Consider the following 541,168-nt stretch of genomic DNA (forward strand, 5'->3'; position numbering starts at 1 on the left):
GTGATTCCACACTTCCACACATCACCCAGTTCTCATCCAAGTGCCCTTCTTCCTCCCCATCACCTGTTTTACCCATCCCCCACCCACCTCCCCTCTGGTGACCATCCCTGTGCTCTCTATAGTTAAGAGTCTGTTTCTTGGTTTGTCTCTCTCTTTCTCTCTTTTTCCCCCTTTGCTCATTTGTTTTGTTTCTTAAATTGCACATACACACACATTTATTCTATATTTGGGAATACGCAGGGGTTGGATGAAGATCTGGGATCTAGCTGTTCCTTTAAAAGAATTTTCGCCCACTCTGTTTTTGGCTTTACCCCACAGCTCACCCTCAGGGGGCCTTCTTCTTCTGGTTCCTAAGCTTTTCTGCAGGTTCTGTGACATACGGCTGCTGACTTATTACTGGTTTCCCACTCTGCAGGCCCTTAGCTTTTTCTCCTTTGTATCATGTGCCATGTGGCCAACGACTTTACAGCTTTCCAAATTTTGCTGTCATGTCAATTATACTTCAATAATAAAAATATTTTAAAAAATCAGCTATACTTTAACAGTAATTTTTTCTTACAATTTTTGTTGTCATATCTTTTCTGTTGTCATCTTCTCTAGGGCTTTCTGTTTCCTGGTGAGTTTGTGTCTTAAAAAATTTCCTTTCCGGGCACAGGGGTGGGTCAGGCGGTTAAACATCCAACTCCTGATCTCAGCTCAGGTCTTGATCTCAGGGTCGAGAGTTTGAGCCCTGCATTGGGTTCCACGCTGGGCATGGAGCCTACTTAAAAAAAATTCCTTTCAGTCTTTCTAGTGGGGTTTCAAGAGGGACCCAAGGTATATGTATTTGCCTTGTTCAACTAGAAATGCATGTGATTCTAAAATACACTCCCCAAATACAGAAGTGGTTTCTTTTTCCATCAAATGAAGAAACTTATGAAAGGTTGAGAGAAAGTGAAAGTCTTGGTGATTGAGGCTGATTTTTTAAAGTCCAATATTTTAGGGACTCCTGGGTGGCTCAGTTGGTTGAGTCTCTGACTCTCGGTTGTGGTTCAGGTCGTGATCTTGGGGTCGTGGAATCAGGCCCCATGTTGGGCTTCTTGCTTGGCGTGGAATTTATCGGGATTCTCTCTCTCTCCCTCTCCTTCCCCATCTGTTTCTCCCATGGCTCGTGCTCACGCTTTCTCTCAAATAAATAAATAATAAAAACGTTAAAAAGTCCAATATTTTATGCTAAACCTTAGAAATCACAGTGTTTTGGATCTTGAGTGTGAACTCCAGATTAAGTGTACGAAATGCACCACTGAATCACACCTTGGAGAGCAGCAAGCGCTGAATATGCACAAATGGTCTTTAGTGTCATGTTTATATGGGAATCTTTTTCTTGAAATTTAATGCACTCTAATATGGAAGAGCCATCTTATACATACTGTCTATTACATTTCCCAGCATAGTGAAAACACACGTACTGGGGAGTGGCAGTGTAGTCAGATTACTTCCATACCGAATTAAGAAGCATATTGCTGACATCCGGCTGTCGGGAATGAATAAGGAGCATGAAGAAATTGTCCTGTTATTCGCACACTATAGTTAGCATCACCCCCTCCCCCCATATAACTCCCTGGTTTTCTTCTGAAAGCCCAGCCTTTCTTGCATCTCAGGCTCTGTGCTTTGGTGACAGGAGGAGGAGGAGTTGTTGTTTATCCCCAGTTCCAGGAATGGATGGTAACTCAAGTGTGGCCGAAGCATTTCACTCCCTTGGCCAAAGACACCGATTCATTAATGGGCGTGTGAACTGGTTAGACTTAGCCGATGAGATTCAAGCAGATGTTCGCTGGGGCTCTTGGAAGAGTGTCCCGCTGAACTTCAAGTTGAGATCACTGCAGGGGAAGCAGCTGGGAGACACTGTGGACCCTGAAAATGAAGCTAACAGAGCAGAAGGCAGAGAGGATGGATGGAGGCAAAACTACTTGTGATGGATGGTGTTGCCTGACTTAAGTCATGTGAGCCAAATAAATGTTCTATGTCTTGAGGCAGTTTCGACTATTTTTCTGTTACTTGCCCCCAGTACGACCCCCCTAGCAAAGTCCTCATCGCTGCTTGCTTCCACAGTGATTTTTACCTCAATGAAAAATCGCTTTTGTAACGTGAGTATGCTGAGAAAAACAACAACGAAACACCGAGCCCTTCGGGCTCATATCCACTCATTACGTACGCCAAGAGCAAATTTACCGGAGCTGTAACGTGAAATGTCTGCTCTCATAAACACCATAATAAGTGCTTGTTCATACAGAAAGCCATTGATATTAGGACCTGTACAACAGCATCATTTGATCAGAGAATTTTGCCAACAGGCCATTCCATTTTCCTTTCCAGCATAACATTTCCATTAACTTTGTGAGTGGTTTTACAAACTTCTTGGCAGTCATACAGCTTGAACCTTTAGCGTCCTGGAAAGCACAGTTTTTAACTTATTCTGGAAAATCTCAGCTGGTTTACCAGAGAGGTCATTGTGCTTTGTTTATGAAAAGTATTCAAGGCTTTGGTGGCTTTCTGCCACTATTTGACAGTTTCATAACAGGCAAAAGCGCAGGGATCTAAACACAAAATCTAATTTTCACGTAACGATTACATTTCTTATTCCTATTCTTTTTTTGTCTGCCCGTCACACTTACAAATTCTCTAGCCCAGCAACGGAGAGTCAGCTCAGTATTCATACTGACTTTCTAGGCACTGTTTGCATTGATGAAGTTATTTTGCACTGTGGTGTTTAGATAACTTTTTCTTAATTGCTTTCATGCTTCAACGGACCGCTGATTCGTTTTTACAAATTGGGAATATGATGAAGCACTGTGGTTACAGCAAAAAATGCAAATTGGACAAATGTAAGTAATGGTATGCAAATGACATAAAAATACATTAGCTGAGATCAAATGTAGCCTGGCAAATGAATGTTAGCTGGTCGATTTAGTGTTTATGGTGAATGCCCGAACTTGAAGATGGGAATGATAATGGAAGTTTCTGCGAAAACTGTAATTTATCTTAAATTCAAATGTATTAAATGCATGTGGACACAAATGTTTTATTTTTTTCCCGAGATTCCTGAACTGTGTGTGAACCCCTTTTATGGATTCCACGTATCACCAATGATCTGAGCACCACATTCAGCCAGTACTTCCCAGGGAATACTTGGGGGGTGGCCAAGGAGGGGGTTGGAACAGGAAAGCCTCAACAGTAGGAGGGAGAACCATTGGCATCAACAGGACCATTTACCAGAATATCAGCCGTGCATAGGTTGGAACTTGCAAGATCTACTCTCTTGGCCATTTTCGAGCATAGAATACAGTATTGTTAACTATAGTCACCGTACTGTACATTAGATCTCTAGAACTTATTCACCTTATAACTGAAACTTTGTTCCTTTGGACCAACATCTCCCCACATCTCCCTCTCTTCAGTCCCTGGCAATCACCATTCTAGTCTGTTTCTATGACTTTTTTTTTAAGATTTTATTTATTTATTTGACAGACAGAGATCACAAGGACACAGAGAGGCAGGCAGAGAGGGAGGAAGGGAAGCAGGCTCCCTGCTGAGCAGGGAACCCGATGTGGGGCTCGATCCCAGGACCCTGGAACCATGACCTGAGCTGAAGGCAGAGGCCCTAACCCACTGAGCCACCCAGGTGCCCCTGTTTCTATGACTTTTAATGTATCTAGATCCCACATACAAGTAAGATCACACAGTATTTGTCTTTCTCTGTCTGATTTATTTGATGGGTGACCTACCTATACTGTAGCATATGTCAGGATTTCTTTTCTTTTAATAGATGAATAATATTCTATTATATGTATGTATTACATTTTGCTCACCCATTCTTCTGTTGATGGAAATTTGGGCAAGATTTTATTTTTAAAATTGTAATTATCATTTTACATATTTATACTCAGTCTCATTCTTATATAAATTAATTTGAGACAGACTTTTTATCTAGTAAAAAAAAAAAAGAGAGGGGCACCTGGGTGGCTCAATGGGCTAAGGCCTCTGCCTTCGGCTCAGGTCATGGTCTCAGGGTCCTGGGATCAAGCCCCGCATCGGGCTCTCTGCTCGGTGGGGAGCCTGCTTCCCTTCCTCCCTTTCTACCTGCCTCTCTGCCTACTTGTGATCTCTCTCTCTCTCTCCGTCAAATAAATAAATAGATGTCTTTTTTAAAAAAAAGAGAAAGAGAAATACTGTATGATCTCACTTAAATGTGGATAACATAAAAAAAGGGGGGGTGCCTGGGTGACTCAGTCAGTTAAGTGGCCAACTCTTGATTTGGGCTCAGGTAATGATCTCAGGGTCCTGGGATCAAGCCCCACATTAGGCTTTGCACTCACTGGGGAGTCTGCTTGAGGATTCTTTCTCTCCCTCTCCCTCTGCCCTTCCCATTGCTTGTGCTGTGACTATAGTTAATAATACTGTACTGCAGGGGTGCCTGGGTGGCTCAGTGGGTTAAAGCCTCTGCCTTTGCCTTGGGTCATGGTCCCAGGGTCCTGGGATCGAGCCCCACATCAGGCTTTCTGCTCCTCGAAGAGCCTGCTTCCTCCTTTCTCTCTCTGCCTACTTGTGATCTCTGTCTGTCAAATAAATAAATAAAATCTTAAAAAAAAATACCGTATTGCGTATTTGGAAGTTGCTAAGAGAATAGATGTTAGAAGTTCTTGTCACAAGAAAAAAAATTTTTTGTAACTATATGGATGTTAACTAGACTTATTGTGCTGATCATTTTGGTGTATATACAAATATTGAAATATTATGTTGTATACCTGAAATGAATATATTTTATGTCAATTTAAAAAAATAAATTGGAAAACAGGAAGAAAAAAATGAAACAACAAAACCCACTTAGAGTTAGCCTAGCTTACTGCATATATTTTGGATGTGTAGTTTCAAAAATTAAAAAAAAAAAGTTTTAAATTAACTTCACTACCTAAGATCTGAACCTAACCATTTTCTGGGTTCAGGAAGCTCTTCTCTGATGAATTATAGGTAAAAATAAATATTCAGATATGTACAAGTATGTCTATAATACAGAATCTTTGTATTATATGTCTCCTGTGCTTTAACTAAACTAGTTATGAAATTCAGGGATGACCCAACAAAGAAATGGAGATAGTCATTTAATAAGATGATGCATAAATTTTAAAAAATTAATTAATTAATTAATTATAGTCATCTCTACACCCAAGGTGGGGATTGAACCCATGATCCTGAGTTCAAGAGTTGCATGCTCCCCCTACAGAGCCAGCCAGGCTCCTCGCATAGATTTATTTTTTAAGCCTGTCCTGACTTTGTTTAAGTTTCATTGATCCTTATGAAAATCTAGTTTATACAGTTTCAGAAACTCTGAAAACATAGCCACTGTGTCATGTGGGACATGCCTGGGCTATTAAACTATTGCCCCCCTCCAACCCCCGGGGTGGGAAAGAGAAACTCCAGAAGCTTGGGAAAAGGCTAGAGACCCAGATGGAGCCGCCTCGTGTGGTCTTACCCTCCAGAGCTGCAGATTTCTGTTGGGGACTCTGGCAGGGAGAGGCAAGATTTAGAAAAGGCACCATTTGAGAAGGCTCAGCTCCACCCCTCTCTCTGCCAAGTCTTTCCGTTTGCTTTGAACTGACATAGTCCAAGGTGTTCCTGGAATTTGCATGACGTAATGAAGTGCAAAAGAGCAGTAGCTCCCAGTGCAAGTGTTGCCTGTTTGAGTCAGTGTGGGTTGGTAGGGGTGGGGGTTAAATTCCAAGCATGATTTCCACAAAGGAGAGGAACGAGATTGTTATCTTACCCACTACACATTGGTCTTCATTTGCTACTAACATGCAAGTACAGCAAATAATGGGGAGGTGGTAGTGCCATGCTATTATTTCTAAACATTTTTTTTATTGAGCCATATTTCACATACCATAACATTCACCCCTTTGAAGTGTAAAATTCAGCAGATTTTAGCATATCACGAGGTAGTGCAGACATCACTACTAATTCCAGAACATTTTCATCACTCCAAAAAGAAACCCGTACCCGATCACAGTCACTCCCTATTGCCCCGCAACTTCCCCCAGTCCAGCCCTAGGCAACCAGTCTGTCTCTCTTTGCCCATTCTAGACATTTCATGTAAATAGAATCATATAATATGTGGCCTTTGTGTCTGGCTTCTTTCACTTAGCATAATGTTTTCCAGTTTCGCCCACGTTGTAGCATGTGTCAGTGCTTAATTCTTTTTTATTATCAAAGAATATTTCATTATGTGCCTCTACCGAATTTCATTCACCCATGCATCATGGGTTGTTTCCACTTTATGGATATTATGAATCATGCGGCTATAAACCTTCATGTACAAGTTTTACGGGATCATATGTTTCATTTCTCTTGGGTATATACCTAGGAGTGACATTGCTAGGTCCTATGATAATTCTTTTTTTTAAAGAATTTATTTATTAGAGAAAGAGAGAGAGTGCGCATGCGCATGAGTGGGGAAGGGGGCAGAGGGAGAAGAAGACTCCCCGATGAGCAGGGAGCCCAGGGACACAGGGTTCCATTTCTATCCTAGGACCCTCAGATCATGACCAGAGTCAAAGGCTGTCACGTAAAGGACTGAGCCAGCCAGACCTCCCCAAATACCACCAATCTTAGAGCAGGAGAGCAAACATGAGGCCTCGGGCCAGGAGAAAAAAGCCCTTTGTGCAGTTTGGGAACTTCTGAAAGGATTTAAATACAATGTTAACCCCATCGGCTAGGACACTGAGAAGGTGGTGAAGTCTGAGCTCTTCAAAAAATTAACTGCAGAATTAACCTAATTAACCTAATTAACCTGGGTGGCTCAGTTGGTTAAGTGACAGCCCTTGGCTCTGGTCATGAGCAGTGTCTGAGGGTTCTGGTTTCTGCATTCTTTCCAACACCTGTTACTGTCTGTCTTTTTGATGATAATAGCCATCCTAGTGGGTCATGCTATGTATTAGATACACTCTCATACTCTTGGCTCAATACATATTTTAAACCAGTTGTTAGGAACCGTCCCTGAGGATGTAACAGGGTTGTGAAATTCTCTAATAGTGCTTTCCTAGAGAATCCGAAGTCTGCTGAGGCTTCGCTAGGTGGGAATCCAGCTCCTGAAAGAATATTTCTCTCTCTCTCTCTCTGTGTGTTTTAATAGCCATTGGATTAAATGAAACAGCTGGCTTAGGTCAAAATTGAGGATGACTTTTCATGAACTCAAAAGTGTTTCCAATTTTTCTGTTGCACAAGGCCATGGATTAAAGCCTCGTTGTGCATTAAGGCCTTTTTCTATCAATCCAAGGACCGCCCTCTGGTTCCAACATGGAAATAATTACAGAGGTGATAAGCTCTTTTTTAAAATCCACTGTTGTTGTTTTCATAGTTACTGAGTTGGCCTGTGTAGTAATATGGAAACCCGTTGCAAGTATGTATTGCCCCAAGAGGTTCTGAAGCTTAAAAAAAAAAATCCAGCTTATTAGTGGGTGCTCCTGCTCCTGGTTCCCATTTGGGTTAAGGGTAGAGTCTTGTGAAGATAATACACCACACATGAAATAAACATCCTCTTCAAAATGAACATTTCCTTCTATGTTCCAGTGCAGAAGGAAGGCAGACATGACAGGCTTGACTTGCATGTGACTTCATGCAGTCACATTCTAAAACAACAAGAAACTCTAAGGAGCTGCCTGATATTTCACTATTTTCAAAGAGAAAACCACAATCTAATATTGTTATTTTGTTTAACATCTCTGTTTAATGTTGAGGTTCAAAACCACTTAGATACAGGAGTCCAGGTGAGAGCTAACCTATTGGGATGGAAGATGGGAAGGTTAAACGGTGCTAAAAGGGTTGACATACTTACATTTAACTTTATTTTATTTATTTTATTTTTTAAAGGTTTTATTTTTATAGCTTCATTTTTTTTAAATTTAAGTTTTTTTTTTTTTTTAAGTATTCTCTACACCCAACATGGTGCTTGAACCTATGACCCTAAGACCAACAGTCACATGCTCTACCGACAGAACCAGCTGGGTGCCCCAGGTTGACATACTTTTAAAATATTGTATTTTGGAAAATTTCAAACATAATATATTAGAGAAATTGATATCATCCAGACTCCACTATACCCACTGCTCAGCTTAAACACCTGTCAACATTTTCCAATTCTTGTTTTAAACCAACCCCTCCTGGGGCACCTGGGTGGCTCAGTGGGTTAAGCCTCTGCCTTCAGCTCAGGTCATGATCTCAGGGTCCTGGGATTGAGCCCCACATCGGGCTCTCTGCTTAGTGGGGAGCCTGCTTCCCCCCTCACTCTCTGCCTGCCTCTCTGCCTACTTGTGATCTCTGTCAAATAAATAAATAAAATCTTTAAAAAAAAATAAACTAACCCCTTCCTACTTTTTTCTTTTGTGCCTAAGGATTTTAGTTCAAATTCAACATTTCACCTGTAGATAATACAGAATGCATCCATAAATGATGAGGGTTTTTTCTTATAACCATTATACCATTACCCTATTATCACACTTAAAAAATAAACAATATCTTTCAACATCATCAAATATTCCGTTGATATTCAAATTTCCTTTATGGCTGAAAAACTTTGTTTTTAAATTTTTTTATTATGGGAAATTTTAGAAATAAGCAAGCATAAAGAGAATAATAAAATGTCCCTCATGTACCTATCACCCACTTTCAGCAATTATCAACTTTAACTCATTGTTTCATCTATGATGCCACATACTTCCCTCCCCATAGTTTTATTTTTCTTTCCAATATTTTCTTTCTTTTATGTGGTAACATTCATCTCACATAAAATTGATCATTCCCACCATTTTATTTTTATTTTATCTTATTTTTTTAAAAGATTTTATTTATTTATTTGACGGACAGAGATCACAAGTAGGCAGAGAGGCAGGCTGGGGGAGGGGGAAGCAGGCTCCCTACTGAGGAGAGAGCCCGATGCGATGCGGTGCGGGGCTCGATCCAAGAACCCTGGGATCATGAGCTGAGCCAAAGGCAGAGGCTTTAACCCACTGAACCACCCAGGCGCCCCCATTTCCACCATTTTAAACTGTATAGTTAAGTGATGTGTAGTAATTCATAATTTTGTGTGACCGTCACCACTACCTTATTCCCCACCAAAAGGAAACCCCATACCCATTAAGCATTCACTCCTCATTCCCCTATCTTCCCAGTCCTGGGAAACACTAATCTGCTTTCAGTCTCTAAAGATATGCCTAATATGCCTATTTTGGATATTTCATATTAAATGGATGCCCCTTATAACTTTGAAGTGAATCTGAAACCCCACATAATTTCATCCATAAAGAGTTCAGTGTGTGGACACCTGGGTGGCTCAGTGGGTTAAAGCCTTTGCCTTCAGCTCAGGTCATGATCCCAGGGTCCTGGGATTGAACCCCGCATTGGGCTCTCTGCTCAGCAGGGAGCCTGCTTCCTCCTCTCTCTGCCTGCCTCTCTGCCTACTTGTGATCTCTGTCAAATAAATAAATAAAATCTTAAAAAAAAAGAGTTCAGTGTGTATCTTTCAAAGGTAAGGACTCTTTTTCTTTAAGCATAACCACAAAACTATTACCACATCTGGAAAAAAATTAAACAGTAATTACTATCACAAAATATCCAGTCTGTGGTCAAATTTCCATTTGCGTCGTAAGTGCTCTACGTTTGTTTTAGTTTGTTTGAATCAGGATCTATACATGTATCTTAAATCTTTTTTCAGGTAGCGATTCCTTCTCCATCTTCTCCCCACCCTTGCAACTTGTTTGCTGAAGATCTTGAACTGCCTTGTAGAGAATCCCACTGTCTTGCATTGGCTGCTTGCTTCTCAGCGGTGGTGTCTAATGTGCTCCTCTGTCCTCGGAGTTTCCTCCACATTGGTAGCTCTGTCTAGGGCAGCACTATCCAGTATGGCAGCTACTGGCCACGTGCAGTTATGGAGCGCTTAAGCTGTGATTAGTGAAAAGGAGTCTTTGCTTGAGCAAACTTGAGTCCGACTCCTCTGAATCCTCTTTCTGACTGGGTTCCAGCTTTGGGTTTTGTCTGAGGCCTGCTTACTCCTGTTTTTAGCAAGAATCTAGCTGGGTGAGTTTCATGAATATCTCCCACTCTTTTTTTTTTTTTAATTTTGAAGGTTATATGTATTTATTTGAGAGAGACAGCTAGAGAGAACAAGGGCAGGGGGAGGGGTGGAGGGAGGGATAGAGCGAGAGGGAGAAGGAGACTCTCCGCTGAGCAAGGATCCTGACGTGGGGCTTGATCCCAGGACCCTAGGGTCATGACCTGAGGCGAAGGGAGATGCTTAATCGACTGAGCCACCCAGGCGTCCCCACCACCTTTTTACATTTTATTATTTATTTATTTATTAAATTTTTATTTATTTATTTGACAGAGATCACAAGTAGGCAGAGAGGCGGGCAGAGAGAGAGATGGAGAAGCAGGCTCCCCGCCGAGCAGAGAGCCCAATGCGGGACTCGATCCCAGGACCCTGGGATCACCACCTGAGCCGAAGGCAGAGGCTTTAACCCACTGAGCCACCCAGGCGCCCTATTTATTTATTTAAAAAGATCTCCCACTCTTGATATATGATCAAATTCCTCATCCCTTACCCTCAAAATCTTATCATCCTGGCCCACCTTCAGCAAGAAACTTTTTGAATTCGTCCACCTTGGAAGACTCCCCCTAGCCTTGATATTTCCTCTTTGTAATTTTCCATCCACTGACCCCTACTCTGCTTCTTGGCTATAAATCTCTTTGCCTTTCTTGGATTTGGACTTGAGCCCAATCTCTCTCCCCTACTGCAAAACCCCATCGTAGTAGCCCCTCTTAAGGAAGATTTGCCTTAATATCTTTAACAAGTGTCTGAGTAATTATTTTCTTTAACACTAGCCCAAACTGGGATGTGTGGTAAGTGTAAATTACATACCAGATTTCAAAGATTTAATGTAAAAAAAAATGTAAACTATCTCTTTAATAACTTTTATATTGATTTCATGTTGACATAATGTTTTGACTACATTGGGTTAAATATGTTAGTAAACTTAATTTCACTTATTTCTTTCTAGTTGCTTTTATTATTATTATTTATTATTTTTAATATGGAAAAATATGTTTAATGCAGAATTATTTAAATCATAAACAATTTGAGGAAAAAACTTTAAATTGAGTAATAGTAGAAAATAATCAAATTTAGTGATATTCCTACATAATGGTTTTTTAAATTTTTAAGACATTTTAAAATTATTTTTTATTAACATAAAATATATTATTTGTTTCAGGGGTACAGGTTTGTGATTCAACATTCTTACACAATTCACAGCACTCACCATAGCATATACTCTCCCCAATATCCATCACCCAGTCACCTCTCCCTCCCACCTCCTTCCATTCCAGCAACCCTCAGTTTGTTTCTTGAGTTTGAGTCTCGTATGGTTTGTCTCCCTCTCTGGTTTAATCCAGTTTCATTTTTTCCTCTCTTCCCCCATGATCCTCTGCCTTGTTTCTCAAATTCCACATATCAGTGAGATCATATAATAATTGTCTTTCTCTGATTGACTTATTTCACTTAGCATAATACTCTCCAGTTCCATTCACATTGTTGCAAAAAGGGCAAGATTTCATTTTTTGATGGCTGTATAATATTCCATTGTGTGTGTGTGTGTGTGTGTGTGTGTGTAACATCTTCTTTATCCATTCATCTATTGATAGACATCTAGGCTTTTTCCATAGTTTGGCTATTGTGGACATTGCTGGTATAAACATTTGGGTGCATGTGCCCCTTCGGATCACTACATTTTTTTATCCTTGGGGTAAAAACCCAGTAGTGCGATTGCTGGGTCATAGGGTAGCTCTATTTTCAACTTTTTGAGGAACCTCCATGCTGTTTTCCAGAGTGGTTGCACCAGCTTGCATTCCCACCAACAGTGTAGGAGGGTTCCCCTTTCTCCGCATCCTCGCCAGCATCTCTCATTTCCTGACTTGTTAATTTTAGCCATTCTGACTGGTGTGAGGTGGTATCTCATAGTGGTTTTGATTTGTATTTCCCTGATGCCAAGAGATGTTAGGCATTTTTTCATGTGTCAGTTGGCCATCTGGATGTCTTCTTTGCAGAAATGTCTGTTTATATCTTCTGCCCATTTCCTGATCAGATTATTTGTTCTTTGGGTGTTGAGTTTGATAAGTTCTTTACAGATTTTGCATACTAGCCGCTTATCTGATATGTCATTTGCAAATATCTTCTCCCATTCTGTCAGTTGTCTTTTGGTTTTGTTGGCTGTTTCCTTTGCTGTGCAAAAGCTTTTGATCTTGATGAAGTCCCAGTAGTTCATTTTTGCCCTTGCTTCCCTTGCCTTTCGCGATGTTTCTAGGAAGAAGTCGCTGCGGGTGAGGTTGAAGAGGTTGTTGCCTGTGTTCTCCTCAAGGATTTGGATGGATTCCTGTCTCACATTTAGGTCTTTCATCCATTTTGAGTGTATTTTTGAGTGTGGTGTAAGGAAATGGTCCAGTTTCATTCTTCTGCATGTGGCTGTCCAATTTTCTCAACACCATTTGTTGAAGAGACTTTCTTTTTTTCCATTGGACATTCTTTCCTTCTTTGTCAAAGATTAGTGGACCATAGAGATGAAGGTCCGTTTCTGGGCTCTCTATTCGGTTCCATTGATCTACCTGTCTGTTTTTGTTCCAGTACCATACTGTCTTGATGATTACAGCTTTGTAATAGAGCTTGAAGTCTGGAATTGTGATGCGCCCAGCTTTGCTTTTTCTTTTTCAACATTCCTCTGACTATTCAGGGTCTTTTCTGGTTCCAAACAAATTTTAGGATTATTTGTTCCGTTTCTGTGAAAAAAGTTGATGGCATAGACATTTTTACAATATTTGTTCTTCCAATCCATGAGCATGGAACGTTTTTCCATTTCTTTGTGTCTTCCTCAATTTCTTTCATGAGTATTCTATAGTTTTATGAGTACAGATTCTTTGCCTCTCTGGTTAGATTTATTTTTACTAATCTTATTAATAAAAATAAAAATCTTATTAAAATAAAATTTTATTAATCTTGGGTGCAATTGTAAATGGGATCGACTCCTTAATTTCTCTTTTTTCTGTCTTGCTGTTGGTGTATAGGAATGCAACTGATTTCTGCTGTGATTTTATATCCTGACACTTTACTGAATTCCTGTATGAGTTCTAGCAGTTTTCGGGTGGAGACTTTTGGGTTTTCTACATAAAGAATCATATCATCTGCAAAGAGTGAGAGTTTGACTTCTTTGCTGATTCGGATGCCTTTTCTTTCTTTTTGTTTTTAGGGCTTCTAGTACTATGTTGAATAGCAGTGGTGATAGTGGACACCCCTGCCATGTTCCTGATATGTCCCTGATATGTCTACATAAGGTTTTTTTTTTTCAAGTTCTTCATTTCTTTTACTCCTCAGGATTAATTGCTCGCCAGAATTACTATTGAAATACACAGAGTTTTCTTCTTTCAGAAATGGGAATCAAGTAATAAATACTGTTTTGCCATCTGCCTCATTCACAGGACGTATCATGGACATATTTCCATTGAATGACTTATTTTGAATGTCAATGTTTACATTAAGCTGTATTTTCCTTTAGCTATGTAATTTTTTAAAAACTTAAATTCAGTTAGCCACTTTTTGGTTGCTTTTTATGTGGCAACTGGAAGATTTTAAATACATAGTGGCTTGAATTATTATTTCTATCGGACAGTGTTGCATTAGACTTGGTGAAATTCAGTTTTGCTTTTTTGACAAGTTGTATGTCATAGGTTATGTTGCATATGTCTAGCTAGAAGCACATAATGTCACACTCTTCTTGTGATGTTACGAGTTGTTGATGATCGGTTTTTGAAATTTATTTATTAATTAGGGGTTGTAAAATACTGATATTTTAATTTTGTCATTTCTTCTGTAATTCTACCTCATCCACTGTTTGGTTCCTTAGTAGTACAGCTCGGTAGGGAAGGTGAGATCAATATTTGATTCTCTCCCTTTATTTATTAATTCTCAAAATTATCAGTTGGTTCAGAAGCCATTGATAGATTAAAAATATTTAGGGGTGCTTATTTTTCTGTGCTTCTTAGAGTGATTTACGGAGCTTACATAGGAATGAAGATGCAGGTATGTAAGGAAATTGAATACTATCTAATCCCAAACTGGGATAATAAGAGGAAGTCTTCTAAAATGTCAAGGTCATGAACGACAAAGACTGAGGAATTGCTCCAGAAGAAAGGAGACCAAGGAGACATGACAGTTAAATGCAACTTGTGATCCTGGACTGGATCCTGGATGAGAAAAAACAATTTCTTCCCCTTTTACTGTAATGGTCATTAGTGAGACAATTGGTGACAATTGAGTAAAGTTTGTAGATTAGCTGATAGCTACTTTTCTGATTTTGATAATTGTACAGTGGTTATAAAGAGAATATCCTTATTTTTATGAAATGTACACTAAATTATTCAAGGGTAAAGGGAAATTATATCTGCAAAGAGTTCTCAAATTATTATTATTTTTTTTTTTTTTAAAGATTTTATTTATTTATTTGACAGAGAGATTACAAGCAGGCAGAGAGGCAGGCAGAGAGAGAGGAGGAAGCAGGCTCCCCGCTGAGCAGAGAGCCCGATGCGGGGCTCGATCCCAGGACTCTGAGATCATGACCTGAGCCGAAGGCAGCGGCTTAACCCACTGAGCCACCCAGGCGCCCCGAGTTCTCAAATTATTAAGAAAATATACATACAGAGAAAGAAATAAACCAAATGTGGAAACATTTGGGGGATTTGAGTGAGATATATATAGAAATTCTTTGTTCCATCTTTGCAATTTTCTATGAAATTGCTGCAAAAAATTAATAAACTAAAATAATGCATATGAATTTAAAAATCCTGCCTGTTCTCATTGCAAGATTATAAATAAGTTGATTTCAATTTGAACTCAAAACCATATTAAAACGTACTTTGCAGATTTGAGAGGGACTGTGTGAAGAACAAGAGAGTAGTTTAAAACCAGTTCTGAGAAGAGTTGTATAGTGGTTTAAAATGTGTCCATAAGTTCTTTGACAATCTTTCAAAAGCTGGAGGTCAAGTCCCCTCTTTTGAGTGTGAGTTGGACTTAGTGACTTGCTTCTAATAAGTAGAACGGTAGAAGTGGTACATCACTTTCTAAGACCAGATCATAAAAAAACACTGTGCTCTCATAAGTAGTCTGTCTTAGATCCCTAGCTCTGGAAGAAGCCACTCAGGCAGCCTTGTGGAGACACCCACATAGGTGCAACTGAGGCCTCCTGTCAACAAACATGTGAATGTGCCATCTTGGAAGTGAATTCTCCAGCTCCAGTCCAGCCTTCGGATAACAGCAGCCCTGGCCAACAGCTTGGCTGCAACCTCCTGAGAGACTGTGAGCCAGAATCACTCAGCTAAGTCACTCCTGCATTCCTGATTCACAGAAAGGGTCTGTTGGTCAGGCTACTGTTACGCAGTGATAGATGGCTGATACAATTCCGTACCTTTTTAAAAGAGATTTATTCATTTATTTGACAGAGAGAGGGCAGGGGAGGGGCAGAAGGAGAGGGAGAGAGAGAATCCCAAACAGAGTCACCGCTGAGCATGGAGCTGGATACAGGGCTCGATCTCACAGTCCTGAGATCATTACCTGAGCTAAAATCGAGAGTCAGATGCTCAACCGACTGAACCACCCAGGTGCCCTTACAATCCCATATCTTTTTTTTTAAAAGATTATTTATTTATTTATTTATTTATTTGACAGAGAGAGATCACAAGTAGGCAGAGAGGCAGGCAGAGAGAGAGGAGGAAGTGGGCTCCCTGCTGAGCAGAGCGCCCGATGCGGGGCTTGATCCCAGGACCCCAGGATCACGACCTGAGCCGAAGGCAGAGGCTTTAACCCACTGAGCCACCCAGGCGCCCCTACAATTCTATATCTTAAGCACCCTGAAATCATGCTGCCTGGACAGCGGCTTACATATAAAACTGATCTTTTCCACCAGAGTCTGATATAATCTGTAAATGAGAGTAGATGTAGAAGGGAACATTTCTAAGACATAACCAAATGTACATTATTATTTTGAAAACTATTATTGAGATTATGGTACTTACTCAGAAGTCATGAGGAAATAGCTAAACTAAAATGTAAGCTTTTACTGACTGATTGGAACTCCTAGGAAGAGAATTTAAGACATGAGTTAGAATGTAAATAAGACATGAAGTTGAGAATAAAATCACGTTATGAAAGTAGGTTTTAAACTAGGAGGAGATTTGCCACTAGAAGAGGCAAAGGAAACATAAACCTCTCATGAGAGGAAATCTTAGAAGGATATTTTTCCATTGTATTTCTAGTACTTTCCAGGTGGTTCTGATTTCTCCCTTGATTTAAATCAGTTATTGGGAGCCTGGGTGGTTCAGTCGGTCAAGTACCCGACTCTTTGTTTTGGCTCAGGTCATCATCTCAGGGTCATGGAATGGAGCCCCGAGTCAGGCTCTGAGCCCAGGTCGAGGGGTGGGGAAGGCTCCTCCTCTCTCTGCCCCTCCCCCAGCTCATGCGCTCTCTCTCTCTCAAATAAATACAATCTTAAAAAATATAAATCAAGGGGCACCTGGGCGGCACAGTCTGTTAAGTGTCTGACTCTTGGTTTTGACTCAGGTCATGATCTCAGGGTCCTCGTATGAAGCTCCATGTTGGGCTCAGTACTGAGCACGGAGTCTACTTGAGAGTTTCTCTCTCTCTCTCTCCCTCTTCCTTTGCCTCTCCCACTCATGCTGTTTCTCTCTCTAAAATAAAGAAAAAAAAAATCAATTACTTACTGAGCACCAGATGACTCAGATGTGCTCTTTGTCCTTGAAATGCTACTTGGAAACAATTTTGGCTGTGAACCTTGTTGTTTTAGGCTCATTGTCTTTCTTTAGTTCCTTTGCTTCTGTGGTTCTATATGTGAGAGTTTTCTTATTTAAAATTTATCTCCAGAGAGGAGGGGAGTTATGTTTCACAGAACAGATATCGCTGTGGACGTAAATTGGTTAATAGGAATTGTGATTTGTGTACCTGCTGTCTCCCTATGTGTTGCCATACCTCCAACAAAGCGATAAACACATTTCTGGCCTTGCAAGGCTAAGACTCAGGTCTGAGATGATCCAGTAGTCACATCAACTTAGTTAAAGTAGAAAGGACAGGATAGAAAAATGAAGAATGAGGCCATAATCCATATTCACCATAAAAAGATTCCATCTGCAGTGCAGGAAAAGTGGTCTTTGTTTATGGAGAATAAGACTATACATACTCTACTGAGAGCAATTAAATATTTACGGATTGACTTGTGCTGTGCATGCTTTTTCCATGAGACATGGGTCGTATTACTCTCTGATGTAAAATCCTGGCTCAGGTTGGGATCTCTGGGTGCAGAAACTGAGTTGGGGATTCTTACGTACGTAAGTGCCTCATTGAGAGCAGAAGGGAAGTGAAGGAAGCAGGGGGGGACTGGAGAAGGAGGTAAGCAAGGAGGCTGTCTCAGCTGAGGACTTGTTTCAGTCTGATCCCACAGGCACTACAGAGCATAATTTGTACCACAGAGGTAGTCTCACCTTCAGGCAAAGGGCTGGCCTTTTATACCTTATTTCAGTCAGCCGTTGGCTCTGGGCCGGTCTGTGGGGGGTGGGGTATAGAGGTATAATCTCCTTGAGGTGGCTTCAGCTTAACTGAGGGGAAGTCTCCAAAGAGGGGAACAGCTATGAGCCATTAACCGACAACATTCCCTGATGGGTACATTGCTCCCACGTGACAGGAATCTTGGAAATGAACCAACAGTGTCTACAACAGGTTTGAAATTTTTCTATGGTCATTATGTCAGAATCTAGGTAGATGTTCCCCAACCCGTTTCTTCTTCCTGGCTATATACGTCGACTATATTTCCCAGACTCCCTTGCAGTTTGCTGCAGCCGCATGACTCAGTTATAACCAATGGAAAGCAGGGAGAAGTGATATGGGCCACCTCTGGCCCTGGCCCATAAAACCCCATGTGTAAGCCATCTTCCATGCTCTCTCTCTCTCTTTCTGGCTCTGTTGAGCTCTTTCTTTTTATAACTGCCAGATGTAGACCATCTAGTGGAAGACTGTGGAAGACTGTGAGGTCCCATGGGATGAAGGACCTACTAGCTAGTTCCTTGAATGAACACAAAGAGAACCACCCTTCGCACAGACCCTCGTTGGACGGTGACCGGAGCAAGAAATAAATCATTATTATGTTAACCCGCTGAGATTTTTCAAGTTGTTTGTTTTAGTAGTTAGCCTACCATGACTCATTTAGTGAACGCTCTATTTTTCAGAAACCTGAATAGCTTCTGAAAACTTTATTTTCCAAATTCTATCCATTTCACTGATAATAATCCTTGCTCAAATCTGTGGTGACCAAAGAGCTGAAGACCTAAAATTAGATTTTTTTTTTTCTTATTCCTTCAGACCTGGAAGAAAGCTCTGACAGTATGCTCCAGTATTATGGGTGAGTTTTAAACGGGCCATGAAAATATATGGTTAGGATCATTCTTATCCAAAATCCTGTTCAGAGAAACCAAGCAGGAAGCTGCTTTCTCAAGGTTAGACAGCTTGCTATTGTTAACAAGTGGTGACAACTGTTGGCTAAGGTCTAAGACAGACTAAGGTCTGTCTGACATAACTATTGGACTTGCCTAGTGCATAGAAAGCTCTTTAATGTTTCTGTTCAGCTGTTCCCAAGGCTACCATGGAGAGAGGTGAGCTACCTGATTACCTAAGAGGCCAGAACTGAGAACAAACTATTTGTTGTTTGGGAACAAGCACCTTCTCAATTTGTCAAGCTTTTGCTTCAGAAGATGGAGTTGCTACAGGAACGAAGAGGGCACATTCTCTGTCTGTCTCGCTCTCTCTCTCTCTCTCTCTCTCTCGTGCACACACACACACACACACATACACATACACTAGGGTGGATGTAGTATATAAATTCATCAATGTTTGAAACTGGTTTATGGGGGCGTGCCTGGGTGGCTCAGTCGGTTAAGCATCTGCCTTAGGCTCAGGTCATGGTCTCAGGGTCCTGGGATCGAGCCCCGCATCTGACTCCTTGCTCAGCAGGGAACCTGCTTCTCCCTCTCCCACTCCCCCTGTGATCTCTCTTGCGCTGTCTCTGTCAAATAAATAAATAAAAATCTTTTTAAAAAAACCTGGCTTATGGGACACAATAACTTGTAGGATTTCATTGTCATTAGTGGTTTACAGAGCATGCCGGGGGCCAAGTACTCCAGTGAATTGGGTGGGTCCATGTGGCCCACATCAGCTTTCCTTTTCCTGGAGTTGAATTGGAAATTCAGATTGGTTTGGGGCCACAAGCAGTCTTCTTACTTTCCACACCCACTTCCTTCTCCAGCTCAGAGAGAGTCTAGAAAGCAGACCTTTACCTGGTAAGCTCTAAGGACACTGCTGTCTTATACCCATCAAATCCCACAAGTGGAAATGGAGAGTAGCCCCAAACTTGGCATGCTTTCTATGTGAAATCGGGTACAGTGGAGTCCTCCCCGAAGGCAACAGAATTCAAGGGTGTTGGTGGTGGGGAGAGAGGTTGAAAGAGAGAGCGAGGCATGGGGTCAGGAAATACAGAAGGAAACAGAGATAGACAGAGACAGAAAGAGACAGAGAGGGATAGAAACAGACATTGTTAAAAATCAGGAATGATCAGTTTCTTCTCCCTTACATCACTTCTTCCGTAGAGAAGAGAAAATGAGAGGAGCTGGGAGAAGCGCCAATGTTACTTCATCATACTCCCTCCTGGGGATTGGAGAGGAAATTTCTCAAGAAAAAATGTGGCCAAGGGAATAGGATTCCCTCTCACACTGTCAAAGATCTTTCTTCACTTCCAGAAAAAAAAAATCAGTCAAACAGGTGATTATTTAGTGTTTACATTGGTTAGTCCCTCACCAAGTAATTTTTAAAGTTTATAATCTTTGAAATATGATCTCAAAATCTCAATGAAAATTCTGAAGCTCAGAGAAGTTGGATAGAATTCTGTGTATATCCCCTGCCTAGGTAACCTATGAATTGGCTGTAGGTATAAGAAAATATTAGGTCTCAAAAAAGAAAAGAAAAGAAAAGATTAGGTTTCCGTACTATAAAACAGGGATCAGTAAATTTTTCCTGTAAATGTCCAGAGACCTTTAGCAATGACTCAACTCTGCCTTTCTAGTTCGAAAACAGCCATAGGCAACGCATAAGTGAAGGGGCCTGGATGTGTTCCAGTAAAATTCGTCTTATGAATACTGAGATGTGAATTTCATATAATTTTCACATGTCCTGAAATATTATTCAGTCTATAGAAAGCCATATTTTTCAACCATTAAAAAATGTACAACCCAGGGGTTGCCTGAGTGGCTCAGGCAGTTAAACCTCTAACTTTTTTTTTTTTTAAAGATTTATTTATTTATTTTGGGGAGGGGTAGAGAAAATCTCAAGTAGACTCCCTGCTAAGTGCAGAGCCTGAGCTGGGGCGTGATCCCAGGACCCTGAGATCATGACCTGAGCTGAAATCAAGAGTGAGTTGGTGAACCTACTGGGCCACCCAGGAACCCAAGTGTCTGACTCTTGATTTCAGGTCAGGCTTTGATCTCAGATCAGTGAGTTCAAGTCCTGAGCTAGGCTCCATGCTGAGCAAGGAGCCTACTTAAAAAAAAAAATAAGTACAACCTGGGCACCTGGCTGTCTCTGTCAGTAGAACACATGACTCTTGATCACAGGGTCATGAGTTCAAACCCCACGTGTGGTGTGGAGTCTGCTAAAAAAAAAAAAATTACAACCTATTCTTAGCTCGCGAGCCATACAAAACCAGATAACTGAGGCACCTGCGTAGCTCAGTTGGTTAAATTTCTGACTCTTGATTTCAGCTCAGGTCATGATCTCAGGGCTGTGGGATCAAGGCCCGCATTGGACTCCGTACTGAGCGTGGACCCTGTTTGGGATTCTCTCTCTCTCTCTCCGTCCCTCTCCACTCTCTCTTTCTCTCCAAAAATAAAACCAGACAACTGGTGCTAGTTTTCCAACCCCTGCTTTAGGAAAGAAACTCTTCCCCTCAGGTAACTAGCACCTTGTTCTGAGTTTGTTCAGTTGTCTTTATGCAGGGCACTGAGGCTGGATTTAAAAGTAAAAAGCAAAACTTAAAGACTCTGTCTTGGCTGGGGCGCCTGGGTGGCTCAGTGGGTTAAGCATCTGCCTTCAGCTGGGGTCATGATCTCAGGGTCCTGGAATCAAGCCCCTCACCAGGCTCTCTGCTCAGCGGGGAGCCTGCTTCCCCCTCTCTCTGCCTGCCTCTCTGCCTACTTGTGATCTCTCTCTGTCAAATAAATAATTTTTAAAACAAAAAAACAAAACAAAACATATTCTTGGTTTAAAAAAAGAAAAAGACTCTGTCTTGGCTGTTCCTGAATATATAGTTGACTCTTAAACAACACAGGTTTGAACTGTGCTGGTCCACTTATACGTGGATTCCCCCCCCCCATAAATACAGTGTAGTACTTAAATCGTATTTTCTCTTACGATTTTCTTTTTTTAAAAAAGATTTTATTTATTTGACAGAGAGAGACACAGCCAGAGAGGGAACACAAGCAGAGGGAGTGAGAGAGGGAGAAGCAGCCCAGGACTCTGGGATCATGACCTGAGACAAAGGCAGATGCTTAAGGACTGAGCCACCCAGGTGCTCCCTCTTATGATTTTCTTAATAGCACTTTTTCTAGATTAGTTTATTGTAAGAATATAGTATATAATACATGTACAAAATGTATGTTAATCAACTGGGTTTGCTCTCTATAAGACTTCTAGTTATGTTGCTGAAGACTCAAAAGTTAGACAGACATGTATTTTCTAGTGCATGGGGGTTGGTGCCCCTACCCCCTGCCTTGTTTAAAGGCCAACTGTATTGTCATTCTGGCCCCTCTAGCCATGATGGAGCCCAAACAAATGTGGAAGTTTAGAACTGTAAAAGGTAAAAAGAAATTCTCTTCTAAAACACTCTTGTTTACTGTCATCCTTAAGGGATACGAGTGTTTCTAGTCATTACATTCTTACCTGGGTTTACTCTGAAGTTTGATAACCATTTCTTTTATTCAAAAAACTGTTCTAGAAGTAAAGAACAGCACTTGGCATTCCTTAGATATTAAAACATTTTAAAAATGCCTTTTTCCTCCTGCATCCCGGGTTTAATTGTTACTGTTGGTGGGTCACTTCTGCCTCTTGTCCCCCATTGAGCAGCTTCCCTCTGGCATCCCAGAGCTCCAGAGTGGCTGCCCCCCACCCTCCCACACCAGCCCACTGTCCCACACTTAACCCTTCCTTGGTACCAAGTGTCTGGGGCTCCTCCCTCTCCTGTGAGCCGCCCCGTCCCCCCTCTGTCCTTTCCTTTTGCCTCCCCCAGTCCCATGGATTTGTAACATCTATCTGGGTGCCTTCTTGATTAAAACTTCCCGGCTGGGCTCTGGTTCATGGATTTTCTCTCTTCTCTAAACTCCCACGACACTTAGCCCGGGGTACACGATTTAGCACTTAATTATATATTGTCTTTTATTGTTTGTTTCTATTTGTTGTGTTAGTTTTGTCTTTTCCAGTGAAGCCGCAGAGTTCTTGAAAGGAACACATCTTGTATTTTTTTAAACCTCTCACAGTACTCCAGTAAGGACACAGTTAATACTTCCTGTTCTACCAATCAGTGTGACGTGATAGATAGGCACAGATGTAAGGCTTTGTACGCATTTCTGCAGTATCCGTGGTGCTGATGAATATCTGTCAAATCTATTAAACTGATTTGAGTAATGAAGAGCAGCTCAGAATCTAGTATTCAGTTGGGTAAATCACACCATCTCTGTATCCATTTTCTCATCTGCAAGATGAAGATGAAAATATTTTCCCAGCCTACCTCAGAGAGTTACTGGGAAACTTAAATGAGATAATGTAGCTTTGAACTGTATGAATGTCAGGGATTAGTATACCTCACATTTCTTTCCCTAAGTGTTACAGGGAAAAGTAGAGTTTGGCTTTTATCATGAAGAGCGGGTCCCTTTCTAACCTCTGTTAGAATGGTGGGTCATTCTCAGGGAATCCTGAGTATGAGTAAAAAGGTAGGAACAGAGTAAACATGATCTCTTGGCTTTCAGTTTTCCTGAGAAATTTTTATGGTTGTGGCAAATACAGTAGGTGGTTGGATTTTGAAATGGAAATTCCCCAGCTAAGATAGTCTTTGCTGTCCCTTACTTAACTATCCTTTCTGTACTCTTGTCTGCAAGCTTATTTATGACTGTCTTCATTCTCTCCTGGTCAGGTCTAAAGCAAAATGTGGTAAAAGGAAATCTTAGTGAAGAGTTGAGAACTTCCTGCTTTTGGAGTGGATCCTCTTCTCTATTTCATGTCTTTAGATTCCAAAAGGAAAATCTTACTCTGGCTGAATTGATATAAATTTTCTTCTTCTTCTTCTCCTTCTCCTCCTCCTCCACCTTCTCCTTCTTCTTCAGCCTTTTATTTATTTTAAATAAACTCTATGCCCAATGTGGGGCTTGAACTCACGACCTCAAAATCAAGAGTCATATGCTCTACCTATTCAACTAGTCAGGTGCCCTCATAATTTTTCTTCTTATGTATTCCCTCCCTCCTTTACTACCTGTTGATCCCCTCCCCGCCCCCGTCTTCCTGTCCTTCCTCCTTATTTTAGTTGCCCCAAATACCAAAGTATATTTGTTACCATCGGTGCTATTTCTTGAGATAGTTTTTTTTTTTTAAGATTTTTTTAATTTATTTGACAGACAGAGATCACAAGTAGGCAGAGAGGCAGGCAGAGAGAGAGGTGGAGGCAGGCTCCCTGCGGAGCAGAGAGCCTGATGCGGGGCTCCATCCCAGGACCCTGGGATCATGCCCTGAGCTGAAGGCAGAGGCTTAACCCACTGAGCCACCCAGGCGCCCCGTGATAGTTTTTGTTTTTAATTAAAATAAAATTATTTGGGGTTAAAGATATATCTCTTTATTAAATTCTAAAATGTGTTTTTTATTAGTGCTTAATACTGGACTTACTTTTTCTTTGTGTTGGTGATATATATATATATATATATATATATATATATATGCAATTCTTCTTCCCAGGACCCCTTTTACTGTTATTAATCTAGTATTAAACACTAACTGACGCTATTCCTTTTTAAGGTTCAACTCCAGGTTTGAGCTAGACCTGAGAAACCGGCCTAAATCGCTCCGGTAAACGCTATGGGCGGTTCGTATGGAGATCTCTGTCCTCCAGCTGTTCAGGACAGAAGCGCTACTGGTATGAAAAAACGGAAGCTTAATTTCTCATGCCTCCTCCCTTTTCTGCTAAGAGCACCGCACCTGCTTCAGTGTTCTAGGGAGAAATCAGCACAGCTTTCTCCGCCCCCTGAAAAGCGCCATACTCCAGGTGGGTCTAGTTGCCTCCCTTCCCAACCAGGCCGGAGAGCCAAAGACACCCCTCCCGGGCTGGGTGGGTGCACCAAGCGCTGGCCCCCGCCCTCCGGGTCTCGGGAGTGAAGGCGGGGCAGGTGACCAGCCGCGGGGTGGGCGGCCCGCGGAGTTAGTTACCTGGCGCGGCCAGGGGCGGGGCGAGGCGGGGCGAGGTGGGACGAGGTGGGACGGCGGGGGCGGGGCCGGGGTGCGATCCCAGGCTGCGATTGGTTCTCCCCGCGCCTGTCTCCATGTGCCGCGCGGCGGAGGCACAACATTCAAGTCCGGGGGCGGGGCCGGCGCGCGCCGGGAGGAAGCGGCAGCGCGGCAGCTGCGGGGCGTGGGGGCGGTGGCGGCGACGGCCAAGGCCGAGACCGAGGCGGCGGAGGCTGAGGCGAAGGCGGCGGCTCCGTACCCCGTGACGGTGCTCCGTCGGACCCCGTTCCGGGCCCCATGGAGGCGGCGGCGGGCGGGGGCTGCGGCTCCGGGCCGCCGCTGCTGCTGAGCGAGGGCGAGCAGCAGTGTTACTCCGAGCTCTTCGCGCGTTGCGCCGGCGCCGCAGGCGGGGGCCCGGTGTCCGGGCCCCCTGAGGCCGGCAGGGCCGTCCCTGGCGCGGTCACCGCAGCCGCGGGCACCGTGGCCGACCTCTTCCGGGCGTCGCAGCTGTCCGCCGAGACGTTGCACCAGGTAGGTCCCCGCGCCCCTATGCCACAGCAGGTCTGTGGGGACCATTTCTGTGGGGATAAGGGGGCGGGGTGGGGCGATAGGGCAGCCCAAGGACCTGGAGGCCTCGGCCAGGTCGAAGTCGGGGATGGCGGCGACGCCCTTGTCCCCCGGGGAACACCAGCCTCCTCTGCAGCTCAGGAGTGCTGGGTGCGCTACCCGTCTTCCTCCCCTGAGACAGACTGACGCTCCTTCCCCTCCCCCGGCCATTGCTGGGGCTCTGCAGCCGCCCAGACCCAAAGTTTGCCTTGTTTTGGAAGTGGTGTTTGTTTTGGCTGCTGTCTGGTTTAACCTCTGCTCGCGGCTCCTGCCTTTACCTCTCCTGGGTGGGTGGAAAGGTGTAGGCGCTCAGGGTGCCTTGCTGGATTTGAACTTGAAGTGTGTGTGTGTGTGTGTGTGTGTGTGTGTGTGGTGTACAGAGAGAGAGAGATAGAGAGCGAGCGAGCAAGCAAGCCAGGGGCCCAAAATTGAATGTTGTCCGCCATATGTATATGTAATGTATTTATGTATCAATATAGATATATGTATCTACTATATGTGTTTGCTCACTAACATATTTCTGAATATTGGTATTAAATTGGAAAGCCTTAGTAAGTTGCAGAGCAGGGACAAAGGGCTGCAAGAGGATGTCTGTCAAAGCAAAGTCAAGCTTCCTGTTTCGGGTTAGAGATAGACCCCAGACATCCACCATAGGAGACACCTTGTAGTTTCCCATCTTATTACTTGGACTTGAAATAGAACTGGAAAGTAGTGTATGTCATAGCTACCTCCTTTTAGCTGCTCCATACCTGGAAAAGGAGGAGGGAGTGATCCACAGCACACGCTGTTTTTGTTTTTTGATTTCCCTGGAGCTTGGAGAAAGACTGCTTGATAAGCATCATCTTTTGATGTCACCAGACTTTCATGTTGGTAAGATTCTCAATATCAGACCCAAAACATGGAATGAAGCTTTTTAAAATTGTTTTTTTAAGTTTTAATTTTAATTCCAGTTAACATACAGTGTTACATTAGTTTCGGATGTACAATATAGTAATTCAGTACTGCCATACATCATTCTGTGCTCCTCAGGACAAGTGCACTCTTTAACCCCTATCACCTGTTTCACCCTTCCCCCCACCTCCTCCCTTCTGGTAACCATCAGTTTGTTCTCAGTAATTAAGAGTCTGTTTCTTGATTTGTCTCTCTTTCTTTTCCCTTTGCTTGTTTCGTTTCTTAAATTCCACATATGCATGAAATCATATGGTATTTGTCTTTCTCTTACTGACTTATTTTGCTAAGCATTATACTCTAGCTCCATCCATATCATTGCAAATGGGAAGATTTCATTCTTTTTGATAGTTGAATAATATTTCTTTAAATACATAATATATAACAAATATATAAAACACTTGGTCTTCTTCTGTATCTTGGCTGTTGTAAAGAATGCTGCTATAAACTATAAACATGGGGTGCATGGAAATGAAGCTTTTAAAAAAAGATTTTATTTATCCATTTGAGAGAGAGAGAGAGAGAGAAAGAGAGAGCAAGAGAGAGCATGAGATGGGAGAAGGTCAGAGGGAGAAGCAGACTCCCCATGGAGCTGGGAGCCTGATAGGAGACTCGATCCCAGGACTCCAGGATCATGACCTGAGCTGAAGGCAGTTGCCCAACCAACTGAGCCACCCAGGCACCCAGAAAGGTTTTCTTAAAAGCAATAGTTAGTATGAAAGTTAACGTCAGTTGGATATTTAGAGTGGGGAGTGGTAGGTTAAAATCTAGTTCTAGAGGATTAGTGAGGGCTTTATGGCTCATTAGCAATATCACTGGGTTTGTAGGTTCTTCTTTTTTTTTTTTTTTTTTCTCTTACCACTTAAGACTAGGCTTTATACTGCTGGGGTATGCATATGCCTATATGTTTGTTGGCATAACTTTAGCCACTCTGTAATCTTTCACCTTTTAAAAAGGATTTCTGAAAATGTAATTAGTATTCATGAAACTTAGCATGACTCTTTAGTCCTTAAGTCCTTTGTATGTAGAAAGTTCTGCAGTTGCTGTTCTCTGAGCTGAACTAGGTAGACAAAATGTCAGTGTCTTAAAACACAAACTGTGGCCATTACTTGAAGCCCTCAGAATATTCCCAAGTATATAAATTTATTAAATGCTGTTACAACTTCTCAGCTGAAAAAGAAATAAGTGACTGAGGCCGCACAGCAAGTAAGTGACAGCTGAGCACCTGCTAAGGCTTATTTTGTAGTCAATAATACATGGTATGTGATAAGAGAAAGTGGGCATATTAAATGTGAGTATGTTGGTTCACCATTCCTAAGGAATTGGGGAGGAGACGGTCCTGGTGTTAGAATCATGCTCTCTTGAAGTATATATGATTTAGAAAGAACCCAAGGCACAGTGTGTTTGCATGAATGAGTTTATATTCTTTTTTTTTTTTAAAGATTTTTTATTTATCTGACAGAGATCACAAGTAGGCAGAGAGGTAGGCGGTGGGGGGGGGGGAGGCAGGCTCCCTGCCCAGTAGAGAGCCGGATGTGGGGCTTGAGCCTAGGACCCTGGGATCATGACCTGAGTCAAAGGCAACGGCTTTAACCCACTGAGCCACCCAGGCGCCCCGAGTTTATATTCTTGATGTCCAGTTGAAACCTGCTTGTAGAAGACTGCTTCAGATGTTGGCAAAGGGAGACATGCCTAGAAGATTGCTTGTAGTAAATCTCAGCTGTAAGCTTTCTTACTCAGCCCAGCAAAATAAAATACATACTTCCCCATTAACCCAATATAATTGCAATAATCCAGTATTCTTCATACAGGTAAAAGTGAACATCAGAGGATTCTGGACAGGGAAATGTAATCAGAAGAGAGTGAAACAAAGCTAGCAGTCAGCAGCCACCCAATTTTTACCAGCCATTTTAGTGGTGTGTGCTGTGGTGTGATACGGTATGGTGTGGTGTGGCATATCTCCATGTGTATGTGCGTGCTCCATTTACCTCAATTTGCATTTCCCCATGAGTGTATTAGCCATTCTTTAAAACAAATGGAGACATTTTTAGCCTTTCCTTGTTAAACAGGAACCTGTAAGTTCAGAATTAAGTGGCCCAACAGGTATAACTGCCCAATTCATGGAGGCACTAACCATCCCTGGTAATTTCTATGGTAACAGCCAGATTCATTTTTCTTAATAAGCATGTAATTAAGATTACCATAACATTTCAGGCAGGGTGAAAATCTTACCTGGAATAAATGTTTTACAAAAATACCTAATTTTGTCTCCTCCTTGCAGTAAAAAATAAACTACTATACCTATTACTTTGTTATGAAAGTGAGTTATGTTAAGGATTTTTTTGTGTTGAAAAAAATATATGTATATTTTTAAATAAATTTAATTTTTTTCAGAGCAGTTTTATGTTCACAGAAAAATTATGGGGAAGGTACAGAAAAATCCCATACATCCCCTACCAACACACATGCCAGCCTCCCCCATGATCAACATCCGCCACCAGACTGATTGATTTGTTATAGTTGACATTGACATATCATTATTTCCCAAAGTCCATGGTTTGCATTAGGGTTCACTCTTGGTATTGTACATTCTATGTTTTTAATATTTATTTATTTAATATTTTTATTTCATTTGAGAAAGAGACATAGCAAGGGAGGGAACACAAGCAGAAGTGGAAGAGGGAGAAGCAGGCTTCCTGCTGAGCAGAGACCCGGATGCAGGGCTCAATCCCAGGACCCTGGGATCATGACCTGAGCCCAAAGACAGATGCTTAATGACTGAGCCACCTAGGTGTCCCCACATATTTTTTAAAACAATATTTATTTGAGAGAGAGAGAAAGAGAGAGCATGAGAGGGGGTAGGGTCAGAGGGAGAATTGGGACTCCATCCTGGGACTCCAGAATCATGACCTGAGCTGAAGGCAGTCACTTAACCAACTGAACCACCCAGGTTCCCAAGACTTAATTTTTTTTAAAGATTTTATTTATTTATTTGACAGAGATCACAAGTAGGCAGAGAGGCAGGCAGAGAGAGAGGAGGGGAAGCAGGCTCCCTGCTGAGCAGAGAGCCCAATGTGGGGCTCGAACCCAGGACCCTGGGATCATGACCTGAGCTGAAAGCAGAGGCTTTAACCCACTGAGCCACCCAGGCGCCCCCAAGACTTAATTTTTTTTATTGCGCTTTTAGGTTAATAGCAAAATTGAGAGAGAGGTGCATAGTGTTACCAAAAACCCCCTTGCCACACACATACACAGCCTCCCCCATTAGGAATACTCCCTTCCAGAGTGGTACATTTTTTACAATTGGTGAACTTACATTGGCAAATCATAATTACCCCAAGTCTTCATAGTTTACAGTATGGTTCACTCTTGGTGTTGAACATTGTATGGATTTGGACAAATGTATAGTGATATGTATTTACCATTAAAATATCATACAGAATAGTTTCACTGACCTAAAAATCCTCTGTGAACTATATAGTCATCCCTTCCACTTACTCCCAACCCCAGGAAACCACTGATCTTTTTACTGTCTCCATAGTTTTGCCTTTTTTAGAATGTCATATAGTTAGAAAAATACAGTATGTAATCTTTTCAGATTGGCCTCTTTCACTAGTAATACACATTTAAGATTCCTCCATGTCTTTTGATAGGTTGATGGCTCATTTCTTTTTAGTGCTGAATAATACTCCATTGTCTGGTGGTACCACAGTTTATTTATCCATTCAGGAACTGGAGGACATCTTGGTTTCTTTCAAGTTTTGGCAGTTAGAGATCAAGTTGCTATAAACATCTGTGTGCAGGTTTTTGTGTGGAATTAAGTTTTCATTTCCTTTGTGTAAATACCAAGGAGTGTGATTGCTAGATCATATTGTAAGACTATCTTTAGTTTTGTAGGAAACTGCCAAATTGTCTTCCAAAGTGGTTGTACCATTTTATAGTCCCCTCAGCAATGCATGAGAGTTCATGTTGCTCCATATTCTCACCAGCATTTGATGATATCAATGTTTTTTATTTTGACCATGGGAACATAGTGATATCTTGTTTTAATTTGCAATTCCCTAATGACATGATGTTGGACATCATGTCATATGTTTATCTGCCATCTTGCATTATATTTTAAGGCATCATAATAGCCTATTTGAAAAAGGTCTTTTGGTCCTATTTTTAGAGTATTTATCTTCATTTGCTGATTTATTTTAAAAGCTGGATTCCAGGACTAGGTGAAAAATGGTAGAACAAAACCCTTTATTTTTTATTTTTATTTTTATTTTTTAAGATTTTTATTTATTTATTTGACAGAGATCGCAAGTAGGCAGAGAGGCAGGCAGAGAGAGGAGGAAGAAGGCTCCCTGCCGAGCAGAGAGCCTGATGCAGGGCTTCATCCCAGGACTCTGAGATCATGACCTGAGCTGAAGGCAGAGGCTTTAACCCACTGAACCACCCAGGCGCCCCTATTTTTTATTTTTTAAAGATTTTATTTATTTGACAGAGAGAGAGATCACAAGTAGGCAGAGAGGCAGGCAGAGAGGGAGAGGGAAGCAGACTCCCTGCTGAGCAGAGAGACTGATTGGGGGATGCAGGGCTCGATCCCAGGACCCTGAGACCATGACCCGAGCTGAAGGCAGAGGCTTAACCCACTGAGCCACCCAGGCACCCCATATTTCTTATTTTTTTAAAGGATTTTATTTATTTATTTGAGAGAGAAACAAAGATAGTGAGAGAGAGCCCCAGCAGGGAGGAGAGGAAGAAGTAGGCTCCCTGCTGGGCAGGAGCTGGACATGCTCCCGAGGACTCTGGGAACATGATCTAAGCTGAAGGCAGACCCTTAACCGGCTGAGCCACCCAGGTGCCCTAGAACAAAGCCCTTTAAATTAGAAAAAGAAAATAGAAATGTCTGAGGAACATAGTTTTTGTTTTAAGACAAAGAACCTCAAATGTTAGAGTGATTGGTTTCTCAGGTTGTGAAGTATTTCATTAGTGTTCAAAGACCAGCATTTTACTAGAAGCCGTAGGATGGTGTGGTAGGATTCAGGTTTGGGTTTGACCTGTATTTGAGTTTCTGTTGCTCATCACGGACAGTTCTAGGTGCTGAGCTTACAACAATGAACCAAACACAAATCCCTGTTTTCATGGAGTTGACATTCCAGTGCAAATTTTTTTTTACTCTTCAGTTTATTTGAGTAAGAAACAATTTGAAGTATGACCCCCAGAGGGGCACCTGGCTGGCTCAGTTAGTAGAGCACATGACTCTTGATAAAGCGGTTTTGAGTTTAAGCCCCGTGATGGGTGTAGAGCTTGCTTTAAAAAAAATAGGGGAATATAGCCTCTAGAAATAAAATATCTACCTTAAACTAGCAAGTTTTATATTTGGTGTAATGAATTAAACTATATAGACTTATTTATAATATTTATCTTTCAGGATGGTGTGTTAGTCCCTGGGAATGCTGTGCATATTTGAAGTAGTTATAATTTTATTTTTTATGATAGTCAACTCTTTTTATTTTGAAATAGTCTGTTTTTAAATTGAGATACAATTAACATATAATATTATATTAGTTTCAGGTATACAACATAATGATTTGGAATTTGCAAATTTTGTGAAATGATCACCACACTAAGTCTACATCTGTCACTATACATTTTTTTTGTATGTTCAGAACTTTTATGATAGACTCTCTTAGCAACTTTCAAATGTATAGTATGATATTATTAACTATAGTCACCATGCTATTAAATCCCCATGACTAATTTATTTTATAACTGGAAGTTTGTAACTTTTGATCACTTTCACCCATCACTCCCACACCTATCTGTCCTCTGTATTGATGAGTTCGAGTTTTTTGTTTGTTTTAAAGATTTTTTTTAATTTATTTGACAGAGAGCACTAGTAGGCAGAGAGGAAGGCAGAGAGAGAGAGGGGGAAGCAGGCTTCCTGCCGAAGCAGAGAGCCTGATGTGGGACTCGATCCTAGGACCCCGGGATCACGACCTGAGCCGAAGGCAGCAGCTCAACCCACTGAGCCACCAGGTGCCCCAAGTTTTTTGTTTTTAGATTCCACATGTAAATGAGGTCATATGGTGTTTGTCTTTCTTTTTCATGATGGTTAACTCTTAGACATTAAGGGGAGTAGCTGTAAGACACTGCTGATTCTGTAATATCAGGGGATATCACTGAATTGGAAAAAAGCTAATGTCTGATTATTTAAGCAGCTTTGATTGAGTTAAAGAAGTAAAACATGGCTGCTAGAAGCAGGGGATATTTTAAAAATTCCTGTGCATGGAATCACGTTTTTGTTTTTTTAAAGATGTATTTATTTTAGAGAGAGCTTGAGGGGTGGGGGGAAGGCAGAGAGAATCTCAAGTGGTCTCTCCGCTGAGTGCCGAGAATGTGGGGACTCGATCCTGTGACACTGAGATCACCGTTGTAGCATAAGTCAGGAGTCGTAAGCGAGGGGGTGGGGGTGGGAGGGTTGGGGGCTGGGTGGTGCAGTTGGTTGGGTGTTCAACTCTTGGTTTTGGCACAAGTCATGATCTCAGGGGTCCTGAGATTGGCCCCAAGTGGTTGCTCTGAATTCAGTGAGGAGTCCGCTGAAGTTTATCCCTCCCTCACCCTCCACCCCTCCCCGTGCTTGTGCTGTCTCTCTAAAATAAATAAATAAATCTTAAAAAATATAAAAAGAGTTGGTTGCTCAGGGCATCTGGGTGGTGCAGTCAGTTAAGTGTCTGGCTTTTGGTTTTTGGCTCAGGTCCTGATTTCTCTGTTGTGAGACTGAGCCCTGTGTTGGGCTCCCCACTCAGCGTGGAGTCTGATTGAGAGTCTCTCTGCCTCTCCTTCTGCCCCTTCTGCTTGTGTGGGCTCTCTCTTTCTCAAATAAATAAAATCTTCACTTTTTAAAAAAAGATTTTATTTATTTCTTTGAGAGAGAGAAAGCGAGAGAGATCACAGAGGGAGAGGGAAAAGCAGACTCACTGCTGACTGAGAGGAGAGCCTGATGTGGGGCCGGATGCCAGGACCCTGAGATCATGACTTGAGCTGAAGGCAGCCACTCAACTGACTAAGCTACCCAGGCGCCCCAATAAATAAATCTTAAAAAAAAAGGGGGGTCCATGGCTCAACTGACTGAGCCTCCCGGGTGCCCCATGCTTGGACTCACCTTTGGGAGGAAGTCCTATTTAAAGGTTTTCTTTAATTCATTGAAGCAGCTGATTAATCATTAAAGAAAACTATAGGTAAAAGTCAAAATTCTTGTGAACTTTCCATTGTTAGATTATTAGCCAGAACTATTTTTTAAAAATGCAAATAAGACAGTTCTCTATTTTTGCGTCTTTTTATCATGTCCGTTTGAACATAGACTTTAAGGAGATAGAGGCCAGAACACTAAAACAGTAAGTAAGAATGTATGCTGTTTGAGATAGTGTTCTTTTATTGTTAAAAAAAACAATAATGCCAGCAGATATAGGAAGTCCCAGAGCCAAACCATTGTGTGGTTAAAGGAGGGACATTTGCATAATAGTTGCTTGTTTCCACTTTTACAACAAAAATACTTCAGGTGTGTAAAACTTAGAGGATTACCCAACAGATACTTAAAACAGTTCACATTCAGTATGAAGGTTTCCTGTAACCTCCTTCTCTGGTCCCATTCTCTTCCCTGCAACCTCAGAGGTTACTGCTGTCCTGAATTTGGTGTGCATGAACTGAAAAAAAATGGGACGCCTGGGTGGCTCAGCGGGTAAAGCTGCTGCCTTTGGGATCCCGGGATCCCAGGATTCCAAGGTCCTGGGATTAAGTCCCAACATCCAGCTTCTTGTTCAGCGGGGAGCCTGCTTCTCCCTCTGCCTGCTGGTTCCCCTGCTTGTGAGCGCTCTCTTTCTCTGACAAATAAAAAAAAATCTTTAAAAAACAAAACAAAAAGAAAATGTTAGTACTTTTATTATATGTGTAGATAACGTGTATCTGTATAGCATGTGTGTATATCTATATGTTACTAAAACAATATATTGTTTTGTACGGCTTTTCAGCTTTTTTTAAAAAAAGATTTTATTGGGGGTGCCTGGGTGGCTCAGTGGGTTAAAGCCTCTGCCTTTGGCTCAGGTCATGATCCCAGAGTCCTGGGATAGAGCCCTGCATCATTGGGCTGTCTGTTCCTCCTCTCTCTGCCTGCCTCTCTGCCTACTTGTGATCTCTGTCCAATAAATAAATAAAATCTTAAAAAAAAGATTTTATTTATTTATTGGACAGAGAGAGAGAGAGAAAGAGTGAGGGAGCACAAGTAGGCGGAGCAGCAGAAGGAGAAACGGGCTCCCCGCTGAGCAGAGAGCCCAACACCGGGCTCCATCCCAGGACCCCAGGATTATGACCTGAACTGAAGGCAGGTGCTTAACTGACTGAGCCACCCAGGTGTCCCTGTATGACTTTTCAACTTAAAATTAGAAGTATTGTACTCTGTAACCTGCATCTTGCTCTTCCTCTCATTATGTTTTTGAGATTCATCTTTGTTGACACATGTAGCTCTAGTTCATTCATGTTTCCTTTTTAAGAATCTTCATTACTTAGTCTTACAGTGACTCATCATTATGGTGTTGTAGAGGCCTTTATGCCTGAGGGAAGTGGCATTTTTATTTGTATAGAAGGTCACATGACTGGGGGACTGTGCTAAACATGTACAAATATTAAAAACTCCATTATAGTTAGTAAAACGCACACTGATATGATATTCTTGAGGTGTTAGAGGACCTTAGAATTAATTGATTGGGCTTTCATAGGCATGCTTTTTTCTCATCTTTTCTTTTTTTTTAATTTCTGGTGCAGCCTGTGAATGAATGTCACCATCTTGACATTTATTTTGTTACATTTTTAAAATTTAAATTCAATTAGCCAACACATTAGTTTCAGATGTAGTGTTCAACAGTTCATCAGTTGTGTATAACACCCAGTGCTCATCACATCGTGTGCCCTCCTTAATGCCCATCACCCACCCTCTCATCTTTTTTTAAATGGAAAATCTCAAACAAGTGGATAGAATAATATATTAAACTCCTCTGTCCTTACCATCCATGGTCAACAACCATCAGGGCACATGTGATCAGTTCTGTTCCATCTGTGTTCTCAGTTTTGTACCCTACCTGCTCTGTTATCCTAAAGCAAATCTCATACATCACATGATTCATAGGGTTTATCTTTAAAGAAGGAACCTGGGCGTGGTCAGAGGAGCTGGAAACATGGAGGGGTTTAATATAGGCGGAAAAGGTATCTGTGGCCTTTGGTCAAATGGCAAGACTGAAGGATGGTTGCATGTGATTGAGCTATTTGCAGTCTTTAAGATAAGGATATTTGAGACTGATTTAGAAAGATTAGATAAACCAATAGGGAGACTGAAAAGGTAACAAAAGTGGAGACTAGAAATACAAGATGGGGGCACCTGGCTGGTTCAGTTGGTGGACATGTGACTCTAGATCTTGAGGTCTGAGTTCAAGTCCTGAGTTGGGTTAGAGATTACTTTTAAAACAATGCAAGGTGGTTTTGAATATTGGCCTAGTTTCACATACATAACTGGGGACTGTTCTACTTTAAGGGTATGGAAAATTGGTTGTGAGGAAATCTTGAATTGTTTCAGTAATTATCAGTAAGTTTTTAAAGAGGGTTTGGTTCCTTTCCAGGTTTTTTTTTTTTTCAGATTTTATCTTTGTTTTGTAAAGGCAGGTATCTAGGATTTTGTATTTATATCATTCTCTACTTTAGTACATGTCTTCTGGTGGGCAACTGAGTCTGTTTGGGCTGCTAGAACAAAATACCACAGTCTGGGTTGCTTATAAACCATGGAAATTTACTGCCCACAGTTCTAGAGGCTGGTAGCCCAAGATCATGGTGCCAGCATGTTTGCCTTCTGGTGAGGAGCCCCTTTCCTGGTTTATAGCTGGCCCCTTGTTGCTGTGTCCTTAAATAGTGGAAAGGGCTAGGGATCTCTCTGTAGCCTCTTGTTAAGGCATTAAATCCCATTCATGAGGGTTCTATCCTCATGACCTAAGGACCTTCCAAAGGCCCTGCCTCCTAATACCTTTACATTGGGCATTAGAATCTCAACATGTGTGTTTTGTGGGGGACATACTTGCAGAGTGTAGCAGAAACTAACTAGCCTGGGTTGCTCAGGCCAGCGGGGTTTCCTGGGGCAGGAGACTCAGTTTTCAAAGCAGGACAGTTGCAGGCAAATTGGGATGGTTGGTCACTCCCTCTAATGTTTACCACATTAATTATTTATTGCTCTGTAGTGACTTTGCCTAAATTTAAATTGCAGCTTAAAACAACACATTTATTATCTTGTTGTTCCTTTGGGTCAGGAATCCTGACATGGCTTACTTGGGTCCTCAGGTCAGGGTTTCACAAGGCTGAAATCAAGGCATTGGCTGGGTGGCATTCCTTTGTGGAGCTCGGGGACCTCTTCCAAGCTCATGTCATTGTTAGTAGAATTCAGTTCCTTGTGAGTTCAGGACTGAAACTCTCAGCTACTAGAGACTACCTGCAGTTCCGTGCCACATGGCTCTTTCCATAGGCAGTTCATGATATGGCTGCTGGCTTCTTTAAGGAGATTCTATCTCTCCAGTTTGCTCAGAGGATAGACACCCCATTGCCTCTGCTGTATCCAGCCATAGCCATAGAAGCAAGTCACAGGTTTGGTTTTGCACTGAAGAAGAGAGGATTATTCAAAAGCAAAGACACCAGGAAGTGAGAATTATTGGTGGTATGTGTCACCTTGAACTTTGTACCACACTTGCCTTCCAGAGTTTTCTGAAGCAGAAAATTACTGTTTAGCTTTTTGGGGCCAGATAGTATAGATGTTTTTGCTCAACCGCTTATTTAAAATTTCTTTATCTTTTTAAAATATACCTTCATGCATAATTCATTTTCTTATGCCATGTAGAACTGGCAACTATGTTATCTTCTTATGTATTATTTTTAATTTTAGTCTTTAGGCCATTTGTTTTTCCTCTTAACTTGTAGGAGTCAGGAAAAGAAGTGGAAAAGCAGTCCACTCCTGCCCGGAACACTCTAAAGCAGGCCTGGGTCCATTTTGGGGGTCTGTGAATTTAGTTGTGGAAAAAGATACATTTGTATTTATACCAATCTTTAACTGAAATCAAGCATTTCCTTCTATTGTGTATATAGGCAAACAAACCACAGTATTAGTAGTAGTACCTATGATTTTATCACTTATAGAAATAGGACTTTTTAGAATCATCATCAAACACATGCATTACTACCACAAACTTGCTTTTTAATATTTTGGTAGCTCTATTTCAGTATGTTTCTTTTTTTTTTTTAAAGATTTCATCTATTCACTTGACAGAGAGATCACAAGTAGGCAGAGAGGCAGACAGAGAGAGAGGAGGGAGCAGGCTCCCTGCCGAGCAGAGAGCCCGATGTGGGACTCGATCCCAGGACCCTGAGATCACGACCTGAGCCGAAGGCAGAGGCTTTAACCCACTGAGCCACCCAGGCGCCCAGTATGTTTCTTTTATAGTCCTATTTTAAGTGTTTCATATCATACATTTAAAAATGGTGTTCTGAAAAGAGGTCCATGCCGTCTACCAAAGGGCAGGGGGCATAGCGCAACAACAATGAATAAGCCTTGTTCTGAAGAGTTGTGAGGTGTCTGGACTAGGAATTTCAGTTCTTCGTGGTTGATTGTTTCCAAAGTCAGAATGGCGGCAGCGCTGCTGGCAAGTCTGGGTCAGGAGCGAGATTCCATAAGGCTGTGGTGGTCCCAACCCCTCCAGTCAGCCCTTTGAGGGGGGAAAGGAAGGCTGGAGAGAATGAGTGCTCAGCTGCTTCCACCAGGACTTCACCCCGTCCCTCCCGTCCCTGCTCAGCTCTCCCTGCTCCTGACCTTTCTATCTGGCCCTCTCTACTCTGCTTCATTCCAGGGAACCCCTGTGGAGCACATGCCAGCTGGCTTTTGGGCCTGTTTTATTTACCACTATTCTCTGTACTTCAGAGACTGGCTAGAACATGAACCTGAAAGGAAAAGTGATTTTTAACAGACTGGAGAAACTCCACTCTCCTCATGATTTAATTCAGGACCAGGAGAGGCTATTTAATATTAGGTTAGTGGTAAACGTTTGCTTTGACTTAATTCATTTGTAACACTTTGCCATTGGTTTACAGAAAAATAGCTTTGTTCAGCCTCCTGGGGGTAATTAAATGTTTCACCTGTGTTAATTTCCTGACTAATTGAAGTGAATCCCATAAATGCCAGCAATTAAGAGTTGTTTTTGCTTTTTTTTAAAACAGGCTTTCTTAAATGTGTAATGTTTGTCCTATGCCTTCAAAAGAACATATTTAATGCAGTATTCTCTTTGTTGATCCCTTAGTTCAGGGTCGGTCTTGTGAAAAACAGATGATTTTACATGAACAGGTTTTTGGCCCTGGAGATGTTTGGTGTACTTGCTTTAGGAGTTTTTTTTTCTCCTTTAGGATTCCTTTGAAATGGTTTTAAAATGTTTTAATTCCTCTCCTTTGCATACATTCTGGTAATTTTGAGTCCTGTTACTGAGAGATGGCACTGGAAGCAAAATGTGTGAAATTTACCATGCGGATGTCTTTTTTTTTTTTTTAATTTGTTTGACAGAGATCACAAGCAGGCAGAGAGGCAGGTGGGGGTGGGGGGGAGCAGGCTTCCTGCTGAGCAGAGAGCCTGATGTGGGGCTCAATCCCAGGACTCTGGGATCATGACCTAAGCCAAAGGCAGAGGCTTAACCCACTGAGCTTAACCCACTGAGCCACCCAGGCTCCCCACCATGCGGATTTCTTAAAATTCTCTTTCTCTCTCTCTCTCTCCTTTTTTTTTAAGAGACAGAGAGAAGGAGAGTGCAAGCTGGGGAGAGAGGGGCAGAGGGGAGAGGATCTTTTTTTAAAAATACCTCCCCTTTTAAAAAAGATTTTATTTATTTGACAGAGAGAGCGGGTGCGAGAGATAGAGCACAAGCAGGGGAAGTAGGAGAGGTAGAGGGAGAAGCAGACTCCCCTGCTGAGCAGGGAGCCCTATGCGGGGTTCAGTCCCAGGACCCTGGGATCATGACTCCAGCAGAAGGCGGAGGCTTAATGACTGAGCCACCCAGGCACTGTTGGAGAGAGAGAATCATTTTTTAAAAGATTTTTATTTATTTTTTTGACAGAGAGATCACAAGTAGGCAGAGAGGCAGGCAGAGAGATGGGGGGAAGAAAGCTCCCTGCCGAGCAGAGAGCCCAATGCAGGGCTGGATTCCAGGACCCTGGGATCATGACCTGAGCCGAAGGCAGAGGCTTTAACCCACTGAGCCACCCAGGTGCCCCTGGAGAGAGAGAATCTTTTTTTTTTTTAAAGATTTTATTTATTTGACAGAGAGAGATCACCAGTAGGCAAAGAGGCAAGCAGAGAGAGAGAGAGGAGGAAGCAGGCTCCCTGCCGAGCAGAGAGCCCGATGTGGGACTCAATCCCAGGACCCTGAGATCATGACCTGAGCCGAAGGCAGAGGCTTAACCCACTGAGCCACCCAGGTGCCCCTGAGAGAGAGAATCTTAAGCAGGCTCCAGACCCAGCCTGGAGTTTCACTTGAGGCTGGATCTCTCAGCCCTGAGATCATACCCTGAACCAAAATCAAGAGTTAGACACCCAACCAACTGAGCCACCCGGGCACCCCTGGATTCTTTTAATTTATTCTTTGTTCTCTATCAGGTTTACTTTACCTTGGCACTATTGACACTTTGGGCCAGATCATTCTTTGCTGTGGGGGCTGTCCTATGTGTTATACAATGTCTAGCAGCACCCCTGGTCTCTATCCAGTAGATGCCAGTATCTGCCCTTCCCTGAGTTGTTACAACCAAAAATGTCTCTAGATAATTGTCTCTTGGGGCAAGATCTACCCTGGTTGTAGATATGTGATAACAATCATGGTAGGTACTACCACTTATTTACTGATTACAGTATAATTGGCCTTGTCCTATAACTTGTAGACTGCTCATCTCATTTAATTTTCATAAGCAAACCACAAAGTAGGTATTATTGCCCCCACTTTGAAGAAGATAAAGTGGAGGTACAGAGATTCAGTAACTTGCCCATGGTCACATAGATAAGTGATTTCTGGTAATATTTTTCATAGTTATTTGGGTTAAAATTCAGTCTTTGTTGAAGAGACAAACTAAAAAAGGGTGGGTTTCCTGATGATTTCTCAGTGGAAAGGCTATGGCTTTCAGAGCAATTCTGTGTAAATGTTGGAATTCTTGCTTAAAGGAGTGAATCTGTCTATGGGTCTGTGTAGGGGATTTGGACCTACTTCTAAGGAGGTTCAGTATGGTAAAGCAGAATGTGAAACAGTCTACAGTCAAGGCTGATTAAATTTCAAAGCCAAGGAAGCCATCAGAAATTGGGATAAGGCTCAGGTACCCCTTAATAAGTTATTTTATTCTACCTAATATATCTAAAATACTATCATTTCAGGGTCGCCTTGTTGGCTTAGTTGGTGGAGTATGTGACTCTTGATCTAGGAGTTGTGAGTTTGAGCCCCATGTTCAGTGTAGTGATTACTTAAGAATAAAATGCTTAGAGATGCCCTTCAACAGAAGAATGGATAAAGATGTGGTCCATATATGCAATGGAATATTACTCAGCCATCAGAAAGGATGAATACCTAACTTTTGCATCAACATGGATGGAACTGCAGGGGATTATGCTGAGTGAAATAAGTCAAGCAGAGAGAGTCACTTATCATATAGTTTCACTTATATGTGGAACATAAGGAATAGCATGGAGGACATTAGGAGTAGGAAGGGAAAAACAAAGGGGGGCAGAATCAGAGAGGGAGATGAACCATGAGAGACTATGGACTCCAAGAAACAAACTGAGGGTATTAGAGGGAGGGGGTTGGGGGAGTGGGTTGGCCCAGTGATGGGTATTAAGGAGGACACTGGGTGTTATATATAAACAATGAATCTTGGAACACTGCATCAAAAACTAATGATGTACTGTATGGTGACTAACATAACATAATAAAAAGTAAATAAAAATAAAATGCTTAAAAAATTTTTAAGCTGGGGATTTGGAAAATGTCAAGACAAGGTTTATATGACAAGAAGAAAAATTAATACATTGCTTGGTGGGGAAATCAAGGTTTAGTAGAATTTTTGCTTAGTTTGAATTTTAGAAAGCATTTTCAAGATTTTATTTTGATACTAAATATTTATGTTAATGTGGGCTCAGTGGTCTTGTTCTGGAAATAAACTTGTCTTTTTAAATATTTCTATGTCAGTTCTCCCAAACATAATTTGATGATTCAAGTCGGAGAAAGGAAAGAAATGAGCGAAATCTTGCCATTTGCAACAACATGGGTGGATCTAAAGGGTATAATGCTAAGTGAAATAAGTCAGTCAGAGAAAGAAAAATATGATATGATTTCACTCATGTGGATTTTAAGAAACAAAACAAAGGAAAAAAAAAATAAAAAAACCCAGACTCTTAACTCTAGAGAATAAACTGTTATCAGAGGGGAGGTCGGTAGGGGGAGAATGGATGAACCAGGTGGAAGGGATTCAGAGTACACTTATCATGATGAACACCGGCTAACATAGAGCATTGCTGAATCACTGTATCGTACACCTGAGATTAATACTCTAGGTTGACTGTACTGGAATATGAAGGCTGGTGCTTGTGTGGTGGTTTTGGAGGTAAAAGCTACATGTAGATCATGGCAGAACATCAGTATTTGCATATAGGGAGAGAGCCTGGGTCCCATATCCTTATAAAACTGCGTTATTAGTCCAAGACTGTCCAATTTTATACTAGTTTTACTCGTATAAAAGAGAAAGAGCAGGAGCAGGGGAGAGGGGCAGAAGGAGAAGCAGACTCCCTGCTAAGCACGGAGACTGACATGGGGCTGGATCCTAGGACCCCAGGATCATGACCTGAGCTGAAGTCAGAGGCTTAAATGACTGAGCCACTCAGGTGCCCTTCCATCTTATTTTTTTAAAAATCTGTATATATCGAGTTTTTTCAATTATACAAAATTTACAAAGGTATTTACAACTTGTAAGCTAACTTTAAAATATTTACTAATCTGTCAGCTGATTTTAAATTCCACATTTTACATGTTCTCTTACTGTTTGAAGTTTTAAGTATTTGTTTCATAGAATTTATTTTGGGGGCACCTGGGCGGCTCAGTGGATTAAGCCGCTGCCTTTGGCTTAGGTCATGATCTCAGGGTCCTGGGATTGAGCCTTGCATCAGGCTCTCTGCCCAGCAGGGAGCCTGCTTCCCCCTCTCTCTCTGCCTGACTCTCTCTGCCTGCTTGTGATCTCTCTGTCAAATAAATAAATAAAATCTTAAAAAAAAAGAATTTATTTTATTTTTTATAAAGGGGTAAGACTTAACTCACATGTGATTATTATTGTTTAAAAATAGATATTAAATTGAGTATAAACCAGTAAAAAAAGAAATTGGGGTAAGACTGTGTATTCAGGGCCCCGAAGCAAATGGCACGCTCAGAGGGTGTTACTGACGACATCGTGGAGGCACGGAGAGATTAGCAGCAGCACGAAGCCATTGCTGTCCCTGGGTCTGCCCTAGGAAAGCAGGGCTGTTGCGGGAGGAGCAGTGGTCTAGAGGAATGCAGTCATGGCCAGAACTGTGGCTGGGGAGGGGCTGGTGAGCTGAGGGACAAATAACCAACTCTGTCTCCTGTTGTCTGATGTGCTCCAGTGCCCAGCTGGAAGCCAGAGGCTGGAAAGCCTGGGTGCTGGAGCTATAGAGACCAGTCTCCTGGGCAGGGTGGATGAAGAAGGGTTGTGGTTCTGGGGGACAAATGGAGGAAAAGCCAGCACAGGCTAAAGCTGAACTGGGAGCCACCACCCTGGATCCTAGGAGAATGGGGCATGGTGGGTGGAGGGGGCAAGGGAAGTCCATTTGTGCCAAGCCAGGCTTGGGTGTGCAGACTTCCATGAGGGAAAGAGAGGACTGGACAGGAGTGACTGGTCCATCTGAGCTGCTGCTTCCCACTTCTTCAGGGAAGTGTGGGGTTGGCTCTGCATTTGGATATGGGATGTGTGCACGTGTGTGCTTTTTTGATCAGAGTGGGACATTTTCATGGGTTGCTGGGTTCTCGTTCAGGGCACTGGGAAAAATAACAGGAATAGAGTAGCCCTCTTGAGATTCTGCCAAGAGTTAGTTGCACATGGTGGGAAAGGTTGCCCCGGGGACCAGAGATGAATTCAGGGGAGTAGAAAGTATATTACAACATTTGGGGGCATGACCTAGCATTAGTTTGGCATTTTTTTTTCCTGAAGGATAAGAAGGATTTTTTTTTCCTTGAAGGATACGAAGGATTTGTCCTCACCCCAAAATCACAGTATATGTATATGTGTCCTCTCAGAATTTCTCTGTACCTTGCTCAAAGTTACTAGGGCCCTATTGCGCAAACCGAGGACTTAAAAAAGAATCTTCCTCGTATACTGCAAAGTAAAACCAAGAAAGAGCTTTGTTCTCTTTTACATTCTTCATGGGCTAGCATATCTTCTGGAAAACTTGTTGCCATGGCAATGGGATATTATCTATCTCTGTTGTGTACTACATAAAAATAGCCCTTTGTGTTTGAGGGTGATGTCGGTTACAGGTGGTTGGGTGAATGTATAGCGGGGTGCCTTGTCAGCATTCCATTGTTTAAGGTTGTGAAATCAAAATGAGTATCGATTTGCTTTTTTCTCTCAAAACGGAGTTTTATCTGGAAAAGGCAGGTAGTGGTGCTCTGTTTAATTTTGGAATTTTAAGCCTCCCTTTCCAGGTCAGGTGAATATGGTGGCTGAAAACACCTCTCATGGTGATAAGTAAATGGCTTCTCTACTCTTTCTGTTGGTGCTACAGGGTGTACAACACAACACTGGGCTGGGGCCAAGTATAATTCTTGTTCTTGAGCAAATGGTTCTGCTTAAGTGCCTTGTACTTATAAACTGAGAAGTAGCAGCAAGTGGTTGGGTGGAATAGCTGAGCTGTTGCTCAAATACTGACTTCTTGTGGGTTCTTTTTTTTTTTTTAAAGATTTTATTTATTTATTTGACAGATCACAAGTAGGCAGAGAGGCAGGCAGAGAGAGGGGGGAAGCATGCTCCCTGCTGAGCAGAGAGCCTGACATGGGGCTTGATCTCAGGACCCTGAGATCATGACCTGAGCCGAAGGCAGAGGCTTAACGCTCTGAGCTACCCAGGTGCCCCTTCTTGTGGGTTCTTAAATGGAACAGATCCTTGGTAAAGGTCAGTTCACGGTGCTAGTTTTAGCATTGGCCTCACATGTGTAGCCAAGGTTGGGATCTTGACCCTAATCTTAATTTTTCCTTTGAGAAATCCTTTGGGTAATTTTTTAGAACCTTAAGTCTCAAATATTTTGTTGTTCTTTCAACTTTCTTCTAGAAACTTGTCTTATATGTAAATAATAGCTTCCTGGTGCTGAAATAAAATTTACTCTGCTCTTGAGAATTTTAGACTTTTTTTTTTTTTAAAGATTTTATTATTTATTTGACAGAGACAGAGATCACAAGTAGGCAGAGAGAGAGGAGGAAGCAGGCTCCCTGCTGAACAGAGAGCCCGATGCGGAGCTCAATTCCAGGATCCTGAAATTGTGACCTGAGCCAAAGGCAGGGGCTTTAACCCATTGAGCCACCCAGGCACCCCAATTTTAGACATTTTTAAGAAAATACCATGGCAGAGAATTTTAGACCTAAAAGTAATCACTCCTTTTTTTTTTTTTTTAAACAGAGAGTGTGTGTGTGAAAGCAGGGAGAGGGGCAGAGGGAAAGGGAGAGAGAAAATCTCAAGCAGGCTCAAGCCCAGCTCATAGCCTGATGTGGGGCTTGATCCTAGAACCCTGAGATCATGACCTGAGCCAAAATCGAGAGTCAGATGTTTTACCAACTGAGCCACGCTGGTACCCTCAAAGTAATCACTCTTAATTCTGAATTTTGTTGTACTACTGCGGAAATGGAATCATTACCTTTGTCTCTTCTCTGCGAGGATAATATTGGAAATAGTTTTTGCATACTTGCTGGGCATCCATTACTGTCCTTAGAAATTTTTGTGTGTAATTAACTCACTTAATTCCCATAAATATTCTTTTTGTAAAAAAAGATTTTATTTATTTGAGAGAGAATGCAAACAGTGCACGCTCATGAGTCAGGAGAGGGGCAGAGGGAGAGGGACAAGCAGACTCCCTGCTGAGCATGGATTTCCCCATGTGGAGCTTCATCCCAAGACCCTGAGATCATGACCTTGAGCTGAAGTCATATGTTTAACCAACTGAGCCACCCAGGCACCCCATAATTCTCATAAATATTCTTACTGGGTTTTGTCACTGTTTTTCAGATGAAGGCATTGTTATTAGTATGCCTTTTCATTTCTGAGCCTGTGTAAGCTGCTGTGCAGTGTAGGACTTGGTTGTTGCTTTTGTTTATCAGGATGCTGTAGTGTATCTAATACTGAAAAGCATTCTTCTATCAGGTGATGGCAAGATACAGTCTGTGGGCCAAATCCATCCTGTCATCTATTTGTTTGTTTGTTTGTTTGTTTTGGTATGGCCAATGAGCTAAGAATGGTTTTTACATTTTTTAAATGGTTGGGACAAAAATAAAAACATTTCATGATATATGAAAATTATATGAAATTCAGATTTCAGCTTTCATAAACTTTCATAAACAAAGTTTTTCTTGGCACTTAGACACACTTAAACGTTTCTGCATAGTGGATGGCTGCTTTCGCACTAGAGTGGCTGAGGTGAAGAACTGTTAATAGAGACTGTTTATAGCCCACGGACCCTCAGAACTTAAAATGTTTACAAAGTTTGCCAACCCCTATTCTATATTATTTTACATCTCAAATGGGAGATCATACTGATTAATAAAAGCAGGTTAGATTTGTGTACAGGTTCACATGTATTTGGATTCTCTTTGGGTATTATATTTTCCTCTCTTCCATTAAATGTTACTACTTTCACAAGCCTAGTGTCACATACTATGGCATATTTCAGATAAACTTGATTTCAACTTTCTATATCCATATTTTTATTAACATATAATGTATTATTTGTTTCAGGGGTACAGGTCTGTGATTCATCAGTCTTACACAAGTCACAGCACTCACATAGCACATACCCTCTCCATCATCCATCCCTCCCATCCCTCCCACCCTCCTCCCCTCCAGCAACCCTCAGTTTGTTTCCTGAGTTCAAGAGTCTTCTATGGTTTATCTCCCTCTCTGGTTTCATCTTGTTTCATTTTTCCCTCCCTTTCCCTTTGATCCTTTGTCTTGTCTCTCAAATTCCTCATATCAGAGAGATCATATGATAATTGTTTTTCTCTGATTGACTTATTTCACTTAGCATAATACCCTCTAGTTCCATTCATGTCGTTGCTAATGGCATGATTTCATTTTTGATGGCTGCATAGTATTCCATTGTGTATATAAACCACATCTTTATCCATTCATCTGTTGATGGACATCTAGGCTCTTTTCATAGTTTGGCTATTGTGGACATTGCTGCTATAAACATTGGGGTGCACGTGCCCCTTTGGATCCCTACATTTGTATCTTTATGGTAAATACCCAGTAGTGCATTTGCTGGGTTGTAGGGTACCTCTATTTTCAACTTTTTTTTTTTAAAGATTTTTATTTATTTATTTGACAGAGAGAGAGATCATAAGCAGACAGAGAAGCAGGCAGAGGGGGAGTGGGAAGCAGGCCCCCTCCTAAGCAGAGAGCCCGATGCGGGGCTCCATCCCAGGACCCTGAGATCATGACCTGAGCTGAAGGCAGAGGCTTAACCCACTGAGCCACCCACGCGCCCCTATTTTCAACTTTTTGAGGAACCTCCATACTTTTTTCCAAAGTGGCTGCACCAGCTTACATTCCCAACAACAGTGTAGGAAGGTTCCCCTTTCTTACATCCTTGCTAACACCTGTTGTTTCCTGGCTTGTTAATTTTAGCCATTCTGACTGGTGTGAAGTTATATCTCATTGTGGTTTTGATTTGTATTTCCCTGATGCTAAGTGATGTTGAGCACTTTTTCATGTGTCTATTGGCCATCTGGATGTCTTCTTTGCAGAAATGTCTGTTCATGTCTTCTGCTCATTTCTTGATTGGATTATTTGTTCTTTGGGTGTTGAGTTTGATAAGTTCTTTATAGATTTTGGATACTAGCCCTTTATCTGATATGTCATTTGCAAATATCTTCTCCCATTCTGTCAGTTGTCTTTTGGTTTTGTTGATTGTTTCCTTTGCTGTGCAAAAGCTTTTGATCTTGATGAAGTCCCAATAGTTCATTTTGCCCTTGCTTCCCTTGCCTTTGGCAATGTTTCCATATATATATATATTTTAAAGATTTTTTATTTATTTATTTGACAGAGATCACAAGTAGGCAGAGAGGCAGGCAGAGAGAGAGGAGGAAGCAGGCTCCCCGCTGAGCAGAGAGCCCGATGCGGGGCTCAATCCCAGGACCCGGAATCATGACCTGAGCCGAAGGCAGCGGCTTAACCCACTGAGCCACCCAGGCGCCCCTATGTTTCCATATTTTTAAAATCATAACAAATACTCCTAACCTTTCCTAAATGAGGGTAATGAATTTTATCACTTTATTAATGTTTTCTTTGCTAGATCAGTAATTATAATCCCCCCAGTTCTATTTATTTCCAACTATATTGCTTTCTGCTTTTGGGCATTTTAGTCACCATATAAACATTGATACTTTAATAATCCTAACTAAGCCACCTGAACTGACTGTGCTATTTTAATTTAATAAATCCTATATTAGATAAAGATTATATATATATTTTTAAAAGATTTTATTTATTTATTTGACAGAGAGAGAGATCACAAGTAGGCAGAGAGGCAGGCAGAGAGAGAGAGAGGAGGAAGCAGACTCCCTGCTGAGCAGAGAGCCCGATGTGGGGCTTGATCCCAGGACTCTGAGATCATGACCTGAACCGAAGGCAGCGGCTTAATCCACTGAGCCACGCAGGCGCCCCAAAGATTATATTTCTTACATTCATCCTATTGGGTTTAATATACTTAACATGATCAGCTTTGGAACATTCATACAGTTATTTTTTTTAATTTGTTTTCTTTTTTGTCTAATTTCACTTTTTAAATTAATGGCTTTATTGAGATATATGTCATATACTGTACAACTTACTCATTTAAAACATACAATTCAGTTTTTAGTATATTCACTATATATTATTAGAATATTTTCATCACCACAAAAAAAGAAACCTAAGCAAGGTACCCAATTGTACCCAGTCCTACTGTCCCTAGGCAACCACAACTCTGCTTTGTATATTGATGAATTTGCCTATATTGAACATTTCTTATAAATGGAATTGTATGATATGTGGCCATTTGTGACTAGCTTTTTTTTAGCATAATCTTTTCAGTGTTCATCCATGTTGTAGCATGTACCAGTACTTTTTATGGCCTAATAATATTTGATTATATGTATATACCATAATTTTATTTATCCATTCATCAGTTTATAGACATGGGTTGTTTCTATATTTTGGCTGTTATGAATAATGTTGTTATGTACATTTGTGTGTAAGGTTTTATGTGTATGGATGTTTTCATTTCTCTTGGTTAATAACCTAGGAGTGGAATTGCTAGGTTACATAGGTAACTCTGTGTTCAATTTTTTTAAAAGATTTATTTATTTTTGTTGAAGAGTGGGGGGCCCCATCCCAGGACCCCAGGATCATGCCCTGTGCTGAAATCAAGAGCTGGATGCTCCATCATCTCAGCCACCCAGGTGCCCCTCTATGTTCAGTATTTTGAGGAACTGCCAGACTCTTTGAAAGCTGCTACATTATTTTACATTTCCCACCAGCAATATATGAGGATTCTAATTTCCCCTCATCCTCACCAACATTGGTTATTGTCTGTCATTTATAGCCATCCTAGTGGGTAAGAAATGGTATCTTATGGTGGTTTTAGTTTGTATTCTCCTAGTGACTAACGATGTTGATGTATTATGTGCTTACTTGCCATTTATATATCTTCTTAGGGAAATGTCTATTTAGATCCATTGCCCATTTTTATTTTTTTATTTTTTTATTTTATTTTATTTTTTTTAAGATTTTATTTATTTATTTGACAGACAGAGATCACAAGTAGACAGAGAGGCAGGCAGAGAGAGAGAGGGAAGCAGGCTCCCTGCTGAGCAAAGAGCCCGATGCGGGACTCGATCCCAGGACCCTGAGATCATGACCTGAGCCGAAGGCAGCGGCTTAACCCACTGAGCCACCCAGGCGCCCATTGCCCATTTTTAAATTAGGTTGTTTGTCTTTATAAAATCTTGAGTTGTAGAAGTTCTTTCTGTGTTTTAAGTCCCCTATCAGGTAAATGACTTGCAGAAATTTTCTCATTCTGTGGGTTGTCTTTTCACTTCCTTGATGGTGTCTTTTGAAGCATACAATATTTTTTAAAGACTTTATTTACTTGAGAGAGAGAGAGTGCATGGAGGGGAGGAAGTGGCAGGGGGCAGGGAGGCCACTCCCTGTTGAGCAGACAACCTGGGGCTTAATCCCAGGACTCTGGGATCATGACCTGAGCTGGAGGCAGATGCTTAACTGACTGAGCCACGAAGGCACTCTGAAGCATACAGTTTTTTTTTTTTTTATTTTCATGAGGTTAAACTATTTACTTTTTGCTTTCATCATTTGTGATTTTGGTGTCATGTTTACAGAACCATTGCCTAATCCAAGATCGTGAAGGTCTACACCTGTATTTTCTTTTAAAAGTTGTGTAGTTTTAGCTCTTACATTTAGGTCTTTGATCTGTTTTGAGTTAATGTTTGTATGTAGTGTGAGGTAGGGGTTCAGCTCCATTCTTGTGTATGTGGATATCCAGTTGTCTTCATACCATTTGTTGCAAAGTTGTCCTAGCATAATTTTCCCCCGCCGAATGGTTTTGGAACCCTAGTCCAAAATCAATTGACCATAAATATAAGGGTTTATATTTGGACTATTCATTCTGTTCCATTGCTCTGTATTCCTGTCATTATGCCAGTACAACATTGTCTTGATTTATTTATTTTTGAGGCACAATTTCCCCCTCCCTCACTTAAAATTAGGACACCTCATAATTTTTTTTTCTTTTTTTTTAATTTCTTTTTTATTAATTTCTTTTCTGCATAACAGAATTCATTGTTTATGCACCACACCCAGTGCTCCATGCCATACGTGCCCTCCATAATACCCACCACTTGGCTCCCCCAACCTCCCACCCCCCCGCCCCTTCAGAACCCTCAGATTGTTTTTCAGAGTCCATAGTCTCTCATGGTTCATCTCCCCTTCCAATTGCCCTCAACTCCCTTCTCCTCTCCATCTCCCTATGTCCTCCATGTTATTTGTTATGCTCCACAAATAAGTGAAACCATATGATAATTGACTCTCTCTGCTTGACTTATTTCACTCAGCATAATCTCTTCCAGTCCCGTACATGTGATACAAAAGTGGGGTATTCATCCTTTCTGATGGAGGCATAATACTCCATAGTGTATATGGACCACATCTTCCTTATCCATTAGGACGCCTCATAATTAATGGTATCTTCCATTGCATCAAAACTGGCCTACTGGGTGTTAGTGGCTTGGAAAATGATACTAAAGTCTAGAGTGGAGCACTGTTGACTCTTGGGATCCAAATAGTTGGGAGACGGGGATAGTGAAGAGGTAGTAAATTGATTGCTCCCTCAGTGTTTAGCAGCAAGCTCAAAGCAGTAGTCAAAAGTAGCCTAGCTTTACAAAATTTCAAAGCTGAGTACTAATAGTTCCGGTTTCTTTTTATGGATTTTTCTTTTTAAAGAAATGCTGCATCACCGAGTGGTGTTGGTAGCACAGAAGACAACACAATGGAAAACGTGGACCTTGACCACTCTTAGTTAAAAAGACTCACAAAAGTTCAATTTTGAATGTGAAGTTTTAGGAAAACCTTGAACAACTAAGTTTGCTTATTTTCCTTTCTATGTATATATGAGTGATAAAAGAAAGATAGAAGTACAAAAAAAGCTCCTTTAACAAGTCTAAGATAAACACTAAGTGGTAATACTATTGTGTCATATCTTATTTGGCATGTTTTCTTAGTGCTACCTAAATAATGGTGTCTTAGGTTTGAAATGCTGTTATCTTCCTGCCTCTAGCTCTGTTAACGTTTCAGAGGGAGTTGGGTCCTTTCCTAGAGCCTGTTGTATGAATTGATGTCCTTGGTTTCCACTTCCTGCCCTTTACTGTATGTCCATTTGTTTTCTAGGCACCATAATTTTGTTTTTCCCCTTTCTCTTGTTCTTGTAGTTTTTTTTTTTTTTTAAAGATTTTATTTATTGGTGCACCTGGGTGGCTCAGTGGGTTAAACCTCTGCCTTCCGCTCAGGTAGTGATCCCAGGGTCCTGGGATCGAGCCCCACATCGGGCTCTCTGCTCGGCCGGGAGCCTGCTTCCCTCTCTCTGCCTGCTTGTGATTTCTCTCTGTCAAATAAATAAATAAAATCTTTTAAAAAAGATTTAAAAAAAGATTTTATTTATTTATTTGACAGAGATCACGAGACAGGCGGAGAGAGAGGAAGGGAAGCAGGCTCCCGGCCGAGCAGAGAGCCCGATGTGGGGCTTGATCCCAGGACCCCGGGACCATGAACCGAGCCAAAGGCAGAGGCCCAACCCACTGAGCCACCCAAGGTACCCCTTGTTCTTGTAGTTTTAAGACTTAAAACAAATAACAACCCTATATTACCATTCTAGTGGAGTTTTGAGTAGGAGTGGATGTTAACATGTTTGTTCAATCCAGTAGGAATATTCAATCACTCAGGAGATTAGCTTACAAAAAATGACTTTTAGAAAAGTTATATTCCTCACCTTGCTGCCTTAATGTTAGCATCTTACATAATCAGTACAGTCATCAAGAACAGGAAATTATCATCACTACAATATTATTAAGTACACTACAGACCTTATTCTCATTTCTTCACTTTTCCACTGGTGGTCTGTTTCTGTTCTAGGATACTATTCAGGATCCCATATTGCATTTAGTTATTTCTCCTTAGTCCCGTCTAGTCTGTAACAGTTTTTTAATTTTTTCTTTCATGACACTTTGGAAGAATACTCATCAGTTATTTTGTAGAAAGGTCCTGAATTTGGGTTTGTTTCATGTTTTCTTATGATTTGAATAAAGTGCATTTTTTGGCAAGATTACTAGAGAAACAATGATGTATATTTTCTGTTGCGCTCTATCATGGAATTCATAATGTTGATAGTTGGTGTTATTTACCTTGATTCCTTAAGTTGGTGTCTGCAGGGTAACTCCCGTAGTTAAAGTATCTTGGGGAGAGGTGCTTTGAGATTATATGACTATCCTATTTCACCTGTTAATTTTTAGCATTCATTGGTGGATCCATATCCATTTCATTTCATATTATTCCTAGAGTATTTGTGAAAAATATTCGATTGAGTAAAATAGAGCTTTGCCCTCTAAGAAGCCAAGGTCAATTACATTAAAGTCCTATCGTATTGGTTAGTGTAACACTAGCAACTGTGTACCCCAACTTTCAAAGGCTTAACAAAACAGAAGCTTTCCTTCCCAATGTATTTTTGGTTGTGTAGGTGGTTTCCTGCCATACAATATTTCAAGGACCCAGGTTTAACTTTTTATTTTGAAGTAATTTCAAACTGACAGAAAGGTTATGAGAATAGTACCAAGAAATCCTATGTACACTTTACCTAGATTTACTTGACATTTGCCACATTTTACCTTATTTTTTCTCTCTCTCTCCATGTATGTGCATGTATTTGTATCTATCCATCCCTCCATTTATTTATCATCTGCCTGTACTAACCCGTCTGAGATTAAGTTGCATACATCATGCTCTTATATGCCTTAATAGTTTAAACTTCAATATTTATTTGTTTAATTCTCGTATACAAGTAAAGTAGTTGCAGAATTGCTACCTCATACCAGTGTGAGACACACTTTCGCTAACTAGATTACAGCATTTATCAACAGCTCTCCTTTCTTTAGATTTACGGTATCTGGTCATGATAACCGTTTTCAACAGTTTTCCACTGACGTATTAAATTTTGAAAACTGTACACAGCACATAAAGTTATTCAAACTCTGGACGATTTTTTTCAAGATTTTATTTATTCATTAGAGAGAGCCGCCCAATGAGGGGCTCGATCCCATAACCCTGAGATCATGACCTGAGCTGAAGGCAGACGCTTACTCTGGCACCCCTCAAATTCAGGAAGTTTAATATCAATATAGTACTTTGTCTGCAGTCACTATTCCAGTTCCCCCAGTTGTCCCCAAAATATTCTTCATGGGAGTCTTTCCCTTTTTTCCTGATACCAGATCCCACTCAGGAACACATATTGAATTTATTTGTCATGGCTTTTTAGTCCCCTTTGATCTGGGATTGTTCCTGCAAACCTTTGTCTTTTGTGACATTGCCATTTTGAACAATGACATTTCATGACATTATTTTGTAGAATGTACCAAATTCGGGTTTGGTTGGTAGCCACCAGCCAACTCATGTTTAGATTAAGATTATGCGTTTTTGTCTGGATACTGCATAAGCAATGTGTCCTTCTCAGGTAATGAATGCATTAAGAGGCACATGATGTCTCCTTGTGTCTCATTGGTGATTTCAATTTTTATCATTTGGTTAAAGTATTGCCTATGTCTGTAGTGTTTTTAGATATGAAATATCGGAGTGATCAATACCAGGAATCCTCTTACAGCAGTGTTTAGATTGAGAAATTATGATCGAAAAGACTTTCAGAAGCATTTAGCTTGACATATATTTAACATGAAACCAAGTTTTTAACTTTTTTTTTCCCTGAGTCATCTACCATTGAAATGTTAATGCAGGATTTATCCATTCATGACTGTTATTTCTTCCTGCAGGCTATTTTTCCTTAAAGAAAATTTTTTTTTGCTGTAGTAAAATACATAAAATTTATCATTGTAACAGTTTTTAAGTGTACAATTCCTTGGTATTAAGTACATTTGCAGTGTTGTACAACCATCATTACTATCCCTTTCCAGAACATTTTCATCATCCCAAACAGAAACTCTGTACCTACTAAACAGTAATTATCCATTTCCCCTTTGCCCCAGCTCCTGGTAACCTTATTTTACATGTCATCACAATATTTTAGTATAAACAGCAGCTTTCTGTTATATCTGGGATAAGGTCACTCAACTTTTGCTCCCATATCAAGACTATAATAAAAATGTTATTCCAATTTCTGCATTTTGGCATGAATTAATGTATAGTAACTCCAAACCCTGGTACGGGGAGCAATTTTATTCTGAAAGTTGACAAATAATTATTGGTTTGTAATTTTTACCTCCAGGGTTGGGGTATTTTGGGTGGGATAAGGGCAAGGAGAGGCGAAATTATTCCTGTAGGGAAGAAGACCAGAGTTTAAATTGCCTGTTCTAAAAAAAAATAAATTGCCTCTTATGCTTTCCATCTTGGCCACCTACCAGTTGGGTATAGGCATTCAGATCATCCATGCTTTTGTTCATCGCTTAATAGGTATAAATACGTAGAAATTGGGATAGATTTTAGCAGTGTTAGAGGCTCAGGGTTCATAAAGGCACTTCTTCTCACTGCGGTCTTTGTGTGTCCCTATTCCCTGGTCTGCGAAGTGAACATAACAAAACCAAGTTGTCTGCAAAGGCTGCTTTGGGACAAAACCATAAAATACTTTGCAGAATAAAGGGGGCTCCTTATTCTTAGTAACATTCTCAGTGTTCTCAGTAACATTCACTCACCATCATTATTCTGTGTTGGGAATATTTATTAGAACTAATTTTAATAGCACTGTAGAATATAGATTGTGTGGCCACTTGTCCTAGTTTGCTGGAACTGCAGAAACAGCTATAGATTTAAAAATTCTCATATAATATTGCTCAGATGACCCATCTATTCCTTTACTCTATAGTGCTGGGTGTCTGTTTCATTTCCTCGACAAATTTAACAAGGCCTTGAGACTGTGGACAGATTCCTTGGTTCATGTGAGCTGTAGATGTAAGAGAGACCCCAGGACTAGCCTGTGTCTTGCTCTTGAGAGATTATTGATTGTATTGATAGATGGCATAATCTATTATTAGTTAGGTACCTGCAAACAGTTTACAGGATTTCTCTGTGGTTCACACAGTAGGGGAGGATTCTTTGAGGCAAGAGGTGAATTTTTCTGAAGAGTCAGTAGTCTTTAGGGTCCTGCCTTAGCTTCCTACTTATGGGAGATCTTAAACTGAATGAGGTGGCCCCCTCGCCATTAGAGTTCCTATGACCTTAATGATTCCTAGGGGGATGAGTCAGGAAGAAGTCAGGCAGTCCCTTTCTTGCTGTACATACCTTCTGCGTGAGGATTAAGGATGAGTACCTTTGAGGTCTGAGCCTGCTGGAAGGACCCTTGTTCTTTTCCTCCTCCTGTCTGAAGAATGATCAGGTCACATCATTTTTACTTCTGTAGTGGTACCAAAGGTCATTCCAAGAGGCAATGTCTGACTGTTTTGGTTCTATATGGCTGCCTGAAAACCCACTCCAGAACTTGGTGGCTTATAGTAACCATTCTCACAGTTTTGTTGGTCAGGGATTTCAGAAGGTCTGATCTGGGCTCTAGATGGCATTGATTGGGTGGCTGGTACTGCAGGTTCCGCTTCCAAGAATGTCTCTTCACTCTTAGGAAAGTCTCCTCTGTCTGTGGCCTCTCTCCATGTGGTAGCTCAACCTCCAGGCCCTCTCCACATGGCTCAGCCTTCTCACATCATGGTGGTCCCTGGGGAGTTGCACTTCTCACAGGGTGGTGATGGAATGAAAGTTTCTCTTTTAAATTCAATTAAATATTGGCAGACATATTTGATACTGGGACTGTGATCTTATTTTATTTTGTCATATTTATAACCTAATCAAGGTAGAATCTTAAAGGAAAGAAGGAGCGCTTTATTTCCTCTGCTCTTTGTGTGGATGTTGGGTTGTCCAAATAGCAGGAGGTTCAACTTTTGGCTTGTTTTGGATTACTGAGCACGTCCTTTAGAAATGATTTCCTAATGCTCTCCTGGCCATCCGGAGTGAGCACAGAAGACCTTTTACTCCATAAAAGTAAGCTGATAATAATAACAAGTTGAAACATCTTGATAATGAATATATTTGTGCAGCTTTTCTAATCCCAGGTTATTGAAACTCTGTCAGCCTTGGCTGGTATCCATGCCCTCTCTGTGCCCTTGTGTTTTCTTTTTTTTTCTTGGGCCAGTCATGCTGAGTGAGCACTACAGCGTTAGGAGGAGCAGTGGCACTGGGATGTGGAATTGGGGAAGGTAAAGCTGGGGTTCAATTGCAGTAATCCTAAGTTTTTGGCACAGGAGGGGCATGACAACCTCACCTCCCTTTTATGCATAAGGGAGAAGAGGTATAAAAAGATAAAGTAGCTTTTCTTAATGGCAGCATCTGATTCTCTATCCTCTTCACCCTAGTACTGATTGATAACACAAAACAGATGTGCTTTGGGCAGGAGAATAGTAAAGCTGGATCTTTTTATGATCCTGTACTTATTTATTTGTAGCACTGGATCTGTTTTTTTTTTTTAAAGATTTTCTTTCTTTATTTGACAGAGAAAGAGAGACCACGCTTGTGCCTGTGCATAAGCAGGGGGAGCGTCAGGCAGAGGGAGAGGCTGAAGGAGGCTCCCTATGTGGGACTCTGGGATCATGACCTGAACTGAAGGTAGCCGCTTAACTGACTGAGCCACCTGGGTGCCCCTGTAGCCCTGGATCCTTAACATAGGAAAAGCAGTGTTGATTCTAACTAGAAGTTGTGGGCCATTTAATAACATGTGAGGCAGAATTATGAGGAAAGGTGAGAAAACAAGTGGCTTCTAGCTTTCACCATCTTCTCTTCTATTGCGCAAGTTGATGCAACGTCAATTTTTTAAGTGTAATCTCTACAACCGATGTGGGGGTTGAACTTACCAGCCTGAGACCAAGAGTTGGATGCCATACTTACTGCGCCAGCCCGGCACCCCTAAATAGTCCATTTTTAAAGCAAAAAAAGAAGGAAATTTTATTCCTTCATTTATTTATTGAGAGAGGGAGAGAGGGGGCAAGGGGCAAACAGGAGGGGAGAATCTAAAGCAGGCTCCATGCCTAGTGCAGAGCCCAGTGTGGGGCTCTGTCTCACAACCCTCAGATCATGACATGAGCTGAAATCAAGAGTTGTATCCTTAACCAGCTGAGCCACACAGACACCCCTAAAAAAGGAAATTTCTGATACGTTTTGCCGAACTTAAGAATACTGTTTATAGGGGCGCCTGGGTGGCTCAGTGGGTTAAAGCCTCTGCCTTCGGCTCAGGTCATGATCCCAGGGTCCTGGGATAGAGCCCTGAGTCGTCGGGCTCTCTGCTGGGCCGGGGGCCTGCTTCCTCCTCTCTCTCTGCCTGCCTCTCTGCTTACTTGTGATCTCTATCTGTCAAATAAATAAGTAAAAATCTTAAAAAAAAAAAGAATACTGTTTATATGACAGACAAAACGTGAAATTTGCTAATACAAACACATCCTAGTCAGAGCTTTGAGTGCCCATAAGCAAGTCCTTAGAATTATTTTGAGTGCCACATTACAGGTTTCCCCCATCCATACGTGTATTACCTAGCACTGCGCGACTCTTTACGGGGTGTCAAAATGTGGGAGGATTTAAACAAATTCTCTTAAATGCTTCATGGGATAAGATGATCCAATGGGAACTGAATGTTTTCAATTAGGACGTTTCCATGGATACCATTAAGAGTGCCAAAATTCATAGCCACAGGAGATTTTACTTGCTTCAATATTGATTAAGAAATCTGAGAACAATCTCAAGAAGTGTAGGAGGTAGGCGGAGGATAAATTCTGAGGGTAGTATAAAATTTGCTTTTTGTCCCATGGTGAAGGGCTAGTCCAAATAAAATTCTAGGCCGTCAGCCAAGTCTAACAACAGGATTTCTGTCAAGAGAATGTCCAGAATAAAAGTGAACATGGGTTACTTTTTTTTTTTTTAAGATTTTTTTTTTTTTATTTATTTATTTGACAGAGAGAGATCACAAGTAGACAGAGAGGCAGGCAGAGAGAGAGAGGGAAGCAGGCTCCCTGCTGAGCAGAGAGCCCGATGCGGGACTCGATCCCAGGACCCTGAGATCATGACCTGAGCCGAAGGCAGCGGCTTAACCCACTGAGCCACCCAGGCGCCCCGAACATGGGTTACTTTTATTCCAGGTGTAGATGTTATTTATTCATTCACATTCGCTTTTTTCTGTGCTGGGTACAGGGCATTGGTAGTGTAAAACAATCACAAAAATCACAGCCCTTTGTATCTATGTTGTTTGTAAAGAAAACCTAAATGGTGTCTGCGTAGATCTTAAAATTTGCATCCCTCTGGGAAAGACTCACATCTTAGGTTATTACTCATTTTTAAACACGGATTCTTTTCCTGGGCTTTTGGCTCTCCAAGGGATCTGTGGATAGAATTCAAGGGGACCTTGACCTTGAATGAAGAAAAAAAGTACATCTTTATTTTGACTAATAACGGATATTTAGCATTTTCATCAATCAGTAAATGCGGGCAACAAATCACAAAGCTATTAGCCCCACCTGTGACTGTGTCGTCAGTCAGCTTCATAATGCATTACAGTTGTTGCAAATACCTTGCACTATCATTTATGCTAATGACTACTTCAAAATTTTGGCAGTTATTAGAGCTTCCACTTGTTTCTGATACTTAATACCATAATAAAATAGCATTTTTATTGCTAAATCACAAATTAGTACAATATTTTAATAACCATTTCAATAACTGGCTTCCCTTGCAGTGCTATGCTTATTTTTTGCATTTAAAAATATCATTCCTAAAACGGATCCATAAGGCTTTACCAGACTGGCAGAGAGTCCATGGCATAAAAAATGAAGAACCTCTTTCCTAATAGAGTGCAGAGTATAAGAGTTATCATATCTTAATATTCTGACCACAGTTTAAGAAAGCAGTTTCCTAGTTAAGTGCCTTTCATAAAAAAAAATTTTTTTTTTAAATTAAAGTTCAAAAGGGAATTATTTTCTGTTGGCTCTTGTGTGGGCCCTGGAAATACTTTGCAGGCAGCTTTGACTTTCATTTGAGAATTTGCCTTCAGAGGATAAAATATTACCATGACAAAAGTTTAAGAAGAAAAGGTTTTCGGGGGTTTATGATGGGTGTTGCTGTTTAAATCCCTGGGATTTGACCCAGATACATTTGCCTGCTGACCCCTCTCCTTTTATACAGTTCTATACTATCTATTTAGTACTGGTTTCAACCTAAAGAAAGGCAGGCAATGCTTGAGTGGTAAAAGTTTCTGTTGTATTAGCTTTCTATTTGCTGCATAGCAAATTTCTTCAAAATTTAGCACTTTAAAACAACAAACGTTTATTATGTCATATAGTTCCTGAGAGTCGGGAATCCAGAAGATAAGCTGGTCGTTCTGGCTGGTGAGTTGTCATCCAGACCTCAGCCATTGGAAGGCCCAATTGGAGATGGAGGATCTACTTTTGTGAAGGCTCACTCACATGGCTGTTGGCAGGAGGCCTCGTTTTCACCACATGTGCCTCTCCTTAGGGCTGCTGGAATGTCTTCATGACATAACAGAAGGCCTCCCCCAGAGTGTGGGATGTGGCATCTGAGAGAGATAGCAAGCTAGAAGTAACTGTGTGTGTGTGTGTGTGTGTGTGTGTATACTTTTTTTTTCTAAAGTAAGTTCTGTGACCAACCTGGGGCTTGAACACACAACCCTGAGATCAGGAGTCGCATGCTCTGCTGACTGAGCCAGCCAGGTGTCCCCGACCCTTTTTTAAGAAGCCACACTATTGGAACGCCTGACTGGCTTAGTCAGTTAAGTGTCTGCCTTTGGCTCAGGTCATGATCCCACAGTCCTGGGATCAAGCCCCACATTGGGCTCCCTGCTCAGCTGGGGGGCGGTCTGCTTCTCCCTTGCCCTTTGCCCCTCCTCCATGCTTGTGTTCTCTCTCTCTCTCAAATAAATAAAAATCTTTAAAGAAAAAACCCATGGTATCTTTTATGTCCTCACCTCATCACTTCTGCCATATTCAGTTCATTTGGTCACACAGAGAGCCCTGAAACAATATGGGAAAGGGCTACACAAGGGCATCATGAATACTAGGACGTGAACATCACTGAGGGGCTATCTGGGACACCAGTTACTACATGTGTAGGATCCTTATTTTCCATAGTTGCAAAATTGTAAGTTGTATTTTCTTTTCATATTTTAAAATTCCAAATCAGAATTTCTAACCTTAAAATACCCAAACCATTCACAACATAAATGTAAATATAAATTTATTTTTAAAAATATCTAATGAATGGGCAAAATCAAATGCATACTATAAAAGCTGCGTTGCATACACTTCATTTGGGGAATTTTTTTTTAGGTTTTCACTTACATTCCAGTTAATATACAGCATAATATTAGTTTCAGGTGTACAATATAGAGTGATTCAACAATTCCATAAATCACCTGGTGCTCATCATGACAAGCACACTCCTTTGGGGGAATTGTTTTTTAATGGGCTGAACTCTTGACTCCCGAGAAGTTAAGACTGCTGGTGCTTCCTTTTTTTCCTGGAAAATCTCCGTGTACCAAAAACTGAATTCTTCAATTCCAAAGACTTTCCAACTTTATGTTTTTTTATTGCTGATTTGGTGTGCTTGGATGACAGCCAAAATAGAAGATAAATGGTAGATGCAAGGCCTGGGTGGTTTCCATGGAGACTTCTTGCAGGAGCCTTTCTTTATTCATTGATTTCTGGGAAGCACCCCTTCCAGTTAATGTGTGGTGCCCATCAATCTGGTGGCTGTTGGAAAGGGGATTTGTTGACACGAATTCAGAATTGAGTTTTTCCATGTATCTCTGAAGTTGAATTAGATTTTCCTGAAACTTGAAGATGTTAATGGGTCCTCTTCCTGAAGCAGTTTAACTGTACTTTTGTTTATTTCAACTTGGTTTGAGCTTTGGGGAATAGAAGATAGGCCTTGACTGGAAACAGAGGTATATGGATTTACTGTGTCTAATCATGCAACCATGAAATCAAAAACGTTTCCACCTCAGGAACCAGCCCATCACTTTTAACCACTGTTGATTGCATTGGCTTAGAGCTTTTTGCTGCCTTTAAGTATTTTCCTTTTACTTTCAAAATTGTGTTCAGTTGGATGTGACCAGTTCTACACGAAGGCTGGCTCACTCACTTTCCATCTTGACTCCTCCTGTCCCAATGTCATACTTCATTTATACAGTGATAGCTTTCCTTGACTTTATCTATTGACTTGACATCCTAGGCATCATATTTTCTTTCTTAGACATAGGAAGATTGAAAAAAATTAAGGATTTGAGGAAAATTTGCAAAAATGAAGAGCACTATGAAAGGCAGCTTTAATTTTAGTTTTCTCTGTAGCCAGAATAGGTGGCCTCCTGATGGGCAGAACTGCCTTCTCATTGCACACTGCCCACTATAGGTGCTCAGGTCAGTCAAGATCAAGCTGGTTACCAGTACTACTTTTGGTTCTAAGTGTAGCTTTGTACAGAGGATTTTACCATTTTTAATAGAGGTTATAATAAAAATGAAGTCTAGTGTCAAATTATCTGTATGTGTGTGGCATGCGGGTGCAGTAGTTGTCTAATATATTTTTTTAAAGTTTTATTTATTTGAGAGAGAGAGCGTATGCAATAGAGACAGCACAAGTGGGGTGGAGGGGTAGAGGGAAAGGGAGAAGCAGACTCCCCACCGAGCAGAGAGCCTGCCATGGGGCTCAATCCCAGGACCTCGGGATCATGACCTGAGCTGAAGGCAGGTGCCCAACCAACTGAGCCACCCAGGCACTCCAGTTCTCTAATATTTGAAAGGTAGGAAGCTGGAAGTTTTTTTTTTAAGATATATATTATCAATTTTAAGAATTTTTTGATTATTATAAATGCATGACTGATGTTATTTTCTGATCCTGTAGTTTTGTGGGCAGTCATTTTGGAAAGGGACCAAGATGAGAATAAAAACTAATTATAAAAATACAGTTGACCACTTTGGAAAACAGTGTGGAGATTCCTCAAAAAGTTAAAAATAGAGCTACCCTATGACGCAGCAATTGCACTACTGGGTATTTACCCCAAAGATACACATGTAATGAAAAGAAACATATGTACCCCAATGTTCGTAGCAGTGATGTCCACAATAGACAAATTGGAAAGAGCCAAGATGCCCTTTAACAGACAAATGGATAAAGATGTGGTCCATATATACAATGGAATGTTACTCAGCCATCAGAAAGGATGAATACCCAACATTTGCATCAGCATGGATGGGACTGGAGGGGATTATGCTGAGTGAAATAAGTCAAGCAGAGAAAGTCAATGATCATATGGTTTTACTTACTTATGAAACATAAGGAATAACATGGAGGACATTAAGAGAAGGAAAGGAAAAGTGAATTGGGGGAAATCGGAGGGGGAGATGAACCACGAGAGACTGTGGACTCTGAGAAACAAACCGAGGGTTTTCCAGGGAAGGGGGTAGGGGGTCGGGTGAGCCTGGTGGTGGGTATTAAGGAGGCCATGTATTGCCTGGAGCACTGGGTGTTGTACATAAACAATGAATCTTGGAACACTGCATCAAAAACTAATGATACATTTTTATGGTGACTAAAATAACACAATAAAAAATACATTTGAAAGATTGATTATGTTATGATTCATCAGAAGATTTTGTACAATTTACATACTGTGTGTTTTTACCTTTGGGACATGCGTTCTTAAGAGCTGACTTCTTTGGACTTTGTGATGTGTGTCAGCTATGTCATCTCACAAGCATGTTTTCATCTGTGCATCATGTTATATTGGGACTTGGATGGAATGTAAATCTTTTATTAGCCTAAATCTGAGTCTAATCCTCTCCATGGCTTTGGTAGAAAATTGATTTCCTCTGCTGTGTCAAGATTTTTTAGGTCAGTGCTCTTTGGAAGTTTCCCAATTCTCTTAGATTAAAATAGATTTTGTTTCTCTGCTGCATACTGGTATTCTTTAGTAGGACACTGGAATCTAGAAAGTGAGAAAACAGATCTTGATAAAATATCTATGGGTTCTGTGTCAGCTAACTTGTTGACACACTGTACCTTTGAGGAGCCAAGGAGTTTATGTGCTTTCAAAAACGTCATTTGGGAAGCATTTAAAAAGTGGCATTTGTAGGTGAGCCTGTGTGCTTTAATGAGTTCCACTTGGTGGCCTGCTCACTAGAAGTGAGTGGAAAAGAGAGGAGCTACTCATACCCCACCCAATCCATTTCATGAGTATGAGCTGTTGGAGCTGGAAGTAGGGTGACCAACTTGGACTTTCTCAGTTTTAGCACAGGAAGACCCACATCGCGGGAACCCCCTCAGCCCTCGGTAAACTGGGGTGGTTGGTCATCCTGGCCATGAAAAGCATGGAGATGAATGATTTGGCTCTGGTGAGTACTCATAGATATTTTAACTTGGGATTTATTAGAGACGTAGCATCTGGCCCCACCCAGTGATGCTCATGGGTGAATGTTTTTACTTTGATTTCAACTGAAAAGCAATGAAATGAGGGGAGATGGAGGTTTTTCCACTTTCTGAACCCAAGAGGAGGTGTTTAGGGGATGCTTTGGTAAAAAATTATTACCATTAAGTTTTATCTTTATTTTTCTCCTGGACAATGGAAGGACCTTTAACTACACTTATCCCTTCTCTCAACTTAATGTTATTTGTGTGTGTGTGTGTGTGTGTGTGTGTGTGTGTGTATACATACATATGTGTATTTTATACATATATGTATATATATTTATATACTAGAAACACAAAGTAGAACACAAACTTAAATATAAAACATAAAACTGTAAATTAAAAAAATAGAAAGGCTTTAGGACCTAGGACTAGGCAAAGACTTTTTAGACTTGACACCAAAGGTATGATAGATTAGATTCCTTCAGAATTAACAATTTTTATTCTGAGAAAGACTTTTAAGAGACAAGCTACAGAGTGGAGAAAGTACTTGCACATCACATATCTGACAAAAGACTATAATATATAAAGAACTGTCCAGACTCAACAGTAAGGAAACAGTCCAGTTAGAAAATGGGCAGGGGCGCCTGGGTGGCTCAGTGGGTTAAAGCCTCTGCCTTCGGCTCAGGTCATGATCCCAGGGTCCTGGGATCGAGCCCTGCGTCAGGATCTCTGCTCGGCAGGGAGCCTGCTTCCCCCTCCCTCTCTCTCTGCCTGCCTCTCTGCCTACTTGTGATCTCTGTCAAATAAATAAAATCTTTAAAAAAAATTAAAAAAAAATTAAAAAAGAAAATGGGCAAAGACATGAAGAGATATTTCTGTGAAAAGGATATGTAGACAGATGACAAATGAGCACATGAAAAGATGTTCAACATCATTATCCATTAGGGAAATGCAAATTAAAGCCACAGTGAGAGATTACTACATACCTAGCAGAATGGCTAAAATAAAAAATAGTGACGTCACCAAGTGCTGATGAGGCCACTGAGAAATGAGATCATTCATATCTTGCTGAGGAGAAGGTACAGTGATGTAGCCCCTCTGGAAAACAGTTTGGCAGTTTTTTTTTTAAACACTAAATATACCATAAGACCCGGCAATTGCATTCCTGGGCATTTATCCCAGAGAAAAAAAGATTTATCTTTATCCCAAAACCTGTGCACAAATGTTTATAGCAGCTTGATTCTTAATAGCCCTTAACTGGAAATGACACAGATGTCCTTCAGTGGGGAAATGGTTAAACATACTGGTACATCCATACCATGGAATAGTACTCAGCAGTAAAAGAGAATGAACTATGGATATAACAACCTGGATGGATCTCTAGAGAATTCTGGTGGGCGAAAAAAGCCAATCCCAAATTGTCACATACCATGTAGTTCTATTTATATAGTGTTTTTTAAAGGACAAAGTTATAGAAATGGCGAACAGATTAGTGATTCTCAGGGCTTCAGGGTCACCGGCAGGAGTAAAATGATTGGCTGTAAAAGGACAGCATGAGACATCGTTGTGGTGAAGGAAATTTTCTGTTCTCTCTCTTGCCTGTATCAATGACAACATGCTGGTTGTGTTCTTGTACTGTAGTTTTACAAGATATTATTCAGGGGAAATTGGGTAAAGGATTCACAGAATCCTTGCCCTGTCATTGCTTAGAACTGCATGTGAATCTACAATTATCTCAAAATAGTTTAATTTTTAAAAAAGCAATTAAGAAGGAAAAATACAGCAGAATCTACAAAGAGCAGACTCAGAAGAATCAGAAATAATAAATAATGTAGCACTTTTATATCTGGTGGTGTTCCAGGGTTCTGGCCCAGTTTTGTTCTGAGATGGGTCCATGTGAGTCCCTGTATGTAGGTGTATGATTGACTTTTTCCTCAAGTGCTTCTAATTTAGGAAGCTATTTTCTGCATGCCCTTTGTGTGCCTTTTGTCTCTGGTTTTCTGCTAGACACATACTAGTTTCTTCATTTCAGTTTCAAGGTCATTTCCAAGCACTGTTAACTTTTATGATCTCATTTTTTTGCAGTGTGTTCTTACCTAAGGGCCAGAGTATCTGGACACTAGACTTGTTTTTCCCGAGTGATTTTTTTTCTTTGTCTATGTGATAGAGATTTCTATTTGTTCGCTGACATTCATTCCCTTCTCTTTTGTAGTAGAAACTCTAGTTTTGAGTTGGGCGCATGACCATTCAGGGTAAAGTCTGCATTTGCTCAGATTTCAGTAGCTAAGTGCAGCAGTGTGAACAAGTATGAACCTTCTATTTTGATTAAGCCATAAATTAAATGGAACTATCCATTTGCTTTAACAAACACTTAGTGATTAGATAAAGTCAAATACTTTATATAAAAGCTATATGTTATGGGTTAAACTGTGTCACCACAAAAAGATACGTTGAAGTCCTAACCCCCAGTACCTTGAAATGTGGCCTTATTTGGAAGTAGGTCTTTGTAGATGTAAGCAAGTTAAGATGAGGTCATGCTGGAGTAGGGTAGGCTCCTAATCCGCATAACGAGAATGCCATGTGCAGATGAAGACTGAGGTGATGTATTTACAAGCCAAGAAACTCTTGGGGGCTACCAGGTGTTCGGAGAGAGGTATAGAACAGAATTTCCCTTAGAGCTCTCAGAAGGCACCAACCCAGGGCACCTGGGTGGCTCAGTCAGTTAAGCGGTTGCCTTCATGGTCCCAGGGTCCTGGGATCGAGCCCCATGTTGAGCTCCCTGCTCAGGCTGGAGCCTGCTTCTCTCTCTCTGTCCCTCAACCCCATCCCACTCATGCTCGCTTAAGAGCTCTCTATCTGAAACAAATACATTTTTTTTGAAAGAAGGTACCAACCCTGTTGATACCTTGATTTTGGACTTCCAGCCTCCCAAAATGTGAGATGATGAATTTCTGTTGTTTTAAGCTGTCCAGCTTGTGGTACTTGGTCACAGCAGCCCTAGGGAAACCAGTACACTGTGTTTCAGAACGTCCTAGAGTGTTTTTAAAAATGGTTTGGGCACGCAGAGGCTTCTTAATCTGAGTCCTGAGGCATTTGGACTGAGTATGCTTTCTTTTTCCTGGAAAATCTCACTGTACCAAACATAGACAATCTTCATTGCTCCAAAGCCCTTCCAACTTCCTTACGTTTTTATTGCTAATTTGATGTGCTTGAATGCCAGCCAAAGAATAAGGTAAATGGTAGATGCAAGAACTGGGTGGTTTCCATGGAGACTTCTCACAGGAGCCTTTCCTGTCTCAGTTCAACAGTTGTCAGGGAAACATCGAGTTTCAATTTGTGGGGTCTGCCAATTTAAGTGGCTCTTGCCAATTTAAGAGGACATGGTTAAACCTCTTCAAGATCCTAATAAATTTGGAGCAGAGCTCTTTTAGATTCTCTGGAAGTTGTAGTAAGTTTTTCTGTAATTGAGAGGTATTAACTAGTCTTCTGCTTGAAATGATTAAACTACCTATTTGTTCATATGCAGAAAATGCTGATTGTGAGCTGTGGGGGAGGAAAGCTGAGGTTTGTAGAAAGAAAGGCCCATAGGCAGAGAGCTGGGGTCCAATGCCGCATGACTTCTGTTCATGATCTTTAGCACGCCCTGCACTATGAGAGATCCAAGAGGCCTGTCCTGTATGTAACTGTTTACAGGCTGTGGAGTTGGCAGTCTTAGTACTGTATGTTTATTGCTTTTAGTTAGCTGTTGCGGGTTCAGTGGCTGATGGTGGTGGCAGTTTAATGGAAATGGTGGCGAGAGCACAGATTCTGGATATACACGGCTATAATAAATGGGAATCCCTAGGGTTGTCGCTATTGTGACAGCTTCCTCATTGTGCTGTTTATCAAACAGTCAGCTATGGTAGATTGCAGAATTCCCCTAATACGGTGCATCTTCTTTTTTTTTTTTTTTAAAGATTTTATTTACTTTAGAGAGAGGGAGTGTGAGCTGGGGGAGGAACAGAAGGGGAGGGAAAAGAGGGGGAAAGAATCTCAAGCAGACTCCATGCTGAGTGTGGTGCCCAACGTGGGGCTCCATCTCACGACCCTGAGATCATGACTGAAGCCAAAATCAAGAGTCAGACGCCTGACCGACTGAGCCACCCAGTCAGTCCTGCTTCTGTTTCTTCTGCTGCTGCTGCTTTTTTAAAATTTTTAAATCAAGATGTGAAGTCTGTGTCTCCATCCTTAGAGTGTTGTCTCATCTCGTGACTTGCTTTAATCATAGACTATAGTAGAGGTGACCTTGTGCAAGTTTTGAGTCTTGGTCTGAAGAAACATTTCACCTTCAGCTCTTGCTGCTTTGGGAGCTCTGCCACCAAGTGAAAAAGCCGAGGCTCACCTGCTGGAGGATGAGAGGCTGTGTGTGGGGAAATGGGGGTCCCCAGTCACCCTGTAGCTGACTGTGGAAGCTTAAGTGAGCCCCACCTGACATCGGCAGAGTCTGGTCCACATCAGTAAAATTGCGTAGCTGAGCTTAGCCCAAATTGCTAACCCCCACATTATGCACTAAATACATGTTTTAATGACTAAAGTTTTGGGTGGTTGGTTATGCAGCAACAGATAATTGATAGAGCCGGCGTTTGGATGCTCTGGACCAATTAAGGCTACTTTTGACCTGTTCTCGATAACACCCAGGAGAGTAACACCATCATGTTACTAACAGGAATTACCTGTGGGTAATTTAAGCAGAAAAGGAGTTTATTGGGTAGCTCAGTCTTTTGCTAAGAAAACTGGGAAAAGGCTTGAGAAGTGCACAAGGGGCAGCACTGCTAGAATTGCAGCTGTATCACGCCACAGATTTGGTTTGGTGAAGATGCTAGTACTGTGGCTACTGAATACTGGACGCCTCTCGGTACACTTCTCTTCGCCTGCACCGGACCTCAGGTATGGGGCTCGGCACCTCCGTGGCCCCGGGGAACTGATGTCGCTGCTGTTTTCAGAAAACAGTGATCTACTGTTCTTGCTGCTTTGCCCAGTCGTTCGTGATTCAGGTGGCCTGTGGGGTGTCTGACCAAGCTGAGGGCCTGTGCCCATCATGCCCTGATTGAGCCAAAATTAGGAAACGGAGTATCTGACATTTTTAACTTACTTAGCTGAAGGCAGGTAGAAAATTTCATAAACATGGGCAAGGTGTTGTGATGCTGGGCAGCCAAAAGAAAAATCACAAAATGTTCATTAGTTTCTGTTTTGTACCGTGGTTAACTCGGTTTTAGCACACTCATGAAACCGGCTTTGAGGTTCATTCCTTAGTTCTATGGAGAGAAAGTAGTCTGAGCCTGTACCCTTTACACCTGCTCCCTTTCCCACAGATACGTGCCCATGGCAATTTGGAAGTCCAAAAAATAAGTGGGCCCTAATAAGCATGTATCTCTCTCTGGTTGCCAAGGTACAAACAGTATGTGTCTTTCAGTTGGTAGGCCCAAAGAGACTCCATTCACTGCCACAATGCCCCACCTAAGAGAGTGAATGAATGAATGAATGGTGTCTTAGTGAACATAAGGGGTTGCCTTTTTGTGCAGTGAATTTGGTTCATATGAATCGCTGGGTAGCAAGATCTTTAAATTCAGGTCATTTCTCATTTTCCAGAATTTCTGTGATAACCATTCTGAATCCTGAAGTGCCCATCTGCAAAATCATTTATGTAGGATTAGTTTAAATATTAGAAATAATACATAGAAAAGCAGAATGCTTGGAGAGTGTGTAGTAGGTGCTTGAGAAATGTTGATCCTTTTTTCAAACTTGGATACACATACCCCAATCAGATCACATCTTATCTCAGGCTGCTATAACAAAATACCCTAAACTGAGTGGCTTATAAACAACAGAAATTTATTTTGGACATTTCTAAAGGCTGGAAGTCCAAGGTCAGGGTGACAGCATGGTCAGGGTCTGGCGAGGGCCCTCTTTTGGGTTGCAGACAGCCGGGTTCTTGCTGTGTCTTGACATGGCAGAAAGAGGGAAGCTGACTGTCTTGTGACTTTATAAGGGTACATATTCCATTCATGGGGTCTCTACCTTCATGTTCTCATCTAATCCTAATCAACTCCCAAAGGCTCCATCTCTTAATACCATCACATTGAGGGGTAGGGTTTTCACATATGAATTGGGAGGGGGCACAAACATTGAGTCCATAACAGATTATAAACTCTTGGAGGGTAGGGACTATTCTTTCTCTGTCAAATATGTCTAAGTTGTCAAATCTCTAGGCATGGCTTGTGAGAATGGGTTGTTCTTGGGGTAGATTGTCTTGGGAGAAATCAGGACCTAGACCTCAGGTCATCCACTATGTGTGTTGGGGGGAGTGCCAGTTTAGGGGGGATGGGTGGATTGTCTCAGATCAGGCAATGCAAAGTCTATCCTGATGGAATAGTGTCTACAGGTGATTCAAGGTAGAACATAGGAGATCCACCTGGATCCTAGGGATGTCTCTCCTGGCAAGCATAACTCAGTAACAGGAGACCTAAGAGCAGGGAAAGTTTGGGGATTTGGGTACCAGGGAAGTGTCAGTGTGTACCTGGGGGTGAGGTGCAGGACAAGGACAGACAGTTGAGAGCAGGGCCAGGCCTTAAATGGTGGGTGTCTGTTAAGCTAGAGTGGGGGAAAGGGTGGATGTTTATTGATGGGGCAGAGAAAGGGGATTTGGTCCTGGAAAGAGGTTAGTCTCCTTAATATATAACATGGCCCATTAGGTCACAGTAGGTCTAATAGCAGAGTGGACTTGGAGCTGGGTTCTGGCTAGTTGGGCTGAAGAATTGATTTGCATTTGCTGTGACGATGTTGGGGGACTTAATGTGCCGGGCCCTGCTGTGGGGAGAACAGTCATGAACAGTTTCGGTGTCCTGTAGTATAGATAGTCTGCTTTGAGGGGGCCAGCTTTCTTGCCAGGAGGCTGCCAGAACGACAGGGAGGGGGGAGGAGCATTTGTTATTTTAACAGTTGAAAGAGTCTTTACTAAGAATTCGACAAAGAAACCCAATTAATGAAGTCAGATTGCTTACCCCATCAAAAAGTGCTGGAGGGTTCTGATCTGTCTGGGTTTAAGTTGGAGAGTGAGAACTCTAATGTGATCTGAGACCCAACTTCCATTCGTTTATCCCCTCCCAAAGCATTTCAAGGACTTGTATATGATGCATGGGAGCTCCACTGCGGTGAGGTGCCTTCTCATTCTGTTTCTCTCACTATAAGGCACTGGTTTGAAACGGGAATGTGTGTATGAGTGAGTGCATGTGTGTCTGTGCCTGCACAACCGTGTATAACATAAAAGATACATAGAAGGGACTGAAATGAACAAACTTACAAAAATACCAAATAACCCCAACCTATAATTTTATTTTTGAAAAGTACTAAAAATGTCAATAAACAAATTGCCTGAAAAGTGAATCCTTTGTCATGTGTGGTCACCTGAGATTTTCCTGTCTGCAGCTGTACAAAATTCTGTGATGTGGCAGAGCCTGGAAACCAGGGCCAGCATCCTAAAATGAATCTGAGTCACCGTTGCCTTTTAATTCAGTTCTCGTGTCAAGACTGTGTGTGTGCATGTGTGTTCCTTCATCTCATTGATTCCTGGCATTTGAATCAGTATCTGGCACACGGTCAGCCCTCAGTAAATGTTCTTACTGTTGATTCTGTTGTTTTTTTCCCCTATACTGTTCTACATCACATTGACTGTCTTCCTGGGATCGGCAGGATGCTTCCTTTGTTCCTGGGTGGTTCACTCTCATTGCACTCTTCCCCTCAGCTCACTTGGAAGTGTTAGATCCCGGGTTGTCCCCAGGCAGGCACATGTGCAGCCATTTGGACAGGTTGAAAAGCTGTGGCGTTGGCTTTCCAAAGAAGACCTGGTTTATAAAAGTCATAATAAATCATTGTCATCAAATGTCATCATGACCTGTAATCTTTTCTCATTCCAAATGACAGTTTAGGTGCATGACAAAATCTGTAGAATCACTCTGTCCACCTGATAAATGCCAGTCCACTGTGCAAACACCAAAGCAGCTAACCCGAGTGTAGAATTTCTTTGAATTCTCGTCTTTGGGAACCGTATTAGTTTTACGTTCAACTCCTTAACATATTTCTTTGTCTCAATTCAAAAATGATCTCCCTCCTGCAAAACAAACAAAAATAAAAACTGAGTAAATTCAAAGTTCTGGGGATATGTTGCATTTCTCTTGGACTTTGTTTGCTTGGAGTCAGATGATTACAAAAGGACTTACCTGAACTCACCAGCTATCCTGGCTGGAATCAGGTGGTGTCTTTGATCCTTTAAATCTGAAAAAGTTTTTTTGAATACGTTGATGTAGTCACATAAAGCCCAATTCAATGGTGCAAAACAGCATTCATAGGGGTTCAGAGTTAAAACACAGTAGAGCATATTTAAGGTCGTCCATAAGCCTTCTTAGTGGGAAATCAATGGGATGGGTGCTGTGGAGAATGCAAGGATGATTTTAAAAAGTCTGGACTTGCCCTCAAGAGACTTGTGGCCTGGTAGGGGGATGTAGCAGGTATCCTGAGAATCATAATACAAAGTAGAAGTGGTAAGTGGCAGAGGGAGAGGTTCAAACTATAGTTTTGAATTCAAACTATAGTTTAGAATTCATTTTTATAGAATTTATGGATCTAGAAAAAGCCTGCATCCAATCTAGTCAGAGTGCTTTGTTCCATTAGATGAGACTTGAGACCAAGGGAGGTCAGGTGCCTTCCCCTTGGTCACCCAATCTGGCAGAGCTACCTTTGACAAAGATAACTCATTTTTATAAAGCGAGGTGCTGCCTTGATTTGTGTTGGCAACTTTGAGGAAAGAGCACTGTGTTTGCTTGTTAAGTCTGGGCTGGGTGAGTGAGGATCATTGCAGCTTTGCCCAGCTGGGCACTTTGTTTTGAAATTGCACCTAGAGCAAGTGGGAGGAGAATGGTTTTTGGGTATGTCTATAATATTTTCTGTTGGCGTGGGGTTTGGCTTTGTCTCTTACAACTTTCTTGAATTCATTTTAATTAGATAATACATGTATAAGATTCAGAATTCAAAAGGTAAAATAGGAAATACAGCAAACTCTTCCCTACCCCTGTGCCTTGGCCAACCTGTTCCCTTGCCTTCCTCTCTCCCCTTCCCTTCCCCAGAGGGCAGCTGGCAGCCAAGTTTGTTAGCTTCAACTTCCAGAGATAGCGCATGGATATATAAGTAAATGTGTCTACAGTCAACCCCCTTAAAAACATAACCTCCTCTACCTATATTGTGCACCTTACTTTTTCTGTTTCAGCAGTTTAACCTGATGACCTTTCCGTGTCATTCATGATACCAGGAGCTTCCTCATTCTTATGTAGGTGGTAGCTTTTGTTTCTTGTGTCAGACCCCTGAATCCACTCTAGATAAAGTTGAGCCAAAGAGGGATTAGGATTTTGGGTAACTGGTGGAATTGTTTGGAAGCTGGAGAAGAGGCCGGCATCTAATTTTCTGAGCCCTGCATAGCCCTAGTGGTAAGTGGAAGCCGCCTGTGCTCCTGCTCGCACTGCACAGCGGAGAGCAGGGCTTGCCTGCACTGCAAGGGCTTCCATTGTCACCCTGAGCCAGGGAGGGGGCTTTGCCCCTACTGCAGGTTCCCGCCTGCAAAAGTAGATGCTTTGAGCAAGCTTCTCTTCCCTTATATTTCTCACTTCCAGAGTGAAGTCATGTGTACATATGTTTGATCAGTGGAGTCGTGGTCACATGTTTGCAGTTTAGCTGCAAAGAAGCCTAGGAATTTGATTCTCAGCTTTCAAGTTGGGAGGCGAGACTTGTAATACGAGAAATTTCTCCAAATAGAGAAAAGCTTTCAAAAGACGATGGATAATCACAGATATGACACGTGTCTGCTAGAGCTGCCTAGAATTCTGTTGTGTGGATGAATCACAGTTGATTAAACTAATATTTTAGATGTGTTTTCCAATCTGTATCTTAGATAATATGTATTGAATGACCTTGTACCTATGTCATTTTACTTGTGTAAAATGGAATATAAATTCATAGAAGTAGAATTCCTAGATCAAAGAGTTGATTATAATTCTTAGGGATATTGCCAAATGGTCTCTGGATGTTATACCAATCTGTGTCTCCACTAGCCGTGTATAAGCTCCTGATTTTTTGCCGAGAGTCTTTTCCCTGTTCAGATTTCGTCGGAGCCAGAGTGGCAGGCTGGGTCTTCCCCACTAATGGGGTGAATTTTGGGCCTTAGGCCAAGAATCCTGGCACACCAGGTCTGGGTTGTAACCTCTGCCAGGACAGTCTGTTTTTAGCATCTGGGGTGGATTCAGCCTATAATTTTATTATAGATTCTGTAGCCTTAAATTAAATGGCACCCTGGGGCATCTGAAAGATAATGTAGCTTCCAGAATGGATTTGCAACTTGGGAGGAGCTTACATGTTGAGAGGACTTGGATCACTATGTTTTTGCAAATGCGTAAGGACATTTTCAAAGAGTGGTTATGAAGATTTATAATACCTTTTCCCCTTTAAAAATAAAAAGCAAGTAAGTGAAATAAGCCAGACAGAGACAAATGCTACATGGCATCACTTCAGTGTGGAATCTTGGGAGGGGAAAAAAAAAGTCAAATTCATGGAAACAGAATAGAATGGTGGTTGTCAGGGGCTGGGGTGGGTAAGAGGTGGAGGAAAGGGGGAGAGGATGGTTAAAGGGTACAGATTTTCACTTTATAAGTTGTATAAGGTATGAGGATCTAATGTGAAACATGGTGACTATAGTTTGTAACACTGTATGGTATAACTGATATAAGCTAAGAGTTAAGTGTTCTAACACACACAAAATAGGTGAGGTAATGAATGTATTAATTAACTCTGGGGACAATCCTTTCATAATGTGTATGTATATAGAATAATCACAATATACACTTCATATGACAATTTTTCTTGTCAGTTACACCTTAAAGCTGGGAAAAAAGGGCAGAATCTTATTTTTAGGATGTTAGATTATTGCATAAATTTTGCTTCTTACTGAAATCTGGCATCCAGTTGCCCCAGTTGAAAATATGTAGTAGTATAGGAAGCCCTTGTTCAGAAGCTTCTAAAAATTTTAGACAAATTTATATAAATGGGTAGCAAATGGGGAGTAAATACATGTGTGTGATTTTTAAAAAAGATTTTATTTTATTTGAGAGGGAGAGAGAGAGCTTGAGTGAGCACATGAGCAGGGGGAAGGTTAGAGGAGAGGAAGAAGCACGAGCAGGGAGCCCAACTATATGGAGGCTCAGTCCCAGGGCCTGGAGATCATGACTTGAGTCTCAGGCACATGCTTAACTGACTGAGCCCTGTGTTCTCCCCTAATGGAAGTGTTCGCTCTTTAAGCTGGCATTTACTGAGTATAGCTGATTATTTCAAGAAAATACCCTTTCTGCGTGGCTATTGAGAGTATCTTCAAGGATATAAAGTATAGCTCAGGGAGGCAGTGTGGTGTTGTGCAGGGGTTGGTAACCCTTTGTGTAAAGGGCCTGGCAGTAAATATTTTAAAGCTTTGTAGGCCAAGAGGCAGATTGAGGACATTATATAGGTATTTATATAACAAGAGATGAAACAACTTTCCACAAGCTTTTTATTGACAAAATTCAAAATACAACAATCCAGTCCTTTTTTTTTTTTTTTTTTTTTTTTTTTTGTAATACAGGTCTGCTAGTAAGAAACATGGGATTCTTGTTTTTCGGATAACATTTCACCTAATGGGATTCAAAGCTAGCGTTCCCCGATCATCAAATTGATTGCAAATGTTCATTTGTAAAAACCGTTCTCAGCTCACAGGCGGTACAAAACCAGGCAATGATCCAGATTTGGCCCGTGAACATTATTAGTTTTCCAACCCCTGTTGTAATGGGAAGACCATGAGCTTTGGACGCATGACTGTGTAGGTTTGAGTACTGGCTCTGAACTTGGGACCTTGAACATCTCACTTAACTAAGTTGTGGTGTTTATTTATGCATAAACTGGAGGTAATCACATACCACGTGGAATAAATATCTTCCCCATCTTTGTTGTGATTTTGAATTAGGATTCCAGTTCTACAGATGTTGATGTAATTTAGCTAGACTTACTTGGAATTAGTATTTAACAGATTGAAGAGGCAGTTTGTCGGGGGATAGAATGGTCTCAAAGTACTATGTGAAAACATGTTTTTGCAGTGGAGAGATCTGGCTATCACCACCTTTACCAAATGGCCAAGCTTAGCAACCAAAGGTGAGGTGTTCTGACATAATGTGCCCCTCACTGATATGTACCTCTTACTATATCATAGGATCACCTGTGTGGTGTTGCTGCCAGAAATGTTTGACGTGAGTGTTACCATAAGAAAACAGACAAATCTAAAATATGGAACATTCTTCAGGACATTGTACGCTCTTGAAAGGATTCAGTGTCATGAATAACCAAGTGAGATGGTGCTAGATTAGGGGAAGATTAAGGGGAGGCAAGATACAAATGTAATGCATAAGCATTAATTAAATCTTGGATATGAAAGAGTTCTGTAGGCCATTTATAGGACAATTGAGGGAATGTGAGTAGGGACCATATGTTGTATGATAATATTAATGTTGATTTCCTGAGGTGTGCTGATGGTGGGATGGTGTAGGAGGATATCTCTGTTTTGGGGAGATGAATAATAAAGTATTTAAGGGTGGGGAGAGAGGGAGTGAGAGAGTGAGAGAATGAGAGAGAGAAAAGAGCAAGTTGTTTTGTTCAGTGCTGCTCACTTTGTAGCATGACCCAGACACAATGCTTTTAATGGGGAGGTACCTAATACATTTTAAAGTGTTAAGTACGTCTAAGTATTAGTGGACTTTTCTGTCTGAAATTATGCCTAAGCACTGAATGTCTGTCTTCTCTTCAACAGTGTGCTGGTTTGGCTTAGGTATGTACTGTGGTACTTCATGTTGAGTATTTGGATATGGAGGTTCATATTTTCTTGGGCAGCTCACCCAGGTACCTCTGGGCTGAAAACCCCTCTGGATTTTTAGAATGTGTAAATGAATAGGAAAGGAAAACTCAGGTTGGTTGACCCAACGCTTCAGCTGGTACGACTTGGCAGCATGTCCTTCAAATATTCCTCTGTATTTCTGTTGCTGAGGGCGCCTGCCGGGGGGCTGACATCCCCTGGGGCTATGCCAGGTAGAAGCAGGCTTGGAGGAAGACTCTTGCCATGTGTGTCTCCAGAGCACCAAACTGCTGGAACATCACTGAGATCTTCTGGGCTCTGAGGCAGAGGGCAAAATAAAGCATGATGAGGCCTTTCCTTGTGCTTTGATCCTAAGCAGTCCTTCCCAGTTGAGCAGGCATGGAACAGACAAGTTAATCTCTTATATTCCTGCAGGAACTCTTATGGCTATATGGTGTGAGAGGACTAAAGCCAATTTAGCAGCCACTTGGAGAAGTAATTATAAGATGAGAGAAAGAAGAGCGATTCTGTTACTACAGGCTGTGAAAATGAATTAATTCAGCAAACATTAATTGAGCAACTGAAAAATAGCAAGAATTGTAAAATATGAGTCCTGGGGTACACATGATAAAGATATACTCTTGCCTTGGGCTGGGCATGTGGTGGGGGTAGGGGAAGGAGTTGGGGTATAGTGGAGACAGTGACCAAAATACAGACTTGGCAATATTACAAGGCTAGTGATGTGACAGAAAGCTAGCAAGGAGGGTTATTGGAATGCAGAAAACATGCCATATGGAGTTAAGGTTGCAAACATAAGGTTGGTCTTGAGGTGATCTGGAGAATGAGTCTTGCGGGTAATGAAGTGGGGAGACCTCCAGCTTCCAGACAGGGGATATACCACGTGCCCATAGGCTTGAATGACTCTTATGTGTTGAGACTGGTTGGCATCTGGAGTGGCTGAAGCTTTAGATGCTTGGCGGAGAGGAGACAGACATGGGGTTGTTGGAAAGGTAGTTTAGGCCAGATGGGAGGGCCTCAAAAGCCATGCTCAGGAGTCTGGGTTTTATAGGAAGGGGAACGAGGAGCGCTGAAAGTCCCTTTGAATTGGAGGTGATCTTGTTTCAGTAAGATCTCATGGAGGGAGTGTGGAGGATGGTGTGGTGAAAGTCTAGGGGCAGGGCTTGAAGTAGTTGATGTGTGAGTTAGGAATAGGAACTTGGCAGCTGCAGCAGAGAAAGAATAGAAAATAAGGGTCTACTGGTGCTCTTGCAGAATTCTTTCAACCCCTCCTAACACAACTTTTTATGATTTTAAATCTTTCTAAGGAAGTCTTTAAAAAATACTTGAAGAAGAGAAGCTTATTCTGACCTTTGAACGTTCTGAAAATTTATTACATTTTAGCTAGGAAAGAAAGAATTATTTCAGGCAAACTGGAACATGTGTGGACTGATTACTCAGCACAGCCACTTAATCTTTCAGAATTAGGTAGGAGGGAAGCTATTTTAGTGGCCTTCAGTCTTCTTCCAGAACTTTGTCCAGGTTCCTCCCAAATGGTTGGTGAATTTTTCTGATATGTATTCAGCACCCCCACAATTCAGTGTACATCTGTAAGCTGTAAGGAAGTTGATTTCATCCATTCCTTTTTTTTTCCCATCTCTGGACTTCCACCTGAGAAAACAAATACGAGTCCATAGGTTCTTGTTCTGTGTCAGAATTTGCACAATGTGTAATCTGAGATGGGTCCAGCTGAGAGTGTTACAGTTTTGGAGTTTAAAAAAGAGGAGTGGAATCTTTGTATTTTTTCTTTATTTTGAGCAATGCTTGGCAACTCGGACTGTTTGAAGGAGCAGTTACGTAAAATATCTCCTGCTAATTGAGTATTTGGGGAGAAAGCACCACCTTATTGTCTTCAGTTCGTGTTAAAATATTTCTACCCACAATTTAGAGCTTTTCCATGGAGAATTTAATTTAGCCTTAGAACATCCTGAACCTTGAGAAACAAAACTTAGAAAATTAACCTCTTTTTTGAGTTGAGACATTTCGGTCTTACAAGGGTCCATACGTAAGTTCCAAAGGCTTATAATTATTTTGTCTTCCTTATGGCTTGAATATTTTGGAAAGTTCTTGGGCTATTTCTTGGAGGGTTAGTGTACCAAAAAGCAAGAAAAGTGACCTATGGGCTTACCTTACCTATGTGTGTATGTTCCATGTTTGCTACAAAGCAGTGACCCTAGTGGTGTGTGGGCCCGAGGGACACTTTCCAAGGTAAATGAAGCAGTTTACTAATGTCAGATTTGAGTGTTGGTCTCAAAGTACCATGTGGAAGTTTAATAGCAATTTCATTTACCTTTAGTTAAGAGCTTTTCAGTCTGTGTATTACTTACGGCAGTGGAATAAATGAAGGTTAACTTGATACTGAATTAACACTGAAATAGTTAAATTATTTGCATGTCAAGTGTTATAGTTTTTTAGGGATGATTTTGCAACACAACTATATTGATGCTGGAACCACGTTGATGACGTTGGTGTTTTTTTTCCCATGTGTGGGCAAGCCTGTACCTGAAGATGTATGACTTCTATATTCCCAGTAAGGGATGTGTTATACAACTCAGTGACTTTTTGTTTGTGAGGGTGGGTTCATTGATTTGATTGAGAATTTTTAATCCTGTGCATTACATCCTGGATGCCTATCCTTGTGCTGGGAGGTGAATGGAAGTTACGGCTTGCCCTTGGAGAGAAGACACCTTAATGGGAGGCAGAGAGAAACAGATCATTGTAATATGGGATAAGTGCTGAAATAGACATGAAAAAGCTTGAATGTGGAGAATGTCAAACATACACATGCACATAAGTACAGACAGAGTAGGAGAATGAATGAACCCTCATGAACCCATCACTCAAACAGTTCTCATCTCAGGGGCATGCTTGTTGTAGCCGTACGCTCTGCTCTACTTACTCCCTTCCACCCTTTTGTTTGGAAGCAAATCCAAGACAATATATCATAGGGTGGGCATTTATAGATATTTGAAGAGTCAGAAAGTACACAGGGAAAATAAACTATACCTGGGGAGTTGGGAAGGAAGGAGCTACGGAGAAGTAGCATTCAAGAATGGAGGGAGTAAGTTCCAGTTTCAGGTGAAAGAGATGGGACCCAACGATTACTGAATATCCCTTCGCATTGTATTAGGTTCATTTAGTACACTAGTTCATTTTTTTCTTCACAATAGTCCTATGAGGGAGGCACTATCTCTGTTTTACAAATGAGGACATTAGGTTTCAGGCAGATTAAAATAAATTTGCCTGAAGTTATAAAACTAATTAGTTTTCCGCATTACAAACCAGCCTTGACTTATAGGCTATTTAGTTTCCCATCTTCTGCACCATGTGCATAGATACAGAGAAGTGAAAGTACAAGATGTGTCTGTGAAAGTGGGAGATGTGGAGTGCAGCTACAGGATGTGTGTGTGTGCGCCTGTGTGTGGGCGTGTGCCTGTGTGTTCATGTGTCTGTGTGTTTGTCCGTGTTTGGAGATGAAACTAGAGAAGCTGCTCTGGGCCAGGTTGTGAAGGGAGTTTAATGCCATACTAAAGAGATAGAATATTGTCCTGAGGTTGGTGGAGTTCCAGGCTGAGAGGTCTTTTTTTTTTTTTTTAAAGATTTTATTTATTTATTTGACAGAGAGAGATCACAAGTAGGCAGAGAGGCAGGCAGAGAGAGGAAGGGAAGCAGGCTCCCCGCTGAGCAGAGAGTCTGATGTGGGGCTTGATCCCAGGACCCCGGGATCATGACCTGAGCTGAAGGCAGAGGCTTTAACCCACTGAGCCACCCAGGTGCCCCCAGGCTGAGAGTCTTAAAGCATGAGAGCAGTATTGTCAACTTCTCAAAAGGCAGAATATGCATGATATATGGAGACGGACTGGAACTGGAAGATGAGCTCAGGTGAGTATGGGTCAGAAAGATTATTTATTCAACCAGTATTTATGAAGTATAGACAATATGGCAGAGAACGATGAACAACAAGCACATCTCCCTATTTCATGGAGATTAGTAGAGAATTAGTCACATGCAAATGGCCTGTTGTAATGTGATTTATAATAAGAAATATATATTTGGTCTTCAGCCCAGTTCCTAAAGCACAGAACCCCCAAAATCCTTGGAATTTCCTGTGATCAGAGCAGTAACTGTGTCTTTTGTTACGTTAATAAGGTGACTTGGGGTAAGCCCTCAGCTAACCTGAGATGCCGGCTGGTTGCCAAGGGAACCAACCTTGTGATTTGGAGATTTGGAACTTCGGATACCCTCCCTTCACAAACCTCCAGGCAGGGAGGGCGCTGGAGGTTGAACCAGTCACCAATAGTCAGTGATTTAATCAATCATGCTAATGTAATGAAGCACCCATTAAAAACCCCAAAGGACAGCTTTCAGAGAGCTTCTGGGTCGGTGAGCTCCAGGTATCTGGGGAAAGTGGAGTGGTGCTCCAAAAGGCTATAGAAACTCTGCACACTCCCCATACCTTGACCTATTAATTTCTTTCATTTGGCTGTGTCTGGGTTATATTCTTTTTATAATAAACTTAATCCACTGAGTAAAATGTTTCTTTGAGTTCTGTGAGCTGTTGTAGCAAATTAACCAAACCTGAGGAGGGGTCATGGGAACTTCTGATTTATAGCCAATTGGTAACAAGCTGGGGTTGTGACTGATGTCTGAAAGGGTGTGTGTGTGTGGGGGGGCACCCAGGGGGCAGAGGACCAAGCCCTTAATCATTCAAGAAAACCTCCTATATCTTGGGAAGAACAGTGAGTCTGCAGTGTTTGAACCACGACCTGCTCCCCACCTGCCCTCCACCAGTTCCATATGAGGAAAGCTCTGTTCCTGATGGACCCAGCCAAGAGTCTGATGCTGTCTCTACATAATCCTGTCAGAGCAGAGTTGAACGGCAGGACACCCAGATGTTGTGTTCAACAACAGGACACCCAGATGTTGTCTGGAGAATTACTTGGTGCTGTGTGGGATACCTCCCCCTTCACATTCTGGGATTGGTTTCAGGACCATAATACTTAGGATCCTATGAAAAGGTGATAAACTTCCTAGTTCTCAGAAAAATGCAAAGTAAAACTGCAGTGAGATAATACCACAGTCCATTAGAATGGTGAAAACGAAAAAGCCCAAGAATACCAGCGTTGGCAAGGACGTAAAGCAAACTGAATTCCCAAACACCGTCGGTGGCAGCGTGGCCATATCTACTAACACTAAACATATACATATCTGGTTAGCCAGCAGTTGGCACTGTTAGATAAAAACCTAATGAGAAATGTATTTCAGGTCAATGTATTCTGCTCTGCATGTCTTGACAAGACATGAGCAAGAATATTATAGCTGCACGATTCAGAATAGACCCAAAGTGGAAACCATCCAAATGTCCAGTGGCAGAAGGATAGATAATTTGTGATATATCCACACAAATATTTGAATAACAACTAAAATGACTGAACGTTACTTCACTCAACAACTTGAAAGAATGTCAGAAACAACATTGAACAAAGAAGCCAGACATGTGGGTACATAGTCTTTGACTATATAAAGTTCAGAAAAAGGCAAGACTAATCTATGATATTAGAAGTTAGGAAAATGGCATATGGGTAGCCATTGAAAGGAGCTACACAGCGGGGTCTTCTAGAAGGCTAGTAATGTTTTATTTCTTGATCCTGGCCGCTTGTTACATAGTTGTGTTCCATTTGTGAAAACTTATGTCCCTATTCAGCATACACTTAGGATTTGTATGCTTTTCCGTATCTATATTATGCTTTTCCATATGAATATTATATTTCTTCTAGAAACAAATTCTGATAATTAGTATTGATGTTTACTAGTTCACTTGAGGAAAACTCACTATTATCTGAAAGTCGCAGTTGGGTTCTTCGTCTCTCTGTGTATTAGTGCCTGCTTGTTTTGTTGTGAGAACATCACCAACTAATGAAATAAAGTTAGAAAAAAGTTAAAGAAATCTGTTCCTGTATGGTTAAGCATGTGAATTCTATTTAGAAAATTTGTTAACGACAGCAAGGTTAGGTACTAGGAAGGGTTAAGGCCATGACAGAGGGGAAGATAGGCTTGGTTTGGGACATGGGTCAGTGGTTGACTGGATACGGTTACCATTGACAATAAGTTTCTGATTTAGGATACGGAACAGTTGACATCGGCAAGATCAATTAGCAGGTGCCAGGATACATGGGGAGGGGCTTAGTTATGTTACTTTCTAAGATGGGGCTGGGTATCTGCATTAGGGTTTTGGAAAAGCGCCTGAAGCTCTGAGACGTTACATTTGGAAAGAGGGATTTGGTGATCATTTGGATGGTAATCGAGGCACTGCATTTATTGAATAGTTGCTATTGTCAGCACTGCTAATTAGCTCTCATGAGGTAATTACCGTTCTCTCTCCTTACACTTATGGGGAGACTGAGGCACAAGAGTTAAGTAGTGTGCCTTAGGTTATGCAAACAGTTAATTAGTGCCCAGGCCAGGATTCACAACCAAGTCTTTTACTCCAGGGGCTGTTCTCTTTGCTATAACCTCGTATTGCTTCTCCAGTCAAGAATGAATCTGGGGAGGATTGAGACTTTTGGAACAGCAGTCTGAGAAACTCAGCAGACCCTCTTCAATGAAACAACCCTTTAAGTGGTAATAAAAAAATACGAAAAATAAAGTCATTGGAAATTGACCTGAGGATGTAGAGCAGATGGAGAAGCATTCAAGAACACCTCCTAAATCTTAGTCTGCAGTATTTGAACCACGACCTGCTCCCCACTTGTCCTCCACCAGTTCCATATGAGGAAAGCTCTGTTCCTGATGGATGCAACCAAGAAGACAGGACTCGATGTTCCCCAACCCCAGCTGTAGTCTAGGGCTAGGAGTTAGACCACCTGCTATGAGAAATACTGTAAGTATCAGAAGGAAAGGAGGGAGGGAAGGGGAGACAGAGAGAGAGGGAGAGAGGGAGAGGAGGGAGGGAGGGAGGGAGGGAGAGGGAAGGTGAGAGAGAGAGAGAGAGAGAGAGAGAGAGAGAGACACTAATCTATACATTCAAGAAGCCCAGCCCTGTCCTCTCCACTCCTGTGGCTGCCAGGCTATTTGTGTCTCTGTGAAGCAGGCTGGGGACGCCTGCAACCACAGTGAGGCCTGCAGTTGGGGGTGGGGACTTGGGTGTACAGTCTGTTAAATAACACAAAACTCAGTGTTCTTCCTGAGATTCAGCAACTTTCCTTGAATATATGCTCCCTGGATTGCTACGAGCCTTTGGTTAATTTCCAGAGTTCTGTCCATTTGCGTAGTGGGTTTTCTCATTGCTTTGATGGAGGAGAGAATTTTTGAAGGCCTCTTTTTGCTGACATCCCAGTTGCATTTTTGTAGGATTTTTTCTTAAGATTAATTAGTGGCTCTTTATAGTTTGGAAATCTAAAAGCCCATCCATAAGGATCAACTAAAAAAGGAAACCACGGTGTATCTTTATAGCAGAGTATTGTGTAGTTGTTAAAAGAAAGATGTAATTTTAACTGTGCTTATAGAGAAGATTTTTCTTCAAGAAATAATGCTAAATGAACACAAGTTGCAAAATAGTATGTGGTATTCTATTTGTGTAAAGTATTGAATAAACAAGAGGAAAAACACAGGTGTGTGCTATATATATATGTCTGTGTAGAACATTTCTAAAGGAATACAAAAAAAGAATATAATGTTTTCCTCTGGGCCATAGGAAGTGGAGGCTGCTTTTTAGATCTTCACACCACTTACTATTATTTGAACTTTTGAGTATTACTTTGAAATAACTTTAAAAAGTCATTGAATATTTGTTAGTTTTAAACTACCAATAGGATATGTGTTAGTTTAGGTCTGCAGATTAAAGATTGCAAGATCTTAAAGACATTTGTGTTCATAGTCTACCCCCCTCCCTTTTGCATCTCTGAAGTGAGCACTTGTGATGTAGTTTCAATGCTTAGGAAATCCTGTTGCCTGAAAATTTTAAAAATAATTAATTCACTTTTAGTTTTGATCAGCTGGGGTAATCCACAAGTAGCGGTAATGACTAACCTGTTCCCTTTTCACTCCAGTGATCTTCTAGACTTTGTACATTAGTATCCACGCCCCCTGAACAAGTCACTGTCTTTTTGTAAGAACAGTAATAGCCATACTCTGTCACCTTTATTTTTATCTTTGAAAGAGGAGGAATAATCACTCAGTCCTGAAACATCATGAGTAGGTATAATTTAATTATCTGAATTGAAAATCTTCCTGTCAGCTGGAGGAAAAAAAACCCAACCAGTGTGTACACATAGGTTCTCCAGGGAGTTATTGGTTAGCTACACTATGAAATCCTTCAGATTTCATAATATATCTTGTCTCATTTTCCTGTTATGAAATGAGGTTTACAGCCTGGCTTTTCTTGTCTCTTTTCAGATCACAGAACTGTGTGGTGCAAAGCGAGTTGGTTATTTTGGTCCAACACAGTTTTACATTGCCTTAAAACTGATTGCTGCAGCACAGTCTGGCCTCCCTGTACGGATAGAGAGTATTAAATGTGGTAAGTGTCTCCCATTTATACATTTTATTGTCCATGACCAGTGTCTTTTTTATGAGAACCGTTTTTAGTGGGCTTAAGGCCTGTTCTGTAAGCATTTGTGGAATTTCTCCTTGTTCTTCCAACTGTTGTAAAATAAAGTAAGAAAACTTAGCAGGTACCTTACTTTTTCTTTTTTTTCTTTCTGAAATGGGAAAAAAATTCAGAGAGTGACCTGAGATTCATGCCTTTTTAAATTGTTTTTTAAATTTTAGATTTTTTTTAGTGTTTTGTTTGTTTTTTTAGATTCATGCCTTTTAATGGACTTGAAGTTAAAATAGATTTTATTCTTTAGCAGGAGATCAGGACAGGAATTCTAGAGTCTGTGGCAAAATAATAACATTTAGTTTTATTTTCCTCTTGAGGAATATATAATGCCATTTGGAGTTCTGTTAGGGACAAGGAGACAAATACATGGGAGAGTTTGAGTGGAACCTATTTCTACTTCCTCTCCTGTCCCTGCGAGTCATATCATACATGATCGTCCTTCAGTCCCCCAATACCTGAAGCACTCTTCTGATGATCAGTAAGTATTATGGAGCTACCAAAATTTTGGCAAAATGAACTTAGCTTCTCAAAGTTTTGATTTAATGTTTTCTTATCTTGCTATCCCTGTCCCCAACTGCGTGACTGAACACTGCACAACTTAAACAAAAAGCAAAGCCCCAAACTTAGCATCATTTATACTGCCTCAATATTGGGCTTACAATTCTTTATGAAGAAGGTAGATTATTCCTGGGCCATGCTGAGGCCCTCTGTCCATTTACTCTGATCTAAGTTACTCTCATAAATTCACACAGCCATGCAGGAGCTTCTTCCTTTTCCTCATTTTGAGATTAAAACCACGTAGCTGTCCGTGCCTGTCCTGTAAAGTCCTTGGTAAACCTCAGAGTGGGTTCAGGAAACTTGTAGGACAACTCTTGAATAGCTGAGAAGAGTCTGATAGCTTGACTATGGGAAATAAAGTACTTTTGCGCTAACCGTCAGGAAGCCACAATCATCCTGCTAATCTTTATTAAAGGCTTAGTGTCTGCCAGAAACCATCTCATTTAGTCCTCCTGACAGCCTACTGCATTAGGTGTTTGTATTTGCTTGCATTGCCTAGGATGAAGTGTGAAACAAATTCCACTGAAATCCCAGTGCCCTAACAAAATGCAGGTTCGCTTCCTGCTTTGCAGTGGGTCACAGTGACCCTCTAGGGCAGCTGCCCTCCATGTGGTGGCTTCATGATCCCAGCTACCTTCTCTTTCGGCACTTCCCCCTCCCCCGGCAAGCACCTGTTCCTATATTGCTGCAACAGAGAAATTGTTTCTCACCCTAGCAGGTAAATACTTGGTCCTGGATGTGACTCTCGTTACTCCTGCTCACGGGCCAGAACTTGTCACATGGATCCACTGAACTACACCACTCACTGGGGGTGGTGTAATTCTCTCCTGTGCCTGCAAGGAGAAAACTGGCTGTGGATAAACACTGGAAGTCTCTCCTGTGGTGCTGTTGTTATCCTTTTCTTACAGATGTGGAAATTGAAGTTTAGGGGGCGTTGAGTAATTTGCCTAAAGACATAATGTTAGTGGAGTTTGGAGCCAGAAGCTCAGCCTTCACTTCCCTCCCTCTTCATGCATAGTATCCTAAAGACATAATGTTAGTGGAGTTTGGAGCCAGAAGCTCAGCCTTCACTTCCCTCCCTCTTCATGCATAGTATCCTCTTCTTGATTATTCTGTTTAGTAAGGTGCTGATTATAATCTGGAATCAGGGAGTATTTTCTGAATGGAAAAAAATCTGATCCAAAAGGCATGCCTTGGTATTACATAATTTGGTTCCTTAAAATAATTTTTTTAAAGATTTTATTTAATTATTTGACAGACAGAGATCACAAGCAGGCAGAGAGGCAGGCAGAGAGAGAGGAGGAAGCAGGCTCCCTGCTGAGCAGAGAGCCCGATGCGGGGCTCGATCCCAGGACCCTGAGATTATGACCTGAGCCGAAGGCAGCGGCTTAACCCACTGAGCCACCCAGGCGCCCCTCTTAAAATAATTTTTAATGGAGCATTATTTCAGTGGCAGGTTTGGTATTTACCACTATAAGGCAGAGTGATCACTGCTATAAGTCACTTGCTGTGATTAGTTTAAAGTCACATCACATTGTACTTGGACTTGGGGTAGACAGAAAATTTCCAGTTTCCATTCCACTGTAAGTGATCATTAAGCTTTATTGTCGTATCTTCCAGTTTTATCTTCTGGAAAAGTTAAAGCTGCTTTGTTGTATACAAGAATACATTTTTAAAACTTTTGTTGCTTGTTTTAAGTTAGAATGGTCTTTTACCCAATTTGTGCCTACATCTACAGCTTAATTTCCTGGGAGTGGAGGAGGGATAAGGAGGGGTTGTCTAAATTATTACATGGGTAAAGGATTAACAGTTTTTCACAAGTATAAGGCTTTCTCAGTTGTATTTTATAAATCCTGATGTTGCCTTTTATCTTTGACAGTTTATGTATATCCACAGTTAATTTTGAATTTTCTTCCTTCATTTACAGATTTATTAAATAAAAATTATTTGCAGTCAGCACATGTTAAGTAAGAATGAGAGCAAGATTGGGCCACACTTTGAGCTGCCATTTAGAATTTTCCAATTTATTGCTTGAAATCCATTAGTTCAGTGTTTGATGACACAAACCTTGAAGGCCAAAGAGAATGCTCTGTGAGAACTTAATCTGAAAGGTTGTAGTACCCTCATCATGCTCATGGAGTTGAGTCCATTCTTACTTCGAATTACCCGCGTCTCTGTATATGTTTGCGTTAACCTCTAACCCCTAGCCTTGCCCATTTTGGCCAACCACCACCATCTATAGTTGTTTAGTCCAAGAACCTAGAAGTCATCCTTGGTTCCGCCCTCTCCCTCACTCCAAAGGGTAATCCATCAACAGTCCTGGCCCTGTGGCTCTAGTCTCATTGCCTGCTCCCTTCATCTGTCTGTACCCACTAGACCAGGCCACCTTCAGCCACTCACTCGGATATCACAGTGGTTTTGTCATTGATTTCTTGGCCTCCTCTCTTCTCTCTTCCAGTCTCTTCCCATGTGGCAGTAGGAATGATCTTTTCATCCGTCTCCTCGAAATCCTCCCCTGGTTGGCTCGTTGTACATCAGACTAGAATCAAAGTCGTTACACTCATCTTTCAGGCCCTAAAGTAAGCTAGTCTCTTCTCCATCCTTATCTTAAACTTGCCCCCTCCTCTTGTGTTCACAGTCTGTAGCCGGACCTCACTGGCCTAGCCATTTCTGGTGCAGGAAAGACCATGTCATCTCAAGGTCTTCGGTTCCCCGCAGTCTGTTTCCCCCCATCTTTTTCCAGTGGCTGGCTCTTCCTGCTCATCCTTCAGGATTTGTGGACTGCCCCACCATTCTGTGTAAAGTAGGTTTTGTCAAATTAATTCATTAATGAAGGAACCAGCATAGAGTAAAGCTGGTTCAAGAAAGTGTAGGAGAGTCAGAAATATTTATAGTCATGGAAGGAAAGAATGATGGAGTAAGATTGCTAAATTACATATAAAATTGGTGAATACCCTGTAGAGCAGTAAAACTATAACTTGGTTATTATACTGTTTTCTAAGATGAAATTCACTTGCATTGCTATTAGACAAGATTAGTTAGCTACCAGTTTTCTACCAGTGAAGTTGTAGAATGTGTAATGAAGAGTAAATAGTAAGTCAAAGCAAAAATTCAGATCCCTAGGGAGTTAGGTAATTCTTAGATGGGTTAATCCTGTTAAGATAATGCTTCTGGGTGGCAGTCCCCTCCCTACTTTACTCTCTGCCCCCATCTGCTCCTTTATAGCACTTTTATCAGTTTGTAAATACTCCTTTACAAGTTTGACTAATTTCTGTCTTCCTCACCAGTCTGCAAGCTTACCTGAAGGGAGGGAGGAGATCTGTGCTATGGAGCACTGTGGACACTCGGGTGTGTTTGTTGAGTGAGTGAAGAGATGAGTGCTTCTTCTTGGGGCCTGAGTCTTAATTATCTGTCACTTTTTAAGCTCAAACAGTTGGATTTCAGATTCATCCAGAACTCGTAAGGGGTTTCTAAAGAAGTCTTTCTAGGGCTGTGGTTCCCAGCCTTGTTTGCACTTGAGAATCTGCTGGAGAGCTTTAAATGCAAAATAAAAAAATACAGGTGCTAGGGGCCACCTCCAGAAATTCTCATTTAATTAGCCTGGGGCTGCAGTCTGAACATAAGGATTTTTAAGAGCGTCCCAGGTGATTCTTATTTGGAGCCAGGGTTGAGACCACATTCTAATGAAAGCTGAGTGGAGCATTTTCAAGAGCTTTGCTTAAACTATGAGTATATATTCTGTGATAGCAGGGCGTAACTGGGGTGAGGCCAGAGGCACCCAGAGTACATAACTTTAAGGGTGAACTCATTCTTAGGACTGTACAAGTGCTCATTCTCCATTTACATAATCAGGTCCCTGAGAGTAACCATCTCTTTAAATGTTGGCACTAAGTCTCTCTCTAGCCTCACCCTATTTGGCTTGTTAAACGGATGGTATAAACCTTACAATGATACAGGAGGACAGAAGGAAGGGGTGAAATTGAGGGCCAGTGGAGAATTCCAGATGAGGAAAGTACATGGTGGATATTTGCCTCGTGAGCTGTTGTTCCTTCCTTTGTGAAGACTGGTCCTAACGGGGTGTGAGGACTGAGGGAGATAGGTAGGGCTGAGGTGGGCCCCTTTGGCAGTCTGATACTTCTTGGAATAATGTTTTAAGTGTATACAAAGACATAGGAGTTGAAAGAAAACCAGTTATTTTGAAATTAAAACTAAAGCTTTTTAAAAAGTGTTATATGGCAATATACATACTTCATTAATGCATGAAATAAGAGACCGAACAGTGACCTAAATAACTAGCATACTTTCAAAAGCAGTGAGGGGGATAAACAGTACTTCAAGATGTCTACCACAAGTGTAGTGTGATATATAAATAGCTGATCCCGCTGGGTGACAGAGTTACAGGTGCTGCTAATGATACTACAGCGTTTTGTGGCCTACGTTCGTGATCGAAGGAAATGCTAACTTGCAGCTAGGCTAGGGAGAATAAAGACATAATATTTTTTCTTCACTGAGATGACTGGCCCCATGATTTCTTTCCACAGTCCCCCTGGGAGTCTCTGAATCCTAATAATGCAGTAACGTGGTTCACATAGCCTCTGGGGCTGGGCTCACCAAACTGGTTATTGATCTGGCGGCAGGCTGGCACAGTCTGTAGTGAAAGGAGAAAGAATTAGGACAAAAGAGTAAGTTATTTACAAAATGAAATACATTCAATTCTAAGGTTTTTTTTAAAATTAAATGCCCTTTTATGAAATTGATGAGTAAATGTAATTTATTTGCCATTACCCCTCCAAAAAATTACAAGTGGAAACCCCCCCCCCGTGTTGTGGTCATGGTTCTGTCACCAAATTGCTGCATGACTAAGACAAGGCCCACCTCCCCTTCCTGGGCTTAGTTCTTCACCTGTAAGATGCAGATATTCCAAACAGGTTTTCTCTAGGTTGTTTTCTAGCTCTGGAATGCCACAGTTTCTTGCTGAGTGTTCAAACCTGCAATAGAAAGAATATTTTAATTTTCTGGATGACAGTATAGCCTTGTGGTTGAGTGTGGGCCCCAGTAATAGGTTGCCTGATTTTGAATTGTTTGCACCATCACTTTTTGTGTGCCCTCAGACAAGTTTCCTAACCTTTTTGAGCTTTAAATGGCTCACCTGGAGAAGGGATATACCAATAATACCTGTCTTACAGGGTTGTTGTGAGCATAAAATCAGGTAATGTCAAAAATCTGGAAAAGCGTCTAAACTGTGCCATCTAATGTGGTACTTACTAGCCACATATGGTTATTGTTGATTGAGGAATCGAATTTTTAATGTAAATTATTTAAAATTTGAATAAAAATACTCAAGCAGTGTAAAATATTTTTCCATTAAATGCATCTTTATTGTTTTAGTAAGACTATGTTTTACTTTAACCATTGCATTGTGTAAGACTGGAATCAGCAAACTTTTCCTGTAAGGGGCTAGGTGGTGGATATTTTAGGCTCTGTGAACCATATGGCCTTTGCTGCAACTACATAACTCTGCCCTTGAACCATGAAAGCGGATATGGATGATATGTAAACAAAGGAGAGTGGCCATGTTCCAAAAAATCTTTATTTATGGACACTGAAATTTGAATTTCATACAGTTTTCATATCACAACTATTTTTATTTTGATGTTTTCCAGACATTGAAAAATGTAATACCCATTCTTAACTCACAGAGTATACAGAAGTAGGCAGTGGGCTGGACTTCCTTCACAGGTTTATGCCCAAAATGAATTAATTCATGTCCATCAGAAACCACTTATAATAATGTTTGTAACAGCTATATTCATAATGTCCCCAAACTGGAAACAGCCCAGATATTTCTCATAGGAGAATGGATTAAAAAAAATCTCAATATATTCATAAAAATGGATTATTCCATAGCAATGAAAAGGAATAAACTGTGTCTACATGCAGTACACTGGTTGATTCTCACAGACAAAATATTGTGAAGGAAGCTAGTTTCAAGGATACATACCGAACAATTCCATCATGTGAAGTTCTATAATGGGAAAGGTAGTCTGGATTTAGAGATTAGAACGGGGTTTGCCGAGTGGGACAAGGAGAGGGGATTGACCAGAAATGGATGTGAAGGAAAATTCTATAGGATGGAAATGTCATATCTTAATTTGGGTGTATGTGCTTATATATACATACATTTGTCAAAATTCAGATGGTACACTTAAGATTTATGTAAATTATCCCTCCATACAAAATACTTCTTACATAATTTAAAAAGAAATCATTTAGTTGTTACCATTTAATGTTATAATATCTCTTAGTAAAATCCAGATTTCTGGCCACAGTGGTCCACATTCCCTCGTGTCAACCAGCAACTGGAACTGTGCTGTGCTAGTAGGGTAGCCAGTAGCCATGCTAGTGTGGCTGCTGAGCACCGGCAATGTGGGAAGTCTGAATCAAGGTGTGTAGTGCAGGTAAAATACACCTGGGAGTTGAAAAACAAGTCTGAAGAAAAGAATGTGAACTATTTCATTAATAATTTTTATCTCAATTGTATCTTATAATGGTAATATTGAGTTGAAGTAATTATTAAAATTAATTTCACCTGTTTCCTTTTTTATTTGAAAGAGTTTTGAAAAATTGTGACAAAATGTACATAACATAAAATTGACCATAAAGTTTATCTAAACTGTGTTTGTTTAAAGTCATCTCCACACCAAATGTGCGGCTCGAACTCACGACCCTGAGATCAAGAGTTGCATGTTCTACCCACGGAGCCAGCCAGGTGCCCCACCTTGACCATTTTTTAATTGTACCCTTTAGTACATTCATATTGTGCAACCATGTCCACCATCCATCTCCAGAACTCTTTTCATCTTAAATATGTGAAACTGTAAAGCCACTAAACAGCTCTGCATTTCCCCTTGCCCTAGTCACAGGCAACCACCATTCTACTTTCTGTCCCTATACATTTGACTATTGACCCTTCGTATAAGTGAAATCATACAGTATTTGTCCTTTTGTGACTCTCTTCTTCACTTAAAAAATTCTACTTTCAGTCTCTATACGTTTGACTATTGACCCTTCGTATAAGTAAAATCATAACAGGATGTGTCTTTGTGTGACTCTCTTCTTCACTTAAAAAATATTGTACTTACTATACAATTTACAATTATGTATGCGGCTCGCCTTCAATTTCTGGTGGACAGTATTGACAGTGACAGTGAACAGCAGCTGCCATTTTAGATGGAACGTGGGCTCTCTCTGCTCAGCCCCACCTCTTCCCATTGTCTTTTATCGTTTGTTATTCCATTTCTGTTTTATGTTTACATTTTTTCTAATTGAGGAAATGGAAGTATTTCTTATATTCATGTCACCATCAAACATGGAAAATGAAAGGATTTTTCCCTTACTTTTTAGAGGGTCAGTTGTTTAGAAGCATAGTTTTCTTTGAGGAAGGGAAAAATAGTCATTTATAATTTAATATACAAAGTGTTTCTATGTTCAAAGACTACAACCTAAGATAACATCAGGAAACAAATTATCGCCTTGGATGGCTGTACTCATTGTCTCTGTGGCCCCCATAAACCTTCAGTTTGAACTCTGTTTATTTCCTTGTGCTAACTTAATTCAGTTTGGGAGAAAAGATTCTAACCAGCTAACAACTAACTAACAAACGGCTCTTCTCTTGTGATTACTTAAGGTACATCATTGGATAGCAGATACTTTATTGATTAAGTTTTTAATCAAGTTTCACTATTAAAAGCTTTTTTTTTTTTTGTAAAGATTTTTATTTATTTATTTGAGAGAGAGACAGTGAGAGAGAGCATGAGTGAGGAGAAGGTCAGAGAGAGAAACAGACTCCCCGCGGAGCCGAGAGCCCGATGCGGGACTCGATCCTGGAACTCCAGGATCATGACCCGAGCCGAAGGCAGTCGTCCAACCAACTGAGCCACCCAGGCGTCCCTCAAGTTTCACTATTAAATATGGTGTCCATACGACTACAAAAAAACATTTAGACTGAGTATTTACAAATTAGAGTTTTACTTTCCACTTTTTGAAAGCTTGGAGCACTTTAAGCTCCAAGGTAGATAGCCCCTTCATGAACATTTTCACTGATAGGATTATTATTATTTATGGTTACAATTCTGTTAAGTGGGAGTTGTTTAAGACCACATAAGCAGAGAAAGTACAAGAGAAATTCAGCTTATATTTGGTGTTTCGCTGTTTGGTGGCCATCTGGAGGAGAGAGGTTTTTTGCCAGGTGACTAGTTCTGGAGAAATGCCATAGCCAGGGAAGGAAGAGACTCTGTGAAGCGACTGTGTTCTAACGGATATCTGGGAGTTCTAGTACATTAATAGTTGATATTCATCTTCTCGTGTTTGTATTCTGTTGTTCCCAAAATTACATGTTGAACACCCAGTAAAACACTGGTTGGGGAGTTTACAAATGTGAACATTTACTTCTCTTCTCCCTCAAGTAGTGTTTGGAAGTAGAGTCATCCTCTCGTGGACAGTTGGGGTACAGATTATTTTATGTGATCTCATTCCATCTTTTTAGATACCTTTTGCAGACTGAACTGAAACAAATACCTTTCTGAGAAAATAACCATAGGATGAGCTTATATTTGATTTACACAATATCTGGGTTTTCTTTTCTTCTTCCCTCTTTCTTTTGAAGTCCATTCCCTCCTTGAGTAAGTGGAGAGCTGCCCAGGTTGGGGAACATTACAGTGTTCAAAATGGTGGCCATCTTCTCTTTAGAGGAGAGTCCTGGTTTAATTTTCCAGATTGCTTATTCTATTTATGTCTCTTGGGCCTTTGGCTGATTGATCATTCAGGGAATCATCATATTGCCTACTTCTTTGAATCCAATGTGAACATAGCAACTAAAAATAAACATGATGTGGATATCCGAGAACCAGGGGCCTTCTTTGCCTGGGAGCTGGGATACTTGGTTGTTGTTGCTAAGATGTTTTCTGGCTTTAGCACAGCATCAATCAGTGGAAGTGCAGCTGTGTTTGGAATAGAGCGCTGATGGAAGTGCAGAGGCTCGTGATGAGTATTCTCCTGAACAATGGATACAGATGCAAATCATTAACATAATCCATAATATTATCCCAATTTGGGGAGTTCTTTGTGTTGTGTGATTGTGTGTGATTTGCGTGCCGAGAACTAGAAGTGTGCCAAAGCATCATTTCTGTTTGAGAATAGTTTTTATCAGATATTTGAAAGATAAGTAAATATTCCAGACTGTTGCATTTCTGCTCTTTGTAGCCTTGTGAGTGTGGCTAATGGTTTTGACAGTGGAATCTGGCTGAATGTTGGATTGATTGCTCTAACTTGATACCATTTTCCTTATTCCATTCTGAAAAGACAGTTGGAGATCAGGTGTGAAAATTCCGTAAGGAATGCTGTAGGCTGAAAAACTGTTTTACCCAGTAAGTTTGCCCTAGGAATGAGGGGCCTTTCTGTAGGGCAGCAGTTCTGGGGACTGACAGCTCTGCCATAGACGGCAAGCTGTGGGATCTTGGGGGTGTCACTTAGCTCCTTTGAGTCTGTTTCCACATCTGTAAAAGAAGGCTGATGGTAGTCTTACCTTACTGAGTTATGAGGGTTAAATGATGTAACATTTGCAGATCTCGATATCGTGTCTGGCATATAATATGTGTTGTATAGATTTTGCCTCCTTCATTTGCCACTTAACAGTGTTTATACAGTAGCACATCCTTCTTGCTGGTGCTGGACTAAAGGCTGAGGTGGGAGATCAGTCCCAAACCTGGATATCCTCTGCAGTGACTTGACAGCATTTAAAAATGTGAAGCCAGCATGCCGTGCTAGAACTGAAGCATTTTTCTCTCGTGACAGTATTATAGGAGTTTTCATTGTGTCCAAATAAAAATTGAATCTATACTTAGTGCTCTGGAATTTTTCCTCAAAAGTGATTCATCTTTTGGCCATTGCGTCCTGCTTTTCACAGTTTTAAAATAAAGTCTCACTTGAGCTTCTCTGTTCTGGTCCTAAAGAACTGCCACTGCCTCGCTTTATGATGTCGAAGACCGACGCTGAGATACGATTCGGGAACCCGGCTGAGCTTCATGGGCCCAAGTCTCAGATTCCGTATTCAGTCACAGAAAAAAACACCTTCAAGAGAATGGACGATGAGGATAAGCAGGTAAACAGCCTAATCAGGCGTGTCCATTTTACTCTGATCATAAAACCTCACGTAGCAGTGTCTCATATCTGCTGTCAAGCTTCTAGCAAACCTCGCCATCTGGGATATAATTATAGACTTGGAAGTGAGCCAGTAAAGTTTCCCTGTAGCAAGAAAAAGCAGCTGACATATAGCTACCCCTGGGTCCTTAAGAGCCTACTTGAATGTGTCCAAAGTAGGCTACTGATTTAACACACTTACTTGATTTCTCTAATCAGCATTTCCAGATGGGTTCTTTGAAACGTAACTTACAGGATTTTTTTAAAGTAAATGCGACACCCAACGTGGGGCTTTAACTCAGGACTCCATGATCAAGAGTTGCAAGCTCAACTGATTGAGCCAGCCAGGAATCCCCAGTTTTTTTTTTTTATTTTTTTTAAGCTTTTATTTATTTATTTATTTGACAGAGATCACAAGTAGGCAGAGAGGCAGGCAGAGAGAGAGGGAGAAGCAGGCTCTCCGCCGAGCAGAGAGCCCTATGTGGGGTTCGATCCCAGGACCCGGAGACCATGACACGAGTCTAAGGAAGAGGCTCAACCACTGAGCCACCCAGGCGCCCACCTAGGAGTTTTTAATAGATTCTCTCCTTACACAAAGTTTGGAGAAAAGATTTCTGTGGTTAAATATGTTTGGAGAATGCGGCTTCATATTCTTTTCTTGGGGGAAAGACTATATCCTCAGTCTTGAGGAGTCATAGTGCACATTAGCACATTCAAGGCCCTGAGAAGTCCTGCTGTAAGGAAACCTAGAGATTTGTGTTTACTAGACTTCTCTCACCAGGAAATCTTTTCTTGCAGAGCGTGTTTGGAATTCCATCTTGGGAAATGCTGCCGTTACACATTTAGCAGGTTAGGGACAAGGATAAGGAGGGTGGGCTTTTAAAATTAGAGCACTAATTGCAATAGTCAGGTGGTGTTTGATCGAGACAGAAGTATAAAATCTTAGAGGAGTGAGCCTATCAAGAAAGAGGTAAATACTCTTACGCATTAGTAAACCCTGATGGCATGAAGGTATAGCTCATACTTCTAATAAAGGTACTGAATCATGCAGAAAAGTCAAATTATATTCAATATAGTATCTTCAGTAAGACAAAGATATTCATATTTTAGGAGGACGAATCAAAATGTTTTTTAAATGCAATGAATATTAAAGGATTAAGTCAAAAAACTAATTTACATCGCTTACCATGATAATGCTGTATATATGAGGTTGCTACAGAATTTTTATATTTATAGTCAAGTGACGGGTATATATAGCATGTCCTGTTAAATAACTCCATGTGCTGTTGCTTTTGTAATTCTGATACATTTTAAACAGGTTCTTCAGGGATGGAGATAAATATATAAATATATATATATATATATCCCCATCTCTTCAGTCAGTGCTCTGGCGTGTTTTCCTACTAGCATTTGGAGAGGAATGAGGGTTCACTATCCTAGGATGGTTGATACCCCAGGGACTTTCTAGGCCCATCTCCTGGCTGCACGATTGAGGACACATCCTTTCACTTCAGGTTGGGTTTATGGTAGGCCCACCCAGTCTGTTGATGTGAACTCACACTTTCTTTTTCTTGAAAAAGAGTGATCAGTATCTCAGATTGCATTTTTTTTTTTTTTTAGATTAAGAGCACCCATATGGTCTGCATGTTGATTGGAGGTACTGTTTCCTTGTTACTTGGGCGCTCAGAAGTTACCAGTTTATTGGTAGCGTTAAAAAAAGAGGCAGAGGGGTGCCTGGGTGGCTCAGTGGGTCAAGCCTCTGCTTTTGGCTCAGGTCATGGTCTCAGGGTCCTGGGATAGGGCCCGGGTAGGGCTCTCTGCTCAGCGGGGAGCCTGCCTCCCCCCTCTCTCTCTGCCTGCCTCTCTGCCTACATGTGTTCTTTCTCTTTGTGTCAAATAAATAAATATTAAAAAAAAAAAAGGCGGAAACCCAGGAGCAGAGTAACATGGTTTACCTTGCCAGAGCCCTACATAGAATTCACCTTTCAACTGAGGTTTGAACTGTAGCTTGTTAAACCTCCCTCTTAGAGTTTAGAAGTGGTTTACCCATAATGAACTGTGTAGTTATCCCCCCAGTGTGAAAAACCTGGCATTTTACTTTGGCATAGTAAGCTCCAGGAACATTTAGCATTAAGCATTTTAAATGTGTATTTTTAATATCCACATTTGCTGGAAAACTTGGTAAGTGTAAATCTAGGAAATAAGAGCCTTTATCAATGAATGAAAGTTGAATTTATCCACGAAGAGATCCGATCTGGGGAGTATGAATGCTCTTTCATGTGATCATTGTCTTCCATTTTCCAAAGGAAAATTTTAGCAGAATAACTAAAAGCATTTCAGGCTTGTTTTAGTAATTTAGACAACTAAGCACTGGCGAGACTTTGTTCTCTGGGAGATGTGAATCCTCAGACACTGCATTTTAACTGAACTGTGTTTTTGAGAAAACATTCCCTCCATTTGTTAAATCAACCATCTCGCCAGCAATAGAGTTGCATTATACTTCGTAACTGCAGCTCGGAGCACCAGGCTTCTCAGAGTGATTGCCCCTGAACTCTGCTCTGGTTCTTTTGAAGCAGGAAACACAGTCTCCCACGATGTCACCCCTCGCCTCCCCTCCTTCTTCCCCGCCTCATTACCAGAGGGTGCCCTTGAGCCATGGCTACAGCAAACTGCGGAGCAGCACGGAGCAGATGCATCCAGGTAAGAGGCGATCTTGTCCAGCTGTCCCAGGCAGTGTCTTAGAGACTCCTTAATCTATCAGCCGGCAGTGCTGCCAGCTGCTGAATCTCCTGACTTAATTACCTCTGTCCTTGGAAACATGGCTCAATTTAATTTTATACTCTCAAGCAAGGTTTTTTTTTTTTTAAATGAAATGAAATCTATCTTAGTAATAATGCCTTGTCTCCTATCCTACAAACTAGTTTATCTTTAGACTTGTAAATGATTTAGATGATTTAATCCTTCATATACAGATTTCATTACACGGGAACATAGCATGTGAAAGATGGTATTGTCTTGGAATTGTTGTTCCTTTCGGCAAACATTCCAAACATATTTGTATAACAACTGCTTTTATGAAACTACTTAAAAATATAACTCTGCAAAAGCAAAAGAGTTGATTCGACCTTTAAAGACCAATCACACAGAAATGAAACTATTTAGCTCCTGTGTTTGGGAATAAGAATAAGGGAAATAAATGGTAGGGGAAGCGTTTTGCTGAGAAACTGTGTAAAATACCTAGTTGTGGGGTTGCCTGCTTTCTCACATTGGTGTTGTGCTGGTCACGTTTGTGGTAAAATGCGTTAGTTGGTTCGGAGGATGACTTGCAGAGTTGGCTGCCTAGCCTGCAGTGCCTAAAGCTCCGTAAATTCACTGCAGCATCTTGTCCTCCTGGGGCTCAGGCTCATAGTTTAAGATAGGACTAATTAAATGTATTCTAGAATTGGTTATCCATAAACCTCCTTTTGTATTTTGTGGGGTGTGTTTGAAAATGACCTAGTTTCTGCAGGTTTTTGCGACATTGAAAATAGTGGGGCGTTCTAGAGGGACGCAGATAAAATTGTGTGCTAGGCTAGAGGTTGGAATCTTGTAGAGAGGAGCAGGTGTGGCATAATGGAAAAATCTTTTGATTGGAATCAGAAGGCGTGGGTTTAACGTGACTAACATGACCTTGGGCAAGCCATTGAACTGCTCTGAACCACGATTTCCTTTCCTCTTTTAAAATGGGGTAACAGTATTCTATAGGGGTGTTGTGAGGATTAGTGAGAACACAAGTATAAAGTCTGATTGGAAATTCAGTCCTGTGCAAATTCAAGATGATGTTATTAAGGGTTAGTAACAAAAAAATGTCTCTCCTGAAACTTGGATGTCCCATTTAGGGTCTGAAAGGAAATGAGAATTCTTCATTTTCCTCTTAGAATCTCTCTCTCCTGCCTGACTTCCCTAGTTTTAGAAAAGGAGTTCTTTTTGATTCCTTATGTTATTTGGGCTTGGACATTGGAGTTTTATCCCCAGCCCTGGTGCCTGTTTTTTGTTTTTTTATTCACAGGCAAGTCATTTTTTGTTCTGCCGCCTCAGCCTGTTACTGAGTTCTACCTTACCTCTTTTTCCTTTAACAACTTGTCTGCAGAGGCGCCTGGGTGGCTCAGTGGGTTAGGCCTCTGCCTTCGGCTCAGGTCATGATCTCAGGGTCCTGGGATTGAGCCCCACATCGGGCTCTCTGCTCAGTGGGGAGCCTGCTTCCTCCTCTCTCTCTCTCTCTCTGCTTGCCTCTCTGCCTACTTGTGATCTCTCTCTGTCAAATAAGTAAATAAAATCTTAAAAAAAAAAAAAGAAAAAAAAACAACTTGTCTGCATTCACCCTCTCTACTCCTTGCCCCATTCTTTCCTCATTCCATCCACGTTGGGCTTCCATTCTACCGTTGGCAGGGAGACAACCCATTTCTCTCCATCTTTCTCGTCTTTTAGAGCACTGTAGAGTTATTCTTTTTCTTTTTAAATTAAATTTAATTTTTTAAATGTAATTTTTAAAATTAAATTTTTTAAATGTAATTTTTAAATTTGAGACAGAGAGAGAGAATGCACACAGGAGCAAGTGCATGAGCGTGTTGGAGGGGCGGACTCCCCTCTGAGCAGGGACCCTGAGTCTGGGCTCAATGCCTGGACCCTGGGATCATGACCTGAGCCAAAGGCAGTCGCTTAACCAACTGAGCCACCCAGGCATCCCTAGAGTTTTGTTAATTCATGCCTTTTCAGAGGGCAGGCTCACTGCTGGAATATTTTTCTAGGAATACATTTTTCTGGGGCCATATCTCTGTCCAAGATTCTGCCGTGATTCCTGGCTAGTGGGGAATATATGTGAGTATGTTTGAAATCAGACCGAGTGTCTCTAGACCAATCTGATCCAGAACCCCTTTTCAACTTCTCTCCTGGCTCCTGCTAGTCTAACCTGCTAGATGAAGCTGAGCTAATGCTCAGTAGCTGAGGCTTGTATGCCGGGCATCGCGCACACATCTTCATGTGCGTTATTTGCTTCTTAGCACAACCCTCAGAGGCAGATACTGCTACCCATGTTTAAAAAATGTTAAATCACAGTAATACATCCATATAGTTAAGTAATACTTAAATACCTGTAGTGGAAACAACTGTTCTCCTTCCAATTCGACCTATTTCTGATCTCCAGAGACACCTACTTTCAAATCTTATCTGTTTCTTCTGGTGTCTAAGGTCTTATCTCCATATCAAGATACCTGTTCTGTTTTTTCTTATGCATCGTATTCTGATGTATCAATTCTAGGAACGCACTCTCTTAAGGGCATGGGCTGTGATGTCAGTCTCCTGTGCCTAAAGGTAGACTTGATGAGCCTGCGCTTCTGGCCTGTGTGACTATGGGTATGGATGGCACTTTTCTGAGCTTCAGTTTCTCGTATCTGTAAAATGGAATAGTATCTGTTTCAGAGGTTTGCTCTGTGGATCAAAGAAGGAATGTTATATGAACCTCCGTTCCTAGCACAGTTCCTGGCATATTATAGGTGCTCTTGTGTTGGCCTAGTATTTTCTTTTGTGTTTTTAGAATCTGGTACCTCTTTTATTTATTTATTTTAAAAAAGATTTTATTTATTTATTTGACAGAGCGAGAGATCACAAGTAGGCAGAGAGGCAGGCAGAGAGAGAGAGGGAAGCAGGCTTCCTGTGAAGCAGAGAGCGTAATGCGAGGCTCGATCCCAGGACACTGAGACCATGACCTGAGCCAAAGGCAGAGGCTTAACCCACTGAGCCACCCAGGTGTCCCTGGTACCTGTTTATTTTTGAAGCTCTTTAGTGTTCTTGAAAGTCACCTTCTGGGTATCATTCATTAGGTTGACTGCAGATGTAGAGTTTTTACTGTGCTGTTACTAGTGGTTCCTGTTCTAATTGGACACTGAATCTCAGAGTGATGACATCTTTATGCTTCATATTTACTTCTCCTTTTGGAGAAAGATGATACTTATAGTTCCTTATTAAATTCTCTCACAAAAGAATAAGAATTCTTTCCTTTGTGTTGAATTGAATGTTCCAGGTTTTATTTAGAGGAAGTAGAGTAGAGATAGTAAGTAGTGCCTTTTGGCTTTCTGAGTTGAGATCCAGCTGAGGAAGGAGACAGGAGTTGGACTGATGATGGTCCGATTATGAGCTCTGGTACTGACAGAGCTGATGGGACTGCGCACGTTTTAGCTTTGTGACCAGATGGGCTTCATACACTCACCTTTCCAGTCGCAGGCTGGTGTGGCCAACCCAGGCTTCCCATAGTAGTAGGAAGAGAAAACCTGCCATTGAGGCCAGGCCCTTCCAGAAATGATCCCTTACGCAGCTGAGTCTTTGTTCAAGCCTTACTGATGAGATAGGTCTATTTCTCCCAAGGGAAGACCCTTGTAGATAAGGGACTGGAGCCATGGGCCACATGGCTTCCTTGCATATGTGTCCTCCTTTGCAATAGAAGCTCCTTCCCTCTGAGGGGAACCCGAAGCATGGGGAATCAGCTCCCCAGGGAAAGCTTGTGACCACTAGTATCCCAATTGTGGTACAGTTTACTATGATTCAAAACTTCTGGCATTGAGAGTTTAATTCTGGCATTGGGTATTCCATCAAAATGGAGCGATCTTAATCCTTCTTCGACTGAACTCTACCTTTGAAGCTAATAATACACTATATGTTAACCAATTGCATTTAAATAAAAAAAAATAATAAATAAATTTTAAAAAATCCTTCAGAGGACAATACCTGTCTACCAGCTGAGACTTACCTTCTAAGATTTGGATTACACGTTCTTGGTTTTATGTCTTTTGCAGTTTATATATGTTTGTTTATTCTTAGCAGGGTCTGAAAATCTACTTAATGCTTTGCCAGGTAATGATTTTTGATGTTTTAATATATTTTAATGGTATTATAATGTTGTGTTCCAGTCCCTTGGAGGAAATACAAAAAGCAGATGTGAGTCCAAGAGTGGTTTGCTGTTTTTCACGTGCCGTTATTACACCTCCTTTATTTTCCAGGGGTCAAACTATACTAAGGGCGATGCCGTAACAGGCTGCTCTGCTCTCTCTACCTAATTTTATTCATGAGGAAACTATAGGAAGAGAGCATTTTAGTTCTTTTTTTAAAAAATATTTTATTAAATTATTAGCGCGAGAGCACAAGCCAGGGATAGGGAAGGGGGAGAGGGACAAGCAGACTCCTCACTGAGTGGGGAACCCGATGTGGGGCTCGATCCCAGGACCCTGAGATCATGACCTGAGCCAAAGTCAGAGGCTTAACCGACTCAGCCACCCAGGTGCCCCAGCATTTTACTTCTTGATATATTTCCAAACACTTGAATTTTTAACCAGAAATGTTAATCAAAAATGGTTTCATCATGGCTGATAATTTCTCCTTTCTGTTAGAGTTGAATACTACTTGGTTATATTTAACTGTTTTCCTGCCATATTGGCAAGATCATTATGAAGTGTTCTGGAAATAAAAGGAATAAAAAAATGCATTTGTTTTTGTGGCGTAAGAGCTTTTCTCAAAGTCAGCAAAATTATTTTTCATTTGGTTACTGAAAGATAAAATAATAAATATAAAATGCATTTATTCCTTTTCGTACTTTACTCGGTTTTACATTCTGTCCAATAAGGAGAAGAAGACTGTGCCATTTATTTTTGAAAAATGAACGGTAATGTTGATTCTTAGTGTTCAAAATGCATATTTATTTTCTTGCTGCTTTGGAAGGTGGATGATGAATGCAAGACTTTTAAACCAGCGGGTATATATAGAGTTTACCTCATACTTAGAATTTGAGTATTTATAGCATGGCACTTTCCTGACTATTGTTACTGCTTCCTATTGCAATTTAGGTTCTCAAACGTTCCACTCTTCTAATTTATTCCTAATCTCAACTTGATGTAGATGTTTTCCTGTCTTTTCATGAATCAGTTGAATGTCTTTAGATTGCTTCCCTAAATTGTACCCAGGGGCACCAAGGTTGGTTTGTGCAAGGTGGCCCTATGTACATAAACTCTAATTCCTTTGCTGATTCTTCCCTGAAGAACAGACACTCTCAGTTTGAGTGTGAAGTCATAATTTTTGGGTGGAATCTTCTTGTACTGCACTGACTTTCCTCCTGTTTTTTCAGCTCCTTATGAAGCTAGACAGCCCCTTGTCCAGCCTGAAGGATCCTCGTCGGGGGCCCCTGGAGCCAAGCCCCCTCGGCATCAAGCTTCCCTTATTCGGGTAAGTGATGTTTTGGGGTTATGCTAGTGGGAGACTTGGGGGATGGGACACGACTTTCTGACGGGCCCTCTTTTTTTTAAAAGTTCTACCCCCAATATGGGGCTTAAACTCATGACCCCAAGATTAAGAGTCTCATGACCCTCTGACAGAGCCAGCCAGATGCCCCTGTTCTCCTACATCTTTTTGTAGATGTGTTTCTACCCTTTCTCAGTGTCTCTAGACTAATTCAAGCTGGTTTTTGGTCTTCAGTCTAAAATGCCTTTCCACCTACATCATTAGTCTCCTTTTTCAGGAGGAGTGCTTTATTTTTTCCCAAAACAGCCTATGTTATTTCTGTCTTACTCTTTATTATTATTCATTCAGTGGATACTTAACTGTTGCCCTTTGTTTGGTGCCTCCAGTTACATTGGAAGACTTTGGACGGCAGCGGTAGTTCTTCCGCGTTCTGTTTCAGTGCCTAGGCCATGCTGTTTGGAGAATGATTATTTTACATGCTGTTTCTTATATGGAATAGATAGAAAAGGAATATTATGACAGAAGAACACGAGATGTCTCCATTTCTCCTAGTTTATAAAATGTCAGCTCTCCTTTCTCCAGTGTTTTCTTTTGGATAAAGAACTCTTATTATTTTCATGTCTGCAACTGTTTTCTTGTGTAGTATCTCTTGCGTCCTGTGCTGGGGACGTCATATTCTCACAAAAGGGTGTGTACTTGTTGGTGTGTATGTGTCTGCGTGGGAGGAATTACGAAAAAACTGGGTGTGCTGTTTGACCCTGAAGACAAGAGGAAGTTGGGTAGTTTGTGTGACATTTCAGTTATCCAACTTGGGAAGAAGGACCACTTATGCACAGGCAGTTCTACTCAGAATAGAAGGGTAGTGTCAGATATTCCCATAAAGAATTGGTTTGCTAAACTGAGGGTTGCGAGGGGATGGCAGGGGTAGGCACAGGGTGGTCGGGTGATGGACATTGGGGAGGGTATGTGCTATGGTGAGTGCCGTGAAGTGTGTAAGCCTGACGACTCACAGACCTGTACCCCTGGGGTGAATAATACATTATATGTTAATAAAAATAATTAATTAAAAAAAATTGGCTTGCTAGTCTCAAACAGAATAGACAAAGGCTAAGGGCGATCATGTTCGCTGATACCCTCTGGGAATGGGGCAATCTGTTAGGCCCAGAACCGTGTTATGGAAAGAACTTTATCTTCTAAGGTGGTAGTCTGTGTACAAAGAACTTCCTTAAGGATAATAATGTAGCCATATGCTGTATATTTATATTTAATGCTTCCTACAACTGTAAGATCTAGGTCCTGTTTTATCTACTAGTGTATATGAGTTAACTGTGGCCAAGAGAGGTTAGGTAATGAGTCTAAAGTTTTACTCTTAACTAATAAATGGCAGAAAGGGTCCTTGTAATAATGACAGTATTGAAATGCACATAAGCTGCCCGCACCATTGAAGTCCCAACGATGCCCCCCTTTCTTCACACTGACATACTTGTTTATGATACTGACTGGTAGTAACCCCTTTGAAATGCTCCAGCAGCACCTTTAGGGGTGAAATCCCACATCAGTTTCTGGCTCGGCCGCTCTTCCAGTCTGCCATGAGCTGCTTCTGCTTCATTGGTATGGATGAAGCCATCTTGGAGTCCCGGGATTCGGCTCTGTTATCCCATTTATTAGATAACAAAACCTGAGGTTTAAAGACCTTATTTAATTTGCCCAGAGTCACAGCTAGGAGAGATAGGGCCGGAGTTCAAACACAGGACATGTTTTCTTAGTCTGGCTCAGGAACCAGATAGATGCTGATATCATCTGGTAAGCTAAGAAGCCCTAGATGAAAAATTGGCATTGAGAGTATGAGGGAAAGATCATGAGTTCAGTGTTGGACGTTGGGATTTGAGCTTTTGGGATAGCCAAGAGGAAGTGTCAAAGAGATGGTGGGGAATATGGCTCTGGAGCTTTGGGGAGAGCCAGGGCTGGACATCGGTATTTGGCAGTTGGTGGCCATTAGAAGGACTTATGGTATAGTGCAGAAAAAAACAGATGGATTCTTGCCCACATCTGACCAGACTGTGTGACCTTTGCCAAGTTTCTTCTCTTTTCTGTAACGTGAATGACTTGGAATGGACTTAACAGTCCATTGGAATAATCTGCAGTAGTCTGACTCCCTTAATGTTTGCTTGGGGTCAGTGAAAGCCCTGCCCCTGCCCCCTTCTGATTGGAGAATTGCCTTCTGTTGAAGATGAGAACAAGGGGCCTTGGTTGGGACAGCAGTTCGTGGTTTTCATGGCTGATGAGTTTTTCTTGCTTTCGTTCCTAGGTTTCCTTCCTATGCCTATCGACTTGGTTTGCTTGAACTCCCATTTCTCAGAAAGGAAAATGCCAACCTGAATTAGTCATGTAGATCATGGGATCTAAAGAAAAGGTTTTTGGTGGTAGGGGATCAATATGGATTGGGCCTGGTGGTAGGGTAGGCTGGGGTAACTCATTCTCCTCGCATTGCCATGTTAATGTGCTTTTGGCAACCTTGCTCTCTTCTAGCTTCCTCTGTGGCCTTGTATTCAAGTTGTTCCTCATGATTAAAAGGGAGGTGGCCTCTGAGTACTTGGGGAGGTTTTCCGGACACTAGGCCAGTGCTGTTGCAGCTCATCAACTCGACATTTTGGAGATGCTTATGCCAAATTCAGCAGCCAGATATTGGCATGAATAATTTTTTTTTGCCCAATATTTTAGGAATTTCAGGGTTTTTTGTTGTTGTTCAGGGTTGGAAGTTTTTTCCCTTAAAATTTCAGATGCCGAGCATATTTTCTATCAGTGGATGGTTGACAGTGATTTGTAAAGAAATGCTGTCTTCAGGGCGCCTGGGTGGCTCAGTCGGTTAAGTGTCTGCCTTCACCTCGGGTCATGATCTCAGGGTCTTGGGATTAAACCCCAAATCCGGCTTCCTGCTTAGCTGGGTGCCTGCTTCTTCCTCTCCCTCTGCCCCTCCCTCTCCCTCTGCTCCTCCCCCCTGCTCATGCTCTCTCTCTCTCAAAATGTTCTAATAAGTGTGTGTGTGTGTGTGTGTGTGTGTGTGTGTGTGTGTGTGTATGTATGTATATTAGAAATACTAAGTCTTCTTTCCTGATTCATCTGTTTATCATGTGTTTATAGGTCATTTTGTGGTTTACTTTTCACAAATTATCTTAACCATCGACATTTGTAATTTGCTGGTGTGGGATTTACAACTGTTCCCACTATACTTTTGTTCCCACTATACTCCACTGCCTCTGCTTTTGCTGTGGCTGCCAGAAACTGCCTTGGGTTAAGTCCTTGTTTTATTGACCCCTTTTGCCACTGACCACCTTCTTGACATGCTCTCATTGTTTGGTGTCCATGATGCCATCCTCTCCTGCTTTTCTTCCTGCTTCTGTGACTGCCTCTTCCTAATCTTCTTTTTCCATTCTCCTTCTTCGATCAGCACCTCACGTGTTGGTGATGCCTGGTCTGCTTCTTACTCTGTTCCTCTTTAGCTCTACCGAAGCTCATGACCACATATCTCCATCTGCCAGACATCCTCACTCAGATGTCCCACTGTGAGTTTAAACTGACGTGTCTTTCCCACAAAGCCAGCTTTCGCCCTTCCATTCCTGGCTCCATCCACCTATCAGCATGGGCCAGAATGCTGGTCTCTATATTTGGCTCATCTCTTGGCTCTTCTTCCCACTTCATTGCCAGGTCCTTGCCATTTTACTTTCTAAATGCCTCCCTTACCTGTCCATTATTCTGCATTTCTTTGGTTCAGACCATCCTCTTCTGTGACTGAATCTATTCTATTAGCCTCTAACTCTTTTTCCTTGCTTCCCCTCTTGCCCTCTTCAAATCTTAAAAGTACATGTCTAATCACACTACTCCCTTGACTGAGACCTGTCACTCCCTGCCTGCTGCTACCTTTGTATCACATATGTTCCTGAACATGGCTCTCAGGGCCCTGGTGTTTGCCCCTGCTTAATGCCTTTTCAGCCACAGTAGCTCACTTCTCTCCATCAATACTCTTGGCCACACAGAGCTACTGTTGTTTCTCCAATGGTCGGTGTTCTCTGTGTGGGATCCTTATTCTCCATCCTGGATTTTGCCTTCCTTGTTTTCTCCTTTGTCTTAATTCACGTATGCTTTTGTTTTCCATTGATGACATTAAGTTTGAGAATTTTCTAGTACTTCTTATATATGTGAAGTTTCCATTTTATCATTCTTTAAAAAGAAAAGATTTTATTTATTTATTTGACAGATGGAGATCACATGTAGGCAGTGAGGCAGGCAGAGAGAGAGGAGGAAACAGGCTCCCTGCCGAGCAGAGAGCCCGATGTGGGACTTGATCCCAGGACCCTGAGATCATGACCTGAGCCGAAGGCAGAGGCTTAACCCACTGAGCCACCCAGGCGCCCCCATTTTATCATTCTTTTTTTTTTTTTTTTTTGACAGAGATTACAAGTAGGCAGAGAGGCAGGCAGAGAGAGAGGAGGAAACAGGCTGCCTGTGGAACAGAGAGCCCGATGCGGGGCTCGATCCCAGGACCCTGGGATCATGACCCGAGCTGAAGGCAGAGGCTTTAACCAACCGAGACACCCAGGTGCCCCCCATTTTATCATTCTTAAAAAATGGTTTGTGACTTCTCTCATTTATCTGTAAGCTCTGCTAGAGGATGGGCATTCAGTCTTCATTAGTTTCACATTCCAGAGGCAACTGGTGTTGTCTGTTTCTTTTATACCATTCCAGGAGTATATTATGCACATATAAACAAATACAGGTATTCATATATATTTGTGTATACATATACGTATACACACACATATAAATTGTATGCAATATATTTTTACATAACTTTAGGAAGACAAGCTTGGGCAAATGCAATATCCTTCCAGGCAGATCTCAGTAGAAAAAAAATTATCTTTTATTTGAAATCAAAACATACTCACTTTTTGCACTCTAAGTATACATGTTTTGATATTTTCTTCTCTTTCTGGAGGGGTGAACTTAACAGCCTTCTGGGGTACATTCTCAATACTCACTTGTCTTTATTACTTCAAAGACAAAAAACTGATAAACAGAATTTAGAGAACTTCATCACTCTGCCATTTTACTTGGGGGTTTTGCCTATATTTGTGGTGGCAGTTTTCTGCTGACTAGGTAGACATTGTTAGACATTGCTACCTAGTCGCTATATTAATATAAAAGTCTGTGATTTGAAAAACATTTATTTAAATTAGTTGTCTCCTCTCTCCCCTCCATTCTTGCTCAAGTTCAATTTTTTACTGTGCCTCCCAATCCCACCCTGAACTTAATTGTAGGTACTCATGGCCAGAAGCAGATTCTCTCTGCTCCTTTCCTCCCTTTGGAACTTTCTAAATAGGAAAGAAGTGTGTAAAGGTTGGTAAAAGACAAATACCCCAAGGTTCTGTCAGAGTGCTGTTGGCATTAAGTCAGAAGGGAATGGATGGTCACTGTGAGTAAGTTCATTGTAGGCATTTTGATGAGAACAGGAAGAACTAGACTTTCTGGGAGGCTGTCGCTGCGCTGGGAGGACTTTTTATGGTGTGAAAGGTATCTTATGAATGGATGGGACTATCATGTTGTGGGGTAAGGGCAGCAGAGAGTAGAGGCTGTGGCTGGAAGACTGGGATGGGATTGAATGAGGTGGCTTAGAGGTGAGTTGTGAGCAAATCGGTGCTCTGAGTGTGGAGAAGAAAGAAGCAGGTCACCAAGTGGGGCCTACTCAGTACTGTCTAAGCCACTCTGCTTCTCTTACCTGGTCCTCAGCCCCGAGGAATGCCCTGTTGGCAGGTCGGGCCCAAGGGGGGCTCTTTCATGGTCATCTGGCCTGGGTGGGGGCTGTTTTTATGGTTGTTTTGTTTTCTTTGAGTGGAGCCTCAGGCATTTTTTTCCTTGATTATTTTGGTATCTTTCCTGCTCTCTCCTTATTTGAGAGCTGTGACCTTGCCCTCTGCGGAAGTGCCCCGGCGTACCTCAGCAGGACATCATGTTCAGTTCTGGCCCCACCCCACTTTTTTTTTTTTACTCCACATCTTGTAGTCAAACCAGTGGGCTAATGAGCCACTGAAGAAACCCTCGGGGATGTTCTCCTGAGGGGCCGGAGCTCTGCAACCACCTAATCCATGCTCGCCCTCACTCCTTGGTCACGGTGAGAGTGCGCTGAGGTGCTGCTGGCTTGTTGCAGATTATATAGTAAATGCCACACTGCTCTTTTTTCGTTTTTGGGTTTTTTTTCTTTTGGATCATGGGTTGTGAACTTTGAAATACTCTTGTTCTTGAGAGCAATTAAAAATTTAAAAAATATGTCAGAAATTAAAAAGATAGAAAAGGATGCAGAATGAAAAGTGTCCCTCCTGTCCCCACCGCAGGCCATCCAGTTCCGCATCCTAGAGACAGCTAATGAGACACATTTCTTTTGTATAATTCTAGGACTATTTTATGCATATACAAGTGAATATAGGTATTCTTATATGTAATTATATAGAATAGGTGCAAAACATATAGTTCCACATTTTTATACATATAGTAGCATACTATGTACATCTGTTACGTGCTTGCATATTTTAGGTAGCAATAAACTTTAACAGCATTCTATAGCAGTCCTCATCTTTTGGCTTTTTTCAAATGCGTGGCATTTTGTTGTGTGCATCTTCCGTAAATCCTTTATGGATCAGCTCCTTCTGATCAGCATCTGGAAACTTGCAATCAGAGTATTGCTTGCATATGCATATATGTGTGTGTGTGTGTGTGTGTGTGTGTGTGTGTGTGTATACAAAAACACACAGAGAGAGCGCATGCACCAGTTCTTAGAAATGGAATAATTGGCTGAAATGTCTACACATTTTTGTTTTATTTTATTTTTTTAAAGATTTTATTTACTTGAGAGAGACAGAGATAGCGAGAGAGAGCATGAGCAGGGAGGAGAGGGAGAAGCAGGCTCCCCACTGAGAGGAGCCTTATGTGGGGCTTGATCCCAGGACCCTTGGGATCATGATGCGAGCTGAAGGCAGACACTTAACCGACTGAGGCACCCAGGCGCCCCTACACATTTTTATTTTTGATAGAGATTTTCAAATTGGAGACCGTACCAATTCACACATTCACCAACGATGTATGAAAGTATTTATTTTCCCATACCTGTGCTAACACAATGTGCTAAAAAACTTGCACATCTTTGCCAATCTGATAGGTGAAAAATGGTATCTCAGTGTAGTTTTTTTTTTAAAAATATTATTTATTTATTTATTTGACAGAGAGAGAGAGAGAGAGAGAGAGAGAGAGGGTACAAGCAGGGAGAGTGGCGGGCAGAGGGAGAAGGAGAAGCAGGCTCCCTGCTGAGCAACGAGCCCGATGTGGGGCTCCACCCCAGAACCCAGGGATCAGTACCTGAGCTGAAGGCAGACATTTAACCAACTGAGCCGTCCAGGTGCCCCTATCTAAGTGTAGTTTTACTTAACATTTCTCTTTATTTTTAATTTTTAAGTTTTTAAAAGATTTTAATTAATTAATTAATTAATTAATTAATTTGAGAGAGACAGAGCAGGGGCAGAGGGAGAGGGAGAAGCAGGCTCCCCACTGAGCAGGGAGCCTGACATGGGGCTCAGTCCCAGGACTCTGGGATCATGTCCTGATCCCAACAGACTGAGCCACCCAGGTGCCCCAACATTTCTCTTTATCAGTGAAGTGTATAGCCTATGCCCCTTTTAAGAGTTATCTGTGTTTTTCTTTTGTTTGTTTTGTTTTTTTTACTGGTTTGTCATTCCTGCCAGTGTGAAACCAGAAGCTGGTGTCTCTTTTTCCTTGGAGGAGTGAGAGGCTGTATATGGAAAATTGCTCCTTGTGTGCTTGAGAGGAGGTCCTGAGCACCCAGGGCCCTTGTAGGAGGTTAGGGACCCCAGCCTCTCTTGGTTCTGGAGCGCTCTAGGCCCTCTGGCGACAGGAAATTCTTATTTAGACTTTTAGGGCAGAAAGTTGAATTACTTAGTTTATGGGTAGAGATTAGGGCTAGGAAGATCTTCTGTTGTTAGGGATAGTGAATGTTAATACATAGTGTGTGTGTTGACCTCTTGGCATTGCTAAATTCTCTTCCTCTGACTGAAATAGAAGGGGGTGAGGGAAGGAGGAGGAGGAGGAGGAGGAGGAGGAGGAGGAGGAGGAGGAGGAGGAGAAGGAAGAGGGTGGGAAGGAGTATATGTGTGTTTGTGTGTAACAGGAAGAGCTGGTTTGATCAATTTTATAGGAATGCATATGCCTTGTTCTTGACATCTTGTTTTACCAGATTAACTCCGCGTTTGATTTCAAACCTTAGCTGGAGTTTTACCATCTCCTTAAGGAGTAAAAAAGGTTGATATGTTCTACTTCACTGAGTCTACTACCTAGGATTCACAGATACCCGATTAGTCACTATTACCACAAAGGAGGTCCTGTTTTTCATCACATTAAGCCTCTTTCCTACTTACTTCCTTCACCTACTTCTTTTCCCCTTATTTTTGAAACATTTTATTTCAATTGATACTCAAATTAACTTTTTTGTAGCCTAATTTTTTAAAGATCGGTCTCTTATTATCTTCTTCAGGTGCTTACCATGTACTTATGCTTCTTAACAATTAACGTGGTGGTAGTTGCTTGGTTTCTTTGTTGGGAGACATTTCTACATGAAAAATGTTTCGTGTTACAGGATGAGAATAATAAAGAGATACTGGATCGTTGAGAGATGTGATTCCAGGATATAAGAACACGGCACCTGGCGTTGAAACTGAAGGATTTTTATGGGAAAAGGAAAATTCAGTAATATTAGGATTCATTGGGGTGCTGCCTTAAGGCCTTACCGAATCTGTGCTTGGAGACAGGGTAAAAATGGTGGATCTGGTACACATGAGAAGTCTAGCTTCCCTATAGTTCTTCATAGGTCATTAGATTACTCATGAAAGCAAATGAGCTTATTTTATTTGTGGGGTCAGCTCTGTTTTTCCCCACCATTGTGGGCACTATGGTGTCCAGAGCTTTTCTTGATAGTAGCTAGGGCCCACATAGATATGGTAGATAGGAGCCCCTCTGATTTATTCTCTCAAATGTAAATACCCAGTTGAACTCCTGGTCCCAAATAGTACTATTGAAAGCTGGAAAAAGAGAGTGTGTGTTTGTTTCTGGCATATTCTCCAGGACCCCTTGGTCTCAGTTCGTTGGTATATATATTTGGGTGTAAATATGGAAGGTTCCTTTACAGCAGTACCATTTCAGCTCCTGGGCCCATTGGTGGTATGCCCCCTGGTCTCAGGTGAACAGGTGTCATGCCCTTAGTTGCGTATCCCAGTGAGAGTCTCTACCAAGTGAGTGCTTATTTGATCCTGGTGCTGTGCTCGTCCCTTAACTTGTAGGTGTCCTTTCAATTCTCTCGACAGTCTTGGAAGGTAGACTTCTTGCAAGATTATGTCCCGTACTCATTCACTCTGGAGTTCTAAGGGGCTTCTGGGGGTCCGGCACCATACCAGGAGTACCCTGAGGACTACAGACATGGTCCCTGCTCTCAGGGAACTTGCTGTCAAGTGGGCAGATGGATGTGATCAGAAGGTCCCACCTCTGCGTGTATAATGGAAAACTGACAGTTGCCCTAATGACAAGAGAGGATTTCCATGGCATGTGACAGAGAAATCCCACCTAGGGCTGGAAAGTGAGGGAAGGCTTCCCTGAAGAAGTGCTACTTGAGCTGAGCTGCACAGGATGAGTAGAAGGTAACCAGGCAAAGGGAGGATGGTGCTGGGAGGTGAGGAGAGAGGTGTCTGGCTGAGCAGGAAGAGTCTAGACTGAGGGTGTGCATTGGCCAGGGTTTCACTGTGGACGGCAGAATCTACTCCGGCTAGCTGCCCAAATAGGGATTTCTGATAAGCGGGTGGCAGGTCTACCAGGTCTCCGGAAGGGCTGAAGATTGTGACTGTCTTCTGGGCTTGAAGGAACAGTTCCCCAAACCACGCAGCAGGGATGGATGGCTGGAGGGCTGAGGGAGCTTTGCCTTTGCCACAGTCAGGTAGCTACAGAGCTGGGCAGCTGTCGCCATTGCTTTCAGCGGCGGCTCCACACTCTGTATGACCCAGGCCGCCAAGTGAATGTTTTGTTCCCTGCCTCTTTTACCACGTGACTTGTTTTGAACCAGCCTTTCATGGGCTTGTTTAGGGGAACCTAAGTTCCATGTGGAATTCTAGCAGCAGAGGTATTTGGATAAGGTGCTTTTACTTAGCCAGCATCTGCAGTGCAGAGTGATGCTAGGAGGCACTGGCATGGGTACTGGGTGAGCCAGTACACCATGTGTAGAGCACACAGAGGAGACACGGTCCAAGACCTGAAAGAAGACCAGTGTGGCCAGAGTCCAGAGTGGGCGGGAGACGAAGCTGGAGAGGTAGACAGAGCCCTGTGGGCCATGGCACTGCCTTTAGGTGGGGAACTGATGGCTCAGAAATTAGGTGGCCCAGGCAACCATCCCAGATCCGAGCCCAGATCTCTCTGCCTCCAGAATCTGCACTCTTTTGTAGCCTCATTGTCTAAAGCATTCCTCGAATTCAGCCCCAGATCTCGGGTGTTAAGGGGAGGGCATAGTGAAGGAGGTTAAGGGCACCTTAACCTAACTGGCAAGGATTGGCGTGGGCATGTTAGTGCAGTGGTACTGGAAGTCCGCAGCCTCATCAAAATCTCTCCTACTGCTGACTTCTCACTTTCTCCTGGACTCCTCCAAGCAGATAGCAGAATCCCAAGGGAAAGTGCCCTGTGGAGTAGCAGATCTTGGCTCCCGATGGAAGAGTTGGAGATAGTGATTTTTCATAGGCATTTCTTAGGTTAATCAAAATAGTGTTAGTGCCACATACTAAAATAGCAGTGAAATGATTGAATACCTGTATTGTATGGCTGTCTGTGGGATTCTTTCTGATGTGAGAACATGCCAGATGTTTATAGGTGTGTGAGAAATCAGATGGTGCTGTGTCTGTATAATTTAGTAGTTTACTGGCCAAAGTCTACAACTGAACTAGATAATGGGAGGGATGTATAAGTATAGGTCATTCATATCCTGTATGAATATCAGCAGTCTGCAGAAGTGCTGCATTGATTTTGGCATTGGAGCGATGGTATTCCTATTTTCTTTTCTTTTCTTCATGGTGAGTTCACTCTTTAATCCCCATCACCTATTTCACACGCCCCACCCCCCGCTGGTAGCCATCAGTTTGTTCTTTATAGTTAAGAGTCTGTTTCTTGGTTTGTCTCTCTTTTTGTTTTCCTTTTCTCATTTGTTTTGTTTCTTAAATTCCATGTATGAGTGAAATCCTATGGTATTTGTCTTTCTCGGACTGACTTCTTTCCCTTAGCATTATACTCTCTGGCTCTATCCATATTGTCGTACAAGGCAAGATTTCATTCCTTTTTTGTGGTTGAGTAATAATTCTGTGGTGTGTGTGTGTGTGTGTACACACATACTTGCTTGCACCCCACATTGCTACCCATTCATTTTTTCATGGACACTTGGGCTGCTTCCATAATGGCTATTGTAAATAATGGTGCAGTAAACATAGGGATGTATGTATCTTACGGTGTTTTGGATAAATACTCAGAGGTGTGATTACTGGATCCTAGGGTAGTTCTATTTCTAATTTTTTGAGGAACCTCCATACTGTTTTCCACAGTGACTCCACCAGTTTGCATCCCACCAACAGTGTAAGAGGGTTTCTTTTTCTCCTCATCCTCACCAACACTTGTTTCTTGTCTTGATTTTAGCCATTCAGAGAGGTGTGAGGTGGTATCTCATTGTGGTTTTGATTTGCATTTCCCTGCTGGTGAGTGATGTTGAGCATCTTTTCATGTGTCTGTTGGCTATCTGGATGTCTTCTTTGGAGAAATGTCTGTTCATGTCTTCTGCCCATTTTTTAATTGAGTTATTTATTTTTGGGGTGTTGAGTTGTAGTTTTTTAAAAAAATATATTTTGGATACTAACTCTTTCTTGGATATATCACTTGCAGATATCTTCTCTCATTCCATAGGTTGCCTTTTAGTTTTGTTGATTGTTTGCTTTGCTGTGCAGAAGTTTTTTTTTTTTTTGGATGTGATCATCCCTATAGTTTATTTTTGCTTTTGTTTCCCCTTGCCTCAGGAGACATACCTAGAAAAATGTTGCTAGGGCTGATGTCAGAGAAATTACTGCCTGTGTTATCTTCTAGGATTTTTGTGGTTTTAGGTCTCATTTAGGTCTTTAATACATTCTGAGTCTATTTTTGTGTATGGTGAAAGAAAATGGTCAGTTTCATTCTTTTGCATGTAGCTGTCCAGTTTTCCTAGCACCATTTTTGAAGAGACTTTTTCCCATTCCATATTCATTCCTCCTTTGTCAAAGATTAATTGACCATCTAATTGTGGGTTTATTTCTGGATTTTCTGTTGTCTTCCGTTGTTCTATGAATCTGTTTTAATGCTAGTACCATACAGTTTTAATTACTGCTACTTTATAACATAATTTGAAGTCTGGAATTGTGATGCTTGCAGTTTTGTTTTTCTTTTTCAGGGTTGCTTTTGTGGTTCCATACAAATTTTAGGATGGTTTGTTCTAGCTCTGTGAAAAATGCTGTTGGTATTTTGATAGGGATTGCATTAAATGTATAGATTGCTTTGGATAGTATAGACATTTTAACAATATTTGTTCTCCAGTCCATGAGCATGGAATATTTTTCCATTTCTTGGTGTCATCTTGAATTTGTTTCATCAGTGTTTTATAGTTTTCAGAGTAGTGAGGGTGTTTCTTAAAAGGGAATGGTATATTATTACAGGATGGTTGGATCAGAAAGGGAGAGGCCTCGGGCTTGCCGATTAAAAAAGAATGTATACTCTGGACTCTGCTCATGTTCCAGCTCTACCATTTTGGTAGGCGGGTGATCTTGGTAAGTCACGTCCCTTCCTTAACGCTCAGTTTCTTGTTCTGCAAACTGGAAATAATGGGACCTACTTCTCAGGGTTCTTGTGAAGGTGAAAATAGGTCATGTGTATTGGGTGCTTGTGGTGCCTGGCACTGAGCAAAGTAATGAATATGTGTTCCCGCACATTCTCCTATGTCTGTGGTGATTGCTTTTAAAATTTAGTTTGTCTTGACAAGCAGCAACTCCATGTTACTCATTAGATTCAGATTCCTGTACTTTGCAATCAACCTCCTAAGCTGTTGAAATGAGATCCCTGAGCAAGTTTGGCATCTTTATGGATGCATTTCCATGAAGAAACTGATAAGGTTAAATTGTTCTGTTAGGATTTAATTTTAACTAACTTCTCTACAGGCAAAACCAGAAGTCATTTATTGCAACTTCCTATGAATCTATAATTACTTCAAAATAAAAAGAAAAAAACGGAATTTTTTCTTTTAATTTCATTGGTAAAGGAAGGCACCCAGCCTTTACAGTTAGGTGATGTTGTTTGATAAATGCATATAAAGTTCAGCTCTATTCATCATATGAGAGCTCAGGTTAACCTTTCTGTCTCTGGATTGGAATTGTCTATTTGTCCAATTATTCGTTCAGTCACTGAAAAAAAAATGTATTGAGCATAGGCACATAGCATGAGCACTGGGTGCTGGGGCTACAGCAATGATCAGACTGGACCAGTTTTGCTGCCCTCATGGACCTTTTATTATAGTGAGAGTAGGGTGTGAGACAGAGGATAAATACACAAGATTATAAAGTATTACACCGAGTAACCAGTTGGAAGGTCAAAACTAAATTGTTGAGCTCCATCTTGTCTTCTTCATTCCTCAATCGTTTTCCCCGTTTTACCCTGGCCCTCTCTTCTTTTTACTCAGTACATCTTCTCTTCAAGTCTCCTTCAAACCCATGAAAGATAAACTCCTATTCACCAGACATAGAAAGATGGCTGTAAAGATGTGTCCACACACCTGCTGTCCCTATAGATGGCCTGCGTGGACAAATTATAAAATGGAGTAGGCTCAGAGTTGTCTCATGTTATTAGGTGGTCAAATTACAAAACAAAGCCACATGCTTCTGTGTTGAGTGCAGGAATGGCTATGCCATCCTGGGCAGGCCTCCTTTTCCTTTGGGCCTTGCCTGAAGGATAGACTGATAGCTGCTGTGACAGATATGCCCCATGTTTTTTTTTTTTCTTTTAAAGATTTCATTTGTTTATTAGAGAACAAGCATAAGCAAGGGGGGAGCGGCAGGCAGAGGGAGAGCGAGAAGCAGGCTTCCCACCAAGCAGGGAGCCCAATGTGGGACTTGATCCAAGGACCCTGGAATCATGACCTGAACCGAAGGCATCCACTTAACTGACTGAGCCCCCAGGCGCCCATGCCCCACGTTTTAATGACTTCATCGCATTGGTATATGTCTCACTCATCTAACAGGTTGGTAGGCAGCCGTCCTCCACATGGTGATTCAGGCACCAGTGATCCTTCTGTCCTGTGGCTGTGCCATCCTCCATTCAGTGGCCCTTGGGGACGAGCATAGAGGACTGCAGGGTGCTAGCTCTACTACGTGGAAGTAGTGCCAGTCACTTGTGCTCACATGGCATTGGCCAGAGCTCAGTCACATGGCTGCAACCAATTGCAGGGAACATGTCATTGTTGGGTGTGCAGCCACAGCCACGCAGTGATACTTCTGTACTAGGCCTCGTGTGCTGTAAATGACCGGAGCACAGCTGCCATAATCCCACATATCAGCACGTCTGTCATTTGCCCCTCTGACTCTTCTTTCTTCTCAGCCCCATGGCTGATGAGCGAGCATGATCGTTCCTGAGGCAGATTCATATTCCCTTGGGCTCTAGTCTGGTCTCACCAGCCTGTTAGTTCTTCTTTCCCAGTAGGGGAGATTGAGTCTTCTCACACCTTTGCTCATGAAATCATGTTGTGATCAGTGGTTGCACTGAGGCCATCTTATTTCTTCCAAAATATTGTTGGCAGGTGAGGTGTTCTCACATACTCTCTGTGGGCTTTCCATCAGCTTTTACTACTCCAGATGGTTTGTTTACTAAGGCGCTGGAAGGACACCGGTGTAAGATCACTGTATCCGCAGGTGAAATGGCTGCCTCCAGGGTGGGATTAGATTCTCAACAGAAACGTTCTGTGGGGGGCGCCTGGGTGGCTCAGTGAGTTAAAGCCTCTGCCTTTGACTCAGGTCATGATCTCAGGGTCCTGGGATCGAGCCCCGAATGGGGCTCTCTGCTCAGTGGGGAGCCTGCTTCCCCTCCTCTCTCTCTGCCTGCCTCTCTGCCTACTTGTGATCTCTGTCAAATAAATAAATAAAATCTTTAAAAAAAAAAAAAAGAAACGTTCTGTGGTTGAAACAATAGACACACCCTTCGTAAATTTCTCCCTGACGATGCCTCCTTGCAATTCATATTATTCATCTGTGCTTGATTTTTAAGATACTTCAGGGGTAAATGTCACCTTTTGGGATTTTATTAATAGTATTACTTTTTAATGAGTCTTTTGAAGTCGCTTTTATTACAAACAGCCAGTTTTCCCTTGAGATAATAACTTGTAGTGCCAAATATTTGCATTTCACTTGAAACGAAGGGTTTGAATGTTTGAAATATAAGCAAATCTAATTCTCCTGTGTCTAGAGAAACTGCATAATGAACCATATGTATGTGGCTTAAGCAGACAGATGTGGAAGGTTTCTCTCTCATTTTATTTTTTCTTAAAAATGCTGGCAGAACTTAAAATTGGCAGCAACTAGCAAATAGCTCTACCCAGCCAGCAAAACCACTGGAGCTAGAGTTGAAGGGGACGAGTCCTCTTAGGGTGCTGGCACATGTGGGGCTTTTCATGGCTCTGGCTTCTCCTTGGAAGCCCGGGGCCCCATAGTTCATCTCCCCATATTTCTTAGTCTCTCTCCGGTGGCTGAATTTTCATATCTTTGTCTGTAAAGTGGAGCCAGTTGTTTCAATTGACTTTGGGGTTCATTTGGAGAAGATGTTCCATGCATCTGGGTCCTGCAGCAAGATGGCCCTCTAGCTGCTGACAGAGAGGTCCTTAGCTGCCATCCCACTGCTGGAATGGGCCTTCCTCTGGTCCTGGCCATATGGCTTTTTTCTTTCTGTCACCTCTCATCCCTCCCTAACTTTGGGCCATCTTGACCTCTGGCCCGGGTTGCTCATGTGGTCTTAACTTGTCCTCCTACCTTTAGTCTTTCCTCTTCCATTCTCGTCACTGAAGTGATCTTTCTGTAACTGACATCTGATAATTTCATTGTTCTGTTTAATACTTACCTGTGGCTCCCTATTGTCTTCTAGATACAGTCTGTATCTCTTAACCTGGTCCACCTGGGCCTTCACGATCTGGGCCCTGCTTGCTGTCTGGACTATCTTCAGGCCGCTCCGCTAACGTCCATGTCGTACTAGCAGCCTATTCTGTCTACATGTAGTCTTTCAGAAGATGACCATTTTCTGTCATTTTGGGGGGTGGTTATAAATTCTGTTCCTTTTGTTGGTGTTGCTCTACGTGTTTTGTGGCATTGCTTCTCGAACTTGGGTGTGCTTCAGGTTATCTAGAGGACTTGTTAAACCACAGATTCCTGGGTCCCACTTGCAGACTTTGATTCCCCAGATGTAGGGTGGAGCCTGACGTTCCGTGTTTCTAGCGAGTCTCCAGGTGATGCTGATTCGGGTGGTCTGGGGACTGTACTTGGAGTAGCAAAGCTCTAGAGTAGCCTGTCTTGTTGTAGCACTTGCTTCGTTATTTTGGGATTGCCCATTTGTCTTTCTCTCTCATGAGACCTTAGGTTTCCTGGGAAAAAGAATCAGTTTACCCATCAGTATAGCTGAGTCACTGGTACCTGGGATATTCTTGGTGTTCAGTAAGTGTCTGTTGAATGAATGAATGAATGAGTGGGTCACTGTTTATGCAGCAAAGTTCAAATCATTTTGCTTCTTGTGATGAGCTTTCTTTTAGACTATTTCAGCCTAAGAATGTGTGGAATATGATCTACTCTTTCTGTATGCCCTCACCTGACACTGAAATACTCACTTAATGAGTATTGAGTGAGAAAATCCCCACAGAGATCAGAGGCCATGAATGAACTATAGGAAGATAGACATGGATTTCTTTTGATAGATCTGAAACTTTATGTGAAATGGACTCACAGGTTTACTTTCATTTAGCACAATATGGAGTAGTGTTTCTGCACCTCTTTTATTTTTTATTTATTTTTTTAAAGATTTTCTTTATTTATTCGACAGACAGAGATCATAAGTAGGCAGAGTCAGGCAGAGAGAGAGAGGGAAGCAGGCCCCCCACTGCACAGAGAGCCCGATGCGGGACTCGATCCCAGGACCCCAAGATCATGACCTGAGCCGAAGGCAGAGGCCCAACCCACTGAGCCACCTAGGCGCTCTCTGCACCTCTTTTAATATAAGGCAAACATCTGAACTTACTAGAGCCTACCAATCAATGGATCTCACACTACTTTTTAGAATCTGTGATGTGCCTGCTAGGGACTATATGCAGAGTGAAGGGATACATGATATGGTTCTGGTCCCCCAGGTTGAAACCTGAGTGATGGTATTTCAAGAGCACTTGTAATGTTCAAGTATGTGTGATACTAATCATAAGAATTCATATTTTTTAAGATGCCTAATTACTTGTTTATTAAATCAGTTAAAAGCATGCAGTGAGAAGCAAGTTCTGGGAAGGAGAATGGGGGTAGGTTAACACATTTAGAGCAAGCCCGTAAAAGGGCCATGCTGTGTTATGTACAGGTTATACAATGTTCTTATGGCTTCTCCCTCTTTGTTGCAAGGCCTTTTTGATTTAGGGAGCAGGAATTCTCCTTGCCAGCTTAAGTCTTCTTGGAAAGGAGGTGGGGTTGGAGTTCTTTTGGGAATCCAAGAAATGAGAGAAAAGAAGTGGCCCGTTGGTCCTGAGGAGGGGGAGTTCTTAGTTATTCGTGCTTGCCCTAGTTGCCTTGGGTTTGCTTCACTCTCTGGTTATCTGCTGGCTGCCAACAGCCATCCTCACCCCCTATTCTTTTTTAGTATTTCTCTGCCTCACAGGTTCTGCTTAGGCTGGCTCTGGCTTCTTCATGGCTTCAAGCCCCACTGGGCCCTCACTCTGTATCGTGGCCTCATTGCATCCATTCAGGGTCTGTTTTCTGTGCTTTTGATCTTCATGTTTCTTACCCACAGCCCCAGTAATGAGCATCTGGCTGAAGTTTTTCTTGCTAGGGTAGAGTTTTCTCTGCAAGAGGGTCCCAGAGGCCAGAAACTGTGTGCCCTCTCTTCCTTACTTGGACTCAGCTGGGTGAGACCAGGTGTGAGGTAGGTCTTGTGGTGCACATGTGGCTGCCAAGCCCACCTTTGTATCAGAGCTGGGGGATGGGAGTTGCCTTCTCCTGTGGCTGTGGTCCTGGCAGGTACACTGGAGAGCCCTATGGGGCAGTGGGACTCAAGTAACAGGATTTGAGCAGGCTGGGATCAGAGGAGGGATGGTCTGGGAAGAAGACAGAGATCTGACCCATGAAGAGCCAGCAAGTGGGTAATCAGCCTGCTAAGAGTGAGCAGCGGGGGAGGTTGGATTATAAGGTCCCTAAAGGCCTTGGGGGAGGTGGATGTTTTTTATTAGGTGATAGGTCATCTCTGTAGGCTTTTAAGCCAGACTGTCAGAATAGCCTTGAGACCTGCCAAGAGGCCACTGATGCGCGTCGTCAGGGAGATAATGTGGGAGAGGAAATAGAGTGAGCAGGTGGTCATGGGATTGGAGAATGAACAAACATGGGCTATCATAACAACAGCAGCCAGATATGGCAGCTCCAATTCCAGGCGGAAAGTGGTGCATTCTAGGGGAACGGTAGCTTCTGTATCAGACCCAGGAATGTAGCAGCCAACACCTAGCACAGAGATTTTCATGCCTTCATTTGCAGGGCGGCGGTGGGACAGGGCTTTTCACCAGTGTCCTGCTGGGTTTGTGAGCCATCTGCTTGATTGTTGAGTTGTAAACATCCATTCTTGTGTCCAGCCCATACCCAGCTTTTTAGATACATTTACTCTAGCTGTTTCCTTCAGTGCCAACCAGAAGGACAGTGTTCCTGGGAGTCCCACACATTATAATTTGGCCAGGAACCCAATCCATTGCATACTGATTCCCTCTACCCTGGGTTTTGCCCCTGCAACCTGGTCAGACAATCTGGCCTTGTTTGGAAAGTGCTAGTGTGGAACATTTGAATTTGGCTCTGGGATTTGGTGGGAGTGTTTCAGAAAGTTGTGTGGTCCATTGGGTGCTTAGACTGAATTGTGACCTTTCTTGTTTTATTGATATTGTTTATTATCAGAAACATAGGAGTTTCTGAAAACAACTTGGATGCAACTCAATTTTTAAAAATTAATTTATTTTTAAAAATTGAGATAAAATGGTATATAACATTGTATTAGTTTTAGGTGTGCAATGTAATTATTTGATATATGTATACAATGCAAAATGATTACACTAGTTAACATCCATCATCATACATAGTTACAGATTTTTTTCTTGTGATGACAGCTTAAAAGGTTTACTCTCTTAGCAACTTTTAAAAACATAAAGTACAGTATCATTTACTATAGTCACCATGCTTTGCATTACATCTCTAGGACTTACTGATAACCAAAAATTTGTACCTTTTGACCACTTTTACCCATTTTGCCCCCCCCCATGCCTGACAGCCACCAATCTGTTCTCTGTATCTATGAGTTTGATTTTTTTCTTGGTTCCACATATAAATGATATCATACAGTATTTGTTTTTCTATGTTGGACTTATTTCACTTAGCATTATGTTCTCAATATCCCTGATGCAACTCAATTTAAAAAAAGGCCTTCTAAAGAGTAGGCTGACTTTTTTGAACAACAGATAAAACAGAGGGGGTAATTACTTGCTGACTGCAATAATGCAATAATGCTGATTGCAAATAATGAAGGATATGGACTCATCTCTTAAGTTGTATGGGCCTTCATTTCTTCATCTGAGAACAGGATAATAATACCTGCTGTGTCTACCTTTCAAAGGTTTTGAGATGCTCAGGTGAGATAGGTATGTGTAGTGCTTTGTAAATTTGAAAGCATTCTGTGAATTTAAGATAATAACTAATGATTAGTGGCTTCTGGGGCATTTGAAAATGTCTGATATACATTTAGTGGAAACTCACCTGGTATGAAAACTTTAAAGATGACATCTCAAAGTTGTATCACAGCTCAACATTTTATAGTCTTATTTCATCTCTGAAAGTCACAGAGGGGAGAGCTGGGTGTTGCTGAGAATTACTTGCTGGAATGGGGTGTGTGGGGGTGGGAGGAAGGATGCAGAGATGGTCGGCTGTCTTTTCTAGGGATAGTGGGTAGAATGCCCTCCTAATGATTAATTTCTTGATAGTGTGTGCAGAAGCAGGCAACTTGATGGGTTATTTAGCAGTGATATCTCTCCTTTTCTTTCCTAGTCTCCTTTTGTCCTAAAGGGTCACACTCCTTGTGTTCACCTTAGCCTTGGGGTAGATGGGAGGAATGGAACAAAGACCTAGACTCCTCCTGCCAGAATCACCAGTTTTGCTTCTTTACTCATGGCCTAGTACAGTCTTTTCTCCTGATGTTCGTTTCTGGTTCTCCTTATCCTTAAATCCTCACATTTGCCTTGCATGCCCCCTAGTGGCAGGTCTGATGCACCCCATGTTATGTTGCCCGGTTTGCTGTGATCCCACGAGCAGTTGTTCTCCAGACCCAGTTCTATTACCAAGTGTTACCCGCAGTTCACAAATGCAGAACGACAGGTTCTGGGATCCTGACTTGCCACTTGAGTAGGACGTGGGGAGGTGGAATTGGAATCAGAACTTTTGATTCCCAGAATTATACAATGGAAATGCCTCAGAAAAAAGATGACATGGTTATAGCTTTTGTATATTAAAAAAAAAATGGTTTAAAAGGAAGCTAGATTATTTTGCTGCCTACTCAGCTAACCTGAAAGGATAAAAATGTGGTCAGTATTTAAAGATAAGAATGATCGTCCTTTTTGGGCACCTGGGTGGTTCAGCGAGTTAAGCGTCTGACTTTTGATTTCACTCAGGTCCCGATCTCAGGGTTGTGAGATTGAGCCCCGACTCCGGCTCCATGCTGGGTGTGGAGCCTGCTTAAGATTCTCTTGCTCCCTCTACCTCCATCACTCCCCACCCTGCACTTGCTCTTTCTCTAAATAAATAAATAAATACATAAATAAAGTGAAAAGAATGATCATCCTTTTTACTCTTTCTTCAGCACATGGGAAAAACTTTCTTCACTCACCAAGTGTTCAGTATTTCATGCTCAGTCCTGTTAACAACTTTGAGGTATCCAAAAATTTACGAAGCATGATGTCTGCCCTGCAGAAGTTTATGTTCTAATTACGTCCTAGTTACAAGGTGTTTAAATGTATTCTCTTAAGGAAAAAAAATAAGTATAACACATGATGACTTTTGCTGATGTTTTCTATTTTTACCTCTGAGCATTTGCTTATTTATTTTTGAAGTCCTTCTCCGTGGAGAGAGAACCACATGATAACAGCAGTAATTACCCGGAGGAACCCTGGAGGATAACAGAAGAACAGCGCGAGTACTACATCAATCAGTTCCGATCCCTTCAGCCTGACCCGAGTTCCTTCATTTCAGGTAACTAAGCTGATGGGTGAAGACATGGGTCCCAGATTATTGTCTCACATCGATAACAGTACACATCTTGAGAAATAGTTCACACAAAATGAATGTGACATCCTTCTGTGATTTTGATTTGTTTTCCCTCTACGACTGAATTTCTTATCAACTGTAAACCATGCAGAAAAATACTTGGCAATGACATTTGGAGAATGATGTTTCAGTTTCAAAGGTTTAAGTGGGAATTTGGGGGAGCCTGGTCTAGACCTGTGCCTTATTAGCGGAGCAGTTCTTGAGATGGTAGACTGTGGCACCAGGATGACCTCTTTAATTGCTTATTCATATTCGAGCGAAGATGTAGTGTAGCCTTCTAAAGATTTCGTGTCACAAGTCCCTTAATGTTATGTATGCTTTACAAGTCCCAAATTCGTGCTCGTTTTCTTTGGCTCAAGTCCTTCTGCTCTGGATTTTCTGAGAGAAATTAAAATACGGGAGGAAAATAGACCAACAGTTTTATGTCCACATGTCTGTTCTTCTGGGCTGTATTCTAAATACGTATTCCTGTTGAGTTCTCATGCAAAATTCAAACTGAGGCAAACTGATTTAATTCCTCTATGCCTACATTTTCCTGGGCTGAAGACTAAACAGTGAAATAGCAGAGTCTGGAAGAAAAATTCATAAAACTTTCTTTTTGTACTTCAATTTTGAAGAATAACAATATTTCCTCAATAATTGTAACCTGACATATTGAATATGGACTAATTTTCTCTTGAGAAATAAGGTGTATAATTGAAATATACTTGTGTAAATTCAGAAATCATTTTTCTGATTGGTGGTAGTAGTTTTATTGAAAGGCAAATATCGTAGATACAACAAATTCAGTGTTGACAACAGGACTTAGGATAAGCAGAAACCCAGATTGACCATTTACTAACCTTACCCACTGCTTCAGTGACTTTTAAATTTTTTTAAAAGATTTTATTTATTTATTTGAGAGAGAGAGAGAGAGAGAGAGCACGAGCTGGGCGGGGGTACAGAGGGAGAGGGAGATATGGTTCTCCACATGGGGCTCAATCCCAGGATCCTGGGATTATGACCTGAGTCAAAGGTAGAGGCTTAACCCACTGAGCCACCCAGGTGCCCCTTAAGTAAGTTTCTTCATAATGTATGTGTATAATTAAACAAATACAAATGGGTAGCTGTTAGGGGTGTTTTTATTTTAACTTCCTTATTTTGCAGAATTTCAAATGTGATATATCTAGAGTGACTAGTACAACAAACCCCTGTGTACCTACTACACAGCACAGTGATTTTGTTCAGCCTGTATCCTCTCAGCCCAGATGATTTTGAAGCAGTTATCAGATCATTTCATTTGAAAATATTTCAGTTCATATCTCAAATGATAAGAAAGACTTCTTTTAAAAACGTAACCGCAATTCACTGGCACACATGAAAAAAAATACGAAACACATTTCCTTAATATCATGAAGTCTTTGTTCAGATTTCCCTGATTGTCTCACAAATGCCTTTTAAAAACAGTTCAGTTTGTTGAAGGTCAAGAGGAGTTCATCTATTGCAATTAGGTGATGTCTCTTTTAAAAACAAAATCTTTTCTGAGATATTAACATACCATAAAATTCACCCCTGTAAAGTGTACAGTTCATTGGTTTTTGTGTATTTACAGACTGTATTCAAAATCTGAATTTAGAACACTTTCATTACCCCACAACAAACCACCTACTTATTAGCAATTATTCCCCATTCCTGCTCTCCCCACCTCCCAGCACCACATAATGACTAAACTACTTTTTCTCTCTAAAGATTTGCCTATTTTAGGCTTTTCCTATAAATGAAATCATATAATGTGTGGTCTTTTTTTGTGTCTGACTTCTTTGACTTAGCATAATATTTTTAAGGTTTATCCAGGTTGTACTATGTACTAGAGCTGGATTGCTTTTTTATGGCTGAATAATTTCCATTGTATAGATATATACTACGTTTTATTTATTCATCAGTTGATGGCACTTGATTTGTGTTGTTTCTACTTTTTGGCTATTAAGAATAATGCTGCTTGGGGGTGCCTGGGTGGCTCAGTCACTTGAGTGGCTGCCTTTGGCTCAGGTCATGATCCCAGGTCCTGGGATGGAGCCCCACATCGGGCTTCCTGCTCAGTGGGGTGTCTGGTTCTCCCTCTGTTCCTGGCCCCATTCTCATCCTCTCTCTCACTCTCTCTCAAATAGATAAAAAATCTTTAAAAAAAAAAAAGAATAATGCTGCTCTGAACATATGCATGCACATTTTTGTACAGACGTATGTTTTAATTTCTCTTAAATATATACCTAGGAGGGGAATTGCTGGGTCACATGGTAACTCTGTGTTCAGTCATTTGAGGACCAGACTGTTTTGCACGGCGGCAGCATCGTTTTAACATTGCCGCCAGCAGCATATGAAGGTTCCGGTAACTGCACATCCTCACCGGCACCTACTGTCTTTTGCTTCTAGCCATCCTAGTGATGCCAGATGGGCTGAAGCCCCAAGAGTGAGGGCCTCAGGCCCCTCGCCATGAGCGTTCTTGGCTTTGTGTGAGAAAGAATTCAAGAGCAAGCTGTTCAGAAAAAGAAACAAAAATTTATTGAGTATGGAAGTGAGAAGGGAGCTACTTCACAGATAAAATAGTGGTCTCTTCTCCCAGGTGAGGAAGAGGACCCTCCTTTGCCTCTAAGAAAGAGTTTTCTAAGTTTTAAAAATTAGCTAACTGTATAGGGAGGGGCTTACTCCTTAACTTTGGGTTTATCATTTACATTGGGTGTGTGGTTTCTCCGTCGTCTTAGGGTTGTGAAATTACCTACAGGGAGCAATTTTAAGAATGTCCGCCCTTTGGGGCTTTTACTGCTGGAGGGAGTGGGGTCTTGTGGTCTTCCGTGGTTGGCTCCCGTGACTCTGTCTGCTGCCTGCTCACTTTTAGGTTAAGGGTCAGTCTCAAACCTGAAGGGCTTTACTTTGGTCAACTCGTCTCCTGAGTCTCCCTTCCCTCCTACCTCACTAGTGAGTGTGAAGTAGTATCATTTGTGGTTATGATTAGCTTTTCCCAGATGAAAAATGAAATTGAACATCCTTTCATGTTCTTATTGTATATCTTCTTTGGAGAAATGTCTATTCAAATCCTTTGCCATTTTAAATAAATACTGAATGTAAGAGTTCCTTATGTATAGACATAACTTGGGGAGATTGAAGATTTGGTTCCAGATGACAGCAAATAAAGTAGATGTTGCAATAAAGAATGTCAAATATTTTGATTTCCCAGTGCATATAAAAATTATATTTACACTATGTTGTAATCTGTTAAGTGTGCAATTGTATTATATGTAAAACCACTGTGTGTGCACATATATATATATATCTATATATATGCATTTTTTTTAAGATTTATCTATTTACCTATTCAACAGACAGAGATCACAAGCAGGCAGAGAGGCAGGCAGAGAGAGAGGGGGGAAACGGGCTCCCTGCTGAGCAGAAGGCCCGATGCGATGCGGGGCTTGATCCCAGGACCCTGGAATCATGACCTGAGCTGAAGGCAGAGGCTTTAACCCACTGAGCCACCCAGGTGCCCTAGCACTGTATATATTTTAGTTAAAAAATAATTTATTGCTAAAATATGCTAACCATCATGTGAGCTTTCAGTGAGTTGTAATCCCTGATCACAGATCACTGTAATAAACATAATAATAATGAAAAAGTTTGAAATATTGTAGGAATGACCAAAATGTGTTACATGTGTGCCAATACCACACCGTCTTGGGTAATGTAGTAGGTTTTGAAGTTAGGAAGTGGGACTTCTCCAGCTTTGTTCTTGTCAGTGCTAATTGTTTTGATTTCAATTTTTAGGGATTGTGGTTTTTGAAATTTAGCTTTATACATATATAAAATATTTTCACAATTCTGAATTTGAGTCTGTAAAACAATTTACTAAACAATTTACTAAGTCTAGCTTCTATTTCTATTTCTATTTCTATTCCATCTACCCTTTTCTTCCTTGCCCCCTTTTTTATGGTTTATCTCTTTTTAAAAGTAAAAGCAAATTTTTCTGTGTGTGAATATGTTTATGTGTGTGTGTATATTCTTATCTCCCATCTTCTGTGAGATAAATGGTAGCATACTATTTCTACTTCTCTCCACTTGCTTGTTCCGATTAACATTATGTCCTGGTGATTAGTCCATATTGCACGGAGAGATGTTTCCCATTCGCTTTTATGGTTGTGTACTACTAGATTGTGTGACATGCAGTCATTTATTTAGCTAATCCGCTTTTGGGATTCTTTTTAGTCTTTTGCTCTTACACATATTTTTGTTGTGAATAGCCCTCTACCTGTCTTTTTATATTTTTGTCAGTATATCTTTGGATAATATGATTTTGCTAGACACTGCAAGACACTCCTTCTGTGGGGTTTGTGCCGGGCTGTCATTTCAGCAGCATTGTAGAAGATGCCCATTTTCCTGAAGTCTTACTATCACTACATGTTCACTGACTTTTGTATTTTTCTCCCACTTGATAGGCAAGAAATCATGTCTTTGCATGGTTCTATTTTATGGATCTTTTATGAAGAAGGTTGAGGTGGGTTTTTTTTTTTCAATATGATTAAGAGTCAGTTGGGCATCTGGCTGGCTTAGGCGATAAGAGCATGCGACTCTTGATCTTGGGGTCGTGAGTTTGAGCCTCATGTTGGGGATAGATTACTTTAAAAAAAGGGGGTGTGTGGTTGCATCTATTTCTGTGAACTGTCATAGCTCTACCTGTTTTTGTATAGTGTTATTGGTCTTTATTTTTAAGATTTTTATCTATTCATCATGTTAACATTTATCACTGATTTATCAATGCTATGTATAGCTGTTTTTTACTGGGCTTAGACACTCCTTGTAATAAAAAGTCTGAATCTACATTTTGATGTTTGATTGCTGACAACTTTTTTTTTTTTTTTTTTAAGATTTTATTTATTTATTTGACAGAGAGATCACAAGCAGACAGAGAGGCAGGCAGAGAGAGAGGAGGAAGCAGGCTCCCTGCTGAGCAGAGAGCCCGATGCGGGGCTCGATCCCAGGATTCTGAGATCATGACCTGAGCCGAAGGCAGCGGCTTAACCCACTGAGCCACCCAGGCGCCCCTGCTGACAACTTTTTAAAGCCTCATCTCTCCCTCTTTTGCCCCATATAAAGCTTCCCAGCAGGTCTGAAAACAGCTGGAGAGAACAAGGAAAGGAGGCTGGCTTGGGGTTTCTAGGTTGGCTGGGATTAGGGCCGGGAGGGGGGTGGGGGGTGGGGGGGGAGGATTCCAGCTCATTGATTCAACATCTGTCAGCACCAATGGAGGGAGCACTTGGGCTTTCTCATCAGCTTCCTTCTCTGGCAGGTGACAGCCAAGGCACAATTGAACTTGTTAGCTGTTGGCTTCCGGATGGGCCCTGCCTAATCTCTTTCGGACACCAGGGCAGAACAGTCCCTCTTTACTGTCTGAAGGCCAGGCTGGGTCTCTGGCTTGGGTTTAGGCCTAGTGTGATTTGAAGAAAGGATATCAAGGGGGAAAAAGAAGAATGAGTTAAGGGGTGAATGTCTTTATATCTATAAAATAGCTGACAGGCTCTTAAGACATTTCTGATAAATGTTTGACAAGTGGGCCGCACTGGTGGCCAGTAGTCCTGTGACAGCATTATTTCTCAAGATGCTTTTCAGAGAAAGCTCATTGGTTAATAGGGCACTTTGCTTTTGATTCTTAAAAATCTATCAAAGGAAAATAGATCTGCTTTAGGGTGCATTATAATACCTTATTTTAAGGCCAGCTAGAAGACTTGTGATTGCCAAGGAAAGACTTTCGACTTAATCAGTTTAGAGCTTGAGGCTTTATTTGACTGTTCTTCATGTTAGAATCAAGGACTTTGAATTTTGAAATTGGTCTTAGAGCTGAAACCATAAAAATTTCAATCTTGTTAAGGATTGGTCTAACATTTTAAGTGCAGTTGGGACTTGGAGTTATATAACATGTAAAATGGAATGATTACCTGATTTCAGTTGATACTGGTAAATTTGTGATGGAAAAAGAAAGTAGCAAGAGGTTCCTGGATAAGTTTCTCAAAGAGCCAGCAAGGGATCTTATATTTCACCCGACTCTTTACCAAGATGTCTGTTTTGTCTTGTGTGATAAGATGAATGGTGTCAATTTTCTTTTTGCTCTGTTTTCTGCTGTGATCATATATTACTTTCTCACCCTTTCATTAAAAGTGCTTGACAGATTTTTACTTTAATAATTTTGAAATTTGTCTTCTGAATTTTGAATAAACTTTTGCAGATCTTTGGAAAAATCGAGAAAGAATTTATATGTATAATAAGTATTATGATATTGTTTCTTTTGCCCAATTATAGTTTATATATTCTTTTAAAAGCTGTTCATAACACTGAAAAAATAAAACAAAGTTTAAAAAAATAAAAGCTGTTCATATGTTGTTTTAGCCATATGATTTATAGTTGCTTTGATGAATAAATATTACATTTATTGTTATATGGTAGGGATTCTGAATGAAAATATGACAGTTCATTTACATATAAATTTAAAAAGCTGCTCTAGATAAGTAATTAATGATTTATTTAAACAGTGGCTCTCTTGGCAGGTTCTGTGGCCAAGAACTTCTTCACCAAATCAAAGCTTTCCATTCCAGAACTCTCCTACATATGGTAAGTATAATTAATGCCATATTAGTATCATAGTGTCATTATATACCCATACCTTAGCTCCTACTTTTGCATTTTGAAAGTCTTATCCTTTGAATTTTTTTTTTTTAAAGATCTGTGTATTTATTTTAGAGAGCACAAGCAAGGGGAAGGGCAGATGGAGAGGGAAAGAATCTCAAGCAGACTCCTTGCTGGGTGTGGAGCCCGACTTGGGGCTTGATCTCATGACTCTGAGATCATAATCTGGACTGAAATCAAGAGTCAGACACTTAACTGGCTGTGTCAGCTGGGGGCCCCTTGAATTTTTTTTGACAGATAAAAGAGTGAATAGAACTTAAGATTTTTGTTGCTGTGAAGATTAAAGAAGTTATTATATGAAAAGCACAATGCTCTGTGTCTGGTGCACTGTAACTGTTAGCTGTTACTTAAAAATTAGTTTCCCAATTATTATCGTCCTCTAGATCCCTTTCCTGTCTAAACAATTGTGTGGGCATATGAGCATTCCCATCTTGTGAATTTTATTTTCAGATATTTCTGCTTGATATGATGCAAGTTACCATAAGATCTTGAAAAGCTCTTCTTTAAAATATTTTATGAGGCCAGGTGAACAGAAGGTCCACAAATGTTTTGGAATTAAGTCAGATTTGACTATTCTAACAGCCTCTGAGCTTCATAAATTTGGCTGGTGTTTATCAGCTGGGCCCTAGTTCCAGCTTGCAGCTGTGGTGCGCACTGCACCTCGACGCCGTGCTGGCTGCAGCCTGGGCTCCAGAAGGCCTGTCCCGAGCTGGTCCAGATGGCTGATTTGCGTTTATGAGAACGCTCGGTGCCTCTGTAAACTCCCGGCTGTGTGTGGGCCCTTCTTCCTCAAGCCTGGGTGGGAGATGATGCTGCTATAAATATATAATTAAAACACTGGAATATTTGTGTAAGACTTTTTTGCACGAGGATTTACAAAAATTGTGGTAGGATTTAAAATTGCTTGTCATGTTTTGTGCATTTTATTGGAAAACTATTCCAATAACACTTGCACATGCCAGTGTATCTGAGATTTCTGAGCTGGGTTTAGGTTCTTCAGCAATACAGTCTAGCATAATTCTTTTTTTTTTCTTACAACAAGCCTTATATTAGATTTTAAAGCTAGGGGAAAAAAATAGACTATTGTTTTGAAAAGAAGACAGTCTCTTTTGGCAGAATTCCCAGTCTTAATGTTATTGGCATGAGGCTTCCTCTTTTTTTGTTGAGACGTATCCGTGAAAGGTGAATGGTATTCTCTCCAGTCAGTGTTTGAAACTGTTCCCTGACTCTTTACCCTGCGGACCTGCTCCTTCAGGGCTGGTGCGTTCTAAATATTGGCGGGAGAAGGATGTGAATGGTCCAGAGGAAAGTTAGGGAGCTTACCTTCTCTATTTCTTCTCTGATGTAGAGAGATACCTTTCCAGCACAGTTTTATGTCCCGTCTCTTTACTTGTCCCAGCACAAGTATATTGTCTCTGTACACCTAAGAGACTGGTTGCGCTTATGGTGTCTTACTTTGGCAAATAGGTTTCTTTTGTGCTGAGTAAATAGGTCTGTGCCTTTCAGTGGGAAACACTGACTGAAGCCAAGATAAGCCTTTTCAAGACTGTTTCTTCCTTTCTGTCTTACCTGGTTCCAGCCTTCCCAAGTTGCTGGTTTTATCTGAAAACATAATTCAACCAGTATTTATTGAACTCACTTGTATTTTCCCAGGAGGGAATTAATTCTCAGGCAAATTTTGTTTTGTTTTGTATTTTTAATAGACTTTATTTTTTAGAGCAGTTTTAGGTTCACAGCCAAACTGAGCAGAAGTTAGAGAGATTTCCCATATATCCCCATCCCCACACAGGTGATCATCCCACGATTAAATAGTAGATACAGGTTAAATATCAATATGGTATTATCAAGCAAATTTTTGATACAACATTTATGTGACTTGAAAAGTTCAAGGTTCTTCCTAAAAGCTGAAAAATGAAGTGCTCATTTCTGAGCTCAGTTAACGGTATAATGGCTGGGACAACTATGGAAAGGTTGAGGCCCGTCCTTCCTCTGACCATTGTGAGTGCCAGATCTGGAGGTCCTCACACCACCATGCATTTATTGAATGACTATCAGCTAACGAATTCTGAGCCTTATTTTCCTTTTTGTGCTGTAGTTTCTTGTCTTTTGTACTCAGTGTTGTAAAACAGACCTGCCAGCGAACCTGAAGTGTGTCAAGTTTTGTTTATAAAGTGCTGCTGGTACTGGTGCTGTTGATCAGCATTCGTCTTCCAGGTGCCCCCTGAGATTTCATAGGAGTGTGGAGACTTCGCAGGGCCACCACCAGAGAGCCTGGGAGTTGTGTTTGCATATTTAAAAAAAAGAGATTGATTGATTGATTGATTGATTGATTTCTGGTGGGGTGGGGGGTGGAGAGAGAGACGTGTGCACACTCCGGTGCAAGTTGGGTGGGGGAGGGCAGGCGGAGAGGGAGAGAGAGTCTTAAGCAGACTCCATGCTGAGTGCAGAGCCTGACAAGGCACTCGATCCTAGGACTCTGCGATTAGGACCTGAGCCGAAATTAAGAGTCTGATGCTTCATGGACTGCACCACCCAGGTGCCCCATGTTTGCATATTTGAGGCTGAGTAACTTTTCCTCTAAGCCTTGTGTTATGTGCTTATGACATGTTATAATTAGGGAACTTAGTGATGCTGACTGTGATGGAGCCCTGACCCTGCCTGAGTTCTGTGCCGCGTTTCATCTCATCGTGGCTCGGAAAAACGGCTACCCACTGCCCGAGGGCCTGCCTCCAACTCTGCAGCCAGAGTACCTGCAAGCAGGTAAGGTGTCCTCAAAGTCCTAAACCTTTGACATTTTCCATCCAGGCCTTATAAGAACTTTTTGTGCCTTAAGGTGGTATCCGGGCACTTTGCGGAATCTTTTACATCTAAAGTCCTTTAAGTGCTATTAGATTGTCACATCTTATGATCTAAGAATTCAGAATGGTGTGGTTAAGTGTGAGTCATTTGTTATTCCCATTCTATTATTCTCTGGATGAATTTGAGCCAGTCACTACCCTTTCATTAAAATTGTGCAGTAGGCAAGTACTGAACCTCCTAGCTGATATAAAATGAAGAAGAAGATCTTCCTGTAGAGTCAAGTGCTGACTTGGCATCTTTAGGTATGTCCTAATGTTCCCAAGTGGCCTGGGGCAATGGAATGGAAGAAGTTAAAAAACTACATGCCAGGAAATGTGCAAAGCACTGTGATCTTAATGTACTCTTGATAAATGTTTACATCTCTATACATCTATGTAACTGCAATCAGATAGAAATATGGAACATTCAGCACACCACAGGGCTGGACTGGAACTCTTTGTCTTTCTCCTTAATAGAGCTATTATCCCCAAACCCATTCAATAAGAAGAGTCATGGTGAGTCTAACATTTGTATCAGTTCTTTTGGAAGACTGGAAAATTAAATACCTCTTGCCCTTTTCAAAGGCAGTGGGCACTGATACGATTTCTGTTACTCAGGGAAGTATAGCTTCCATTGTGAAGGTTCCAGAAACAGCTGGTGCTGTCAGTAAGCTTTCTCACATATTAGGGAAGGCCTCTTAAAAACATGAGACGTCTAGCCATGGATGATTATTGGCAAGGAGAAGCAATGTCTAAAGAAATTGTGAATAGTCTTTACAGAGTACACATTTTGTGTTTAGATCTGAAAAAGTTTTTCATGTCTTGTCGCCTCATAACAACACGAGATTCAAAGTGGCCAGTGACTTATCTAAGTCTTGGGGTCTCTGACTCTTAAATAAAAAGTCTTTCATTTTCTGTATTTGGTAGTGGGGGGGCAAAGCTCAACCAAAGGGAGGAGACCAAGTGTGTGACCTGTGCCACTGGCAGGTAAACATGTTGGGGAAGAGTGACCCATTTTGGGATCTTCCCCAAATGCCTCCATAAAATGTTTGCAGGGGAAGGTTCAGGCAGTAGAGTCTACTACTCATTTCAGAGCTTAGGCTTTGGTCATAGCAGCTGCTTTCTGACTATTCCAGCCTGCTACCCTTCCTTCCAGGCTGGGGGAGACCCTCAGGGTTCCCCAAGAACCTGTTTGCAGTTGGGCAGCATGACAGCTCTATTTCCACTTTGGTGTCTATCTCACCATCTTTTTTTCTCATTTTTCCCCCTCTCTGTTCCTCCTGGATTGAGGCAAAGAAGAGCTAACATTCTTGGGGCTATCTTGGCAAGGGTGTAGCTTTCATAACCAAGTCAGTATCAGGTCATCCAGGAGCCCCTTTTCCTGGGAGCAAGGCCACATGATGCTTTGTCTCTCTCTCCCATGAGGATAGACAGCTGACCAGAGGGCCAAGGTCTGCTCCAGGGCTAGTTAGTTATATTTAATACTGTCACTCTTTCCTACTGTGAGCCCTGGGTTCATGGGTTGTTTCAAAAGCCACTGATAAAATTTTTTTTAAAAGATTTTATTTATTTATTTTGACAGAGAGAGATCACAAGTAGGCAGAGAGGCAGGCAGAGAGAGAGGAGGAAGCAGGCTCCCTGCTGAGCAGAGAGCCAGATGTGGGGCCTGATCCCAGGACCCTGAGACCATGACTCCAGCCGAAGGCAGAGGCTTTAACCCACTGAGCCACCCAGGCGCCTTAAAAGCCGCTGATAAAATTTTTAAAAAATCTGTAAGCCCTGTGCAAAAATTGTGTTAACAGAAGACAAGTAACCTCTTTTGATTCCTTCACTGCTGCAAATGGCTGCTTTTGCCTTGGTTATGCAGTTGCGGGTTGGGGGTGGTCTGTGAAACAGAGTGCCAGTCAAGAGGCAGCTTCCTTTCAGTTGGAGTGAAGCCCCTTGTTTGTTCCTGATCATTTGTGGAGGCTGTCAGCATGCATTTATACAGAAACAACTGAAGAATCCATCGTGTACCCTTTAATTAAACAAAAACTGCACATCATTTCCAGAGCTTATGGGATTAATTTTAAATAATAATTATACAGTTCTAATAAAAACCATGAGAGACCTCATAAAACCCCATCAAACTCAGTGATGGTATATTTTAGGCAAACCCTAAGGGTTTAACAGTTAACTCTTTTTTTAAAAAAAGATTTTTATTTATTTATTTGACAGAGAGCTGTATAGAGAGAGAGCACAAGGAGGCAGAGAGACAGGCAGAGGGAGAGGGAGAAGCAGGCTCTCTGTTGAGCAGGGAACCTGCTGCAGAATTGATCCCAGGACACTGGGATCAGGACCTGAACCGAAGGTAGCTGCTTAACCCACTGAGCCACCCAGGCGCCCCAACAGTTACCTTTTTAATGCTTTATCACTCATGTTTATTTTTGTATGTAGCTCAGGAAAATGGCCGGAACTATCTACGTTTTCTCTGTGCTTTTAGACTTTGCATATATGTGTGATTCTGTTCATTTTGGGAGTTCATTTTTTAAAAGATTTTTTATTTATTTATTTGACAGAGATAACAAGTAGGCAGAGAGGCAGGCAGAGAGAGAGAGAGGAGAGGAGAAAGCAGGCTCCCCACTGAGCAGAGAGCCCGATGCAGGGCTCGATCCTAGGACCCTGGGATCACGACTGGAGCCGAAGGCAGAGGCTTTAACCCTCTGAGCCACCCAGGCGCCCCTTGGGGGTTCATTTTTATGGTATCCCACTTGGCTTTTTAAAAAACGTAACTTCCTTATAGCCACTTTGGAAAACAGTGTTGCGGTTCCTCAAAAAGTTAAAAATAGGGCTACCCTATGACCCAGCAATTGTACTACTGGGTATTTACCTCAAAGATGCAGATGTATAAGAGGGGGCACATGTACCCCAATGTTTATAGCTCAATGGCCACAATAGCCAAACGGTGGAAAGAGCGGAGATGCCCTTCAACAGACAAATGGATAAAAAAGATGTGGTTCATGTACAAAATGGAATATTACTCAGCCATCAGAAAGTATGAATACCCAACATTTGCATTGACATGGATAGAATTGGAGGGGATTATGCTCAGTGAAATAAGTCAAGCAGAGAACGTCAATTATATGTTTCACTTATATGTGGAACATGAGGAATAGCTTGGAGGACATTAAGAGAAGGAAGGGAAAAATGAAGGGGAGGCGGAATCAGATGGGGAGACGAGCCATGAGAGACTATGGACTCTGGGAAACAAGCCAAAGGTTTCAGAAGGGAGGGGGTGGGAGATTGGTGAGGCCGGTGATGGATATTAAGGAGGGCACGGACTGCATGGAGCACTGGGTGTTATATGCAAACAATGACTCATGGAACACTGCATCAGAAACTAATGATGTACTGTATGGTGACTAACAACATAAAAAAAAGAAAGCTTAGCTTCTTGTTGCACCTTTTTTTCTCATCTACGTTCAGTCTTAAAAAATCTAACCTAGTTTTCAATAAGATTGGTGAAGGGTATAAATTCGGTTGATACATTCATGCATTTATAATTATACAAGCTTGTTTTCAATAAAATAATGAAACAAATTGTTGTATCTGATTTTTTGCCTAATAGTGGAAATTAAAGGACACAGTTGGAAGGAAAAGTTGGATTATTTGGTAGCTTACCCATGGTCCTTTGATATTTTCCTGTCTAGGTGACTGGGTAGATTATGGTATAGATTTTTACTGTCAAGTTTTAAAAAAAAAGTTGTGTGAGCACCGTGTTACTCTCATGGGTCAGAATGCTGTATAGAAGAGCATTCCTACTGTTAATGGAACTTGCTGGCAGTTAGAGAATTGATGTTCAGTAAACTCGTGTACTCGTAATTGGAGGCAGTGATAGGTGCTGTGAAGTAAAAACACAGCTGCGGCAGGAGGGCGCATAACCTTGGGGAAGACGTCCTTCAATATTTGCGCTGAGATGTGAAGGATGAGCTAAGGGCTGTGTAGGTGAAGAAGGGGGGAAGGGTAGGCTCTGGGCAGAAGGGGCAGCAGGTGTGCTGCAGAGGGCCCCAGGGGGGACTTGGAACACGGGAGGCATGGAAAGTGTAGGCCACAGCGGCTGGAGTGCTATAGGGGCCAGAGCTGGAGGGGCTGGGGGTGAGGCTGAGGACGAAGGTACGGAACCAGTCATGCGCAATGACATTGACGGGTTTTAAGCAGGGAAGTTTCCCCGTCCGACTTGCTGTGGGTTGCTGATTGCTGAGGCTGATGCTGATTGGAGAGCAGGTTTGGAGGAGCAAGGGTGCACTCGAAGACCAGGTTATGGCAGTGGTCCAGTTAGATCCACAGGGGGCTGGCACTAGGGAGGTGACAGTGGAGTTGGAGACATGGGGACAGGCTAGAGAGAAATTTAGCCGTTAATGATGGCGTTTGTAGGTTTGGAAAGTGTTAGCTTTGTCTGTAGCCAAGACCCTCTCCCGATAAAGCTTAAGTCATGCAATTCTAGTCGAATCACTGATTGGTAAACTAGAAGCAAAAACCTTATCTCTGTTAAATCTGCTGGTGTGGTCGGATTGTGGAATGGTACTTGGAAAGGTGTTTCACTGAGTTTTTACTAAGGAAATGAGACTGCGTGGTATAGTCAGAAAAATCACCAGGGTCAGTGGTTTGCCCTACTCGATGTTGTTATAGGATCGCAGGGTTCTCGTCTCACAGAGTCAAACAGTGACCCTCTCAGACACAAAGGGGTGAAGTGAAGTGAAAGTTTCTGAAGTGAAGGTGAGAGCAGAAAGGAAAGAAAAAGCTCTGTGGGGGGAGAGGGGTCCCCAATGGGTTGCCACTGGGGGGGGGTTTAGGTCGGTCTTTTATTGAAAACTTGACCAGGGAGCTTGTGGCCTTGAGACTCCTGGGCGGTCTTGGTCTGAGCAGGGACAACAGAAAACACCCTTAATGACTGACTTCTATGAGGTTTGGTCCATTTCTGCAATCACACTGTAGCCGCCAGAGGCAAATACTCCCTCACATCGGGGACCAGGTGGCCTGGTCTCCTCCCTCATCTCTTGTTCACTCTTTCAGAGCCTAGTCATGGGCCCCCTGTCCCTCCCCGCCTGTACCTTAACCCTCTCCTTACTCAATATCAGTGAAGTTCAGACCAAAGTAAGCAAATGAACAGTTTAAGATGCTTGTACTCACCTGCCTGTTGTAGCTGTTAGTCAGGGGCTAGTACTTTACTGCAGAGGGAAGGTGGCATTTCAAACTCTGGTGGGGGTGGGAGGGTGAGAAAGGATTAAAAAATAATGCCAATCCGTACTTGCTTTGGCAGCACATATGCAAAATTGGAATGACACAGAGAAGATGAGCATGGCCCCTGTGCAAGGATGACAACGCAAATTCATGAAGTGTTCCATATTTTTTAAAAAAATACCAATCCATTTTTAACATTTGATTCAAAAAAATTGTTTAAATATGGCATTAAAATTTTTGATTTTGTAATAGTTGGTCTTGATAAATTTGTAGCTTCTGGTTATTGTCAACCTTGGGATATTGGCCAATTTCCTGGTTATTGAGACATTTCTTTCTTAATTACTTTGTGACAAAGAGGTGAAATAGAATCTGCTTCTCAGAAATGGTGTGGCAAGTATTAGTTTACCAAGTAGCATAATCCACTCAGCTACCCAGCTAACAGCAGCTTCTGTCACTGTTCTATGTTAGACGAAACCCAAAATGCGATTCTTCTTTCCTTGTAAATCAGCAAGAACTTGTACTCTTATTTTTGTTATTTCTGCTAACCAGAAGAATTTTATAAAGTTTTCTTGGTCACCTATCATTTAAGATCATGTCTATTTCCAATAGTAATAGCTAAAATGAAGTATTTCCTTAGTTAATGTTTGTAGCATTAAAACTATCACCAGTTACTGCCATTTAAGAATTATGCTAGTAGGGGCACCTGGGTGGCTCAGTGGGTTAAAGCCTCTGCTTTCAGCTCGGGTCATGATCCCAGGGTCCTGGGATTGAGCCCCACGTCAGGCTCTCTGCTCAGCAGGAAACCTGCTTCCCTTCCTCTCTGTCTGTCTGTCTCTCTGCCTACTTGCGATCTCTGTCTGTCAAATAAATAAATAAAATAAAAAAAATTATGCTAGTAGCATAGTTAAAATATAAAGTATTGTGATAGTGAAGGTTACTACTATGTTACAATGTAAATGCTGACAGTTCAAGTCCCTAGTCTTGCATTTACCATCTAAATGACCTTGAGTAGGTTGCTTAACTTCCCTGCTTCAAGGTTTCATCACATGTAAAATGGGGATGATAGAAATAATAGGTTGTATATGAGAAGAACTTAAAATACTACCTTGGCCTGATTACTGCCATAAGTAGTGTGTAGTGTATCGGTGCTAGCAGGTTTTGTTGTTATATTTCCTAAGCACAGAAGAGCTGATAGGAAACAATGCCTGCTGTGAATATAGTATATATTCTTATGTATTCTTCTTGTTTCTTCTTAGCCTTTCCTAAGCCCAAGCGGGAGTGCACACTATTTGATTCTTATTCTGAGTCAATGCCTGCGAACCAACAACCCCGTGACTTGAATCGGATGGAGGTAAAAGATCTTCATATGTTAATAAATAAGAATGTGTGTGGAATTAAAATCCATTAGCCTGTGTTCTTTACAAACTCTAGAAAATCCACTTTTATAGCATTTCTCTTCATGCTGAGTACTTAGGTTGAGGCTTAGCCTTTCAAATCTAGACATCAGATATATCTATTACTTTTTTCCCTTTTCTTACTAGATTTAGTGAAATGAGCAAAGTAGTGTCTTGACCTTCTAGGGGTGAAAGGTAAGTGTAGACAAAGTAAGCCAGAAAAATGCTAGGCAAATTGTTTACTTTAACGAAGATTTAATTTTGAAGTAAGTGTAGGAAAGTATTTTTAGTAGCTGAGTATGAGCTAGGTCTAATGGACCTGGAATAGTTTTAAGAGGAAGTTTGAGAACTATGTAAGAGAATCCCAGAATACAATCAAAGCTGCCTTCTTCCTTGGGGTTTTTAGTGTTGGGACCAAACAAAGACTGATTTGGATTATTCCCAAGAGAAATCTGTAGAATTCCTACAGTGTTGGGCCATTGATGTAAGGGTCTAGCCACATGCCTAGTGGTCATTAGGTGTGCACCAATGAATAGGAGTCATTATGGTTATTCTTAATATCAGCACGCTCTTCATCATCATCATCACTGTTATGGTTGCTATGATGACACCTTATGATATCTGCTGTTCCCATCCTAAAAAAAAAGTCTGGAAATGTGTAATAATGGAGGATTGTTCATAGGTTGCTATTATAGTCCTCTGACCCCGGTTAAAACTGTTGCAAGATGATGGAAGTCAGACGCAGGATACAGGGTCATTTCTTTCACTTTTTGCAACTGGGTGTAATTATTTATTTATTTTTTCCATGGGGCTCTCATGCGTATAGTCTGTGTGGCAGTGACATCCTCTGTGATGGAATCAGCCTGCTTCTGCAGTGTTCCCTCTGGTAACACCTCTCTTGGCCTCTCTCCTACTCTCTCTTTGAGTCAGAGCCTCTCTTTCTTTTCTTTTTATGAGTAGCTTTCTACTGTCGGGAAGTAGGTATAAAGTGACATCAGGAAGAGTGATAGATGTGCATCTGAAGAGTTTAAGGTTTTTAAATTTCTTTCTTTCTTTCTTTTTTTTTGAAGAACGTGTGTGACAGAGAAGCAGATAACAACAATTAGCCACTTTTCCTGAACCTCTGTGTACTCTGGGGCTGCTGGCAGTGTCTGGAGATTTATGCAGTTGCCCTGTTTTTGTTTGTTTGCTTGCTTGCTAGGGGTCCCCTTGCTTATGTAAAATTATGAGGCTGTTAGGTGATTTATTTAAAAATGTCATACATTCTTATTCTTTCTGGGCAAGTGTTAGGTTTCAACTTGGCAACGGTATCAGGTGGTCTTTGTCCTTCCAACGGAAACAAATACTGGCTGCGTTTTAGAGGAATTAATTACTGGCTTGTGTTGCTTTCCCCCATGTAGTCATTTATCATCTGTCTAAAAGGAAAGGAGCACATCTACAGTCAATTGTGAAGTCTGTAAATGGCGATGCTTTAAAACACACACGCACGCTCTGATGTCCTTGATGACATAGATACTCACCTTTATGGACGTGATGTGCAGCCAGTTTTGTGTTAAATACGTTTGTATACTTTAAACTGGCTCTTTTGGTGGGGGTTGGTGGTGGTTAAAAGTCTTTGTTTTACCCTGTCCAAAGAAGACAGCAAAACAACAACAACAACTCTTTCTCCACAAAATTGTTATATTCTAGGGTGGGGTGCTTTTAGATAATCATGTAATAATGTACAGAATTCAAGGATGAAGTATTGAGGTCAGTTGATGCTTTGGCCATTCAAGAAGTATAGGTCAAATTTTAGCAGCTAATGATTAAATATTTCATTTTCTTCTATTTTATTCATTGTTCTTTCTACCAATCTTTTAATCTCTTGTGAATGCATGCATGGGATTTAAATAGATCTTGATACTAGTCCTGTGAAGAATGACTCCATGAAGGTGTTTGTGCTGTGAATGTGGCTATAGCCAATTCAGGTCACAAGAGCTTTGCTCAGCAGTACAGATCAGATCTCTAGACAGCAGGGCTATAACCATGTACTTGTTTCCTTCAAGAATTAAAGATTATGATTTCAGGTAAAGTCCTCTTTAGCAGTGCTTCTTACATTACTAGATTTCTTTCTTTTGGAAACAGCTTTACTAAAATATAATTCACATACTATACTCATGTAACGTATATGATCCAGTGGTTTTTAGCATATTAACAGAATTGTGCAACCATCACTATAGTCTTGTTTTAGAACATTTTTCATCACTCCAGAAAAGAAAGCCTGTACTCATTAGCACTCATTAGCACTCATTGACTATACCCCCTTCCCTCCAGCCTCTGCTGATCAGTAATCTATTTTCTGTTTCCAAATTTGCCTATTGTGGGCATTTCATACAGAATTATACAATATATAGGGTTTTTTTTGGTGACTGCTTTCTTTCATTTAGTATAATATTTCATTTTTTAAAAAAAATTTATTAGAGAGAGAGAGAGCGCGCGCACGCACAAGCAGGGTGAAGGTTCCTATTCCCTGAATAGGGAACCTGATGTGGGGCTTGATCCAGATGAGCTGAGCTGAAGGCAGATGCTTAACTGAGTGAGCCACTCACTCAGGTGCCCCTAGTATAATGTTTCAGAGTTTATTCATGTTCTAGCATGTTTCAGTGCTTCCTTCCTTTTTATTGCTGAGTAGTGTTCCATTTTGTGGGTCTGCCACTTTTGTTTGTCCGTTCTTCAGTTGATGGACATTTGACTTGTTCCACTTTGGGGTTGTGAGGGGAAAAAATGCTGCTATGAACAATAATGTAGCAGTTTTTGTGTGAAAACATAATATTTTCAATTCTCTTGAGTGTTTACCTAGGAGTGGAATTGTGTGTCATATTGTAACTCGTGTTTAACTTTTAGAGGTACTACCAAACTGCTTTCCTAAGCACCTGCGGTATTTTACATTCCTTTGCCAGTAATGTATGAGGGGTCCAGTTGTTCCATATCCTTGTTAACACTTGTTATTGGGGCACCTGGGTGGCTCATTTGGTTAAGCAGCTGACTCTTGGTTTCAGCTCAGACCATGATCTCAGGTTCCTGGGATTGAGCCCTGCATGGGGCTCTCTGCTCAGTGCAAGTCTGCTTGTCCCTCTTCCCCCAACCCCCGCTTTCTCTCTAAAATAAATAAATAAAATCCTTTAAAAAACACTTGTTATTTTCTGTGTTTTTTATTTTAGCCATCCTAGTGAGAGTGAAGTGGTTGGTATCTAATTGTGGTTTTAATTTAAATTTCCTAATGACTACTGATGAGCATCTTTTCTTGTGCTTATTTGCTACTTGTATATCTGCTTTGGTGAGATACCCAAATCCTTTGTCCTTTTATAAATAGAGTTATTATTGAGTTGTAAATGTTCTTTATATATTCTGAATATTAGTCCTTTACTCAGTGTATAATTTGCAAGTATTTTCTTTTTCCTTTTTAAAAATTTTTTTTTTTATTTATTTGATGGAGAGAGAGCGTACAAGCAGGGAAGCAACAGAAGAAGAGGGAGAAGCAGACTCCCTGATGAGCAAGGACCCCCCGCCGCAACCCCCAGTTGTGGGGCTTGATCCCAGGACTCTGGGATCATGATGTGAGCTAATGACAGGTGCCCAACCAACTGAGCCACTCAGGCGCCCCCCTTTTGTCTTTCTTGATAGTGGCCTCTGTAACACAAATATCTTTTATTTTAACGAGGTCCAGCTCATCTATTTTTTTCTTTCGTTGCTTGTGTGTTTGGTGTCATATCTAAGAAACCATTGTCTAACAGAATATCATGAAGATTTACTTCTTTGTGGTTTTCTAAGAGTTGTATAGTTTTAGATCACATTTAGGTCTTTGATCCAGTTTGAGTAAATTATTGGGTATGTCATGAGGAAGAGGTCCACCTTCATTCTTTTCTTTATGTCAAAGATTTATTTATTTTAGAGAGAGAGAGAGAGAAAGAGAGTTGTGGGGAGGAGCAGAGGGAGAGAGTGAGTGAGTCTTAAGCAGACTCTGTGTTGAGTGTGGAGGCTAATGGAGGGTTTGATCTCATAACCCTAAGATCATGAAATGAACTGAAACCAAGAGTTGGATGCTTAACAGATTGTGCCTCCCAGATGTCCCCACCTTCATCCTTTTGTATATGGATATCTAGTTATCTCAGAATCATTTATTGAAAAGACAATTTTCCCCCATTGAATTGTCTTGCACCTTTTTTGAAAATCAGTTGACTGTAAATATAAGGGCCTATTTGTGGATTCTCAGTTCTATTCCATTGATCTGTCATAATGCTAGTACCACTCTGTCTTGATGACGATAACTTTGTGGTGAGTTATGAAATTGGGAAGTCTGAGTCCTTCAACTTGGTTTTTTGTTGTTCTTTTTAAAGAATATTTTCACTATTCTGGGTCCCTTGCATTTCTTTATGAAATTTAGGACAAGCTGTTCAAATTCTGCAAAAACATGAGGAAGGAGTGCACTGAATCTGTAGATGAATTTGGGGAGTATTGCCATCTTAACAATATTGAGTCTTCTGACCCATGAACATGGGATGCCTTTCCATTTATTTAGGTTTATAAAAAAATTTCTTTCAAAGGTACTTTTTTGGGGATGACTTTTTATTTAATTTTCTACTTCTAAATCATTTTCTTTTACTAGGGTTCTAGTTTATAGTCCAGGTGGGAGAAACAAGTGAAAGAAAGGCGCTGTTAAGATACATTTTCTTTTCTATTGGAGATAGTAGACTTTGAATAGGTAATTATATCTGAAGGCTTCATGGTAATCCCAAGAATCACCTGCCTGTGGACTGTTAAATCCTAGACCAGGTTACCACCAAGCAGTACTGAATTCCATTCTTTGAAACAGTTGAAAAACAGAAGTATTGCTTATGTCCCTGGGGTTGTTCAGATCGAGAGGCAAACCAGTTAATCTTCTGGAGCACTAGATGGCTCCAGGATTTACCCTACTTCCTTTAAGGTTTATTTGATTTTCTGAGTCTGTTTAAAATTAAAAGACTATCAGAAGGCATATAGTGACAAGTCCTCCTCCCATCCTTTCTACCATCTACCCAGTCCCCTTCAATTTTTATGTATCTTTCCAGAATTTGTTTATATATATATATAGATAGATTTAGATATAGATATAGTAAATATTAATATATGTTATTCTTTTATCAGAGACCTTAGAATGCATATTAGTTGAGATTTTATAAGAAATACAAATTTATAGTAAGTAGGTTTTAAATAGAATTTTAAACCGATCAATATGTGATCATTTGAGTATTCTTTCTTTTTAATATTAGTGAGGACTTCCCCTAATAGAGTTAGGAGAAAGTTTTGTTCTGCTCATTTTTCTCATTCCTTGACAAGGAAGCTGTTTGAATCAGGGTTGAACACTCTCTGCATAACAGATTTTGGCAAATACCTACATTATGGGGCCACTTGTCAGAACCCCTCTCTGCTTGTGAGAAAGTATATAAAGTGCAGGTTTGTTTTTCGCAGAATGGGCAAATGTCACACAATTCTCTGGCTGAATCCCACACCAGGTTCAGATTTAATGTGCAGTCTTATACATATGCCTAAATCTGAATCGTCATTTTTTTCCCTCTGCACATGTAAATTTTATTATTTTTTTTAAATTATAAAGTTTTTAAAGTATTCTCTACACCCAATATGGGACTCGAACTCGGGACCCTGAGATCACGAGTCATGCACTCTACTGACTGAGCCAGCCAGGTGCCCCACATGTAGATTTTCAACACAAATTAACTTACACCTCACTAGAAATCTAAAAAAATAAAGTAGTATTGAATGTTAGAGTTTACTGGAGACAGAAATATTGGCAAGCTATGTAGTTTTGAAAGCATTTTCATCATACATGTAACTTAATTTATACTTCAACCTGTATAATTTATTTACTTTTCTTTTCCAAGAAGCTATCTATTAAAGACATGGCTGACTTTCCTGTTCCAGCCCAAGATGTGACCAGTGATGACAAACAAGGTATGAAAAGAATGGGTGTTCTTCCTTAAGGGACATTCTACCTGTGTTTCTTCATCTACTTCTCTTGGAATGGCTGGCTTCTGGAGCATATAAGGGCAGTGCTCAGTATATGAACACATTTGGATGGATTAAGTAGTTCAAATTGTCAGAAAACTGTAGTTTTTTTAAAGATTTTATTTGTTTGACAGAGATCACAAGTAGGCAGAGAGGCAGGCAGAGAGAGAGGAGGAAGCAGCCTCCCCGCAGAGTAGAGAGCCCGATATGGGGCTCGATGTGGGACTCGATGTGGGACTCGATGTGGGACTCGATCCCAGGACCCTGGGATCATGACCTGAGCCGAAGGCAGAGGCTTTAACCCACTGAGCCACCCAGGCGCCCCAGAAAACTGTAGTTTCTAAAGTGGTAACAGGAGCTTCCAAAGCCTGCTAACTCTTTGGCCCCTTACTCACTTCTGACCCTCAGACTACTCTGACCCTTTACATTGGGATTTGGTTGTACTAATTAGGAAATGACTGGAAGCTGGAAGAATTGAGGGCTTAACATCTTGGGTTGACAGATGTGATCCAAGAACATCAGTATAAATGCATATTTGTGAATAGCTCTAATCCTTGAGGAACTTATCTTCTAGAGAGAGTTTCTGTCCCTTGGATTTATCTTGTGACTTTGTGGATGCAAGGCTATGTCGTGGAGCCAGAAACCCTTTGTCTGTCTTACTGGGCAACGGGCGAGTGAGAAGCCATACTGCACAGTTTTCCATGTTAGAGCTGCCATGAAGCACATAGATGAGTTGGCCTGGGAATGTTCAGAAGAACAGTTGGAGGTCAAACCCCCACCCCCCAGCTCGCAACACCACTCCATATAATTCTTTATAATCTACCAGATCCTTCTTTCATTGTCTTACGTCTCACAAAACTGGATGGAGGCCAATAGGTTTTATCACCTAACACGCAGAGACAGTAAACCGAAGTGCAGTCAGTATGTATCAATTGCTTAATAAAAAGAATGGAGATAAGAACAAAGATTGTCTAAGTCTCAAGCCGGTATTCTTTTTATTATTTGATACTGATTTACTACCCATGAATGAGAGGCTTATCTGAAGGGACTAAAAAGCCCTGAAGCTATTTTGGGCTTTATTGTTGAGACTTGCCATTGTTGCCCCTTTGTACGGGAGTTAAACATGAAAAATAAGTTTTCCATTGGGAAACAATAATTGCTTGCTCTCTATTTAAATATTTGTTCAGGAGAGGCAGGCAGAACTAGACATTTTTTGCAACAGTGTGTACTCTCATCACTGCCTTTACTAGTGGGTCTAAGCCTTGATTGCACTTTGGAATACCCTCGTGAGGTCTGAAAATACCGAAGGTTGCATCTCACTCCCAGAGAGATTCTTTTTTTTTTTTTTTTTTTTTTTTAAGGATTTTATTTATTTGAGAGATGGACAGTGAAAGAGAAAGTATAAGTAGGGAAGAGAGAGAGAAGCAGGCTTCCACTAAGAAGGGAGCCTGATGTGAGGCTCCATCCCAGGACTCCGTGATCATGACTCCAGCTGAAGGCAGATGCTTAACCACCTGAGCCCCCCTGGGAACCCCTCCCAGAGAGATTCTGATGTCATTGGTCTGGGTGTCAGGAATGAAAGGGGGAAATTTCTCATATTTTCTGGTAATATTCCTCATAGCCACTAGAGGTGTTCTCTGTTGAAAGTTGGAAATACTGCTTTGTTCCTTGTGGGATGAGAACCTATTTCCATATGTTAGGGTGTTTTTATTGTTTTACTAAGTGCTATACCAACCTATAGAGCTTTAAAACACCATTTTCATAGGAATTCTTTGTTTTAATATAATGTGCCTCAGACATAAAATTTTATAGTTTTTTTCTTTTTCTCCTTTCTTTCTCTTGTTGTTTAAGAACAAAACAAAGCACGTGTAGCTTTGAAAAGTACTGTGGATGAAGCCTTGCCAAAGGATATGTCTGAGGATCCAGGTAGGAGAAAACCATTTTAATATGTTTTTATGTAATTATTTCTAATTTAAAACACCCAGTAGTTTCAGTGAGTAGAAAATTGGTGGAAGTGTAGGTTTCTCTCTAAATATTTGCCTTGTGTTTTATTCTAAGGTAACCTTTTGGTTGCTTTTTACCACTTCCCTCTTTTCAGGCTTGAGAAGAGGGTAGGTTTTTTTTTTTTTTTAAGTTCTGAATTTAGGTTTCACTGATAGGATCATGCCGTTTGAAGTTGGTCTCATTGTTACTTTTACTGTGAAACTGGGAAGGCTTGGAGTTGAGATTTCAGTAAGCCACTGTGGTTTGTGTGTAGAGTAGGGAGCTGATGGGTAGATCAACTGGAGGCCCACAGCTGAACTTTCCCATTTCCAAAGCAAAAATCTCAAATATTTTCATTAAACTTCACCACCAGGAAGGCAAATAAATGTGCTTATACTTGGAGTGGATTCCAAGGAAAAAAGAAAAGTTGTGTTTGTCCATGTTCTTAGGGACTTGAAACTGTGTCTGTGAACTGTGGAGATGGCCAGGCCTGTGTCCTCAGCTCTCTTGATGGGAACCATCACTGAACCAAGCTGAACCTAGTTAAAAACAAAGGCTAGGGAGGGCATTACTCTTTGGAGCTCCAGTTATGAGGATGTGAAAGAAGTTGCTGCATTCTCTCATTGTTGTCTTTCATAATATTTAGTAAGTAAATTATGTTTGTTTTGGTTAGCTGGCTATCATCCCGGCCTTATTTGTTTAAAGTTGGAACAAAGGTATCAGTGTAACATTGAGTCTTAATGTTATAGTACCGTATTTCCCAAACACTAAGTTCATTCAAGGTTTAAAAGAGAGAGAGGGGTGGGGGAAGATAAAAGGAGGAGGGGGGGACAGAGAGAAAGAGAGAACATGAATATGAATGAGACTCTATGATTGATTTCAGTGATGAGGTTTAAGATTCTGTGTTTTTTAGTCAGCCCCCCAGGCGATTCTGATGTGTAGCCTATTTTGGGAGCCTCTGCCTCTAGGAGTTGATGTTAAGAAATAGAAAATTGAGATTGTAGATCAATCATGACTCCAAAAGTGGTAGGAATTCTCAAGCTTCGTTTAGGTTTTTGAAACTGATTTGGGTTCCTTCGTCATAGGGAGAAATGCTCAGTTTATGTGACGACAAATGGAATGCTGGCCTGTTAGAGAATTAAACTTCAGGCTTGCTCTCTTTTCCCATTTCAGGACAAATGCCTCAGGTGGGTTCTTTCCACCTCTAATTTCTGGAGCTAAACTGGATGCACCTCTGTTTTTGTAAACTTCATGTTAACTGTATAGTAAAAGCTAGTTGAACTTGGAGAGTTAAATTGGTGCTTTTCCAACAGCCTTTTAGGCTAATAACTTCCTATTTTTTTCCCATGAGCATCATGTGTTCTCTGGAGCGTGAGCGTCACATGTCATTTTTAAGATTCCTTCATTGACTGGGGCATGGAGTTGCCCGACAAATGCTATCAGGGTGTGCCATGGTGCGTGAAGTACATTTGAATTTGTTTCACATTCTGCCTGGGAACATGCTATGTGGTTTCTGATTCATTTTTTCCACTGCTGCCCATTTCTGGAGTAGATACGAGGGAATCCCTCATCTGAAAACCCATTTAAAACCCCCTTTCCTGGGGCAGGTTTGGGTTTCTAGTGCGAGACACTATAGAGTTTCAAGGTGGTGGTTTTTAACTCTGAATGTCTGTCCGTGCCACACAGACGTTTCGCCTCAGTTTGAGTGCTGCCTTTTAGGGAATTAAACTTGAAGCTTGCCTTTTAATCTTTTTACAGTTTGTTGCAAAGTTGACCTTCCCAGGGTGTTGTAGGAAGTTGTCATTCTTCTCCCCTCTTCCCAGTTAAATGAGAAGCTGTGATCTCCCCGCTGGCTTCTGCCTGGACCCCAACACAACGTGCCCTGGCCATTTTTGCAGACATTCGCATGCCCCAGATGCCGAGTCTGACTTTCAGGGGCTTAGAGGCCGATGGGAGACTTAACTAAAAGAGTGTTCTCTAGCTTCTCGTCATCTGAACGAAACTTGTGGGAACTTACCAAGATCTGGCTGGAGTATATTTTTGCCCATGGCAGGAGAAGAATCACCCTGCCCTGCTCTTCCACGGTGGCTGGTAATAATGATGATGATAATGATAATAGTAGTGGTGATGAGGATGATGTGGTGGTAGGACCGTTGTCAGGGAATGGGGGTAATTCCTCGTCACGTATTTTTAAATAGACCTTACCCTTTTAATTGCTGCAAGTGTATATATTAGTGGAGCCTAATAGATTCCTTAGCTAACATCGTATTCCAGCCTAATTCAACAGGGCACACTGTACAATGGTGATCTTTTTCTTGACGTCTCTAGGTCACGCGGAGGGGATTAGGCCTGTTGATCCTCACACCGTAGTCACCAGGCGCCACTGGTGATTCTGGCGGCTCCCTCAGCTGCTGCCCCACGGTCTTCGGGGTAGAGCAGTTTTCTCCTTCCATCACCTGCTCCCACCTGTGCCTCTTTTGCTGTCCTAATGGGAACTAAATTTAGAATCCAGGTTTCTCAAGACAGAGGATCCCAGGGGAAGGGAGTGAAAAATGAAGCAAGAGGAAACCGGAGAGGGAGACAAACCACAAGAGACCTTAATCTTTAAACTGAGGGTTGCCGGAGGGGAGGGCGGGTGGGAGGGATGGGGGTGCTGGGTGATGGACATTGAGGAGGGTGTGTGCTGTGATGAGTGCTCTGAGTTGTGTAAGCCGGATGATTCACAGACCTGTACTCCGAAACAAGTAATACATTATATGTTAATAAAAAAAAATGATGTATTATATATCGGCTAATTGAACATAATAAAAAAAAGAACTATGAAAAATTTCCTAAAAAAAAAAGAATCCAGGTTTCTTAGCTCAAAAAATTAGGAGCACTCTCTAACAGTAATATTTTGCAATTCTAAAATACAGTTCGTTTTCAAAATACCTTCACCTTTTCTCTGTCCCCATGAGAAAGAGGCCACATTTTTATTATCTTCATTCTGTAGATGAGGAAACTGAGGCTCAGAAATATAATAGTTAAGGTTGTAGCCTGGAGGGATATGTAGGCCTCAGGACTCCTGTCTGGGTCTCCATTGCTTATCCATACCCCACACCCCATCTGTCTGTGTGTCTATCTCTCACCGGCAGGGTTTACCCCTCCTTCCACACCCATTCTTATCCCAGCAAAAAGAGATAATGGCAACTGACAAAGGACTTAATGGTCACCCCCCATGATCTGGTTTGGGGAACCAGACTTCTATTTGAACATGACTGAGACTCTCCCAACCCACATATTTCTGGAAAGCAGAGTGGCCTGAGGGAGAAGAGGGGTTCAGAGCCAGCTGTGGGGAGCCTGCCAAGAGGGTGGCCCCCAGCTTTGTGGTGAGTCTGTTTACACTGTTCAGTCAGCCCCACGGCAGCCTGCTTGACTGCAGGATGGGCTCCCCTTAGGCCCCCTTCCTTCGCTGCCCGGGGTTTGTGGGGTTAGGGGTGGCGGGGGGAGCTGCATGTACCTGCAGGTGTGGGTGCATGCTAGTGGGTAGGACAGGGCTCAAACTTCTTAGGCCTCCCATGCTTTTCAGGGCTTTGGTAGCATTTTGAGGGATTGAAGTCAAAAGGTGCCTATGTTCTCACTACACCAAGCCAAAATGTTTATTTTGGGGAGAAATGCATCTTTTCTGCAGCTGACCATATCTGAGGGAATATATATTGCTAGTTTGCCTTGTGCCTTGTTAGCATTTTTAGCTCCCCTTTCTCTGCTGCTTATCTAACCCATGGATTTTAATGACCATCATCAATCCAGGCTGCTTCTTCCCAAGGAGGGTTGTTATCTTTAGAGCAATATAAAAAAGGGTGGGGTAATTCATTGAGACACAAGAAAATGTTTGGAAGAATTTGCACAAACAATATACAACCTATATTCTTGTTCCTAGTTAGTAGCACTTTTTCTGTGGATTTTTAATGAACATTTTATGATGAAAAATTTGCAGTGGTTGCAAAACCTTAACATAACTAATGGTTTCTGAAGTTGTCTTCCGTAGGGTATTGAAAACGTAAAAAAGGATTAATCTTTTTGTGTTTATAATTACCCCAGCAACTTGTGATGGGAAAGTAGGCTCCATGGCTGTTGATGCTGAGCAAGTTAGTTCATGATTTAAATTTGATAAGGAAAAGTCGTATGGTTGATAAAATATTTTAATGATTTCACTCTGTAATATCCCCTGTATGATTTGGTCACAGAGACATAGGACACAAGAATATTTTCTTACAGAAAAATCTGTGTAGCTCATTTCAACTTGTGCGAGCTGTGATTTCTTGTGCTCATGCTGCTCTGGTAGTATATTTTAAGAAAACCTTGAAATATGTAACCTGATAGATTTCTTCCTAGCCTTCAGGGGAAGCTGGTTCAAAATCAATTACTAGGCTCTCATGATAGACCAAGAAAACCACAGGTCTAAACCCACTGTTATATAAGCAGATAACCTCTTGAGAGGGTTGTCTTTTTAGACTAGAATTTCTTTATTCGTCAACGTAGATTTGAAAGTAGCTCCTTAGTGCTCTAACAAAAGAAAAAAAATGTTGGTCTCTCCCTCCTTTGAATTGTGCCTTTAGCTTAAGAAATAAAGTAAAAAAATAATGAAAATGTGGAGGCAGTCGAGTTCTCCACAGGGACACCTGTACCTCACGTTTACCTGTTGATAATGTTTGTTCTGCACTAGCCCGGATATTGCTTTTAAACCTGTTCAACTGCAGAAATGAAAGCCAAGTAAACAACAACTAATCTTTGTTTCAGCCACTTCTAAGGATTCCAACAGTCTCAAAGCAAGACCAAGATCCAGGTAGTGTTTGTTTAATTTCTGCTTTAATGCCCTTTCTATCCTGTCCCCGACTAGAAATAAAATCCCAGAACCTGAAGCCCAGCCCATCAGATTTGAAGCTTAGAATAGGGGTGAATTCACTTGTCATGAAGGGCTTGCTTGGAGCATGCGGTGCTGCTGGGAGACACTCAGTTTCTGTATTTATTAGTGCCGGAAGATGGTGGCTGCTGCTGGCTGGTCGCCTGACAAGAGGTGGTTTGTGTGCATGTGGCCCAGTTGTTGCAGGATGATAAGGAATAGAGGGCAGTAGCTTTGGAGAGAAGGAAATGTGGTTCAAAGGTAACACTGAAATTTACTGTCAGGACAAGGTGGACACCAGGAAGTGAGACTCCTGAGGGATGAAAACAGAGTAGGAAAAGAAAATGCTCACAGTGATTTTGATGAGGCTTGAGGTTTTAGGTAAGCAGTGCTCATGGTCTGTTTTATCCTGTCTTAGAGCAGCTTTTTGGCTTCACAGTTTTTAGATCCGTATAAGCTAGTAGAAGAGGGAGAGCAAGTAAGGCAGAGCTGCAGTTGACATCAGACATCAGAGTGGAGGATGGAGGAGAAATACAGAAACATTAATAGAACATCAAAGAGGGGAAATGGTATTGGGACCACTCTTCAGTGCTGAGTACATATGTGTACTGGACAGTACATATGTGTTTGCTTTGGCTTTTGGTGACTTTTTCTTCCTTTGGCTATGAGACACATTCCTGAAAAAGTGAATTTAAATCTGACCATATTTTATATGCTTGAAATAGTGATAATTAAGGAAACTTCATCTTTTTGTAAATCTGAGAGTTATCCCTTAGTTTATCTTTTATGTCTGGATTTTCTTAAACTGGAATTCTTGTTTCCTTGTTTATAGAAGATACAGATATCTATATTCATAGTTTCTGAAATAATAGATACAGTAATTTTATTGGCAGAAAAAAAGGTATAGTCCCTGTTCCTGTCTGTGGCTACCACATTTACTTGTCTTTTTTTTTTTTTTTTTTTTTTAAGCATGAATGGACCTTTTACTGTACTGGCTTAAAGTAGTGGCTTTAGGATATAAGAATAGTAACATTTGTCTGCCCTCATAGTTTGAAAAACCTTTGAATTACAGAAATCTGTTTATGTGTGCTGTGTTAACTGTAAATTAAACCTCACAGTTTTCTTTTGTTTACTTCCTCTCTTTCTCAAAGTGAATGAAAGTATAAAGTTTCATAGTTACATGTTCTATTATTAATAGAACTTTATATATTAAAGTTCTGGCCAACTTTTATATATTATCCTCTTAGGGATCGGTCTCCTGGTCTAATTTGGATGTTTTTATTTTCACTACTCCCCAACTGGGTCTTTGCTGAGACTGAGAGACTCAAATTACTTTTATTTTCCTTTTTAGAATAGTAAAACTTTGGAGAAATATGAGGGAAAGAGGGAAAATCACTGTTTTAATACGACTTACATTCATTATTTTGTTGATTCCCTGCACATTTGTATTTAAATTGGTTGTATTCACAGTTTTACAGTATCACTTGTTTAATATTCAGTTAACTTTCCATATGCAAATACGAGTATACAGGTTATATATGGAGATAGAATGGAATGAGCTATGTGGTATGGGATAGTATGCCTAACTCTCTATATGTGTGTTGACATACACATGCATACACACACCCGCTCCCCCCATATATTCTTTCTTGACTGAAGAATGTCACTAAAGCTCTGTCTGGCATAAAAGTGCTTTTAATTTCTAGCTAGAGTATCTGATTTCCGTTTTAAATCAAGATTTCCCAATTGAAAGCTTTGTTGCCCTTTCCTATCAATTTCCTTTCGCTCTAATTGAAAGTATGAGACCATTCTTGCTGCCAGTTCCTGCATGCCTTCGCCTTGCCTGTCTGGCCAGTTGTGTTTTTTTTTTTTGTTTTGTTTTGTTTTGTTTTGTTTTTAGATTTTATTTATTTATTTGACAGAGAGAGATCACAAGTAGGTAGATAGGCAGGCAGAGAGAGAGAGAGGAGAAAGCAGGCTCCCTGCCAAGCAGAGAGCCCGATGTGGGACTCAATCCCAGGACCCTGAGATCATGACCTGAGCTGAAGGCAGAGGCTCAACCCACTTAGCCATCCAGGCGCCCCTGGCCAGTTGTTTTACAGAGCCCACCCCAGAACACGTTCTGTGCCTTTATGGCAGTTTTATGAAAGATTGCAACCTTGCATGACAGACAAAACTCTTCAACTACCACAAAGAAACCTTGAGGGAATGATTCAGGAAAGTAAAAACTTGCTATGTCAAAACCAGATTTATCAAGAACTGAAGTTGCTTAATAGTGATTGATAGGTTCTGATTTCATAAATGGCACTCTAATAGCTAAATACTAATAATAGTTTTCTGAGGTTAATTTGCCTCTAGAACACATCTCTGACTCAAAGGTCATTTTATTCTTTGACATGAGCTTAGCTGAGAGGCTGAATAGAACGGATGTACACATCCACTTCTTTGAAAATCATATTGGAAACTCACCCACAAACCTGTTTCTAAGCAATAGACTAATGTACTGAGTTGAATTAATATAGAAAATAATTAAGTCTCTAACAAGTAGTTTAGCCGCTGCTAAAAGATTTCTTTCCGGGCTCATAGGAAGTATCAGAATATTTTAAAAATGGAATTTAGAAACAGATTGGAGTTTGAATTGAACCAATATAACTTTCTAATTGTGTGACCTTTGGCAGGTTATTTATTTCCTGTTCCTTTGAATGTAATTATTGGAGTTACAATCTCAGAAGTTGTCTAGTTAGCTACTGTCTTGTTACAGAATGAAGGACAAAGTTTAGAGGAGGCTTTACTTGGAAAATTTCCCCAAACTGGTATTTCTCATGATAAGACAGCCTAGACCCCTCCATCTGATACATGTGTGTTTCCCTTTCCTGAAATGCATTTGTGGCATAGTCCCTTGAGCTGCTGATTCCTCACTCTCAGCTTCTCTGCCCCACTTCCATAGGTGCCTGTCATCGCATTTGCATGGGAACGGGAGAAAAGTGCTGCAGTCTGTTAAGACCCTGAAGCCCTTCTGTTCCAACACGGACGTGCCTAAGCAGAAGGCTTATGCGTTATTCTTATTAACAATACCCATAGAAACGGATCTGAATTTACAGGAAGCTTTTCCTTTGTGTAAATTTAGATCTAAGATATAATATGAACAAAGGGGTTAAAAAAGGTTCTGATTCATGGCTGGGTTTGGATAGTTATTGCCGGTAGTGGTACCCAAGGGACAGTTGAATTCGTGGTTGCTTTGAGATGGGCCTTGGTCAGTCTTTTGGAAAAGTGACTTTGACTTCTGTGGGTATTTCCATTTTAACCTTACTTCAGAGACTAAAGCTTTGCTGTCTCCCTTCTGACCTTCCCTTATTTTGCTGCAGATCTTACTCTAGCACCTCCATAGAAGAGGCCATGAAAAGGGGCGAGGACCCTCCCACCCCGCCACCGCGGCCACAGAAAACCCATTCCAGAGCTTCCTCCTTGGATCTGAATAAAGTCTTCCAGCCCAGTGTGCCAGGTGAAGTGCCCCTCTGCACCCCAGTCTTTCCCTTCCCTGTTGGAGTCACTGGATGTGTGTCCGCCACAGAGGCCTTTGTGAGTCCACAGAATGAGCAGATCTGACCGTTTCCTGCCCCAGGAAGGTGTTCGAGTTGCTATGGTATTCTTGGGAGGGAAAGCAGTTCTAAGCAGATAGATATCCCTCGTGTCTGGAGCCTTGCCCACACTTGTATGGACCAAGAATTATGAAATTCTGTGCTAAGAGGATTAAAATACTTTAACCCCAGACAGCCCACTGAGTGCATGGCTGGGGTCTCGTTCTCTGTAATTTGTATATAAGATTGCTGTCTGTCGTTTCCTGAGATGCTTATGTAGTTCTTCTCTGAAAGAGCTTGGGGATTGACACCGGCCGGAAGCTTCCCCTGCGTCTTATCCTTGTGGTGAAGATCCTGTGTCTTGGAGGATTTAATGCTAAGGGGGCCTGCTTTCTAAATCTGACCAATGGTTCGGTGGTTGGTGGGGGGACCTAGGGCAAGAGCTCCTCCAGGTGGCTTGCTGAGGGGTTTCTGGGGGTGCCACTTCCTTGAGCCAGCTGCTGTACAGCTGGGGTTGGAGGTGGGGGAGGTTGGAGGGCCCTGTCTGCTTCCCTGGCTCCCTGTGAAGTGGGAGATTTCCTCCTAGGGAACCTACAGAACAGCAGATGAGAACCATGCATGCCTTTGCTTAGCAAAGGTGCTAGGATGCAGTGCCTTCCCAAGTGTTATTTTGAGAGTAACAAGGGCCTTTCCACTGACTAATGTAGGCAAACTATAAATACAGTGATTTTCTGGAACTTTTTCTCTATCTGTGTGCGTTTTAAATCAAGCCAGCCTCAGATGCTAGTGATTTGCAGATTATTATCTTTTCTACTAAAGCAAGAAAAGACTCTCCTTGGCTCACACATTAGCATGACCTCTGTGTCCCAACAGAGCTCAGCATGTTTTAGTTGTTCTAATAAAGTAGTCTCCTCACAGTAAAGTTACAGATTGTTTTTTAATATACTAGAGTCTTGAACTCTCTATGAAATTTGATTCTCTGCCATGAGTTCATCAGATAAAAATTTGCCTTGCATTTCCCCCCATACTTTGATCCAAATTCTGGCATAATTTCATAGTAACTGGTATTTGAGGTGGGAGTAGCCACAGATGATGATGCTATAAAAATTTCACATGGCTGGTGGATTATGACCCAGAAGATTTTTCTATACATGCAAGAAGATTAAAACAATCTGGGCAGCTATCTTAATACGTTTTCCTTGCAAGGAGAAGCTGGAGACGTGCAAGCATATCTCTGGCTGTGCAAGCCCGCGAAGAGTGCCAGCTGTGCGGGAATGGTTGTGCTGTGGCTTTTATGACATTGTGTCATATGGTGGAAGAGACAAGACTGGATTTGGAGTTCAGCTCTGCTGCTTATTAACTGTTTGATTTTCAGCAAGTGACTTAATCTTTCTGCATTTTGAATTTTTAATCTCTAAAATAGGGCCAGCAGTCCATGGAGCTGTCGGGTTTTGGTGAGATAATAAACATAATCCTAATAGCAACATGTTTGACATCTAGGCACTCATTTGGCTAGAAATCATTGAGGAAAGGGAATCTGAGGTTAAAGTCCCTTGCCCCCCCTTGATCGCCAGTGGTTCAAGTCTGTGATCCACTCCCTGCAGTTCCTCAGTGGGCTCACAGAGGGACTGAGCCCCAGTTGCCTGCTGTATTATGAGCAAAGGACTGTGAAAAACAGAGTAAGTGAGGCCAGGTTGCTGAGTCAGAGTGGCCTATGGTGGACTGACAGTGTGGAAAAGAAATACAGTGGAGAGAAGATGCAAAGACACAAGAATGAAAGAGGGAAGTAAAGAAAATGATGAGATGGTTGTTACATAGGAGTGATGATGTTTATATAAAGGGAAGAGAAGAAAGTAGAATAGAAGACTGTAGTGACCAAGGGGAGGAGAGCCCACAGAGAACTCTTCCACAGACTCGGTGAAAGATTTGGATGGGATTTAAGGGAAGAACTTAGAAAAGGCTGGCATCAATGTCTTCCAATTTAGGAAGATCGGTAACATGATATGGGGAAGAATATCAAAGGGCTCATTTCAAATGTAAATCTATAAAAGTGAACAAGCCACTTTGGCAGTATGGGACAATTGGCTTTACCTTTGATATCTGTAAAAACTTATGAATTTAAATTTATGGGAGTCTAGGTTATCCCAGGGCTCTAGGTAGGTGGGTCCTGGTATTATACCTAAAGTGTATGTTTTCATAGGGAGAAGTTGATATGACACAATTGCTGTGTGTAAAAGGGAGATCACCTTTGTTGTTGTTGTTTTCAAAAGATTTTATGTATTTATTTGAGAGAGAGCACAAGCAGGGGGAGCAGGAGAGGGGGAAGCAGAGAGCCTAATGGGGGCTCGCTCCCAGGACCTGGATCATAACCTGAGCTGCAGGCAGACGCTTAACCAACTGAGCCACCCAGGCGCCCCATGGGAGATCACCTTAGTAAAAGCTGGTGCATGTCAGGGGGCCGTCCTTTCAAGGCCCAAACAGCTGCTGCATTTGAGAGAAGATAAAAATGTGCAAGAAAGTCTCAGTGATGATGCAAGTATACAAAATCTAGATGCAATCAGACCTGGGATGTCTGGATTTTATTGCTCTATGCTTAGAGCCTCGAAACATATTTTATTTTATTAGTACTTTGTTTTAGAAAACATATTATATTACTAAAATTCCTGTAAGAAAAATCACACTGTGAAGGCAGTACTTTTTAGATCCTAACTTCCTTTTCCTCATTGAAGCAGTTGTTTTCATAAAGCAAATTTTTTCATAACGAATTTCGTTTGTTCCAGCCTCTGGGGTGGGAACTCCCCTCCTGCTCTCAACAGTGACCCGCCACTTCCAGAGCCATGCCTAAAGCTTGCAGCTGGTGGTTGCCACGGTGATGGTCAACCCCTTTAGTGCTGCCTCTGCCGCAGATAGCCCTGTGCCAGTCATTGAGTATCTACCTACAGATGGGGCAGAGGGGGCAGAAGTTGTGGGCAGAAGGGGCAGAGGTTGTGTGGAGGAAAAATAGCAATCCCTTTAAAGCTGCAGACCAGACACCTTCATCACTTCCACTCAGCTCTAACTGGGGAAACCTAGTCCCTTGGATATAGCTAGCTGCTGGGCAGCTGGGAAAGGTAGTTCCTGGCGAGATAGCCATTTCCCATTGACACCCCTCTTACTGTGAAAGAGGAGAGTGGATGTTGGTGGGCAGCTCTTTCTCCCACATTGCATGTGGCCAAATATATTCAGATCCACATGTTAAAGCCATTGTGATGGCTGAACAAAACATCTATGGGTAGCATCTACCCATGGATCGCTAATGTTTTATTTCTGCTTTAGACATTACTGATAATAATAGCTCATTCCAGGGTTAAGAAATTATGGTACATCCATATTATGAAAACTTAGGAAGCAGTTAAAAAGATTTAGGTATGTGTACTATCTGACATAAATTAGGTGAAAGAGGCACGGTGCAGAATATGTATGTTCTTAAGTGTATAGGCAGTTTTTGGAAGGTTACTTAGGAAATTGGTAATAGAAGAGATGAGGATGACTGGGGACAGGAGTGAGAGAGAAACTTCTCATTGAATACACACTTCTATCTTTTAAATTTTGCCTTAAGTACAGATAGTAAAGAAATTTTGCTTTTCATTCAGTAGCCACAGTGACCAGATAGTACTTGAGAGTACCAGAAATGTCCTTCCTGGCTGAGTTTACCTGCCTCAAATTTACCATACTCTGTCCAGGGTATTTTTATGACCAGCCTCTTGCCACTTTGTAGAATGCAGCTAATATGACAGAAGCATTCCAGTACATTCCTTAAGGCTCTGATACGTCCTTCAGATTCCTCCTCAGTGCCCTTCCAATATTGAGAAATAGTTTTGGAGGACTCCTCATAGCCTCCATTGTGAGATGGACAGGTGGGCAAAGTGTGATAAGGGCTCTGTCTTAACTTGGAAGGGGGTTGTATTTTTTAGTTGGCCAGCTGAGACGAGTCCGTCCAGGTTTCTCTAAAAATTGATACTTCTTTCTGCAACTTGAGAAATATGTAAACCCTTTGGGAATAAGAGATACAACATTTCTTACCTAATTTAACCTTTCAAGTTCTCTAAAGGATGAATTTGCTCAAACAGCTTCAACCTTATGGATTTCCTTATTGTATCATTCTTGTGAGAGCTGCTTGTTCCCTTTTAAAATCTAGTAGGATTATGGTATTCCTGCTCTACTCCCAAACTTTTGTGTCCACGTTACGCAGCTATCTAAGGGTTCAGTTTGGCAGTCTGGACAGGTTTTTTTTTTTTTTTTTAATGAAAACTTCATTGGGGTAAAATCCACACACTGTAAAATTCGCCCCTTTAAAGTATATAATTCAGTGGTTTGTAGCATATTTATACTGTTGGGCAGCCACTAGCATTATCCAATTTTAGAACATTTTCCTCACCCCAAAAAGAAACCCCATACTCATTAGTAGTCCTTCTTCATTCCCCTATCCTCTCCCCACAGCTGTTGGCAACCTCTAATCTACTTTCTGTTTCCATGAATTTGCCTGTTCTGGACATTGTATTAGTGGCATCACACAACATATGGTGTTTTGTAACTGGCTTCTTTCACTTGGTATAATGTTTACAAGGTGTATCCATGTTGTAACATGTCGGAGTACTTCATTCCTTTTATGGATGAATAATATTACGTTGTAGGAATATGACACATTTTATTTATCCATTTATCAGTTCATGGATATGCATAGGAGTGGAATTTCTGGGTCATATGGTAAGTCTAAGTTGGACATCTTGAGGAACAACCGAAGTGGCCGCACAGTTTACTATCTCACTAGCATTGTCTGAGGACTGCAGTTTCTCACTCTTGAAGCACTTATTATTGCCCATCCTTTTTATTTTAGTCAGCCTAGCTGGTATGAAATGGTATCTTATCATGGTTTTGATTTGCATTTTCTTTTTTAAAATTATTATTTTAAAATAATCTCTGTAGCCAGTGTGGGGCTCAAACCCACTATCCTGAGATTGAGAGTTGGCTGCTGTGCCAACTGAGCAGCCAGGTGCCCCTTGATTGGCATTTTCTAGTGACTAATGATGTTGAACACCTTTTTGTGTGCTTATTGGCCGTATTTATGTCATTTTAGGAGAGCTGTTCAAAATCTTAGCCCTTTTTTATTTTTTAATTTTTTAAAAAGATTTTATTTATTTATTTGACAGAGAGAAATCACAAGTAGGCAGAGAGAGAGGAGGAAGCAGGCTCCCTGCTGAGCAGAAAGCCCGATTCGGGGCTCGAACCCAGGACCTGGGATCATGACCTGAGCCGAAGGCAGCGGCTTAACCCACTGAGCCACCCAGGTGCCCCTCTTAGCCCATTTTTAAATTGGGCTATTTGTCTCTTATTGTTGAGTTGTAAGGGTTTTTTGTATATTCTGGATGCAAATCCCTTTTCACATACATAATTTTAAAATATTTCTCTCATTTTGTGGGTTGTCCTTTCAACATTTATTTTTCTTTTAAAGATTTTATTTATTTATTTGACAGACAGAGATCACCAGTAGGCAGAGAGGCGGGTAGAGAGAGGGGGGAAGCAGGCTCCCCGGCTCCCCGTGGAACAAAGAGCCTGATGTGGGGCTCGATCCCAGGACCCTGGGATCGTGATCTGAACCGAAGGCAGAGGCTTTAACCCACTGAGCCACCCAGGCGCCCCATCCTTTCAACATTTTTAATGGTATCCTTTGACGTGCAGAAGCTTTTAATTTTGATGAAGTCCAGTTTATTTATTTTTCTTTTATCATTTGTGCTTTGGGTTATCATAGCTAAGAAATCATTGCCTAACTCAGGGCCACAAACACGTACTCCTCTTCTAAGATTTTTATATTTTTAGCTCTTACATTTAAGTCTGTGATCCACTTTGAGTTGCTTTTTTTGTATGTGGTGTGAGGTAAGGGTTCAAATTTTGGGTTTTTGTTGTTTGTTTTTTCATGTGACTATCCAGTTCTCCCAGTACCATTTGTTGAAAAAACTATTATTCCCTGTTTAATTTTCCTGGCACCCTTGTTAAAAATCAACTGACCATTTAACATAAAGTCTTATTTCTGGATTATCAATTCTATTCCATTGATATTAATATATCTATCCTTGTGCTAGCACCATACTGTTGTGATTGTTCCAGAATTATAATACGTTTTGCAGTTGGGATGTGTGTCTGTGCCCACTTTCTTCTTCCTCTTCTTCTTTTTCTTTTCCTTCTTCTTTTCTTTTTTTAAAAAAGATTTATTTATTTGAGAGAGAGCGAGCATGAGCAAGTGCACAGAGTGGGGAGGGGTAGAGGGAGAGGGACAGAAGGAATCTCAGGCAGACTACCTGGTGAGCATGGAGCCTGATGTGTGACTTGATCTCAAGACCCTGAGATCATGACCTGAGCCAACATCAAGGGTCAGACGCTTAACCGACTGAGCCACCCAGGTGCCTCTCTTCTTTTTCAAGATTGTTTTGCTTTTTCTGTGTCCTTTGCATTTCCATATGAAATTTAGGATCAGGTTGTCAATTTCTGTTTTTTTTTTTTTTTAAAGGCAACTGGAAGTTTGGTAGGGATTGCACTGACTCTTTAGATCAGTTTGGTTAGTACTGCTATCTCAACAGTATTTTGCCCCCAACTTTATAATGAGGCTAAGGGACAAATAAAAATTGTACATATTTATGGCATACAAAGTAACGTTTTCCATCTTAACAATATTAAGTCTTCTTTTTTTTTTTAATTTTATTTATTTATTTGACAGAGATCACAAGTAGGCAGAGAGGCAGGCAGAGGGAGAGAGAGGGGGAAGCAGGCTCCCTACCGAGCACAGAGCCCAATGCGGGGCTCCATCCCAGGACCCTGAGACCATGACCCGAGCCGAAGGCAGAGGCTTTAACCTACTGAGCCAACCAGGCACCCCAACAATATTAAGTCTTCTAATCCATGAACACAGGATATATTTTCATTATTTAAGTCTTTAATGTCTTTCAACAATATTTTGTAGTTTTCACAAATAAGTTTTGTACTTGTAAAAATTTATTCTTAAGTGTTTTGTTTGATGTTAGCCTAAAGGGAATTGTTTTCTTAATTTCATTTTTTGCAGTCTTCATTGCCGGTGTATAGAAATATAATTGGTTTTTATTTATTGATCTATCTTGTAACCTTGTTGAATTTGTGTGTTAGTTGTCTGGACACATCTTTATCCTTAACTTAGATAATGAGTTTGGCAGCATACTGTTGGACTTCTAACTGCTTAACTAATCATGCAGCTACTACAAACATGGAGGGAATCCCTTTTAGTGTTTGGAAAGCATTTAAAGAATCATTACTGACTGCTTGCATTCAGCTATACTTTTTCTCTCATATGTGAAACCAGTTGATCTAGTTACTTTATCAGCAGTATATTTTCTTTTTCCTAAAGATTTTATTTATTTGAGAGAAAGAGAGAGCGAGCGATGGGGAGGGGGAGAGAGAGGATGAGAAGCAAACTTCCTGCTGAGCAGGGAGTCCATTGAGGGGCTGTCCCAAGACCCGGAGATCATGACCTGAGCCTAAGACAGTTGCTTAACTGACTGAGCCGCCCAGGTCACCTGAGTAGTATATTCTTTACCTGTCAGTATAGTGTCCACTTTGTCCCAAACCAAATTTCCCTATTTGTTAGAGTTGTTTTTAGGCTCTTTATTAACACCTAGCACTAGATACATAGTGAATTTGAGGCTTACTTGGTACAGGGTACACATTTAAAGCACTTTCCATGCATTGTCTCTTATCCTTACAATAACCCTAATGAGGTAGGTGCTGTTGTATCCCCGCTTTAGAGAAACAGAAACTGAGGAGCAAAAGTTAATTTGGCTAAGGTCATGGAGCTCGTAGATGGTGGTGCTGGGCTTTAAGCTTGCGTCGCCCAATGCTAGGGCCTACACTCCACTGCCTTAAGAAGGGGCAAGTATTTCTCTTCTCTCTACCCCACTTGCATCTCCCAACTTCTCCATTTGGTCAGATATTTGGTAGTCATGTCTCTATTCAGCTGCCTATGCTGGACATTGAATTCTTTTTTTTTTTTCCCTTAATTTAGAAGGCTCAACACTCAGCATGGAGCCCAACGTATGGCTTGAACTCACAACTTTGAGATCAAGACCTGAGTTTGAGATAAAGAGTCAGATGCTTAACTGACTGAGCCACCCAGGTGTCCCTGGATGTTGAATTCTTAAGAAGGGGCAGAAGGCACAGTGCTATTACTCCTGTTGGTTGCAGCCCTCATCCTCCTTCACTAGCCAGCTGAGAACTGAGACTCAGCTCCACACCTGGGCAGTTGGCTTACAATTCTAATTTGACTAGGGGCGCCTGGGTAGCACAGTTGGTTATGCGTCTGACTCTTGGTTTCAGTTTAGGTCATGATCTCAAGGTCATGAGACCAAGCCCTGTATTGGGCTCCATGCTAAGCATGGGGTCTGTTTGAGTTTCTCTCCCTTTCTTCCCCTCTCCCTGTCCCACACAAGTTCTCTCTCTCAAATTAAAAAAAAAAACTCATTTGAATTTGTATAAAATTCAGACATTACATATCTGACCCTTAAGTTCATTTCCACGAAGCCTGGTATCCTCCCCAGGGAAGGTATCCTTCTGACATTTTCTAGTCCATTTATAACATCAATTTCATGGTTTTTGTCTTTAAAATAATTGACATCACATTGTACATGTTTCTCCTGTGCTTTTACAGAATTTGTTATTTCTTGGAGATCTATCCATGTCAGTACTGATAATTTTGTCATCCTTTTATACACATTCTATATACTGGCTACTTTGTTAAAAACTGTATTATGGAAAACTTCAGATTTATGTAAAAGTAGAAAATCTCCATCCCCAGATCAACTGCCAGATATTATATAATTTCATACATATTTTATATGTATCTCTAATTGGTAAGGTCTTTTTATAAAAACTTAATCAGGGCTCCTGGGTGGTTCAGTGGGTTAAGCCTCTGCCTTTGGCTCAGATCATGATCCCAGGGTCCTGGGATTGAGCCCCACACTGGGCTCTCTGCTCAGCAGGGAGCCTGCTTCCCCCTCTCTCTGCCTGCCTCTTTGCCTACTTGTGATCTCTCTCTCTCTCTCTGTCAAATAAATAAATAAAATCTTTAAAAAAAATTGCTGGGTGCCTGGGTGGCTCAGTGGGTTGAGGCCTCTGCCTTCGGCTCAGGTCATGATCTCAGGGTCCTGGGATCGAGCCCCACATCGGGCTCTCTGCTCAGCAGGGAGCCTGCTTCCTCCTCTCTCTGCCTGCCTCTCTGCCTACTTGTGATCTGTATCTGTCAGATAAATAAATAAAATCTTTAAAAAAATTGCTAAACCTTAATCATAGCTGTTCTTCCCTCTTTTGTATTTCTTACAAACTGGCTGGTCAGATCTAGGCTTGCTTAGAATCACACTCTATTTTTAGCAAGAGTAGTTCCTAGTGATACTGTGTATTTTCTACTGCATCACATTAAGAGGTCTCTGATATCTAATGGCTCCATTTTTGTGATGTTCAGTTTATCAGTGGGTTCATGAAATATTAGCCTGGTTTATCCGTTATGACAGAGATCCCTAGCAGCTGCTCAGATAATCATTTTATCAGGTAATGATCCTCATTGCCCGCATCCAGTGGTGTGTTGGTAAATGTTTAACTGGCTATTTACTGATTTTTATGGTATAAACATTCCTGCCACAGCCACTTTTATTCTTACTGATGTGTCACTAAATGAGGGGTTGGAACATATGTATACAGTTGGCTCTCATAAGCTGGTATGAGTTGTTTTCAGCAAACTGCTGCTTAGGTCCATTATTTCATTGGTAGTTATAAAACGGTGATACTCCCATTTCTTATACCTTTATTAATTTGGGCCTTAGTTTATTTGCCCATTTATCTATTGTTAGACATTTTGCTTATAATTGTTACAAAACTTGTGAGCTGAAGAATACCATAAAATGACACAATTCTTGGGGTGCCTGGGTGGCTCAGTTGGTTAAGCATCTGACTCTTGATTTTGTGTCAGGTCATGATCTCAGGGTCATGAGATCAAGCCTCGTGTTGGGCTCCACACCCAGGTTAAGATTCTGTCTCTCCTTCTCCCTCTGCCCTCACGCCACTCTCATGCATGCTCTCTCTCTCTTCCTCTCTGTAAAAAGAAAAACAACAAAAAAAGCAATAGTGTTCTCAGTATATGCATTTGAGTTCAGAGAGTTTAATGAAAACTGAAATAGACTTCAGTAATGGTGAGTGGCAAAAGTGTCCTTTCATTTAACCAATATTTATTTAATACTCATTGTGTACTAGGTACTGTGGAGAATTGTAAGAGGAATATGGATATGGCCTCACTTTCTGCTAATCAGTGTTAACAGTTATATGTGAGAACGGTGCTGTGTCTGGAAGGTTTCTAACTAGGATGATCTGTAGATATATTGGAGTGGTTGTACAGGCTATTGAGCTAGCCTTTGAAAAGGATGGATATAATTTTTGGAGCCAAATTCTGTTGATTTTTCTTTGATACCTGCCTTGGTTCACTTCTTACTACCATTTGCCTTGAAGACTACTATAGTAATCTCCTGTCTGATTTGCTTGCTTTGTTCTTTCCTTCATAGAGCGGCAGGATTAATTTTCTTAAGCTCAGCTATGATGTTACTTCCCTATTTCAAACTTTTCAGGCCTTTCAATGTAAACACCAAATTCCGTTGTCTTAACAGCTAGACGTAAAACCATGAGAACACATGAATTCAGTAAGGGACAAGCCCCAATGCCTGGAATGCTCAGGGAGGAGTGTATTTCAGGAATAAGTGGAGACCAGAAGTCTAAGGTTTGCCGACTGACCAAAAAGAATGGAGGCTAGGGGAGAAGGAGTTCTCAAACCATGTTCCTAGGAAGCGTTAGAACAGTTCATTGGAGTGGTAGGGTTAATCCAGATTGCAAAAGGTAGAGTGACTGAGACACTGGTGTGGGGTAGTTGTTCATCACAAACTCACTTTGAAGCGTTTCAGACTTAGATGTTGGTTTGACTATATGTCACATTTTTCAAATTCGTGGTAGAAAAGAGACCCTACCAAGATAATAGAATCTTTTTCCAAGTTGCTTGCTTGCCTCCCATTGAAGACACACACACATAAACATTTTTAACCAACCTACAGAGTTTCATAGTAAAATGATTAGGAGTAACACATTCATGTAAAAGTAATAAGAGAAATGAAACTTGACCTTAACCAAAGTCAATTCTCATGCATTTTTGTTGCTTAACTCTGCCTAGGTCTGTGTCTGGGACCTCGTTAACCTGTATGACATATCCTGTGGTGCAAGAAGAAGGAGTTACTAGAAAAAAATGGCAAATTCTAAAATCATAGAGTGTCAGTGCTAAAAGACAACATACATGACATCTTGGCCACCTCTCACATATTACAGGAGATGAGACTGAGATCCAGGAACAAAGCAATTGCTTTGTTCTCCATCGGAATCCTCTTTGTTCAAGTTATTGTTACAACAGATTTGGTATCAGAGAAAGCAATCTATATTAATTTAACTTGGGGGGCACACCTTACTATTTTTCTACAGGCGGTAATTCATCTGAAGTTAAAAGATATATTAAAGAATAGATATGGGGCCCAATATGCAAGAAACTAATATTGTTTTTCTGTGTTTTCATTTATGTGATTTACAGTATTGGACCAATTTCCCTGAGGTTCTTTAGGGAGACAGGAAAGAAAGTTTTGCCTTCATAAATACTGGGAGATCTTAGGAATTTATTTTTTTTGATGATCGAAAATTGTTATGAATATAAATTGTTATTCAAATTGTTGTGTTAAATATCTACAAAAAAGGAAAGGAATCGTATACTGAATCCCTGGCCTCAACAGTGATCAACTATGGCCCATTTTGTTTCATCTGTGTTCCCTCTCCCATATGATTAATTATACTTTTTCCCCCACCCTTAGCTTGAAAAAAAAACTATTGAGGTATAATTTTCAGACCATAAAGTTCATCCATTTTAAATGTACAACTCAGTGACTGACAGTAAATTTATCAAATTGTGCTGTCACCATAATCCAGTTTCAGAACATTTTCAGCACCCCAGGAGTACAGTCAGTCCCCATGCCCAGCTCCCGACAACCAGTCATCTACCTCCTGTTTCTATAGATTGGCGTTTCTGGAAATGTCGTATAAATGAAATCATAAATATGGGGTCTTTGTGTCTGGCATGCTAAACTTTATGTGATGTTTTCGAGGTTCATCTAAGTTGTAGCATGTATCAGTATTTCATTTTTTAATTGTGGAATAGTGTTCCACTGTATGTACGTACCACATGTTGTCTCTCCAGTCTTCAGTTTCATGGACACCTCAGTTGTTTATACTTTTTGCCTGTTAGGAATAATGCTACCATGAACACTTACATACAGGTCTTTGTGGGACATATGTTTTCATTTCTCTTGGCATAGGACCTAGGAGTGGAATTACTGGGTGTATGGTAACTTTAAGAAACTGCTGAACTGTTTTCTAAAGTGTCCATACTATTTTACATTTTCACCAGCAGTGTGCAAGGGTTACTGTTTCTTCCCATTTTTACCAATGCTTACTATTTTTTAAAAAATTATAGCTATCCTGCTGGGTGTGAAGTGGTTTTTTGTTGTGGTTTTGATTTGTTTCCCTGATGACTAATGATGTTGAGCATCTTTTCATGTGCTTATTAATGATTTCTATGTTTTCTTTGATGAAATGCCTACTGAAATCATTTGCCCACTTTTAAATTGGGTGTTTGTCTTCTTTTTTGCGGGGGGGGGATGGTGTTCACCTTTTTATTGTTGAGTGTGTATTCGGGAGTTCTTAGTGTATTCTGGATACAAGGTCTTTATCAGATGTGTAATTTGCAAATATTTTCTTCCCATTCTGTGTCTTGTCTTTCCATTTTCTTAGTGGTGTATTTTGAAGCAAAAAAGTTTTGCATTTCAATGAAGTACAGTTTATGAATTCTTTCCTGTTTAAAATGTTCTTTTGGTGTCACATCTAAGAAATCTTTGCCTAACCTAATGTCTTGAAGCTTTTCTGTTATTTATTTCTAAAAATACTACAATGTTAGCTCTTATATTCATGTCTTGAATCCATTTTTCTTTAAATTTTGTTTGTAGTGTGAGCTGAGGGTCTAAGTTCATTTCTTTATATGCGGATATCCAGTTGTTTCAGCCCTGCATGTTGAAAAAAACTCCTATTGAGTTGCCGTGGCACCTTTGTTGAAAATCACTTGACTGTAAATTTAAGGGTTTCTTTCTGGGCTCTCTGTTCTGTTTGTTGATCTCTATGTCCTTATGGTAGTACTACACTGAATATTTTTTTTTTTAAAGATTTATTTATTTATTTATTTGACAGAGATCACAAGTAGGCAGAGAGGCAGGCAGAGAGAGGGGGAGAAGCAGGCTCCCTGCTGAGTAGAGAGCCCCATGCGGGGCTTGATCCCAGGACCCCGAGATCATGACCTGAGCCGAAGGCAGAGGCTTAACCCACTGAGCCACCCAGGCGCCCCTACACTGAATATTTTTTAAAGCAAGGCGGTCATGTGTAGTCTTGTGAAGAGATAATCACGTGACTTAGAAGGCTAAAGATTTGCTACAGTGGCATATTTTAAGATAGTGTCTAGCATCTACTCATTTATTTGAGTATGTGGCATGTAGCATATTCAGAAGCATCATTTTAGTTCCTTGAAGTTGCAATACTTTTCTTACTTTCAGCCTTCTGACATGCTTATTCCCTGGACATACAATAACACCTGTCCAGCCCTTTATCCCCTATCTCAGTGCCCTTTTTTGCTCTTTACCATTACCTGTCCTGTAGCTTCAAAATGTGATACTGATTGCTGCCTCATAGTAGCTTGGGTGATGTCATTTTACTTCCCCAGGCCTTAATTTTCTCATCTGCGAAGTGGAAGAATTGAATTTGATCTCATTACTTTTCTAAACTCAGTCATTAATATTTTCCCTGGTGAACAATTCCAAGTCGTGTGTAAATTCCTGTCTTTTAACTGGTAAAAAATAATTGTTATGTTTAACAGAGAATTTAATGAGGTTGTGTGTTTGGCGGAGGGAAGTGGGGCATTATCAGGGGATCGAAGCAGCTCTTTTTGGAAAACTACTCCTGGCAAACATTTTATCATATTTGTAGGTGTATATGACATATGAACCCATCACTGTGTGTAACTGGGTGATTAGGGGATAGGCATAGGCTCACACATGCTTTTGTGAGTAGTAAGGAAAGAAAGTACATTTTCTATTACAAAGAAATCACCATTTTAATGAACTTGCCAAGAAGAAGAATGGTCCTCACTGACGAAATCCTGGAAGCTTTGCATATGGCTAACTCTCTACTTGATTGATACTTAAAAGTGCAGGTCCCACTGGCAGGCTCCCTTCAACATTTTCCATCCTTTAAGTGTTTTTTTTTTCCTTTGGCATTTGAATGCTTTTATTTTCTTCATAAAATATTCATAGTTTGGGGGGATGGGAGGCCTTTTCACAGCTGAAGTTATTTCAAGGTTCTCTCCCCCAAAGAATTGGCTTTCTGTTCCTTGCAGCTTTCAGTTGCCACATTGGCTGTTTTATTTCTACGTAGTAATTTGGAACATATTTTCATTAAATCATTGATTTTGGGCTTTGTAAAGATCTGAGGGAAATTAGTATAGACAGTCACATATATGGATAATATTTTGTCTGGAAATTTCTAAGCATAATAAAATGAAAAGATAAAAAAATCTAAGAGGTTGAAGTTTTGGATGAAGATACCAGGAGCCTGAGAATCAGCAGATCGGTGCTAGAAAATGCACATCTTTCAATAAATTTAATAAACACCTGTTACTGTATTTTCTGTTACTGTTACTGTATTTTCTGTTACTGTTACTGTATTTTCTGAGTTTAGGATTAAATGGCAGTTTCTTTCATGAACTTTTACATCTGGTTTTCAGGATTTGGGTATCTATTATTTTTTCCCTGATTACATTTACAAAATTTTCTGATTTTACAGAACTTTGCTGATATCTGGTATTCTACCTTATTAACGTGAGACTTAGGAATAAATCTGCGATTGCTTCACATGTATGGTAAAGCTTTCAATGTATGCATCAAAGGTGTTTTCCTCCCCTCTTCTTTCCTTCTCTTTCCTTCTAGGAAAGCAGGTGTTACTGTTGTAGGAATGTTTTCATCTTTTGCATGTGTACACTAGATTACTCAGCCAAAGTGGTTTTTCAGTTTTGCTTTGCATGAAGGTATACTTTTTCTCTTTTTAATTTTATTTTTTAAAGATTTTATTTATTCCTTTGACAGAAAGTAAGTACAAGTAGGAGGAGCAGCAGGCAGACGGAGAGGGAGAAGCAGACTCCCCACTGAGCAGGGAGCCTGATGTGGGCTGGATGCGGGCTCCATCCCAGGACCCTGGGATCATGACCTGAGCTGAAGACAGATGCTTAACTGACTGAGCCACTCAGCGCCCCTTTCTCTTTTTTAAATTGATTAGAGCATGCTGGATAAAATATTTGAATCCACTTTAAAATCATGAATGGAAAAAAATAAAAATAAAATTATGAATGGACTGGAACTATTTTATAAGAGGAGATATTTTACTAAATTCACCATGTGAATACTTAATACATCCAAGGCAGTGTGTTTAGATGCTCTGGGAAGTAAAAATATGAATCAGACATAAACTTGGTAGAATGAAGCTAGATTAGTATCACCTACTGTTAAAGGAAGAGTCATGAACACATAGAAGAGATTTTTCAGCAGAAACCAAATAAGGAAAGATGCGTGAGCTAATGTCATTTTTTTTTTCTTTTTTTGAGAGAGTAGCAGCTAAGGGAAAACCCGAGGCGTGATGCTGCCTGCCTCCTCCTAGAAGCCATGTGTGTGCGTAGGCAAATATTGAGATTTCTTTCTGAAACTCCAGATCTCAAGTGAAGTGAAGTGGGTGGGTACTTTTAGTTTTGGCTTCTCTTGACTGAGCGTCAGTGGATGGGACTTCTGGAAAGAGAGGGGAGAGAGCTGGAAAAGTGACTAATCACAGCTGATGGCCTGGTATGGTGGAGAGGAGAGGCCCGGGCCTCCATGCTGAAATGCTGGAACAAACTGGAGTTTGGGGAGCGCCTCCGAGACCACTGATACTGCTCAAGACTTGCGAGAATACTCTCTGCGACAGACTTGCTTAATACTTTTGCTATCTCACATTTTAAAATAACGTATTTATATAACCTCTTGTTGACCTTTCAGTTTTAGTCATCATCTGCTGCCTTCCCCTTCTAGCACCTTTTCTCCTCCTTCACCCTCTCAATACAGTTCGTAGAATTTGGGTTAGATCAGTATTTAGTGTTTATATTATTCTTACGGCTATGTAAGCCGTATAGTAAATTATTTACTTTTCCTACCTGCACGGATTTTTGTTGGCCCCGGAGTGCATAATCAGCTTGTTTCTTTTCAATGTTTTTCAAGCAACTGTAGACTGCCTCAATTTTCTAAAGTTCCTCTTGAAATTCTGACACAGGTATTGGTTTCATCTGTTTGAAGAAATGTAGAGTGATTGTCTTCCATGCCGGATACATAGTTCTCATCATGGCATTTCCCTTCTCTGTCATCCAACGATTCTTTTCTTCTTCCATGTTGGAACTCCTTTATCCTGTGCCTTGCTCTTTCTTGGTTTACTCTCTTGCTTTGGTAGAACACATCCTTGAGTAGCTTTCTTGGAGAAGGTACATAGAGCTCAATATAAGCCCCTGAATGTCTAAGAATGCCTTCAATTGAAGCATGAAGCTGGCTGCTCATTTGGGTATTAAAGCATCGGTTGGAAATCCGTTTTCTTCAGAATTTTCATGACATTGCTCCAGTGAAGTCTAGCTTTCAGTGGTATATTAAAAGTTTGAAACTGTCTGGACTCTTGATCCTTTGGATGTGGCCTGTCCTCCCTCTTCCATCCCCTGCTGGAAATTTGTAGACTCTTTTAACTCCTGTATTTTGAAATTTCATACGTGCTTTGCCAGAGGTCTGTTTTCTTCCATTGTTCTGGGTACTCAGTGGGCTCTTCTAGTTTAGAAAGCCCTAGTCTTCATTTCTGGGTAGTTTTCTTAGACTATGTGATTTTTTTTCCTGCTATTTTCTCTCTTTTTGTGGAATTTTATTTGAATATTATCCTGCTTTTTTAAAGATCTCCTTAGTTGGGTGCCTGGGTGGCACACTCTTGGTTTGGCTCAGGTCATGATCTCAGGGTCGTGGGATTGAGCCCCACATTGCGCTCTATGCTCAGTGTGGCATCTGCTTGGGACTCACTCTCCTCTCCCTCTGCCTCTCCCCTCTGCACTCACATGTGCATGCTCTCTCTCTCTCTCTCCCCCCTCCCTCCTAGATAAGTAAATAAATCCTTAAAAAAAGATCTCCTTAGATTATCTTTGAATCTTTCTATTAAGCTTTCCCTTTCTACTATCATGTTTTTTAAAAAGATTTATTTATTTATTTATTTGACAGAGAGAGAGATCACAAGTAGGCAGTGAGGCAGGCAGAGAGAGGGGGAAGCGGGCTTCCTGCTGAGCAGAGAGCCCAATGTGTGGCAGGACTCAATCCCAGGATCCTGAAACCATGCCTTGAGCCAAAGACAGTGGCTTAACCCACTGAGCCACCCAGGTACCCCTCTGCTATAATGCTTTTAATTTTCAGTTTCTCTTTAATTATTTTACTATTCTTTTTTTTTCAGCAACATCTTGAGTATTTCATCTTTGCAAATAGCATCTCTTATCTCTTACTGAGGATTTCCCTGATAACTTTGAGAAATTTCACTCCTTATTCCCATCCCATTAGCTATCTTCTTAGTAAATAAAATAAAGCTTCGTGAGGGTAGAGCTTTTTTTCCTGTTGTTGTTTTTTTTTCACTGATATTTTCACAGTACCTCAAACAGTGCTTGTTACATAGTAAATATTTAAGTAGTTCTAGAATATAAACAGAATGATCATTATGATGATACTAATATACATTGAAGAATTTTCCCCTAGTATGGATCTAATCTGTATCTTTGAGATTAACCTTTTTTTTTCTATTGTACTATTTTAGAAATTTTTATGTAGATATCTGATAATACTTCATCATCTGTTTCTGTTTAAGAAAGGGCATAAAAAACTGATTGGAATATATGGATAAATGGATAGGACTTGCCATCTGTGGGTTTCGTAGTGGAATGATCTGATTTGGTCATCTTGTTGGCGATCTCTTGATGTTGGTATCTATATCTTCCTTCTTGCTGGTCCATTTCCCTGGAGCACTTCTTTTAACCTCTGGATACAAAAGTCTGGGAGCAGAGAGGAAGAGGGATGGTAGTCTCACCATCCAGAATGTATACATATACTAGATCCCCCTGTTTTCAATATGGCCCCCTGCCTTCATCTGGGCCTGGTGTCCTCCCTGGAGAAGAAGGATACTTCTAGCCTTTTGCTGGAGTGGGAAACATGATGAAAATGTGTAGAATGTCAGAGAAAAATCTTAGGATCTAACTGCTCCTAAAGGGCTTCAATGAATTTTTTTTCCAACATGGGGATGGATCATGGTCCTGTAGTTTTTATGTTAGTTCAAAGAGATATTTGTTGGACACTTACTATATTCTGAGTTATCCAGGTGGAGTAGGGTTAGGGCATGGACACTGCAGGCAGAGGGGACCGCAAGAGCAGGGATCCTGAAGCCCAAACCTGCATGAGGTGTAGCTGGAACCTGACCTTCACGGGTATGGTCAAGGTATGCCCTTCTAAAGGGTAGGAAATAGGAGTCACGATTAGTTCATTTTCTTTACTTCTTATTGCTTTCCTCATTTTATTGCTTTCTTCATCCTTACTTCCAGAGGAGTTTGATGTCCTCAGTTCTTGAGAACTGGGGGGCTTCTTTGGTACACCTTGGTTATTGTCTGTTTTCTCTACTGCTCATTTAGCTATCAGCCACTCATCTATTTTCCCAGAGAAAATTTAAAAAGTTCTTTTCACTATTATGTTAACGAGGTAAGAGTGAGTTTAGGTGCAAATATTCAAACTGCTATCTAGACTCAAAAGTCTTGCTTAGGACATTTAATAAAATTCAGGACAGCAGAAACTGGGAATCCTATACGTATCAAGCCAAGCTTTTAGTTTCAAGTGATCCCAGGTTGATAAGCACCTTTGGGTTTCTGGCAGACGGTAGAGGAGGAACCCACTTTGCACACAGGGCCCAGTTCCTATAGGTGAAGTTCCAAGGGATGTGCATTTGGAGTCACAGGTCACCAAGCACTCTAGGAAATGGAACACAAGGAGACGGAGCTAGCAGGAGCAACAAAAGGGTGGTAAATATGAAGCCCCTAGACTGTAGGATTATCAGACACAGACTACTACATAAATATGTTTAATGAATTGAAAGAAAAGGAGACAGAAAAAATGAGAATGTAGCCGAGAAAATATAAAAACGAAAAAAAAATTTGAAAACAGATCAAATAGAACTAGAAAGGAAACAGTCATTAAAATAAACCTGAGGGGGCCCCTGGGTGGCTCAGTGGGTTAAAGGCTCTGCCTTCAGCTCAGGTCATGATCCCAGGGTCCTGGGATCGAGCCCCACATCAGGCTCTCTGCTCAGCAGGGAGCCTGCTTCCTCCTCTCTCTCTGCCTGCCTCTCTGCCTGCTTGTGATCTTTGTCTGTCAAATAAATAAATAAAATGTTAAAAAAAAAAACCTGAGGACTGGATTAACAGGACATTAAGCACAGTTGACGAGGGAATTGGTTCACGTAACAGTAGATCTTAGAAAATTATCCAGAACACAACACAGTTGAGACAAAGAACCCCAGAAGGAGAGGTAACAGAAAATGGCAATATTTGGAGAGACACTATTTGGAGAACCACTCAGAATTTCCCAGGGTGAACAGGATGCCACATGATTCAGAAACTCTAGTGAAGCTCAGTAGGTTATGAAAGAAAAAGAGGATGAAGAAATAGGCAGACTCAGTGTCAAGTTCGGTACTGCAGAACACTGCAAAGAGATTTCAAAAGCAACCAGAGAGAAGACAGACTACTTAATGAGAAAACAATGGTTCTATAGACACATGACTTCTCGCCAGCAATAATGGAAGCCAGAAGACAGCGAAATACTATTTTTAACGTGCTGTGAGAAAATAGCTGTCCATCTAGAATCTATACCCAGTGAAATACTCTTTGAAGAATGAGGGTAAAATAAAGACTTTCCAGTCACACACTGACTAAGCTGGTCCTAACAGACTATCCATGAAGGAAGTTCTAAGGATGAACTTCAGACAAAAGGTAATATCAATAGTAAAAGAGGTTGTAATGGAAACTAGGAAGACTTTAAAACTGAATGAGAACACATCAAAACCTGTGACAGTTGAAAGACCATTTGTAACACTAAAGGCTTACATTAGAAAAGAAGAAATGCAATCAGTTAAGCAAGTAATTTAAGCTACAAAAAGAATAGGATAAGCCCAAAGAGAAAATACAAGGAGATGAACAGATATTAATGAAACACAAAGCAAGCAGAAAATACAGAGGCTCAGGAAAGCTGGCTTTTTGAAAAGAGTAATAAAATGGGAAAATGTCAGGTAAGCTCAGTGAAGGGAAACTAGAGTGATGATACAAACAGCATTAGCAGTAGAAAACAAAAGTTATGTGCACGGAGATTAAGATGAGTAGAGGAGGGCATGGGAATGTCTTTATGGCAATAAGTATGAACATTTAGACAATAAATGTCTAGAAAAATATCATTTATCAAAACTGACCTAAGAATTAGTCTAAATAATCCTGTAATAGTTAAAGAAATGAAGTCATTAAAAATCTTGTTTCAAGCAAAGCTCCAAGCCCAGATGCATCTGCTGTCAAGTTCTACCTGACATTCAACAGTAGCCACCTGTTCCAGAGTACAGATGGGCAACACTCTCCAGCCGTATCAAACCTACCAGATAACCATATGTGGAAGGAAACCCACTTATCAGTCTCTCACTTATGAATACAGTTGGCAAAAATCCTAAACAGGGTATTAGCCAACTAAATCTAGCGGGTATAAAAACCTGACCAGGTTGGAATTATCCTAGGTTAGCAAGGGTGTTTTAATACTTAAGAATTTATAATCTAACTTATCATTTTAACTAATTGTAAGGGGCAAATACTATCCTCTCAGTGGGTGGACATGCAGTTTTGGTTAAAATGCCTCAACAGATTATAAAAAAAATCTCAAAATAATAGTAGGTGGGAATTTTCATAATCCCGTAAAGGGTTTCTATACTAACCTATAGCAAATATCATAGTTAATGTTGAAATAAGGAGAGCCTTCCCTTTGAGATCAAGAGACAATAACAATGTCCATATGATTATTATAAGTCAACTTTACAGTAGATTTGCTAGCCAGGTAAGTAAGATAAAAAAACAAAAATAAAGGTACTGAAAAGAAGAAACCAAATTGCTGTGAATATTCATAGGTGATAGGATTTTATCCAAAAGTATATTGAGAAACACCCTCATATCATCTTTTACAAAAATAAGGCATTTTTTAAATTAAAAAAATAGTAAAAATGAAATGAATCAGACATGCATCTGGAGGCAGATCCTCCATCTGAGCACACTAAGCAGGGAGAGAGAGACATATGACTCAACTGGTTGGTTTCCTCGCTCTCAGGGATCACTGTCTTTTGCTGCCAAATTTCCTAGTGTCTTGAAAACTGTTGTTTTATACATTTTGGTCTCGTGTCTAAAAACTGTGATTTCATGTAAAAACCGTGTTTGTTTTCGGCTGTTTCAAATAGGAGGGTAAATCTCATCTTTGTTATTCCCTCTTGCTAGAAGCAAAAGTTTGGTTAATAAAATGGCTTATCAATTCTTAGTCCTCTTTTGTTAATAAGTCCTCTTTTGTTAAAAACACACTTTGTGGGGCACCTGGGTGGCTCAGTGGGTTAAAGCTGCTGCCTTCGGCTCGGGTCATGATCCCAGGGTTCTGGGATCGAGCCCCGCATCGGGCTCTCTGCTCAGCAGGGAGCCTGCTTCCTCCTCTCTCTCTGCCTGCCTCTCTGCCTACTTGTAATCTCTGTCTGTCAAATAAATAAATAAATAAAATCTTTAAAAAAAAAAACACACACTTTGTTCTGGTGCAAGGTCTTTGCTGTAAAAGCATGTGTAGTTTTTAAAAAAATTTTGTTTTTAAAGAAACCGGTAATTTAAAGGCCCAATCCTGAGGACCTTTGGAGTACAGAATGGCCCTGAGATGGATAATTTCTGAGGCTTTTGTTTTTCTGCTGCTATATGCTTTGTTATCGAAGGCTTTTAAGGTCTCACCACCTCTGGAGTTTTGACCCACTGATGTGTTTCATAAATTTTAATGAAAGACAGATTGAGAGAAATCACTGATGGGCCCACATGGTTGTACCAGATCCGTGCACTGGCTCAGAATGCAAATCTCTATGAAATTACTCTTCAGTTACCTTTGTGGAAAGCCCCAGACTCCATCTTCTGGCTCGTCTGATCTAGCTAGGTCAGATCAAAAGTGATTTGCAAAAACTTTCATGTTCTTGGCACATTGCTATGACTTATTTTTAAGTCACAGAAAATTGTCCAAATATTAACACACATATTACAGAATCACCAGTAAACTAGGTATGGTTAAATAGAGCATGGTGTGCTTTTTAAAGACTTTGTAAAGAATATGGTTTAACTTGCCAGTGTGTGATAATAAACTTATTTCTTGTGCGTGATCATGAGCTTTATTTATAATTCACTAGCAGATGTTTATTTTCATTTAGTTACAACTCAGACATTCTTGGCTTAATTCAAATGTTCTCTGTACCTCACAAAATTAAAAAAAAATTAGATTGAGACTTTTGTTCAAAACATCCTTTAAATGGGGCCAGATGATTATAGGAACAGATTTTATTTCTGCTAATAAGGATCAGGGAGAGAAAAGGAAATTGAGATCTTTGAAGTGTCCCTCAACATCATTTAGTCCCATCTCTTTCAGCCTCCCCGCTGTTGTCAGACCCAGTAGCTTACAGGGCAGCAGAGCTGACTGTGGGGACTCTGGCTCCCTTCGTTCTATAGCCCACTTGCTGAACTAATGAGTAGTGTAATGGCCAAGAGAGAGGGAGACATATTAGAGAAACCAAAGGGCCTAGATTATTTGAAACTAAACAAGTAACATCAGAATAATGAGGGATTGACTGCCTTTCCCATGCTGGGTTCCAGTCCTTTGATCAGAGGGTGTCTTTTCCTTACTGTTTTATACTGTCTTAATCAAAACAGCCTATATAAATAATTGGATTTGAGGTAGGTAGGATGAAAATGAAAAAGTGATTAGAAATATCATGTACTCCTTTAAAAAAAAAAAAGTGAAGCCTTCAGATGGATTTGAATAACCTAAACATGTTAACTGCAATTGGTATTCCTAGTTAAATGTTAAGGGCAATTGGTATTCTTAGTTAAAAAGTGGAAAGGGTATTTTGTTTTGTTCTTGGTAACTCTCTTTTTTAAAAAAAATATTTATTTGAGAGGTGGGGAGGGGCAGAGGGAGAGGGGAAGAGACCATCTTAAGCAGACTCCACCCTGAGTGCAGCACCCGATGTGTTTTTGGTAATTCTTAACAGTATGTGTTTTTCTTTTCAGCTACTAAGTCAGGATTGTTACCTCCACCACCTGCGCTCCCTCCAAGACCTTGTCCATCACAGGTAGGAAACAGAAGTTGATTTCTGTGAACTGTTGGGTATAGCAAAGTTGTCCTACCACTGTGCTTTCTTTGTAAGGGTTGGTAGCCACAGAACTGGCCGGTCACATTCTCAAGATGACGTCTGGACAGAGAGTATAGAGAGTAGCTGCATTTCTTCTTATCTGTCCAGTCCCCCAACCTCATGTGGAAAAGGGAAAGTTTCCTCAATAAGCAACCAAACCAATGCATACTGGTTCTCCTTTGGCCATCAAGGGTTGCATGTTGTTTTCAGATAGAGAAAGAAGAAGAATGGGTGACTCTTCAGTTGGGGGGTGGGGGACATGGTTTTTCTATATAGTATGTACAGTTTGGGTGTGTATATTGTCATCAGTATTTTAGGAGCTGTGTTAATTCTTCATAATTAATGGTTGTCACCATGGTATTCGTGCTGTAGTTTGGGCCTGCAGTGCATTCTTTATCTTTAGGTTGGTATTTTCTTTGGAACATTAAGCTGAAACAGCAGGACTTGGGAGAATGTGTCACCAAAATCTGTTTCACTTGTGAATTAATTCTGCCTCATTTATATGTGCTACTATGGTCTTATTCATCAACACTCCTTGTAGAGCTGGAAATGAGAAGCAAGCTGCAAATCTGCGGTGTGGTAAAGGGCACTACAGATCCTTCCTTTCATTAATTGCTGCTGAAGAGACTTTCTGTCTTTAAAGCCCCTCTAACTTGCAGCAGAAAATGTTGGGAAATTCTCTGTTAACAGTCCTAGTTTCTACCTTATTGGTCTAGATGCTTCAGAACATACTTTTCCAGATGGCACATCTTAGGACTTGCTAAGTCACTGAAACCATTTCGGGCATTTGCTTGTCCTTCTTTTAGAGAATTAGATCATCTTTAGCGTTCACTCAACCTTGAGGTCCAGATACAGTGTACTGCTTTCCTTCCTCTGTTTGAAGGGCAAGGAAAAGCCCCGTTCTTCCTGAATCACATATAAGCGAGTGAGAGCCCCTTTTCTAATACTCCAGGATTGGCTTTAAAAGTTGTGGATTAATCAGTCAACAAGTATTTATTGAGTCCCTGCTGTTTATCTAATGGCAAGCTTTAGTTCCATCCTAAGCATTTCCCTGCTTATAATTTCTGCTCATTTACATTATTAGCTCTGTTTCTTGAGCATCTGCAGTAGACCAGGTGTTGTGCTAAGTGCTTTCAGTGCATTATTTAATCTTCACAAAAATCCTATGAAGTAGGTGTTAATATCCTTTATTTTCTTACAGGTGAGGAAATTGAAGCATACAGGGGTTAAACAAGTCAGCCAAGGTGACATAGCTAGTAAATAGGTAGAGCCAGCTTCCAGATGAGGTCCATCTCCTAAAGGTCGCTGCCCTCCCCATCTCCAGAGCTGAAGTGTCTGTGTATACAGTGAGACAGTGATCTGCTGCTCTGGCCGGTGAGGCTTTCACCACGTGCCGCCTGTGGAGGACCTAGATGAGACCAAACTCCTGATTGGCACCAACAGCAGACCTGGGCTTTGTCACAACAAAATTGTGGGCATTCTGGAGGCAGTTACCTACTAGCTACTGGTTTTAAACTAGGGCTTGGGAGCCACCTGGATGAATGCATGAAGACCCGTCTGAAAGGGCTTTCGTGATCAACCTCCTTATCTTCTCCTGTACAAGTAACAGGAGTGACTTCCTGCTTGTGAAATGCCTTGCTGCTATCAGCAGTCCTCATCCGACGACCTGCTTGAGGTGGCCTTCCTGCCTGCTTGGGGTCTTAGTGACCAAGGATGTGATGGGGAGCTGGGAATTCTCAAGTCACTGTTAATGAATGAGGTTGCTTCTTCGTCTGCCAGATTTCTCATCACAGTGTAACAGTGAGCGGAGTGCTCAGCCCAAGCCTCCGCCTCAGCTGCCTAACTTTGGAGATTTCAGGCTACAGAAACAGGTGTGTAACAAATGCAGGCAGAAAACCCCTTCGTCACTTCCCTTCCCTTACTTACTCTCTTTTCCTCCACTGTAAGTGGGACACACACATTCAACAGAGGAAATCCTGGAGCTGAATAGGGGACTGTATTTAGTCGTTGTGCCCTGCCCCATTCCTGATGGCCCTGGGAGAGGCGTACCTAACCATGTGGGTGGGGCATCTGTGTGTTCTAGTCTTTCTCAAACCGCTTGTGATAAAGCCATCTTCTGGGAGGGATGAACAGGGTTCTGTGATAAGACAAAATCGCAGGCTGCCACCTCAGCACCCGCTTGTAGAGAGTCACAGTGCATATGGGCTCATTAAAGGATTTGAAGTCCTACAGTAAAGAAACCTGGTCAATTTTGGTAAAGCTTGCCATTTCTTTCTTTCTTTATACAAGACTTCACAATCCCCTGAGGGCTTGGTGGTTAGGGAACGTTATTCTCCACCAGCTTTAAAATACTGGTAAGAACATTTCCAAACTGCTTTCATCTGTTACCTCCTCTTTATTTATGTGATTAAAGTTAAATTTTTGTATCTTAGGCCAGTAGTTTTCCCTAAAAGAGTTGAAACTGAAAAAGGAAGTTTACCATATGTTAGCTTCGGATTTCTAGTTGTCATGTTTTCTTTTTTTTTTTTTAATTTGCTTTTCTTTTCCTTCTGGCTTACTCTCTCATGAGGTCATTTTTACCACTTCACACAGCAAGCTTTATTACGGCATACTTAAGCACTTTGAGTTCTTCTTTTGCTCTGTTAAACATTTTCTTGAGTGTTCCTTGTTATATATGGGCAATCGATCTGACTTTGGAAAAAAATATATACATCCAAATGAGGCTTAAACTATAGTACCTAGGGGAGAAACAAGGAAGGTTGGTATAATATAAATCTTAAATTTGTCAGTAGCTGTGAGAAGAGATTAAGATAAAAAGGCTTTGGATTTAAATTTTCCTTTTTTAAAAAAACATTTTATTTATTTATTTATTTATTTGAGAGAGAGAGAGAGAGAGAGAGCTCGCTCAAGCATGGAGGGAAAGGCAAACTCTCCACTGAGCAGGGAGCCTGATGTGGGTCTCAGTCCCAGAATCCTGGGAATCAGGACCTGAGCCAAAGGCAGACATTTAACTGACTGAGCCACCCAGGTACCCCTGGATTTAAAATTTTCATATTATTTAATTTGATAAATGGATAAATGTTTAAGACTAGATTATAATAAACAAGAAGACATTCTGTTCCCTAAAAAGGAACAACTATTTAAAAAACTATGTGGCTAGTCAGTGATGTCCTTCGAGGTTTTAAGTATGTAAGAGAAAAGCACTTGTACATTTGCGGATGTGTCCACAAAGGTATACAGAGCTCATTTCTACATATGCTAGAAGTATATCTCTACTTTTATCAAGTGAGAGAGATGAAGTATAGGTGTTCAGCATAAAATGCAGTTTATCTGGCCCTTAATACTAAGTACTAGTATGATATGGACATCTGGAGTAAATTATACAAATGGGGCCCTGGAGTTAGGAAAAGGAATAAATTCAAAGAAGCAGATCTTTTTATTTTTCATACTATAGAGAAAATCAAAAGGGACCAAGTGAATATATAAAGAATCAAACGGTTTGTGTTCCATGTTTTCCTGGGACAGGCTAGGGACCAGGGCGTGGTATTTTGGCTCAGCTCCGAAGAAGTGACACATTTATTTATTAATTTTTTTAAAAAAGACCGATTTATAACACAGATGGCTAACAAGCAGTTAGAGTTAACTGTTTTATATGGAGCCGTGTTAACATGAGAGTTAAACTAGTAGCTCACTGTGGGTATGCGTATAAACTGAGGAAAATGCCATCTGCAGAGCTGGTGCTTGTCCTGTATGTCAGTTCTCTAAGGGCCTGTTTGGTTCTCCAATAATTAAATCTCTTTAATAGTATTGATCTCATGCCAAATTTCTTATGGCAATAATCTTTATTTAAAAAAGTTTTTTGGTACAAAGGATAATTTTTTCAGTTATACATTAGCACCACATTTGATGATTGGGGCTCCCTGTAGACTAATGTGCTCAGGATTTTCCTGTTTATTCCACTAATTGCTTACCTTGGAACAGCAAGTGCTTCTCACTGGCAGTGCAGTGTGTACTAAAATAGCACTGTAGGATGAAAGTGCTGTGGAAGAAGCATTTGATCAGTACTTTTAAGCTTAGACCAAGAGGGCTTCATGGAAGGGCTAAGGTGACCAGTGAAATGAGTTTTAAACAAGAGAATTTTTCTTTTCAGATGGCTGAGGGGTTCAGAGTATTACCGTAGAGAAAAAGCAAATGCAAGGAGCAGGCATGCAAGAGATCCCCATGTGTTCAAGGAACTGTCTGAAATTTAGAAAGATAGATTTTAGGGGAGAGAGATTTAGTGTTTGGATGTGGCAGTGAAGAGCCAGTGGCCTGCCCGCTTGAGGCCCATTGAGGCCCAGTGGTGCCAGAGCCTTGGGAGAGGAAGGGTCCCTTGATAGGAGAGTTCTGTCCGGGGAGCAGCCCCTGGCAGGAGAGCACAGAGCGTCAGTTAGCCCATTGGTACTCACGTTGTGCCCGCAGGAATCATCTGGGGGAGAGCTTTAAACCTACTGAGGTCTGGGTCCCACCCCCAGAGATTCTGGTGTGGTGGGAGGTCCAGACATTGGGAGTTTTAAGAAGCTCCCCACATGATTCTGAAGTGTATCTGGGATTGAGTAACACTGAATTAAGGCAAGAGGAGGAATGTTCAGAGATGAAGTTGAGAACCTATGGGATTTTCTGGCATTATGGGATTATGGGATTAATGGTATGCCCTGAGTTCTTTTTTTTTTTTTAAGATTTTATTTATTTGAGAGGGAGAGAGGAGAGACAGAACACAAGCAAGGGGAGGGGCAGAGGAAGAGAGAGAAGCAGGCTCCCCACTGAGCAGGGAGTCCAATGCAGGGCTTGATCCCAGGACCCTGGGATCATGACCTCAGCCGAAGGCAGGCACTTAACGACTGAGCCACCCAGGTGCCCCATGCCCTTGAGTTCTTTAAGTGCTCAGTAGAAGTCTTTGTTGAGTTGGTGAGGGAGGGAGGCATAAAGTCAGGTGAGGGGACATACCCATATGCTGTGGGGACAAGAACTCTGATCCTGATGGATGGTCTTGGGAGTCTGTCTTCTTGGGATGGCTGACTCCAGCAGGGTTAGAGGGCTTGATGGGATGGTCTTCCTGGAAGGACTAGCCACTGTGTACCTCAGGTCCTGTATGTACTATTTTGAAGGATGAGCCAGGAACCCAAGATGACCTTGAGAGGAAATCATAGTCCATGCAGCAAGTCTTTCTTTCCTTTTTAGAAAAATTAATCCTTTTTTAAATTAAAATTTTTTAAATTAAAATTTTAAATTTTAAATTTTTAAATTTCCTTTTTTTTAAAAAAATTAACATATAAAGTACTACTTGTTTCAGCAACACAGTGAGTCTTTCATCTAACTTTGTCATCTGGCTAGAATGAGGTCCTCAGGCACTACTGAACCCAGTAGGAATATCCTGGGCTTGCTGTTCATTTTGAAGCCAAATTTCTTAGACACAGCTTTTTAAATAAGATCTACCCTCTTGTCGTTTGGAAGGAATGACAGGCTCACTTCAACTCAAATGGTAGTTTGTAGGCCCTGAACTACTTATAAAATACTTGACGCTATGCTTTCCTAGAAAATGTTCTTATAAATTAATATCCTGTCATTTCAGGTATTCTTTCTGTAAGTTAATGTATAGTTGGCGATACAAAATCATAAATTCTCCTGGAAGACATTAAGAGTTTTAGAGCTCATATGTACTTGTTCTTTTTCTATTGGTCTTTGTATGGGGGCATTACTGGTGATTGTGTAAGTTTCTCACAGGGTTAATAGATTTTTAAAATGTAAATTTGATTAAAGTTTAACATGCATATCCAATCCATTTTAAACACATATTAAATCATTTTAATAGAGTAAAATGAACTATTTCACTGGCAACTTTAAATATCTATAAGAAAACATTCTTTAAGTATAAACAATACGGAAATGTCACTGCTTTTTACATTTCATAGCTTTTCTCTTGATCAAATTAAAACTCAGTGGGCATACATCAGATATCATGAGATCTTTTGCTATAATATATGCAAATGATCTCATGTACATTAGTCATCGAATCACCTTGATATATTGGCTGTGTAGATAAGGCATATTTTTGAACTTTCAAGCTATGTACAATATCATAATTTTCATTCGTCAGTATGTAAGTTTAGTATATGTCAAAAGGTATTTTTCTATGTATTTGAAACTTTGTAATTATTCTGAAGAGAATTTACAAACCTATCACCTAGGATGCCACCTTTGCTTTCTTCCAGAGTGTTACCCTGTTCTGTCTTACAGTGCACGCTGTAGGTTAACTGAAAATAACAGTATGTTAATGAGTTTTTCTGTGATTAAGGAAAGAAGATCTAGGCCCAGGACCTGTCTTCAACAGTGATGATGAAAGAACATACTACCGAAAGCTGCAGAGCACGATATGAATGTGTCTGTGCTCTTGTTCTTAGCTCTACTACTCTGTACCTTTGTGGGAAGTAAGGAGATTAGTCTCACAGACCTACTGCCTCTTCTATAAAATGTGAAGATTATATAGATCCTCCTACTACCCAAGGTCTCTGATTCTGTGTTGTATTCCTCTGTCCAAGAAAAATTTTCTTGCAAATATAGTTGAAACATCATAAAACACAATTGAGGACAAGATGATTTAGACTAATTTCTCCCTGCTTCCCCCCCACTGCTAAGTACAACCAAAAGCCCTGGATGTAATAAACAGAAAGAGGACTCTGAAAGATGTAAACAGAAAAGTGGACTGGCTAAGTCCTTAGGACTTGAGTAATGGCATGGCAGTGAATTCCCTGAGTTGTTAAAAAAAAAAAAGTCTCCCATATATCCTGGACTGAGTGCTGGAGGAACCTGCAGCCTGGAACTACCAACAGATAGAGAAAAAAAAAAGCCCTTGAGAAAAGTCTACTCTCTAGCCAGAGGACTGGGAAAAGGGTAGACAAGCTAGACAGAAACCTTTTTGACAATACCCGTCCTACCCCAGCCAAATACTACCGAAGTCTCTCCCTCTGGTGTCATCAGAGGGCAGTCTGGGAGTTGGTCTCTTGTCCCTCACCTGGTGGCAGCAGACAGCCTGGGGTGGCACTTTCCTAGCTGGCAAACGTGGTTTTAGCAGAGACCAAAGTGATCTCCTAACCCTGGTCTGGTGGCAACAGGTGGCCTGGGGAGACACTTTATACCCCGACAGACAGTATCACTGGAGACAGACATTTCCCAATAAGCAAATACTCAAGGAGTTTGTCACTGGTAGACCTGCCCCATAACAAATACTAAAGGGAGTTCTCTAGACTGAAATGAAGGGACACTAGGCAGTAGCTTGAAGCCATAACACGAAATGAAGAATGGTGAAGGTAGCCACGTTGGTCAATCTCAAATCCAGTAGTGTTGATTTGTGACGCTTCTCTTTTCTATATGACCTAAAAGGAAAATACTTATAATAATCACAAATCTATATTAATGATCACATATATGTGAGGATATAATTTGTGACCATAATAATATAATAATAATATAAAGGGGAGCAGGGCTATAAAGGAGTAGGGTTTTTGTATACTCTTGACAATAACTTGGTATTAATTCAAAATTGATTGTTATAAAGTTAAGATGTTAACCAATCCTTAGGGTAACTACTAAGAAAAAAAACTAAAAAATATAAAGAATATGAAAATGAGAAGGTAACAAAAATGGTATACTAGAAAAAAATCAGTTAATTAAAAAAAAAGTGATGGGAGGACTGAGGAAATGAACAAGTATAAGACATAGAAAACAAAGAGCAAATGGCAGAAGTAGATCTTTCCTTATATGTAATTACTTTAAATGGATAAATATCTTCAATTAATTGGCAGAAATAGATGGATTTAAAAAATAGTCAAACTATATGCTTGTCTACAAGAGACTCACTTTTGATCCAATGTTAAAAATAGGTTGAAAATGGGGGGCGCCTGGGTGGCTCAGTGGGTTAAAGCCTCTGCTTTTGGCTCAGGTCAGGATCCCAGTGTCCTGGGATCGAGCCCCTCATTGGGCTCTCTACTCAGCGGGGAGCCTGCTTCCTCCTCCCTCTCTGCCTACTTGTGATCTCTGTCTGTCAAATAAATAAAATCTTTAAAAAAAATAGGTTGAAAATGGAAGCATGGAAAAAGATATTTTACACAAATAATAACCAAAAGAGAGCCCGGGTAGCTTTAGTCACGTCAGACTAAATAGACTTAAAGACAAAAGTTGTTACAAGACAAAGAAGGGCATTATATATTGATAAAAGGGTTATTCCATTAAGATGGTAAAAATTTATAAAAATATACACACCTATCAACAGAGCCCCATGATGTATGAAGTAAAAACCAATAGAATTGAAGTAGCAGACAAATTCTACGATAACTCACTTTTAGTAATGGATCGAACAACCGGACAGGAGAGCAGTAAGGAAATAGAAGATGTGAATGGATAGAACACTCTAAATCCCCTAGACCCGAGCGACATCTGTAGAACATTCTAGTCTTGTGCACATGGAACATTCCCCCAGGACAGACCACATGTTAGGCCACAAAACAGGTCTCAATAAATTTAAAAAGATTGAAATTCTACAAAGTGACCACAGTGGAATGACACTACAAATCCATAATGGATGTAATGCGGGAAGATTCACTAACATGTGGAAATTAGGCAGCATACTCTTAAAAAACTAGTGGGTCAAAGAAGAAATTACAAATGAAATTAGAAAGTGCCTTGAGATGAATGAAAGGGAAAACATACTAAAACATTTGAGATACAGGAATAACAGTAGTAACAGAACTCTGGGGAAATTTATACCTATAAGCACTTATATTAAAAAAAAAGGATCCAAAATCAATAAGCAAACTTTATACCATGAGAAATTAGAAGAGCAAGCTAAACCCAAAGGTAGCAGAAGGAAGGTAATGATGTAGAGTTGAGATAAATGATACAGTGAGTAGGAAAACAATAGCAAAATCATTGAAACTAAAAATTGGTTTTTGTATCCTCTGATTAAGAATAAAGGCTTTATTTTAAACTAAAATCAGATTCTGATAAATTTCTCTCTCCCTGTAGATAATGTTGTTTTGCATTTATCAAGGTTGAATATTGCAGTAGAATAAGTCTATTTTGTACATGATTTTTCCCCCTGTGTTGGTTTTGGCAGTACTTTTTCCTGTGTGTTCCCTAGGTGTAGGATTGGCTCATAGATGACTCACGTTGCTCCTCCGAGCTCCAGGTTTGTGTAACATGAAGACAGGTGTGGTTTAGACCAGCCTCTGCTGATTGAATCTTGAGAGTTCTGAGTCCTCTCACGTAAGGATTTATTAAAGGAACTTGAAAGCTGTTCTCAAACAGTTGGCATTGAATGAGAAATTAAAAAGGCAGAGAAAAGTGCTTTAGTGCTAAGTTCAGGGAGAAGACAGAGATATAGTGAGGAAATACTGGCATTGTAATAGTGGAGGGAAGTTTAAGGATGAATCCCTGCTGTTTGAAAAAGCATGCGTAGTTTGGCCAGCTATCAGCAAATGCTGTGGAACGTGTCCAAAGAACTGTTGAAAAGAAAGGAAAGTTTTATGATGACATATTATTTTAGTAATATTAATAAAAATAAAATCAATACAGACAGATGTCCAAGAAGGTACCCCTGCTTAAGGGTATTGTCTATCTGCCTAATAGGGTATCAGACATCTATTAAAATGGTGATATGGAAAGTAGTGGAAAAGAAGGATAACAGCTGAATACAGAAATGTTTCCTGATTGTACCACATAAAAATATTTAGTAGACCTTTGACAGTAAGGTGTTCTGCCTTCTCAGGGTAATCTGGAACGTCTGTGGAGCACAGTGATTGGCCCCTTTGCCGTGGTCGGATTTTGAATTCCTTTCTCAGCGTTACTGGCCTGTGTTCCCTTCCCAGAGGGCTTTTGAGGTTTTTAACTCCTCCGTGAATTTCCACTAACTCTTTTTAGGGGTCTCAAGGGGCCACTTAATTCATTTGTAACTTACCTATGTTATCTTATAACTTGTTTGTTATAAGTACTTTCTCCCTTTTGGGGAGATTATATGAATGGTATGTATGTGATTTGGGGTCTCCGCAAAGGTCTCCACAAATATTTCAGTCCAAAATGTCAAGTGTCTGCTGTCAGGCATTTGGAGGTAAACTGCTAAGTAATTGGTAGTAGTTTAGATAACTCTTTTTGGTGGAAAAATTATGTAGTTTTTCCTTTAAAAGAGTTCCTTTTCCAATGAACATTTAGGAAAAAGGGGAAAAATGCTGACAGGACAGTTAGAATTTTAAAAAGTCACTCAAAGCTACATCAGAATAAATTGACTCTTAGGAAGCTACTTTTAGACCCTATGCTCTCAGAACTTATATGTCAGATTGCATAATCATATAGTTAGGATAACTACGGTAATTACAAGGTTCAAATACACTGTTTACTGAAATCTATTGTGTAGTGATTTTTCTCTTTTTCTTTTTTTTCCATCTACTAGTTTTTTTTCATCCATGTTCTCTGGATAGTAAACTCTTACTGCTCTTTCTCCTAAATGGTAATTTTGCAGAATTCCAGATAGAAGGTTATTTCCCTTTGGTGTTGTGAATGTACTACCTCCTTGTCTTCCAGTGTTTGTTGTTGTTGCTGAGAATTCTCTTTTTGGTTCCTTTGGATCGACTGTTTTTTCTTTAGGGTAGCTTTTAAAACGTTATTTTTGATGTTCTATTTTAATTTCGTTGCGATGTGTCTAAGCATAGATTTAAACTTATTTACTCCACATGACGCTTGGTGCGCGTTTTCCCTCTGGAAAACCATGTCTTCTAATTTGGAACATTCTTAGTCACATCTCTGCAGGTTCTGATTCTCTACTTACTCTGTTTTCTTTTCAGAGTCCAATAGCTATGTTTCTGTGTCTGTCAATACACCTTTTATTTCTAGTGATGGCTCTTTCAATCTTTTTATGCTGTGATCTCTCCCAGCCCTGATGAAACTTTTGTCTTCCAAATTAATCATTCTTTTGCGTAGCTGTGTATGATTCCAGGTTTTATAGTTCATTCTTGTTTCTATCAATTTGTTCTTGTTTCACTTTTCCCAATTTCTGTTTCATACTTGTCTCTTTTTTTTAAAGGATACATTTTCTACTTTCAACTGGGAGAGGATTTAAACTTAATTATTTTGAAGTCAATTTCAATTTTCCTTTTTGTCAGAAGTAAATTCATCTTTCCTCCCTCTCTCTCTCTCTCTCTCTCTCTCTCTCTGGTGTTCTTGTTAGTATTGAGTTTTTTCTTCATGCTTCTGGAAATTTGTTTAGCAATCTTATTTTGAATTGGAGTTTAAATTTTATTCTCAGTTCTTTGGAGCTCCTCCCTGTCCTGTTCATGCTGTCTGCCAAGCACACCCTGTAGCCCTGCACCCATGGGCTGCCTGTGTAGGGCTAGTTCTTATACTTGACATTCAGCCCTTCTGTCTGGTGCACATGTCAGAGATGGTGCAGATGACACCAGATGGTGGCTTAACCCAAGACCCGGCTGCCGTGCTCTATCTGCTTTGGTTTCCTTCCCTAAGTGGCCAGTCCTGAGCACCTTCCCAGGCTTCCTCCTGGTTTTGCGGCTTTACAGGGAGTGAAGTACCACATTAGCCTCTGGCTTCAGGTCCCCTGACTCATCTGGGACATTTAAATACGTGTTACTCTACAGTGTATGTGCTCTCAGCTGCCTCTCTGCCTGCTTTTGAACCCTCAGCCCGGCCAACCACTTTGTGATTTGGCCCTGCAAGGATGTTGAGCTTGCTTCTGACTGTGTCTGAATCTTTTTAAATTTTAACACTTTTTATGCTCATGCTCTCACATCTGTCCTTGCATATTATTTTACAGCAGGTCAAGTTGAGGTTCGGAAAGTGAAAGTGAGTGTCTTGGAGCCTCTCAGCTAATGAGTGACAGAGCTAGCTAGCTCTTGTAAAGAGGAGAGCTGGGAAATGTTTCTGAGGAGGTGCTAGAAATTTAATGATAAACATTTAGAGAGAGAGAGGAATCACTCATTGCACAGCACAAAAATTAGCTATAGATTTCCTAAGCAAAAGTTAGCAAGAATTTCCCAGTCTTTGTGCCCACCAATAATTTTCTAAATATGAAGTATTTCCACACATTAAGTGAAAATGCTAAAGTGCTTTTCCTTTTTTTTTATAGAATTTATTTATTTATTTGACAAAGAGATAACGGCAGAGAGGCAGGCAGAGAGAGAGGGGGAAGCAGGCTCCCCACCGAGCAGAGAGCCCAATGTGGGGCTTGATCCCAGGACCCCGAGATCATGACCCAAGCCAAAGGCAGACGCTTAACCCACTGAACCACCCAGGCGCCCCCTGAAGTGCTTTGCTCAGTACAGACTTACATTTATCTTGGCTAAAAATAGCCTTCACACTTTGGTCAGTGGACCATATTTGGTGTAGCAAAAAGGAAACAAAAAGGCAGAAATTTTGCATAATAAATAGTTATATATAGTGCTTATACATCAGATGGTCTTTTAAGTGCTTAATGAATACCACTTTATCTTCGTAACGACCATATGCATAGGTTCTATTATTATTCTCATTTTGCAGATAAGTAAACCAAGGCACAGAAAACTTCAGGAATTTCCTCAAGGTCACCCACAGCAAGTAAGAATTAATGCCACGATTCTAATCCTGGCTATCTAGCCTCAGAGTGCCAATTCTTTCTATTATGCTATGCGATCCAACCATGTCCCAGAATTAGTTTCTGCACCCAGCATGAGCTTGAACTCAACGATCCTGAAATCGAGAGTTGCACGCTCTTCTGACTGGGCCAGCCAGGTGCCCCTTAACGTCTTTCTTCTTAACAATTGAGTTCACAGTTGAGTTGTTAACTCAGTTGTTGACAATGGTCTTTATCAGGGATACACTTTATGTTATGAAACCTCTTAATGAATTAGCTTTATTCCACTACTAGTAACTTGTGTCCTTTCCTAGTTTCCCCCTCTTACTGTACTATGTTCATGGTATTATTGTGTAAAGCTGACTTTGCCGGCATCATTCCTCTGGAAGTTGCTGTAAGTTCATCCCGTTGATGGCGTATGCTTACAGATGGTTCATACTTTGCCAAGAACTGTGATGGCACAGAGGTTGTGGTATGCTCCTACCTAACACCATGCATTTGATAGTGTCCCCTGGTGTGCATATGTATCTTACTTGAATCCATTTTCTCATGCTGTATGGTCTAGGGTGGTAAGCAGTATCTGGATGCCGTGTTTCCGATAACTGACCAGCTACCTCTGTCTTTGCCCTGGGGGTCAGTTATGGTTGATTCCTAGGTTCCTAAACAATGGAATCCTTATTTCTCTTCTCTGTCCCCCTCACCACACAGTAACAAAAACCAAGAAGTACTCCTGTGTGTCAGGGAAGGAGCAAGTATGGAAGTGGGGCAGGATGGGAAGGGCGGCCAAATGTGCTGTGGTGTTCATGCGAAAGGACAATGGAGGACAGCTAGGAGTCAGACCCAGGGAGGCACCTGGACAGAATAGTTAAGAACATGAGCTCGGGGTCCAAATTTTATCTCTTCCTCTTGCTGGCTGTGTGTATCTTTGGCCAAGTTATTTATTCCCTCTGTATCTCAGTTTCATCACGTATAAAGTGGGTTAACAGTAGTGTCTACTTTCATAGGGTTGTTATAATGATTAAATGAGTTAGTACCCATAAAGCACTTAGAATGGTGCCTGGCACATAGGCCTCAGTGCAAAGTAGCTGTTAGAATTATTATCACTCCAGACCCAGCAAAACAGAAACAGGTTCTAGCTGGCAAACATGGAGCAGCGGACTCAGGATAACCAGAAATTAGTGGCTGGTCCTAAGCCCAGAATGAGTGCTGGACTGACTTACTAAACCACTTGTCGTAGAATGGCATTCTTTCCCGACTTTGTGACCTTACATGGGCTAGGCCTCTGCCTATGTCAGAGGTCAGCAAACTATAGCCTGTAGCTCCAAATCCATTTCATTGCCTTTTCCTGTAAATAATGCAAACGTGAAGGAGGAGAATCCATGGAAAGATGGGTAGGCCTCCTCATCAGCCTTTTAACCCACCATCTCCTAACTCAAGGATCATAATACCTCTATTTATAGTTTGCCGCTTTGCATTGAGGACCTTTATCTGACCAAGATGCTCTGTGTTTCACAGTTCACTAGCAAAACCTTGAGCGAATATTTATTCATTTGACAGCTTCAAAAGCTTGCTGTGGGCAGGCCTTCCTAGCTTTGTGTTTCTCAGGCAAAATCACAAGAAACCAGACTAAGGCCTTGCCTTTAAGGTGACAAAGAGGGAAAGAAACCCATCCAGGAGAAATAGGATGAAGGATTTCTTTCTTCCCAACTCCTCTTGAATGCCTTGTTCTATTCAGCAAAATCTGTACGTATCACTTCCTGGTGTGTTGGTAAACATTCCCTCTGGAAAAAGAAAAAGGCTCACTCTGTAGCCTTCCCTGATGTCTGTGTTGAACAGCCCCACGGTGGCTGATGGCAGGCGGGCTTGGGAGGGGATGTGTTTCATCAGCTTGTTGGTGCTGGCGTGCTCTGTAGTAGACAGCTTCCCTTGCTGCAGAATCCTTCTATCAGGGCTTCTGTGTGGCACACGGGAACTTTTGATCTGTTTGTTTTCGGTCTAGGGCACTGTTGCCGCCCAGTCCCAGAATGTGCTCTTAGAAATGGGACTGTATTTTTATAAGTCGCTAGAGATGAAACTTCCCTCTTGTTTACATTTAACTTGTGCCACTAGGTGGCACTTTAAGGACATTACAGGAAATCGGCTCTACTGAATTTATTTAACTTCTTATCGAAGTGTAACATGCATATTGAAAAGTGCACATTGAGTGTGCAACTGAATTTTCACAAGGTGAACACATGTGTATAATCAGCACTCAAAATGAGAGAAAATAATACTAACACCCCCCAGAAAGTGCATCTTATGCTGTTTTCCAGTTCCTATCCCTTCTTAGGGTTACCACTATTCTGACTTCTAACAGCGTAGATCAGTTTTACCTGTTTTCTACCTTATATTTAAGTGAAACCATGTAGTGTATCCTCTTGTGTCTGGCTTCTTTTGCTTACGTGATATTGTGTGATTCATCCATATTATTGTGTATAATTGTAGGTCATTGCTGTATAGTATTCCATTGTATGCGCAAAGATCACTGTGTTCCACTATTGGACATTTGGGTAGTTTTCGGAGTTTGGCAATTATGAATCCTGCTGCTCTGCATGCTCGTGTTCAAGTTGTTGAGTGGTTGGATGTTTTCATTTCTCTTGGGTGTGTGCCTGCAGTAGGATTGTTGGGTCATAGGATAGGCATTGGTGTAGCCTCAGTAGGTACTGCCAAACAGTTTTATAAAGTGTATGTACTGATTTATAGTCCATCAACAGTGTTCCTGCTCCAGTTCTTAAATCCTCATCAATACTGGATTTGTTTTGTGACTGGCTCCTAACTTAAGTAATTTTTGTAGTTCCCTCTCTAGCCACCTATTTCTAATTGAAATTTTTAGAAGCTACCTTCTCGTGATGGACATAGCTCAAGCAGGAAGGGCTGTGTCAACTCAAAAGCTGACATTAATCACTATCAGCTATCACTAGTTAGAAAACACGTTATTCAAATATTTCCATCATTAATATAGAACACAGGACTGGGAATGGAACTGAAAATTGTAAGTGTAGTAAAATACCGAGTGAGGCTAGGGCTAGGACTTTGAGGCACCTTGAAATTTCTATATACTTTTGCTCTTATTACCAGACCTATATATGTCAGGGTTGGGGGGACCAGCAAAGGGATTTCTAAAGGCCTCATATCCAGATGTCTTTGAATTATGATGGTGGTGGCTGCCTGTTTAGTAAGCGTCTGTTTGCTACGGCAAGAGGCATGCATATGGCATCTTTTTTCAGCCTTATTCAGTGGGAAACATGAATCTCAAGAGAATCCTGTTACAGATTCCCATAGCTATGAAGTCTACTTTGTTGACTCTGCAGAGAGCATTATCATGTGGCTTTTAGGTGTGTGATGCATAGAGGGTGGGGCTCAGACTCGACTCAGATTGCTGTTCTATTAGTAGAAATTGGAAATAGAAGAACAAAGCCCCAGTTATAGTCAAAATATTTATCTTTTAGACCAAAACAAAGCACCCATAGTCCTTAGTTGTCACAGTAAGTCTGTTTCAGGGATATTGTCCATAATCCAGTGGCTTCCAGAAATCCCCAAGAGATTATGCTGTGTGGCTTATGTATCCAGGGACTAGTTGCCCATTATGATTACTGATTATCTGCTTCTGTCACAGTTGTCGCTGAGCTCCTCTGTCAGCATTACCCTGGGTGTCGCCGGAGTTGGACTGGCCAGCTCTAAGGGGCCACCAGAGATGTTTTGTGTAAGCTGCCCGAGATGTCTGTGCTGAGGCAGCCAGGAAATCTCAAAGGGCTTTTATTTTTAAAAGCTTCTTCCCTCCAATATTGATAGCAGCAATATCCAGTGGTGCAGGTTCAGTTTGTGGATAGCCTGCTTTCTGGGATTTGTGTGTACTCTAAACTGGAGTCAGCACTTTCTCAGTCTTGGTTTTCATCTTTCGGCAAGAAAGAAAGAGTCCTTCATGTTGAACTGGCTGTTCTTTGCAGTTGCAGAATCTATGCCTGGGAAGCCGATTAAACATTTACTCTTTTTTCTTTAAAGATTTATTTATTTATTTTAGAGACCGAGAGAGGGTGTAGGGTGTGCAGGGGGAGGGGCAGAGGGAGAGGGAGAAAGAGAATTCTCAAGCAGACTCCCCATGAAACTTGGAGCCCGATGTGGGACCTGATCTGAGCACCCTGAGATCATGACCTGAGCCAAAACGAAGAGTTGGATGCTTACCTGACTGCCCCACCCAGGCGCCCCTGTATATTTACTCTTAATTATGACAGTAGCCGCCATTATTGAGTGGCTGCTGTGTTACTGTGCTTAGCACTGTGGACAGCTGATTTGCTTAATCTTCACAAATGCTAGGATTTAGGTGAATTATCTCCTTGTGCAGATGAAGAAACTGTGTCCCAGAGAGGTTAGCACATGCCCTGCTTGTATACCAAACAAGTGCAAACCCTGGATAGATTCCAGAGCCTCCGCCCTGTAACTGATGCGCCCTGTGGCTCCAGTTACCGTAGGATGAATTCCTGACTTGTCCAGTGGAACCAAACAGTGTTAGGTACATTACTAGCTCATTGCACATGCTGATTCCAGTACTCGCCGTGTGCCGCCGTTCAGCTTAAGCACCGGGGAAAGGACAGTGAAGCAAAACACAGATCGTGCCCTCCAAGTGCTTACACGTCAGCTCCATTTCTGTCTCTCATAGGTGACTTGGGTCATGGATTTTGGCAATTGTTCTTGCAGAGAAATTCAGTGTTTTGGACCCTGTCTCTGAAACTGCTTGTGGCATGATGGGCTTTGCTGTGGCCATTGTGCTTCAGGGCATTGCTTCTGCATCTTCTGCGCCTGGATATGACCATGTGGCTTTTTCTCATGTGCCCTTACCTAGCAGAGTGGAGGTCGGGTGAAAGGAAGGCACCGAATGACGTTTAGAATACCGGTGGGATGCTGGAGATTGCCTAGAGGCCATAGCACAATCATCTGCTCATCTGCCTAGAATTTAACTGTTGCCTCTGTGATTCCCAGTCTTGGGATCTGCCTGAATTCTTGGGTGGATAAATAAAACTTGAGTTTCTTTTTCTAATCTGTCAGCATGAGTATTAAAAAGTTTATAAAATAAATTCACCAATTATCCACATCTTAGCAGTTAGTTCTATAATTAGACTACTTAAAAAAGGATTTATTTATTTGGGGGGGGATGTGCACGAGCGGGGTGAGGGGCAGAGGCAGACGGAGAAGAAGAGGGAGAGAGAATCTTAAGTAGGTTCCCTCCCGAGTGCAGAGCCTGACATGGGGCTCGACCCCATGACCCTGAGATCATGACCTGAGCGGAAATCAAGAGTTGGATGCTTAACTGATTGAGCCATCCAGGCACCCCAAGACTGCCTTTAAAAAAGAGATTTGATCTTTTTTCCCCAGTTTTATTGAGAAATAATATACATCTCTTTGTAAGTTTAAGGTACAGAGCATGATGGTTTGATTTATGTATATTGTGAAAGATGACCACAATAGGTTCCGCTAACATCCATCTTCTCATATAGATAAAATAAAAAGAAAGCAGGGGCCCCTGGGTGGCTCTGTCGGTTGAGCATTTGACTCTTGATTTCAGCTCAGGTCATGACCTCAGGGTCATGAGATCAAACCCCATGTTGGGTTCTGGGCTGGATGTGGAGCCTGCTTGAGATTCTTTCTCTCCCTCTCCCTTTGCCCGTGTCCTTCCCTCCAAAAAAAAAAAAAAAAAAGAGAGAAGAAAAAGTTTTCTTTTTGTCATGAGAACTCTTAGGGTTTACTCTCTTAACAACTCCCCTCTATATTATGCCCCAGGGTTTTCTATGGTCGCTATGCTGTGCGCTATGTCTCTACTACTTATTTATCTTATAAATGGAAGTTTGTATGTCTTGACCACCTTTCTCGATTTTCTTCTCCGCACTGATTCTTTTTTTGTTGCAAATTGGATGTTTATTTACTTATTTACTTTTAAGATTTTATTTTTAAAAAAGATTTTATTTACTTATTTGACAGAGCAAGAGAGCATAAGCAGGGGGAGCAGTAGAGGGAGAGGGAGAAACAGGCTCCCCTCTGAGCAGGGAGCCTGATGCAGGGCTCAATTCCAGGACCCTGGGATCGTGAACTGAGCCGAAGGCAGATGCTTAACCACCTGAGCCACCCATGTGCCCCAAGATTTTATTTTTTTTAAAGTAATCTCTACACCAAACATGGGACTTGAACTTACAACCCTGAAATCAAGAGTTGCACGCCCCACTCCTGTGCCAGCCAGGCACTCTGCAAATTTCTTTTAAAAAAAATCTTACTGCTGAAGATTTTGCCCAGCTTCAAAAATTTTATAAAACCATATGGCAGACACCCCTATTCCCTCCATGGTAAATGGACAAGAAAACAGTTAAGAGGCCTAGTTAGTTTTTGGTGCAGCACCTGCGGCCTTTTCAGAGCAGGACTTTGGATACTTGGTTTTCTCATCTCTTAAAGGACGAGTCTGAGCCATCGATGGTCCCCAGTTGGTCTGGACTGGGTATGTAAAAATTACCCAGGGAGCTTGTTAAAATAGAAGTTTCTAATGCTCCACCCCTAGGAGATTCTAATTAGAGAAGTCTGGAGTAGTATCCAAAAGTCTGTAATTTATAAAAATTCCCTGGATAATTCTCCTGTGCAGCTATATTTGGGAACCACTAGGCTTAGAAGGTCTAGAACAAACAGAATTAACTTGAGAAGGAATTTCTGGTCTGTTTGAAGATTCAGGTAATACTTATGTGCCTGGAGCAGGGTCCATATGGGCAAACTAATGTAGTTATGAAGCAGAGGCAAATTAGAGCCAGATGATAGAAGATCTTTAACTGGCTGAGTGTTCCTAAGGCCTGTGGTGCTATGCCATAGGCCTTAGGGACCAATTGAAGGGATTTGAGGGAAAAGTGTTGTGATGAGAGAAGGTGCTTTACAAAATTATTTCCTCAATGTGTGCAGTGCAGGGTGGATTGGACTGGGGAAAAAACGGAAGGCTAGAAAAAGACCCCCGGCAGCTTTTCCAGTAGCCCAGGTAGGAGGTATAATGAGCACATGGACTTAGATGGGAACTGTGGGACCTTTGCAAAGCTAGCCTGCCTGGGTGGGACTGAAATCTGGGACACGTTGTTTTAGGCTGCTTTTAAAAATCCATAATTTGTCAGTGTTGAGTTCGTTTGCCTTAAATATTATAATGAATGATTTTATTGTGTTGGGGTCCAGGAGCTTTTAAAGGAAGCGCAGTAAATAAATTCATGCAGAGAAGTGTTGGCGGCAGCAGCCGCTGCTATTGCAAGGAAGGAGGGAGGAAGGGAGAAACGAAGGGAGGCCTTTCTGGCCAGGCAGCAACCCTATCCTTCCTTACCCTGCCTCCGCACTCCTGGGGAACGGGGTCTAGCAGAGGTTCCCCAGAGCCGGATCTGCCAACCGCTCTGCAGAATGCTCCTTTCCAAGGATTAGGTGTGGAATGTGGCATTTGGCATTCGAGCCAATGGAATATTTTTCCTTTGTTCCTCTAAAACCCGGTGTGTAGGTCAGTGTTCCCCAAAGTGTGTTCCCCAGAGCATTAGTTCTGCTGGATGTCAATAGGAGTTACATGAGAATAAGAAGTCGAAGCCAAATCAGTTTGGGAACTGTTGGGTTAAACAAAGGCAGTGGGTTCCTTCACCTCACAGGGTTTCAGAGTGTGTGTGACATGCTATTACCCCGTGAATTTCTAGGAGGGAGATAGACTATGCTGTGTTCCCTAAGCCTATCTGGAGATTCTCTTCCTCTAGGTGAGGGGGTGACAAACTATGGCCCACAGGCCAAATCTGTCCCACCATCGTGTTTTTGCAAATAAAGTTTATTGGAACACAGTCACACCCATTCATAGTGTTGTCTTCTTTGCCTGCTTTAACAGTCAGTAGCAGAGTTTCATGTTTGCATTGGAGACGCAGAGTCCAAATGGCCTGTACACCTAAAAATATTTACTATCTGGCTCTTTACAGGAAAAGTTTTCCTATCCCTGTTAAGGCAATTCATAGAACCGGTGTTCCCTGGAACCCCTATTTGAGAGATACTGCTTTAGGAAGATAGTTGTTGTTCTAGCACTGCTTGTGATGAATCTACTTAATTTTGTTCAGCTTTTATGCTGCCATATTTCTTTTCCTCTTGCTTTAAACTCTTTCCTCTCAGCCATTTATCCATTGTTGGAGGTCAAAATCTGGCTCCCACGTGTCATTGTTCTTTCCTTTCATTTATCACATATCAGCAATCACAAGGACGTATCCAGTCTCAAGCCACGTAGCTCTCAAATCTGCCTATCCCCACTCCCACCAGACTGGTTCAAGTGACCATCAGCTCTTGTCTTGTTTTCATTTTCAGTCTCGTAAGTGAATTGCCTTCACCCACTGTGGGTTGCTTCTAGTACATTTTACTGATTGGGTTCAGAATAGTCTTTCTAAAATGCAAATCTTGTTCTATGACTTCCCTACCTAAAATCTTGCAGTGCCCGTCACACCTCGGGGCTATCGGGATAAGCTCCAAATCCTCAACATGGACCTATCAGCTGAGATCTGGTTGGGAAAACAGAAACCACTCTAGGTATTTCACACTGGAAGAGATTTCATTTAAGGGATTAGGTTCTTAAAGAATTAGCTGTGCTAGGGGAGCAAAGACAAGGGAAGGCCACCAGTCAGGTTTGCCACAATTTTTTGAATGTTAACACATTGCAAGTACTAAAGGAAACAGCTAGAGGACCTCAGGCTGCCTGCAGCATCTGAGTAATGATTTGTGGGGAAATGCCTGAGGCCACTCGAAGATCTTCTGACCGCTGAATTCCATGCTTTTCTTCCCATCACTGCCCGAGCAGCAGTAACACAGCTTGTTTCTCTCACCTTCTTGGTTTCATGTCAGTGACTTCTCAGAGTCAACAAGGAACATTATTAAAAGGAGATTGTATGAATGTTCTTCCCAGGCTTTTACCCCCTGCAACATAGGGAAGAGTCTGGAAATGGGGAATGGTGCTGAGTGGCGAATAGACCCTCTGGGACAGTGATCTCTAGGACCATGTGGGATCCACTCCACTGCCTTTCTCCAGCTTTGGCTGTCTTATTCTTCTCTACTGTTCACCCTGATTCCGCCCTACTAGACCCCAAATTTCAGACCTGTTAGAGTGTGTGTTCTTAGAGGCCTCAAACAACTGACATTTCCTATCTCATAGTTTCTGTGGCTTAGCGATTTAGGAGAAACTAATCTGGTGGTTTCAGATCAGGGTCTCTCATTGGGCTTCAGTCATCTGAAGGCTTGACTGGAGCTGGAGGATCCCCCTCTAAGATGGCTCTCCCACAAGCCTGGTGGTGGGATGCCTTAATTCCTTGCTACAACATGGGCCGCTTGTTAGGACTGATTGAGTTGTCCTCACAGGATGGCAGCTTTTTCCAGACCAAGTAATCCTAGAGAGAGACCAAGGAGGTGACTACAAGAGTGCTTTAACTCCCTTGTTCTGGGAGCAATTTGCCTAGTGCCTCAGGTCTGGTACCCCAGAAGCAGAACATGAGATGAGGATTTTTGGGAAGTGATACATGAGATATGCGAAATAAATATCTGTATAATTGAATAACTGAACAAACCCTTCTTCTGGTGGAGAATCCAGATGCTTAGCCTTCCTGGGCCTGTGTCCATTTCTGGGGGAGCTAGCTGGGCAGGGACCATATTGTCCCATCAGTCATGGGAATGGGTGAAATCCCAGAACAGATCTCTACATTTGGAGTGGCAACACCTTCTAAGTCCATGTAACTCATACAGGCTTTTTCCTTGCAAAATTAGGATGAAACTGTATTTCTTATTTGTGGATAGGGAATTATTGATATTAAAATATGAGATATATATTTTTAAAAGGAACCTTATCTGGAGTTTCAGTGAGCTCTTGGCTAAAAGTACATTTTTCTTGCCTTGCCACATCCTGGTTGGGTACCTGTTACATGGTGAGCCATGATGGAAGGACTGCCATTTGTTCTAGTAATTGTAATCCCTGGGATTCAGGCATTGGATTTCAGTTCAGCCGATCAGAACTTTCAGACAAGATTTGTCCATATTGATAGAGTTGTTCCCTACTTTAATATATGGAGGGAAAAGAGAGTTACTGAGGCTCTCCTGTTTCATGGGTTATCATTCTGTCCAAGTTGTTACCTTAGAAAAGTCTGAAGAAATAGCAAAGAAATCTCCCCAGTTTGTTCTGCTTTCCAGGTGCTAAACCTTACACTATTTTCCTGAGGGAAAGTGAAATAGTTTCTTTCAAAGAGGGGCTTTTGTAGCTCTAAATCTCATCTTTAGTTGTTGCTTTTTTTTTTTAAACCACAAAGTTAGTTTTTTTTCCTCATCTCTTTTCCTGGGATAATGTCTGGCTCTGGTGAAGCTTTGCTTTTCTGGCATCTTCGAGACTCCTGTGCTCCAGGCCCCAGGAGATTTCACTCCTCTGAATGGTCAGTAGATGGACTCATTGAGAATCAGTTATGGAGTGGGGAGGGGAGGTCTTCATGTTCCTCCCTGTGCGGTTGGTGGTTGGATTCTACCTTGCAGAACCAAGGAGCTCTTTGTTCTCGGTGGTAGAGCAAGAAAACCTAGGCCTTTGGATGCGATTTCAGGAAGGTAGATCTATAAATGGAAAAAAAATTATCAGACATTTTTCACAACTGCTTTTTCATCCTTCCCAACTCCCACTCTATTGCTCTTTGGGTTTTTAGAGCTGTGTCAGAGAAAGCAGAGACAATGACAGTAGCCACGTCCTACTTTTGCTGTGCTCAGAATCCTTATTTTTGTTGAAAAAAGGGTCTGATTTATTGTTTCCCTCAGTATTTCCACAAGAGGGAGACTGCTTGTCTCCTCAGGAAAGGGAACATGAGGGCAAACATTTCTCTGCCTGATGATGGAGGGGAGCTGAGCAGGTGAAAGGCGGGGAGACTGGTCCATCACTCCTTTTCTCTCTGGCTGGCTGGCAGGATGTGTCATTGCATACCTGTGGTCCTGCAGAGGACTGCATGTATAGACTTGAGGCCAGAACACTGGTGTTCCAAGCAACAGATTTGCGGATGGAAGAGGCAAGAAGGGGCATCAGGTCCCAGTTGTGTTCTTCTATAAGGTCAGGGGAATCCCTGCATTTGGGAGATTGTTAGCCATCAAAAAAGCTGACATTGGGCCTGTGCATCTTTTTTTCTTCCCTCCCTCCCTCCCTCCTTTCTTTCTTTCTTTCTTTCTTTCTTTATTTATTTATTTTTTGAGGGGGAGAGAGAGAGAATCCCAGGTAGGCCCCATGCCCAGTGAGGAGCCGGTCACTGGGCTTGATCTCAGGACCCTAGGACTATGAGCTGAGCCAAAATCAAGAGTGGGGCACTTAACTGACAGTGTCCCTCAGGAGCGCCTGGGCCTGTGGTCTTGAAATATGACCCCATTTGTCAGAACCCCCAGGAGAGTTGCCTGAACTCTTATATTCCCTTTACTCTTGACCAGGAATGGCTCCCAGATAGCTTTGCACGGCTATTGCCTGGGTGGTTCAAAACTCAGTGTGCCTGAAAGTGAGTTCCCCTTACATCTGCTTCTCTGCTGGTTCTTCTCTTGGGCTAGGCCTCTGCATGGTGGTGGTATCCTAACTGGAGCTTCCTTTCTCACCATCCGTATGCACTGCCCCTCTCGCTGGCTGCTCTCTGCTTATCACTCAGGTCTTAGCTGTGACATCACCTTCGCCCAAGTCTTTGCTGACCAACACGGCCTGGGTGTTCCTGGAGCCCCCATACTTCCTCACCAAAGTCTGAATTCTACCAAAGCATGTTTTCCCTGTCATTTCTTTGCTTTTTCCACTAGACTTCAAGCTTATGTAAGAAAGGTCTAAGTATTATTTATCTTGAATACCAGCTCTAGCACGGGGCCTGCCTGCTTTAGCTGGTCAGTTAATGTTTCTTGAACGAGTACCACTCGGGCCCAAGAAGAGTGCCTGAGACTGTGAAGCTTAGTGGTCACAAGCCCACCGTTGGAACTGGAGGCCTGGGTTTGGACCCTGCTGTTTGTGTGACCTTGGGGGAGTTCCTCAGCTTCTTGATCCTCAGCTTCTTCACCAATAAGATGGGGGTGATAACTGTTTCCTAGGGCTGTGATGATGAAATGCTTTCATTCATGCAGAACACCTGGAGAACTGTGGGACACAGTGTTTGTTTTTTCAGATAGCTGTTGACAACAGCAGCAATGCAGTGATCCTTAATGGGAAGGAGAAGGCCATAAGCAAAATGTTGAATGAGAAGTCAGGCATGTGGAGTGCCTGCATAATGGGTTTGGAGAGGTGGAGAGATGGTTGGGAACCGAGGTTTCTAGCTAGGGCAATGCAGATGGAAGAGCAGATAGGATTACTCTGGGAAAGGATTAATGGCGGTAGGAGGAATAGGAGAACCAAAGACAGAACCTTGAGAAATCCTACCTCTCAGGGATAAGAGGAGTCAAAACAGGAGAGAGAGAGAATAATTACCAGTAGGAGACTGCAATGCATCAGATGCCAGGGACAGGAGTTTTAAAAAGATAGTCAGGGGTGCTGTGCTGGGCAGAAGTCTTGGGAGAAAACTAGAAGAGGCAGCAAGAATCCAGTAAATGGGGGAGCATTAGTGCCCTTGTGTGTTTCAGTAGAGGCAGAGGAAGGACGAAGTCAGGCTCTGTGAGGAGTTAGAGAAGGCCAGGTTGGGGACAGAATGGACACACCAAGGATGATTGTTGTGCTGCAGATGTGTAGGACTTTGTGGGTAGAGGTCTGATGTTACTATAATGAGGAAGTCACGTTAGTTTGTACGGAGGCTTTTTTCTTTGCATGTTAATACTTTGCATTGCTGGCTAATAGCAACTGAGTGTAGCAGGCCTCCTGGAGACGGAGAGCAGCACATGGCGCCTGGTGTCCTGGTGCTCTCCTGCTTGGTTTTGTGGAACGTGCTACGTCTTGAAGGGCTTTGGGGGCAGTCCTCGCCAATCTTTATGCGTTTGTTCACTGATTCCATGCCACTTGGTAGCCTCAGCCTTTCTGCTTACCCCTTCCATCATGCTCTCCCACCCCTACATTTTTAAGGTAAAGAGTCCTATCTCTTAGAGTGTTTTTCTTAGGTATTTAATATTTTTTCAAGTTTCAGTGTTGTGTTTTTGTTGTTGTTATGGTTACTATTTTTGTTAGTGCTTGCGTTAAAATTTTAATTCATTTCTTTCCCAGCCCTTTTTTTTTCCTGATAAGCCTTATTTGTTTATTTATTTTAGTTTGAGCTTATAAAACATTCATTTTTAGCAATACCTACGTGTAGTTATGGACAACATTACCATGACCCCTTTTCCTAAGATTGAACATGATGGAAGGGGCATGAGAGGGAGTGGCAGGGTCTAGGGAAGGTTTTCTCAAGGATCCAAAGACTTGACCATGCTTGGCAGCAAAGTGGTCTGAATTGGCTTCCACTGAGTGACATTTCCTAGGTGCTCTCCATTATATATTTAGGTGGTTATGTTTTTGCATTTTTATTTTCTGTATGATATTTTGCTACAGTCTGAACAAGCGTCTGAGACCGAAATACACCCCCAGCTGAACAGAACCCCCTCTCAAGCTGCAGACAGTAGTCCAACCAAGAAGGTAAGGCCTATGGGAAGGTGCCTCTGTGATAGCATTGTACGTGCCCCCCCCCGGTGCCCCCACCTGGGCTTCTTGGCTCTCTTTGCAAATCTGTTTTACTTTGATTTCAGTGTCCTGACCTGAATGTTAATGATCCTGCTTTCCTAGAACTTGGGTTCTTTGTGAGGATTGGGGTGCTGATGGTTCTTGGGCCTGCCCTTGATGTCACTGACAGTTTGCACTTCCTCTTCAGCCTCCAGCTAAACATGGAGGCCTTGTTTTTAACAAGTTCAGGAGGTACAGTAGGGAGGGCCAAGTGCCTTTAGCAAAACTCTGTGTACTGCTGAGCCTCTAGGAGGGCCTGTGGTGGGGGGCGGGGTAGTCTGCCCTTCTTCCTCTGTGTGCCACAGTCCGTCCTTGCATCCCGGCGTCTTCACCTTAACCCCCCAGTGTCACTGAGTCCCAGGTCACTTACTCAGGAGGCGCTACTCAGTTGCCATGCTCTCTCTCCACCTTGTTACCCTCTCCTTGCTGCTCTCCCATTTTTCTAAGGCCGTCCTCTGCTCAGAGCATGGGCCCTGGGCTGGGGAGCACAGGTGAGGAGGGGCCTCCCAGACAGGCTGGCTGTCTCCTTCGAGAAAACTCTGTGGCCCTTGAGCTTGCCTTCAAATATGAATTGGAATGGAGGAATGAGGAGACCTTCACAAACTTCAAAACTCACAACATATTCCCGTAAGCCCCAAAGTGAGATGAGTCTGCTCACAAAGTGAGCTTTGTCTGCAGTCAGAAGAGGCCTCATGCTGTGAGATGCACACAGCACTGAAAAAAGGGAGAGGGTGGACAGGTGGGCCACTGGAATCTCATTCCTGTGTCCTTTCAGGTGTGAAAAGTGGTAATAGACTGCAAGCATGGAAAGAAAAAAAAAGAAAAAAAAGAAAGGCCCCTAATATCTGATGTCTGTGTCCCCACCCCGTTCTTGCGAAGCCTTGAATCCGCCTTCTGTCATCAGGTGTGGGGTTTGAACAGAGTGTGCGCCTGACCTGGGAATAGGCCCAGGAGGAACATGAGGACATTGGCGTGGTGGGGAACATTTCAGTTTTTAACTTTTGGGTTTTATTGTTATGTATTTAATCCTCAGGACATACCATATTCTCAGCCTCCATCAAAGCCCATCCGAAGGAAATTCCGACCTGAAAACTCAGCTACAGAAAACCAAGAGCCTTCTAGCACTGTTGGCGGGCCAGCGTCTGCAGCGACTGGGAAACCCCACACAGCAGTCCAAAAGTAAGTATAGCAGATCAGGGAGGTCAGCGACCACCTTTTCAATCTTTGTATGCGTGTACATGTAAATCTGTTTACATATATACTAGTGGCCATGGAAGGGTGTGATTTTGTGGCTGCAGTTTTGTCTTACTCCTCTCTCTGCTGGTACTACAGGCTCCCCGTCACCTAAAGAGACCTAAGCTACAGGACTTAACCTGAGCCAAGGGGCAAGCGAGCACAAAGCTGCGGCATTTTAGTTTGGTTTGATTTCCTTCCCTTCCTTCCTCCTCTTCCTCTCCTTCCCACCCCTCTTCCTTGTGCTGGCCTACATTTTCCTAGGAAGAAGACAGTGACAAAAATGGTGGTTTCCCCTCTTTGCCAGTCTTCATTTAGCAGTAATTGCACCTCAGATAAACCTCATTGGCTACGGTACTGCCAGTGCGGAAAGCTCCCTCTTTGCTTGTCTTATGTTCCCCCCCCACCCACCAGTGCAAATGGCTAGCTTCCTGACCCTAAGCCCCAACTTTGAGTAGATGTGGCTTGTGATTTCTTTTCATGCCCCATGAAAATTTTCTGTTGTTGATCATGTCAGCACAGAATGGTCACATGTGGAGCTTCCAGAGTCTCTGTCTGACTGGCTGTAGCAGACATTGGAGGAGGTGGTGCGGGTGGGGGCGGTGATACCTGTGGACAAGGCCAGGAACTGAGAGAACAATGCTCTGGACAGACTGTTTTTTCTCCAGAGGCTTTGGCTTTAAGAAAGGCTGTCGCTTGCCTCAGTTTCCCTGTAGTGAAATTGAGCTAGGTGTTGAGGGCAGAAACCCGCTGCTGTGCGTGACTTCACAAGTGAACTAACATCACTCGTCACTAACATCCCTGCTCAAGATAAGCCCTGACACTGCTCTTGGGGCTTTGTCGATCCCAGAGCAAGATTCTGTGGGTGCAGCTTGCCTCGGAAGCCAAAACCCCATGGGGAATCTGTGCAGCACTCTTCAGATGATGGTTTTTGTGTCTGTTTTTCCAAATAGACAGTTCCCTAGTGGTATCAGTGCATAAAGGAAATCTGTTTTGTCCTTAATGGCCCCTGAGAGCTTGGACCATCTTTCAGCCACTGTCAGGCCTGGGGGCTGGATCCCTATCAGGGACAAAGATGGCTAAACTTGTTTTCATGAGCCACCCTGGCTTTGCAGTGTAATCCCTGCTTCACATTACTGCTGGTGTCCGTGGCAGCTCCAGCACCCCCCACACTGGATGGACGGCAGCTGGCGGAGCTCACCCAGAGGTCTTTTTCAGTTTCTTTCCTTTGTCTGTGGGGTTTTTAAAGACAGTTTTATTGAGATATAATTCACATAGCATACATTTCACCCTTTTATGTGTACAGTTCAGTGGTTTTTAGTGTATCTACAAAGTTGTAAAACTGTTGCCACAAACTAATTTTAGAATATTTTTATTGCCCCCCAAAGAAATTCCATGCTGATCAGGAGTCACTTTCCATTTCCTGTCCCATGTGCCAGGCAACCACTAATCTACTTTCTGTCTTTATAGGTTTGCCTGTTCCGGCCATTTCATGTGGATGGAACCATGCAACATGTGGTCTTCTGTGGCTGACTTTTTTTCAGTTCACATAATGTGTTCAAGGTTTATCCATGTTTTTGCTAAAATCAGTACTTGGTTCTTTTTATTGCTAAATAATGTCCTATTGTATAGCTATACCACATTTTATTTACCCGCTCATCACTTGATGGACATTTGGGTTGGTTCCACTTTGAAGCTGTAAAGAATAATGCTGATCTACTATGGGTGGACAAGTTTTAGTATGGACTTGTGATTTCATTTGTCTTGAGTATGTACCTAGGAGTGGAATTGCTAGGTCATATGGTCACTCTGTATTTAGTATTTTGAGGACTTGCCAAACTCTTTTTCCACAGCGGCTGCAGTATTTTACTGTCTTATCAGTAACATACAAGAGTTCTAATTTCTCCTGTTGTTTTTTTTTTTTCCCAACACTTGTTATCTTTAAAAAAAAAATGATTACAGCCATCCTAGTGGATGTGAAGGGGTATTTCACTGTGTTTTTGATTTGCATTTCCCTAATGGCTAATGATATTGAGTATCTTTTCATGTGCTTATTGGCCATTTGTTTATCTTCTTTGGGGAAATGTCTGCTCAGATCCTTTGCCCTTTTCTGCTTGGGTTATTTATCTTTTTATTTTGAGTTATGAGTTCTTGACCTATGCTGGATGCAAGTCCCTTCCCAGATGTATGATTTACAAGTATTTTCTCCCATTCTATACGTTGTTGTTTCACTTTCTTGATGCTGTCATTCGCAGCATATTAAAGACTTTTTTCCTGCATTTGCTTCTATAGGTTTTTATAGTTTTAGCTCTTACATTGAAACCCATGGTTAATTTTGAGTTCATGTTTGTGTATAGTGTGAGGAAGGGGCCCAACTTCATTCTTTTGCATATAGATACACATTTGTCCCCGCATCATTTGTTGAAAGGAGATACTTTCTTTGATCTGCCTGGCTAGTGACAGTCCCTCATTGTGATGCTCTCTCACTGATTAGGTGAGCGCATGGTGTCCGACTGAGAGAGGCTAGCTACCACAGCAGCCCAAACAGTGCTGTAAATGTCAAGGATGTAAGCTTTGGGTCAGGGAATTCCATACAGCTTATTTTGCTAGACTAGTTTATTTTGGGGTAGTAAGAAGCAGCTTAACATTCATCTTTTTTTAAGCCCTGGATAGAGAAACAGCTAGACCCATGATGGTTAGTCTGTATAGTTCTTTCTCAACCAGGCTTCTGGGAAAGAATGAAACTCTGATGCCCTTAGACATCCATTGTCTGTAGGAACTTAACCTCTCTCCTATGCATGTAGAGTGGTCTTTACTGTGAATGGTTTTGGGGAAAATTGGGAAAAGAGTCATAAATAATGTTCTTAATTGTCTAACAGAACAGTGGTTAAAAAAGGCCAAAAAAATAAACTAGTTGTAAAATGGTCATCACCTTTTTGGGAAATGAATGTCAGAATTGACCTGTCGTAAGAAGCAAATTCTCCTTCAGATATCATCATTGTCTATTTCATTTAGGGCAAAGGAAAAATGAAATAGTCTCTCCAAGTGAGCTGCTGAGTCCAGATATGACTAATAAACAACTCTTGGATTGTGTCAAAATTACTGAGCTGCTTGTAAGGACAAAAGTGTTTTTTTTTAAAGAAATAATTTGGCTTACTTGGTTTTCCCTCACATCTTGTGCATCTAGTAAAGATGGACTTTGGGAAAATAAAATGGTTTGAAGAGTTTGGAGAGAGAGGATATTGTATAACAGTACTGTGAAACTGTGCCCGCCTCCATGGCTTTGCTCTTCTCTGTAAGCTCCGGAAGTGTCCTGGACCACCCCAGGGCATGCCCAGCAGCTGGTGTGGCAGTGTCTGCTTGCCTGCGTGACATTCTCAGTGTGGTTGGGGTTCTGTTTTCCCTCCTGCTTCATGGTTGGCCGTCCTGGCATGTCCGTGGGGTCGATGAGTGGCATCCCTAATGAAAACCTGCCATTTCCAAGGAGACAAAAGGCAATACAAGTTCAGTTCTTAGAAGCTGTGCTCATAATTCCTTGGGAGAAATCAGGGCTCAGTTGGAAGGCTAAGAAGATTTTTCTCATCTAGAGACCCCAGCTTATATTCTTTCAAATATTGGTTTAGCTGTTTGAATGAAACCCAGTTAACAGGCACTCAGATAACATAGAAATTGACTTCTTTCTTGTCTAAACGTCTGAGTTGGTGAGTGGTCCCGAAGCATAGAGTAGCTCTGTGCAGGAACCCAGGTACCTTCCCATATTCTTATTCTATTTTTTTTCAAGATTTTATTTATTTATTTGACAGAGAGATCATAAGTAGTCAGAGAATAGGGAGAGACAGAGGGGGAAGCAGGCTCCCTGCCAAGCAGAGAGCTCGATGTAGGGCTTGATCCCAGGACCCCAAGATCATGACCTGAGCCGAAGGCAGAGGCTTAACCCACTGAGCCACCCAGGTGCCCCCCATATTCTTATTCTAGATCCCCGTGGGGGTTGTCTTTATCCCCGTGGTTGAAGATGGCTGCCTAACATGTTCACATTTCAGGCCCCAGAGAGGGGGAAGGAACAAATGGAGAGAAAACAGACTACTTTGAAGGGTATGACTCAGAAGTGGCATCTCTGATCCCATTGGCCCAAACGTAGTCATATGGCCTTACCTACCTACAAGAGAGATTGGGAAATGTAGCTTCTAGTTGGAGGGCCATGTGCCTCACTCAAACTGAGAATGATATGCTACTGCAGATACGAAGGCATAGGAGTAGGTTTTGGAGGATAATCTGCCACAAAACTTTGAGTGGACAGTGCTTCACGATGCTGCTGTTCTGGATTGATAAATAGCATGACACACAATAGAACCAGACAAAATAAATATCTGTTTAAGCGTTACTCCTTCACTTTCCTCCCTGGAAACCAGAGCAGTTCCAGAGAAGCCTGGAAGAGTGAGTAAAAATATTAAGAGAACCTGGAGAGACTGTGGAAGCAACTGTTAAGAGGGTGAGGCAGGTTAAATGCTCTGCTGACCCCTTCAGAGGTATTCTGGGCTTGATCCTATCTTTATGTTATTTAGGGCTCCTTTGGTAGCAAATAATAAAAGGCAACTCGAGGTAGCAAAAGATACTCTTTATTATAAGGGTATGGGTGTGACTCAGGGAAATCAGTGGCAGGAGTGGATCAGAAGAGAACATTGCAAACCTTCTGGGGCTCATTTTGATGCCTCTCAGTTTTCGTAAGGTGTTTTTGACATTTTTATCTGTAAAGACTCCTCACCTTCAGCTCCAGAGATCCCATTCTCACTGTGCGGGCCCAGGCTGAACTAAACTATTAGCCATAACTCAAGTCCTTTGGAGGGAGAGTCTGGTCAGCTCAGCATGGGCAGCATCCATTCAAGTGTCAAAATCGAGGGCAAGGTTTTCTCGAGACAAAAAGAACTGCCTGCCAGGGGCTCATCCTTGTGGAGGAGGTGGAGGGAGATGGAGCCAGTTCCCAAAGGAGGGGGAAACCATTAGGAGCTGGACACACATGGTGTGGTTGTAGCGTAAGGAGGGGCATCAAGTTCTGATCAACATCTTTTTAAAAACTTTTTATTTTGGTACAATTATAGTTTCACAGGAAATTACAAAAACAATACAGAGCAGTCTTGTGGCTCTTTTACCTAGTTTCTCCTAATGATTACATTTTACCTAACTCTCGAACAATATCAAAACCAGGAAACTGACATTGGGGCAGTGTATGCATAGTTCCATGCCATTTAATCACACGTGTAGAATCTTGTAACTGCCACTGTAATCAAGGTACAGAAATCAGACCTACCCTCTCCTCATCACCATTCCTTACTCCTGGCCACCACTGGTCTGTTTCCCATCTCTAGAATTTTTTCATTTTGAGAATGTTATATAAATAAAATCACACAGCATGTGCCCTTCTGAGTTTAGCTTTTTTCACTTGGCATAGTCTCTTGACATCTAAGTTACGTATCTCAGTGAGCACTGCTAAGAGCTATTCTGTGGAATGGCTGTGCTGCAGTCTCTTGAGCCATTCGCTTGTTGAGAGACATTTTGGTTGTGCCTAGTTGCTAGAGATCATAAGCAAAGTTACTGTGAGCATCTTGTGTGTAGGTTCTTGTGTGTGCACAAATTTTCATTTCTCTGGTGTAAATGGCCAAGTTATAGAGATGTTGAATCACTATACTGTACACCTAAAACTAATGTAACATTGTGTGTTACTTATAATCAAATTTTAAAAAAGATACAGTACTAATTAAATTATCTTTTTCACTTGATGTGATGTTAGTAAAAATGTAAAGTTTGTAAGACATTCTAATAAAAGCCTTAGAAGTAAAAAAAATAAAATGGTCAAGGGTATGATTGCTGGGTTGTGTGCCGAGTATATGTTTAGTTTTTGGTTTTGTTTTAAGATTTTTATTTAATTGAAAGTGAGAGAGAATGAGCAAGTACGTAAGTTGGGAGTAGGGGTAGTGGGAGAGGAAGAGGGAGAAGCAGACTACCCGCTGAGTAGGGAGCCCATGTAGGGCCTGATCCCACGACCCTGGGATCATGACTGTAGCTGAAGGCAGCCGCCCAACTGACCGAGCCACCTGGTGCCCCAAGTGTATGTTTAGTTTAAAAAAAAAAACTGCCAAAAAAAAAAGTGCCAAGTTGTTTTCCAAAATGGCTGCACCATTTTACATTTCCACCAGCAATGTATGAGAGATGTAGTTTCTCCACATCCCCACCAGCATTTGGTATTGTCACTGGTTTTTTAATTTTAGCTGTTCAAATAGGTGGGTAGTTCTATCCTTTTGTGGTCTTAATTTGCATTTCCCTAATGGCTAATGACGTTGAGTGTCCTTTCATGTGTGTATTTGCCATCATGTCTCCTCTTTGGTAACATGTCTCTTCATGTCCTTTGCCCATTTTCTAATTGAATTGGTTTTTTGCTGTTGAGATTTGAGAGTTCTTTTTATATATTTTAAATGCCTATCAATTGTCGGGAACGTGGTTTGCAAATATTTTCTCTTAGTCTGGAGCCTGTCATTTCATCCTCTTAACACTCGTTTGCAATACAAAAGTTTTTAAAATTTTGAAGAAGTCCAACTTACTGATTTTTTTAATCTTTTAGAGATTGTGCTTTTATTGTTACATCTAAAAACTCTTCATGAACAAGCCCTAGGTCTTGAAGATTTTCTCTTGTTTTCTCCTAAAAGTTTTATAATTTTGCATTTTATATTCAAGTTGCTTGATTCATTTTGTATCGTTTTATGTAAGATAGGTTTGCATCAGTGTTCTTGGCCTATGAATATTGAATTGCTTCAGTGCTGTTAGTTGAAAAGGTTATTCTTGGGGCACCTGGGTGGCTTGGTTGGATGTCTGACTCTTGGTTTTGGCTCCGGTCATGATCTCATGAGCTGTGGGATTGAGCCCTGCATCAGGCTCCCCACTCCGCGCTCAGCGGTGGGGTTAGGGCTGCTTGAAAGATTCTCTCCCTCTGCCCCTCCCACAGTCAGGCATGCTGTCTCTCTAAAAATAAATAAATAAATCTTAAAGACAAAAAGCTATTCTTCTTCCATTGACTTGCTTTTGCACCTCTGTCAAAAGTGAGTTGTCTGTACTAGTGTGAGTATGTTTCTGGGTTCTCTACTCTGTTCCACTGATTGATGTGTTTTTCCCTCTGCCATTACCACCCGGTCTTGATTACTGCCTTCATTACTTAGTTACTTGATTACTATAACTATATAATAAAATATCTTCTATCTCTCCCACTTGTATTATGATTTTTCAGAATTGTTTTAGATATTCTAATTCCTCCGACTTTCCATATAAATTTTAGAACAGTTTTGTCTTGATCTACAAAAAAATCTTGCTGAGATATTGATACAAATTGTGCTAAACCTTTGGGGCATCTGGGTAGCTCAGTCAGTTAATCGTCTGCTTTCAGCTCAGGTCATGATCTCAGGGTCCTGGGAACGAGTCCCGCATCTGGCTTCCTGCTCCGTGGGGAGCCTGCTTCTCCCTCTCCCTCTGCACCCCACTCTGGCTTGTACTCTCTTGCATATCTCTTTCTCTCTCAAATAAATAATCTTTAAAAATTAGAAAAAAAGAATTGTGTTAAACCTTTATGTCAGTCTGAGGAGAGTTGACATCTTTACTATGTTGAGTCATTCAATCCATGAACATGATATTTATTTATTTTGACTCTTTCATTACTGTTGTATAGTTTTCAGCATGTAAATCTTGTGTATGTTTTGATATATCTAAGAACTTCAGTTTGAAGCTTTGTAAATGATACTGTATTTTTTATTTTTTTCCCCAAGTATTCAGTGTTAGTGTATCAAAATTCTATTGATTTTATAAAAATACTTTTTTTTAAAGATTTTATTTATTTATTTGACAGACAGAGATCACAGGCAGAGAGGCAGGCAGAGAGAGAGAGGAGGAAGCAGGCTCCCTGCTGAGCAGGGAGTCTGATGGGGGTTCGATCCCAGAACCCTGGGATCATGACCTGAGCTGAAGGCAGAGACTTTAACCCAGTGAGCCACCCAGGTGTCCCTATTGATTTAAAAAAAAATTGTTTATTTGAGAGGGAGGAGCAGAGGAAGAGGAACAAGCAGACTCTACACTGAGTATAGAGCCTGACACAGGACTTGATCCCACAACACAGAGATCATGACCTGAGCTGAAATCAAGAGTCGAATGCTTAACTGACTGAGTCACCTAGGCACCCCCATTCTTTTGATTTTTGTACATTAATCTTCTCTCCTCCAAACTCATTCCTATTCTTGCTGAAATCATTTATTAGTTCAGAGAATTTTTTTTTATAGATTCCTTGGAGTTTCCCTTGTAGGCCATCATGTCATCTGCAGATGGGGACAGTTTCATTCTTTTCAATATGTGTGCCTTTTATTTCCTTTTCTTGCATTACTGTGTTGGCTAGGACTTCTAGCACTGTGTTGAAAACAGTAATGAAAATAGAAATCCTTGCTTTGTTCCTTGTCTCAGAGGGAAATCATTCAGTTTTTCATTATGTATGATGTCAGCTATAGTTTTTTTTTTTTTGTAGAAGTTCTTCATCAAGTTGAACAAGTAGGCCTCTATTCATAGTTTTCTGAGAATTTTTTTTTTTTATCATGAATGGGTATTGAGTTTCATCAGGTGATTTTTCTATATCAGTTGATATAGTTATGTGATTTTTTTTTCTTTTACCTGTTAGGATGGTAGATTACACTGATTGACTTTTGATTATTGAATCAGCCTTGCATCTCAGGAATAAAACTCTCTTGGTCGTGGTGTATAAGTTTTAATACATTGCTAAATTCTATTTGCTAATATTTTGTTAAAGATTTTGCCTCTGTGTCCCGGAGGGATATTGTGTCTAATTTATGTCTTTCTAGCCTGCCCTTTTCCAAGTCATTTGGCTAGAGAGAGCAGGATTTAGATGGGGGGAGACTTTTTATTGTCTGCCCTTATTGATGTTTATGGATTGCTGACTTTTCCACCGTCCAGTCTGGGATATATGAAGCAAAAAAGAAAACCCAGAGAATTCACTGCTATCTGTTTCTCTGGGTACTGAGTTCCTTGGCTGGTTTGCCTTCCTCACTCCACTTTTTGGAGTAATGTTATGTTTGTCTTATGTATTATGTCCAGGATTTTAACTTTGCTTGGTGGGGTAGAGAGAAGTATGTCTACTTCACATTGTCCTGAGACTGGAAATCCAATCCTTATCTTTCTAAAAGTAGATTTTAAAGCCTATTCCCTGCCTCTTTATGGATGAAGAAATTAATCTTTCAACTTCTTGGGGAAGGGAGTATGCCTTCTGCAGATTAGCAGAGTGGGTAGCATAGTGTGTGTGCTCAGTGAATATTAATCAGATCTCTGTAGTGGTCACTGGACATTCCGGTTAAGTTGCCCTGGCGTAGAAGCTACCTCTCACTGACTGCACATATGTCTGTTTTCCTAGGGGAACTTAAATTGCCCTTTTGCTCTGAGAATTCAGTCTTTTTTGCTGTGGGATATGAGACTGTAGGTTATACCGTTGTGTTGATTTATCATCCCAACTGTAGACAGCTTCGGGGGAGAAAGAAGGTTCTAAGAATAATTCGGGCCAGTCATGCAGTGTAAGCAGAGATTGTAATGGGCAAAGTGGAGCAGACGGTCACCCTAGTTAGACGTGTTCTGTGAATTTACTATTGACTTAATTTGGGAATAATGTTATTAAAACATTTTCTCAAGTGCCACAGATGTATGCTGGTGTATGCACATGCATGAGCGTGTGTACACACACACACACACACACACACACACACACACACACATACTCTCAAGCAGTCATGCCTAATAATAAAGAAATGAAGGAGAGTTGTATAGGACGGCCAAGTTTTGTAGGATTTTTCCTAACGAGAATGTTCTTCTATTCATTTCCTTCAGACCTGTCCACAGGGGCCACTTGCAGGTCTTTTAAATGCCATTAAGGCTTACACGAAAAGGGCATTCTAGTTAATGTGGTTTGTCAGGAAGAAATACTTATTAAAATGTCTTGGAATAAATGGAATGCGAAGTTTGAAAAGGTCCAATTCACAGCTTTTCTTTCAAGTTATAAAATGGGAACTACTTCAGGTGTAAATAATTCATCCCGACAAACGTGTTTCGTTTGGCGTGTGTCTGCCTGCCTGTGAATATGTGATATTCTTTTGGAGCCTGTGGCATTAGTCCCTCATTGAGCACTTCTCATGAGTCAGGGTGTTCTGACCCGCAAGGGTCCGGACCTCTGAGTTCTATTTCGGTGAACTGTTTGTACTTTTTTATAGACAGTCTTCCAAACAGAAGAAGGCAATTCAGACTGCTATCCGCAAAAATAAAGAGGCAAATGCAGTGCTGGCCCGGCTGAACAGTGAACTCCAGCAGCAGCTCAAGGTAAGGAGCTTCCCGAAATTGGATTACCAGGCTTTTCTTCTGGTGGTTTTGTTTGGACCATTGGCCAAGCACTTGGTTCCATTCCATATTGGTAAGACTGGCGTCTTTGTTGGCAAACCTCTTTTGGAAGGCAGAGAATTGCTGCACTTCAGTTTCATGGGTTGGTTCTTGTATGTTTAGGGGAAGACTAGTAACTTGAATGTGCACCTGCATATTGTGTATTAGTGATTAGGACAGAGAGTCTGTCACAAAGGCTGTCTGAAGCATTCTTCATTGCCGAAAGCTTCTGGACAAGCCTTTGATTGTTTAGGTCCTCTCTGAATGATGGTCTACTTACTTAGGTGGAAGAGAGTATAGCCCTGATACTGTCAAAGGCCCACCCCCTCCTGCAGGCAAATGGTTCCATGTCACCTTCGCAAGAACATCCCCCCTCTCCTTACCACCTCTTTGTCTTCCCCATTCCTCTCCCCTGTGTTAGTTTTCCAGGACTGCCATAACGAAGTACTACAACCTTGGTGGCTAAAAGTACCAGAAATCACTTCTCACAACTCTGGAGACTAGAAGTCCAAAATCAAGGTGTCAGCAGAGCCATGCGCTCTCTCTGAAGGCTCTAGGGGAGAATCCTTCTTTTTCTCTTCCCACCTTCTGGTTGTGGCTGGCAATCCCAGACGTTCCTCGGCTTCCAGATGTGTCATTCCAATATCTGTCTCTGCTGTCTCATGGTATTCTCTCTGGGTCTCTCTGTCTGTGTCCAAATTCCTTTTCTTATTGTGTCCTCTTATAGGGACACCAGTCATTGAATCAAGGCCTCCCCAAATTTAGTATAACCTCATTTTAATTACATCCCCAAAGGTCCTGTTTCTCTATGAGGTAATATTTACAGGTGCTGAGGGTTAGGACATAAGTGTATCATATTGGGGGACACAGTTCTACCTACTGCATCCACTGATTCTCTCCTGCATCATTCCCATCCACATAAACGTGCTCCAGTACTGTCCGTGATCTTGACCTCACATCCTTCTTCAACTGCAGCCCCCTCTCTCTTTTCTCCTTCATAGCTAGGTTGCTTAGGAGTTGTTTTCATTTACTCTCTTTCCTCACCAACAGCTTTTTCTCTCTCCACTTCAGTGTGGCTTCACTCTCCTCCATTCACACCCCTCCTGCAACCAAATCCAACGGGCCTATTTTGGTGTTACTTGACTTTTCAGGAGAATTCTACACAATTGGCCATTGCCTCCTCTGAAATGGCCTTTCTCACTGGATTTGGACTACTATATTTTTTTCGTATTCCTTTCACTACCTCCCTCTCTCGCTACTTTCCTTCCTTCCTGGTGCCTCTCCCTTAGCATTCAGTGCTATTTCTTCCTTCTTTGATTTCTCTTTTATTATTCCCCCTTTGCCGTGATATTTTTTTAGGGACATTTTCAAGCATACAAGAAAGGCAAAAGAATCCTATGGTAAATACTTTTATAGCCACCTCTTTTAACATTTTACTATGCTTGTTTTATCACATATCTACCCCTCTGTTCATCAGTCTACCTTATTTTAAACATGTTTTTCAATAAATTGCAGACATCTGTATGCATCCCCTAAATGTTGCAACGTGTGGATCATTAACTAGTGTTCAGTATATTTACAGATTTCTCTGATGATGTTATGTTTTACATATAGTGAATGCACAGATCTTAAGTGTGCTAAGTTTTTACAAATGCATGTACTTATGGAACCCAAACCCCTACTATTGAGATATAGAACACTACCACTACCCTCCGAGGCTGCCTCATGCTCCTTCCTTGTCAATTCCTGCCCCCACGTGCATGGACGCAACCACTGTTCTTACTTTGTTATGCCATAGTTTTATTTATTCTGTAACTCTCTATAAATGGTGTTCTGTAACAAACTTTTATGTAAAGCTTATTTCACTTAGTATTACATTTTTGAAATTCATTGATACAGCATGTGTCAGTAATCCGTTTCTTTTTACTGCTGGATAGTATTCCATTGGGTGAGTATGTCGCAATTTCATTGTCAGTTCTTCTATTCATACGCACTTCTATTAATACACATTAATACACACTGGAGCTGTTGCCAGTTTTTGTCTATTTTGAAGAAAATCACGTTTTTGAATAAGTCTTCATGTGGAAATATGTCCTCATTTCTCTTGGGAAGTACCCATGGTTCGGATTAGTAGGTAATGTGGTGAACATATGTGATTAGTTTTGTTAGAAACTGCTAGAGCTTGGGGTGCCTGGGTGGCTCAGTTGATTAAGCGACTGCCTTTGGCTCAGGCCATGATCCCCAGGGTCCTGGGATCGAGCTCAGCGGAGAGCCTGCTTTTCCTTCTCCCTCTGCTGCGCTCCTGACTTGTGCATGTGCTTTCTCTTTGTCTCTCTCTCCCCCGCGCCCATCAAATAAATAAATAAAATCTTAAAAAAAAAGAAAGGAAATTGCTAGAGCTTTTCCCAAAGTGGTTTTAGCATTTTGTACTCCTCCCACTAGACTGTGAGAGTTCCTGTAGTTCCACATCCTTGCCTCCATTTGGTGGTGGTCTATTATAATTTTAGTTGATCCTGTGGCAATTTAGGTTTGTTTTTTTTTTTTTTAAGATTCTTTTTTTTTTTTAATAGATTTTTATTTATTTGACAGATCACAAGTAGGCAGAGAGGCAGGCAGAGAGAGAGAGGAGGAGGAGGCAGGCTCCCTGCCAAGCAGAGAGCCCGATGTGAGGCTCGATCCCAGGACCCTGGGATCATGACCTGAGCCGAAGGCAGAGGCTTTAACCACTGAGCCACCCAGGCGCCCGGCAATTTAGTTTTTATTTTGCATCTCCTTGATGCTTAATTTTGGTCAGCATTTTTTATTATAATTATTTTCCTTTCATATATTTTATTTTATGAAGTGTCTATTCAGAATATCTGGCCATTTAAAAATTTTTTTTAGTCTTTTTTGGTGGCATTGTAAGTAGATGCTTTTTATATTATCTTGGTTACTAGTCCTTTGTTAGAGATCTGTTTTATAAATGTTTTCTTCCAGTCTTTCATTTTCGTAACTATATCTTTTCAAGAACAGACTTTTTAAAATTTTTGTAAAGTCTAATTTATCGGATTTTTTTCCTCTTATGGTTCCTATTTTCTTCCTGTATAAGGAAACTGCCTACATCTAAATTATGAAGATAGTCTCCTATGTTTTCTTTTAAAGGTGTTATTGTTTTAGCTTTTGAATTTAGGTCTAATTGCTTTTTTAAACCACTTCATTGAGGTATAACTGACACACAAAAGCCGATGCATATTTAATGTATGCAGTGTGATACATACAGTTGGAAGATAATTATATATCCATGGACCCATCACCACAAGTTATGCCATAAAAGTATTCACATCTAAAAGTTTCCTTTCCTCTCTTTATTTATTCTTATTCTTTTTATTATTATTATCATTTCATTATTATTCTTTTGTGTATGTGACAAGAGCACTTAACATAAGATCTACCCTCTTGGCAACTTTCTAATTATACACTATAGTAAAATTAATTGGAACTATGAGATATAGTAGATCTCTAGGTCTTACTCATTTTGTATAACTGAAACTTTGTACCGTTTGAATAGTACTTCTGCATTTCCCCCAGCCCCTGACAATCACCATTCTAAACTCTCCTTCTATGAGTTTGACTATTGTAGATTCCTCATATGAGTGGTGTCACTTAGCATTTGTCCTTCTGTGTCTGGCTTATTTATGTCCTCCAAGTTTTATCTATGTTGTTGCAAATGGCTGAATTTCTTTCTTTTTAAAGGCTGAATAATATTCCATTGTATATCTATATATTTTCTTTATCAATTTGTCCATTGGTAGACATTTAGGTTCCTTCCGTATCTTGGCTGTTGTGAATAATGCTACAGTGAACATGAGAGTACAGATATCTCTTCAACATACTGATTTTAATTCCTTTGGAGATATACCCAGAAGCTGGACCATATTTGGTAGTTGTATTTTTTTCAGTATTATTGAGATATAATTGACATATAACACTGTGTATAGTTATACAACATATTAATTTGATACATTTACATATTGCAATATGACTGTCAAAGTATTGTCAATACCTTTGTCACCTCACATGATTACCAATTCTTTTATGTAGTGAGAACATTTAAGATTTACTCTCTTGGCAACTTTCAAGTATGTCATACAGTATTGCCAACTATAGTCACCATGTTGTACATTAGATCCCTAGAAGTTAATCATCTTATAACTGGAACCTTGCATCCTTGATTAATATCTCTCCATTTCCCCTCCAGCCCCTGGCAACTTCCATTCTACTTTCTGTTTCTGTGAATTTGGCTTTTTTACTTCCACACACAGGTGATAACACGCAGTATTTGCCTTTCTTTGTCTGACTTGTTTCCCTTGGCATAGTTCCCACAAGGTCTATCCATGTCACAAATGACAGGATTTCTGATTTCCTTCTTCCTTATGGCTGAATAGTACACCATGGTATGTATGTACTACATCTTTATTCATTCATCTGTAGACAGATACTAATGTTGCCTTGGCTTGGCTGTTGTAAATAATGCTGCAGTGAACGTGGGAGTGCAGATATCCCTTTGAGATGCTGATTTTTATTTCATTTGGATACCCAGAAGTGGGATTGGTGGATCATTTGGTAGGGTTTTTTTTTTTTTTTTTTAACATCATGCTGTTTTCCATGGTGGCTGCACCAACTTACCTTCCTACCAACAGCGCAGAAGGATTCCCTTTTCTCCACATTTTTGGCAACACTTATCTCTTACCTTTTTGATAATAGCCAGGTGTGAAGTGATACCGCACTGTAGTTTTTTGTTTTTTGTTTTTTTAAAGTAGGCGTCACACCCAACGTGGGGCTTAAACTCACAGCCCTGAGATCAAGAGTTGCATGCTCTCCCGCTGAGCCAGCCAGGTGCCTCTCATTGTGGTTTTGATTTCCATTTCCTTGGTGATTACATTTCCTTGGAGATTGGGCATCTTTTTACATTCCTGTTGGTCATTTGTTTTAGTATGTTGTGTTTCCATTTTCATTTGTCTCAAGATAGTTTTTAATTTCGTCTTTGACCTATTGGTTGTTCAGGAGTGTGTTAATTTCTACATATTTGTGAATTTTTCAGCTTTCTTCGTATTAGTTGATTTCTACTTTCATAACACTGTGTTTGGAAAAGATGATTTGGTATGATTTCAATCTTTTTAAGTTTTGTAGGGCTTGTTTTGTGACCTATTGTGATATATCCTGGAGAGTGTTCAATGCCATGTGTATTCAAGAATATATATTCTGCTGCTGTTGGATGGAATGTTCTTTCTGTCTCTTAGGTCCATTTGGTCTAAAATATAGCGCAAGTTCAACATTTCCGTATTGATTTTCTGTCTGGATGATATATTCATTGATTTCTCCCTTCAGATCTGTTATTTGCTTAATGTATTTTGGTGCTCTGATGTTGGTTACATACATATTTACAGCTGTTATATTTTCTTGATGAATTAACTATTTTAACACTATATAATGACCTTCTTTGCCTCTTGTTACAGTTTCTGGCTGAATATCTGTTTTTTCTGAGTTAAATAGAGCTACCCTGCTCTCTTGGTTTTCATTTGCATGAATTACCCTTTTTCATCCCTTCACTTTGAACCATGTGTGTGACCCTGAAGCTGAAGTGAGCCTCTTGTAGACAATATATAGTTGTGTCTTGTTTTTAGCCACTTTATGCCTTTTTGGTTGGAGAATATAATTCATTACATTTAAAGTAATTATTGACAGGTGAGGACTTACTAATATCTTCTTACTGTTTTCTGGCTGTTTTGTAGTTCCTTTGTTCCTTTCTTCCTCACTTACTGCCTTCTTTTGTGAATCAGTTTTGTGTAGTGGTATGCTTTGATTGTCTTCTCTTTATCTTTTGTGATTTTACTGTAGGTTTTTGCTTAGCGGTTACTGTGAGCTTTATATAAAACATAGCTATAACTGTCTGTTTTATGCTGATAACTTAACTTTGATTGCATATAATAACCCTACACTTTTACTCCCCTCATTTTTGTTTTTGATGTCACATTTTACCTTTTTATATTGTATATCCATTAGCAAATTATTGTAGCTGTAGCTGCTTTTGTAAAATAATTTTATTGCCTTAATTGTATTAATTCCTTTAATACAATTTAATAATCCTTTAAAAGTTACTCTCTCACTTTTTTCCCTCAAGGTATTAACTGGATGCTAGTCGCTCCAGTGTTGTGCCTATTAATGTTTTATGTTCTTGGTTTTTAGGATTCTAAGTCATAAAATTTCAGAGCTTTAAGGGAACTTAGAAACCCTCCTTCCACAGATGGGCATAGCAAGGCCCTTGAAATCTGTGTGACTGGCCCATGGTCACTTAGCTACCATGTGACAGAGCAGAGGGGGAGTAATACCAAGTCTCCAGCACCTTTGGCACTCTGCTTTCCCATCTGGTACTGATTTGCTTTTTATTTGTTTATTTTTTATTGAAGTATAGTTGACATACAATGTTATATTAGTTTCAGGTGTATAAAATAGTGATCCTTCGATTCTATGGATTACTCAGTGCTTACTAACACAAGTGTAGTCACCATCTGTCACCATACAGTGTTATTATAATATTATCGACTATATTCCCTATGCTGTGCTTTTCATCTCCATGACTTATTTTATAACTGGAATTTTGTACCTCTTAATCCATTTCACCTATTTTGCCCATCCTTCCACTCAACTCCTCTCTGGCATCCACCAGTTTGTTCTTTGTATTTAAGAGTCTGGTTTTTTTGTTTGTTCATTTGTTTTATTTTTCAAATTCCACGTATAAGTGAAATCATATGGTATTTGTCATTCTCTATCAACATATTTCACTTAGCATTGTACCTTCTAGGTCCATCCATGTTGTTGCAAATGGTAGGATTTCATTCTTTTTTCTGGCTGAGTAATATTCCTATTTGTGTGGGTGTGCATGTGTGTATCACATTTTTTTACCCATTCATCTATTGATAGAAACTTGGGTTGCTTCTGTGTCTTGGCTGTTTTAAATAATGCTGCAGTAAACATAGGGGTGCCTAAATGTTTTCAAATTAGTGTTTTTTATTTTCTTTGGATAAACACTGAGTATTAAAATTACTGGATCATATGGTGGTTCTATTTTTTCCTTTTTTTGAGGAACCATTATACTGTTTTCTATAGTGGCTGCACCAGTTTACATTCCCACTAACAGTGCGTGAGGGTTCCTTTTCTTCATATCCTCACCAGCACTTGTTATTTCTTATCTTTTTGATAATAGCTGTTTTGACAGGTGTGAGGTGATATCTCATTGTGGTTTTGACTCCAATAACTAGTGATGTTGAACATCTTTTCATGTGTCTGGTGATCATTTGTATGTCGTCTTTGTATGTCTTCATTATTATAATGAATCTTGAAATGCCTATTTAGGTTCTCTGCCCATTTTTTAATTGATTGGGTTTGGTTTTGTTTTGGTGTTGAGTTGTATAAGTTCTTTATATATTTTGAATATTAATCCCTCATCAGATAAATCATTTGTGAATATCTTCCCTTATTGATTAGGTTGCCTTTTTGTTGATGGTTTTCTTTGCTGTGCAAAAGCTTTTTATTTTGGTATAGTCCTATTAGTTTATTTTTGTATTTTTTCTCTTTCCTGAGGAGACATATCCATAAATGTTGCTAAGGCTAGTATCTAAGAGATTACTGCCTATGTTTTCTTTTAGAAGTTTTATGGTTTCAGGTCTCACATTTAGTCTTAATCCACTTTGAATTTATTTTTATGTATAGTGTAAGAAAGTAATCCAATTTCATTCTTTGGCATGTAGCTGTCCAATTTTCCCAACACCATTTATTGAAGAGACTGTCTTTTTCCCATTGGATAGTCTTGCCTCCTTTGTCATAAATTAATTAACCTTATTTTTTAAAAAAGATTTTATTTATTTATTTGATAGACAGAGATCACCAGTAGGCAGAGAGGCAGGCAGAGAGAAAGAAGAGGAAGCAGGCTCCCTGCTGAGCAGAGAGCCTGATACAGGGCTCGATCCCAGGAACATGGGATCATGACCTGAGCTGAAGGCAGAGGCTTTAACCCACTGAGCCACCCAGGCACCCCATTAATTAGCCTTATAACTGTGGGTTTATTTCTAGGCTCTCTTCTGTTCTGTTGATTTATGTGTCTCTTTTTGTGCCAGTACCATACTGTTTTGATTACTACAGTTTTGTAGTTTTGTAGTATATCTTGAAATTTGGGATTGTGATACCTCCAGCTTTGTTCTTCTTTCCCAAGTTTGCTTTGGCTATTTGAGGTCTTTTGTGGTTTCATGTGAAATTTAGGATTATTTGTTCTAGTTCTATGAAAAATCCTGTTAGTATTTTGATAGTGATTGAATCTGTAGATTGCTTTGGGTAGTATGGACATTTTAACAATGTTTGTTCCCCCAATCCATGAGCATGGAATATTTTTCTATTTGTTTTTGTCATCTTCAGTTTCTTTCATCAGTGTCTTATGGTATTTAGCGTATAGGTCTTTCAACTCCTTGGTTAATTTTATTCTTACATATTCTTTCTGATGCAAATGTCAATGGGATTGTTTTCTTAATTATTCTTTCTGCTCCTTCATTAGTATTTAGAAATGGAAGAGGTTTCTGTATATTAAGTTTGTATTCTGCAACTTCACTGAATTCACTTATTCTAATGTTTTGTTGGTGCTGTCTTTAGGGTCGTCTGTGTCTAGTGCCCTCATCTGCAAATAGTGGTAGTTTTACTTTATTTTTACTGGTTTAGATGCCTTTTATTTCTTTTTCTTGTCTGATTGCTGCCACTAGGATTTCTAGCACTACGTTGAATAAAAGTAGTGAGAGAAGAGTAGACATCCTCATCTTATTTCTGATCTTAGAGGTAATGCTTTTGGTTTTTCACCATTCAGTATGATGTTAGCTGTGGGTTTTTCATTAGATGGCCTTCATTATGTTGAGGTATATTACCTCTAAACCCACTTTGTTGAGAGTCTTTATTATGAATAAATGTTGTACTTTGTCAGATGTGGTTTTTGCATCTTTTGAGATAGTCATAGGGTTTTTATCCTTCTTCTTGATAATGTGTGATGTATCACATTGATTGATTTGCAGATAGCTCTAGGTATTTTTAATTCTCTTGTCCTTTTACCTTGTAATAGAGTTAAGTGATTAACACCCCAACATATTACAGTATTAGAGTATTCTGAATCTTACTATATAATTATATTTACCAATATGTTGTATTTTTTTATTTTTTCAAGTTGCTGATTAACATCCTTTCATTTCAGCTTAAAGAACTCCTTTCCACCTTTCTTGGCAAGGCTGGTCTAATGTTGATGAACCCACTCAGCTTGTGTTTTTCTGGGAAAGTGTTTAATCCTTCTTCATTTCTGAAGGACTACTTTGCCAAATAGAGTGTTCTTGGTTGGCACTTTTTTTTTCTTTTAGCACTTTGAATATATTATCCCACTCTATCCTGGCCTGTCTCTAAGGTGCTTGCTGAGAAATCTGCTGAGAGCCCTTTAGGGGTTCACTTGTAAGTTACAGACTTCTTTTCTCTTGATGATTTTAAGATGATCTGTCTTTGATTTTTGGCAGTTTTACTATAATGAATCTTGAAGAGGGTCTCTGACTTTGGTGATCCTTATGAGCTTTATGAACTTGGATCTCTATCTCTCCCCAGTTTTGGGAAGTTCTCAGCCAATATTTATTTAAATCAGTTTTCTGCCCCTGTCTCTTTTCAACTTCCGGAAGTCCAGCAAATCACATATTATTTCTTTGAATATTACTCCATAGATAATGTAGCCTTCCTTCACTCTTTCTGGTTCTTTTTTGTTGTTGTTCTCTTCTGACTGTATAATTTTAAACTTCTGTCTTATGTCTCAAAGATTCTTTCTTCTCTTTGAGCCATTTTGATGGTTTTGCTCTCTGCTGTAATTTTTTTTCATTCATTCTTCAGCTCCAGAATTTCTCTTTGATTCTTTCTTATGACTTCTGTCTCTTTGGTAGACTTCTCATTTTGTTTGTTAATGCGGTTTTCCTGATTTTGTCTTTTTGTGTTCTCTTGTAGCTCAGTGAGTTTTCTTAAAACAGCTATTTTAAATTCTTTAGCAGGTAAATCACAGATCGCCATGTCTTTGGGGTTGTTTACTGGACATTACTGCAGTATTTTGTTGGTGTCATGTTTCCTTAATTTTTCATGTTCCTTGATATTTTGCATTGCTATCTTCATATTTGAAATAGCAGCCACTTTCTGCAGTCTTTATGAACTGCCTTAGGAGACAGGTATGTTTCATCAGTCCTGCTAGGGATTCTGAGGCTTTCTCAGACCTTTTATGAATGTACCTGCTTGACATTTCTTGCTCCCTCTTGTGGCGGAATTATTACGCTTATACGCCTTCTCCTGATCCTGCAAAACACTGCGCTAAGTGCTAGCAGCCTCTCTATTGTTTTTACCAAGGTGGCACTAAAGCTCAGTTTTGTTGTCTCTTCGTGACCCACCAGTCTGAGCCGGCACAGCCTTTCTGCATGTCCTCACCAACCACGTGCCAAAGTTTGCTGCCTAGGGAGTGTGAACAGGTATGTGGTACAGGATCGGGGTGTGTGTGTGAGAGAGAGAGTGAGTAAGGCTAGAGGTGTGCTGGGAAGTACCCTATGGGCAGTGGGAAGATCCCCAGAAGCTCACGAGCAGGCTTCTTGATGAGTGCTGTTAACACATTTGGTAGGAACCATGTTTCCTTTAATATCTTTTGAGGGTCCTATCTGCTGCTCTCCTAGCTGCTTTCTGTCTCTCAGTCATGCAGTTCATAATTCAGTACTCTGGACGGAGCAAGAGAGAATTGAGCCTCCTTGGCAGTGTCCCACACAGCTGGGGAAGCTGGGTGTGTACTCACACACTCTTGTTACCCCTGTGGGGGAAATCATGGGCTGAGAAGATCTCTCTTGGCCCTAAGCTGTGCTACCTTGTGATGTGAGTAGAATGTTACAGTTCCTCTTATCTCCTCCAGTGCATCCAGACTACTATTTTTTTTTCCCTCTAGCATTGTGCTAGAACTTCCCTGTTAGAAATTTAGATTTCCACCAAGGCTCTGTCATTCATGGGTGATTGTCTTAAACAGTGTTTTCCATCGACTCCCAGATAGTGGCTTAGAGCTGGTTCAGAGGGCAGTGCAGGGTCCAGAGTTGGGACTGAGGTCTGTGTGCCTATTACCCAGTACATGGCTGGGTGAGACTCCTCCTGGATCTCTTGGTGTATGTATGGTACTGTATCCCACAGTTCCCACAAAGGCATTTTGCCCATGAATGAAAGCCAGATTTTTTTTTTGACGTTGTTGTTGGCTGGGGGACATGGACAAGAGATGTCTTATACAGCCAAGATGTTGATGTCACTCCTGGTAATTTTGTCATTTTTTGATGAACTTTCATAGTGTTTTCCATAGTGGCTACACCAATGTCTATGACCCACCTCAAATTAAGTTTTATGTATGGTTTGAGATTAGGGTCAAGGCTTATTTTTTCCTTACATCAATACCTAATCTAGCACCATTTGTTGAAAAGAGTTTCTTTTCCTCCTTGGATTACTTTGGTCTCCTTGTCAAAAGTCTAATGACCATATAAGGGTAGATTTATTTCTGTTTTTTTTTGTTTGTTTGTTTGGTTTGGATTTTTTGAGAGAGAGCAAACACGCCAGTGGTGGGGGTGGGGGCAGAGGAAGAGGAAGAGAGAGAATCTCAAGCAGACTCCACAATGAGCATGAAACTGGACATGGGGCTCAATCTCACAATCCTAAAATCATGACCTGAGCTGAAGACAAAGAGTCAGATGCTTAACTGACTGAGCCACCCAAGCACCCCTGGGTTCTTACTCTGTTCCATTAATCTATTTGCTGATTCTTAGACCAGTACCACACAATCTTGATTACTGTTACTTTATAGTAAGAAAATCCAGTGGTATAAATTTTTCAACATGCTCTTTTTCAAGATTCCTTTGGATATTCTGGGCCCTTTGCTTCACATAAATTTTAGAATCATTGTGTCATTTGCTACAAAATAGCCTCCTAGGATTATGATTGGATTTGTTTGAATCTACAGATCATATTAAGGAGGATGAAAATCTCAACTGTGTTGCATCTCCCAGTCTGCTAGTAGAGTACATCTTTCTAATTATTTATATCTTGTGAGATTTCTCTTACTAGTCTGAGTATACATGTATTACATGTGTCTTGCTAAATTTATTCCTAATTTTTCGTGACACTATTGCAAATTGAATTGGTTTTTAAATTTTCATTGTCTCATTGAGTTGGTGAAGGTTATAGAATATAAGGTCAACACATAAAAATCAATCATATTCTTTATGTAAGTAATGAACAACTGGTAACAGAAATATGAAAAACACTGCCATTACAGTATCTTGGCACCCTCTTCCTCCAGATGAAATACTTAGGTATAAATTCATCCAAACACATAGGTTGTGAATATTGAAAACAACTATAAAGTGCTGCTAAAAGAAATCCAAGACCTAAATAAATGGAGAGACACATTCGCTTTTCATGCATTGAAAGACTTAACATAGTAGTGATGTTCTTTTTCTCTAAAGTGATCTATAAATTCACTACAATGCCAATTTCACAGTGCCAGCAGGACTTGTAGGTATAGATCAGCTAATCTTACACTTTTTGTGTAAGGGCCAAGGAACTTGGATAGTTAAAACATTTGGAAAAGAAGAACCAAGCTGGAGGAATCACTTTAGTATCAGGCTTCAGTAATCAAAACAGTATGGGCTTGTGGGGAGGGATTGATGTATAGATCAGTGGAGTAGGATAGAGGGCTGTGAAGGAGAGTGCACGAATATAGCCAATCCCGTCTTTGACAAAGGTGCAACATCAACTCATTCAACCATTGTTTTTTAAGAAAGAACGGGTCCTCCATATGTGAAAAAAAATGAACCTTGATCAAAACCTCAGTCTTATACAAAGATTAACTTGAAGTGGGTCATAGATGCAAACGTAAAACATAAAGGTATAAAACTTTTGGAAGAAAAGATTGGAAAAAATGTGCATGACCTGGTGTTAGAAATGATGCCAGAAGCATAACCTAGAACAGAAAAATTAAATTGTACTTCATCAAAATTAAAAATTTTTGCTCTGCCTTAAATACTGTCAGGAGAATTAAGAGACAAGCTACAGAATGGGAAAAAATATTTGCAACTCACATATTTGACAAAGGACTTGTATCCAGATTATATAAAGAGCTCTCCAAACTTAAGAACTCTCAAAACTCCAAAAACTCAACTTAAAAATGGGCGAAGGACTTGAACAGACACTTCACCAAAGAGGATATAAGGATGGCAGATAAACATGTGAGAAGATACTCAGCATCATTAGCCATAGGGAAACACAAATTCAAACTGTGATTGTGTACCACTCCACACGCACTAGAATTGCTAAGACAGAAAATAATGACAACACCAAGTGCTGGCAGCTGGGACGCTCATGCACTGATGGGACTGCAAAATGGTACCCCTCTCTGAAAAGTCATTTGACAGTTTCTTAGGAAGTTGTAGGTACACTGACGATGTGACCCAGTAGTCCTACTCCTGGGTATCCATCAGTGAAATGAAACCTTGCGTTCAGTCAAAAATCCGTACATGAATGTTCGTAACAATTTTATGTGATGACCAAAACCTGGAAACAGCCCAGATGTACTTCAAAGGATGAATAGGTTAAGTGTGGTACGTTCACACAATGAAATAGCACTCAGCAGTAAAAGCAGTGATACACATAACTTGGATGAAACTCAAAGATGTTACAGTGAGTGAGGCAAGCCAGGGTTGAAAGGTTTTATACTTTTTGATCCCTTTTATTTGACATTCTTAAAAAGAGAAAACTATAGTCCTGGGATACAGACTGGTAGTTGCCAGAGGTTGTGCATGAAGGTGAAGGTTTGTAGATCAGTGAGTTGTACCAGGGAGCTTTTTGGTTGTAGGAACTGTAACGTCCCCTCTTTGTGGTGGCAGTTACACAAATGCATACATGTGTTGACATTTACAGAACTGTACACTAAAAAAGTCAGTCTTACCATATAATAAAAAGATGATTTTTTAAAATGTCAAACTTCATTCTGTTTTATGAATCTTTGTAGGTGAACTTGTTTTTGTTTTGTGTTTTATTGTTTTTCTCCCCTCTTACTTTGCTTTGGTATAGATAATTTTCATATACTGTTCTCTCTTCTTGGTAAGCCCTTTTAATTTGGAAACCCATATTCTTCAGTCCTGAGGGTCTTCTTGGTTTTTATTATTGTTGTATTTTCTCCATGTTTTTCTCAATGTTTCTTCCTCACCCACCCACCCCCACTCCCCTGCCCATTTTCTCTGTTCTCACTTGCTGATATTTTTCAGACATTGAAACTCTTAGCTTGTTGGTTCTCTAATTTTTTAATATTTTCTCTCCCGTTTTCTGTCCTTCTTTATTTTTGTCTTTTTGTCCATTTCTGAAGACTTAGTTAATTTTAAGTTTCAAACGGTTGTTTAATAACCAAGAATTCATTTTTTGTTCTCTGTTTCTTTTTCAAGGTATCCTATTCTCATTTCTTTGTTGTAATATCTTTTATTACTGGTAGTAATTTTCTTCTTCCTGAAAACTTTTCTATTTTCCTGTTATGTATTTCTTATTAGATGTTTTCCTTCAATATCTGATGGTCCTTTGCTTATGTTTAGGAGAAGGATGCAGGTGCTCACTGGGTGGGCGTGCATAGCGTCTTATGGGGCTTGTCAGTTTTGAGCTTCGGCCTCCAACAGTCTGGTTGGGCTGTATAGTTGGGAATCCTTCCAAGGCAGTATCATTGGTGCTTTCTTTTTAATCTGATAGAATTTCCAGAGAGATTTTTTTTTTTATCTCCTACATGGAGGGAAAGACCTGGTTCAGTGGAGAGAGAGGGCTGTGGGTCTCAGTATCTAGAATATTTATTTAATCTCCTTAGTTCCAGTCCAGTGTCTCGTCCTCAACTGTATCTCTGTACTGCTAATCAAGAGGCCCTGTGTTGTACCTTTTCAAGGAATAACTCTTCAGTATTCTGCCCCAGTAGCAGGAAGAGGCTGGGGAACTAATTGCTTCTGAAGCTAACTTTCAGCCAACACACTCTAGCCATCCTCCTCCCCTCTTCCACTTCCGCTTACGTAGGTATCTGGCTCTGCCAGCTTTACTCTTTCAGAGACTCTTCTCTGTAAAATCAAGTGGGTTCTTGTTTCGTCCCCAAGCTTAGCTTAGGTTTAGTTTTCTATACTTGATCTGTATGAGGGAAAATGTTCTAGCTCGAGTGATGCAGGACCCTTGAACAAAGGAGTATTTGGGTCACTTTATGGACAGACCCCACCATGCAGCAGCGTAACAACTGGTAGAATGCCCACATTTATTTTGCTTGGATTTGCTGAATCATTTACTTCAGTCATCAGTTTGCCTTCCTGCTTGCCAATTGTATTGGTATCACTCCTTCCCTTGTGTTTGTCTTGTTCTTGTGTGTTTGTGACTTTAAAAAAAAAACAACAAACGGGTTTTTTTTTTCTATTGTTTTAGTGGAATTCTAGTAGGGACTGAGTATGCCGTGTGTGTTCAGTTCTATCTTTCACCTACAACTTCTGTCTATATTCTTTTGCTGATGATACACAGTCTCAGCGCTTTGAAGATCAGCCATAGCTTGGTGATCCTCAATTTCTGTCTCAAACTCTACTTCTCTTACCTCTGGTCTTTGGACATACAATTATAACTGCTCACTTGCCATTTCCTCTTAATGTATCTAATACACACCTCAGACATTTCATTCCCAACCGTCTCTTTGAAATGCCTATTTCTCATCTATTCTTGTTCTCGGTACCACTTACTGACCACCCACTTGTGTAGATCCCAAATCTCCTTCTTTCTTTCCTACATCAACTTCATCAGCAGGTCCTGTCCGTTCTAAATTCAAAATATATCCAGAATTCATCTAGTTCTCTCCATCTTTGTGGCTGCTACCCTGATCAAAGTCATTTTCATTTCTCACCTGGGTCCATGCAGTAACCCTGCAACTCCTCCCTGCCTGCACTCTTGCCCTGCTCTACAATCCACTGTCTACGCAGTAGCCAGAATGAACATTTTTAATTAAAAAAAAATTTTATTGTGTTAGTCACCATAAAATACATCATTAGGTTTTGATGCAGTGTTCCAAGATTCATTGTTTATGTATAACACCCAGTGCTCCATGCAATCCATGTCCTCCTTAATACCCATCACTGGGCTCACCCAACCCTCCACCCCCTCCCCTCTAAAACCCTCAGTCTGTTTCTCAGAGTCTGCAGTTTCTCATGGTTTGTCTCCCCCTCCGATTTGTCCCAATTCACTTTTCCTTTACCTCTCCTAATGTCCTCCATTTTATTCCTTATGTTCCACAAGTGAAACCATATGATAATTGAATAGCAGCAATGGCCACAGTTGCCAAACTGTGGAAAGAGCCAACATGTCCTTCAACAGACGAATGGATAAAGAAGATGTGGCCCATATATACAATGGAATATTATGCCTCCATCAGAAAGGATGAATACCCAACTTTTGCATCAGCATGGATGGGACTGGAGGAGATTATGTTGAGTGAAACATTTTGAATTCTAAATTAAGCCACATCCATTCCCTGATTCAAAACCCACAAAGCTATCCCCCTGTACTGTGAATGGTGTCCACATTCCTGACTGTTTCCGTAAGGTCCTTGCCTAACTCTCAGACTTCAGCTCCTACCAGTGTCTTCCTGGCTCCTTCTCTGGTGACACAGGCCTTTCTGGTATCAAACACACCAAGCTTGTTCCCTCCCTTGGGGCTTTTGTAGTTGCCATTTTGTCTCCCTGAATATCCTTCCCCCATGTCTTCATATGGCTCACCCCTCCATTCATTCAAATCTCTGCTCAGATAGCATCACCTCTGAGAAGCCTTCCCTGACTAGCTGCTCCACCTGTCTTCCAGATATCTCTGTTACCTCATCTTATTTATTTCCTTTTGAAAGTATCTTGTTCTTTATTGTCTTTCTCTAGCCATTTGAGTGTAAAGCCTGTGAGGGCATTGGTCTGATCGATCTTGTTCTTTGCTGGTACCATCACACCTAGAGCAGAATCTGGCTCATAGCAGATGGTTAATCAAGGAGTCTTGGACAGCTAGGTAGGAGGGGAGGGTGAATAAATGCCTTTTGAATTCTGTTTGTATGGTTAGCAAGCTGATTCTTCCTGGGCATCTCAGAATCGAGCCTTCCTAGAGTTCGTTCCCATCTTAACTGATTCTACTTCCGAATGTCTTTAACTGTCCCCCCGTCTTCCTGCCAATAAGTTTCTTTTAGGGCCGAAAGCTTGAATTCCCAAAGAGCAGATGGCTGATCCTGTTTTTCTTTCTCCCTGCCTTTAGCCATGCAGTCACACCTTCGGCTGTATTTTGTGCAGGAGCCAAGATGGTATTTTGGTGGAGGGATGGCCAGTGCATTTGCTCATCCCTCAGACCCGCCGGGGTGTGGTACTGGACTAGAAATGAGAGATCACAGCTAGAAATTGAGCCCTGCTGACTCACCTGTCACTATTAGCATTCTGCTTTTGCTTTTCTGCTCTCTCCCAGTGTCTTTTGATTTTTAACATCGACTTCTGCCAGCCAGTGATCCTGTTAAAACCGCCAGTGAGATTGAGGCCGGGGTGGTGTCAGTCAGTTGCATTTCCTCATCTTCAGAGAGGAGCTGCGAGATGACAAATTGTGAAGCCGCCTCTGTCTAGTCACCAGTTGTAAATACGATGCCTTCTAGTCGGCTTGTCCTAGAGTCATGTAGTACTTTAGTGTTTGTGGGTCCACCTACAAGTGTCTTTTTAATATCTGATGAATTAGGGATGAACCCAGGAAATGACCCCTTTGCTTTTTTGTTTTCTTCTCTCTGTTTTGTACAAATCAGGAGGTTCATCAAGAACGGATTGCATTGGAAAATCAGTTGGAACAACTTCGTCCAGTCACTGTGTTGTAACCCCCAAGATTCAAGTAACAGTGGGTGACTTTTTCTGCCAAGATATTTCCTTTGAATATTTCAACCCAACTAATTGTCATAGAGATGTCCAAGACTGTGTGAAAAACTGCAAGCCGCGGAATATAATCCACATTTCCTTTTCTCTTGTACGTCCCTTAGACATTTTACTCTGGTGGAAAAAATACAACTGATTATCACACTTGAAACTGTAATTTCAGTGGAATTTATCTTCCATTCTTAAGTACTTCCTCAAGTTGTTAGATGTTGCTCCTTACCAAAAACCAATCTTCTAGCAATTAAAAACAAGTAGAGCATTATTTATTTAAAGAATTTATGATTTGTATAAAATATCAATACCTAGTACCTTCAGGATGCTTGTTTTATTTTTGTATGTATATCAAATACAGTAGGTTGGTTTCCTGAATAATTGGGATTCCAACTGGATAGTCTTTGGCATGATGATAATAAAAGTGAAAACTAAAACAAGAACATCAGATTTAGACAGGCACTGTGCCCTCTGCCACCATATGCCAAAAATTGCTTCTCTAGTGCCATTTGGACATTGTATCTAGCTATAAATAATACATAACTATTGTTTTCTGTTGAATGACAGAGATTTATTGGGTCTTTGCACCTCTGTAAAGTGGAAGTTTTGTCAAAGATCTATTTACCTTGGCCCAGCTAGGCCATCAACTCCTAGAACTCAGTCCTTTCATGTCAATTTTTGGGCAAGAGCAGTCTGCTTTAATCGCCTCACCTGATCAAATTAAATAAATAGTTGTCAGATCTCTACTTTTATCCTGCATGGGATACCACGTCTGTGAATGCATGATTTTGGAGACCACACATCAGATGTGAAAGGCTGAAGAGACTGTTTGGACTGATCAATATTTGTTGCTTGAACCCAGGTACCCACCCTGGAGAAGAAGGGGAAATGGTGGTTACCAGCAATCCAACAACTCTGGTAGTTATTTTTGTCTTTGTTATTTTAACACGGATTGTGATTGTATTGAGTATGAAGGAATAATGAAAGAAAACTGATCTTCACTCTGGATATACAACTGTTTGTTCTCTGTGAAGTCTACCTTGGGAAGTGATTGGTTTATGCACTGACTAGCGGAGCCCAGCTGTCTCCAGTGTATGTGATGTAAGACCGTGAGCTCAAATCACACGAGCCAGTATGCTGTAGAAGTTTTGGTCACCCGCTCCTCCTGAAAGCCCAAGGTGAAAGTGGGAAGTGAGTGACCCCACAGGGATCAGGGCATGCCCACTCTCACATCACTTTGAGAGACTGATTACAAGAAATGCTCTCTCTTGTGCATTTTGCTAATTTACCCATTCTTAGAGTGGAGGTGTGGGGTGTGCCTGGGGTCCTTTTTGAGGTGGTTTAGGATAAGGGATTAAGCCTTTGGTTGCCATAGAGTTGACAGCTTTTAGAATAAGGAGGTGTTTATTTAATGCTCCCTTATTTTATTTGCAAGCTTTATCAATGGCTTAATGGTAGAAGAGAAAGGCTCAAGCAGATGTTTTCCCAAAGAAAAACAAATTGTTGGTTCTCTTCTGTGCATATGAAAAGATTTTTGAATTGATTTGATTTTGAAAATCCCAGAGTTTGAACCATTTCTCTGGTCCCCCTTTCCTTCCCTTTTGGTTGTTTTTTCTATCCCTTGGGAGGGGTGTGGAGTCATTTTAAATGCTTCCTAAGATTATGAATGGGCGGTGCAGACTTTCGAGGTAACCTCTTTTCCCGTGTCCTGAGATCTAGGGGCTAAAGCTATTTTTATCAACAGTGTCCTTGCTGCAGACATTCCATAGCATGCTTAGCTTTTGTTGCATTCCACTCGGGAAAGATTGTGTGCACTCTATCTCCTCGTCTTCCATGCCTATGCGCTCCCTCGAGATAGCACTGTGTGTCCAGTAAGGAGGCATACGAACTCAGGAATGTTAGTCTTTAGTATACATTTAAAAAATAGTGCTATGTTCCCCCGCCCCCATCAAATCAGTGCCAGAGTGAGAGAAATTAGGAGGTGGGGTTTTGTTTAGCCGGCTTGGTTTTTGCTAAAGGAACAAACTCACATTGGACAATTCAAGTCCCATGAGTTGCATAGTCTCACCAATATTTTAAGATGAGCATTGCATTAAAGCATACATCAATGTCTATACCCTCTGATTGCACTTAGAGGTGACCACAGTGTACTAGTTGCTTAGAAGTGGATCAAAAACAAACAAACAAATGTATACTATTATTATTACCTGACCAGTGCGCTTCTTCCATGTCTCTGTTTTCTCAGAATGTGCACTTCTAATTTAGGATTATAACTCCTGTTAATGTTTCTGTGAGCCTTCACTGTGGTGTATAGGAAGGCTGTGTTATTGAAATCACCATTATACCTCTTCTACAAAGCTTCTCCAAAATTAGATCTGCTTGTTGGGCAGAATTCAATGGACACAATGTCGATGTTGCCCCCATCCGTGGGGGTTTAATAAGCTTGTTGTTCAGTGGTCTTCCTTCAGAGGGGTCCTGTTGTCCCAAGGATGAAAGCACAGTAGGAATTGATAGTGGGCTGATGGGGTGCCTCAGTGTCTCTTGTAAGTGGTGTGTTGCTTTTGCCCTCTCCTTGTCCAGCAGACATGAAGTAAAACCGAGAGGTAGATATTTGGAATGGAGGTGCATGTTGTAATCAAGGCAGACACTCGGACTTTCTAAAGCCAAAGCTGAAGTCCAAACTAAAGTTGGAAAGATCTAACCGCTTCATGAATGTTGGAGAAGTGCTTTGGGCCTGATTGGGAAGGGAGACATCTTAGTTGGAAGCTAGGCCCATTTTACTCTCCTTGGAGAATAGGATGTCAGAGCTGAGAGGACTTGTACCTGTCTTCTGCAGTTTGCTTGTGGGGAAACCAAGGCCATCAGACACTACATTTTCTAGCCCAAGAATCTGTAGAAAGATAACTAGTGGCAGAGTTGGAATGCCAGCTAATGCTACAGATTCTAAGTCCCATCCTCTAGCCTCTAGCAGTACTAAAAATAGGCAAGAAGGGTTCCTTCTATTTACCATGTTGAATTTTATTTACTTAGTAAGTCTTCAAGTATAAAAACATGTTTCAGTGAGTTTTAGATCTAGATATTTCTGTTGGATTGAAGCAAAAAATAAAATCTGAAGGGAAGAATATGGTTGAACTGTTTGATCTTCTGAACGCCTCACCTTTCATGATGCAATAAATTACTCCGAGTTTTTTGGCAGAACTTTTGACAGCTGTTGCTTTGAATGGATTCCATTCCTGTATTCCTTATGGGAGTTTGTTTTTAAAATAGACTACTGCGATGGAAATGAACTCAATATGTAGTAAGTTACAGTTTTCTTCGATATGTCTTTAGTTATGTGGGTTGCAAATGTTCGCTTTCAGCATATTTTAGGGGGAGTAATCAAAAACATGCATTTTTCTTTGATTTCCTACCAGTGTCTGAACTGTCATAAAGCATTCTTCTCTTCCTATGTGACTTGATTCTATAGTCTCTTTATAAATGATAATTTGTCTATTTCTTAAATGATCTCTCAACTGTGGTAATAATAGAGGTGTACTTGAAAGATCAATAAGAAAATCATCTGGAATGGATGTTTTTCTTGCAATTAAGACAGGCATTTGCAAATATCTTCTTCTAAGCAGTAGTTGGAAAGATCTCAGTTACAGTATAACACCTTACAGCTAAAAAAATTTGTTCAGCACAAACTACAATCACACCTCCTGACTAGACCTCACCAAAGGAATTTAATTTTGAAAGTATAAAAAAAGAATTCCAAACATCATAGCAACCAGATATTCCTGTATTATTGACTAAGACTTAGTAGTTCATGGTTTAAACATTTTGAACAAAATGTAATATCAGTTTGAAGAAAGAAGGTCTTTTTCTCCACTCGTTAAATAAATAGAACGCCAGCGACTTCGGTTTCTCTTTCCAGCTGGCTTATTCTGTTGCATTCTTTGAAAACTCTGATTTCGAAGGATCTCTTGAATTTACACTTTAGTGATGGGTGTTTTGTTATGTTCTTTTTTTGCATCCATGACTTAGTGTGGTTCAAATTACTAGAAGAAGTGGGGATTTGGGTTTCTGGAGTTCTGAGGTGGCACCTCCTCTTTCAGCACGGGCCGAAGGCTATTGCCCACCAATGCCAACAGCTCGGTGACTGATGGCAACTGGCATGTGAGTCTTAACTCTGCGAGCCACCCACTTTGCTTGTTTGCAATGAGAAGTGCATCTGATTTTGTGACCCTCCCAAGAGGAACTGTAAGACCAGGCATGGAGGACCAGACTTGAAAAGCAGCACAGAGCCTAAGAGCTGCTGTCTCCCTCAGCAACAGGCGTTCAGAGGTTGCCTTACAGGTGTTCCCTGAAACAGCCAGTCTGTTGATGTGAACGAGAGATGCCAAGTACACAATTGCTTTTAGGCTTAGATAGTTAATTGTCTACATTTGCTAACCTACATGATGATAAAGTCAGGGTTTCAACTGAGAGGACTCATCCTAGTTACAGAAGCCTTGCTCCATTCTTAACAATGGGAAAACCTTTATTTTTTTGTGTGTTCGATGAGTTCTCCTGTCTTGCTCTAAGCTAAGTTCATGGCTGTGGGAAGTTGGAGAAAACGGGTTTGAGACTCTGAAGACCAGAGGACAAGGGACTTTCAAGGGGGCTTGTATTGGAATTTGAGGGCTATACTAGGGAAAATCAGGGACCAGTTCCGTCCTACTTAAGTACTCTGTTGGACAACAGGACTGGGTCCTAAATCTCCTTCACAAAGCTCTGCCCTCAGAACGGCACAGTTGTTGCAAGTACCCCATCATATGGCAATTGAATCGGCTGAGATTTGTTGTTTTTGTTTCATCTTAAGGCAACTTGTATGAGGACTTCACCTGTACCTATCTTGGGAACCGGGTGTACCTTTTTCTTTAGCACTGCCATTCTTTTTGTCTTCATCGCAAATACGATGTTCAAGAAAGCCAGAGGCAAGAAGGGCCATTATAGTCTTTATTGCAGTGGGCCAGGAGAGAGAATGAGCTGATGATCTAGTTTAACCTTGAGAATAAAAGTGTATATTTTTTCACTACAGGTACATTGAACAGTAAAATGAATAACAGCAAAGTATATATTTGATGCCTTCTGTCTTTTCATAATGTGCTGACAAGTTGTGTTAATAGTTTACTTAGCCAGAGTCTTACTCGTTTGCTAGGCCTTAGGAATATTACGTATATTGATCTTCAACATAAATAAATATAGGGTAACCTGTATTTGGATTGTAACTTGTAGACTGTAACCTTACTGCCTCTTTTTCACATTTGTTGGAAAGTCTGTGAAGAACATAGGTTAAAAGTCTCCTACTTTGGGAAACGTACATGATGTGAAACTGGGGTGCTATGTTAAAAATAAATGTATGATAATAAGTGTGGCTCGTCTGGAGTCTTGGTGTTGATATGCTGCGGCCTGCATTTGGTTTTGTGTATTTCGTGGAGGTGCCATGGAAAAGAGTTGGAGGTCTTCCCAATTAAATCGAAGTCTGAGGTTTGATTATTTTTACCTCCTAGTGATCTGAGGTGGGCCTTTAAACATCTGTACGTGGTAAACACTGGGCGATCATGGGGATCATGCCTAACTCATAGTGTGTTTCAAAGATCCACTGAATTGAAAACTTGACTTAATGTGGGGTCCAGGTAATTTGCTTCATCTTATCAGAATTCTTTTTGTTCAAAAATGTTCCCATCATCATATCCTTAGTTGGAGTGTAGAGATGAAGGGGGAGAGATCAGGAAGAGTGGGCATGAGAGCCTAGCCAGGTAATCTGACCTGTCAGCTGGAGTTTCTTACTTTTAAAATTTGAATACTTTTAGGAGTCCACCAGTCTCCTATCATATGGGGGTTTTATTCTGTATGGTGAATGCATATGGTGGGCTACACATGGGATATTTCTAGTAACCTAGTAGTTCTGAACACCAAGTGAACTCTGGAAAAAATCGTCTATGATCTGGCTCATAAGCTTGGGCACTGGAGATCACCTGGCCCTGATCTTTCCCAAGCACTGGTGAAGATCACTGTGCCCCTCACTCTGGAGATACAAGAGACCTGACATCCTCTAGGCCAGTGGTACCCAAAATGTGGTCCCTGGACCAGCAGTGTCAGTGTCATTGGGGAACTTATCACCGGAGAACAGTGAATCCGGGACTCTGGGAGTGGGCCTGGCAGCGTTCGGGATGACAACCCCTCTACGGGATACTGATGTCCACTAATACTGAACTACTGCTCTATATAACTTCATTTTACAGCCAAAGAAGCCGTGGTGCAGAGAGGCAACATGGACTCATCTAGGTCGTGATCAGTTAATTGACAGCAAAGGATCAAAAGGTTCCCAAGGGCAGACATTGTCCAGTGGCCAGTCATGAGTTCATTCCCTCTCCTGATCCTCCCTCCACAGATACCTGCCGTGCTTCTGCTGTGTGTCAAGCACTGTGTCAGGAGCTCAAGGTGAGACCTACAATACAGGATCCCTGCCCTCGAGTTGCTCACAGACCCCTACGTGGGAACTGCAGTGCAGTGTGGGACAGTGACTAAGATATATGAGGGTAGTCTGACTGCTGTGAGAAAGAACCCCAGGAGTAGAGTGGCTTGACCCAATGGACGTGTATTTCTCACTACAGTACAGAGTGGATGTTCTTAGTTGCGCTATTTTCTTTGTGGTTACGTGGGGATCCAGATTCCTTTCATGTGTGCTTTCATCTTCCTCTAGGGCTAGAGAGTTTTCTCTTTTTTAGCCCATGTGTGGAGAAAACAAAAAGATACTATGGGAAAGATACAATTTCTCTTCACAGAAATGCTGCACATCACTTCTTTGCATACTTACTTCATTCCCAGAGCTCAGGTGACAACACGTGACTGCGACGTAGACTGGGAAATGTGGTCTAGCTGTCTGCTCGGGTGGGAAAAGCTGTAGTGAGCACATTGTCCACCAGGAGGCGCTGGGCCAGTGCGCTCCAACAATGCAGGCTGTGCGGGTGGGACATCTGATTGGGACTGTGGGGATTCAGGAGAGCTTCATGGAAGAGTCATAAAAAAGGGATAGGCATTAACTAAGAAAAAGAGAGTGTTCTGGGCAGAGGGAGCTGCGTACGTTAAGGCAAGGCAGTATAAGAACATGGAAAGCTTCTCTAGAAGGAGGAGCCAGTGGAGCGTGGAGGGGAGCAAGTGGCAAGAGTGGGTACGGAGGGCTGGATGGGAAGGCATGTCATGAGAAGACATAAAGCCTCCTGAAATTCTAGCCTCTTTTAAGATTTAAGCACAAATGCATGAAGTCACTTCACTAATACTCAAGGAGAGACTTGTGTTCTCTTGATTTTTATCTACCCCCCGAAAGGAAATGCTTCACTGGAAGACTGTAAACCAGTGTTTGTGACGTGAACCAAATCTGTTAATTTGATTTGTTACCCATCTTCTGGTATGTGTTGGACAAAGGACCAAAGCCCAGAACACAAGGGACTAAACCCTGCTAGGCAGGAGCTCTGTTGGATGACGGGATGCATTTTCCATCCACACTTCTTTCTTTTTGGGGGAGATAATGGGCGCTCAGATGACCAAGAGGTGCAGGGATCTTCTGTTCCTTTTTTCTTTCTTTTTTCTTCTTCTTCTTTTTTTTTTTTTTTTTTTTTTTTTTTGGCAAGAAGGCTTAACAAAGTACAGAAATGAAGACTTTGGAGATGAAGCTGAAATACCGATTTGTTTGGAACATGAGTTCTCATTTGAATTTATTTAATAATTCTGAAAATCCCTGAGTCTGGGGGAGAAATGCTCCCAAGTATAGCATCTCTGTGGCATACTCCATCTTCAAAGAGTACTGCCATATTGTTTTTCAAATAGGTGTTTTGGAATTGCAGGCATTGGTGTTGGCAGGCCTAAGTGATTTTCTTACTGCATTTGTTTTTCAATCATAGAGTAAATATGTATATATAAATACATATATTTAATATTTATATAAGTCAATATATATATATTTAAAACAAAAGTAACCACAGTAATTGTTTTGAACATAGGCCAACAGAATATTTGGGAGGGTGCATTTTAGCATTGGCCAGTGTCTAAACAAGTTTAGAACCACTAGCACATGGTGAAAATAAAAGACTGACTTGTGGTCAGTTTTATTACTGTTTTGGGTTTTTTTTTTAAACTTTTTACAGAGAATGCACCCCAGTTTCTTGGACTTGGGGTGGACCACTTGTGTCCTAGATATACCACTGTGGAACAGAGTGCATGCCTCCACCCCTGGATTAGACTTACTCAAAGCAACAAAGCTGAAGGAAAGCCAAGGGGAAGAATGATAATGCTTGGGGAATGAAATAAAGGAAAGCAAAGAAAATTAAATACAGATACAGAGAATTGTGATGTAGGACCTTTGAAATGCAAATGAAATTGGCTTGAACCTCAACCCATGTGTGGTGAGAGCCTGCATCTCAGTCCTTCTGGAGGCTGTGAGAGGCAGAGGTAATGGTAGAGGAACTGATGTTTTTATCCTTGTCACCTCTGGCTCAGATATGTTTCCTAGGAATTAGTTTGATAGATGGACCATCTCTTTCCCTGCAGAATATCATTAACAGGAGGGGTTTGTGTGTCTGTGTATGGAAGATGGGGTGGAGTGGGAAGGGGGCAGAATTTGTGGACTATAGTCCATATCCAGGGGACGTTGTTCACATTGAGTTCTGTGTGAAAGGTGCCCCTTGCCGGTTGTGCTGCGGCCGACCCGTTCACAGCTCTGAGCTGCATGGTGCACTCTCTGAGTGTTCCTGTCCCTCTTCATGGATGTGTCATTCTGCTTCTGCTGGCAGAGGGAAGGTGGCAGGTGGGAACTGGGGAGGTCCTGCCGGTGTTTCTGTTCTAACTCAGTGCCCAGACCGCCACTACAGATCTCTTTTCTCCCCTTCCGGTTTCTCCGCTAGGTCTGGGCCCTTGGGTCTCAACTGGGTGCACTTCTGCCTCTGCCCCCCAGGGAACCTTTGGCAATATCCAGGACCGCTTTTGGTTGTCACACCTTGGGAGGGCTTCTGGTGGGTAGAAGACAGGGATGCTGCTGAATGTCCTACGGTGCCACATAACCCCCACCACAGAAAATGATCTGGCCCCGCGTGTGAATAGCGAGCGTATTGTGAAATGTGCTCTAGGGAAGCCCCTGAGGCTTCATGTGCCCTGAATTATTCAGAGCGATGTCGCCTTCCTGGCCCTGCCAGGGACAGCCCTTCACGCGGTCAGGACAGAACAGAACCTACGTGAACAGGTTCTGCTAAGTTAGTCCGTTAATTTAAATACTCCCAGGGTTGGAACAGCAGTGTGAATTAGTGAAGTGGGTCAGAGTAAAATGAGAAGGGGCGCTGGCCCGTCCATCTCAGTGGTAGGGAGCCATAGATGGGGACTGTGACAGATCAAAGCTATGAGGGCAGGTCTAGATTACTGCCATACAGGCTCCTGTGTTGCTCGATTTCGGATTCCTTGAGAGAGGCTCAGCATTTCCTCTCTCTTACCCTCCAGGAGGTCTGTTTTGTGTTACCTACTTTTTAGTTGAGCTATAACACACATGTACCAATTTTAAGTCTTCATCCCAATGAATAGTCAGGATAATGTTGAAGAAGAGCAGAGTTGGAGGACTGACTTGTTAGATTTCAAGACGAGCTAGGAAGCCACAGTAATTAAGAGCATGGGATGGTTGCAGCTGAGCCTGAATCCGTACCATGCACAAAAATTAATTCAATATGGGCCACAGATCTAAATGTGAAAGGTAAAACAATAAGGCTTCTAGAATAAAGCATAGGGTAATATCTTCATGAATTTCATAAAGACTTTTTTTAAACAAGGCATACAGAGAACTAACCATAAAGGAAAAGATTGATAAATTGGATTTCATTAAGATTAGAAACTTCTGTTTATCAGAATTCACAACGAAGAGAGTTTTGGCAGGCTGCGGCACGGTAGAACTTATTTGCAATACATCTGTCAAAGAGTTCTTGCCCATTTTTTTTTATATGTTGGCAACTATTTTCAATTTAAAACACTGAGGGAGGAAAACCGACTGTGCAGGCTAACATTATGCAGGCCAAACAAAACATGTCTGTGAGCCAGCTTGGGCCTACGCATTGCCAGGGTGCAACCTCACCTTTCACAGCGTTAGGAGAATGATAGAAGCTTTAACATTTCTGTATTTTCTCATTCTTTTCTTGCCAGCCTCTGTAAGGGGAAGAAACCATGTAGACATACATTTCTTAATAATAAGGATTTTTCTCTCAGATGGCAGCCTGGCTGGTTATTAGTGATTTTAGGTTTTAAATGCTACTTGCCTCCCTCTGATAGACACAATAACTAAAATAGTTTAAAATATAATTTAATCAGTTTTTTTTCCTTAATTGGCTCCCACTGTGTATTCAGCCTGCTCTCTGAAGACCATAGCCGATTCTCTTTTCACTCTGCTCTCCGGCTAGAATTTCTCAGCATTTCTGGAAGTCAGCTTTAAGCTGCCGTGAACAGAAGACATGGAGACACAGACAGACTTAAACTTTGAACATTTTGAGCCCATTAATGTCCAACTTCCATCCTTTCTGCCTCCTTCCCTAACTCTGGTTTTGGTCCCCTCATTTTCTTCTCCCAAGCACCTCTCTTCCTTAGTTCTCTGATGGCCCAGTGGAAGAAGTAGGGTGGGGTGGGGCGATAATTTCCTCTTGTCATGTCTTGTAACCCCACTGCTGGGATGAGTAAGAAGGGGTGGCCTGGCGGGTGGCGCTCCGGCAGTGTAACAGAGTGGTTGAAACATGAGATTGCGAGTCTGACTGCCTGTATTCAGGCGCTCATCCCTTAATAGCTATGTGGTCTTTGGCAAGTTCCTTCCTTCTCTGTGCATCACATCCTCATCCATAACTTATCATTAAAAGTGCCCGTATGTTAATGTAAAGAACTTAGAACAGTGCCCAGTAAGCAAAATGCTAGATGTGTTCGTTAAATTAAAAATGGATGATTTGTTGTTGTCAGGCCTTGGCATTGTGTCCAGTATTGGGAGATAGACACAGGGTCCCCTGTCTCAGGATCATCTCAGAGATCATCTCAGAGACCACCAGCCCGTGTTTGATCTCAGGACAGGCAGACAGCTTGACCAGACTGCACCCCCTTTTTTGAGCTGGCCGAAAATGGACCACCAGATAGTTTGATGACATTCTTCTTCTTCTTCTTCTTCTTCTTCTTCCTCCTCCTCCCTCTTCCCTCCTCCCTCTCCTCCTCCTTCCTCCTCTCCCTCTTCTCCTTCCTCCCTCTCCTCCTCCTCCTCCTCCTTCTTCTCTTCTTCGAGAAGGAGAGGGGGAGGGACAAAGGGAGAAGGAAAGAGAGAGAATCTCAAGCAGGCTCCATGCCTATCGTGGAACCTGATGTGGGGCTCGAACTCATGACCCTGAGATCATGACCTGAGCTGAAATCAAGAGTCAGACGCTTAACTGACTGAGCGACCCAGCACCCCAGTTTTGATGACATCCTTCTTGCGGAGCCTGATAATGGCTGAAATCCAAAGTCACTCAGGAGATAAAGATCATTCCATGGAGTATTCTCTAAAATTTAAAACTAGTATTATTCATGCAAATGAAGAAATTTTTAATCCTGAGAAGTGAAGTAACTTGCCTAGGATGTGGGAGCATGATAGAAAAAAGCCTAGATTGTCTTAAATAGACTGTTTGTAGAAATGTGGGTATTAAATACTGTTGGTCAGGGCTCAGAAAGATTAAGGACAATTCTAGAGAAATCCTAATCACCATAAAGAAAGCTTAAATACCATACGGAGACTTAGTAGGAAACTGAACTGGAAGGCCATGTGCAATGGGTGGGGATCATGGGGGCCACCAGAGGGTAGATTGTGCTAAGCAGAATTTGGAGCCTGCCCTATTTTCACCCTCTGATGTTCTAGTGTTATTTCCGTGGTCATGCTGTGTTACCTGGCAAAGGGGATTTTGGAGATATAATTACGTTTGCTAATCAGCTGACTTTAAAACAGGAAAATTATTCCGGATTTTCTAATAGACCTCATGTGATCACATAAGTCCTTTTAAAAGCAAAAGAGGAAAAAAATAATAAAAGCAAAAGAGGAAGGCAGAGATGTGAAGCATGGGAAGGGCTTACAGGTGGAGGGGCGATGTGATGAGGAACACAACTGGCCATAAAGGGCTAAGAGAGGCTTCTAAATGACAGCCAACAAGGAAACAAGGACCTCAGTGCTGTCATCCCAAAGCACTGAATTGTGCCAACAACTTGACTGCGCATGGAAGCAGAGTCATCCCCAGAGCCTCCAGAAAGGAATACAGATCTGCCAATACCTTGATTTTATTTTAGAGAAACTAAGCAGAGGACTCAGTGGAGCCATTCTCTATCCAGACTTCTGACCTTCAAAAGTACAAGATAATGAAGTTATGTTGTTGCAAACCATTAAATTTGTGGTTATTTGTTAGGGTAGCAGTAGGAAACTAACACAAAGTTCTTATTTGACTTCCAACGTTATGGTGTCTACCAGCAATTTCCTGGGGATGGGGTAAGTAGGGATGGGGGAGAGACCAAAAGATATAAGGCTCTTTCTGACCTCTCTGAGCATTCATGTTTTTAATGAAAAACTTTCTTTTGAAAAATGAAAAAAGGGAGAGCACCTGAGTGGCTCAGTCAGTTGGGCATCTGCCTTCGGCTCAGGTCATGATCTCGGGGTCCTGGGATCGAGCCCCATATCAGGCTCCCTGCTCAGCAGGAGTCTGCTTCTCCTTCTCCCGCTCCCCCTGCTTGTGCCTGTGTACGCACTCTCTCTCTGTCAAATAAATAAATAAAATCTTTAAAAAAATAAAAGAAAAATGAGGAAAAGGTCATAGAGGTATGGTGGGTGCTTCTAGTAGGTTTCTAAAGGAAATTCTGTCCTTAACCTTCAGTCCTGCCGGGTTATGATTTACTTCCCAGTTCGTGAGCCTGGCCATGAAAGCAGCATTTCTCAGTTCAGTTACAGGTAGCGGCTGTAACGGTTGGGTCAGCAAAGGGAACATCAGACAGCCTGGGCTGTGGGGTCTGAGTTAGAGGAGACCCTGGAGACTTCCAAGTCCTTCCAAGGAGGACCCTGAGTGCCAAGGACTGGCAGCTGAGCCCCAGAATACAGCAAACACAAAGAGAAAGAGCATGAGACCCAAAATCAGGAGGCCTGGGCTGGAGGCCATGTGCAGGCAGGCTCTATGTGCAATTCATGGCTCCTCACTTCTTGACTTCCTGTCATAAAGCGGGGACAAGAAGATGACCTCTTCTGAGGAACTGTAGCCCCAGTTAAATAGTGCAATGTCTGTGGGAACATTCTGCAGCTATGTGAGTCATAGTTGGGATAAGTTACACCTGACACAAAGCTTAAATCAACAGATGTCATTTGAGTTCTTCATATAGAAATATCTTGACTAATACAGAGGAAACCTTGCCTTGGCTCCTACCAAATGATGGGGCTGGCAACGTGGGACCCCCACAAGCACAGCTCAGGTAGCCCTGAGGATTTCCTCCTCCTTCATGGCTCCAGTGCAGGGAAGGGCAGGAAGTGGCAAGCTGCCTTCCTACCTCCTCCTTTCGCTTCCACCTAAGGCAGTTTTCTTGGGACATGGGCTGGGGTAGGACAAGATAGAGCTACATTGAGGGATCTGTGGCATTGTGATTTCTGAGTAATTTTTTTAAAAAAGATTACATTTATTCACCTATTAGAGCATGTGAGCAGGGGAAAGAGCAGAGGGAGAGGCACAAGCAAACCCCGCACTGACCACAGAGTCCTCAGGGGTGATAGGGGGCTCGATCCCATGACGCCAAGATCATGACCAGATCCAAAATCAAGAGCCAGACACTCAACCAACTGTGCCACCCACATGCCCCTATTTCTGACTAATTTTTAAAGTAAAAACATTTCTGCAGGAACATGCTGTGAAGTGTGTGCATATATGTGCCCGTCTAGCAGTGGGAATAAGAAGAAGCGCCATTAGCATATACAGAAACACTAAAATTAATTGAGGTGAGATTGAGACTAAAAAGAAATCCATTTTGTTGAAAGTCAGGTTCCTTCAGATTATGGAATTTCAAGTGCCCATAAGATCTGGACAGAATGTACCTGTGTTCTCTCCTGCTCCAGTCTGTCTCTGGGAGGTCTGGAATGGTTACATTCTAAAAGTGGTTAGGCTCACAGCACTTGGCTTTTATACAGCAGGAATGGTGCATGTCTGGTTTCTACAGGTAAGTAAAGTGGAGCATTTTCAAAAGCTGTAGTGGCTGAAAAGAATGATGGGAATATCTGGAATCATTTAGGGAAATTTCCAGAAGCCGGCCACCTTCCAGACAGCAAATATAAATAAAGGAGAGAAAATAAAAGCATTTGGCAAGCATCCCATTCCTAAGACTTCTTAATAGGGGAGTTAATTATCTCACAAAATAAAACGTCTTAAGGAAGAGTGGTTTTGTGGCAGATCAATTAAACAACTTGAGAACCCATCCAAACCTGGGTTCCTACCATCTTTTTGCTCTGCCGTCTTTGGAAGATTTTTATTTCTCAGACTTGCCTGCCCAAGGGTGGCTTGGGCAGTTCTAACCACTTTATTCTTTTTTTTTTTTTAAATAAGATTTCATTTATTTATTTGTCAGAGAGAGAAAGAGAGAGAGTGAGTGCACAGGCAGGCAGAGTGGCAGGCAGAGGCAGAGGGAGAAGCAGGCTCCCCGCCGAGCAAGGAGCCTGATGTGGGACTCGATCCCAGGATGCTGGGACCACGACCTGAGCCAAAGGCAGACACTTAACTGGCTGAGCCACCCAGGCATCCCATCTAACCACTTTATTCTTAACAATAAGGTAGAAAAAGCTATTTTCTCTCGTGTCTTTTTTTTAATAATGAAATAAAATTTACATATCACGAAATTAACTATTTTAAAGTAAACAGTTCTGTGGTGGTACATTCATAGTGTTGTACAATCACCACTTCTGTCTAGTTACAGAATATCTTCATCCCCCAAAGGGAAACCCCATTTGTTAAATTGCGTTTAAATGAGCAAGTATTGCCCATTCCCTCTCCTCCAGTCCCAGGCAATCAGTAATCTGCTTTCTCACTCTATGAATTTGTCTGTTCTGAACATTTCAGGTAACAGAATCATACAATATATGTCAGATTTCTCTCACTTCGCATAATGTTTTCAAGGTTCATCTACATGGTAGCGTGTACCAGTATTTCATTCCTTTTTATAGCTGAGTGCTAGTCCATTGTGTGGATAGACCATAACTTCTTTATCCATTTATTCATTCATGGATGCTTGGGTTTCACGTTTGGGGCTATTATGAATAATGCTGTATGGATATTCACATACAACTTTTTTTTGTGTGGGTAAATGCTTGTCTTTGCAGGGGGTAGATATTAGAAGTAGAATTGCTGGGTCACAATAATTCTGTTTAACCTTTTGAGGACCTGCCACACAGTTTTCTTTAGTGCTGTACCATTTTAGATTCCTACCAGCGGCATATGAGGGTTTCAGTCTCTCCACATCCTCACCAACACTTACTTCCCTGGTTTTTGGAAAATCTCAGTGGGTGTGAAGTTGTATCTCACTGTGGTTTTGATTAGCATTTCCTTAATGACTAATTATGTAGAGCATCCTTTTACGTGCTTCTTGGCCATTTCGTGTGTCTATTTTTAAGTTTCCCTCAGAACTCACAAGATGGTCATACATTATTTCTCTGAGCCATGGAGAAATTCTCTTTTCCTATGTGTTGCTGGTGGAACTTTCATTTCTGATGCTCTTGATGTGGTTACAGGTATAAAGTAAATGCCGAGTGAATGAAAAGACACAAAGCCACTGCCCGCCCATCTCTCCTAATATTCTTTGCTAAGAGAAACCCAGTTTGATCTAGGTAATGGGTAGTCATGTGATTCACAGGAGCCTGAACTATCCAGACACCGTTTGGCTCAGTATACACACTCCAGTGATGAACTCAGGGAGGAAAAAAATGATGTCAATAACAGGGCTGCTTTAGCTTTACATTTAAAAAAAAAAGTATTATGCCTTTAGACTTCGCAATTGTACTTTGGTGCATATGGCATAAGCAGATAACCAAAATGAGAAAAAAAGTTGTATGGGCATAATCCTAGCCTAGGAAGAGAAATTTTTATATTTTTTTAAGATTTTATTTATTTATTTGACATAGAGACAGAGAGCACAGGTAAGCAGAGCAGTAGGCAGAGGGAGAGAGAGAGGCAGGCTCTCTGCTAAGCAGGGAGCCTGATGCAGGGCTCCATCCCAGGACCCTGGAATCATGACCCAAGCCGAAGGCAGCTGCTTAACCAACTGAGCCACCCAGGCGCCCCCAATTCTTGTAACCATATTTTCTCTGCCATTGATTGGCCTAGGGTAGACATAGGACCAGTTCTGGCTGATGGGATGTCAGGAGAGTTCTGCTTAGGAGACTAGTGGGAAAAGCTTCCTCACACATCAAAAATAGACACTTTGGGATATTAGCATTTGGGGATGTGATGTTTGGAACTGCCTCAGCCACCTGGTGCCCGGGAACAGACAAGCCTGAAGACAAACCCAGCATGCTAAGGATGGTGAGCAAAAAGATGGAAAGAATGTGGATCTTAGATGGAGTCGTGGAGCCATTAATGAGCCTCCTCTCAAACCACACTAGCTTTGAACTTATTATACGAGGCAAGAAATCTCCCTGCGTTTAAACCAGTCTGACTCACTTAGAGTCAGAAGCTTCCCGAGAGACACAGCATGAACTGCATGCCTCTTCTCCCTCTAGTTTTCATCCAGAAATTTAAAACTTAGGATATAATAACTGGCCTTTTGATTTCCCTTTAAGTTTTCACTTGTTCAAATAAGTGCCAAGATGTTGTGGCTTTAGAATGTGTCGAGCTGGCTAAGTGGGTACCACAGTTCCTAGAGTTCCCCTCCCTATATGTTTCTAGTTGGAGCTAGCCAGAAGTCTGCAGGCTTTCTAGAAGATGGAAGGGAAGCAGGGGCCGTGTTTGTTCTCAGGAGGTCAGTGTGGGTGAGGCTGTGTTACAGCTTGAGCACATTTTCACGGGTCTGCTGGTGCATCTTGCATCTGCGGCAGCAGCTGGCCTTGCACTTGTAGTTATTGTAGACTCTTCTCCCTTAACTTCTCCAAATCCCAGGCCAGGTGGCAGGGTGGCTTCGTGGTAAGAACACCAACTTCTACAGGTTACCTAAGGTAGCAAGGTTGGAAGCTTGGAGATGCGGAAAGGCCAGAGCAAGTTCCAGCTTCTTCCTTACAGGTTTCAGTTGCCCTGTCCTTGCCTACCTCATGCCTACTTGACTTCAGGCTCTGCACCAGATGCAGAAGAAACAACCAAATGGAGACCAATTTACCAGTTCCCATAATTGCTTAAGACAAATTATTATTTTTCTTTTTATGTTACTCTTCTTTTAAAATTTAATTTTGTTTTTTAATGTTCCAGTATTCATTGTTTATGCACCACACCCAGTGCTCCACGCAATACGTGCCCTCCTTAGTACCATCACCAATCTCATCCATCCCCCCATCCTCTCCCCTCCAAAACCCTCAATTTGTTTCTCAGAGTCCACAGTCTCTCATGGTTCATCTCCCCCTCTGATTTCCCCCACTTTACTTTTCCTTTCCTTCTCCTAATGTCCTCCATGTTATTCTTTATGATCCACAGGTAAGTGAAGCCATATGATAATTGACTTTCTCTTCTTGACTTATTTCACTCAGCATAATCTCCTCCACTCCCGTCCATGTTGATACAAAAGTTGGGTATTCATCCTTTCTGATGGCTGCATAATTTCCATTGTATATATGGACCATATCTTCTTTATCCATTTTTCTGTTGAAGGACATCTTGGCTCTTTCCAAAGTTTGGTGATTGTGGACATTGCTGCTATGAACATTGGAGTACATATGGCCTTTCTTTTCACTACATCTGTATCTTTGGGGTAAATATCCAGTAGTGCAATGGCAGGGTCATAGGGTAGCCCTATTTTTAATTTTTTGAGGAATCTCCACACTGCACCAACTTGCATTCCCACCAACAGTGTAAGAGGGTTCCCCTTTCTCCACATCCTCTCCAACACACGTTGTTTACTATCATGTTAATTTTGGCTATTCTAACTGGTGTAAGGTGGTATCTCAATGTGGTTCTGCTTTGAATCTCCCTGATGGCTAATGATGATGAACATTTTTTCATGTGTCTGTTAGCCATTTGCGTGTCTTCTTTGGAGAATTGTCTCTCCATGTCCTCTGCCCATTTTTTGACATGGTTATCTGTTTTGTGTTTGTTGAGTTTGAGAAGTTCTTTATAGATCCTGGATATCAGCCTTTTGTTTGTACTGTCATTTGTAAATATCTTCTCCCATTCCGTGGATTGCCTCTTTGTTTGTTGATGGTTTCCTTTGCTGTGCAGAAGCTTTTTATCTTGATGAAGTCCCAAAAGTTCATTTTCGCTTTTGTTTCCTTTGCCTTTGGAAACGTGTCTTTTTTTTTTTAATAAGTGTACCCTTTTAAAATTTTTATTTATTTATTTGTCAGCGAGTGAGAGAGAGAGAGAGAGGGCACAAGCAGGCAGAGTGGCAGGCAGAGGCAGAGGGAGAAGCAGGATCCCCACTGAGCAAGGAGCACATGTGGGACTTGATCCCAGGACCCTAGAATCATGACCTGAGCTGAAGGCAGCCGCTTAACCACCTGAGTCACCCAGGCGCCCTGGAGACATGTATTGAAAGAAGTTGCTGTGGCCAGTGTCAAAGAGGTTACTGCCTATGTTCTCCTCTATGATTCTGATGGATTCCTGTCTCATGTTGAGGTCTTTCATCCATTTCGAGTTTATCTTTGTATATGGTATAAGAGAATGGTCGAGTTTCATTCTTCTATACATAGCTGTCCAATTTTTTCAGCACCATTTATTGAAGAGACTGTTCATGACAAATTCTTATTCTACATTATTCCTCATGGTTCTGTTTTTCTGAGTCAACCCTATATGATACAGAGTCAAGTTTTATTGACCCCAAGGTCTACCTTTAGATTATATATCCAATTGGTAGTAGAGAAAGAAGTTTAAGCCAATAGAGGTAAGCTCTCTAATATATAGGATTCACTTATTTCTGACTGAAAAGAAGACAAGAAATCACGCTTTCACTATTCCATAAGAACACATCTCCAGATATGGATGGTGGCCCACCAGTTTACAATCTCTGGAATGGGTGTTTTAGAAGCCATCACTTACCTAGATATTTATGAATATTCAGGTGACTTGCTGAATGTATCCATTTTTATGTGAGTTTTGGGCCCCATTGCCCCAAGAAAGGTTATACTCCTCAATCCCCAGCCTTATTGTATTATTTATCTGCATCAAAATGCTATGGAACAAGCCATTGCAAAATTCAGTGGCTCAAAATATTATGTACAAAGTTAATGTGTCTCTGGGTTGGTGATGGCTCAACTGGGAAATATATCTGGTCTTGCCCAGGTTTACTTGCATTTCTGGCAATTAGCTAACTGTCAGCTGGTCCGAGATGGCCTTGGCTGAAATGAGTGAGGCGCCTTGGCTGTGCTCCTCGTGCCTACCATGTGTCTCTTATCTACCCGCAGGCCGTCCCAAGTGTGTTCTTATGGTGATGACAGAAGGCAAGAGTGAGCCAGTCCAGTCAGGGACGCTCTGCAAACCTCTACTTGTGTCATATTCTCCTATATTTGTCCAAAAGGAAGCCGCATAGCTGAACCTCCACACATAGCACAAGAGCACTGCAAAGTTCCATGGCAAAGGGGTGTTGTAGCTACATGGAAAAGTTAAGAATTGGGGCAATTTTTGCAATCTGTCATAATTACCAATACTCCTAAGAGGTGGTAAGTAACTATGTCAGCTGTTGCTATTTCTAGAACCATTTCTTTTCCAGTATAAGGTTTCTCATGGCTTTTAACTGCCATGTCAATACTTAAAGCAAATTGTGCATTGTCAACCCATTGTGTTCAAGCCTTGAGCTCAGCACCCCTCTCATTAGGATAAGTAATTGCTTTCTAAAGCTGAAGCTTTGTGTAATGAGCTTGCCCTCCTCTTTTCTTCTCAGATATCTTATGAGAACAAACAACTAAGGGATATTAAAAACAAAAACCCTAGTGGTGAAGAGTTGCTGAACATTTGACAAATAAACAAATATATACTGTTAGACTGAGAACTGGGTGATGGTCAAGATTGGCCGAGTTATCCATCAGAAATGGTGAAAAGCAGATCAGCTCTAAGCTAGTTGTGTATATTATTGCTTTCCTCCCTCCCTCCCTCCCTTCCCTTCCCTTCCTCCCTTCCTTCCTAGACAGGAAGAGATGGGGGAGGGGCAGAGGCAGAGAGAGAGAGAGAGAATAAGCAGGCTCCATGCCCAGCCCAGAACCTGACACGGAGCTCGACCTCACAACCCTGAGATCATGACCTGAGCCGAAGTCAAGAGTCAGAGGCTTAGCCAACTGAGCCACCAGGACCCCCCTAATTAATTAAGTAAGTAATGCTGTTGAGAGGGAGGAGGGGCAGAGGGAGAGAATATTGCTTATTTTTAATTGTCCTGGTTTTTATAGACAGTAATTCTAAAGTATTCATAGGCTGAAAAAGTTTTAGGTTCCTGAAATTCTTGGTAGTTTTTCTATTCAAGGGGAGTATGTTTCTTAGCCATTTTTCTTACAGATGCTCATGTATTCACTGAAGGTGCCCACTACATCTTTGTCTTAGTTTGGGTTCCCCCAGAAGCCAGCCCTGAGACAAAGATTCAAGAGTAAGTAGTTTATTTGGAAGTAAAGGAAATGCCAGTAGAGAAATGGGGGAAATGACACAAGCATGGGAAGCCAGGGTCCATTATCAAACCAGTTAGCTCTATAGACAATAGGAGAGCATAATCTTGTTCTGGACCTCTGGGGAACAGTGTAGAACATGTGTTTCAGAGTTACTACCCCCAAGAGGTGAGAAAGCTGGGTTATTTATACACCAATCAATTCTCAGAAGTCACAGGTTGAGGGCAGTTCCTCTGGGGGCATCCCTGGCACTTCCGGCCTGACAGATAGGCAGGCAACGTACACTTCAGCAGCCAGAGCAGTCCAGCAGGCAAATGGGGGCACTGGCTGTTGGAAGTTGGACCAGCACCTGATGCTGTAATGGTGAGGGCGTAAGAGCAGATTACCCACAGAACCTGGCCTTATTTCCTTGAATATACTCTGATACCTGAACTTTGGTATAAGAACAGTTCTTCTGCCCACGGAAAGTTCTCCTCCTGTACTTGAATGAAGCACCACATTGTTAACTTTTCAGGAGAATAGAACACAGTGAGATTAATTTTCCAGTATTACTAAGGTAAAATTGTTACACAACAAACTGCACATAAAGTATAAAGTTTAAAGAATTCGATGAATGTGTACACATCAATGACTCTTGCCTGCACCAGTGATTGCTGTGGTGTTCTAAGGGGGATTTCCTGTTTTTCTCATTCTTTCTATATATGTTAGTTGAAATTCTAATGGAAGGAATATTTGTTTCTTCTTCCCCATTTATTCAATGATGTATTTATATCAGTATGAATTCATGGATATTTGTTTTCTTCGTTGGGTTACAGTCCAGTACAATCAGTATTTATTTGGTTCAAATTGTTTCGGTTTTGGCTATTTGAAGCTCTTTCAGATTGACTCCAGTGTCCTTTTGCATCCTTTTTTACTTTTTTAGCGCCTCTATTTCTTTTAATTGAGGTCTGATGCATTCATAACAAGTTTTGAGGGCCTCTGTATTGATTGGCATTAGGCTTGGCTGAATGTAAGAACAAACTATAAGTAACAGTGTCTTGAATGAGATTTTTCTCTTGGTATGCTATGTTCATGGATCAGAGGATCAAAATCGTTAGGTTTTCAATGCTTCTCAAATTATCTATAGATTCAAAGCAATCCCCGTCAAAATCCTTCAATTCTTATCTGTAGAAACTGACAAGCTAACTCTAAAATTTACATGGAAAATAAAAGAGCCAAAACAGTTTGAAAACAAAAAGGTCAAAGGTGAGGATCTTATTATTGATTAGAAGATTTATTATACAGCTACAGTAATCAAGACAGCATATCATTGGCATAAAAATAGATGCATAGATCAGCAGAACAAAATATAGAGTCCAGAAATAATACCCTGTATATATGGTCAATTAATTTTTAACAGTGGTGCCAAAGTAATTCAATGTGGAAGGAGGATAGTCTTTCAGTAAATGGTGCTGAAAAAAAAAAAAAACAGAGGCAAAAAAAGTGAACTTCAACCTTTACTTTGCACTATGTATAAAAATAAATTGGAAATATGTCATAAATCCAAATGCAAGTGTTAAAACTATAAAAATTCTAAAAGGAAACATAAGAGAAAATCTTTGGGGGCAGGCAACATATTCTCAAATAGGACACAAAATGGTCAAACCACAAAAGAAAAATTTGCTAAATTGAACTTCATCAAAAGTAAACACTACTGTTTTTTTAAAGACACCGTTGACAAAATGACAAATTGTACTTTAGGAGAAAATATTTAGAAAGCACATATCTCATAAAGGACTTATATTTTTAATACAACTCAATACTAAGAAGACAACTAAAAATATGTGCAAAAGATTTGAACATACACTTCACAAAAGAGATACAGATGACATAAGTACAGGAAAAGATGCTCAATATTATTAGTCATTAGAGAAACACAAATTAAAACCACAATGAAATACCACTGCACACCTATTAGAATGGGTAAAATGAAAATTTCTGTCACGATCAAATGTAGAACAATTGGAACTCTTATACTTTGCTGCTGGGTAAAAATGGGCTTAGCAGATTCTTACAATATTAAATGTAAACTTGTCATATCACCCGTCAGCACCACTCAGGAGAAATGAACTATGTCCATACAGAACTTGTACACAAATAGTTATAGTAGTTATAATTACCAACACTGGACACACTCCAAGTACCCATTCAGGTGGTGTATGAATTAATAAATTGTACCTGAGCCACGAAAAGGGACAAACTACTGATACATGCAGTGGCATTGATGAATCTCAAAAGCATTATGCTAAGCCAGAAAAGCAAACATAAGATGCTACATACTGTATGGTTCCAATTATATGACATTCAGGTTAAGGTAAATTATTGGGACACAAATCAGATCAATGATCTCTAGTGGCTGGAGATGGGGGAAGGAGTAAATACAAAGGAACATGAGGGAACTTCTTTAGGTGGGATGGAACTGGTCTACGTCTTGAATGTGGTGGTGGTAACATCACTGTATAAATTTGTTAACACTCATTGAACTTTGCACTTAAAAAGAGTGAATTTTACCACATATTATATAATAGACCTGGCCTTAAGGAAATGAATTTTATTTTTCTCTCAGGTAAAAGAAGATAGTAGGCCAGGAGTTAATAGGCCAGGGCTACTATAGTAGCTTCATGTTGTCACAGGAAGCCTGGTGAACATCATGCTGTTTTATAATTCTTAGCACGTGGCTTCCTTTTTTAAGGTCATTTATGGTCCAATATGGATCTCCAGTCATTACATCCATATTCAGGCAGTAGGAACAAGAAAGAGGTAATTAAGAGAATTGCAGTTCTTTTAAAGATGCTTCCTATAAGCCATAAATACATCCTTTTACATTTCACTGGCCGATACTTAGTCACTTGGCTCTATCTAATTGCAAGAGAGGCTGGGGAAATGTAATCTTTAAGCAAGACCATGGTTATATTAAATAAAACTGAGGTTGTATTACTAAAAAGACTATGATGAGAGCTCTGATAGGCAAACAACAGTGGCTGTCACAGGCTCATGACAATTGTAAATCTGCCATAAATTGCCAGTCCCCAAGCAAGCAGTTGTACTTAGTTCACTCTTGGGTTCTCCAGAAAATGTGTTTCTCTTTCATTAAAACAATCCCAACACCTCCTTGATGTACATAAGCTCCAGTTATTACACACATAAATAAACCATGTCCTTAAGATTGAGGGCAGAGGGGACACATGTTTGGCTCAGTTGTTAACTGTCTGCCTTTGGCTCAGGTCATGATCCCAGGGTCCTGGGATGGAACCCTGCACTGGACTCCCTGCTTGGAGGGAAATCTTTTCCCTCTCCCACTCCCCCTGCTTGTGTTCCCTCTCCCACTGTGTCTCTCTCTGTCAAATAAATAAATGAAATCTTTCAAAAAAAAAAAAAAAAGATCAAGGGCAGAAACATCAGTGAACTGTTAGGTTAACCTTTCATACATGTACATTGTACATTCATTTACCAACTTGCAGAACACACCCTTTCCTATATGCAGAAAAGAATTAACCAATTCTTCTATACTTACTTCATTCTTTAATATTATTCTAATGATCATCATTAACATAATGATTTACATATGTTAACATAACATAATTAACATTACCAGTAAGCTAGAGTTTATCTATTAAAGAGTAAAAATTTTAAAATGAACAATGTATAGTAACCAACAGAAAATTGCCAACAACTTTTTAAAAACACCTATAAAGGTTACCAAGTACCTTTACACCCATTTCCCCATATATATTCTTCACATTCCTTTTTCAGGACCAAGAGCCTATGGGCTGTTAAACAAATTTTCACCAGAAAGATACTGAGACAGAGACATTCCCCACCCCCACAAATGATGTCATCTAGTCAGAGCATGTGATCGCAACTGCTCCGAAGAAAATAACCAGTTTTCTGGAAGAAATCCTTGGAATGAAAATTGGAGTTTCCATTACTGCTTTCCATACTGCAAGCTCTTCCCCTTAGGGAAGAATTGATCATTTCTCTTTTGAAAAAAAGACCTGTCTTTTTGACCTTGAGTTTCTGCTTTCTGAGGAGTGATTTGCTGGCTGTTTACTTGAGAGACACAGGCTGCCTTGGGTGTGCTTGAGCTAATGTAGTTGTTGCCTTTCATACCAGATACTCATTTCAGAACTGACAAAAATCTAAAATGTCTCCTTAGCCCAGAGAAGGTAGAGCAAGCTCTTTCATTTGATAAGAGGGAGAGAAGGAAAATTACTGGCAGATATATTTGAGGTCCAGGTCTTTCAGGGGTGTGATCAAAACAACATGTATCAGCCAGCTCTTGCCACAACAGGGCTGTATAATAAAGCAGCTCAAAACTCACTGGCTTAAATCATTTGTTCTTGTTCACACACCTGTGGGTTGGCTAACATTTCAATGATATAGGCCAAGCTTGGCTGAACTTGGCTCCAAGTTCTAGGTTGAGTCCAGGTTGGCTTCCTGTACCTCTTTTCTTTCTTGGACCGGCAGACTAGCTGCACATGTTCTTCTCATGGTGATGGCAGCAGCACAAAAAGGATGAGTGGAAACATCAGCTACTTTATGATCTGAGCTCAGAACTGGCACCCTCACTTCTGTCCACATTCCACTTGGCCAAAGAAAGCTATATAGCTAAGCAACATCATCAGTGGATTGGAGAAATATATTCCACCTCTAGATGGAAGCACTGCAAAGTCACAGGGCAGACAGAGGGCATGGATAGAGAGACGGGTGGATAGTTGGAAACAACAATGCCATCCTCCACAGCTATACACCTACTGAGAAGCAACAACAGACATCCGTACTTTTATACCTTTAGCTACTCCATTTCACTCCTTCCTAAGATTGTAGGCACCCTTTAAAAGTCAACTGCTTGGGAGTAATATCACTGGAGATGTCACAGCAAAGGCCTCCAGAAATATGCTCCTCCATAAAAGTTACAAGAATACTAGCAAAAATGGTCAGAATCAATTTTTTCAGAACTCTGAAAATTGGCCAAAATCTTACAGCAATCCAAGGAGCTATATAGAAGCGAAGTTTTTATAGACTGTTGAAGTTAATTTGGTATTAATCCAAGCTAGATTGTTATAAGTTAACATTTTAATTATTATCCGCAGGGCAATTCCTAAGAAAATAACTCAAAAATAAAAGAAGCAAAAAGAATTAAAATGGTACACTAAATATGTCTATTTAACACAAAAGAAGGCAGTAATGGAGGAACATATGAATAAAAGAGACAATTCATATAGAAAACAAATAACAAAATGGTAGGTGTAGGCCCTATATTATTAAATATAAATGGGTTAAATAGACAAAAGGCAGAGATTGGCATAATGGATATTTTAAAAATGATCCACAATGGGCTGCCTACAAGGGACATCTTAGATTCAAAGACTCAAATGGCTTGAAAGTAAAAGGATAGAAAGAGATATCATGCAAATGTAACCAAAAGAATTAGAGTGCCTATGCTAATGTCAGATCAAATAGATTTTAAGAAAAAAAATTGTTACTAGAGACAAAAAAGGATGCTTTATAATGATCAAGAGTCAATTAATCAGCAAGAGAGAACAATTATAAACATATGTACACCTAACAACAGAGTTCCAAAATACATGAAACAGAAACTGACAGAACTGAAAGGAGAAATTAAAAAAAAAAACTTACGGAATGCAGCTCAAGCAGTCCTTATAGAGAAATTTATAGGTGTAAATGCCTACATATAAAAAAGGAAAGATCTGGGGCACCTGGGTGGCTCAGTTGGTTAAGTGACTGCCTTCAGCTCAGGTCATGATCCTGGAGTCCCAGGATCGAGTCCCACATGAGGCTCCAGCTCCACGGGGAGTCTGTTTCACCCTCTGACCTTCTCCCCTCTCATGCTCTCTCTCTCTCAAATAAATAAAATCTAAAAAAAAAAAAAAAAAAAGGAAAGATCTGGAACCAATAACTTTCTACCTTAAGAATCCAGAAAAAAAAAAAAAAGAGGGAAGGAGACTCAAGGCAAGCAGAAAGAAGGAAATGACAAAGATTAGAGTGAAAATTAATGAAATAGAAAATAGAAAATCAACCAAGATGTATCAGTGAAACCAATAGCTGGGTCTCTGAAAGGAGCAACAAAATTGACCAACCTATAAGTAGACTGAGCAAGAAAAAGGAGAATACTCATTTTAATAAAGTGAGTAATGAATGTGGGGACATTCCTACCGACCTTATAGAAATGACAGTGATTAAAAGGGAATAATTTGAACAATTTTATGTCAACAAATTGGATAGCCTAGATGATAAGGACAAATTCCCAGAAAGACACAAGTACTGAAACTGACTCAAGCAGAACCAGAAGATCTGAAAATAAGACACTGATTAAATTAGTAATCAAAAAACTTTTCACAGAGTAAATCTCAGGGCTAGATGACTTCACTGGTGAATTCTACCAAATGTTTAAGGAAGAATTAACACCAAGCCTTCAGAAACTCTTCCAAAAAATAGAGAGGAGGGACTACTCCTCAACTCACTCCATGTAGCCAGCATTACCCTGACACCAAAACCAGACAACGATGTTACAACCAAAGAAAACTACAGACCAACATTCATTATGATTATAGATGCATAAATCCTTACCAAAACACTGGCAAACCAAATGCACATATAAACAGGATTATACACTATTACCAAGTGATATTTATTTAATGTATGCAGGATTATTTCAGTGTGTGAAAATCAATGAAATACGTCATATTAATAAAAGACAAAACCCGCATGATTACCTCAATAGACAAAGAAAAAGCATTTGACAAAATCCAGCATCTTTTCATGATGAAAACACTCAACAAGCTAGGAATAGAAGGGAACTTCCTTAACTTTGTAAAGGGCATCAGTGAAAAACCCACAGCTAACATCATACTTAGTACTGAAAACTTTCCTCCCAAGAACAAGATAAGGGTGTCCCTTTCTTGGTAATTCTATTGAACATTTAACTGGATGATCTAGCCAGGGCTAGATCAAGTTAGGCAAATAAATAAAATAAAATGTATCCAGATTAGAAAGGAAGAAATAAAAACAATCTCTATTTGCAGATAACATGATCTTGTATATAGAAAATCCTAGAGAATACACACCCACACACACATACACACAGGAGTTGGGGGAGGAAGAGAGAAAATTAGAGCTAACCAACAAGTTCAGCAAGGTAGTAGGACACAGGATCAATATTAAAAAATCAATTGTAGGGGCGTCTGGGTGGCTCAGTCGCTTGGATGTCTGCCTTTGGCTGAGGTCATGATCCTGGGATCGAGCCCCATTTAGTCCATGCTTCCTGCTCAGCGGGGAGTCTGCTTCTCTCTCTCCTTCTGCCCCCTCCCCACTCATGTGTGCTTGCTCTCTCTCTCAAATAAAATCTTTTAAAAAATCAGTTGTATTTCTAGGAACAGCTGGGTGGCTCAGTTGGTTAAACTGCTACCTTTGGCTCAGGTCATGATCTCAGGGTCCTGGGATGGAGCCCCCACATTGGGCTTCTTGCTCAGTGAGGAGCCTGCTTCTCCCTCTGCCTCCCCTCGCCAATGCTTCTGTGCTTTCTCTCCCTGACAAATACATAAATAAAAATAAATCTTTAAAAGAACAATTATATTTCTATACAACAGCAATGAAGACTCTAAAATGAAATTAATTTATAAAAGAAACATAAAGCATAAAATGCTTAGGAATAAATTGAACAAAAGATGTTCAAGACTTATACCCTGAAAATTACAAAGCATCATTGAAAGGAATTAAAGAAGACCCAAATAAATGGAAAGGTACCCCATATTCATGAACTTTTGAAAGACTTAATAATGTCAAATTGACAAAACTCACCACATGTAATCTCTATCAAATCCTTTTTTGTATAAATTGATAAGCTTTTCTTAAAATTCAAATGGAAACTCAAAAAACCGAGAAGAGCTAAAACAATGTTGAAAAAGAAAAATTTGGAAGACTTACACTTTCCAATTCCAAACTTACCACAAAGCAATAGTAATCAATACAATGTGGTACAGGCATAAGACTAGACATATAGATCAATAGACTAGAGCTGAGATTCCAAAAAGAAAGCCTTACATTTATGGCACTTTTATTTTCTACAAGGATACCAGGACAATTCAATAAGGCATGAATATATTCTTTCCAGTACATGGTGCTGGAACAACTAGATATCCAAATGCAAAAGAATGAAGTTGGACCACTACCTCACATCATATACAAAATTTACCTTAATAAATGGATCAAATGACATGATACTCTATGTGGAAAACCCAAAAGACTCCATTCCCAAGTTACTAGAACTCGTACAGCAATTCAGTAACGTGGCAGTATACAAAATCAATGCACAGAAATCAGTTGCTTTCTTATACACTAACAATAAAACTGTGGAACGAGAAATTAGAGAAGCGATTCCATTCACAATAGCACCAAAAACCATAAGATACCTTGGAATAAACCTAACCAAAGAGATAAAGGATCTATATTCTAGGAGCTACAAAACAGTCATGAAAGAAACTGAAGGAGACACAAAAAAGATGGAAAAACATTCCATGCTCATGGATCAGATGAATAAACATTGTTAAAACGTCTATGCTGCCCAGAGCAATCTATACTTTCAGTGCCATCCCAATCAAAATACCAATAGCATTTTTCAAAGAGCTGGAACAAACAATCCTAAAATTTATATGGAACCAGAAAAGACCCTGAATCACTAAGGAAATGTTGAAAAAGAAAAACAAAACTGGGGGCATCATGTTGCCTGATTTCAAGCTATTTTACAAAGCTGTGGTCACCAATACTGCATGGTACTGGCACAAAAACAGACACACAGACCAGTGGAACAGAATACAGAGCCCAGATATGGACCCTCAACTCTATGGTCAACTAATCTTTGACAAAGCAGGAAAAATATGCAATGGAAAGAAGCCTCTTCAATAAATGGTGCTTGGAAAATTGGACAGCTATATACAGAAGAATGACACTCGACCATTCTCGAACACCATACACAATAGGCAGTAACCTCCTCAACAATGGCCACAGCAACTTCTTTCAAGACACCTCTTCAAAAGCAAGGGAAACAAAAGCTAAAATGAACTTTTGATACTTCATCAAGATAAAAAGCTTCTGCACAGCAAAGGAAACTGTCAATAAAACAAAGAGGCAACCCACAGAATGGGAGAAGATATTTGCAAATGACACTGCAGACAAAGGGCTAATATCCAAGATCTATAAAGAACTTCTCAAATTCAACACCCAAAAAGCAATAATTAAGTCAAAAAATGGGCAGAAGACATGAGCAAACACTTCTCCAAAGAAGACATACAAATGGCTAACAGACACATGAAAAAGTGTTCATCATCATTAGCCATCAGGGAGATTCAAATCAAAACCACATTGAGGTACCACCTTACATCAGTTAGAATGGCCAAAATCGACAAGGCAAGAAAAAACAAATGTTGGTGAAGTTGTGGAGAGAGGGGAACCCTCTCACACTATTGGTGGGATTACAAGTTGGTGCAGCCACTTTGGAAAACAGTGTGAAGGTTCCTCAAAAAATTAAAAATTAAAAAGTCAAACAGAGAAAATCAATTATACATTTTTCACTTATTTGTGGAACATGAGAAACAGCACGGAGGACATTAGAAGAAAGGGAAAAATGAAGGGGGAGAAATTGGAGTGCAAGACAAACCATGAGAGACTATGGACTCTGGGAAACAAACTGAGGGTTTTAGAGGGGAGAGAGGTGGGGGATGGGTGAGCCCAGTGATGAGTATTAAGGAGGGCCTGTATTGGAAGGAGCACTGGGTGTTGTACACAAACAATGAATCATGGAATGCTACATCAAAAACTAATCATGTACTATATAGTGACTAACATAACATAATAAAAAAAATTTAAAAATTGAAAAAAAAATGGATCAAAGACCCAGGTGCCTCTGGTGTAGTCAGTTAAATATCTGACTCTTGGTGTCAGCTCAGATCATGATCTCAGGGTCATGAGATGGAGCCCTGCATCATGCTCCATGCTCAGCATGGAGTCTGCTTAAGACTCTCTCTTCTTCTCCCTCCCCCCCCCCCCCTAACCCCCCCCCCCCCCATTCTCTCTCTCTCTCTCTCAAATAAATAAATGACTGTTTAAAAAAAAATGGACCAAAGACCTAGATGCAAAGCTAAAACTATAACACTCTCAGAAGAAAGTACACAAATCTTTGTATCCTTGAATTAGGCAATAGTTACTTAACATGGTAGCAAAAACACAAATGGTGAAAGAAAAAAATAGATAAGTTGGATTTCATCAAACTAAAAACGTTGGTGCTTCAAAGGATGATATCAAGAAAATGAAAAAACAGGGGTGCCTGCGTGGCTCAGTCAGTTAAGCGTCTGCCTTTGGCTCAGGTCATGGTCCCGAGGTCCTGGGATTGAGCCTTGCATTGGGCTTCCTGCTTGGCAGGGAGACTGCTTATCCCTCTCCCTCTGCATCTGCCCTTGCTTGTGCTCTCTCTCTGTTTCTCTCCCTCTCTCTCTCTCTCTCTCTCAAATAAATAAAATCTTTTTAAAAAAGGAAGATGAAACAAGTCACAGAATCAGACAAAATATTTACAAATCAGATATATATCTGATAATTGGTATCCAGAATATGCAAAGAGCTCTTGCAACTCAATAATAAAAATCAAATAACCCAACTTTTCAAATTGGTGAAGTCTTTGAATAGATTTTTCTCTAAAGAAGGTGTACAAATGGTCAACAAACACACGAAAAAATTCCTCACACCATTAGTCATTAGGGAAGTACAAGTCAAAACCATAAGATACTGCTTCATATACATTAGGATGATAATATTTAAAGAAACAGAAAATAACAACATGATGTGGAGAGATTGGAACTCTTCTACAATGCTGTTAAGATTGTAAAATGGTGCAGCTGCTTTGAAAAACAATTTGACAGTTCCTGAAAAAGTTAAACATTGAGTTACTATGTGACCTAGCAATTCTACTGCTACCCGTTTAGCCAAAAGAGTTGAAAATACATGTCCGCACAAAAACTTGGACACAAATATTCATAGCAGCGTTATTTAAAATAGCCAAAAGTGGAACCATCCCAAATATCTGTCAGTCAATGAATGGAAAAACAAAATACGGTGTATCCACACATATCCAAAAAAGGAATGAAGTGTGGACACATGCTACAACATGGATGAACCTTTCAACATCATGTTAAGTAAAAGAAGTCAAGCACAAAATTGCACAAGAATCTATTTATATGAAAGGTACTCAACAGGCAAGTCCATAGAGACAGAAATCAGATTAGCTGTTGCCAGGGGCTGGGAGGAGGGGTACATAGGGAGTGACTGCTAATGGATGTGGGTTGTCTTTGGGATGGTGGATGTTCTGGAATTAGATAAGTGATGGTGTTACAACTTTTTGAACAAACTAAAAACCACTAAATCATATACTTTAAAAGGGTGAATTTTATGGTATGTGAAGTGTATCTCAAAATTTAAATAATAAAAATGAAGTGCCTTCTATTGTCCTCCTTAAACCTTTCCCTGGTTTCCATCCTGTTGGTTCCATCATGGATTTATTTGGAATGACCGATAAGGTGGATGGTTTGGCAGGTAGTACACATTGGCCCACTGAGTTCCATTCCAGCCCTCTGTAGCATGCCTTACTGCATGCTGGGGACTGGAAAGCTAAATTCACTTGCTGTTTTCTCTTACAGCTTGGATTCCATATGTGTCCCAGTTTTTGCCCTGAAGATACCTTCCTGAGAGATTTGCAAAGTAGAAATGAGGTGGATGCCATGCTTCTCATAGCGCTCACATTTGCAGAGTTTTGTTTCTCTAGCAGCAGTTACAGTGGTCCCTGTATGGAGCTCTAACTTAATGCGGATTGAGAAGCAGATCATAGGGCTTTCATTTTTGTTGATATGGCCTGGGCTGAGGCTGTAACATACTTGAGCAGGAGTCCACAAACTTGCTGGAAAAGGCCAGATAGTACATATTTTTGGCTTTGCGGGCCATATCGTCTGCATCGCAAGTACTCAGCTCTACCATTATAGCATGAAAACAGGCATATATGATGTGTAAATAAATGAACATGACTGTTTTCCAAGAAAACTTGATTTATAAAAATTTGGCCTATGGGCCCTAGTTCGTTGACACCCTGTCCTAGGCAGTAATTGTGGAGGTGATGGTTTTCTGATCGTTTATTAATTTTTTTATGGCAACAGAAGTAGGATTCCCTGTTGGGCCAGTTTGTGGTGTGTTTTAACCAGCTGATTATCTGTTAGTAGTTGCTGTAGGGATTGCAAAATGCATACTTATCTTTTCACAGTCTATTTAGAGTCAATATTTTCCTACTTCGATGAAAATGTAGAAATCTTACTGCCATGTAGATCTCTTTACCCTCCCCTCTTCATGCTGTAGTTGTCTTACATCAACCCCATCACATGGTGTTCTGTATTTTGCTTTCAACCTTCACACATGCTTTAAAGAGCTATAATTTACCATATTTTTACCGTTTCTTCCTCTAGTTAGCTTGTGCTCTTTCCTCTAGCTTCTAGAACATATGGAATAGTTACAATAACTGTCTTAATGACTTTGCTTACTAATTCAATCATTTCTGTCATTCTATGTCAGTTTCTTTTTTTTTTAAGATTTTATTTATTGTCAGAGAGAGAGAACATAGGCAGAGACAGAGGGAGAAGTGGGCTCCCTGCTGAGCAAGGAGTCCAATGCAGGACTCGATCCCAGAACCCTGGGATCATGACCTGAGCTGAAGGCAGAGGCTCAACCAACTGAGCCACCCAGGCGTCCCTCTATGTCAGTTTCAGTGAGTTGATTTTCTTGCTTCTTGGCTTTCTTGGTATATTTTTTATTGGATTCCAGACATTTTGAATTTTACCTTATCGAGTGTTGGATATTTTTGCACTCCTCTAAATATTTTTTCCCTTTTTCCGGGGATGTGGTTAATGATTTAGAAAGCAGTGTGATTCTTTTGGGTCTTGCTTCTGAGACTTACTAGGCAGGACCAGAGCAACGTTTAGTTTAGGGCTCATTGTATCCCATAATTGAGGCGAAACACTTCTGAGTACTCCCCCTAATGCCCCATGACTTACAAGGCTTTCCATGCTGGTCGGTGGGGACAGGGACTATATCCTGCCTCATGTGAGCTCTGGGTGTTCTTCTCTGTCATCTTCCTTCCAGGTACTCTTCACATTCTTGAAAATATCCTTAAGTCCATGACCTCCCTCGCCTTTATTTGCTCTCACTGGACAAAACCCTACCTCTGGGTCAGTCTAGCTCTCAGATTTGGTCAGTCTGTACCCAGGCTCACGGGAAACAGGCCAGATGGTGGCACATACAGAGCTGGCTAGTCCAAGTTAGCTGAGGCCTTGACATTGTTACATGATCGTTCTCTACACCCTTAGCTCTGTTTCTCCCATTTTCCTCTTCCTCCATTTTCTTCAGCACCGCCCTCTGCCAACAGAAACACACACACCCACTCACACACACTGCCTGCATAGAATTTATAGGAAACAAACCTGTCTTCATTTGCAGAGAGAAAATAGAAATTATCAGACGGGGACTTCTACAACTTCTAACCACCAGACTTACTAAATAGCCCTGGTTTACTCCACCATATACAGATTTGGTGAGTCAGTCAGACTGTGAGAGAAGCTGTTGGCAATGACTTTGAAAAACAAACTCTGCACATTAAAACAAGAAATGAACAAACCAGTTTGGATAAACGAAGGCAATCTGGACTTCCGCCCACTACCACCAGCTAAACCTGATTGGAACCCTAGTGGTGTTGGTTGACAGGGGCTCAGCAATGAAGTACCTATTTGTTTGCTGATTGCAAATTGTTCTCAGCCCTTAGAGATCTTGTTCTCCCCTTGGCCATTTAAAGTAAGTGCAATATTTTCATGTGATCTGCCCCTCAATTCTGTCACTCTCTCCATATTCCTATCTGCGGGGATTCTGATTGTGAACCAGTCTGTACCCATTTAGTTGTCTCGGGGAGGACCAGAGCGTGTCTTTGAACAGATTCTCCTTTTGAAAGTTACTTGGAGTCTGCTTCCTGCAGTGCTCTGGCCTAATGTTCACTCATGCTTGGGAAATTGCTATTCATCACTCATTGACTTCCATGCTTGGGTAGAAGGGGTAGTAAGAAGGGAGGAGAGGGTTGGTGGAGAGGAAGAAAGAGAACAGCTTGTGTGCTTGTTTGTTCATAGCAGTGAGAATGTTATGCCCTGTCCTTATTCTTGAACAGAAATGATGCATAGCTTCACAGAAGGAACCTGATCCCTCCCCACATAAAGGTGCTTAGATATTGAGGTGTATGTGAACAAAAGAGATTTCTTGCATTTACTAAAAGCAAGCAAGCAAGCTGTGACTTCTTCTAATGCTCTATTTATAAAAATTCCTTTAAGCTTTCCTGATTACTGTGAATAATTTTTTGTAAGACTGTACTGGGCTCCAGAACAGGAGGAAGGTTAAATCATTCCAAAGCTCTCTTTTGATGCTCTGATTCTCTCACCCCTGGCATGGGTGACAGTGGCAGTGGAGGGGTTGGAAGTCGCTTCCAGAGGTGGGGGGTTGGTGGTATGGGAGAGGTGTTGCTTTCTTTGCCACCCACAGAATCCCTGAATATATTTCTCCTCTGAAACCAGAGGGTTTTTGCTGTCAGTTAAGACCAGAAGAAAGATAATCATCGTGGCTAAGACAAAGAGAGGTTTGGGCTTATCTGTAACTCCAGTGACCATGGGTTACTGCCCAGGAAATGTATTTGTTTTGTGGCTACTAATCCACAGCCTGCTCCAAGGGTGGGGGGAATAATAAATGAGCCCAGAATGTTATGTTGGGTTTTAGCTCATTGACTGAAAAAGCTGAGGTATAATTTCCCCGAGATTTTATGGTTATGAACATCTGCTCGCAGGAGCCCACAACATCTGCAGCCCTTGTAGTCATTTTTTGCAGAGGACCATAACGTTTATAGAAAAACGAATCCACCCAGACACAGAGGAGACCTGGCAGAACCACCTTCCTGGCTGAGAAGTTTATTTTATATTCCAGCATGGGCAACAGAACATTGTGAGCTTATACTTGAGGACATGTGGAAAAAATGGAGCTGAGTTCTGCTCTGCCTCTCTGTATGCACCAGCCACACGAACACCCTAGTCACACTTATGGAGTCCCTGCTGCATGCTCGGGTGCTTTCTCGTGTGTGTTGTCTCCTCTAACTCTCCAAGTGGCTCTGTTGGTCACCATTACCTCTTTCCACAACAATGTGTGTTTATGTGGGCAAACAATTTTAAATGCACATACTGATTTGGGAAATCTCAAGCCACAAATGTAAGTTTCTTGTCTGTATTCATAATTATGTGGGAAGGAAGAAGAGGTAAATAGAGGCAGCATCATATCATAGAAAGAACACCTGATTGGGATTGGAAGACCTCTATTCTGGTCTTAGCTCTAGGGGCTTCATATGTCCCTTGATTCTTTGGGCTTTCCATTTCTCATTTATATAATGAGGAATTTGGGCTCAATTTTCTGTCTCTTCTAGCTCTCGTGCTAAATAAACTAGGAATCAATATCTAATATGACTTCAACCACATAACATCAATGTGTATGAAGGAGGAAAGTAGGAACTATGCCAAAGTGTTTTCGGTGGTTACATTTGGGTGGTAGGATTATGAACTCTGTTCTTTTTGGCGTCTTCCAACTCTTCTACAATGCACATGTATTATATTTATGATCAGGAAGGCATCGTAAAAATGCCTCCTTCCAACCTCCTTCTTATTGCATTATCTCCTTCTTCAGCTAGGTCTCCACTATGGCAGCCAGACTAATCCAACAGCACCTTTGGTCTTCCCGGCTTAACCATTGTCCCCCCAGATTACTCCATGGCATTGCCTTAGACATGTTTACTTTTAAAAACAGTTTTTATTTAAATTCCAGTTAGTTAACATACAGTGTTAACTATGGGTTTAACTATGGGTTCCCGGTGTGTACTATAGTGATTACACCTTCTGTACAACATGTGGTGCTCATCACAAGTGCCTTCCTTCATCCCCATCACCTATCTCACCCATTCCCCCACCACATCCCCACATCCCCTCCGCTAACCTTCAGTGTGCTCTCTATTAGACTTTATGATGTGTGTGTGTGTGGGGGGATTTATATACCCAAAAAGATTTTCAAATTCCCGAGTTAGGGAAGTGTGAATCTTCTGCTTCTTTCTGTCTGTTTCCTACAACCCGCCTAGTGCCGCACATTGTGGATGCCTGCAGTTATCTGTTGCAGTGTTGGAGTGAAAGCTTACCATGTCAGTGTGCACACTGATGTGATGTCCTTACTCAGCCAGCACAACTGATAGGACTTTGCGCTAGGGGCCAACTTAGGGGGTCTAAAAAGTTGTATCTGATGTGGCCACTGTCCTCCAGTAGCTTCTAGCCCAGAAGGGAGCTTATACACATATATGAATGTCTATAATTAAAAACAGTGTGTAATAAGTGCCATAGGAATAATGGAGACTTCAGAGCATAGGATCCCTGAAGAGGGAGAATTCCTCTCCAGCAAGACATCAGGGAAATTGTATCTGACATTTTTGCTATCTCAAAAAACATCCCCTGGTCTCTGATTTCAGACACAGCTGTAGAGGATAGTTCCAGCACAGCTCAGGGTCATGCTGACATGCATGACAGCATCCCACTTCAGACTTGCCCATGGGTCTTTCTGCTTCAAGGCTGTCCTCTGATGCTGTAGGAGTTGGCTTGGTCCATATGCAAGAACAGCCCAGAAGTGTGTGGAAGATACTGTCCTTCAGGGTAACTCTGGACCAATAAAAGATAGGAGCTGATAGAGAAAGGCTCCAGGCCCCAGTTCTTTGAATCCTGGATACTTCTGAGAGATATCCCATAGCTTCTTAGAGACTCCTGTGGAATCAACTTCTCATTGCCCCCCCAAGTAGTGATCTCAGTTAAGCACCCCCATTTTGGCTTTTCTTCCATCTCTGCCTTACTCTTTTTACTTTTTCACTGAGTATCTCCATATAAGTTTTTGTCTCAGGCTCTGTTTTGGGGAGGGTCACTGTGGAACAGGAGGCATTTGAACTGGAGTTGTCCACAGACCAAGACAAGGAGGAGGGAGAGGATTTGGGTAGATGACACAGTGGGAGGAGGGCATGAAGAGCACAGTACATATCTGGAGTAGTAGTTTCAGGCCTCCTTCTATCAAGAGGTAGAATCTGTTCTGCGCACCTTGAATCTGAACTGGACTTGTGACTGGCTTTGTTTATTAAAATGCTGCAGAAGTGAGTGAGTTCTGAGCTTGGGCCTCATGGCACTCTGCACAATTCCACTCTCATTCTCATAAGCCTGCTGCTGCTGGGTTTACAAGCCAGGAGTACCCTCGTGGAAGATGAGAGACCACATGAAGCAAAAGCAAGCTGTCCCAGCTGAGGCACCCTCTCGACCCAAAGTCCCTAGCCAGTCTGGCAGCTAACCATGAGGGAGAAGAGCTGGACCAGAAGAATCTCTAAGTTGAGCTCAACCCAAATTGCCAATCTGAAAAATGGTGAACGGAATAAATGGTTATTGTTTTAAGCCATTAAGTTTCAGAATAGTTTACTATGCAACCAAAGCTAATTGATATGTTTGGGGTGGGGTGGGGGGAAACTATCCTGGTTGGTTAGAAGATGACCATCATGACTTGGATTGGGGTAAGTTGGGGTAGGTTTTGAATATCATCCTAAAAAGTTTGGAAGTAATAAAGTGGGTGAGGAGATTCTGTTGGACTAGATGGTTGGCTGACCACCAAATATTGGGTTTCCTATTCTATAGTGTAGAGCTATTGCTGGGAGCTGGCTGTCCAGCCAGAGACTGTTTCCCCAGTTCTCCTTGCACATGACTTGTTCTCTCCAGTGGGATGTGAGTGCTAGGAGTGTGTGTAACCTCCAGGCTAAGATGGCTAGGTAGTAAGTACAGGATCCTCCATGCTCTCCCTCTGCCCCACGTGGTAGTTGGATGATACAAGCTCAGCCTTGAACACAGAGGATGATAGAACCTCAAGATTGATACAAACCAGATTCCTGAGTCTCCCCTTACAGAAGAAACATTCAGCAGAGTGGACTTTGCATGAACAAGAATGAAACATTTATCATGGTAAGTCATTGAGATTTTTAGGCTGTTTGTTACAACTTCTGGCATTACTTATACTGACTAAATGTAGGCACCATCATAGGCTTTTGAGTGGGGTATTATACCCCTCAAAGCAGTGATTTCGATATGCTGGCTTTAGCAGACAATTGCAGGGTAAAAAGGCTCCTGCACTGTTCTGTGTCTAAGGAGACAATGCCCTGATATCGTTTGGCCATGAGAAGAAAAAGGAAAGCACCAAAGTAGACAATCCTTTCAAGTTAGACATCTTTTCCTTCCAGGGGAGGAAACCCTGGCATTGCAGGAAAGTATTTATGTTTAAATTGCTCTTTACCTTTTTAGTTGTGAGTTAGGAAACTGGTCTTGACATTTTAGGAATGGAATCTTAAAAGGCCAGTTATTTAAAGTAAACACGTCTGAAGGTTCTTTTAAAGGATCGTAATTATAATCATAATCATAATCTTAATCATAGTGAAGCCTGACCCGCCAGGGAGGCACTGTTCCTTCTCTGAGTCTGGGGATACATCGCTCCGTCCTCACCATGCACTGCTCCTAATCTAAACAAAATGGATGCGATTATTTCGCTGCTTGGTCTTTGTGAGTGTGGAGACAGGTCCTCCTGAGGAAACATGAGTTTCCTTTTGGAGTTTTCTTGGGGAAGATTTACATGGATTTCATTTTTTACCCTGTTCATCTTGGAAGCAATTGCATGTCTGTCTCTGGAAATGTTTGGAGCCACATGCTTCTAAGAGAGGCTCATCCCTTAGAATTGCTCCTTGGGACAACAAGCCATCCTTAGCATCTTATAGCTGTGACACTGCTACCAGTAGCTTGGCTCCCTTGTACCATCAGTGGCTTGGCCTAGTCTCTGCCAACCACTCCCTACCAGACTTCCAAGGCCAGGTCTGTCTCAGGCAATGAAAAGTTGGTAGAACATCCCTCACTCCATCTGCCTGTCTGGTTGGCCATTTGCCTATTGCCTGTGGCCACATCACCAGACACCCAGCCTGCTGGTCCCCTGATGCTGGCCCCTCTCCTACTCCAGCCTGTTTGTCAAGTCTCCTTGGCCTGGCCTGCCCCAACCAAGCCCAGATTTTGACACTGTCCCAAGGGCAGCTGTAACTCTTCAGCTGTGCTTCATGGCGGCCTTGGAGTGCTTCCATCTCCCACCCGGTGCCCAGAGGCCCCTGGAATGCTGAGAGAGTTTTGACCCAGACCTGGCTCACCTCATACCATAACGAACCAGTTTATTATAGCATGCAGTAAACCTCAAAGCAGCTTGACTCAAATTCTTAAAGGGCCAGTTCCAACCACCCCATGTCACCCCAGCAGAAACAGTGCAAATTATACTAAGAAACCTCTTTCTAGCATTGAGGTGGGCAAAATGTGTCTTCAGCACCTGATAGCATCCACTTGAGGTCTTTCAAGGCATGTGATATTCTTTTAAATATCTGAATTAATATTCCATAGTTTTAATTCTTATGTTTTTATTTGTTCTCATTTTAATGAACCTAAGAATAACATCAGGACAGAAATATTGGCTGCTCCTGCAACAGGAAGTTGGGAGATAATAACAGTAATGATGATGATGATGGTAACACTAACCAATATTTACTGAGCATCTATTATATACCAGGGTCATTTTAAAATAAATTATATACACTGTCTTAGTGAATCCCCATGATATCCTTACCCTACAAGGTAGATATTATTATTCTCCCATTTTATAGGTGAGACTAAATAATTTGCCCAGAAAATACCACTGAATAGCCAAACTTGGAATCCAGGTCATATGGCACTAGAGTTTGTGCTCTTAACTCTGTGTTATCCTGTGTCTCTATGTGTGGCAGACAGACCGCACAGGGATGGTCTTTTCCCTCCTGATTACATCTGAGAACAATGATGGTGGGATTTTTCTTCAGAAACTGAAAAAAATAATTGGGAGTTATTTATTTATTCTGTTTAATTATACCAGTGAGTGCCAGCTCTTCAAAGTGGAAAAATTAAAATAACTTTATGAATTCTGAAATATAAAATTCAACCATGATTCCACCATCCTGACAGAACCACTGTTAACACTTGAATATTCTATTCGGTATTTTTACTTTCAATGTTTTCTAATATTATATTAAAAACACAACTAATTTTAGAAGGTACAGAGAATAACAAAAAAATACAATCCATCCCAAGTTCTACTATATTATTAGCTTTCTAGATTCTCTGTGTGTTTTTTGTGTGTGTGTGTGTGTGTGTGTGAGAGAGAGAGAGAGAGAGAGTTGGATCATATTGCTTTATAATCTGAGCTTGTAATTGAATAGTATTTTGTAGATGTCTTTCATGTAAAAGAATAGTCTTCCATGACACCCCTATAAGTTCTATTTCAGTGTAACAAATTACCACACATCCAGGAGCTTAAAACAACACCATTTTTTATCTAGCAGTTTCCATTGGTCAAGAGTCCAGGCCTGGCTTAGCTTGAGCCTCACCTCAAGACTACAGACATGAGGTAGGCCAAGCTGCTTTCTCATCTGGAGGCTCAACTAGGGAAGAGTCCACATTTGAGCTCATGTCGGTCCTTGGCAGAATTCATTCTCTTGAGGCTACATGTCTGAGGGCTCAGCTTCTCCCGGGTTGTTGGCTAGAGGCTGCCCTGAGGTCCTAGAGGCCAGCGGCAATCCCTACCACATGGCTCTCTCCAGAGGCAGCTCACAAAATGGCAGTTGTTATTCAAATCCGGCCAGAGAGGCTCTCCAGTGTGTGCTAGCAAGATAAGTATTGTATCTATGTCTGTATCTATCTGTCTATACCTGTTTATATCTACATTATAATGTAGGAATGGTTTGCAATGACATCTTATTCCAGTGGAATGAGGAATGGCATCTCATCCCCTTTGCCATATTCCGTCTGTTAGAAGCAAGTTGCAGGGTCCACCTGCACTCAAGGGGAGGGTATTACGCCTGGTGTGAACATAACCGCCCTGGGATCTGTGTGCCACGTATTATATGTTTATTTCATTTCATTTTACACTTGTTAAAGGTTTTATTTAACTCATTAAAAATATGATGGAATCAGGCATATGGCTCGAAAGAAAATCCAAAGTGGCACCAGGGTTGCTCAGTCGGTTCAGCGTCTGACTCTTGATTTCAGCTCAGGTCATGATCTCAGGTTCGTGAGATGGAGCCCTAAGTGGGGCTTGCGCTGGGCATGGAGCCTGCTTGGGACTCTCTCTCTCTCTCTCTTTCTGCCCCTTGCTGCCTCTAAAATAAATAAGTAAATCTTAAAAAAAAAAAAAGAAAATCCAAAGAATGGACACATTCATAGATCAAGAATACTGAAAGGAGGTCGCAAATGGAGGCAAAACTACTCTTCTACAGTGTGGGGAGGGCAGCCCCTTGAACTTCTACAGGACAGGACAGGATAAGATTTGCATGTCTCTAGGCAGGAGAGATTTTACATTGCTATGAGTGAATATAGCTTGCAGAATGGTAAAATAGCTCCCCCAGAATCAGGCAGATAACGTGGAAGGGTGTGCCGCGCACCATTTAAAACCGAGCCATGCTAGTTTGGCTTTTTGCTGTGCTATAATTTATTTAATGAATCCTTTATATCTGAAAATTAGTGTTTCCATTTTTTTGTCATTATAAAAACGGCAGTGATCACCCCTGTGGTTGAATTTTTTCATATACCCTTAATTATTTCCTTTCATGACTTTTAAGATTTTGCTGGGTCACAAAGTTCACACATTTTAAAGGCAATTGCTTGTGTTGCTAAAATCACTCCCCAGAGTAATTCCCCCCAGTCGTGTAGGAGGGTGCAGGAGGCTATTTCAGAGAACTAAGCTGGGTTAATATTGGTCAAGTGCTTCAAGAATGCTGGGCAAACTGAAAGACCGTATGTAGATATTGAGCAAAAGAAATTAAACAGTAAGATGGAGTAGTTTCATCCTTACCACAGCCCTGTGAGGTAGGTTAATGGGATGCTCATTTTATAGAAGAGGAAGAAGAGGCCAGAAGGGTTAAGGAGAAAGATTACTGAATTAAATGCTAAAAGAATGAGGCCACATCCTAGCTCCTTGACCTATCAAGCATAGGACTTTAAGTAAGTTATTTTTCCTGTCTGAGTTTATTGTCTTCTCTGTCAAATGGGGCCAGGAGTCCTCCATCCAGGGAGCTAATGCCAGGGCGAGTACTTGGAAGGAGTAGCCCTGGGATCCTCGTCCTGAGCTCCATGGCGGAATCACCTGGGGAAGCTTGGAAACCTTCAGATGCCTGGTCCCGGCCCGGAAATTCTGACAGGATCGGTCTGGGTCACAGCCTGGGCATCGGGAGTCTTTCAGCTGCTGGAGCTGCCCACACTTGCAAGGACTATTTCTGTATAGAGCTGAGGAAGCAACACCCAGTTCTTGCTCTCTGCTCCCAGCTGTCAGGAAATGGCCCACTAGGGTCCGGCTGGAATCAAAACCTCTGTCTTCAACTCTCGAGTCAACTTGGTCTGCTAAGTTAGTTTGGGAAGCCATCAATTACCTGCTGTTTTACCCTCTGGTGTGGGTGCCCGGGTGGTGGGCTGTCAGCGGCAGCTGTGCTGGCAGGGCTGCTTTCCAGTGGAGCCTGCTGCTGCTCTTGCTAGTTTTCTAGAAGCCATCGCAGATCCGCTCCCATCAGAGCTTCAGCTCCCCGCTGCCTGTCAGTCACAGCTGCGCGACTGCGGCCGGGGGACCAGATGCCTGGCTGCCCGCCACTGGAGCTGGGTAGCAGATTTGCTGAGGTATCTTTGGGGCCAGGCCAGCCTTCCAGCTCACCGTGAGGGCTGGGGACGAATTTTTCCGAGCCAAATGCAGCTCAGAATGAACATGATCAATCAGGGGAATGAAAGCCTTGGTCAAGTTGTCCCAGCGTGACGGAGAAGGCCAGCGACGGCCCCTGTCTTTCTCCTACACCTGATAAATTGTGAGATGTCTAGGTGTCTGCCATTTCACTGAGGTCAGGTACTACCCAGTGATGATGGGGAAAAAATGCGAGGGTGGAGAAGTTTCTGGAGAAAGACAAGGAAGAAAATGGAAAGCTCATATTTAACATGGGTCTACTATGCATCAGACATGGTGTTCACACTAGATTCGTAATCTCACTGAACCTGAGCCTTATGACAACCCCAGGAATGCGACGTGGCTGTTCTCTCTTTTTAAGGTGAGGCAATGGAGCCTTGGAGGAGAAGCGTCATTGTGCGGTCCCACAAGAAGAATTCATTTTTTGGCCTGTCAGCCTGCACAACACTTACTCTTTGGACACTGCTTCCCAAACTGAGGAAGGAAACTTCCGACCTAGGTAACTCATACTTTGTTGGTTTGTTTCTCATTAGGATTCTTGTCAGCAGTGCCCATTCTTGGCTCAGTTGTGAAACACTGAAGGTTGCTTTTGTCGTGGTTCTGCTTCCCTGCTGAATTAATTTAGGTAATATTAGCTGCTCTCACAGGTCAAGCCCCGAACCTCGGGGGCTTAGCACAGCACACATTTACTTCTTGCCCACACAAAGTCCGGCTGATCAGTGCGGCTGGGGGTTTTGCTCCCCGCAGGCATGCGGGGGCCCGGATGCCTTCCTCCAGCCCCTCTGCTCTCCTCTAGGGCTTTGGTGTCACCCCCTCCATCCTCTGACCCTGGAAGGCAGGGGTGGGAAGGGAGTGGGGGCTATCTTGTAGGAGGTTCTGTGGCCCAGAGTGAGGACAGGCACACCACATTTCTGTCTGCGTTCCACTACCCAGAACACAGTCACACGTCGATGCCTAACGCGAGGAAGGCTGAGCAGTGCATGCAGCTGTGTGCCAGTGAAGACAGGAAGTGGATTTTCGTGAATGTATAGCAATCCTGGCCACAGCTGGAGATGCCCCTGAAGTCTCTTCATTCCCGAAGCCTCTCCCTCTTGACCTTATTCATGCCCTCTCCAGAACCTCCTCTTGTCCTTCATGCCAGCTGTCCTCTGAGTGACAAGTACCTGCCACCAAATTTCTGCCCAGAGGACACAGACAAGGGTGTACTTGGCCATGCCTTTGCTGAAGGTCTTCATGAGGCCACCTCACGCCCCAGTGGCACCTGTGCCACAAACCGTGGGCCTCTTAGAAACTATGTGGCCCGCCTTCTGCCAGCCCTTCAGAGGAGGGAGCCGATAATGGAGAGGTTGCCGACCTTTGGCTTAACTCTTCATTTGGCTAATGATGGTGAATGTCCCTGTCTCTGAGTCTGAAAGCCCTGGCTGTTTTTCCTGCGGCGTCTCCTCCTCGATGTGTTTTCTTTTTCCTCAGCTCTGCTAGCTTCAGACCCCAGGGAGAAGATGAGTTTTACGGTGATGGACGGTAGGGATTTTTCACACCTGCCAATTCTGACATCCCGAGTCAGCAGGATCTGTGCTGTCAAGATACATGACTTAGAGGCGCTACATTAAGCCTAAAAATGTTCCCTTAGTATTTTCATGATCTTCAGTGGTCAAGGACGCTTAGAACAGAATTTCTTTCAGAACAAGCTGGCAAGGAAAAGCTCAGTCAATGTCGACTGAGAATTCTTTTGTTCTCTCCCCTCTCCACGTGAACGTGCTCCCATGCCCTTCCCCAGTGTAAGCCCCGGATGAGTGGTCAGGACTCAAACCTATGGGCCTTTTTTCATGGCATTTGGTGGAAGCACTAGGGCTAAGCCAAGCAAAGTTTACGTCGGAAGCTACTTTCAGTGGCTTATAGGAGACCTCTTAGCATTTTAGCAGAGAAGGCCTTGGTCCAGAAGTGTCAGTGATCTCACAGTGCCTCACCCAGACTGCGGAGAGACGGGGCAGGCACTGAGGTGAGACAGGCCCGGTCACACTGGGACTTGTCGCCTGGAGAAGGAGTCGGGCTGGCCCAGGTGCCTGTCACTAGGTGGTAAACCAAGATCCTGAGGCTCACCCCCACCCTGCTCCTTACCTAAATCAAGCCCGTGGGGAGCACAGACCCTCCCACCCCCAAGTCTTGAGGCTGTGTTCCCTGGAAGCAAATGCTGGCCTGAGCCTTCTGGGGACAGTGCCGTATTAAAGACCAGGACGGGAGTGGAAGCGGGCTGGGGAGGGAAGGAGGCAAAGCAGGGGTGAGGCAGGCAGCCATGGCCACAGAGATGACTGACTCTACTTTGCAGGGGTGTTCTTCACTAGGCTCGTTTACACCCAGTACCTACGGGTATGTCCCCAAGGCACTGTCCGTGCACAGCTCGTTGTTCCCTCCCAACAACACAGCAGGCCCCAGCAGCCTCCGGCAGCACACCGACTGAGCTGCGGGCGCTGGTGGGCGGGCGGGAAAGCCCGCCGGACACCACATGCCACCATGGGGAATGGCTCTGACGGGATCTGGGCGGATTATGGATGGTGCCTGACTCGGTGCCGAGTTGGAGGCTTCCTTCCTCCTTGGGATCAGCCCTTAATATCAACTTCATCTCAGGAGCTCAAAGAGAGTTTGGTCTGGACCCTGTAACTCCCAGAGACGGCCTGGGCTGGGGAGACTCTGGGTTGTAGGTGCGGGGCTTCCAATCACCTCTCTCTAGGCCAGTGCTCGCCCTACAGAAACTGAATGCAGGGGAGAACGGTGGCTTGGCGTGTGGAGCCAGGCCGTTAGAAACTAACCTATTGCCCGTTCTTTTCACGGTGGGAAAAGGACTGCGATTTCAGATCTGACCTGTCACAGTCTGCGTTCGGCTTGGCCGGCACTTTGGCGGCGGGAATCCATGTGTGCGGGTGTCAGTCGTCCGCGTGGATGGTGTCTAGGCTGACACTCCCCTCCACCCGGCCCCATCCGCAGACCCGTCAGCCTCTCGGACCCAAGCCCCGCAGTGCTTCTCCTCAGCACGCCTGGGATGCCTTGCGAGCACTTCTCTGGTTGCCAGAGCCACGTTATTTAACAATGATTTGTTCCTATGACTGTCTCGATCAGCAGCTCGGCTCCTTGAGGACGGAGCCCGTGTCTTACATTGTCCGCCTCCAGGGTTCAGCGCCATGCCAGGGCCTAGGGTAGGTGCTTCGGAAATACTGGCTGCACGAGTGACTCCCGCGGGAGAGCTGAAGGCTTACTGGGGGCCAAATCGAGGGCATGAAACTAGAACCATGAGTAAAAAGGAGACGAAAGGACTGCAGGAATGTTCAGTGTCCTCAGTGCCAGGCCCTGGGGGTACAGGGTCGACACTGGGGCGGCCCCCGAGTTTGGGCAGCTCAGTTGAACAGGTGAGGCACCAGCACACCAGAGTTACAAGAGTAATCCTGTGTTGGCCGCAAGGCTGCCGTGGAGCCTGGCCGAAGGAGCCATGTCTTCCTGGCGTGGTCAGGAATTTCTTCCTGGAGGAGGTTCCGTTCGAGTGGGGCTTGAGGGAGCAACCATGCCCTTGAAGAAAAGCAGCCGAGGTGAGAGCAGAAGCACATGAAGCCACAGTCATGTGGAAAGAGCTCGTATGTTCTGAGAATGCTGAGTTCAGTGTGGCTTCAGGTGCGCCAGTAGAACCCACCAGGCATCTCCACACCTCCTGGTGACCCAGCAGGACTCTTCCCCTTCTCTCCACCGAGCCTTCCCTGAGCACTACCAGAACAGGCCAGCTTCCTCTCCTGTGCCTTCCCTCTGGGGACAGAGGCACTGATGAGCCCTGAGAAGTCCAAAGCCCTGGATGGGGCTGGGAGTGGGGGTAGAGGAGCAGGAAGAGCTGGGGGACCCAGGCATGAGGGTGCAGCACGGAGGAGGGCCCTAGGCTCGGCAACACCACCTCAGTCCCACAGGCTGAGGCCTGGGCCTGAGCGCAGTTCTACTTGGGGGCTGCCTCCCGGCTGTGGAGAAGCAGGGCAGTCCTCTTCTCCTCTGGGGCCGTCTCAGAGTGGCCTCAGCTCTGGTGGCCTAATCTCAGCTGTATTCCTTTTCTATCACTGCTTGAAAAATTACAACAAACTTGGTGGCTTAAATGTACAATTTTAGTATCTTATAGTTTTGTAGGCAGAAGTCTGATGTGGGTCTCCCTGGGCTGAAATCAAGGTGTTGGCAGGGCTGTGTTCTTTTCTGAAAGCTCTAAGAAAGAATCCATTTCCTTACCCTTTGCTGCTTCTAGAGGCTTCCTTGGCTTGTGGCACCCTAACACCCTCCCCAGGGCTGCATCTCTCTGACCACTCTTTCATCCTCACAAATGCCTTTCTTTATGGTGCGAGAAGCTTTTCCACTTTTAAGGACTCGTGATTATGTTGGGCTCACTGGGATAATCCAAGATAATCTCTCCATCTCTCCTTCGAGTAACCTGAGTCACATCTGCAAATTCCCTTTTTCCATGTAAGGTAAAATATTGACAGGTTCTAGGGATGAGTGTGTAGACATCTGTTGTGGGTTGAAATGTGTCTCCCCAAAGAGTTTTGAAGTCTTAACCTCCAGTGCTTGTGAATTTGACCTGATTTGGAAATAGGGTCTCCACAGATGATCAAATTAAGATGAGATCATTAGGGTGGACACTGATCTGATATGGCCGTGTCCTTGCAAAAAAGGAGACATTTGGGGGCGCCTGGGTGGCTCAGTGGGTTAAAGCCTCTGCCTTCAGCTCAGGTCATGATCCCAGGGTCCTGGAATCAAGCCCTGTATCGGGCTCTCTGCTCAGCAGGGAACCTGCTTCCTCCCTGCCGCCGCCCCCCACCCACCTGCCTCTCTGCCTGCTTGTGATCTCTGTCTGTCAAATAAATAAATAAAATCTTTAAAAAAAAAAAGGAGACATTTGGGCACAGAGACGTACACAGAGAGAATCCCCTGCGAGCACAAAGGCAGAGACTGGATGATGCATCTACAAACCAAGAAACACTAAAGATAGCTGGCAAACCACAGGAAGCTAGGAGAAGAGTCCCAGAACAGATTCTCCTTCACAGCCCTAGCAAAGTAATGCAACATCTGGTGGAGGGGGTCATTATTCCTGTGCCATTAGGCATCTGAATTTAGGAAACGAGTAGAGAGCATCCTGGAATCAAGTAGTGTCCTACCTGTAGCTCATATGACTCTGAAAGGGTATCGGGAATGAGGGAGAAGTTGCCCAAGAGCTTGGTCATGAATGCGTCTGCTGTCAGGGTCTGGTCTTAGTTCTACAGGCCTGGTCCTCCTGAATGAAAGAGGAACAGACATTTTGGAACTCCATTAAGCAGTTAACTGCCAAGCTGTGGGGGTACGGTGGGGTAGGGTAGGAGGATGGAAGGTAGGGATGGGGATTGTTCTTTGTAGATAAATTATTTATTGCTTAGTTAAATACTAACTGCCCCCCCCCCCATAGTTGTAGCCACAGAGGAAGGCCATAGTTTTTGTTCTGGGTAAATAAGTGAGGCATGCAAGTGGAAGAAATAAAGAAGGCCAAAGGCCCAAGGACAATTTTAAAAAATAATTTAATATTCTAAGATGCACTTGTGACCTCACTTGACACAAAAACACACTTACCTTGGGGGCTTTGTCTGACCATTCTGACCATGTAACCTTGTCCGTTTATGTGGTAGGTAGCTTTCCTGCCCCAGCTGACCTTTTGTTCTTCTAGTGCTCTGCTCTAGTATGTCAAAACAAAAATGTAAAAAGAAGAAAAACATAGAACAAAAAGCAGAACTGAGTTGCTTCTTACTTTTTTTGCTGCTGATAATATGAATGTATTGAGGTTGAATAATAGCTCCCTTCAGGGATAGGTGGGCCATGACGAATGGGAGCAACAGTGCTAGACTGTTCTCTTCTGGAAGGAGGTTTCCTCTCCCTCTTCTCCCATTCAGTTCTTCCTTGTCTCCAAGTATGCTGCCTTCATTCCAGACTGGATGTGGTCCCTACTCACAGACCTCATTTGGCTGCTCTCATGTGACCGGAAGTCCTGGAGACTCTTTGCTCCTTGTCAATCCTTGCTCTCCTAGGGGGAAGCATAAGGAGTCTCCGGTAGGTTCCTTCTGTCACTATGACTCTTTTCTGTGAGAAATTGTTGTAAAGAAGTTGGTGAACAAACTTTTACATCTCATGCTGTGGTAACTTGCTAAGATGGCCACACATTTTTCCCCTTTCCTATGTCTGCACTCTTGTAGTATTTGTGGATCTTGTCTGGCCATGTGACTTGATTCGGTCCATGGGACATGGTGACATAGAAGAGACTTTAAAAGTGCCTGTGTAATGGGGCCTGCTGCTCTTTCCACTGTATGAACAGGCCTGGGCTAGCCTGTTGGAAGGTGAGGGACCATGTTGGGAAGAGCCAAGGTACCTCCGCTGACATCGGCCAGCCTCCAGCTGACCTGGCAGCTGGCTGATGATGCACGAGCAAGCCCAGCAACCAGCTGAGGCTGGCACAGAGCAAAAAGAAACTTGGCTAGCTGAATGCAGTTCAAGTTTCCATCCCGTAGAATCATGAGCTGAACGGTTGCTGATTGACTGTTGGCAGTGTTTGAAACATTCAGGGTATAATTGGTGCTCAGTAAACATGAGTCTCCTTCTTCACCTTCCTCCTATCTCCATAATTGCTCTCTCTCTTAACCTGATACAGGTAGGGCCGTTCAGGTAAAGCTACAAATTTAGCCAGCTCAAGTGGACCTATGGCTTTTTGTTCCTTGTGGACATCATCTCCTTGTCCAGCACAAGCCATGCTTTGACTGATGCTCTTTCCATCGGCGGCAGAGCATATTTCCAAAAATGGCCATAATATTCCCAGTCCCACATGTTCTTTCAGAACCTTGCCACCCCTCCCCCACCCCTCATCAAGAGATGGAGTCCATTTTGCTTCCCCTTTGAACATCGGGTGGGCTTTTTTTGACAGCCTCAACTAATAGACTACAATATTAGTTGTGACTAATATGAGACTTCCAAGGATAGGTCATCACAGGCAATATAGCTTCTGCCTGGCTCTTGCTTGCTTTCTGTCTCTTCCTCTCCCCTCCCCTCACAGGCGCTATTGGAATCTTGAGCCACCATATAAGAAGTCTGGCTACCTGGTGGCTGCCATGTTAGAGAAGCCACAGGGAAGACCACACAGAGATAGAGAGGCAGCTATTCAACCCCCAGCAATTTTAGTGTTCCCAGGCCAGGCACTAGGCATCTGACTGAATTAGCTTGTAAGAGGACCTCAACCCCTTCTCCCTCTCTAACTGCAAATCAGGAATAACTCGACCATTTCCTCTTTTGGAGTAGCAGGCAAATTTTCCATGACTGTGTCTGGCATAGTCGCCATGTTGTATGTTGTTGACAAATGTTTTCTTACATACGCAATCCACATTGATAACTCAAGGCTGGTGCTGGCCACGGGTGCAGAGAGCATGAGGACCAGTCATTAGAGGACCACATACAGTCAGAACTGACAGAGATAGAAAATTCGGAGGCAAATGCTAGATTAGTGAAAATCTGGAAGATTTTTGTTGTTGTTGTTAATTTTTAAAGGATATGATATTCAGGACCTTTCAAATAGTCACACTAACAAAGATGTGTAGTCCAGTGCCTAAGAGCCTAAAGACAGTCAATGTTAAAAATTAATAGCTAATGCTGAGCACCTACTGTCTACGAGGAGCTCTTCTAAGTGCTTTCCACATATTACATAATTTAATCACCACAACACTACCATATGGGAAGTACTATTATCACTCCATTAAAAAAAAACAACATGCCAAAGATCACACAAGTAAGAAATGGTATAGTTGGAATTTGAACCTGGCAGACTGGCCCAAGTCCATAATTTTAACAAGCAAACTGCACTGTTTCTCAATAATTGTTAAACAAACAAATGTTTCCAAATTAACTTCTAAGAAAAATATTCTCAAACACTTTTAGTGAATAAGGTTCATAAGCTAATGTGGACATCTTGGGAGAGTATAAGGGAGATTCTGATTACAAATGTTCAGGAAAATTTCTGAGTAGAAAAATTTTAATCCTATTTGCAAAATTGGGAGTATTCAAATTATGAACCAAATATTCCATTCTGTGAACAACCAGATGTTGGATTTGTGTTTTATCCACTTTTTTAAGTATGAGGAAAAACTTATGCAGCTATTAGGAATTAAGAATAAAAACTGGTATAAAATATAAGTAAATTATACACTTATTAAAAACTCCTCCATAAAAATTTTGGAATAAGCATATGAAAAGTAAAACAATACCTATGACCTAAGCTTTATTAGACATACGGATCAAATAACAAACTTTGATTTTAAGCCAGCTTATGTGTTATGAGGAAGCTTTCCCTCCAAAACAGTTCCAGAGTCTGACCCCTTGTCACGACCCCTACAGATGCCTCCTTAGTTTAAGCCAGCATCTTCTCTTGCCTGGATTTTGCAACAGCCTCCTGACCAGACTTCCTGCTGCCCGTCTTGGCACCCTACAATCCGTCCTCCACTCTGCAGCCAGAGTGACCTTTAAAAGATGGAAATCAGATGCTGTCTCTCTTCTTTTTTTTAAAACCCTCCAGTGGTTTCTTGAGGCACCTTGCCCACCTCTCTGACTATTCTGGCCTCATTCTCCCTCTGTCCTCTGGCCCAGCCATGCTGGTCTTTGTTCTCTTCCTTGAAAACATGCCTTGGAGACTTCGAATTGCAATTTCTTCTGCCCTCAGGTCTTCACCTAGCTGGTGCCTTCCCCTCATTTCGGTCTCAGCAAAAAGGTCACCTCCTGAGAGAGAGAGGTCTTCCCTTGACTATCTTTCCCAAGTTTGTCACCCAAAGTCCTCCATCCCCTCACCCTGTTTGTTTCCTTTATTGTACATGTCACCATTTGTATTATCTTGGTTTTTTATTTGTTTTCTTCTTTACTTTCTATCTCCCCCGGTATTAGTTTCCCCCTTTATCTATTTTATTATAGGACAGATTACCCTAAATCTCAGTGATATCAATCATCCCTTATTTAATTACTTGTGATTTTGTAGAATGCCAGTATGGTCGAAGCTCACCTGGGCCATTCTTCTTGGGCCGGGCTTGGCTGATTTTGCCTGGGCCTGTTCACACATCTGCTGCCAGCTGGTAGGCCAGTGGGACTGGCTGGTTTATTATGGCTTTTCTTGGGAAAGCTGGGACACTGGGGCCTCTCTCCTCATGTTTTCTTATCCTTCATGCTCCAGCAGCTTAGCCCAGGCTTGTTCACGTGGCGGTTGTAGCATCCCTAGAGCTTACGTGCAGAAGTTTCAAGGTTCCTTGCACTCTAAGCTAGGAATTGACCACTGTCACTTCTGTGACCTTCCTTGACCAAACAAGGAGCTCACAAGGCCAGCCCACATTCAAGGCACGAGGGAATAGACTCCTCCTCTTGATGAGAGTTGCTGCAAAGTATGGTGGCCTTTACTGCATTTCAGCACACACCCATTGGATTGTAGCTCTGTGGGAATGGGACCTTGGCCCTGCTGCTTGGACAATACTGCTCAAAAGCCCAGGACTTGCTACATTCTGGTCAATCCCATATTCATTCGTCACTTTGGTTTAAGTTATTCAAGATGTGGCAATTCTGCCTTCCATATTAACCCACTCTGGAATGTAACCACCAACTGGGAAACTGTCGCTTTAGAGAAAAATTACCCAAGCTGGAATGATGGGAGGGGAGGGGGGGTAATATGAGAAACTTCAAATTAAAGAGTGAGGCTGAAAATCTGTCAAGTTCTGTAAGATAAAACTCTTCTCGAAAGGGCACATCTGCCAAGACTGCATTTGCACAGGCAGTGCTGACTGGAAACGAGGTCAGCAGGAAGCTAGTGTCCTCCCTCCCAGCCAGGCCTAGGGAGAGAGTGGAGGGGTTTTGACAAGAACTAAATTGGATCCCCAAAGCCAGGCCCTATATCGTATCCTAAAGAAAAAGAACCCCCGTAAGTTTGGTGAGGGATGCTGGCAAGGGCAACTTCATCTTTGCTGTGGGCTCTGAATTAGGCTCTGCAGACTTTCCCCATTCTCACCTGACACGTTTCAAAGTGGACTCCATCCAAATATATTCTGTGTTTCTGAAGGAAGTCCTTAAATTAGTCAGCCCATCAGTAAGTATTGACCTACCAGATTTGCAGTGCGGAATATCCTGGGGGCATCAAGGAAGTGGGCATCCTGCCTTCAGAGAACTTACTGGGGACATCAAGGAAGTGGAGGTACTGCCTTCAGAGAACTTACTGGGGACACACAGGCCCTGAAAGTGCTGACAGTGGGCCTGTCAGCTGGTGGCACTCTGGGCCGTCAGGGTTTCCTCAGGGGAGGATTGGCGGGGCGCACCTCCATATCTATCCTGACTATAATTTACTGAACAATTCAGATGCGCGGGCATTCTGCTAAGTGCTTTATGCTAACATCCAGTTGAATCTTTACAATAAGCCTCTCTGGAGGTGAGTACTATTAGTCCCGCTATTTTATCAATGAAAACTAAAGCTCGGGACGGACGCCTGGGTGGCTCAGTTGGTTGGGCGGCTGCCTTCAGCTCAGGTCGTGATCCCGGTGTCCTGGGATTGGGACCCACATTGGGGTCCTTGCTCGGCGGGGAGCCTGCTTCTTCCTCTGCCTCTGCCTGCCTCTCTGTCTGCCTGTGCTCTCTCTCTCTCTCTCTCTGACAAATAAATAAATAACTCTTTAAAAAAAAGAAAGCTAAAGCTCAAAGTTACAGGACTAATTAGAGGCTAAGCCAGGATTTCCATGTATGTTTGTCTAATTCCAAGCTAGAACATTATCCTGGCTGTCCACTGTAAGATTATCAATAAGAAATATGAACAGTAACATTTCCTCTTCTTCTTCTTCTTCTTCTTCTTCTTCTTCTTCTTCTTCTGTAACATTTATTCTTACCACTTGCTGGGATTTTCATGTATTCTTTTTAAAAAATTTTCATTTGTTTTTTTTTTAAATTTCTTTTCAGTGTCATGTATTCTTTTATTTAATCCCCACCATAACCTTAGGAGATGGTTACAGTTATTATGTCCATTTCACAGATAGGGAAACCAAGATCTTAAGATCTCGGGGAGATCTTAAGTCCTTGCTCAAGGTGACAAAGCCGGTCAGGGTGGCCCTGGTTTTCCTCGTAATTTCATGAGCTGATGGTGACCCTCCTGTACTTTCTTATTCCGGGCGCTGGTCTGGTCCCTCGGAAGGAGAACTTCCACCTCCCCATAAGTACCCCTGAGACACATTCAGTGAGAATCCTCGCTCTTTCCAATAAACCCTTCCCACTCACCCTGACGCCATTCAGGTCGGACCCATCACGAATTCCATTCCTCGAGGTTTCCTAGCTCCCCACTGTGCTGGAGTCCTTATAAGCCTTCCCCTTTGCTCCTTCACTGTTGGAGGATGGCTCTGTGGAAACCGCCTCCCTGCTTTGTCCTTCACGGTCTCTCCTCCTGAGCAGTATGCAGGGCCTAGGGCACATGGCCATGGAGAATCCAGGCTGCCAGAATGGCCCTCCTTAGAAGCTCCTGAGAGAAGATCTTGAGCAGCCAACACAGGAACGTGCTCAGAATCCTGCAGCCTCCAGTCAGCTTTACTTCAGGCAAATGAAAGCTGACTACAGAAGAAGGGGGCCAAGGAAACTCAGCCCTACACACATCATGGCCATAACACCAGCTTCTATCTTAGATGACTGCAGCTGGAGAGGCTCCAGGAAAGACTGCGACTCACCCTCTCACTCTGCTTAGGATAGGACTGAAGCCCAGGGAGGTCACGGCTAGTACAAGGTGACATAGCCCTTTAGTGACAGAGCCTGGCCTAGAGCACGCATACCCAAGGCACTATTCTTACAGCAGGGGTTCTGGCCTTCCTGTCCTTTGCAGACCATCTTCACAATTTTTGCCATATCCCCATGCCATCTGTGCTGTGCTTACTTAAGATTTTCTTAAAATGGACTAATGTCTTGAGCAAATAAAATTTATTGAAAAGGGAAGTTTCAAATTGCTAGTTTGTTCTGGTTTTGCATTTTGCTAATAAATACATCACATATAAAATTAAAGCATTTGTACCCCTCTGGCAGTATGCCTCCCACCTTTTTTTTAAACGGGGACTTAGAAGGAACCATGTGAGGGAGCTCTGGGTTCACGTTTCTTCTCTGTGACTTACCAGCTGCCGTGTCACTGGCAAGTCATTTCACCTTTCTGTGTGTCCATTTTCTCATCTGTGGGGTAAGAGTGAACACCACACACCCTGTCTGCACTCCCCATAGAGCTGTCATGAGAACTGACATGGGAAGATAACTGGAAGAGCGTTACTCATTCAAATAAGCTCAACCAATAGAAGTTTTCATTCTCACTCTACTTATGAGATTTATTGCTTTCCCATTTATAGTAGAAATAGGTCTCTATTTGCTCATCTTCAAAGAGATGTGGAGGTCTCTTGAGTGCTGGTTCTATCCTTTTCCTGGAAGAGAGTCTCTGAGCAAATCCCCTTTTGTGGCATGCCTGTTTGTCCTACGGTGTGCCTACATCCCCAGGCAGGTGAGGAATGCAGGTTTATTCTCACACAGCTTGGCGAAAAGACTTTCCTAAACAGAGTTTAAGTCTCCAACGTTAGAGAGGAAAATCTCCTAGAAAAGGCTCACCTGGTATAGCTTTGGATGAGGAAAGGAGATGCTGACCTATAGCTAAGAAATCCGATCTGAGTTTCTGGTTGTGAAGTGAAAGGAGGAGTTCCTTAGTGCTTCAGGGTCACAGAGACAGTGAATGGAATGCTTTGTCAGTCTTCGGCCCTTGCTCGCTGGAATCAGGGTAGATTTCACCAGAAGTAACTACTTTTCCAATTTCGTTTCTTATCTAGTCTCTGCATTAAAAAATCTCAAGGATTTCAGATTGCTTGAAGACAGGGATGTTTGGTGGTGGGGGTCGGTGTGTGTGTACTTACCATTTATAGTACTTACGTTCCAGGCATTATTCTAGAGTTTGACAAATATTAGCTCATTTAATCCTCTCATCAACCTATGAAGGAGGTACTGTTAGTAGCCTCACTATATAGATGAGGAAACTTAGGCACAAAGAAGTTGAGTGGCTTGCCCAAGGTCACACAGCTAGTATGGACAGGTCTGACTTGAACCCAGACAATCTGGCTCCTGAACCCATGCGCTTAACTACAACTTTGTGTAGTGCAATATAAACATATTAAACTTCCAATTTCAAACATCTTTCAAGGCCTAGTTTCAAGGGTTCCTGTTGCCAGGAGCCTCCCCTGAGCTTATATAAGAGAAAACTCTTCCTAACTCCAAATGCACTTTCTCTATACTTCTTTAAAGGCATGTACCACTTTCTAGCTTGCATCTGAATGATTTTTATGTCTTATCTTCCTTTGTGTGTATATATGTGCATGTGTGTTTGTGTGTGTCTGTGTGCATGTGTGTGCCTTGACAGTCATCAGTGCTCTTCACCAAATATTTCTGGCTGTCCACTTCCAGGCATATGGTAGAATTGCATTTCCTAGCCCCGCTCTGGTAGAGTGGTGTCATATGACTTGTTCTGGTCAGTGATTGTGATCAGAATGTATGTGAGTCACTGCTGACCTGACCAATGAATCTTCTGTGAAAAATTCTCTGGTATTCTCCTTTGCTCTGGCACACTCACAGGCAACATTTAAGACAGTGCCTGTCTGTCTGTCTGAGTTTCTAGGAGGCCACAAAGGGCAGAATCCTTTTGTCAACCAATAATGGGCATATACTATGAGCAAGATTTTATAACTTTGTTGGAAGAGATATTTGTTGATGAGATATTAGGGTTATTTGTTACTACAGCAAAACCCAACCTATCCTGACTGATCCAGTTATCAGGGTTGGGTGGGACAAGGGAGGTGGATCACAAAGGAGCACGTCAAAGGAAAGTTTTGGTGTGATAGAACTGTTGTGTGTCTTAATAGTAGTGGTGGTTACACAACCATTTGCATTTGTTTTAAGTTATACACCTATATATCACAAAGACTGAATTTATACATAAATTATTTCTAATTTATGTATAAATTAGAAATAGAGTTTGGCACACCCTGCTAATTTTTCTTAAATCCTCTCACTTTGAGTATTTAAAATTCCTCTGGAATCTGTACCTGTCGGAAGTAGGAGTGTGTGTGTGTGTGTGTGTGTGTGTGTGTGTGTGTATCTATGTTTCTGTCTCCTGAACTCAAGTTTCCAAGGGAGCGGAAATTATCCGTGCTCATATAATTCCTCCATCTCTGCCTCAGCATGAGTCACCCTTTTGTTAACAGGAGACAGGAAAAGTCTTTGGAGGCATTTTAGCCTGAAGTGCTTATCCTGCCTCAGACTGCAGTGCCAGTCTCTCATCTGGTTTTCCACTAATTATGCCTACAGTTGTATCAGCTTGGCTCCCCCAAATAATCCTTTGGGGCAGAGTATCCAGCTGGTTCTGTCATATGTCCTGGTGTCCACAAATCCATAAGTGAGGGGGAGGAGGACAGGAAAGAAGAGTAGCCTGTTCCAGTGTTCCCTGAGCTCAATGGGGGAGCAACTCTCCCTTGTATTTGTTTTTAACTTTTTAAAATAATTTGATATGACACTTATATAGTAAAGGGTATAAAGTATACAAATCCTTGTTTTGCTTGATAAATGTTTACCTGTTTACATACTCAAGTCACCACAAGCCGGATCAAGACATAGAACCATTTCCAGCACCTTGGATTGCTCCTCATGTCCTTTCAGTCAGTAACCATCTCCCACTCCCTCCAGGGGAAACTGTTCTGATTGCTATCACCATACCTTAATTTCGCCAATTCTTGAACTTGATGTAAATAGTATCACTCAGTCTGTACTCTTGAGTTCAGCTTCTGTAAGGTTCATTCATGCGTGTATATCAGTAACTTTTTGTGGGCTAGCGTTCTATTGCATGAATGTTTAACAATTATCCATGGTCCCATTGATGAACATTGGGTTTTGATAGTTTGGGGCTATTCTGAATAAATCTGCTATGAACACTTTTGTACATGTCTTTTGGTGGACATAATCATTCATTTTCTTGAGTTTATGCCCAGGAATAGATAGCTGAACGATAGAAGCTGCATTGTTTTGTATTAGTAGACATTGCCAATCAGTTTTCCAAAGCAGTTATGCCATTTTGTCTTTCTCTCAGCAGTGTATGAAAGCCCCTGTTGCTTAGCATCTTGTCAGTGCTTGGTATTGTCAGTGTTTTTAGTGTTGCCCATTGTGGTGGGTGTGTGGTGGTATCTCACTGTGGTTTTAATTTCTCCTTTGAAATGTACATGTGCTCCCTTACTGTTGCCACAGTTTCTGATAGAAGCTGTTGTTGCCACAGTTTCCAAAATTTTTTTATTGGTTCAGGGGTATGGAGATAGAGTGGCACTTGTAGGTGATGGGCTGGTAGAAGAAGCACTTTCATTAGGAGAGGGGACTTAGGAATTGTCCCAGCATTGCAATCCAAAAGGGGATAGATACAGAGAGCTGGCTTATTATTGACAGGCATACTCATTCCTCCAAAAGACTGTGCTTGAGTTATGACAGGCAGAATATGTCCCTCCCCTGGGCAGATGGGCTGCTCTGAACCTTTTTCTGGAACTATATGAGTTGGCATGGCATTTCCAGTCATTTGTTTTCAGAATGACAACGTGTCAGTTTAACTACCACTCCCTTGATACGTTTGTCAATTGGAGGAGAAAGTAGAAAAAGCCCAAGAAACAAATGAATGCTTATCAGGATGCGGGAAACCAAATCTCACCTTTGCCTTCTTATTTGGTTTGTTGATGACCCCTTCTGAGCACAGGCATCTCTAAAAGAGAAATCTATCAAGCAGGTGAGCTACCAGGCATCTTATTGCCCAGCAACTCAAGCCAGTCCTGATTTATGGTGGGAAAATAATGGAGAAACCTGGGGATGTGTAAACAGCCCAGAGTGCTCTCTGGGTTCATTTTGGCTAGCCTGGGCCCCATACCTGTGCTAGCCCAAGGGAAAACCCATCAAATTGCTAGCAACTGGCACTCATGGGCTTGGGAATTAAAGATCTGGGCATGAATGCAAACTGTGCCACTTACCAGTTGTATGACACTGGCATGTTAATTGGCATCACAGAACCTCAATTAAAGCACAAATACTGATATTTATCTCACAGGACTTTTTGGGTAAAGATTAGTTGGGGCAATAGATATCAAAGTGCCTAATATATACGATAGGTGTGCAATAAATATTATTGATCTAATAGCCAAAAACTGGAAACAGTTCAGATTTTCTTGAACAGGTAAATGGTAAGACAAACCATGGTGCATACAACCCATGGAAAACTAACGGGCAGTGGAAATGAAGGAATTTCTGATACACATAAATGAATCTGCAGAGTACCATGCCAAGTGAAAAAATATTCTTTTTGGTTTGTTTGTTTGTTTATTTATTTATTTGACAGAGACCATAAGTAGGCAGAGAAGCAGGCAGAGAGAGAGAAGGAAGCAGGCTCCCCGTCGAGCAGAGAGCCCGATGCGGGGCTCCATCCCAGGACCCTGAGATCATGACCTGAGCCGAAGGCAGAGGTTTTAACCCACTGAGCCACCAAGGCATCCCTGAAAAAATACTCTACAAGGTTAGTGTTAGCCATTACATCATGTATGATTCCATTTATATCACATTTTTGAAATGACAAAGTTTTAGAACAGATTAATGACTGCCAGGGTTAGGAATGGTATGGAGGGGTGAGAGAAGTGTGTGTGGTCATAAAAGGACACCATTGGGGCACCTGGGTGGCTCAGTCAGGTAAATATCTGACTGTTTGTTTGTTTCTTTGTTTGTTTGTTTTTAAGTATTCAACTCTTGATTTCATCTCAGGTCTCAATGTCAGGTTGTGGGTTCGAGCCCCACATTGGGCTCCATGCTGGGTGTGGAACCTACTTGAAAAAAATTAAAAGGGCACCCTGAAGGAATTTTGTGGTAATGAAACTGTTCAGTATCTTGACTGTGTTGGTGGATACATAAACCTACACATGCGATAATGTTGCTTAGAACTACACACACACACACACACACACACACACACACACTAGTAAAACTGGAGAAATCCAATTAAGATCTGTGGATTGTATCAATATTAATGTCCTGGTTGTGATACAGTATTATAGTTTTGTAAAATGTTACCATTGGGGGAAACTGGATTAGGAGTTGACAGGATATCTCTGTTATATCTTAGAACATCATGTAAATCTACAATGATCTCAATAAAAATTTCAACTAAAAATAATACCAATCTGTAAGTATTACACTGGATTTCAAGAAGCACTGTTTAATAATAAGCTCAATTTAATAACGTAGGAAAAAAGAAATACACTGCCTCATTAAATCTATTTATAGATTGCAAGATAAATCCTGACTTGAGAAATACTCCAATGCGTGTGTGTGTGTGTGTGTGTGTGTGTGTGTGTGTTTGTGTGTAGAGGGAGAAATTACACCTGGAATCAAGGAAATGTGATAGTTTCTAGCACCTCCTCTACCCTCTCTCCGACTTCCATCTTCTATTTCTCTTCCTTCTTCCTGCTCTCTTCAGATACCCACCGCTCTCATTTAGCCTAATTCTCAAAAGAAAAGAAAAACTGAGTCACACTAAGGTGTTGCTAACTTGATTAGTTAATTAATTATTTTGCTGCTTCTCCTTCATTTTGCCCAACCCCTACAACTCATCTTTGATCCCTACTACAATGACTTGTAAATAGCTCTCATTAAATATTTGGTGAAGCTAATGAAAGGACTTTATTTTTTTTAAAGATTTTATTTATTTATTTGACAAACAGAGATCACAAGTAGGCAGAGAGGCAGGTAGAGAGAGAGAAGGGGAAGCAGGCTCCCCGCTGGGCAGAGAGCCCGATGTGGGTCTCAATCCCAGGACCCTGGGATCATGACCCAAGCCAAAGGCAGAGGCTTTAACCCACTGAGCCACCCAGGCACCCCTAATGAAAGGACTTTAAAAGAGGATTACTACTTAGGGTAATTCCTAAGTTAAAAGAATAACTCCGTAATGAAATGTTTATCACCTTGGCACCTGGTTGAGGAAGGGAATTTGGAATGGGACCTTTCCTGGCTCTGTTCAAATAGAGCATCAGAAGTTCCTGCCCAGTCTAATCTCATCTACACACAAAGTTTATCTTTTCCCAAATCTGTGTTCCAAGTTTTTAAAAAATTAGCCTAAAATTGTTAAGGGCATGTACATACTGGGAAATCAAATTGTCATTAACACAAATGTGACTTGCGGTGGGTGTTCTAGATCCATCAGATGATGACTGATGATGAAAATTTTGACTTCTAATTCTAAATTTATTATCTTGCTTATTATATCCCAGGAAAACACTTTAAAAATGTTGTATATGGTATATTTGAGGGAAATATTTAAAGATTTCTACCCTTAGTGTCAAAATTCCCCTCTGGATAATGATAATCATCTTGAATTCAGATTTATGCAAAATACAATAAAAATAACTCAATATTTTAATTATTGGCAAACCAATTTTTATTTTCTTAGAGTAGAAATAATTAAAACTAGAAGCCACAACTTCCCATGACTTTTTCAACTTAGCTTAGATATTAGAATAATGTTTTAAAATATGATCCAAACGCGTTTTCCCTTTTTTATAGGTAGTTTTTATTAAAGAAAGAAAAAGAATAACATGCTGTTCTTCTTTCATTAAGATTATGCCATAAGATGTAGGCTTGCTGTCCTGGGAGGAGGTAGACACAGCATAGGACAAATTAATCATAGCTTAGCTTTAAATTGCAGCTAGATTTTAAAAAACCCTTACTGGGACAATAGTCTTCAAAGCCAGAATAACATAAGAAAGAAAAAGGTTTTCTTAGAATTCCCAAAATTGATCTCTTACAAGACGGAAACCAAAGCTTAGAAGGTTGACCATGGAAAAGCCATAGAGTAGGAAGGATGAGGACACAGTGCAGGTAAGGGAAGCTCCCACACAGGAGAGAGAATGCCCTTCCAGTTCTAGGAGGGGTAGCTTGGCATAGAAAGGAAGAATCAAATGTCCCTCTATCTGCCCACACTTTCCACTCTCCAAATAGGACATAGGGGCAGGAGTAAGAGCTGGTAGAAACACCCACATAGGCTTGGGAGGATATAAAAGCATCAGGGTAAGAGGCTACCTCATCATACACATCCTGAATTAATATGAGCATCTCAGGAAATCCTGCAGTAGCATTGTGTTTTATCTTCCTTGGTAAGGGAGAAGTGAAGGAACAGTTGCTTCATAGTTTTGCATACTCTAGAAGGCAGGAGAGAGTTCCTGGGCCCCTGACTTGGGCATGGAAGCATCGAGAGGGCAGATATACTTGAGAAAGCCTGAGTGAAATTTGCAGAATTTGGGGACCTTGAAATGGAGGCAGTGTCAAGGGCCACGATCAACAGCGCAATGACCAAAAAGATCAGCTGTCCCTCGGTGGAGACCAGGGCAGGATACCAAGTGGCTGCATGGGCCAAGCCACCCCAGAGAACAGTAGGAGGACCAGGCCACCTTCCCCCAACCATAAAAATGCACCTAGTGACCATATTGGGGGAAAAAGAAGAGGAATAATCCTTCATAGAGAGGCAGAACTCTGAAAAACTATGTAACTATCTGAAAGAAGTTATTAAAGCAAGAAGACAGAGATGTCTTTAATTAACATCGTCAATGAAGATAGGAGATCAAGAGCAAGAAATAAAGAAAGTTGTATTTCTGTACATCCCAGTTTGCAAGTTGTAGACGTTGACGCCAGGACACTTTTAAAAAAGTATAATTTATTTAAAGAAGAATGGGGAAAGGAATTGTGGCAAAAGTATGGGAGCAAAGGAGAGGGATTCCGTTTCAGAGAGTCACTCCTCAGTTTCCTGCTTGGGTAGCTGGGCAGTGCTGCTGACCTTCCTAAGTCAGGAAATTAGGAGGAAGAATGCAGATTGTCAGGAGAACGGGGTGTGGCTGTTAGTTTGGGGTTATGCTTGGAGATGCTGCTGGGATAATGAATTGGAGATGCTGAGGAGGTTGGGGGTCTTCTTTTGCTATCCTTGTCTCACACAGCCATCCACCATTTCTGGGGTCTGCACTTGGCTCAAGGATATTGACACACTGAGCCTATTGTTCCCACAAGGTTATACTTCACATTCCTCAGGTAGACTTCTCTCCACGGAAAGCTTTTCATTTCTCCCTAGACCATGTCATCTTTAGAGAGTATCTTTTTACAGTGTCTATGTAAGAAAGTTTTCCCACTCCCCAGCCTGGTTGCTGGGGTCATTTATTGATGCATAACAAATTACCCCAAAACTCAGTGACATAAAACAACTACTTATTATGCTCATGAATTCTGTGGGTCAGGAATTTGGACAGGGCACAGCAGAAATGGTTTATTTATCTCTGTTACAACAGTGGGGCCACAGAGGCTGGTAGTGACTTGACAGCTGGGGGTAGAATCATCTGCAGGCTTGTCCACTAAGCATATCTGGAACCATAGCTGGGGTCATTGGCTGAAACTCCTGTACATGGCCTCTCTGTGTAGTCTGGGCTTCCTTACAATATGGTGGCTCAGTTTCAAGAATGAGCCTCCCAACAAAGAGCCCGGTGGAAGATACATTGCTTTTTCTAATCTGGTCTTAGAAACCACACACCACTTCTGCTGTATCCCGTCTGTTGAAGCAGTTACAAAGGCCCGCCCAACTTTAAGGGGAAGGAAAATAGACTCCACCTCTTGATGGGAGAGCAGGAAGGTTCTAGAAAAGCATGTGGAACCAGAAATATTGTTAAGGCCATTTTTTTGAAACTATCATCTGCTTCACAGGTCTAGTCCCTTTCTCAGTAGAAGATTTAGAATGCTTCATCCTGTTTCTTCTTCACCCCCTCATTTTACCAGCATCTTATTCCACATTCTTCCCCTTTCCCTCCTCTTCCAAAATGAGTGTTCTTTTTGTGTCTCTCAGGGCCAACTTCCCCATACATTCATTTGACCCACCACTCCCCACTCAACCTGCCCCCATTCTTCTCCTATAATAAAACCCACTTGCATATGCAGGTATCCCATGGCCTCCTTCACATTCCCCTATAGGAATTGGGGCTTGGGAAACTGATGCAAAAAATGCCGATAATCTGGCTACTGTTATTGCTGTAAAAACTGCTCTTCATCTCTGACGCAGGAGTCTTGTGTCTTCTGCCCCATCCATAAAGCTGTGGCAGGCTAGCTTGTTGGTTTGCAAGAAGGGTAAAGTTTTAGACCTTTTGCAGTTCTTGACACCTACTTTGTGCCAGGTGCTATCACATACAATATAGATAATCTTCACCATAACCCTGTGATGGAGGTGTGAATAGCCCCATTTTCTAGGTGAGGAAATGGATTCCTAGAGGTTTAGAAACTTGCCCAAGTAAGTAGAAAGGTTTGGATTTGAACTCAGGACAGTCTGTTTCTAAAGCTGTGTTTTCCCATAGCTCTGTAGCAATCCTGTGGCTGTAGCTACTCTGCTTCAGGGAAAGAATGAGCCTTGGTTACTTAGGCACTGTGCCATGTCTCAATCATTGTTCAACTTCAGAGCACAAAGTCACGCCAAGAATAGCCTTCTACTTGGCTTATGAAATCTTTGGAGATTCAGGGCTATTTGAAACAAAAATCTGACTCCTTGCTATATCTGATTTCTTTGTGGCTTTTTACATATATTTTCTCTGTTACTGCAAAGTTCCACATGGCATTTGAGAATCTGGCAGTTGGTAATTTTTCTCAAGGAAAAGAAACATTAAGACATTTGTTCTTAGAAAAATAAATCTGTGTATGTGACATGTATACCAACACATATATACAATGGAACAATCTATTCACGATTTATTTTTATATAGAGGACTGCTGTTATGCAAATATACACAGACCCATTCTATGCTTTAAAGACATTTTCTATATGGAGAACTGGGGGTGGCAGGAAGGAGAGGGAACAGAAAGAAAGACAGGATTGCTCAGACACACAGAACAAGTTTACCTTCCCTTGACTCTTTTAAATGTCTTTGGAATAGATGTTGTTGATGATTTGGAAGCATATTTGATATTTTAACTCCACCTTTAGAAGTAGAGCTCTAAATGCTAGCAAATGTCTGTTGTGGTTTCTTGATGTCCATATTACTGAAAATCCACAGTAGCATCAGAGCCCCTTTGTTGAAGAAACTGGATAAAATAGCAACAACATCTGAAGTCCCCTAGACCCCAAATCCACTTTTAAAACCATCCTAGAGTGATTTCCATCCTGTCATTGGTGATGACAGATCAGATTAACAGCGATGATATTTCTTGTGGTCTGCCAGTGAATGCTCTGAGGTATGGGCAGCTTCCAAGGCCCAGGTGTCAGGAAAAGAAAAGGAAGATCAGGGGTGAGTTGGCTTCATACCTAAGTCTTGAATGGAAAAGCAACTGCTGAAGCCTCCACATGCTTTCCCATCCCCCTCCAACCCACAGACTCAAGTCTGATTTCACCATGTTCACCAGAGCCCACTGGTTTAATTAGCATAACTGTGGCTGGGAGAGCACATGGCAAAGATTTATGGTTTCCATGACCTCACTGATTTTGGAAAACTCTGATATTTCAGAAAATATATATACTCTTTCCTTCTGGGATTAAGAACAAATCTAATAACATATACAGGATGCCTCCTCTGAGCCTTCTCTTACCATCCCCCCAACCCCCAAGTGCTGCTCCTCTTTTCCCCTTTACCACAACCAAATTCATAAATCCATTTGAATGAATTCAGGGTTTAAGATGACAGACATGAGCTGCTTATCAGCAATCAGCCCAATAGATATGATCCATTATCTCCTGCATCCCACTTTTTGGAAATGACTGTGCAATGCCTAGTCTCTAAAGGGACCTCCCTTTCCCAATAACCCCAGTTGGACAAATAGGTAATTTCCCCCCCCCCCCATGTAATTCCCCTCTTGGGGAACTGCTATAGTGGGAGGCAGCAAAAGGAGCTCATTTTTAGCAGACTCTGTTAGTTCCCGCTCCATATCTCTTGAAGTCTACCATTTCAGAGTGGTCCCGCTGCCTTCCAAATGCAGCATCTACATCTCTGTGCCTGATGACCTCTTCTGGGACACTGGGGCCAGTCCACTCCTATATGTGGCAGGTTTATAGTGCCAAGGAGTTAATGCCCCTGAAAACAGCCTTCAGCTCATGTCTCTTGGCTGTAGGGGTATGAGTACCTCAGCTCCCTTTCCCCTCATGTGGAATAGATTTTGCGACCTGTAATTTATACCATTCCCCAGAGTTGTCTTTTGGGATTAATTTCCAATTATCTATTGTGGGTAGATGGCTTGATAATGGACTCCTTATTGGATGGCTTCTCTTCTCTGAATCACTTTTCCACTCTCCTATTCATGTTCCTAAAACCTCCCAAGTAGACTACTTGCACTGAAATATTGGGGGAGCCCTTACTAAGATACCCTCTAAAAGTTATATAATACTATTAAGGAAGATTCCCTTAACCCATTCGCTGAAAGTGCAAGGAAGGTTAATGATTCTGATACCCTTTACATGCTCCACAGAGAAGGGGAAACTCTGGCAAAATTTCATATGAGGAAATGCATTAATTTTTGCTTTCCATTGATCAGTTATCCTCAGAACAAGTCAAGCAGTCCGTATTGATTCTCGTAGTTTTTGAGTGCTTGCTTGCCAGTTGGCCTGTATTTTTTTTTCTTTTAGAGAGAGATGGAGCATGAGTAGGGGGTGGGGGCCAAGGGAAAGGGAGTGAGAAAACCCCAAGCCAGCTTCTTGCTGGGTGGATGCGGGGCTCAATCTCACATCCCTGAGATCATGACTTGAACTGAAATCAGGAGTTAGACACTTAACTGACTGAACCACCCTGGTGCCCTACTTGGCCTGTCTTCTTTACCCACTTTCATCTCTCCCAGTAGATAAAGTCAAAAGTATTTCTGTGATGAAAATTGTCCATTGTCTTTATATATAAGAGATCTGAGTTTCAATCCCAATCCTCCCATTTGTGGTGTAACCGGACATGTTTTAAAATTCTTTAGTTCACTTGTCTCTAAATTCAGGGCAAAATGTCAGTTAGGTACTTCATTCAACAAATATTTTTGAATACCTAGTATATGCTGGTTTTATATTAGCTCCCTGAGGTACTGTCATGAATAGTTTCTTCCTTCATGATACTCACAGCAGAGATGTTGTGGGTTCTGAAGTCAGACAGCTGAGCTTTGAATTCTACCTCCATTACCTTCCATGACCTCACTAAACTTCTGTTTTTCTTTGTCAGGTGGGACCAATTTCCTCACAGGGTTTGAGAATTAGTATCTAATGGTTGAGATGAAGCATATAGGACATTGTTCCTAGTACATAGAAAATGTTTAATTGGCTTGTAAGATATAAGAGGATTAAAATAGTTAATACATATTGAGTGTTTACTGCATGTCAGTCACTGCTTAAACATTTTATTTTTTTTATTTTTCAAGATTTATTTATTTTTTTAGGATTTTATCTATTTGTCAGAGAGAGAGAGAGCAAGAGCGCACAAGCAGGCAGAGTGGCAGGCAGAGGCAGACAGAGAGAGAAGTAGGCTCCCTGCTGAGCAGGGAGCCTGACATGGAACTTGATCCCAGGACCCTGGGATCATGACCTGAGCTGAAGGCAGTGGCTTAACCAACTGAGCCACCAGGCATCCCAAGATTTATTTACTTTAAAGAAAGAGAGAGTGTGTGAGCAGGGCAAGGGGGGAGGGTCAGAGGGACAGAATCTCAAGCAGACTCCCTGCTGCACATGGTACCCAATGCGGGGCTCCTTGCAGGGCTAGATGTGGGGCTTGACAGGGGGCTCTCTCCCAAGACCCTGGGATCATGACCCGGGCCAAAATCGATTTGGTTGCTCAACTGACTGCATCATCAAGGTGCCCCTGCTTAAACATTTTAAATGCATAAACTCATTTAGGTCACCCCAGAACCCTTAATGATAAACACTATTCTTTGGTACTTTTACAAATAGAGAAATACTGAAAGGCCAAGTAGCTTGTCAAAGGCCACATAGTTAGTATACAGAGCCAGGATTTGAACCTCGTTGTTCTGGATGCAGAACCCACACTCCTAGCTCTTCCGTCTTTACGTCTCAAAGTGTGGTTCTTGGAGTAGCTGGTTAGAAGTGCAGAATCCTGGGTGCCTGGGTGGCTCAGCTGGGTGAGCGTCTGCCTTTGGCTCTGGTCATAATATCGGGATCTTGGGGTTGAGCCCTACATTGGCTCCCTGCTCAGCGGAGAGTCTGCTTCTCCCTCTCCCCCTCTGCTGCTCCCCCTGCTCATGCTCACTCTTTCTCAAATAAATAAATAATCTTAAAAAAAAAAAAAGAAGAAGTGCAGAATCCTGGTGCCCCTCTGCCAAAACTCCTAAATCGCAATCTGCATTTTAACACAATGCCCAGGTGAATTATATGTATATTACAGCTGAAGGACTGCTCTACCCCATGCCAATTGGACTTTGGTGAGTTAAGGGCTTCAGTGGAGCTATGTCTAAGATGCTTTCAGAGCAAAATCCAGGAGTAAAATATAATGTACGTTATGGCAAGTCATTGATATACAGCTGCTCAATAAACACTAAAACAAACACACACACACACACACACACACCACATGCACACACATGTCATCATGGTAACATGGGCATGTAACAGTTACTTCTGAAGGCCTTCCTTCCCTACCACAGCTGCCCCCCAGGTGCCAGTAGCCCCAACTCATTCTGCACTGGTCATTGACCATTAGGCATTATTGCTGACAGCTATGTTCTCTCTCACCTTGATGGTTCAGGAAAGGATATGCAGAGGCGTAATTGGCTTGTTTTGTTTTCTTCCCTTCTTTGTTGCCATGGTTACTCAGTTCATTTGCATCTTTAAGCTTCTTTCATATTAACCTGAAAACCACTCAGAGGTTCTCCTGCATGGGGAGGGAAATCTTACTTGAAGGGTGAGGCACAGTCCTAATTCCCAGGGGTCTGGGTGATGGTTTTAGATGAAGACACCTCCAAAGCAGAAACAAATTTTAAGATTCAGCCTGAAATCCCAGTTCATCTGGAGACTTCCTCTTCAGTTCTGGGGTTGGAGTTCTGTGTCTTGCAATATGTGCATGTCTCACTGGCAGAGATTGTGTCTGAAAGCAGGAAAGAAGTCATTATTGTAATGACTCCGTGCAGAGACTATAGGGAGAAGGCACACTTTCCAAGGCAATCCCATTCTTTCAGTGGAGAAAAAAGAAGTTTAACTCATTAAGACTTTATCCCAGATGATGTCAGTCACAAAAGAAACTCAAGGTTCCTTGGCCATCCCTCACACTTACCCTAGTCCCTGGATGACTTTGCATTCCTATTTCAGTTATCTGCCAAATCTCTCAAAAACTTAATGGCTTTAAACACCAGCCATTTTATGATTTCGCATGATCCAGTGAGCTGAATGGGCTAAGCTGGAGAGTTCTTCTGCTCATGATGTCAACTGGGACAGCTGTCATCTGGGGGCTTGGTTAGATAAGAATATCTAACATGGCTTGTTGATATGGCTGGCAGTTGATGCAGGCTTTTGGCAAAAAACCCCAGTGGGCAGTTGACCAGAGTTCCTTGGTTGCCTTCCATTTAACCATGTAGCCTTTTCATATGGCTTGGACTTCTCACAGAATGGTAGCTGGGTCCCAGAAAGGAGTAAGTAGTCCAAGGGTCAGGGGACAGCACTGATACTCAGGGGGAGGAGAAATAGGCTCCCTACCTCTTGATCAGCATACAGGAAGACGGTATTTAGGGAATCCTTGGAGACAAGCTTACACAAACCCCTTCCTGAACTTTTTGTCCACCTTTCCTCAACTCTTTAAACTTTTCTACTGCACCCTCTGGAATTCTTGTTTAGTCATAAACAAAATTCCTTCTGTTATAAGTCTCTGAATGTTACTTTTAGCTTCTTGCTCTACATGATACCTGACTTTCCCTTGAGGACACAGCTTTTCCTGATACCCTCTCAGATGGTGGCTGTATTCTCTCCCATGTTCCTCATATCCCCAAACTGGAGGGTGGGGTAAGTACCTATCCTTGCTATTTATTTCTAGTTTCCCAAATCACTCTCTCTTATTCCTCACTAATACCACCCCCTCCCCATCGTTGAATGTCAAGTCATCTGGCTATACCACCCACCACTCTTCCCGGTTACAGTCATCTGCCAACTCTGTGCCACTCTCTCTCTCTCCTCTAAAACTGTACTGTTGCTCTAATACTCTCCTGTCCTGATTCTTGGGGATTTCCATATCATGTCAATAACCTTTCCAATATTCTGCCTTTCTGTACTTGGCTTTCCTTCTTCCAGTGATTTTGTCTCTCCCCTCCTCAGCCACAAATTCTCATAGCTGTACTCTGGAATTTTTTTCCAATTCCTTCATCCCTTTCATAATCTCTGTTCTCCCAAAGCACCAAATCCAAGCAGCTCTTTTGATTCTATGAAAAGTAGAGCTGGAGTATTACAAAATTACCCACAATACCCTTAATGCAGAATGGCTTTGGCCAGCTTATTTAGGAGCTGCTTAACAGAGATGAACAATACCCACGAATAGTGTGCTCAACACTGAAATGAAGAAACCTCTAAATCCACTGGGGCATAGTGTAGGGCACAATGTAATGGGACTCATGCTGCATTTACAGGCAAAAGGGCCAGGTTTGAGATCTAGCTTTGTTTCTTGGGTGTTGTGGTTCATTGGGCAATTCACTTAATTCCTAGGAGCATCAGTTTTCTTGTGTAAAACTACAGTAAGACATTTGGTTGAGTCTGACTCACAGGATTGTTTTGAGGATTAAGTAAAATATATATGTGATATTTTTTGATAAATTGTAAAGGACCTCACAGTGATTTATTTATGTAAACTTGTGCCAGAATCTGGTCTGAAGGAAGGTGTGATAACCACAGTTTCAACAAGAATACCCCCATTTTTCAGAAGGAAAAAAGGTATATTTGAAAGCTTTCCCAGGGAGAGGTTGTTGTAAACTGGTTCTGAGAGATTTTGATACTTGTTCCTAATGTCTAATACTGCCACTTCTGTTCATTTTTGGGAAGCTCATTTTATGACAACTACTCTTAGAGTTTTATTATATTTCTTTCAACAAACATTTATTAAGGGTTATTGTATGCCAGGTACTGTGCTAGGTCCTGGGGATAAACTAGATGGGCAAAAATTGACATGGTACCTACCCTCATGGAGCTTTTAGGCAGGGTAATCAACGGTCTTATAACTGTGACAAAAGCTGAAAAGAAGGACCTACGTTAGGTAGATCTGATCTAGTCAGAATGTTGAAAAGGTTTCTCTGAGGAGCTCAGATCTGATGGACAGTAGGAATCAGATGAAGAAGAGAGGAATATCAATTTTCTATGGCTGCTATAACAAATCACCACAAACTTAGTAGCTTAAAACAACACAAATTGATGCACCTCGGTGGCTCAGTGTGTTAAGCCTCTGCCTTCGGCTCAGGTCATGATCTCAGGGACCTGGGATCGAATCGCACATTGGGCTCTCCACTTAGCAGGGAACCAGCTCCCCACCCCACCCCCCGACCCCGCCTGCCTCTCTGCCTACTTGTGATCGATCTCTCTCTCTCTCTCTCTCTCTGTCAAATAAATAAAATCTTAAAAAAAAACCACAACACAAATCTATTATCTATGGTTTTGGAGGTCAGAAGTTCTAAAACCAAGCTTTTCAGCTAGACTGCATTTCTTCTGGAGGCTTTAGGGGGAGAATCCATTTCCTTGCCTTTTCAGCTTCTAAAGGCTACCTCCATTACATTCCTTGGCCCTTGGCCCCCTCCTTCATCTTCAAAGCCAGCATCATAGCATCTCCCAATCTCTTCCCTCTGTAATCTCTACTGTCATCATCACATCTTCTTCTCTGATTCTGGCTCTTCCACCTACCTCCTTCCCTTATAAGGACACTTCTGATTACATTGAACTCACCCAGATAATCCAGGATGTTCTCCCCATCTGAAGATATTTAGCTTAATCACACCTACAAAGTCCCTTTTGCCATGTAAGCAACATATTCATGGATTCTGGGGATAGGACATGAACATCTTTGGGGAGCTGACACTTAGTCTACCATAGGAGCATTCTAGGTGGGAGGAACAACATGTAAAAAAGCCCTGGGATTGGACAGAGCATCTCAAATAGAAGGGACTGAAATCAAGTCAGTGTGGCTAGAGGGAGGGTATGACATGAAGGGACTGGAGAGATAGACAGGGACTAGACTATATATGACCTTTTAGGCCATGTCAAATAATTTTGCCTTGACCCCTGAAGCCATGGGAAATATTGATATTTTTAAGATTTTATTTATTTATTTGACAGAGAGAGACACAGCAAGAGAGGGAACACAAGCAGGGGGAGCGGGAAAGGGAGAAGCAGGCTTCCTGCTGAGCAGGAAACCTGATGCGGGGCTCGATTCCAGGACCCTGGGATCATGACCTGAGCCAAAGGCAGATGCTTCACCCACTGAGTCACCCAGGTGCCCCTATTGATAGGTTTTAAGTAGGGAAGTTACCATGTTCATATTTACACTGAAAAGGTAATTCTGCTACAGAGTATGCAGTATGGCCTGGAAGGGCTAATAATTGAGATGAACAGTGATAATGGTTTGTACTAGATACAAATGGAGAGAAGTGGAAGGGTAGGAGAAATATACAGGAGGAAACTCAACAGGACTTGGTAATGCATTGAAGGATGTTGAACAGCATTTCTGGTCTCAACGCACAGATGCCAGTGACAATCCTCCTCCCATTGTGACAACAAAATGTCTCCAGACACTGTCAAATGTCCCCTGGAGGCACAATTGCTTCTGGTTGAAAATCACTGTTCTTGAAAAACTGTTCAGGAAACACCAATTGAGGTACCACTGTGAAAACAGAGGAGGGTGATGATGAATGGGTGACAGTGAAGCAAGTGAAGAGGTAGGGAGAAGAAGGATGGATGTTTATTTAGCCCCAACTGTGCATCTTGCTAATGTCATTAATGCGTCACAGAAACCTTGTGAAGAGGTAGCCATCACCTTGTTGTGTAGACAAGGAGCTGGAGGCTTGGGAACACAATTTAGCATTCACTATTACAAGGTGAATCTAGTGATCCATCCCAGGTCTGTCTGACTTCAGTACCCACGCTCTTGCTGCCACAAATCCAGGCTGCTTCTTACTTAGGCCAGAAAAAGTCAAAGATATCCAAGAGCAATTGCCCAATGATGGTTGCTGGTTCCAAGAAGGGAATGCAGGCTCTTGTCTAATGAGCTCAAAAGTCAGTACCCAGGGTCTGATGAGTGCCTGTGGGAAGCATGAAACTCTGGCAGGGTTCCAAAGCAGAATTCCACTCATCATCACAGCTTTAGGTCACAGAATGTAATCTAGGCCCAGGTAGACATAGAGGACTGTTAGCAGTTTAAAATAGGAAAAGTGTGGACAATTGAAACCCACCAGTGATGCCCACACTCCATTTAACTCTGTACTTCTCTTTAAAAGATTGTTTAATCTTTAAAAAAATGATTTAACTTATATTTAAACAGACAATACATGCACATAGTACAAAGTTTAAAAGATGCAAAAAATAAATAATAAAACATAATTTTCCTCCCTGTCTTTATCCCCCAGATTCTTATTTCCCATCTCAGAAGGCAACTACTGTTATCATTTGTTTTGTGTATATTTCCAGAAATATTCTATATATAGTCAATCAAATATATATATATTTTTCATTAATGACAGCATAATATACACATTATTGAGCACCATAACATACCCCCTATAAATATATATGCAATATACATAGACAAAGACATACATGTCTGTATGTCTATCGCTCTCTCTTGGAGCACCTTTCATATTGGTACATGAAGATATGTCCCATTCTTTTTAATGGTTGCCTAGTATTCTATCTTAGGAGGATGGCATAATTTGGTAAACCAGTCTTCTAGTGATGGACATTTATGTTGTTTCCACTCTCTTGCTATTACAAATAAAGCCACAATGAACAGCTCTGTACATACTTTCCCCTCATGTGTAAGTTTATCTGTTCCACTCGGTTTAATTCATAACCTGTCATTTCTTCCTTTTGCCTGCAGTGTTGGTACTAAGATCAGTATAACTTTGGAAGCAAGAGAAGGAAATAGAGCATCTGAAAAAATATCAAGTATATAATTAACCTTGATAAATCAAGCCTCAGAAGTAAAAGTTGAAAGACACTTGATCACATGTGGTAAGTTGAATATGATGTCATCTGGCTTTTGAGGTCCCATATTCCTCATATAGAAACTACTAAAGCAGGATGGGCCCTCAGAATTCTCTAGTGTGTCCCTTTCCCATGTTTTCACATTTAAGACCATTGGGACCCCAAGATGCTCATAAATAGCTCAGTTAGATTGAAATGTCGGTCTTCCAAGTTCCAATCCTGTTCTCTTTCAAATACACAAGCACAGTGTCCCTCCCAACCCTCACATTTTGAAACAGAAAAAAATTATTATTTAAAACCCAAACTGATTGTTTCCACCTCTGCCTTCTAAAGTGGTGCCATAATTCACTGCAATGAACTAAATCTCTGCTCCCTTCATCAGAGGGACTGTGGAATGAGGGAGGAGGCAAGGATGGATAGTTCAAAACCTCTGCCAGTGGAGTATTTGGCCCACTTTATAACAAAATCTAGAATAATGCTGTGCAGAAGTGGCTGTCCACCTAGGTAGAGGTGTAGAGCACCACAAGACTTTGCATCACATGGTGACTTTCAGGAAGGCCTTGAGACAATGATCCCCAAACTGCATAAGCAAAGAATTTTAGTAGACAAGTTACATGGCTAAAGAACATAGAGGGGTAGCCTAAATATTTTATAATGATAAAAATGTCTGATAGTCAATTTTGAGTTGTTTGACTTTGTTGTGATATAAACTTGATCCTTAAGTAGAGTCTGTTTTACATACAAATGTCTTTGGTGAATGGTTCTGGGACTATTTCTTTAACTCTACCAAGTCAGGGTGCTGGTTTGACACTGTGATTCTCTGGTCATTTTCTCCCTCAAGTTCACATGAAGACTGTCATTAGCCCTATGCGAACCATTCTGTAAACTACTGCAAAATTCAGGGTAGGAAGATGAGGAATAGAGAAAATTGTTCTCCTTATAATGGGGAGAAGAACCTTTCCCAGGAGACTTGAACTCTCTTTGGCTGGAAGTGACTGTCATTTCTATCCATAGCTACAAGGTGGATTGAGAAGTGAGTCCTCCAGTCCCTCACTGAATGGCTTTAATTCATTCTTGAAAGTCCTGCCACTAAAGTGGAAAGCTCTTAATTTTTAAAATTCCATTAATTTTAATGGGAAAATTTATAATATGTTCTGTCCCAATCCCAGATACAACACAATTTTCACAGAGAAGAAAATATATCAAGTAAAGAATGAAAAGTTTATATAGGAAATGAAGCACAATTTGAAAGTACATAAATATAGTTTGTACACAAAATAATGTAGAAAGAATACTCAATAGGAATGGTGACCAAAAGGGCGAGGGAGTCGCCTTCCATGTTTTGGAAGGTGAGGTTTTTTTTTTTTTTTTTGTCTACACCACTTGTTTCACCAGCTTTCCAAGTTCAGAAAGAAGGTTCACAGTTATTTTGTACTCTAACTGCATTTAAATATCAAGTTATAGCCTAGATATTGCCTCTAGGACAAAATAAAAGATAAACAGGAGAGTGTTTTGAAATGTGTAAAATTACACATGCATGAAGACTACAGAGATATAGATGATAGCCTCCTCATCAGTCTCACTTGGTGTCCATATGCAAAACAGAACATCTTGGGCTCATTCAAGCATGATGCTCAATTCAAATTTGTTCCATATGACCTGCTCTGACTAGTAAATGTGTGTTGAGTAAAATTGGTGAGTGTGACTTAGCCTGAGCAGAAATGATGTCATATTGCCCCTCAGAGCATATCTGTTTAGTATGTTTTGGGGGTGAAAAAGTCAATATATTGGGGGGGGGAAAGGGAATCGTTCAAAAAGTGGTACAGCTTTTCAAGACCCATTATGATAAAAAGTCATTAAATATACAATCATTATGTGAGTTAAGTCTGTACCTGGAAAGGGAAAATGGAATTGTCTCAATTGGTTTCTCATTTATCATGTCACCCTTTAAGCCTGGGCCCATTGCCAACCCAAACCAAATTAGAGTTAGTATCTTCTCACAGAAGTGGGGGATGGTTATTGGACTGGCCACTAAGCCTGTTTGCCACAAGATACCTGTTCCCTTCCATGTTGCTTGGAAAGTGTGTATTATGCAAGAAGGTAACTGAGGTTGGTAATACAATTGTTACATGATTTTAATTACAGAGTTAATAGAGGTCATTGTTTCTTAAAAATACTTCACCGGCAAGCAACTGGCGGCCAATTGCTGGTGCAGAGTCCTTGGTATCTCAGTGACAGGCAATAACCACCCTACATACCACGGAGATCTGTCTGCAGCATTTTCCCTCTAGCTATCCAAAATAGCGTGCCCATTCTGCTTATCACGCTTGGTAAAGGCTCCATTGACGATCTCCTGATGGCACTTATCGTGAGTATGAAGCATATTCCAAATCACTTACTAGATGGCCAAACTTGAAACTTTCTTTTCCTTGGACTTGCTGACTTTGAAATTGAGCTGTGGATTCAAGACCCTTTACTGAGCATCTGTTGTGGGTTAGGTACTCTTCTTGGTCCTGTGGAAAATTCAGAGACAAATCAGACATGACCCTGTCCTCTAAGAGCTTATAGTCTAGTAGAGGTGATAAGACATACATAACAATGGTAAAAGGTATAAAGTAGTATCTATACCATAAAAGTGGGACAGAAGAGAAAAATTAGGAGTATTTAGCAATATCCTTAAATTTTTTTATATCTGTGAACTAATAATTCAAATATATTCAACCTAGGGATCCTTGGCCTCCTAGGAAATCCACACTTGAGCTTCAGGTAAATTTTCTGTAAGTGTATGCAAAAGTGTGGTTATGTGTTTGATTGCATTATTCTCAGGAGAGGATTCTTAATTTCTTCTAATTCTGAAACAAAAGCATTGTTGAATTCACTACAGTACTCCCACTTCTAGAAACCTATCTTAAGGAAATAGTCAGACATATAGACAAAGATTTATTTTTAAGGGTGTTTATTATAGCATAATGTATAATAGTATAAAGTTGGAAACAACCCAGATATTGAACAACTGAGAATTATTTAATTATGGTACATCTGCACAATGAAATTTATGTTCATGTTGAAATGAGACATCAAAAATTAACATGAAAATATGCTCATGATAAAATGTTAAGTTAAAATAAACTGTATTCATGGTATGCTCTCAATTATGTTTCAAAAAAAAAAGCATCAGAAAGGCTAACGGGATAACATGGGAAAATGTTAACAATGATTATCTCTCTGTGTTGTGGGAATGAGTGATGCTTTCCTTAATCTTTTCCATATTTCTCAAATTTTCTACAATGAGCACAGATCACTTTGCAAATGAGAAAAGAATTAAAGTTGATACAAAAAGTAGTGCAAATGGCTTCTTGGCCGTTCTGCAGTGAGATCTCTTTTATTAGGGAAATCAGGGAGGTCTCTTAGAGGAGGTGGCCTTCGAGTATAGCTTTAAATCACGGCCGCAATCTTGATTTTCTGAAGAGCTAAGAGAGAGCAGTCAAGCAGAGTGGTTGAAGATGTCAAGAGTTGAAGGAAAAGAGAGCTCCATGGAGAAGTTGAGATGTGGTGGTGACCTCATCACTCCCCCAAGAGGTTCTGGAGTAAGGAGGGCTGGCCCACATTCAGGCAAAAGGTCATTTTGGAGTGTGGGCTGACTCCCAAGGCCTCTCAGAGACCCCTGAGATGTGGCCTATACTGTCCAGAGACCCTCCCCATTCTGTGATAGAAAGTTCAACGTGGGGTTACACTGGATAAATTATGGAAGGCAAAGAGTAATCACAAGTTTGGCAGGTGGACTTCTGGGGCAGGATTAGCCAGAAATTCTGAGAGTGGGATTGTAAGAGTCAGGGAAGGATGGTGAGAAAGCAAAAAATATGTATTTCTTTGTGACTTAAATTGTTTTAAAGCCAGATGTCTTGGTGTGAAGCTGTACTTTTTAATCCCTTATATACCCGGAAGAAAACAAAAGCTAGTAACAGATTGAGTAATGCCATATGGACTAAGATTACACTGCATAATGTTTGCTAGTACAATTTATTATTCTACATTAATTTAACAAGACAATATTTTTTAAGGAACTGATTATGCATTTGACTCATTAATTCATTGGGGGAATAACACTTAAGAAATTAACTCAAAAAGGGAAATAATAGCTATTTGTATAAAGTAGCCATTTTTTTATAACAGAGGAAAATATTAGAAATCTGCTTGCATAAGAGCTCAAGGGTGCTTAAATATATTAAAGAAATGTATCATTGCCACAAAAATAATCAGTTCATGGGTTTGATAGTTATATGGATACATCAATAAATTCAGGTTAGGAAAAAAGATCACAAAACTAGTATGTATAGATTGGTGGCATTTTGTTAAAATGTATTTGTACAATATGGGGCCACAGTGTTAGCATAAACAATGAATCTTGGAACACTGAAAAAATAAAAAAACCCAGATACTATTAGGTTAAAAGTGGTTGGGGTCTGTGCTGGATGGTTTAATTTTGACAAGGATTCATCCCCATTTCTTTTTATGATCTCCCTTCTACTGAGGGGTTAGAAGCCTAGAAGCTACATCTCCTAGAATCTCTTGCCAGCCATCTTCCAGGATAGAGTCCTCTGATGAGAGGCTCCTTTGCAAGATTTGAAAAGCAGAAGAGAAGAAGAGGTCATTAAGACAGCAGCGGGAAGGTGTGGGGCTTCACCAGACAGTAGGTATGAGGTTTTTCAGCAGCTTCCAGGCATTCTCTTGTAAATACCCAGTTCAGTGAGGCAGGCAGCTGAAACCATTGATGGCAGCTTTCTACAATTCCTGCAAGTTCCTCGTATCTTAAAAGCTAGGGGCAGCTTTTCCTGACTTTCATTCCCAAGTCCCTCCCATGGTTTCTTAAGCATCTAATTTTCTGAATTAAATCTTTTTCTTCTTAGAATACCTAGTTTCTGATTTTCAGACCACACCTTGACTGATACAGGGGTTGTATAATTCCTTTGTTTGCTTTCCATGATAAAGTTGATTAAACAGTTGAAATACATGTTCCACCAGTGCTTTATGTCCTGTAGGTTAAATATACTTTAAATATATATACTATGTGTAGTAGTCCCACCTAGATAAATTATACAATACCTCTCACACCCACATCACTATCATTTTTGTAATCTCCAGCATGTGCTCCTTACACAAAATGACAGGAGTGGATCAATAGATGTCATCAAAGTAAGAAAGTAAGAAGAAATCTTATCACTTCTAAATACTTATTGTTTAGCTTGAAATTATAGTGATTGTATTTTATAGATTATATGGTTCAGTTTACAAATTGACATGAAAACTTTCTATTTCTATCAAATGAGTAAGTTGAGATTGGGATTATTATTTATTTGACTAGACATAATCAACATTGCTTTGACAAAAAAAAAAAAGATGCCCAAGCTCTGTACTTGCATGCATAGTTACCAAAAGAACATACAAAAGAACAAATTGTGTGTATATACACATATATCAAATATACATATGTGTGTGATTTTGTTCTTGTAGAGATATGGAAATGTAATTGAAACAATACCCTCTGGCAACTTTAAACACTTCACATCTTTTCCTTTGTTTCCTCAAAACCATTTCATTTTAACACAGGAAAAACATGAAACATGGGGTCCAACCAAGCCTGTAACACTGCCTGCCAGATGCAAAAGAGTCCTTGCATGGGCTGCTATCTCAAATGGCAGCAAGGGTCTGGTAGATGATTTGCAAAAGTGGCCACAATAACTCCTGTCCTCTCTGCATGCAGCCCCCCCCTTTATAATGTGACTTTGCAATAATTCCCATCATGATATGGAATCTATTTCTCCATCTCTTGGATCTGGTTTTCACCATGTGACTTGCTTTAACTAGTGAGGTATTAGAAAGCATGATGGAAACAGAGACTTAATACGTGCTTCTGCACTGGGCTTGTCCTCTCTTGCTGCTCCTGGGAACCCTGTGAATAAGCTTCAGCTGGCCGGCTAAAGATGTGTAGCCCAATTACCCACACTGTCCCAACCAATAGCCATCACCAACCACCAGACATGTGAGTGAGGCCACCCTAGACTGACCAGACTCTAGTCAATTACAGCTGACCGCAGTAGTATGCATAAGCCCAGATGAGACCACCAGAAGAACTATCCAGCTGATCCCAGGCCAAACTGCTGGAGCCCTTATTTCCTGCCTTCCCTCTACCAAGTAAAATGAAAAAAAAAAAACAAAAACCATGATTAAGGTAGCCAACTACATCCATTTATGACCTCTGCCTTAGAGGAAGGCAAACAAGACAAGCAATGTTGAAGATTCGTTTTCTTTCTGTTCTAATTAGAAAATTCTGACAAATGAGTAGCTCATCACCCAATTAGCATCAGAACTCAGTGAAGTGGAAATGATTTTGATTCACTGAGAAATTTAAGGAAATTGAAGTGAACCGGAGTCTGTATGCTTTCTTCACCAAGACCGTCATAGTTTTGCCTGAGAACAGTCCGTCAGTCTGCCTTGCCAGAGACTCTTGGAACTCACCCTTCCACCACCACCCCCCCTATTTTCTTCAAATTTAGCCATCCTTGGATCCATGATAGGCCAGGAACATGGTTTGGTTTTGTTCACTAAGTTCTGTTTCTCTGCCAGTGATAAGTAAACTAGAGACAAAATAGAAACACACCCCTTGGGAATATTCCCTCCCCAAGTAGTCTCCCTCACATGTCACAGAGCTTTTCCCACTGGCTCATCTTGATAATTATACAGCCAAAGATTCAAAAAAGTCTCTCTTCTACAACCCAGTGGTCCCTTTCTTGGAGTAAACACAGTGGTCTTCCCAAGTGGAATGAGTCACCTCATGTCATTCAAAAAGGGGAGGGGACCACGTCAGGTGCCAGGTGAAAGGAAGGAGAACAGGACTACCTTCCACCTGCACTGACTTTGCCCTATTTTCACATGGTCACCAATGTGCAATCAATGGTTAAAGTTGGTACTCATATTCCATTTTTTTCTCTTCTCATAAAACTCATACATTTTCCTGGTCTTCTAGAAGGCAGGAAGAACCTAAGGTTTTGTTCTGAATACTGCAGAGTGGTCTAGTACTGGCCCAACCCCGAAGGTGAGAGTGAAGACTCATTTGGTAGTCCCTAAAGGCTGAGAGCTGGGTCAGGATCATGTTTCAAAGCAGACCAACTGTTTACGGTGTCCTCAAAGTAGCTATACTCAAAATGTATTTCTTCTCACCATATCACTCCATCAGGTGATTGATAAGGTCACCTACATACCAGATTGTCTTTGGAGATATAGATTAAGGGATGAATGAAATGTAGACAGGCATCGAGTGGATTTACTTCAAGATATTCACCTCTTTGGAGGTATATAGCAATACAGGCCTACCTCAAGAAGCAAGAAAAATCTTAAGTACACAACCTAACCTTACACCTATAGGAGCTAGAAAAGGAACAGCAGATAAAACCTAAAGCCAGAAGACGGAATATAATAAAGATTAGAGTAGAAATAAATGATATAGAAACAAACAAACAAAAAAACCCCAGCAGAACAGATCAATGAAATTAAGAGCTGGTTCTTTGAAAGAATTAATAAAATTGACAACCCCCTAGCCAGACTTATCAAAAAGAGAAAGAAACTAAATAAGTAAAATCACAAATGAGAAAGGAGAGATCACAGCCAACACCACACAAATACAAATAATTATAAAAGAATATTGTGAAAGATTATGTGCCAACAAATTGGGCAATCTGGAAGAAATGGATTAATTCCTAGAAACATAAAATGCCAAAACTAAAACAGGAAGAAATGGAAAATTTGAAGAGACCAATAACCAGTGAAGAAATTGAATCAGTAATCAACAATCTCTAACAAACAAAAGTCCAGGGCCAGATGGTGTCCTAGGGGAAGTCTACCAAACATTTAAAGAAGAGTTAATACCTATTCTTCTCAAACTATTCCAAAAAATAGAAATGGAGGGAAACCTTCCAAACTCATTCTACAAGGCCAGCACTACTTTGACCCCAAAACCAGGCAAACACCCCATGGAAAAGAATTGCAGGCCACTATCCCTTATGAACATGGATGCAAAAATTCTCAACAAGATATTAGCATATCAAATCCAACAGTACGTTAAAAGAATTATTCACCGCAATCAGTGAGATTTATTCCTAGGCTGCTAGGGTGGTTCAATATCCGCAAATCAATCAATGTGATACACCACATTAATAAAAGAAAGGATAAGAACCATATGATCCTTTCAATAGATGCAGAAAAAGCATTTCACAAAGTATAGCATCCATTCTTGATAAAAAGGGATAGAGGGAACATACCTTAACATCATAAAGGCCATAAATGAAAGACCCACAGCTAATATCATCCTCAATGGGGATCAACTGAGAGCTTTTCCTCCATGGTCAGGACCAAGACATGGTTGTCCACTCTCACCATTGTTATTCAACATAGTACTAGAAGTCCTGGCTTCAGCAGTCAGACAACAAAAAGAAATACAATTCATTCAAATCTGCAAAGAAGTCAAACTTTTACTGTTCGTACATGATATGATAATCTATGTAGAAAACCCAAAAGACTCCACAAAAATTTGCTAGAACTGATATACAAATTCAGTAAAGTTGCAGGATACAAAATCAACATACAGAAATCTGTCACATTTCGGCACACCAATAATGAAGTAGCAGAAAGAAATCAAGGAATTGATCCCATTTACAATTCTACCCCAAACCATAAGATACCTAGGAATGAACCTAACCAAAGAGGTGAAAGATCTGCACTTTGAAAACTATAGAACACATCTGGAAGAAATTGAACATGACACAAGGAAATGGAAAAACATTTCATGCTCATGAATTGGAATAACAAATAGTATTAAAATGTCTATACTACCCAAGGTGATCTACACATTTAATGCAATCCCTATCAAAATACCACCAGCATTTTTTTTTACAGAGCTAGAACAAGCAATCCTGAAATTTGTATGGAACCACCAAAGACCACAAATAGCCAAAGCAATCTTGAAAAAGAAAAGCAAAACTGGAGGGATCACAATTCTGGACTTCAAGCTCTATTACAAAGCTGTAATCATCAAGATGGTATGGTACTGGCACAAAAACAGACACAAAGATCAATGGAATAGAACAGAGAATCCAAAAAATGGACCCACGGCTATATGGTCAACTAATCTTCAACAAAGCAGGAAAGACAATCCAATGGAAAAAAAGACAGTCTCTTCAACAAATGGTGTTGGGAAAACTGGAGAACAATGTGTAGAAGAATGAAACTGGACCACTTTCCTACACCATACACAAAAATAAACTCAAAATGGATAAAAGACCTAAATCTGAGACAGGAAAGCATCAAAATCCTAGAGGACACCACAGGCAGCAACCTCTTTGACATCAGTCTTAGAAACTTCTTACAAGACTCGTTTCCGGAGGCAAGGGAAACAATAGCAAAAATGAACTGTTGGGACTTCATCAAGATATAAAGTTTCTGCACAGCAAAGGAAAAAATCAATAAAACTAAAAGGCAACCTATGGAATGGGGGAAGATGTTTGCAAATGACATATCTGATAAAGGGTTAGTATCCAAAATCTATAAAGAATTATCAAACTCAACACCCAAAAAACAAATAATCCCGTTAAGAAATGGGTAGAAGACATGAACATACATTTCTCCAAAGAAGCATTATTAACAATAGCCAAACTACAGAGAAAGCCCAAGTGTCCCTCGACTGATGAATGGGTAAAGAAGATATGGTATAATGGAATATTACTCAGCCATCAAAAAGAATGAAGTCTTGCCGTTTGCAATGACATGAATGGAACTAGAGTGTATTGTCTTAAGCGAAATAAGTCCATCAGGAAAAGGCAAATACCATACGATTCCACTCATATGTGGACTTTAAGAAACAAAATAGATGAGCATAGAGGAAGGGAAAAAAAAGAGAGAAGGAGGCAAACCATAAGAGACCCTTAACAATAGAGAACAGACTGAGGGCTGCTGGAGGGGAGTTGGGCAGGGGAATGAGCTGAATTGGTAGTGTGGGCATTAGGAGGGCACTTGCTGTAATGAGCACTGGGTGTTATACGCAAGTGATGATCACTAAATTCCACTCCTGAACCAGTATTACACTGTATGTTAACTAAGTAAAATTTAAATAAAAACTTGAAACATTAAAAAAAAAAGATATCCGCCTCTTTAAGGATTCGCCTCACGAAGGAAGTTCACGATGTATTAAGTAGCTGAAGACCAAAGTTGGGAATGATCTTGGGCGGTGACGCAATGGGAAAATGGAAATCTATTTGCCTGTGACATTGCTTGTATTCTCACTTGGAATTCTGATCTAGCTCTTGTATAAATGTTTAATTCTTACTATGCTTGTATTTTTTTCTCCTAAGGAAACTGTGGGTTCCTTGAGGTTAGCAAACTCAGTTTTTTGCTTCCTGTTGCTGAGCACAGTGTAAGCTAGATGGTAAGCTCTGTAAAGACAGGTAATATAGCTGTCTTGTTTACTGTAATATCTTTAGTACCTAGTACAGTATCTGGCACATAGTAGGTACTCAATAAATAGTGAATGAATGGGTGAGTAAATGTGGCATCAGATACCTTATAACAGCTGTTGAATGAAAGAGTGAGCTGATGAATAAATGTATGAGAATGTATAAAGTCTTGAAATCTGGCCCTGGTATGCTTGCAAAGCCCAGGGTTATGCATATGATTGGAATACAGCCCCCAGGAAGAAGGGCTCCTAGAAGCATCCCTCTGTTTTCGTCTTTCATTTACAGAGGCAGATGATTTCTGCTATCTTGATTTTCACTGCTTACTGAGTCTGATTTACTTGGTTATTAAAAATGGCTTCACTCATTTTCAATTCATTTCATTCCTTTGCTCAGCTTCTCTGCTTTAGGGTTTGGTTTCCCACTAATGGGGCTTGCTCTCTCTCGGCTCAATGTGACACTACTCTGAAGACCTTGGAACTGTTTCCATGGTTACTTCTTCTGGAATTCTCTCTTTGGAAACCTTGTGTTCTTTCCTTACCTTTAACTTCCATCTCAGAAATTTAAGTACACACCTTAGGGTTCTCGAGAGTGTTAACACTCTCCCTAGAAACAGTTCAAACCACGGAGGAAAAAAAAATCAAGGACTTCACATTCTTTTTCTTCTGTTATGTGTGGAGTGGGACTGGACGATTTGATGCTGAAACCCCCTAAAGTCCAGAGATCCAGAGATTTCCAGAAAAAAAAAAAAGACAAAATGATTTCCTACGTTGCCAAAGCCATGGACTCCTTATTCCAATTGGATTCATACCACAAAAATGAACGTTGCCTCCATCACCAAAGCCTTTTCTTTCCTCTCTTCTTTTTCTTCTTTTTAAAAGCAAGTCTCCATGCTGAACTTACTGCTAATGCATCTGGCCTTGTGGCGCCTTAAATGTGTTACTGAAGAAAAGAGGAAGGCTAGGGAGATTGGGAAGAACTTCAAAAACTAAACAGATTGCTGAATGAAATTTTACTTTCTAAAATCTTCCACCCTTTCTTCTTCTGGGATTATTGGCTAAGATCTAAATCGCAAGAGACTTCTAGAGAATCATGTTCAGAAACAGACGCATGTTGGGTACACCTGGGATCCACCTGTGGATCCCAGTGGGCTTAAAATAAATTTACGAGCTACGCAGTCGGTAACAGAGAAACAACCCCCCCCCCACTAGCGCCTCCTTTTTTATGGCTCCCTTCCGCTCTGCCTGTCTTTCCAGTATTGTGTCTCTGCCCTCATCTTCCCCTATGCAAGCCCTTATTCTTTCTTCAAACAGTTTGCAGCAGTGTCTTTCCAGCTTCCAAAGGCCTGGACATCAAAATGAGAGGAAGCCATTCCTGTCTCTTTCCCAGGCAGTTCAGTGCACTTCAGATCCCATGCTCCCATGTTTGTACCCATATTTGTACCCCAGGGGTGTGCTGGGCTCTGGAAAGAGCAGAAGGCAGCCAGGCCTTGTTCCTAGCTTTGTCGCTTCGATCTAAGGCGTGGACGATTTCACTTGAATTTTTCTGCCTTCACCGATCTCCACATTGTGATCAGTCCTCATCTGGGCCCTGTCTGGGTACCATGAACCCCTCCCTGGCCCACTTGGGAGCCCCAAGAACGGCAGGGACAGCAGTGGGTTTGGAATCAGGTAGCGTTCTGATAGGCACTCTGGTGTAGTCGCTCTAAGTGCTGAGTCCAGAGCCGGACCATATGGCTTCCCATCTGTGCGTCACTACTTGCTGGCTAAGTAATCTCGGCCGAGTTACTTAGCCTCTCGGTGTCTTTGTTTCCTCATCTGTGAAATGGGAATGATGATCATCGTGGTGCCTAGCTGTCCTGAATGTCAAAGCCGTTAACCAAGTGAAGTCCTTAGAATAATACATGACATACAGGAAGCACCCCGAAGTGTTGTCTGTTATTGTTTTCCACATCAAGCCTTCTTTTCTCATTGAGGCAAGTACTGGCTCAAGTCCTGGGCCTCCCACTTTGGGTCAGTGTAATCTTAGAGCACCTCATGTGACCTACATGAGCCTCAGTGTCCCGGGATAGTTAGGAAGGTTGAACAGCTTATTGGATGTGCGAGCCCTTGAACATAATAATCATTTGTTTGCCTTCTTGGTCTTTATGACCAGGTCTGGGTGTGGGGGTAGTTGACATCTCTTCTCTCTCTTTGGTTTTTCTCTCAGATTCTTTTCTCTTTCCTTCATCCTTTGATTCCCATCCCTCTTTTCTGACACTTGGTTCCTGATGTTCTTATCTCCTGATTCATTTCCTATAGCTCTCATTTTGCCAGATGATTTTGTCATCTCATTTCGCCAAGAATGGGAAAAAACAAGGGCCTGAGGAACCCTTAAAACCCTTTTTCTAACTTCCACCTACCAGGCCCTTCTTTGGTGGAAGAGTGTCTGAAGGAAGGAGCACAGTAGGTCTCTTCTTTCTGGGGCCCAGATAATTCCAGATAATTCCAGTGAGGCCAAGGTCAGCGAAGACCAGGTCTAGGGATCCTCTCTCCTCTCTGCTTACTGGTGCCCATCCTGCTCAGACCGGCCTGCCAACTACTGCCTTAGGGGCTGCCACCGAGCCTGCCTGTGGTCTGGAGCCCTTATAGCCACTCCGGTTCCCTTCCCTGCCATTTCCCACGTGCACACCCACAACCGATGCCGCTGCTTGGGGAGAACAGCTGTTCACTTCCCTCCTGTATCAGTTAGCTTCTGCTGCCTAAAAAACCATCCTCATATTGAATGGCTTAAACAACAAGCTATGTCCTCAGCTTACAGGGTTGGTAGTTCGGGCTGGGCTCAGGTAGGTGGTTCCATTGCTCTGTCAACAGGACGCACTTACGTCTGCTGCCCCCCACATACGTGGTTGTGCTTCTGAGGTTTGACTGGCTGTAGACTGGGAGGAGGTGGGGAAATGGATCATATGTTTCTCATCATTCATTGGGCTAGCCCAGGCTTCTTCATACGGAGATGGTGGCAGGGGCTCCAGGAACAGTGAAAGAAGGAAATCCTCAATATTTGAATATTCTTCAAGAATATTCAATATTCTGTTTCTGTCACATTCACATCATCCCTCTGGCCAAAGCAAGTCACATGGCCAACCTCAGAGTCAGGATGGGAGGTGACTGTCCAAGGGCTGGATTCAGAGACATATGAAGAAAAAAATTGGAGGCCATTGCTATAGCAATCACTACATCTCCTGAGAATGTAGCGCATGACAACTAGATCCCAAGTCCCCCTCACATATTTTTCCCGAAGGGCCCTCATGAAAATAAGGACATCTGGTGCAACATCTGAGAATTCACAAATTGGATATGAACATTGGTTCCTCAAAATATTACCTTTGATTGCCTTCAAATATAAGCATATGCTTCCTTAAGAAAATCCAGGCTTTGAAAAACACCTACATTAGCAGGGGTTCTTAACTCCTTTTTTTGGAGGTAGGAGGGTAGTTACAAACTCCTTTCAGAAGCCAAGGAAAGCTTTAAACCTTCTCCCCGGAGAAATTCACATTTACACAGACACAGAATGTTGCTTATAATTTCATGGGATTCACGAATTCCCTGAAGCAAACCCCAAGTTAAGGAACCTTTCATCACAAGGAGAATATATACTTTTGTGAAAGAATTCCTCTGAACCCAAAAGGATTTTCCATGGACTTGCTTATTTAAAGGAAATCTTATTGTTTAAAGCGATTCATAAGCTCCACTACCTCAGGTTTGTCCAGAATGCTTCCCAAAACATTATTCAACTCAGCTCGCTCTTCAATGTAGGCAAAATTCAGTTTTCACCCAACTTTTCAAGAGTGGCGTTAATTAAAGGCCAGATGGGCCCATTTGGATGTGCTCCTCTGTCTGTTCAGGCTGATTCTTACAGACCTTACATACATAAAGGCACTGTGTTAGACAATGTGGCCAAGCCCAGTGAAAATATATGGGCCATTAAGAACATTTGTGAACAGATCATCTGTGTATTAAAATCATTCTCTTGTAATTATTTTCTAAAAACCAAGTTCTAAAGTCTAAAGGCTTTTTAATATCCTTTCAGGATGCTTTTGGTTGTGAATGACATATGACTCAGCTAAAATAGGCTTAAACAATCAGATAGGTTTGCTGTTGGGTTGATGGAGTCAGTGAGTCAGTGACAGGTGCCTCTAGTTTCACTTCTATAATATTCTCTTGTATTTCCTTCGTGGTTCCAAGAGGATGGTGGCAATTCTGGGTGTTACGCGCAGGTGACAATATCCTGAAGCAGAAGCAAAAAAGATCCCTTTATATGAGGAAGGCAAACCTTCCCAGAGACCTGCACTGGGCATTCCCTAGATCTCATTGGCCAGCACCTAACCTGACAACGTCTGAACCGATCATGTGCAAAAGAAAGACTATTGATTGACTTAGACCAAAAAAAATAGTTCTCCTTTGTTCTTGGCCTCCTCTGAAAGACATGGCTTCTTCTCAAATGATGAAAAAAAGAATCTGTGAGTTCTTGGTAAAAAAGGAGAAGAGGAGGATCAAACGGCCATTGGCTGGGCAACTCCGTGCCGGCGGCACAGTTCTTCTCCTTAATACTCATTTTGAAAGGGTAACCTTGCTCCTTTTGTGGAGCAGGAGAGGAAGAAATGCTTTTGCTAACGTAAGTCATGGGAGAAGGGACTTCTGAGATATCACAAAGGCTGCCTACGGAACAGGTGGGAAAGGAGCTGGTGGTCGCCAGAGAGGGGGAAACAAAGGATGATGGCTCAAATGAGGGACTTGAGCAAAAGAGAGTTGTAGAAGAGGGTAGTGATCTAGTCTGGCACGAAGGGTGAATATTCGGCAGCAAAGCGCCTTAGCATGAGGCCTAAGGATGAAGTAAGAACACGATTACAGAGGAAGAGAATGGCAAGTGTCTCACATGTTGTGTTCAGCAAAATGGCAGGAGGGAGACTTGGAAGGGCAGCGGGGACGGTGAAAGGGCGAGAGTGCTGGGCCCACAAATGGAGCAGCAACTCTGTGCCTAGCATGGGCTGCCTACTTAGAGCCGATGCTGTGATGCCGTGCTTATGGTCCACGGTCCTTTCAGGATGCTCTGGCCTACTTCCAGCTGCCAATGTGCATGTACATGCCTGAAGGCTGGCTCCTGTCCCCATGACTGTGGAAGGGTGGGGGAATTAACTCGCTCCTGGGGTAGCTCTCAACTAATGACTCTCAAGAACTGCTATATAAATGCCACCGTTCTGGAGCTCCTGGGTGGCTCAGTCAGTTAAGCATCTGCCTTTGGCTCTCATTATGGTCCCAGAGTCCTGGGATGGAGCCCTGCATCCAGCTCCTTGCTCAGCGGGAAGCCTGCTTCTTCCTCTCTGTTGGCCTCCTTCCCCTCCCCTGCTCAGCTTTTTCTTGTGCCCCGGCATGTTCTCTCTCTCTTGCTTGCTCAAATAAATAATTAAAATCATTTAGAAAAAGAAAATAAATTAAAAATTAAAAAAATACCTCAGTCCCCTCGACCTTCAGGAAAATTCCAAGCCGAGGGCTTTCCACTGTTTCCGAGTCTTCCCATAGGGGGAGGCAGCTAGCTTAACAATGCCCCCTTTCCCGGCTGCCCTTCCTCCCCTGCTCCGCTTCTCCTACCGCCCTTCCAGACTTGTCTGCACCTCCCAAATAAACTAGCTGCACCCGAAGCCTGCTATCACGGTCTACTTTATACACATAGTCTTGTCCAGTCAGTACAATAACCCTCAGGGTTGTCGGTATTATGAGTCCCAGTTGATAGATGAGGTAACAGATTCTGGTGGGTCAAGTGATCTTCTCAAGTTTGTTCAGCTGGTGAATGTACGGCTCAGATTGAAATGTGCGTCTGTCTGGTGAAATCCCATGCTCTTTCCCTAGCAACAATTTGTATCTTAGTAATTTTGAACACGACATGAATGCAAAGACTGGAGGGGCTGGGGAAAGCCAAGGACTATGGGGCTGCTGCACCCCATGTCCATAGCCTGCCCTAGGTCGCAGCTGGTTGCTTTAGGATTTCCAATTACCAGCCCTTTTCAGGCTCAAACTCGAGAAGCTGATGCAACATACATGTATGTGAGCGTGGTGAAATGAAGTAGATCGAGGCTTATAACCATCCATAGTGAGTCAGGGAATCTGTAGAAAACATGGATACTGGCTTCATATTACAGCCCAAACCAGAACTGATAAGAGAACTCCAGGTCTCACTGACCAATGCCTAGAGCTCTGACTACATGGAAGAATTTTCCAGGCAAGAAATTGACAAGCGATATGATTCATACGTGGCCGAGCTATCGAGACAGTATGATGGACAGGTTAGGAGATGGATTACAGAGCTGGACATGCCTGGACTAGAATCTTATTCTACCACTCTCAGTTTCCAGCGCGCTAGCAGCTTCCCACCTCAAGAGCCTGAGTCTCCATTTCTTTCCAGTGAGCATTCTCCGCCACAAGCAGGTGCAACCCAGAAGCCCCCAGGAGCTGACATCCACGGGGGAAGCCATCACCAGTGAAGAACAGGAATCCATATAAACTGCAACATCTCCATCTTCTAGTGGGAGGATTCTGAGGCACGTTCCACAGAGTGTATCAAAGGATCCCCAGCAGAGCTGAGCCTCAGCTGCCCAGAGCTATAACCCATTCATTAACGAGCTCGTTTATTGGGTTTATCCTTTCCCCGTGTCACTATTGCCACATTGCTTAATTTTCTTAAGCCTGGGAAATTAGGATCCCATCTTTATCGTAGGGTTGTTATGAAGATTACCTGAGCGCCTATGGCCCCGGGTGTTATATGTAAGTGATGAATCACTAAATTCTACTTCTGAAACCAATATTACACTCTATGTTAACTAACTGGAATTTAAATAAAAACTTGAGACTACCAAAAAAAAAAGTTGTAAATATAAAAACGAATGTGAGAAGCTTGGCTGACTCAGTTGGGGGAGCATGCAACTCTTGATCTCCGGGTTGTGAGTTCGAGCCTCATGTTGGGCATGGAGCCTACTTAATTAAAAACATCTAAAAATATAAATGAGCTCTCATTTATGGAGCGGTCTGTACATAGTAAAGTTCAATAAGGACATGGTGGGTGTTAAATTATGAATCCCTACTTTTCAGCCTGCAGATCCAGTTCCTCCACTAGGTGGCAGAATATCAACATTCATCATCCGTGGAAGGCGTGCCTCATGCTAAGTGAAAGAAGTTAGAGATCCCGAGGGACTACGGTCAGAGTGACATGAGAAGGGCAAACCTATGATTAAAACCCAATCCAAATAAAGAAAGCAGTGCCCTGAAATTCCAGCCTCAGTCAGATTGGTGTCTGATTCAAGGCTTTGAAAGGCAGAGACTGTTGAATGAATTCCCAAAGCAACGTGGGCAACCTGTATGAGAGGAGGAGTCTGTTTGCCAGAAATTACTGGGTGCTATTTTCCCATGCCTGGGGTAATCCTAAGTCATGGGAGACGACTAGGAGGTGGAGGAATGGCAAGGAGCCAGGGAAAACCCAAACAATCACCCAAACAAAGTATATCTTGATAAGAGTGTGTGATCCTCTAGTCAGCTTTGGGACAAAATCTTTCAGGATTACTTGGTGTTCTTTTTGATGAGATGTTTGCATCACTGGACAAATCATACCAGCTAAGGATGAGTCAACTCCCTGGTTAAAAGATGGGGAGAATAGGGCATTTATCCACGGGCTTCAGTCCCTCACTGGTCGAGGGATTACCCTGGGGCGTTAACTCCCCCATACTTACAAGGAGTTGAAATGCAGGCATGTGAGGGGAGAAGCGATTGGCATGTTGGCAACTACCATACCTGCTGATGAACTCAGGTGGGTGGGCGGGGTATGGCGTGGGGGCCCCAGCAGTGACAGCTACAGCATTGCCCCTCAGGCGTCAGTGTGCCCAGGCGTCCCCGGAGGGCTTCTTCAAAGGCAGATTCTGATCCTGTAAGTCTTGGGTGGTGTCTGAGATTCTGCATTTTGAACAAGCTCATGGATGATGTTGCTGCTGCTGGTCCACAAACCACATTTCGAGAACCAAGGACTACACTGTTCTTTAAACCAGTTCTGCTCTTTCTTTCATCATCCCACATCATCATTAACCCCAAACAACATTGGAGGCCCCAGGGTCCCTGAGTTTTGGTCTTTGGCTCTCTCGGCCTCAATGTCTTCATCTTCAAAAGGAAGGGGGAGGTGGGGCCTGGATTAGATGAGCTAGCTGGAGTGGTGGATGGGGGGAGGAGCGGACAGAGGAGTTTTTTTTTTAATTTATTTTTATTTTTTATTTTTTTTAAAGATTTTATTTATTTATTTGACAGACAGAGATCACAAGTAGGCAGAGAGGCAGGCAGGGAGAGAGAGGAGGAAGCAGGCTCCCCGCTGAGCAGAGAGCCTGATGCGGGGCTCGACCCCAGGACCCTGAGACCATGACCTGAGCCGAAGGCAGAGGCTCAACCCACTGAGCCACCCAGGCGCCCCTAGGAGTTTTTTTTTTTTTTAAATAGCATTTTAATATTTAGAAAACATTGAAATTTTTAAAAATAATACTGCAGAAAAGCAAAGTAGGAGGAAATCTTGTGAGTTGGCCAAGATCCACAGAAGACAACTCCTTGTACCTAAAAGATCTCCTGGAGTGGGGGATGATATTGTAGTTTCCTGAGAGGGGCCCTAGAGATTTTTGTTTTTATGTAAAAGGAGATAGATATTGAAGGGTATTGATTCTAAAAGATTAAGAAAGACTGCATTTGATGATCTGTGTGACCTCATCCAGGTCTAATATCTTTCCACTGAATTTTCTATAAATCTATCGTATCATATTGCTGGTTTATGTCTGTCTTCCCTAACTGGCCTAGAAGCTTTCTAGCCAAGGATTCATCTCTATCTCTATCAATACTCTAGTGCCTGGCACACAGTAGATGCTGAGTAAATCCTTGGATGAATGAATGAGTGAATGAAGCTATGGCTTTCTTCTAGGTTAAAAAAAAAAAAAACAAACCGGTGTCACCATGAAGATGAGCCACATACTGGCTTTTTGGAAAGGGTCTTTTAAGATATTTTTTCAGCCTATGTGGTTTTTACTCCTTTGAAGTTTTATTGTAACAGAATTCTAGCCACATTCAACGCCATGTCCAGTATTTAATAACCCTATGAATTAATGGGAGCTGCTCCAGAGCACATACCATTTAGTGACCTCCCAGTGATGATTTTTTGGCTAGAGAATTGTTTAAAAATGGTGTTTTGGAGTAAGAAACATCTGCCTTGGTTTGCTGTGGAAGGGGAGTCTATGGAGGACATTTGGATGGGCTCTGCCTGCTTGAGCTCGCAGGGAGAGGCGGAAGCACTACTAATTACATGTCTTGCATTACGGGTTGGAAATAGATACACAGCAAATGCTCTGGCCCCACAAAGCCTCAAAAGGCAATGAAAGCAACATAGACTTCAAGGTCATTTTCAAAATTCCCAGCATGGCAGAGCAGAGCCAGCCATACAGTTTTTTCCTCTTTTTCACATGGCACTTAAGACACAGAGGAATGAACCAACAGAGGATCTGGAAAGCTACTTGCCAATCCAGAAACAACAACAATGACAACAACAACAACCACCCCACAGTGGCAAAAAGGAAGGGACAGTGTTAACCTGTGATGTTCACTGGAGGTATTAATCAGTAACTCCCTTGGGCCCTTGATAATCCTTGAAACAAGTCAGCACCTTGTAGAAGTCAGCCTGACTTGTGCAAACTTGATCGACTTCAGTGAAGACTTGCTTGTCTCCAGGTCGGTTTTAGTTGTATCATGCCCAAAGACACCTTCCTAAAAGGAAGGAAAGTAGTAGAAGCAGCGAGCAGAATGAGAGGCCTCGATGGGCTGTGAGGGCGAGCCATGAGGAGACATACCACTAGGTTCAAAAGATGAATTCTGTGACTGTAGGATGACCAGGAGTCTCTCTTAGTAATAACTCATTTAGATAGAATCTGGTGGCATCTGGGTGACAGCAAGCTCAACAAGAACCATCCATGGGATGCAGGCTATGTACCTGTGGCAGAAACGGTTGGGCTACTCTTTTCAGCTTCCCTTGCACTTGGATGTTGTCATATGACTGAGTCCTGGCCAGTTGAATGCAAGGTGCTCTATTTTCGGCTTTGGCTTATGAATACTGCCCCCACATGATCTTTCACGTTCTTTCCCCTTCTAGCTTGACACAGGCAAAAAGGGTGACTTTGGGGGCACCTGGGTGGCTCAGTGGGTTAAAGCCTCTGCCTTCGGCTCAGGTCATGATCCCAGGGTCATGGGATCAAGCCCCGCATCGGGCTCTCTGCCCAGCAGGGAGCCTGCTGCCCCCTCTCTCTCTGCCTGCCTCTCTGCTTACTTGTGATCTCTGTCAGATTAAATAAAAAAGGGGGTGACTTTGGAAGCTGTGTGTTGAATACAGCAGAACCATGAGATGGAAGAGGCATGGGTCACCACTGCCCAGAGGAGAGCCACCTGTCAATTGGGACTATGTGTGAGTGACAAATAAACTGTTATTGTGCTAAGGCAATATGCTAGTTGGGTTTCCCCGTTACAATAGCTTTCGTTACTTAATTAAATATATAGTCATGGCTGTATTTATAGAGGGATGGTAGGAAGAACAAAGAAGGGGGTAGCTCTGCTTTTCTTTCCTGGATGGTACCCCGTAAGGGAGACTTTGTCAAACCGGGACATGTATATAGATGAAAGGCAAGAGTGATGAGGAGGTGGGAACTGGTATATTGGGAAGGATGAAAGCAAGGGGGGTTCAGCCTAAAGAAAACTTTGGTGTGGAATATATGATATACAATATCTGCCTTTAAAGTTTTGAAAGTATGTCCCAGGAAAGGTTTACACTTCTGCTGTGGGGTTTCAGAGAGCAAAGCTAGGAGCAAGGTTTGGGCTCGATATAGAGAACTTGCTCATAATCAGCACTGCCCCAGACTGGAATGGCCTTTCTTACCAGGGAAAGCCTTTTCTCCATCTTCAGTGGATGCTCCGGATGGACCACTCATAGCCATTCTCCTTTCTCCCATCCTCTGCTTTTGACTACAGAACCCTAATGTTGTTGAAGTATCATCTTCACGTGATCATGGGAGAGGGATGCATCTGGATTAGTCCAAGCTGTTTAGCACATGGTATTCTATAGTAGTTCTTAGTGGTCGAGAGCTTGATATTTACCCTGAGCTGGACCAGTCAGACTTAAAGGAAGCTTTTGTGTTCTATGGCTGGGGGAAGAGATTTACCTTTTCTCCTACTCGACGTGCATCAGGACTCCTTAGTCTTGACACTCACTGGCCATCATCTTGTAGCCATGAGGGGAACCAGCCTGCAGGTGAAATCGTCACCGAGGATTGCAGAGCCAAGAGATGGAAGGAAGCTGTCCATTCAGCTGCTGACCATCCTGTGACCGATGACTCTTCTACCTCTGGGTACCACTTTGAAACTCTAGCCTGGGTGGCAGGTGGACCTCTCAGGGCAATATCTGACCTTGAGAGTTACAAACTCTGGTGAAGAAGGTACAGCCAACTTCATTAAAATTTAAATGGAGGCTTCCTTGCAACTGTTTGGAAATACATTTTGTAACAGACTTATGTTGGCTTTTGGCTGTCATACATCTTATTCAGTCCTGCCCTGTTGGCCCCCATCTCTCTACACAGGAGGTCTCCCATACCAAAAACAACTTTTTGGCCATAGAAAATGCAGACTCCCTCTTGCAGAGTGTAATATCATTGACTGAAAGCCTCTGCCTCCGAGGAACTCAATTTCCCAGGCCTCCTTACATGGAGGTAAGGCTGCAGGACTGGTTCTCGCTGATGGACCAGGAACAGTTGTGATGTACATCATGCCTAGGTCAGAAAGCTTAAGTGGTGGGCGTACCTTTATTTTCTTTATCCATCCTCCATTTGAATGGAAAGGACTCCAAGGCCCAAGAGGAGGATGGAGCCACAACATGGAGGGAGCCTGAGTTGTGAATAATCCTTGGAAGTTTCACAGCCAACTGGGAATGTCTGTGTCGGACAATTACATGCGGAATACAACCTTGGGGTTGTTTCCACAATTAGTATTGCCTTAATTAACACACCCCCATCGTGCCTGCTCTTAGTAGGAAGGCAACAGCCGTTTCAGCCTCCTGCTGACGTTCTCATTATGGAAGGCAGAGGGGTCCAGTTGTTTTTTTTCTCTTACTCAGCTTCATATGGGGGTGGGTATAAGTTTTTTCATAGAAGAGGCCCATTTCATTTTTTTTTTGTCTTGCCTTTTGTAGATGAAGTCATTCCCTTACAAAATTCTGTACTTATTTCGGCATTTGACTCTGCTTTACCATCTTAGATGCGTGATCTAACAGCAGTGGAGGTCGGCCCCACTCAGTGTTCTCCTTTTGTTGCCTGCCTTTCCAGAAAATCCAGTCGCTTTTAATTTTTTCCTTTTGTTGATGGTTTGGTCTTTCTCCTAGCTTCTGCCAATTATTTCCCTCACTTGTCTTACAGATTGCCCTCACCTGTGCATTTCTGTGGCATTTCTACTTGTTAACCAATTTCTAACATAAAGCGGTGCCATCCAATTAGCAATGTGTTACATTTTGCTGATGGGGGAAGGGTCTGGTTGGTGGAGAGAGCAGTGGACTCATTGTCCCAGAGACCTGATTCTGTTCCTTACAAGATCTGTGACCTTGGGTAAATCACTGAACTTGTCTCCCCCTGAAAAGCATTTTGCTAAGTGATTAGAATGACAGAATAACTGAAAATCTTAGGGACAGTCGCAATGACAGCAAATAACCGAAGGCCACCTAGCTAGACAGATGCGGCTAGACGGGAGGCAAGAAAGCAGGAAGGTAGGAAGTCCACAGCCTAGCCTGGGAAGTCAGGCTGGGAGAGCTGAGCCAGGGAAGGAGTGTGAGAGCACACAGCCTGCCATCAGATGATAGGCACTCATTCGATTACTGTTTCCTTTTCAGCCCACTTTGTGCTTTTGGTTCCTCCTCAAATACACTCCTTGAAGGGCATCCAAATAGAGCAGTGGCCCTGCTTCAACACTGAATCCAATCCTCACACTCTGTGAACACAAGACCGTATTGACACCCCACAGCAGTCTTTTACAGTAAGTTCATTTCTCAGTGAGCAGTTTTTCTACACTTCTGATCAGCCATTTATGTTTGCGACCGAACTGCATTAGAAAGCCTACCTCCACCTTCCAAAGACAGGACTGTGGATCAGATCTGGCAACCTCCAAACACTGAGCCTCAGTTTCCACATCTGTAAAATGGGGTGGCTCACGGATGCTCCCAGAGTCCCCTCTCCAGGCCTCTTCCAGCTGTGATGCCTGCCTTTGTTCTCTTGTTGAAAACCTCCTCCCTCTTGCCTCACTGGGGTGTACTTTGTTGTCGTGGGAACCCACAGCCTCAGGTTCCAAGGGCAACACTGGGTCCAGCCACATGGATTCACACACATGGCCACAGAAGGTCAGGACAGAGTATTTCTCTAAATCTGATGATTTGCTACAAAGAAACAAAGTATTTTAGCAATGCTGAGAATTTTTAACAAGTTTTCCCCTTTTTACCTTAGAGGTCACTTGACAAAGTAAGAGTGGACTGGGGCCATTTTGCTTCAATTTGCTAATTCTTTTTTGACTGTTCTTACAGATAGATGCATTTATCTTAGGTTATCTTTTTTTTTTTAAAAAAGATTTTATTTATTTATTTGAAAGAGAGAGAGAGTGAGAGAGGGCATGAGAGGGGAGAGGGGAGAAGTCAGATGGAGAAGGGGACTCCCCATGGAGCTGGGAGCCTGATGTGGGACTCAATCCTGGGACCCTGGGATCATGACCTGAGCTGAAGGAAGTCGCTTAACCAACTGAGCCACCCAGGCACCCCTTAGGCTATCTTTTGATGGGGAAAAAGTGATCTTCTCTTCTAAAACATACTCTGTCCTGCTTGAACTTGAGCCAGGAAAAAAAAGGCAGGGGACACAAGCTTAAATAACTGATGATATTTAGATAAAAATAATCAAAGAAAACACTCAACTAAATATTCTGAGTGGTATCCCCCTCCTAGCACACATACATACACACAACCGCACACACAGAGCCTTAGCCACCTTCCCACATAATCAAATGAACTTGGAGAAAAGGGTGCTGTCCCCTACAGAGCTTGGAAGAGGCCTAAGTCTGCCTTTTTTGATTACTCCACAGATCCAGGCCAAGTAGAGAAGCAGTTGGTTAAGGACAGTGTGGTCCCGTGGGGGAGGTGGCCAGTTATTGGAGTGCCCGAGCCAGGCACACTCATTTGCAGGGGAGCCTACGAGAATAAGGAGGTTCAGGATGCAGGCACCCTAGCCTGGTAGGTCGCCGCCGTGAAGCACAAAGAGCGGCCGGGGCCCCCAGGATGCAGGCCAGCTCTTCATGGGAGGCTCGGCATGACAGGCACGCTGCCAACTGAGACAAAGTGGAGGATCCACGCGCACAAGAGACTGTGGCTGGGCTGTCAGGCTGTATTTGTGTCTGCCTGAGCTGTTCTGAAAAGATCCTCCTTTCCTGAATCACGGAGGACCACCCCCACCCACCCAGACAATAGCGGGATGGAGTGGGGACGCTCCCCGTGCTGAGCAACAGGTTGGAGATATGGCTGTGGGAGATTTCATCTTGGCTCCTTTACTGGTAACTACCACTGAGGCCAACCCCAACGGCCTCAGTTTCCTTAGCTACCGGGATGGGATGATGAAGAGTCCGGGCCATCCCACTGAGGGGGCCTGAGACACTAAGTCCCACCCCTCCCCCATCCAAGCCAATGTCATCTCTCACTGGGGGTTTACCAGTTGCCTTTCTAGCTTTCACTCTTACCTCCCTAGAGCTTACTTTCACCCACGCTGAAACCGGAGCAGTGTCCTCAAAATGCAAGGTAAATTGTGTCACTCTTCTGCTCGAAACCTTCTGATGGCTTCCTAATGTTCTTACTGTGGCTCACAGGGCCCTACATAATCTGCCCTACACTTGGGTTACTTCGGTAACCTTACCGCCCACTACTCTCCCCCTCTCTTACTCTGTTCCAGACATATTGGCTTCTTGCTCAGACATGTCATTGCTCTTCTGCTTCAGAGCTTTTGCACCTGCTGCTCTCTCTGCCTAGAATGATTTGTCACAGGTTACCTGCATTATGCCAGGTTGCTCCACCTCCTTCGGCTCTTTTCTCAGATGCTGTCTTCCCAATGAGCTCTTCCCTGCTCACTTTATTTAAAATCATGCCTACTCTGTGTTAGCGGGCTATTGCCATAATTAGGCTGCATTTATAAACCACCCCCAAACACGGTGGCCTACAACAAGCATTTGTCTCCATACCCATGGGTGTGGCTGAGGCCGGATTGCTCTAGGATGGGCTTGACTTGTCAACGTTGCTTTAGGCTGCAGGCTGCATCTAGATCTGTTCCACGTGTGCTTATGCTGAGGCCCAGATTGAAGGGGCAGTGGCTACCCAGAGCATGCTTTTGTCGTGGTATATCATCAGAGCACAAGAGCCAAGCCAGGCAACATAAGCAACTTAAGATCTCTGTTTGCATCACACTCCATGAACGTTCTATTGGTCAAAGGAAATCACATGACCAAACTCAACATTAATGAGTTAGGGAAGTATAATCTGCCCACACTGGGGGAGGAGAGGGAGAAGAGAGAAAATATTTGCTGAACAGTCATCTAAACTATCACACACACACACACACACACACACACACACACACACACACCCCTGCTAGCACTCCCTATTTCATCTTCTGTGCGTTTTCTCTTTAGGGCTTATCATCGCCCTACCTAATGACATGTTTTACTCACCTACTTTGTCTTACTGGCTACAGTGGTGGCTCTTTGGGAGCATGGAGTTCTGCTTGTTTTGTTTACTGCTGCATCATCACTACCTTGAACAGTGCCCGGAACAGAATGGATGCTGAGTAAATACTTTTTGAATGACAGAATAAGTAAGTCGCCCTATTGTTGTAGAGACTCAGTCAAGGAAGTTCGGAAATAAACTGCAGTAGAATCTTGCAGCCTCCTCAATAGGGACATAATCTCTGCAACAGACTGCCTTTGTCACTCTGTCAGCTATATCACCATGACTTCTAACGATCATCAGCACTATCACCATCACTACCATGGTCAGCACCGTCATCCCCCTGTGACCATTACCACCAACACCACCAGCACCATTATAATCTGTCACCACCACCACCACCATCAGTGTCACCACTACAATCACCATTACCATCATTACTACCATTCCTGTCACCACCTCTACCACGTCAGCACAAACATCACCACCATCTCTACCACACCATCACTGCCACTGTCACTCTTATGCCATCACACCTCTACCCCACTACCATGATCGCTGCTGGCGCCATCACTTCCTCTACCACATACAACATAGCACCTCCAACACTGTGCCCACCCTCACCACTTCCATGGTCATGTTATGTCTACTACTGGTCCCCTCATCTCTCTCCTCCCTGTCCTCATCATCACTATCACTGTCACTATTATCTCCATTTGATGATGATGCCGGACGGTAATGCTGATTGCTCACAACTTTCAATAAACTAATTGCAGTACAGGAAGCAGAAAAAATGATCATTTTCTCCTAGTGGGCTTGCTGCAAGGGAAAAACCTCAATCTGAGAAAATTATTTCTCTTAAGAACCCCAGAGAAAAATCTATAGCAATTATACAATCAATATTTGCTACAGCTTTAGAAATGCTACCCTGTCCTTTGGAGGTCTGCAGAAATGATCAAACCTCGAATTTCACCTCCAGAGTCGCACTGAAATTGTCTCTAGCTCTTCTTCCTCTTACCCTCTTGCAGGGAAAAGAGGTTGTTTACTAAGTCATTTCTTTCACCACTTGCTTACAAGTTCATTTACTCCTTGTTGCATAATAATAGACCATGTGACTTCATGATTAATCTTTTCCATACTGAAACAAAATCTTTTTCTGAATTGCTGCTGCTTCTCTAGTTCTTTATAAACACTGCCTGACAAAAATGTGTGGGTGCTGGAAGGCCCCCAAATACCAGAGGTAAGATTAAAGTCCATCAAATCTCCACTTCAGATCAATTCTCTCTGCTTACAGAGCAAAGCCGTGTTGTCTTTCTTCTACCTCTAGTTGTTGTTGTTTTAAACATTCCTCGTTAAGGCCAGATTTCACCTTTGTTTTGTCAGGCCTGTGACTCTGAAATGATTTGCTAAAGCCTCAACTTTGTTTTTGTCCGAGGTGTCCAATGGATTGATTTGAAATACGGAAATATTCCAGAAGTCTACAAAAAAGTCTCCCTCATAAGATATTGTACCATGGGTTGGGGAAGGGTCTGTTGAGGATGGTGCGAAAATGGAGGATTTTATTTAATTCTTAAAAGCAATTTTTCTTTGAAGGAAAGAAATTGCCACTGTTTGGCTTTAGTCCCAACCCTACTATTATGATGAAACACCAAGAGTACAGTTTATCATATCCTGATGGCAATGCATCTGATTTTGATTCTATCAAATACAAAGAAAAAACTATAGCTGGGGAGGGGGGTGGTTGAAAGAGGAATGTTAGAGCCTCCTGAGATGCCTTTCTTTTTTGTGGGCATGGGAGAATGTTTTGCAGACGGAGGGAAAAATAGATGAAAAGGCCTATATTGCCAATAAAGAGACATTTGCAACGCAATGTCCAGGTAATTGTGTAACCAAGGTCCGGTATCGGGTGTGGGCATCGGATGCCAGCAAGATGGCAGGTAGCTCCAGGGCAGAAACGAAGGGACTTTCTTGATCAGCTGTCAGCTCAAAACCAGTCAGGTCAAATCTGTGTTTGGTTGTTCCCATCATTTTCTTATTCCTCTAAGTGATTCTCATCGCTGGTTGGCCTGGGACTCACGGAGCCTGGAAAAGCTCCAGGCTGAGCTTCAGTAAGAGGCAGTGGGAACTGTGTCCTTCACAGGAGTCCAGAAGCCTCTCCCAGCTGCAAGGAGTTCCAGGTGGGGCAACCCCGAGCAGCAGCAGCTCTGCAGATGGAGCTGGGAGAGCAGCTGGTCTGTGCAGGGGTGCTTCTGCTGAGCTGAGGGTTTTGCTGCTGGAGGCGGGACAGCCTCTCAGCAGGGAGGCTGGGATTTGAACTTGGGATGTGTTCAGTTGTTAAAAGATATTGGAAGCAGACACTTCCTATAAAGGGATTCAGTTTCAACTAAACGGTGTTCAGTTTACAGTTACTTTGGACCCAAAGAGGGAGTTTTTGTCTGTTTGGATCATTAACAGGATCTCTGAGGAGGGGTGCAGAGGCATTTGTAGAGCAGTGGGAAGGAGGCAGGGCAGGGGAACAGAGTAGTGTTTGGTGAGTGAGACTGTGGTCCTGTCTCCTTACCCTCTAGGCCTCTTTCAGTGATAATTTAGCCCACAAGTGGATCTGGGCTCCAACGGGCATTTGGCATATTCTAGATCAGGCCCGAGAAGGGCACATCTAAAACAGAGGTTAGAGAGAGTTGCCCACCCTGCTCCCCGAGAAGCAGACAGCAGAAAGATCCATTCGCTGAGTTTATTAGGGGTGCTCTTAGGATCAACACCTGAGAAAGAAGAGGAAGTAGCAGGATCAGGCGGGACATCATTTGAATGACAGTGTGGTCCCAACCAAGGCCTCCGCTGATCCTGTGGGGAGGTCTGGGGGTACACCCTGGCTGAGGCAGCTCTCTCTCACCAAGCGGAAAGCACTTGGCTGCCAAAGCTCCAGTCAGCTGGGGAAATGACTAATTCATTCCGAAGAGAGGACTGAGGAGGCACAACATGGCATCCACTGACTGGAAACAAAGCCAAAGAATTTTCTCTAGAAGGGAGCCAGCAACGGATGACGTGTTAATTTACTCCGTTTCAGTGTCAATTTTAGCCAATTCAAAAAAGAACTTGAGTGTTTACTGTGGTCCTGGCACTGGGGATACACAGATGAACAAGATAGGAGGGGCCCATGGCTTGGTGGAAAGGCAGGTGTCAGAAATTAACCAGCGCTCAACAGGATTATAGAGGCACTGAACAGCTAGAATGGGGTACAGAGGAGGCTGTCAGCTTCACAAATGTGTGCTGTTCCATGTTTTGTGCGGTGTCCCCTCCTGAAAGGCCTTATATCTCCAAATACAGTCATGGTGTGGTTAGGGCTTCAACATATGAATTTGGGGGGTACATAATTCAGTCCATAATAGCATCCATCAATAATTCTTGCTTCCAACAACTGTTACCATGGTGTTGCCAAATGGTGTTTTTCAATTTCCATGGTTTCGTCTACATCTATTAATTAGAATCTCCTGGAAAGGAGAGCTGCTCTTGAACTTACTTACTTGCTTGTTTGTTCGCTTATTTATTTATTTATTTATTTATTTATTATCGGTACAAGCATACCTCAAGGATATTGCAGGTTTTGTTCTAGAGTACTGCAATAAAGCAAATATCACAATAAAGCAAATCAAATGCATTTTTCCCAGTGCATAGGAAAGTTACATTTATACTATATTTAGTCTATTAAGTGTGCAATAGCATTATGCTTAAAAAAACAATGCACATACCTTAATTAAAAATACTTTATTGCTAAGAAATACCAACCATCATCCAAATTTCCAGTGAGTTATAATCACTGATTACAGATCACCATAACAAATATCATTATCATCATCATCATCATCATAAACTTTGAAATATTGTGTGAATTACCAAAATGTGGCACAAACATGAAGTGATCGATGCTATTGGAAAAATGGTGCCAACAGACTTGCTTGACACAGGGTTGCCACAAACTTTCAATTTGTAAAAAATGCCCTCTGTGAAACACAATAAAACGAGGTATGCCTGTACAGACATTTTCCCCTATGGGTTGTAATCCATTACTGTTATTATTTCATTGTTAAAATTGCCCTGGATTTGATTCCTGGGAGCTGCTTTGTGTTGGTTCAATGTCCTTTCAACACGACCCTTCATTTTTTTGAACACTTCCTTATTTTCTGTCTCCATGAGATGTACCAGGCTTTTCTTACATTTTCCTTTCCTAGCCCTGAACCTGAAGTCACCATTTTTCTGAGGAGCCCTGGTTCCTTTTCTTGGAGAAAGGTGTTTAGAAACCAAGATATGGGTGCTAGGTGTGCTCATTGCTACTGCAGTGTCACTACTCTCTGGTGCTATCAGTAAACAGAGCTAGGGAATATACGTATGTATTCTCACACAAGGATAACACACACCTGTATTTATTTCTCTGCCCCTCCCTATGCACATATGTTTTAAAAATCATGAATTCATATTGATACTCCCTGCAGTCCAACACTACAAGTTTTATTTCAGCCTTCCTCTTTTCCTTATTTGCAGTGCCTTTCCCCAATGCTGAGAAACCTTGTTCTCATTATCCATGATAAATTTATGTATTTGCTCCATCCTAGTACACACATAGTTCAGAATTGCTGAACTAAATCCCTGTGAAAAACTAACTAGAGAACCTTACTAACTAGAGAACAATATATAGTTTTTTATGTCTTTAACCTTATGGAATACAAACTACTGTTTAACAAATTTACTTAGGTTTGTTATTTTCCTTTTAGTGTGCTTATATTGTTCACTTGTAATACAGTTAGACTCATTTGTTACTGATTATATATCATCCTGAGCTCTCTTTATATCTTGGATTTAATCTTTGTTTTGTTGTGTTGTGTTTTAGGGTAATCGAAGCATTCACACAGTTCTAAAAGCCAGGTCTAAACAAAAATGTATACTCATAAGGATGTCACTTCCCATTCATCTCTACTACACTGTTCCCTTCCCCCATTTTTTCCACTCCATTTCCACTCATCCCCTAGAGTCACCTTAGATTCTAGCTTATCCTTTTTAGATTTCTTTTGCACAACTGAGCAGATACATGTCCATTTTCTCATATCGCCTTGTTTCTCACATGAAAGGGAGCATACTGTGGGTAATCTTTTGCACTGTCTCTTTTCTTTTTTTTTCCACTCAGCGTCATGTCTTGGAATTCACTCTCTATCAGTTCATAGATATCTTCCTTGTTTCTTTACACATGCATGTGGTACTCCATTGTGCTGATTTTCCATTTATTTATTCAACCACTCTTCCATTAGCAGCGTTAAGTTGTTTGCAACATTTTACAATTACAAATGATGGCCACAATAAATAATCTTGTGCATATATATAATTGTATTGTTAGATGTATTTCCTAGAAGAGGTATCACTGTGTTGAAGGATAACTTGTGTATGTAATTCTGTACATATTGTTAAACTTACCTCCAGAAGGGTTGCACCAGTTTGCATTCCCACCTGTCATGTATGAGAGTGCCTCTTTCCTCACAGCCTTGCCAGCACACTTTGTTGTCATACTTTTAAAGTTTTACTAATCTGGTAGGCGAGAGAGGGTATTATAGTGTTGCTTTATTTTTTATTTCTCTAATTATGAATGATATTTCTTATGTGTAAGAGCCATTTTTATAACTTCTTTGTGAATTGTTTGTTCATGTCTTTTTCAGATTTTTTTAATCAAGTTTTTTGATCCTTTGTCCTTCAGGGTTTTTTCAAAGATTTTTTAGAAAGTTTATGATGGTTAAAAAAAAGTGTATATATAACATAACACTTGCCATTTTATTCATTTTTAAGTGTACAATTCACTGGTATTAAGTATATCCACAGTGTCATACAACCATCACAACTATCTATTTCCAGAACACTTTCATCACCCCAAACAGAAAGTCTATAACCATAAAGCAATAATTCTTCATTCTACCCTTCCCATAGCCCCTTGGCTTTCCATTTTTAAGAATTATTTCTATATTAGGAATATTAATGCCTTTTCTGTGGTATAGTTCAGATTTTTTCTCTCCATTTTTCAGTTGTCTTTTAACTTCTTTTATAGTGTTTCTGGTCATGGAAAGTTTATTTTATTTTAAAAATATTCTATTTTTAAGTAATCTCTACATTCAACATGGGGCTCAAACATAGAATTCTTGAGATTGAGTTGCATGTTCCATCAGCTGAGCCAGCCAGGGCACCCCAAATCTTATTTTTAAGTTATCAAATTTGTCAATATTTTCTTTTATTGCCTCTGAATTTTGAGGCATAGTTAAAAAGCCTTTTCCACACCCACATTATAGAGGAATTCACTTATGTTTTCTCCCAGCACTTATATGGTTTCATCGTTTTTTCTTTTACATTTAGATCCCTGATCCATTTGGAGTTTGTGCTTGTGGGTGATGTATGTACAGATGGATCTAAATCAATCTTTTGCCTTATGGCTAGCCAGTTGTTCCAACACTATTTATTAATAGTGTCTTCTTTCTCTACTGATTTAAAATACCACATCATTCACATACCAAGATCCTATAAATGTTTGATTGTGACTAAAATGGCATTGATTTTATATGTATGTCTCCAATTTATAAAATAATTTTAGAAGAAGCAAGTTGTTGTCTAGACTCATAGAATTTTTTTTTATTGAAAAGGACTTCAGAAGTCACGTGGGTCAACCTCCGATGACTCCTCTCCATTTTCAAGCTAACCTCTCATCTTAGCCAAAGAAATTCCTAATGATCTGATCTGTCTGTGCCTGCCTTTCTAGATTTTTGGCCCACCTCCTTCCTTTCTCCAGTACCCTACACTTCATCCTATTGAACTTCCTATAATGCTATTTCTTGCCTCTATGCCTTCACATATGCCATTCCATCTGCCCAGAATGCCATTCTTTCTCCTTCTCTGAGAGGTTTAGCAGGCAAATCTCATGTCACTTCCTTTAGGAGACCTTCCCCAACCTTTCCATCAGAGCCACAACCTCCTCTCTTAGGCTTTTGCAGTACCCAGGTATACTAAGTCACGGTGTCATTGTACCATATGACAACTGGGGGCTTCTTTTTCTGCCTCCCCCATTAGAGTATGAGTTCATTGAGGCCAAGGACTGTGTCTTAATCTTGTTCTTTGTATCGCTAGATACAAAGACAGCTTGGTAAATACAGAGCAGTACATCTGGGCTTGCCTTGAGTTCTTCAAATAACAGACAGTTTGCTGCTTCATAAGGCAGCCTATTCCATTTTTCAGTTTTTCAAAACTTCTTCCTCACAGCAAGCTGAACTCTACCTTTCTGCAATTTCTACCCACTAGTCTTCGTTGTGTCCTTAGGAACCCAATCTCTTATTAGAGGGCAGTGATCTGTTTCCCTAGCTGGGCCTTGGCCATGAACACAGCTATAACTGGCACCCCTTCTTGAAACAATTCAGTCTGCTTATTTTGGGTAGGAATTCTTCGTTTCAATGAATATTTTATTTAAGGTAAGAAAAATCTGAGTTTCCCATAAAGTGCTTCAGTCTCTTGTGCTATTTTAATATGTTCCCACAAGCTGCTTCCCTGAAAACCTTCTGCTAACTTAATTCAGGCAAAGTACTCACATTCAGCATGTTATTTGTCACTTTAGTGATGACAGTTGCCCTTTCTCTCTGTCTTTTCATGGGGACTCAATGGATTTAATTGGATTCTTTGTTCTCTGTTCTTCTGGGCATTCTATGGTGCTGACTTGCTAGCAGCTCTATGCCCCATCATGCTGCTCTCCAGTGCCCCCAGCTTTTGGCTTCAGAGGCCTTGCCTAGATCTGCCCATGAGTTCTGGTAAAACATCTGTGAAGTTCTATGGAAATGCCACACTCTACCATAGACTAGGGTTTCTCAAAGGGCCAACTGACTTAGAATTTCCCAGTGAGTCTGTTAAAAATGCAGATTCCTGAATCCATACTTCTGATCTTCCAGATCAAAATCTCTGCGGACAAGGCCTTATGGCGTGCTTTTTAAACTAAAGCCTCTTTGGCTGATTCCCATACAAGCTAAATTGAAGAACTGTTGCCCTAGATGTTGGCAAAATAATCAGCATATATAACTTTACTCATCAGCTCTGGATATTCATTTACATCTAAGCAGATTCACACCTCTATCAGCATCCTAACTACTCCTTTTCCTTTTTCTCTCCGGTAGAAGCTTGGTGAAGGCAGGGATTCTATCAGTTTTATTTTTCATTGTATTCCCAGTGCCCAGCCCAGCACATGGCCCATAGTAGGGGCTCACTAGCTATTGAATGAAAGCACAAGGAACAAACATTTATTTGTCCCTTCCACTGCACTGATCCTTGTGACTGAAGAGAGACTATGGGGTAAAATGAGAAGCATGGGGAACCAAGGGGAGAAGGCTGAAATGCATAGGAGCATGCAGCTTGTGGTGGACCCAGAGCTCTGCAGAAAGCTGTGGATGAAGGTAGTTCCCTCGTTAGTAAGAAGTCCCATAGGTGTAAGCACTTCAGGCCGTTCTGTTTGTGACAGACCACGTAGCTGGAGTCAGAAGAGAAGGGGACACCAATGTGAATTCTTCCCTCCACAACAATTTCAAAGCCTATACAGTTTGGGGAATGAGGGAAGGGCAAGAAATGGTAAAGGCTTACATTGTTATGTCTCTACACTGACCATTCAAGTAAATTAAAACTTCAAGGAATATTAACAGCAACGACCTTGGGAAGATAAGATGTGGAGTTGCTGTGAATCTAGATAGCCTGGGTTCATATTCCAGCTCTTATTAGCTTAATTTCTTTTTACCTCAGTTACTTCATTGGTAAATGGGGATAATTTAATTCTATAATTCGTGTGCTAGTTAACACAATGCTAAGTACCATAGCAGAGACATCTTCATACTTCAGTGGCTTAACACAAATGAAGTTTATTACTTGATCATGTAAAGTCCAAGTGGATATTCTTCTTTGTGGGTGGTTCTCCTCCATGTGGTGGTGATTCAGGGACCCAAGTTCTTTCTGTATTTTGGCTCGATATTCCCTAAGGTCTTGAAGCCTTCTGCTGGAACCTCTGCATCCAGTTGGCAGACAAGGGGAGAAAAAGTAAGAAGACACACTTGTTTCTAAACCACTTTGACGTGAAAGTGATACATGTCACTTTTCATCACATTCCATTGGGAAGAACTAGTCATGTGGCCAATCTAGGAGCAAGGGGGTATGGGAAATGAAGTCTAGGTGTATACTCAGGAAGAAAAGTGTATCACTTATTGCTGCATTACAAGCCATCACAAAACTTAGTGGTTTAAAACAACAATCCTTTATTTAGTTCAGAATTCTGTGGGGTGGCAGTTTGTGTTCATTTATTGAACACACGGCCGGCTCTTTACTAGGCCATTCACATATATTGTCTTATTTAATCAACACAACTATCCCACTTTACAGATGAGGGAACTGAGACTCAAAGACATGAAGAAAACTACTGAAGGTCATTTAACTAGTAAGTGATGGTACCCAAGCTTGTTCTCCATGTCACCCTGGGTCTTAGCTTTCTACCCTAAAATGCTGAAGAAGAAACTAAACTTGAATCTGAGATGGTATTAAACGTTTAGGAAAGTCTGGGAAATTAGATGAAAAGAAAGACTCTGGTCTTATGACCTGAAATAAAAGGCTGAAGTCCAGAGCCAGTTTGGGCAGGTGAACCTCATGTTGGTCACATCCCATGTCAAGGACAAAGCAATGATAATCGTTGTGGCTCATCTGCTGACCTATGCTGCCCAATTCATTCCCTTATCAGAGAGCATTGGGAAATTCCATCCCGACCAGAGTCCGTGTTAGTATTAGAAAATCTTGGGTAGGGGAAAGGAAGTAGAGGGGAAGTGGGTTTAAGATATAAAGCACATCTGCCTTGGAATAGAAAATACCAGAGCAGAAAAAGAGTTTGAAATGCCCTTGGCCAGCTACTCCCAATCTCTTTTTGGAATGAAGATACTGATAAAGTGGCACTTTATTGAAAATACAGATAAGGCTTGCTGAGCACATGACTTAACAGACATTTTTCAGTAACCTCACAGCCTCCCAGAAATCTGTAGCCCATAGGTTGGGAACCAGTGGGCTAGATCAGAAAAGTAGATAGGTTTAACTTTGAAAGCCAATGCTGTTAATTTAGCAGTGATTCCCAGAAGCACTATATTGAGTGGATTCTGAGGACATCTCTAGATAAGATTGCTATGACTGATTATTGCTATCTCTCACTGACCTGGACAGAGATGGTGATGTCATGCATGCTAGGTTTTGGCCATCTGTGATCCGGTCATGTCTTCGTAAGAGGAAACTGTAGCACAGAAGGATGATGTGATTTTCTCCATGTTACTCAGTTAATAGCAGAATCAGGTCTATGTCCTTGGTCTTCTGATTAGTACGTTAAGCACGATGTATTTTTTAATTTTCTTTCCACATTTGCTCCCTTTTTTGTTTCAGAGTCTGCTTCTATGCCAGATATGGTATAGTTTCCTTCCTTCACTGAAGAAAACAAAACTAAACAAGGCTTATTTGGGGATTTGCCTGGTGAATTTAATTGATTGTTGAGGCAAGGCTTTCAATTCTGGTCTATTTCCACATCCATTCTGCTGTTATAACACATTCGTGCCCAAGCATTAGAGTTTGAAATTAGAGGACTAGTTTATTGTTGAACCAAAATCTGGTGCAATTCAAGATGACCCAGTGAATGCCTTCCCCCCGCTTCTTCAACCTCCAAGGTCCCTCACTCCCTTTCTATTTTAATACTTTTCAGGCATCTGAGATTAATTAATTTCTACTTACTCATATGCACACCCACACACAACCCCATGGAACTCATGGGTCCCATAAAACCTCATTACACTAGAGCTGGAAGGGACTTCGGCTTCATCCAGTCTATTTTCTGAGAAGACTAAAGCACAAAGAGGGAAGGGCTGGAAGTTTTCAGGGTTGCAAAGCTGGAAGCCAATTTTCCAGAAACCAGTTTGCCAAATGGCCAATTTGCTGAATGGCCGAATCACACCACTGTCTTGCTTTTGTGAATTCTTTGTTTAGACAATGGATTTTCATTTTGTCTTCATGTTAAGGTCTATCCCATTTGCCTCTGCCACAGCTCCCTCCTCCTGTATCTGAGCCTGGGGAGAAGAGAAAGTGAGAGCGAAGAGCATGAGAAGACTGTATAAAGAATCTGAATAATTTTTATTAGCATATTCTCTATGAATAATATATATAAAAATGCTGCATATTCAGAATGTATTTTTGACTAAGATTCTATTAATGAAGGATACTAATAAGGAACGTATTCTTATGACTCCTTTCCTCTTATGAATCAGAGGATGAATAGATTTTCCCTGTGCCCTTCAATCTTCTTCTGTCTGTCCTCTACATTCCCCTCCCTTCCCTCTCCTTCTCTCTTTTGCTCTTGCTCTCTCTCTCTCGCTCTTTTCTTCAGTTCTACCAGCATTTCTTCGTCTTCTCTCAGTTCCCTCAAAACATCAAGACCTTTTCCATCATGACCTTTGCATTTGCTGTTCTCTGTGCCTTGAATTACTTACCCTCCTCTTAGCATCACCATCTCCCTGCCATCTTTTTTAACAAAATATTTTATTTATTTATTTGTCAGAGAGATAGAGAGAGAGAGTGAGAGAGCGTGCATAAGCAGGGGGAGCGGCAGGCAGAGGCAGAGAGAGAAGCAGGATCCCCGCTGAGCTGGGAGCCTGATGCGGGACTCGATCCCAGGACCCCAGGATCATGACCCGAGCCAAAGGAGACACTCAACTGACTGAGCCACCCAGGCACCCCCCTCCCTGCCATCTTTTAAGTCTGAAATTAAACATCCCCCTTCGCTTTACCTGATCACCTAAATGTAACTTCACTCCTTTACCCCACACATCAATTTGCCTTAACCATGTAACCATCCTAAAATATAGTGGCTTAGAACAACCATTCATTTAACTCTCATCTATAGACATATAAGAGAGCTGAGCAGATATCAGCTGAGCTGGACCAAATCAGCAGAATTACCTGGTCAACCCACAGAATTATGGACTAAATAAAATATGTATTATTTTAAGTCACTGTGGTTTGGGGTAGTTTGTTACACAGCAGAAGCTGACCAGCCTAGTGGTGGGGGGTGGTGCTGGATTATAACACCGGACCTAATCAGGGAACAAAATTCAGTCCTATGTGTTTAGGTCTTGTAGCAGACAGTTATAATATCCGACCCTTAACTTAACCCTCAGGCCTTACCATTTCTGTACAAATCTATCTGACTTCTGACTTCCCGAGGTCAGCTTACACATTTCTTTGCCTGAGGGCTTTCCCTAGCTGCCAGATCGCACCCTGCCAGTACACACAGTAGATTAAAAGTTCTGGTGAATGATATGATATGATATGAATCATATGATAGGAGTTGGTGTGTAAATTCCCCAGCTTCCTCATCACCCGGGTGGGATCATTCCATACTGTTTCCCAGAGTTGCCCAGTGAGATTGAGCTCTAAGAGGTGGTAAAGAGCTTCCATTATCTCCCTGCCCTTGCGTTTTTCATACACAACTGACCTGAAAGTACAGAACCCAAGGATGAGCCTAGGGTACTCATGTAGGCTTGGTTCCAGGCTGAAGCTATATGTTTGCATTCCATAGGGATGGATATGGGGAGAGCTTTTGATATGATTATCAGGGATGGAATGAAGTGAAGAACAGATGAAGCCAGGAGATGAGAGAACAATGGCACTGGGGAGAGATCTGCTTTGTAACATTACATGCCAAGAAACAAAAGCTGCAAGTTGAATGTATCCATTTTTCCTACATAGTCTTTTTTCTCCCGATGCTATTTGTGTGCATATGTGTGTGTCTGTGTTATATATAGTTAAATACACATTTCTTCACTGTATTATTCAGTGAGCTTGGCAAATGTATACACCCAACCCTAACCTTACAACTTGAGATACAGAACATTTCAGTCTCCCCAGAATATTCCTTCGTGCCCCTTTGCAGCCAGTCCCCCGCCCCTGCCAGAGGTAATCACTGCTATGATTTCTACCACCATCTATCAGTCTAACTTGTTCTAGAACTTCAGAAAAATTAAGTCATTCAGTGTGTACTCTTTTTTGGTCTTACTTCTTTCACTCAATATGATGCTTTTCAGATGATCCGTGTTGTTGTATATATCAGCAGTTCATTCCTATTTTATTGCTGGGTCCCATTTCATTGTAGGACTGCAGCATAACTGATTCATCAGTTCTCATGTTGGATATTTGCATTATTTCCTGTTTTACCTATTATGAACAAAGCTTCCATACTTCCACACTTCCACACTTCCCTTATGCACAAGTATTCTTAAATATGTGTATTTTCATTTCTCTTGAGTAAATATATAGTAGTGAAATTGGTAGATCACAGGATAGGTGTGAAGGCTTTGGTCTGGTTGCTTCTGTGACTGGCTCAGTTTCTCCAGCCCTCTGACTGGCTAGCCTTCCTCCCCATCTGGGGGGTCTAGTGTATGGAAGTTCTGGCAAGCATTCTGTGGAGGGGCCTCAGATACTTTCCTCTAAGTTTCCAAGCAAGGAGTGAGGGTAGTGTCAGGAAAGAGCATGGGACTAGAAGTTGAGCATGAGGATTTTCCTGCCTCTTAGTAAGAGTAGATGCTAAGGGTGATCTTTTGTTTTTTATGACCTGGATGGTCATTACGACTACAAAGCGGGGAGCTAAGAGAGACAAGACTAGAAGGAGGAGGAGGCTATGGAGAATGTTCTATACACACACACACACACACACACACACACACACACTCCTCCTCCTCTTGAGCAAAGAGAAGAAGGGAGAGGCTCAAGAGGAGGAGGAGTGTGTGTGTGTGTGTGTGTGTGTAGAACATAAGAGCAAGAGAAAGAGTGAGACACAAAGGATGCTAATTGCCATAGGGAATAAACTTTGGGGAGAAAAGAAGATGTTCTGAAGCAGTTTTACTGAGTCATGTGCAACGTCAACATGTCTTCTGCATCCTCTCCTCAAGAAACTTTCAGGGAAAGCATCCATCATTCTATAGTCTTTGTAGAGTTGGATATATATATATATATATATTTTTTTTTTAATTTATTGGTGTTTAAGACTGGCTTCATGATGACCTCGAGATACAGGAGAATCTCCCCAAGGGGACCTACAACATTTAGGTTGAATGAATGAAAGTATTAGGGTAAAAGGCTAAGTTGCTGTAACAAAGAGACCTAACAAAACAGTACAGCCTACAGAGCCAAGAGGTTTATTTGCCTTTCAGGTAATAATTCAGAGTCCATGGTTCTGATTGATGAAGCAGCTCTGCTCCATAGTTAGTCAGAAACCCAAGTTCATTTTATTGTGTGTCTCTGCCATCCCCTAGGTATTGTTGTCTGTATGGTGGAAACTAGATTGTGATGGGTTCCAGGTAGTGGGAAGGAGATAGATCACATTGGAGGAGGCATGTCTACTGTCTTACATCCTTATTCTGGAAGTGGCTTAAGTTGCTTCCCCTCACATTCTACTGGCCAGAATTCAATCACGTGACCAAACCTCATTACAAGGGAGTCTGAGAAATGTACTCAAGCTGTGTGCCCAGTAAGAAGGGGAAAGTTGATTCTAATGGACAGCTGGCAGCCTTTCACCCCCAAAAGCAAGCCCTCAGAACCCTCCAAGGGGCTGCTTAGGGAACTGCTCTTCCATGCTTTGAGGGAAGAACAACACTCGCTAGGCCTCATGGATAGTTTTTCCTGCTCTGGCCTTTCCTGCATCTGCCGTGTGTGTGTGTGTGTGTGTGTGTGTGTGTGTGTGTGTGTGTGTTTATACCATGGCCTGATGAGCTTTGGGCAGGACTATTATTTACTAGTTGTTGAACTCTTGCCTGACAGCAAGTTAAGCCAGAGCTGATTGTGTTTCAGGAACTGAGTAAAGCGGGAGGGAAGCGACTTGAAGGGCCCTGTTCTTTCCCCTTCATGTTTGTCTCACAGTGGGGAGCTGAAACTGAAGTCTCAAATCTCTCTCTTTTCCTGGAAAATCCTCCCAATCCAGATGTGCCCTTCCCCACCTACCTCCATTACCCAACAATCTTTTCTCTCCCCTTGTCCTTCACAGACCCCAACAGTGTTGACTGGCTATGACAGTATGTAATTGAACACAAAACATTTTCCCTCCACTGTGATTAGTCAAACTTTACCCCAGATGCACTTGAATCACCCTTAAAAAGATGCAGCTAGGTCTGCAGGCTACAAATTCCTACTGAGGTATTGAGTGGTATATGCTTGGGTGTTCCTTCATGGTGACACCAGTTCTATTAACTGAGCATTTTCTCTCCTCTCACTTTCTTACTCCCTATCCCCATCTCCTCCTTCATAACTTTGACACTGTCATTTTTTTTTTACTTCAGGCCCATCGTGACCTGTGAGCCAAATCCACACTGTCAATAGGTTCCCTGGGATGGCATCCTATATTTGGCTTGTAACCAGACTCTGGGGGTATCTATATGGCAGTCAATGGCTGATTAGGGCAACAGAGAATTTTCTCTCCAAGAGAAAGAGCTAGAGTTTAATTAATCTCATAGCAAAAATAGTTCATCTCAAAATACATTATATTTTCTAGCTGCTAGAACAGCTGTTAAAGAAAACACATTCTCCAGCAAATGAGAAGAATGACAACCTGTAGATCTCAGAAGAGAATTGTAACAAAACAACCAAACAAACAGGTGTGGTAGATTATATGAATGATGGTCCCAAGTACTTCACCTGCCTGTAGCATCACAAATCTTCCCATCAAGAGGTGGGATTTGTTTAAAAAAAAAATAGGTGAAATCTGTTTCTTCACCCCTTGAGTCTTGTTTGGCTGTGTGACCTGCTTTGTCCAATGGGACATTAGCAAACATGAAGCAAGCAGAGACTTTGAAACATGCTTGTGTACTCGGGCTTGCTCTTTTGTGGGTCCTGGGACCCTGAGACCCAGGATTGCCTGCTGGCTGATGAGAGACATGTAGTTGTCCCCATTGCCCTGACCAATATCTTGCCAATACTAGGGACATGAGTGTGACCATCCTAGCACCCAGCCTCTAGGTGACTGCAGGCAAATGAGAAGTCTGAGCTCAGACTGAGAGAACTACCCGGACAAACCTTGGAATCATGATCTAAAGAAACGATGGTTGTTCTGAGCCACTAAGTTTCTCACACAGTGAGAAGATGACCTCTTTGGACAAGTGGGGCTCAGTCCTGCTGGGGATTGTCTGAGGAGACATGTGGAATGTGCTTCTGGGGGAGCCGGGGCATTTACCCACCATATTAGTTATCTCACATTGTGTAACAAGTTACCCTGAGCTCAGCAGTTTAGAGCAATGATTAACATTTATTATCTCTCGTAGTTTTAAGGATTAGGAATTTGAGGTTGGTTTAGCTGAGTGGTCAGCCTGAGGTCTCTCATAAGGCTGCGTAGAGATGTTGGCTGGGCTGCGATCATCTGAGAACTTGACTGGGGCCCAGTCAAGGATGGAAAGATGCACTTCTTAGATGGCTCCTTCACCTGGCTGACGACTCAGGGCTGGCTGTTGGCAAGAAGCCCGTTTCTCCCCACATGACCCTCTCCATAAGGCTACTTGAGTGGCCTCATGACATGGCAGCTGGCTTCCCCTAGAGCAAGTGATCCAAAAGAGAGTAAGATAGAGGCAGCAATGCCTTTTATGATCTAGCCTGAAAAGTCGAGCTATTCTATTAGTTACAGACGTCAGCAGTATCCATTGTAGGAGGGGACTCTACAAGGGCATGCATACCAGGAGTCAAGGATCATTGGGGTCATCTTGGAGCTTGACCACCCATCCATTGTCTCCTTGTCCCTCTTTGGTTGAGGGTTGCCTTGTGTGGGTTGAGCAAGCTCGAGGAGGGGCTGGTAAAGCCTTAGAGGGTTTGTGTTTGTGGTGAGAAGTTACCAGCCTGCTGGGAAGTTTCCAGTGTGGCTGTAGGTGAACTCAAAGGTGGTCCTAGGGACTAGGGGGATAGAGCGTCTGCCACATGGTGCAAGGCTGGCATTGGCGATGCGGTTTTGCTGGTCCATCCTTGATAATAAAAAGAGAACTCTTTGATAGCTTGGACTTATAGGAGAAACCAAATTATAGGCTGTTGGTGAGATGCCCTCTAGGTGACTGCTGTACCACTGAGCTTTGGGCTTTGGGAAGCTCATCATCCCTGTAGAAGGAGATTCCAGAAAAAATAAAGCCAGCCTACTCTTAATATTGCTGAAGAATATGCAATCCCAGGTCAGCCCTGTGATTTAGCTGAGTAACAGTCAGAGGGCCAGTTGCATTCTTGACCTCTGGGAAGGGGGCTGAAATCAAAGGCAGGAGTCAAGATTTAAAGCCTCTGTTGGGGGAAGGCTCTTATCAAGCGACCCGGAGTAGGAGGAAATGGTGACAGATGAATGCTAGATTGAAAGCATCGCCATCGGCCATCGAGGGGCTCTGTCCCTCCGTGCGCCCTACTTCTGTTACCTTATAAAGGAGCCACAGCAGGAGGTGAGCAGGGGAAGGTGGGAACAGAGCCATGAAGGGAGAGGTGGAAGTGATGTGTACTCTGAGGTCCCTTGCTGCGTGGCCACAGCTAGAGGAGCCCTACGACTCCGGCTGGCCCAGGACAGTCCTAGCTCAACCTGCTTTTTCAGAATAGTTATGAACAGCACCTCCTTTTCCTCTCGAGAGCATCCAGGTTCGGATGGCCGATGACACGGTCAGCTTACCCACAGCACTGTGCTGTCCCACGCGTAACCCTCCTCACCATTCACTGCCAGTGTTTAACGTCTGTGTTGCCGATTCGACTGTAATTTCCGGGAGGATGGGGACCGTGTCTGACTTTTCTAGTGCCGTGTCTCAAGTATTGGCATCTGCCAAGGGCTCGATATATGCTGGCTTCCTGAATGAATGAGTGAGGAAACGAGTGACTGGGTCCACGGCTGACTACACCAGCTTTGTGTAAAAAGATGTGGTACGCTTGGAATGGCTGGAGGGGAAGGAAAGGAGAAGTCATTAAGTCTCGAATTCCAAAGGAAGCCTTAGGAGGCGTGTCTTAAAGCCCCAGGTCAAAGCTCTATTCAACTGTATTCCCTTCATTTAGTTCCTGGGGCTGGGGGGCAGGCGGGGAGGGCAGATGGTGGCCGCTCACAGAAAGAGCTGCTACCAGCCACCCGCGAGGGCAGGGTCGTCTGGTGTCAGAAAAGCCCCAAGTGTGAAGCCATCAGCTTTGCATCTCTGCTTTCCAAGGGTCTGCTCTGTCAGCAAGCGGTCTGCGAGCCAGGAAATCGTCTTATGGGCGGCGTGGCGACCGTACCGTACATTTTCTTTACAATTTCCTTTTTAGGGAGAGGGAGCCAAGCATTTTGCCACCAAACAAGGACCGTTTATGGACTACTCAGTCGCACTTGCGGGTAGCTGCTGGGGCTGTCACGTGATCCTAAGCGTAAACCTTAGCCCATCTCAGCACAGGCTCCGCATTCAGGAGAGCAGGGTGGGGGGAGGAAAAAAAGGAAAGCGGAAAGCTGAAGCCAGAGTTCTGCACAGACGACTGTCTGGTGGCTACTTTAGAAGGGAAACGGCAGCATCTCCAGTGGTGACATTAGATTCATTATCCCCAGCTTGTCTCAAGATGCTACAAGCTCCTTTGTACTTGGATCTCAGATTCCCCAACAGGACTTGCTATTATTTTTCTTGTATATTTTAGAAATAAAGACACTTCTTAAAGAATGAGACATTGAATCATAGGACCTGGCTCCCCTGTCGCTTGCCATTAGGTCATTGTAGAGCTGCCTAGCTTTTTTTTTTTTTTTTTTTTTTGGTATGTCTTTTTCTTCCAAGATGGGAATCACTAGGCTGACCACATCATTATAAGGTTAATGCCCTGTATACTGTTATTATGAATATTTATTATTTGCATCCTCCCATTCCAGTTCTTCTCAAGCATAATTCTAACACATACCCCTTTAAAAAATCTCCCCCAAAGTGGAAAGCTTCTCAGCAAGTTGTTCTAGCATCTACTACTGTAGACATGTAATTACAGTGTAATGACAGCAGGTTAACGCCACAGATGATAAGTAGCAATGCTCTAGCTGGAAAACAGAGGATGAACAGAATCTAAGTGGGCAGGCAGGGGCCTTCGGGGCCTTCCGGGCCTTCCGGGAAGGGGAACAACACTGGCAAAGTGATAGGCCAGGGACTGGCAAAATCTGTGGCCCTTGGGCTGAATCTGGCCTGCCGCATTTTCGTAAATAAGGTTTGATTAGAACACAGCCATGTTCATTCCTTCATGTATTATCGATGGCTGCTTTCATGCTGTCTGGGTGGAACTGGGAAACTGTGACCTGAAACTATATGGCCCCGAAGACTAAAATATTTACTATTTGGATCTTTATATACAGAGTTTGCTGAGTCCTGGCATAGACCAAGGTGGAAGAAGGGGGGTGATTTTTCCTTTCTGGTTTGGGTATTCAGAAAATGTGAGTTTGAACAGGAGCAGAGCTTCAAAGCCATTTGGCAGGATATAGGAGCAGGCTCCTGGGGAGTGGAAATACCTTTTCTCACCCTGCAGCGAACTCAACCTCAGACCCAGTTACTGAGAATCTAGAGGAATGGAAACTATTTACATTTATTAAATATGCCTATCCTTCCATCCGTCCGTCTGTCCATCCATCCATCCGTCCATCCATTCATCCATCTTCTCATTGAGTCTACATGCATTTTTACAGAATCATTTTGTTATTCAAATAAAACATGACCCTTGTAGGGGAAAACATTTTAAAAATATTAAAATGTAGATGAGCCCCCCGAAGAGGAAAACCACCCGTAATTTCACCAACCATGGATAACCACAGTTAGATTCTGGTATATACCCTTCTTAATCTCTTTTCCTACGTGGAAAAAAAAGTTTTTATTGAATGCTTCCTACATGCCAGGCAGCATGCTAAGCAATGAGGACATAAAATGGTGGAAGGTTGGTCTTGACCTCCAGGATAGAGAGCAATGTCCCAGATCATCGCAATCTGGGCTGAGAAGTGCAATGGTAGCTGCCTAAAGAGAGACAAGGAAAGCAGGGCAGAAGGAGCCATCACGTCCTCTTGGCCTATTACATTCAAGGTGAGCCTTAGAGGGTGCAAGGGAGTCTGCCCAATGAGGAAGAACATTCCAGACAGAGGGAAAAGTGACTGATGTTTCCCATGTGCCCAGTAAGTACCTAGAAGTTTTATTGAGAAGATCTCATCTAATCATCAAAACAACTCTAGGAGGTGGATAATATCATTTCCATTTTACAGTTAGGAAATTCAGACTCTGAGAGGTCAAGGTATTTGACCAAGGCCATTCAGATAGCTTGGAGCGGAAGCAGGATTTAAACTCAAGTCTGTTGCCCATGCTTCTCTCACTTGATCATGTAGCTTTTCCAAGATAAGCAAAGTCATGGCAGCCACCTTCACTGATTTTATTTAACAAGTATTTATTGAGCATCCACTATGTACCAGATAAAGGATACGTTGACTGTATCCTCAAGAAGTCCTAAAGGATCTCTCACCGTGTGTGTGTGTGTGTGTGTGTGTGTGTGTGTGTGTGTGTGTGTCTGTGGTGGGAGGATCTGTGTAGAAAGTCAGGCTATGCTTTGGCTTTAGACAGAACTTGAAACTGATCTAGAACCAACCATATATATTGAGTGTCTTCTCTCCATGTGGGGTTCTTGGCCTCTTCTTGGAGGATGTGGACCAATCATGCTGCATCGTTGGCCCCCTATAAAGGCCATACTAATTGAATGATTTTTGTACACTAAAGAGAGAGGTTGCCAATCATTCATTAGTCAGTTAACCAATTCCCAGTGCTCCGGTGGGTTTGGATGTGTGTATGGAGCAGGGAAGGAGGCAGAAAAGTAACATCTCTTCCGTGATTGCCACTCCCAAGAGAAATGGCTGTCCAGTTGTGGGCAGAAGCCAGAGGTCTGCCTTGACAATTAGTGCTGTAGGATTTCTAGGGAAGGGGCCTCGTGATGGACCGAAGGGATGAGGAGAAGCTTCCTGGAGCAGCCACGTTTCCAACATTTCTTGTCATGGCTGGCTGGGTAGCAAGCATGTCGGTAAGATCACCAGGAGAGGTTAAAATCTCCCTTTAAAACCTGGGAGGTGCTTTAACATCCAAATTCCACTGGGAGGGGTATGTGAGGGTTGGAGGGTGGGGATGTTTCTCACTCTCGCTTTCTCTGGAACACACACGAAGCCACCCACAGAGTTAGTGAGCTGCGCCATAAAATATGGCATGGCCATAAATGAAATTACAAAGGAATCGCTTCCAAAGGCTTCACCTTGAAACCTTAACTTCTACATTGTGAGTACACCATTTATTACCACGGCTGCGGGGAAAGGGAGCTGGGAGTGTAACACCCAAGAAGAGAAGACAAGCAGTGTAAGGAGCAGAAAATGATAAGATTTATTGTGGGAATAAAACCCTGGGCAAATCGCCTCTTGTGAAATGTGTGTATTGGCCCCAATGTCAAAGCAGTTCACTCCAGGCAAACACAGTGATCTTGCTGGAAAATTTTCTCAACCACTCGGCGTCTCTGTTTCTCTTGCAGAACAGCATGTTAAGTGAGGATTGGTGAGTGGGAAGATAGTTGATTTTCTTTTGGGTTCCTTGGGCCAACTTCCCCTTTACTTGTTTGCTCATGACTTCACACAGGTAACCTCCTGAATGGTAACGGTGCTCACGACTACCTCAAGGCTGTTCCCCAGCTCTCACCTGCTAGTGACTCAATATGGAACAGAGCTCTCTTGAGGGCCTCCTAGGGGCCAAGTCCTGGGCTGGGAATGCAGTAATGAACAAGAGAGACCCAGTCCTTTCCCTCAGAGGGCTACCTGAACTTGCCTCAGGGTCTTCTTAACATCGAGGACGTTGAGCTATCAGCCAAGTTGATCTTGGAACTCAACATCTTGAGGCCCCATAAGAACTCCTTCCCTCCTCCTATTTTTTGGAAGATTTAAAGCTCAGAGTTCTAGCTTACCCAGGGATCCTAACATTCTCTTCTGGCTTCCTTTCAACCGCCACTACTACCCCAAGCTGTGTGACATGGGGCAAATGACAAACTAACTAGACTAGCACTGTCCATTAAAATTTTCTGCAATGATAGAGATGCTCTGAATTTGTGCTGTCCGATATGGTAGGCCCTGGCCACAAGTGGCTATGGAACACTTCAAATGTAGCCAGGATGAAATACTCTGTAAGCGGAAAATGCCAACGCCACAGTACAAAAAAATGCAGAACATTGCAGTGATAATTTTTATGTTGATTCCATGCTAAAAATACAGCAGTTGGAACAAAGAGTAAAAAAATACAATAGTTTGAATATATTGGATTAAACAAAATATGCTATTAAAATCAATTTCACCTGTTTCATTTTATTTTTCTGTTGTGCTACTAACATTTTTAAAATTACATATGTGGCTTGCATTATATATTTTGATGAGACAGTGCTATTCTAAACCTTGGCTTTCTTATCTGGAAAATGAGGGGAATAGGCCAAAGATAGGTAAGGTAAACTCATCTCAAAGACACTATGATTCCCCCCGATGCCTGATGAACTGTGAATTGACTACCTAGCAACACGAGCCCCAGTCAAGGTTAATGTAGCAGACACAATCAGTGCTGCACTCATATCCCCTCAGCACTTATTATTCTAGAACATCTGAGGGCATGCCAGCTTTTCTCCTTAAGATTCCCTATCAGCCTGCAGGAGGGGAGGCCAGCAATGCCTCTAAGAGCAGCCCACACCCAGTCATGGGTGGGAATTGGAGGATAAACATCGCAGTTTCCATGTCCCCTGCCCTGGTTGGCACACTCTAGGCCAAGTTCTACAGTTTTCCAGAGGTTCCCCAGCAGGATTGCACCTCAGCACCCACAATGGTACCCGTCTCACTAATACCCCCTTTATTGGCTTCCTTCCCTTCCCTGTATCACTTCCCCTTTCCCCTAAAATGCTTTCTGGAATCACTTCCTAAGTAAACTACTATACTTCCATCCTTTTCTTAAAGTCTGCGTCTGGGTAGATGCAACCGAAAATAGTCAGCTCCTAGCCCAATAAGGTAATGATGTTTAAGGGCACTGTCCCAGGAGCCTTTCAATGGCTTTTCCTGTTTTATCAGCTCATCAGAGTCTCTGGCACATTAACCAACAAGTAGATGCTTAATGTCGTTCTTCAATCTGTCCGTTCCACAGGACTGCCGACATGACTACTGGCACTCCCTCCTTGCCCTCCCAAACATGCGCCCTCACATGAATTGGCACTTTGAGCTACGTTTTGCCTGTATTAATGATTTCTATTTTAATGCTAGTTTCCAACCTCAGTTTTCATTAGACTGAGCTCCTGGTTTCATTTTCTCCTAATTGCAATAAGATGCCCTAAGACATCTTAGGCATGATGGGTCCTGGGTGGGTGTAAATTGTTTGCTGCTGTTGAAGACACTCTGGGAGGGAACCTTCTGGGATCTGAGAGGAAGTTGTTCCAGATGTCAGAAATCCAACGCCAAAAAATAAAAATAAGCTCCAGTTACTAAACTGATCAGGGTCTGGCATTTCGGAAATAAGAGAGCCTCTCGGATGAGCAAAATCTGAGCTCTCTGGAAATGGTCCAGAGATACAGCAAATATATGGCTTAGGAATGTTCTGGAAGCTAGAAGATGGATTGTGGCCATTTAAGGAATCATTTTCTCATGTCACATCAGGAATTAGAGTCCTAGAAGAACATTCTCTATCCACCCTACACCCTCTCATTGTATGAGTGAGGAGGACCGAGGCACAGAGAGATGAAATGATGGGTCTATGGACACACCGATAGTGAACTGAATCTAGAAAGAAGTTCATTGCTTTTCCCACAGCCCCGGAACACCAGCCCTGCTCTTTGTACAGAGAGCCAGTGATTACAGACCACAACCATTGCTCCCACCCCCATCACCAGGGAGGCCTGGAGGGTCAGGACAACCAAGGGAAAGACCAGAATCTTGAGAGCTATCCTCTGGCTGCTCTAGACGGTAAGAACCACGGTCGGTAGCTCCCCGACAGGGATTACCCAGGGTCTAGATAGGGGGCTGGTGTGTGAAATGCACTGCATTACAAATGACAAATTACAAAATTAATCCAACCTTCTGAACCATCGTGACAACTGGAAAAGTAATTTGGGCACACCTCATGCCCTTGGGCTCTCTGCTAGGCCCCCAGGGGTCTGAATCGCTTGGGCACTTCTCTGCAGCTGTTACAATTGAAATAGTGGAGACTGGTCGGACAGTGAGCCAATTCGAAATACGGAAACATGATCACCAAGTTTGTTTCACCAGATACTTGGTTGAAGTCTGGCATGTGATTTACACCCTCCTCTCATTCCTAGAATTCTCCAATAATTACATGGATATGAGTTGTATCTTATCCCAATGCTCATTAAGTTCTTTAGGGATAGAGATAATATTTTTATTCATTCACTCATTTATTCATGCGTGCACACAGGCATTTATTCCACAAATGAGTGCCTTCTAGAAGTCACTAGGGATGGGAAATAGTGCTAGGGGAAGTAGCGGACAGAATAAAAGCTGTCTCACACCCTTCAGTGCCGTCCCATATTACTCGAAATACAAGCCCAAGTCCTTAGAACCATCTGTCAAATCTGTCCTGATTCCCCAATCCTTTCCTATATGTCTGGTATCTTGATATTCATAGTCTGGTTGGAGGTAGAGAAGGCCATTAGGTGAGGTTAGAAGGGATGACTAGTCTCATTCCTTTAATTTCTTTAACTCACTTATTCATGCATGCATTATTTGACACCCATTTAATCTGACCTCCATGTCAGGGCCTGTGCTGAATGCTGGGTTATTGATGGTGAATGATGTTTCAGTTCTCATGACCCTTATAGTCTACAGAGGGGAGCTCTAGCGAGAAAACAGATTGGCCAATGTCTAAACAATCACACGTTCTGATAAGCTCTCTGAAGAAAAAACAAGACACAGGGGAAAGAATAATGGGAGAAACCCAATTTATACTGAGGGCCGGACAAGGCATCTCTGGGGGAAGTAATCTTTAGAAAGAGGCCCTGAAGAGGAAGATGAGGTAGGCAGGGGTAGAGGGGAGAAAGGAGATTTTTTGGAGGGAGGGAAAGGCCGGGCATACTTGTAGACCACTCTGCCCTTGGGCAACTGGTGGCGGGGGAGGGACGGGGGGGGCAGGTGTGTGGGGGGTTAGGGTAGAATGTAATGAGGTTCTCTCAAGGTACAACCACCTCAACAGGTAAGATTTCTGGGTGGAGAGTTATGGAGAGTGATTTCCATATCGCTGACTCCCCTACACACACACACACACACACACACACACACACACACCCTCACCCTCCTACTGGGACACATTTTGTTGGCCAGAATTAAGTAGGGTCCACTCCTGTACATGCAAAACAGGAAAATTTCTCTTTGCTTTCATCATGAGCTTCCCTAGAACTTCGTACCACAAAGGACACACTGAACCTAAAACCAGAAGGCTCTTCACTTGTGAGTTGAACTGCTCGAAGATTTTCTTGTCTGTAATATGAAGATACTATATTTGTCCTATCTCCTCACAACTTTTGTGCAAAGGTTTAAAGAATCAACATTATAAAATAGGTCTCTTTTTAATTTGAGACTCAATTTTTAGAACACTTTGAGGTTCACAGCAAAATTGAATATCAGGGTACAGGGATTTCCCATACAGCCCGTAGCCGCCCTCCCCCAACACACAGCGTTCCCAACTATCAGCATCCTCCCTCGCTTGGAGCGACTGTTTCGATAACAACTTAGCCTGTTTGTACTTTCTTCCTGAGTGTAAAACTACTTGTACCAGAGTAGATGAATTAAATTGCACCACCTTGGTACAAGGCAGAGCACTCATTGTACATGCAACGAGGGCCTGAAACTGAAAATTATGTCAATTTTGTCGTTTTCCTTTTGAATGTTTGCTCTCCGAATCCGGCCAGCATCACAGCTTCTCTATGGGGAGCTAACTCTAGTTCTTGCTTCCTGGAACGGTCCATCCTCCTCCCCGTTAGAACATTTTTCTTCTATTTTTAAAAGCTGTTGTGAAAGTGCTAGTCCCTGAAAGGGATTAAGTGGGTTAATTTGCATTAAAAAGCCCCTTTATTTAGCGGGTATTTAAAATCTCTAAATACCACCACCACTATCCACCCCTCCCCCCAGATGGTGACTGGGAAGGGGGGGGCACGGGTTCCAGCTACAAGACGCCTGGAGACTAAACCCAGCCCAGCCCATTCCCCCACACCCTCCTCCGCCCCGCTCCGCAGATTTGGAAATCTTGTCTTTCGTATCAGGTTGCACGTGAAATCTTTGTCAAATCTTTTTTTGTACACACTCATAAATAATACTACCCGCAGTATCACTAATAGTCACAAGACACAGTGGGTGAATTTCAATGACTGAGCTGCCGGGGAGAAAATGAATGGACTGTTAATAAGATCGCTCTCAAATAATAGCTAAATTATTAAACCGTAGTGTGTGGGGGGGTGCCCCTTCCTTAGTGTGGCAAATTAGATTTGGCGGTGCAAGGGTGAACGTCTCAGGAATATTACATTGCAGAGCCCTTTGGAGGGATTTTAAGCTCTTCTATAGCCTTCTCGCCTTTACCGGAGCTCATGTTGATTTCTATTTTTCGTTGGCTTTTATTAGCAGAGGGTGTAGCAGACAGTATCGGTTTTCTGTCACATCCCCTTGGTATCCACCTCTGTGCCAAAGTCTCTTTACTGCAAACACCTGCAAAGCTCCGCCAGCAGCCTTGGGAATTTCTGGAGCCCCAGGAGCACCTGGGCCCGGCCTCAGGGCAAGCCCCAGGTGCTGGAGGGCCGATCCCTCCACAGCTGTCCTCATCTAGACGGATGCCAGTTGGGAGATGAATGCCCAGTGGCCTCTCCCCTCCACGGGAGCAACTCTGGGGTGGGCTGACTCTCTCCGGTCTGTGGCAACAATGGGCTCTGGGAGTTCCCCAGCAGGGCTGAGCTCTGGTGACCCCCAGGGGCCCATAACGTCCCCTTTACTGGCTCCCTTCCCTTCCGGCCTCACTTCCCACACTGCTGTTTCCTCAAATCACCCCCCAAAGAAATGAAGAATTCTCAAAAATCATTCTCTTAGGTTCTGCTTCTAGGGTAACCCACAGCAAGACAGGAAGTGAATGTAAAGATTTTTCTCCCCCTACCAATTATCACGAAGCAAAGGCAACACTTTAAATTCCCTTTCACAGGGGTGCCTGGGTGGCTCAGTGGGTTGGGCCTCTGCCTTCGGCTCAGGTCATGATCCCAGGGTCCTGGGATCAAGCCCGGCATTGGGCCTCTCTGCCTACTTGTGATCTCTGTCAGATAAATAAATAAAAATTTTTAAAAATTTCCTTTCACAGAGCAACTTTGCTGAGTCCCCTGCTCTTGCGGCATGGCCGCATTTTGCAGCGGGAAAGCCCCAAGTTCAGATCCTGTGTTTGCCATGAACTGGCTGACTGACCTGTGTGACCTTGCTCAAGTTATTGCCTCAGTGAACCTCAGTTTCCCCGCTTTTAAAGAGGGATAATGATATCGCCCTCCAGAATTATTAAGAGCATTAACTAAGTAGGTTAACTATGACATAACTGCGCAGGTCAGCAGCGCAGCCTGAAGCCTGGCATGTGGTAGCCGACCAGTACATGTCAGTTCTTTCCCCTCCAGTAGGTCGTTCCCAGCCTCTTGCAGCACCACGTCATGTTCCTGTCCTTGTAGCTTTTCTCACGGGAGAAAAGAACAGAGACCCAGAGCAAGAATATATCAAGATCCGAGAGCTTTCTGTGATTACCAAACAATGGTAAAGATAACCATGAGGAAACCCTTATCTGGTTAAAATTTTTTTCAGTCCACTTTTTTAACTATTTATTTTTTAAAAATTCTCACACTAGAGATTAAGCTGAATTGTATTAACATTCTACTCTTGTATTCTACGACGGCCAACAAAAAAAAAATCATGCGCAAAAAAACCCAAAATAAAACAAAACACAGAGAAGCATATAAAACTAAATATGGAACTGAGCTCTAACAGCTGAATGGAGAAAGGAATTAAAATAATTTAAAAATCACAAGTTTATGGTAAAGTGTTAAGAAACTGAACATTTACAGACTATTTAAAAACTGAAATTGCTGAGTGTTCACAAACTACCCAGACGGATCAAGAGGGGATGAAGAGCCAAAAAAGCGTAGCTATGAGTCTGCATGGCTTCCGCCACTTCCCGTGCTGCCCGTCTCTGAGGGGAGCCTGGCACCTAGGTACTGAGCTGGGCTAGTGCTGGCGGCAGGCCCGGGGTGGGGTGGAGGTGGGGGTAGCTTGTCCGCTGCCAGGTCCTTTCACGGGGCTTGCAATTTTGATCTATACCCAGGACACCTGGTGCATCTTAGTGATTGGGGCACTCTGACACCCCATCAGGCAGCCAATTAAAATGCTTGGAATGGGGAGTTCAGGAGTCCTCCCAGTAGCTGAGTCCAAACCTGCCCGATAGCCTTTCACCTCTAGAGGGTGGATTCAATGTCACCGAATCCAGGGTGGCCAAATGTTAGAGGAAAGAGGGACTGGAAATTTGCCAATGGGGGCAGCGTGGTCCATGTGGCCGTGGAAGGCCACGCTGTCCCTGAATGGTATAAGGCTCTGGACGGAGTCCCTCCAGCCCTCGGTGGAGGCAGAGGATGGGCACATGTGAGAAAAGCTCTCAGGATGGCTGCCAGTGTTTTACTTTCCTGACCGCCTGCAAGGATGACCAGAGACCTGGCTGACCTCCAGGGTCGGGGTGACTCCAACGTGACCAGACTGGTCCGTCTGACACCCTCAGTGATGGATTGCCAAGGGCCAGCGGGTGTTGTGCCCTGTTCAGCTGGGGCGGGAAGCGTACTTCCAGTCACCCGGACCCGGGCCCCTGCGCTCTCTCGAGTAGTATTTCCTTGATCTTGAAGCTCCCTTTCCCAGTGAGAGAGCCGCCCTGATAGTGGGGTTCATTAGGCTCAGGGTGACCGATGTCTTCTGCCAGCTGTGCTATTGTGCTGTTGTCCCCTTCCAGATTGTCAGTCATTGTAGCTAAGGACTTAAAGGTAGCATTAGTGGGTCCAGCCAAAGTCGTGATTCTCAGGCCAATTCTCTTCTCAGATGTTGATATGTGCACCACGGTCCCCACAAATCTTGATTGAGTCCCCTTTCTTTCTGATGATGCTGCCAACTTCCTTCACATGCGTGAGGAGCTGGATGGTGAATGTGACCTTTAATCCATTTTCAGTCCTAGCCTCTCGCTACTGGCAGGGCTCCTGTTGTCTTCCTGCCAATCCCTAGTGTTCCTCCCCCTGGCCTTCTGCCCTTCCCCTTCCCACCCACTCCCCTTTTCTCTTTGGGTCTGCAGTTTGGGGCCTTCAGCGGTACTAAAGGAAAGACTTGACCATTCAAAGTCCAGCTCCTCAGAATTCTGCTGGACACCGAGACAGGTGTGACGAAAGGAGACACGCCGTGCCCTACGCACGAAAGGAAAACAAGTGATACACTTGATGACATTTACATGAAGAAATTTTGTTCAACAAAAAAACCCTTAAGAAGGAGAAAAAGCAGGCCATAGAGCAAGAGAAGATATTAGCAACTCCTATACCCCACAAAGGACTTTTATCCAGAATAGACTAAGAAACTCCTACAAACTGAGAAAGAAATAGAAACTCAGTAGAGAAATGAGCAGAAAGTTGAACATGAGCTGCTCAAAAGAGGATATCCAAGTGACCAATAAACATAATAAAATGTGCTCAACCTCATCACTAATCAGAGAAATGCAAATAAAAATCACCACTATACATTGAATAGATGGGCAAAAATTAAAACATCTGACAGTATCAAATATGACCTAGACTATTAGAGCAACTGGAACTCCCATACACTGTTGGGGCCAGTGTCAACCGGTGCCCTCGATTTGGAAAAGAGTTTGGCATTATCTGTTGAAGTTGAAGATAGTTCTACCCTAAGCCCCTCCAATACATACTGTATAATTCCATTTATGTAGCTTTCACAAACAGACGGAACAAGTGTATAATTTAGGTATGCATATGTAGGTGGCAAAGCAATAACACACTGCAAGGAAGTCATTCCCATAAAGTCAGGGAAATGAAGGGAGGAATTTGTAATGGGCCAGGAGGAGTCTAGGGGAGAGGTTGGCAATGTTCTATTTCTTGACCTGGCGGGTAGTTACAGGAGTGTTTGGTCTACAATAATTCATTATGCCTCATGTTTGTACTTCATGTACCTTTCCATTTGTGTGTTGTATTTCATTTTAAGAAAGTTTAAGAAAACCCTTTCTCCAAGTATGCTCTAAGAAACATTGGTTAATGAGATTTTAGTTCCTCACAGAAAGGATTCCATGGTCAAATACAATGCAGCACAGGCATAAATAAGGATGAATAGGTCTTTAATATGCCAAGGTACCTTGTGACATTCCAAGAGGAAGCAAGAGTATGCCCTGATTTATGTGACCATGAAGCCCTTTTCCTGAGGGACATTTTACAGAGCATATACTTAGGGAAAGGGATGGAAAAAAACACACAGCAAGTCCCGGTTTTATGAGCCTGTTGATCTGGTCCAACCCAGGGCCTCAAGAGCCTTATGCAAAGCCTAAAATGCAAAGCAGCAAGCAAAGTAAGTTTTAAGTTGTGCTGCACTGGAGGCCCTCACTGTTCTTAAAAATTTTCATAATTTCAGGCGTTTACTCGGTTGATCCCAAATAATGAATAGTGAAGGGTCAGCCCACACCCATACCCGTACCTTCTGCCACGTTTGTTCCAGTTTTCTTAGTCATTACATTGATCCTTGTTCACGGATGGATGGAGCAACCTATATTTGCTTACTTCTTGTTTTATGCTTCTGTCAGTTTCTAAACAAAATCATTCTGATGGGATCCCACAGCCTCCCTAGTGCTGGTGCGCTAACTCTGCACTCACCAGGGCATGAGGTCAGTTAGCTTTCATTGCATGACCACCCCCAGAAGTGGCCTAAACCGACAACCACAATTCTGTGCTCTGGAAATTTGGGGTGGGCTCAGATGGAGGAGTCTTCTGCTGGTCTTAACTGAGTGTCACCCATGTGTCCGCAGGCCACCGCTGGGCCAGCCAAGACACTGGCTGGCAGTTAGCTAGGATACTGGAGGCCGCCATTTTAATTCCAGACATGGATTTCTCTCATCACCCATCATGCAGCCCTGGATGGGCTTGTTCACATGGCAGCTCTACTAAGAGTCCTAAGGATAGCAAGAGGGGCGCTTGGGTGGCTCAGTTGCTTAAGCATCGGACTCTTGATTTCAGCTCAGGTCATGATCTCAGGGTCCTGGGATTGAGCATCCCCATCCGGCTCCCCATTCAGCAGAGAGTCTTCTTGAGATTTTCCCTCTCCCTCTGCCCCTTCCCTCCATGCGCGCACGCTCTCTCTCTCTCTCTCAAATGAATAAATAAATCTTTAAACAAAACAAAACAAAACAAAACAAAACAAAACAAAAACAGGAATGGCAAGAGAGGGATAGCCCCAATGGGCAAGTGCTTTTCAGATCTTTGCTTGTATCACATTTGTTATTACCTTGTTGGTCAAACAGATCACATGGCCAAATCTGGAGTCTGGAGCCTGTAGAAGGAGCCTACACAAGGGTATGGATATAGGGAGATGGAACAAATCAGCAGCCATTACTAAATCAATCTGCCAAAGGTATTTCTGGCGTCATAGCCATTCATGATCAAAACTGTCTCTAAAACTTCGCTGACTTATGGCACCTCTGGTACCGGTCAAATTCACTGCTGAATTATATTTTTAAAAACAAACCTGTTCATCTGTCTTTTCAAGGAATGATCCAAATACGAAAGGCTGATTAAAATAGAGATCTATTACATTTTTAAAGATACGATGAAATGTAAATAGTTCCCCCTAGGGAAAGTGTGCAAGATGATTATTCAAGGAGAAATTTAATTATAATCTAAAAAAAACCCCAGGAATTCTAGCAGATATGGATTATCATTAGATTGTGTTTGTTACAGAAACACAAAAATGATGACTTTTCCTTTAATTCCATTTGTTTTTAATTTAAGAGAATCTGTTCCTTGTTTTTTTTCAACATGACTCTGTCATGTTTACAATTTAACTGTTGCAGACTTGGAATTATTATCTGAGACTGGACATAATGAACTTTGTCGGAAGAGCAAAAGCCTGTCCTGTTGGGTAGCAATGGCTATGGGAGGCAGTCATGAAAAGGCAGAACAGTCCCAAGCCTGCTTTCTGTTGTTTTCAGGCATTGACAGTCTACGGCTATGGCCATGCTGAGTTGGAAAGGGTCTCCCATCTTCAAGTCCTAACAGTATTTTGGGGCAGTCTGTCTCAGCAGATAGCAAGGATCATCGTGTGACTCCAGATGGGAATACCAATCTTGATTCCGTTTGACCACTTAAGGCCACCATCTTGTGCTGATTTTGTATTATCAAGACCACAAGAAAAGATTGTCACTAAGAATTTTAGACTTTCAGTTTTGTCATCCATAGTTAAGATGTGCTACTTTTTGCTTTGGATGACACTGAAGTCTGCAGACAATATAGGATTTGGTCAAGTCATAGTTTTTTCTAAACCTTTGAAGTTGAAAAGATAATGATGCTGATAGAGTAGCACCCGTTGCCAAATTCTTAACAAGAATCATATCATTTAATCCTTACAGCCACCCCCCATCTCTGTTTGACGTAGGAAAAAAGCCAGAGGCACCGAGAAATTAACTAACTTGCCCAAGGACCGATGACTTGTAAATGATGGCATCAGGATTTGAACCCAGGTCTGATTCTAAAGTTAAGTACTCAGCCCTGCCACACCTGGGTATGTCTGGGCACCACCATCATCGTCATCTATACTTTCGTTGAGTGCTCACTGTTTGTAGTGTGGGCAGAGCTGTGCTGGAAGTGTAGCATAAAAATGCCTCTTGCACAATAGAACGTGGGATAAACAAGCTTATAAATAGCTCTCTAGCCTTGGTGGGGAGGGAAAGCATAAATTAAAAGAACTTTGTCAATTGACAAACCTGCTTTTAGTTAGGAGTTTAACACCCTCCACCTCTCTCAACGGATCTCTGTAAGAGTTGATAATAAGCAGCAAAATGGAATGATTTGAGTCCTAACCCATCTCCGCTGTGTCCACCCTGAAATTGATTTACTTGATGAAGTCATATGAACTTAGGGAACCCAAGAGAGACCAGAGAGATCCTGGATATCTCACAGCTCTAACTTTCAGATACCAAATCCTTGAGAAATGACCTTTTACATTTACGTATGGTTTTGTCTCTGTCTGAGGTCAGTTAAGAGCATAGACTCAGGAAACAGACTGCTTGGGATCAAGCTCAGAGCTGCCATGTTAGTAGCTGTGTGACCTTGGATAAGTCATTAATCCTTTCTCGGCCTTCACTTCCTCAAATGGAAAAAGAGAATGATGATAGTGTTCTTCGCAATTGAATTATTATGGAGATTAAGATAATGTATGTAAAAACACAGTGTCTGGTACATAGTAAGTGCTATTCAGTTGTTAGTTATTGATATTGTTATTCTGCCAAACAGCTTGAATCCGGTAGAGGTTTTCAGTTTTTTTAATTAAAAATGTTTTAAGTAATTTAAAAATTTTTTAATAGAAAAAGCAATTTTTTTCTGATTTAATAAAAAGTAATGTGTGTTCATCTGAAACTAATGATGTTGACTAATGTTGACTAATTGAATTTGAATTTAAAAAGTAATGCATGTTCTTTGTGAATGTTTAGAAAATGCAGAGTTATACAAAATTGCCTTCAAATTTTAAGTATCCAAATTTGACTGGCCTGAAGTAACATATCGAACAATCCAGAACTTAGTGGCTGGAAGCAGTGATCACGACTTCATCATTCTGGGTTGGCTTCCGTGGATCTCTGCAGTCTTCTGGATTTTTGGCTGGACTGCGTGGCTGAGCAAGACCTTAATCACAACTAATAGTTGACAGGATGTTGACCAGGACACCTCGGTTTTCCCCCACATGACCTTTCTAGCAGGCTGTTCCCTTGCTGGAGAACAGGCTCTTCCCTTCTTCACATGGTGGTCTCAGTTTTCCAAGTGCAGCAACAGGAGGCAAAGCCCCAAAACCCAAACATTTTTCTGCCTCTGTGGGTACCACATCTGCACATGTCCCATTGGCCAAACCAGTTACATGGCTAAGCACAGATTTAAGTGGTCGAGAGACAGATTGCACCTTTTAATCTGAGGTGAGCCAAAGCCATAATGCAAAGGTGCAGAAATAGAGATGGGAATAATTTGTGCTGAGATTTTGCAGTTTAGCACAGATAAATACTGTTAAAAATTATGTACATAGAGGGGTGCTTGGGTGGCTCAGTCAGTTGAGAGTCCAACTCTCGATTTCAGCTCAGGTCATGAGCTCAGAGTTGTGGGATCGAGCCCCGCATGGGATCCGTGCTCAGCAGGGTGTCTGCTTGGGATTCTCTCTCTCCCCCTCTCTCAGCCTCCTCCTGCGCTCTCTCTCTCTGTCAAATAAATCTTTTTAAAAATTACATATATGTAAATACATATGTGTGTATGTGTGTATATATGTATACATACACACATATGTTTTTACATGAAAAAATATACACCCAAACAAAAGTGGTATTTTTTAATGATTTCTGTATATTTTTTTAAGTGATGATATTAAACATGATGTTTGTACCTTGTGTTTTTTCCCCATTAATTACATCCTGGGACATTTTAGTGTCCTCATTTTAAGACGGGCATAATATTACATTGTATGGATTTACCATGACAAATTTAAACAAAGTGTCTTGTAGGACTTATAGGGTGTTTCCAATTTTGCAATGAACTTCTCAATATGTGGACTTCTATTCATTTTTCTAATTAGTTCCTCGGTGAACATGTTTCAACCTCTGACATATTGATACTATCTTGATACTATCCAGAGATGATATTCAAAATACTCCGCAACAGAATGGATATTGACCTCTGCGTAGAGCACAGTCCTCAAGGTAACTCTTACATTGCTGGACTCAGAGGTCCAGGTGACAGGAGAGAGGGCTGGCAGCTGGGTCAGTGAGTGGTTCTCAAAAGTGGTGGTGGTGGTGGGATATCTTATTTCCCTGGACAAGGGATCCCAGCCTCGGAGGAATGTATGCGATCTGTTTTCCATCACCCTCCCCAACAGGAGTGGGTGTCTATTTTTTAAATCTTTGCGAGTTGGATCCATGATAACAACAAAAATATTATCTTTTATTTTGTATCTTTCTAACCATAAGTGAGGGCATTTTTTAGGTTTCATCACCTCTTCTGTTGTGTTGTTATTGTTGCTTTTGATGACTTGCTTGTTTATGGCCTCTGCCCATTTTGAGGGTAGGGGGCATTATTTTTTTTTCATTAAAAAGCTAGTATTTATTGATGCCTTACAGTGTGTCGCTACGCTAAGCTCTTAATAGGCCTTACCTATTTTAATATTCACCGTGACCATATAGAGTTATTCTGATTCCCATTTTAGAAACATGAAAATAGAATCAGAGATTCAGTAAGTGCCCACCAGGATAGTGTTTGTAAGTGCTGGGGCCAACCATCAAATCCAGACAGCTAGCTGACGGATGTTCTTAATCATTCTGAACCTATTCTCTTGCTCCTGCAATATTTACTCATAAGAGCTCTTTACATATGGATAGTCACTGTTTTAATACATCTTGTACATTTTCCCAACTTTGTCCTTCTACTTCGAACTTTCCTTATGGCATCGCTTACTGTATAAGAGTTTGAAAATCTTACAGATGCACTTTTCTGTATGAATTGTTTTTTTCAGTTTGAGGTCTAATTGACAAATAAAATTGTCATATATCTAAAGTGCACACCATGATGATTTGGTACCATGTACACTGTGGAAAGATTCTCCCCCATCGAGTAAATTAACACACTCATCACCCCCACATATTTACTTTTTTTTTTTTTTTTTGGTGAGAACACTTAAGTTCTACTCTCAGCAAATTATAATTATATAATGCAGTATTATCAACTATAGTCACAATGTTATACATTAGAGCCTTAGAACTTATTCATCTTAGAACTGATAATTTTACACAGTTTAAAAATCTTTGATATGGTCAAATATCTCAAGCTGCTTTCTTAATGGGTTTTGTCTCTAATAGCATTCACAGATGTTCCCTATCAGAAGGATATAAATATATTCATCTTCATTTTCTTCTGTATAGAACTTCAGAATTGCCTTTATTAATAACATATATGTGCTTAGGCCCCAACTCAGACCTGTTGAATCAGGATATCTACAGTGAGAGATAAATGTTTATGCTTTTAAAGAGATACACAAACTTACATTCTGAGAGGACTGGTAAATGGACACATTTAGCTCTTCTTCTCAAGGCATGTGAAATTGAAGAAATAATAAATTAAGAATCTATCTATGAGATCAATTCCAGATGGGTTAAAAAGTTAGTTGTGAAATCCCGATCTTAACTTACAGAAGACCATGTAGGAGAATGTCTGAAATCTGTATTAGAGTTTTCTAAAGAAACGGAACCAGTAAGAATATATATATGGAGAGAGGGAGGGAGGGAGGGAGAGAGAGGGAAAGATTTTAAGGAATTTCCTCATCTGATTGCAGGCGGTAGAAAGTTCTAAATCGGCAGGATGGGCTCACAGGCTAGAAATTGCAGCAAGAAGTTAATGTCTTGAGTCTGAAGGAAGTCTGGAAACAGAATTCCTTCCTCTTCTGGGGACCTCAGACTTTTCTCTCAAGGCCTTCAACTGACTGGGTGGGGCCCACATACACTCGGAACGGTAATCTGCTTTGTCCAAGTCTGCTGCTGTAAATGCGAATCACGTGTCTAACATACCTTCACAGCAACATCTAGACTGGTGTTTGGTCCAACAGCTGACCACAATAGCTTAGCTGGGCTGACAAAGAAAATTAACCACCACGGACAGTAGCTTTATGACCCTGTGGTAGGAAAAGATTTTTAAACCACACACACACAAAGTGAGATAGAGAGAGAGGTTGATTTGATAAATGGTTTGAACCAGGGCAAAATGTTATACAGTTCTTCCTCCTCATTTGAGATGCCCCCCAACAGACCAGAGCCCATCTAGAAAATATTCTTCATGGGATCATTGCAATTGCTTCCTTGCCAGAGAGCTATTTTCTTACACTTCTGTGGCTCCCAATAAACACCAAGAAACACAGGACAAGAACATAAAAGAGACAAGTGTGTTTTAATTTAGGCTCCACAAACCTAGATATTAGCCATGGCACCACAAGAGCCCAAGCCAAAATACCGAACAGTGATGGATGTATTGTTTGCCTAATTTAAAACAAGCCTGATTTATTTTTAAATGCGACCTCAAGACACAACGCACCAGACGTGATATGGAATGTATTATATGCCTGACCAAAAAACAAAATGCTACTCGGTACAGTGGATTTGAAAATTATCTTGCTATTAATAGAACTCTGGGATGGCTGTGATCTGTTGGATTTGATACATTCAGGTTTTGGCAGCTGCTGGGGACTGAAAACAAGACGTTCCTTACATTATTACTTAATAAAGAAACTAGGTCATAAAATAGCCCTTTGGTGAATTTTTTAAAAAAGATTTTGAAGAGCCTAATTTCATCTTTACTAAGTAAGTCTGTGTTGCTGAGTATGTTTGGCAAAGTAGCAGCGTGATTAACAGAGTCCTTCTCTGGAACCGTGTAACTTTGAGAGGGGCTTGGGGTACCCGCAACAAATATCTGTTGAATCTAAAAGCGTCTTTCTCTTTCCTTTCATATTTTGAGGGTCTGACACTGAGCTACTGATTGAAATGTTTGGATTGAGGACCTTTACAAACCTATCTGTTGGGCAGATAACTTTGTCAAGACTTTAAGGTAACACCGATCTGTTCTGCTAGGCTCCAAATACTTTTTAAAGGTTCAGCTGAAAAACATTGCTACCTCTTGGCCCCACTAAAAACAAGCTTTTTTTTTTTAAGTTTTCATTTTAATTCCAGTTGGTTAACATAGAGTGTAATATTAGTTTCAGGTGTGCAATGTAGCGATCAAGCACTTCCATCTGTCACCCGGTGCTTGTCACAAGTGCGTTCCTTCCTACCTGTCACCTGTTTCACCCATCCCCCCCAAAAAGCTTTTTTTTTTTTTTTAAACGAGATCGCCAGCAAAGCAAAACAAAAAACTTCAGTGAATTTTAGGGTTTAGTGTTTTTCATTTAAAGAAGTTTTGTTTCAGGTTGTATTCCTGATAGTAGATTCTGAGATGAGGGTTCATAAAAACCAGTAAGGAAATGCACCAGGAAAGGGAAGAACCGAGGAGAGAGATGTAGCATGCCAAGCCCCCAAGAGAGTGGCTTGGGCTCAGTCCTGCTCTGGGGACAGTGTAAGCCTTCATCAGGGGAAAAGGGAGCTACAGTATTTGTAGAACCGCCCTCCCCCATGATAATCAGTGGATCGAGACAGTGTAGCATAGATCTCTAGGCAATACTGGATGTCCTTGCACGGACAAAGTAGGTTCTGGCTGCCTGTGGATTGTCCTACAACAAAGAGCTAGAGGTACCAGCCGGGTGTGGTGAGGGCCGTGACAGGTGTGTGTGTGAAGGTGATGAAGGGCTCTAAGGTGGGACGTGCAGACATATGCCAGCGTCTGTCTTCTTGTTCCACAAGGCATAATATGTCAGGTTCTCTCCATGAATTCAGAGCAAGCCTATATATGAAGGGAAGGAGTTAGGATGTAGGCGACAAAAGATTTGAAACAAGTCACCCTATTTGCCTTGGTGTTTCTGCCCCCAGCTTGAGTCAGTAGAATGAGGTCAAAGAGGAGCTTACGCTGGAGATGGACAACTCTGTCACACTTGCCTCGTGAGGGCAAGCCCACCGATAGTCCCCGAAGTCTGGGAGGTGGTGGATAATGAGCAGATCTGGAGGGCAAGAACAGAAAACCAATCCCGAAGAAAGCACTTGGGTCTAAAACAGAAAAATGAGCTCAAGCCAGGGCTTCACTGAGGAGAGGAAAGAGAAGGGGATGGGGGGAAACACCTGGAACTGGAATAGCCATTATTATAATTCTAATACCAGATAAAACTCTATTGTACAATATAAATAATAATGCAGTAAATGAATTATTTAAATAACCATAATATAAATTGAACACAATATCCACATTTTGAGTACTCAATAGCCATATGTGGGTAGTGGCTACTGTATTGGATGGTATAGCTCTAGAACATTCCATCATCACAGAAAGTTCTGTTGGACAGCATTGACCTAGAGCTTATTGAATGGATCAAGGTTTGAGATGTAATGGGCCTCACTCACATCTCAAACTCTTGATTTCTTTCTCTCCAGATTCAGCTCATAACAAATCAAATTTTGCCTGTGGAATTTCCCTGAAAACATTGCAGTAGCTTGTTAAAGGACAATAGTATGGTGATACTTTTTAAACTTTCTGTCTGGAGGTACCGTCGTTAAATGACCTTTGACTCCTGAGTTTTTAGTGGTTAAATGTTAACTCAGATTCAGTACACACGGAGCTTCCAGTGAGTATTACAACAACCAACCAGTCATGTTCACTTTCTTCCTTGATTGCTGTTTTCCTTTACCTTATTGTTCGGGTCCATTTTAATCTTTACAAGGAAAAGGAACAAAATTTGATCTCAAGGGGGAGGAGGCAAGAAGCCACGTGGGAGTGGAAAACGTGGCAGAATCTAACTTTCTCGCTTGTTCTACCATCTCTCATTTTCACGTGGCCAGAGAAGGACGATCCCACTCTGATGCGGGGACAACTTCAGACCAGACCCAGTGACCAGGTAGAATTGGGGCAGAGTATTGCCAAAAGCTTGGTATCCACAGTTGCTTTTGTTGACATTTCAGAGCATTTTTTTTAAACTGCAGATTGCCTTGGGGGCCCCAGTGCAAAGTCTGAGGTTGAAGAGATCCTGTGTTATCCTTGATCACCTTTTTTCTAAACTTGAATTACAGATTGCCTTAATTGGGGTCCTCTCCGAAGAAGGCGCTGACCCAAGGGTTCAAGAGCAAGCACTTTGTTAATGGAGAAACTCCCAGAAACCCAGGTGGTGGGCACGAGAGAGGAAAAGCGAGGAAGCTAGGGAAGATATGCTCTCAGGCCAGTTTCTCAGACACAACTGTGGGATCCACGGCTTCAGAAATATCCCGCCGGAGGGTGAGAGAGCCGGGGCATTTATCCACCCTTTATCAGCAGCCCTTGGTTGAGGGATGTCAGGGGAGAGCACGTACAGGAGCGCTTTGGGCCTACTACTTTGGGCATGCAGGGACAAATGGGGCCTGTTGGAGGACAGGGGTGGACTTTACAGAGTCAGCTACACGAGCTTATTTTTATTTTCGAGTGGACAAAATAGACCCAGGGGTCTCAGAGTACAGCCTTTCCAGGTCCGAGCAGGGCCGCTTGTCTGGTGCGGAGGACACGATGAGTCACTGCCCACTGGAAAAACAAAAGAACTTTTAATGGTCAGTTTGACCCCTGGTCAGAACATCCCAGATAGTTGAGTGAAGGGGCAGAGCCTTTGGTATTAAATGCCTTGGAACCGAAAGGGCGGGGAGCCAGTGTTCTGGCTTTTGCACCAGAGAAGACATGGAATGACTTATTTTAACCGCTTGTCAGAGGCTCCATGGGAGGCTCATGCATTCTGGAATTTCCGAGAGAGACTTACCAAATGCTTTCTGCTGAGGCTGATGAAGCCAAGCTGGGGCATCTGCATGCCAGGAATATATGGTTGCATATGTGCCACTGTTTATCTGTTTGCAAAATATGCCGTATGTTGACAGCCTGACATATGTTGAGCTATATGGAAGATCAGGCAGAGAGAAAGAAGAGCCAGAGGATAAGAAAGAGAGGAGAAGGGAAGATATGAAAGGGAAAACAAACCCTTGTGAGTTTGGCTAGATGGTGAATTCCTTGATCCTAAGGTGTGTATCTCACAGTGGAATGTATGGAAAGGATCTTGGCGATGATCTGGTCTGGTGCCCCCCATTCCTAAATGAAGAAACTGAAGCCAGCCCAATGACCAGAAAGTCAGGGGTAGGACGCCCGGGGTTCTGCCTCCCTTCTTGGTCTCCTTGCATTTTGGGCTTCTGTTTCTTTCATGCCCAGATGCTCACACACCTGCCTCCTGTCTTCTGCCCCATCTCCTCCTATCCGTCCAGTTCCTGTCCACTCTTCCGGGGCCTCGGTCCCCCCTCATGTTTCTCTATAAAATTATAATCCACTTGCATGCAGAGATTCTTTCCTTTTTGACCCTCCTCAGTGCCTGTCATAGAAGCTTCTACATAGTAATAATAGTAATTGGCAATTATTGAGTGTTTACTATGTGTTAAGTACCATGTTTAAAGTTTGACATGAATCAGCTCCTTTACTCCTCCCATTAACCCTGTGAAATAAGTACCCACCATTAGTCTTATTTTATACTCGAGGAACCTGTGGCACAGAAAGGTTAGGACACTTGCCTAAGATAACACAGTCAGTCTCAGGGCTGCTAATGCCAGAGTTCCAGCTCATACCCACAAGCCTAGACTTCCTTCCAAGGACCATCTGAGGATTTGAATTTATTTCACTGCTATTAAATGCTGACAAGATCGTTTTTATTAAAAAAAAAAAACAATTAGATATCAGAGTGTGTAAGAACAGTTGTCCTCTCAGAAAGAAAGCAAAAAAAGAAACACTAAGAAAATCATTAAGATCACTCAGATTTTCCTCAGTAAAAAGTTAAATGAGCTTCAGCAAATTATTTAAAATTTATTATCTCCTCCATCAACATAGAATAAAAGGTAAGTCCTTGTCCTCCCTCAGAAAAACAATTTTATAAAGGGTAGTGTCATTTATGAAATGTTTAAAACCCGAGGAAGGCCAGAGAACAGCATGAGTCATCATTAGTTGGCTAAAATCTTAGGCAGACTCGGGTCGGTTCAGAAGCACTGGAATCACCTCAGGAGTCTGCCATTGCTGGGGGGCTGTGGGACCCAGCCAGCTAGAGCAGGGGCAATTCTGTGGCAGCCTAAAGATCAATAGCAGGTTCCCTTTCTTCCCTGAGTCCCCAAACCAGCCACAAGGGAGCCGGTTGAAGAGCTTTGACATGCGAGAACAGGGCCTTCTGGAACATTTGGCCTGAAGAAAAGCAGCCCGAGGGGTTAGATCACAGTGGGCCAGAGTTCTGATTGTATTTTCCTTGGGGGGAATTACACAGAGGTGGAGGTTCAGCAGCAAGGGGGACACCACCTCTGACTCACAGGAGAGGCATGGCCAAGTGTTGGAGCAGCCGGGCCGCCATTGGACAGCAGGGGATGCTGGCCTAGCTACTATCTCCCTCTCAGCGGCGCTTTTCTCCCACATCAAGTGCGGCTGACGATTCTCATCTGAAAAGGTTGTCCTGATGACCGAATAGCACAGGGCGGCCCCCCAAAAACTTGAGCCATTCACCTCTCCACTTACCAGTCAGGGTCATTGTGAGGAAAGTTTAGTAAAGGGATCTGTTACAAAAGTGTGAGGAAGGCTCAAGGGAAGCAGTTGAGGGGTGATGCGAGCCCCAAGGCCAGGGATCCATCCATCCATCCTGGGGAGCTTGTTATCATGCCAGGCCTGAAGGGGACAAAAGAAGGGAGCGTGGGCCCAACTGGGGAAGTGTTTAGAGAAGGCAGCAAGACCTTGGCCCTGCACCCGTGCAGAAGACCAAGCAAGCGCCCCAGCTTCACTCTCCTCCCGCCCCCATCTCCTGCTGGGGATCCCCATTGGTTGTGCTCAGCCAGAAGCAAGGGAGCCCACGATGTGACCCATGAAGACCAGCCTCCCGGGGAGGGGGAACAGAGAGAGTGGCTGGGTGGGGACATGGGCAAAGGGAACCAATCACGCACACAGTCTCCACTAGCCTGTGCCCCACCCCACTCCCTCTGTGTGAGCTTCCCCCTGCCCCCCACTTTCAGGAGCTGAAACATATTTACTTTAAGAAAGAGACTTCTTAAGTCTCATCCTAAGCAGGGATATCATGAAATCATGAGTTGTAAGGGCTGATTTTTTTCTTTACAATATACACTTGGGAAAGTTGGGTCTCAGCTTAGCTCTTGGAACATAGTAAATACTCAATAAAGTACTTGTCTCTGTTGCAGGGAGTCACAGATGAACAAAACATGTTACTATTAAAAATACGATCCTTTCCCATGATATTTTCTAACTGGAGTGCTAATTTCTAGAAAAGATGATACAAGTGAGTTTTGTGTGTTCGTTTTATAATTGGCCCACCTTAATGAATCTGATTATTTGGCCCATTGGTTTTTCATTAGATTCTTTTGGTTTCTCCAGGCAAACAAGTAAATCATCTGGGACCACTGGTAAGTTTTTCCTCTTGTCTCTATTTAACATCTTATCATAGTGTCTAGAACCTATGGGGCAGTGTTAAACAACAATGGGACAACAACAACAACAAAGAATGGAACAACAACAACAACAAAGAATGGAACCACAGCGGTGAGATCAGGAATTCTGTTTCTCTTTTACTTTATTGGAAATGCTACGAGCTCTTCTGTTGTTTGTTTGGTAACATTAAACCTGAAGGTGACTCTTGGTTAATGGGAGATACTCTTTGTCTTGTTAAGGAAGTGCCCTTATACTCTTAGTTAACTAAGAATTCTTTTATTTTTATTTTTTTAAGATTTTAGTTATTTATTTGACAGAAAGAGAGATCACAAGTAGGCAGAGAGGCAGGCAGAGAGAGGAGGAAGCAGGCTCCCCGCTGAGCAGAGAGCACAATGCGGGGCTCGATCCCAGGACCCTGGGACCATGACCTGAGCTGAAGGCAGAGGCTTAACCCACTGAGCCACCCAGGCGCCCCTTAACTAAGAATTCCTACCAGGAATGGGCCTTATACATTATCAAATGCCTCTTAGACATGTGTTGAGACCCTTATGATCCTGGAATAAATCCTGCTGGATCATGATGCATAATTTTAAAAGTATATTTCTTTACCTTTTTTTTTTCTATAGAGAAGTTGTATCTCAGTTTGACTAAAGGTGAGTGCGTGCCTGAGAGTCAGACAAGAACGAGTGTGTCAAGTGAACATGCAAAAGATTAAGGCTGATAAAGAATACATGTGTAAGAGTGAAAGTGTATGTTGTGCATACGGTGATGTTTAAAACAACGTTGTATGAGAAGGAGCTGTGGCTGCCGGCTCTCAGCGAAATGGGAACATTCCTCAACAGTCCACAGGCCACTGAGTCTCTCTTTTATCTCCAGCACCTTAGCAGTTTCTCGAAGAAGAGAGAGACTGAAAGTGGGAAGATTCTGGATATCCCCAATTGCGTGTTCAGCACAGAATTCCAAGAGATAAATCAGGGTCCTGCAGATCTGTCTACTTTTCTGAAACTAGACCCAGGGTCAGAATTTTCTCTTTTGTCTCTATTTAGGGTGGGTGAATTTATCCCAGTATGACCAAAGACAACGCACTAAACAAGTGACAAGGCAAAATATAACATTAAGAAAGTTGCGGATATGTTGTGACAGTCGTGTGTTGGGGGAGGGGGACACACGCATGGTTGGGATGGACTTCATGCTCGTAACCAGCGTAAATCCGGGCCACCCTGTGGTCTGCCTCAGCGTCTGCATTCAGAAGAAACGCCAGTCCAACAATTCAAAACAATTGAAAAACGATTCCGATTTTGCCTGTGGAATTGACAACATGTAAAGAAGCCATCCCATTCACAACACACGACCGAGTTCCTCTCTGCGCCTCCTCTCCCCTCAAAGCCTGAATTCATCCCAACCCAGCAGTTGCCCCTCTTCTTCCCACTGGCTCTCGAAAAGTCCTCAGGCTTTCTCTCCAACTCAGCCTGACCTGGCCTTTGCCATCCTTTACCTTCTAGATCTATTCTTTTCTCTGCCCTTCTCACTCTAAAGCAGTCAAGCTCTTTCTGGCTCAGCGCCTCGCCCGTGGCCCAGATCTGCACGCCAAGGCCCAAGAACTAGCCGGCAAAGGTAAAGCCCTTAACAGGCGGCGTTTCTATTTTGTTTTCTTTTGTTTTTCTAGAACACCGGCAGCAAGAACGTTCCCAGGCTGTCTCTGAACCTCTGCTTACCAGAGACTTGACTTTCCCGCCTCCAGCAAACATTACACCATGTTCTAATCTGACAGATTCTAATCCCCCCCACTGCCACCAACTAAAATGTAGAACAACGAATAAACAACAAGGAGGTCAAAAGCAGGGAGACCAAAAAGAGCTGGGTTGTCCTGGGCCAGGAGCTCTGCGGCCGATGGCAAAATTATGGTCGCACGAAGTGCTGTCTCTTCTACTTGGCCTGGTTCCCCTGAAGCTGAAGTTTCCCCAAAAGTGTTATTAAGGCCTCAAGAAAGAGATAGAGGAGGAACAAGGAGGTGAGACGGTGTCTTTCTGTGTCTTAAAGCTGGAGGCTTTTCAAGGGCTGAGGAGAACTTGGCCCAACAGGAGGGCGCTGCCTGCCGTGGGCAGTTTCTGTCCCGGTCCCCGGCCCTCGGCCCCATGCCCTCGGCCACCCTCCCTCCTCTAAAGCCCAGACGCCCCCTCGAGCAGAGTGAGGAGCCTATTTTTAAAGACCAGGCATATTCTGAATGTGTAATGACTTCTCCTTTTCTCTACCCGATGCCAATCAGTGACTCATCAACCATTTTCTAAATGACTATGTTTTCATTCCCCAGTTTCCTTCCCACTGCGATATTACAGAAGATTAAATGCAGCCCCTAGCTGCCTCCCTCTGCTTTTCTGTGTCTTGTTTTAGAGATGGTAATGCCCCCAAAATAGAAGCATTTCATTGAATGCTGATCATTTCATGACAAGCAAAAACACTCGTGCATATGGTCCTAGGGGAAGGTCTGTAGGACTTCCAGGAGGACGTTGGGTGAAACGAGAAGGAAATAGAATGTGGGACCATGAGAAATGGGATGTGTCGCCTGGGCATCGTGACCCACGCTCAGCCTTGCTCCGGCTTCCTGGGCCAGAGCTCTTTATAAAGGAACCCCAACTACACTTGGTATAGTCACTTGCTACTGTGTGCTGTTCTCTGCCAAATGTTTGGTTTCCTTTCTGAGCCCTTCTGTTCTCCCCCACTCCTACCCCTGGCACCTGTTCCTGTCCCCTCATGACGCCTTCTCTAGTGCCCTGCCGTCCTGTCAGTAGCTGCAAGGGAAAGCAATCGCTTTGCTGGGATTTTCTCTTCCTACTCCTACTCCCAGGCACGACTGGGAGTTTCCAAACGGAGGCTTGTCTTTTGCTCCAAGAGCAAAGAGAAAGTTTGGTGGGTAAATAGAAACCATCCGTCATTTCCAGGATAATGATGCTCCGCCTATCCCACTGCTGATGGGCCTGCGGTCTTATATTTTGGAAAAAAAAACAAACAAACAAACACAAAAACACCAGTACTGATCCGTAGATGTCTGTCTGCTGTTCCAGGTATCTTCTATTGGCCCTTCTCCGTCATTCTCCAGCCTGTTCTGGGGCCTGGGTGCATGATCTGTTTGGGTTTTGTCAACAGGGTTCCCTTACGGACAGGTTTCCAGTTGGGTCCAAACTGTGCAGAGTTCTGGAGATAGCTCAGAGGCTTGGAGGCCAGTGAGTTCCGGGTCTTTACTCTGCTCAGTTCCCCCTTTGGGGACCTAAGGTCATTGCTTCTTTCAAGGAAGCCTACATGACTCTCTCTTTCTGATCACCTCTCTTTCCCGTCACCCCTGAAGGCAGGCCTGCTCTGCCTCTGCTGACCCTGAGGTCCGGCATGTTCCCATCCACTGCCGTTGTGTAATGAGTCCCTTTATGAAAGAACCTTCTTGAAGTCCTCCTCATTGGAATGTGCCATCTGTTTCCTGTTGGGGCCCTGACTGGCCTATCTTTCCCTCTCCTCTGCTCCGATTTTTCTCTCTCCTCTTGTGGCGTCTTCTGGCCTCCCTAGGCCTCTAGCGTGACTCATCGTGGGCGGTTCAAAACAACGGCTGACCCTTTGGGAAACGGCAGGAAAGGGGTTACAGTGAAAGGGATGAACTTTTTGGAGGCAAGAAGCACAGCCCGGAGAGATCCTGGGGCTTCCGGGCTGAGTGTGATGACCATGAACATCAGCTGAGAAACGTATAGTTGCCGGGAAGAAAGGTCGAGGATGCATTCGGGACTGGATCGCCCACTATGCCCTCAAAGCCCTCCGCATTATAGTCAACTTGTGCTGAGGCCGTGGGGCTTCTTACTCCGTGAACCATCCTCAGATCATTTAAGGCCACAGGATATCTATAGCAACTGAATCTCAATAATCATAATCATCATAATCACGGTAATGGCTGCCAATTACTGAGTGCCAACTCTGAACCAGGCACCGCGCCTGGTGTTTTGCCTCTGTAAATCAAATGGAAGTTTCCATCTTGCTCTTAAGGGTTGCTTCCCCACGGTATCTGGGAAAGGGACAGATTGGACCCCCAGTCCGTTCTCAAGTCGTCCACCTGCGTCACTCAGCTTCTCCGCCGTCGTGTGTTACTCCCGACTCCACCAGGGGGCGCTACAAACGTCCCTGTGGGTGGAAGTCGGGAACTCTGTGGCGGGGACCTTCCCCTCTGTATGTTGCTGTTCCCCCTGGAAAGATCTCGGAGAACTTTCCAGGATAATTGGGAGTCCCCGCTCTCACTTTCCTCCCTAACACAACCAGACAGCTATGTGGGTCTGACAGCCCGTGCTAAAGTTTGAGGAGCATCAAAGGGGGGAAAACCACATGTGAAGAAAAGACTGTGAAACCTCAGGACCCTGAGGAGTTTAGGCGGTCACAGCCGGGCTCTTAGAGGCACACTCCAGTTCCTGTGCTTGGCCCCTGCCCTCAAGTCTTCTCCTCTCTGCGGAGTCTCCTCCTCCTTCCACCTCTGCATCTCCCATTGAAACGGTCACGCACTAGAGCTGTTCTTACCCCACAGTACACCCTTTCCTCCAGCAGGACCTTTCCCCCAGCGCACATTAGTCAACACGTAGCTCTGCAGCCTCCCAGGGCTGCTGTCCTGCCCACGGTCTCTCCAGACCTGCCCGTTGATGTTGCCAGATTGTCCAACGGTAGCTATGGATCTCTCTGTCTCTCAGCCTCTCTCTCTCTCTTTCTCCCCCAACACACACTTACAGGGATCTCCCAAGGACGGATATGAATTCTCAGAGCCAACACAGTCTACACCCAGAAGGGGGAAGAGAACAGTTTTCTCAAGTGCCTCCACAATATGCAAGACCCCTCCCGCAGGGCACATGGTACCTCATGTTGTTTACAATTGCGATGGGTTCTTCTGTCCAGTTTTCCCTTTTAAGTTGTTCAGCTTCGGGCCTCTGGGAACAGGCTCTTTAGTGGCTCCCCCTTTGGCTAGACAAAGACCCAGTTCAGGTGTTGAAATAACCACCTGTGAGAGCATTTCTTGGCTAAGGTTCCTCCTGTCCCCTGGGCTCTGTCCGGGGAGGGACTTGGTTCCTTGCCCCAGCTTCCTATACCTTTGCTCTAGACCCTGATAATCCCTGGGGGGGGGGTTGCTGGGGTTCTTTTCACGCATTTTTTTGCTCCAGTGCATGACTCATCAATCCTGCCAGCTACGAATTGGCCTTCTTCATTCTCCCTTTATCAAATCCACAACAAGTCTTTGAGATGTGATCTCCTTGACTGTTTTCTTGAATCCATGGGCCTCCCTCCACCCCCCCTTCTCCACCAGGCCCGCTGCTTCCTCCACACTGGCTGCCCGTCCCATCATCCTCCCTCTCATCATCCATCCCGTCCTTTATATGACATCACTCTTCACTTTTTAAAAAAAATGTTTTATTTATTTTTTTTCATTAAGTAGGCTCCACACCCAACGTGGGGCTCAAACTCATGACTTCAGGATCGAGAGTTATATGCTTTACCCGCAAAGCCAGACAGGCATCCCTAGTCTTTGCTTTTCACTACTTGTATATGGTTGTGCCTCCCCCATCTGAACTGTCAGCTCCATGAGGGCAGGGCCTTCTCCCTCTGATTTACTGCTGCACATGTTGTGCCTCGCCAGGGCCTGGAAGGTAGCAGGCCCTCAATACTGATTTGCTGAATGAATGAGCAAATTGTTGAGCCCAATTTCCTTATCTCAGAGGCAAGAGAGATTAGGCTTCTAGTGCTGTCTTGCATACAGCAAGCTGTCAGGGAGCACCTGGTGGATAAATGAATATTTCTTTTGCTCAAGGCCGCATAGCTAATGAGTGGCTACATTTAAATCAAGTCTCCTAATTCCAATTGATTCTTAAACTTCGCTGTGTGTTAGAAACCCCTGAGAAGTTTAAAAAATCCTAATGCCCAGGCTGCACCCTAAACCAATTAAACCAGAAATTTTTGGTGGGGTTGCTGGGTGGAGACCAGAGTTATCAATATTGTTTTGAATGGCGGGGAGAGAGAAAGAGGGAGAGAGAGAGAGAGAATCCTAAGCAGACCCCCCCACCCCAGCATGGAGGCCAACACGGGGCTTGATCCCATGACTCTGAGATCACAACCAGAGCCAAAATCAAGAGTCAGACGCTTAACCAACTGAGCCACCCAGGAGCTCCCAGAGTATCAAGATTTTTAAAAACTTTCCAGATGATTCCAGCATACAGCCAAGGTTGAGAACCAAGCCTCTCCCCAGGCAGAGACCAGGGCACAGGAGGAGCCTTAGTGAGGAAACTCAACAGGACTCAGGCAATCTCGTACTTCTCACACTGCATCTAACAGAAAAGCTTTGAGAAAAATCAGAAGCCTTGCTGAACAAGTTGAACATTCTAGTCACATGGGCAGAAAGAGGGGCTGCTTGTTGGGGAAGGGGACACATCATTGTGTTGGGTCGCGACTGTCCCGTGGGGACAACCAGCATGTGTTCTTCTCCAGAAATGAACCCTGAAGGCAGAGAAATGGTTTTGTGAGGTGCTTGGAGGCACTGGGAGAAACTAAGTAATGGCAATGTATGTGAGCCTGGTTCCCGGGAAGCTGTTCTCTGAGAATCCCCTTCCACCACAGAGGAGTCACTCTAGGGATTTGGGGAGGATGCTTCGTTGGTGCCATTTAAAACGGACCAATCTCTGGCTGTGTTTGCCAAGGAAACCATTTCAGTCAGTGATGGAGAAAAGGCCATAGGAGTCATTTCCCCCCAAGAAGAACATCGTGCCGGCTACAGCAGTGCTGGGGGCTCATTTCGGCCCCGAATTGCTAAGCCCTTTCGTGGAGGCTTGTTTTCAGAACTGCCACATGCGAAGCTGGGAATTATGATTTAAAAGAGAAGTGAGAAAATGCCTAGGGAATGCTCTAAGTGGGAGAGAGTGCCGTGCTCAGCGTCCCCAACTCTGGGCCCCAGGCTCCCCCTTTTGGGGCTACCCTAACTACAGAGGGCCAAGTTCATCCAAGCCAACTCCTTACAGTGACAACTTCTTAAATTCATGACAGGAGTTCTTACAATAGGAGGAAACAGCACAGCGAACCATAGTTCAATAACACAGAAAAGGACTTGCTTTTTTCTGTTTGTAACATACATAATAAATAAATAAATAAATAAATAAATAAATAAATAAATAACAAGTAGTATGTAAGAGCTCTTATCAACTAGTTAGGTGTTATAACTCAATATAATGTTTAACTAAAATACTATCTTTACATGGTTAATACTTCTGTTTACAATGAATTGGGCCAGGGTGGGTTGCTGAGCCATGAAGATGCCGGCATAGGCAGACCTGTCAATTAGTTCTAGGTTTTAGCCACACATATATGGGAGAACAAGACTAAGGAGGCAGAAAGGTCATACAGATTTCAGGGATTTGATAAGATGGGGTTCTCTGATTTTGGTGGGAAAAACCAAAGCAGTCATTGTAAAGCTGTTGTAAAGATCTTGGTCCAAATGGAAACTTGATTTGGGTATCTTCTCTTATCCTCCAGATCACACAGTTCTCTTTTGGTCATCGCTGTTGTACATGCTGCTTTGTACTGGTGCTGTAGGTGTAGTCTGCGATGGGCATTTCACGTGTTTTTAAAATTGAGAACAATAAAACAGCACGCACGAGCTCAGCTTGGACTAATACTGAACGCCAATGTTTGGAAACATGGAGGTTTAGAATGGAAAAGGTCATTTAGTTCAGTCCCTGCCCTTTAGGTATTTGAATATTTCACACCAAGATGTTGAGTTTGGAGACATTCTAAAAGATCTCTAGGCCTGGAGGATCTATTAGCTCAGTTCAGGGTTTCTACAGTCCAGAGGCTTATACTCTCTGGTTCATTTCCCATCCTAGCATACGCTTGTTCTTTGGTTGAGCCCAATACTTCTTGTTTAGAAACACTGAAGTATCACAAGGCAGGCTCCATGGGCTGTGGGATACCAGCGAGGGGGCACCTTCGAGCTGGACAATGAAGGAATGGAGCAGAGGGGGGCAATGTCCTGCTTTTAAATAAGCAAGGACTATTACCCAACTACCTACCAATATAATGCAAGATCGGTGAAGCTCCCAGTGACATGAGACTCACAGTCATTCACATCATATGTGACGCCAGAGATCAACTGTCTCAGCATTTCTATTTTATGGACACTGTGAACCCCTTTGAGAGTGACATGCCATCTTTTCAATCCCTTAACATGTTAAAAAATCATTTGATCATTTTTGTATAGCTAATGATAAAGAAAAGAACCCGATTTTAAGCAAATACTGTTGAATTTTGGATTGACAAGTAATAAAGTTTTACTAAGAAATTCATTTTAATTCAATTTTACTGCTATTCACAATCTGTAAAGACAAATTTTGATATTTGTCTGTTTAACAAGGGATGCATTTTATTAGCTTTAAATTGCTTATGTTAGAAACACTAGAATAGGGACGACATGGTGGCTCAGTGGGTTAAGCATCTGCTTTCAGTTCAGGTCATGATCCCAGGGTCCTAGGATCAAGTCCTGCCTTGGGCTCCCTGCTCTGAAGGGAGCCTGCTCCTCCCTCTGCTCCTGCTCTCTCTCTCTCTCTCTGAAATATAAATGAAATCTTTTTAAAAAAGCATTAGAATATGTCAACACATTGACTTTAAATTCACATATTTTATGTGGTCAAAGACGGAATATATATTGAAGTTCAGTGGCCGTTTAAATTTATGTTCAGGGATCAAAAGAGACAAAATTATTTTCATGAGAAGATGTTAATGATTCTTTCATTTTGTGCTTTTTAGTTGCGACCTATCTTGGGGTTTTAAAAAATAACATGTGGTGGTATTTGCAGGTGGGCCCTTGGGGAAGTGATCATGGTTAGACGAGGTCACGAGGGAGGGGCTCCATGATGGGACTGGTGCCTTTCCAAGCAGAGGAAGAGTCCGTCCTCTCTCCACACTGGAAAAGAAGGCAGCCTACAAACCAGAGGGCTCTCACCGGAGCCCAGCTACGCTAGTGCCCTGACCTCAGGCTTCCAGCTTCTAGAACAGTGAGAGATCCGTGTCTGTTGTTTAAGCCACCCGGTCTATGGTATGTTGTTACGGCAGCCTGAGTGGACGAAGGCATAGCATGCCAGGAAAGTTCTGGTGCCGTTGTTTATGAGCATAACAAGTCGCAGTGCAGATAGTCTATATTACCCCAAAATGGGAATGCAAAATGGGTATAATCATTAGAATACTTTCACCCTTGCATTAGTTTTTCAGGTACTGCTACCATCCTGATGTGTGTATAAGATTTGGATCAGTTGATTATTGATCTAGAGGAAACGATCATTTTATTTTTGCTTTCATGGGTCTCATGAACTTCTATTTCAATATTAAGAATTCTTACGCCTCTTTTTCTACCCGGTGGTCAATTGAGGGTGTAAGAGAAATGATTTATTATTATTAGTTAACGCAATTAGGCTATTAGAGGAGTGAGAACTAATGCGCTGGCCAGCTGTACTGAGTTGAATGATGAGCAGCTGTGCGAGTTATGGGCAAGCCCCTCTAATTTCGACGAACTTTAATTCAAATGAGCAAGTTTTTAGATGGTTAGTTCAAAGGGGGAAATGGAAAATTTAGATTCTTTATTAATTAAAAAAAAATGGAGGCAGACAGGTCAGGTTCCCATTAGCAGAAGCTGCGGTGGGCATGTTTGCTGCAGATCTGAATGAGGGAGAGCGCTCAGGAGGGACCCCTGAAGTGTGGGGGAAGCAGGGCGGACAGGGGAAGGATTCAGGAGAAGGCAGCCTCAGCGTGATCCCATGGAGAGTTCTGGAGTGTGAATATCAGCACAGAGTCCGTTCTGCACTGTCCCACTGAGTCACCGTTTTTTATTTTTAAATTTAAATTTTACTTGGTGACCATACAGTGCAATGCTGGTCTCAAGTAGAATTCAGGGATTCATCCCTTACATACCACACCCAGTGCTCATCCCAAAAAAGGCCCTCCTTAATGCCCATCACCCATCAAGCCCAGCCCCCCATCCCCCATCTCCCCATCCCCTTCCCACCACCAAGCCTCAGTTTGTTTTCTGTCCTTAAGAGGCCCCTATGGTTTATACCCCTCTCTCCCTTCCCCCCACCCTTGCCATATGTTCATCCGATTTCTTTCTTAAATTCCACATATGAGTGAGATTGTATGGTATTGGTCTTTACCACAGCTTCTCATCCATTCTTCAGTTGATGGACACTCAGGCTCTTTCCACAGTTTGGCTATTGTCGATAACGCTGCTGTGAACGTCGGGTGCATGGACCTCTTCGTATCTGTATTTTTATGTCCTTTGGGTAAATGTCTAGTAATGCAATTGCTGGGTTATAGGGTAGTATTGAGGACCCTCCATGCTGTTCTCCAGAGTGGCTGCCCCAGTTTGTATTCCCACCACCAGTGTAGGAGGGTTCCCCTCTCTCCACATCCTCGCCAACACCTGTTGTTTCTTGTGTTGTTGATTTTAGTCATTCTGACAGGTGTGAGGTGGTATCTCATTGTGGTTTTGATTTGTATTTCCCTGATGCTGAGTTATGTGGAGCATCTTCTCATGTGCCTGGTGGCCATCTGGATGTCTTTGGAAAAATGTCTATTCATGTCTTCCACCCCTTTCTTAGATGGGTTGTTTGTTTTTTGGGGTGGTGAGTTTGATAAGTTTCTTTATAGATTCTGGATACTAACCTTTTATCTGATATGTCATTTGCAAATATGTTCTTCCATTCCGTAGGTTGCTTTTTAGCTTTGTTGGTTGTTTCCTTCGCTGTGCAGAAACTTTTTATCGTGATGAAGTCCCAATAGTTCATTTTGCCTTAGTTCCCCTTGCCTCCGGAAGTATGTCTAATAAGAAGTTACCGTGGCTGAGGTCAAAGAGGTTGCTGCCTGTGTTCTCCTCTAGGATTTCGATGGTTTCTAGTCTCCCATTTAGGTCTTTCATCCGTTTTGAGATTATTTTTGTGTGTGATGTAAGAAAGTGGTCCAGTTTTCACACCATTTGCTGAAGAGACTTTTTTTTTCTATCAGATAGTCTTTCCTGTTTTGTCAAAGATTAGTTGACCATAGAGTTGAGGGTCCATTTCTGGGTTCTCTAGTCTGTTCTATTGGTTTATGTGTCTGTTTTTGTGCCAGTACCATACTGTCTTGGTGATTACAGCTTAGTAATACAGCTTGAAATCTGGAATCATGATGCCTCTAGTTTTGTTTTTATTTTTCAAGATTGCTTTGTCTATTCAGGGTCTTTTGTGGTTCCATGCAGAGTCTAGGATTGTTTGGTCTAGCTCTGGGAAAAGTGCTGTGTTATTTTGATAGGGGTTGCATTAAATATGTAAATTACTTTGGGTAGTACAGACATTTTAAATTTTAAAAAAACTTTATTTAATTATTTATTAAAAGATTTCATTTATTTATTTGAGAGAGTGAGAGAGAGATGAGAGGGGAGCAGTTCAGAAGGAGAAGCAGACTCACCGCAGAGCTGGGAGCCTGATGCTGGACTCAATCCCGGGATTCGGGGGTCACAACCTGAGCCAAAGGCAGTGGTGCAACCAACTGAGCCACCCAGGCACCCTAAAAAACTTTTTTAAAAAAAGATTTTATTTATTTATTTGAGAGAGAGAGTGACAGAGAGTGTGGGGGCAGAAGCAGAGAGAGAGGGACGAGCAGACTCCACACTGAGCGTGGAGTCTGACATGGGGCTTGACCCCAGGATCCTGAGATCATGACCTGAGCTGAAATCAAGAGTCAGATGCTCAACCAACGGAGCCACCCAGGTGCCCTGGTTAATATAGACGTTTAAATGATATTTGTTCTTTCAATCCATGAGCCTGGAATGCTTTTCCATTTCTTTGTGTCCTCTTCAATTTCTTTCATCAGTGTCCTATAGTTTTCAGAGTATAGAACTATCTTTTCAATACACAAACTCTTTGTTATGGGACAATGATTATTTAATATTGTTAACGGGAAAGTAAGCACCATGAGGGCAAGTCTTTGCTTTGTTCTGTTTAGTTCATAGGTGGCTCCTTGGTTCCTAGAATAGTTGTAGACACATTAGTAGGTTTTTGTTAAATAATGTCTATGGAATGAATGAATGAGGAAGATCTAGAACCCTGGTATTCTGAATTTCGGAGGATTGCTTTGTAAGGAATTGACACTCCTGTCAGTCAGAAATACATCTGAATGCATGTATATAGTAGCTGGCCCAAATAGTGGTTATTTTTCTCACAATACAAGAAATTTGGAAGGGGTGGGAGTCCAGGGCTACAGAACAGTCTGTTCTATCTTTGATACCCCAGGAGCCTTACTTCTATGCATGAGGCTTTCATGCTCATGTATGTGACAGTCACAGGACAGCCGTTCCATCTCAGCCCTAAGTCCATTCACCAGGGCCAACAAGAGAGAGGAAGAATCGGGAAGGGCAGCATCTTGGGGGAAAAAAAGTTCCTAGAAATCTCTAGCAGCTGTCCACGTAGATGTTTTTATCCAGAACTGCATCATCTGGCCAACCCTGAATATGAAGGAACCCAGGATGGAGAGCAGATTGACTGGTGTCAGTGCCACCCGGAATGAAACTGAAATTCTGTTAGAAAAGAAGAAAGGGATGGTGGGTCAGAAAAGGATGGTTTTGGCCACTGCAGCAGAACTACCCAAGTCCTATGGGGGATTCAAAATGAATACACCTACCCAAGAGCAAATAAAGGCAAAATAAAATAAAAATAGAAACTAATTTTAAAAACTCAAATCCTTCCCCCCTCCTTTTCACTTTCCCCAGCCTTTTATTATGACTTTCCTAGCAACCAGGGGTGAAGTTGTCCCCAGAGCCAGTGGGAAATACTTTAATGGAAATACTTTAAGCATGTTTCAAAATAAGTTCAACTGTTTATTTTCGTCTTAGTGGCCTGATATTCCATCTGTACACTAGTGAGCATATAGGATGGTCACTTTTTAAATTCTTCTCTCTCAAATAGGAAACTTGGACTCCTGGAATGTTTCTTCTCATGCTGCTGTTACTATAGGGGATTCCTAGGTGCTATCGTTCCTTCTGGTGAGTCTTGTACTTCTCCGTGGAGAAGCTTTCATTATTTCCAGACTCTTATTGAACCATTATGAGACCGTTGAGACAGGATGAGAAATAAAAATGTCTACTTTGTGCACTGGGCTGTTATTCCTGGATCTTTACAATTGAAGTGGAGAAAGAAAACATCTCCGGAAAAATAATTTAAGAGGCACGGCTGGTCGGTTGTCTCACGTTTGATCCCAGGAGCCCCGTAGCTCAGGCACAAATATGAAAAGGGCCACGTAAGTAAGTTTCGGTGACACTTTTTATTTACAAATCTGCTGAACAAAATCACCTTTGCCACCAAGCATGCCCATCCAGTATCGTCTGTTTGTGCCATGAGTTCTGGCACAGAGTTCTTTCTCTGAGTGGTCATGCTGGGTTGGAATTAGTGTGTTCCCCATTCATAAAAAAAAATTAATTGGCTGTACTCTTTGATTGCATTGACGTGGAGTCACGGAGTCAACAGCAGCATCATTCTCCAGGGCAAGACACCATTTCTGCAAGTAGATTTGTTAGGTTGATTGGAGGGCTCGAACCCATCCTTCCAAAGAACCAGACTCTTGCCCACTATTGCTAATTGGCTGGCCACTGGTTTGTTTGTCTGTTCGTTCTAGCGTGTCTTATGCAATATCATATGTTACTATCTCAGTGAGCTTCCTGTGGGGATGGTAACTTGTTCTACACCCAAATAAAATACTCTATTCTCTGGTTTTCTTATTCAATTTACTACCATGTCATTGTTGTACATTACCACGTAACAGCCCAGGAAGAAGAAAGAACAAGCTATTATACAACTCTTGGCAAAGCCAACACCAGTGTACGGAAATCATTACGTTTCAGAAAGTTTTAACTTTCTTGTGCCCAATTTCTTATTATTAATCCAAAGCTTCTGTTCTTCCCCGATCCCTTCATCTTGTAGACTAGACGAGCCAGAGGGAGAACAGTGGACCGGGAGCTGGAGAAGGGACAGAAGTCAGGCTTCCGGTGCCTGCACTTACATCAGTGAATCATCAAACTAATGGGGAGTTCTAATTCAGTGCTTTGCTCCCCGTAAGCCCTGTAATTGCGGTGTCTCTGAACCCAAAGGAAACACGTAGCGCTCTGCATGCCCAGGCGCATAGCCTTTAAATCTTCATAACTCTGTAATTACTACAGCGCTTTCCTTCAAATCTGGCTCAATTTCACTTCCTTAATGAGCACTACAATCTTGATAAAGTTTGCAGTTTGCTGCCTCTGCTGTTCACAAGGACTCTGTCCCAGACTGATAATGCGGGTTGTAGATTGCACTCCCTCAAGTTCCTCTCAAAAAGAGCTGATTTATTTCAGGACCACCACAGTCAAACGCATTTCCTCTGGGTCAAGGCCAGCACCGGGTGTTTTCGTCACAGAAGGGTGCTTGGAAAGCAAATTCTGCACAGTTCAAAAAAAGGGGAGGTGTGGGGGGAGCTTATGAACCATGCGCTCGAGAGACTGGGCTGCATTTTACCCAACTGAAGACTTTCCTTTATAGTAAATATATTAAAAATCGACTTCCTCTTTATAAACTGAGCCCTGCCAAAGAGTGAAAATGACAAATTAGCTTAAAAAAACCCCCCTAATTTCCACATTATTTCTCCTACCAACTGGTTTCCAGGATTTTTGAAGGACTTGTTGGGAGTGCCAGTTCATGATTCTAATCAAAAGCCCATCTTCTTGGGGTGCCTGGGTGGCTCAGTGGGTTAAAGCCTCTGCCTTCTGGATCGTGCTCCACATCCCCACATTGGGCTTTCTGCTCAGCGGGGAGCCTGCTTCCCTTTCTCTCTCTCTCTGCCTGCCTCTCTGCCTACCTGTGATCTCTGTCTGTCGAATAAATAAATAAAATCTTAAAAAAAAAAAAAAGGAAAAGCACATCTTCTCTTGCAGCTGGCAGGAAGGTCTCTCCATTTTCACCACTGTTTTGCTTTCAACCACATCCTGATTCCTGGGCTTCACTTTAGTCTTTCTGTTTCTAAGCTGGAAGAACCAGCCCTGAAGCCTGCATTGTGTTTAGAATCCCTGTATCCATCGCCCCCCCCCCCCAACGCGTTAATCGCTCTGGGATTGGAAACTGCACTTAATTCTTCTCTCTTGTAGCTTGCTGGCCATGTACTACCTTGACTTGTTTACCTGTCTGTTTACCCTACTAGACCCCACCCTCTGAGAGCAGTGTTTCTGTCTTCTTTCCTTTTATATCCCTGGCAGCCAACACAGGCCTGAGCACCCAATAGATGTTTGCACTCAGTAAATAAAGCTTCCAGTAAATGTTTGTTGCATAACCAGAGGAACGAATCAGTGAATGAAACTTTCCTGTTTGCTATCACCATCTGCTTTAACTCTGTCCGTTATTTTGATGTATTTGCAGTTCTGACTAGATCCAGATTTGGCATGTTTAAAATTATATTTAGTTGTAAAATGTGAGGCTAGGAGTTCTGAAGATAAGAAAGAAATCAAAATTTCTGCCATTGGAAACAATGTGAGCAATCAACAGTTCTTTGCAGGGAAGATAAAAAAGCTGGTTAGAATAGTCTTTGGATTCACAGTCTTGGGCATTTTGGAAAAATCACTAAATAGCATTTTTTTTTCTGTCTATGTTTCCCTTCCAGTAAAATGCAGAGAGAAGCCCTTGTCCTTCATACTTGATAGGCTAAATGAGGATTTTTGAGGAAGAAAAGCACAAACTGAAACAAAGGAAAACCTTTGGGAGTGGTATATAGTCTTTATCCCCGCTGAAAACTACACATGTGGTAGTTGTCAGTATCACTTATGTCTATGGTGGCTTCATATTTTGATATATTAATGAATCCTTTCCCCCTGATCTTTCCTGGGAACATAGGTACACAAAGCCAAATTTAAGGTTCTTGAACCAGAAGAGCTTGGACTTTTGAGTTTCCAAAACGAAGCCTTGGAGGCTTTAGACACAATGTTTATGCTGTGAGTCTTCGCTCTGGGAGCACGCATGCTCCCTCCAACAAGATGGCTTCCGCCCATGAACCAGGGAAGCCAAAGGAGAGAGGGAGTCGGTGAATGTCAGAGCTCAGCAGCTAATACCAAACCTGGGAGAAGGTTCTGGGGAGAGCGTGAAGTGTGGCCTCCCGGTGTGGGAGAGGGAGGGGCCAATGGCATCCCCTGCAGTCCTTCTGTTGACTGTGCGCATGCCTTCTTCTCATGTGTTCGGTGGCTGTCTCATCTTTAGCTCTGATCTCGCCCTCAAGTTGTGTTTCTGTGCTGTAACTTTATCGTGGGTGCAGTTCAAGTATAGGATAACCACGAGCTCCAGAAAGGTTTCTGCTTGAATGTGAACCATATGACTCTCCAAGAGTTTCCCAAGAATGGCAACCTCGCCCTCCTCCGCCAGCCACTGCCACCCACTCTCAGATCCGCTCTTCGTCCTTCAGCAAGTACAATGCACCTCCGTTACGAGACATTTCAACGTGACGTGCTATGGACATACCATATTCATTTACTCCAACATTGTCGTTTTTACTTATCTAAACTTAATATATTTTTCCATCTTTAGAGTGGTTTGGGTAACCTGGGTTGGGATGGAATGCTCATAATTTTCCCCAATAAAATTAATGGAAATACTTTTTATTTAACAGCTTTTTACTTAGTGGCAGGGCTTTTAGGAGTGAATTAGACTGATTAGGTGCAGAATAGGTGCCACTGGGTGGGGGAGGGGAGACTCCAGTCCCTGTAATTACCTGATTGTGCTAACAAGCCCATGTATCTCCTGGAATTTCTTAGACAAAAGAAATATTTTTCAAGCAGAAGTAATGGCGGTGCAGCATCAGGGCTGGGATATTTGAAACAGAGCAGACATTTTTGGTGAAGAATGTTTCAGGAATCTGTTTTGTTGCTTGGGAGGCTCTAGAGGAACTCGACTGTTGGCACTGGTTCCCACTGGGCTACAGCCAGCAGGAGCGTGACTGTGGGGCGTGGTGATATAGATGGGGTGTTTCATTCATTTTACAATGGCCTTAGGTTTATACTGACCGAACATTAGCATCTATGGGGGAAAGTGTGCTGGCCTTTGAGCTGCATGACTTTGACTGCTGGGGATCAGGCCATGGGTTTTTTTTGTTTTTTGTTTTTTCTTAAATGCTGCCTTTCCATTGGGCTCCAAGTTCATGCTAGTAAAGGGGCACATGGGGGAGCGGTATGTGATCAGGAGAGATGAGCACACACGTAAGTAGGTATAGCAGTCAGTCGTCAAACACCAGCCTTGATTTCAGCAGGTTTTTGTGGGAAACGCCGGAGTAAAATGGTGCGATCAGGGATTTGAGTAGGGAAGGCACAGCTCCTGGATGTGCGGAAAACTCAGCAGCGTTAAGAATATTCATACATCTCATCATGATTACATGTGGTTTCTACACTTTTATTGATTTCAGTATTTCAGTTCTATACATTAGGAACTAAACTGAAGAATGTGTGTGTGTGCACGTGGGGAAGGTAGGTCACATAGGAGGGGCTTAAAATGGAAAGAGGTACAGTGAGGCTGGGAGGCTACCTTAAAGCGGTCCTCACATAGCTAACACATAGTTTTAATTTAGGTGGTGTTCCAGATATAGAGTGATCGCCTTTCGGAAGGTACCTTTATCCATACTTTACAGTGGACTAAGAACGAAGGGGATCAAACACCAAAATCAAAGCTTTTAATTTTGAACCAAATGGATTTATTAGCACATGACTAGGAGTCCAGGAGATTACACAGAGAGTTTTCTTTTTTGCATAGTTGAAGTGTGCTTTGGATCATTTTGAAATCTTGACTTCAGTCTATGCTGACCACTTCGGGGCAGACACCAAGGTCCCTAGCCTGTTCTTGAACTTAATTACCCCCTGGAAGCCTCCTCCTCATGGACCTGGAGGAAGACGAAGACTCTTCCTCTCCTGTCAGACTCTTTTGCCCTCTCCTTCAATCAAGCCTGGCAGTGTGCTGCAGGGGCCCTGAGGCCCAAGAAGGAACTCACCAACGATCCCAAGCTCCTCTTCGAGTGACAGCCCAAGCTGCTCATGGCCCCTGTCAGTGCTCAGCAGGGCCCACTCCCCCAGTCCCCCAGAGTGCTATTAATAGGACAGTGCTGGGTGAGGGGGAGTGAGAGGTAGGGCAGACTTGCCACAAGGCTTGCTAACTGGATGCCTTTAAAACTCATTGTTCTTTATGCCTCAATATGTTTAGGGAGGAGTGTGTGGCTTGGCCACCTAGCAGAGCTCATGTTCAGAATTTTGAACATATTAAAAAGTCAAGCTGAGTTTGAAAACAACAAGCTCTAAGCTTTTGAGACTTGTGAGATAAAAAACAACTCCGGAAAGACCCTTTCTCAAAATATTTTCTTCTTTCATTTATTGTTTGGAAACAAAACCAAATGTAAAGTTGTAAGAAATGTATGACAACTCCGAAAATGCCCTTTACCTAGACTCATTATTTTGCCCATTTTGCCATATTCTTTTTCTCTGTCTTTGGACATACACATGACTATTATCATCATTGTTCTTGTTGATGTTACCAGACCCTTTATGTATACCTTGCCGACATCATGACCCTTTACCCTCAAATTCCCACCCTGGATCTTTTATGAACAAGGACATTCCCTTGCCAGAATGTTATTAATATTTTTTTTTGGTAGACTAAGAGAAGGGTCTGTTGAAGCCTTTATAACCAAAGTGTGGGCCAGTCCAAAGGGCTGACTGTGGGGGCTCTGTGCAGGCTCCCACTAAAGGCAGGGAGAGAAGAGAGGAGGCACCACCGCAGGGCTGGAGAACTTTATTGTTGCCATAAAACATATTTTTTCCATGTTCTCTTTAGACACATGAAATGAAGGCTGCATTCCCAAGATCTGGCTTGCGGCTTTAAAATAAAAAAAATATTTTTACAGTATTCTTTTTGGAGGGATGAAAGCATGTGTTTTATTAACATTTCCCAAACTCTTTTTTTTGGGTTTTAGGCTGACAGCATCCAGCCTGTGGACTGCAGCAATCGAAATACGTGCATTTTTAGAAATTATACCTTTCAGTTAACTGAAGGGGAAAACTTTCTTCTGTGAATCCTCTCTGATAGAGAACTCGAAAATCCCTGTGTATGATTAGCCCAGTAGGGTAACACGCAGGTGATCCGGCTTATCTCACCTAAGGTGCCAATGAACTTTGCAAGCAGTTTTCCGGGGCTTTCGCTCATTGGTGGTTTGGACCTCATTCATGAAACTCTTTAGCCACCTGGCCCAACGCAGGCGGCCAAGAGTTGCCTGGGAAGAGGCATCAACAGCACCCCGGCTACTCTGGGAAGCGCACAAGCCTCATCACCTCCCACCCCAGCTGTCTCACCAGCTTACAGGGCCCCGGGCTCTCAGAGGGGCAGCCCAGTTTTTCTTGCTAAGAACCCAAAGGACTTGCTCAGAGCTGGAATTCGGCGAGGCAACTTGCTTCAACACGCCAAATCTGCCGCACCCCCAATACCCCACCCTCCTGCCTCTGCGCTTGCTACCCACACCCCCAACCCCAATTTGAGGACTCCCCGCCCCCACTACGCTGAGAGTCTCAATCCTAACCCCTTGGACGCGAGTGCCTTTGCGTCGGAGCGCGCCGGGCGCGGCGAGGCCACCAGTGACTCCCAGCGGCCGCACAGGGCGCTGCGCCCCCCTCGCCCCGGCCTCCCTCCGCCCTGCGTCCGCCCCGCCGCCCCCGCGCCGCCTCCTGCGCTGGGCTGGAGGCGGATTCCTCTCTCCGGGTTTTCAAAGCGCCTTTCCGAAACCTCCTCCCCGCCCAGAGAGGGAGTGAGATCCCGGGCGCAGTCTCTCCCCGGAGCGGCCGAGGGGCGCGCGGGGAGAGGCCTGCGCCGGGGTACTTTCAAACTGAGGCGCGCGCACACACTCACACGGAGACACACACACACACACACACACACACACACACACACACACACACACACACACATATACACGCCCATTTATATAGGCGGTGGCGGCGGCAGCGGCCGGGGCGGCGGCGGCGAGGCAGGAATGATGGAGCTGAGCCAGCCGACCCGGGTTGGAAGCAAGTGAGGAGAGCCCAGGCGCACCCCGGGATTTCTGTGCCCCGCTCTTGTCATCCTATCCAGGGAACGGTGTGCCCGGAGGAGGACCAGGTGGACTGATTTGCTAGAGGGGCGGGGAAGAAGAGGAGACCAGGTGAGCGGAGGAGCCCCCGCGTCTCCGGACCGCCCGGTGGAGCCTTTGCCCGACTCCTGCTCCCTCTCCGCCCAGGTGGGCGCGCCCGGTTCCCCGCTCGCAAGGGGCGCTTTGAGGAGACCAGAAAGTCGCGGCCCGGCTTCGCGGGATGCCTTTCGCTAAGAGGATCGTGGAGCCGCAGTGGCTGTGCCGGCAGCGGCGCCCGGCGCCCGGCCCGGCGGAGGACGCTAACGGAGGCAGCGCGGAGCCGCCGCCGCCCCTGCAGCCGCCCGGCCGACGGGACGAGGCCGTGGCGCTGGGGCCGGAGGATCCTGCCCGTGCGCCCCCCGGGCCGCCGCCGCCGCCGCCGCTGCCCGCGCCGACCGACCAGGCGCAGCCGCCGCACGGAGAGGCGCCAGCGGCGGGCGAGGAGAGCGCGGCGGGGGTCGCCGAGGCGGCGTCCGCGGCTGGAGAGGCGTCCACGGCGGCGGCGGCGGCCGTGCTGCTCATGCTGGACTTGTGCGCGGTCAGCAACGCCGCGCTGGCCCGCGTCCTCCGGCAGCTCTCGGACGTGGCCCGGCACGCGTGCAGCCTCTTCCAGGAGCTCGAGAGCGACATCCAGCTGACCCACCGCCGCGTCTGGGCGCTGCAGGGCAAGCTCGGCGGCGTGCAGCGCGTCCTCGGCACGCTGGACCCCAAGCAGGAGGCAGTGCGTGAGTACCCGCGCCGTCCGCCCGCCCGGAGCTCCGGCGCCGCGCCCTCGCGCCCTCCCCGGTCGCCGCAATCCCACCCCGCGGCGCCGCGCCCGCTGCAGCCTGCACCTCACTCTCGCCGCCCCCCACCGCCGCCCTCCCCTTCCCCTGGGACCCACCCCAGTCCTCCCGGAGCTGGGAGTTCCCGCTGCGCTGGCGGCGGAGATGCGGCCGCGGCGGGGGGCGGGGAGCGGGGAGGGGTAGAAAGTTAAAGGGGCGGCCTGGGAACTCGTCGGCAGCTGCGGGCTGAGAAGGAGAGTGCTGGGGACACAGGAGGCAGAGGGGTCTGTCATTCATTCCCGGGACTCGCCTTCCCCGGGAGTGGGGGTGGGGGGTTGGTGCAACTCCCGTGGTTTCCAGCAGCCCAGCCCCGAGCCCTGTAGTGCCCTCCATGCGTGCTTGGGGCGGGGGTGCTCGAGGAGTAGTGAGCGTCCTTTTTGGGCTATTGGAACGTCGTAGCGGTTTTGTCACTCTCGCTGTTACCTCAGGGTCTGCGCCGAGCCCCGAACTTGCGCCTTGCGCTTGCGTAGCGCGGCGCAGCTCGCGGAGCGAGTGAACTCGGAAGCCTCTGCTCTAACCTTGTGGCCGGGCGGGGCCGAGGGGATGGGCGTGGAGGCAGGAGTGTCCCAGGCCCCGGGCATCTTTCCTGCGCCCGCCAGCACCGGAGCCCTACTAAATGGCTCTCCCAGCCGTCCGCCTTCTGAGGATCGGGGAGGCGTGTCCCCGTCCCCCCTCCCCCACCGTGTTCTGTCGCCCCAATCTCCCCGCGTGTGGAAGACCCTTGGGCATCTTTGCTGCCCTTTAACTTCACTCTGGCGACACCCTAGGGCTCCCAGTCAATGTCATTCTGTGTCATCTGCCCTCCCAGGGGCGCTCAGCAGGGTCCCTTGGCGCACTCTCGGTCGAATCAGGCGGCGGCCGCATCCCTTAGGAAAGAACCGACGGTGGGCGGGGGCGCTAGGCCGGCGCGCCGGTCCTTTGGCGCCTAGTCCGGCTGCGACGCTCGCGGCGAAGGTGATGTCAGCGGCTCTGACTTACATAAGAAGCTTCCTCGGTTGCTGCAGCAGCTGCGCCGGAGCGCGGTGGCCGCGGAGCGCGCGAGGCGGGGGCGCTGTCGCGGCATCCTTCCTCGGGGATTTCCGGGCACCTCTGCCCTGCAACCCAGCCCCAGCCTCCTCCCCGACGCCCCCCACTCGCGGACCTCCACCCCCCCAACAAAGACCCCTTTGCACCGCGCCCCAGGAATCCGCTGCTCTTCTGCAATAACGATAATAATAAGCGTAATGAATAAATGATGTGCACGATCGGTTTTCGCAGCTATAAAAGACCCAGAGTTGGGTTAATGACTGGTTGTTTAAAAGGGCAATTCCGGGATGAGTTCTGGAAAGAATTAGGACTGCCGTAGGCCAAGTCGTATTTTACTTTTGGGACTTGAAATGAGCGCTTTAATCCTGCCTCCTTAAAAAAAAAAAAAAAAAGAAAAACCCAAACGACACAGCAGGGACAAGCCCTTCACTTTCTACAGCGCTGATATCTGGGGAGTGCGTTTGGGGTGAGTGGTAACTTCACTTCAGAAGAACTGGAGGGAAGTTTTGCGGACTGTTGAGTGGTGCATACCTTTCTGTGCGTGTGTGTGTGGGGGCACATCACTCCTTAAATTAGATCTCACACAAGTGAAACCCCGTGCTGGAAGGGAATGTGCTCCTTTCTCCCCTCTTGCTTTAGAGAGAGCAGCGGGCCCTCACGTATCTGGCATTTAACACAGTCCTTTAAGGCCCTTTTTACAAGAGTGCAGACTAATGATTGAGGGAGAAAAGCGAGGATTTTTGATGGCTATATACTCTTTATACGTATTTATACATGAATAGATAAATAAAGATGGGGCTAATTAATACCCAGGGATGAACTTAAAATCTCTTATTTTTGAATTTTTCTAAACTATTATCTCCACACTTTGTGTCCAGACCTTTCTCTTCTCTTGTCCATATAAATATTGGATGGCACCCAAAAAACCCCCAAACTAGAAGTCATCCATAATTATTTTTTTCCAATGATACCTTATACCCAATCCGATTAATAAATCCTGTCAATTCAGAGTCCTACCACTTTTCAGTCCTATAGATACCTCCCTAGTCCTGACCACCATCACCAGTCACACTGTCTAACTGGTCTACCAGCCTCCAGCCTTGCCTCGGGAGTGATTTCACTGAAGTGTATGTCGGATCATGTCACCCCTACAAAAGCCATGCAGACTACGAAGGGACGATGGCTGGTGTGGGAAGGCTATCCAGGGAGTATAGAGGCACCCAGATACCTTCAAATGAGGAGAAAAGGGAGTGTGAGTCACTTCTAGGTTTCCTCTCCCTTTGAAACTCCCTTAGGCTTTGGCCAGTGCTAAAGGGAGACGTATAATGTAGTAGATGCCACTGGTAGTCCACCCATAGCCCCTCTGAATTGACAGGATTTATTAATCGGATTGGGTATAAGGTATCATTGGAAAAAAATAGTTATGGATGGCTTCTAGTTTTGGGTGTTTTTTTTTTTTGGTCTTAAGATGGTACTATTTCCAGAAATGGGTAAGGCTAGTGGAAGAGTGGATATTTTATTGGGTGTGTGTGCGCACGCATGCACGTGACATCAGTAGTCTTGTATTTTTGCCATATCAACTTGAGATGCCTTATGTGTCTTAGACAGTTAGATGTGTGAGTTCTGAGCTCAAGAGAGAGACCCAGACTGGAGATGTGAGTGTGAGACATAGGGGTAGAGATGGCTGAGGGCTGCTGAGCTGGTGGTGGGGGGTGCTCTTACATGACTACATTGATTTTTCTCAGTGCGTGCATAGGGAGGTCCTCAGCTGAGATGGTGTTGGTAATGTGAGGAGAGCAGGCTGGGTGTTAATGTTGTCTCAGGGAGGGAACCTGGATGCAGTAAGGAAGTGCAGCGGGATTACCTGGCTGTGTTGAGAGCCCTCTGAGATTTATGGTCATAAACTTGAAGTATGTCCAGCTTTTCAGTCACTAAAACCTGAGACTTTGGAATTACTTCACAAGCCTCGACCCTAAGCCATTCATCCTTAGACATTTTAATGTCGTTGGCTTTTTGGTTGCCGTTGCTTGTATTTGTCACTGAGTTTTAAAGGAAGTTTTATAATGAACTTTAACATTCCTACAGAAAAGTGCAGAGACCGTAAATGTACAACTCTTGTAACCATTATCCAGCCTGAGAAAAAAAGCACTACTTTTTCCTGAAACCTCTTCCACGGGCCTTTTACCCCCCCCCCCACCAAAGTAACCACTATTCTGACTTCTACCCCCCTCAGTGAGATTGTCTTGGTTTTGAACTTTATGTAAGTGGAGTCACATCCTATCTGCTTGTTGGGTTAGCAGTGTTAGATACAAGATTACATAACATTCTTCCAATTTGTTGCACGGATGGCAGATTGCTCATTCTCATTGCTGAAGAGAATTGTGCATCGTGTGTGTACTCCACAATTCATTGATCCGTTCTCCTGATGATGGACATTTGGGTTGTTTCCAGTTTAGGACTATTGCATTTTTTCACATGTGTTTTGATGAGCTAACGTTGCCACAGCTGTTTGGTATATATTTAAGTGTAGAATTGCTGGCTCACAGGGGATGGGTATTGGCTTTAGTAGTTACCACCTGCCAGTTTTCTAAACTGGTTGTACCAGTTTATACTTCTCGAAGTTCCAGTTGCTCCATATCCTCACCAACACTGATACTGTCTTTTTAACTAAAGCTACCCTGGTGGGTAGGTAATAAAGTTCTTGTTTTAGTTTTAATTTGCATTTTTCTGATAGCTTGTGAGATTGAACACTTTTTCATATATATTTTTGGCTCTTTGGATATGCTGTTTTGTTAACTGCCTGTTAATGGCCTTTGCTCATTTTTCAGTAAGTTTTTTTTGTACCTTTTAAAATTGAAGGTGTTCTTTATATACTGTGGATATGCTTCATGTGTGAGCTCTAGATACTGCAAATACCTTCCCTAACTCCGTGGCTTGCCTTTTTACTCTCTTAGTGTTATCTTTTTTTTTTTTTAAGATTTTATTTATTCATTTGACAGACAGAGATCACAAGGAGGCAGAGAGGCAGGCAGAGAGAGAACAGGAAGCAGGCTCCCCACTGAGCAGAGAGCCCGATGTGGGGGATATGGGGCTCGATCTCAGGATCCCAAGATCATGACCTGAGCCGACAGCAGAGGCTCTATCCCACCGAGCCACCCAGGGGCCCCTCTTAGTGTTATCTTTTGGTGAGCAAACGTTCTTATTTTTACATAGTTAGGTTTATCAATCTTTTTCTTTATGGTTAGCGTTTTTGTGTTCTGTTTTGTTTGCTCGTAAATGAATTCCTCACTGACCCCAAGTTCATAAAGATATTCTTCCATGTTCTAGACATTTTTTTTTTGTTTTGCCTTTGTCATTTACATCCACAAGTCATATGGCATTGATATTTGCAAGTGATGTGAGGTAGGGGGTCAAGATTAGTTTTCTCCTTATTGATGTGCAATTAATCCATTGCTACTTACCGAAAAGACCTTTTCTCCATTGCACTGCAGTGAAACTTTTATCCTCTATTGAGTGGATTGATTTTATTTTTGAGCTGATATTTATTGAATTCCATATGTTGGGCTTTATGCTAAGGCATTTATATGAATTACCTATTTAATTTTCACAATAACTCTGTGAGAGAGGTACTGTTATTTTCCCACTTTACCAAGGGTTAGCAACTTGCTCCAGGTAGCAACAGCTAGAAAGTTCTGGAGCCTAGAATTAGGACCCAGGTCTGAGTTCACAAGCTGTGTTTCAAGTACTAGACTTTTCTCCCATGTACCACTACACAAATCCAGGGGAATTACTATATTAAAGTCAAGGCCCTTCTCAATATGCCTCTGTCTCTGTGCCAAGCTCCATCTCCTGCTCTTCTCCCCAGTGTCCCTCTCTGCCTTCTCCATCTATTACCCTAATCCAGCCATACTGAACTACTGGGTGTTCCCCAACTTGCCAGGTTTTCTCATTCTTCATGCCTTTGTGTATACTACTCTTTCCTTCTGGAACATTTCACTGATTAATTCCTACTCATTCTTTGATACTCACCAGCATATTATCTTCTCCATGAAGTGGAACCTGATTGCTTGCTTACCACCCCTCCACCTACAAGTTTTCTAGAACTGTGTGCTAACTTTTATGATAGCTTTTCTCATTCTGAACAGCAGACAGTGTTGGTGCTCTGTCTGTATTCCTTCGGCCACCCCCGCCCCCCGCCATGCTGAAGGCTACGACTATAAACTCCTAACTCTGCTTAGGGCTTTTTCCGCTTGGCCAGTGGATCATGGTTGGTCTTGAACAGGGGCAAAACCAGAAGTGCCAGCGAGTTAAATGCCCCTGCAGCAGTGGCCGACGGATGATGGATGATGGATGGGGCACTCGTGGACAAATGCCCCAGTTCCCTTGCATGTTGCATGCTATCTCTCAGGGCTCCCCAGTAGAACTGAGCTCTAGTTGCCCTGAAGTGCTGACTTATGTGATAATGTACTATGTATTCTCTGTCTTCCATTCTCCATCTCACTTTCTCATATCTCTGCGGGTGGTTCTTGGGGTTGACTTCCACAGAAACTTATACTTGCACTCATTGGATCTGGGGGAACCCAGACCAAAACAATCTGTTTAATTTTTGAACTATGAAGGCAAAGACCTAGGGCCAGGAGTATAGTAGAGGTGATATTTCTCACTCTTTTTCCTTGAACTATGTATCCCCGGATTATTAATATTAGCCACATGCCCAGCCCCTCCCAGATGCTCTCCAGTGGGTCTGGAGATAACTTCTTACCCTTTAGAGGATATCCTCAGTGCTTCAGGGGTGAGAAGAGACATGGAAGGAACTCAAGTCTACTATGATGAAGATGCATCCACTTAGTTCTTCAGTGTTCCATCGGGCAGCCTTTGAGAATACTGTTCACGGTCCTGCGAATGGAGTCAGTGACGGCCCCAGGAGATCCCAGCTCCGTATTTGTGAAGCATAATTTCAGCCAGAGCAGACACAGAAACTGGTAAACCCAGAAAGATACTAGGAAATAACACATTGGGTAATTCCATCATTTTGGGCTCATTCCGCTCTTGGGGGGATGATCCTTTTCCTCTCCCATTCTGTTCATTCTACCACTTGGAAAACCATTTGTAGTCTGGTTAATGCGTTTTTTTGGATGTTTGAGTAACTGTGGTTAGATTTCTTTTCCTCCTGTCTCTGCTCAGCGAGCTTCTCTGATGCATTAGGAGATCCTAACAGCTCCATTGAAAGCTGCTTTTAAATCCATCACAGAACAACTGAGAAGAAAGCAATCTTTCAAAGGTTAATAATTCATGGTTGTAATTTCCTCATAACTCGTAACAGCAACACATTTCCTTCTAGACCTTTCTTGTACTGGATTGGGCTTTTAAATCAAAACTACTGAACTACTTTACCTAGGAAATCCTTGAGATTCTTTGGGGCTGATAATGCTAAGACGGTAACAAAAAAGATTTCTTTCTTCCTGTTTGTGGAGGCCTTTCCCACATAATGCCATCAGGAAAGTGTAAATTCCACATAAGCTTTCAGAAATGTCTGGAGTCTCAGAGCTTCTGGTCTACCTTTAATGGGCATTACCTTTAAATTGCAATGACATATGAAATCTCTCCTATTGTCCAAGAGTCTTAAGGAGTCATTGACTTCATATAATACTTTGAAATTTTAGGGACAAAGATGATTTTGAATGTAGTTGGAATTTTATTTTGACAGCTCAGTTTTATTTTTTTCTTTTGTGACTTTTTACTATTAAAACTCATGTAACATGAGATTTTTGTAGGACATTCTATTAAAAAATCATGGGAAGAGTATGCCTGGACAAAACCATCAATCACAAAGATTCCTGAAAGTTCTTTTTGTATCAAGAATTCCTCATAAATCTTATCCTAATAATAAGTGAAATAAAAAATAATGAGGTAAGAGTGGTTTTTCAATGTAAGGCTCTCATTCTAAGGACTGAATTTGTGGAAAAAAGGTTTTGGAGAGCCCTTCTACCAGATCGCAAGGCCACAAAGGGCAGAAAGCCCGTCTGGCTCAACTTTGTTGAATGAGTGAGACAGGCATGGTCAATTTTTGTTTCTGACATTAATGTCCATCACTGAATTCACTGATGAAAATGAGAAGGTTTGTGTGTCTGGAAACAGGAATCTGAGGACCTGGACATCCATACACTGAGAGATTACTTAGTTATAAGTACCTAAGTCCTTGAATGTGAAACTAACCACGAATAAAATGAATTTCCCAAGAGTAGGAGAATCTTGGATCCCAGAGTTGGGAAAGACCTAAGTATCTATCAAATCCAACCTCCTGCCCAGGGTTGCAGAGCACAAATGGACCCATTCCTTTGTTCATATGGATGCCCTGTTAGGACGAAGGTGGCCCAGGCCTCTGTTATTTTAACCATTGCACGACGTTGTCGCTGCATTGTTGTATTGCTTTTATGGCCCGCGACTTTGCTTTACAGCAGCAGTTCTTTTACATGAGGTTTCCCCTATTCCATTGTGCACTTGGGATTTTGAACTTAAATTTCACAAGACTCTCCCATTGTCTCTGTTGAATTGAATCTTGCTTGCTTTGCTCTTTCATTTCCAATCAGTGGTGATGGTTTAAAGTCTTGATTCACTGTGTCAGCTGTTGCCCACAGCATTTTGCTCTCTGCAGACATCATAAACATGATTCTAGCCCATCATCCACATCTCTAATAAAATGATTGTTCAGATGGACTCAAGGCCGGGGTCCATTGGCAGGCAGTACTGGCAGTGTCCCTCCAAGCTGATGTCTGTTCAACAGCATTCCTCGGGTACCATTGTTGCAGCAGCCGCAAATGTACCCCCCACCTTCCCATTAAAACCACATTTCTCCACCTTGCCCACAAGATCTATCATCATGAGCAATTGTCAAATGGTTTGCTGAAATCAAGATACCATATGTCTGTAGCATCCCTTTGATCTTGCAGTCTAATAACCCTACTCAAAAGGGAAATGAGGTTAGTCTGGCTCAAACTGGACTCGCCTGCAGCCATCAGAGGGGCCATTTAAGTTTTCTTGTATAGAGTGGATGAAGAGTTTATTTTGGGGAATCTGCTTTGGTGTTTTGGCCATAGAGTGACTGCAGCCTTGGACTGCAAGGGGATTCTCTGGGTCCTAGGGTCCATTTCTCAGACTCCAAAGTGCCTGGTTTTGTAAAAGGCAGAGAATCAGAGAGCTTATCTCTTTCTTCTATGATAGCTCATGTCCTTATCACCTGTTCCTTAGGGAAAGGTTTGGGATTCATGACCTTTAGCATTTGCTTAGGCTCAATTTGAGTGAGGTTGGCAAGTGTCCGGTTTATCTAATTGCAGAGAAGCAAGCGAGAATGTGGCTAAGAGCCTGGGCTCTGAAGTCAGACCACCAGGCTTCACATCCCAGCTCCACCCCCTTACGGCTGTATGACTTTGGGCAATTTTCTGAGTATTTCTTTTTGACTGTCTGTTATGGGATGGAGATAAAAGTGGTACCTATTGCATCCAGTTGTCCACGGGATGGAAGGAGCCAGGGTGCATGGGCGCTGGGAGCGGTGCCTGGCACATGGTGAGCCCCTGCTAATTATTGGCTCTTATTTTATCGCTGCTGTAATTGAATCACACAGAGTGGGAGGCATGTGTTAATTTTGTCCAACTAGGTGAAACCTGTGCCTAAATCTGTGACCTGGCTGCTCTGGGGGCAAGGAGACCACTGGGCAAGCAGCCTGTGTCCCCGTGCATGGTCAGAGGACTCCCAGGATCTCCGAGCTCTTCGTGCGCTTTTTGTTATGCAGAAAAGTGTAGAAATAAAACCATTTGACCAGCGATCTTATCATTTAGGTTCATGCATTTCTTCTCTGCCAGGCACTGCTGTAGGCACTTGAGCTCCATCAGTGAGCAAAAAGTTACCAACAGCTTTCAGAGGAGGGAGACAAAACCTAAAGAACAAACCTAAAGAAACAAACATACCTTTCAGCAGATTTACAAAGCATCTTAGGAGGTGTGTTCTGGGCAAACAGAAACTAGAGCAGGGTGAGGGCCAGCCAGGGGACTGGCCCGGGGTTGCTGTTTGCCATGGTGCGGTCAGGCGAGCCTCATTAAGGACGCAGTGTTTGAGTGCAGATTGGCAAGAGGTGACAGAGTTAATGACGTGGGCAGCTGGAGGAAGAGGGCTCTAGTGGAGGGAGAACGTGCTTGGCCTGCTGGAGGGATGGCGAGCGGGCCAGTGTGGTACATGTAGAGTGAGTAAGGAGAAGAGTGGGAGGAGAGGAGGCCAGGGAGGTGGCTCATGGAGGGTCTAGTTGGCCATGGTGAGGATTTTGCTTTCCACTTGGAGTGAAATGGGGACTCATTGGAATGTTTTCAACCAAGGAGTAACATGATTGACTTAGAGTTGAAAAGGATTACGTTGGCTATTGTGATATGAAGCGGCTGTGTGGGGTGGCAGGCGCACGGGGAGTCAGGAGGGGGAGGCAGGAGTAGAAGCAGGGGGAACAAGTGGGAGGCTGTTGGCAGTTTTTCTGATGAGAGGTAGTGGTTTGGCAGAAGGAATGAGATGTGGTTGGATCTGCTTTAGAGCTGTTGACATTTTTTTGTTTCATGTTTTAGGGCTAGATGATGCAGCCCATACAGAGGGGCATAAAATAGAAAAGGAATGGAAAGCTCTCCTCCCCTCGTACCCTGCCAGACTTGCTTCAAAGGAAACCATGTTAGAACGTGTTGTGCTCCTTCTAGGAGGAGCACAAGCAAATTCTCACATACATCTAATGCCTTTCGTAAAGCCACCTCTGAATGTCCAGGAAGTCGGCACTTCTAGAGTTTTGTTGATTAATCTTATTTTGCTACTTTGGAAAATTTTAAAAGATGTTCTGGTACTCTTTTTAAAAAGAAATCAAGGTTGAATTTCCATATGATGAAATGTACAGCTCTCAAGTGTGTGGTTTGGTGAGTTTCATCTGTGTAACCCACACCCCTATTAAAGATACAGACCGTTTTCTCGCTCCAAGTAGAGAACACCGGTTGGAGTTAGGAGAGCACTGTTTGAGCTCCAGGTGCCCTGACACTAGCCCCTACTGGGCCCGTTCTATGACTGTGGGCACAGAAGAGAAGAGAAGTATTTCCACGGGGGCTTTGGGGGTTCTTCAGTAGGATTAGACTGAGAACTAATGACTCCATGTATCAGATTTTTTCTTGTATCAGATTTTCTTGTATCAGATTTTCAACTCTAAGTCAATCACGTTACTCCTAGGTTGAAAACATTCCAATGAGTCCCCATTTCACTGTGAGTGGAAAGCGAAATCCTCACCATGGCCAACTAGACCCTTTTTTAAAGATTTATTTATTTAGAGAGCACCTGCACACACGAGAGAGCACCAGTGGGGCAGGGAGGGCAGAGGGAGAGACAGAGAATCTTCAAGCAGCCTCTCTGCTGAGTGCAGAGCCCGATGTGGGGCTTGATCCCACGATCCCAAGGTCATGACCTGAGCCGAACCAAGAGTTGGACGCTTAACCAGCTGAGCCACCCAGGCGCCCCAAGATTTTCAAGACAAATTGTGATGGTGGAGTTCCCTCGGTCTCATGGCACTGGCTGTTTATGACATCGTGGTGCTGAGCTTTAGGGAGGAGCTGGGACAGGGATAAGAATCTGGCCTCAGAGGCCCCAGGATTAATTTAGAAGTTGGAGTTTTTCTACGATAAAGCTAAAATAACATTTTAGAGGATGTGAAAAAAAAGAATGTGTTCATCTCCGACAAATTTTGAAGTAGCAGGGAATACTGATTTGTACGTGTGTTTCCAGCCGATGCTGATGCGTGAAGCCTAGACGGAGGATGAAGAAAGTTCTTTAAAATCTGATTTCTGATTATTCCAAGTGCATTTAGGTTTGCGAAATAAGAAGCCCTATTCTGGAGTTCAGCTACTCTTGATTTTTAATGCCAGACATCTGAGGGATGGAGGAGCTAGTAGCTCTGAGGAGGGATGACAGCCAGTGAGACATAATGTTCATTAGAATTTAATATCAATATTTATGTTTCTCTCCAGCATGCATCTGGACTCTGTTCCTCAAGCCTGTATTTATATTTTAATAATGTAAGTAAAGCTGTATTTTCCTTTTTAATTTCGCATCAGAGTTCTGCCTCAGCCAACCCCTCCTCACCCCTGCAGTGCTTCAACTGGAAGATGGCACATGTCTGTTGAGAGTTCGAGTCTAGAGAAGAACTTCGGGGCAGGGGGCAGGTGCAGCATGAATAAATACCGCAGAAATCCTTTTCCATGAGAAGTCCTAGGGCTCTCTGCTTCCCAAACCTGAGCACTGGATGGATGCTTCAGAGTTTGGGGTAAGGTGGGCAGACCGAGAAGAGACCCTGAGAGGTTTCCTTGGAGTTTCACTTGGCTGAAATTCCTACTGTGTGAGACAAGAGACGTTGGAACTCTGCTCAGGTATCCGATGTCACGAGTGCTCATCTGGCAAAGTTTTAGCCTTTGCTAATTAAAACTAATCCAATTGCGTGAAGAAAAATACATTGCGTAAGGTTGCCGCTTGTGTAGCTTTATTTTAACTCTTTGCCCTACACCCTGAGACCAGCGAACCTCAGGCTGGGGCTAGGGTGGGAAGAGATGGTGAGAAATGGGATTTGCTTACAGATTCACTTGAGTGAAGACAGCGAGCAGCTATTCAATGTATTGGTTTGTCGACGTAAATTTGAAGCCCTTTCAGGTTTTCTTGATTTGTCAGCGGAGATGTTTTAATGGCTATTGAGTGAGAAGGAAAGGTAAAAAACAAAACAAAACATAAAAGAAAAAACCCCACAGAGTCTTTCCTTGACTTCTTATCTTGTACTTTGTTTTCTTTCCAAGTTGCTCTGTATGCTTTTCTGTGGCCTTCAGCTTGGTTGCATCAAGCCCTCCACTTAGGAAGCTTAGGTTCAAGGTTTACTCCCTGAAGGACTGGAATTTTGTCATGATCCCTGGCTGTGTTCCTCATCCTGGTCACTTCTCTGGTAGAAGTGTATGTTGCCTTTTGATTCTCCCAGTTCCACTACTTGCCAGCTGTGCGATCTTAGACAAATTCTTTCTGTGCCTTAGTTTCCTTATCTGTGAAATATGGGACATATTTCATGAAATATGGGAATATTGGGAATAAAATCTGTGAAGTATGGGAAATCTGTGAAATGGGACACTATTAGTACTCACCACGTAGAATCATTGTAAAAACGGAGTGAGTCCATCCATGGAGCGCACCAGCCACGTGTCACGCATACACAGAATACAGTGTGTGTGTGCCGTGGGTGCTATTATTTTTGTTACTGTTTTATCATGATTATTAGGGGCTCGGGAAAAGGAAATAGGTATAAAAATGGATTAAACCCGGTCCCCACGGCTCCTCAACCAGTATAAGTATTCTGGGCAGCTGGATGTGTGGTAAAAGTGAGGACAGAAGAATGCCACCCTGCTTTCTGGCTTGGCTGGCCTCACTCATGTTGGAACACTGCAGGAACAATTTAGCATCTGGCAGCCATTCTTCAGGGGCGGGGAAAGGCCTGGCTTAGGATGTGTGCCATTGTGGAAGTGGTGCCGAGTGTAGACACCCATGCCCTTATTTTCTGGAACTGTCTGTATCTTCTCCTGTAATGACATGTCCACAGATTTGTCCTCTGCTTATTGTAGTCAGACAATGGAACGGCTAGCAGAAGAGAGCAGATGATAGATCTGGGCTGACCATGGCAGAGAATGGCCAAGATGTTCACCAACTCTTCCCTTTTCTTCCTGGACACATCGCTGGACTACATTTCCCAGCCTCTCTTGCAGTTAGGTTGAACCCCGTGACTGAGTTCTGTCCAATGGCCGTGGGAGGGATAACTGCCTTGCCCTAGGATGGAAATATAAAAGCTCCTACATAAGCTTCTGTGGCTTCTTTCTTCTTCAGTCTGCTGGCTGCATGCAGAGGGTTTAGCAGAAGACTCTGAGCCCCTTAGGGATGATGGTAGGGCCACCAGATGGGAGGAGCCCAGGTCCCTTGGATCACCACATGAAAGGCTGTCTGCCAGCACCCGACTGGATTGCACATGAGGGAGAAGTACACTTTCATCGTTCCATTTAGGAGCTGTTAGGACAGTTAGCGTCAGCACACCCTAACACAGACCCTAAAAAGGACTGCTTTTCCTGAAAATGCACTGATGATGAAAGCACTCCCAAATATTCTTGGGAGTATACTCCCCAAGTATAAAGAACATATAAAGGACACTCCCAAGTGTTCTTTAACTGAGTAAAAGAGGCACTGAACTGTAGGATCTTTTCTGAGAGACATAGAGAGTTGGTCTCGGTGACCACAGCAGTGTGGCACCTTTCTTCAAGTAAGGAAATGGAAATAGAAACTTGTTGACAGAGTTCCAGTTTCTGGAGAAATGTTGCTACCTGGAACCGAAAGAATTCTCCCCCTCCACTCCCGTGTATAAATGATATACATATGTTTGTAAAACTTCAAAGATCTCATTATAACACAAATACAGAAATGTGCACAAATCCTAAGTGTACAACTCAGTGAATTCTTACAAATTGAGCACACCTCTGTAGTCAGCACTTGGAATAAGAAAAAGCATTTGAAGCTTTCTAGCAATGTTCCTGTCCAGTCATACCTTCCCAAGGGTAGCCGTTATCCTGACTTCTAATGGCATAGATTGTTTTTGGCTTATTTAGGAATCCTACACCATGTGCTTTTTTTTATTTCTGGATTTTTTTTTGCTCAAAATTTTATTTATGTGACACATTCATGTTGCATATAGCTTGGTTTGTTTTCATTGCTATATAGTATTCCCTTCTATAAATATAGCATGCTTTGTCTATTTTTTTTTAACATTTTAGTTATTTATTTGAGAGAGCAAGAGAATGAGAGACAGTGAGTGGAGAAAGGTCAGTGGGAGAAGCAGACTCCCCGCCGAGCAGGGAGCGGGATGTGGGACTCGATCCCAGGACTCCAGGATCATAACCTGAGTTGAAGGCAGACGCTTAACCAACTGAGCCACTCAGGCGCCCTGCTTTGTCTATTCTACTTATCAGTGGGCATGTGAATAGTTTTCAGTTTTAGCTCTTTTGAACAATGTTGCTATGAACATCCCAGTTCCTGTCTTTTGCTCAACATACCTACACATTTCTGTTTGGTAAAAACTCCCTGCCTTATAATTTTACAAAACTTTCTCCCTCAACAAGATACTTCAAGGCTATGACAGTGACTGTTCTTACTGCTTGTCCTTTGGTTTCTAGATTAAGCCAAAGTTTTGCTCTGCTTTTTCTCTAAAGATTATCACTGATGCTCAGTGGCAAAGTTTTGATGACTAAAATGGAAGAAATGTGATCTACTTAAAAGGACCCTTATTCCCCCTCTTTTTAAATTAAAGCATAGTTATGGGGACTTTTGATTCTCAAACAAGGGCTCTTAACAAAGCCATGTTTCACATCACTTGCAAAGTCCAAGTCATTGGAGTATGACATTGGAATCTTGGTTGGCGCTGCTTCGGTTCTTCCTCTGTGAGAAGGAGAATCCTGTCAGATGTTCAGATGTCAGATGTTCCTTGGATGGGGAAAGGAGAAGACTGGTGAGTTCTCTAATCACTTGGCTGGATTAACCTTAGAGCTATTGGAGAGTTGCCTTCTCTGATTGCCCACCATCAAGGTTTTATGCAAAATTGAAGCAAAAAACAGAATGTTTCCTCAGAAGGGCAAGAGACAAAGTAGAGAGGAGGCTTTTCTGCCCCCCCCCCCCCCCCCCGAGAGGATTTCTTCTGGGTCTCTGCTTTCAGGGACTTGGGTATCTGATCCACACAGTAGCAACCCTGGCTCGATGGGACTTTGTGGATTCTGGGGGTTGAAAAGGCTTCATGCAAGTTCTAAAACTGCCCTGGGGACTTTCTTTCAAACCCCTGACCTAGGCTCAGTTTCCCAGACTCCTTTGCGGAGGTTTGAGATCCTGGACTCAGTGAGTGGTGCACACCTCCCCTGCCCCCCATACCCCAGGCCCAGGGGCTTCCTCACTGTTCTGAAATGACCATGACTGGAGAATTGAGGGGTGAATGTCTCAGTCCAGACGCTCCGCTCCAAGCATCCTGGGACCATCTGGGACCTCTCTACAGGCCAGGCAGCCCCACGGCTGCCTTGTGTTTTGATGGAGTATTGAGTTCACTTTGTGTAAGAAGGTGTGTGAAGCCTTCACAGTAGAGCCTGAAAAATGGCTGCGAGAAGCCCCAGGGGACCCTGCCGCAGTGTGACACACAGCTGGGCCTTTAAGAGTGGGGTTTTCTAATAAATTTGAACATGGCTTTGAATTTTACTATACTTGGCTTCATTCCTTTTCCTAACTAAAGGATAGGTGAGCTGATTTTTTTTCATGAGGAGACTGCTTTGGACCATTAACCAGATTTTCTTCAAACACAGAGGTGACTTGACTTTTTTGCCTTTTATAAAAACCAAAGGCCTAGTGAGACAGCTCTGTGAAGGCATGTGTCGCAGGTTGGTGGGGGGGGGCAGAAGATATGCTCTTCTTGACTCACCAGGTGTGAAATGCAAAAGGGCTTTATCAGAAATGAGGCTTTTAGGAATCCAGACTTACTGAGGACCTGGGTATCTCTCGCTCATCGCAAGCGGCCTTTCTTTTCTGTGGGGGCGCTGCTGAGAGCACGGCCTATAGTGTTTTCTTCTTCACTCCGACTTTTTGCTGTGGCCAGCCCTGCCTCCAGTGTTTGAAAAACAGACACATAGACCAGTGGAACAGAGTAGAGAGCCCAGATATGGACCCTCAACTCTATGGTCAGTTAATCTTTGACAAAACAGGAAAAAATATACAGTGGAAAAAAGACAGTCTCTTCAATAAATGGTGCTGGGAAACTGGGCAGCTATATGTAGAAGAATGAAACTCGACCATTCTCTTACACCGTACACAAAGATAAACTCAAAATGGGTAAAAGACCTCAACGTGAGACAGGAATGCATCAGAATCCTAGAGGAGAACATAGGCAGTAATCTCTTCGATATCAGCCACAGCAACTTCTTTCCAGATATGTCTCCAAAGGCAAAGGAAACAAAAGCCAAAATAAACTTTTGGGACTTCATCAAAATCAAAAGCTTCTGCACAGCAAAGGAAACAGTCAAGAAAACAAAGAGGCAACCCACGGAATGGGAGAAGATATTTGCAAATGACAGTACAGACAAAAGATTGATATCCAGGATCTATAAAGAACTCCTCAAACTCAACACACACAAAACAGATAATCATATCAAAAAATGGGCAGAAGATATGAACAGACACTTCTCCAATGAAAACATACAAATGGCTATCAGACACATGAAAAAATGTTCATCATCACTAGCCATCAGGGAGATTCAAATTAAAACCACATTGAGATACCACCTTACACCAGTTAGAATGGCCAAAATTAGCAAGACAGGAAACAACGTGTGTTGGAGGGGATGTGGAGAAAGGGGAACCCTCTTACACTGTTGGTGGGAATGCAAGTTGGTGCAGCCTCTTTGGAGAACAGTGTGGAAATTCCTCAAGAAATTAAAAATAGGACTTCCCTATGACCCTGCAATTGCACTACTGTGTATTTACCCCAAAGATACAGATGTAGTGAAAAGAAGGGCCATCTGTACCCCAATGTTTATAGCAGCAATGGCCATGGTCGCCAAACTGTGGAAAGAACCAAGATGCCCTTCAACGGACGAATGGATAAGGAAGATGTGGTCCATATACACTATGGAGTATTATGCCTCCATCAGAAAGGATGAATACCCAACTTTTGTAGCAACATGGACTGGACTGGAAGAGATTATGCTGCGTGAAATAAGTCAAGCAGAGAGAGTCAATTATCATATGGTTTCACTTATTTGTGGAGCATAACAAATAGCATGGAGGACATGGGGAGTTAGGAGAAGGGAGTTGGGGGAAATTGGAAGGGGAGGTGAACAATGAGAGACTATGGACTCTGAAAAAACAATCTGAAGGGTCTGAAGAGGTGGGGGGTGGGAGGTTGGGGGAACCAGGTGGTGGGTATTAGAGAGGGCCGGATTGCATGGAGCACTGGGTGTGGTACAAAAACAATGAATACTGTTATGCTGAAAATAAAAAAAATGATAAAAAAAAAGAAAGGTGGTTGAATTTTTGTCGCATCAAGGGTATTCTTTTGAGCATGTTTAGGTGGACATCAAGCAGATTCAAGCACGTGCGTACACACACCCACCCCCCAACGTCACCTAACATTTGTGGTGTGACTGCTTTGTGCTAGTCCCATCCCCTGTTATTTCACAAGCCCCTCAAAAGTCTGCGCTGGAACTCTAGTCTTTTGGTAGATGAGGAAACGGAGGCTCGGCTCAGTGGCTTTGAGACCACACCGTTGAAAATGTGAATCTGGGATTCAGTGTGGCTTTTGTCTGCAGTTCGACGCTCCATCTGCTTTACTCAAATGCTCTTGGTACACGCTCCCCCTCCTACCACCTCGGCACCGCCGGCTAGCCTTCTGCCTCCCAGTTTACAATGGGGAAATAGAGGTAGGAAAAAAAAAAGACCCAAGGACAGTGTCTGGATGGGTCCTTAGATTTTCGGAAGGGCTGGGTTGGGACCGCTGGACGAGAAAGTCCACCACCCAAGAAGTACCCGGTGCATGTCCAGCAGAGGCAGATGGCTGTGTTATGTGGTCGCCTGTAGAACTGGGCAAGGCCGTGGCTGTCACTAATGAGTTGTCCGGTTGTAACCTAATAGTTTGGGGGAACACACTGATTGGGTAAAATACGCTGTTTTCTGTAGCAGGAGTTAGTTTATACATCAAGGCTTTTACTGTCTAATCCCAGAAGACTCATCTCACCCATCCAGAGACTTCTTTTGTAGCTCAGGGGTCATCCTTCTGTCTTCTATAACGTTGCTCGAAGGCTGATGGAGATCAACCATGGGTGACCTCAATTCAGATAACGACTCACCCTGAATTAAAATAAATTGCCTTCCCCCCCCCACCCTCTGCTTACTCAAATATACCAAAATGAAAATGTGATAATGATCATGTTTGGCGTGGGAGTGAGGAAGGGGTGACCATGGGGTGCTCCAGATGCTGCTGATGGAAGTGTGTATGTTTTTGGGGAGGCAATTGGCCTTTATGGAATTAATACATGAAAAAATTATACACCAGAGATTTCACTTGAGAATTTAACCTAAGAAAAGTCACCAGATAAGTAAAACAATGAATAGATGCTTTACCATTGCTTATGATGAGGAAATATTGGGAATATCCTAAATGATTAATAATAGCAAATGGGTTGATAAGCAACATTGCTACAGATTGGTACAGCAAAATACTTCCATTAAAATTTAAATGGTACAAATGGGCATTTACTGACTTCAAAATATGTTTGGGTTACTTTCCAAAGTCTAAAAGACTTGCTACCAGTCTGCAGATTAGGGCGTGTTTATTAAGATATAGGAATAGAGGGGGAAATGTCTGGAAGGATATTTACCAAATCAGTATTATTTTTGAGAGAGAGAAGGCACATGTGTACATGTAACCCAGGGGAGGGGCAGAGGGAGAGGGAATCTTAAGCGGGCTCCACGCCAAGTGTGGAGCCTGATATGGGGCTCGATCCCATGACATTGAGATCATGTCCTGAGCCACAATCAAGAGTTGGAGGCTTAACTGACTGAGCCACCCCGGAGCCCCGCCAAATCAGTATTTTTAAAACATGTTTCATGACCCACAGTGAGAAATAGACTCTGCATTTGTGACCCCAGTAGGTGCGTGTAGCGGGAACATTAGTTTTATTGACAACACTTGCTTTTCTCTATGTGATGCATTCTGATACATTTCTTTTTCTTTTCTTTACCATACAACCTTATCCGATCTTTCCTACGCTATTCGACTTCATTGAAATTCTACTCCTCTTCTTTTTTCCTTTCTTCTGTTACATTTTTTAAGATGCTGGTCATGACCCACTAAGTTGATTTCATGATCTCCTGATGGGCCTCAAGACTCACTTTGAAAAACACTGCTCTAGAATGTTAACTGTGGTTATCTCTGGCAGGTGGGATTACAGATAACTTTTTTTCTTCAGAAGCGGGGGAGGGGGACTGTCTTTTTTTGCTTCTCTATGTTACTTATGTAATACAAAGGCTAATGAACATTTTAAAATGATATATTGATTCTATTTAAAAACAAGTTGATATCCTGCAACTTTTTAGGAATGTACTGATTGTATAAAATAAGATGCCTATACCATAATTATTGGGCATTTGGAGTTTTCTGGGACCCTTAACATTATAGCAGAAAAAATAGATGCATGGAGACACATCATTTAAATAATAAAACAACGAGAAGATGAAACGTGACCTTACCTTTTAAAACTCAAACGTTCACCAAGCATCCTACTTACTGCTTTACTCCAGTATGTTGCATCAGTTCTCTGGAATTTATTTATATTTCTGTTCCAGATTGCATTTTTTCATGCTCATTCCCCACCTTAAAAAAGAAAAAGGATATTAAATTCATCAGAGTACTTTCTGGCCAGATTATCTTGGCTTACAGTACTGTCAAAGTTAGCCTCCTTTAAAGCTAAAGATGATTTTAAATGGAAGGTAGTCATTAAGAACTCAGAGCAGGAAACAGAAGCTTTACGGGAGGACAGGAAGAATCTCTGGCCTGAGCCAGAGCCCTTCTCCATGGGCTTCCTACTCTTAGCACACAGCTGGAAATCTGCAGCCCCAGGAGCCCCACACCCATCAGGGCCACACAAGCAAAGCAGGGGGTGGCATATGAAGAGAGCTTTCCCTGGCTCTTCTCTGGGAAAACCATTGATGGACAACTGGGGCAGAGATTTCTGCAGAAAATTCTGTTTGTGTAGAGTCCAAGTAAATCTGGGCACACATGCCAACTGCAAAGAGTGGGGGTGGGTAGAGGCTGGCTGGCATTTTCAAGGGAGGGACATGGAGAGAAATGCTTCCTGTCCTTGCAAGGAATTAATGATAGGAAGGCTTAGAAAATAACTGGGGTTGCTTTCCAAGAGGTACTAATTTAGTTACTGTTGTTTCAGACTTTTTGCTCAGAGTAACCTGACAATGTTGAGCATGTAATGTGGAGCCTGGACCTTCTGTTCAGGGAGAAGGCTATATTCATTCTGTCTCGGAAACATTGTGAATTCCATGTCAGGTTATTCACGTGCCCATTTATTTATTCATTTAGTATCCAATAATAATCCATTCATGTGGTTACTGGTTCATTCACTCATTCTTTCATCCACCCATTCATCCAGGCATGCACTTCCATGGCATTTCTTGAGTTGATGGCATGGTGTTGAGAGGCATGTGGCAATCATTGGGGTGGGGGGAGGAGCTCCAGAGGGAGGAAGAGAAGTTCTAGTTGAGCTGCTCATCATCTGCTGGAGCAGACAGACAAACAAACTACTAATTAGCACATAGCGTGGGCGGTGCTACTAGAGCTGCCAACCTGGCTTGATTTGTGCAAAAGTAAGTGTCCCCTTCAGGCCTAGAATCCTGGAATGTTAGTCTGAAAGAAGTCTTAGAAAAACTGAATGGCACAGTGCTTACCAGATTTTATCCACAGATTGCTGGGGTGCCATTCCAGGGAGTGGAGGTGGGAGTAGGAGGGAGGAGTGAGAGGAAAGCTGAACAGATGGCGTTTAGCTTCCTCGAGAACCAGAGCAGGTGACTTCATCTGTGTCCTATGCTGAGGTTCCTTGTGGAGTATCATTTGAGGAAAGCCATTGGCCACTTACTGATATTTACAAAGCCCAGGGCAAGTCCACCATCTTCCCTTGTTTTTCTGTTTTAAAAATTAGGGCCCAAGAAGGTGAAGCAATTTGCCCGAGGTTGTAAAATTGATTTGTTAATATTCCAGGAATAACAGCTGGTCTTCCAATTTATGTGGACATTACTTCTGTGTCACAACTTTTGCTGCATAACAAATTAAGTGGCTTAAAACAAGCACTGTTTAGCTCATAATTCTATGAGTTGGCAATGTGGACTAGACCCAGTTGGGTGGTTCTTCTGATTTCAGCCAGGCTCACTCATTTTGGTGATGAGTTGCTGGTCAGCTGGAAAGTCACCTGAGAACTGGCTGGGCTAAGATGGCCTTACATCAGAGGGGTGGCTGGGTGTTGGCTGGGGTAATCATGTAAGTGAGTCTAGAATCTCTCATTATCCGCAAGACTCCAACATAGCAGGGACGTGTCTGTTCCCTCTTGAAAGCTAGGCTTGGAGCTGGTCAAAGCATATCATGAGACCAGGTCAGATTCAGGAGATAGAAAAAAAGACTACTTCTCAAATAGAGAATTACAAAGACTATGGATCCAGGAAGGGAAGAATTGTTGCCCTTTCTCCTGTCTACCCCAAGAACACTGAGTTGTTACCGTGTGTCCTTTTCTTAATTTGGGCAGTGGAAAAATAGGTGTTTCAAACTGCTGTGTCATTGCAAAGCCATTTTTCTCAGAAGACCACAGCCCTGATTTTCTATAAACCATGAGGTCTCTCACCTCTTGAGTTTTCAAATTCTTTGTGCTCGAGACAGGTGGTATGTCCTGCTTGTGGTCAGGGACACTGTACCTTGAGAACATCCCTGCTATACTCCCAGTCAGTCTTTTCGTTAGTAGCCCTTTCCATGGAAGTGCCCCTTCAGCTCTTGGTTGTCCTAATTCTTTTAGATGCCTCTGAGGGATGACTCCATCCTCATCATTTCCACAAACATTTACTGAGTGACTTCTATGAATCAGACACTTAGCTAGATATTGAGGATACAAATATGTCAAAGGTGAGCCCCTACCTTAGGTAACTCACAGTCTGAAAGGGAAGGAAGAAAGGTAAATAGATTAATACATTGAAATGCGATGGGGAAGAGGGCTGGAAATTGATTTCTTTTCAGTGGTTGTTTTTACCTTTGTAACAGAGGGTGCAGTCACATGATCGTCTATCATCTAAATAGATATAGAAAAAAACATTCAAGAAAATTCAACACCTTTTCATGCAAAAGCACTTAACTAGGACCAGAATGGAACTCCCTCAACCTGATAAAGGACATGTATGAAAAACTCACAGCTGACATCATTTTAGTAGTGAAACATTGAATGCTTTCCCCCTAAGATGAAGTATGAGACAAAGCTGTCCATTCTTGCCATTTCTATTTAATATCATACTGGAGATTCTAGCCAGAGCAATTAAAGAAAGAAAGAAAGAAAAAAGCATTCAGGCTGGAAAGGGAGAAGTAAAACTATCTCTGTTCACAGGTGACATGATCTTGTATATAGAAATTCTTCAGGAATCCTCACACATATAAAAACTTTTAGAACTAATAAATGAGTTTAGCAAGCTTTGAGGATACAAGATCAGTTGTACTCCACACATTAGCAAGGAGCAGTGAAAAAGAAATTAAGAGAACAAGTCCTTTCACAGTAGCCTCAAAAAGAATAAGATACTTAGGAATAAATTTTACAGAAATACAACACTTGTATACTGAAAAGTATGAAACCTCATTGAAAGAAAATAAAGAACACCTAAATAAATGGAAAGACATTGCAGGTCCATGGGTCAGAAGGCTTTCTATGGTAAGATGGCAATATTCCCCATGTTGATATGCAGGGTCAGTTCAATCCATATCTCCCAGCTGACTTTTTGCAGAAATTGACAAGCTGATTCTGAAATTCATATGGAAATGGAAAGGACCTCAAATATCCAAAACGGTCTTGAAAAAGAAGAACACAGTTGGAGGACTCACACCTCCCAGTTTCAAAACTTACTACAAAACTAGAGTAATCAAGTAATCAAGACAGTGGGGTAGTGGCATAAGGATAGACAAGTAGATCAGTGAAGAGAATTGTGAGTCCAGAAACAAATCCTTACATTTATAGTCAATTGGTTTTCTTAAGATTTTTTTTTAAGTAATGTTCACACCCAGTGTGGGGCTCAAACCTACAACCCTGAGATCAAGAGTTGCACACTCTACTGACTGAGCCAGCCAGGTGCCCCTGGCCAACTGATTTTTGACAAGGGCGCTAAGGCAGCTCAGTGTGGGGGAAACTATCATCTTTCCAACAAAATGGTTCTGAGACAACTGAATATCCACATGCAAAATACGAAGTTGAAGTTAAAACTGTGAAACTCTTAGAAGAAAACTTGGAAATAAATCTTCATGACCTTAAATCAGGCAGTGATTTCTTAGATACGATACTAAAAGCACAAGAGATGAAAGAAAAAATAGGATCTCATCAGATTAAAAACTTTTGTTCCTTTATTTTTTTTTAAGATTTTATTTATTTATTTGACAGAGAACCACAGGGAGAGAGGGAACACAAGCAGGGGGAGTGGGAGAGGGAGGACCAACAGGCTTCGAGGAAGCAGGTTCCCACTGAGCAGGGAGTCTGATGTGGGGCTCGATCCCAGGACCCTGAGATCATGATCTGAGCCGAAGGCAGAGGCTTAACCCACTGAGCCACCCAGGCGCCCCCAAAAAAGTTTCGTTCCTTTAAAGGACATCACAAGAAAGTGAGAAGTCAAGCCACAAAATGGAAGACGTTTGCAAGTCCTATATCTGAGAAAGGGCTTTGTGTTTGTTTCCTAAGGCTGCTGTAACTTAACTACCGCAAACTGGTGGCTTAAGCCAAAGTCATTCTTTCACATTTCAGGAGGCTAGACGTCCCAAATCATGGTTCCAATAGAGCTATATTCCCTCTGAAGGCTCTAAGGAAGAGTCCTCCCTTGTTTTTTTTTTTTTTTTTTTTTTTTCTGATTTCTGGTGCTTGCCATCTATACTTGGAGTTCCTGGGCTTGGAGATGCACGATTGCACTCTGTCCCCATCTTCACATGCTGCTCTCCTCTCTGTGTGTCTCAGTGTCCCTGTATCTCCACACGGTCTTCTTACAGGGATGCCAGTCATTGGAGTTAGGGTTCACACGAACCCAATATAACCTCCTCTTCACTTGATTCCATCTGCAAAGAACTTATTTGCAAATAAGGTCACCTTTGTAGGTACTGGGGATTAGGACTTGAACATACTTTTTAGGGGGGAGCACAATTCAACCCATAACAGACTTACACTGAGAACTATAAAAAAGAGAACTCAAGTCAAAAAAGAGAACTCAATCCTTTAAATCAAAGGATTTAAAGAGACCTTTCTCCAAAGAAGACATGCGCACGCACGCGCGCGCACACACACACACACAGATGCTCACTATCCTTAGTTGTCAGGAAAAGGTAAATCAAAACCATAAGGAGCCATCCCTTTGTACCCATTAGGGTGGCTACAATAAAAAAGGCAAACCATGACAAGTGTTTGGGAGGATGTGGAAAAACTGGAATCCTTACACATTGCTGGCAGGACTGTAAAGTGGGGCAGCAGTTTTGGAGAACAGTTTGACACCTGCTCAAGATGTGAAACATAGAGTCACCATATGAGCCAGGAATTCAACTCCTTAGTATATACCCAAGAGAATCTAAAACTTGCATTCCAACACAACACGTACGTGAATGATCACTGCAGCATTACACATAATAGTCGAAAGATGAAAATAGCACAGGTGTCCATCAGCTGACAAATGGGTACAGAAAGTGTGGCATAGCCATGCAGTGGAATATTGCTTGGCCATAAACAGTGCTAAAAGATCATACAAATTATCGATACATGCTAGAGTGTGGGTACGCCTTGAAAACATCGTGCTAAGTGAGAGAAGCCTGTCCTATGGGAGCACACATTGTATGATCCTAGTGATCCGAAATGTCCAGAACAGGCAAATTTACTGAGACATGGAGTAGGTTAGTGGTTACCTAGTGCTGGGATGGGGGTGGGAATGGAAAGTGAAAGCTATTGAGTAAGGGGCTTCTTTTAGGAAGGATGAAAATGTCCTAAAATCAGATGGTGAGGATTACATTATTCTGTGAAATACTTAAAAAAACAACAATACTGAAGTGTGTTTTAAAGGGTGTATTTTGTTCTGTGTGAATTACATCTCAATTAAGCTGTTAAAAAGCAAGGTGAAGTGTTCTGCCAGGAGTAGGGGATGTTAGTGGTCTGAAGAAAAATGTTAATGATTTGGACCCCTCACTCCAAAAAATGGTGGCGGGGGGAGCTATTTTCATTAGGCTAGCTGTCATATCACAAACAGCCTCCGACTTTTAGTGGCTGAGCACAGTAAAAGTGTTTTACTCTGGCATAGTTGTCTGATTCTGGTCCGGTGACTGGCCTCAGGGCTCTCCTCCAGGTGGTGACTCAGGGACCCAGGTTCTTTTCATCTTCTGTCTCTGCCCTCTTCTAGCTCTTTGGTGCCCTCCATGCAGCCTCCAGATGGGCAAACAGTGGAGGACAGAGCATGGGACGATTTCATGGTATAGGCCCCGAAGTGACTTGCTTCCCCTCCACTCATGTGGCCAGAGCTCAGTCACGTGAGCATGCCTCCCTGTGGGGGGCGGAGATGAGTGCGGACTGTCTACTCCTGTATCTCAAGAAGAGAAAGGCAACAGGATTGTAGAACAGCTCGCCAGCCTCCGCTATGAGGGCTTCCCAAGGACGAGGGGCAGGATGGTAGGGTCCAAGCGCAGTTAGAGGTGCCTCATGTGTATGTGGTCACCGCTGAGAGCAGGGGTAGGGCGTTTCCTCCCACCATTCTTGGTGGCATAGTCCCAGACTGAAAGTCCTGCTGTGGGGCATGTTGCCACTGGTAAGTGTGACGCGGTCTCCATTAGTGGTGGCTGGGGAGGGAAATCCAGACCAGAGCAACCTTGACCACTTCAGCATCTCACCTCTGGTGTGGCAAGTGTAACCACACCGTCCGTGCTGTCATTAAAAGGGGCACCAAAAGACCGATGTGGGAAATAAACTACTTACTATTCCTTGCCACGGGGACATGCTGTGGATACAAATAAGAATCTGTCCCCCTTTAAGGTTGTGCTTTAAATAGAAATCTGCCCTAGGCCCTTCTTGATCTTTTCTTGTTGGCTCCCCCTCTCCAACTGTCCTTCACTCCCAGGCCAGACCTGTTCCCTTTGTGGCTGAGGGGCCTGAGTTCTCCCCGGGATCCGCTCATGTGAGTGGATCCCTCAGACTGAAGCTCCCTGGTCTTTAGCACCGTCTTGACAGTGCAGCTCTTTTAGTGTCATTTCTCTAGTGATGGTACCTGCCCTTCGCATCTGCTGCCTCTTGTCCTTCTGAGAGACTGTGTCTGGCTGCTGATGCTGTCCTGACTGTCACCTCACTGCCCTCTGTTTTCAGGGGCACCTGTCTCTTGGTAGAATGCTAGATGTTTAATGAGCATTGTTTATGGAGAGTGGGAGATGGAGTAGAGTACAGTTTTATCCCTGGGACATAACCTCCCATGGGCTTTGCCGACAGCCATGCTGGGACCCTGAGGACAGGTTTGGCATGAAGAGGGAAGGGGGAGCAGCAAGGCCAGGAAGAAATGATCCTGTTGAGGAGGGACTCTCAGAGAAGATGGCCAGCAGTCCAAATGACAGTGACCACGGTGTGGGATCTGGGCTAGTGTCCACGCCCAGGAGTCTGACGCACTGCGTTGGTGCGTGGATGAGGTTTCCAATCAGTCGTGTCTGCCTGTTTTGTTCTCCCCTAATCCACTCTCCACGCTCCTGCACAGTGACCCTCACAAGGCAAAAGTTGAATCGCATTATTCTGTAGTTGACATTCTTCTTTGGCTTCTTACTGCTCTTCTGATGACATTGAAATGAACTGGTTTTCAAGACTCCAAGGCTGGGCCCACCCTCTCTCCTGCCTCGTGTCTCTGTCTGCCTCCCTAAACTCATTGCTGTGGCCCCTGTTCTCAGAATCTTCCGGTTGTTCTTCGTGCCATGCTGTCTAGCTCCTGTAGCTTCCCCTGGCCCTGCCCTTGATGGCCCTCTCTCCTGGCAGTCCTCCCCAGTAACCCCATGAGCCTCCCTGGGCAAGTTGTCACAGCACTCTGTCTTCTGCTTCGTGGCAGTTATCTCGCTTTCTTGTAATTCTGTGGTGGTTTTTGTGCTCCCCCACTAAACTGGGAACTTCATAGGATCGGGATCAGGTCTCGTTCCCTAGTTTACTCTCAATTGCATTAGTCAGGATAGGCTAATTTCTATAACAAAGAACCCCAGACGTCTAAGTGACTAAATACAACACAGGTCTTATTTCTTGTCCCCCCCACCATGGCAATTCGATGTGGGTGTTCGATAGGTGGCTTTCTACACAGTTCAGCAGAGACCTAGGCCTCTTACATTTTGGAGCTCTCTCATCCCCTAGGACCATCATCTCTTTCCAGGTCTGCAAATCGGAGAGGAGAGAATGGGGATCCTATAGGAGGGTTTCTATGGGCTGTGCCTGAAGTCATGTACTTAACTTCTACCAGCTTTCCATTGGCCAAAACTGATTCATACGAGCACACGGAAGTGCAGGGAATGCCGGGAAATGTCATCCAGCTGTGAGCGGGCTTGGTGAGCAGGTAGCTGGTCTCTGGCACATGGTAGGAAGCGAGTGAATACTTAGTTGTTAAATTCGTCGAGTGAGTGAACATTGTATGCTAGGCCCCATCTTGATTCTTATGGATTCAGTTTAATCAGCAGGAGGGACATGTGATGACGGATCACAGAGAAAATGCCCGGTGGATCCCAGGGTCCTGGGTACCTTCCAAGTATTACAGATAGTGGCAGCAGGAAGAGCCCTGTAGTCTGGGAGTGGGGCACCCAGGCAGCAAGGGGCTGCCCTCCAAGTCCTCTGGCGGGGGCGGGGGGTGGAAGAGCTTTTTATTAATAGAAAAATTTCTTTTTTCAGAGAGCACAAGGAGGGAGGTAAGAGAGGAGGCGTGAGGACAGTTGCTTTTATTCTGTGGCATGTAGTGGGGTCAGCTTTTTCCCCACATTGCTCCCGGGTCCCTGGAAGAAGTGTGGGGCATGCCTGCACATGCGCTGGGTGCCAGTTTCGGGGCGGGGGGGGGCCGGCGTGCGGAGTGCACTTGACCTGTCCGTCCTCGGTTCCACGGTCAGAGCGTCCACCCAGGCCTGTGCCACAATCCAGCCCCGTATGAGAGTTGAAAACCTCATCCCTCACACGGGTAAGAAGAAGCAAGTGAAGCCACATGATGATAACCACTGGGGACCAACAGTTTCATTTGAAAACGAACCTCCAAAGACTCAACTTCTGGATGGACTGGGATATAATAACTCCTTGCCTGTGGGTGGCTCTACCCACACCTTATCTCATTTCATCCTCGTAACAATGTGGTGAGGTAAGAAAGCCAAGGGTTATTATGTCTGCTTTACAGATGAGGAAAGTAAGGCTCAAAGTGACTCGTATGACTTTCCCAAGACCACGTGGCTGCTCTTCCACTCCTGCTCCTTCTACCCCCCAGCCCGTTCGCTGGAATCTGCAAACTCTTTTCCAGAAGGTTCCCCCTTAGCTTTCAATTAGCGAGATTGGAAACTATGTCTGAGGACTGGGCTTACCTCTCAACACTGGCCGTTTATTTTCCTGTCTATACAGGCGGCTCTGAATGTGCCGTGGATCTCTGTCCTCCCTCCGAGTGTTGGCAGAGACAACCGAAGACGGCGCAGATGGTTTCCAAGTGGCAGTGCCCCACGTTCCAGTTAATTACCACAGGGTCTAGGTGGAGTTGGGCCATGGAACTCTTTTTTTATTAAAACAAAACAAAGTAAGCCCAGGGCTAGGATGTTTCAATAAATGTTGATGTGCATGCCCGCTGCCCAGCACCAGTGTGGCCTTGCCAAGAACCCTGAACGCTCGCTCCCTGCCCCACTCAGACAGAGCGCCGACATCACCTTGCCATCCTGCCTAATTAAAGAAGGCTATAGTTTCCCTAGTCTATCATAGTCTGGTTTATGGGTTTGGCTAGTGCAGAGGAGGAGGGAAAAGCTAAAGGTCGGCTGTGGTGTGAGAGGATGTCGGAAGAAGCAACAGGGGTCACGATGAGTTCCTTACCCCACAGAACCTGAGACAGAATTTCTAGCGCAAGGAAAGTAACCCTGTGGAGCAAAGACTGGGGAATGTCAGTTCCTAAACCAACCTCCCTCCCGCCGGCTCAGGTATTCCTGGGAAGCCCACATCTTCTGGCATCAGCGCCCATGCATGGTGTGTTTGTTTTTCGGAAGCGGACTATGACCACCACCTAATAGTATCTGTGTGGCTATCTGTCTTGGCAAATCCCTTTCTGTATTAAAAGATGAATGTAGTAAATCCAGAATTGGGGGAAACAGTGGCGCTTTCTCTTCTATTCACACTGTTTTCTGTTTTCCTGTTCTGCTTTCCCCTCACATCCCTATAAACCATATTTTGAAGCCCTTCTCCAATCTCTTGCTTTTCCGAATCATAATAAAAAGCCCAAGCAGCTTGGATGGCATCTGTGCTCCCTCTCTTAGGGAAGACAACCCAGTTTTGTTACAGCAGAGAAGTTGTGGGTCTTCTATGATCTGGCCCAAGGTCCTGGGAGTGAGGTTGAGACAAAGAGATGATTCTTGGTCCCTAGAGTTTTAGGAAAGGCTCTGAAAAGCCTGCTCTTCCCTGAGGAGGACTGCTGCTGGTTTTGTGGAGGGGATTGTTTTTCCAGTGGTCAGGTCAGCATTCGAACTTGCTTCTGTTTCTACTCATGACCACTGAGTACAGGTGTGCTTAGTTCTGATTCAGTGCTATGCAGTGGCTGCTTGCGTTGAATGCTGTACTAAGACACGTCATCATACAACCTTTCTGCGAGCCCAGCATGTGTCTGGGGGAGCAGAGGGTAGGGCTGGTACTGGTTCATCTCTGGCAAGCACCTGCTCCTTAGAAGACACCATTCTGGCAGACTCCTCTTGAGATTCCCCGTGGTAAGTAAGCCCGACCAGGATTGGTTCTGGGACAAGATGGCGACTTTCAGAAGACAGTAGTGCTCTGGTGTGGTGGGGAGACCGTGGAGCATTCGTCTATCCCAATCCACCGCCTTCGTTATTGATTCTGCTCATAATTGAGCAGTCTGTGCACTTCCATGAAGAATGATCAGATGATCAATAATAACGTATTGCCTGGTTCATCTCCCAGCGTGCTGTTTTATAGCTCATGGTAGGCACTCAGCGAATGTTTGTGGTATTGAAGTGATTTGTTTATGCAGTGTATTTCCCAGGAGATTGTGAATTCTCTGGAGTCAGGGCCCATGTGTCGTTTGCCTTTATGTCCTCAGCTCTGTGTCCAGTGTCTGGCACATAGTGTGTATTTATAGTGTTCCCACAGAACACCTGTCCATCTGTCAAGGATTTTTCAGATCCCTTCTTTGAGAGTGTGAGCTTTTTATCTTAGTGTCTTAGTCCTGAGAGAAACTCCTTTCATTTAACGACCAACTCACCTCATTGTATACCTATCTGACTAGTTATAACATGTATTTGTCAGCTCAGGCTGCCATGACAAAAGACCACGGCCTGGGTGGCTTCAACAACAGAAATTTATTTCTCATCATTCTCAAGGCTGGAAGTCCAAGATCAAGGTCCTGGCCAGTTGAGTTTCTGGTGAGAATTTTCTTGCTTACATATGAACTCCTCCCTGCTGTGTCCTCACATGGTGAGGGGGAGAGAGAGATTGAGAGAGAGATAGAACAAGTTCTGGGGTGTCTTGTAGGGACAGTAATTCCATCGGATCAGGATCCCATCCTTATGACTTTATTTAACTTGAATTACTTCCTCAGAGGCCCCATCTCTGAGTATAGCCACACTGCAGGTTAGGGCTTCAACATAGAAATTGGGGAGGGGGGGACACACAAACATTGAGTCCATAACATAAATGTACTTGTTACCCACTGTAATATCCAGAGTTTCCTGATCAAGAAAAAAGTGATGAAAAATCAACATGATACTAGACTCTGCATGTAAATAAGCTTAATACTGTGCGTGAATAGTTTAAAAGGCATCAGGTCACAGTACTTAATGAAAATCAATGGTCAGTTGAGTGGATTTTTACCATGCTCTTGTCTTTTCCTTCCGTTACATGGTATTTTTTTTCCATTCCATGGAAATTTTCCCGAGCATTGTCTATTACAGAAAGGTATTCATGTTTTAGAGACAGCACAGCAATAGGAAAGGAGGTAGAATAGAAAGTCAGGATCAGCTAGGCTACGCTGTGATGTTAAACATCCCCCAAATTCCAGCAGCTCAATAGAACAGATATTTATGTTTCCCTTATCCCACACATCAGTAGGGAAGCTCTGCTGGTTGTAGTTACACTGAGGGAGGCTACATTTTGACACATGCGTCACAAAGGAGAATGTAGTCAATTGCTCCTCCAGTTTTCACTTAGAAGTACCACGTGTCGCTCTCCACTCATCCTTCATTGGCTAAAGGAAGTCACGTGGCCACACCCAACATCAAAGCGGCTGATGAAGCGCTCTCACTGAGGAAAGCTACAGTATTTGGCAGAGGGCACCGATTATTACTATAATGGGGTAATAGTGGGGCTTAGGCACATGCGTATGGAACTTAAGCAAAATTTGTGGCACACATGAGAAGTTTTATTTACTTAGTGCTTTCTTAAAAGAATTCTGTTTGGGGAAAAAACAAAAAACCCCTGCTTGCAAAATAGATTTAACAGCTAAGATTTCTTGCCTGGCTGAGTATTTCTGTGCCTAAAATGAAATTCAGAGAATGAAACCACTTTCCACTGAACCCATGAGAGCCGCCTTTCAAGTGTCCACACAGTATAAAAAACAATAACCTCAAAGAAACAATTAAAAATTCTCCAGGTGGCTTATCTCAGGTCCACTGGGAAATGAATACCCCCAACCATACAAAAACAGTATAAAAAAATGGCTGTGTCTGAGGGTGGTCTCCTTGTAATGATAAAGCTTTCTCCCCATCCTTCCTGAAAGTGATACCAGCTTGATGTTAGCAACAGTATCACTGTCTGGAAAGGGGACGACTGAATCTGATGGGAATATGTTTGAGCTGCATAAACACAGATTGAATTAAGCATGGCGAGTTGATGATGGGGAGCGTCGAAAGAGTCAGGACCTTCCGTTGAGATAATAACTAGTTCATTATCTGCCCAGATAAAGGTCGTACAGGCTTTTAGCAACAGCATGGAAAGGAGACCAGACTGACCTTTCTGACAGCAACTTTCTGCTCTGTTTTTTTTTTTTTTTAAACAGACCTTAGAATGCCAGTGAGTAAGGAAATCCATGTTCCTCTTGTCACCCTTCCTTCCCCTTCCCAAGGCTTTCCAGTACACAGGCCTTGACTTCTATTAGGTTCAGAGTAGTTGCCTTTGCTTAAATTACTTATAATGGACCTTGCCTGGAAAAATCTCAAAGTAGCTCATGAGTTGATGTTATTAGCTCGCATCTCCTCCATTTTACACACTCAACACCTCTTCCCTGTTCCTAAATTTTGCCTTTTACCTCAAAAGACAAAAATGCTGTCATTTAGCCAAAGTCAACTCCTGCCTTTTGGGCTATACCTTCCAATTTTCCTTAAAAGAGCCCCTTATGAATCCTTTGGAAGGAGTCCGTGTGCCCTGTTGTCTTTGTATGAGACCAAGAAAGCATGTGGGTGGGGGTGAGGGTCCTTCCACCTATAAAGACAGATGATAGTTTTAAGTGGCTTCCAAGACATTAAGAATATTTTGGAATCCTAAGGGAAGCAAAGGCAAGTTAAACTTTTGCCGGGAGGTGGTGACTGAGGCTATGTGTCATGAAAGTGCTACCCCCAAAGCCAGGGTTTTCCAGTGCAACTTCAAGTGAATGATTTTCCCTACTCATTCTGTATAATCATTTTTAACATGGCATGTATGTTCTGTAATACATACAGGAGTGGCAAGCCCTGCGTGATATATTTTTTTCCTGCCATCTTGGAAATCTTGTCAATAAAATGAAGACCACTAATATGGATTTCTTATGTGGCTATCATTTTTCTTCATGAGTTACTTTGTTAACAGGAACGGGCCGTGTTGAATGCCAGATCATAATGAGGCCTCCTGGCTCCAGTAAATTACATTTGCTCTAGGTTGACTAGCTATGGAATGAGGTCATGAATCCTTGATCCAAATCATGAATGTGACAGTGTGCATCTCCATACGGAATAACCCAGTCATTGCTGCCCTACTCTACTTCGTCACCGTGCCTGTCATCTTCATGGCGTGGGCTTGACAAGAGGATGACAGTAAGGATGTGTATTATGCTCAGTCCTTAGCCTCAGACAGTAAAAGCTTTACATTTAGATTTTTTCAGAAGAAGAGAATTTCGTATCTCCTAGGAATAATGAATAGGTTCCATGTGAGAAATGAAATCAGAATGATTGAACTTAGAGATAGAGACAAAAATAGAATATTCATTGAAGTCTACTCAGATAGTATTGAATATTAGAATAATCCGTGACCATGTTGTGTAAGATTGTCCCCTCCCTGACTGCCTGTCCCATGTTTATATTCACCCCAAATTCACTTTGAAACATAGCACATGAGAAACAAGAATGAGTAATTTTTTTTTTTTTTTTGAAATTGGATAATCTCATCTTGTAAGGAGTCAATGATTTCTGTATCCAGGAGAGATGTGTGTGGGAAGTGTATTTCACAACGGGATTAGAATTGCACGTAGCTTCATACTTTTGGTAACGGGATTTCAGATGGCGTGTTGCTTCATTTCAATGATATTATGTACTTAAATGTATTTATAATATATAGTATATATCAAAATAATATATATGTATTATATATCATCATATCAAGCTAAAAAATGCTTGCAGAGGAATTAAGGTTCAAAACAGAGTAATTATACTAAGCCCCCAAAGTTCCTTTTCCCTGAATTCTTAGTGGGTTGTGATTTAGAAAAATAATAATAATAATAATAATATTTGAAAAATATTAAATTAAAATTATTATTAAATAATGATAATTAGAAAAAGTCCAGAGCTTGTTCAATCACACCCAAACAGCGCGTGTTCACAGGTGTGAACTTAGGTGTGACTTAGAAAGTATTCATTGTCTTAATCAGGCATTGGCAAACTTTTTCTGTAAAGATTCAAACAGTAAATATTTTAAGCCTACAGGCTATACAGTCTCTGTTGCAACTACTCAGCTTTGTCTTTCTAATGGGAAAGAAGCCATAGACAATATGGCAATAAGAGACCATGGTATTCCAATAATACTTTATTTATAAAAACAGAATATGGGCCAGTTTGGCTTGTGGGCTGGTTTGTCAAATCCTGATCTCAACTATGAAGCTTTTTAACTACAGCCTAATTGAAAAACAATTTATATATATGTAAATACATCTGTATTTAGCACTCGAGTGTCCGCACCAATGTGTGTGTGTATACACGCAAGAATGAGTTGGAGTGTTTATGTGCCGTTTTCGGATCAGTCTGGAATTGCCGTATATGTAATTTTGTCTTACGGTAAATGAATATGCTCAAGTCTGTGAATAAGTATTCTGACTCTCTGGGATTGTGGCTGCCTAATCCATCTGAAGTTTTTCAGTGTTGTCATTGTTGTCTTTTCTCCTCTCAAGTTCATTGCATCATGATCATATGGGCTGCTTAATTAATACTCTTCAGCGGCGACGATGTGATTCACATGGAGTTTTTTTTTTTTTAATGTGGGTTCTGCAAGTCGCATTCGATATGAGTCATTCTCTATTGATGTCATTATACAGTTTTAAACTAGGCATTAATTGAAATGAAACCACAGGTTTGGTCAGATTGATCACTCGTTCAGACTCTATTCAGAATATTTTTCTTTCTTCCCAGAAAACAAAAAAACAAAACAAAACTGTAGTCATTTGCCCAGAAATGGGAGAGAACAAGGCTTTTCCAAATGGTAAGGCTGTCTGTTTTGAAAAGTGAATTTATTGGGACGATAAATCTGGCTTGTACTATCTGCTCACCTGTTTGTCCTCAGGGGAACGATCACTCTTTCCAAATCCTTTTACACTGGAAAGGTTGAAATGATAGACAGCTTCAAAAGTTGGACCAGAGAAAGCTGATAAGCACAGGGGGGAAAAAAGCCTCTTGTACTTGGGGTGCTCACTGGGTCAGCGGGTGGGAGCACCCCTTCCGCGGGGCAGGCGGATAGCAAGTGCTGCGGCCTTTTGTGACTGGGTCCTGCCTTGTATTTGATAAGCTCTGTCTCCTAGAGAGTCAGGCTCCAGGTCTTAACTTTCTAACTCTTGGGCTAAACATTTCTTTCCTTCCTATGTATATACATATCTGTGAAGACCTAACAGATGTTTCCTAAATAGAAAGAATTTAAGTTAAAATGATTTGCACTTAGATAAATGACACTGGGGCATATAAGTTTAGAAATTCAAATAAAAAATGCAGAGATCATTTACCTTTTATTTCCAGGAAATGATATTTTGTCTTCTCAAAGACTTTTCTGGAGACCACCTGCCCATAAGAAGGAGTATTCTGCCCCTCCCCACCCTTAGCCACCTCGGAAACCGTCGCAGCTAAGACAGCACAGAGCACACCCCACTCGTCAAAAAATGCAAGAGGAAGAATCAATATAGACATTTGAGGCCCCCCCAACCTCAAAAGCCATATAGAAAGACACAGGAAAGCACAATGATCACTTCATAGTGGGAGAGAGCTCATCTTAGCAAAATCCAAACAAATAAATACAATCAGACATTTCTTAACCTAACCTGGGAACGCCTGGGGAAAAATTCTCTTAAATTTTTTTAATCTGCCTTCTCATTTCCTTTTGGTACATCCCACATCTACACTGTGGGTGTGGAGCGCCACCCCAAAACACACCGGTCCAACCTTTTCAAATATGAGCACCATTTGGGGCCCAGCTACTTCCTCTGAGCATTTAATCCACCAGGTTTTAATTGGGGGAGAGTGGCCCAGTGTCCAGATGAGAATTTTTTTCCCCCTCCTTGCCTTCTGTGTGATGGGTCGCAGCATCTCTGCCAAACCACCCAAGTTCTTTTACCCTTAGACGACTCCCTTGTAAAATGAGCAAATACTTAGTACCTTGGTGAAATAATTGGGTAATACATTGAAAAGAATGCCTCTTCTTGGCTGGTTGTGTTTTCTCTAAGAAGTTACTTGCAGTGTCCTCCTTAGCGGTGGCAAGGAGCTGGTACCCTAGCGGCTTTGCTGAAAGACTGCCTGGGGACCTGGGAGATGGGTGACTGAGTGGCCGGGGCCTCTGCAGTCTTAGCAGAAGGGGTGGAGAGAAATAAGGGCTTTTCTAGCCTCTGAGAGTTTCATACATCCACTCTGTGTGAAAAACGTGAGCATGATGAATTCCATTTTGAGATGGCGAACACACACACACACACACACACACACACACACACATCAACCCGAGGTAGAGGAAAGAGATGAGCGATTTGGGGTGGGGGTCAGAGAGGCAGAAGGGAAAACGGGGAGGTAGTGGTTCTCTGTTGCCTTAGGCAATGCTATGGAGGCGGGGGTCAGGAGGGAGAGCGGCATCCTTGGAGTGGGCCTGCTCTGCTGTGGAAGGTCATGGGATGTCACGCAGAGCTGGGGACCTCGTCGGGGTGGGCTGAGCGGTGTGGTGACCACACGATTGCGCCCTGAACAGACAGATGTTCCCTGCTGGACACTGCAGCTCCACTGGTTCCTTCTAGCACCTTCTGAATGTCTTCCTTGGGGCATGCTAGAGTCCCTATATGGCCCCTGTATGTCCTCTTTTTTTTTCCTCCCTAAGTGTATCTATTCATCAGGGTAGAAATTTGCCAAGAATAAGAGTGGGGAATGAACCAACCCCCCAGACTCCTGTCTCCTCCCCCTTCCCGGGTCGCCATGGTATCGGGTGGCTGGTTGCAACCATTTACTTCTGACTGAGAGCTCTGGTTTCTTTGGCTTCTCTCCTGTTCCCTCCCCCTTACGGTACCCCTTCCCCTCGGCCCTCCTCTCCCCACAGCTTTGGTAAGAAAGAGCCAGCCTTGAATTCAAGCATAATTGCTCGGTAGGGGGGACTTCCTTGAAAAAACCTCAAATTTTTGGGCTGGAACAGTGGAAATCTGTTTGAACCCTTGAACTTCCTCTATTGTTGAAATGACCACCTACAGAAACATGCTGGGGGAAAGTAGCAGAAGCACAGTGGTCCCTTTTATGGGAAAAACAGTAGCTGGAATTATTTCACTTTTGCAAGAATTCTATAATGAGGAGGCATTTCTGAAGGGAGCGTATGGAGCAAACATTCCACAAGTTGGAGATGTCTGGGCTGTGATCAGAATATTGTAATAATCGATGTTTCTGGACTTGGAAACAGAGTCTTCATTCATTTTTGACCACGAGCACAAAAGCTGGTCACTGTAGCATTTCTCTGTACTTCTGTTGCCATTTGCTGGGCGCTGCTCAGATACTGGGGATTTTCAGACACATAGGCAACAATAGAGACGGGGAGGGTTTTTGCCTCCTGTGAAGTAAAATTGGCATGCTAGGACTGTTCTGTAATTTCCAGCGAGCAGATTGCATGAACGCTTTCTTCGGCTCATTCAAGCACTAGGCTGCCTTCCATTTCTGGAGGCTCTGTTCACTTGGTGTAACTAGGGAGGGCTCATGGACGGACACACATGGATAGAACTGGGAAGACGTTGCTTCCAGCCTCTCTCCCCCCTCATCCTGCAGCCATCCCCCCTCCAACCATATCATCTTAAAAACAGAAATCCGAGCATCTTCTTGAACCGCTTAAGGAGGTCTGGGCGCAGTCTGCTTCTCTGGCTCATGCTTTCATGCCCTCCCGCGTCTCCTGGATGCCATCCCGTGCAGGCAGCGTGCAAGTCCCTGGACCTGCCGTGTTCGCTTAACTTTGACGCATATGCTGTTCCCACTGCTTAGCCTAGCCTGTGTTCTCTCTCCACGGGCACCAAACTCCTACTCAGACTTCAGACCCCAAGCCACATGTCACTTCCTCCATGAAGTCTTCCCCAACTGCAGCATCCGCTCGCTCCAAGATTTGGCTGCCAAAATGCGTTCCTGTTTCATAGAGGTTCCTCTGAACAGTACTTACCACGTGGCCCCATTATGAATTGTCCCATGCCTGTTGCGTTCCACTGCCAGCCCAGTGAGGGTGGGGGCTGTGTCTTATCCTGCTCTGTGTTCTTGGGGCCCCAGCACAGTGCCCGGCATCCCCTGGGAACCTGAATGAATGGGTGGGGTCCATGAAGAAAATGTGAAATTGTATGTGTGTGTGTGTGTGTGTATGAGAGGGATAGGGAGGACAGTTACTGCAATTGGTGTTACTTAATTATAAAAGAGTCATAGTTTTCTTGAAATGAGTGTTGAAAGAGGGGATGTTTCCTTCAAGAAATAGCAAGATAATTACATCTACCCTCTTTATCAGCCTTCTGCACAAACACGCAGTATTGTTATGACACAATTCTTCTGTATTTTACTGAGATTGTGGGTCTTCGTGAGTTTCAGAAGACACACTCATATACATGCACACGATCTTGGTTTTAAAAACACACAAATTAAGATTTTTTTTTTTCCACTGAGTTACTACGTACCGGAGTCAGCAAACTTTTTCTGTAAAGGGCTGGATAGTAAATATTTTAGGCTTCACAAGACATTTAATCTTTTTTTATAATCCCTCAGGCCTGCCTTGTAGCAAGAGGACAACCAGAGACAGTCCATAATTTACACAATTTTTACAAATAAAATATTTTAACATGAGCATGCAAATTCTCTACTTTTGAACAGTAAATATTCAATGATGATTTTTATCTTACAACCTTTTTTCCAGCGAGGATGACTGTTCCGTCTTGGCGATGTGTTGATCAAGCCAGTCGTAACTGGGCATCAAAAATCTACTGGGAGAAGTTACTGTGTGGTCAGGATCCTTATGTATTTTGTGAGAGGGCCGCGGAATTTTGCAATTTTTTGTTTCATCAGGGACGGCCTCTCTTTATGGCCACACTCACAGAGTGCACGCACGAAAGAACTTCTGGAATTGCCCGGTCCGACTAGAGCGTGAGCTTCGTTGGTTCCACGTCATAATATCGGGAAGGCTGTATGCTGCTCTTCTTGCCCGTCAAGGACTCTATCCGACAAGACTAAGCCGTGAGAAATCAGTGCAAAAAGAAGACGAACAACCATGAGCTGATCGCAAATATACCTGTTGAGGCCTTAATGTTATGAGAAAGCTAGATGAGGCATTAAGAGAATTCACGCATTCTCTGAATGCTGGGGTCTTTTCATTATTGCTCGTTAAAAGAAAAACAAAAAAAGGCTGGCAGCGTGGAGGTGCTGTCGTCTTCATCTTGGCAGGAGCTGACCCCTCCTGCCCTTGGTGTCCCGCCCTTCCAGGGTGCTCTGGCCGCTTCTGCCCGCGGCCCTCATCCTGCACGGCCCAGGGTCCTCTGGGCAGTTTCCTCCATCACTCCCAGAAGCCCTCCAGTTTCTTCAGCAGGGCCTGCCTAGAGTCTGTCCCCAAACAGGCCAGAAGTTTCTCTCTCCTCACACCGGGCTGCTGTTAAACCAATGCTTAGAAATTCCCTGTTTCTTCCGTGTTCAGGCTTACCTCTGTGATGATGTTCATCCGGCCCATCTGACACTGGAATGACGGAAAGAGATTGAGAGAGGGTCAGAGAATGAATAAGGGAAACGAGGAGGAGGGGGGAGGGGGAAGGGGAGGAGGAAGAAAGGGCAGCTGTAAGGGCAAAGAGGAAAGTGAGGAGGTTGCTGGCGGTCCAGCCCGTGACTGATAAGCGTAAGCAGGGCAGTGAAGGCTTTCAGAGCAGAGACCCCTCCTTCCGATTTGTGTATTGTCTTTGTGAATAGGACCACAAATGGATTATTCCACTGTAAATACTTTTTATTTTGCAGTTTTATCTTCTGGTCTTTATGGTTCAGCACAGATCAGTTTCTTTCAACAATGAATCAAGTTTTACCGTAAACTTTTTTTTAAGATTTTTTATTTATTTACTTGACAGACAGAGATCACAAGTAGGCAGAGAGGCAGAGAGAGAGAGAAGGAGAAGCAGGCTCCCTCCTGAGCAGAGAGCATGATGTGGGGCTCGATCCCAGGACCCTGGGATCGTGACCTGAGCTGAAGGCAGAGGCTTTTTAACCTACTGACCCACCCAGGCGCCCCTTACTGTAGACTTTTATAAGCAGATTTCCCTTTTTATAAATCTAAAGGGCACGATCCTTCTGATGGAACGATTTTATGTTGACAACCTCCAGTACTTTGCCATCAGCCCCAGGAACCTTCTAAAACTGGATTCTGAACTATTATGTTTGGTTTGTATGAAAATTTTCCCTTTTTCAAGTGCACTTGCTGAACATAAACTTCCACAGTCTAGCGTTGTCTCAGAAATGATAACACTTCAAAAAAGTTCTGAGATGGCTGACATTTCTGGCTTGAAGTGGTCACGCTTACATGATTGTTGCTCAAACGTGGTTTGCTGCTTTCGGCACCATATTTATGTCACAACAGCTTCTTTCCTGGACACTCGAGAGTTTTTGATGATTAAAGTATCCTGCTTTTACATACTTGGGGAATAAGTAATTCTGTAAATCTTTCCTAATATTTCTAGATGTTGGGAGCGAATCCATATTCCCCTTACTCGTGTCCTTCGCAGCTTTATGGATTCTCGTTGTATTAACTTTGGCTTTCTTCCACAAATCTCGTAGCTGAATGGTGGCTGTGGGCTTCTGCTCTAATCTGCAGTCAGATGCTCTACCACTGAGCTATACCCCCACTTCTGCTCTAATCTGTCTGTGCTGTAGCCTTTTTAAGATGAGGCTGTATTTTAAATTTTAAAATTGGTAAGTATTAACTGAGAACCTACTATACACCTGACTCTGAGTGAGGTTATAAGTATATATCTAATGAAAACAATTTTAGGAACTGAAAATAATTTGCCAAAGCATGTAATCCATTTGCTACTACTTTGTTCATTCATCTGTCACCCATTAACCTGACTTTCATCTTCTCCTCTCCCTACCTGCTCTCTCATCCACTCAGGCACCCCTACACCCTCCCCCCTCCCCGCGGCCATTCATCCTCCATCCATGCCTTCATCTCTTTGTCCTCTCGGCCCTCCCTTCCCCATCTAGTCATCCCCGCGTCCATCAATCATTTATCAGACAGATGCTGAAGGCCTATGATGCTCTCGCACATGTCTTGGTGTTTTAAATTATAAAGGCAACAAAATAGCCCCTGTTTTCCAGAAGCTCAACATCTGAGTGGAGAGACAGGCTAACTAAAAATTCTTTACAAAGATTTTGAACTTCCTGGTAGAAAAGCATTCTTCAACTGCGCAGCAGCTTAATCACAGTAAATGGGTATTGGGCGTTCCTAGCTGTTTTGAAAGACAATGCTAAGGTATACTTTGGCAACTTAATGTTTTCTTCCTGTACTTTCTGACCTCTGATTTATAAGTATAGCATTTTGATAATGGTGTATAATGGTATACTTTGAGAATGGAAGTAAGGAATAACAAGGCAGGTGCTCCGTGGACCTGAGGGGCTAGGGAGTGCGGGAACTCAGGGACCTAGCTGAGAATATCCTGGTGTCAAATTCGCCATCTTTTTTTGCAGGAGCAGGAAACTAATGATTTTTTGTTTCTTGGGAGGGAGAGGGCAGGGGTGGTTTCTTAATTGTGAAATGCAATTGTTTGGATTTTTAAGTAGTCTTATTCCTGTTGTGAGCTGCCCCAGGCGGCCACATTAAAGGCATCTGGGTGTGTGTGCGTGTGCGTGCGTGTGCGTGTGTGTGTGTGTGTGCATGTGCATGCGTGCTCTGCTGGCCTGGATTGTGAAGGCAGACCTGGTCTGTCAGACTAGGATTTAATTTCTTTGTTTGAATAGGAAATAAGTTAGTGTGTTCTTTCTGACTCAAGTCTGTGTTTGCATTTTAATTAAGAAAGAAGACAACTCTTGCAGCTGAAATTTGGATGAAAGCTGTGAATATTTACCGCTGGAAAGAGGCTTGTTAACACAAGCCTACCTGTTTAGAACCATAGTTTTAAAGTTTTATGCCATGGCTGGTTCTTTCTTTTCTGTGCTTTGCACTTTTAATTAATGTTTATCTTTTTAAAGGTAAGAAATAACTGACACACACTAATGTGAACAAATGTTAAGTGTATGGCCTGATAAATTTTTATGTGTGTACACACACACATATGGCCACTAACCAGATCCAGATCCAGAGCATTTCCAGTGTTCCAGAAAGTTCCCTCGTGCCCCTGCAACAGTAACTACTATTCTGCCCTCTATCATAGATTCATCTTGTTTAATTTTGACCTTCATACAAATGGAATCAGACAATATGTATCTTTTCTGGGGCTTCTTTTGGTCAGTATTATGCTTATGATATCAGTCTATGTTACATTTCGAAGAGCTGTTCTTTTGCTTTTTTTTATTGCTGTGTTTTATTTTTTATATAATGACTTATTTTTGACTGCTTCTCCAGTTGTGTTATCTTAAGGCCATAATGGGACTGATTGAGTTAAAATATTCTATTTCTTTTCTACTTATATTTCGTTGTTTGCCCCCTCCCTGGTGATATAATTGAGGTCCATGATCATCAATTAATTATTTTTTTTACACCTACTAGGTAGACAGCATCATTGCGGATAAAAGAAGTATGAGACACAGTCCCTGCCATCGAATATTTTGGAACTCATTGCGAGTCAATAAACTTTATTCTCTTATTCACAGATGAAATGATCGAGGTTTTGCCTAGGTTCTACAAAAGTGGAATTGCTACCGGATTTGCTCTTAGTTGGTTTGTCTGACTGTTCTGGCGACAGGGGTTGGTCCCAGTGATAGAAGCTACTAACGATTCAGGCCAGCAATCTGTCAGTTTTTATTGAAAACCCTCTTACTGTTTGCTCAGTATGTGCTTGGTCTAGATGGTTCTCTTCTAATCCCGTTTCTCACCCTCAGTGCTACTGACATTTGGAGCCGGGTGATTCTTTACGGTGGGGGCTGTCCCGTGTATCCCTGGCTTGTACCCACTAGGTGCCGATAGCATCTCCTCCCTCCACCACCCCTAGCCCCAGCCATGACAACTAAAAGTGTCTCCTGGCATTGCCAGGTGGCCCTTGGTGGGGGCAGAATCCCCACCCCCCCACTGAAAACCTTTTTGGATACTTACTGTGAGCTTCTGATAGGGAGATCCTAGAGACACTTTGGGGGGTGGAGAAGGTGGTCTCCAAGTTCTCCACTTGTTTTGTACCTGGATGTGTGAGGCATGTACATGTCACTGCTGGGGTGGAGAAGAGTATGAAAGAAGGCATGAAGGTAGAAATTAATGGTAGCTATTGAGAGGGCAATGGAGACCACCACAGTTTGGAATTATGCCTTTAGTCATAGGCCTGGGCTAGACGTAAAGTTCCTATACTGCTTTTAATTATGAGGTTTTGACCAGGGTTCCAACTGGTATTTGCAGCTGGGGTTTGATCAGAGAAAGTCTTGTCCTAAAATATGAGAAAAATTGAATAATGAAAGCACCATGCTGATGGCTTTTCATTTATTTGTGTAGAACTTGCCTCGGTTCCAGGAAGGATTTAAAGTGGTTGCCCATGATTGTATGTGCTTTCTTTGGGGTTGGTTTAAAATATCAACCAAGTGGAGATGTGTAGGGAGGAACGTCAGACTCATAGCTCGAAGATGACTTGAGAGGGCATCTCCTCCTCCATCTAACTTTCAAAAATGACCTCCCCTAACCAGATAATCAGGTGAAATCACGCATTAATTGTAGACTTGGAACGGTTAGCCGGAGAGCCTTGTCTGTCTTGCCTCTGGCTCTCTGTCTGCTTGGCTACCTGCTCGGCTTGGGGATGAGATACCTTGGCAGGCTTCAGTGGGCATCAAAGACACCGGGAAGGAGCCCAGCCCAGTTTCTGGCAATTCCGTCTGTCACTGGGTTCTCTGCCTGTGTTCAAAATATTTCATTTCTCCATCTGTGAAATGGAGATAATCCTTCGTCACCTTGCAGGGCTGTTGGGAGGATTAATTAGCTAATGTTCCTCAAGTGCTTTGAAGATGAAAAGGCTTGTGGAAGCGCTAAGTAGTATTAGGAAAGACAGCGAGTGCCTGCTGGACATGCCCTGATTTTCCTCATTCGCTTTCGGCAGTTGTGTTCCTCTTGACTTTTAAGTGTGTCTCATGGAGCAAAGTGCTGGCACGGTGGGCAGGACGATGTGTTGATTGGTGGAGAACAAAGACTGTCGCTTTCCTTTGTGCCTCAGTACTAATTTGGCTTATCGTCATCAAGTTCTGGTGGTTGTCCAAGGTGAGCTCAACATATTGGAGGCAGAGGGAGGAAGTGGGGTCAGAAGAGGTCAAGCCAGATGGCCTTCAGTGGGAAGGATCGCTCAAAATGGGGGTCACTTGGAAGAGCTGAGAGGAAAATGCTCTGTTTTCTTTGTTTTTACAAACAGAAATAGGACTTCCACCGTCTTAGCAGTAGCTTGCTGCTCTAGGCTGTCATGCCTTCTGATGATGTCTTTCGTAAAATGAATTTCTGCTTCCCAGCCCAGACTTAAAAGTGGGAGTCCACATGGGTCCCCATACCATGATGGTGGACTGACTGGGCATGTCTGCTGCAGCTAATCAACTCATCCTTTGCTGCCCTAAGGTGTGTGTATTAGCATGGAGCTTTCAGTGAGGGGGGTCGGATACCGCACTCTGTTGGGAAGCGTCTAGTGTTCTCGGACTGGTGGCTTCTTCAGATCTTGCTACCTTTTCAGGATCTTCCCTAGGCATGTTATTATTTGTAATAACTCCCTTGAGCCTGAAAGAAGAAAAAGAAAGGTACCAGGAGTATTCAATCATTTGTTGATTTGAATCTCGTAATCTTTTTCTTTTTAATTCCTGTATAATTAACTGTGGTGTTAGTTTCAGGTGTATAATCTAGTGATTCAGCAATTCTGTACATTACTCAGTGCTCATCATGATAAGTGTACTTTTAATCCACTTTGCCTGTTTCACTCATCCCCTCACCCACATCCCCTCTGACAACATCCACTTCTCTATATTTAAGAGTCTGTCTTTTTGTTTGTCTCTTTTTTCTTTCTTTGTTTTGGTTTTTAGATTCCACATATGAGTGAAATCATATGGTATTTGTCTTTCTCTAACTTATTTCACTTACCATTGTACTCTTTAGCTCCATCCACGTTATTGCAAATGACAAAATTTCATTCTTTTTCATGGCTGAGTAATATACCTGTGTGTGTGTATGCGTGTGCGTGCACACACATGCACGTCACATCTTTTTTATCCATTCATCTGTCCATGGACCCTTGAGCTGCTTCCATAATTTGACTGTTGTAAACAATGCTATAGTAAACACAGGACTGCATGTATCTTTTTGAATGTTTTCGTATTCTTCGGGTAAATACCCAGTAGTAGAATTACTGGATCATATGGTAGTTCTATTTTTAACTTTTTGAAGAACCTCCATACTGTTTTTCACAGTGGCTACACCTGTTTGCATTCCCACCAACAGTGCCTGACAGTTTCTTTTTCTCCACATCTTCGCTTGTTGTCAACACTTATTGTTTCTCGTGTTCTGATTTTTGCCATTCTGACAGGTGTGAGGTGATATTGTGGTTTGATTTGCGTTTCCCTGGTGATGAGTGATGTTGAGCACTTTTTCATGTGTCTGTTGGCCATCTGGATGTCTTTGGAGAAATGTCTGTTCATATCTTCTGCCCATTTTTAAATTGGATTATTTGGGGGGTTTTTTTGGAGTTGAATTTTATAGGTTCTTTATATATTTTGTATACAAACCCCTTATCACATCATTTGAAAATATCTTCTCCCATTCAGTTGGTTGTCTTTTTGTTTTGCTGAACGTTTTCTTTGCTGTGCAGAAATGAATCTTGTAATCTTAAAAATTCTGTTTCTTCTGAGAAGTATCTTTGGTCATTGATTTTGAAAACCACCTTGCTTTATTTTTTTTAAGTTTTTTATTTATTTGAGAGAGAGAGAGAGAGAGAGCCCAGAGGGAGAGTGAGAGGGAGAAACAGACTCTCTACTGGGCAGGGAGCCAAATGTAGGGCTTGATCCCAGGACCATGAGATCATGACCTGAGCTGAAGGCAGAGGCTTTAACCCACTCAGCCACCCAGGTGCTCTGAAAACCACCTTGCTTTATTTAGACTATGGGTGCGCTGCTAAAATGCTGAGGGCAAACCAGATTTTGATAAATCAGGTTATCTTAAAGACTCCATGGGAGTTTGTCATTTAAATGATGCTTAGAGTGAATCCTTATGTAAGGTAAAGTATCTGGAATATTCCCTATCTTTCAAGAACTTAAGTCTGTTGATTTTATCAAGTTGTGTGTGTGTGTGTGTGTGTGTGTGTGTGTGTGTGTGGTGGGAGGAGGGGAAGGAATGGAACTAAAGACCAAGAGGCAACAGGTGACAGATTCTCTCCCCCCAAGCGACCCTCTGGAAAGGGTTGTACTTCTGTCATTTTGGTGGGATGTATCAAAATGACATAATGATGGTCAAGAGACCAGGAAGAAAGCAGAGGGAGTGGCATTCATAGGTCTTTCTCTTTAAATCAGGTCAGCTTATGATCTGTCTGGTGTTTATTCTCCTTGCTTTCTGAAACTGAGTTCCTGGATTCCCTTCTATTCCAAGGCCTCTTGGCAACCTTCCGAGGAATGGCAGAGTTCATTCTGATCAGTGTCCAGTGAGTGTAGCTCAACTGTGATGGAGCTCAACCTGTCAGACTCACAGAAAAATGTCCATTACATATTCCAGCTGTTGCTGAAACATGCTCCCTAGGAGCTCTTTCCATTTGTTCGCTGTCAGAACAATCCAGAGGAATTGCTCCAGACCCATGGATGTCGTTAGCCACCTTTGTTTATATACCACTTTTCCCTCCATTAGCCAATCAGTGTTTGGCAAAGAGAAAGTACAGGCTCAGAACTTTCCCTGTTGAGTTGCCTCCCCAGCCTTGGTGATCTCTGCAAAAGGAAATTGAGGATGAATTTGGTGGCTCATGTTTCCCATCCTGTTTATGAGACCTGCGGAGGGCTGCCCGAAGCTGAATTCAGGCACCTCCACTGATGCTGGCAAAGATGGAGGTCTCAGCTCACGCGTCACCTTGGAAACTGGATCCCAGGGTTGCTGGGGAAGGAGCGCTTGGTTGCCCAGAGCACTAAGATAGGGAATGTTGATTCCACCTCTCATGGCTCCTGCCTGGAATCATCAGAGATGCAGGCAGGCTGAACCAAGTGACTTCTCAAAACTTTGATTCTCTCTGGGCCCCACGGGCATTGGAACTGGAGACTTCAGGGTGCAGTGATTGGGGGATGTTTGGCTAATCTTTTTCTCACAGATCTGGCTGTTTTTTTCCTTAGGAAGGCAAAGATCATTCCATCCTCCAACCCAAGGGACTCGGCCTTCTCAGAAATCCCAGTGGAGTCCGTTTGTACCAGCCCTTGAGAGCTGACTGCAAACATCTCTCCCCAACTTGGGTTAAGTGATGTCATGTTGGTAGCTTGGAGTCTGCCACAGTGGGATATTTACACCGTGGAAATGGTCAAATGCTTCAGATCAAGGCTCCCCATCCCCCAAGTTGGTTGTTCAGTCATTGAGTTATCCTCACCCCTCCCATGCTCACGGCCTCATTTATGGAGCTCTTCAGCTTAAAGGGAAGAGACTCGCTGCACGGGGGTTTCATTGTGTGTACCTGTGGTGTGGAGGCAGGCCGCCCTGCGTTCTCTCCTCTGTTATACTCAGCCCCAGAGTGAGCCCTGGCAGGGTGGCAGAAGACCACCAGCGTGACGATTCTGCTCCTTTTGCTAATAAGCTATATGACAAGTCGTTTTACCTCTCCAGATCTCAGCTTCCTCCTCAGTAGAGTAAAAATCATTTGGATCATTAGAAGATCACTCATTTTCCTTTTGGCTTTAATATTCTGTGATTCAGGGAGTGCTTAGCTGCCGGAAAATGTCGTGTCCTTTCAAGGATCGGGACCCTTCAGAGCGCTCTCGTTTTCCTCTCTGGATCTTGGGCTGCCAATAATTGCGCCCCTCTCTAGACTTCACCTCCAGCACGAATGAATGGGCCCCCTGCCCTGGGCGAGACTCAGCATTAATTAGTTCCTTCCATCTGGAGGTGTCAAAGCACTTTCGAGGCAGCCGTCAGTACCCTTCATGGTCACGCCGCAAAGAAGGCTATTTCATCGTGGTGGTGAACCAAGGCTCTGGAATTAATGACTTCTCTCTTCTGAGCGGAAAAGAAGCTACTCCCTGGTCCTAAAGAAGCTCTAGTCTTGAGATTCACCCGCTGTATGTAACCCCAGCTAACTTGGCAGGCTCAGCCTTGCTAACCTGTTGGCGGGGTTCTCTGTCTTTTCCATTTCTGGGCAGTGGAAATCCACCTGACGAGCTTGTCGCCAGTGCAGAAGCTTTCAGAATACATGTTTAAATAAAGCGTTCTCTTTAGAATGAAAAGATGAGCCATTTCTATTTGGGTTTGTATTGGGGATTGAAGGAGGATTTCATGGAACGTGAAAGAGATCAGACCCACCTTTACGGGATGCCAGGAAGGAGAAGGGGTACTGCTAGGGACCTGGGACTGACTGGATTTGGGCAGTTTGGTGGCTTGGCTTAGAATTTGGTCAACACGCACAGGCCCCTCTTTCTGTGCCCGCAGAGATGGGTGTCCACAGGGTAAGCCGTCTGCGCGGCTGTGCACACCAACCCGTGCCAAGGCATGCCAGCTGTCGCTGTGGTCGTGTTGATGAAGACATTTCCTGTTGAATCAGGAATCCCGAGGGCTTCGCTGACTGTGCAGAGTTGGTTACCACCCGCCCCCCCAATCCTCCTCCTCTCCCCTCAGCCTTCATCCTGACTGGGCTGTTTGCATTCAGTGGCTGCATTTTTGATCCCCACACCTGAGGGCTGGGGCCACCGAGTGTGCCACCAGAAGCAGAAGCTGTGTGAGGGGCTGGCAAAGAAGTCCCTTCCTTTGGGAAATGAGAGAGAGAGAGAGAGCGAGCGCACAAGATGGGGGAGGGTCAGAGGGAGGAGCAGACTCCCCGCTGAGCTGGGAAACCCCCCCCCCCACCTGGGACTCGATCCCAGGACTCCACGGTCATGACCTGAACTGAATGCAGTCGCTTAACCAACTGAGCCGCCCAGGCATCCTTATATTGAAAAAACTTAAGCACCCTCTTGTACATTTGATATCTGAATTTTTTATGTTTAATTTGCTACAAAAATGCATTTTCCAGCATACTGTGTATTCTCACGATTCAAAGTGTGATACAGAGACCAGTAACATCAGCATCTTCTAGAAGTGTGTTAGAAATGTGATTTTTGAGTCCTTCCCTAACCCCCACTAATTCAGAATCAGCATTTTAATAGGCTTCCCGGGTGCTTTATGTAAACATTAAAGTCTCAGAAGCCTTGGTGTATATCATATACAGAGTTTAAGCATATCTTCATCAAAACCTTTCCATTTATGAAGAAAGATCTGTTCTGTGCCCTAATTGGAGAAACCATTTCTTATTGACAAACCATCAGCCACACCAGACTTGCTTTCAGTAAAAAGAATGGACTTTTCTTCATTGATTCAAGTGAATGTATTAAGACGGGCGCTTGGCCAATCTTCTGAGTTCTCTTCTAGGAGGGATGGGGAGCTGCGTGGCTAGATAAACGTAGAGGGCTCAGAGCTGTGCCGGGAAGTTCCCACCTGAATATTTCCTACTGAAGCTGGCTTTATTTCACTCCTGGGACTGTCCCTCTGAGGTAATGCTGTCTGAAAGTATCCCTTTGTTTGGGTGCCAGGAGATTTTTCACTCTTTGGGATAAGGTACCCTGGTAGCACGGAGGGTAGGTAGCCAACACACTTTTCTTCAGTACAGCGGAGTAAGAAGCAGGTGAGCTTGAGAGAGGCAGACTAGTGGAAACTAAAGATCTGGAACTTCTGGGATGTGAGCCTTTTAAAACTTCTTTCTGCTCTTGAACTCACAGCGTGTGCACATGCCCATGCACGCACGCCCAAGTACGTTAAGCAAAAGAAATTTCGCACCAGGTCACCACAACCAAAGCTTGCGCCTGTGCTCTCATCTACTCTTGAATTCTAAGTTCAGTTGAACCCGTCAAATATTTATTAAACACCTACTGGGCATCGGGCACTGTATCCGGCATGGGGTGTAAAGAGGTGACCCACGCAGATACAGGGATGCAGTCACCTTTAGTAACCAATACGTAGACCCTTGGGAGATTCGTCTAGGGGTCTTCATAGGATTTGGGATGAGGGGATGGCAAGCAACTCCCAGTGTTAACCGAGCAGCTCAACCGCCTTATTAGAGCGGAAGTTCCTAAAGAAGGGATAACAAAGTCTGTTAGAGAGAAGATGTGTCTGCCTTTGTCTGTGCGCGCACCTTACAGCTCAAGCCATCACAGACCTGCGCTGTTATCCAAGTGCTTTAATGTTTAATTCCCTTTGATTTGGTCCACAGCAACATCAAGTGTTTCTGCGGGCAATTCCAAGGCATCTGAGGAGACTTGCTGGAAATTAAAATCGAGTAAGACCTTCAGAGAAATTGGAGAAGGGGAACTTTATTGGTTTTTAGGCCAGTCTCATCATTTCATTCTGTTTTCTGTCCGACACGCACATGCACGTGGACTGTTTATCACCCATTAGGCCTGGGTCCTGCCAATCACAAGACCGAAGATGAGAAAAATAAGCAGATGGGGAGAAAGCAGAGCCATTACGTGCCCATGGCCAGGCCAGTCACCTCAGCCCATGGTCTGTGCATCTGTCGCCTTCCTTGAGCTATGGCCCGTGGTAACTTGTTGCCTCTGGTCCTGGGGTCAGGTTCTTGCTGAATTGTCATCAGTGTTACTAGTTGTAAAATGGCCCCCTCCTTTTCCTACCTGACGTGAGGTCATTCTGGGTGTTTGTGGTGAGAATGTTCTCTGGTTGGGATCCCAGAACTTCTCATCGGGACTGTTTGGGGGCTCCTTGGCCACCATCCCCTGCCCTCCATGCCTGTCACTGTGGCATTTGCTCGGTGTAGCTGTGTCAAAGGCTGGGGCGTTCATGACGAGGCTCAAGGCTCTAAGCATGGAGGTGTGGACGTCGTCGAATACCCAGAGACCAGGTCTCTCCCTGTCTCTCTTTGTCTTCCATTTGGTCATTTTTAATTTTTATATCATTTCAAAATTACAGAAAAGTTGCAAGAATAGTACAGAGAGCCCTTTTGTGACACGGTAATCGCCTTTTATCATACTGACACTTTTGAAGAGTTCATGCCAGTTACTTTGTAGAATTTCCCTTATGTTGAGTTCACCTGATGTTTTTGCCTGGTTCCATTCTGATTATACAACTTTTCTTTTCCTTTCTTCCTATGTTCCATCTGTCCGTCCGCCCATTTATCGAGTGCTGAACGTTACTTAAGGAAAGAGCTTGCTTCTTAAAATGTTAAAAAATAGCACCTTTATTGAGAAGATTCTCATCACCCCCAGAAGAAGCCCTGCACCCATTAGCAGCTGCTCCCCATTTCCCTCCAGCCCCTGCTGACAGCTAATTGATTTTTTTTGTCTCAATGGAGTTGCCTATTCTAGACATTTCATAGAAATGTGAGCTCACATCATGTGGCCCTTTATGTCTGCCTCCTTTTACTTAGTGTAGTGGTTTCAAGGTGTCAGCAGCCCGTTCCTTTTATAGCGGAGTCATCTTCCATTGTACGGCTCTGCCACGTTTTGCTGATTCTTTCATCAGTTGTGTTGTTTCCAGCCTTCGACCATCATGAATAAAGCAGGCAGAACCATTTGTGCACAAGTTTCTGTGCAAACATAGATGTTTTTCTTTCCTTTTGAGAAATGCCTATGGACGGAACGGTGGGCTCGTATGGGAACTCTCCATGGCCTCTGTGGGAATAAATCATGCATTTTTTGACCTGTTATTGTACTTTGAGGCCTGCCGGTAGGAAAGGGGGTACGCTGTTGGGTGGACACATGGGTGGTCTAGGCAGGGCCCAGCCAGGCGGTGCCACTGTTACGGGCACAATGAGCTCCTCTTCTTCAGCCGCTCGTGACCTCGTTTTCCAGGGGCCAAGGACCCTCCTGGGTCTGTGACCCTGGCCAGAACGAGGGACTTTTGATTTCCAGCCCCTCTTGAGGGATGTCTGTGAAACATGAGCCCCAAAGCGCACAGCGGCCTGTCAGCCCCGTATCTGCAGGCGACATAAACCAGCTGTGGAGCTCCGTCAGCCCCATCTCATCTGGAACCGCCACTCGTAGGCTTTCCCCCCAAACAATAGCCCAAGTTAGAGCCTTGCAGTCGCCAGCCCCCTTTAATTGGGCCCTTCATTTCGCAGTCTGGTATTTGTGTGCTGGTGTCTGGGCCTTGACTGGAGGGTCGTGCTTTTTTTTTTTTCTTTTTTTAAAACTCAACAGTTTAGTAAGATGTTTGATGGAATTTAGTGGTTCATCTATTCCATGAAGAAGGTGGGGGGAACGTGTGTGTGTGTGTGTGTGTGTGTGTGTAGTGAGGAAGAGTGTGGCACACTGAGAAGTTACCCTTAAGACAGAATCACATCAGGCTGGAAAAGCAGCTAGTTTCTATACAGGACCCCACCTCCCAGGGGCTTTAATGACTAGAATGACAAAAAGGGTCTCCTAGGGCAATGTCACTGATGAATGGCCCCCCGGCGTGGATTTCCAGGACATTGGCAGTGCCGGGTGAGACCTTCGTCACTTACGTCCTGGGACACTCAGAACTGTTTTCTAATGCTGCTTTGAACGGGCCTGAATTTGGGATGGAATTCCTTCCCTGACTGACACCGCAAGTGGCTTTGGGCTGCATCTCCCTCCTGTGTGTGGCGGTGGCTCCGATCATGGCAAAGACTGGGCTTCAAGTGTCCTGCCCTAGAATTCAAAACCATCTATGGTTTACGGTATAGCGGAGAAGAAGGAAGGCTGTGGAAGAAGACTGCCTGGGGATAATCCCGGCTCTGAGTGACCCTGGACAAGGAACTTCACCTCTTGGAGCCCAGTTTTCTCATCTGTAAAATGGGAATAAGAATAGTACCTACCTCATACGGTTTGGTGGGCGTAGGTGTATTAAGTAGGTTGACAGATGTCATACACTCTAATTGGAGGGTTCTTACTAAGTGTTTAACTCCATTTACTGTTGTTATTAGGCTATGCTCCATCCATTACGGCTGTTGGCTCAGCTCAGACACCGTGTCTTCTACGCAGCTGTGCCTGAGTGGATGTCTGTCTTGCTTACTACTGTGTGCACAGTACCACGCCTGGGGCAGCATGGCAGAAGCGCTTGATACATATTTGTTGAATGAATGAATGAACGAATGAATGAGTGAATGAGTGAATGCATCTTCCCATCTGGGAGCAATCTACTTCTCCTCCAGGCTTTGATAGGACTTTGCTTCTACCTTTTATGGAGTTTTCCCATTTAACCTTTATTGAAGTTAACTGTGCTTTAAATGCAACTCCCTTATCCAGATGCTCAGTCCTTGGAGAATAGAACCTGGGTCAATCGTTTTGGTATTTCCTGTAAGGCTTTGCATGGAGGGCAATGAATATTTGGTAAATAGTTAATCCTTTTTGGAAACAGTCTTAAAACGTTAAATTGCTGAGTGTTTTTTACTGGATGCAAACACAGAGACATAGGCATTCAGAGAGAGTGTCTCCCCAACAACTTCATGGCATGTGGCTTTCTTTTTTCCTAAAGGAAGTGATAAAGGTAAAAGTTAAGGAGGTGGGTGACAGTGGGAGCCAGAGACTCGTAATAAATAAAAATGTGAGTTCAGTTCAAAGAACATATTGATGTTAAAGTTTTACTGGACTTGAACAATTTTAGAAAATATATAGGTTTCACTCTGCTTTGAACGCCTTCAAATGTTGTGCGTGTGTGTTTTAAATAAAAGTGCACAAAAACCCTTTGGTTCTGTCTGAAACATGATGGATTATTAGCAGTGAGTTCTGGATTTCAAAGCTAGTCACCGTTACAGGGCTGCTCGGGTTCATGGTTGGGGATGCCCTGGTTGTCTGCTGGGTTGCTGAGGCCTGAGGCCTGTCTCTTCTCATGCATGGCTGGTGAGAACGAACAAGAGGTCAGTTGGCTAGTGGTCCAGAATAGAGCAGGGCTGGTGCACATGCAGACCAGGCTTTTGCCTGGATGCCCAAAGGACAGGTGACAAGTCAAATGGAGGTGGGTCCTAAAGCGATCTCACCATGTTGTTTAGGATCAGGTAATACGTGGCCAAGCTGGGGAGTGGAGCAGTGAGTTGTGTTCTGTGGAAGGAAGTCATGTGCATCAAAACAGAGATATGGAGAGGGTCAAGACAATTTTTCTTCACTTTGACCTTTGAATTTATGGATTATATGTCCCCTGAAGTGTTGATAAACTGGTGAAAAAATTTTGAGAGCCAGGAGAGGAAGAGAATCTTAAGCAGGCTCCACGCCTAGCACGGAGCCCAACGCGGGGCTCAATCTCACGACCCTGAGATCATGACCTGAGTTGAAATCAAGAGTTGGATGCTCAACCGACTAAGGCACCCAGGTGCCCCTGGTGAAAAAAATTTCAAAGTATATAATCTATGGTGAGCTGTGATAACACCTTCAAACCTCAGTGACTTATCCCAGTAAACCTTTATTTCTCACTCACACTACCGAGTGATGTGGGTTGGCAAAGGGTGCCGGGGGCTGCTGTACGTACACGTGGTTATTCAGGAACCCAGGTTCTTTCTGTCTTGTGGCTCCACCCTCCCTTAGGGCCTCGAAGTCTTCTGCTGGTTTCCCTGATCCAGCCAGCAGCAAGGTGGAAGGATGTGAAGGCCGCCTTCGTGGGCTAGGCCTGGAAATAGTGTTTGTCACTTCCCCCAAATTCCACTGGCCAGCCTCAGTTCATGGCCACACCTAGGCTCAGGGAGACTGGGAGGTGTGGTCTAGCAGTGTGTCCAGAGGAACGGCAAATGATTTGGTGAAAAAGTAGTTCATCTCTGTCACAGAAACCAAACTGGGAATGTCCACTCTCCATTGCCGTAAGGAGGGAGAGGGTATTTTACTGTGACTGGGAAAATGCTCGATTTAAAAATTGCTACCAGGGTGTTTTAGAGAAGGGGCCAGCCCTGAATAAGCCAGGGGAAGTTGTTTGTTCAAGCAGTTTTCTGTTATGCATCTACCCTGGGTCAAGCCTTATCTTGGGCACAGGGACTGGGACGGCAAGTGATACCAGAAGCGCACCCCGTCGCGTTAGAGTGGGCCTTTGTCAGAGGACAGGCGATGGGATGTGCAAATTTCCTTTAATATGAGAGTGGTGTGAGGGAGAGTAGGGGTGCTGTGGGAGCACATAGCCGGAGACCTAGGCCAGTTTGGGAGAGCCAGAGAAGTTTCTAGAAAAAAAATGACATTTACACTGAGACCTAAAGGGCAGGGATACTAAGACTTAGCTAGCTGAAGAAAGGCAGGGAAGTGGCATGGGGAAGTGTGTATGAGGCTGAGGGCTTACCTCAGTGGCTCTCAGCATTGGCTGCACTTTGGAAGCACTTGGGGTAGACTTGCCAATTAAGAGTCCTGGGGTCGGGAGGGGGTCGGGGGGGAAGGTCTAGGCATGACTCTTCTTTTTTGTTGTTGTTTTTTAAAAGATTTTATTAATTTATTTAGAGATAGTATGCAAGTGGGGGCAGGCACAGACGGAGAGGGAGGGAGAGAATCTCAAGCCGATTCCACACTGAGCCCGGAGCCAGACACGGGGCTCTGTCCCGAGACCCTGAGATCATGACCTGACCCGAAATCAAGAGTCGAACGCTTAACTGAGTGTGCCACCCAGGTGCTCCGTGCTATTCTTTTAAAAAAGAAGCTTCCCAGATGATTCTGATGCATAGCCAAGGTCAAGAACCACCGGACTAGCAGCTTCAAAGCGAGGCCAGGAGGAGGAGGAGAGCACCTGTCCTGTGTGTGTGTGTGTGTGTGTGTGTGTGTGTGTCTGTGTGTGTCTGTGTTACTGAACGCTTTACAGAATGAAGTCGCTTCCACGCTGAAGCTTGGGGTCGCTGAGGAGCAGGACAGAGCTGAGGAGGAACCACTTCCCAGGAGCTATTTCTTCTAGGGGTATGGGGGTGAAATCCCTTCTCCCCGGGCTCTCAGCCTGGCAGGGCGTCACCAGCCCTGAACTCCTCCTGCAGGGTCTAATTATCTCATTGCCTGCCTTTGGTGGTTTGGCGGGGGGAGGCTGAGAGCAAGGATGGAGTATATAAAAACCTGCCTCTCTGATTTCGTGAGCAGAGAAGAGCCGGAGTGCAGGCCCTGCTCGCAGCTGGCAGGAGTCTGCATTTCCCTGGGGCCCCGCCGCCTTAGACCCCGCCATTTGTCTGCAGGACCCTGTGCTGACCGGAGGAGTCCCAGTGGAATGGAGGCATAAAAAAATCAGAGAGCTGGGTATTGAATCCAAGTCAGGGCTGTGTCTCTCAGAAGGTTATTAGGTTGGGGGGTAATCATCCCAAATAGGATAGCCTGTTTAAGAATAAAACTGAAGGAAAAATTTGGATCCATTTTTACTATTTTTGTCATAAAAAAAACTATGGTCATTGGGTTTTCCTCAGAGATAAGGGGAAAAAAAAGTCATGTCTCCTCTGTGTGAGAACTCCGTCCTTTTGTGGTACTGTCTTGGGCGTGCATATTTCTAGGCATCCTGGCTGCTGAGTGTGGGAACAAAAATTTGGAAATGATTTCTGTCTGGGTGCTTACCTCATAGATATATATGAATATCTGGATATTGCCTTAAAAATAAAATTATAGTGATTATCTCAGTGATTATGCACTGTAGCCACTTTACCAGAAGATTCCAGGTAAACATTCAGGGAAAAAAATCAAGCCCACCCCCCCACCTGGTCCCATGATTTTCCAGTATGGGTGATCAGCTGCCATGGCTGTACGTGGCTGGATTGGTAGTTTCTCAGCTGTTTGAATGTAATGCCCATTGCCACATAGGAAAAATGAGCTATGAGGACAGGGAAACCTGGTAGAATCCCATATGTCCAGGAGAGTCACCTTGGGATCTCTGCCAGGAACAACCCCCTTCTCCAACTCAAGGGCTCTTACCTCTCAGTTCTTTCATTTGACAGCTGAGAAAGCAGAAGGCCTGAGAGGTCAAGTGCCTGGTGCATGGTCATACAATTCTTTCGTGGCAAAGCCGGGACTAAAGACCCAGTCTCCTGAAACTTAAAGAAGGCCCCTTACCTTCACAGAGATGGAAGACAGGTTTTTGGTTGCCTGCTGGTCTTCCTCATGGGGGTGTGGCTGTGGAATCACTGTGTTGAGAAGGACTCTGAAGCCCGATATTTACTCAGAAGAAGTTCTGTAAGTTATTAGCGTGGTCTTCCTGGGGGTACAGGTGGGAGAATTTGCCATACCTTTTGTGTGTCTCTGGATGTTAGATCATGCTAGGTAGGTTCTAAAGTAGGTTCTAGAACTCCTGTTGCCCACACTTCTCTGCTAGCGTCAGCCCTAGCTCTTCAGATGGCCTGACAATGGTGTTTGCCACCCCTGTAGGGAAGCCCTGGGCACTTTCTCTTGATGCTTCTGAATGAGGCCCATCAGAACTCCTGACCCTAGAAACAATGCTCTCAAGGCAGGCAATCATTTTGGGAGCTTACTCGAGTGGAAATACACACACACACATACACACACACACTGTGGTCCAAGAGCACCAGGAAAACCTCTCATCGAGAAGAATTATGGGCCTCACACTTGGACTTGAGATTAGGATTATCCTCTCCTCTTCCCCTTTGTCCTCCCTCCCACATCCCATTTCCCTGGGAGGCAGACTCTTTGGCTAAGGGTCCAAGATCTCGCCTTTCCCTCCCTGGGAAATGGGCCCCACCTCAGGACAAGAGAGAGAGCCCTGGGGCCTCTCCAAGGGACAGGCCAGTGTTCAGTGTCAGAGCCATTAGCTCCCCGGCTTCATTTTGGATCACCTTTTTGGGGGCGACTGACATTCACTTTTTCTTCATCCGCCCCTTCTGCTTCCTGGAAGGCTTGGGCAAGTTGCCTAAGTGAACCAGGTCTCCGTTTCCCCATCTGTAAAATAGAGTGGTCATTCCCACATCGTGGAATGTCATGAGGCTTACATAAGCCATAGAGTGTGCCCGGCCAGGGACCAGTAACTGTTCGCTTTATTTTTAAGTCACAAACACAGAGCCCTTGAAGGGGCATCAGCTGTGTGTGCCCATTTTGTGTGTGGCCGTGTGTGTGAGCATTTTGAAGAGGGAGAGAGGTGGGGGGGGGAGGGAAACCAAGTGAGTGGGTTGGCGGTCTGTGCTTATGATAAGACAGTGAGGGGCGCCCGGGTGGCTCAGTAAGTTAAGTGTCCAGCTCTTGGTCAGACAACGGGATCTTGGTCGTGGAACAACCTGAAACTTGACAGCCCTGTGGCCACTTTGCTGGATTGGTATATCCAGCAGCTGAGACCTAATGGAGATGAACAGAGAAATACTGAAGCCCACCTCTGGAGGGTCAGGTTCTAGTCCCAGTGAGGTACCAAGAGACAATGAGTAAGTTATTTCCCTCCCTCAGCCTGGGCAGCTTGGAATACTGCATCCTGGGCTGCCTCTGCCTTCCTGTGCCCACCCACATTTTAACAAGTTCCCCCAGCCACATTTTAACAACTTGCATGTCAACTTTTGAGAAGCGCTGGTTCCTGCTAGAAGATTCTGTTGATCTGGTACATTCTGACTTGAGCTCTGGTGACAGCAATCTCAGAAACAAATCACTCCATTTATAGATTTTATCTATTTATTTAACAGAGATCACAAGTAGGCAGAGAGGCAGGCAGAGAGAGAGGGGGAAGCAGGCCCCCTGCTGAGCAGAGAACCCCATGCGGGACTCGATCCCAGGACCCTGAGATCATGACCTGAGCCGAAGGCAGAGGCTTTAACCCACTGAGCCACCCAGGTGCCCCAAAATAACTCCATTTATATAATGGGGATGTCTTCATCAAGAAAGATCCTTTTTTTTTTTTTAAGTTCTCCAACATTAATATTGGTGATTTACATAGAAGGTCAAACCAGTAAAATTTATTCTGAGCCAGTGTTCCCCATGTTTGGAGGGGCTGGAGGATCAGAATCCCCACAGAGTAGCAAACCGGATGCACCGTTAGGGTTGCTGCTGATAAAACAACAAATTTCCTGGCTTAGATACTGGGGCTCCTCTCAGCTCTGGCCCCTGGAGTGATGACTTCCACCAGCAGCTGCACCTTTCTCCGGCCCTCAGCGAACTGCAGCATGGTGTCCTCAACTTTCCCAGACCTGGCTTCCCCCATTTTCCTTCCGTGTTGGTGCACATTGGCTGGGTTGGGAGGTTGGGTGGGCATGCGTTCTACACATCTACATTCTGGGCTCCCCTGCTCTCGGATGGGAACTAGAACTAAAAGTGGAGAACTTTTATCCCACTGACTCCAAAAGGAGGAAGCAAAATTGTCCCAAGTGTTTAGTTCCATGGAGGATTTTCTTTTAATTATAAAAATTTCAGAGGTGTGCCTGGGTGGCTCAGTCGGTTAAGCATCTAACTCTCGATTTCGGCTCAGGGTGTAATCTCTGGGTGGTGGAATCAAGCCACACGTGTGTGTGTGTGTGTGTGTGTGTAATAAATATCTTTAAAATTTTTTCAGATACACAAGAAAGAGAATGATATAAGAAACAGCATTTAGATTAAAAAATACACTATTACAAGTAAAACTCTATTACAGACTCCTCAGTAGTATCACCTTTTACAACCGTATCCTGGAAAGTCCTTTTCATAACTCTCAGGCATGCCTTTGTGTTCTAATATCTTTGGGTGTATTCCTAAGCATATTGAGTGTTGTTTTTTGCTTGGTTTAAAATCTTATACATTGTTCTGTGCTCTGCGTATCTTTCTGCAACTTGCCTTTTTTGCTCAACATTATACATGGAGATTTATTCACACTGTTACTTGGAGCTCTCCTTGATTCATTTCACTTGCAGTGTGTAGTTCATTATATGAAAGTACTTCCATTTATCGATTCTCCTGTTGATAGACGTGGCAGTTCGTTCTGGTGTCTCCTCTCCCAAACAGTGCTACAATGAACATGTCACTTTTGCGCATATACGTGTGAGGTTTTCAGGGTGGTGTTTTTCTCAGAGGGTGTTGTGACCATCTTGTGGGTCATGAACTCAAACCAGCGGGTTGCAATTACGTTGAAAAAAAAAAAGAATAGAATAGAATACATTGGAAAATACCAGAATATGCTGTCCTTGGTAAGAGGAGTGACTATTTCATTGAACTTATTTCAATGACAAGGTGACAGAGTTTAATTTGACCACCCTATTACTTTATAATTGAAGCAAGTCTAAGGTCAACCTAGGGATGGACTTGTTGAGTTGAAGACTGGGGGTACCTTTGGCTTTTCTAGAGCTTGCCAGATTCTTCTCCCAAGTGTACTAGTTCATACTTCTATGAGTTTTTAGGTTGAATAGGTAGAAGAAATGGACCCCAAGGACAGATGGAAGCTAGAGAATTAAAAAAAAAAAAGAGTAAAGCTTAAAGTTTCCACCTTCTTTGCTCCTCTTAACCCTGTGTAAACATTGTGGGTTTTCTTGACCTTGTAAATTTGCTTTTAATCTTAAAACAGAAAAAAGCTTAGAAGGAAATTCTTCATCTTCCTGTCTCTCTCGCTTCAGTTCAGGAAGGGGTGAGCTGGAAGGAGGTATCCATTAATAACAAGTCTGAGGAGAGCTGTGGCTAACCTTTGCTCTCTAGCTGCTGTGGGCAGTTTTTCAAAGTTGGACAAAGATTTCTCGGGATCAGTCAGTGGTACCATCGTTTCTTATTTAGAAATGAAGCATGGAATTGGAGAGTCCAAGGACACATCCTTCCATAGTTCATCTCCCTGGGGGTCCTGGGCAGTTCCTGCTCTAGTTCCAAACCCCCAGAAGGCCAAAGCCCTGTGTGATTGGATTGTTGTCTGACTTGGCCTTGTTTTCCTAGACATGTGTATCTGTGTATTCCCTCTCTGTGAACTGCACAAGCAAGACCAAGAGATGGGAAGAAGGCAGGCTTGGGGGTCCACCTCCATGCCAGTGCCCAATACCTACCATTCATCATCTCAGGTCATCCTGGCAACACCCCTTTCTGTAGACGACAAAACCGAGGCTCAGAGTTTAGTTGACTTCCCCAGGTCATTCATCCAATAGGATAGAATTCCTAACCTTATGGAGACTTTTCTGTATGCCAGGCATTATTCTAAACACCTTATACAATTTTCCCTTTAAATCTTCATCACATCCCCATAAGGGTAGGTACCATTATTATCCCACCTTTACAGATGAGGAAATGGAGCCACCAGGGGGTTAACTGGCCTAAAATTGCATAACCACTGAGTGTAAAAGCCCATATTTGAACCCAGAAACTTTAGTTCTGGCTTTAGTACTCAAATTCTTTACTCCTTACAATCCTCTGTCTGTGAGAGTCAGACGTGTAGGTGATGACATCAGATGAGCATGTTTGCTGAGTTATTGCCTGACAAGTCACCCAGTCTTTTGGCACTTAACATTTTCCATCTGTCGAATGGGGATCCTGCCCTGTTATGTATTTTAGGTATGTCTTTCCTCCCTCCCTCCCTCCCTTCCAGCATTTACCAATAGGTAAGCGGAATGGGCTCTGCCCATGGGCATTTGGGACAAGGATGTACCATAGAGGAGAAACAATGTGGTTACAATGATAGTGGGCTGAGGGCTGAGATCAGTGGATGGCACAGAGATCAGAGGAGGAGCTGGATGATGCCGGGGGATAGCCTTGTGGATTTCATTAGTAGATCTCGGTTCACTTTAAACAGTAGATATCAAAGTTGAGCATGTGTCAGAATCATCTGGAAGACTTGTTAAAATACAGATGGGTGGACTCCAGCTCCCTTCCCCCCCAACCCCCCTCCAAGTTTCTGATTGAGTAGGATAGGAGTATAACACCTGAGAATTTGCATTACTAACAAGCTCCTGCTTCTGGGACCACAGTTGAGAAATCACTGACTTAAACAACAGGTAAAATTTATAAAAGTGCAAGCAAAAGGAAATAAGTGGGATCTGTGCGTGAGAAGTAGGTTAATTGTGACGACAAACAAACCCTACAGTCTTTGCAGCATAATGCAGTGAAGTTTTCTTGCTTCTTTACATTACAGTCCAGTGTGGGTTGATAGGGGAGCCCTCTGCTCCACGCAGGCACTCAGGGACCCAGGCTCTTTCTGTTTGTGGCTCTGCCACTCCCCAGGGACTTCGAGTCCTCCATGAGAGCACCCGAACCTAGCAGTAGTTGAGGGAAGAGAATTAGAGGATTGCACAGAAGGCTTTTATGTGCCAGGCCTAAAGGAGAAATCCGCCACTTCTACCCATGTGGCATTGGCCAGAGTTTGGTTACACAGTTCCATTAACTGCAAGGGATTCTGGGAAATGTATCCCCCCATGTGCGTGGGTAGAAAAGAGAACAGAGAATGAATATGTAGCAGTCTCGGCCACAGCCTGTTTGACGATCCACAAGGGGTTCAGTTTGACTAGAGAACAACATTCATGTTGAGAGAATAAATGAAAGTTTCATGCTTTTTCTGGGAAATATACTGTGGACAATTCAGGTCATTATTTAGCATCATTGTAGTGGAGCTGTAGAGTGGGAAAAATAATCACCAGATTTTGGCCCAGATGCTCTTCACTGAGAACCTGAATAGGTGATTTTGTAAAATTACATAACTTCTCAGTACTTGATGTTTTTTTCCCTCTATAAAAATTGGAATAAGATAGATGAAAATTGCTAGCCCAGTGCCAAGTACGTAACAACAGAGTAGTTATTTTGGTGTTTTCTGCACTTAGATGGACAGACATAGCTAAGCTGTTGTGGCACTGGGAGCTTCTTCACGTGGATAGCTGTCGGAATCAGCTGAAGGACACAGGCGCGAGGCCTCTTCCAGCAGTTGGCTATCCCAAAGGCTGCAGCATTCTGCCTCAGACGTACCACAGGGAATTGGACTGGCCCAGCAGGGCCCAAGGAAGCAGCCTAGGTCCAAGACCACAGAAGATTCATTAAATCCTTCATTTCTGGAAGCAACACCACTACCTAGTTGAGTGACTTTGGTCTTTGTGCCTCAGTTTTCCTCATGGGTGGAAAGGGGCAAGTCCTAGTAGCTACCTCATAGGGTTGTTATGACAACGGGACTGAGAAGAAACTAAGTGCTGTGAAGTACTGGATAGACGCTCGGGAATTTCTTAGCCCCTCGTGGTACTTGCCCTTTCTCCCTCTTGGTGTCATTAGCTGAGGCCAATATGGAGGTTCTTTGAGCGTGTGAACCCCTTATCCCCAGTTTGGTCTTAGGATGGCCATGCTGGGCCTAACCAAGCCCCATCTTCTCCCCAGAGCTCTAGTCTCAGTGATTCTGGGGTCCCTGGACTGTTGAGGGACATGAACGCATTCTGAGAGGGGAGGTGGTGAGGAATTTTCTGGTGAGTTTTCTCCGGGGTGTGCCTACATGTTGGCTGAGCAGACCTAGCAACAGAGCTAAAAGTCTCCTGGGCTCCTTGACAGTAGCCCTAAGGCCCTGATGGGCCCCCCCCACACCGCTACCACCACCCCCGCTGTCCCAGCACCAGGGCAAATCTCCTTCATTTCACCTTCTTCTTTGCTCCCCTCAGGTCTGGGTCCTTTAAAAGCCTTTCTCTCCCCCTGTTCAAATGGGGGCAATTCTGGGTGATTGAAACCACATTTTTATATGTGTCAAAATCAGTTCAGCCTTTAGAAAGAAATCATAATATAGATTGGATCATATATCCTAAGTGGATGCCACCAGCTAATTCGTTTGTTAGGCCGTTCAGTTACATGGGATTAAGTGAGTGTTTACTCTTCAGCAGCTACATGTGGGCCTCGTTAATGCACACTCTGGTATGGCTTGTGCCTAATATCTTGTCAAGTAGGGGAGCTCCTAGAAGGCCCTCTCGAACCACCGAGCGGCAGGGAGCCATTATTTCTCGGCAGCCTCTAGTGATTAATGGGGTGGGCCGGGGGGGGGGGCTGGCTGCCTTTCTCTGACTCCATGTTCCAGAAACTCGGTGTCCTGCACTTCCACTGGGCTCTCTCTAAAGCAGAGGGGGGCAAAAGGAGGGCCAGCACATCTGCTTTCCTACAAAGGGACGCAGATTTGGAATCCCATGGTGTGTAAGTAGGCATGAAGGGGCAGAAGAAAATCTATTTTAGAACATCCCAGCCCCTTTCTGAATTGCATGCTGGTTAGGCTGTGCGCAGGCTTGGAAAGGCTGTGGTCTGTACCCTCATCCATCCAAGCGGGGATCGGGGCGCCAAAAGTGCCCAGGTCACATTCTCAGGCCCTACCCCAGATCTACTGAATCAGAACCCGACTCTTTGAGGGCAGTACATGTGCCTGAAAACGTAACATGTGCTGCTCTAAACCACTGTTCTCAGCCATAGCTGCCCATTGGGTTCACCAGGAAGGGTTCGTTGGTTTTTTTTTGTTTGTTTGTTTTGTTTTGTTTTGTTTTTAAATGCTGGTGTGTGCATTTCAGTCCCAGAGAGTCAAAGCACTTGGTCTGGAATGTCCCTGGGCATTAGGATTTTTAAAAGCTGCCCAGGCAATTTTAATGTGCAGCCAAGGTGACGAAGTGCTACTCTAATGGGCAGTACCTCTGGTCCTGTCCCCATTTTTTTAAAAGATTTTGTTTATTTATTTGACAGATCACAAGTAGGCAGAGAGGCAGGCAGAAAGAGGGGGAAGCAGGCTCCCCGCTGAGCAGAGAGTCTGATGCGGGGCTCGATCCCAGGAACCCAGGATCATGACCTGAGCTGAAGGCAGAGGCTTTAACCCACTGAGCCACCCAGGTGCGCCCCTGTCCCCATGTTTTTAGGTGAGATTATGGGGCCTGATCAGTTGGTGGCTAGGAGGACTGGGCGGGGAGGGGGTAACCCTGGACCAGCCAGTGTAGAGTGGGCCCCGGGAGATCCCTCTTCTGCCTGCTTTCCCCGCATTTCCCTCTGACCTTCCCGACTTCTCATTTCCCTGCTTCCCAAAAAGAGCAGTTTCTTTTGGTCCCAAGTAAGAGAACGTTGGGAACGGATGGTAAGAAGGTTTGGGAAATCCTTACACACTATTTTCATCCAGAACTCTCTGGTTGACTGTCTCTGTGCTTTTGCAACAGTGCAGAGAGCTTCATTGGTTCCTGTTGTTGGTTTGTTTTGTTTTAATCCTGGTTCGTTTGTTTGTTTGGAACTGCTGGCCAGTGGGAGCCCAAGTGTGGGAAAGAATGAGTTTGGAAGCATTTCCTTCCTGGGGCTTGTGCTGGAATCCCAGACTCGTGTTGTGTCTCTGGACTTTGGGATGTGTGTGTGACTGCTGGTCCTGGGGTACGTTAGAGCCCCCCTGGGCACAGCGGGCATCTCATGTGGACACCACACTCGTCTTTGTTAAGGGGCCTGTAAGGTGTTAAACAGGCCTCCTAGTTCAGGCAGTGCAAAGGTGGTGGTTGGCAGAGACCCCTTTCTTCCAGCTTCTCCCCACCGAGCACAGCTAGAAACCCTGGAAGGGTCGCAGGAGACTTCCAATGCTGAGCCCTCCGCCCAAGGCTAACTACCACCGGCACTTCTGACTTCCTGTTGTTTGGTCACATTTGTGTGCTGCCGGTAAATGAATCGCTCAGTGCTCAGTTCTCTGGCTGCTTCTGCCCGGGGTTGTGTTTGTGAAATTCACCCCTGTGGTTGTGTGTGGTTGGGGATTATTGTCAGAAAGGATTTTGACCAAATGGTGATCTTGGACTCTTGGCAGAATTAGGACCTGAGTAAAACGAAGTTTTGTAGCAGTGTAAATTATTTTTTTCTTAGTCTAGAAGCACAAGACCTGGTCAGTGAACAAGATTTGAAAAATAAAGGTGAACACACTAGAAATAATAAAAATAATCTCTAAATCTGTCGCCCAAAGTCTTAGTATTTTTGTGTATGACCTCCAGGTTATTCCCTGTACATGTCTTAATAAAATGGACGGGTAGTCTCCATGCTTTTTTTTTTTTTCGCTAATTAGGACAAGACTATCTTACTGTGTCACCAAATCTTCTGCAGCGTCTCCTTTAATGGTTACATGGTTGATCTTTGCATAGCAAAGTCAGGCTAAACTTTTTTTTAACGTGAGATTTATGAGCTGCCTTAAACAGCTTTTATTGTCATAAAAACTCAGTAACATTGCCAACTCTTTTGAAGGAAAACAGGCTTTAATTTTTGTCCTGATGGTGTATTTGACTGCCCCCAGCTTGCGGGTGCTAGTTGGTGTCTGCTGGGTGCTAAGAAGCTGGGTGGGCAGAGTTGTCAAAAATGAGAATGTCTCCACATGCCTCTGAAACGAAGGCCAGTATCAGGGGCTTAATGTCCTCCTCTCTTGTTATTTTCAGCAAATCAGAAGCTAAGGGGTGATTTTTCATTAACTCCCCTTCAGGTCAGAATTAGGAATTTTCTCTTTCCTGCCTGCCAAAAAAGTCAAACTGTGCCCTCTAGGCATTAGGGACATAAGATTCTAATTTTGAAGGCACACCTTTTAAATTTTGTGAAATAATCTGTTAACTAGCACCTGTGGGCATTGCTTGACTTTTTTCCTTGTTACTGAAAGGGATTAAATGGTAATCAGTTCCCTAATTCTTATGCAATCTTTTAACTGAGGGCCAAAGAGACAGGTGGACATTGTAGTTTTTATGGGGATACTATTGGAATGTTTATAAACCACAGAACTACTTTGGAGAACTTTAAAGCACTTGGAGCCAATAAGCTCATTGATGATGAGGAAAAGGAAATAAAATTTCATTGTCTTCATACACATGCTATGGCTGAAGTCCAAGTAATTTTGGCTCATATCAACATTTGCTAGCTAGCAGTTTAAGAACAAACAGACAACAGACACAGTATTAGCAAGATTTTGAGTAAACAGTAAAATTTGGACTTTGGCCACAGACAGACACACAGACACACACATACAGGGTGGGGAGGGAGATTTTTCTAGTTGTCTTTTAATCATAAAACAAGAAGAAACTGCTAGATCTGCAAGTCTTTGAGGTCCTTCCTTGTGTGTGCCCTAAAGAGATATAACTACTTCGGCCTGGAACGGTCTTTCTTGATTTCGTACAGTAAGTTATTGGCCTTCCTGGGAGTGCTGGGGACAAGTGGCTGGATCAGCAGTGAAGCTTGAACACCACTTGTCCCCAGCCTTGTTGAGGTAATGTTTAAAGTTGAGTTTTGAGTTGCTTCTTTCTGACTTTCTTGTGAAGTACAGCAGTATATTTTCATTCGTGGCAACCCTCTGGGTAGGATGCTGGAGAGAAATAGGTTCTAGGATGTTTGTAATTCTACTAGAAAACGTTTTAGGAGGAAATTTTTGTACCGTGATCACAGTGTCTCCGAAAGTTTTCATTGCTCTCTAGGGAAAAAAAAAATCTTTCGAGTTGTTAGATATTCCATTTAGAGGCAAGGGCACTGCGGTACTGCCTAGTGCCACGTAGCTATCTCTCTCCAGCCCCGGGGCTTGGGAGCATTTCATGGGTGTTATGTAATTCTAGAGGTGGATGGCATTTCTGAGATGATATTCCAGGAGGATGTGATTTTAGATCTCTGTGTTTGCTCTTCTGAGAACGAGAGTAACCCAACTCCCTTTCTCCTCCTGTGAGTACCGCTGTGGTTGGGGGCCATTTTGTGAATTTCAGCTCACGCAATGTCATTTCAGGATGTGTGAACCCAACATGCACTCAGGGAGTGACACGCTTGCATTCCCCAGACCTGCTTGTGGCAAATATGTTCCTCATGAATGAAGTTCCTCTCCCTGTTTCACACTTCCTTTACTTTGATCTCTTACCTCTGGGTTTTAATGAGCAGGAGCTTTCTAGGAAGATGAGGAGAATTTCTGTCATCTGCAACCTGAGGGGAGGAGAGTCAAAAGTGCACATGTGTTTGTGTGCACATGCCTTCACATGTGCAAATATGTGCATGCATATGTACACACATGTGTATTCGTTGGGTGCACACGCATGCACCTGTGTGTACATGTGTGTGTATGCACCTGCGAGCATGTGTTTTATATGTGCGTGCTACGCGTTCTTAGGTCCATCTTGTGCCCTCCCAATGTCTCCAAAGGCATTAGGGATATTGTCTAGGTTTAACAGTAATAACAATAGCTGATCTTTACGAAGTATCATGTTTCAAGCACTGTTCTTACAACATTTAGTCCTTCTCATGCACCTAATGAAGTCGGTACTGTTGTTATCCCCATTTTTCAGATGATGAAACTCAGGCACAGAGAGGTGAAGAAACCTGTGTGAGGTCACACAGCTAGGAAGTGGCAAAGCTGGGCTTCAAACCCAGGCCGGCCGTCTCCAGCTCTTACTTTGGCATGTGAAACTGAGAAGGACGTCCCTGGAGGGAGCGAGACATGCTCACCTTTTTCCTGATAAAGCTGAATCTTACTACGACTCAGCTCCGTGCACAGTGGCTGTGGGCCTGATATTTTACCCAGCCATACCTGAGGCACACTTGGACATCTGGGAACCTAGGGCAGTAGCATTCTGGTGTTAGCATCGGAGGCCCTGAGGACAGCATGTCAGTGTGCACGGGGGCCTGTCATGCTCTCGAGGGCTGCTTTTCTGGTGCCTCTTTTCAGTATTAGACTGTATAAATGCGACAGATCTCGTGTCCTACACCACTTCCTGTGCTCCCTTCCCATCTGCGTCTCTGCTATAATATGGTTAAGTACGTGCTTGAGGAACAAGCACAGAAAAGGGAGGCATGTCATTTATCTGGAGTTCAAGCCCAGGCACAGCTAATCTACAGAGATAGGGGTTAGAAGAGTGGTCATCCTGGGAGGGGGGTGGGTATTCTTGGAAGGGGCCCAAGACAGTCGAAAGAGTCCGTATTTTCACCCAAACCCAGCTAACCTGGTTGTTCGAGCTGTACGCTTCAGAGCGAGGCATTTTACTCTATGCCTGTGAAACCTCTTCAACACAGTAAATAGGAATGGAAGCTTCTATAGTGAGCCAGGCTGGGAGTGTGAGGAAAGAGAAGAAGGCCTGTCTGGGTGAGATTTAAAAGAAAAATTAGGCGTAGGTTGAGAGACGTAGATCCCGCTTAATCTGTAAGAATCAGAAGTTATTTCCAGGAAGACATAATTGCCTGTGTTCGGCAGATGTGAGTTTTATTGCTCTTAATTTCTTCTTTATTTTCATGACTTGTATTCTGGCTTCCAGTACCCCTGGCCACTTGTGTGTTTGGCCTGCCTGCATTTGATCCTGGCTCTGCCTTTTAAAACAGTTGCTGCCGCCGCCTCTCCCAAATTCGGAACGACTTACAAATGTTTGAACAGAGAAACAAAGACAGAAAATGGGAGACATGGTCTGGTTTGTTGCAAATGGCTTTTCCTGCCAAGCTGTGGGGAGCGGTCTTGGGGCCGGCTTTACCTCCGTAATTGGAACCATAACTCCACAGATGGCTTTTGGATTGCAAACTCGGGGGCCTGCCACCCTCTGGGACTGATGCACGCTGGGCTGCTGTGTACCACTGTTCCCCCTCCCGTTGGCCTGTGAGGGGCACAGCGCTGTGGTCTAATCAGTGTGGATGATTCTGAACAGGAAGAAGCAGAACCCTAATCCTTGCATAGGTTTTTGACTTCTCTCCTACTCCCTCCCTGCCCCCCTCTGGGGTTGTCTTAATCACGCTCCTTTCCATTTACTGACAGCTCACTGTGTGCCTAACGTGGTTCTAAGCATTTGGCACACGGTAGTTCATTTCATCCTCCCCAGCTCCAGAAGCTGGCATTACTCCTCTTCCCCTGGTAGAGATGAAGACGTTAAGCACAGGGAGACGGAGTCACTTGCCCAGCGTCACACAGCTGGTGAGTCACGAGGCAGCAACTGAACCCACTTTGGTTCCAGAGTCTGAGCTCTCATCCACTGTCTCAGCAGAATCCACTTCAGGGCACCTGGGTGGCTCAGTCAGTTCAGGATCTGCCTTTGGCTCAGGTCATGGTCATGGGATCCTGGGATCGAGTCCCACCCTGGGCTCCCTTGCTCAGCAGGGAGTCTGCTTCTCCTTCTCCATCTCAGTGCGCACTCACGCACTCTCTCTCTCTCTCTTTCAATAAATAAATAAATAAATCTTTAAAAAAGAATCCGTTTCCTCGGTGGGGACCCCCACAGCTGTTGCTACACCCGCTGGACCTGGGCCATCCCGCACGGCAGCCACTCGCCACGTGAGGCACTCTGAGTATAAAACACGTGCTGGGTTTCTAAGACCAAATGTAAGTGAAGGACTGTAAAATATATCATTACTGCATTTTTATACTGATTTACATATTGAAATAATATTTTAAGGATATTGGGTTAAGTGAAATCTATTAGTAATTTCACCTGTTTCTTTTTACTTTTTCGTTTAACGTGGCTACTGGCGAAGTGAACATTTTACATGTGTCTACGTTGTAGTTCCGTTTTGGTTGCTAGTGCTGAGCTGAACCTGCTCTAAATACAGTAAAAATTTCTTCCAGCACAGTCATGGGTGAAATGGATTTAGGAGTGACATGCCACAGATCAAATTTCTATCTTTTACTGCCACCACCGCGCCGATAGTGTACAATTAAACCTTTTTTTTTTTAATGCCTGAGGGAAAGATCCAGACCTTTAAGGAACATTGTTAGCTACCAGTTGCGGTACCAGGTCCTTCCATGTAATGGTGGCATTTAATCTTCATAACTTTTCTATGAAGTCAAAATCCTCAGCCCCATTTTACAGACAGCGAAATTGAGACTTAGTCTAGCAACTTGTTGCAGTTGCTATCGGTAAGTGGTCATCAGATTAGATACAGATTAGATCATTAGATCATTAGATATAGGTCATGAGATCCCAGCTCTGGTGACAAGTTTTCCTCCAACTGACCTGCCTCGTATGTGTCTTATTCTGCATTACATTTGAGATATTTCTGCATGCCTTACCTCTCTCGTGTTTGTTAAATCCTTATAGGAAGGAGGTGCGACCCATAGTAGGTCACAGTAAATGTTCAGTGAACTGAATTGCCTTAATCCAGTTGTATGACAGGCCTCAATTCTAATATTCTTGTACAAGGTTTGGTATCTACTCCATTATTTCCCTTTCATGCGCTATGGCTAGGACAGTAAGCTTGCATCATTGAGTTGTTATTTATAGTGTCCCCATGGCTGCCTGTAGAAGTTTCCTTCCCTATTTGATTCAATAAAATTTATGAAGTCTGCTACATTTGCTGGGCTTAGCCCCATGAATCCATAGGAGGCCAATAGGGTTCTTGCCCTCAAGGAACTTACAGTCTAGAGTGAGGTAGAGAGATGTAAGTAAGCATTACAATGAACATTGTTCCTGCAGTGATAACAGTAGATAAAAGGGGCTTGGGAGCACATTGTTGGAGCATCTCATCCAATCTTAGAGGTTCTAGAAAGCTTCCCAGAAGGAGGAGAAGGAAATGCTAAGTGTGAGTTCCAAGTTAGTGAAAATGAAAGTGTGACTTTTTTCCATAGATGCTCTGAATCATGTTCAAGAGATTTTCCTGTGGAGACGGGAAGTGGAGGCTTTACCAAGACAGGAAGTGGAAGACAGTAAAAATCTGAAGCTGATCTAGGGACCCATCGTCAGGGCTCCTGGTCTCCAGGGCAGCCAGTGCTCTACCATTAGCTGGACTCAGCTTCTCTTTGGATTCTTTCCTCTTATGACCCCGAATCCAAGTCTGGGTTTCTTCTGTATTTTCTTTCAGCTTTGACCTCCACCCATAAGTGCCTGTTCCTTGCAATGTCTCTGTTCCCTTTCTGGAAGAGAAGGTGAGAGAGAGAGAGAGAGAGAGAGAGAGAGAGAGAGAGAATGTGCGAATGGGTGTGCATGTAGCCTGCTTGACCCAGATCATTTAAAAAAAAAAAAATCAAGCCACACCGTTGGCTGCTGACCAGCCAATAGTTAGACAACTCTTGAATCTGGCGCTCACCCTTGGTCCAGTCAGCTATCGCATGAGGTGGGGCAGGGACATACCTATGATACCAAAAATGGCTGCCAAAGTCACCTTTTCTGGGCTGCGGTAGGTGGGACAGTTTATCCAAGGGTGTGGCATGGCAAGACTGATCTAGGAAGTTATTTTACTACCTAGAGAAGTAATATAGTGGATAACAAGTGAGCAAGTTGGAAAAATCCAGGGCCCTGTCATTTTCATTTTCCCATTGTCCATGGATCCCTTGTACAGGACCATTTCAGTTGTGGTTTCAGCATGCTTCTTAATGCCATGCCCTAGAACGTCATCATTTCTTTGTCGTTAGGGCCTCAGAGTATTATTTCAGTATTTAGGACTTGTCCCTCTACCCCCCCCAGCAGCAGCTAGTTGTTGACATATGCCCTCAATGATCCAGATGGCTCGTTCATTTCTTCTTCAGCAATCCATCCAGGTAGCCCTGCTCTGTGACAAGGATTGATCCTAACCTGGAAAACTCCCTTCCTCCAAGTATGGTCAGTGGGTAGAATTCATTAAGTCCAAGAAAAAAAAAATGACCTCTTTAGTTTTAGTAACCTTAACTAAACTTGGATATTTCCTTCAATTTTGAAGAGACACAGACCATAGTCGTCTTACCTGTACCCGTGCCTTGGTCGCTAATAGGAATCCTAGGCATTTCCGGATCATCTTAGAGTTCCTAGAGAGATCTCAAAATAGGCTCACTACTTCACAACCCGTGGTCCATTAGATTCACTGCTAGGTCTTGTTATTTCATGTATCAGTAAGCACACGTGATACTTTATGACCAATTTTCTGTTTAGTGTTTGGATAACTGCATTTTGACACTGCTTGTTTGCTTGACAATTCTATATGTCGCATTTCATGGATTATGAATTCTGAGAAGGGGTCCACAGGCTTCACCAGCCTGCCAAAGGGGCCATGGCACGGCAAAGGTTAGGAACCCCTGCTTGAGGAAAGAGTCTGCTGAGGACGTACTCACTATGGAAGCCACTGCTCACTCTGGGGTCTCTGGTTCACTGGAGCTCTCCAGGTGTGTATTAGTCTGAAGGACGGAAGCCTGAGGCTGACATCCTATCGTGGTCCTGGGCAGAGTGCTTCAGGTGCCTTGTAGTCGAGGGACAAAGCTATGCAGGGAATAAAACACTAATTTAAAGAAGATGGTGGCAGGAGGCTTTCAGTTAAAGTCAGCGTGTCACACCCACCCCTGGTATGTGTACGAACGTGTTCCATGGGGTGCGTGTCTTCTGGGGTGACATCGATCCGGCCCCACATGTTTTTGTATTATGGACTGTTAGGAGGCTGGCAAGCTTAAGTTGTTGCCTCCCTTCCCTAGTTTAAGAGGAAGTAGAGTGGGCTTATTTTGTGTAGGGGTCCAAGTCTGAGTCTTTGGGGCCCGGTGGATTTATGGGTCATTTGATACCACTGGAGCTCATTTGGGCTGGGTTGTCTATGCCTTCCCCATTGGAGAGCCTAGTAAGAGCAGCTGCTGGGTGCATGGAATGGAGGGACAAACTCAGGACAGAAGGAGCCACAGAAGACAAGGATGGGAGATGAGTGGAGAACCCTTCCTGGGCCCCAGCTTTTTCAGTGTCCTGAGCTACTGCCAATCCCATTCCAAATGGGCATTAATGTGGGTTAGCTCCCTCCATACCTAGACTCGGGACTACTGACTCCACCCCTATTCAAGTAACAAGCAGTCCATCCTCTTACTCTGCTGGCAAGGAGTCGGTAAGCTCAGTTCAGCAGCTGAATGTTGGCTTGAAGCCTGGGGGAGGGGAAGAGCCCAAGGTTGGCATCAGGAGGCTGAGGTGCTAACTTTTACTGTTCCGGTGACAGATATGTGACCTTGGGAGGGCCATGTTACCTCTGTCCACTTGAGTTTCCTGATCTGTTAGGTGAGTTCAGTAGGTGCCCTCCTTAGAATTCTTAGGAGTGTCATAGGGTATGAAAACATGTGCAGAAGAAAAACTTTGTGAGAGCTTAAGGGAATGGCATAAGGCCCCTGCAGACTCCCATCGCAAGGGCCTCGTGGTGATTTCTTCTTATCTTTCTACCGTATGTTCATTGACGAGAAGAAGGGTTGAGGTATGTTTTATGCTGGGTGTACCTGTCATATTTGGACCAAGACTTGCTCCTAGATGGTCCCAGGACAGAGGGGATCATAGGTAAGAGGGAAAAGCAAAATAGAATCCCCTCCTTGATTTCCTTTGTTAGGGGCTGGCCTCCCCACAAACTGGGAGCTGGAATCCCAAGGGTTTGGAGGGATCAAATGCAGTTTCTCTTCCCTAAAACAGCCGGGAATTGAGGAGTTAGGAAAGAAATGTAGCTATTGATCTAGACGAACCGCCATCTCAGTAGCTATCACAGGCTACCTCCCAAGACCCAAGAGTGGTCCTCCGTGTCCTCCTCATCATGTCACCATCACGATCATCATGTACCGCAGAGCTCATCCCTCTTGCCAACTGGTTTACATATGCGGCCTCACTTAGCTCCGACCACCATGCTCAGTGGCAGTGGGCAACTGAGGCTTCGAGAAGCCCGGTGACTTGGCCACCCTCAGAGCCAGTGGAATGGTAGAACTGCAAATTGAGCAGGTCTGCTTGAACGCAAAGCCCACGCCCCTAGCCAGCATGCTGTTTCCAGTTCGCTTTGGTACTCGGTAGGAGTGTGATGAACACATGAGCCAATGGATAAAAGAATAAAGACCACAGGGTGAGAAAAGGCCAGGGGGTCATGGTAGTAGATGTACTGGGGTATCATTTAATCCCTTACTGTCTCTCCGCTTCCCATCCCAAATAGTCTAAACCCTGTCCCTGTAAATCTCACCTTGGAGTTGAACTGTTTGGCTCAGTGGGGTGGTTGAACCCCTCCCTAAATGCCACCGTATCACTTCAAAGGGGTGGCGTGCCATGGACTGCAAGGTGATACATGGCATGTAAACAAGGCAGGAAAAACTGAGTTATTCACAGGATTTCCTGGAGATTGTTGCAGACAAGTAGCCCCCTCGTGACAGGAAGAAATGAAGAATTTGTGGAGGGGACGTGAGATCCAGCTTGTTACCTGTCACCTCCAGCCCGCCACATTCCAGAGTGGACACTGTGTATTTTTGAGGTGGGCAGGCCAAGGGGGTCTGGGTTTTATGAAATGTGGGTTCCTGGCCCCTGGGAAGTCTCGGGCCAAATTATAGAATGAAGTCCGTTTGTTAACCCAGAAGACTTCGGGCTGTGGATTTGTGAAGATGTGCCCATTGTGAGGGCTCTGAGCCAGTTTCGATAAAGAGAGACTGCAAATAATTGTCGCAATCCTGGGGTCTCAGGGCAGAGGAGAGAGAAAAGAGAGCCGAGCTGCTATCCCCCGATCCAAGCTTCCTCAAATCTGCGCTGGGGATCAATAAACTCCAAAAACAAGAACAAACTGTAGAGAGGAGAACCGGTTGCCGCTGGCAGAAGAAACCCTCCATTGAAACTGGTAATGCCATTTTAATTAGGCTAAAGTGTGAATGAGAACTGTGTTAAGACCTTCTCCTTGGTGCCCTGGGCTGCTGGGAGAGAGAATGTGCTCCCTTTGTGTGCTTTGCCAAAGCCCACCAGCTGCCACCTTGCAGGAGAGTTACGTCTGAGTCACTGGTTTCCAAAAGGGTGACAAGCCGACCGTGTGTGGCTGAATGAGAAGGGCCTGTCTTCTCTTGATCCTGCCAGCTTGGTCCTGGACTCGAGCCATCACAGCGATGGCCCTGATGTGTAAATGGGCTGGATGTTTCAAGAAGCTGTTGTGAAAGCGGATTGGAGGGGAGCAGGAAAAATCGGGGTGGTGTGAGAAGCTGTGAGACCGGGCTGGGCTTTTTGAGGGATCAGATCCCCACTTCGCTTCCTCTCCTCGCTTCTCACGTCAACACTTTATAAGCTGATAGCGTCTTGTGCTCCTTGGAGGGGAGGGTTTGCTTTTGGTACTGATGGAGATGGTAATGATGATGATGGTAATAAAAATGAGTGCACATTTAACAGCCACTTTCTATGTGCCAGGCACTGTTGTAAGTGGGTGACATCGGTGACCTTGATCTTCCCTCTGGCCCTTTGATGGGGGTTCCACTATTATCCACATTTCAAGGATGAAGAAGAAGCCCAGAGAGGTTAAGTAATTGACCCCAAGATGCATAGCCAGCAAACTAGGATTCAGAGCCAGAGACTTTGGCATTTTGACTAGCCAGTGGGCTTTGAACTCGGGTATGGAGAATACCATCTGCAGAAGAAACTCAGACTTTCAGCTTTCAGAGGTCAGGAACCACATATGTCATGCTCACTGTGGAATCTGGCACAGAATATTCTAGGCGCAGTCCTTGTGGTCTTTCAGTGTTTGTTGACTCACTGATTTTTAAAAAGCAAGTTTTAGTACATTTTTTGGTAAGTTAGATATTTTAGGCAAAATCAAATTAATAGCCTGACATCAAAATCTTAAGTACTAAAATGATTATTTCCTAGGATTATTGATTTTTGGTAAGGCAGAGAAACGTGCTACCAGACGTGAAACTTTATTTCACACAATTTAATGGGCGAAGGCTTACATTTGTGGTTCTTCCATTGCTCATTCATTTCCTGAACATTCCATTGAGCATTTACCGGGTACCAGGCATTGTCTTAGGTGTTAAAAGCAGAAAAACGAGTAAGGTGAGGTCTTTGCCCACGAAGAAGTCCTTCGTGGAGATATATGCAGTCCAGCCCATCCCTCAGTTTCCCTTATGTGCTGTCTGGGTCTCTCCTAAGGCTAAGACTTACCTGGTTTTACGCGGTGTTACGCGGTGTTACAGCTTGGCTCGGTGTGTTTTCACGTGCTCACGTGTGTCTTCTGTCCAGGAAGGGGTCATCAGCTGCCTGAGGCAGGTTCCGCTGTTACTCACTATAATCTCCAGGACGGTGCCCCTCCCAGGGTGGTCCACGAACCAGCTGCATTGGCATCACCTGCAAGCTTCCTAGGAATGTTGAATCCAGGCCTCACCCTCAGACCTACTGAATTAGCAGCTCTGGGGGGTAGGGCTCAGAAATTTGGGTGTCACGCCTCTCCAGGGGATGCCAACGCATGCTCAAGTTTGAGAAACACTGCTGGGGTTGGAACCCAAGTCTCGTCACGTGTGGGCACTCAGTAAATAATCATTGAATCATCGCACGCACACAGACATCGAGTGGGGGAAGTGGGTTGGTCTTACTAGGTCTGGGCATGACTCCAGGTAGCCATTTTGCCAAGTCTGAGGAGGCTGTGGGGAGATGGAGTCCTATTTCATGCCCTCTCAAAAAATTGGGATGGGTGTGCTTAGGTGGCTGGGAAGATAGGCTCCACCAGCGCTGATGTGGGAAACGGGGAGCATCAGAGCATGGGACCTGATGGGACCGGAGCGAATGGGCCAGCTCCTGAAGCAGGGCGGGAGATAAAACACGGTGAAGTTTTAGCTTCACCTTAACCGTGTGAAGGACTCCACGCGGATGATTTGGGGCAAGATGGTAAAGACACGCGTTGGCAGGAACTTTCTCTCAGGACTCTTGTCTGTTTCCAACTCTCTCCTCCCTCCCAAGCTCCTTCCTCCTTTCCACCTAAGGGAATACTGTCCAGATTCTGAGCAGGGTCAAAGACAACCCAGGGCATGACATTTGTCGAGGGCAGGGATGTGTGCGCTTCTGTGAGTAATCAGCAGCTGTTTCTGGAGTCGTGGTTTTAAGGAATCTACCCCCCTCAATAGTGTGATCATTCCCTCCTCCCAACACCTCTCCTCACCACCCCACCCCCCCAAACCTTGCATAAAAGCAGTTGGCTCAGTATAATAAAATACAGCTTGGCATCACGAGCTACATAAACAAGAGGCATTTAATAAGCTGCGTGGTGTTTTGGCAGTCGGAGGGATGGTAGGAGCCAAAGGAGACACATATGGCTGGCTTAGCAGCATCCTGGACTCATGGGAAGAGCATCCCGGCTTTAGATCCCCGCGATGAGGAGGTGGGGTGAACAAAGGGTCAGACAGACCAGAGTGGCTCAGCATCCTTGGGGACTGGGCTGTGCCCAGCTTTTCCCAAGAACAATGCTTATTTATTTGATCTGATAAACACTTTTATATGGTGCTCATTCTGGGCCAGGCACTCTTCTGTAAGCCCTTGACACTTTTTTTCCTTTAAGGTAGTCTCTGTGCCCAACATGGGGCTTAAACTCACCCCCTGGAGATCCAGAGTCACGTGCTGTACCAACTGAATTAGCCAGGCGCCCCGACCCTTTACATGGTTTTCAAGCAGCTTTATTCTGGTATAATTTACATACCGTAAAATTCACCTGTTCTCACCTGCCGTTGAGTGATTTGGGGTAAGTTAACCGCATAGTACTACCATCATCTCGATCTGATTTGTAGAACATTTCTTCCACCTCTTTTTTTTTTTTTAAGTTTTTTAATTTGAGGGAGAGCTTGTGTAAGCAGGGGGAGGCGCAGAGGGTGCGAGAGAGAACCTCCAGCAGACTCCCTGTTGAGCGTGGAGGCTGACGTGGGGCTTGATCTCATGACCCCGAGATCGCGACCTGAGCCCAAATCAAGAGTTGGACGCTTAACGGACTGCGCCAGCCGGGCGCCCCCTCTCACCTCTTCTGCCCGTTTACAGTCAATTCCCCCCGTCCCAGCCCAGCCCAGCCCAGCATGGGTAGCCACTGAGCTCCTTCCTGTGCCTCTGTGAATTTGCCTTTTCTGGGAAGTCTGCAGAGATGGTATCATATACCAGGGGATCTTTTGTGACTGGCTTCTTTCCCGGAGGGTAACGTTTCTGAAGTTTGCTCCTTTTTGTTGCTAGATAGTATCTCGTGTTCTAGATACAGTACTTGACATTTTTTACCACAGCTTGTTGTCCTGACAGCCCCACGGGATAGCTGCTTTTGTTTCCACTGTTTCCAGATGAGGAAACAGAGGTGCAGTTTAGTAATTTGAAGGCTTTTGGTTCCCAGGCAGCAGCCAGTGTGGCCATGTTCTTGACCCTCTTGCTCGTGCTGCCTCCCCATGGGTACACAATACGCATTCATTTCTAATTTGGCATGTTTGCTTCGTGTAATGACCGCTGGTTTTCTCAAAATGCACGGCTTAGTTTTATGCAGTCTGCTGAGATTTTCTTGAGTGCCTAATTTGTGCCTGGAACTTTGCTAGGTGTTGTGAGCGGGTGGAGACAGGTTCTTCCTGTCAAAGAATTTAGCATTTTGTTCAGTCGACGAGACGCAGACGCGCATGAGGTCGATCCTCTAGGGCCCTGTGGGGTCGTAGGTGATCTCAAGCCTAAATGAATACTGTGGGTGGAGGAAGTCAGCCAGAAGACGTGGATGTCAGTGAGAAGAGCTGAGGAGAAGTTTCCAGAGGAGCTGGCCTTGAGCCGGGTCTAGCCCCTTGGCCTAATCGGTCCCAAGTTGAGTGAGTAGAAGCTTGTGATTGTCAAGAGCCTGCCCCTCTGTCTTAATGTCCCTTCCACCCACAAAGTTTTCTGCTTGTTATGTTCCAGCTTCTAGATCCCATCTGTGTGTCTATAATTGTACCAAGAAGCTTTTCCTCTTAAGCTGTTTTTAACAGAAATATCTTGAGGAGGTTTTGCTCTCTTTAGAAAAACTGGTTAGCCAAGGCACAGGGCTTGCGGGGGGGTGTGTGTGTGTGTGTTTATTTTGGGGGTGTGTGTGTTTATTTTAAAGTGCCTTTACAACATACGTTTCTCAGGCTGGCCACAGAAACCTGGCAGACAAGCACCCAGGAGTTAGAATGGTACACGTAACTGTACCGTAGGCTCCGGAAGGTCTGTTGTAGGTAGATTGTGCCGTGTAACAAACCACCTCCAAACTGAATGGCTTAAAACATTTACTTGCCTCCTATTTCCGTGGGCTGTCTGTGGAGTTCTTCAGCTCTGGACAGGGTCAGCTAATCTCTGGGGGGCTCATGTATGCCCCTGTGGCCAGTGGGCACGTTAGCTGCTGGCTGGGCCATGAGACTGGCTCTTGGCTGGCTGTGAGCCAGAGCACGGCTGTTGGCTCAAGGGCCTTAGTTCTCTCCCACGTGACTTCCCATCCTCCAGCAGCATCTCCAAGACAGAGGGCTCCCCAGGGCAGCAACAGAGGACAAGCCCCTTTCCCAAGCACTTTCCCAAGCCTCTGCTGTGGTATGCTTGCTAATGGCCCATTGGCCAAAGCACAGGACAAGGCCAGCTCCAGTTCAAGGGGCGGGGAAACCAACTCCATCACTTGTCCGGAAATCTCCCGCGTCCTGCAGGGAGGGTGTGAGCGCAGGGAGAGGACAGCCCTGTGGCCATTTTCATCATCATCCACAAAGTCAGAGCACGTAATAGCATCTGTTCCATGCTTACAAGCTGCAGGTACTGTTGGAAGTACTTCGTAAAGGCTCGTAAGTGACTGGAGTGACCTGACAGCCCTGAGTGCTAGGAGTTACTGTTCCCCTCCTCTTTCCAAAGGAGCAGCTTGAGTCCCGGAGAGCTTAAGCACTCTGCCCAGCAGGGTCCCACAGCTAGTGACAAGGAGCCCCAGGGGTCTCATCCAGGCAGGCTGACCCTAGAGCCTGTGAGATTTTAACCCCTGTGCCGTCTCACCCACTACAGACCTTGAGGTTTGGGTGGCGTGGCGGCTAATTCTGGAACTAGGACTGACGTACACGAACAGGTATGGAAGGATTAGGGTGTGCCTGGCTTTGTTCCCAGCCGTTCACCCACATTGCGGCATTCCAGTACCACAGCAGTCTGACCCCACAGAGGATGGCTTTTATCTCCCCCCATTCTACAGATGAGGAGACCGAAGCTCTGAGAAGAAAGTGAGGGGTCCTGGGCTGTGCGGCTTGTAGCATGCAAGCTGAGATTCGAGGCCAGGTCTGGCGAGCCCAGGGCCAGTGCCTGGTTGGCAGCAGCATTTCACTCACCCAGACTTTTATTTTTGCAGTTTCCATTCACGGGGAGTGGGGGAGGGGCCTCTGGGAACTCTCCAGAACACAGATGATAATGAAAGAATAGGGGAAGAAAAAAAGACATCTAGAGACACAGCTAGAGTTGTTGTCACAGAGCGAGTGCCTTTTTGCCTGGGGAGTTGATGGGTTTGTCAACCCCCTAGGATCTGACCAAGCCAGCTGGGCACGGTTCCCACTTCGGGTGGCGCCGTCTACACAGGCTCACTTGTGTGGTTTTCCACATCGGGTGGATTCGTGAAGCAAATAAGACAGCATTAGGTTAAAAAGCCTGACAACGGCTTATACGGTCACTACTATAGACAATGAAAGAAGATTCTGGAGAACTTGATTACCCGAGAGCACAAGTGCTCAAAGTACAAGGGTTGGAGGGTGTTGGTGTAGGGACAGAGAGCCCGCGAAAAGCTCCATAGAGCCTGGGGGGAGGGGGAGTCACTCTCATACTTGGTACAGGAGTTGGTTCTTAGGAAAAAAGGTTAGATTATGTTCATATGCTCTGTTGATCAGGGGAGGGAATTAAATCATTTGGGAAACACTGCCATAGACCATGATTACGGGGATGCCATTAGTATTTCTTGGGGATAACACCTCATAGCCTCAGATGCCGCATAAATGAAGTTACTGAAACTGATATTCTAGGATTGCTGCAGCCTCTTGGGGTCCCTGACTTGTCATAGTTTTGCCTCTTGGTTGGTGTAGGGTTGGTGTAATTCCAAGTGAAGAAAAGCGAGGACGCTGGGGATCCAGGAGGCAGCCCAGTGACCATTTAAGTCTTCTGAAAGAGCAGCTTTTTGACCCAAGAGGTGGCTCGTTCCCCGCCGGGAGGACTTGCCCCTCGTCTTCAGGGGGCTTTGGGAGACGAGCCAATGCCTGACACCGAGTGGACGTAACTACCCAATCTGTCCTGGATTGACCAGTACACACCCCTCCCTTCATAGTTCAGTGATGGAGAATGGCTCCTGTTTCCTAAGCGCTCTTGAGTTCAGGTGGTAGAAGGAAAATGAAGACGATGGGAGAGGGGTTTGCTCTGAGTTTCTGGGGTCGCTCCAGCAGCCAGGTGCCAGGAACAACTTGGACGATCCCAGTTCCATGGTCTACTAGAAAATTTCTCAGCGCAGGCTCAGCTAAAAGCTCTGTCCTCCCTTTATCCCACCACTGCCCGCCCTCCCTGACTTTAAGAGAAATTTGAGGAAAATACTGGAGCAAAATGGCTCCAGTTCTCAAGTGTAGCAGGGTCTGTTTTTAGGCCAGAGGCCCCTGTGTCATGGTGGCAGTGCATCTGTGGAGATGGAAGAGGAGGAGGGCACGGACAGTGGGAGATCCAGCTGCATGGAAATGCCAGCCTGCCCAGCCAAGGCAGCTGTAGTCTGTGATGCTCTAGCTGGTAACATTCGGACACTGTATTATGTTTGCAAAATGCCTTCAATTCCCAGGAAGACAGATGCAGAACAGACGATGGGAAGTTGCTGCTCAATGGTGAGCCTGCTCCTTGTGGCCAGGGTGTGGGGAGAACCACTGGGGGCAGTGCTCAGACAGGAGACCTGTGTTTCAAGGTGAGGTGGTCTGAGTGGTGACACATGTGGATTATAGGTACTCGGGGTGCAGAGGTTGACTTGGGCTCGGGAGCTTTTGGGTGGATTTGGCGAAGAGTGCGGTGATACCGCGGGGCGAGTCAACGATGCCCTTGACGGCTTGGCTCATTAAAGTCTTTGGAAACGCCCCACAGCAAAAAATATGGAAGGAATTAAAGTAGCACTTCGGAGGCCTCCATTGAAATGTCTTTTCTCTGTGTCCTATGTGGTTAAGACAGCAGCAGACGGCGTAAGTGGAAAGGGCTCTTTGTGCCCTTGTCAGTGTGGGGCTCAGGTGGGGGCGAGCTGGTTCATTATTAGTCGTGGTAACGGTACTGGTAGAGTGGAAGGAAAAAAACGAGATTCCCTTTGACTAGTTTCTACCATTGCTGGAGCCGTAGATGGAGGGGCGAGAATAGGGCTGTGTGCGTCTTAGAAGAATCTGCTCTTCCAGGAAAAAAGAAAAAAAAGTAGTCACGGCACAGCAGAAGCTAGGCTACAAGCGCACCTTCTCTTCTGAGGACACGCCGTTTTGGGGTTTGTTTTTGTTTTTCACCTTTTCATACTTGCATGTGCCGCAATTTTCATTTGTCCCTTTACCCCAACTACTATTGATTGATTGGTTGACGGATGCCTGCCTTGTCTATTTTTAAAGCATGGTGTTCTTCAGAGTGGGATGCGGGTTTATCACAGGTGATGTCCCACCCGCCAAAGCCGTTTTGTATGCATTTCCTGGTGGAGTTCCAGTCTGGCTGGTTGCTTGGCCAGGGCCACCCTCCTGGCCCCAAGGAGAGCAGTCTTCTGCCTGTTCTTTTGTACGGGCCTGCCCTCGGCACCTAACGGAATTTGCATGTCTAGCGTGTGGCGATCAGCTGTGACATTGACTGTGTAGCACGTGCCTTCCTACAAATGCAAACAGCACAGACATGCTCATTGTGGGAGCAGGTGAACACGGTCTGCCCTCCTGTCCTGGCGGGCATCCTCTTTACTTCATTGACTGGGAGGGCGCTGCAGTGGGGCGGGCGGGCAGGCGAGGCTGGGGAGGGGGAGACAGAGATAGCATATGGAAGCGGTTGGAAAACAGATGGGGGAAGTCTGGAAAAACCCAATTTGTTGTCCTCAGGTATGTTAAGGAATGTCTCGATATGAGGGCGTTAGGATTTCAGTGCTCAAGACAGGTTAGAATGAGATGATACAAAGCGGCTTTGCAGGTAGGCTTGGCATCTTGTGAATAATGATGTTTACCCCGGGGCTCTGCAGTCATTGGAAAGGCGAGGTCTGGGTATCCAGCTGGGTTTGAGCAGAAGGAGTTGGCGAGGGCTGGTAGTCAAGCACCTCTTCATGGAAAGAGAAGAGTCTGAAAATAATCTTATTATAATCTCGTCAACAATAAAACGGGAAGGAGGAACGGAAAGTTTCTTTGCATCTCTGGTCTGGCAAAGAAGCCCTCGGCACATCTGTTATCCAGTGTCAGATCCCTAACATCTCGTTTTTTATGATCACCTCTGAGGGGGTTTTTGGATGCATAGACTGAAAACATAGACCTTTCCGCCCCAGGTGATGCCCTCCTCCAACTTTGTTGCCATTGGCTATACCTTTAGAGGTGATGGAAGCTCCTGTGATGTGCTTGATGCCACGATGGCAGAAACCGGGCACGTTCTTCGTAGGCTCCTCTTGGGGGCATCTATTGAAGAAGTCAGTGGCCCCCCTGCGATCCGCGTCTGGTCCCGGGGTGAGAGCCGAGAAGGCTGGGTAGCTTCAGAGCTCTGGTCCTCAGTCATGGTGTCATGAAACGACAGCCCTGGGGCTCCAGCCACACTCCTAAGCTAGCCTTCTCTTCCCCATCATTGGATCCCTAGCTCCTCTTGTCCCCTGCTTGCCCTTGATGTTCATGGTGGACCAACATGGTCCTGTTGGAGCTGCCATTTCTTTCTTGTAAATTGCAAAAGAAGACACAGAAATGTACTTTCACTTTTGATGGGGGGACGCAGCAAGTTTTTCCCAGACTTGCTCTTTCCTTTCAGTGTCAAACACAGCGTTTCATCTCTTGGATTAATTTCAAACTCAACAAATGAATTTCACAAGGTTGCCCTGTCCCAAGAGTTGGGCGTATTGGGCTTCTATCATTTGATGATATTTTCTTCACGGTGTGGCTCATAGAAGGGTGGTGTCAGCTTTCCTAGTGATTAGAACTGGATTTTAGGTTACCGTTCTTCATTCTTTGTAGTGACCATATTGCCCACTCTAATTCATCCTATTTCTAGAACCTGAATTTTCTTACCACAGTTGCTCCCCGAGATATTGCTTTTTAGAAATTAAATTAATTTAATTACTTTCCTAATTGCCTCTTAACCCAATACTTGGGCAGCCTGGATTTTAACAGAAAAAGAAAAAAAGAAAAAAAAACCAACCAAGCAAAAAACCATACAAGGATTTTTTTTTTTCCTTAGCCAGAAGTATTTCTGAAAGATCAGATGATCAGCTCTGTGGTATGTGGACATAACTGGGATACAACATTGAAAGAAAGCCACATCATGCCACTGATAAGAGCTAAGGTTCCAAGTTAATTGGATTTTTTTTTTTTAATTCGGACCATTAAAAGCATGTGGAATACAGTTATGGGCTCTTCATGGGAGAGGACACATTTGTGGATCTGAACACATTAATATAAATCATCACACTGATTTTTATTTCTGACCATACCACACTGCCCCCTTGGGCGTCTGGGAGTGGACTGTTTCTGCTTATATGATCAGGACAGAAAAGCGGACTCGCTAATCCGCTGTAATAGACAAAGGAAACAAAGCCATGTAATTTCTGGGCACGGCATGAAACCCTTACACTCTTCTCACCTGCATCATCTGCTGTTGGGTTTTGTGTAGTGCTATTTGCCAGGGCTAAAAAAAAAAAAAAAAAAAAAAAAAAAAAGGAATAAGCTCACCATGACATCCAAAATAATAAAGCTCTCCACCATCCATCCTAGTTTGTAAAACACTTTAAAAACCTTTCCGTTGCTGCTGGAGATATGAGCCTTTGGCAGGGTCAGCTGTATAGCGGGTGGCCCAAGAGAAGGGAGTGTGTCTCAGCATGGGGCTCGCTGCTCTGGTCCTCGATTTAAAGGGATTTCCAGAGAGTACCATCCTGCCCATGGGACCCAAACCAGGGGTCACACAGAGATCTCACCAGCAGACTTTGGCCTCACCAAGAATTCTCCAACAATACCTGTTTGAATGGAAGCATAACATACCTGTGGAACGATGTACCATCACGAACTGTAGAGCTTGGTGAATCGTTGGAAGCTCATGACAGAGCAAGAAACAGAACATTTTACCCACACCACGGAGGCCCTTTTTGTCTCTCTGTACCCCAGCCCCAGGATAATCGCTATTCTGACTTCTAACGCCGTAGACGAATTTTTGCTGGTTTTCCTACTTGCATACAAATGGAATCAGACAGTGCGTGCCTTTTTGTGTCTGGCCTCACATGTGCATGTGAGATTCAGCCCTGTCATGAGGTATGGCTGTGGTTCTTTAATTCGCAGGGCTATACTGCATTCCATCCTGTAAATAGGCCACAATACATTGATTTATCTTGTTTATTGTACATAGGCATTTGGGTGTTTCCTAGTTTAGGGCGATTACTAATAATGCTTCTATGAACAATCGTGTAGATGACTTTTGGAGAATGTGTGTTTGGATTTCTGTTGGACATATATCCAAAAGAGGAAATTCTGGATCATTCTAGAGAGACTATCTCAGCAGAAATTGTTTTGTTTCTGCCCCTCATTGTCTACATGTGAAGGTAGTTATGGGATTTTAGGACTGGAGGGGGCCTCACGGAATATATACCTAGCCAGTGTTCTTCTGACTCACTCTAAGACCTCAGGGGTCTTTGTTGAGGGGAGAGAGAAGCTTGGTGGGGCTTTGGGGCTCTCTGCCTTCAACCAGAACAGCCCCCCATTTATCTGACTCCTAGACGGTGTTGGAATGCCGCACAATATTTTAAGAACGAGTTCTGTAGTTTATTTTTTTTAAGATTTTTATTTATTTATTTGACAGGCAGAGATCACAAGTAGGCAGAGAGGCAGGCAGAGAGACAGGAGGGAGCAGGCTCCCTTCAGAGCAGAGAGCCCGATGCAGGTCTCGATCCCAGGACCCCGGGATCATGACCTGAGCGGAAGGCAGAGGCTTAACCCACTGAGCCACCCAGGTGCCCCGAGTTCTGTAGTTTAAAAAAGAAGTTTGAAAACAGGTGATTTGAGTTCATTGTCTTTACTTGAGAGAGGAGAAAACAGGCCTGCATGGCACGGGTGTTACTTTCCTCAGCCCTCACATTGACCCTACAGGGCAGCCGTGTCCTTATTCCTGTTTTACACCTGGGGAAACTGAGGGGTAAAGTGGTGAGGTGACATTCCAAAGTACACATGTCTAAAACAGAGGTGAACTCAGGCCATCTGCCTCCAGGGCTCCGCTCCTTAATTATCCAAACTGGAATATTCTGCCCCCACACACTGTCCATTTCACAATCTCTCACAGACGGTCAAGGGCCCGCGTGATGCATTGTGGTGACGGTGGTTGATACCTTCTGGCCCAAGTTTTTGTTTCTCTGGTGACGCTATTGCCCAAGAAGCCGCTGTGGAATAGGCCCAAATTAAAACGATCCTCCTCTCCTCTCTCTTCTGCTACTAAGTCCACTTCAGAACAGAATTTTACCCTTTGTATTTGCCCTTCCACATGATGAATCTGCTGTGATAGTTGCTGGAAACCTGTGGGATAAGCACCATAAGCATCACTAGCGCTTATTTTGTCATTCTTCATGCTCAGATTCCCTCAAACTCAAGCCACACTGGCCTTCTTAATATGCCCCCAGGACCTTTGCATTTGCTGTTCCCACTAGCTGGAATATTCTTTCCTACAAATTCTCATGGCCGGCTTTCTCATTTCCTCAGGGCTCTGCTCAAAGTCATTTGGTTAAAAGAGGCCTTTTCTCACCTGCACATGTAAAATTACCTACCACTTTCCACTTCCCAACCTGCTTTACTTTTCTTTAAGGTTACCTCTGCTACCTGGCATGTGATATTTTGACTTGCTTTGTGTGTTTTATACCCACTGACAGGCAAAGTCGGCTTCAGATGGGCTGGTGGGTTCTGTCCTTTGTGTATCCTTGGCACATCAGTAAATATTGAATGAAATGAGCAGGTGGATGGTTGAATGAATGAAACCAGCTTTAAAATTCAGAAAATTGGTACCCAGTTTGGGTAGCTGGAGCTGGTATTTAATTGGGGAACTTTGAGGTGCTGTATCCTCTAACATTTCCAATATTATTTATTTTTGCATTTTCTCTTTTTTTCCTTGATTATTTTGCCAGAGGTTTATCTTTCCATTAGTCTTTTCAAAGAACCAGATTTTGGTTTGGTTGAGCCTTTTATTTTATGCTTTTCTTCTTGTTTAGCTCTATATTTATTTACTTCGGTTTGTGTATGTCTCTTTTATATCTGCACATTAAAGATGGTTTGAGAGCGGAGACCGTATCCAACCACAGCTATGATGAGGCCTTCTGACGAGGTTAGACCTTCCAAGCTCCAGGTCTGGGAGTCTACAGGTCAGACCTCACCTTCTCCTGCCCTTCCACTTTGGCATGGGCCCCTAGGGTAGAAAAGAGCACACTTACATTTTTAAAATATAATTGATTACCCAGTTATCATTTAAACCAAGCTTTAAAAGAAAAGCTTTTATTTACCTTAGAGATAAAGTGAGAGCACATGACTGGGAAGAGGGGTAGAGGGAGGGAGAGAGAGAGAATCTGAAGCAGGCTCCACGCTGAGTGCAGACCCCAGCTCGGGGCTCGATCCCACAACTGTGAGATCATGACCCAAGCAGAATCCAAGAGTTGGATGCTCAGCTGACTTAGCCTCCCAGGTGCACCTTTTTTTTTTTTTAAAGATTTTATTTATTTATTTGACAGAGAGAGAGAGAGAGAATGCAGCAGAGAGAGAGGGAGAAGCAGACTCCTCGCTGAGCATGGAGCCTGATGCAGGGCTTGATCCCAGGACCCTGAGATCATGACCTGAGCAGAAACCAAAAGTCGGACACTCAACTGACTGAGCCACCCAGGTGCATCTAAACCAAGCTTTTTCAAAAACAACATTTTAATTGATTTGGATTGGTTTCTAACCTGGGACTGTGACTGCTGTTACACTACCGTTTATTAATTCCCATCTAACAAATGTCTTTTATTGTTTCCAGTGTTACTTATATTATTTTACTGCTGTAATTAAAACCGTGGGGAGACGAAGGTTATGCTAGAATGAAAAAGTTCAAACCATATTTTGGGGCTTTATTTTTTTCTCCTGGTCTAAGTGAAATCTAACTACGTTAGAATAACAAGACAGAAAATCTATCTCTATAATTAGGAAATTAGCAGAGTCGGCATCAGACTGTAAGAAGGTGCATCGCTGAGAGGTTCTTCTCCCAGTGCATAGATAAGCCAGGAAAAAGAGCCTTTGTGAACCAGGAGAGTCCAAGTGGTGGGAATGTGTGCTTGGGGGACAGGGAAGGAATTGATGGCCACTTAGTATCTAGTTAAAGCACATAACCTCCGGGGTGAAATCTTAGTCCAGAGAACACTGAATGGTTTCACAGTGAGATGTCATCTGATGAACCCTGCCTTAGAAAGTGATGGAGAGGTGACCATAAATTTGTTCGGAGATCCTCGTGTCTCGTTTTGGCTTTAGTTTGCAATCCGATAGGCTCGTTTTTCCCAGGTAGTCTCCCGATGCCATGTCCACTGGTTTAAGATCAAGGGCATGTAGTTGGTATGTGAAATGTGATCGGGGGAAGCCCCCAAGGATTCCGCATGTTGGGGGGATCATCTCTACCGTGAAAGGAGATCGGGGCAAGTAGTAAAGAGAAAGTGAAAGGGGGAGACAGAGATGAAGAGCTCCAGTGGGCCATGAAGATAATGAAAAAGCAGACCTGTGCTGCCCTCTTAAAGGTGAAAATTTCACCCAGCCCAGTTTTTCAGTCTCCCACCACTGAGGTCCACAGTGAGGAATGAATCAATTCCTAATGTTCCTTCTGGCTGGAACCCCCTTGGATTCTTTTTTTTTTTAATTTAATTTTATTTATTTATTTGACACAGAGAGATCACAAGTAGGCAGAGAGGCAGGCAGAGAGAGAGGGAAGCAGGCTCCCTGCTGAGCAGAGAGCCTGATGTGGGGCTCGATCCCAGGACCCTGGGATCATGACCTGAGCTGAAGGCAGAGGATGAACCCACCGAGCCACCCAGGTGCCCCAACCCCCTTGGATTCTAAACACATGAAGGACAGACATTTTCTGCAAAGTAGCAAAGCTTTCAACATCCTTTAGGAGGTCAGAGGTCAGTGATTATTGCTAAGTGCTGTGCACCTATGAGCATAGGACTCGTTCCCTGCAAATCCTGTGGCCGGAGGCATCAGGTTCAGTTTATACACTCATACACCCAGGATAAGGCACTCTGTAGAGTCCAGTGGGAGTCAGTCTGGCTTCTTTGGTCCCCAAGGACACTGATCTGGTAGAATGGTGTAGCCACTGCACGCAGAGTGATTGTCACTGCTGGGCCTCAGGGTCTGACACCGAAGGCATGTTTTGTTTTAGCAAATGGAGTTCAAGTTCTAGACAGCAGCTATAGCAGGAGGAAAAGGTTCACGTTCTGCTTTTTTTTTTTTTTTAAACATGTCAGAGTAATGGAGACCATGTATTAGGTACAAGTTTGAGTAAGGGAGTTTCAAATTTTCCAATGATATGCAGAAAGTGCACAGTTTGAATGTAAACACACATGATTTATTTACCGCAGAATATCAAGATTATCAAGCCAAGCCAGGAAACACGAGTGTGCCAGTAAAATCTTGATAGATACCAGAAGAAAAATGAGGACCCAACTTCCTAAGTGGTGGGAAAGAGTAAGTCGTGGTAGATGGAATTCTTTTTAAAGAGCACGCATAGAAATAAGTGTAGTGTTCTCGAAGGGTGGCCCATTTGTACCAGAAGCTCTCTTTTGACGTATATGAACAAGAGCGATCACTGAGAGGGAGGTCTCATCTTCCCGTTGGAAGAGTGGGCTGATTGTTTTTTTTTTCCTCAATGAAATAACCAGTTTATTATCAACCCGGAAGATTCCATTGTCAAGAAAGAACTCTTAAGGCTGTTCTGTTCACCATGACAGCCACTGACCTCCGGTGGCTACTGAATCCTTGAGATGTGGCTAGTGTGACTGGTGAGCTGATTTTTAAATGTAATTTAATTAATTTAAATTTAAAAACTGGTATTTGGTTTGGTTGTTGGAAAAGCATTAGTATCTTTGAAACACTCTTGGTATTTTGAGTATACTCTCCAACCTTCTATTTGATGAAATCAAAATACAGATCAGGTCTTTCTGATAAAAATTTACCACCCAAATTGAGATGCCTTTAAGGTGTAAAAAAGCACATGGGATTTCAAAGACTTCATATAGAAAAGAGAATGTAAAACATCTCATTAGTGATTGTTTACATTGATCATGTGATAAAAAGATCGTATTTTAGACCCAAGCTAAATGAAATACGTGATTAAACTTGATTACACCTGATCCTTTTCCTGTTTTTTCCCTTTACTTTTTAGACTATGGCTCCTGGAAAGAGTAAAATTCCCTATGTGGCTTGCCTTCTTGCATCAGAGTTCCATTGGTGGCTCAGGCTAGTTTGTCACTGAAGATTGAACAGAGTTGGGACCTAAGAAAAGTCCCTCTTGCCTCTGTGGGACTCAAGGTTATCCCTGCTCCTTCCTTCTGTTTCCCTGAATCCACCCCCTGGCTGGATTGTCTCTTGCCAGTCTTGTGTGCTGAGAAGGCTGGGCTGTACTGAACTCTGACGCCTTCTGTTTAAGCCTTAAGCTCAGGGAAGAATCTTGTTTGTGAGTGGTTTCAGGACAGCGTGCTTCCTCCTTCCAGCTGTCTTAGGCTGGACAGACTCTCCCACCGAGACTTGTGTACACGAAGCTTAATGAGGGCACCTGTGGGATCAACCCAGGAGCCAGGGAAGTGGCAGTGGGTGGGGAGGAGTTGAATGGCCGAACAGGATGACCCATACCTACCTCAGCTCTGGTGGGGAGCTGGCCCTTTAGAGTGGTCCCAAACTGAGGTGAGGAGGTTGGGCTGTCGTGTCCTCCAAATGACTAGTCTTCGGATGCAGGTCGTGCCTCGGTGGGGGACTGACCCCGGAGGGAGGCAGCTGCCTTCCGCAGAAGGCAGGTCGCAGAGCAGGAAACAGCTGCGAGGGCTCCCTGGGAGAAGAGTACCTCAGTGTCCAATAGGGTACGTGGGTAGCACGCGACAGCGTCTGTCGACTACGACAGGCCATGCTTGCTCTAACCATCAAACTGTCCCGGTGCCTGAGAACGAGGAGTAGGCCACGTGTCTTCTTGCATCCCTCTCCCTGCTGCCCTGCAATGAGCCATTATTTCTAGAACATGGAAAGATGAAGGGATTGGGAAAAGAGAAGAACGGAGAGGGAAAATAGGAGAGATCAGTATGACACAACCGGTCACAAATCCGCACATGTGTTAACATTTTATGTTCCTCTAACTTCTGAACGGGGCCGAAGCCACAGCCCAGCGGCTGTTCAGAAATGTGCGGCAGGAGGGGCGAGATGGGAGCTGGTTTCCGGACAGAGACCCTGCCCGGGTCACTTTAGAAAGAAGACTCTCGGGATAGACTAGTATTCTGCTGGCGAATGAATGGCGCTCAGATGGACGATGAATGGCGCTCAGATAACAAGCCAAGAAAGAGAGCCTGTCCCAGGCCCCAGTTTGCCCAGAAGGTGACCTGCGGGTGCTGCACAGGAAGTAAGAGCTCGGTAGCCACTTGATCCCTGAAAGCTTGGCTCTCGTTTCTGTGTGTGTGTGTCTACCCATCCGTTTGGTGGTTCTGTGTCCCGTTTGCCCGTTAGTCCCTCAGGCCAGCTTTACATCTTGCTACTCCTTCCCGGGAATCTCCCCCGCCTGTTCGTAAGCGCTGGTTAATCAGCGACGCAATCAGCCTGTGCTCATTGGGCAGGAGTGTTCTCCCATCAGCCTCTTCTCCGGCCACTTAGCTGTAATTTAACGGCCGTGTGTCCCATGTGTCTGTGCTCACAAGGGAATGTACACACTCCTTAACTTATGTATACCTCTACAAGCACATTCGTGCACGCTGGCTTAACACTGCCCCTGGCCACCTCGTTGCCCTTCCTGCCCGCCCCCCACCCCGTCCCCTCCTCTCTCCAGCCACCTTGCTCTTTGCCTCTCATTTCACGCCGCTTCTGAGAGAGAAATCTCATTATTTCTGATTTAGGGGTCCTCTGCCCTCCCCTGCTACAAGTCATGCCCGTTGCCAGCTTGTTACAACATCACAAGAGAATTCAGAGCTCTGATTTATTTGCCAGAGGGAATGACTCTGGGGGCGGGTGGTGGGGGGAATGGGAGGGAGACCGAGAAAGGGAGTGAAGGGTGGGGGAAGGATTGGCAGGCAAGGGCCATGGTTTTTAGACCTGTGATAGCTGTAGGATGCCTGTATGAGTTGTACTGGGCCATGTGACAAATAGCACACATTTTCTCAGAAGCCTGCATAAGAAGCAGGGCGGCGTTTGTATACTTTAGAGATGGGCTGGAGGCCTGTCATTGGGACTCAGGCCAGCTGTCGAGGAAAGCTGTAATGGGCTTTCTAATCCTCCCTCTTCTACTCCTGGAGTGTGGGACATGGGGACTATGGTCCTACAGTTGATAATTTAGCAGCCTTCATCAGTCTCTCTCTGCCCCATTCGTGAGGCTGGGGGCAGGAGTTAGACACCTTCTGCTGAGCGCAGCATATGGGCGTGGCACATAGTGGGGGCTCAGGACATGCTCCCTCCATGTGTAATCAGCCAGGTCTCTCAGCTGCCTTTGCTTTGGTTCCCCCAGAAACAGACCCTGAGCCAGTGAGCCAAGTGTGGGCAGTTTTGTTGGGGGATTCAGGAACACCAGCATGTCATGAGGATATGCTCCAGGAGAGAGGGAAGCCAATAAAGGCACATTAGCAGGCTTAATCCTACAGGAGAATCAGGCCACCCAAGAGGCAAGGGAGCTGGGGTATTTGTACTCCAACCGCCCAAGTCATTGGTTGGGCGCTGCATCTGGGGGCATTAGTTCCCCAGCATTTCTTGTTCAGCTCATGCACCGTCAGAGTGGCCTTCCTGTTTTGGGAAGACTCCCCCACCATCCTCCCCCAACCCCACTCAGAGATGCTGGCACTTACACATGGAAATCTGGAGCTTAACCAAACGCCTGAGGTCTATGCAAGGGGCACTGACAGTGTCTGCTGCAGTAGCTAAGATTCATTCATTCATTAATTCATTCACTCAGCAAATATTTATTGAGCTGCTACTACATTCCTGGCACTGCCCAAAGTTTTGAGAGTACAGCAATAAACAGAACACAGATCTCTGCCCTCAGACAACTTGCTGTCTAGGAAGGACACTTGGCCATGAGGCGACCTGTAGAAACAAAGTGCATCAACTCTATACCCTGTTAAGTGGCGATAATGCAATGAAACAAAGATGGAGGCCCAGGGTTGCTGAGGTGCCATAGCAAATCAGGCAGTCAGGAAAAACCTCGGTGTGAAGTTGGCATGGGAGTAAAACCTGGCAGGGATGAAGCATGGGGCTATCTGGGAGGAAAACTTTGCAACCAGAGCAAGTTGTAAGTGTAAAGGTCCTGAGGCAGGAGTGTGGGCCTGGCATGCTCAGGAGCAGAGTGGGCAAGGCACGAGGTGGCGGGAGGCAAATTCAGAGAGGCCATAAGGTGGGGTGACACTGCAGATCGTGCAGCACCTTGGTAGTGATTGTAGGTCCTTTGTCTTTTACTCTGAATGAGATGGGGCGTCCCTGGAGGGCTTGTAACAAAGAAGGGACCTGTTGTGGCTTGCATGGCGGTGTTGAGGACATGGTGAGGCAGGGTTGTGGTAAATGGAAGCAGGGAGATCTATTAGGAAGCATGTCTTCTAAGACCTTCCCCTTTACTTCACAGTGGAGGAATAACAAGTGACAGTGGGGACAGGCCTCTGGAGGCCTACAGGTGGAACAGGCATGATACAACGTCTGCTGCATTTGGATGGTTAAAACTGGTCTGCAAACAGGCCTGTCTTTAAGGGAGGGAGAAGTAGACTCCCCTCTTAATGGGAGGAGCTGCAAAGTCACTGTGCATAGGGGTGTGGATATAGGAAGGGAAATTATTGTGGCCAGTTTTTGCAAATGGTCTATCATGGCAAAGAGTGTCCAGTTGAACTTCCAATATCCCTGTTCTTAAAATATCCTCAGGCCACCCCACCTCATATGATGGAGTAAAATTGAAGGTTCGCAAAGATGTACCATGTCCATCTTTGACCCTGGGGACCGTCGATGCCAGTGGGTATGCATTTGCCAACTGGAGATGTGGGAACCCATTGGGAAAGCACTCCCACTTGACTACTTTTCTCCTTTTGTCAGCTTTCTTCCTCCCTTCTCACTGTGGCCTCTTCCAGCCCTCCAAGGTCTTCTTTCTTGAGAGTAAACACTCATATCTTACATCATGAAGAACGCTTTGCCAGATCTTGAGTAACCTTGCTCTTGACCACTAGCACTGAATCTCACAGTTGACTTCTAGTTGCTTTCAAGGGATTTTCCCAATCAAAATCAGGATCCCCCAACCCAAACCCCCAAGATGAGTTCTGTGCTGGTTGTTAATACTCATTCTCTACTTGCTTTGCCAATGGATGGGCTTGATTTGGGGACTATTTTAGGTTCTCTGGCTTGCGTGGAGATTGGTATTCTTGATGTGGTGGTGACAACATTCTGGTACTATGTTCTTGTAGTAGAGTAATTGATGGGCATATTTCTTGGAACCAAGGTATGTGCCTCTTTCTTTGATTCTCCTCTCAATAGCTTGCAGCTGGTAGACTCCCAGTTAACATGACCGTGGACTTAAGGTCAGTCTGCAATAGTCTATTTGATATCTCAGACCTTTCCCTCTTCTTCTCAAGCTAGCAGGGAAGGATCTTGAAGCATCTCTATAGATAAAGCAGACTTTTGTAATCTAGACCAGCACTGTGCAGTAAAACTTTAGGCAGTGGTAGAAATGTTCCATATCTGTGCTCTCCAACACGGTAGCCACTAGCCCCTTATGGCTTTTCAGCACCTAACATGTGGTTAGTGCATGGAGGAACTGGATTTTTAATTTGCCTTGATTTTATTTAAAATTATAATGAATTTAAATTTAACTTTGAATGCCGTGGTAGACCAAGCAGCTCTAGATATTACTTCTGCAGCTTTCCCACTCAAGTGCTCCTGATGGTAGAGAAAAGAGAAGCAATACCTTGATGGTTTGGCGTGCAGGTATCAAGTACAGAATGTCTTCAAAGCTTTAGCTGAAAAATGCATGATGACTTGGCATTGATTACATGTGAAAGTTTGCTCTTTATAATATCTATGCTCCACCATGGAACAAAATGGGTGGTCTGGGGAAATGGACCCCAGGCTTCCTTAGCACGTGCTACTGTATATGCTGTGGATGTATAAATGCCAGTTGCAATAGATAACGGTATTGCTGTTATGTTGGCTTAGAGTTTAAACTTTACATTGCTCCTGTTATTAGTGTAGTCTGAGAATGAAAACATCTCACCCAGCACCCATTTGATGTTAAGAATGCCCTCCTAGCTGGTGTGGGTTATAACCCTCTCAATGCAATGCAAACCTCCTATGAGATTTAAAAGAAAATTCTCCCCCAGAAAGCTCTTCAAGTGCATTTAATGATAAGGTGCTGTCCGTAACTTTCTGTGACATTTACTTTAATAAGCCATGGGAGTGATTTAGTGATCGGTGGGCACTGACATTTGAAGAGGGAAAGACAAACTTTGCTGCTTCTAACAGTGGCTTTTTTTCTTCTCCTCTTGATTCTGGCCCTGCATCCATGGAAACTTTGTTTCCAGAGAGAGAGAGAGAGAGAGAGTTTGTATATGTTGGGTTTTGGAAGTCATTTATTTATTTTTTCTTTCAACATGTAACCACAAATTAATTTCTTCTTTGTGTGTCTGATGGTGAAATCATTCGTAGCGAGGAAAGTCTGTTTTGCACAATATTTGAATGAAGGAATGTGCGTGTGCATGTGTGTTGCATGCGTGCATGGGGGGCTTTTCCTCAACATGGAATTTGTTCCACTTTGTTTAGAAGAAAAACACATGGAAGAAATTTTTTTTAAAAAGCAGATTGAAAAGCGTACATATATAACTACAACTGAAACCATGAATATGTATCTGTAACTGCCACCCAGAAGAAGATACCAGAACACCGTGGGCGTTGCCAGCCTCCTGTCATGGCCCCCGCCAGTCTGAATATCCCACCCAGAGGCCACTCTTCTGACCCCTGTCATCATAGATTAGTTTTGCCTGTTGTTGAACTTCATAGAAACGGAATCACACACGATGTATTTTTCATCATGTCCATCAGATTCATCCCTGTTTCTGTGTGAATCACTCCTTTGTTTTTAATTAATGTATAATACTCCATTCTATGACTATACCGTGATTGATTTTTCTGTTTTCCTGTTGATGGATGTTTGGGTTGGTTCTAGCCTGTGACTGTTATGAACAAAGTGGCCGTGAATATTCTTGCACTTGTCTTGTGATAGGCTTTTTCATTCCCTTTGCTTAGTATATGCCTAGGAGTGCTTCTGCTGGGTTATCAGATTAAAAGGAAGGTTCTGTCCTTCTGACAAAGACCCAGTCTAAGAGAGGTTTAGATGGGGTAGAAGTTTAATTCTCCCTCATATGTGGGTCAGAGACCCAGGATCTCTCTGTCTGGGTGCTCTGTCATTCCTAGGATGATACCCCTATTCTAATGGTCCAAGATGACTGATGACCGTGTTCACCTTCCAGACCAAAGGATAGGAGGATAAAGAGCTTTTACAGCATCCCTTTTCCTTGCAAAGACAAATCTCCAGAGACTGGGGTACCTCACTTCCATTGAGACTGCACGTACCAGAACATGGTTCACAGCCACACTTCCCCAAAGGGCAAGGGGTCATCTTTATTTTGAGAAGCCTTGTGCCCACCGAAATGTGGAAGAAAAGAGGGATAGTATTGGGGTATTATGAAAAGTCTGTACCACAGCTTACTTCGTGGGGTTGGTACAGTCCCCATTTGAAGGAGTGGGCATGCAGGTGTCAGTGTTGAGCTCTTTTACTCCTTAGATCAGGAGAACCTCTGAGAATTTTCTGGATTCCTTGGAGTAGTTACACCAGCCACCGTCCTAAACTATTTCACTAAGCGTGGATGTCGTTTACTTAACATGTGTACACAGATGTTTCCCCAATAACTGATTTGTTATTGTTTGTTTTTAATATTCTGAAATGAGGATGTTACTACTCTTATTATTTTCAACATAATTATTATTTCCCTGGAAGGAGACTGACTCTTGGCTCCATTGCTTATCAGTTTGTGTGGTCTTGGAATCCTTGCTTATTCTCTCTGAGCCTATCTTTCATCATCCATAAAATGGGAATAAAAATGCCTACCTTGAAGAAATATTCTAAGTGACAGAGATAATATATTTTACACACAGTATAGCTGGAGTTCCATGTGGTCCAGTCGTGATATACTGTCACAGTCAAAACCATCTAGCAACCGGAAGTGAGTAAATCTACTTCCTGTTTCTCAAAACACTAAAGGGGATGCCATTTATAGCTTATAGTGGGAGTTCTCAAAACACACATACACACACACCCAAACCTTGTCTCACTTCATCTCTCAAACCCACCTGAGCACGTTGGAAGGTTTTTGCTCTCCTTGCCCTCAGTTCTTAGCCCTCTCACAGTCACCCAGCCCTGTTTCCACTACGCCGCCTCTGTGGCTGCTTGTCTGCCATTCCTCTTCCCATTTCTTTCCATCTTCACACTTTTCCTCTCGCTCAAGTAAATCTCAGGGAAAGACGCCATGATTTGTTTGCAGTCATTAGTGTTTGCCTTAGTGTTCCCTGTACCATATGACAATCATCTATCACATGGGAGGCCCTCAGGGAACGCTGTTTCCATTACCATCAAGATGATGAGGACCGTGAGCTCTCTTTGCTTGTCTAGGACGCTCGTAAGAGCTATGGAGGTGAGTGCTGTGAAGGTTGACCATGAGAGCAGTGGTATATGGTGGGCAGGCTCTTGTTAGCCCCAACAACTGTGTGGTTAACAGGGTATGTGATTCATCCATTCACTCAATTTCTATACATTTATCTATCGATGGAGTTAGACGGTTTTGAAAGAATTGACAAAAAAAATTAACATAGGATGATGTCAATAAATAATAAATACAATCAAAGAGAAACCAAAGCCAAAGCCCAGAAATGTATACCCCAAGCTCATGCATCTATCCCGAGCTGACATTCATGTGAGGGGCACTGGAGAAGAGAGAGGCGTGAGACTGACCAGCCTCACGGGTTTTTTGTAGAGCAAAATCACGGGATAACGCTCGTCCAGGTAGAGAGGGCTTGAGAGCTGTGTAGTTGGATGAGCTTTCTCTGCTCTGTGTACAGCTGTCGTGAGCAGGGGATGCCCAGTCTTTTTTGCCTGGTCTCTGCATTTGCTGCCCTCGTAGTTGGCTTTGAACAGAAGAGGCACAAAGCTATCAGCTCCCTAGATCTTGCTGCTCAGCTGGGTCTCAAATACCCTTAATCACTTGTTATTCATCGTGGACGCCTAGTGAGTTTGGGGTATTCCAAGAACTATTAAAAGATGGGCTTTTTCATAAGATGTCTGGGTGCTGGCTCTTGGGCTGTGGTGGGCTGGGGCCAGCTGGTACCAGTTCACAAGAGCCAACTGGGCACGTCTTAGCAACTCCGTTTTCAGTGCATCGAGTCTGTAGCTTAAAATCAGCCAAGGGGTGAGTATTTATACCACAGAAACTAGCAAATGCTACCCATCAGGGCTTCCCTTCCCCATGGAAAGTCAGTTGTTAAACATTTACTATCATACTGCTGGTACCGAGGGCATTACGTCAAAATAGATGCGACTGTTCAGAGAGACTTGCGGAAATGATTACAAGGTGTTCTGCAGACTCAAAGGTGTGTATGAAACAGCAAAATTTCAGCTAGTGCTTATGTCTGATCTGGGAACATCAGTGAATCTACTAGAATTCTAGACTGGAGAACTCAAAGGTTGAACATTGTGATGAGCATTCCCGGTTTGTTTGAAATCATCTGGAAGAAAGGAGTTTGGAGTTTTCTGCTGCAACTAGAAGCAAGAAAGCCTGCTCTCACCCAAGGGCTAGATGCGGGAGCCTTTGCCATGGAGCAGGATAGAGTTCAGCAGAAATGATCCTTCTTGACACATCCCTCTATGAGAAAGACAGGGTGACAAGGGACTAGGAAGGGTTGTCTCTATGCCGCTGGTGCCCTTGCCATGGTGACTCTCCGCTGACAAAGAATCCTTTGCTCCCAGTTGTCAAATCAACCAGAGCTTTCATCTCTTCAAGTTCATTACCCAAGGCTGATGTGTTGACGACAGCCAGAGCGTTATCCAAGATCAAAAGTCACCACTACCCCAAATGTGCTTTAAATGTGCCTAATGATCCAGTGAGCTCTTCAGTCTTTCTGGCTCTTTGAGGATCCATGTATTTAGAATAGTGGCTAATAATCTAGGCTTTGGAGCTACACTGGGTTCATGTCCTGCTCCTACCACCTACACCCTGGGTGACCTTGGGCAAAAAGCTTTACTTTAGTTTTCTCCTCTCTAAAATGGACAGAAGAATACTATTTAACTCAAAGCTTCATGGAGAGGAATGAGAGAGCTGCTTCATTCAACAAATACATTTTTGAGTACTTAGCATAGGCCAGGGGAGCTCCTGTCGTGGCATTTTTGGCCGCCATATCTGGTGCTCACTTGTTCCCGATTGGGAGGATGAGAGACCAATCTGTGATCTTGTAGGGAGCTCCCAAAATGCCTTAGCTGGGAGACACAGCACTGCTGCCCAAGAAGCAACTTATCCCCAGTCCTTCTCTGCCAAGTAAGCTGTACGTCATCCACGGTGCTGAACCTCACCAGTAAACTTACTTTCTGAACATTTTCCCAAGCTGCAAAACAGCTCACAGGTGCAGACAATCTGGACTCAGGGCCTTTTGGTCTGCCTCCCCCACCCCCACCCCCCGATGTCTTGGAGATGCCACGTGTAGGTGTTCTGAACCACAGGTCATGGCAGGGTAATACCAACTGGTACTTGGTGAGGCCATCTGGGAACCATGTTTCCCAGGCTCCAGGAGTAGCCGTGGCAGACTCCTGCAGGAGTCTGAGCACACACGTAGCTTAGGAGACACCCAGTCGGTGGGCATGGAGCTGGGATTCCCAGCTGGTGCCAGTGTGGACTAGAGAGGCTTCTCTGGGACCAGATGGATGGTGGCTGGGCTCTCCAGGGGGTAAGAGAGAACAACAGGGAGCAAGCACAGCCCCTTTAGCCAATGGCTTTCTCAGTGCTGCCGCAGCTCATGGGCCCATGGAGCCAGGCTGTTACTGTCCCTGCAGCCGTGAGAACCGCCATCCCCATCATCATCTTGCTGCCATTTATAGCATCGGTCTAAGAATTCTTAACTTTTATTTGAACCATGGACCTCTTTGGTAATGGGGTCCAATCTATGGATCCCTTTTCAAAGTAATGTTTCTCAGTGCATAAAATACAATATATAAGATTACAGCAGAAGTGAAGTGTATTGGAATATGGTTATCAAAATATTTTTTAAATTGTGATGTTGTGATATAGGCTTCTTTGTTACTATATTAAGTAAGAATTAGTGATGAATCCAATAACCGTCCTAACTTGAAGTAGTGGTGTGCTGTGAATAGTAATTCAAGCATTAACTGTAATGTGGCATGAAAATATCTAATTTCTGTTGACAACAGACACTACTACTACTACTAATGTCTCTGCAGGCTGTTGCCTTCATTCATCATCAAAGGAAATACTAAATTCTGGTTACAAGTTGATGGAAGAAAGCTACATGTGCTTCCTTTCTCCAGCTAAGAACTCTGTCTGTGTTGGACATTGTGCTAAACTCTGAAGAAACATTAGTCCCAGCCTTTACTCCAACCCAGCAATGGCGGAGTTGTTATTCCCATTTTGCAGGTGAGGAAACCGAGGCTCAGGGTCCGACTAACTCACCCAAGGTCACACAACAGGCCTTTGTGACAACAGAGTTTAGGTTCTCTGTCCCCACATGCCCTGAGTCACACCTTCCGCTGAGGGCTGCTGGGGGGAGGGGACACCCAAAGGCTTTTAGAACTCCTTGCCAGGGGGGCATTCTTTCCTGGGTTTTCCATGTTTCTCCGACATGAGGCTCCTATCTCTTCTGAAAGCCCGTGCTGTGGGAGCACCAGAGAGCCTTTATAACTCTTGGGTCTCCAAGGCCACATTTTGGGAATTGCCTGGAGCCCTCAGCAAATAGTAGGGGCTCCTGCTCCCTTGGTGGGCCAGCACTAACACGCGAAGCTTGCGAGAGCCAAGTGTGAGCATCTCTCCTCATTGTGGTAGCTTGGAATCAGCCATGGTAGGAATGCTTACGTGATAGAATTCCTACACGCTCCTAATCCGGGCATTTTTACTTAGAAAGAGATGTTAAGCCTTTGCCCTTGAACATGCTCCTCTGTTCCTCGTGTGTTCCCAGTCCTCATCCCTTCAAAAGAAGGGATTTGAACAATCGGAGGAGCCCGTTTGCCTTGGTGACACAAGGTCTTGGTTTTACTTGCTTATTGTCGCCCCTCCCTTCACCCCTTCCTGGGCACTGAAGCTATTGCTCAATGTACGTTTCGTTGTTATTCAGACATGAGGACACCAGCAGATGAGGAGATGAGTACCATTGAAAAGATACTTTATTACTCAGATGCCAAGAGAGACCAAGCCATGCCGTGGGGCAGGGTGGCGGGGCACATGGAGGAGCTCTGGGGTGGGTCGGGTAGAGGAACTGTAGCAAGAGCTAGCTTGCTTTTATTTATATATTTGTCTATCTGTCTATTTATTTAGTGGTTTTCGGGGGAAGGACCAGGTGAGATGAAGTAAACAGATTTAGGGTGGCTGGCTTGAATAATTTTAGTGGGCTGTGTCTGGAGTAGAGGAGCCATCCCTAGCTGTCTGCTAGGTGAGCTGGGGTGCTTAGGTCAGGTGGCTAGCAGCCTGGGGCTCTGAGAGCTTCGGAAAGGAGGTTCTTGGGAGTCTGGGTCATGGATTGGCCAACCTGCATGGGAGAGATGCACTCCCAGGTGAGTTGCTGGTCTCTCTAGGAATGAGCTAGCCCTAGGTGAGGCCGTCCCTCCAGGGGTCATCAGCGGCCCCAGTGTGAAATTATCAAAAATCCAGAATAAAAGGACCCGATCACTACAGAAGCCAGCACTGTTCTAAGAGTGGAACGTAGCAGCATTACGTTAGAGTGCTTTCCAAATTGGTCGTGTGAGATGCCCCCTGCTGCCATTAGCTCTGATGGTGAGAATGTCTCCCGCTGCCCATACCGGCAACTACGGCTGTCCTTGGAAGAAGCAGGATGGAAAGTCAGAGCTGAGATTTATGGTGATTTTAGAGCTTGAGGTAACAGTGCTCTGACAGGTCGACAGAGGCCCCCAGGTTACCTGCATAGCACTGGTTTCCAGCCCTCTTTGCATGAATTCAGACTTCAGAGGACATACATTTCCACTTTCTGGAAACCAAGTGAGCATTTAGCAAAAACGAATACTTGCCAGTTATTTTTATGCTAGCACATTCTATGTTGCACTTAAGAAATATGCCTTCTAGAGAGTTGTAAACATTCTACACGCGAGGTTCATTATTTCATGGCTCTTGGTGGAGGCCAGAGGGAATAATGTGCAGACTGAACCCTTTCTTTGTCCCCAGGGCTGAGGCAGAGAGCCACGAGGGTGAAACGGCTGCTGGGGTGCCCTCTGCCTCTCACGTGTGCTGCCCTGGTGGATAATGGATTCTTAGGTGGCCTACATTGAAGGGATGAGAGAAGAGCGACCCTGCCCTTGATCCCTGCCCCTGCCAGCTTCTAAACAGCATCAGCTCATGGACGAGTTTCCAGATGGACTGCTTTTCAATTCCCCTGAGCCTCAGAAAACCAGCTGGCTGTTAAAGACCAGGATTGCTTTGGCCCGAGGGAGACAGAGATTCGACTCACTGCCTTTCCGATGCTAGGTGTGAACTGGGGTTTATCCAGGAAAAAGATGACAGTGCTTGGGATTCTGAACATCAGTGGCAATTTGGGGGCTGTAGAACTTTCTCTAGGCCTGAGAGGATCCTGGACAGTGACAGCCTTCCTGCTGAGCAGACACATGGCTGGTTAAAGACTTTGGTGGATTCCAGTGGTGATCATGGCATGGAAGCCTTCCTCCCTTGGCCAGGACTGATGCATCACAGGGCCTGACTTGGCTTTCTAAGAATCGGCCTGTGAGGCAGTGGGGGATGATTTAGTTGCAGGATTTAAATGTAGATCGCTCTGAAGCATATGCTTCCATAGCATCTGGTTGAGGTCTGCATGTAGTAGGTGCTCAGTAAAGGGTAGTTGAGTGAGTACACAAGTGCTTGTTTTATATATCCTACAGTGGCAAGCCAGCCATCCTTCCTGTTGTTTCTTTTTTTTATAATGACAGTCATCCAGAAATGGAACAGTGTGTGTGTTAAGATTTAGTATTAAAACCCTCAAAGTGTCCAGGCTGTATTATAATAGTAATATAATAATGATGATGATGATGATGGTAATAGCAACTATCCGTCACCCATAGCCGTGTAACAAATAACCCCCAGACTCAGTAGCATATGACAGAAAGCATCTATCCTCAGGCTTTTAGTTTTGTGGTGACTCTGCCTGCAAGTTGACTAATCTAGTCTGGGTTTGGCTCTCATCTTGGGGTTTCCTTCCAGTCGGCTCTACGTGGCTTTCATCCTTCTGGCACTAGCAGGCCAACCAGGGCGTATTCTTTTCATGCCGGGGGCAGAAGCACAAGAGGCGAAGTCCCACCTCACAAGCACACCTAAAGCTTTAGCTCCCATCAGACTTTCCAGCTTCTTCTTGGCCACACAAGTGATAAAACCAAGCCCCAAAGCCACGGGCGGTGAAGGGTACTCTCGTAAGAACTATAATTATTGGATGTGGCTCGTTGCCAGGCACTGCTCCAAGCATTTTAGGTGAATAAGCTCATTTTATTATCCTGACAGCCCTGAGGGAGGGTAGGTGCTGTCACGTTGAAGGTCCATTGTACAGATGAGAAAATCGAGGCACAGAATTGCTGATGAACTCCCTGGAGGACACACACCTAGGAGGCAGCCGAAGCGGGATTCACACCCAGCAGTGGGATCCCAGCACCTCCTGTCTTAACCACGCCGGCCTCCCACTCCAGCTAGCAAGTGTGCCCAACGCCTGGGGGGCAGCTTAATGTCTGCAACAGGCTAGCACAGATATTGGCTTGGTTAACTTTTGTGGGAGCCCAGTTGGGGCAAGGCTCGCTCTCTGCATTTACTATGGAGAGGGACACTGAGGCCCAACTAAGTTCAGGGATTTGCTGGAGTCCCACAGCTGGGGAGTGGCTGGGCCAGCCTGGGGTCCCTGCCTGGCTCCCCGGCAGGAAATCTTCCTTTGTGAATGAGGAGCCACTCAGCGCTTACCAAGCTGTTTTTGCTGTATAATTCTGCTTTCAGGCCTTGGGAGGCTTCTAATTTAGGGCTCCCACCCCACAGGGCAGCCTTTGCCTTTCCTGACTTTTCTTACTTACTCATTTTCTGGCCAGGGGATTTGCGCCCTGGTTCCGGGGCATGGGATTGATGCCATGGCGAGGTAGCTGTGCCTTAGTTCTCACGGTCACTGAGTCCTTAGTTTCTCATGACATGGCATGTCCCTGAGTGTCCCCTTCCCTCCCCCGCACACCCAGCCCTGGCTTTCTTCCTCCCCGGAGTGCTGTGGCTGTCCTGCGGTGTCCGGTTACAGGCTCCGAAGGGCGAGGCTGGCTCGGTGGCTGTAATTTTAGCCCCCGATGAAAGGCCAGGGCAAGCCAAGGGGGCTCTTTGGGCCCTGTTAACAGGTGTTCCCAAGCCTCGAGTCGCCGTGTCCTGCAGCCTGGGAGGACGCACAGCCCCGAGGACGTTCAGCTGCGCACAGACACGAGAGCCTCCGCTGGAAGTCAGAACTGGAACAAAGTGGGTGGGAGCAACTTTTTCACCCCAAAGCCACAGGAGGATCCAGAGCTACTGGTTTGTGGGTGCTCCGGGGAGTTGAACGTTCCCAACCCCCACACAACATCCAAACTGACAGCTCTGAACATCAGCAAGCATCATGGGGAGAGTTGGGCCAATATATACTCCCATGCCGGGGAATGGTTTGAAAACATCTCCAAGGCAGCGGAAATGGTGGTTAATGTGTCTCTCCTCACCTGAATTCTGCTGTCCTCTTACCTGTGCCTTTTCTCCGCTAAAGGCCGGTTCCTGTTGATGGGCACCAGTGATGGAGAAAGGACAAGTGGAGAAGAATGTTACTCTTATTTGGCCCATAGCCCAGCATTTCTTAACCCATTGCCTGAATTCTCTTTCATACTAAAGTCGGGACTTGTTTCTGAGACACTGGAAACTTTCAGATGCTTCCAGGCCCTTTCCGCCCATTCTGAGCGCTTCAGTCAGAAGGACACTTGGTCTTGAGAGCTACCTATTTTTTTTTTTTTTTTTTGAGGAGGGAATGAGAGATTTATTGCCTCTCTGGGCAGGCGAGGCCTCCTGTAGGACTGCAGGAGGCACAGTTGTGCGGGCGGGTGTGGGAGATATGTAGTCACTCTGTGTCCCGCAAACCTGACCCAGAGCTGGGATTCCCCCCTTTCCCATGCCATGGGCCCCTGTGGTGGACTGTTGACGCCTGGACCCTTCTCAGACTAGGATTTGAAAATGTGAAAATACATAGAATTACAAAGGATCAGCCGTTATTAAATATGGTTGGTGAAGAAATAGTTATTAAAATACTAACTTGTGGGGCGCCTGGGTGGCTCAGTGGGTTAAAGCCTCTGCCTTCGGCTCAGGTCATGGTCTCAGGGTCCTGGAATCGAGCCCTGCATCAGGCTCTCTGCTTAGCGGGGAGCCTGCTTCCTCCTCTCTCTCTCTGCCTGCCTCTCTGCCTACTTGTGATCTTGGTCTGTCAAATAAATAAATACAAATCTTTATTAAAAAAATACTAACTTGTGAATCTGCGACCTAGTAAAATATGAGCTTCGGATTAACCCACTGTCAAGCCCTGGTTGAAGGGTTAAAGGGGGTGGACTTTTGTGATACGTGGAACACCAGTTATTATGATATGAAAATGCCTGTGGTTTCTCTTTTTTAAAATTTTTTTTTAGACTTTATTTATTTATTTGACAGAGATTTTAAGTAGGCAGAGAGGCAGGCAGAGAGAGAGGAGGAAGCAGGCTCCCTGCTGAGCAGAGAGCCCGATGTGGGGCTCGATCCCAGGACTCTGAGATCATGACCTGAGCCGAAGGCAGAGGCTTAACCCACTGAGCCACCCAGGCGCCCCATGCCTGTGGTTTCTACTGGTGACAGAGGCCCAGGCTATGGCTGGTCAGCAGCACGCGTAACTGAAAGAAAATCTATGTCTCTGTAATAGACAAGTGCAATACAATTTAAAATACCCCTCTGAGTTCTCGGACGCCCTGAATGCGAGGTGGCGGACCTCTGATAGAGAATCAGGCGGCACAATGTCTTACATACTTGGAATTCTGGCGGGGTCTTTGTTTGGTTTGATTTTATTTTTGACTTTGGGAAAACGTCAGGCATATAATGAAGTAACCATAACAATATGGTGATTCTCCCCCAGGTGTCACCTGCTTTACCTGCTGTCGACTCACAGCTGATTTTTTTTCACCTACTTCCCCTTCCTGAAGCATTTTGAAGCAAATCCCAGACTTTCTGTAATTTCATCCCATATTTTGATTTACAAATAGCAGACGGGCCACTAAGTCTTTGTGGATTGTGGGGAAGTTGATTGATAAGGGCCATCAGATTAATTCACAAATGCCTTTCTAGTTCCTTTGGGGATCAGGGCCCCAGGATGTGGGCCTGTGTCAGAGAACCCTGTTCCCTGTCACTGCTGGGGTCTTGCCAGCCTGAGCCTCATGATGTCACATGGACTTGTTCCCTTCCACACACATTGTCTCTGTCCATCTCCCCGCCCCCGTGGCCGCACCCCCAGCTCCCAGCACAATGTGTGGCATATAGTGTGTGCCCGGTAAGCAAGGCTCCTGGAACGGGCGCCTGACTGAAAGCAGAAAGGTAGGCCATGGGGAGGCATGTGTTGCTACTCCAAGTGGGGGTGTCTGGACTGCGACGTTGGTGTCTTCTGGAAGCCTGCCAGAAGTCCGGAGTCTCAGACCCCACCCATCAGAATCTGCTTTTAACAAGATGTCCGGCTGACTCTGTAGGCCCATTACAGTTTAAAGAGCACTGATTTGCCGCCCCCCCCCCCACACACCCTTTAGCCTAGAAGAGTGAGAATGTCAGCCAGGGAGAGCTTCGCACTGTGATTTCAGGGGCTTCGCTGACCGGGAGGGCAGGGCGACGCCCGGACGTGCACTTACTGTGAGTATGGCATCCTGCGTGTGAACTCTGGTATGCCCACATACTGGTTCTGTAGGCCTCTGTTTTCTCACCTGAAAAGTGGGGTGAGTGAGCCATATCTCCTAGCATCAGAGAAGTATTAAATGAGGTAATGGCTGCACTATGGAGTACCATGTGTGTTCTGGAAACCTCCTGGGCTGATTCCTCATGACTGCCTTTCTAAACTATGAGGGAATGATGCTTGTTAGTCTTCCAGAAGCTCTGATAATTTGGACTTGTTTTGGAAATCTTTTCTCCCATCTTTGATCATTATCATGAAGAGGGCTTGGGAAACTTGAGGGAGGTGTGGTTTGGGGGGCCCCCAGCCCTTCACTTTGCATCCCCCCTTTCTGGGATATCTTTCTCCTTTTGGGGTGTCACACACCCTGTCTCCTGAGAGCCTGCTCCTAGGTAGGACATCCAATATGATGATAAAGCATTCCATTCCCTAAGAATTGGGGGCCCTCGATTGTGGAATAGAATTTCTTCACCCCTTGATGTAGGCATTAGGAGACGGGGTGGGGGGAGATCTTTTTTAAAAAACTTTGCATCTCTTTGTGCCTCTGGCATCATGTCACATGGACAGGTGCCTGCTTCGGCCCTGGGTGTGGTCATGACCACATCTTTTAGTGGTAACTCACTTTTCCCTGCTCTAATCTGGAGGGATTCTAAACAACTAGACCTTGCAGGGAGACTGAACACGAGCTTTTGAATAACTACGGATGGGGAGTAGTGACGGCTAAGGTTTAATGTTCCTCCCCAGCATGTCTAACACATCCATTACATGGTACACTGTGTTTACCTGGGGCTTGTTCCAACAGAACTCAGCAATCCTACTTCTCTCTTGGCCTGGCTGTGTATTTACATGGTAAACATTTCTATAAAAGAAAGGGAAATATTCTCTTTAAAATATCTTATAAAAATTGCCCTTTGGAGCTAAGTGGATAGGAAAGAGCAAACATTCCATATTTATGAAATGAATCATTTTATAAAAATGTTACCTGTAGACCAAAAACTTAATAACAGTAATGTTGCTGATAGTACAGTCATCCTTGCTTACTTTGGTTTAATACAGGCCCTTTTCCATAATCACTTCCCCAAAGCTTCCCAGCAATCCATTGGAATAGACACTGTGAGCTCCATTTTAAAAATGAGAAAATTGAGGCTTAGAAAGCTGGGGTAGATGCCCAGTGTTATACCCCTGGGCGGTGTTAGAGCAAGGATATGAGTGAGCGTAGGTCTTCTGACTCAAAACCAAATTGATGTCTATTGGCACGTATCAGCCTAGAGTAATATGTAAGCCGGGTATCAACCCATTGGCCCCCAACTGCCTCAGAGCGCCTGTACCATTCAGCATTTAACCAGGAAAGTGGAACCACTCTAGGAATTTCACACAGAGATGATTTAATACAGGGAATTAGTTACACTGTCCATGGGTGAGCGGAGAAGCCAAACAGAGAATGGCCAGAGTTGAGGTCAGAGTTGAGCAATGGCAGGAAGCTGGTACCACGCTGGAGGGGGAGGCGGGGAGGAGCAATGCTGCCAGAAGCCAGGGGCTAGAGGCCCCGTAAGGAGGCTGGAATAACGGTGAGCCAGCCTGGTGGGAGTCGGGACCCCCGAGGAGACATGGCCGTGGACTAAGAGTGAAGGGAGGAAATACTTTGACTTCTCTCTTCCTCCCACCTTGCAACGTCTTCTCAGTGCATCCCATTGGCTGAGCCTAGCTAGAAGTTAGTGGACCTGGAGGTTACAGCAGAGCAGGGGAGAGGAGGGCGATGAGTGGATCTGGGGTAACAAGCCCAGGTCCAGCACGACATCTCCCACTCCTAGGTGTGGGTACACTTCCAGAACTAGCTTCATGCCTTTGGGTTTTCCTCCCCTGAGGACCGCTGTTTTCCCCTCTGGGTCCTTGATGCCCACTCCCCCACGCCACCTTTGCCTCCCTGCCTCTCCAACAAGTTTGGCCGCAGTTCATTTTTTACCACTTTTCAGAACCAAAAAAAAAAAAAAAAAAAGTTACTCAGGAGTCTGCAAAGGTGAGAGAAAGTGGTTAAAACTGGTCCAGTTACGCATCTGAGGCCCAGATAGAACCTTGTGTTGCTTTTGGGCCACAGAGACCAAAGCTCCGGGGACCAACAAAGGACTGTGTCATTGAGTATCTTGGACGCTGCCAGCTGGCCCGCCAGGAGAACTGGTTTAGCAACAAGCTGGTAGACCCAAAGGACTGGCATCCATCACTCATTCTTCTGCCTCCTACTGAATTAGCCTGATGAAAATCCGCGTTTCAGCCTTGGTAGTATCGTCTCCCTCTGCTCACTGCCCGCCTGCGTTTGCAGGATTCTCTTTCCTTTCACTCTACAACCTTCTGTGTAGCTAATTGGATGCTGATGCCCTTCAACCAGAAATGGGAAAACCTTGGCATAAATAAGAAAAATAATTTCTGTGGTTCATGGCTCCGTCTTTGTGAACTCTTACCAATGGAAAGGGAAACTCGTGGTCATTTGGGTTCACGATTGGGAAGAGAGAAAAGGGAAACCCTACACCTCATTCAGGGCTGAGTGCACAAAAGCCTCTCAAGAAAGAAACGCTCGCTGAATGGATGGGAACATGCAAAATATACAGTCCCCCGTTCATTTCCTTTGACAGGTGCCTTTTTGTTTTTAATACACATGGCAGCATTTCAGAGGAGGCAGATAATGTCTTGGAGTTCTTCTGGGGACTTGACAAAGGCTAAATAATAAACCGCCTTTGGGGTTTTGTTCTTTTTATGGGAGTTACTACCTCCGCTCTCTGTACTGTGGAGTTTATGATGAATTTGAGGCTCATACATATGTCGAGTTACCATTGGAATTGAAAGCCCCCATGTTCCTTGTTTAATGACCCCGTGGCCCCCCCAGGGGTAACGATTACCCTCATTCTTGGGCTTATCAGCCCTCACCTCAATATGTTTCAGTAGTATAACTGCATATGTATACATTCACAACCTGAATTGATAGGTTTTAAAATTTGCATAAGTCATAGAATATTGTATGTGTCATTCTGTAGCTTGCTTTTATGACTGAAACGCACTGGTCCACACAGCTCTGTCGTGTTCATCTCTCGCCGCCCCGAGGAATGCTCTTAAAGGAATACTGTGCAATTTCTTTTTGCACTCTCCCATCTGTGGGTATTTGAGGTACTTCCAGTTTTTTGCTCCTGCAAACCGTGCTGCCACAAACAATTATATCGAATGTCCTTATGGCCCATGGGGGAAGAAGGTCTCTAGGCAGTGGATCGCGACCTTTTCTACACATCAGAAAAGCCAAGGGAGCCTTTAAAAGATCCAGCAGCGGGCTTCCCCCCCGCCCAGCGAAATCCGAATCACTGGGGGGTGGAAACTAGGCACCTGTATCTCTTAAAAGCTCCCCCCAGATCATTCCGCTGTGCAGCTGGCATCAGCAACCATTGCTTTAGGGCATACAGCTAGAAATTAAATTTCTGGGTCCAAGGCTTTGTTTTTCTTCGGCTTTTTGGATATTGCCGAATTATTCTCTACAACGCTGTCAGCTGAGTCTGAGATCTCGTGTTCCTGTGGCATCATCTCCTCCCCTAAATTTTCTGGATCTTGTCCCCATGGGGATCTCAAAGGAGGTGGCGAGCTCTCCTTTGATGGCCTCCCACACCTGCCTCCACCTGATTCATCCCCTGATAAGATCTTGCCTCGCCCCAAGGTTGCAGAGTAGGAACTGTTCTCACAAAGCCTAACTCAAAGCTTGGGGCGCCTGGTACCGCATCACTTTACAGGCCAAAGCGTGGTAGTTGAGAGGTTCCTGCCATCCTTTCTGCTTGGGATTGTCGAAACATCTTTTCATGGCAGGGTTTGGCCTGGACCTTACTCAAACCATAACCATATAGAAATATCTTTGAGCCTGGTGTTCTCTCTCTCTCTCTGGACCTTCTGGACAGCTAAGTGAGGCTTTCTAACCTCACACACTGAAAGCTCGTGTTCTACTTCCTCTCCCTGTGTGTGTGCAGATAGAGAAAAGGGAGCAGGTGAAAACCGGTGAGGCTGTAATCGTTTTACACTTGAAACTAGCAACCTTCACCCTCCTGCAGTGACCCTCCGTCCTAGTATGTAAGTGGGGATCAAACAGCGGTGCAAACATGTGAAATGCCAGGCCAATGAGGTTAATGAAAACTTGGGCAAGTCTGCATAGCGAGTGGGAGGGCCGGGAGTCTGACGGCGGGATCCGGATCTCTCCTGGCTCAGGCTCTGTGGGGCATCCCCTGGCAGGGTTGGCCCTCTCAGCCTTGAACGTCCATAAGGATAATTCTGGGTCCCATGGCTGGCGAGGCTATTCTAGGAATCTCCTAGTTGAGGTGGCACCTCTCACTGGCCTGTTTGGGTGATGGGGCCAGGAGAATGCCGGGGACTCAGGAGGCTAACGTTCTCTCCCTGTGGCTCTTGAGACACGGTTGTCTGCCGTTTCCTTGTCCCGCCTCACCTTCCCCTGCACACTCCCTCCTCCCGCTCATACGAACTTTACCCCGGACCTGTCTGAAAGCACAACCCATCACCAGTTGCATTACATGCAGACTCTTCTTATTGTGGGGTGCCTTACTGCACTGTTTTACTCTCCATTGTATCTTTGTGTCTTGGGTTGGGTTTCCTGGAGGCAGGGCTGGAGACAGGGCTTCTGGTGCCTGGGGTTTATTGGGAGAACACTCAGGAGAAACTTGTAAGGGCGTGAAGAACCTTGCTGATTCACAGCGTGGTCTCAGGTAGAGCCTCACTTTGCTCGATCTGCAGGGAGAGGGCTTTCAGACACCGCGTGGGTCCATCAGTGGCTGCGGCTGGCCGTGGGGAGGGCATGGCATGGGCCTAACCTCCTGGGCAAGGTGCCTCCCATCAAACAAGGGCAGCTCTCCTGAGGAGGGAGACCACTAGCAGCCGGTGCTCACAGCAGCTGGAGGATGGGGCCACAGGCCTGATCAAAGGGGATCTGGGTGGGGCACCACCATTCCTCCTCCCCTCTGGGACACCCAGGGGGGGCTGGCAAGAGGTCCTGCAAAGAGAGGGGCTTCCTGCCGGTGGGTAAATAATCAGCATCGTTTTCAGCAATGCTGCGAGCCCTGAAAGGGCTGTGTTTAGCAAAACATCATTCTCCTGGCTGCGGGTCTGAGACTATCTTTGCTGGTTTAATCTCAGTCCCGGAAGTGCACCCAGGACTCGCAGAGTGCCTGGAAGCCACTTGGGCTGTGTTGGGAAGCACCGTAAGGCCCATGTGTGAACTGGTGGCCGGGATAAGTGGCATGATGAATTGAATCCTCTACTTGATGGGAAAGGAAGACCCGCACCTTTCCCAGTCTGGACCCCGGAGATGATTCCCAGGCTGGGGCTTTGATGCCTAGAAAGGTAACAGCAGACCCAGGAGCCTTGGATGCAATTGCTTCTTGAAGCTGTAAGCCTGGGGAGCCCTGGTGACTAAAGTAAGTGAATGTTTGCTCGGCTGGGGTTGGGCTTTATTTTGCTGGGAGCCTTCCTTGATTGTGCCTTATCGTTTGTTTGTCACCTGGAGGTTGTGCAGGAGGAGGAAAGGATTTCTAGAAATGTCCCAGCCGTGATCCCCTCGTTCCCCGCTGTCATGTCTGGCCACATTGCCTCCTGGGGTGTCTGTTCAGAATTTGTGCTCTGAAGAAGCAGCCCCAGAAACCGCTAAGGCCACCGCCGCTCCTCTTCTCTGGGAAGCCAGGGGCAGGAGTCCGTGAGCTTGACATGGAGACCCCATGGGGCATTTCTATGTCTGCAGGTATCCTCAGCCTCTCCTCCAGGGGTCAAGGACAAGGGTTGGGAGCAGCGCGGAAAAGGGGCAGGTGTATTGGTTCCACCACCTCCCAGCTGTGGGAGCTAGTGTTAGGGTACTTTGAGGGACTTCGTTCCCTGATCCCCCAGCCAAAAAAAGCTAGGAAAGGCAAGGTCATGTGCATCCCATCAAGATGTGTGGGCAGGGTGACCATGTGTCTTGAATATTCTGGGACAGTTACAGTTTCCGATATTCCATGTCTGTGGGCAACCAAATGTACAGGATCACCTTTTATTTTTTATTTTTTTATTTATTTGAGAGATCACAAGTAGGCAGAGGCAGGCAGAGAGAGACAGGAGGAGGAGGCAGGCTCCCTGCTGAGCAGAGAGCCTGATGCGGGACTCGATCCCAGGACCCTGAGATCATGACCTGAGCCGAAGGCAGAGGCTTTAACCACTGAGCCACCCAGGCGCCCCACAGGATCACCTTTTAAACACCTCTGTAAATCGATGCTTGTGTCAGTATGTGGGGGCAAAAATCCCACATTTTTCTCCTTGGATTCCTCACATCTTTTTGTGCCTGCATTGGTTACACTCACCTTCTCCTCACGGAATATTTGGAAATTTCCTGCCACAGCGTGGGAGGGGCCCATTTCCCAAGGAGGGGCTGGTGAAGGAGGTCTCCCAGGCGGCTGGTCGTCAGTGGCCAACATCACCCTCTGTGATTGGTGAGGGAGTATAGAGGGCGGTGGACGGGCAACCCGTCTCCTTCCCTTCCCTCCTTTCTGCCCCTTGTCTGTCGAGAACCTTCTCTATGCCCCAGTTAGCAAATCCGCATTTCGGCACTCAGGCTGAAATTCATGTGCCATCCAGCCCAAGGCAGCTCATGCCCGTGGACCTGAGAATGGCCTGTATTTAAGGAGTTAGAGCTTTTCCCTCTGCCCACCACACCTGCTTGAAAACAAAGGGGAGAGAGGAACCTCAGCCCACCCTCCCATCCTGACGTTATCTACTTTGCCAAGGGAACACCCCCATTTGCCTTTGATCTCCAGTATATCCCACTTTCGTGCCCCTCTTGTGTTCTGAGTCTGTGGTCTCCACCTGCCCTCCTCCGCAGTGCTGGCTGTGAACATCCTTTTAAAAAGTGACCTAATCTTTTTAGAACCTTCAGGCTGGCAAGGGGGGAGGGAACCCAACAATGTATCCCTTGCCTTTCTGGCCCATATATATTTTTAAATTACACAGTATGTGTTTCTGGAGGGAGAAGTGTTATTTGAATTCTTGAGATTTGCTCTGGCAATGTTGGGCCTATTAACTTCCCATTAACATTGACTTTTGGATGATGGTCGAACCATTATCCCTTTGGTTTCCCCTTTTTCAATTACTGTTTTATTAGAGTGGAAGTGTTGTGTAAGAACAGGAATGTGGGAGTAAGGATGCCTCAGTTTAGGACTCCAGGGCCCCAGGAACTTTATTTTACTTAAAGACAAACTTACCTAGCGCTCACCGTGTGCTAATACTGGCCTGTGCGCTTTCTAAATACAAGCCCACTTACTCTCACAGCTCTGTAGGGTAGAGACTGCTGTCTTCATTTTCCAGATGAGGGAGCGGAGGCCCAGGGAGGTCACGGAACTTGTCCTGGGTCCTGCAGAAAGCTGGGGTTTGAACCCAGGCATTCCGGCTCCCGAGTCCCAGCTCTGAAGGGCTAGGGAGCTCGGTTCTCTCTCAATTTAGAATTACTAATTACTAATTAATAATACTAATTAATACTAATTACTAATTAGTATTACTATTATTTCTTTGATCACAACCCTTCACTGGAATTTTTGCCCTAATCCGTAGGATGGAATAGTTCTCTTGGGGTCAGTGTACTGTGGTGTAGTTTCTGCTTCCTACAGCCATTCCCTAATCTTGACATTGAGGAGGAGAAACAACCATGGAATGAACTGATTTCCCAAAGCGCATCCTGAGGTCCACCAGTCAGCAGCACCGGGCTTGGATGGGTTTCTCGGGCAAGAATTTGGGGGAGGTGCTGCAAGCCATGCCCCATGCTCTTAGAACTCACAGTGTACTTGAACTTGCCCAAGGGTTCTAGGCAGTCCACAGCTGAGAAACCTATTTCACTTTGATTATTCAAATGTTGAGCTCCTTGTTTTCCCCATGGAATCCATTCTCGGGGGTAGCGTTTTTTTAATGGCCCCTTGAGCTGGGGTCCCCGCAGACACCGGGGACACGGCAGCTCGTGTGTTCTTTGTAATTAGTGTTTACAGCTTTGAATCTGCAGTGATTTGAAAGTTTAGCTCTTTTGTGCTGGTACCCATCTGTGTATATATAGCTGGATAAACATTAGGAACAACAGGAATCTTTTGTAAAAAGGTTACATATCTCCCACCTCTTGGGATTCTCTGCTAACAGGACATGTATGCTTCACCCCCAGCTGTCCCGATGGTGCAAATTCTCACTTAAATGCCAGTTGTGCTTAGTGGGATGTGAGGGTGACCCTCCAGGCGTCTCTTCCTTCACCGCTCCATGCTAGCTTGAGAACATGCATCCGTGTCAACATACGCTCACCCTCCTCTTATATTGTATTTTCTCTGCATTTATTTTGGGGCTCCCTCCACCTTTCACGATCCCCAAAGACGAGGTGGATCAGGCAGAGGACTGGCAGCCTGCACAGCAGTATTTCTTAAACACAGCCTCGGCCACCTCGTGCGGCATTCTGGCGTTTCCATTTACTGCTTCCTTTATTTTTTACAACACCCACTCAGGAAAAGGGCTTCTTTACTCCATTTTCTAGCTTTCTTTTAGAGTGTGTAATTTTAGATTAATAAAAAATGCACAGGATTGAAAATAAAACGTTCAACTGTGAAGAAAGGAAGCAGATGCAATGAAACGTGAAAGTCTTCCTCTCCCCTGCGTTCCAGTTCTTCTCTCCAGAGAGAAACACTGATAGGTTCATGTGAATCATCCCGGAAAGGTTTTATTCAATTACCTGCGTGTGTGTTTGCGTGTCTCTCTCTCTGTCAGTCTGTCTCCTACTAGACATAGTATTCTTTATCTTGCTTTTTAGTTAACCTCATAACAAACCTTAGAAATTTTTCCAGTTCCAAATGAGCTACTCATTCTTTCCATTAGATGCGTAGTATTTAACACTATAATTTAGGGGCACCTGGTGGCTCAGTCGTTAAGCATCTGCCTTCAGCTTGGGTCATGATCCCGAGGTCCTGGGATTGAGCCCCACATCGGGCTCCCTGCTCAGGGGGAAGCCTCCTTCTCCCTCTCCCACTCCCCCTGCTCATGTTTACCCTTTTGCTGTGTCTCTCTCTGTCAAATAAATAAAATCTTAAAAAAAAAATACAGACTATGATTTACTGAACCAGTGCCCACTGATAGACAAAAGATTTTCCGTTTTGTACCATTGCCATTGCTGTAACATATGTCCCTTTACGAATAACTCGGTGGGCTTTTGCAAGTATATCTGAGAATTCAGTTCAAAGAGTGGTACATTTTGTAGCTGGAGCGCTACCGTCAAGTCACCCCCCAGTTAGGCTGGACTATTTTATGCTTCTACCCTCTTTGCTAGAACCTTCATGTTTTCCCAGCCTACAACCATTCAGGGCATTACCAAGCTTTTAACCTTTGCTCATCTGAAATGGGCAATAGAAGGTCTATTTAAGTGATTTAAAAGGATAGCTATCATTTTCTTTGTGATTTCCTTTCTAGAATCACCTTAGATTACTTTCTCTTATCTAACATGCGTCAGGAGCAGTGACGTTGGGGCTGGGGTTATTTTCCATGTAAGGAAGCTGAGACTCAGGGTGGGAAAGTGACTTAACCAGAGCCAAGCAGTGAGGGACCGGAGAATCAAAACCAGGTTTCCTGACTCGAGATTTAATTTGTTTACCCTCAGTTGCAATGTCTCTCCAGCAAGGATGAGGGTGGAAACGTGTGGATGTGTGCGCGCGTGTGTGCGTAATGGGGCGCCAGGACCTGAGGAGGGAAGGTTACTGCGTGTATAGGCGCTTTCTCTTCTCTGAACCATCTCCCCCTCAACACCCTGTAGAATTCACATGGGAGTCCCACGTGGGGTGTTAGCCCACTGAAGTAAGAACCAGGGGACATGGAATGAAATGCCGCATAGGAAGTGTAGGTTATAAGGGGTAGGAACTTCCTCTTTGTCATTACTCATGGCCAAAGCACTCTGTCCTAGAAGCAGCATAAACAGGCTACCTCTCCCTCTCTTCCTCCCCCAGACAGAGTCACCAGGAAGATGGGACTGTTACACATGGTGCTTATTAAAGTCGTGTTGTCCTTGGGCTCACAGCACTGGAGAACCTTCAGGGATTTTTAAAAATCTCTATGGTTCTCTCTTTGTGACTGATGGTAATCCCTTGAGAGTAAACAGAACTACAAGAATTTCTGTCTCGCTAATTCTTGACAAGATGGTGGATTGGCACCTGGCATCCAGTCTCACCTCCTTCTGGCCTCTGCTATGCTGGAGAGGCTGGAAAGCTAGAAACTACATTTCCCAACCTCCCTTGCGGGAAGGTCCTGCTTAGAGATTAGATTTTTGTCAAGTAGTTGTAGCCCTGCCGTTATGAGTTGGCTAGAGGTTTTTCAGGTTCACTGGTTTGTAGGGAATAAATTGGTGACCTGTTTTCCTCTGCACACACTTAAGGCTGGGAAGAAACACCACTCATCTGAGATGACCAGTCTGATGGGATGGAGTGTATTTCAAAGTGTCTGCTTTTAAGATTCCTTCCTGTCTTTTATGGTTGGGCTCTCTTCAGCCTGTATCTGGGTATTTGCAATTGCATTGGCCAGGCTTGTCAGGCTTTTTGCTAGAACAGTCCCCCAGTAGCCAACAAACAAAACTGGGACAAGAACTCTACGCTTTCACTTTTAAAAGGTGACATAGTCACCTGCCATATTTTATGGGCTTCATAAATGGATACTTAGCTCATGGGTCATTAACAATCATGAAATGAGCGAAGAGATGCTTTTATTGCTGTTTTGACATCTGGGATATTTATGTGATGACATCTTTTCTATTGTGACTTGTACGCTCCTGTGAACTTGTCTGTCACACCTTTCCCGGCCTTCAGTGGTGCTGGATTTTTGCTTTGAGCTGGAAAAACACAAATACCTCAAACCACACCTCACCACACTGTAATGAAGATCAAAGTGAAAAAAAAAATGAAGAATGGCAAGACATCCCAGGTGTGTCTTCAAATCTTCAGAAAATTCCGCCCCTGGGCTTTCTCCGAGCTTCTTGCCAGAAAGGGCTTTCCCCTTTAGAATGTAGAACACAGTTGCTTCTTTTTTTTCCCCCGTCCATGGCTAGGGCTTTGTAGTAAAGGCCCGGCCTGCTCTCCCTGTGGGTTACCTGGGCTGCCTGGACACGAGCCCGAGAGACAGGTAAAACTGCCGCAGAGCTTCAGGGTGCATCCAATGACGCGAAGGGGTACGTTCGACTGTTTTTAAAGCACAAGTTAGATAAGCCTTTAAAAAAAATTTTTTTTTAAGATTTTGTTTGTCAGATAGGGAAGAGAGAGCAGAGGCAGGGGGAGCTGCAGACAGAGGGAGGAGCAGAGTCGCCTCTGAGCAGGGAGCCGGATGCAGGACTCGATCCCAGAACCCTAAGATCATGACCTGAGCCGAAGGCAGACGTCCCGAGGAGTCTTTATTCTTAGGAGCCAAGAACAGCCTTCAGTCTTAACCTACTTCACTTCTCGCAGTGTGGCTTTGCCCAAGCCCCACACCCTCTTTCTCTGAGAGATGGGGGCAGGGGTGGTTTCTGTCCCCTGGCCAGAGTGCTGAGTGTTTGACTCATACTAGTTCACTTAACCCTCACAGTGAGCCTGAGGTTGGTGGTAGTATTATCATGGTTATTATTATTGTGTTTTTTTCATCGAGGCAAATTTTCTTTCACTGCAAAAGAACCATTTTCAAGTGAACAATTCAGCGACATTTAGTCATTCACCGTGCTGTGCAGCCACTACCGCTGTCTGGTTCCAGAATATGTTTATCCCCTCCGGAAGGAAAGCCCATACCTGTTAAGCGGTTGCTCCCCATTCTCCCCTCCCCTAGCCCTAGCAACCCCCGCCCCCCGTCCGCTGTTTCTCTGGATTTGCCTGTTGCGGACATTTCATGGAACCGGACTCGTACAGTATGTGTCCTTTCTCGTCTGGCTCCTTCACTTAGCGTCGTGTTTTCAAGGTTCCTGCACGCTGTGGCTTGTGTCGGCACTTGGTGCCTTTTTATGACCAGTACTGTTCCATTGTGCGGATAGACCGCATTTGGTTTATCGAGTCATCTGGTGATGTACCTTTGGGCTCTATATTATGCCACTTCCTGTATGTGCACTACGGTCCTTCCCAGGGGACTAACGTAACAATGTCTCTTTGGCACTGACATTGAAAGGCCACCAGCCATGGCTGGAGTTCAGGAGGAATCGCTTTAAAGCATTCAGGGCTCTCCAGCAAATAGTGTTGCTAGGAGGGCATCTTTCTTTATTCCTGACCTGCAGGTCATAGTTATACCTAATTTGACTCTCGATGGCATGTTACTTTTAGAAAAGATTTTTGCATAAAAGTTTTTATTTGGCCCTGTCTGAAGCTGGAAGGTCAAGTTTCATACCTCACATCTCCATTTTACAAATGAAGAAACCAAGTTCGGAGAGGTTAAGGAACTTGCTCAGGGTCACACAGCTTAAAGGTAGATGATCCCAAGCTTGTGCTGGGTGTTCGTGGTCTTTCCACTGTGCCATGCTGCCTCTCCCACCAGCAATTAGAAGCGGTTAGAAAGGTTATACAAAAAAAAAAAAAAAGTGATACAAAAGGCAGTTATACGAACTGCCTTCCTTAAAGCAAAAGTCAGTCGTGATAGAGGAACGTTAGTTTAAATTAACTGTGCGGTGATGGTGATAACAGCAACAGTAGCGGCATCAATGGTTCCCCCATCTGTGTGTGCTTGTGCCGCTAGAATCCAGCACACTGTAGCTTTCTACCGCCATTCGCTAATTTGCACCTTCGTATCCGGAAAAGGCATCATAAAAATTTCAAGCCTGAAAGGTCTACCCCCTAGACCCCAGAGTCTATCTCACCGTCAGTCTCTGGCATGTTTTCCCCCTCAAGCGACATGACCCTTGACTCCCAAGTAGGTACTATTATCTCTTTTCCCTCTTTTTAAATACCTCCCCCATCTTCCTATTTTCTTAGGTCATAGGAACCATCTCCCCCTTTTAGAAGAGGACCTTAGAAATGAGGGTCAAGACATCTGGTGGGCAGTAAGAGCTAAGCTCAGAACTCTGGGTGCCTTTCTAGAATTTTTCAAACTGCTTTGCCTTCCTTTGGAGGGCCAGTCCCAGAGCACTTGCCCCTGGGTACAGGATTTGGGCGTTCGCACAGCCTCCCACTCTGTCTCATTCCTCATCGTAGGTTTACTGGTGTGCAGATCCCCACCTCTTTTCCTGGTGGCACATTTGTCCAGAAGATGACCCATGGAGACGGGTGCCCTGGGATGAGCGCCCATCGATGAGCGGTGGGGGTAGCACTGCTTTCTACGACGCCAAATAGAAACACGTGTCCGAGGTTAGCACTGTTTCTATAGCAGCAGCCGAGGTGGTACATAAATAGTGCGATTATAAATCGAGTGCTGAAGCTGTTTAGATTTTCCCAAAGGAGCCTGAGTGGCTGGTTTCTCCATCTCCCCTTGGCCACGAGGGACGATCCTGATTCATGCATTGTTGCATATAAAAATAAACTGTAGCCTCATTACCCTGACATTTTATTTGTGGACTTTTTTTTGATGGCAACCGTAGGACTTCAGTGGGCAGTGTAACTGACGACGTACGTTTATTTACTCACTGACCTTAGAGCAACATTCCCCATCATGTTACTTCGTTTTGTTTCATAGCTGAGCACTTTGTTCAGTGGGGTAGGCTCTGAAATGAGCTGTGTTCTGGGTGAAGGAGAAATAAGGACATGAGGCCTACGTACAGGGGTGGGAGCCTGCTTGCCGATGGGTCACTGGTATCCAGAACTGTGGTTTCGGGCTCCACCGTGGCCAGTGAGGCTGGATGTTCTTGGCCCTAAGATCTCAGAGATTAAATGTACAGCCATTTCCTGAAGCCGAGTTATCTCTGGGATGAGAGAAGCTATTCTGGGGCCTGGAGAGACCTCGCTTGAGGGTGGGTGGGATGTGACCTCGGACGGGAGGCCTGCCTGGCCCCTGGCCCCTCGTTCTCCATAAGCCACTTAACTGCCCCTGAAGATTAAAGGAGGAGAAGAAAGACCACAGTTGGCCTGCCCTCTGTCTTGTGCTGCCCAGTGTGATGGGGGGAGGGGCTCAGCATCGCCCTAGGCCTCTGCTGCACTGATTTCTAGTCCCTCTTCTGCCCCTGGGGCTCAGTGGGAGAACTTCTCTTGTGGTAAGTCAGAGTCTGGCAGAACTGGGGGATTATTGCTTTGGCGGTGTTTCCTGGGCGTGGCAGATGAGACATTTACCTTTGGAGACTGGCACTGGAGGGGGAAAAGGTGTGCTGTTCCTCTGGAGAATTCGATTCAGCAGATGTGGGGTAGGTCGCAGGAATCATTGTTTTACCAAGCCTCAGGGGATTCCTACTAAAGGGACACTTGGGAGTAAGAGACTTTGAAAGGCACAGCCCTCGCTCTTGTCTTCTTTTCTTCTGCCATATTTCCCCCTTCCCTGCCTTCTTTTGGCCTCTGTGGCAGGTGCATATAGGGAGATGACTCAGATCCTCTGGGTCTCACCAATTCGATGTGCTCCGGGGAGGGGGGGGGTCCCATCTGTCAGTAATTTTATCCTCTTGCTGCCTGAGGGCTCAGCGGGCTGGAATTAACACCCCCAGGAGCAGCCCTTAACCCCGGCAGACAGGAGTTAGTGTACAAATACCCCAGCTCCCTCGCCTCTCTGGTGGGACCAAGTTGAGCCATGTCTTGCAGCATTTCCCAGAATTTCCCAGTGGGATTGGACTCTGGTCCCATGCAGTAGCAATGTGTCTGACAGGCACACTCTTCCTAGGGATCCTTTCCTTCCCGTCTTGCTTCCTCATTTCCTTGCCGCTGTTCGCTTGTCTCTTAAATAAACTACAATCAGTTCTGTTATAATATGACATGACTTCCTAGAAAATCACCGTGCTATGCAAAATATTGCTATGCAATAAAAACCACAGGGCTTATGGAATAAATGAGATTAGGGGCACAGCACTTAAAAACTTAGGAGTGCATAAGAAAAATAAGATGGAAACCTAATAAAAAAATGGTAGCACGGTTTGACACGTTACGTGGTTAGGAAATACATAAATACAATAACTGCTGCGGACCTCTACCTAGGGAAAGCCCTGGAAGTGGCTTGCAGACGTGGGCATCAGAAGGGTGGCGACTTGTGAAGGGCTGCTAGGAGTGTCCGTAGAAACCAAATGGACAGCTGTCACCCTGGGTGTGGATGGTTGGGGCTCGTAAGGTGAACGGAGGTGGCTGGGAGGTGTCGGAGGTGTGTGCCTAGCTGCGATCACTAACTGTTTCTTTTCTTTCTTTCTTTTTTTTTTTTTAAAGATTTTATTTATTTATTTGACAGACAGAAATCACAAGTAGGCAGAGAGGCAGGCTCCCCTCTGCGCAGAGAGCCTGAAGCGGGGCTCGATCCCAGGACCCTGAGATCATGACCTGAGCCAAAGGCAGAGGCTTAACCCACTGAGCCACCCAGGTGCCCCCACTTACTGTTTCTTACAGACAGAATTGCATATAAGCAAACGCGAACTTCATGTGATGCTCAAATTCTCCTCTAATCTATCACTCACACTGTAACAAATTTGTATTACTAACATAAGCATTAGAGCAGGACTGACTGTACTCGTGTAGGCTTTCTTGTTGTAGGGCTTGTTTCTAAACCTAAAGTAAGATCCCTAATAACGGCAGCTGTATGGTGGTTTTATTTTTTGATTGGACTTTTCTCATGTTGAACAGAGCAAATCAGCAGACCAGAAGCCCCTTCAGACCCAAATGGGTTGAACAGTGACCAGCTGGATGTTAAAATTGGGGTCTCCAGTCGAAATATCCTCCTACAGGGGTCTCTGCACCCTAGGCCACATGGTCTCACCCACTCATTATCTTGTAACTCCCTCAGGGACTGTGACCCTGTTGTACAAATCCTGAAAATCTCACTTGCCTATTTGCAGTCCTGGAACTGCTGTAAACCTAAAATCAAATGTCAGATTATGTCTGTTATTATGAGCTGGAGCAGAATTCTGTAAATGCTCAGTTCTGTCTTTTATAAGGAAAAAAGGAGAGATTAACATAGAACCTTGGTAGATATATTATTCACCTGCATTAGGTGCTTCCCAGGAGGTAAAATTACAGCCTGAGCACAGCTCATTCTTAATTTCCCATGGTAGATTACAAATGGGTTCTTTTCTATTCTACAGCTTCTTTAATCTCAATACCTGATTTCTCCCATGTGTACCTATACACAATCAAGCAACTTCTATACCGCCTGGCTCATTTGTTTAACCAAGCTCAAACTTTTCATAGCCTTGATTTTTTTATTTTGACCAGGACGTGCACCCAGGATGCAAGATCAGCGTTTTTCGGAGTGTGGACTATAGCCCACCCACATCAGAATCCCCAAGGAGCCTGTTACAAGCACAGCTTCCTGGGTTCAACCGCAGACTCCTGGATCAAAATATCTTGGGAGCAGGGTTAGGGATCTGCCTTTTGCCTTTTACAAGCTACTGGATGATGCTTATGTGTACTCAAAATCGAAACTCAAAGGTTTAGACCAGTGGGTCTCAATAGGGGTCCTTCGTGCCCTGTTATCCCCCTCCCCACCTCCAGAGACATGTAACAGTGCCTGGAGACTTTTTTGGTTGCCACAACTCAGAGGGGATGCTACTGACATCCAATAGGTAGAGGCCAGGGATGTTGCTGAACATTCTAGAAGGCCCCACAGAAGAGCCCCACAGCAAAGAGTGATCTGGCTCCAAATGTCAACAGTGCTGAGATTGGGCAACCCTGATTTGGACCTTTGGGGATTTCTCCAGAGTCTGCTGCCCACTTACAGGGATGTTTCCTTTGTCATTATTTTCCTTGGTTTCTTCACATCTGGCTGGTTCAGAAGCATCCAAGTTCTCTGGAGAAGCAGAAATGTGTCTGGGAGGCAGACTGGCACCTTCATTGGAGGGCTCAGGGCGGTGAGGGTGATAGCTGGCTCTCTTAAAATGCCTCCTCCACCGTCCAGACGTTGAACAGTAAATCAGGTCCACTCAAAGTCATCCTAGAGATTAAGGGCCTTGCGGAGTTCGAGCAAATAACACAAATTTGGAGATGCAGAAATGGGCTTTTCTGCCAGCGTGTGTAGATTTTTTGTCAAGCATACTCAATTTTTATGACCTAACTGATAGGTACATGATAAAGTGAAAGCTCGCCCTGTTCATCACCTGGGACAGTGCCTGGACTGGTATTTCCATGCTTCATTTGTTATTGACCCTTGCTTACTGAGAGATCTGGAAGTACCTTCTAAATCATCGAAGAGGGCTTAGAGTGGTTGGTATCCTTTCAACATGGGGAGCATTCCGTTGTGCCGTGAAATTTTGAAAACTGGCAATTCGTGTATAGCATAAATGGTAATTCCACTTCCAGGGCTGAAATTCCAAGGGTCTGTATTATATCCCAAGGAATATATATCTATATTATAAGGCTATTATTCAACGATAAGGTTTGTCAGATAATGTACAAAGAAGGACGTTTTGAGTGCTAATTAGCGGTCTTTTACCAGTTCATGTGTATTGTTAAAATGTTTTATGGATGCTCTAGGTTAAATGTGGGACCTTTTTTTCATCTGTAGGCTGTTAAAGTCTGGAAAATCCTTGGGGGTCTGTTAAAAAGTATTGAAATGCCAACGTGATGGGAAGAATTCTAATACCTAACAGATACTGAGTGCCCACAAGTCCCACATGCTGTTCTGAGCATTGTACATTTATTTTGCTCACTGAATCCTCACACCAGCTCTGTGTGGTCCAAGTAAGATCATTATCATTTTATAGATGAGGTTAAATGACAGGGACACACAGACGTCCAGGTGGGAAACTACCCTGGGAGCCCAGGCAGTGTGGGTTGTTAACAAGAACATGACTCTGCCTCCACTTCTTCAAGCATAGTCAACAATTTGTCACTTGCAACTCAAACCAAGTAGACTAATCCTTAAAATCATTAAAATGATTAGCTTAGCCCAGCACTGTCCGGTAGACACAGGACATGAGCCACATGTGCCATTATAGATGTTCACAGAACGAAGTTTTTTAAAGATGTAAAAAGAAACAGGTGAAAATTAGTTGGGTGGTATATTTAATATTCTAATTTCAGCATGTGATTGCTATCCAATAGTACTGAAATATTTTTCCTTTTCCTCTTATATTAAACCTTCGAAATCAGGGTACGTTTTACAGTTGAACAAGACATGTTAAAAAAAAGCCACATGTGGTTAGTGGCCACCGTATGGGACAGTGCAGTCTTGACTGATACTTGGTGAAAAACGTGAGGCTTTGAGAACAGAGTTTGGATGATTATTGAGAGACAGAAAGATGTTTTTCCAGCCTGCTTAGCTCAGGTCAAAGAGGCCTTAAATGTTTCTCCAGATTGTGACAGTTCTGTAGCTACTTCTGTCCATGGTGGGCTTTTACTAGTGGGCCCAAGCCATTATACCTTTCTTGGCACACTTAACAATATTTAACAAATGTTCTTGAAAGGGGATTTCACTTAAACACACACACACACATACACATGCCATCTTTGTTGTCAGTATATCTATTTCATTGGATTGAGGATCCAATACAAGGGGTACAGGAAGGGAGAGATGTTTTATTTGCACCTGCGTGATACCTTCCTTTGTCTAGCTGACCTCTCATCATTGACATAACCACCATCTTGGCCCCAGTGTAATTTAAATGGAATACGTGTACATATATATGTATATGTATTGTTTCTGACCCAGTAGTGGGGGTGCATGGATCTTCAGCCTTAAAAGCAAACAAGCTTGTTGTGTGGCTACTTCAGAACCACAGCAGAGCTCCCACAACTGTCTGATAATGGCACTGAGCTTCATAAAAGACAGCAAGCAACTCGACTCAGAAGAACACAGGCTTGTTTTAAGGTCTTGAAGAGCAAGTGTGCTTTGTGAGTCTTTTTGGTAGAAAACAGCAGTCCCTGATTGCTGAGCAAAATGCAGAGAGGTACCCTTGAATACCCAAAGAGGCCAACAAGAACACTAGCCATGGGTGTTGTCATCTCTCTGTTAATTAAATTCATGGGGACAAGTGGCTCTTCTGGAAAAACATGCATAATCAGAGAAACAACACACTATAGTGAGAAGATCATGGATGAAAGGTTTTAGTCTTGACCTCTGCCATTAACTAGCTCTATGCCCTCCGTTCCTCTGGGCTTTTGCAGTAAGAAAGGGGAAGTAGGATTCGATTTTAATCCACGATGCACAGTAGAGTCACTCGGGAGTGTTTTAAAAAATGCTGACACCCGGGGCCCATTCTAAACGAAATAATTCAGAATCTCTGGGGTTGAGGCTGTTCGTGTTGTAAATGACCTCTCCCTTTTTTTGGTGGAAAATTAGAAGACCCAGAGAGAGAGAAGTGGACATGTAAGTGTCTGATTTCAAATGCTGTTTGTTTGTAATGCACTTGAGAGAGAGAAAGAGAGAGAGAGAAAATCTATTTATCTTAATTTAATTTCAGTTAGGCCCTTTCTAGCCTCAGAAAGGATTTAAGGTATCAGGGGAGGGGAACTGATATTGGTTGTCTCCATCCCTCCCTCTTGAGAAGCATTTCATAGAGAAGGGAATGTTCTTGTGTGGTTCATTCACTCTAGGGCACAGATGAAATCAGAGTATTCTGAGAATAGTTGACTGTATCGGTCAGGATAGGCCTGGTAAGAAATGACCACCCCCCACCCCCAAATCTCAGCGGCTTACAACAGCAGAAGTTTATTTCCTGCTCATGAAAAATGTACTGCATCTCCTTCATTCCGGGGCTGAGGCCAATGGGGGGAGTTTCTCTCTAGAACACTGCTGGTCCAGATGGTTGATGAGGGAAGAGAAAATGGTGAATCACACACTTGTTTTTAATGCTTATGCTCAAAAAATGGCACAACATTTCTGCCTACACTTAATTGGCAAAGCAAGTCATGCGGCCAAGCCGACTTTGGTGGGGATATGTGAACTGTCTGCAAGGATAAAGTTAGGAACAATAATGCAGTCTCCCACAGCAGTGAAAGATCCTGCGTTAAATAGCGTCAAAGACTCCCGTCTACCCAGGGAGTACCCAAGAGACACAGTCCAAGGTTAACTCTGTCATAGCTCATCTCTCTTTTCTACTGGAGTTTGCTTTCACTCCCAACACACCAAACAAGCCCTTGAGGCATAGTGTAGCAGTAACTCCCATCAGCTTGGCCTCTGCTGACCTTGGGCCCTTCCATCTTCCGAAAGATGTGCGTTAGCTCTCCATGTGGATTTTCTGGTGACTTGAACCAAGACCTAGGTTGAGCCCAGCCCATCCAGCTGTCCTTTATTTCCTGAAGAGGCGGTGAAGAATGGTGGTGGGCAACACTGGTTCTCAAATTTGGCTGCCCCCTAGAGTTACCCAGGGAGATATCAAAAATACTGATGTCTCGGTTCTACCCCAAGGAGTCTCATTGAGTTGGTCTCTGGAGAAGCCTGGGCCTGGATGATTCTAATGCTGGGACCTGGGTTCAGAACTTGGCTTCTGCTTTTTCAGCTGTATTGCTTGTGTCTGGGTTACTTTATTTCTCTGCTGCTTTGGTAGATGGTTTTTGTGATGGTTCTATGAGAGGCAGAGAAAGCGGTAGGCACTGCACTGAGGTCTGGTCGGAGCTGGGGAAGTGTGATGACTCCTGTGACTACTGTGATGACTGTTAATTGTGCTTCCTGTGTTGTCCCAGTGCCTCCCGAAGCCAGCCGTTCTAAGAGGCTGGCCTGGGAAGAAATGGTGTGTTGCAAGAGCCACACGGTGTGATTAACCATGATGGTGTTTCTCCATGGTCTAGGTTACAGGAATGGAGTTCTTGGCTTTTCCTGACTTCTCAGGGGGTGCCTCAGAGAAGGAGAACAGCTCGGGACCTCATTGGGTCTTCCCCACTCTTTCTTCCATGTGCAGCGTGAAGGGCTTACTCGGGGCAAGCTTTTATGGCAAAACAGAAGAAGAATGAAAAGCAACAATTTCGAAATTGTCTTTCCATTGCCTGGCTGCTTGTTCGACTTGCCCACACGAATGCGCAGCCTGCTCAGATCCCTCCTGGGGCCTCTCCCTGCTAGGAGCTCCAGTGGGGCTGAGCTGGGGTTGAGCCGGAGTGGGGGGAGGGGCGCTTGTGCTGGACCGCCCTCCCGGTGGTCCCTGCCCTGCCTCTGTTTGCCTTTCACTTTGAAATTAAGCACAAAGCAGGGGAACTGTGGGAAGGGGCTGGGCAGCGACCAGCTCAAAAGAGCTCTAACCCCTGGCTTCTGCTATTACTGCTGTTTCTCTGTGGTTAAAGATAACCCACTGGGACCACCTTCTGGGGGGAGGTTGTCACCAGGATACCTGCCATTGTCCCCCGTTATCTTGAAATAAGCACACAGACCCACTCAGCCTTTTAATGCTTATTTGGCAAGTTCCTTGCCTCTTAGTCTCTCAATTCCTGAGATAAGACTCCCCCTGTCCTCATTTTGGTTACAGAGTTTTTAATAATTTAATGAGCAAATGTCAAGACTTACATTTCTGTTTCCAGGAACCATTTCCCGATTATTCCTAATTCTTTGCATATGACACACACATCAGAGAGTTCGTTCCATTTGACATTTGTGAATTTATGGGAAATCTCATCTTTGTAGAGATTTAAAACTTGGCTGCACCCATTGAATCCACCCTAGGGAGTAATTTTGCAACGGTCCCCAGAGAATCAGGCCAGATGACCAATAAAATGCCACTTCTGTCCATTCTGTTTTCTGTGCGGTTTTGATGAGAAATGTATTTTTTCATTTTTGTCCCCCCCCCCCCAAACACGGAGAATAGGAATGTCTCCGAATGATTAAGATCTGAGAGTAGATCATGAAAGCACAGACAGTGACCGTCTAGCTGACTGCCAAGAAAGCCAGCTCCCTGGGGATTGGGGGCTGGCTCGAAGGAGAGCCTGGATTTCTCGCATTCTGTTGAGACAGAAAGCTGAGCTGCTGCACCCGAAACATTTTACCCCTTTTAGGAATTGCTTCTAGAATTTTGGCCCTGCAGCTGGGCTGGCTGCAGGGCGTCACGTCTAAGGTTGCTGTTGAGAGGAGCACAGGGGAAGAGAGCGAGATGGTGGATGGAAGGGACTTAGTAACTTGCAAATGGAATTTTCCTAAGAACAACTGGAAAGCAGAAATGCGTTTCCCTGCATCCTGAGTCACAGCCTCACTAATGGGATGAGATTTTGCTGGGATGACCCCTCTTTTGTTATTGAAAGTTTCATTTCAAGAGGAGGAGCCCAGAAGGAGAGGGTGCTTTACTTCCTTGAACCAGAAGGAGTCTGTCCCCCAGCCCTCATCCCCTTCCTGTGTGGGTGTATTTTAGAGCCTCCTTTCTCAAAGTGGGGCCTGTGGAACCAGCCCCATCAGCATCCCCTGGGAGGCCGTCAGCACCAGCCAGAATGCAAGAATCACAATCTGCACGCCAGCAAGAGGGTGGGTGGTCTCTGTGCACCGCAAGGTCTAGGAAGCATTACTCTCGGGATTTTTCAAGAGCCACAGACAGTTCTCTTGCTGGGTCTACTCCCTCTAACCCAGTAACGACACATGCAGGCGCTCAGTTTGGCCCTGCCCAGGGAGCGCAAAGCAAGGACCTGGCTGTGTGCTCCGTAATCTCACATCCGTGGTAGAAATAGGAAGCCAAGCTTCAGAAAGTCTGGTTGGAGGGACGGCAGGGTGGCAGGGGACCTGTTTGAGACTCCTGTCTTTGTCACCTATGACCTGCGAGACCTTGCAGCATTCAACTGGTTTCTCCCACTTCTCTATGTTTTTGCCACTGAGGAAATCTCCAGTACATTCTACCTCAGCCCCCTGCTCACCATCCCCTTACCCTTGCCTGGCAAACATGTCTGATGCATTTCTGTATTTCCAAAAGCGCTTCTCTGGAAGAGAGGGTGCTTTTGCTGGCTTCATTTCTTGATTCATTCCTTCGTTCATTCATTCCTTTGCAAAACCAAACTTATTTGGATTTGCTAGTACTTCATTTGGAATTTCCAGCTGGCTGAGGCCAGGTCGCCATAGCTGAAGCAAAGTGGAAAATTAAGAAATGGCCTCCATTTTGCTGAATGACCTTAACAAATCCGGGTGTAGCTCCAGTCCTCTGGATAATTGCTTCGCCGCTGCGTTTTGGTTTGGCAGAGGAAGCAGCCTACATGCTCGGCCCATAACCCAGTTTCATCAAAGCCAGGACACCTCGGCCTCTGCTCCCTGGGGCCATGGAGGGAGGCCCGGCCTTGGAGCTGAGGTGGGGGGGGGGGACGGATGGGATGGGCCTGGGGCCACTTGGAAGGTGGCGTCCGCTATTCTCTATGGCATTTTAAGGTCATCCTTCCAGATGCTTCATGTCGACTGGAGCAAGCTCTCATGTTAGGCCTCATGTGTGGCCTCAGAGAAATGCAGCCGCTCCTCCAGGCACCGACTGTCCTGTTGGGTGTGTGGGCCGTGGGGGGAGCCGCCTGGGGTGTGTTCTGGTCTTGGCTTTTTCAGGACGGTGTGGCCTGCTGGGTGCCATGGCCTCTGAAAAAACCCATTTGGGGGTGGGAGGGAGGCTCTGTGCCAGGCCCACCGTTCCCCCTGTGGCGGCTCTGGCACATTCTCTCAAATAGTGGCTGGAAACCTCTGAGAAGCGGCCCAGACCCCTCGGTGGCCCAGCTTTCAGGGCTGCACAGCCAGGGTGTGGCAGATCTTCTCGAGTTCCCGGTGCTGCCTTCTGGAAAACCTGGACTGCATTTCTGATCAGGCGGGACTCCAGAGCGGAGGGGAGCTGGGCGGTAGCAGGGAGCCATTCTTAGAGAAGCGTTTGTTTGTTGGCTCAGGGGCCCAGATGTTAACTTCTAGCTTTGGCTGCTGGCCATCAGGTGAAACTGTCCCCTCATCTTTCTTTCCTTTTCTTAAAATAATTCCTCTCAAAGTTACGTGAGAACCTGGCAACTCTGGCCCAGTAGCTGCGTTTGGGAAACTGATGTGCTCCCCTCCCCGCACCCCGCCCCCCACAAGTTAGCATGGACACTGCCACCCCCACCCCCTCCCCGTGTCTGTCTGCTCACATCTGGAAGGCAGGTTTGAGCTGGAGAGTGGCTCCCAGTGTCAGAGCCCATCTCTGGGGTTACGTCAGCCGGCACTTGTTGGGGAGACTCTAGCCAGGAGAACTCACATTGGTGACCGCCCTTTGAGGAGTTGTCCCCGGCCTTTGGCAGGATGGTTCTGTAGCCAGGTGTGAGTGTCGTGGGTGTGGCGAGCGTACCCCCAGAGGTGGGATCTGGTGAGTAGGGAGAACAGCAGGCCGCAGGCGAGAGCTGGAGCACTGTCAGGCTGATCTGCCTGTCAGGCAGGACTCGAGAATACGGGAGTGCCAGGAAGGAAACTGTTAGCAATTCAGTCACGTGACTGGGCAGGTACAACAGTAAGTAGGACATTTAGCAGCGGATGGCACTCGAGGGACAGAGACCCGGCGCTCCTGCCAGGAATGGCCTTCCAGAGCCCACCACACCCAGAGAGGGCAGGGCCCCCACAGCAGGATTGCTTATGGCCACTGAGCAGAGCTGAGGGCTTGGGGCCCAGAGCTCAGCCCTGAGGCACACCCGAAGGCCCCGACGGTCCAGATGCAGAGCCGGCCGTGTGGACACTTAGGCCAGAGCACGCACCTCAGCAGGTCTTTCCACAAACGGGAGAAGACCGTCGAGACAGGGTAGCGTCCCACACCCCCAGGGATCATCTTGGAACCTGTGACTTCCTGCCCGTGTCTCTGTTGGCTCCCCAGGCCCTCTCGTGCCTCAGCAGAAGCACAGTCCGGTCTCTCTCATGACGGAGCCAGCAAAGGAACTAGATACCCTCCAAGCACCACAGTGGAAAACGAAAACCCACAGGAAGAAAATGTTCAAATAGACTTGAACTGTGGCCTGGAGTGGTTTCAGTTTCCTGATTTGCAAGACACACACTGTCCCAGAGTGCCAGGGGCCTGTGGTCACAAAAGCTCCATCTCAGAAGAAGCTAAGAGGGGGTCCTTTCTGGGGGAAGGCTGCAGACAGTGCTGTAGAAGGTAGCTGAAGACGGGGTCTGCTCCCCGACCAACCCCTCTCTGGGTCTGGCCTTGCCAGGCCCCCTGACGAGTGAACCTCTGCTTCGGTGAGTTTTATTTCGAAATAATCCAGACTTACCGGAAAGTGGCCCAAGTGATACAAATAACTCCTCCATTCATTTGTTTTATGTCTTTCCTCTTTCTTCACATGCATGTGCAGGTGCACACGTGTGTACACACATATATATAAATTTTTTCCTGAACAATTTGCAGGTAAGCCATTGCACCAAACTCCCTCTACCCTTTGTATTTTCTAAGAACGAGAATATTCCGTTACATGGCTACAAACAGATATCGAATGATATCAAATTCAGGAAATGTCATATTGATTTAAGACTTTTCTCGAAGACATCGTCCATATTCCAGTTTTGTTCCAGTAATTCCCTTTGCGACAATTTCATTACGATTCACAAGCTAGCCCTGAATCCCACACTGCTTTCAAGTGTCTTGTTTCTGTAGTTTCTTTTGATTCAGAACAGTTTGAAAAGTCTTCCTTTGTCTTTTATGACCTTGGCATTTTTGAAGAATGCTGGCCAGCTATAGAATGTCCCTTAATTTTGGTGTCTCTGATGGTTCCTCATGTTTTGATTCAGCTCTATGTTTCCTCGGTGGGAAATATAGCATAAGGATTTGTCTTTCTCTGGGGGCCTTATCAGGAGGCATGGAATTCCATTTGCCCCCCTATTGGAGATGTCAGCTTTGATCCCTTGCTTAAGGTGGTCTCTGTGTGGTCATCCTTTTTCCTTTGGTAATGAACAGGTAAATTTGATAGTATGTACATATCTTCTTCCTTAGCAGACTTTCCCCACCTAGTTTTAGCACTCACAGAAGATTCTCGCTTGAATGATGGTTACTTTCATGGTTGCATCCATCATCCCTTCCATATTTGTGAGTCCAAAATAGCCTGTGATTGGGTGGGAAGGCATATCCCCCCTGCTGAGGTTGGTAGATGAGCTCACAGGGAGGAAGGGTCCCGATATGCGACTTGGACCCCTAGTCAGCTCTTGACAGCTCTTGCCAAACTGTCCTGGGCTTTTGGGTGTGGGCTTTGACACACGTCATAACTCATTTTGGAAATACGTATTGCACGTTATATAACTCATCGTAACTCATTTTGGAAATACGTATTGCACCCTGACTGGATGACTTTTGAGCAATGTTCCCCCCTCCCCAGGTTTACTGAAAAATGATTGACATATGTCACTGTATAAGTTGGAATAACCTTTTACACACTTTACCAAAAAAAGATGGGATTTTGATCACATGTGTTATAATTTGTTTTTGTGGCGTCTGCTGGAAAAAAATCGCATCTTGGTCTTTTACACAGTGTTGATCGACAGAAAGCTGATCATGCTGAGAGTATTAATAATGTCTTCTCTCCATCTGACCCCTGCTCCAGAGGATGGGGGCAAATTAGAGACACCATTTGAACCCTGAGGAGGATGGTTGGACTGAAAGGGCAAATGAACTATTGGAAGCAGATGAATTAAGTAAAACATGAATTTCCAGAAATGTTTCAAAATGCTTGTGTGGGAGCTTTTTGTGTAGGGGGCGTGGATTGTGGTGGTGGTAGTGAAGCGGCGAACGGTATTGCTTGGAATTTTGGTTATCTATTGATCTGATTCAAAATGAATCCTTAACTCGTTTCTAGCCACTCTGTTTTGGTCTAGTTCTTACAGCCATCGACTGCTATTTCCAGAAGGGGTTTCTTTGGGAGGGCCTCTGATTGCTTTTTTACTGGGGCTGGAATATTACGTTCTTGGTCTTGGTTTGAGTCTTTTCAAGTATGTTCTCTCTGGCCCACAGTAGGACCAAGGGTACCGCGGGGACTGTTGGAGAGGTTTCGCGGCTCTCATGTGTTATTATAACACTGGTTGTTATAGGTCCCATTAAGGTAACTGTTTTCAGAACAGCAGTGAAAACTGTAAGTGGACATGAAGGAAAAGCAGCTGTTTTCCATAAAACCTACAAATGAACAAATGCTAGTTACCCCTGTGATGTGTGATCTGGAATGGTCTTTCCCTGCATGTGTGTGCTTCTTGGAACGTGCCTGGGTGCACACCCAGAGAGGAGAGAAAAGGGAAAGAGAGAGTAGGTTTGTAGCTGAATAACTTTCCAAAACCCTGCAGAGGCTAACTCCCTCTTGGACAATCCCAAGGTGAAAGGGAGTGGCCAGTTCTCTGAATGGTACACCCTTGCCGGGGAGCGAGCCACCCCAGCAATTAGTGACTGACAACAACACACACGGATCTAGTCTGTGGTTGAGCTCACCCCGCTCCCATCTTTCCTGGGCTCTGACTCTAGTCTGCAGTGAACTGGCAGGTCAGCTGGGGACTGGCTGATCTGGGTTGGCCTCTTCCAGGGGATTTCTTCTAAAGGAGCTCTCTCCCATGCAGCATGCTAGCCAGGACCTGGTCCCGCGGTGGTCATGGAATGCCGAGCCTGTGCATTAGGAGCAGGAGACCCAGGTGTAGAACTCACACGAGGCCACTTCTGCAGCATATGGGCCAAAGCAAGTCCCATGACCAAGCCTAGATCCCAGGCCATGAAAGCAACTGGACTCTGTCTCTGGAGGGGAGGGCAAGGTCTCATAGCAAAGGGGTGGAGATACAAGAGGGGGATGATGGGGGCCATTTTCATAATCTAGTGCAGAGACCCTAAATACGTGACTGGCCCTTATTGACAGGGAGGAGGAAAATTTGATACAGATAATTTATAATTGCGGAAGTTATAAAAAAAAAACACAACACTTCAGCTTTGGATTTAATGAGTTAATCCACGTAAAGCAACGAACTATTGTTACGATTACCCTGAGTGGGTATGTCTCCTGAAGTCCTTGGCCTTACTTAGAAATAATGCCGAGGATGAACTCAACAGTCCAGTGAACCAAGCTTCGGAGACAGTCACAACATGGGTCAAAGAAGTTGAAAAGAGGGTCTAAGTGCCAGGCAGACATGTCCGCCATTTTCCCCTTGGGGACCGGCGGCTGGAAGTTGGGTCCAGTTTGACCTTCTCTGACCAGTTCCCTGGGTTTGGCTCGTGTTGGACGTAAGGTCAGAGCTTGGCACGTTATTGCTAAAAGTGGAGTCGGCAATAAAGAGGGTACCCAGGTGTGAAGACTTTTATTTTCTCAAGACTTTCTCTTTGTTTATTTAGTTCACCTTTATTAAGTGCATGGGAGCCTTGGAGGCACTCTCCAGTGCCCTTTGTTATATGATAAAGGCAGCACTTAACTTTCCAGTGACTGATTTGGCTCCTGAATGTGGAAGGGAGGGAGGGGGTGGCCCTGCCTGCTTCACTGTGTCTGCCCCTTCCTGCCCCCCCCCC

The 541,168-nt window shown here is 43.2% G+C and overlaps 2 protein-coding genes, 2 long non-coding RNA genes and 1 other non-coding gene across 11 annotated transcripts in view; all 5 read left to right on the forward strand.

The window, feature by feature from the left end:
- Positions 1-24,838: 24,838 nt before the first annotated feature.
- On the forward strand, positions 24,839-240,118 carry REPS2 (RALBP1 associated Eps domain containing 2). 7 transcript variants are annotated; one of them, XM_032840750.1, is made up of 18 exons: positions 24,839-25,192; positions 85,191-85,314; positions 95,967-96,115; positions 98,727-98,853; positions 104,303-104,400; positions 125,927-126,065; positions 132,707-132,770; positions 135,463-135,605; positions 142,159-142,253; positions 148,215-148,284; positions 150,190-150,264; positions 155,101-155,146; positions 158,569-158,705; positions 182,414-182,475; positions 208,734-208,817; positions 209,935-210,080; positions 220,430-220,535; positions 238,516-240,118. In XM_032840750.1, exons 1-18 carry the CDS (start codon positions 24,959-24,961, stop codon positions 238,582-238,584), a joined length of 1,968 nt encoding a protein of 655 aa, XP_032696641.1. In that variant the 5' UTR covers positions 24,839-24,958; the 3' UTR covers positions 238,585-240,118. The 7 variants fall into 7 exon arrangements, with proteins under 7 accessions (XP_032696641.1, XP_032696644.1, XP_032696642.1 ...); XM_032840753.1 differs by having other exon boundaries at positions 148,218-148,284; XM_032840751.1 differs by having other exon boundaries at positions 98,730-98,853.
- On the forward strand, positions 140,966-141,072 carry LOC116857045. Its single transcript, XR_004380681.1, has one exon. It is a non-coding gene; the product is annotated as a U6 spliceosomal RNA (small nuclear RNA).
- A 137,782-nt stretch (positions 240,119-377,900) lies between the features above and the next one.
- Positions 377,901-383,257, forward strand: LOC116857000. Its single transcript, XR_004380665.1, has 3 exons — positions 377,901-377,987; positions 380,090-380,291; positions 383,246-383,257. It is a non-coding gene; the product is annotated as an uncharacterized LOC116857000 (long non-coding RNA).
- A 53-nt stretch (positions 383,258-383,310) lies between these two features.
- Positions 383,311-384,813, forward strand: LOC116857001. Its single transcript, XR_004380666.1, has 3 exons — positions 383,311-383,343; positions 383,420-383,467; positions 384,539-384,813. It is a non-coding gene; the product is annotated as an uncharacterized LOC116857001 (long non-coding RNA).
- Positions 384,814-403,520: 18,707 nt separating this feature from the next.
- Positions 403,521-541,168, forward strand: part of NHS (NHS actin remodeling regulator) — a 336,054-nt gene continuing 198,406 nt past the window's right edge. Inside the window, exon 1 of the mRNA XM_032840858.1 lies at positions 403,521-404,440. Coding sequence (XP_032696749.1) covers positions 403,897-404,440 — 544 coding nt within the window. The 5' untranslated portion in view covers positions 403,521-403,896. The remainder of the gene's footprint in view (positions 404,441-541,168) is intronic.

This window comes from Lontra canadensis, unplaced genomic scaffold (assembly GCF_010015895.1).
Source record: "Lontra canadensis isolate GAN:19392208 unplaced genomic scaffold, GSC_riverotter_1.0 scaffold116, whole genome shotgun sequence".
In the NCBI taxonomy this organism is placed as follows: Eukaryota; Metazoa; Chordata; class Mammalia; order Carnivora; family Mustelidae; genus Lontra; species Lontra canadensis.

Excerpts from the sequence above, each read along its gene's own strand:
- REPS2 (XM_032840750.1), top strand. The coding sequence starts at position 24,959 with ATGGAGGCGGCGGCGGGCGGGGGCTGCGGCTCCGGGCCGCCGCTGCTG. Across the intron at positions 135,606-142,158 it reads GCCAGAGTACCTGCAAGCAG|CCTTTCCTAAGCCCAAGCGG; the intron begins GTAAGGTGTCCT and ends GTTTCTTCTTAG. Across the intron at positions 142,254-148,214 it reads GTGACTTGAATCGGATGGAG|AAGCTATCTATTAAAGACAT; the intron begins GTAAAAGATCTT and ends TTCTTTTCCAAG.